This window comes from Echeneis naucrates, chromosome 9 (assembly GCF_900963305.1).
Source record: "Echeneis naucrates chromosome 9, fEcheNa1.1, whole genome shotgun sequence".
Classification (NCBI taxonomy): Eukaryota; Metazoa; Chordata; class Actinopteri; order Carangiformes; family Echeneidae; genus Echeneis; species Echeneis naucrates.
This window is the reverse complement of record NC_042519.1, coordinates 20,435,268-20,961,137: the sequence shown is the minus strand read 5'-3', so window position 1 is coordinate 20,961,137 and position 525,870 is coordinate 20,435,268. Positions and strand designations below refer to the sequence as shown.

General features: G+C 42.6%; 18 protein-coding genes across 35 annotated transcripts; 7 read left to right on the top strand and 11 right to left on the bottom strand.

The window, feature by feature from the left end:
• The first annotated feature begins 1,845 nt into the window (after positions 1-1,845).
• Positions 1,846-10,258, top strand: suds3 (SDS3 homolog, SIN3A corepressor complex component). 3 transcript variants are annotated; one of them, XM_029511476.1, is made up of 12 exons: positions 1,846-2,040; positions 3,836-3,905; positions 4,018-4,073; positions 4,766-4,837; positions 5,967-5,986; positions 6,114-6,270; positions 6,509-6,604; positions 7,090-7,151; positions 7,242-7,263; positions 7,777-7,882; positions 8,668-8,752; positions 9,374-10,258. In XM_029511476.1, the coding sequence occupies exons 1-12, from the start codon at positions 1,929-1,931 to the stop codon at positions 9,470-9,472; spliced, it is 957 nt and encodes a 318-aa protein (XP_029367336.1). In that variant the 5' UTR covers positions 1,846-1,928; the 3' UTR covers positions 9,473-10,258. The 3 variants fall into 3 exon arrangements, with proteins under 3 accessions (XP_029367336.1, XP_029367337.1, XP_029367335.1); XM_029511477.1 differs by lacking the exon at positions 1,846-2,040 and adding an exon at positions 2,090-2,879; XM_029511475.1 differs by lacking the exon at positions 1,846-2,040 and adding an exon at positions 3,483-3,677.
• Positions 10,259-85,768: 75,510 nt separating this feature from the next.
• On the top strand, positions 85,769-138,123 carry srrm4 (serine/arginine repetitive matrix 4). The gene is made up of 15 exons (XM_029509943.1): positions 85,769-85,971; positions 117,725-117,859; positions 124,801-124,884; positions 124,979-125,059; positions 125,169-125,195; positions 125,400-125,450; positions 126,860-126,943; positions 127,486-127,651; positions 130,772-131,014; positions 131,306-131,500; positions 132,197-132,249; positions 133,077-133,178; positions 133,278-133,433; positions 133,967-134,214; positions 137,915-138,123. The coding sequence occupies exons 1-15, from the start codon at positions 85,769-85,771 to the stop codon at positions 138,121-138,123; spliced, it is 2,037 nt and encodes a 678-aa protein (XP_029365803.1).
• On the top strand, positions 137,964-148,521 carry hspb8 (heat shock protein b8). The gene is made up of 3 exons (XM_029511097.1): positions 137,964-138,746; positions 141,768-141,831; positions 147,146-148,521. Exons 1-3 carry the CDS (start codon positions 138,338-138,340, stop codon positions 147,318-147,320), a joined length of 648 nt encoding a protein of 215 aa, XP_029366957.1. The 5' UTR covers positions 137,964-138,337; the 3' UTR covers positions 147,321-148,521.
• A 43,235-nt stretch (positions 148,522-191,756) lies between these two features.
• xbp1 (X-box binding protein 1) lies at positions 191,757-194,395 on the bottom strand. The gene is given in 6 exon segments (XM_029510608.1): positions 191,757-192,809; positions 192,931-193,038; positions 193,041-193,097; positions 193,210-193,326; positions 193,507-193,603; positions 194,066-194,395. Coding segments are annotated over 6 exon segments (1,167 nt in total). The 5' UTR covers positions 194,278-194,395; the 3' UTR covers positions 191,757-192,233.
• A 13,424-nt stretch (positions 194,396-207,819) lies between these two features.
• znrf3 (zinc and ring finger 3) lies at positions 207,820-267,564 on the top strand. 2 transcript variants are annotated; one of them, XM_029510949.1, is made up of 8 exons: positions 207,820-208,320; positions 239,120-239,242; positions 256,719-256,793; positions 258,702-258,833; positions 260,035-260,142; positions 261,913-262,080; positions 263,872-263,974; positions 264,067-267,564. In XM_029510949.1, the coding sequence occupies exons 1-8, from the start codon at positions 208,087-208,089 to the stop codon at positions 265,791-265,793; spliced, it is 2,670 nt and encodes an 889-aa protein (XP_029366809.1). In that variant the 5' UTR covers positions 207,820-208,086; the 3' UTR covers positions 265,794-267,564. The 2 variants fall into 2 exon arrangements, with proteins under 2 accessions (XP_029366809.1, XP_029366808.1); XM_029510948.1 differs by having other exon boundaries at positions 260,032-260,142.
• coq5 (coenzyme Q5, methyltransferase) lies at positions 267,325-272,073 on the bottom strand. The gene is made up of 7 exons (XM_029510950.1): positions 271,897-272,073; positions 271,079-271,228; positions 270,771-270,995; positions 269,769-269,875; positions 269,545-269,633; positions 268,767-268,878; positions 267,325-268,245 (listed from the first exon to the last, which is right to left on the bottom strand). The coding sequence occupies exons 1-7, from the start codon at positions 272,069-272,071 to the stop codon at positions 268,144-268,146; spliced, it is 960 nt and encodes a 319-aa protein (XP_029366810.1). The 5' UTR covers positions 272,072-272,073; the 3' UTR covers positions 267,325-268,143.
• A 2,708-nt stretch (positions 272,074-274,781) lies between these two features.
• Positions 274,782-328,803, bottom strand: kremen1 (kringle containing transmembrane protein 1). Of its 2 annotated transcripts, none has more exons than XM_029511550.1 (9): positions 328,427-328,803; positions 308,327-308,489; positions 300,605-300,696; positions 286,371-286,495; positions 284,727-284,880; positions 284,189-284,521; positions 279,905-280,144; positions 279,273-279,357; positions 274,782-277,754 (listed from the first exon to the last, which is right to left on the bottom strand). In XM_029511550.1, the coding sequence occupies exons 1-9, from the start codon at positions 328,503-328,505 to the stop codon at positions 277,595-277,597; spliced, it is 1,431 nt and encodes a 476-aa protein (XP_029367410.1). In that variant the 5' UTR covers positions 328,506-328,803; the 3' UTR covers positions 274,782-277,594. The 2 variants fall into 2 exon arrangements, with proteins under 2 accessions (XP_029367410.1, XP_029367411.1); XM_029511551.1 differs by having other exon boundaries at positions 279,947-280,144.
• A 16,639-nt stretch (positions 328,804-345,442) lies between these two features.
• Positions 345,443-354,388, bottom strand: LOC115048477 (sushi domain-containing protein 2; the record flags this gene model as incomplete). Its single annotated transcript, XM_075353369.1, is given in 9 exon segments — positions 345,443-345,513; positions 350,553-350,693; positions 350,956-351,225; positions 351,992-352,059; positions 352,061-352,208; positions 352,567-352,723; positions 353,303-353,442; positions 353,941-354,210; positions 354,313-354,388. Coding segments are annotated over 9 exon segments (1,341 nt in total), but the record flags the coding sequence as incomplete, so codon positions are not given.
• A 1,527-nt stretch (positions 354,389-355,915) lies between these two features.
• Positions 355,916-358,634, top strand: LOC115048928 (retinol dehydrogenase 14). Its single transcript, XM_029510796.1, has 4 exons — positions 355,916-356,307; positions 356,523-356,765; positions 357,187-357,489; positions 357,796-358,634. Exons 1-4 carry the CDS (start codon positions 356,187-356,189, stop codon positions 358,053-358,055), a joined length of 927 nt encoding a protein of 308 aa, XP_029366656.1. The 5' UTR covers positions 355,916-356,186; the 3' UTR covers positions 358,056-358,634.
• A 3,597-nt stretch (positions 358,635-362,231) lies between these two features.
• camk2b1 (calcium/calmodulin-dependent protein kinase (CaM kinase) II beta 1) lies at positions 362,232-419,183 on the bottom strand. Of its 12 annotated transcripts, none has more exons than XM_029510047.1 (21): positions 418,950-419,183; positions 414,147-414,241; positions 407,190-407,249; positions 406,772-406,826; positions 406,316-406,381; positions 400,766-400,838; positions 393,040-393,142; positions 392,159-392,242; positions 391,896-391,990; positions 391,077-391,199; positions 390,848-390,931; positions 389,083-389,125; positions 387,271-387,366; positions 381,916-381,953; positions 376,753-376,821; positions 372,318-372,362; positions 370,500-370,548; positions 364,904-364,979; positions 364,719-364,813; positions 363,900-364,133; positions 362,232-363,473 (listed from the first exon to the last, which is right to left on the bottom strand). In XM_029510047.1, the coding sequence occupies exons 1-20, from the start codon at positions 419,009-419,011 to the stop codon at positions 363,901-363,903; spliced, it is 1,644 nt and encodes a 547-aa protein (XP_029365907.1). In that variant the 5' UTR covers positions 419,012-419,183; the 3' UTR covers positions 362,232-363,473; position 363,900. The 12 variants fall into 12 exon arrangements, with proteins under 12 accessions (XP_029365907.1, XP_029365911.1, XP_029365908.1 ...); XM_029510051.1 differs by lacking the exon at positions 387,271-387,366 and adding an exon at positions 379,872-379,904; XM_029510048.1 differs by lacking the exon at positions 400,766-400,838 and adding an exon at positions 396,415-396,487 and having other exon boundaries at positions 381,916-381,950.
• Positions 419,184-422,604: 3,421 nt separating this feature from the next.
• Positions 422,605-430,630, bottom strand: LOC115048522 (protein transport protein Sec24C). The gene is made up of 21 exons (XM_029510042.1): positions 430,367-430,630; positions 429,288-429,971; positions 428,940-428,998; positions 428,743-428,796; positions 428,251-428,362; positions 427,858-427,985; positions 427,534-427,669; positions 427,319-427,428; positions 427,124-427,236; positions 426,787-426,978; positions 426,461-426,557; positions 426,171-426,275; positions 425,841-426,008; positions 425,565-425,661; positions 425,316-425,464; positions 425,096-425,234; positions 424,757-424,878; positions 424,316-424,495; positions 423,636-423,833; positions 423,373-423,462; positions 422,605-423,179 (listed from the first exon to the last, which is right to left on the bottom strand). The coding sequence occupies exons 2-21, from the start codon at positions 429,922-429,924 to the stop codon at positions 423,039-423,041; spliced, it is 3,027 nt and encodes a 1,008-aa protein (XP_029365902.1). The 5' UTR covers positions 429,925-429,971; positions 430,367-430,630; the 3' UTR covers positions 422,605-423,038.
• An 86-nt stretch (positions 430,631-430,716) lies between these two features.
• Positions 430,717-440,717, bottom strand: LOC115048523 (uncharacterized). 3 transcript variants are annotated; one of them, XM_029510044.1, is made up of 9 exons: positions 440,438-440,717; positions 436,432-436,508; positions 436,086-436,166; positions 435,582-435,641; positions 435,407-435,496; positions 435,199-435,303; positions 433,028-434,876; positions 432,212-432,355; positions 430,717-431,948 (listed from the first exon to the last, which is right to left on the bottom strand). In XM_029510044.1, exons 5-9 carry the CDS (start codon positions 435,482-435,484, stop codon positions 431,662-431,664), a joined length of 2,463 nt encoding a protein of 820 aa, XP_029365904.1. In that variant the 5' UTR covers positions 435,485-435,496; positions 435,582-435,641; positions 436,086-436,166; positions 436,432-436,508; positions 440,438-440,717; the 3' UTR covers positions 430,717-431,661. The 3 variants fall into 3 exon arrangements, with proteins under 3 accessions (XP_029365904.1, XP_029365903.1, XP_029365905.1); XM_029510043.1 differs by lacking the exon at positions 440,438-440,717 and adding an exon at positions 436,933-437,068; XM_029510045.1 differs by lacking the exons at positions 435,582-435,641; positions 436,086-436,166; positions 436,432-436,508; positions 440,438-440,717 and having other exon boundaries at positions 435,028-435,303; positions 435,407-435,448.
• LOC115048526 (nuclear factor 7, brain-like) lies at positions 437,462-440,443 on the bottom strand. Its single transcript, XM_029510059.1, has 2 exons — positions 438,507-440,443; positions 437,462-437,654 (listed from the first exon to the last, which is right to left on the bottom strand). Exon 1 carries the CDS (start codon positions 440,391-440,393, stop codon positions 438,966-438,968), a length of 1,428 nt encoding a protein of 475 aa, XP_029365919.1. The 5' UTR covers positions 440,394-440,443; the 3' UTR covers positions 437,462-437,654; positions 438,507-438,965.
• A 17,489-nt stretch (positions 440,718-458,206) lies between the features above and the next one.
• On the top strand, positions 458,207-476,528 carry hs3st1l2 (heparan sulfate (glucosamine) 3-O-sulfotransferase 1-like 2). Its single transcript, XM_029510801.1, has 3 exons — positions 458,207-458,470; positions 474,257-474,657; positions 475,822-476,528. Exons 2-3 carry the CDS (start codon positions 474,400-474,402, stop codon positions 476,485-476,487), a joined length of 924 nt encoding a protein of 307 aa, XP_029366661.1. The 5' UTR covers positions 458,207-458,470; positions 474,257-474,399; the 3' UTR covers positions 476,488-476,528.
• Positions 476,529-481,043: 4,515 nt separating this feature from the next.
• On the bottom strand, positions 481,044-484,031 carry h2az2a (H2A.Z variant histone 2a). The gene is made up of 5 exons (XM_029509810.1): positions 483,833-484,031; positions 482,700-482,777; positions 482,457-482,570; positions 482,213-482,342; positions 481,044-482,042 (listed from the first exon to the last, which is right to left on the bottom strand). Exons 1-5 carry the CDS (start codon positions 483,833-483,835, stop codon positions 481,981-481,983), a joined length of 387 nt encoding a protein of 128 aa, XP_029365670.1. The 5' UTR covers positions 483,836-484,031; the 3' UTR covers positions 481,044-481,980.
• A 615-nt stretch (positions 484,032-484,646) lies between these two features.
• Positions 484,647-487,908, top strand: LOC115048690 (transcriptional activator protein Pur-beta). Its single transcript, XM_029510383.1, has one exon. The coding sequence runs from the start codon at positions 484,656-484,658 to the stop codon at positions 485,583-485,585; it is 930 nt and encodes a 309-aa protein (XP_029366243.1). The 5' UTR covers positions 484,647-484,655; the 3' UTR covers positions 485,586-487,908.
• Positions 487,909-503,093: 15,185 nt separating this feature from the next.
• Positions 503,094-510,020, bottom strand: ckap2l (cytoskeleton associated protein 2-like). Its single transcript, XM_029511120.1, has 9 exons — positions 509,869-510,020; positions 508,913-508,979; positions 508,752-508,812; positions 507,369-508,567; positions 506,190-506,385; positions 505,912-506,070; positions 505,577-505,637; positions 504,991-505,150; positions 503,094-503,656 (listed from the first exon to the last, which is right to left on the bottom strand). The coding sequence occupies exons 1-9, from the start codon at positions 509,906-509,908 to the stop codon at positions 503,356-503,358; spliced, it is 2,244 nt and encodes a 747-aa protein (XP_029366980.1). The 5' UTR covers positions 509,909-510,020; the 3' UTR covers positions 503,094-503,355.
• Positions 510,021-511,145: 1,125 nt separating this feature from the next.
• LOC115048476 (uncharacterized) lies at positions 511,146-520,393 on the bottom strand. The gene is made up of 8 exons (XM_029509942.1): positions 520,291-520,393; positions 519,744-519,978; positions 518,972-519,393; positions 518,617-518,866; positions 512,335-512,556; positions 511,864-512,028; positions 511,571-511,704; positions 511,146-511,367 (listed from the first exon to the last, which is right to left on the bottom strand). The coding sequence occupies exons 2-8, from the start codon at positions 519,961-519,963 to the stop codon at positions 511,146-511,148; spliced, it is 1,635 nt and encodes a 544-aa protein (XP_029365802.1). The 5' UTR covers positions 519,964-519,978; positions 520,291-520,393.
• Positions 520,394-525,870: the final 5,477 nt, after the last annotated feature.

Here is a 525,870-nt window from a genome sequence, read left to right as displayed (position 1 = left end):
CTCCTTAATGCAGCCTACGTAGTACAATGCTACCATCTGCTGTCACGTTTTTGTAGTTCAACTGAGTTTTTTTTTTTTTTTTTTTTTAATCCGAAAAAAGGATGGAGCTAGCAGTTTAAGAAAAGTGTGTATTTTGCATAGAATGAAACATAAAGACTGAAATACCTTACTGTCGTGGATGGATTATGAAAGAATAGGGTCCCAGATTCTCTGCAAATCTATATTAAAAAAAACTACTTATAAACTTCTTTGTGTGAACCAGTGTCACTGTTTTGGGTCATTTTGCATTAGATTTTTTCTTCGACACATCTTCGTTGTCGTGTTGATTCCATTGTCTTTTCACTTTTCTTTGTACTTATTTTGTGGCATTTTATAGTTGTTTGATTCACTTCATGAGAAATCGTTGACAATTTGTGCAAAGTGAACACAGGTATTTAACCAAGGCCAACATGAATCCTTGGTCATATGCCTGCTCATTATTTAAACCATTTTGAAAGTTTAACCACAAATAAATTTTATTTATTTATTTAATTTATGACATTGACATATTGTTCTTTGAAACTCATCTGTCTGAATTTATTAATCAAACGTAAAATCCAGGACACTATCACAAGTGACCAGGAAAAAGATGAAAGAAATGTGCCATAACTGGTGAAATAAAAACAGGAATTGTTTGTTTGCATTATGATATGCTACATAACTTTGTTTTCAAGTTTATCTCAGGCTGTTTAAAGGCAACATGATGGCACGTGGCCTACATTTTAAGATCAAATTCTGAGTTGTTTACTGAGTACATTTGCTAATAGTTCTGGTTTCAACTGCTGCATTTCCTACTGTTAAAAAGGGTTGCTAGAAGGTGCGGAGAGTAGTCCTTTTCTAGTTGAATTTGTAGTGAAACGTTTTTGTTGTTGTTTGTTTTTTGTTTTTTCAATTTCAGCCATAAAGTGGATGGTGTTTCTGTATTTTTGATTCTAATAGATGGACAATTCTGAGATCTGGGAACAAAAAGAAGACCAAAAAGTCACAAGGATATTTGACAAACCTACTTAATTCCAAGAAAATCCCACTGGCTCTAGGAATTGGGTGAAGGATGTGGTTGTTTTTTCCACAGCAGGCCTTCATTTGACAAAAGTGAGATAATGTCTAGCATATGAAAAGTATGCGCAGACCAAGCACTGTAGCTTCCTTTGAAAACAGAGCCATTCTCTGAATTGTTTCTATTGATGTAACTCTCAATCATATTAAAAGCACATCTTAAATAAGCCGGCACACATTAACAACTGTTTTTGGATACTGAATAAATAAAATTATTGAACTAAAAGCAATATGTAGTAGTGTGCAGTACCGACAACCATGCCCCATTTGTTGTGGTAATAGGTGATTTTTTTTATATCCCCCACATACATTTTTTACAGCTCTTACATCAATATTCACGAATCTCTCTAAAATGATATGGTTAAGTAAAGGATTAGCCAATTTAAACACTTGAAGGGAGGCAGGAAGAAGGAAAACTTTATTTAAAAACAACAACAACAACACTCAGCTTCGTTCATAACTTGGCACTTTCATCGCTCAAGTGTTGAGGAAGTGAAGAACCGGGTGCCAAAACAAAGAGACCCCACATTCCCTGATGTTCGGGCATATGCCTGTTCAAATGTTTCGCTGTAAATTTCAAAATCCGCATAAAAAACGGACAACGTTGACTCACACCATTAAAATAACATATTTTATTATATTTGTTTGAAAAATGACATTTAACACGCGTTTCCCACATTTATCGTCAACATTGCAGACATTGTGTACAGGCATAAGGCCGGGCAGCTTGATACTTGGGGGTCCTGCCAGTTGTAGGCGCTGTTCCAAGCAAGCTGCAAAAACACAAAATCGATTGTTTATTTTGTATTTGTTTACATTTTCCAAGCGAACAAATGGCGTCTACTTTGATATCGCCTATGGTGGATTATTACAACGACGAAGAAGAACTTGATAGCGTGGACGACGAGGACGATCGGAGTTTCAGGGGAAGAGACTCAGAAGAAGGTACCGTTAAACGAATTGACCATAAGCTCCCCGACCGTCGGGCTATGTCTACTTGTTGGGAAACAAACGGAAACGCGCGAGAATTGCATACATTTAGCATTTCTTCAAGGCGGCGTTCAAGGCAATCCAATATTTAGACTTAGCTGTAAACACCTCCTCGTAATGGCGCGCACATACACCATTTTAGCACATCCAAGTCATTTTTTTTAGTGCCCGTTCCCAAAAGCTGGAAAGCTAGTGCGCGTCTTGCAGCCAGTTAGCACGTTGGCTACATAACAAGGTAGCTGCCCGCCAAACGAGTCCCTGCCGGGGAACGTTTCAAAAGCAGGTGATGTAAACACCATGAACCGCTCACACCGACTGGACCTCCCCGTACCGGTAGAGCCGGTTACCCGACGACACGGTCATTTCAACATAAACTCCTGCTTGTTTACACGCTAACCAGTTAGCATCTCATTGCTCGCCTTACGCGCAGATCGGCTTTAGCTTACGTTATCACCCACACTGGGCTAGCGTTGTTATGCAATACGCAATAAACATTGCAGTTATTACGTTCAAGTGGACCTGCCCAGTTTCAGACAGATTGACCCCATAAACCCTTTTAATAAATGGTACTCTAAAAAAAAGAGAGAGAGAGGGGGGGGTGGCCGCACTGCGTTAATTAGCCAACTAGCTACGTAACGCTAGTTCTGAGCATTGACAGGTCACCAGACGGGCGAAACCCAGCGTGCTGTGTCCACCGCACTGCCCTTTTCACACCATCCAGCCACACTGACGGGATTGCGGTGAAACAGAGAGAAAGGCAGGAGGAAAAGGCGAGGCGATGACAACACTACAAGGTTAGCTAGTTTACACCGACACCGACTTCCCCGAAGCGTTACAGCCGGACTTCCTTTGCTGCTCCTCCGGATGCGTTGACGGTGCTGCCGTGCCCGACCAGGCGAGCTCGAACCTCGGGAGGGGGGTTCCTGTTAAATACCGCAGACTGCGCTAACTTAAGCTAGCACGTTAATGCTAACCGAAAATGAAAGCTGCTGTGTCAGCTCAACGCGACCGGGCCTTTATCCTTCTCTTCTCCTGAGTCGTTTGGTTGTTTTTGTTTGTTTGGGGTTTTTTATATTATTATTATTATTACCATTTAAGGGCAAAGAAGACTCACCCGGTACTTGTCAACTTTGGCTCCCAAGTTTGCCACATCGCACTTTGCCTCGGTTCAAACATGCTAGCCCGGTCTGAGAGTTGTCGCTGTGGGACTGACAGCACGGCCAAGTTAGCCGGGGGGACCGTTTCTGATTTAATCTGACCATGCGGCAAATCCCTCTCCCTAAAACTCATAGCTGTCGCTGTCGTTATTCATTCAATGGATTGCATTTAAAAGATCACCTTAGCTTTGTCTAGCTTTAGGTTGCTGGGGGCTTTTTTTTTTTTTTACATGTCGATCCGATTATACACAGGGAAGGATCTTTTCGTGTCAAACACAGGATTTTCTCCCGGTCGTGTAAGCTTCCCAATCCCGAGGGCATTCCCAAGCAGGGTGTTCACCATTACCTTTCCACTGCCACGCACGTCCTTTAGATGTGCACAGATCACTGCTGCCTGTCTGCCAGCCTGTCTGAAGACAATGCCCGTCACATCAAGTGTGTTTAGGGGAAATTTCCAGAGTAAAATTCAACATTGTTCTGGTGGTACAGCATGCTGAACTGATCACCTGGGAGGGAGATTTGAATGTTAGTCTTCCAAAAGAAAAAAAAAAAAAAAATTAAGTTAATTATTCTCATGCCATTCTCTTTTCCAGACACAGAGGATGCCAGTGAAACAGACCTTGCCAAGCACGATGAGGATGACTATGTGGAAATCAAAGAGCAGTAAGTGTGTTTTGTAAACCACGACTCAGCAGTTTTGACTTTAATAAAACACAATTCTGCACCTACTTGGGGAAACAAAGTCTGATTACACATCTGGTTTGTTTCATTGTAGGATGTACCAAGACAAACTGGCCTCCCTGAAAAGACAGCTGCAGCAGTTACAAGAAGGTAATCACTTTTTTTTTTTTTTAGTTTCTTTCTCTTCTTATGATCGTAGTCAGGTTGTTTCCCAATGTGAGTGACTGGTACAATTTTATCTTGTGGGATTTGAGTGAGGCTGGAGGACTCACTGGAGATTTTCTCTTGAAGGGCGCAGCTAAATCCTTTATTATTGCTTATGGTGGTGGTGAGAGATTACATTATCAGGGCCATAAAGTCAGTTTCATAGGATGGTTTAACAGTCCATCTTTACTCTCTGTAGTTAAGGAACATATGATAGCTGGTGACAAACTGTCCTCCACCGAGAGCAGCTCGTTTTAAATCATCAAGGTTTTTTTTATTTTTTTACTGATACAAAAAAGGGATCTGAACTGCTGACTTGGCTTTTTAAAGGTAGCGTTGCACCATCAACCATGAGTTCAGGCTGATGCTGAGTATAGAAATTGTGGAGTGACGTATTGTGGGCTGTTTGCAATTCCAAATGGAGGAATAATGTGGGTGTAATCTATTCTGGACTGTTAAGGGATGCTGGGAATAAAAGGCTGTAAGGTCAGATTCCAAAAAGGCTGTGTGACATAATTTAATAAAGTTGATTATTGCGGGCTTTGAATAACCACAGAATTTACTTGCATTCATGTGACACAAAAATCGAAGTTGCAATCTCACAACACAACAAAACTCTTTTTCTTCTTTGTTTCCAGGTACATTACAGGAGTATCAGAAGAGGATGAAGAAGCTGGACCAGCAGTACAAAGAGAGACTCCGAAATGCAGGCAGGTTTAGAAATATTTAAAGACGGAACACTTTGTGTTGTTTCTCATGTATCTACACAGAGGGGAGATTGTTCATGTTCTGGAGTGCTTCCTAATTTAGTTTTGGCTTGATTGTTGAAAGGAGAACATTGGCACGTCAATCAATGAACAGTGCCAGCACTTAACTCTTAGATTACGGTTGCGTGGAAAGGGCAATAAGAGCATGCAATGTGAACACAACATAAAAGATTATTGAAAAACAATAGCTTTTAACAGAAAGCACACGTTTTTACTCTCTCGTCTGCTGCAAGTGAAAATGAAGTCAGGTGGAGATGTTTTCTCATCACAGAACTTTTAACATTCCCAAGATACCTCCTTGTATCTTGGGAATGTTTGGAATTTGGAAAGAATATTTTTGACAACAATGCTGACATTTTCTAACACAGCCTTATCTTATATCCTTATCTACCTTATCTTCAGAGTAAGTGTGACTGATCAGCCTGCATGTTCACCACACAGTCTCCTTCCTTTGATTTCTAAGTGCCTTTAGAGTGTGTAAAACAGATTTTTGGTGATTGTGACTTTTAAATGTAGTAATTTTTATTTTATCCTCAATGGTCTGCAAAAAAAATTAAAGAAGAAAATAAGCCCGGATTTGGTAATTGGCCCACAATTCTGACTTTTTGACAGCTAATCATACAAATGTCAAAGATGCATTACTAATTACCAAAGACTTCATTACGTTAACCAGTGTTTGTTGTTCATTTGTCAGGAGGATTATGAAAAAAGCACTGAAACGTTTTTTGATTAAAGGGGGGATTAAAGCGAGGAACCCATTCAATTTTTTTTTATCAGTTTCTCTGGAAATAAAACTGTTAGGCTTAAAAAAAAAACAGATGTATCAATGGTGTTGAGATCAAAGACTTGCAGATCCAGATATAACTCTGGGTCTGATTGACGTACGTTGATGGATAGCTTCCTTAGGGGATCTGTATACGTGCTAGCTGCTGTCCTTGTTTTTCAGGTTTATAGAGAAACCTGTTTGTTTGTGACTGTTTTGCACCATGTGCTTAGAGGCTCTCTTTTCCAGTCAATGATGTAGTTAATATTTATTCTAAATGACCAATCATGTTTTTCTTTCCCTCTACAGATTTATTCCTCCAGCTTGAGGTGAGTAAAGTTCATCTTGCTGAATCGCAGACTGTAGCTCATATAGAACTGACCTTTACATTTTTGGAGTATTACAAGGAAAAAATCACCTCTCTTTCTCTCATTTCCTTCTTTTGACCTTCTACAGACAGAACAGGTGGAGAGGAATTACATCAAGGAGAAGAAGGCTGCAGTGAAAGAGTTTGATGATAAAAAAGTGGAACTAAAAGAAAATCTAATTGCAGAGCTGGAGGAGAAGAAGAAAATGATCGAGAATGAAAAATTAACAATGGAGCTGACAGGAGGTAAAGGAGCCGGAACAGGCATATTAGTCTGGAAGAGAAATGGGCTAAAAATGTATACAAGTGAAAATGAGAGTTATTCTGTCTGCGCACTAGTATTAATCATAGAACTTTTCAGATATAGTAAATCAGGGTGTAGCTGTTTGCTGTCTGAAAATTTGCATATTTATTTCTAAAGTCAGAGTAAAACAGGGTCTATTTCGATGTTATTTACAGACCTGTTTCTTTCTTTCATTCATAGACTCAATGGAGGTAAAACCTATTATGACTCGGAAGCTGAGGAGACGGCCCAATGATCCAGTCCCAATACCAGACAAACGGAGAAAACCTGCACCAGATATCCTTCACATAGTCAGTCCTGCAAACTCGGATTGGCTACGGTTACCTCCCAAATTAAATGGGCCATTATTATATTTAGTACAAGCATTTTTTTTTTCTTTACTAAATGCTTTGTCTCATTGACAACAAGCAACATGCAATGCATTCTAGTTCACTGATTGTTTCACTCAAAACAGCCAAGTAGAGTTTAGAATTATGAATGATTGCCATCTTAGCTGCATAATGGAAGGGGAAGGGCTGCCAGTGTGTTTTCAAGCGTTTGTTCTTTCATTTGTGTCGGTGCTTGACAATCACACCAACATGTCATTTCTGGTAAGTACACAACAGCGATGTTTGATTTGAGACTGCCCTGTGTACACAGTGTCCCTCATGAGTGTGTACCAATGGAAGTGTCTCACTTGAGACAGAGCAAAAGGGAACATAGGTCATCATCCATTTAAAAAAAAACAAAAAAAACAAAACACTTTCCTTAACTCTTCAAACCTCAGCTAAATTATTTGTTAACAGATGAACAGATAATGGAAGATCTAAGAACACTTAATAAGGTGAGTAACCCTGAATTACGCAAGTTACTGCTGAATGTTATTTCTTCTAATTAGATTTAATTAGAACATTTCACATCCTCTCTTTCACAGCTTAAGTCACCGAAACGGCCAGGTATGTCAACTTTTTTTTTTTTTTTTGTGTGTGTGTGTTTCTTGTTTAGTTTTTTTTCCGTCATCATAACACAAATCAGAAAAAAATACAAGTAAAAGCTTCTCAAATGGGGGCCCAGTCTGCCTCAGCAAAAATAATCTCTTCCACAAATCTTAATACCTATATAAAAAGCAACAGATGGTAAATTAAAACAGCTGCAGTAACGAGGTCTGAAGATCTCAGCTGCTCAGAGTATAGAAGTTAATTTGCATGAATCCTGAGTTCTGTAGGGTTAGTCAAGATTTTGTTTTGTCATTTAGGAAACCACAGTCATTGGACCAGCTTGGTCCACAGGATGGACCTCAGAGATGTGTTCATTAAACATCTTTAGATTAGCCTGGAGGTGGATTGTCTTACCTGTTTCCTGTCTTTTTGCTAAGCTAAGCTAACCAGCTGCTATCTATCATATAAGAGATGAACTGATAAGTCTGTGAGTGTTTTCTTGAACCTAATGAGATATTTCTCCCTCTTTAGTGTCTCCATCATCCCCTGAGCACGTCCCCTCGGCTCCCATTGAGAATCCCTCTCAGCGTTACGAGGCCCGCATTGAGGAGGGGAAACTTTACTATGACAAAAGATGGTGAATGTGGAATTTTATCTCCAAAACACCTCACGTTTGTTATTTTTATTTTTATTTTTTTTGTTTTTCTCTTCCTAATGTGCCACCTCTCAAATACCCTGTGTGGCCACTAGGTGGCCACATTGCCACAGATTTGATGACTCGTCAAAAAAACTGGTTCTCAAAAGTCATTTTACAACCACTTTGCTGGCAGCCTCTATTTATCTGGCATGTAGAAAAACATATTACTTGGGAGCTGCTGAATAAGTGCTTCATGCCAAGTTAAAAGTACATAATCGGACGTAATCATAAGTAATCTGAATGGGGTGAAAATTCTGTCGTATTAGCCGCTGATGCACGCGGAACAAGAGAGGCACAAGCTGTGAGGTGTGTGCATTTTTCCTGCAGTCTCATTTGTTTGTTGCTAAAGAAGACACCACCACTGGAAAACCTCCCAAAAGAGCCACAGGCAGATTCATGCATCATTATTCTTCAGTGGGTTCTTAATGATCAAATGTTTTGGTTGTCATTCTCTACACTTGGGTCGGTTTTGTCCTCTCACAGTTTGGTACCATTGAGAAAAAAATAATAATACACACACACACAAAATTCTCTTTCCACACCAATTATCTATTTTGTGGCCTCTTAGGAGGAGTTTTAGTCAGATTTCCCATCACTGCACTAATGCCTACCCAACATTATTCACCATTAATGTGAATTTAACACTTTTTCTATTTGGTTGTTTTTTGTTTTGTTTTTTTTTTTAATTATTATTGTTTGTTTATTTTTATTTTTTCTGTGGACAGGTACCACAAGAGCCAGGCCATCTACTTGGAATCAAAAGATAACACAAAAATTAGCTGCGTCATCAGCTCAGTGGGGACCAACGAGGTGAGCTCCGGGTCTTATCCAGCTCCTGTTCCACACAGAACTGGGTTTACTGATTTTAAAACTTTGGTTTTAATCATAAATCAACACTCAACTCGGTCTGGAGCAGCCAAAAAGAGAGAGTGCAATCTGAGTTTATTCCGCTCCACAGCTTTATACCAGCATCAAACAGCTCCATCCAACTTTGATAGTTTCAGACCAACATAGTTGTCAATATCCGTTCCAGTGTTGGGTAGGGGGCGGGGCTTATGTGATAGCCAGTTAAGTGATATTCTAAGTTTCCTTATTGTGATGAAGGTTTATTTATTTTGCTGTATGGAGCTCCACAGTCATTCAAAACATGTCAGAGGTTTGACTTGCCTTTGTCTAGTAACACAAACTCGAATAACACTCGATGACCATCAGTATGAAAATGAGACTTTCCAGTGGACATGAAAACGAATGCATAATTTGAATTTATTTCCTGCTCCTTGGATCAGGAAATTGATCGTCTTCTCACAAACTGGCTTGTGACAGATAGCGGAATATTTTAATTGACACATCTGAACCGGCGCCAGACTCTCTCTCTCTGCACTGTTTGTCAACAACTTACACTGAAGGATTTTCTTCACCTCTCCTCTCCAGATTTGGGTACGGAAGACAAGTGACAGCACGAAGATGAGGATCTACCTTGGACAGCTGCAGAGAGGAGCGTTTGTCATCCGCCGACGGTCGGCTGCATGAAATCCCACTCCCATTTTTTTTCGTGTTGTATCTATTCATCCATCAGTTCCCCATTTGGCGAATCTCAGTTGACGCTTCTTCATCCAATACACTACTCCCCCTCCTTCTAACAGCACAAAACACACATGCAATCACGGTTATATCATGAAATTATGTTTTTCCCCGGTAGACCAAATTCTGGTGTGTTTAGAGTGGTCACATACACGGCTGAGTCTTTCCCAGCATTATTTGTCACTATGTGGCATGCGTATCAGGCTGTTAGTAGTCATAAAGGAGGCCACTTTGATTCTCATCTCGGGCTGTTGACATAAACCTTTTCTACGCCACACAATCTTCTTTACATTAATCGTTAAGTTATTTTCCTAGAAGAGTTTTGTGTTGACCTTCAGGAACTGTCTTCAAGGCTTTCAAACTGTCTCATTGGTGACTCATAACGAACCAGGAACTGGGAAACCTTTCTGCCAGGATTTAGTGGTATTATTTCCACAGAAAGACACTGATTAGACCTGGATCTGTCTTGTGAAATTGCATCTGTTCCTTTCTGTCATGCCATTTTCAAAAAATATGTCTTTTGCACTGTCATCAAGACATGGAAGCTTGCCATGCTTATTTGGAGAGAAAAAAAAAGTGTATTTTGAAGATTTTATGTTGATATTTTTTTTATATCCTTTTGTCATCCTCTCCATATGCGAACAATCTGGATTAGTTCAGCTGTATTCTGCATGTGGAGCATTAAGTTGAATATTGATTTGTACTGTGTTCCATTTTATTAAAATGTTTTCTGCCTTTTATTAACTTGGTGAGTTTGACTTGGAAATATGCAACAAACAGCCGGAATTAGTTTTGTGATTAGAATGGAAAAAATGAAGATGAACATTTCATCCATAAGTGTGCTTGGAGCAAATATTCAGTATCTAATTGTGGTTTGTTACGAAGCCTGTTCCGTAGCCTCTTGGTGAGACCCGTTTCCAGGTCTGAAAAACATCACTACCTCCTGGTTCAGGTGTTGTTTTTCCACCTTGTTTTAACAACTAGACGACTTTTAATGAGCTCCCTGCTCGACATGCACCTGAGGAAAACTAATGCCATCACCAGCTGTACATGCTAACTGTGCACGCAAAGTATGTACATTGAATGTGGAGAATGGAAATAATTTAGGAGGAAATATGTAATACAACAAAATTCTGCCGATTGAAGACGATCCTCTAACAGGGAGGAACAGCAGCGGCATGACAACATTGGAAAACCAACTGACTGGTCAGAGCAACTGACCCTAACCCTAACTTCAGGAGGTGACACAACATGCAACCTTAACTCCAGCTGGCTTTCTACCAAATCGTGATTTTGATCACATTTGCAGTAAGTTTAAATGCAACATGAAGAATAAACTGTTCACAGGGCAGAAAGATCATATCATACCTTATATATATATATTATATAAAATATTTTCATTGTTATGCACTGCTCACAGGCTTAGATATTATCTTTAGGGCACATAGGGCAGGGCAGTTTACTCTAAATTCACATGTTGAATTAAGTGTAGCTGGGTAAAGATGTGAATTGCTGTGTATGAATGTTTTTTTCACACTTCACCGTTTACTCCATGTAATCAACCTGACCAAGTCACTGCTCTCAACCTTCACTTCAGTCTGTAAACAGCCGGATTGTTTGGCATTCAGTGCAGCCTGCGGTTTCCCTCTTGTGTCCTGTTGCTTTAACTGGATGGCATGTTTCACTTTGCCTGACTTAATGACAGAGCCTGACAAGGTGGGCAATTACTGTTTTGCCATGCTGCACAAAATGCACAGCTCATCTCAAAGGGCTGGTTGTCCAGAAACCGTCAGGTGTGATTGCTTGGTCTCTGGCGGGAGCATGAAGTGAGCCGATAGTCAATGTGATGCCTGTCTCCTCCCTTTATTGCTTCCCATGTCTGGCTTTTGGTTAAAGCCAGAATAATATATGCTAATGTACCCTATATGACACCTGCAGGATATGGACTTCCTGTGCGTTTTTTTGGCATCAGTCTCGTCCTTCCACTGCGTTTCTGCATCTTTAGGCCATTTCAATTGATAGAGAATCAGAAGGTGGGCCAGGGGCTGCAGCAACACTGAATTCAAAGAGACAAAAAAAAAAAAAAAATCACAAAGAAATACCACAAAGAAATGAGAAATAAACACAGAGAGGCAAGTCGATTACAGAGACAGACGAAAAATGACCACACAGAGAAAAAATACCCAAAACGCACACATAAATAGACACAAAATGAGCACAGAGACAGAAAAGAGCCACAACACAACAGCTACAAGGAGACAAAAAAACATCCACAGAGGCGTTCAATTGCAAAATGACTAAATGATGGTGTGACTGTCATTTTGTGCCCTCCGGGTGTCCTGCTCCTGTGTAGGAAGGACTGGGGACTGTTTACATGTAAGTCAGTCTCCATTTAACCATCACGCTGCAAAAAAACAACCACAAAGAGATGCAAAATAATCACAATGCAACAGTACAAACATAAAATGACTAAACAATACTGTCGTTTTGTGTCTCTGGGCGTCTTGCTCCTGTGTGGATGGGGCCAACTGTCAGACAATTTCAGCGATACGACTGAAGAGCAGCTATTTGGAAATATAAATATCTGCTCTTTAGTCATATTTAATATTCAACAGTTTTCTTATTTGGTGTTCATTTGTCATACAAAATAAGAAATAGTATATGTTAACTACAACCGGGACACAGGGCTTCTAATGTGCGTGTTATCAGTTGATTTGAATGGTTCGGATTTCACTGTCAACTGTTCAGAGCACTCCCACCTGACATCAACATCTCTGTCACGCACCGATTTCACACATTTAAGTGGCATGTCGATGACCCACTTTATTGCCTCATAATCCTCACATTTATCCAAGCAGCCGCCCTCACACTCTCTTCTTCACACCCCTGACTTTCAGATGATCAATTTCTTGCTCTTTTGAGTAGGGGATGGGAGCTTTCACTGCAGGTGGCTGTTTCTAATGTCTTCAATCAATATGCTGAATAAGCAAGTAAACAAGTAGGAGCACTTAAGCATTTAGACAGTTCTCCAGTGGTGGATCAATTTTTGTCCATTCTCCAGGGTGAATGGACAAAAACAAAAACGCCTGCCGACACTCGACATGCACAAAACAAAAAGAAGCTCTCCAGCCTTCCATGACCACAAGTCGTTACGGTGCTCCTACTGTGGTTTGGGTTTGTTGCTAAGTCTTGCTGGAGCTGTTATTACTCCTTGGTGGTTATTGCTTGTGTGCATAAAAAGTCACTCGGGGCATCAATAAAAATCCCCCTCACCAGCCACAGTTCCGGCACGGAGCTCCGTCTTTCATCCTCTCCCCCATAAATTGCGCATTTGCTCCACTGCATGTCAGCGCTGCGATGCATGGCTGCAGGGCAGAGGGCTGCAATCTCACTTCCCTCTATCTGGTGGGAACCAAGTGGGATCCAGGCAAACTTTGATTTGCTTCTAGCGGTCTGAAGAGGAGGATGATGATGGTCGCTCCTTGACAACCCTCCTGCTAGGCCGTGTGTGTGTGTGTGTGTGTGTGTGTTTGTGCCTGCTCCTTCCAGTTTATCACTCTCTGGCAGGTTTGCACTCAGTGAGGAAGTCATTTAGTTTGCCAGCTTCTCATTTGACTCTTAATATTTGACCCCGGGGCTGTGGAATAGAGTTGCATCCTTGCTGGACCATTTGCCAATGTGGATCATTTTAAACATTCATGTTGTTAAGCAGCTACTGCTCGTTACAAAATTGGGTCATCATATCTGTTATTTATACACATAGAAGTATTCTGTTTAGCTGCTCTTTTGATGTTACGCACTAAGACGGCATAACATAAAGCAGAACAAAGTTAAATAAATCATCCATCTCAGAGGCCGCTGTGTGAGCCTCTGAAGTGACTGACTGTATTTTAAAAAAGCGCCTGACGCTATCCTCAGATTGACTTTCGCTGCTTGTTGAAATCTGTCCAAACAAAGCAGACGCAAACATTTTTAAAAGCTTAACCCCACTAACAGTATCCCCTTATTATTTCTTTCTTTTTGTGCACAAAGAATCTGCTCAGTGAGTACCCCATTAGAAAAGTACTCTTCCAAAATAGTGTCTTTTCCCCCACTTATTACAGCCGGGAAAAGTTAAGTTTGGACAAATTAAACCTCTCGTTGTGTTTTTCTCCCACAACCCTTCTGCTAATTCAAAGAGAATTGCCTAATGATGATGGTCTCCTTTAAACATCTATGTTTAGCATTCTAAGCACTTGCAGCGTGTCTTGCAGCCCACAGTTTCAGAGGATGCAGCTCCTTTTTCCAACTTCCTGATTGTTCCTAAGTAGCTACCCGTTAACGGAGTCTCTCCGTTGGCTACCTTTAATAAGTTTTGCTGGCCACTTCCATTTTGACCTCTCCTCGTTGAAACAACACCATGGTCATGGTGGTCGTGGAGCGAATACAAGCCCCTGTATCCTTACTGACCCTCCTCCTGTGTCCACTGATGGAATATTATATTGCTTTGGATTTGCTGTGTGTGTTTGGTTCAGCAGGCGCCGTGTAAATGTGATATATAATTTGAAATGAAATAATTTGTTTTTAGCGACGCATATTTCTGAATAACCAAAAACAATGATAGAAAAAGTGATGGAAAGTCCATTTATTCTTCTGATTCTTCACCTAAATATTGGCAGTCTGAGACATATTTCAGACAAAAAGCTGAAACTCTATTATTCTGCTCTCCATAATCCAGCTTTTGTACAGTCATCCACCTCATGATGTATGGATGTCATGTCCTGTCGTGCCCTAGTCATCCCCCATACATCGACATCCGACCTCGGATGAGTACAGCATGTGACAGTAGACGAGGCCACCGTGGCTGCTCATACAGAACAGATGATTTTTAGAAGGAATGGAAAAAGAATGGCAGGTAATTTCCACAGTTTTTAATGGCACTAGTGGTGGAACTGCTTGCTGTAAGGTATAGACAGGTGGTGGAGTGGCCATTATCAGGTGAGAGAACACCCTTATGGGAATTAGCTCTTTTTTTTTACATATATTTATATCATGTGCAATGTCAAAGACAAGACGGAGAAGTAGCTCCCGAGAACCCCACCAGATCCACAGAGGCAACCAATTCCAGTTTACAGGAATTAGCACATATGACCAACTGGCCGCCCTCGCTATGATTATTCTGATGTGACAAAAGATCTGATATTGTGTGGCAGAGAGCTGTCATGAATAATTTAACGAGGTAACAGAGTAGTTTAGGACTCAAAAGGGGAAAAAAAGCAAAGAGACTTCATACCAGCGCTGAGGCCAGCGTGGCTTTCTGTGTCACAAACATTCAAACCCATCTTCAGAAGCACACACACTGAAGACAAGTGGATGCAAACACGCTGTCAAGGATGACCTTGGCTCTTTGCTACTTCGCACACGGTGCATGTTTTGATATTTCTTTCACTCATCAGAGCTATTGAGCAGTCCTGAATTAATTCTTAACACCCCTGGCATTAACCTCTGAGAACTGCGAATGAAATCATTGTCGCTCTTTGCAACGGAGACCACATTTCTACTAATATCCTCTCAACCCTCGGTATTAACTCTCGTGCTGACTCTGGGCCCAGTTGGGAAAGTGAGCTCATTCTTCCACTGATAAGATTAACGCTGATAAGACGAAGTTATCCAGCGAGCCATCTCAGACTCTCCACACAAGGCTCCCAAAGGAATCTTCCACTGTAGCCTCTCTGGAGGTGTATCAACTTAATGCATATTTTATTCAAGGGCGTTTGGCGAAGAAACTCGTGGGCAAAGGTTGGAGGGAGCATTCATGGACTGAAGGACGTGCCACGCAGTCATCTGTAAATAGCTATTCAGGAAAAAAAAAAAAAAAGTTTGTCATGCAATTTCTTCATCCACAGTGCTCCATCACCTCAGGTGAAGTCCCTGCCTTGAAAAGACAGATCACGTTTTGCCTTCTGGGAGGCGACCAGGCAGGCATATGGAAGATGCTGCTTACGAATAATTCCGCTCTCTGTTCAGCTGCTGCTGTAATTCAACCGTATCAAGGTAAATAGATACCAGCCTTTCCTGAACTTCATCAGACATGGGCAAGGGCAATATCAGGAAATAGTTTGACACTGTGAGAAATATGCTCTTTATTTTTTTCTGCCCAGAGTAATGTGACAAATTTGATGCTGCTCTTGCGTGAGTAGCCAGCATCGCTCAAGAAGCTGAAACAGGGAAAAGAAGATGACCTGATCAGCTAACATCAATTCTCCATGATGTTTTTAATCTGTATAAAAATCGAAGTGTCAGGACAAAGCATAGTGTGTTTATGGGGGATTATATGGCACCCAGCCAGTAAATAGTCTGGATCGAACACGCTCGTTTCCTTTGTTTCCCCTGTTTTCTGTCTTTATTCTAGGCTGAGATAAAAACTGGTTGGCTTTAGCTTCATCCCAACAGCACAGGACTCAATCTTTTCATCTGACTTTTAGCAAGAAAGTGAATACGCTTATTTTCCCACCTAGACCTTTAAAAAGGTGAATCAGAAAAAGCGGACTGTCGGGCTGTGTGTACATCAAAGCAGCCTGCTAGCTCAGACACTAAATCTGCCTCTGATGAGCAGAGACATCCAGGAAGATGTAGCTGACTCTGTGCTTCGACTTTCAGGCCCTGGCACATTTTGTCAGACTTTTAGAGTGCTGACTGTCAAATGTTGATGTCTGTCTGTTCTCACCAGAAACACTTTCAGACCGGTGAGAAGATATTCTACCTCATTACGCATCAAAGTTTTTATGGTGGAAAAAGCGGCTGCTCTGACCTCAGTGAATCTGTAAATGCTTTAGAGTTCAAATGAAATTAAGAAGAAGAATCTTTTGTTGTCATTGCGCACACAATGAAATTACATTTACACTCTGAGATACGAATACAGGCCCCAAGACAACTACACACACATATTAGGCCCCATATTATGCAAACACGCAAACAGGTTCCAGAGCGAAGGCGCCGCCATTGCTCAGTGCACCAGGAGTGGTTTTTCAGGGGATGGTGCCTTGCTCAAGGGCACCTCGGCATGGAGTTGGGCTGGCACCTCTCCATCCACTGAATCCACATTCGGCATTTTGTTGTCTGGGCCAAGTCCCAACCCACTGAGCCCCAGGGCGGCCCCGAGGCAGCCACGTTTCAGTGTTCGGGATAGTGGGACAGACACATCCTCACTTTTCAGCTGATAGGTTAATACTGCTGAACTGGATTAATAGCAGCTCGGGAGAACAGAATAAAAGTGCATCAGATGAATTGAGGGTTGCCATTTTAAAAACGGCAGAGGGATGCTGTTATCCAGGATTTACTTTATCGCCCTCTTATTCTCTGCTCTGAGAAGAGTGGGAACACTGCCACAGATCAATATGTACTCGTATCGTCCGGCTCTGAGGCCAGTGGCGGCCTCAGATGCCAACACACAGTGATCTCCATACTGCATTACATATTTATGATTCCCAATCAATAACGAGCCACGGGGTGGACACTGAGAAGTCTGTGGCAACCAAATGAAGGCATCACCTTTGACACCTGACTTAAAACACGCCAAACTGAAGCTGTATTTTATAACTACACGAATCAATACTTTTTCTATGCATAATTAATGGAATGACTGTACGTGGTGCAAAAAAGTTGTTGCATTTAACAACAAATCAGTCAAGTGTCTCCCCGAGCCATACAGGCTGAATAAAAACAGATTGAAACTGTTAATAGGAATGAAACCAATATCTCACTCTCACTTTGGGATTTTCAAAATATAACAGCACAAACCTGGACCCAGCAGACCAGCTCCGCCGCAGCCCGCCATTTTGTGTTCGCCAGCTCTCTCCAGAACATCACACAGGCGTCGCTCCACCTGTATGGTTGCTCTCCCGCTTGTTATCTGGAGGAGATCTCACTCTGCGGTCCTGTCCGCTCACACATCTGACGGACTACGTATAAAATGAACTATTGGTGTGAGTATCAGGGATAAAACCAGCCGGGCTTGTTAAACTAATGATCAAATATCGACATCAGCGCTGGCCTGAAAAACCCAAAATAATTTTGGCTTGAAAACAATCTCATTGTTGACCTCACTGTGACTTTCAGCAGCATCAGGCAGCTGTTTCCACTATCTACCCATCCATCCATTATCTGTGCCACTTATCTGAGTGGAGCTGGAGACAATCCCAGCTGATGATGGGGGAGGACGGGTGAACCCCGGACAGGTCATCAGCGTATTGCAGGGCCAACATACAAAGACAAAGAGCCAATCACAGCTAATCTCCTAACTAACCTAACGCACTTGTTTTTGTTTTTTTGACTGCAGGAGGAGGCCGGAAAACCCACGAGAGAACCCACGAAGGCACAAGGAAAAGAGGCCTCAGGGGATCGAACCATCAACCATATGTAGCCTGTGAAGTCAGTCAAATGTGAGAAGGTTAGAAGAAGATTGTGGCAGATCATGAGGTTGGATTTTCAAATGATGCTTGAAGCTGACTGGGCCTCGTTCTATTGGAAACATTATGGATAATGGCAGAATGATGAACTCATGACCCGTCACTTCCTGTCAAAATGCTGCCTCGTCACCCATGTGAGCATGAGTGTTCTCCCTTCCATTGTTATTAACTCAAATTGAGCTTGAGCCATTTTCTCCTGTTTATTGAAGGTAAAAAAAAAAAAAAGAAAGAGGGAAAATGGACGTGATTAAAGCCCATTGATTGTGAGATGTCTTCACCGGGCATTGAGGAGCACTCTGAGTGCCTGCCGATGCCTCATTTAGAGCGGAGAGGACGGGATAATGGATTCCATTGCCGTCCCCTGCCTTCTTTATGGTTTGTGACAAAGCCCGGGTGTCATCAGTTTGATGGCGGTTGTCTGCCGTCGGTCACTTGCGATTCTCTCGCCTCCATCCTGACTCTGCAGCTGCTGGAGCTCTTTCAGGGCTGAATATTGGCTGACAGCACAGCCGCTGTGAAAAGGTAAGAAACACACAGCCTGCTTCCAAAGATTCAAGCTAATAAAAAGTGAAATTTGCTAGCCCCTATGACGCCTCTGCTTCCATTAGCTTTATTAGGTCTGAGTGCAAAATTACTTCCAATTAGCATTTCCTCGACAACGTACTGGCTATGCATAGTAATAGTCCTCTCCCCTGGCCTTTCAGAGGTAATTTTGGGAGCAGCTCTGTCTGGTCTGTGGAGGGAAGCAACTTTCTCTCTTACAGAGCGACAAAAAAACAAGAAAAAAAAAAAAACAAACCCACATGTGGGGTCTCTGCGTGGATCTGTACGTGCAGTGAATTTTAAAACTCTCTTGCGTTTGAACTTGGCCTCAGTTAGCAAGAAAGGATGCTATTTTCGACATTGTTCCTGAAAGATTATTTCCTGAGTGAGGAGATGAAAAGCAGCAAGATGTCTCTCATGAACCAAGCGCCTGGCAGGCAGCACGCTGTGCAGGCGATTGCCATGTCCCATGGAACACAACATCTGTTTCCATTAGGTCCGATTATAGCAACACCCCGTCTCAGAACACATCAACCGAGCTCGGGGGTTTTCGACGTCGCATGCTGATGACTTCACTTTCCATCTGCCACAGTTTGAGTAATGGCGAAGGAAAATGTCCAATTCATTGGAGAATGAAATGCAATCACGTATGCTCTCACAGTGGAAGCACATCAAGCTGCGGAGCTTTTTCTAAGACGCTTTCTGAGGATTGTGACACCAAGACACTCTGCGTCTGAAGCGTTTACAGTTGTCTTGATAAGCCTCTCAGTATTAAGGCTGAGAGGTGCTCACAAAACAAGCAGCATTATGTGACCTGACATGAACAAGCTATCGGCTCAAAGCGTGGTTTATATTTATTCACTTAAAACAGCTTGGATGGTGGTCTCTCTTTTTTTTAGCCGTCAAAGATCAAAAACATGTGATCAGATCTACAGGTAACAACTTCATCAGTGTGTTTATCTCCATCATATACTAAGATATACTAAGCACTTCCTGTTAACTACGACCTCCCTATGGAACCTGCCAATCATTCACTGACTGGACAACATAAGAGCCCGACAACAAGCACATTCATACACAGACGGCAGACAAATAAAACACAACTTTGAGTTGTCTTTGTGTTGTGCTGAGCCTTCAGAGCAGCTTGAGTGTGATTGATTCTTTTGACTCTACTGGAGGGACGGACACCAATCGTCCAAAAGATTTCCCCTCATCTGTTTAGTCGAACGAATCAGTCCAAATCTCCCTCCAGGCGACTGAAAAAGGCCAATGAGTGTTCAGTGACTCTCCCTTCCCCGTGGACGGGCATGCCATCCTGTTTCTCCGCTCATTTTCCAGGTTCTTCTTGTATTTTGGCACTCATACTTCCCGACCATGTGGAAAAAGGTTGTGAATGTACCAGAGTGCGGGTTAAGCCGACTCTGTCCGGCTGTTACATGGGGAAGTTACTTCAGCATACGAAGGCTATATTCCCCAAGATGAACGTTACTTTAGGCAGTTCATACTGTTCCTCACTCCTACAAAAGAGCCTTTCGTAGTTATACTAAGCAAATCTGTTTAAAGTGTTTGAAATGGCGATGTTATAATAAAAAAAACATCCGATCTTAAATCTTACTTACTTCTAGCTCTACACTATAATTGAAGAATATTTTTTTCCACAATGGTCCTATATATGGATCCCACACATGGTGACCCCCCCACCCAGCTTTCAGCTTTTAGCTGGGTATTTAGCAAAGCACAAATTTAACACCGTTTTCACAAGTTTCGCATGTTAAAACAACTCTGCTGTCAACAATTTGTGGAGTGCAGTGTAATTATCCAATATTACCTTCTTTAGCTGATATATAATAAAATCTGTTGCTGTTGTTGTGAAATAGTGTTACTTTCACCCCCCTGGACTTGTTTGAAAGCTAAAAGCCTATTTTGATCAGTTTTTAACCTCAAAGAAGAAGTTTCAGCTTTAACAGCAGATATTATGACATTTATAATGATATTCTAGAGCCTCCTAATAATGTGAAACTGAACTGCAGTTACAGCAGTTGTACATCATGTTAATGATGCTCAAGTTCTTTTGTAGGGCAAAATAAACACTGTCCAGTTGTTTTATTTAATATCTATAAAACTATATTACAGCCATGCAGGGAAAACTGCCCACCAATGGACCCCAGACAGATGCAGGCTGCAGAGTATAACTGCTGTGGCCTGAGGCTCTCAACGGAGGTCTGACTGACTGAGGCAATGTTTAATGACGCCGGTCTGTAATGACGGCCAGCATGAAATGATGCTATTTATATGCAGCGTGAGCACTTACCTTGTGTTTATGGCAAGAAGCATCAGGAATGTTTCCCTCCTCAACATTTTGCCTGCTGCAACGCGGAGGGAGAAATAAAGACGTGAGCTCGCCGAGCGGTCAAAGTTGGACTCCAATCTGTAATATCCTGTGATTAAAGACAGCCACTGGAAATGAGGACTGAATTTCATGGTCTGTTTTGTGAAATGATGGCAAGGTACATTAATGACATGCATATCAAAATGATGTCCAATACACCTGCCATGTGTTTTCATCCAAAATGTCTTGCTGTTGAAGGTTAAAGCCGAAACTTGTCGAAAACAGAGTCACATCATTATTGCATTAAAACGAGAGAAGCTTTTTAATCAAATCATGTATCAATATTTACTGTCAGAAGTTGCTAACAAACCTTAATATGTAATACAGCCTGCTCTTATGGTCAGTGAATTTATTGCAAAGGTTAAAAAATATTTTATTTTTTTTTTTTTGGTCACTTCAGCTAAAATATTGCTGTTTATTGCTTCATGGGAGTGCTTCAAAGATGTTAAGTGGCAGTTTAAATAGAAACACCCTGCTATAGCTTACATGCCTTTCAGAGGATCATATGTGGAAGAAACTGGTACAGTAGCAAACTGCAGATCGTCTTAAATCCCTCCTTTTCCACATTTCAGCTTTACGTGGAGCTGGGGATGTTACCAGCGGTAAAAATGATCCATGGACTAGCAAAAATTAGCTTTCAGGTACTCCATAATTCCCCTGCTGGAGTGAGAAGGCCAGACCATAATAACCCACAGAACCCGCAGCCTTCAAACAGGCTGTGCTTCTGTGCTAACCATCTGAAAAGCCGAAGGTAAGCCAACGGGCCAAATGTATCATCAGAGGCTAAAAGTCACACCAATTAGCTCAGTCTAACACATCCAGGAAATCTCCTTCCAGCTCAACCTGTGAGGTAAGTTGTAGTACCCACAATCCTTTGGTGCTCTCATTATAGCTGTTGAAATGTTAAAAAGAAAAAAAATCAAATGATTTCCATCCTTATTATGAATTATCTTCTTTAACGCTTCATCTAAAAACACATTTCAGTACAATGGACACTTATAGAAATGATGTAAGTGATTATTACCACATATTGTTGGTGAATATGTACGTACATGTAAAGTGTGAGACTGTCAGCAAAGAGGTGCAGAAAAAAGTTTTCAGATATCACATTGTATGTGTGCATGTGTGTGTGTTCGACCGGTGCTGAGAATAGATGAAAATATTTTGTAGAAACGAGGAGGGAGCGTGCAGAGTTGTATTGATGCAGAGTGTATCATGTTTTGAGAGACTGTGCTGCCTTTGCAACACAACCTTTCAGAAATCAAGTGAGACGGTGTGTGACGGTAGCAGGGAACTAAAGAGAGCCAGAAAAACTAAACGAGAGAGGAAACATGATCGAACAAATCTGTCCACGAGGACTGAATGGTTCATCATCACAGGGCTGTCACTCTGTAAATCTAAAAAACTCCTCAAAAACAAAATTCCCCAATAACTCGATAAATTAAACATTTCTTTTGACACACAGTTACTCATGGATCAAGGTCTGTTTTTCCTGTAGTACCTGGTGAGTACCCAGGAGAAGAAGAACTCTTAGTTAGCTGCAAATTGTTTCCAAACAGTTTTACTTCCAGGAGAAACGAGACGTTCGTGACATGGAACTCATACCTGAGGGAGTAATGCAAGAAATTCAGGATCTGTAGGAAAAAAGATGACAGTGTGAAACAGCGGACCTGATCAACTCCACCGCCGTAGTTATTATGTTATTAAAGGTGTTGATTCGCTCAGAGCCCAGATTGAAATACATCAACAACTTGCTTTAAAATGTATTAAAAATAAAATCATCCTCTTTGACGAGCCATCAACATCTGACACACTTGAGTGAAAACAGATTTCCACCAATAAATTTCTCAGAGCATGAAAGATGTGACGAGTTTTCACTTTCACCTCTCCGTTAGCGCCTTAGCCTTTTAATTCTGTTGGCTGGGCTTTCAGTTGTTGTTTTTTTTTTTTTTTTTTTAACTCAAATGGCTAAAAGGCTGCTGCAGATTTACAAATCTATCTGTACATTCACAATAAGCAGCACACTTTTGCTGTTAGCGTCCTCATTAAAAAGTTGAGGGAACTAAAAGAAAAACTAAGGATGCATGGCTAAAACAGACGTTCAGTTAAAATCAATTCACGTGGTAATATGTTGAAGATGATGGATGCTGGATGAGAGCACATTCAAGTGCATCATGTCAGTGTGATGAAAATATTTCAGACGTGAACTTTCTATTATCTTCCCTTTAAAAAATATTATTTTCTGGACACACAATGAGAAGCCCCAACGAATTTGACACTGATTGCACTCATTAATTCTGTTGAAATTACGCCATCATGAGTTGTATGATCAGAGAAAATACTTTTTTATGTTTGATCAAGGCAATTAGCACTCACTTTCTGGATACCACCCGCCATGCAGCCCAGAGGGGACGAACATTTCAGGAATACATTATGTAACGAATCAGATTAGTCTTTTTTTGTCTCAGGAAACGCAGAAACTGATCCTTTGGAACTCTGCAGCTTGGTATTTCCTGCTTTCCTTCCAGAAATGGAACCCAATGTGAATCGTTCAATACAGCAGTCAACAGCGTCCGTGTTGGTTTTTCCTCGTACTTTGGAAGTGTTAGGGTTAGGGTTAGGGTTAGACTTCTTTATGTACAACAGCTCTGACTGCTTCAAATGTTGAGTCCGTTTGCATTTGGGTCACGTTTGAGTCTCTGTATAGGTCGAAAGCGTCAAAAAGCAATGAGTCATAAAGATAAAACTTTTTTTTTTTTTTTTTTTGAAGTGTAGGCAGAGACTTGGAAGCTACCTTGCAAAAGGAAATTAGATTTCTACCAAATTTTATTTTTTACCTTCACAACTAAACCTTTTTTTTTTTTTTTTTTTTTTGAAGTTGTGGAGCATTTTCAGAGACGGGCGTCACTTGCTGACCGATATAGTCTGTGAAGTACGTGCAGGGTGAAAAAGAGCAACCACATACAGTAATGGAAGTCTATCTGAAGAAGGGAACATCAGCACACACAGTTTGTTCTTTTGGCAGTGCAGTACAGGGACACCACCAAAATGAAACCAAGGATCTTTTCTGAAGGTTCTGAAAACACAGCTAGGCAAGTAAAATTCCTGCATTTCAAACTTCACCCGAAGTCATCACCCACAATGAACTCAAGCTTTGTAAAAAGCTAGTCTAAAACTTGGTGATGTGAAATATTGTCTAATTTTTGACAGCAGTTGAATCTTTCCAAGCTCATCGACAGACGACTTCACGAGTACTATGAATATTTTGCACCCACCACTCTCTATGTGCACCTGTAACCTCAACGAAAAAAATATAAGGTCGATTTTATGTTAAGTGTGATTGGAAAACAAACTCAATGAATCATCACAAACACTAGAAGAGGAAAGGAAAGGAAAGGGCGGCTGCCAAAAAACATCAGTCCTGTGTGGGGAGAGGAGCTGACCGTGAAATATAAAAACACACAAACAAATAAAAGTCTTCGTTGAAATGAACAACGAACCCTGATTCCAGTTCCATGTCAAGACGAGAGAAAAGGTGGAAAAAACTGTTCATTCAGGGATAGAGGATTTTTCAAGAAGGAAAGGAAAACATCAAATAAACTTTTTGAGGAAAGTTTTTCGTTACTGACTTTGAATTCACAGCACACTGCCCCAAGAAAAGGTCTCACCTACTTTTCCACCCTGCAAACAAGTGCCCTGTAAAGTATGTGTTGTACATTTCTCTCCACAAACTGGAAAGCTTCTCCCTTCTCGAGTCGAAGCTCTCAAAGTAATTGCAGCAGCTCGGAGAGTGACAAGGGTTTGCTTTCAGGAGGCTATTGTGCAATGCATTTCTGCTTTGTGTTTTCACCGTTCTTTCATATGTGCTCAGCTGCCTCCATTTCTCCAACTCCTCTGCACAATCAGTCGGGACAACTTCACAGCGCCAGATGTTGTGCCGAAGCCTTGGAACGTGTTTGAGCTGCAAATCGGTGTTCGTCAATAGCCACAGAATTTTTATTTTGAAAAGATCTGTATGCATGAAAGACTTCTGCCTTCAGTGACCATTTCTCTTCTTTTCATTTACTGGAGAAATATTTTTTTTAATCTTAGGTTTGGAGTTACGTTTAAAGATGAAGTAGCTTCTCCGCATTTAGATTTTCAGATTAAGTGGCAAAAGGTTCCTTTTCTGTTTTATTAACACATTTGTGTCTTCTACACAAATGCAACAGTTGGCGTATTATTAAATCCATGTTGGCAGTTGACTCATTCCACCATCCCTCCGCAGATGCAGGTCGTACGTATCTGAACCTTTTTGTAATCCAAATCCAAATATTACAGTTTTGATGAAACGGTGCTCCGCTGTACTCGGATGTCTTCCTCCATAAAAATCTCATCATCCGTCTTTTCTTCCAGCTAAGTCCTCTGCCATTATCACTGTTATCCTCAGGTTATCTGCCAGACGATTTGTATTCAAAAAGAGTTTGAAGCAAATTAAGACATGTCGTTATTAATATACGGCAGACTTAATGAGCGTTGAGCCCACCCACATGAAATGAACCTAGTTTTTTTTTTCTCTTCTTAACAGGGGATACAGGTCTCTCATTCAGACTCACAAAAACACAAAGACTGGATTTATTTGTCTCACCGGGACCTGAAAAAAGCAAAACCTCGACATTACTTTTCAGTTTGAGCACCCTTGAAAACGTTGAGTGTTAGAGGGCTGTTATGATGTAGAGTTTGTCATTTAAGATATTAGCATCCACATAAACTGATTTTTGTCTCTGTGCTGTGATATAAACAACAGAGGATTCCACAACGCCACAGTGACCTGTGGTCAAACATGAGACACAGACACAGAGGATATAACGTACTGTGTTGATGTTGACTCCCGAGGCTGTGGAGGAAAGCTGCAATAAAACAGCGAGACGCAGAAAAAAAGCCCACAACAAACTACAAGTAGAACAAGACAAACATGTTAAACAAAGAAGCCGATGCTGCAGGTAGTCAAAATGTTATGTTTGACCTCACAAGGATTCACACAGTTCCTCAGATCAGCTGTTGGTGGCAGCAGTGAGCTACAGCTGGTTGTCCAATGAAAAGAAGAGGAAGACGGCAAATCGCCGATGAAGGTTCGGCCATTTTGAAAAGGCGCTTTTAATATTAAATATTAAATTGGACTTGCAATCAACACTCCATCGCCTCTAGACACAACCTCAAGTTGCCATGGCAACAGAAGTAAGAGCTACAAGCGTACGTTGATGTTGTAGACATGATGAAATCGAAGAGTTTGCTGCTGTTTCGGCATCACGATCTGTCATCTGTCATGGACGCCATCTTTGGCGGTGAAGGTGGAGCTGTGGAGGAGGGAAGGTTGGCTTTCACTTACTCCGTATGGTTTTGTCGCCATTCCTGGTGCAGCTCATGGATGCCCTTGGCCTATTTTCCTCTAAACGGGAGCAAAATTTATAAGCTGAACATCACGTTGTATTTAACAAGACCCAAAATTAGTGATGGAGAACATGTTTACTGAGGTATTAAACTCAGTTAGAAGTGGGGCCGCTTACCCATAGACTTCAATACCATCTGAATTTTACTCCCCTCAACCACTAGATAGAAAGCAGGTTCATTTTTATATTCAGTCTTTGGATTTCGGCAGAAGATATACGGTCGTTGGTTTAGGTTAAAATACAGCCCAGCCTCCTCGTCACCTCACCGCCTCATTTTTCTTTTGCTTTTGTCTTAAATACTACTGACAGTAAATTGTGACTGACCTTTCTGCCCCCCTCCCCTCCCCAGAAGATGCTTGTCTCACAATGAAAATGTCTCATACTGAGTGATTTACAGTTTAAATCAGAGGCTTGGATGTCACTTGCTGTTGTGCGGAGTAGAGTAAGACCGGATGAGACGTGGCACTGAACAACGTGTGCGCTATAAAAATGACTCCCAAATCTGCTCACAGAGCTCACAGACGCTAATGCCGCCTTTGGAGCTGTCACTTATAACGCAGACAGGCTTTTTTTTTTTAAATGAGGGCTTGGACAGGATTTAGTCAGCGGACTATATCCACCTGAAGCTTCATTATTTGAGTCAGAGTCTGAGAGGATCATTGATTTGCCCCGTGCAGCGGGCCGACACTGACCTGAGGCCTCTGATCGCTGACCGGGATCAAACCGGGGCTCATCATTTATCCTGTGGCATGCTGCTCGCGCCGCACTGCGTTCCTTTCCTCCCGTCCTCCTGGAAGTCACAGCTCCCCTTTTTTGCTCAGCTGCCTTAGCATGCAGAGCCAAGACAAAGAAGGACGCCGTCCTCATGAATGATGCAGTTGCCCTCCCGTCTCGCCTGATGACAGTTAAAGGACAGTGAATAAATTCAAGTGCTCAGACATGTTTTGATATTGAGCCAACGACAACAGGATGCCCTCAAGCAAAATTGAAAATCCTGAACATCAGACCGCAAGATGAAAATTGCCTCTAGATTTCTTTTTCTCTTAATGTGAAATCAGTTTCCTGTAAGTTCAGTTGCTAACCGTTTGTGTATCATCTATGTGCTCTTTGCAGCGTTGTGTCTTCCACAGCTCTGCCCTTCAAATGTGTGTTGGAGTAGAAATAACTGCAGACACTTTTAGTTATTTTCACTCTCTGCTTCGAACTTTCAAAAGAGTCACCCGGAGCAGTTTTCACATAGCAGGTATTAAATGGCTGCTGGCCTTCCCATCACCTAAAACCGGCCACATACAACGTCTTAAAAAGTGACACCGTAAAGCCACCGAACATAAATCGTGTTACACCTGCTGAGTGGTCAGGCCTCAAGTTCACTTCAAAGCTTGTTATGCCCCCAAAACGGTGGAAAGATTGAAGGGGATAAAGTTCAGTCGCTCACTTCCTGTGTATCTTTTTTTTTTCTTCTTCTTCTTCTTCCTTGCTAATTTAAGAGGTAGCATCCCGACATAATCACTGTTTCCTTTCCCTCCAGGGGGGAACACATCCATCCCAAGGTTGTGACAGGCATTTTAAAGAACCCCCCCCCCCACCACCACCACCACCACCCAGCTCCAAACCTTATCTGCAGCAGCAGCCACCGCCCCGTGTTTTCATGCTTTCCTGACACGACTTCTCACCAACTGCTGATAAAACAACCGAACAAAGAAAGAAAAAACAAGACAGCCTGAAGTATTAGCTTCCTTTGGCTTGATTTGTTTCCTCATTGCGACACAAGAGAAAAAGGCGTTTTTTTTTGTGTATTAAAGAGGCTTTGAGAATCAAAACGTACGAGGCTGCAGCAACAATTAAAAACCACCCAGCATTACAACAGGGTGACCCGTGTGGTGTCAGGATGTCTGCACAACAAAAGCCGATTAGGAGAAAGGCCACTCAATTCAATGACAAAAAGAAATAATGAAGACGGCTGGGACTTAAACTCCAGTCGCATCACAATAGCTTGTAGAACAAGCGGCGGCAAATGGACGGCTGCTGTAACACTTTGGGATTCACTCACTCAGTTTTCTCTTTAATTGATAATGAAATTCATGGGATTGGTTTGAGTTGTCTTTTCTTCTCCATGGTGGCGTTATGAGAACTCTTTGGCATTACTTTATAGAGCGGAAAAGGAGAAAATGTAGCTTTTAGTTACATGTGACTTGATCAAAAAATCGAAATGACACAATAATAAGGATGTATGTAATCGATATATCGACATGCCTATGTGTGCAAACACATCTTTACACATTAAAAAGCTGGAAACCGGTCACATAATGCATAATGCAGACATAAAGATGGAAGCGCTTGTGTTTTTGAGTCAGCGGTGTCCCCGGGGGACAAGGCGCCGGCCTCCTAAACTAGGGATTATGGGTAATTCGAAGCGGAAGCATACTGTGCCTGTAACCCCGAGGCTGATGGATTGAAACCATCCTCAGTTAATGTTGTTTTATCACAGTTTCCCCCGGAGATTAATACATTCATCGATTCATTAAAAATGAGCAAAGCTCGAAATATCTGGGAAACATTCACCTATTTTATTTCAAAGTTCTTCCTGAAGGGGGGAAATGACCCGCTTTCTTAGAAATCCCTTTGGATAAGTTCATTTCCCTATTTCATCACACATGCAAACTTTAGATAATGATACTCAGCAAAGTAATCAATTATCTATCGATCGATCCATTTTCTGGTGCATTGTGCTGGCGACCTTCACCAGCAGATCCCCCTTCTCTCAGGGGTTCCCGAGTCAGATAATGTTTCCAGCATGTTCCGGCTCCACCCTGAGCTCCCCTACCTGTTGGACACCCTAATGAGATGAACATCCTTCACCGGTCCAAAGGAGCGGAAAATTTTGTCCCAGGAGGAAACTCGTATCAGCCTACAACCTGAACTAACAGCCTCCTTCAGCCTTACGGAGCATTTTAATGTCTTCAGCTTATTGTTTTAGTTTTATTCCCAACAACTTCCCAGTTTTGGTTCACTCCTGCTGCTCATGGGTCGATTTTGCAGCAACAGGCAGAAATTGATGAAAAGCAAAACAGAACAAATATTGTTCTAACGCTCAAAGTTACTGGAAACACAGATTAATAATTAAAAATCCTGCTCCAACTTTAGCCGATCAGATATAGTTGATAATACAACAATGAAGCCCTTGATATAATCTCCTAAAATGTCTTGTATCAGAATCTATCTCTATCACCGTGTAGTTTTCTGCTCTCTTACATGTCTCTTGGCTGCATCGTGATGGTTTGGAGACGCAGGTGAGGAGAGGCAGCGGGTGTAAATGGAGCTCTAATGTGATAAAGTGAACGAGTCGCTGTACTGGAGTCAAAACAGACCAGAAACGGTGGAGCCGTTTGCCCTCTAAGGTTCATCGCACTTCTTTTAAAACCTGTGAAGAAAAGTGTTGAGCGGAGCTGAACATAAATATTTAATGTGTCGGAGGCCTTCAAACGTGTATTTTTTCTGGCCTTTTTGTTTTCGTGGACGGCATCTTCCCAATAATATAATATTATCTTTAGTGAGATGCAGCAGCCGGTAGCCAGAGGAGAGCGATCTCTGAGCGTCCTAGCTCCCCGAGCTAGCAATAGCTAGTTCATAAATGAGATTCAAAAGAAGCCCGACTTTGTGTGTGGAGTGTCGACACACACTGTGCTTCTTTTATGGAGCAGCATCAGCTCAGTCACAGGAGGTTTAATAAAGACGTATAAGAGCTCTTCATCATCAGTTCCTCCTTTTCAACTTTGCACTTATTTCTGTGAGTCCTTGTTAACAGCCGTTGCTGTTAATGCTGCTTATGTAGCAGCAGGAAAGGTAACCTATAGCTACAGTTGTTTACTCTTGCACCTCCTCATCGAATAGAAAAAGGTTTAGTGTGTTTTTAATTCCACTTTATCGCCTGCAGAGATTCGGAACATTCTGCTCACCACAGATGTGTGACACAGCTCTGTTTTCCTTGCTTTGCCTTTTCATCACAGCCTCATAACGACCGCGCTTCCACCCGCTCCGTTATTCAGTCTGACATCACGGCCGTGTTAACTGTTTTCTGTTCAGCTGGGCCATTTTACGCATCGTGCCAGTGTCGCTTTGAATCAAAATGTATCGCTTGCCCGGAGCAATTACAATTTTTCAAGATGATCAAAGAAATGGAATAGAATTTGTTGTTGCTCTTTCGGTAAATCAACTTCCAACAACCCAGAGTTGTGTATCAACTCAGTTGAGGTGTTTGCTGTGGCGTCGAAGCATCCCGTCCGCACTTTTAATCCTGCCTGCAAAACTGTGATTAGCTTAATTGTTTTTCCGAAAACTGAACAAATCGTTAGAATGTAGAAGCAGAGCAAGAACAAAGTTGCTCATTTTGTGAATATGCACAGTGTGCTGTGGGCCTTTAATTTCATAAACATTTAAAAGGAAACTCCATTGGTGAATCAACTGTGTCAGAACTGAAACAGGCACAAATAGATCAATCTGCTGACGACCCATCGAAGCACGAGCCCGTTCTACTAATTTCTATTTTCTTTATTCAGCGCGCACCAAAACGCTAACGAGCTAATGAAGTGGTTTAATAAACAATCTGCCACCCTTGAAATTGACCTCCTTGGTGCTTCATTTGTTTTGTTTGCCATTAGAGTATGGCAGCTGTCCCACAGCAGCACGCTACGGCAATTTCACCTCAAAAGGAAACCCACATGGTCCAAAACATGTAGTTCTTTGCTGCTAAAGAACAAAACAATAAAGCCACCGCTGAAGAAAAGCTGATTCAAACTCATCTCTGTGCTATGATTATTATTACTATTAATTCATTTATTTTTTTTACTTGGCAAGCACGAGAAAACTTAATTTGAGTATTTAATTTTCCATGAAGCTGAGTTTCCTGGTCGTCGCGTCTCTGTGAGGCCTGTAGTTTGAGTCCAGCGGTGGAAGTGGAGGACCCTGTAATGGGATTTTTTTCAAAGGACATGTGCATTAAAAACACACTGCCTGCAAGACTTTCATTGACAGAAAAAAAAGTTTTCTCCATGAAGAGGCAGCAGATTTTGTCTCTTTTTCTCTCACAGTCCTATTTTTTTTTTTTTTTTGTCCCCAAGGTGAGATTTTAATACAACCATAAGCAATCATACTCCCTTTTAAGATTTTCCTCTTCTTACTTTTAGTACATATCTTAAGGAGAGAATCTTTAAATGCAGCGAAGAAGTTGATTTCCCTCATCACACACTTTAAACGCCCTTTGGTACTTTTATGCAGGCTGTTATGTTGATTGAGCCCTCACCCTGAAGTTCATCCTTAAGAAACTTGAAAAAAAAAAAAAACATTCTCTTTCTTATATAGTTCTGATTTGCACCAAAAAAAAAAAAAAAAAACAAAATACTTTGGACATACATAAAATAAAAAAGAAAGCAACTCCTCAGGCGGTAATAATAATAACAATGAAAAAAAGAAAAATGTCTTAGAAGAATTTTCTGGTTATTTCTGAGCTGGTGAGGAGCATCAGGTTTCTAGTATTGGATCCCTTCATATGTTCCAAAAGATCATAATATAAGATTATCGATTGAGCTAGAGAAATGACCATCTGAAGCAGTGGTAGTCAAACATACACCGTCATCTTGCATCATGTCAATAAAATCCTGTTATAGGGAAATAAAAGCTGCACGCAATTTCTGAAACACATGAAAGAGGAGGAAACGTCTGCAGTTAGATTGTAATCCTGACCAGCGGGCAGAAGTGTGCAGCATTTTTAATATGGACAGGAGACCACTGCAGAGAAAAAAAAAGAAAAACCTGCACCACCATGAAATTCTAATGGAAGAACATGAGAGAGTAGAAGATGATTTCAGATGTGTGTCGAATACAATAAGGTCACATTATGCTTATAGCTGCTCCAGTCGTCATGCAGGAATAGGTGCAACAACCCAATCAAATTACCTTCAACAAGAAAATGACAGGGTGCTGTGCTGCAAATGGAAAAGGACGAATTCCATCTCACCCATTTATGCGGAATAAAAAAACAGAAAATGAATTTATTCAGCTTTTTTTTTTTTCTTCCTGTGTGTGATTTGTCAAGGTGGTTACACCCGAGCGTTCAGTAGGAGCACATCAGCTGATAGGAGGGATCATCAAAGGTTCATATCTGGTTACAAAACAAACAATAAATCCTTCACCTGTCAGCACACCGAATCGACACCGTGAATAAATGTAATTAACATTCAAAACGCCTTCTTGGGCAAGAAAAGAAAGATGTGGAAAAATGTTGAGGAAAATTATTTCCTTACCTGCTTTCTTGGCAGCACCTCTGTCATTTTGCCAAATTTAATATTAGTTGGTCGAACATTTCTTTCCATAAACAAACGAACAAACAAAAAAGGGTGGAAAAATAAAATGTGGCCATCCAAACTCACTGGTTTGTGACACAAACTCGAGCTTTGGGATCAAACATGAAACTTTCCCACAGACAGTAACACATCAAGAAATTCCGCAGCAAAACGTGAAGAAACCTAAAAACTAACTGCGACGTAAGTTACATATTAATGAATCTTTAAAGATACAAACATTTAAGAATGTTGTTTGCATAAAGTATAAAACTCTACAAGCCTCCAAGTATGTGTTGCTTTAGTTTTGATGTTTATTTCATGAGGAATGTCGTCCTGCCCCCCCCCGCCCCCGCCGGAGTAAACGCGTTTCTTTGGTCACACACTTCAAGTCTTGGAGGCAAAGCAGATGTTTGAAAAGTGGAGCGCAAAAAGGATTCCTGAACATCCTTCACACACAAAGCTCTCCCCTCCAGACCTGAACCTCCACCCTGCTGTGCACCTCGTTGGGATGGAACCGTCACCGGCCCGGCTGCAAACCTGCGATAGACGCTCAGCTAATTCTTCCTTTTAGCTCAAACTGTGTAACAGCAGAGAGCAAAACAGGGATCCCACAAAAACACTCACAAGTAAGTGTTTGACTTTGTTGGACGAGTTTGAGTCGTACTTTTAATCTTGTTCGTGACCTGCTCTCGATGGCTGAGGGCGTCACAGAAATAACAGGGCTGCACGACCGTCCTGGTTCTATTTCTAGATGCAAGTTGTTTAAAATGGAGCAGGGGGTCGGTCACTGTTTGGACAACCGCAGTGCGAACTCACAGAGATTACTCCCAGATCTGATTGGTCGACCTTTTTTGGGGCTTTGATTCATGCCACAAGAGATTAGATCAGTAGATCATCCCCAGTCGTGATGCATCGTCCAAAAGAAGAACGAGCAGAGCTGGTCTACAACGGCTCTGTGAAGAAGTGAGTCTGTAACACTCCCTCGTGTGCGCCATTAACACCTCGTCATGTTGAAAGTAGAGAACTCAAACAACGAACTCATTCAGAAAATGTTTACTGAGCTAATAAATCAAGTGATAAATACTGACTTCATTTTGCATCCCCTGACGGCTGGTTTACATCCAGTCGATGGCCGAGGCGTAATGATTGCATGTATGAGTTTAACCCCTGGATTCGCCTTTGGTGGCGTCTGCTTCACACTAGTGATGGGAAGTTCTTTTTTGCTGGTTCAGTAAAATGAATGAATCTTTCGTTCACTGGAGCCAGTGTGGCGCTGCAGCTGTCGTTTGAGTCATGACAGTCAAACACTGAAGAGCAACATGGTTTGCTTCACTCGGCATTAATACACAAGTTTGCTTTTGTTAAACTGTTGAGCACCATTTTGGGCCGTAGCCTACTCAAGTTGAATTACTGCCAGTGTACGAATTTGTTCCAACGGAAAGGAAATCGCTAGCACTCTGTAGACCAGTCCACGAAGGATCCAGGCAGCGGAGCCTCTGAAGGATGTGGGACGTGAATCTGTTTTTGACCACAACGTGTCATCACTTCTTTCTGTCAATCCACTTCTGACTGCAGTCGCTCTGGCTGGCAAAGGAGAGGTAGAAGGAGATTTTCACATTCAATTTTGTAATTTGTAAAGTCTCTCATTAGAATAGTGGCCCGTATCTATCTCCAGGGGTTCGATTCCCCGACGAGGAGCCAATCCCCAGCCACAAGGCTGTGGCAGGGAAACGGTGCAGAAATTAGTTTTTTTTCACGACTTTATTTCGGCGGTATTTTATTTTTAGCACCAGCTCTTCCAGTCATTTCACTCACCAAAGTATTTGCTAAATATGTCAACAAATTTTACAACAAAGGCAGAGAGAGTGAGAAATGAGCCTCTGCGGTGCGTTTTGTGCTCTATTTTTATTGATCACTGCCTCCCTCGCTGCAATAATACACTCAATTTAAACTAAAGTGGGGCATCAGTATGTGAGGTAACAAGTCTGTTTTCATCACCTTCAGATGGACATGAAATATGTGGGAGGCCGCTCCCTGAGCTGCTGAGGACGAAATACATTGCTTTATTTATTGTTTTTGGGTGGAGGGAATTTGTAATTTACAGACAAAATACAATTTTATTATCTGAAATTGGAGAGAAGAACAAGATGACATAAAATGAAACGGGGGAACTGGCTTAATTCAGGTTGTAGTTTTTAAGTCCTCAACCTCAAATTGGGGCCTGGAACCTTTCAGCCCTCACATGTCAGTGTGACATTATTTGTGAGGCATCGGACATGGAGTGTGTGTGATCCTGCAGACAGACTGAGATGAAGGCCAAAACGGAAATCTGAAATGGAGAATCCAACCACATGTTCCTGCTTGTGACCGCATGCAAGAATTACTGCTGCAGCGTGTGACACAGCGTCCCGACGGTTTGTGCGTTTTGTGCAGAGAGCTGACTCATTGACCTTCAGCGATGCGTTCAAATGCACTGTGAAGAAAAGGCTTCTTGATACAGTGTGTTCGCAAAGTATTCAGACCCCCCTTCAGTATTTCACCATTTGGTTATGTTGCAGCCTCAAGTTAGGGTCGTTTAAATAATTTATTTTCCTCCAAAAGCCACACTCAGCATCCCAGCACAAACACCAGATTCTGAAAGTTTTTGCAATATCATGAACAAAGAAGCACTGAAATATCACGTGACCATAACTAATCAGGCCCTTTTCCTTTGAAATGGTTCTACATCTTCATTGGAGTCCGGCCGTGTTGAGTTACATCCTGTGTTGGCCATGCTAACAAAAAAATTTTCTGCTGCACTAAATGTTCTGAAGAGCACAGTGGGCTCCATAATTCTTGGACAACTCTTCTCTCCGTGCCTTGCTGAAGATCCCTCTGGCTGAGCTCTGGAGGTCTTGTGTGGAGATCGGGGAACGTTCCAGAAAGACAACCATCCCCGCAGCTCTCCACAGCCACAATGGAAGCTTCTCCTCACTGCAAAGAGTTTCCATTCTGCAGCCTGATGACACCAAGCTCGAACTCTTTGACCTCAGTGCTAAAGAGTATGTGTGACGGAAAACAGGCGCTGCTCATCACCGGCCCAATACCACGACAACGGTGGAGCACAGCGGTGGCAGCATCAAGCTGTGGGGGTGTTTCTCAGCTGCACGGAGGGGGTGACCGGACGTAATTTAAAGAAAGATAAATGCAGTAAAGTAAACAGAAAAAAGGGGAAAAAAAACCTCAACCAGAGTGTTCAGGACCTCAAACTGTGCCAAAAGTTCACGTTTTAACACAACAGTGACCCAAAGCAAACAAGCAAACAACCAAAATATCACAAATCCCCAAATCCAGATGGGAAGAACTTGTTGCATCATTCGGAAAAAGACTCACGGCTCATTACCTCAGTTCTACAAAATGCTGAGCAAAGTGCTGAATAAATACATGTGAGTTCAGTTTTTCTTCTTTCCCGAATTTGCAGAATTTTTAAATTCTGTTTGTGTTGTCATTACGGGGTGCTGAGTGTAGATTGATGAGAAAAATTCACACGACTTTAGCACGAGACTGCAACATCACAAAGGGTGAAAAATGCTTCTGTATGTGCAGCTCCTACTTTTTTAAATAATAAAATGAATTTTTCCAGTATAAGACCTTTAACAAATAAATATGACCCCAAACAAGAAGGTCTGAGCTCTGTTACACTTACAACTGTCCCCCTGAAACAAGAGCAGGTAGGAACTAATATGACCAGAGGACATAATTAAAAATATTTAATATTACATGTTAACAACATTAATAAAAGACAAAGATAAGATGAAGAAGACCAGTACCATCAATGATAATGAAATACTTAAATTATGCAACAGCACGCACAAAATAATGTTGTTGAATTATTACTTTTAAAATGTCTTGGGATGTGTCCACTATACTGTTTTTCCACAGCTCACTTGCATGACATGACATGTTAGAGTTCAGAAAGCTGCAGTAAAATAAGTGATAAACAAAACAGCAATTTTTTTTTTTTTTTTTTTTTTTCGTGGCGCTTTTCCCTCATAACCAAATTTTCTTTTAAAAAAGGGAGAAAATGTGATAAAACACGTCACAGGAGCAGTTTGACCCATGAATCTGAGATAAAACAATACTTTTGGTGTTGTGGTGCCAAACGCTCCACAGCACCAGAGGGAGAGAGTTTTAAAGCAGATGGACAATATGCTAAATTATTAAAAATCCGATTTATTCTGCTCAGGCTGCAGTGAGCGGTTCTGTGTGTTCTTTCTAAGTTAAGGGAATTAATCTCCGGTCTACAGGCAACAGATAAATCCAGCAAACACACCCTTAAAGTGCGTGTACCCTGATTTGTTTTTTCTCTCTGCATGGGTACTAAAATATTGACTTTTTTTATCAGATTTTTTTTTGGGGGGGACAAGACGACTATCTTTTGTTTATTAAATTGCTTGAATTCGTCCTACCGATACTACTACAGCTGCAGAATGTAATTTTAAGACTTGACGTCCAAGGAAAAAGAAGCCTTTCTTGTGCCGGGGCTGAATGTTGACACTGGGTTTAAATTGTTGTGAGTGAAATCATCCAGACTGAACACTGTGCCCTTGGGATGCTGAGCCAGAGAACATATTTTTATTTAACCAAGTTGTAAAGCTGTTGTCTGCAGAACGTCAAACGCAATCAAACAAAGGAACCAAACTAAAGCTGCCAAAACCATCGATGTTGGCGGCCGGCTGCTTTATTAACATTGTCTTTGTGGGTGCGTTTGCATGCAGACAGCAGCTAGCGTGGCTATAAAGTTGTATTCTTATTAAGGTTTTAAATTTCTGCTGCAGGAAGCTGATAAAAAAATGTTTTACGTCTCCTCTCAGTGGAGAACAACTGAGCCGTTTTCTTCGGCTGCAGCTCCACCTTTATAAGACCACTTCTGGAAATCTGGTCGCTTCGTAATGGACCGAAATCCTGTAGCCTGAAGAAACTCGCTGCTATCAACTAGTTTGTCTTCTCCTAAACAAGAGACATGATTTAGTTGTAATGGAGCAACAGCAGCTCACATAGTAACTGAGCTTTAGCAACAAACAGGAAATTACTGTGACAGGTTGACGCAGATGTGTAAATGTCTGGCAGAATAATAACATTTTAAAGCGTTTAGTTCTACAAGCTGTCTCAAGTCAAGTTGTATTTTTCAAAAAGGTTAACTCAGCATGTTTGATGGCGTGTAATTTTTCTCCCCCTTTGAAATTTTCGCTGAATTATTGAATGAGCATTCAAAAGTGAGTTAGCGCTGTTTGCTGTGCCTCACAGCAAGAAGGTTGTGGGTTCGGTTCCCGGCCTGGGGCCTTTCTGTGGGGAGTCTGCATGTCTTCCCTGTGTCTGCGCGGGTTTCCTCCCTCCGTCCAAAGACATCATCTTTGGGTTAATTGGTGACGCTAAACTTTCTGTAGGTGTGAGTGTGAGTGGTTGTTGGTCTCTGTCTGTCTCTGTGAACAAAATAAAAGAAAGAAGAATAATGACAGCAAGTTTGATAAGTTTCTGATGGCGAGCTGAAAGGATCTGTGAGACAGTAGCAGTCGTGTTGAGATAAATGCCGCACATCCAGTGGTTTCATAACTAATAGTACAACATGGAGGCTTTTAAGATATTTGTTGTGGGCCCATTAGTCAAAAACAATATGCATGGAAAGCAAACATGTTTCGCTCTTTGTTTGGACTAATTTTGCTGTCAACTTAAACTAATCCATCATCGGAAATTTAAAAACAATTATCAGGACAACAGAAAAAACAAAAAGATCCCATTACCTTTTGTCATCCAAATGCTAATCCTGAACAAAAAGAAAATGACAGGACATAAACTCGCTGCCAGAATATTAACATGGCGCACTTATCCCTGCACATAATTTGTTTTATCCCCATTCAACGCTATGAGGAATTCGTGGACAAATTCTACGGCTGCGATAATTTATTGACCATTTGTGGAGTCACTCAGAGCACCTGCTCTTCAGAGGAAACGGACATGGCACGGATCAGAAGCAGGTGCTTCTGAAAGAGAGGAATAATGGAAAATAATATATGGATGGGATTCGAGAAAAAAAAAAAGTTTTGAAAGAAAAACTTTCTAAATTGCCATAATTTACAGACGTTCCCGTAGAAGGAGAGCGCAGCATACATGTTTGTCCGATCCCAGAATCGATCGCAGAAGAAGCAAAAGTTGATTGTGTGCCAGATGGTTTTGTTTGTCTGGGTAATTGAGCGGAAAAAAAATCAATAGGTACCCTTTCATTTAGTGAGGAAGGTTCATCCACATTTAATCCCAGAACCCCCAACCATCCCCTTTGTCCTTTTACTGTGGCCTTCCTACCCAGCCAGGCTCGGCCTTCTGTGCAGATCCTCTATTATGACTTCAGCAGTTCAAACAGGTCGTGTTGTGTTGTTTCCTTATTACCAGAAACAACTCGACCAGAGTGCGTGAGCCGCAGCCTGATAAACGGTGAAACTGTAAAGGAGGAAGACAAACGTCTGAATCTACCCATCACTTCCTGTTGACTAAACTGAGCACACAACGTAAGAGTGAGAGCGTTTCAGGGGTGTTTCATCGATCTGGTGCCTGAGCAAGCCAAAACACACGAAGGGCCATCAAACCGCTCGCATCTTCACGCTCTGTGTAGAAGCATCTGCGTTTGTTACATTTATTCAAGTGTTCCTCTTTAATTTGTCGAACATCTGTTCGTGTGTGTGAATCACGTTAAAGAGAGTAGAAAATCATTGAAAGCATAGGATCCATATGAGAGGCACAGACGCTCGGCGAAGCCTCGTCTGTGTGTGCCAGGCGACGGTTTCACTTGCTTTGAACGTCGGCGCTGCGTTCATCATGAATCGCCGCGTGACGCCGTTTTTGATTTACAATTTCAAATTCATTGTTCGGCACACTGAGGCGTATTTCTCTGCCTTCAAAGAAGCCCTCCGAGGAGATAATCCCGCCACTTAATCAAATGTGCTAAACACTTCTACCATGTGCACATATTCATCTTCGAGCTGCTGTTCGACAGGAGGAAAGGTTGCTCTGCCAAAGCATGTTTTACACATCAGTGTCTTAAAAAATCTCCTTGGCATCCCGTAAAGAGCTTACGAGAGGCACCCTGTAGAGGCTTCAATGCTAAATCAGGACTCAAAACACACATCTGTAAAGAACAGAGTAACCTAATCAAGCGTAAATGTGTCGTAGAGAAGCACGTTCCCCTCTCAGAACCGCCGCCAAACACACGAGTGGCCGACCTCTCGCCCTCAGTCGTGTCTGACAGTGGAGCTCTGAGGGCACATACTGGATAAATCCCGACTCTGTGCTCGCTGTCGCTCCGGGCCAGTGGAGGGATTTTCTTGGGGGAGTGTTCGGGGCTCGGTCACAATGCATTGTGGGGGTGCAGATGAGTCATGGCTGTGTGGAAGCGGTGATAGAGACGGAGAACAGCATTCTTAATGTCAGCCGTAATACCCGGGGAGACATGTAGGGCCTAATCGAGTATGGCACTTCCCAAAGCACCAAAAAGGGAACAAGGACTACCAGCTCATCTTTTCATCATTATACATTTTGTTTGGTGCCCACAGCTGCGATTAACAGCCCCGAGCTGCTCTTCTTTTTCATCATTTTCATTTCACACATTTGATATTTACTTTTTTTTTTACAAGGACAAAAAAACTTTGCAAGATCAAAACAATACCTTTTGCGGAGAAAGAAAGAGCCTTCCAATGTGATTTGAGGCCTGTGGGTATAACCTTCTGCCCTACTGAGTATGAGAGTGAAAACCTAACCAAGCGTGAAGAGGCTGTCTTGTCCACTCACATACTGACACATTGCTGATTCATAGACAGTCGTGTTTTTTCTTTTCATCTTCAAGTTTGAATGCTTGACACACCAACAAGCAGTGAAAAGACAGAAACCTTTTTTTTTTTTTTTTTTTTTTTACACTATTTAATGACAAGAAGGAGAGGAGATGAAAGACAAAACAAAGTGTGAAAGTAGATTTTTTTTTCTTTTTTTTTTTTTTCAAAGCGTTGGCCGACTCCATTTCTGCGTCCCTTCGTGAAGTAAATATTCTCTTTCATGGTTTGGCTTTCTGTCCATTTCAACAGGAAAACACATTTATATGGAGAGAAAAAGGAAATTGGATTCTGGAGGAGGTGAAGTTGAGTTTGTGTGTCTGCCTATTTCTGATAGTGGAATATGGAAACGTTTGAAATGTACAAGTAGCAGAAAACATCTAAAACCGGCCAAAATAGCAGCTTAACTCAGAGTACAAAAAAATCATTTCAGCTCTCTTAGAAAATATTTTTGATACTTCTGACTTTTTAGCAACAGTCATCTTTGGTCCGGACTGAAATAACCTCTATTTCAGGGCTGTGGTTGAGACGTTCATGAAGGAGGAATCCTGACTGGTCCGAGTGAACCTCTTACTTTTATTCTGCTGTACAAAACTGCCATTTGTGGGTTTGATTGAAATATCTCAGCACCAATTGGAAGGACCGCGATGAGGTCTGGCTCTTCAGGAAAAAAAAAAAAAAGCATTTTCATCTCACACCATCATTTGGGTAAAATTTCAGTCGGTCCAACTCTTCGGTTTAAGCAGAATGATGGACATTCCCAGCAGCCTTTAGTGCATTTTACACTTCAGTGGCGATTTGCAAACGTAGATAGCAAGCCGACGCATGAAACTGCTGTTGCTTTGGATAACCACTGTGTGTGTGGCTGAGGTGCAGTCTCCTCAAGCACAGATTGATGCTTCGTAGGTTACGTGTTCATCGTTCTATATGTCACTTTAGGTGCACATTCATTATCCTCTCTGTGTTTTCACTAACAAGCTTCTAAAGGACACTGCAGCAGATCTGTGATGACGCAGCAAAGGAAGAGAACTTCTGACAGATTGAGCTTAATGACACGACAGGCCGAACACGAGTCTTTTCCCAACTGTTGTCAAGATAGAAAATGAGTTTGAGCTTGCTCTGTGAAGAGAGATGGATTGATAGAAGAGATTTCCTCCTAAATTCTCTGATTTGAGCGTTTTGAAAACTTCCCATGTGACGTGCTGGCGTCCCGGCCTCTGACTTTAAAGATGACAGTTACTGACGTGTCAGAAAATGGACCCGGCTGAAAAGGTCTCTTAATGATCTTCTATAAATGTTCCCCCTTAATCCTCTTCAGCTTTAAAATATGATTGAAGTCATGAAAGTCTTGTTCATTGACTGCTCGACTTTGTATTTGAGCTTCAATAAGGGGAAGATAAGCAGAAGTTCAAAGCATTAAGTTGGATTTTATAAATTGGCATTTCCACAGTGGTTTCTGTCGAATCCTATAAATATAATCGCCTTATATTCACATGTAGATTTGTGTGACATCCCAGTATTACATATCATCTCTTTGGTAAAAATGTTTGGGTTTTACTCCCTTGTGTCTCTTTTTTTGCTGCATTGATTGACTTTAATTGAAACAAGAACACCCATAAATTGAAGAACCTCAGTCGGAAAGGAGCATCTTTGTTGACAGAGAGTTTCTTGTTTCTGTCTCTTCACATCATCACTTCTTCAGGACTGAGCATGAAAATGATCATTTATTTGCATTTGAATGTACAGTGCCGCCTCGGTGAAGTAGATTATGAACTGATGCAAAACGAAGCATGATTGAAGGCGAACACCTGCTGTGCCTGTTTTACTCTGAGTAAGCAGAACATAAGGCCCCCGTTTTGTCAGAAGCTCTACATTTATTCAAAACTATATCGCAACAAAAACTTCATAATAATCTACATGAATACTGCGAACGTATCAGTGATGCCTTGAGCTTAAAGTCAAGCTGTCAGGACGTGTCCAACTTCGTGATTTCACAACGAAAGAGTCAGCTGCTCCCTAAGCCCGACTCAGCTGCACCCAGGGAGAGTTTTTCCCCACTTTATTTTTATTTGATACCTCCGAACGCCAAACAGAAGAAAAGCTCTGAGTCCCGACGAGGAGCTATAAAACTGTATGGTTTCTGGTACTTGCACAAATACATCTCAATTATATAAGTGAAATAAAACCCAGGAAAAGGACATGAGGACGCAGTCGCTCCTGGACACGTCCCCAATCTATCGCAGTTAGAGAGACAACATAAACAGGACCGGAGATCGAGCCAAGAAACTTTTAATTGTGAGGCAACACTGCAGCAGCGTGCTGCTCTTCCAGGTCTGTTTTAGTTCACGTTACCAGGAAGGCCACATGTCGGATATATTAGACGCCTCCAGCACGCTGCTTTTCACCCTTGCTTAAAACGGTACTCATAAATAAAAGTTAAAACACTTTTTTTGGGTGATTTCTCTCCTCTGGTATAACTGCGTATGGCATTCAATCTATGTGGAATTGATTTTTGTGTGTGCACGTGTCCTGAAATGCCTCCAGCTTTTGTCACACGGCCGTCGCTGTTAAGTGGCAATCAGCATTTAAAATTACATTTTGTTCCATGTTCGCTCTCCTACGTGAAAGCTGTACATCATCCTAATCAGGTTCTCTTTTTTCACAGTAATTAAAATCTCCTTTACTTCAAAAGATGACCCAGCGGTCCACTTCTCCACTGTCAATCATCCCAACAGTTTTCCCTGGGGGGATTTACAGTCGACTGGGATAGATTTAAGAGAGATGAAGCATTTTGGGGGGATTTGATTCGTAGATTTTTATCAAGGTGGCCTCTTTAGGAAGTAAATTTCCTCTTGGAAAGAAGGAATCAACAACCTCTCTCACAAAATGAGCTGATTTGAGAGAGTGAACATGAATATGAAGAAGAAAGTTTCCATAAAAATTGAATGCAGACTGAAGAGGATTATTTTCATACGTACTTTTGTTTTACTTTGCCACAATATAAAATAAGCAGTTATTAGTATATTGGTGTGTCTTTTTTTTTTTTTTTTAGTTAATCCTTCAACAGTGACTCTTGTCCGTATATTTGTGGCAATTCCTGCTGTTGCAGAGGCGTTAGTGCTCCTGTGGGTCCTATGAGAGGGTATGGACAAAAATCCTGAAAGTAAATGAGCTCATTTACTCAGTTATTTTCAGAGCGAAGAAATGTTTGCGTGCCTAAAACTTTATTTGCGAACATTATTGGCATCTGAAGCTCGATCACCTCAGACAGAATGATGCCGTGGGAACGTCCTGACCAGTCAGACAAACACCTGAGCAACAAGCCGCCCCGATCATATTATTCTGGAAAGCATGAAATGTTTGGTTGGACATCAATCTTTCTTTTTCCTTAATGCCTAATAGAGGTCGCGGCTTCTGACGTAATATGCAGCTTGTCTGTGCTTCTAAGATGGAAGTCTAGCCCAATTTCAAGGTAGGCTGCCTGGCTAAATTTAGGAGCTGTAATTCATTCATCACCCAGTTAGTGAATGCACCAGAGATGCCCATTCTTCTTCCTAGGTGTTAAATCTGTCCTTCAGGGCCTCTGCTCATGACTTTGAAACAGTCTGCTGAACAAGGTTTCCTCAACAAATCTACCCATCGCTCTGCGGCTGTCTCGAATCCAGACAGTCCTGTCTCCCGTTTGATCGGCCCTGATAAAAAGCTCTCAGCAGGCAGGAGCAGTCTGTTAATTTTTTTTTTATTACTATGTATTAAAGATGTTTTCTCTTTCAGTTTGAAGGATTTGCACCCAGCCAGCACTTTCCACGTTGTGTGCATGCACTATCATGACAATTTGTAAAGACCAAACACTGCATTCAGCCAGGTATTGATCTCAGGTTGGGTGGGGGGAGCGAGCTTATTGCGGTTGTAAATCAACGAAAGGGGGTTGAGAAAAAGCAGGGACGAATCTCTACACTCTGACCTTTCACTTTGTGAATACTTCATTGTTACATTAAATTCAAACAATATTGTCATTGTAACATTGTCAATAGTGCCATCGATGAGTCGGGGGGGGGGGGGGACTAATGAAAAAATGGTGGCGAGGAACATTCGGTCAGATCAGATTGATGGGAGAAAGTGATGGCTGTGGATCATAAAGGAAGGCAGGCGGAGACCATCTGAGCAGGAATCATTAAAGGTTGACTATCTGTCATAAGTCCTGTTACTCCATCAGCAGCTCCGTCCATTCGTCAGCGCGTAGAGGAGAGGAGCATCTATCAGACACCAAAAAAACAATACTTTTTAGTTTGCCATTCATCATCTGGAACTCCGGCATTTCCTAAATCAAATAAACCTGCCAGTAAATATCTGCTGCTTTAAAATAATATCAACAACATAATCATTTGTGTTGATACAACTTTGTTTGCTTAAGTAGTGAAGTATCGTATTCAGGCCGTTAAACCTGCGCAGCTCTGTGCCTGCAAATGCTTCACGAAAAGCTACAGTCAAAGCTTTTAATTTGAAAAAACTGCAGGAAGGGGGCTTTTTTTTTTTTTTTTGGTGATAACATCATAGTGTATTGACTTTAACATGGAAAAATAAGAGTGGATTAAAATGAGGGCCTTTAAAAAAAACATGACCCGTTATTGATCTAAAATGGATGGAATTATTAAAGGATAATAATAATAAAGGCCTGTTCTGTCATTCAGGACCATGAAGGCATCCAATGCTGTTTTACAAACTGCAGCAAAGCTTCACCTCCTCAGAAATTGACTCTTGCGTCGAGATGCAAAGCCAAGGTTCTTCAAAACTCGACATTTGATAATGAATGTAACTCTCCACTCACCCACACGTACAAGAGCCGGAAAAACTCTATGGAGTTCTCAGAAATGTGCCCGAGACACTCAGTCTGAACAGTTTGTACGGTTTGCCTTCGCTGCAGACTCTGGAGTTTGCATACTTAACAGCTTCGCAGTCAAGGCCGGTTTTCAATGGCAGGCACTTTACAAATGACAAAGAATGGAGATGGTGCTGCTGTACTGTCGCTCACAAATGGCTGCAGTGATGAAAGCAGCTGTGTTGCAGTCTGTCGGGGAGCAGCGTGCTGTATCTGTCATGGCTGTGCGGATGCTGGAACTGGGACTAGATTGCCGGCTCGGTTTATTGATGCTTCAGTCATGCACAGCCAATGCGGCACATGTCGTGAGGAAACTACATTCCTCTGGGGTGTGACTTAGGACGTACGATCCTCCAGTCTCTATTGTCCTCAGGAAGGGAATTTAACTTAATCCCAAATTGCCTCTGATGATGCTGCGTGTGTGTGAGTAGAAGTGCTATAGCACCAACTGTAATAAGTAATTAAAACATGATGATATGATCGTTAAGACTGCTGAGAACGTAGACATCATGTTCCAAAATGCTCATATCTCTTTCTTCTACAAGTTTGATCCAGACTTACTGAAGTCCAAGATCTGATTACGGAGGGCTTTCCATTCTGATAAGGTGCTGAAACATTATTTTGCTGTGTTTTCTATTGAAAGTATCAAACACTTATTTGAAATCTGTTGCCACTTGGTAGCCTGGAGAGGCCAAAGCCCATTCACTGCATTCATAACTGAATGAAAGCATGAGAACAAAAAGAGAAAACAAATTCACATTCAAAATGTATTGGCAGGATCATGGGGCAAGCCTCTGGGAAACAAAAGCCAGAGACTACGAATACACGTGGAATTTACTGAGGTAACAAATCAGGCACTTTTTGACCATTTCCCATAGACTTCAATACAATCAGCTTGCTTTATCGCAACCATTGCAGTCACCTCATGACAGCATCTCTGCATAACCAGCTTCACTTTTTCGAGTCTACGTCGGTTTTTATAGACAGTCTATAGTTTCATCTTCGTTCTATTTCCTGAACTCTGCCGTCACCGTCTATTTTCAAGAGAGCTGAATTAAAGCGTATATGAACACATGCAGGAGTTAATTTAGCATTTATAAATGCAAGGATTCCTGATTAAGATTTATGATGGGATCTACAGTCACAAGCCCTTAATTGCACTGAAAATGAGAGCAATATGTTTAGGTTGTGTTAGTGCAGCAGCAATCAGTTATTGGGTTCTCCCTGAATAGCATTAATTGATGTGAAATTAGCATCCACGCCTTCAGCTCTGAGCCCATTATGCAGCGATTACGTTGCAGAAATAAAAAATGAGAGTCAATTCATTTGAGCGATTTCACACTCCAAAAAACACACTCAGATTTGGATGGAAAAATTATTAAGTGCGCTGCTGAGTAATGACAAACTTCTCAAGTATCCCACTAATGAGACAGTTTGAGAAGTTAGTCAGCGGGTGAGGCTCATCAACGCGTTTTGTGTTTGAGCCGCTGAGGATGCTGAAGCTCAGTATGGCAACAATTAAATTAATTTCATCAAACAAACAGCACAAAGCAAGAAAAAGAACGTTTGATTTCGCCAGCGCTGAAACACAGAGTAAAAACTGGACCGGGCCAAAAAACAGCAAATCCACAAGGCGTGTTAACACACTCGCCCTGAGTCAACCACCTCTTGACAAAGAGACAACCGGCGGCGCTTCTTTTCTCCAATCCACTGGGCAGAACTGGGCTAACAACAGGGTCAGTGGCAGTGATGGAAGAGACGGGCAGCGCCGGCCCCTGGGGGACACATTACCCAGTGCTTTAATCGTTGCAATGATAATCGTCTGTGGCAGGAGCTGCAGGGAGGCAGTTAGGGCCTATTTGCAGCTTAGTCAAAGGCGCACACGCTCAGATCAATGAGCTTTTACACTGTCTGAAGGAGGTGGAGGAGGAGGTGAAGGGGCAGGCCGGTCATAACTATCATCTTGTCCTTGATGGCGACCGTCAAGATGAGTCTGAGGGCTCGGGCTCCTCAGATCATAAATCAGTTTGGGACAGGCGCGCTTGAACTTGAGTTAACAGGAGAGAATCACTCCCTCTTTTTCATTAGAGTTTGTCACCATTACAAAATCATTCATTTGCCTGTGATGCATTTTTTAAGATCACAAAAGCAAATCTCTGAAATCCGATCAATATAAGATAAGAAATCCCAATCTGATTTATATCTATAACAGTTTTCAGACTTTATGATCGTTGTTCTCCGCTCCTCATTCAGTTTCCTTAACAACACGTCATTTAGTCTTTTCTTGTCCATACGAGGCCATAATCCATCAATAGAAATTTATTGCTTTCCACTTCTGGGAAATGGCCTCCTTGTTCTTTCCAAGCTATTACTCTGATAGAGCCGTCCATTAAATTTACTGCTGTTACTAATCTAATACCTTAGTGCTTATTGAATGTACCTTAAGCAACTTTGCTGCCAGGACCTGGAAAAGTACAATAACTGAAGTCCTGCTGTAGATGTCGTTTGTAAATACAGACACTTTGCCTTTATTTGGGTGTTGTACTTCCTCCTTGACATGACTTGCATGACATTTGAGCTGAATGCTGAACTTTTAAAGTTGACTCTTCAGGCTCACACATGGTTAAAGGATACGCAGGACATCAGAACATCATCTTTCATTTCTGCGCTCATGTTAACGGGCGAACACACAAACCTGCCGTGTCCTGATCTGGAGGTCCGTCTTTGTACGTTTGACGGTGTGTGAGGTCAGCTGACCTGTTGTTATAATGACATCATCAACCGCCAACTGTGGTTGCTCGTGACTCAAATGTCAATGCAAAATCCATCAAATCTTTCGTTCACCCTTTCAGCAGGACTGTGAATGAGCTTATAAATGCACAATTTTACCCTGACCGTGCAACGCCACAAATGGTGCACGGTGATGTGAGAAAGAAGAAGTGGATGATTGCTTTGGTTGTATTAAAATTACCTGTCTGCTGCATTCACTGTAACATCCTCTCCTGGCAGCACTCAGCCATTAACTCTTACAGGAATCTTACAGGATCATTATAAATGTTTTCATCCATCACATCTTTAAAAGCCAAGGAATACTGAAGGCTGAGTTCGCTGGCATTTTTATGGCCCCCTCCCATTCGTGTCATGATGGTTCAACACCAAACATTATGACACACAATACCCACGCAACGTCTGCGTCGGGCCAGTCAAATGACGAGGCACTTGAGCTATTAGCGTGATAAGATGCCTGAAAGCCTCTGAAGCATTTCACTGAGTAAGCGGCTGATGTTTGGTTTCTAAATGAAAGTATAGTAGCTGTCAGCTGTTGCGGACCACCAGTGAAGATAAAGCACTCAGCTTTGGATTTCTGTCCGGGATTTCTCGTTGGTCTGAAGATATAATGTTCATTATGGTCTTTTAGTTCTGCTGCAGATGCTCAACAGTGCAGCAGCACGCTGAAATGAAACAATAACTACAGGCTAAAGTGCCGACTTGCAGATTCACAAGAAGTGTGTTGGATGCTTTTCATAGCAGGTCTATAGCAGTAGGACGGAGGACAGATATCACAGCTATGTGAATGAAAGCTATCCAATCCAAAGGCAGAGGGATTGGAGAGATTTAGAGCCAAACAGCCAAACCTGACCTCGGTCCAAACTATTTATGATCAACAGACCAAACTTCCTGTCACTGTGTTAGTGGAAATCTCCTTCTTGATATGGGACCCCCAGAAGGCCTAGAAGGGGTTCCTGTGGGCCATCAGACCTCACTGTGGAAACACGCTGCACTCCCACTCCCCCTTTTGCAAAACCTCCATACCATCTCATTTCTTTCATTCATTCATCTTCTACTGCTTATCCGCTTCCGAGTCGCAGGGGGTGCTGGAACCAATCCCATCTCTCACTGGACGAGGGCGGGGTCGCCCTGGACCAGGCCAACAGACAGAGACCAACAACCACTCACACTCACAGCTACAGACGACCTTCTTGTTGTGGGGCAACAGTGCTAACCACGATGCCGCAGGCCTGCCAAACGTCACATTTGTTATTTACCAATTACAGTGCACTGAATCTAATTATCTGGGTTGTTTTTGTTCAAATATTGTGATGGTTCATTCATTTTCGGTTCTCTCATTAATTCCCGCCTGCCCCTCCTGCTGTTCTAACCCCCCATCTCGTTACCCTGCTCCATCCACATGCCCTGGAGTCACCGCCGTTTTCCCGGCATTCCCATTCACCCGAGTTTCTGCAGCAGGCTCAACCTGCTCACTTGTTTTCCATTCCTCAATCAGTCACAGTGCTGAAACTGGCCTGCTCGCCCCTCACTTACTGCAACACTGTCTCAGAAACACTGCACTTCATGCACTATTCCCCCAATATGAATATACACTTTTGCTGCTACTGCTTGTTATTTCTGGTTGTATTTTCCAAGTATACAGGAAATAATAAATGTATTTTAACCCTATTATTATTTTGGGTTAGAAGAAGAATCATTATTTTGAAATGGGTTTGTAACTTTGAACTATAAAAGAAAAGATATACTGTGAAGAGTTATTTTTTTGTGACTTTGGATATTTGTTACATCTTTTGGTGAAAATAAATGGGAGTATTTACTTGTATTACATGCTTGAGATTACTAAAGAAGTATTTACAAAACTGTGTTACATTTACCTGTGGGTTTATTTTTTTTACTTCTGGGTTTTATATTGAAGTATTTCTGTGATGGTTTTCGTTTCCAACTGATATTTGGCTGTAGAAGAAGAGGGAGAGCCAATCAGAGTGTCAGGAGCAGGTCATGTGACAGGGAAGAGACAGGAAAACAATTGAGTGGGATGGCGGGAAGGTAATGAAGCGGAAACATGACGGTGATTTTTAATGAAAGAAACGTGACAAACGTTTTGTACTGAGGATTCTTATAGTCATCGGTGTTTGACCTACAGCTGAGAAGACTGCAAGAGTGAAATGTGGAGTGCCGGAATTCGTCGGAAAGATCGTTTTTGAGTCATTGTACAGTGAGTGTTTGTAGCTCGTTAGCGAAGCTCGCTACATCGTCCCAGACTGACCAACAGTGTTAGCATAGCTGGCTAGTTAGCCACAGCAAGCCAGAACAACGTTGTTGCTAAACCAGCAAGAAAGTTTTAGAGGAGAGAATACGGGGTCCTTCACATCAGGTGACGGGTTTCAGAGACTTATTCAGTCCTGTGGAAGACACTGGAGCGAAGTCTGGAGACGTGGACTCGTCATCGGAGCATCAGGTTTTCCTCCTGGAACAGTTTGGAATCTACTAAAGAAAATTACTTTCTCCTGAACTGTGAGTAACTGTTCATGGGGTGTTTGATATACAAGAGTCAAGGTGTAATTCATCGTTGGGTTAATATTTGGAAAGGTACTAATCTGGTTGTTTATACTGTATGGTGTTTAGTATTGGAACTCAGGTATTTCATGATCGGTCATTTTGAAGCTACAAAAAAGTGACTGAGTAAGGTTATTTGGTCTACATAGGCCATTGTGTTTTGTTTTGCACGTTGTTGTTGTTGGATGAAAGCCAATATTTAGTATTTTATTTTCTATTTTCGAAAACTCAATTACCCTTTCCCTAAACTAAATACGTTAATGTAACTAAAGCATTTAAAATTTATATCCTGGTGTCTGTCTAAGTTACTTCTTGGGTTTAAAAAGGTTTTAGCTACCAGTAGTATAATCTAAGGTCTACCGTTAAGTGCTTATTGGGGATTATATGATTTCCAACTCAAACTAATAGAAATTAGAACAAACTCAAACCCATCCTTAATTATTAGGGGATCAGATGGGCTACAGGATAAAATATCCAAATACATATAATCTGCTTTGAATTTCTATGCCTTTTAAGCACTTGGAGTTTGATGGTCAATAAAGCATGTATCATTTTAGAGCTTAAATGTATTGGTGGCATATCAACTTTTAAACTGTCCATTCACCTGCTGGTTGTGATGCATTTACGTACAAACACGACAACATGAGGTCGGTACGGATTGTGTTGCTTCAACAATGCTGCTGAAGATACAACATACGAGGTACTTTATTGTCGTCGCACTGACGAAACATCACAGCGAAATTTAGATAGCTGCATTTATAATTAAAAACTAATGTGAAGTTTTTATGAGTCCCAGCTTACCTACATTTTCAAGTGGCAACTTTTCCTCCTAGTGAATGTTTCAAATGTGGTTTCATTCACTTTGAACTGACTCAACACACAAACTCCCCCTGTCCATTCACCTGCTGCTTAATGCTCTGCTCATTACAACCCATTATATTCACGGTCTCATATGACTGAGCTGGCTGGTTTGTCTGCCGCTGCGTCTTATTGTCAACACGATGAAACTGTTCACAAAATCAGTCTAAAGTAGGAACAGAGGGAACATAATCTCTGAAATGAGCCACAGCCTAACAGTACATATCACAGCCGAGCCCGTGGACGGCACTTCCCTTCTGCACGTAACTAGCAAAGTGTAAAATGGTAATTGTAAAACACATACAGAAATCAGTATCAATAAGAAATGGTCGTTGGTGAATCCTAAATCAGATTGGCCAAGCTAAAACATTAAATGTATTACTGAGCAAACTTGAATTAAGCTGAATTTTATAGCCGGTACATAGAAAGTATTCTCTGGGTGAATATTAAAAGCCGACATTCCCATTTCACAAAAGGTGACATATCGCTCTTCCTTTATACTCCAGTGTGAAGGCTTTAATATGTTTCTCAGTAGATGGATCATTTGAACTAAATTGAGCCATCCAATATCCTGAACTCTGGAAATACTGACTGTTGTGTGGGGAACACTTTGGATGCAATGACAAATACGTCGTGTCAGAATGCACTGGGAGCAGCTATACTGTGGCTCACCCAACTCAATCTCGTAATATTAAATCTGTCAGGCATAATTGCTTTCCTACCAGATTAAAGCATAAAACTGCAGGGAAGACACTGTTCCCAGCTCACCACCATCTGTGCTCTGCGAAGTGACGCTGCAGCAAGGCTTAATGAATTATTAGATCATTAAACTCAACGCGTTTACAGTTGAATCTCAGTCTACCAACCTTAACTTTGGCTGTCTTCGACGCCCCCTTTTACCTCCTATTGTGCAGCCTAATTCGTCAGTGACACACTTCAGCAACCTGCCTGCATTTGCCCCGGTGGATTACAGAATTGGTCGTCCGCTAAGTCCCGTGTTCCTCTCAAGCTATCAGCTGCGGGACAGCTGTATTTCCCAGTTACAGCGAAAGCTTGGCTGAAATCCCGTGGCGCACTTCAAACAATGTTCAGCTATGGAGGCACGGCTCCCCTGAACCCGGCACATGTGCTGATGAGCCCAGCTCAAAACCACAATTCGCCTCTCCCAGTGAAATTGGATAGAGCTGCAGTTTTCACTCAAGTTTGGCCGTTTGTGTGCGACACATTTCAAAAACCTACACACAGGCTGCACTGAAATGTGGGTTGGTTTGAGGTGTACCTGACGCGTTCTATAATCCATAACAACTTTCTGCCATTACCCAAAAACTGCTTGTAAGGGGGGTGAATATATGAGGCTTTTTGTACATAATATATGTGTGTATATTTTTTAATTTGACACAGAAGAAAACAGTGTTAGGATGTGTAACACCTTTCCTGCAGCAAAAGGTCATTTTCAATCTTTATTTATTAGATTTTTCTTGCTTTAAAAATTATCGCAATGTAAAAAATGTACTACATGAGAACATTTAAAGGAAAATATAAGTCGGTGATCGTCTCTTTTTCTGCCCTTTCTTATTCTTTCTCTTCATATCCAATCCCATTCACAGCCAGCTGCACGTTGACGCCTAACTCTGATAATGAATCATCTCGACGGAGCGACCCCGTGAACTAAAATCTACATTTCCAACACAAAGAGGACAGCAAATGTGAAATTCTCAGGCGATATTATGATTCCACATTCGTAGCTATATTAAAGTTACGTTTGGTAGCAAAATGTATCAGCTGCTGCTCTTTACTCTCCCAATGAGAGTGACTGTTATTGAAGAGTTTTCTATAAACCCGTCAGTTTAAACATGAATGAACGCTCGGGTCTTAGACTGAATTACCTGCAACGAAACCAGCTTAAGATATATAAGCAGCAACACCTGAGGCTCTTTGAGCAGTTCGCCTCATTTTTCCTGATCTGACACGGAAGGAGGAGAAAATTACTTCCCACTTCTCATCCTCGATAGGAGGCAACGTGTTTGTCTCCAGTGGGAGAGGACAAACAGCAGCGACTACAACTGTCGGTGACTGGACGTGCTTCAAGCGCTGCAGAGAGGGCATCCTGCCCCAAGCTTCTTATTTTGTTTGGTTTTATTCAATCATTTCTTTTTCTTTCTTTTTTTTTTTTTTAAATTCAGTGGCTTGCAGGCCCCCTTCTCAATTAAAAACAGGGACAAGTACAGCAACGGGAAAGCCAAAAATGTCCATGTGCTGTTTCTATTTTCTGGAGTACAAAAATATCTTTGTTTTTTCATCACTTGTTCACCAGTTTGGCTCGTCTTGTGTTGAGATGATGCTGGCACCATGAAGGAGCAGATGCCTCTGATTAGATGCCATTACTCCTGTGTGGCGTCACACAAACATACCCCCCCCTTTTCCCCCCTTAGGGGCATTCACTGGTCCAATATTATCTACTGCCAGCGTTGTGTGTGTTTGTGTGTGTGTGCGTGTGTGTGTGTGTGTGTGTGTATGTGTGTCAGAGAGCGACAAACGGAAAGATTAAAAACAAAAATGGAACAATGAGATTGAGGATGCATGACAGAGAGGAAGAAGATGGAGAGCGGGGAGGCGTCCAAACACAACTCTCACCCTTCCTCTTTGGGACAACAAACGCAGGTTGGACTACACAGTCAGGCCCGACAGGCCCGACAGCCGGGCGGGATCCTCACAACACCAGTCCAGGAGATTAAAGCGGGACAGCTAGCTTTGATGATCAGTGGCAACTGAGGTGGAGAGCTGGATTGTTGTTCTGTCCAGTACCCAAGCTTCTTTTCCCCCCGGCTGGAGACGGACCAGCTCTTCCGTGGTCTGGACACAGCACAGCGGCCATCGTCTTCCACTCGCCTTCCTCCTAGGAGCCTGGTGTCTGAGATAGGCCAAACAAAAGCAACGCAAGATTGGCCCGCTGATTGTAGGTTACGGTGCACGCAAAGATGTCTGACAATCGAGTGAACCCGCAAGTGAAGAACCGTAAGAGAGGCTAATTCATGTGTTTAGCGCTAATGATCTCATACCCCTGAATAATTCACTGACCATATAGATTTCACCTGTCAGGGCTGGAAAAAAACCACAGCCAGCTCAACAATATGCTATAATGAATATCCCAGAGGATGTGCAGTAAAAGTTGGAATTAAGTAAGATAAATTTGTTTGTATACTAATGCAGAGGTTAATTCAAGGTGCTTATCAGTTTTAAATGCATTTAAGCACCAGTTAAAAACACAATTTCAAGGAAAGTAAAAATCTGTTAAAGCGCCTATAAGTCAGATATAATAGCAGGATGGCGTTCACCTCTCAGCAACTTGTTCTTTTAAAGTAGTTGTGGGATAACCTTGAAGTATTTCTGGGTGATTATCTTGCTGTAGCACAAACCCCTGACTTCATTTGTTGACAGCCTTTTTCTCATCATTATGATGTTAACATGCAGTAGGATGCTACTTTAACCTTGGTCTGCTTAGTTTAAACCGATTAAATTACAATAAAAACTGGAAAAGTGTGGCAGAAAGACAAATTTTAATTACATCAACTGTACTGGAAAATATTATTTGAATAAGAAACATTTGCAAAAGCATTACTTAAAGAAAATTACTGTTAAATTCCAGATTCTTTGTGGATTTTTGGACCACAAATAAAACAATGGGTCTAATATCGCTTTAGACAAACAAGAGAGGCTGTGAGACGGATTTGGTGGTGCAGTTTGCATCACCCGGATGTCAATGCGGAACACAATCGCTAGCAGAATTAATCAGTCTTTCTTTGTTAACAGTTCTTATTTGCGTGCTCTGTCTCCTCACTGTTGATGATCTTGAAGGGCATTGAAGTCTGAGAATATTAAGGCCATCAGTGCATGTGTCATGTAGAGTGGCTGATTGCAGAATTCCCACATCAGGGAGCAAAGTCCATTATCATTAGTTTTCCACAGATATATGCTGCTGAAAGTCAAGGATGATGGAGCGAGGGGAGGGCGGGGGATGGTAGGAGAGGGTAGATGGGATGGGAAGGGAGGTAGGAAAGACTGTGGCGAGGGGAGAAAGTGAGAACACGAGAGAGCTATTGATTGTCGCCTCTGCACCTGCCATGCCAAAGAGAAAAAGCACCAGACAAAATCAAATGTCATTATTTGGGAAGAGACTGCCAGGTTCCCTGACTCATCACGCTGAAGGGCCACTCCAGCTGTCATCCGCCATTCCTTCCAACATTCATCAGCATTCATCACCACTGCCCAGAGTGAGATTCATCTCAAGCAAACACATGCAAGGGAATTGACAGGGGACTGGAGTGTGCAGGCATCAATCACTCGTACTCAGGAGAAGCCGGTGTAATGTTCCCTCTGGTCAAAAACAAAGAGGCTGAGGCAAAAACAAAGCAAATGTTTGTTTATGAAAGGAGTTTTCCATGGTCAGTCATTTAAACATCATTATGTCTGTTGCTTACGTGGGAAAAATATATGTAAATGAAGAGTGATGTCAGTCTATTATTATAAGAGCCTTTACGGCAAGCAAAAAGAGAGAGTTTTATACAATTATTACAGTCCTGCCAAGTTTGCCACTGAGAGCTACATGCTGCTACGCCGTAACAGAGCGAGAAGTAAATCATTTCTACCACAAAAAAAGACAAAAAAGACCAGTTCTATTCAGGACTGACACATTTTTCTAGCTCGGTAGACTAAAGTTTCATCAGCAGCAGGCTTGAAATCATTATGTCTAAAAATGGATGTAGCTTCTGTGGTGTCACCATTAGGTTTCTAACAATGGGCTGCTCCCCCGTTTGGTGTCTGACACAGTCTGTGAATACTAGCAAAAATATTGAGAGTTGTTAAAGTGCTCTTTGACCCCAATGTTAGTGTTAGTGATACAAATATAATTAACGGCAGCTTTTTATAGTTTCGAACTACAACCACTCTGTTTTCATGTCTGTAGGTCTACAGTCATGTGAATCGCATGAAAAAGCTCTTTGGTTGTATGTCAGGTTTTTCCACCATCATGTTCAAGGACTCCTACACGACGACGCTGAAAGGAAAACGGTGTCTCTTCATTCTCCGAACCAATTCAAAGGTCTCCCTCTAATCTCTGCTGGAAATAGATTGTTTTCATACTCATTCTTGACCCTTTTCGGTGGTATGATGTTTAAGTGGGTCAAGTTTTTTGTTTCCGTCCGCGTAGCTTTTCCCCGACAATATCATGCTGCAACGGAAAGATAAGGAGTGGGAAGGTTGAAGGTATAAGACCAATCAAACACACACCCCACCTCCCTCCCTCCCTCCCCGCTTCACTTGATTTCAATTTGGTATCCACTGGAAACAGGTATCCTTCACTGGGCTCTGATAATGGCATGTGCACTTCACTGATATCTTCAACAGAGGAAGGTGCTGCGCTCTTCATCAGCACTGACTCATTCCTGGCACAGAACGAGACATTTTATTAAAGAGAGAAGGGAGAAATTCAAACTCTTTTCTCCACACATCTCGCAAAAGATATGACCAAATAAAAAAAATAAAAAAAAAAGCTCTCAACACAATCTGCACAGTTTTAAAGCAAACCACCCGAGCTGGCTAATGTTAACTTTCACATCCGCTCTAGAAGTGAGCTGCTCATCTTGAAGTCCGGATGGGCAAAAGCTGCAGACTTTGAGAAGCAACGATATGCAACGCCTATATTCGTGTTCTGATTGGGCCACGCTGCCGATGGTGGAGGCAACAATGACAACAAAACACAAGCGTTATTAAGTATGTTGTCTTTGCCTCCGCTGTGCGGTTGAATTGTGCATTTTAATGCTACATCTGCCTTTGCTGCTGCTGCTGTTTTGTTATTTTCTGTGACAAATCAAATGCAGAGGAGACAATCTGCTTCCTGTTTACACAGGCACAGATATTGTATGTGATTGGAGGAATATTATGTGCTTTCAGCTGACAGCGATCTTGCTGATACACAGCTAAGATAGCTATGAAATATTCTTGTAATGGGGCAACATGGCGGCATGGCGGGTTCGGTTGCTGACCGGGGACCTTTCTGTGTGGCGTTTGCACGTTCTCCTGTGCTTGCGTGGGTTTCTCCGGTTTCCTCTCACAGCCAAAGACGACATGTTTAGGTCAATCGGTGCTGCTAAATTGTTGGTAGGTCTGAGCGTGAGTGGTTGTTGGTCTCTTTCTGTCTCTGTGTTGGCCCTGTGATGGACTGGCGACCTGTCCAGGGTGACCACGCCCCTCGCCCAGTGTGAGCTGGGATTGGCTCCAGCAGCCTTCATGACCCAGAAATGGATCAGCAGTTGAAGATGGATGAATGAATTAATATCCTTTAAATGCCCCCATTCAGTACATGTGGTTGTGCCAAATCAGCACTCTGTAATACTTCATATTTTGTGTAAAAGATGTGTAAACAAACACATAAGTCTTTGCTGGTAGTGCAGAGTACAGCAAATTGTCAGGGAAGCCGTAAAATCTGACTTTTATGTGCTAATAAACCGGGTATGTCCATCCAGCTGGATACTTCCATGTTTCTAAGCTCTCTGGGGGTTTTGTATTTTTTCCTCTCTACTTTTTGTGTAGCACCAACCTTTTTCTCTAAATCAAAGAAAAGATTTTCCAGTCTTGCACAGGAATTTCTGATTTTTAAATCCAATCTTCTGTGATCTTCGGTAACAAAGGATCGATTCTCTCGCTCGTGTGCTTCGATGAGATTCACGGTTCAGCTGGAAGTGGCAGGTAGAGAGGTGGGGTTATACTCTCGTTACAGCCTCCTTGACGTCAGGGAGAAAGGACACCTTGAAACACTTTTGGGGCTGATCCTTCAGCCGCCTGTGTTTCCAACAAGGGTGTCACAGAAAGGCCATTTCATAGAGCCAGAGGACAAGCAGGAGCAGGGAGGTGACTTCAGACTCAGTAATATAAAGTATCTGTTGTGGAGGTACAGCACAAACCTTTCAGTGGTCAGCCTTGGTTACATTCATTAAAAAAAAACAACAAAAAAACAGTATTTCACAAATTTCATGATAAACTTGTGATTGGAAGCTCGAAGTGAGGTGGAAACGTTTTGAAATGTTTGTGTTCTTGGAGATTTTTCATTTCATTCATTCATTTCAGTTTGATCTCGACTATGAAATATCTTCTTCGTCTTCAGTCACAGTGGGAGGGCAACATGTGATTTCCACAGACAATCTGATGCTTTGGGTTCTGTCTCTGTGATATTTCCAATTCAAAAGTACTCTATCAACATTAAGGTTTATTTTAAGATTCATGTTGTGGTAAAATGATTACAGTCCACCCAGCGTGTTTTTCTTTTTCCTGGTATTCTCAGTCTGTGATCCTCCCGTGTAAAGAGACTTCATCACTCAATTCCTCCTTATTACACGATCTTAGCTGAAGTGATTTTAAAGACGCATTCACTTCTTCCTTTCATCGGTGCTCTTAACTCTCCTGGCTGAGTTACGCACTCATTCAAAACTGAACTTTTTTTTTTTTTTAACTCTCTTTCTTTCCAATTGAGATTTTCATTGCCACACAGAACATGAATGTTCTTAGCTCACTCACTCATGTGTTCACAGAGACACACACTCACACCTACAGTCAATTCAGAGTGTCCACTTAACCTACACATAGGAAGGAGGAAACTTAGGCAGACACGGGGAGAACATGCCAATTCCACTCAGAAAGGACCCAAGCTGGGAACCGAACCCACAACCTTCTTATTGTGGGGCGACAGCGCTAACTACTAGGCTGCCATGCTGCCCATCTTATTAGCTGGGCTTAAAAAAAACGAAGAGTAATGTGGATGTAAAGTGCAATTGTACTTTAATCTGGATGCATTTTGCCCCCTCAATGTACAAGTACAAACTTGATTACACACACACTGCTAGTATCAGCAGCAGCCTTCTTGATCTTAACAGAAATTGGATTTACTCCGTTGTCCACTGTAAATACAACGCCGTGCCTGGTTATCATTGAGTTCAGACTTTTTGTTCAACACTAAAAACTTTGGTCCGTGACTTCAGTGTAATGGGAAAGTGCTTCTCGCTGACGCAGCATAGCTTCTCAGTGAGAGTTCGCCAAAAAACAAACACACAAAAACCACAAATCACTCAATAACAGTCAAACAACTGCATCTTTAAAATTCAAATGCTCGTGCATTTTATGAGTACAATACAAAGTTGTCATGTTCGTCAAATTTTACATTTACTCACATTTACTCATCTGACAACTGCTTTTATCCAAGGTGACATCAGTGACGCTTCAGTGCAGCAGGATGCCTTGATGTGAATGCTAAGTACTACATCTATTCAGTACTGTAAGTGAAAGAGGAGCAGGTAAATAAGTAAAGTGAGGAAGTGGAAAAAATTAGTTTTTAAGAGCTCTCTGAATAAAGACAGATGAACGCAGCTGCTTCACCATTAGGGAACCACAGACTGTTACTCAGCAGCTTTACTGTACGCCGAGTATGTATTATCAAGTGTTTTTTTCTTTTGTCGCGCGCCTGTGCTACCGAGGGTGATAATGAAACGAGGGGATAAGTTCAGCTGAGAATAGGGACAAAACCTGGCACCTTGTTTCCAACCCGGAGCCTCTCATACACATAACCGCACAGAGGCTGGCTGGGTTTTTGAGTGCGTGCAACATCTCTCTCCTAAGGCCACGAAGGGTAAGTTGGAGTGGCGTTCTGGACGGCTATTGATATGGAAGCCCATATGCCATTTGTAGATAAAATAAAAGGACAAAGGATGAGCAGAAAAAAATAGAGAGTGAGAGAAAGTACAACACGCTGATTTTGGACCAGCCCGTCTCAACCAAATCAAGGTTACAGCATGAGAGAGCAGACACATTTCCAGACACTGTAACAGGATTAGTTTCACCATGGAGTCTAACACAGCTCTGTGTGTGTTGCCATTTGTGTGTTTGTTTGGTACAGAGGACACAACCACCCCCATCAAACCCACAAACGCACGCACACACACACACACACACACACACACACACACACACGGATGCAGTGGCAGGCGGCTTTATTCCCTTCGCATCACAAAAGACTTTATTCGGTTATTTAAGGATTTATTTCGGTCATTTTCGGTTTGACGCTGAAGTTTGCTTTTACAAGTGTGTGTCATAAAGTGTGGTGGTGGATTTTAGAGACAAAAAAAAAGTAAAACAAATGTGTAATGTGGGTGAATGCCACATTACTGTTTCCTGCCGAGAGTTGATTTTACTTTCACCTCCTCTGGCTCTGTTGGGAACAATCCTCACCAGTGGCAAAGAGCTAAGTACATTTGCAGGAGTCATTTGTAAGTTTGGTGTATAATGTTTCTATTGGCATTGTATCTAGATTGTATTTAAATAAAACATATGAATAGAAAGATTTAACAAGCGAATAACATCAAGACATGATTAGATATTCCAGATAATATTCCCTATAAAGAGTTATAAAACATACATAATTGTCTATCTTCGCAATTAGTATAAATTCTCTGACATTAGGATCAATGTTTCTTTCCCATTTGCATTCCCAGAAATAATGAAAAATGTATAATTCAGTGAGAAGAACATCTACAGTAATGTTAAAGGACAGTCCAAAGAGTCAGTGCTCCTCAGTTTGGGCGGATGTCGACCTGTAGCTCACAAGTACATCGAATACTGGGACAAAATAATACTCCAAAATCATAACCAGTGACTGCTTCACACACAAATCAACAGGTGGTCGCCACACATTTCTATCTGCATGATTCAATAGTTTAAATCTAGTTTCCATTTGTATGACCGAACCTAAAAAATAGTTTTTTGAGCTTAAATTAGCATGACTCCTTGGTACCTGTTTGGATTTGTTTTTTTTTATTCTTTTTTTACCTGTTCACAAACTGAACAGGTAATTAATACTTGCTATAACACAAACACAACCCATGGGTCGCCTGTGCAGCAGGCTATTGTGGCTCACCGTTAGGTTTTGTTGTCAAGTATTTTTGTAATAATTACCACAGCAGCGAACGGAAAAGAGCGCCAACGTAGTTTAAAGAACAACAAAGTCCATGAGAGGAAGAGGTTGGGGCTGATGGACGGATCAGCATAAAACAGGAGAGTTACTGTAATCATGGTGACAAAGGAAGGTGCAGTGCGTGTTGATTATTGTGACTATGGGTCATATCAGAGGTTTCAGAAGACAACCTATGCCGTTCCTCAGGATGGCACAATTTGTGCGTTTATGTTGCTGAAGCAACGCACACGTCACTCAGTTTAGAACAGTTCTTGTCTCAAAACTATCAAAAATAAAAGCCCAAATTTGTTGCCACAGCTGGAGAGGACTTCTGCAGCATCTGTGTTCCTGTTCAGCAGCATCACTTCCTCACCACAGAGGGATTCATCCCACAGTTCTGTATGTCTCCAATGTCGATGATACGCTTGTGAAGCAAAACTGACTGATGGAGATGTCACGCTCAGCTCTGACGCCTGTCGCCAGCAGCTTTTCAGGTCATTGCTCAAGAACATTAAAGTATTTGGGAAATTCAAAGAGCGCTGATGAAGCACGAAGCAGAGCTGTCGAGGCTGCTTAGTTGAAGAAACTTTAAGACCTCTTTGGGTTTCAGCAGACCCAAGTGACGACACTCGTGGAGACGTTGGACGAGGAGAAACTCCCCAACATTAAGTCTCTGAAATATATTTTGAAGTTAATGAGAAGTGATAGAGATCAAATGAAAAGCCTTTAAGGTGCGCGGGGAGCCCGGCCAGGCAGTTATTTTCTTTCCCTCCCCAGGTACTTCCAGGCGGTGCGCAGGCCTGATTGAGATTTGACTCCGGTGATACAGAGGTCCTGTAGGAGACACACAGCTGGGAAGTGCAGGACTTCTTATCTCCTCCTGAAGAAATCCTGCTGAAGATACGGCAAACTATGTTCCCACCAAAGGGCCCGAAGCCACTTAAAGAATAATCCTCAGCCTTTTCACTCCATTTGGAAAAAAACAGAAACGATGAGAGTGGCATTGCGAGGAAAAGTCTACCACCGGTATTCAGATGGTGTTTATATGTCTGTTTGTCTGATCCCTTCACAAGATGGTCAACAGTTTATTTCTGTTTGTAGTACAGGACATCACAAAGCCCCTCTGAGCTCGCAGTGGTTGGTGGAAGAACATGGAGAAACTTAATCTGCATCTGAGGGAAGAAAACTAGAGTGACAAAATCCGACGATTTCAGCTCTTCCATCGCAATGTGCCTGAACCAAAGGCTTGAGCTTCAAGACTGATATGTCTGTAATGAACTGTAGCTGATGTACTAGATGCAAATTGAGCTCATTATCCAAAGCATCTGAGAGGACAAACAGCACCGGTAAACAGGAAATCATGTTTTACAACCAAGAAATGGATCGGATGTAATAATCACTCCCTGCCACGTTTTGATGCTTGCAAATATTTAGAAAATGTAAAATAATGGTAATGATAATTTATTCTCTTATTTGCTTGTATGTTAAAAGATAATTTTTCCATAATATCTCTTCAGTGACTTATAATATAATGACTTGTGTATATCCTTGTTTGATAAACGCTATGCATCGAACATAAACATGATTTCTTTAAAAATCAGTCAGTTATTTCTTTAAGTGGCAATTACTTATTGCATCTGAAATGTCATTTATATGTGTATATATAAAAAAGAACAAATATCAGAGGTACTGAAATGGTCAGACCAATAGTCTAAAACTGAGAAATATCAAAATCAGAAATATCGGTATACACTGTCTGCTTCTAATACAAAAATGCCAAATAACAATTATTAATTTTTGCTCTTCAGTTTCTAATTCTTAATATTTGGGGCACCAAACAAAGAGCCGACAATCAGCATGTGGCACTGTTAGAAAAAGACAGCTGGGCCAAAACACTAATTCTACTTCAAATGAATGAAATATAATGCCTTCATGCTTTCAGTGATTATGGTTACAGGAAAGTCAGATAGAGAGGACCACAAATCTCACTGACAGCTCATCCATACCCCTGCATGAGCTACATCTCTGGAGGTAGTGGTTGGGGGCGATCGATTGGTTGTGATTGACTATAATCTTGTCAACTTTGCCCTTCACATGAGCAAATTGAGTGCGGCGGAAGCCCCCTCTTGTTTATTTCTCATGATGCAACTGAGTGATTAATTATGTCGGTCTCTGTCATCTGTGGGGTAAATACAGTCGGGTCCAACCCCGACGTACGTCCTGGGATTCACAGGGAATAGGCCTTTTTAGAGGAAACACTGCTGTGACGCATTGTAGGGTCGAATCGTTTAACCTTGTCCGTTCACTGTTGACTGTTTCAGACCGGTGAATCTTACAAAAATATTATTTTGGCTTAGTCTTAATTTTTAAGCCTTCTTCAACGCAATGCAGTATTTATATTTTTAAATGATGGTCGCATTTAGAGAAAAACTGCAGCTCAGCTCCAGCCGTTGCTCCTCCTCAGCTCCACTTTCTCTTCCGAATGTGGTTTCATCTGGTTTTGAAAAAAACAAAATGGCGACGGCTAAACGTGCAGAGCTGAATCTGAAGATGCGTTTTTGTTTTCTCTTCCCTGAGTCTGACGTCTATTATAGTATGGACTCAAAGAAATAAAACAGACATTAGTAAGCTATTCTTAATACTGTATGTGATTCTTCTAATACTTTGCTGCTACTTCAGAGTTATTAAATATATATTGTAAAAAACACACACACACACAATGGATCTGTCACTGTGTAGCTAAACTTTCTTTTTCTTCGAGGATAATATGTTTGAGCTGCTATTTTAGCTCTTGTTCATACATCAGGAGGCTGAAATGTGCATAACCCATCAGCCCATTTGAAAGCTCATGTACCCTTAAGAAACGGGACAGTAACTTCCTGATGCTGATTTTCCAGCCCAGTGCAACGGAACAAAGTGCAGATACTGGTGCATCCTTCCTATTGTGCACATATCCATTCATATTGTGTAACCAAAAGATAATACACTTTTTTTTTTTTTTTTTACTGAAGAAAATGTACTTAAAAGATGATGATGGAAACCCCAGGAGGCTGGAAGAAGTATTTTTGAATTGGCTTGGACATATTCAGCATAAGAATGCATGACAGACTCCATGTAAGATTGTTCTATGCAAGATACTTTACATGTTCTTAATCCCAAATATTAATTTTGTGCATCTGATCTGGTCTATTTTAAATGTCATAACCCGTGCTGCATATTTTCATTAGATTCCAGTCTCCTCAACCACTTTGTGAAATTGAATTTTACAGCTTTACTATGAGTGTTGATTAAGGTTAAAATTATTAATTTAAAAAGTTAGGAGAGCTGCCGAGCTAATTCATGAAATTCACCATCCTGAGATTTTAATTAACGGTGGTCAGACATTTTATTTCTGTTCTAACTGGCAGGAAAGAAGACCGTTTCCTGTGGGTGAGTTTATGTGTAGCATGTCTATATTCGTGTTTGTGTGTGTGATGTATAGTTGTGCGGCAAAATAATAAGACTACTCACCCCTTAAGTTTTTCCAACCCTGTGTCCATTTTTGTTTTTGAAATACAGAACTATACAAAGATCTGAATCCACATCAGTCATTTTAACACTTTCAAATTCAGTAAACAGTCGGGAAATCAGTTAGAGTTGGTGCTGTTACTAATTTTACACTCCAGTTATCCTTATTTAATTACATTTTGTGTGATGTATAGATCAGATGTTCTAATCAGTCATGAGTCAATGACAAATTGGATCATCTTGGCTCGTATGAGGAGCTACACAAGCCAAGTGTGTGATAATTTGACAATATCAATTTTTTCCATATAATATTTGCATATTGTTTAATTATTCCATAAATCTGAGATAGCAGATTTATGGAATAATGAGAAATTATTCCATTCATTTGTTATCTCGAAAGGAGCAATATTTTTTTTCCTTGAGTTAGCAGGATAATGAAACTCTTATCATTAGGAAATGATTTTGTTGTTGCACAAAGATAATTATTTCATGATGATGAAATTAAAGCGACAACAAAAAAGAAAAAGAAAAAGCTTTTGGGTTCATACATAACTATTAGATAAAATTTTTATGGAAAGTTACAGTCCAACCATAAAACTGTCATATCGCTCAGCAGCACAATACACCGAAAAGAATGCACAAATACACTGATGACAGAACAAAACCGAGCAACAACAGAGCGGTGAGGACGTTTGAGCTGTTACACTGTTACACTAACATTAACAGTGTCATTTCTAAATGTTGCAGCTTCTCCATCACTGTGCACTTATCTATCTTATCTTATCTTATCTGGTTGTATCTCCTGGTTGTAGAGATGCGTACAACCAGAACCGTCCAAGCTCCAACGCTACAGAGGGACATAGCTTATCTCTGACTGGGAGCAGCTTTGATTCTAAACTTTGGCTCATCTTTTACCTCAAACTGTAATAAATTGTGTCTAATGGATTTTTGAAACTGCAGTCTATCTTACTTCATTGGAAATATCTGTCCCTGACTATTTTAGCCCATTGCACCCTAAGGTGATTCAAAGATAGGGAGACATTTTCTTGAATTGAAGCCACACTTTATTCTTTGCAGCATAGAAATCTGTCTTTGTTGCTTCTGTGCACGTAGCCCCCCCCAGCACGTGCACATTTTAATGAGACCAAGGGTCTGCAGCCATGCTGGCAGCTCTGTGCGTCTGTTTTTAGGTGCAACTGTGCTAATTGTTTTCCTCGGTTCGGCATGCTAACATGCAAGCGTTTGCTAAATAGTATTTAACACCATGTACAGCTGAAGCTGAAGGGAATGCAAATTTAGGAAAAAAGAAATAAGGAATAGCTTGTATAAATCATCCTGTGGCATTCAGGAACTGTGCATATTAAATTTCATGGTAGTGCAGCCGGTGGATGATGCTCCATGATCCTGTCACCATCAGGCTGACCAATAAAAATGTAACAGAGATTTCATTATTGTGCTGTTTTTCTGCTCCTGACTCTGTGTTTGCGGTGTCCTCCTTGAGTTCTACCAGCTTCTGTTGGTGGGACTTTTGACGCTCACCATATCCTGCCTAGTCCGTGTTACTCCACAGAGATGAGAGTCGGAGAGCAGTCGTAGATCTGCCACGGCTGAGCACTCGCTCTTTCTGTTGTTTAGGAGACAGTATTTCTCTTTTAAGTGCCTCTCTGGAGAGCTTTAAGCACACAGCGGCATAATTTCATTTAAGAACAGATGATGAATCAACTTGATTTTCCTTCTTCTGTGGCTGTAAGAGCTGCAACAGAGATTTACATTTTTAACATTGTTTTAACAATATTTGATCTTTGGATCAAAGAACAGCTGCAAAAGTAAATGCACAGTTCACCTGAATGACAACATAAGCTTTTCTGGTTTTTAACTATATATTATTATTACTGTTAAATTAAGTCTGCATATTGACTGATAGTAATTCAGCAATTATTTCCTCTTCATTTACAACCACATGACCTTTCTGGAAGGTAGATGATTCCCCCACCAACGTTAGCAAAGGGTAATGTAGCTCATCTCCTCCTCCTTGCACAGTCACACTTACAGGTGCATGCAGTAAATACTGTGCCTAATATACGCAGGATATCTTATGGCTCCTCGCTATCGTGCAATCTTCTAATTTCGGAGAAATACTTTACGACTGCCAAGAAATAATAGAGCTGGCCCCTGTGTTAATTGCATTTGGAGATTCGGAATTGTACAGCAGTTGTAGTCTGAATTAAGTTATTTCCAAGCAGCTACTGTGAGGATTCCATGTGAATATCAAAAGGTAGGATTGTATAATGCGGGACACAAATGTGATGCACACCACTGGCAAAGGTAGCAGTGGGGGAGGCCGACTGTTGATTCTGTGGATGCAAATATTTGCATAATCTCTCTCTGACTTTAATAAAAATGTATGTTTTTGGTGGTAATTGCAGCCCAGAGTATCCAAAATGCCTCAGAAAACCCAAATGCAATTGACTGTCATCTGCCTATTTCTTAGTGAATGAAGATGTGGATTAATATTTCACACATGGTGGCTGGGACTGGCCATGCTTGCTTTTCTGTGTAATTTCCTTTTTATTTATTTCAAAATGAATCTTGCAGACAGTGAATACTTAGTACAGTTTAAATACAAAAAAAGAGGAATAAAGAAAATAGATATTTATATTAAAGGGGTAAAAAAAAGATACAGTGGCAGGTCACCACGAGAGTATTACGAACCACAAAGCCTTCGGTGCTGGTGGGCACACAGGACATTCGAGCTGAGGTCGGACCTGTTCATAAAATGTTCAGTCGTCTCGTCCCACCTGCTGTGGCTGCTTCGTTAGACACGTGACTAAGGGGGGAACTGCAAAGCCAACTGGTAAATGCTTATTTCCCATTATCAGGGATTTACACTCGGTCAACAATGAACTGCCTCTGCCAATTCAACAGGCGTCTAGCCAGGGAAATGTCATGGCAACGATTCAAGGCACAACTAAACAAAAGGATTCCCACACAGGAAAAAAAAATCTCATTTCTGAAAGGTTAAGACGAATGAGAGTTATTATTCCTACAAAGGTGAAACCAAACAAACATGGATGCCTCATGCTGCGCAGCGCCCATAATTGACTTAACTTTCCTGTCTCCGTCATCCATCCACCATGATGTGAATGCTGCATTCAGGCTGAGTGAGATAACATAATGAGTGCCTGGTTGGACAGTTTGGAGCTTTAGGAGAAATTATTAATGACGTGATTACACGTATGAGGTATTTTTTTACAGATTGTTGGGCTTCCTCTCATATTCTTTGACTAACACAACGCTTGGATTGGATCAGATTGGAGTCCATCATTCTAGAGAGCATGAAAGGATCCCGACCTGCTGCTAACTTTGGGCTGTTAAAAAGAAGGGTGAAAAAGTATGAACGCTAACAAACAGCAACATGCTGAGTGACGATGATGTAACCACTGGAGGGGTAAAGTTTGAAGGTTGGACCAACTTTTTTGACTTTTTCACCTCATCCAGGCTGCTGTTTCAGACTCTCTGACACTTCAAAGCCAACAGTAGCTGCATATTTATTTACACCCTGAGGGGCCGGTTTAACGCACAGCACCAATTCAATTGTGATATATTCAAAACACACTGAAACAGAAGCTATAAAATATAGATAGAAAAGTTCTAAGGTTGTGTACTCCAGTGCAGAAAGGAAAAGAACTGACTCATTAATTTCTGCCTTGCTGCGTGATGACAAACGTGGGACAGAGAACTGACTGTCTGGCGTTCCGGGTTCACGTACAGCTCCAGACTTTCCAGGGTCGGTTCATGTAGCACAGGTCTCAGTGACAAGGCGGCAGGATCCAGGCTGATTTCTTGAAGAAAGAATGAGAAAAGAAGACGGATCAAAAAATATGTTTTTGTCTGACACGTTTGTTTCTTCTTCTCTGCGTGAGGCGGAAATAATTACTGTACACACTTCACAGCCATATTGTGCACCACCGTTGGGGGCCTCGCTTCAAGGAGGCACTGTATGTCTATACCTGCAATACATTAAGGTTTCCATTAGGGAGCCCACAAATTCTTTCACATCATTGGCCAAATGGTTTTGAGCAGGTTTGGGGGGGGGGGGCACAAGCAGGCGTTTGATAAGAAGTCAAAAAGACTTTAAAAGCAAGCCTCTGTTTTCCCAGAAATGGCATGTTTAGCTCTCATCTATCATGACAGAATCTCAAGCTTGGCAGCTGTAGCTATTCTATATTTTCTGATATTTTATAATGTAGTTATTCATCATTTCTTTTAAACAGGAGAGTTTCCTGTCAATTTATGATGATCCCCAACTGGATTGAAAGACTCTCTTCTGGGTTATGTAACAACCAAATGGATTAACTGAGCATCCCAAACCTCATTTAGTTCTCGCTCAGTCTTGAGACTTTAACAAAAAGCCTGAACTGCAAACTGGAGTTGTGGGTTTTGAGAAGAGTAATCGTTTTGCTGCCTAATTAGTCTGGTCTTGAGTCATGGCTGGTTTCACCCTGGTCCCAGTCCTTGCTCTGGCAGAGATTTAACGGGTGCTCAGAGTTTCTGGTTGTCAGCCAGAGAAACCACAGCTAAGCCAGCAGTGACAGAAAGTGTTATCAAAGCTCAAACAACCCCAGACCTAATTAGAAAGGAGATTCTCTCCTCGGATCCGCTGAGAAGAAGTAACAACCACCATTTACAACAACAAACACTATCTTTTATGACATGTGCTGTTGTTGCCCAGTCTGTGAAGCGTGATGAGTGATTGTGATAAGAATATTTATATGCACTCTGTTATTATCAGTGAGAAGAATAGGCACCCTGCTAGCCTTCTCAATTTGCATTTAGACTTCAAATGTGTGCAATTATCTGAGTAAATTAGCATGATCCAAGCAACCAGTATATCTTTATTTTATTTTTAAGCTGCTCAGGCACTCAGGGAGGTGGAGGTTATTTCTAAACATTACAATCATTTGAAAGGTGCTGGAGCCCAAGGAGACGATGACTCACCTAACTTTACTAGTGCTCATCGTGGGCCTAGTTATAATATCTACCCTTTAGAGTTTATGCAACATAAACCACACAAATGCTGGAGTGCTGAATGATGCATAACGCCGCATGTTGCATGGAGGATAGGACCGGGAGTGGATGATGATGAAACAATACAGAAACTAGAATGAATTTTAACTGAAGCGGGCTGTAATAGAAATGAGAAAATCAGAGCTGGAAGTTGAAGGCACGGCACGCAAAAAAAAAAAAAAAAAAGGTCAATCAGCTGCATACATTTATATTGCACAACAGAATATATTGTTGGATTTACTGTTGTGCTTCAAATGAAGACCCTGATTTCAGATTAGGACTAATCCATAAACCCCTACCCTCATTTCCTCTGCGTGTAAGTGCTTTAACTGTTCCATGATTTTCTAGTCTCAGTGCGACTGTAAAGACCTCTTAGATGAAGTAAAAGTGCGTGGAAGTACCAATATTATCAAATCAAAGTGTCTCATAAATACTTATTTTGGTGTCCACCTGGGTGTTTTACTGTCTTACTCAACATACAGTAATTTGCTTCCTGGTGATATTTTAGCACTCTATCAACCTAAAACTGTAATCAGCTGGCTTTCTTTAAGCACCTTTATCAAGCCAAAAATTCCATTTATCCATCAGGGTGATGTTTGTAGAGGCTGATGGGCCGGTACTAACTTCTGACCAACCGTGCCACATACTATTTGATTATCAATTCACATTTTAAGCTTAAAAATCACACATTTCTTGAAATCTTTGCAATGCCACAATGCAAAAGACTAAAATACGTATATGACGAGAATAATAACAAAGCCTTTCTCAGGAAAATACAAAGTTCAGTTGAATATTAAGTCCACTGTAATTTTACAGCTCAATTTTTACTTCATGCTTCTCTCCCACATATTCAAAATCTATGGTGACTCTTCAAAACTGAGCCTGATGACTGTTTTGTTTATGGCTGCAGATAACAGGTGCAAGGAGTGTCTCATATACGCTTTGACAAGCAATTGCCTTCCCTATGTGTTTTACATTTTCGACTTTAATGTGTTCCCACAACGTTGCAGGCTCAGCAGCTCTGACAGAGTAACACATCACGATCCGTAGTCTGAAGTCTGCGAGGAACACAAAGGCTGTGCTTATTATTAATTTATGTTTTGAAGCCTCTGTTTATTGAATGTTTGTTGCAGCACTATGGTATGGCATTATATTTATACTGCTTTGAATTCCTCTGACATGAGAAGCTTAACAACAAAGCTATCCATCAGTGAGGGGGAAAAAAAAAAAAAAAATCAGAAGCAGCTCTAAAACACTTTAATTCTTTCATGCCCTCAGAGAACAGAGAGGCAATCTAAAGCTAATTATAATGAACAGCATGCAACAATAGCATTAGTTAGTTTTTTTTTTTTTTTTCCTCACTCCCAGAGAGCCACAGCATATCATTAATCCCATGGCAACCGATGCGGCGTCAATGTGAGGCACGGCGGGTCTCCACTTACGTCTCCAAACCAATCACCACAAAACAGTCGAACACAGTTGAGTCATTTTGTAGCAAGCAAAGTTTAGCTTTCAGTTATACCTTATAAACAATAAAACTCCAGGCTTCATGCGTGCAGTGTCATTAACAAACAGATTAGTAAAACAAAAAAATTGGACTGAGGAGTGAATCACATTCCTGATGATGTGCCATACGAGTCCTCTAAGAAGGGGCACAATGGTGAACGTCTGACATGAGAATTAACCTGCAACGGTACCCAGTTTGTCATCTGTGTGTGTGCAGATGGGTGAGCTTCCTGTTACCTCCACTCCTGTTCCTCATCCTGCCATCAACACCACCTCCATGCTGCAGTAGTCCAGTCTGCTGGATTCCTGTTGATTCCTGCTCTGGTCCGATTCCCCCTCTGTTCCCCTGAATTGTAAGTAAAACCTTTCACCGCCTTTCTGTCTTCTGCTTTTAGACAAAACTTTGCAATACTTTCCAAGATAAAGTACTGAGATAAAACGAAACAGTAACTATTCTGATCATTGTGTTGTGGCTTGCCGGCTTTGCTGAGAAGCGTGAAAGCAGCTTGCTGTTGTTGTTGATGTTGTTGTTGTTTTCACACTGATTTAACAGGAACACTTGTTAGGTAGCTCCTCACAGTTTGGCGGAAACCTCCAGGTCCTCATCACTGTGACTTTCCAGAGGCAGTCATGTTGCTCTGCACACACAATCGTCTTCACCGCTTCCTGATTAAAATCATGGGCTGTTTGCTTTATTTTTATTTTTATTTCTTTTTTTGTGGCCTTGTGTCAAACTGTTTTACTCCCCAGATGGTGAGGCTGATAAATGTGTTAATATTTTCCAACATTAGTGGTGTGAAGCTTTGTGGTCACTACTGGGGAAGTTATTTGTGAGTTAAGCTTTTTCCCAAACGGAGTCAAACTAGTGCTGTCATGTAACTTCTGTGACCGTGAACTCTGCTAATGATCAAGCTTCGCATTCACAGATCAAGTTAAGGAACTCTGTTGGAACTAACTTGTTTATTCTCGAACATAATGGAGGCAGAAAAATGATTTTGCCAAATGTTCTTCACGTGAAGATAGAAATTACTGTTCATAAAAAAGTTCTATAGTTTCTTTTATGCACGTCATTTAAATAGATTACTGCTACAGTTCAGTTCAGCATGGCACCAGTTCACCCATTTCTGTGAAAAAGTGAAATGAGCATTTCTTTTGGATGTGTGCCGCATGTAGAATATTGCTTTTATTAAAGACATATCCTGTACCATTTTGAAAAAAGAAGTGAAATTGCTGTTTACTCTAAAATATTACTTTTATTGATCATCGCCCTGAAAGGAGAGGCCAGTTATTTCTGAGGCATCCATACAATAAATTAACGTTAAACTGAGCTGTGCTGCTTTGGAAGAAAAGCTTTTACTCACTTCTCCTTCAAATTTGTGCCACAACTGCAACCTTCAGACTCACCTCTGCAACCTCATAGTGCTTCTAAGTGGCTACGAGGGAGATGCTCGTCATTCTTGTAGATACTTCTTTGTTTGTTCGTCGCCTGAAGTTTGTGAGGCCATTTTCCAAACAGTACTTTGTGGTGGCGATGTGTCAAACTGCAAATGTGTGAAATTTCGTGAAGTCATTTAGAAGACGAAGCCGAATCACACTGAGTATAACGCACAATTCATCACACACAATTACTGTACGTAACCTCTGCAGTTTTTTTTTAGAAGCTGAACCGTCAGCGCACTTTCAATCATCTTTTCAACAATAACGCCTGAATTAGTTTCAATGTAACATTTTAAATATATGAAACTCTCATTTGTTTTTATAAGCTGCCACTGAATGATATTACCCTCTTAGAAAAGGTAATGAACTAAAAATGAAATTACACAGATATGTGTGTGCTATTAGAATAATGTAGTAAAGGTACAAGCACATAACAGTGTTGCTCAACAATGGCACACAAAGTGCATTTTTGAATGTGTTGATCTCATGTGGGAAGTGCTTAAAAAAAAAACAACAACAAATAAACAAAAACAACCTAGGCCTATTTAAAAAATGTTCTCTATTGTTCTTATTAAATGAAAACAACCCAAGTTTGTTGGATAAACACAAATATATATCTTTAATTAATTTTTAGCTTTACGGTAAAAAAAACAAAACAAATGTTACTTCCAGGATAGACAGATCGACCAAACCTGATTATAAGAAAACGTCCCCTCTCCAGCTACTGACATTATATTGAATTGATATTTTTATTTGTGCCTTTTGGTCGTTGCAGTTGGATGTGTTATTGATCCACATCAAATAGATGCTGAAGCATAACTAACAGGATGTAGAAGTGTATAACGCAGCTGCTTTAGTCGAAGGCAAAGCTCGGCCACCTCAAGTGTTTGTTTACACCGTAGACAAACCGTCACAAATGTGGAACAAATGGAACTTCTTTATCATTCAACACAAATGGATTGCATCAGAAAATACAGTTTGCATAAAACGCACGTTCTTTTTTTGTAATTGATGTGGCCTTTTGATCAAAAAGGAGATTATCGTCATAATTTGTCGTCCTCTCACGACGTTTGTTGTGAGTTGCCTACGGTTTATATTGACTTCTCTCGCTCCACAGACAGTGTGAAAAAAGAGGATATAACCACCGTCGTCTGTTACTGTTACATTTGGAACATGTTGTCTTTAAAACTGTCAAGGTTGGCTGCAGACGTCAGGTGTTATTCAAGTATACATTCAGCAAACAATTTGCATCTGAAGCAGGATTATGATTGTGTGGCCTCTCTGCCAGAGAGCGGCTTTAATTAAGGTCAAAATGCTCTTTGAACTGGCAGTTAACATTCAAGATTTATGAAACACTGATATTCACTAGCAAACATATTTGTGGCTTTAAGGAATCAAAACGACCTCCGTTTAGCTCTGAATCTCCTCTCAGGCTTCTGTGTGGGCCGCAGTCAGAATCTGATTGGCTGACTGTTTGACCAGTTGACCAAATAAAAATGGATGTTTTCAGTTTAATCCTGCGCCGCTGGTTGGACACGAAACTGGCATCTTCAGGATTAATGTGTCAAAAAAAAGATGTTCTTTGTTCATCAGTGCTTTAGGTTGGTACTCATTGTTTGTGCAGGATGTATGAGTTTTTTGATGATATCGATATCACTGTATTTGATTACAAACATTTCTACTTACCTTTTGTTGTTGTTGTCATGTTTGTTTGTTTTTTTTAAACATGTTCCGGTGTGTAGTGTGTTGCAGTTATTGAAGGCATCCCCGTGTTGCATGTGTGAACGCAGACTAGTTTCAAAGTAATTCGTCTTGCATTTGGCTCGGTGCTTGAAGCAAGATGAGACATTTTCCTTCATCAACATGTCTAAAAATCAAATATCATTAAACCGGAAACCTATTTAACTCTGTGGGATAACACCAGCGGGCTCCCAAATCAGATTTTACCCCCCCAGATATACAGATGAGCACACCATTAGTGCTCGCTGACGAGACGTCCAGCGATTATCAGCGTCTCTCGGATAAAAGCCTTTTGAGCAGAGCGGGAAAAAATAGGTCGTCTGCGGTGATTCGTTGCAAAAAAAGTATACACATAAGTATACATCGAGAGTGCCCCCCTCTCACTGAGATCTCCTGGTATGCGAGCTCCATTACAATGATTTAGTCTGCGTGCTCTTGAATGAAAGCGCCTCAGGCCAACACACCCATCAATGAGAGATGGTTCAGTCAAGGCATCGTCATCTAATGTGCACAGAACTGGCACAATGTGGACTCCTCTGAGCGCCTCTAATGTGGAACCGTTGTGTAAGGGGTCTTTATTCCGCAAAGCCAAGTCCTGGGCTCCATCGGTTTATCAGAGGTGGATCTTCTTGTATGTCAAGGAGAGAAGGTGTGAAAGTCATTTTAAGGGCTGCAAAGAAGCTGAGGCCATCAGTGTGTGTCTGCCTCTTTCTGTCATGCTTTGTACGTCTGCTGTTTGCCGTCCTCCAGAAGAAGGCTGTCGTGCTGTCAGATGTCAACTCGGTGACAACATACTCTCCGCTCTCCTGCAGCTGTCGTTAAACTCAAGTTCTACTCTCTGTTCACAGGCTCATGTACCAGAGTGATGCGAATCCAGAGTTTCCTCAGAGCAGGTCTGACCAAACCCGTGAGTTATTTAAAGAGACCCAACAGTTCCCTTCATGTGCAAGGAAAAACATCCTGTCCATTTCCAGGACGTTGTTAGGACAGAGTGGAAGGGAAACAGCAGCTCCGACCAATTAGCAGGTTGTATCATGACTGTTCGATTGATACACAAACAGAACGTGTGATATGAGTAAGAGGCGTTTAAGGAAATACTTCAATAGAAAGTTTGCTAGTGTTGTTATTATTACTGCCAATGTGAAGAACATCAGGTACATACAGCGATGCAGGATATTCCTATAAATATCCACACACACACACATCTAATTGAAAATGCATCCGTTCCAGCTTTAACGGTCACCGAGCTGTGTCCCTCCTGAACCACCTGTGTTTTGTAAATGAACCCACCGATGGGCTCCTCCAGCGCCGGGGTCAGAGCAGTGGCCATATTGAGTTTTCTGTTTGTAAAGACAGTGGCAAACAGGGCACAGTCTGAATGCCAACAGCAGCAAGTTGAAAAAAGCGTAGCCTGCAGGTATTTCTCTTTTTTCCTGTCACTGCCTGACTCTTTGTTTACCTTGAATAGTTTTTTTTTTTTTTTTAAACTCCTCTCTCTCTGCCTCTGACTGTGTTCTCAGCATCACTGCCAGTATTTCTCTTTCTGTCTTCATCTCCAATCCACAAATTCTATCCTACATGGATGAGTAATTTTAAATAAGATAAGCAAGAATTTATGCACACGGCTGTTAGGAAACGGAGATCCGTAAAAGACAGTGTGTTTGTTCTGCGAACTTCTTTCCTATCTGGCTGTGGATTTCTCAGAGAAGTTAGAATACAATTAAATGGACTGTATGTTGCAGAACAGGGATTATTTATTCACAGCTAAAGCTCATCATGTTCTTTAGAACAAAAGCTCCCTCTTATTATAGAACGTGTGTTTCCCTTTATCTCTTTTATTTTATTACTCCTGCTGAGGGTTGTAGTCAGTTCATGGATTATTGCAGCTATGTGGTGCATGTCTCAGGTTTTCAGGTTTGATTAGCACACATTCAAACTAAAGAATGAAAACAAAGGAGCACATCTGTAACAATATAAAATACTGGACGTGTTGGTTGCATTTGGATCTTAAAGGGGCCACATGTGCCTTTGGCTGTAGCTACATAGCTGACAGCTGCATGAACTGGCTGTTTACATCCCATCTAGAAGAAATGATGCAAGTTGAGCATCAAGCTTCGTTACTTTACTCACCAAGAGTTGTCTCAAGTGGCAGAAAGCCCAACTTGGCTACCGCCTGTCTCTTTCTTTTCTTGTCCTGACGTTAGCATGCAAAGGCTCATTCTTTGTAAATGTTACTTTTATGATTATATGTTTCTGACGTTTGTGCTGCATGTTGTTTTAGTTTTGCTTTTGCATATTTTACCAGCTAGGCTGAAGAGAAACACAATTTCAAATCATCCATTTCTCCGCGGCACATAATGAACCCTGACAGTCTGCGTTAGGGCAGCACCAGCAGAATGTCTCACTCTGCAGATGAACACCAGACAGGTGGTCCATCTTTGCACCTTCTCTTAAGTGCCATCTGTATTTATTTGTGAAGGAGTCGGCCATGAAGGAATTAAAAGAAGTGCTGAAAGTCTAGTGAAGGAAAAATGGCATCGGCCAGAGCTTCGGCTTCTGCCAGGTGGTCTGGTTTTCACTAATGAGAATTAGTTCATCCATCCATCCATCCAACTTCTAACTCTTATCCGTTTCTGGGTCGCGGTGGATGCTGGAGCCAATCCCAGCTCACACTGGGCGAAGGCGGGGTCACCCTGGACAGGTCGCCAACACACAGAGACAGATAGAGACCAACAACCACTAAAGTCACCAATTAACCGAAACATGCATGAGTCTGGGTGATGGAGGAAACCGACACAGGCATGGGGAGAACATGCAAACAGGCTTGGGAACCGAACATGCGACCTTCTTGTTGTGGGGCAACAGTGCTAACTACTATGCCACCGTGCTTCATTAGCCCCGCTAATGAAAATGAGTCATCATATTTTCACCACAACACATGCATGTTTTCTTCCCTTTTTAAAAAATAAAAAATAAAAAATTTATGTGAGCCTCACAACATGACCGCCCTCTGCTCACATGGCAGCTCGTGAGGTGACCCTCCACTTGTCTTTAGGGGCTCTCGTGCAGCGTTCCTCGGCCTGGCCTGACATTCACCATGAATGAGTGTTACTCTGAACCCTCCAGGCCCGGGGAGCAGATCTGATATACAGAGCCTGCAGTTTATTTACCCTGATGTGGACGCATGATTTGATTTGGCGAGATGGGAGTGTCCTCTTACCCTTGCCCTGTGTGGCTGGGTCTCCCCTTCCTGTCTCTTCACCTGCCCGGCTTGCTTAGATCTTGCTGAGTCACAAAGTAAAACATTTTAGCCTGCATGTCTGTTATGTAACACAGATTGTTTTTGAACTTTTGTTCTGTTGTTTGTTTTTTGGTTTTTTTTTTTCACCATGGTCAAATGTACATGGTGCATATTTCACTGGAGTTCGTCAGATGAGTCTTGAAGTTCAAGTTAATCACTGGGTGCGTTTTGTCACATGTAGCGCCACAACAGGACCTGATTGCTGAGTTACTCTGACTGAGGTTTGCATTTCCTGCAATCCAACACCTCCATCAGCAACATGAGCTAAATTATTTACTAACTGATTACTGCTGCCGATGTGCTTGTCCTGGGCAAGCGGCCTTCTTGATTTATTTTTTTTCTCAGTTAATCTTTCCCGTCATGTCTATGCAAGGAGTCCAAATTGTTCACCTGAACAGCAACTTTTGTTCATCACAGCTTTGGGCACCAAGCTCTATCGATTGCTGGTAAAATATGTTCAGATGCCAGTCATATGAGGAGGAACACAGAACACTCTCACTGAGGTGTTATTTTGAAAAGAATAGAAACTTTTTCATGTTTCATGTCACAATTTCATGTTTCCAGTATCTCTGTGCACGCTTCATTTTTTGTTTTTTTTTTTTATGTTTTTTTGTTTTGTTTTTTTTTTGGCACCTCTCAATTACTATAATTGTTCTGAAAATCAGGATGACTTTTCTATCTGCCATCACAAAGAGCAACCTTTCAACATTTCACTCTCTCTGTCTGTGTTTTCCACCCGCTAATTGGTGCACTCGTCAATTTGCAGATTAAAATGGCCATTTTCACATTTTCATTATCCTGAACATGCATTAAGTTTCTATGGTGACAACCAGCACCACGACGTGGAGTCAGGTTAGGCCTACGGAATTATCTATATTTTATATATTTTATTCTATTTATTTTATCTCCGCATCAGGGAGGACGGGGAACTATGAGCCACAGCATGATGGGTAATTACGGCAAAAGACTGACTGCTTTGCCGGGTTTATCCAACGTCTCTAAAGGTGACACTTGTCTGCATGTATCCACTCGTCTGTCTCCCTGTGGCGGGTCTGATAGGGCGGTGGAAATCCATTTATATTCCAAATGGTATGCTAATGGAAATATTCAGTAAAGTAACATTTCCCAGTATGCTTCCAGTTCCAGATTTTCTGTGAAGATAAATCAGTCATGGGATGGTAGCACTGCTGTGTCCGGACAATACGATACGATGAACTTTAACAAACAGTATTCGCTCCGCAGGCTGCCTCAACTGTGAAGGACTTTGTGACGTTCTTCATCTTCGTTAATAATCAGACATTTTCTCTGTACCTCAGTCCCACAGCATCCCGTCACAAAACAGAGGCGTGGTCCCTTTACTTTCAGGTACCGGTGGGGGGGGGGGGTTTGTGGAAGTCATTCCAAAAATTACAATAGCCTGAAAATGAAATATCTTATCAGGTGTGAGCAGCCAGAGCCAAAGCACTTAGAATTTCAGGTTTACATGTTAATGAGGGGGATTCTGAGTAAACCATTAAACCGGGCAAAGAGTCCGTGTCTTTGCTGGCAGCCATCTGACATGGCATGCCGCTCGCTGGGCTTTATTCTATGTAATGTTTTGGTTCTCCTAAAAAAAATAAAACAAAACAAAACGTTTCTATTTTTTGATAGAAAGAGACGCTTCAAAGTTTTACTGGAGAGTTTTAGTCATGTCATGTGAAACATTTTGAAATCGGAAGGCGAGCAACAACCGTTTTCCCCATTCATGACCAGAGAGCACAGTTACATTATTCAGTTCAGTTTAGCGACCTAAACCACTAATCATCCTCACTTGTAGTCTCTCAATATGATCAAACCAAATCAAAGGAGAGTATTTAGCCAAGTATTGTACTAAAGGACCTTTGCATTGCCATTTACACCATACTGCTTTTATTGAACTAGACTCAGATTAACAAGAACAATTATACCCAACAGGTACGTGATGACTGCTGTGAGCACATCACAAAACTTTTTTATCGACATAATCCACTTGATGAACAACAGTCCTGCCTGGCAACATACAAGACAGAGAAGCTATCGATTTAAATCAAAACATTTCAGCTGTGTACAGGTGTGTGTGTGTGTGTGTGTGTGTGTGTGTGTGTGTGTGTGTATCTATATTCATGACCAGAGAGCACAGTTACATCATTCTTATATTTATATATATATATATATATATATATATATATATATATATATATATATATATATATATTGTTTGGATCAATTGAAAAAAAAAAAACTGTGGTGACCTTTTCCTTTTTGATGCTGCACACACAAACATGAATATTTTACAGAATTACATGTCACACCTTTCAAGATCAGGTGTAATCGACATTATTGGCACCACAAACACCTGTGGATTTATTATCACCTGATTTTGACTGTCATGTCAGACATCAAGACTCAGTTGAGCAAAATAGATTTGGTTTGGTTTTAGCTGCATACGGCGTGTAATATAGCCATCTGATGTTGGATTTTCATGATCACAATCAAATTGTCAGGTTTTGAGTTAATTCTGGTGTTTAGTGTTCTGTCCACGTAACTTCCTGTTTTATTTTGTAGTCCTGGTTCCTTCGTGTTCCCCGTTATGTTACTTCCTGGTTGTGTCCCATGTTGATTGTCTTCCCTGCCCTAATGTGGATCACCTGCGTCTTGTTTAGCACTGTGTATTTAAGTCCTGTTTTCAGCCTAGCCCTTGTCGGATCATTGTCATTTCATCCTAGCCTTGTCCATGCCCTGTCGTTTTGTTCCTGCCTTGTCCGTTCGTTATTAAAGTGTTTTCATCATCACCTACCTGGTTTTCCGGCTCCTGCATTTGGGTCCTCCCTGTAACGCGCTCGCACCGCGTTTCTCTTCATGACACAAATACTTGTCCAAAAATAAAAAAATAAAAATGACTGAATGCAGATGATACCTTTCCTCAACCTAACAACTGATTCTCTGGATGCTGCTTCACTTACCCACCCAAAATATAGTTCCAGAGGAAAGTTTCTGTTTTGACGGAGGTTGTTTTTTTCTGCCTGTTTCACCAGAACAAAGATGACTTTAAAACTTGTGCCTCAGTCGCAGAAGCAGCACAACAACAAACTTATTGACCTGAACTTTCTTTGGTGATGAGAGAGGAACGTTACAAATCTGAACAGTTTGCCTTTGCCTAAAGATTTGTGTCTTTAAGGAATCTATAAAGACGCCTCCAACAGCTGCAATTACTGATGATGCAAAGTTATTGAGCTCAATCTAACTTTTCACAAAAAAAAAAAATTAAAATGTAATTTATTTTGAAAAGATGCGTCTTCTGCGGCTAACCCAGAAAATTGGAGGATATTAATGGTTGTTTTGTCAACAGGCTTCAACTTGTTGACGACTTGTTGTGCATCTAGATGCAAAACAGCTCAGTCAGAAATGATTACAGCTTTCAGTGTTGTATTGAAGGGACATCTTTACAGCATTAATAACAGCAATTATGATGAATACTCTGTTCTTCTACATGTATGTGACGCCGTGTATCACTCCTAAACCAATTACCGTCAGGAGCTGCGGTTCTCTCCATGCTTCAGCAGCGAGGCCAAAACATGAAATGATTGTCTCTTCGCAGCTTAATTACTTTTTTCCACAACCGCTTTGTGTCCTTCAGCTCCACTTTTCATATGAAAACCCCAGCTAGCAAAAGCTCTTCATAAAAGCACTCAGCAGGAGGAAGTCCACCCCACTGCCCTCGGCGCGGCCCTCCAATATAACCTTGGCTTATATCTCACAGTAGAAACAGCTGTTTGATATTCCCCACCATAAATGAAACCGACTGTTTCTTTTTTTTTTTTTTTTGCCTTTATTTCTTCTTACCGGGACACCTTGTCTCTGCCCTGCAGTTTGATTCCAGAGAGGCTCGGCATCTTTATGCAAAGCACGCTGATGAAGCAGCCACTTATCATTAAGTGGCTGGTGTTGTTATACATCAAGGTTTCATGTTATCAGCTAATATATGCATTATTAATCCAGACGAGGTACCACGCTCTCTTTATGCATACCCATTAGCAGCCACAGATTTTAATTCTCACCCACGCTTACAACTCCTCGTCTGAGGAGGGAAAAGTTCACGACAGTGGTGTCAGTCTAGCACGTGGAAACTTTCGTTCACAACGCCTTGTCTACGCTCACAGTGAGGAAATATTGTGGTGTGATTATCTCAGTTTATCCTGGATGTATTAACCCGGAGCTCACAGATAATACCTAAAACCTAGAAATGGTGTTAGAACCTCGTAAAGCTAGAAAAGTAAAAAGAAGGTCATCTAATTTTCAGAAGAGAACAACAGTCATAGTAGTTAGCACCTGTGAAACGTCATGTATCCAGATTTTCTATAAATAATATTTAATCAGACAGACATATTTTTATTTTTATTATTATTAGAGAGTAGAGGTGTGTATGTGGTGGCCGATTCTTCATCAAGACTGGCAGAGAGAGACAAGCGGAAGGCTTCTGGTGGAAATTGCTTGTCAAAATATCAGAGCTTTTCTCTAACCTGCTAGACGTCCTTATTATCACCAATCTCCACCGGCGTCACAAACAGCCACGAGCAGCAGTCACACTGTTCTGCTCTCTCTGTGTATGTGTGTGGTTAGAAGTGCTCGCATTTCTTGTCCAGGACACATTTTTATAGCGCGTGGCTTGACTTTGTTCTGCTTTATTCTGAGACTGACTAAAGACAAGTGATTCATCTCAACGAGCTAAATGTTTCTGTTGTCATGTGGTCACACATTCATGTGTGGGAAACTCATAGATTTGCACACAAGATAAAAAAAAATTTATAATAATAGTTTAAACTGTACAGGGAATGCAACTATTTGTTGCCTAAATTCATGATCAATGCAATGATTTCTGAGGCCATAAAATAGTAAAGAATGTTTTTGTACATAGTGACAGAAAGTTGAAGATTTATTTTCATCACATCTGTAAAATTTATACCGTTAATGATACTTGATACTGTCTGGAAAATCAGAAATCAGTTTAAAAATACATTGTAAGCTTTTGAAAAATGCTTGCCAGCAGTGTGAAGCGTGATTAAGAATTTGCTTCAGAGAAAATGGGGTTAAAGCGTGAAAAACCAGAGGTGTGCACGGTCTTGTAAGCGCCAATTCAACCGGAGCATAAAATAGACAAAGCAGCTTCAGGACAGCGACTGGTGCGTAAAAGCTGTCACGAACTGAAATGGTACAACTTTTTTTTTTTTTTTTGGTGTCAAAACGTGTGACATTGAGGCAAAGCAGACATCTAACATGTACATGAAAATATATCTCAGAAGAGTTTGCTGTCTCCTGTGACAGCTTATGCCCACTTTCGAAAGTCTCAAAATAATATTTATCCTACAAAGTATGAAAGAGACTTTTCTGATGTGGTCATAACAGCAGTCAGCAAACCCACCCCCCCCCCCCCAGAGTCCCACATGCTCCCGCAGTGGCGAGCGGTGGATGATATGCAGCATTACCAAGAGTGAGGAAAAGAGGAGGGGGAGGCTGAAGGGGAGGGAGGGAGGGAACTGTTGAGCTGTTGCTCTGTGTTATGTGTCGTGTAGAGGCAGAGTGCAGAGAAGAGGAGGGAGGTATCGAACCCTCGGGGGAGGTTTGTGTCAGCCACATGGTCTGGCTGGTCTTCACTGAGCCAGACCTTTTTGTTATGCTGATTTCTTTGGCCCTTTGTCCAACACACATTGTGTGTGTGTGTGTGGGGGGGGGGGGGGTGAAGATGGACTTTCATAGTTGGCAACATATTTTAGACTACATGTGGATCTAATTTCTAAAATCAAATTTTAATATGGTAAAATGTTTAGTCCTTATTAAGTAAATGAAACCCGTTAATGAGGCTGAAAAGTTCAGTTATTGATGCGAGAACATTGTTGATCCAACACTTTTTTTATGCAAAACGTGTTGTTCTTGCAACTTAATATACATTGAATACATTACACGTTTGTAACTTCACTTCCACTGAAGCCGTTTGATAACGTAAATGAGGGCAACCAACAACAAGGCAGCTGAAGGGACTGGACACGTTTCCCCAGAAAGAAACGCGTCATTTGCTTGTTTTTACAGAAACAAACTTTGAGCTAGTTGTAAATTAGGAGAAAATTAGGAGCTCTGAAGATTTAACATATAAAATACATCAAATTCTGCAGAAAGTTGCCCTTAATGATCATAATTATAAATTAATGGCTTTTTAAATATTCACTCGGGTTTAAACAGATTCATTTCTTAAATGAAAATTCATATTCATATAAAATAATTCCTGCCAGTTAAAGACGGTAACAGCAAAACAAATTTTAATCATTCAAACGTGGTTTGTTTTCTAAAGCTAATGTACATTTTTTGAGGAACCAAGAAAATGTTTTCATGAATTTGATGCCAGACAATGGTTAAAAAAAAAAAAAAAAAAGAAAAACACCTTGTGCGTTTGTCTAACTTTTAAATTTAAAGTAACTTTAAACTTTCAAATAGAGAAACAACCAATTGTGACTTTGGAGAAGCTGGAATCAGTTTTCCTAAAAGAAAACGGCCTCAGTGAATGAATGATCATCAAAATAGCTGCCATTCATGTCTCTTAATGAAGTTAACAGGCCATCTCACTGAAAGAGAGAATTGATGATAGGAAAGAGAGCAGGAACGATGGAGGGAGGAGAAAAACACAAAGAGGCTGATGCTAACATGAGTTGGGATGAGACGGGATGGTGTCACTGAGTAAGACAAGTGTAACAGAGAGAGAGAGAGAGAGAGAGAGAGAGGATGACAGAAGGTGTCCCTCACTCCAGGTCCAGCCCAGAACTCTGACGTCAGAGGCTGAGACACAAAACAAGCTGCTCTCAGCTGAGCTCCTCACTCTTATTTCCCCACTCTCTTACACACACACATCCTCTGACGCACACTCACTCCTCAGACTCGCCACAACACTTGCCTCAGTGCCTGCTCGGTCCTCGGCCGCTGAGCATGGGCGTGCGAGTCTTCTCCACAACACAACACACCGGCGCTCTGGGAAAAGGGAACCCACTTGCTCTCCTCAGTCCTCAGGACTGAAACACGCTTCGTTCCTTGTGAGTGATGCCTGATTCTGAGTGAAGCTGCCAGAGGGGGGAATACGTGGGGAATGGGGGGAAGGAAGGGTTGAGGAGAGAGAGAGAGAGAAAGAAAGGAGCACCTCGACTCCCAGCCCCGACCCCAGACCCCCCCCCGTCCCAAAAAAGCAGCAGATGTTATAGAAAAGGAGAGGCGGAGGGGGAAAGAAAGAGAAACACAATCTCCCCTCACCCCTCCTTCCTCATCAGGGAGAACAATACCCAGCCTGCAGTTGGAGAGGGTCAGCTTTTGTCCATCTGCTCACGCTCCCGCTTTAGAGCGAAAAGCAGACAGACGCGCTGACACATTGACCTGCTGCTGTGAGAGGAGAAGGAAGACGGCGAGCGGCGGACGGCTGCTCAGTTTCATTCAGTACTTGGACAGCTCCTGAGCAAACGGACGGAGGGACTGTCTTTTTTTTTTTTTTTTTTCATGAGCTGGCAGAGACCTCGTCCAGCGTCCAGGGACTGAAGCTGACCCAAAAGCTACAAGATGCAGCCCCCGTGTTCGCTCCAGCTCGGCCCCTGCGGCCCCTCTCCGACACCGGGATCGCAGGACAGCACGGCCAGCTTCCAGCGGCTGGAGGAGAAGCAGCTCTTTGAGAAGTTTTGGAAGGGCACTTTCAAGGCAGTGGCCACCCCGAGACGGGAGAGCGTCATCATGGCCAGCATCACCGCCCGCAGGAGGGTGATTGAGTGAGTTCACTACTTTCTAATCGCCATCCAAAATATATCTGTGCCGTAGTCAGCGTGGCCGGTGATCCTCAAGCTCCAGGGAATACGCTCAAGTGACAAGAGACATTGACAAGTGTTTGTGGAGTGATTGCTGAGGACGATGGAATGATTTTTCTAGAATTGCTGAAGCTAAAACCGGCAGCCTTATCATTTCCATCAAGTAGACGTCCCCGTGGGTGGTTGTGCTAATCCATTAGTATGCTGGACCTTCAATTCCCGAAAGATCTTGTATGAAACATTGGTACTTCTCTTTCCCGTCCAGATTAGTTTTTGGATTTCTCTCATGACGGACTGACTGAATCTGGTGTAGTCTCCCAAATCCCTTTTTGCTAATTTGAGATTTCAAAACATCTTAAAAACACAAGTTTGATTGATTCAGCAGCACGTCAGAGGTGGCGTGTAGTGAGGAACTGTCTCTTTGAAATGCAGTACAGTGAAAAGCAGCTGAAACAGCAGTTGAGTGAAATCTGAATGTTGCAGAAAATATTCATGCAGTTGTCTTCGTCACCCCAGACCTCAGACCTGGGTGTTGGTACAAGTGTGCATGACCTCTCCCTGCTTGTGTGTGCAGCCTCGTGTGACATGTGACACACAGCAAACACGGCGGGCATGAAGAGTCCGGCGTTAAGTTAATTGTCCCCTTTAAAGGTCATGTGGCGGCGTCTTCGTGCCTCGAATGTCAGACCTGTCCCCTCGTCTCCCTCTAACATGGCTTCGTGCCAGTGTCTTCTGCTGAAGGAGCAACATGTCACGTGTTTGCCGACAACAGCCCTCCCCTTCTCCACCCTCCACCACTCACACCTTCACCCACCCACCCACCAAAGGTTAGCTGTGTGACTGACGGCCTGGAAGGGGAAGAGAGGTAGCGACGCGCTGGTTGCTGCCCTTTCCTCTTTCCTTCTTTGTAGCTGTTGTTTGCCGGCTTTGACAACTTCATTCATTTCATTGTGTGTCCAACACTACACACCAGAGGCAGAGACACGGCTTTGTCTCTGTTAAACACACCGGTAGGGGACCAAACGTGACAACATGACTACACATTTTTACACGCATACTTGCATATCAAGTGACGGAGCTTGCTTGGGTGACCTTTGAGTGGTTTTGACACCCACTATCAACTTTCTCATGTGAAATTAGCTATGTTAATGAGGATTAGAATGGCTCATTTCACCCTGCATGGGCAGCGGCAGCCGAAAGACACACTGAACCAGTTAATGTGACTTTAATGGCTTCTATTACAGCAGGACCATAATGCTGCACATGGCCTGGTTATAAAGGTTTTTATTAGCTTGTAAGATATGATAAAAAATACTTTTTATTGCAGGAATATGACTGAAAGTACCTTTATCTCATTCAGCCCCAGCTTGGCGATTCATCTGAATAGCTGCAGCCGCAGTTTTCCTGCCAGTCAGTCAACCATTTAAATCTCTTCATGAAAAAAATGTCCCAAAAAAATACATAGGAAAATAGCAGATGAGCCCAGGAAAGAAATGAAATGTAATGTGGCTGGCTGCCATGAACTGAGCAGCCTTTTCGAAATAGCCGGAGACTCTGGAGCGGGGCCCAGCTGTCTCCTCAGCTTTAGCTTCCCTGCGAAGGAAGCTCTCCTCAAGTGGCTTTGCCCCTCCACGGGCACCACCCGGGTGACAGCCATGATGATGATGATGGTGATGATTGCAGGGGCAGGCGAGAACGGACGCAGACCCCCCCACCTCCAAGAGAGTGGACATAATGTTTGACAGTAGACGTCCAGCCCTCTCTTCGCCTCCCCTCCGTCCATATTTACAGGAGGGAGAAACGCAGCGGGACAACAAGTAAACACAGAGTGTGGATGCAGGAGAAGACGGCATCCTCCTGCCTCCTCCTCTTTGCTGCGCTGTTGATTTTCTTTCTCTCTTTTTTTTTTTTTCTGCCTGGACTGAATGTGACTGGGGAGTGCTTAGACCATTAGAAAGCTTTGCCTCGGGCGTGCTCCTTTGCCTCGCTCTCTCCAAGAGGAACCATCATTATTCACTTTGGATAACTTTAGGGGTGATGAACAGTTGCAGTGAAAGCGAGGGGGCATTATGTCCAACAAGCTGAGAGGGAGAGGAGACAGCAGAAAGAGGGAGAGCCACGGGGAGATGTTTCATGTTCAATCAGCATGGCTCTTCTTTTCTCCTCTTTGCACCGTCCTCGCCCTTCCTTTCTGTTCTCTCTTCCACTCCTGAAATAAAAATGCTTCGGGGGGCCTGAGAGCCACAGAGGAGTAATTAGTTTGTTGTTCTCCTGCCGTCCTCCCCTTTCTGTCCTCTCCGTCTCCTCCTCCTTGGGCCAGTCTCACAGAGGAGGGGAGGCATTCGCTGGCTCCATGCAGCAGGGTGGAGCTTCGCTTGGATCCATTATAACCCTCTAGCTGTATTGTTCATGGGGGGGGGGGCTCCTCATTAAAAATGCAGCCTGGCTAACTTTGGGTTGTGTAGAGCGTGTGTGCGCATTTGTGTGCGCATCTGCTGGTTTTCCAGCAAATGCAAGGGTGTAAACTAGTGTGTGTGCGTGCGTGTGTGTGTGTGTTTGTTTTGTCTTAGTGGGGTCTTGTCCAACTCTGTGGCAGATGGCAGACCCGAGAGAGTGGAGTGCAAGGAAGGAGAGAAAGTGTGTGTGTGTGTCTGTGTGGTGGGGGGCTTCAGGCTACTTACTTCAGCAGATTGCTGCTTTAAGGGGGGAGAGAGGAAAAGGGTTTTCCGGAGCTTGTGCACTGACAGCACCAAAGGGATGATACAGCAGCACGGAGAAAATAGCAGCTCCGTTAGAAAAGGACTGCAGCTTCAGAGCCGAAGTCCACGTTCACTTAAGCTAAAACGATGGAGGAACAGAAAAATAATCACAAGCTGTAACTGTAGACATTGTTTCCGCAGACAGATTAAAACATCTTCTCTCGTTTTTCTCTGGTTTCAGCTCCTCTAATGACTTCCAGTTTAAAAGGAATATGCTAATTGGACATTTGTTGACACCAGCTTTCCCTCAGCAAAGATGTCTTCTGGGTTTTTAATACTAAAGTGTTTGGTTCAGTTTTTTTTTGTTTTGTTTTGTTTTAATTGTTTTGATTAATCAGTGCATCTCTGAATCTGAGTGATTTCATAGCTTTGGGCGTTTCTGTGACAATGTTGAATTCGTTGAGATCTGGGGATAAATTCTTTACAGTAAAGTCTAATAAGGTTAGTCCAGACAAATTGGAAATATGCTAGAAATTCAAGCCGTTTTATTTCAATGTAAAACTACTTGAAAAGCATGTAACAGTTATACAGGGAGAATTCTTTTGTTTCCGTATACACAGTCAGAAGAAAGTACGCTATGAATCCCAAATGTGCAATCAAAAGAGTTGAGAAAATTCTGGCTCAGTTTTGGAGAAATTACTAGCTACAGTGTTATGTTTATTCACAACTGCAAAAAAAAAAAAAAGAAAAAGGGGGGGGGCACATAAATTTGTTCTGCTGTAGCTAAAGGGGCTGAGGCTCATTGGTATTTTAGTGTTTACTCTGTCACAACTCACTGCACGGAAAAACAGATTCATTTTAGTGATGTGTTCAAATAATTAAAAGGAATCAGCCCTTTGAGAAGACCATTTTCTTATGTGTACATTTTTACTGTGGCCACTTTTGTGCTGAGATATAACACCGCTTCGGCATAGTTATAAATGCAGGTAGGAAAATGAAAGTGGGAATACATGAAACGGGGGGCCATTGCATCTCAAAAACACCAAGGAGGAGCAGACAGAGCTCCCTCTGGGACGATGTATCTCTCCCTCCTTCTCACTCTGCAAGAATGACAAACATCACTTAGTGACAGACGAGGGGTTTGCCTGCTGTTATACATCTCTCCTCTCCTCATCTTTACCCGACATCTCTCCCTCTCCTAACATCAGTATCTTTCTCCTTCTTCCTCTCGGTTTCCTTCCAGTGAGCGTTAACTTGTCTTCTCTGCATCTGTGTCATATCACAGAGAGTGCGCCAGCTGCAGCTGCTGAGCCACGCTGACAAGAGAGGCAGGAGATGATGCCGACTCCCCAGGCAGGAATCGGACTCATTGGATGGATTCATATTTGATATTGATTCCTAAACAGCCGATCCACTTGAATCATGCCGATGGCTGTTCCAGTGAGTTTTTTCAGGCAGGATGCATTTTGTGCGGAAGTAGCTGAAGTGTTAATGAGCAGACTGGATTTGTTCTTGATTTGGATTTCTGCCACGCAAATCCATTGAATCAAACAAGAGTCTGATTATTATTAATATCTGATCACAACAACGAGCTGTGCATCAGGAGGCATTTAAGTGCCTTAAGTGAGATTTCCATGTCTTTTTTTTTTTTATCATAATTATTATAATTATTATTATAAAGCAGGTCTAGGTTCGATATTCATATTGTGATCAGTTAGTACAAATAGTCAGGACTTAACTTTCTGACAATTCTCACAATAATATTGTATTGTTTGTTTTGGCTGAGTGTTTACCTGAAATTTGCTTCGTTTATTTATTTATTTATTTATCTTTTCAGTCAGCCAATCAGAAGAAAAGCTTGGATTCTTGGCTTAAAAGCACAAATATATCCTCTTGTTGAAATCAACTAAAAAAATACAAAAACAAAATACACACTTCAAACTGATCGATAATTTTCAAGACAAATCTAAAAAGAGGATTTTCTTTTTATTATTATTTATTTTTGTTGTTGTTGTAGATGTGTATTAATAATCGCTGTTCAGAAACCGTTTCAGTCTGTCTGTCTCACCATTTATTCATAAATCTGAAAGTTTGCTGTCTGGGTGGAAGCCGACTGCAAAAACACAAACACAAACACAAACTGATAACGTAGAGAGAGAGAGAGAGAGAGAGAGAGAGAGAGAGAGAGAGAGAGAGAGAGAGAGAGGAGAGAGAGAGAGAGAGAGATACTTTGTGCTTTTTAAGCTTGCTTTGACATTTTCACATTTCCCTCTCGTCTCTGTGACACAAAGACACAAGCCGGCGCCTTGAGATATGAGTTTAGCTGTTATGACACACCTATTGATTCTGGGAGACAATATGCCGCACTTCGGGCGCTAACGGGTGATAGATGTTTAATATAGGCCAAGTATAATGGCTCACGGTGGCTGTGCCTTCAAACAGCTAGTCCCTGAAAATGGAGAGCTCAAAGGAGTCTTTGATATCTGAATCCAGCCAATCTCTCTTTCTCGTTCTTCTACACGCATTAAAAGATGTAAGGTTGTGCGCTCGTTTGGGGTTATGAATCAGAGGATGGAACTGCTCTCATCCTATTTATTTATTTATTTTTCTTGTGTAAACCCACATACGCACACATATGCACATTAGTATTACCGTGTTGTCTTTGTGTGCATCAGACCCCCTAAAGGCAAAGCGGTGAACAGGAGCATGCCGAAATAGAATCAGCTCATACAATTCTGCGTACAATCATTGCCAGTTTCTAACAACTCATTGTTTTTACTCCACATGGCAAGAAGGCAGCAGGCAGGCAACGCAGAGAAGTGGCACTAACCTCAAAATGTAAATAGAAATGACATAAACTCACTGAGCAACAACGGGAGCAAAGAAAGCGACAAAAGCGTCGTGGGCAACTGTGGAAGATTAACAGCAGCTTGAAGGCGTCAGAGAGACTGAAGACAACATTCAATTTGTTCAGCAAGACGTTTTGAAGAGCTGATTATGAAATGCTAGCACGGAAACGAAACCAGCGGACTAAAAAGTTAATAGACAGTAGCTCGGAAGGAAGAACACTGCATATCTCTGCTGCAATGGCTCAAAGGTTTTGCAGAGCAGATATGAAATGTTCTGTTCTTTGCTCCGAATATGCTCCTGGGTCTGTTTTAAGCCTGCCAGAATTTATTTAACTTGGTTTTTGCCGCAGAAATATTGTTACCTTAACCTGGAGGACGCACCTTATTGTAATATACTCGAATTATCTCAATAATAACAACAAACCCAACTATTGACAATTTTACAGCAAACACGTCTGCACGAACACGTGCAGGTATCCAACTGGACTCGCATGACGGCGAACATGTAGACATATGATTCACACACACATTCTGCCATGGGAGGCGGGGATGGATGGGAGGGGGTTCCACATGACAATTCCTCTCCAGTTGAATGGCAGCAGCAGCATTTTCAAAGATGAAAGCAAAGAGCTGAGTGTTAACCCTTTCCTTCCAAATCCCAGCTCAAAGCCGCTGTGAAATTTCCCTGCCTGTGGTCTACTGCTGCAACGAGCACATTGGTTAGCATGCGTACTGAATGTATTGTTAGGGAAAGTGAAGTGTAATGGCAGGCCCAGACCAGATAGCCACTTACCGTAGTTTCCAGACGACAGAGCACACCTGAATATAAGCCGCACTCGCTAAATTTAAAGAGAAAAACAAATTTAAATTTGAACTTGGAAATTGGCCGCACTTGTCTATAAGCCACAGCTGTGTGTAGCATGAGATATTTACACAAAAAAAGATGTTAAGATGATACTGAATTTTCTATTTATTTCTTTATTTTTTTGGTAACTTTTAATTAAATACATGTTTTCTGAACAGTGCTGTAGCATGGCTGGTTTAAAAAAAATAAAAATAAAAAATACAGTAGCCTACCAGAAAAGTTATTGATCGCTATCTTCATCTTTCTCCTGTGCACTAAAACCACTTACCTCTTCGGTAATTTCATTGGTCTGATGTGACACTAAATGTGCTGGTGGCATGAGGCTCGTTACCCGTAAAAATACATAAATTAGCCAAATCGTTGTTTAAGCTGCAGGGCTCAAAGCGTGTGAAAAAAGTAGTCGCTTGTAGTCCAGAAATGACTTTTAATTGAGCTTCCTTTCCTGTTTTTCACAGCAATACTCTGGTTATTCACATAATTTCACATGAGTTGTCAATCGAGTGACTAAATGCAAACCATCATCTGAGAAAGCTGCCTCATTACTCCCAGTCTGCCTTTTGTCACAGTTAAAGTAATAAGATGTATTTAAAGTATTGTGTAAACACGAGCTCTGTTTCAAGGCGAAAAAATGAAGTGATTAGAATGAAAGCGACAATTTAGGCAGAGGCAGATTGTTTTGGCGACAGCAACGCATTCTGATTTCTGCTAACACCTGTAACATATCATGTAGTCACGACACTGGCTCAAGTTTAAATATATAATAACTGTGCAGGATATTGTACAAGCTTAAAATGTTACTGCAGAAACAAACAAAATTGTACCAAAATAGCTCAGTAAGTCAACTCTCCAACTCCAAGACGGCAAAGAAATATGAAGCTCTATGCAAAGCAAACTTGTAGATGTTCAATCAGCATCAGTAAAGTACAGAGCAAGGATGTAATCTGTCGTGCTGTAAAGAGAAATTTTCTGCTCCAATGGCGGAGAAGGGGGGGATTTTGTTTGAGTTGGCGTTTTTATGCCTGAATTCACTTAATTCCATATTCACACTGGGGGGGTGGATAAAAAATAAAAATAAACGATGACAAACAGACAGCTCTGTTTGAAAGTTACTGTCTTGGTGATTTGAATTCAAACTGTTCATGTACACAGATCTTGACTTAACTAGAGCAGCACGGGACCGTTCTGCACCTGGTTACACTTATTTTATGTTAAAATTGAGTGCACTGACATTTCAAAAGACTCATGGCATTTAAGTCCATTAACATAGTAAATTGTGTTGCTAGTTCACAAGCTGTGTGTGTGTGTTTGTGTGTCATTTTTGTCAGTTTGCTCAGTGTATCAGAATAAATCTAACAGATGGAGACACAGTGGCAGGAATTGTTATAACTACCGAGATGCAAAGACTCCTGCTGTAAAAGTATTTTTTAAAACTTGTTTATTTATTTTTATTTTAAGAGAGACTGTCAGAAGAGCTGGCTTTAATCGTCCAAACGGCATTAGGCGGTGCTTCTCTTTATGAGCTTTGGCCCTTTCAAGCTCCGGCTGTGTGACTTTATTTCAGGTTGTTGAGGAAACACATGCAGACAGAATACCTCAATGAACTTTGCTTTCTTTTGGCTGTTGTGCAGTTTTGCGTGTGCACTTAAAAGCATTTAAAAGAATCTACTGTGTGCTGTCTTTGGCTCTGAGGAACTACACAACCCGGTTAAAGTTGACTCTGAACACAAACTTCCTTTAGTTCTCTGTTTTTTGTCTAATAGAGAAATGTGTGCAAGGTTGTGTGAGAAATACTTTATATAATTGGTTTCAACATTTAATTTAAAAAAAAAAAATTTGAAAGAGAAAGAAGGAAACATGATGAAAGGAAGAAATGGAAAGTATTTTTAGTATAGGGGAAGGATGGGAATCAATATAATAGCAGTTTAAAGCAGGACTCTTAGACGTGTATGAACAAAGAAAAGAATGAACAAAGGAAAAAAATAGAAAGAAGAAAGCTGACTGAGTGACGTTTCAGGCAATGGAGCCTGTTTCAGGACAGCAGAGCAGCAGAAGTTATTACGTTTGACCGAATATCATATCCCTACCTTTGAATAAAAATTCTGTCCTGACTCCCGACCAAAAGGAATTAAATTATACGTAGGCACATAATGTACGGCGTTGAATAAACTCGTAATAGGTGATGAGGGAGAAGGTTGAAACACTCCTTTTGTCCTCCACTGACTCTACGTGATATAGATGGTAGTAAATCTTTCCGACAGTAAGAGATGACCTATTCCTTTGAGCGATTCATTACCAGAGAGTGTGGTGGCTGAGAGTGGGACGCCTTGCTCATTATGGCCTATTAGATCTTCACAAACCACGGATGTCCCTGGACATGAAAAAGATATGAGCCAACTCTCAACTTTTAACTGCTAATCACCTGGCCTGCAGCAAAGAAACACCACACAGAGGGAGAAACAAAATACATGATGGGAATTATAAGAAAGCCGAAGCAGGTAGACTCCGTGTCCGAATGTAAAATATTGATAACTTTCTCTCAAGCCTAATTTAGTAAGTCTATTCACATAAAGGCAACAATTGAAGAGTTTAACTTGACAAATAAAAAGATGTGCATCTTATGTGTTTGTGAGTTCATTATAATTGGAAATGGAGCGATTCCGCTTAATGCAGCTTTTCTATTAAATGAAATTGACTCACTGGGAAGGTTTGCTGCTCCAGCAGTCAAAAGCTGTATGACTTTGACAATGGAGACATTTGTTTGTATCTTGTCTCATATCACCAGTCAGTGCATGTCTTTAATTATAAAGTGTGCCAAAATGAAAAACTTCTTGCATCTGAAAAAGACGCATTAGGATCACAAAAAACAGCAACCGTCCACTATCACAGCCAACATGGCCAGCCTGAGCAGTGTTTACCTGGAATTTTAATTTTGATGGCAGACAGATATCCAATCAGAGTCTCTGTTCAGATCGACCTATAAATAATGTCTGCACATTTTCCAACCTTAACCAGTTTCTAAAATATAATCATACCTTAACAGTAAAGAATCTTATTGGTGGCTTCAGGAGGCACTAACAGTGACATTTCACCACTTTTATATAAAAGACGTTTTGGTCAAGTTGAATTTCAGACACACAGAGTCAGCTGTTCCACTGAAGGAGGGGAAATTGGGATTAAAAGGCACACGTGTTACTTACACTGGTCTTTCAAAAAGGCACATCCAGCATGAAATAACAATGTAGTTCGATGTGCGGATTTCCAACTTTGTAAGCACCTCAGTGAAAATTATACAGCACGACAAGTTTTGAATATATAGTGTCTGAAACAGTCATAATCATAATAAGATCAGTAGAGCTTCTGGGGGATAGACAGATAGTTATTGCCACATCAAACTGTGCCAAGAGGCAGTACAATCACTCATAATGACAGTAGGCTGAAATCCCTCAGTGTCAAATTGGACTGAGGCAAAGGCCTCATTAAATATGCATACACACCTCAAAGTTGGCATATTGGAAAAGCAGAAAAGCCTACTTAATGGGCTGAAGCCTTTTTTTCTCTGCAGGCAGCAAAATTAGCTCAGCACCTTATTCACTACACTTCAGTACGTACAGTATACCGTCCACACAAATGCACACTACTGCACACATATTTAGACAACAAGCTGGAGGCTCAGTTCAGATTGACAATGACTGACTTCTTTTTTTTTTTTGGTAACTGGACCTTTGAAGTGGTCATATTCTTCATTATTAAAATGCAAACTTATCAAAGTCAACTCCTCATCACTTAAATTAAATCATTTCAAGGCTCACTGGCTCGGCCTCCTTCTCCATTTTTTTATTTTCGCTCCTTGCCCATCCTCATTTCAGGAAGACGAAACTGCCGTTCATGTGAAATTGCCACCATTTGCATAACTGATGCGGGGCGAAGGGCGCGGGCTACGGCAGTGCTGATGTCACAAATGCAATCGCAGACGGGAGCAGAGGTTTTAATTGGCCTCGCCGCGTTACTTCCTTCCCGCCTGCCTCGCTTTCACCTCTGCTGTCGCTTCTTGACATGAAATGTCACACAATGATGAGTGATTGCAAAACGATGACACCTCCGAGGTTCATTCCAGTGGAAGGAAAGAACTTACTTTGCATTCAATTCTTACCAAAGTCTCTGAGAACTTGTTTCAGAGAGCAGCGGTTTAGTTGTGAGTCTAACTTTATTTTTGTTTTTGGCCACTTTCTGCCCTTTTCCGGAAACAAATGGGCACATTTCAGTCTACATTAAGAATTTAAGCCATTATCCAAGAGCGCAGTAATCTTAGCATTTAGCCTCATTATGCTATTATTCCTGTTTTCAATATTTTCAAATAAATTATGCATCAATTTATTTTTCTGTGCTTTGTGAGTTACCATTCTCAGATGAGCATAAACATGAACCTGGTGGCCAGGATTTATCTCCGCAGCTGCATGCTCCTATTTTCTTTTCTTTTTTACTGAAACGATAATATAATTTTATTGGCTTTTAGCAGTGGAACGACTGTATTATATCAGAAGCGTTGGCAGGGTTGTTGATCAATACTGTGTCTCCCAACTTTTAGACACTCCCAGCACATAACAACCAGTCATTAGCGCAGTTATAGCCGCTCCAGGGAAGATTTTATTGTAACAAGGGCGCACAGTGTCACAGACAGTGAAGCACCCTTCGCTCTTTAGCACCTTCACAGATGGCAGTTATGTGAATTTCCCTCTTTCAGTCTGTCTTCTGTCACTTCAAAAGATGAGTGATAGCAAAAATCTGCCAGTTTTCACAAATTAAAAATAGATTGTTTCAGGTAAATGTCTCACCATCCGCCCTCAGAGTGTGAGAAGTGACAGATAAACACCGGTGTTTCAACGTGCGTACCGTTATCAGTGGATTTGCTCACAGGGACAAAGTAAATCTGCACAAATCTTTTGGGTTGTGTTCAGCTCTGGTGAATTTGTGCAGTTAATCATTAGCAAGTGGTCTTGACAGGACTGACTAGAGACCTGTTCCTTATTATCTGTGTTACACCATCCATTTATCTTATCTTAACCGCCACTGCTGGACTACGAGCCTCAAAAAAGAATATTTTCACACTTCAGTTAAGATAATAAGATTCACTGATTGCCATAAAGCTGACTGATAGTTTGAGCTAATAACGAGGAAACTACGTAGAAGAATCTGATTTTCTGACAGCTATAGGGATTGACGAGCTTGTTTTTTTCCACCTGTTTTTAATAAGCGATGATGATGAAGGATTCAGCTTGTTTATGACGTTTTTTTAGCCATCGCCGCCATTTTGAACCCATCTTGTGGAGCTTTAAGTCAAATTCCAGGGGGACAAACTGTGTAATGCCACATCCAGCTATCGGAGATCAGATAGGCCCGAGCAACAAGCGCATTCTGAGCAGAGGAGGATGCTGAAGGTCAACATCGCGGGCTGAGAGTGAAAGTCTAGCCGAGTAAAGCCTCCTCTTCCCGTTTTGCCACTTCCCGGCGTGAGCGTTATTCCCACTGACAAGCCAGTTGCCAGCACATCCCACTGAGAGCTGATTAGGACAAACGGAGCTGACGGGTTTGTCGTTGTTCTCGGAGTGAGAAGGAAGTAGAGTAGAAATCTCCTGCTCTGTCGGGCCGAATCACACGGAGAAGAAAAAAAGAGTTATGATACTTTTATCAAACTGGACTCTTTTCTTTAAGAGTATTTCATTGTGCTTTTTTTATGCTCTTGTGGCAAATGGGGTACGAAACGGAGCTCTCTGTCATGAGAGCTTCGGCTCAAAACTAGAATGACTTTAATGATTTTTCTGCAGCCTGTAAATACAAAATAGCCAAAGTTATTAGTTTTACACAATATCAGCATACTAGACAAACACTACAAGGCTGGTCTCTGGAAATGGCTCATTTCTTTCCTTAATTAAGTTCAGTCGCCGTGTGCGAACTGCTCAGTCATTAAACACGAGTTAAATGTGGTCACTGCGAGCTATTTGGCTGTGGCGGATGTCACTGGTTCAGGAATTGCTTTGCAGATGCAGCGACATTTATGATTCATTCACACAGTGACCTTTTTCTCCCCTTCTTTTTGTTTTGAAGTGCTCAGCATCAGGAGTCCACCTATTCATTAAAAGGACAATTGCTTTTTTTTTTTTTTTTGTATTATTCATGTAAATGATGGTCCTGTTGATGACATTTTGTTATGAATAGCTGTAGTACTTGTTTGGTCCACAGCTTTTGTCGAGACTGAACTATCTCAGAAAACATAGGAAGTCAAGCTGTGTAATTTTTTTTTTTTTTTTTTTTTGACATTTGTGGTTCCCATACGATGAATCCAAATAACTCCGGCCTCACTCAAACATTCATAGTAGTTGTTGTTTTGAGTTCAATGTTTTTGAAACTATCGAAAGGACTGAAATTTATTTCACACTCAAGTAATCTTATTAGTTGATATGCAATACATGCAATATGGAAAATATTCTTCACCTCAACATGTGATGGTATCGACCATTATAAACATGTTAGTGTGATCATATTAGCATTTACGTCAGTATGACAACATACTACATCATGTTTTTGAGGTATAAGCTGCATCCACAATACAGAAATACATTTAGCTTAAATCCCTCCTACATTTATAACTGTGCCTCAAACCTTTAGAAACGCTGGAAATCAGATTTTACTTTGAACATTCAGTGCTTAGCAGAGCATGTGATCGGCCGTGAGGTATTTTAGTATGGACGGATTGTTTCTGAGTGTAGATGTGGCCTTGGTCTTCAACAGTTATAAAGAAGCATTGCTATAGAGCAGCTCTACAATCTTACCTGGTGCTGTTGTGGATTTTGAACAACTTCAGACATCACCACATCTGTGAAGTATCTTTGGTTTGTTTCGACGTTTCGATTTGTTGTAAATTCATAAATAATCAATGAATCAATACATTTTTGTGCCAGGTCCTATTTTAACTAACTTTTCAGCCTTCCAATAAACCCATTTCTGGTCCTGACGAGAAAATCTGCTATATATTTAATGGCAGTAATTCATTAGCTATAGACGGCTGTCATGAAATCAATTACAAGCACATTCGCTCAATGATCATGTTGAAGTCAGCAGGTAGAAATAAAACATTCTTGATTTTAGGCTGTAATGTCCCAGTTTAAACGGCTGGATGAAGGTGGTACGGTACAGTTTTACTGTGTGCTGTGATGGGGATGACTTTGACCATACCTTGACTGTAAAAGATTAAAGACGCACACATCTTCCCGCCTCAGAAGGATTACCTTATAAAGATAGGACGTGTGGTAGGATTTGTCCACTAATTAAATTTATCTGTCCAAGATCGCGGTGATCTGGGGATATTCTACCTAATTATAAGAAATGTAATTGATGTCTCTGGCATATGAGCTCATTTCTGTGGCCACCGATCTATCTTTCTTCTTTTTTTTCCCCCCAGTTTAACATCGATGAAAGAATTGGTTCCTGATTCATTTGGAAAACATGAAAGCCTCTCTGATAGCCATATAATTAAGTGGTTATTTTGGGGCGTTCAATTTAAACTTGAGTTCTGCAGTGCCCTTGTAGGAGGAATAGAATTGCTTTGTCTCAGCACTCTCTTTAACTCTGAAGGCAGTTTAAGAAAAATCCCGTCGCAGTAAAACACCAGATCTGACTACAACGGGAGGCTCAGAATTAATGATTCGCCTTTGATCCTACCAGGGTGATGGACGAGCGCCTTTTGTCCTCATTTAAATCGGTTCCCACGTCTGTGGGACATTTTTCCACGGTTAAATTATTAAGGCTGAGCTAGAAATGTGACTTTTTGATTTGTTCATCTTCCTGCGTTGCACCGAGGGAACCCTTGGCGACGACCTCAGAGCCTTAAAATAGAAAGAATCTGAATTGCACTTAGCAATAATCATCATGCCTTCACAGAGTGAATTTCAGAGCACCTGTCTGATCTAATCAACATCAACATTAACCTACGATTGGCTGTATCTGGGTATTATTTCAGGATTGTGTGGCGTGATGGCCACTGAGCTGACAGCTACAGTTTGACTACAGGATGCCCTCATCCTTTGGATAGACTCAGTCGAGTAAACAAATACATCCTAACTGGTGACATAATCCTCCTCATGATGCCTTGAGGGCAAATGTAATTTAAAAGAAGTGATTCAAAACTGCTCACTGCTTGTGTGTGTGTGTGTTGATAAGAAAGCATTTAATTTAAGGTCATTCTGCAGAGTAATTGTGTCCGTCATAAAAACTTCTGAATGCTTGCTGGAAGAGACCCAGTTACCTTGTTGACTTTCCTCTCCTGCTCTTCAAGAAGGCGTTCCAGCGCTTTTGAGTGATTGGCACATTCACTGCATCTTCAGCAGAGTCCTCCACCATCCAGCTGCCCTCAACAAAACCTCATCCTGTTGAGAATGGGCTGAAAGGGGCAGAAGATTAGGGAAGGGGGCTAATATGTTATTGGAAAGAGCAAATAATCTCGCGGACACCCTATCTCTTCTCATAAACTGTGAGGCGAGAGAACGGGCCCTCCAGGCTGCCTGGTGCCTCCGACTGACTGACAGGTAGCGGTACGTCAGATTGGAGGAGTCAAATTTAAAAGCCAGTTTGCAACGAAGCGTTTTAACCCTCAGGTCATCATGGTCGATGGCCACCTGTGCTATCAGCGCTAATCCCGGCCTAAAGCGCCATCTCCACTGCACATGAGCAATATTGCTTGGAGACGTGAGATGGTTTTGCAATAGTTTCAAAGCTTTATGGTGATTTTTTTTTTTTTTTTTTAAACCTCAGTGCCACCTTTACTATTTGTAAAGTTGAAGTTTCCAGGAAAAAAAAATGTCTCACTGTATTCAAATGAAGTCGGAGTTGTAAATCAAACTGCATGATTTCCTCCTTTTCTTTTTCAAATTGATGACTACTCTGTTCAAATCATCATTTGCTACAACAACTTTATTCCTGGAGTCACGTAATTTAACCAATTTAACTTTTCTGTATCGACATAATGTGGAAAGGTTTTAAGTGAATGTGAATCTGCCATGTTGCAAAATGATCATGCTGGTGTGGTTGTGCTTAAAGACTAAAAATTTGTGTGTTGCCAAAGCTTTGTTTATTCTGTAGCCACCGTAAAAACAGTCATTGAGGCTGTATGTGTTCTTAAACATCGTGTAAAAGACAAGAGGTTCAGTGGCTTTTGGCTAAAAGAGTAAAGGACACCTAAACATGAAAAACAGGGTTTTTACAAGAGCACGTCTGCGTGGCAAAGACTTCAAGCAGGGAAAATATCGACGTGGCAGAAGGAAACATCATTAGTCACAGCGCATGCTGCTATCCAGTCTGGATAAAAGTTAAACTAACACCGAAAGAAAAAACGAGTGTTGACTTCGAATGGTCTAAATTAAGCAATTTCCACGGCGGCGTATTTGCAAAGTTGCTCAGACTTTTCCCATCCCTGAGTCATCAGAGCAGACAATCCGAAAGCATCATATTTCATCATTAATACTAAATGTGGCTGATATTTATGTTGTAACTAGATTTGTACATATTATATTTCATTTAATATGTACAAATGTATAGATGTGTATATATATATATATCATTTTTTTCAGGTTAAAGGTCACCGAGACCGTGTACTATGACATTTTTGGTCATAGTGCACACATCCGCATCGATTGTGGCACACTTTAGAACGAATATTAAATGATTTGATAACATTTTCTCTCCCAAAGGTCAGAGGTCATGGGTAGGTAAATGTATTAAGTAACACTTTTTGTAGGGATACAGAGGTTATTTATCAGTTGCATGAAGTTCTCAACATACTGTGCTCTGGTGGGCACATGCAAAGTTAAAGTCATTTAACTTTTCGTATTCAGCATCTGCTAAAAACTTGGCAGGATCAGACTCACCTTTTTCAGTTCCCCTTAGAAGACGGTGAGGAGTTGACTCCACTCTCCTGAGTCACTTTTCCTTACAGGGTTTTTTTTTTTTTCCTTTTGTGACAAAAGGGGGAGTTTCAAGTTCACATCTGTGCACTTCTGAGGTGCCACTTCTCTTCAGCTCACGCAACGAACAAATGGGTTTGCCAACAAAGTGACCCCCCCCCCCCAAAAAAGCTGTCAACAGAGGCAATGTTTGAATAAACTGACTTATTTGGCACCAGATGGCTTGCAAACACTTGACGGGGTGATTTTTAAATATTTTGTATGCTTCCCAATATGTCCTGCACACTGGAAAAGAAGAAATCCACAATATTTCAACAGTTTTATTTAGTTATGATGGAGTGGTATTTTTAGAGAGCTCTGATAATACACCAGGATTCAACATGCTCACTGCACACTGTAGGTCCTGCAGCATTGACCAGATCTGTTTTCACCTCAAGAGCTGTATGGCTTCAGAAATATTGGACCTCAGCTGAAGGGACCTTTCATCATTTTGTTGCAATAGGGAGGAAAATAGAAATGCATTCATATGTGTCATATGTTTATTCGATTTATGGCATACAGGGGAAGCATCAGTAATCCAAATGGAGATGAGTCACAGCCAACTAGTTTAAGAAGATCACTGTAAGTCCACAACTTGTCCATTTGGATTTGTGTTTTTCTTAAGCAGAGAACTGTCCAGTGAGTAACGGAGGTGCTGGATTCAATTGTTTCTCCCTGCTCCCAGTATTCAAACTAAGCTCAGCAATCGACCGTCGGCTGTTGCTTCAAAGACAGATGCAAGAATAAAATCAACCCCCTAATCTATGTCTGATTCTGGGCAAGAAAACAAATAAAATGTCAAGCTGCTCTTGTAAAGCTCCTGTCAATGAAAAGGCCAAAGCCATTGCAATATGTTGGACTGTAATCCTGACGTTTGATTTTACATCTGCACTTGGCCAGTGGTGGAAAAATTCCTGTGTTTTACACTGGAAGTTAAAAGCGAAGCCAAAATCTCCACTGACATTTAAAAAAAAGGAAAAAAGAAGTAATCAATTTTTGTGAAATAGAGCAGGAAACTTAAAAGGGAAAGAGGCGAGCAGCCAGTTTAATCCGCATCCCCTCCCATTAAACTCTGAGAAGAATCTCATGAGAAGATGAGATCCGCCATAAAAGTATTATAATGTTCCATCATGGAGGTTTTATTTTTAAAAAATAATGATCTTTATACTTCAAACGTTGCCACACTGAGCGACTGCGCTACATTCTTTTAGGTTCCATATTAACCACAAATAAAAGGCGACAACACAAGACCAGAGCAGTACATGCTGCATGGTGAATCCTTTAAACACCACCTTTGACTTTGAGGGGGATTATCCTTTAATAAGGTTTAAGACAAATATAAGACGACTTCTTTAATAAAGCCAATCATTTCAAGCCATGTGGCTCCGATGCTTTTCAATTAAATGTCATTACAGTTTTCTGTTTGTCTCCAACCTGGAATTACAAGAATATCCCCACAGAGCCGTGATGATGTTTACATGGCTGAATAAATATGGCAATGCTGTATATTCAGTGTTTTTTCTAATAGTTATTATTTTCAGGACCACTAAATATTTATATTAAAGCAGCCTCAATAAGAAGACGAAATGAAATGGATAAATAAAATGAATTAAATATTAAAATGATGTGTTTAAGCCTACAGGTAAAAGACATTTAAAGAGGAGTACATTCCTAAAATCAATTAAAATAGCCGGGAATCTGTGAATATTTGACACTTTTTATTTACATTCATTGTTTCCTCCTGAGCGATGGAGGTTACACGGCTAAATAAATCCCCTCAAGACCTTGACGTCTTTCGCCTTTCCACGCATTAAAGATAATGGAATAATTCACTTGCCCTTGAGCCCTGTCGTCATGCATCCATACAGAACTTCTTATTGTACCGCCAGCAAATTGAATGAACCTCCTTTCCATAAAAAGGTAATGGACTCCCTCGGATAGCCCTCTAAATAACAGGGACATTGGGGGAGGCGAGATGAACCAATTTATCATCCGGCTTTGAGGAAGGTGCGCATGGGAGGGAAGGTCACTCTCTCATTGATCACCAGTCCCCTCCTCCCACCTGTAGGGAAGTGATAATTATGTGTACCAACATTGACCGAGGTCACCTCCAGCCATCAGCAGTCGCAGGTCAGGAGCTGTGTTGTGGAGCAGTGTGTCAGTGCATTTGTTTGGCTTTAATGGGGTCATGAGGATCCATCTTTTTATGAACAGATGAGTAATTCCGACAGTTATTATCGCAAAAAAGTCTATTAGTCTGAGAGCAGGAAGTAGTGGGCTCGCTCTCCTCTCTTTGAAAATCTTTTAATTAAATATTTCCGTGCCGGTGGCTCCGCATTTCATCAGTTTATTGTGCAATAAGCGTATTTCTGTTTGTGCTTGGTGGCCTTTTTACTCTACCTGCTTCAAATCTAAAAAACCAGCACAACATGTACTTGTTATCAAAATGTTGGACGGTAGCACAAATATCCCAATTAAATGAAAGAACGGATACTGTCGGCAGGAAGATTTCCATCTGGCAGCTTCTTCTGCTGGTACAGCTTTAGAGAGGAAAACAAAAACAAGACAAAATCTGTGGTTTAAATGCAGGATAATTGTCAATGAGCCCAAAACATTTTTCAACAATCAACTACAACATAGACAATTAAAATTCAATTCAAAGAAAGAATGAAAGAAGCCGTATTCAGTCTTGCAGGTGACTAGTTGAACAAGTGGATGACTTAGACAGTTATTGATAATTCACAAGCAGCTCTCACTGGAAAAGGTTAAAAGGTCAACATCACTGCAGCTGTAAGGGAAGCGTTCTTTGTGATTTTCTCGTCAGGATGAGCAGAACACTACAGGTGCTCTCGGGTCACGGATGCCTCCTGATTTTATTGCATTGTCTTGGCTGCTATGCATTATCTTTGACAGGCTACCTCCATCTCTGTCTCAGGATCAGATGGAGTCTGTCCGACATCCAGCAGCACCCACTCTGATTAGCATCGAGGGGAGAGGTGGGCGGAGGAATGGCGAAGTCAGCGGGCGCCTTGATGGCTCTCTGTAGTCGTCACACTCTGCAGGCCGTGCTCCTTTTTCAAGATGATTATTTTAGATGTGAATGCCAGGTTGCATAGCTAAAATAAGTCTCCTCAGGAGGCAGCGCTGATACAGTCTGTAACAGATCCTCCTACATACATATAAATACCTGTGCAGTGGGTGCTGCTTAATCCACAAATCCCGGTCAGCAGTGAAAGCGTGGATCACTGCCATGTGTGTGTGTGAGAAGTGGACATGGTGGGGTGTTAAGACAGCGGTGGAGATGATGCAAAGAGTGCGGTGAGGTTACTGCCACAGACAATGTCTACAGGCGCTTCTCTGGAGACGCTGGAGTAGAGATATAATACAGAGATAGAGGCTGAATGCAGTGAACAGACATGACACCTTTGGCCCATGTTTCAGCCTGCAGGGCACAGAAGCAGATGTGGGAGGAGGTCCTGACTCTGACACTCTACAGACGGCGGGTGTTGCAGAACTGTGGGCTCTCTTCCTCTGACACTGAGAGTCATCACGCTGGATGAGACTCAAATGGACAGAGAGAAAAGGTTAAAGCTGCACAGAAAGCGAAGATGGAACAAACCCGGAGGTTTGATGCATACATACGAGCAAAGTGGGGGGAGTCAGTTAGTGGACTGGAGAAGATGGGCTGAGGCAACATTTATAGAGCCTAAATGGTTGTAGATCTGCTGGATATATATCAGAACGCTGCGCCGCCATCTGTCCGTGCGCCACACCTGGTAGGTGGCAAAGACGGAGCTGTGATGCGAACAGGAGGGAGGATCATGGGGATTGGTTACCTGTTTGTGTCGCCACACCAGAACCAGCGTGACGTGGCTCAGCGCACAGCGTGAGAACTGCATCGGGCTAAAGTGAGAGGAGAAGACACAGATGTCAGGATACTCAGGGTATCTGCTTCTATTTATATCCTTCTGGCCATTTAATTTGGAAAGCGGCTCAATATTACAGGTAACTGAAAATCAAAAAATTCAACCATCAACCTGACTATTTTCAGACAAAGTATTCATTTGTGATGCAAATGCCTGCTCCTCACTGTGTATCATCATCTCACACAGGTTCAATCTGGTTAATGAACTTTGTTGTTTGTTTGTTTGTTTTTTTTCTGCAAATACAAGAATATCACCTGAGGCTCACCGTCCCCACGCTGATTTTAACTGCTTCCATCTGGTACACTGGGCTTCTTATTGTCTGACTTGTTCATTTGCAACATAAACTGCACAAAATAAACAATTAGAGCATCCCTCAATCACTTCAGAGGCCCAATACGTCTCCAGTTATCACATACAAGATTTCCCTGCTGACATTTCAACACAGATGCTTACTTACTAGTTACTGATGTTTCTGACTGGCGTCCTGAACTTTAACTTTATTGAGCAGGGACGCATAAAAAAAAAAAAAAAGAAAAAAAAATTACTTCACTTATTGTGCCGTAATTAATTGAAGAAAGCCATCATGTTTCATTACATAATTTTTAAACCAGTACTTCTACTCGTGAGGAGACATCAATCCGCAGTCCTGGCTCAGATTATTACTCTTCTGATATTTAGTTTTTAATGAGAGAAGAAGTTCTTGTGAAACGTAGCCATACGTGGGCCATGGTTAATTATTCACCCATATATTTTGCACAGGAAGTGACCGAGTCAAAGAGAGAGAGAACAAGGAAGTGGGAAAAGTAATTGAATATGTTGGTCCATTCTGAGTCTGTTCTCTAATTACAAGTGTATCCAGATCTTGTCAGAGTTTCCTTACCCGCTCTCCGGCAACAAAGTGTTGATTGGCCCATTGAGTTTCATTCCGCCTGTCATGGCCGGCTGTGAGCCTGATATGTTTACTGACACAAATTAGCGTGGGACTCCAGTAGCTCATTAAGGCAGAAGGGGCCAGAGTGAAATAGCACAAATGCAGAGCCCAGAGCTCTATCGGCTCCCGGAGGTGTGTGCCAACAGACAGGTGTGTGGAGAAACCCTTAAGTTTAAGCTGAAATGTATTCCCCCGGAGCAACTACGAGGAAATGTGATGGTGGATAATTGGAGGCATAAGTTGGGAGAGGCAGCTCAGAAGGTCCTTAATGCTCACAGCTCTGGCTGCTGGTCTGTCAAAGCAGATTTTAAATGAGCTTCAGTGTCATGGAGAAAAGTTGTATATGATGTTTTCTTGCAGTTGCTGGTCAATATTACGTGTTTAATTGGCTGATTAAGTTTCAGCCAGATGGCATTTTTTTCTGCATTTTCTGTCTGCTCTCTCTATTAATTGGGAGAGGTGTGCTGCAAAAGTTTCATAGTATTTAGTGTGCTTTCTCACACGGGCTGAAAATTCATGTTTTAAAATGGAGCAGCTGAAATGTCCAATGTGGAACGCATCTGTCAGCTGCCTGTTTGAGTGAGCAAATTAGGGGAAAAATAATTCCCCCTTTCACGGCTTACATTTGCAGGCCCGTTTCCGCAATCCAACTTTTCTTGGAAGTTTAAAGACTCCTTTGTCATTTTCTTTGGTCGAACTCTGCAGGCATTCTCTTCTGCCAATCATCCCCCCGCCCCCCCCCACCCTTCAGCAGCTTCCTCCGGGCACATTGTTCATCTCTGGTGTCATAGTTGTGCTAATTAAACACAGGGTGCACAATGATTACTGCTCGCTGCACTCCACGTCCATTTGCATCTGCAGAAGGCTCTCCAGTAATCTCCTCCTAACAGGAAGAAGTGCAATGAGGAAGTCGCCTCACAAGCTGCTAATTAAACCCAGCTCTGCCTGCTTCCCTCCCTCTGCCACCACATTTAAAAAAAAACCTCTCTAATCACTTCTAACTCGATTTAGAAGCAAGTAATTGATGCACACGTAAGGTTTATGATGCGTGACAGAGGAAAACACCAGCAGTTTAGATGTTAACAGCCACGGGAGAGTTATTCTTCTGGATGACTCTGGAGCAGCACTGTTGATTTAGATTACAAAGGGCATAACGATGATGGTGATGAAGATGATGATGATGATGATGATGATGATGATGATGGCAGTGCATAATAATGGCCGCACCACAGCGTTGGCATTCATAAGACATTATTGGCCTAATCAGGAGTCAGGCAGGCCTTATTGTGCATCTAGCCGGTTGTTTGCTTGATGCAGTTTTTATGTTGGCGTTAAAATCTTTTTGTTCTGCCACTGGAGCTGAACTTCTGCCGGTTTCTCCGTCGGCCTTGGCTCCGTGATCCACGGTGAAATAAACAGCAGCTGCAGGGAACAGAAAGCCGAGGGCTTCAGAGCCTCGAACTCCCCAACAAGCGATGCTACCTGAACTCTGACATCAACTCACTCATGCACAATATTACCGTGCAAGCAGCAAATGTTGATGCACACAAGACAGTGTTAGATTCATCTCCATCCATGTAAGATGTCTTCTACATAAATCACTCAGTCGTTTTGATTTCAGCTCTTCAGAGAGACTAAACAGAAACTGGGCGCCAATGAAATCCAGCAGGTTTACCTGTCAGATGATTGACTGGCTAAAAAATTCATTTTCCAGAAGGGTCCATTCTCCACTCGATATCATAGTTCTTATTTGCATAACTCATGTATTGCATGTATTTTAAATTCAATGAGATGTTCTAACTTCAGTATTTTAACTCAGACACCAGCACAATAAGCTACAAACTCACCCACAGAATGAATTTATAAACATATGACATGTATATTTGATATTGCTTTCATTATTTTGAAATGTATAAACGCAAACACAATCCATGTTGTCTTAAGCACACTGTTAAGGACAAATCTTGCACTTATGTTCCTGCAAAATCAATGTGGTTTCATGCAGAAGGTGCTTTCAGCTGCTGCGGATGTGATTGGAGGTCAGGGAGTTGCTCCTTGCAGGGTGACATTTGCTGGCAGCCTCACTTTCTCACATTTATCCTGCTGGTTTCAAGCAGCGAGTCATCAAAGCTTCCGTGAGCTTTAATGACCACTTCAGGGAGAATAAATTCACCCAAGTCCTGCACACAGTCACTGACTCTTATGTCATAACTGTATGCAGAAATTCAAACTTTCTAATCACCCTGAGTTACTTTCGCTCTGTGTTACAGTTCCTAGGTAAACACTTCCCCGGCTGAAGGCGAAGGTCTGAGCCAATCGTCTCATTTGTTCTGCTTGAAAGTGATTGCTGCCGAGTGGAGACAGCTTTAATTTGATTGATGTGTGGTTCACAAAGCAGTGGATTTGGTTGTAATCACTCTTTGTGCTCACCGTGATAAGGAAATTAATCAAGCCATTATGTTTTCCCCCATTTTATCATCAAGACACAATAATTGAATAAACCAACCTCACTTGTCTTCAAAGTCACTCCTGCTCGCAGCACAATCTCCTGACGGGAGGGTGGAGGGCTCGCTATTACTGATCGGCTGATAGCAAGGGAAGGATGTTAAGTTTTTCATATTCCAAGACATTTGTTGGTGTGCTAATTGAAATAATCAGGGCCAGTTCTCTATATTTTAATCACAAAGGCACATTTACAACCAAACATAGAGAGCCCTACCTAGTCATCCATTTTGTTTTCAATGAATAACGTTTACCTCGTTGACAATGAGAGTGTTAAAAGTTATAAAATGTTAAATTAGGAATAAGATATTCTTTGAGCTCATATGGAAAATCTTGACACCTACAGCTGCAACATGGACAGAGTAAAGAGTACAAATAAGATGATTTCTCTGTATTCAGAGAAGCATTAAATGGAAATACTTAAGCTACAGAACTGGAAATAAAAGTATTCACCTTAGTTGCTATCACTCATCACTCTGTTGGCACAATTGATGAAGCGCAACGTGAAAACTGTTGAAACTCGATGTTGAATCCATTAAAGATAAATCATGAACCTTGAAATTAAAGTAGGAAAACACAAGGCTTCTTCCCATTATTACATAATCAAGGCTTAATGTTCCATCAAAGCTTTATGCTGAAGTTGGCTGTCAGATTTGAAGCAAACCGGCGAAGACAGAAAATTGCCTGAAGCCAGTGATACCACCTCAGTGAGGCTGAACAGCCATTAAATCTTTGATGTTCACTTCTATCACTCTGCCTTCCCATTACGCATTTGCAAGGAAGAAGTGGCCCCCAATTTGGGGCTGATCTCGGGCACCCAAAAGGATTTACATCCATCCTTTCTATTTATTCTGGCAGGGGGATTGGTGCCAAAATGAAATCTATTACCCATCTGCGCACGTGGGAGAAAAATCATCTCCACTGTTGAGGGAATACATGAAGCGATTTTCTTACCCGTATGAAAAGAAACGGCACTTTAACAGGACCTGTACCAGGGGACATGACAACCCTCAGATCGTTTTCCCCCAGAGCAGCAAAACAAACTGGATTAATTTCATGGAAACATTGTGCTCAACAGTCTAATGTCTTAGATTACACTTTCCGAAAAATGCCAGCTCATTCAGAAGCTTATCTAAATTTAAATGTATCCTAAATTTACAAATGTCATTTCATGAATTTGGAAGCTTTTAGTGCAACGACCCAAATTAATTTTCTTCAAGTCTTGAAAGGAGCGCTGGCCAATAAATGCTTTGAATCTTTGGGTCATGTGTCTGCAGGATCGTGTGCCCACGTTTGAACAGCTTCTGAGTGCCTGAAGAGTGTGAGGGATGTGTTGGATTCACGTTGCGTGGGTTTAATTGCTTGCTTGCGTCCTTTGGGTGGTGATAAAGTTGTTCTTGACTCAAGCCTGAAACTTGGATAAACACTCTCAGTATAAATTAAAGCGAAGTGTCTTGGGACCACCTTGTTTGGGTCTTAATCGGGGTAGTAGATCATCTCTTTCCCTGCTAATTATCTCAACTATCACCGCTCCTGTAATAACGACAATCAATTGTCCTCAGTCGCTCTGACAAGGATAATGAAATGTTTATTAGCCTCCCTGAACCTCACGATGGCTGGGGAACTCTTAAATCATCTGAAATGGAGAAAAGAAAAAAAAAAAAAACAACAAATAAATAAATAAATAAATAAAAGCATCCCAGCTCTGCACACTTTACTGTCACCTGGACAAATTTCTGCTGATTCCTGAGAGGATGAAGGTCAAGCGAGTCCTTACTCAGTCTTCATTATCAGCTCAGATGGGCTTGACGTGTTTACAAGCTTTTGTCTTTGAGCAGAGCTACTTAAGTACTAATTTGGACAATTTGGCTATCCTCCACTTTGAATAATCAGCATGCTTGGATTGTTAGACCCAGGGACACTAAACTGTAGAGCGTTATGCCACTGAGGTAATCTTTTTTCCTCATTAAGTGAAGTAAAGTTTCTTCCAAAGTTCAGAGTTCTGCACTTAACGTCAGTTGTTATTAAGTGATGGCAAGCATGAAAATAGCCAAATTTTAATCTGGATTTTCGAAACGACCTCTGAAGTCAGGTGTGTTTTACAAATCAAGAAATAAAAAAGTATTAAATGGTGAATTTTCTTAGGCTTCAAATTCACCCTCCCTTCGTTAGGGCTCCTCAGAGTGACGCACCGTCCATCGATCGGCACGATGTTGTTTTCCTGTTGTTGCTGCAGGGTTAGCTGTATCGATCCTCCCATGTATATCCTCCAGCTCGTTTGCCACAGTTTGTTATTCACTTGCTCTATTAGGCGTGAGTCTTCTTGGCACTCAGCGGGACAGAGCACCCGCAAGGGGGAGATGGCAGCCGAAATGAGAACGAGTCGGCAGATATGGATTTCTTAGCCGGCTGGAGCCCAAATCTGCATTTTTAAGACAAAGTTGAACATTTTGTCTGTAATCCTATCCCATCCGAAACACCATGCGTGTATCATGGCTAAATCCACAACATAGTCCAGTGTGTGGGGGGGGGGGTTGTTCGGGTTGTAATCCAAGTCAGAGGGATCACAAGATGGTTAATTAGCATAGAGAGAAAAACTGAAATGAACTCCACTCAAACTTTATTAGCAAGGCACTTTAAAAACAACCGAAGCGGGCCAAAGTGCTGCACAGGCCGGTGGAACAGTAATGAACTTGAAATAAAGTGAAAATGAGGTAGACCGAAGGTAGAAGTAATAAAACACTGAACTTAAAAGGCCATAAAATACACACATAAAACAAAGTATAGTGCAATAAAATACAAAGGTGAAATGAATATACAAATAAAATACCAATAGTGCCTGCTCAGTCTGAAGCAATAAAGAAGAGATGATTCAAAAGCCTCTATGGAGTCAGCCGGTCAGCCACCCCAAAGGCTCCGTCACCTTTGGTCTGGGTGGGTTGCTCTTACAGCCCATTAAGAGCTTTGAAAACTAATTGTAAAATCTTAAAATCAATTCTAATTGAGACCGGGAGAAAAACGATGTGTTTAAAAGTATGTTCCTTTTTGTGTGGAATACAGGAGGACGATCCCTCTGAGGAAAACACCGTCTCTGTTCACTCGGGCCATAACTGAAGTTTATTCACGGGTGGTAACAACTGATGGAGTCAACAGTCGGAGAATACAACATCACCTTTAAATGAATAATATAATTTTACAAGCTTGAATGTTGAGTTTGTGGATGATCATAGATTTCACAGTGCACACGTGCAAATTTAACCAAAGAAATGAAACTAAATGGACCTGAGAATAACCTTTAGCTCTTCACCGCTGAGAACGAGCACATTTGTCTGTTTGTGTTTTTTAAGGAACAGATGAGATCACAAAACAGAAAATTAACAAATTTCCCTTAAAGTGTCTCTTAATTCTAAAAATCTTGCGTGCCAGCGGGGCGTCTGTAGACACAAGGCTGAGAAGGGAAATGATGCGTTTTCAGTCGTGTCCCCGTCGAACGTTGCTGCACGAAGCGTCTTAAAGAAAACGGCAGAATGTAAATGCACTGAGCTGCGATGTGCGTTAATGGCCTGTGTGAGTCTGACACCTTTTTAACGCAAACACCGGACATGGGCAGCACTGTTTCGCTGGTTAGTTTTGATGGCTGCCACCATGCTTTTCGCCCACCTGTACAGTCAGCTGACGTGAGTCTGAGCCTTCCAATGGCGAGCTGGCAGATTGCTGAACAGCTCCTGGCAGATATTGTAGCAGTTTATCTCAATTTGACATTGTAAATGGGGCATGGACAATGAAACTGTACACAAAATATGATTATCCTCCTGTGGCTCAGGCCATCGCTGATGGTTTACGATAATCTCAGCACAGAGCTGGAGCTCCAATGGACAGCATTTGACATGTTACGGCTTTATCTTCTTGTTTGGGCACCAAACACACCTATTTGCTGATAATGTGACACATCTTAGCGTGGACACGGACAAACCAATACGTCTATTATGAATTTTGAATTTCAAACTGATTTAGCATCGCAACCAATAATTATTTCCATTATGAATTAACATGTCATTCGCTTTCTCATTTCATTGATTCATCATGTTGTCAACAAAATTGCAAATTGCCTGTTTTGTGCAACCAACGGGCCCAGATCCAAAAATTTCAGTTCAGTGTAACAAAAGGGAAAGAAACAAGTGAGAATCGGCAAACAAAGGCTGTTTCAGATTCATGTGTTCAGATAGTGATCCAAGTAGCGCCAGTTAAATTTTCTCTGTATGTCTTTCTCTGACTAAACGTCAATCCAATAAGTTAGAGTTGATACTGAAATGATTTGACTTGGCAGACCTGCTGAGTTAATTGTCATATTCAGTTTTGACTGCAAATGCGTGAATGAGAAAGTGAGAAAGATCTATTTATTTACATAAATAACCCGACACGTCGACCTGTCCTGTGCGTACCCCGCCACTCGCCTGGAACGTTGGCTGGGATTGGCTCCAGCACCCCGCGACCCAGAAATGGAAAAGCGCTAGAAGATGGATGGATGGATGAAACCAACACGTTGGTCTGACGGAGAGAAAAGTCTGGATTTAAAAAAACAGTAACAAAACGAAAAACATTGCCAATTTAATTAATCAAACTGGGAGTGTGAATACCTCCCTGATGTATCTGACTGACTGTGTAATACAATCATCCTCATTAGGACTCATCCCTCCATCAAATGTAGAAATTCACTCAACAGCACACAAATTTCTGCGACGTTTGTCAATCCGTCCGTCCTTGTGACGGCGGACGGCGGAGGAGGAAGCACCACGTCGAGAGGAGTGAGACGCTCCCTCTGCGCCGAAGACACAAACAAGAGCTTGTCACAGCATGGCCACTTCCTCCGAGCCTCCAGTGACAGCATTACTCACCGACGCGCTCACGCTTTCATGCTGCTGTCAGAGCTTCTGTCTCTGGCCCTCGCTTGGCTGCTGTCATTCACAGTTGTATTTTTTAGCACTTTGTGATTTTTACAGTGAGAGAGAGAAGTCAAGGGGGATGCCGCCTGTATCTGTAGTGCAACTGCTCTCCATGAGTGGCACAGGGTTTGTAATGGAGCTGGTCCCAGGCTAAGACTTCTACCTGAAATCCAGTCAGGGTTTCGGGGGGATTACTGTCTACATAATTTTACATCTTCAAGTATTCTAACTTAATCCACACGGTATTTAGATTCATTTAAACCCTCTTTTCTTTTCTTTTTTTTTTTTTTTTTTTTGCTAGTTCGGTGCTTTGAATTATCCCCATAAATACCTACAACTGCAAAAGGATTGGCCGGGCTTCAGAGTGGAAGTGTGAGTGTCTGTGTGCGTTAGTGGGAGAGGGTGAGGAGCGCTGTCTGACAGACACAAACAACCCAGGATAAATATAGGTACTTATAGCTTGGAAGGTTTCGGACAGAAATTGCAGGAGCAGATCAGGGGAATGTGCATCCGTGATAGGGAATTCGATTTCATTTGGAACTCATCAACCGCAGCTCTGAGAGTGACAGCAAGTAACAACGAGGCAGAGAGGAAGCTGGAGAAAAGGGCCGAGGGCCACTCTCAGCGTCCAACTGCGCAAATGTTTCTGCCTTTTGTTCTCCGGTGTCAAGTAAATGTGTGTATTGTTCGGGCCTTCGAAGGATGTGAGGCGTTTGTTACCACTTAGCTGGAATCTTTTGTGACATTAAATGTGTCCAGCAGCCTCCAGAGATCTCTGCGTTCAATTAAAGTTAGATAAATTACCATCTGAGGGTGAGGTGGGAAAAAAGCTGTACTGTTCTTCTGCTTTCTTACTGCGCTGTCTTTTATATAATGAGCTGAAAAGACTGCAGATCTGATCCTCATGACATCACGTCAGCAAAAATCACAATCAATTCAGGGTGTTTCCAGTATTTAATTTTGGTTCATATATACAAGCCTGGCATACTCATTTGCACATGAGCACGTATCACGCAGGAGGAGGCAGCAGATTAAGGTTGTTCAGCTCCTGAAGCAGACTGAAGCCCTGCTGCAGTAAGCTCACAACAGAATCGTCTCCTTCGACTGCAACAGGCCACCAAATACAATATTTTCAACTGTTGAGCAGTCACCCTTGCAGTATTCATTCATTCATTCATTCATTCATTCATTCATTCATCTTCTACCACTTATCCGTCGCTGGGTCTCAGGGGGTGCTGGAGCCAATCCCAGCTCACTTTGGGCGAAGGCGGGGTCGCCCTGGACAGGTCGCCAGTCCATCACAGGGCCGACACACAGAGACAGTCAGGGACCAACAACCACTCACACTCAGACTAATGAACCCAAATATGATGTCTTTGGACGGGGGGAGGAAACCGGAGAAACCCACACAGGCACGGGGAGAACATGCAAACGCCGCACACAAAGGCCCCAAGTCAGGGACCGAACCTGCCACCTTCTTGTTGTGGTGTTAACCATTATGCCACCGTGCTGCCCTACCATTGTCATCACAGACAGTGAATTGTGCTACACGTGTCGGACGCCGACTAACACACAATACTTTTCTGTCCTCCTTGAGCTTGTGATGTTAAACAGCATCTTTTTTGTGCCACCTTTCCGGCAAAGTCTGCAGGTATACATTTGACGTCGACCTTCGACAAACTACTGTCTACTACTGTAGACAAACTACATGACATGCACCTGATGCTGTCTCTTCACTGAAACACAGTTGTTGTAATAGTTACTTGGCCGCAGCGACATTTTAACTCAGTTACACAGTAAAACCAAACCAAATCTGAGCAGGACGATAACTAAAGACTTCTTTAATATTTTGATTAACTCATCATTTCTTTTTAATCAATCTTTTGTTCAGAATATCACTGGTAATGAATGGAAAACACTTTTTTTAGAGTGTGTTTTGTTCAAAAAAAAAAAAAAAAAAAAGCTGTTCATCTCTAACAACTTGATTTAAATCACCAGGACATTCAAAGGTTCCTCTCCCATCAGCCTCCTTGATCAGACTAATTATCCTTCTGCTGGTTGTCTTTATCTCCCCTATCACCTTTCATACACTCGGTCATACTGAAGGACCCAGTCTGCCGTTTTACATTATTAGTGCCTTGCCGGGAGCGCTCCCTCTTATGCAGAGAAGCAAAAGAAAATGAAGGTGAGGAAGATGGGAAACGACGGCTCCTGCCTGCCCATCGCTGAGGGGGGAGATGAGGATGAGGAGGTGGCAGCGTTGACGGCCTAATCTCTGGCTCTGATTATCTTCTCATTACAATCAGACAGGAGCCACTCGAAGAAGAGGAGAATGTGTAATTACGCTCAAATCTCCCATGACTAAAACAGAGGATAATAAGCAGGGCTAGAACTGTGGGCTCACATCTAATTATTCAGTCTACTTAGTCATTCGTTCTGCAGCCACGTTTGGATGCAGATTTTTGGGCGGTTCGGCCAGAAATGGCTGAATTAGTAAACACCTGACTCATACTAACATTATAATGAATCCAAGGCCAATATTAAAACGGCAGTAAACAAGATGCTGATGACGGGGCGTCTAGTTTTCACATCTGTGCATGTATGTTGATAACAAAAAACGGTATCACTCAAGGCCATGCATCTCTGCCCAGCACAAGATAAAAAGCGCCATTTCCCCAAATGTCAGGGCGACTGAAGCATGTAAATAACTACATTTCAATTGACACCACCATTTGAATGGTAAATGGCCGACCTCCAATTTTCCCCAGAAAATATCTGGCAGGGAGAAATGGAGGGGAATGAAAGATATAGCCATTAGACTGGAAGGAATACAACTAACCAAGCATGTTAAAGTAACCCCCCCCCACCACCACCACCCTCCCTCACTATTGTATGATGGAAGCACTAATTGCGTGGACAACTCAAACAAAATCACTTGAAAAGTTCTCATGAGACGCCTCAAGACCAAAAACTGAACCTAAATCCTTTTTTTTTTTTTTTCCCCTCACAGATCAGAACCAACAGCCGTCCCGCCACTTAAGACTGATGAGAGGAAAGTGGCGGACACCAAGGCGGACGCCACCGACAGAAATGGCTGCATCAAAGGAAAAGGACGCAAGCATCACAGTCATCGCAGGCTCAGGAGGTGAGCCCATTCTCGGCTTGAACAAACGCCAAATTCCCTTAAGTTGTTTTTTTTTTTTTTTTTTTCTGAACTGAAAGAAAAGGTGCTTTTGAAAGAAAGCCAAGAAGTCAGTATCTTCTGAATGTGTGTTTTTTTTTTTCCCCCGTGCTTTCTTTTGTCAGATTGTAGATCAGAGTGAAACATTTGTGATGATGAATGGTTGGAGTTTTTCATTTGTTTTCAAAGCTGCTTCTGTAGTTTCTGTAGTTTACCGTGCCGATGATGAAAGTCTTTAAACGGTGCACCCAGACTCCTCCGGGGTGTGTGAGAGAACTGAGCTAATCTCTATATTATGGGATGGCCAATGTAAACACTCTTATCAGGTCAGGCTCGGCAGGGAGATACAAAGATGTTGTGAGGAATTCGTCACTTTGTCATTCTCGCGTTCTCTTTCACCAACACCTTGAACCAGAAGCCTCCTTCTTCTTTCTGAGGAGAGAAAGGCAGATTTTTTTTTTTTTTTTATTATTATTATTTTTATTATAAGGAAACTTGTTAGTTAATCTGCCCAAATCAAAGCCTTTCATTGGCATTGAAGCAGACATTGATCTGTAAAAACACAACTGAAGCCACCTTTGAAGCGTCACAGAGGATCACACGCATTAATCTGCTCTTTTTGGATGAACTTTACCCGACGGCGGCTTCTCCCTTTTTTGTTTTCCATTTGATCAGTGAGCTCAGATAACGCGCAACCACACGGGGGTCGGATAGTAAATTTTACTCGCTTGTGTGTGCGAGAAAAAAGACAGGACCGGATAGCAAGAGAAGGCCTTGTGAGGAAAATTTATTGTGTTTGTTATGCTTGAAAATGAGAGCGACTCCAAAAGGCAACAAAGAGGGGGAAAAACAAAGGTTGTTGAGTGGAGTGAACATTTAGCAACATGCTGTTTAAGAGCTGTTAAAGAAAAGTCACAGAAAAGGGACTTCATACTGGAGGAATGTGTTAGTAATTCAACTGGGGTATTGTGTTTTCATTTTGTCTGGCATTGTGTGAACAAACTGTCTGTACTGCATATGCATGTTTGTGTTTGCATGTTAAGACTGTATATAAAAACGGACATAAAAAGTGAAGCCAACAAAGGAATTGCCTTCAGCCTGCAGCGAACCTAAGATCATCAGTCACATTGCTTTGAGATCTATGGGAAAACAGCGCTAATTATAACCTCAGTCAACATTTTCCCCGTCAGTTAGTTATTTCAGTCTCCAGTTTCCAGTTTTCGTCAATAATACCATGTTGATTTGTTTATTTTTTTTTAGAGGAAAACTGGCCGTAAAGCAGGGGATGAATTAGCACGTGGCTACACTGTGACTGACAGACTGTACAGGATACATTCACTCCTCATCAGCTCCACCTTCGTATCCAAACATTACTTTTGGGTTATATTTATCTTTATTTATGAGATCCCTTTATTTTAACAAGTGAGGAAGGTCAGTTCAGCTTCTGTGCAGCACCTTTTCTCCGTCTCAGGTATAAGTTCATTATACAAGAAATGAGTTAGTATGAGAATGTGCATAGTAAGTGCTACTTTTGGGAGAAGAGTTGCTCTCGGCAGAGGAATGTCTGTAATATTCGTATTCAGTGGAGACATTGAAATTTCATTGTGACGCGTCGGTTTTATGGCTTGTTACTGATCTGATGTCAGACTGTATAAAAAGGTGTTTCTATTTCTCGTGCGTGTTTCTGCTGGGAACTGAATGTAGCACGTGAAATATAGATGAGGTGCCTAATCTCTAAATCAGGCAACATGCCTCTCACACCTCAGCCAGTGTGTTTCTGCTCAAAGCCTCTCCAACTCTCACATTTTGCACATTTTGAAAGGAATGCCCGGCTCAAATTTGAAACTATGGAGGAAAAGATGAACTACAATGCAAGAAATTTGCAATCCATGAGTCTGAAGGTTTATCAGGAAACAAAACGCCGCACAATGTGTTGCATGAATTGTGTGAAAGCTGTATGTTCTCACCCGCATGTGAGAGATTGTCTGCATGCAGCAAACTCCTGTTTGTCATCACCTTTTACCACAAGGTCAGCGAAGGAGAATATCAGCCTGAGGGGAGAGGAAAGCCACATCCAACCTCCAAAGAGCTTTTGGGGGCCGCAAAGGTGCATCACACAATTCCCAGCAGCCACTGAAGGCGGCTGCTTTTCACAAACAAACGTGCAACGTTACAAGCAGGGAGGACAAAAAAAAAAAAATGCATGAAAAAAATAATCGCAAAATATGTTTGTGCATTTCCAATTAGTTCAAGTGTTTAACGAGGTGGATTCGCTTCCAAATTCTTCGCCTCAGTCACAAAAGCACGGCAAACTTACCGCCTGAGGACAAAAAAAATCCTCTCTTTTTTTAGAAATTTATTTTTCGGATTGTTATCTAGCTAATTGGCCAGCAGCTGGCCAATTTAGCAGAGCAACCATTGTTAATTATAACATGAAATCACGACACACTGACAGCAGCTTCCCACTTAAGAGAAAAAAAAAAGTGTGTCAGCTACAGTGAGCCACTTTTCAAAGGTGGGCGTTACCAAACTTATTAAATACGCTAAAAGCCTCCAGAGGCCAGTGAAAGCATCACAGATCCACTCGAGCCAACGCACTACAATGAATATCAGGCAGGTCAGAGCCTCACACAAAGCAAGCAATATCTAATTTTTATGATATGTCTTGGATGTGGTATGTACACATTTATGGTATTTTCTACGATGGCAGGAATGAGAAAGGAAAAGACAACAGACTCCAGGAAAAATGCTGCATTCAGCACCGACCGTATTCTCATCAGATGTCCTAAAATCCCCTTTTTTCATACACCATTGTTCTGCACAATCACCATTCCCAGTCTAGCTGGCAATTGACTGCTCTCCCCCACTTTCGCTTTCATTCTCTGCAGCTCATCAAAAGAAACTGTTCCTGCTGGCGAGGGGAGGAAAAAAAAAATGCTAATGCTCTCCTTGTGCTCTTTTTCTACGAGGCCAGAACGGTAGAGGTGTTAATGAGTGACAAAGCGTTCTCATTACAGGTAGGGTGTACTTGGGCTTGGTCTGTCTCATCAGCTTTTCAGTTCAGAGCGCTCCCAAAATGCCAAATGCGCCGAGCAGCACCATTCGTTACAGCGGCACAGTGTTCTGAATGCAGAGCTCTGTGTTCACCTTAATTTAAGAAGTGAGGTTTGTCATCAGTTCTGATCGCACCTCCCAACATGCATCACCCGGCTGTTGGTGTAACATGGAGGTATATTTCCCCCGTATATTTCATGTATTAATGCCCAGAGCTCGGCTAAACTTAGTTCTGTGATATGGAAACATTGAGACAGACTTATTGATATCATTCAGCAAACACAATCTGTTATAATTTAGATTTTATCTGTGCTGATGCTGCTGCTTTGCCAGTTTTTGTCATTAATGTGGAAACTTAAAAGACCGTATTACAAGATGTTGTTGCCTCACGTCACGTCTTGTTGACGAATTGTTGGGCTGTCCCATAACCTCTCCCGGGGATTGGCTGCCTCAAGTGCATTATTTAGTCCCTTAGTGTCCCTTCAGCTGGATAAATTTGTATTTCAGAGAACTGGAAACCAATTGATGATAACGATCTGTTTTCCGTCAATGTTCAAATATTATTTAATGGAGTTTTCTTCTCATGGGGGAATCAACACGGGCACAACCGCTTGTCATTGTTGCATGTCGGAAGGGGAAATTTGCATAAAATTCTCCTCGTCACTGAGCCGTGGTGGGCAGTAGCAGGTGTTTTTGTGAGATTTAATTTTCAATGAAATGCATCGTCCTTCATCTCCACCATTCAGGTTCAGTAACTCACATTAAGTCATTACAAAAAAAAAAAAAAAACCCAACAACAACAACAACAACAACAACCGTAGTATGAATTCACAGCAGTTACTGGCCTGTTGCATATCAACTGAATTGGGGTTAATCGGTCAGTTGTAGCTGCAGCATTTGTCAGATCAATTGTTTTAGATGGTAGAAAAGATTATAAAAAAAAAAAATGTTTCAGTTCCCAGAAGCCGGAGTGGTTTCTTCATGGTGTGTGAAACTAATCACACACTATGACGGTATCAGAACACTCAGCGTTGACCTCGCTTCACTTCTACTCTAGTTGTAGCTCTGGGTTTTGAATACAGCCTGCTACTTGTGGAGACTTAGGTTGTTTCTGTCTTTATGGAGGAATGTAAAAGACGCCGAAAGGTTTGCTTTGAGAGCAGATAAGAGAGCGCGACGACACTGATGTAGTTGACGTCTCATAGCCGTTGTGATGAACTGTGAGATAGCTGCGTGTTGCTCCTCTGATGACTGACTGGTACACGAGTGGACGGATAACATCGCGCACAGCGTCAGCTTCCGTCCTCGGCTGACTCTACGTGACGTTCACATCGGCTCTGATTTTACCCACAGCGGCAAAGCTTATTTTCCACCTCATTATTAAAGCCAAGGTGCTGCCGCGCAAGTGGACTGCAATCAAAAGCGTCTTCCTGGCGATCTCCTCTTCACGCCGTATCATCCTACCCGCTCAGTCCTTCCTGCCTTTGCTTCTCATGAATTTCAGTCCGCCTGTACTTGAAAGGCTCTTTCACTGAGCCCATGGCGCTCCAAAGGCCTTCATTTCCTTTTCCACATCAGTCGTTTTTAAGGCGCGATGAAGTGGTCCTCTGGACAGCAATCAAGCTAGTCAACAAATGGACACTGGCATGTTTCCTTTCTCTGTAATGTTAAATTCATACGTTCAGAGGAGAATATCTCAGGCAAGCAAAGCTAAATGTGTGCAGGTGCACAGTGTCGGTGAAATACTGTGGCTGGATAGCAAACCAAACATGAGTCTGGATCTCTGACACAACACTGACGCAGATACGACTACTACAGAACAAGTGTGCACCAGAGTTGGCCCAGATGTGGAAGTAACACCGTGTATCGGTCAGATCTAGCTCTTGGAACTCGGCATGTACCTGGACAGAAGAGAGTATGCGGCGGATTTATTCTGCTTACGTTTTAGAGACTTCAGGAGTGAAATTAAACATTTTTTTACTGCAGCATCACAATTTACGGCCTCCAAAAATGATCATGCAGCCGAATCAGCGCATGTTGACAACACCATAACCAACTTTAAGAAGGATTTATTTCAGGGCAGCTGTCTTAGACTGCATCAATTCTAGCTAAGTGTACCTAATAAAACGGCTGCCGAGTTTGTCTGTTAAACCTATTCAGCGGTAAAGAGATAGCCCATCAGTCTTTTTCACATCAAAGTCAATTTATCAGACGAAGAGAATACTACTCAGCCTTCAACGCTGCTGTATAATCTCCACTTTGGCTCAGAAAGAGCTTTGTCAAGTCCAATAAAATAGCTGTAGTGACTTTACTTGATTAATCTTGGCTTGAGCTTCGGAGACAAAAATTTTTTTTCTTTAAGAGAAAAGCTGCATTAGAAACTGGAAGCAGAGAGTCTGACACACGTCAGCCCAGGTAGAAAGGGTCGAGATGACTTGTGATGAATTATCAGAAGTGTGTGAACTTTCCATGACACACGGTTTGCCTAAGACGATGAATCAAATCCCCCAGCAGTGAGGGTGAAGTGATGGTTTGAGGACTTGTATAACTGCTGTAAAGTCATCAGGCCCCCCCACCACCATCACTGCCGCCAACCCACCCACTCACTGGCATACGATCGGTTTTGTGCTTTATCCCGGTCTGAATGGGATTTCATCACTCTGCTGTGATGGGATCATCACATATGGGACATTTGGCACGGAGATAATCGTGCTCAGAATTATTGTGAGGGGGGATCAAGATGCATGTATGTGCAGTTCTGTGATGCCAACGATGAGTCGTGGATTAATTTCCCCCTCCGTTGTGTTAGGTTCTTATTTTTGTTTGTTAGTTTTGTTGTTTGGGTTTGTTTGTTTTTTGAGTTTTTTTTTGTGAAGCACAGCAAACTTCAAAAGAATATTATTTTTAGTTCTCCACGGCTTTATGAACAATCAGGATTTCCATCTTAGAAAGGCGCACAAAGTTGCTATAGCTTTTCAAACACTGCAGACATTATAAAAGTTTTGTGCTGAGAAAACTCTGAGCGAGGTGCGGAAAGTGTTCCTGTGTAAGTTCTCACACTTTATGTTAACGTACTGCAGCCCTTAATACAATCTGTGGGAGGGTGTGCTGGTGTGACAGTGAGTGCTTCAGGCTTGTTAACACGAGAAAGTTGTGTCTTGTGTTAAAGGGTCACTTCATCCAATTTGTGGGGGTGGAATTTCATCACTTCGGCTCATAGAGCTGAATGATGTTTCAGAGTTTGCTAAAGGACCGTTTATAAATACACCACTTCATTTTTATTTTGTTTTTTTTTTTCAATTTCAATCTCTTGCCTTCTGTTGTATTAGATTATATTGTTGTATAAGATTAAGGAAAAATATGTTAGGACATATTTTACACTTTTCCTTTGTGTTATTGAAAACCATCACAGTGCATTTTTTTTTGTTTGTTCGTTTGTTTGTTTTTTTAACCTCTTTCGGGCTTCTTGATGGAGACTTTTGAAACAACAGTTAAAGTTGGCATTATAATTGTAAAAGACATGCAAGTCTTACCTTATTTAATATGAAACCTTTCAGGTGCAGTTCATGTGGATATAATCAGTATTTTAGGTCTCAACTAATGACGTTAAATTAGTGACAAAGTCAAACTTTTGCAGTTAAGCTGCTACAATTGTGGAGATATGTGTTGAGTTCCATCGAGGCAATGAAAAAAAAAAAAAGGCTGAATGATTTGTCAGGTGGACAGGAGGTCAATAAAAAAATCCACAAGCTGTAATTTCACAGCGTAAATGTGCTGCAGCTCTCATCTTATTATATCCGTGTAGTAGAATTAATATGGAAGCGTGCCCTGTGCTCTGTCTCTGCTCACAGCCCATCCTTCAAAGAGGATCTGTCTCCTCGGCCCAAAGGGAAGAAGAAGAAGAGAAAGTCCAAACGGAGGAGGAAAAGGAAAAGGTCAGTTAGATATATTATTGGCCGCCTTTGTCGTGTCTCCTCGGATGAATAAACTTAGAGACTTCTTGCTGCTTTATACGTCTTCCTGCTTCAGGTCTCCATCTCACAGCCTGTCGCCACTGAGGAAGAAGAAAAAGAAGAAGAAGAAGAGCTCCAAGAAGAGCAAGCGGCACAGGTAGGTTTTCATTTATTGTACAGTATTCATGAAATGGCTCAACATTTATCTTTAATAATCCAGATTGAAAGGCCACCCCTTTTTTTTTTTGTTTTTTTCACTCTTCCAGGTATACCTCCAAGAAGTCAAAACACAGGTACGTACGCAGGATTGTTGCAAGATTCAGTGCACGTCTGCTGCCTGTTGTGCTTTTAATGTTTCATAAGAGGAGCAAACAGTACCTACCTGGATTCTCTCTGGCTTTTTAGTGCGGTGTAACACTTAGTCGCTGCTTTCAGTGAGATTTCTGCGTCCGGCCTTGCGAGCCTTAATACTCTTCTGTTCTGTTTCATCTCACCAGCTCCCCCAGTTTAAAACATAAGAGGAAGGATGAGCGCAAGCACAAGAAAAGGTCAGTCTGCGATTCCTGCATCAGAAATCGTGTAGTCTCCAAATCCTTCAGCAACGTTTTTGACCTCCCCCCTTCCTCCTTCTCCTCCTCCCTCCATGGTAAGCCGAGCCATCCTTTTTAAGAGCACCCATGGATGAGGAAGAAAGAGCAGGGATCCTTCAAAATGCTTTCATGTAAGGGGCACGAGGGGCGAGCGCTGAAACACGCAGCTTTTATTTTATTTGATTTTATTGAGCAAAGCGTGAAAGCAAAGAAGAAAACAGACTGAAAGCCTAAGCCACAAGAAGACAGGAGAAAAAAAAGGGGGGGGGGGGTTAAAGAGGGTAAGAGAAACCAATTTCATGCTGTGATCTTGCAACATTTTATAATTTGACTCTGGATGAGTGGGCTGTTGTTTGTAAGCACAGAGCCGAGTTCGGTCGCTGTTTACTTCAAAACAAGCCGCCGCTTTCCAGCTCGCTACAACTCTCTCCTCTCTCCTCTTTTGTTCCCTACACGCCTTTGCCAGTTCATATATTTCAGGACCACTTCGCATAGTAAGCAAGCGGCTGAGAAAATAGGCTTTCCGTGGGCCTTTCACACGCTGAGGTTAAGATGAATTTCTTCAACATCATTTGAATTATTCATCCTTAAACTGGAACAGCGGAGATCTGATTCATTTTAGACAGCACTGCTCACATTTGAACATTTATCCACCTGCTCTGCAGCTAATGTTTATTAATGATAATATACCTGCTATTAACTCTGTCCATGTTGGGTGTGGAAACAGATGAGTTGGTTGAATAATAATTCCACTTTATTATATAGCATTACCCATCAATTTTCACTGCATCCATTCAGCCAGACTTAATATCCTTTTCAGGTGATTTCCTGTTTAGGGAAGAATATTAAAGGTTTTTTTTTTTTTTCTTTTCTTTTCTTTTGGCTCAAGCAATCGGCCGCAGGTTTTATTTGCCAAAGCTTCAGCGACACAAGACAGTTTCCCAAAATCATCAGATTGACGTCTTATGCTACATCAGACTTTTAAGTTGATGCAGTAGCTGAAAGCAAATAATGTGTGCATGATGATGTTGAACACAACTTTTGGACGAACGCAGCAGGTTAGCCTGTTTTGAATCATCGCACTACAGTCTGAAAAACTTCCCGGCTCAGCGTTGGGGAAACAAAAAAATCTTCTAATAAACCCAAATTATCTTTTCGGGTATAAAATGCAAATCCACATCCAAGTCCGCAGGCCTGGGCTTGGTATTGCAATATTTTTTGTGTGTACAAATGGCAGGAGTCTGTGCATGAATTTTTGCCCACAAATGATTAACCAATTCTAAAGATCGGTTGGCGTATAGTTTGCTATAGCTCTTCATCCACCTTTGTCCTCTGTCTTCATCTGGTCTCCTCATCACCTCCTTCAGCTCCCGGACTCACTCGCGGCGGAGGCGACACTACCGGAGGTCAAAGTCGGACAGTTCTTCCTGCCAATCTTCCACAGAGGACAGGTGAGAGATGCCTCCACCTCCCCACTCCCCTCCTCCTCCTCCCTTCCTCAGTTTATCTTATCAGCTCGAGGTCTCTGCCAAGTTCTTGGTCACACCAGAGCGATGACTGATAAGGCAGAGGTGACTTCCTGATCTCATGACCAGCCCTTATCAGCGCCTCACAGGAAGTGGCCCCAGATTCACTCCACAGATCGATGCACTCAATTATAATGACATGCTGCAAAAATTTTTGGATGTGTGATGATTTTTTTTTTTTTTTTGGGGGGGGGATCACACAGACCCGGGGTGATTGTGCATTAGTCCATTAGTGGACTTAAACGCTGTGAGGAAGTCAAAATTAAAAACAAATAATAATGAGTAATACAGCAGATAAGCAATAATTCTTCAAAGACGTCAAAGCAGCAGTATTGAGGGGAATGTTACGGATGTAAATTCAAACGTCTTGCTGACATTTCACTGTGAAGAAGCGATTAGAAGCCTTTTCTGTTGCAACATGGTGATGTGAAAACCAAATGCAAGCATTTCCACCTCCTCCCCGACAGAAACCATCTGCAAAAATCTGTGGTACATCAGGCATTAGGAGACGTGTCAGCTGCAGGGCAGCAGACTGACGGAGAGCTCCACCACACGGACATGAAGTGGAGACCTGCAACCAAATCAGTGTGTAAAACGGCTCCAAAATATCGCTCCATCCTCTCAACCGGCACCGTAAGTACTCTTCAGAACCCTTCAGATGATGCTGGCGGATTACTTTGATTTCTCAGTTACGGCCATGTCAGCTAGCTTATTGCCTGTCAAAATAAAATGCCTTCAGCGAGGTGGCCGGGTTTGGAAAATACCCATGTAGGTCAAAAAAAAAAAATAAACTTTTCAATTTCACATCCTGGTGTTACGTAAAGTATCACCATTATTATTTCACCAGAAAGCAAACTGTCAAGTCCAAACCCATTCAGCTGTCATGTAAGGGAGGAGAATTTACAGAATCAAAAGGAATGTACATGGCCTGACTCTTATTCAATGAATTCTTTATTTTGCTGTAATTGCACCAATTCTTAATTTTCTGCTGTTAAAACAAATAGCATCGAGTTCTCGGTAGGGAAGACGCCCCGTGATCATGAAAACACCACTGTTAAAATGGCACTGTTCGAGGAATACAATTAAAAGGGCCAAACAAAAACAAAGTGAACACTTATTTTATTTTCTCTTCCCCAACAGGGGTTTCCCCTCATTAGAGCTATTATTAAAAAGTGATAAATACTTTCTTCAGTGTCAAAGTTTCTAATTACTTGAGCGGCCTGTGTGCGTCACGGCCGAGGTGTAGGTTAGAAAATAAGGCACTCCACGTGTTGAGTGTTTGAATATTGACTGCAGCTGTAGCTGAACGTCGTCTAGTGTCAGAGCAAATCTGTACTGCTGCACAGGAAGTGATTCATTTTTTTCTGTTTTGTTTTTAAGAAACAGGAATGATTTTGTGTGCGTTTTTAAACGATGTTGGGGTCGTTGGGCGTTTATCGTCTGGCATCAGTTATGAATCAAAGACTGCAGCTGTGCCGCCTGTGGGGTCAGGGACGGTTAGAGGTGAATCGTGAAGCGCTGGTTTCTGCCACCACTGGAAACATTGACAATATTCACATTTAGAAAATGCATCAAAACAACAACAATAGAAAAACAGCTGGAATCCCCTCAAGTTGAAAAAGGGGTGAATAAGCCCATCTTGTCCAGCTGTGTGCAAAAACCCTATTTCGTCCACTTCTATTTGCATGCTAACATTTTTCCCAGACCCCGTGTTGACATAATGCAGAAGCAGGAAGTAAACAAAACAAAACAGAAAATAATTCCTCTTCAATTTGGCTCTTCTGAGTCCAGTCATTTCGTTTCGTTTTCGTTTCGGTAGGTCAGACTGCAGACCTGACCTGAAGCTGAAACGAGCATCTTTGAAGCAGGACCGACAACTTCCGGACAAAAGACTTTGAATAGTTAGATTGTTCTGTTTATTACATCTTGACTTTAGTTTTTTAATTTTCCTTTTAATGCAGCAATGGCCTTAAACTCATTGTCTCGTGCTTATTGGAGCATAAAAAGTATTTAATTTCTCTCCAACAATCATTAAATTATGCTAATTGCGCAGAGAAATGTTTTTAATTATACACCACAGGGTTTTAATTGAAATCCAATAAATTAATCCATATTTTGAATCAGGCCCGGCGTTCAGTATACCAAAGTTTTCCAGAAGGACTTATCAGTTGATTCCTGAAGGGGTCAGCGGGGAGGGGGGATTCAATAACACAAAGGAGAAGTGTGCTGCATCTATTTATGGCTTCTGGTTGGATGAAATGAAGCATATAAAGAGTTGTGCAGAATGATCTTTGCTTAATATTTCTTTCCCAACAAAGCAAACCATAAAGGGACGGTGGGTATGAAAGGGCAGGGAGTGAACCCAGACATTCATCAACAAACATGAGGTTGATTATAAGATATCTCAAGGTCTCTGTGAAAGTAAGTTGTGAATTTCTTTTTTGTTGAAATGGAAAGCACACAAGACCCATTTTCAAATATAGCAAGTCAGAGATGAATTATTTATCAGAAGGCAGCCTTGCCTAAATACCTGGAGGTGACACTGAAGAATTAACATTTGTCCTCCAGTAAGTGAAATGTTTTTCCCACTGAGTGCACACACGGACTGTGTGTGGACTCGACCAGTAACGATGGATGAGGACGGTAGAGCCACAAAGATTTGTGTCATTTCCCTCAGGGGTTAGTCTGTCGTGTCGAGCGCAGACTAGATTACGGACAGACTGGATAGACTCTGTAATCAATAATTAAAAGAGAGATCATGTTTTAGTCAGCTATGATCCTCTGAGAGTCAGAAACTTTTTTTTTAACCTGCTGAATGTTTGCAGCACAAAAAAACAAACAAAACAATAAAAAAAAAAAAAAACCTTATCTCAATTCAGTGTGTAGAAGTTGTACTCGCCTACGAGCGCACATTTAAAGTTTGCTTGCTCCCCGAAAGAGTCCCTAAAGGAGTGCACCATCAAGAAAAGAAAAAGGAACATGCCAATATCAGTCTAACTGGCTCTGGGTTTGAAGAGAGGGTTATTGTCTTTTTCTTGCAATTTTCGACTCTAATGATGCACTTATGTTGCCCGCTCTTCCCTTTTTCTTACACCTTACCTACTTAAGGAGGAAATCTTGATTGGTAAGTCGATGCTATCCGCAGATTTAGGGATTTACTTGTAGGTCGGTGCAGGCTAATTATTTACTTTTCACAGGAAATAAAGAACACAGTCATCTGTCCCATTCTGAGGGCTTTCTTAGTTAGACTGATGGGATCTCTCTTTGTCTGCAATCCTTTTCATTTTCTACATAATACCCATTTTTGTGATGTTTGTTCAATGTTCTTTAAACTGAGGCTTTTCAATGGGGCTATTTCTTTACTCTTTTTCTCTTCACTGGATTTAGAGCTGGTAGATTTTTCCACACATAGTTTTCCTTTCTTCTCCTTTCTTGTTCCTTTCATACAATTATTATAGTTTATAATTACTTTTGTCAGAAATTTGTTTCTTGTAGATTTTTTTTCTACTTCAGTTGACTTCCAACTTTCTTTTGAGGTTAATCGCATGCTTCAAATTTGCATGATGTCTTTATCTTTCAAAGTTTTCTGTCCCGAGGAAGAAAAAAGAAAAAAAGAAAGAAATCTTTTCTCTGTGTTTTCGAGGGAATATTTGCCGTTGTGCTAGAGTATTCACAGTGAATCAAAACAGGTAGCAGGTTCCATTTATTGACACACGCCTGGTTTTAAGCTCCAGCCTGTTTGTCTGTTTGCAGATTTTGTCTTCAAAACCCGGAAGCGAGCTCTTACATGGGAAACGCTCTCAGCATTTATCAAGGCAGGACGAAGTGCCCCACGATTACGATTCTGGGAATGACACGTCCTCGCCGCCGTCGAGCAAAACTGGCGTTTCTCGGGCAAGTGTCACTGACATCCAGAGGAACCGTCCTCAGCGTTTGGCCTCGCCGGAGAAGCTGAAGTTTGCTGACCGAGACAATGCCTCAGATTCAGGAAATTCTGTAACCAGCTACGCATCTTTATGCAGACCTTACGGGGAGGAGAGCTTGTCCGCAACCCTTTTCAGTTCAAACAGCAAGAGGTAATGTTGTGTTCATAATAAATAATCCATCTGAATGAGTGCTTCCATGGAAACTGCCGGGCTGTTTATCTTGTGTTTCCATGCTCTGTTTCTCCTTTTGAAATATTGAATAAATATGCATCTTATGAGGTGAGAATAACAACCCAGACTGCTGTTTGGGCCTTATCACTTTAAAGCTGTAAAGTATTTTTTAATGTATTTTGTTTCGCAGAGATCAGATAACCTTGGGGTGTCGTGTAGAGGTCGTCAGACCTCCAAAGACTTCCACCTGCTCGCAGAGGATGAGCAAGTCGTCTCGGCGGGTGCTGAAAACTCGGTCATCCAGCAGCAGGAGCAGGAGCAGATCCTCAGAAAGCTCCAGATACTCCGGACGCTACTCCCGAAGCCTGTCGCTGTCGTCTTACAGGTGGGTGAATGATTTACCTGCTGCACATAATAGCAGCTGTGATGATGATTTTATAGCACTCTCCTTTGTGTCACTAACATCCAGTCCACACGTTCACAGTCTTGTGCCTTGACATTTTTGATTTGAGTGAAGAGTAGCCTGCTGGATTAATGGAGACATTGATGTTGCCCTCAGGCCAAATGAAAATAATTACCCATAATTAGGTTTGTAGTCCAAACATTCAAGGTGCATGGCCGTCCATGTTCTTCTTATTTGTTTTCTTCATAGTTGTTAACCCCCCAACAAATGGTTTGGCCACCGAGTCTTCGCTAAGCCCCGCCCCCCTTGGTTACTGTTGCTATGCCAGGCTGTTTTCTGTTGTCTGAAGTTCGGTAGGAAAATGTCCGGTGATCAGAAAGGAAAAGAAAAGAGAATGAAAAATAAAGGGTGAAGACATTTTCTGAACAAATGTTTTTAAAAAAGGTGGTGACGGTGAAGCGGGAATGAGAAACCAGCTGATGTTAACGTCCATTAGCCTAGCTTAGCCTAGCTTAGCTTAGCCCGAGACAAAACGTTATCTTTGACAGAAACAGCTGAGTTTAGTAGCTCCATCAGAAAGGAAGAGACAGAGAGGAGAGTGTTCCAGCTGCAGACAGGTAACAGAGAGAGGGACACGGGAGTGTCCTGTCCGGACCGTGTAGTAAGTGATGTCCACAGAAGACGTCCAAACACCGGCTACAAGCTAATGGTGCTCATCTGAAATACAACAGGTGTGTGTTCCAGGTGATAAATAATACAGCCAATCGTGATGGACAAATGATCCCAGGTTTGATGAGTATTATGCATCTTGGCCACAGTCTTACCTGGCGTGTTACAAAAAAAGTAACAATTAAAAACAATGAAAGTTAGACTAACACAAAACTAGCGAGTAAGGACAGCATCAATAGAAATGTAGTGGAGTAAAGCTTGTCACCCTGGATGGATGGACACACATCTGTCTGTGCATATGGAAATATATACCTATATAACAGTGCAAGACTTTTAGGAAGGTGTGAAAAATGCAGTAAAGGAAGAATGCGTTCAAAAAAAAAAAGAAGTGTTTTTATGCATTATTTTATCAGTTTAACAAAATGCAAAGTGAACAGAAGAGAAACCTAAATCAAAGCAATATGTTCAAATATTATTTTACTTCCGAAAGCATTCTTACTTTACAGCATTTTTTCACTCAGACACACGCAGTCTGTGTGGTTACATACACAGGTAGAGCTGCAGCTGAATAGAGCTCTACAAATCTTGAGCGATCAGATCGGGAGAAGGCTTAAAGCTCTCTGCTGTTTAAAAAGCAGTCGGTGGAGGGGATTATATTAAACAGTCCAACATCCTCCTCTCAGTCACCACGAGCTCCTCGGAGGCCCCCAGGGGCCCTGATCAGCTCACTCAATCTGTTTGTCAGTGGTCCTGCCCTGACTTAAGCTTCCTCGGAGGGGAAGAGCGCCCCATCCCTTCATACAGGCAGCTTCTGTCTGTGGTCGAGGTGGTGGATTGTGTGGCTTCGTGTGCCGCTCACATGGGGATGATTGTCATGTCTCGTTTTCAGCTCATACTCACGCTCTCCGAGTTATTCGGCTGACCTGAGGCGCCGAGGCAGCGTGGCCAGCCTGAGCTCCAGAGGAAGCTACTCCAGATACAGTGATGACAGGTAACCGGCCCCCATCACCACCACCACTTCAGAGGTATATAATAAATATATTTACTTTGCTCTTGATTGCAAGTTCACAGTGTGATGTCTACTTTCCAGACTACGAGACAGAAAGAGAACATCGAGCTCCAGGGAGACAAATGTAAAACATACACATAAAGTCAGCGGGAAGAGGCGGAGACGCAAATCCTACTCCCCCATGAAGAAAAGGAGAAGAGATTCGCCCAGCCATCTAGAAGCACGCCGAATCACAAGGTGCAGCTTTTCCCTGTATTTTGAACACTAAACATTTTTACGCATGAAGCCGGAGAAGACGCAGCTCCGGTCCCCACCCAGCTAGACCCGTCCACGGCCTGAAATCTTTCCCGCATCAACGAGCCTCAAAAAAAAAAAGGCATTTAGCCAGAGGATGAGCTAATCGTCAGCTTTACAGCCACCACAGGTGCTAAAGGAACAGATGGTGACGACAATCTGAAATGTAAAAAAGAAACAAAAAAAGGAAAAGAACTGGCTGATTATCCAAATTTGAAGGATTAAGCTGATCAGTGCTCTACGGTGTTCACCTGCTTGTTGAAGGGGACAGTTTGCATTATTTTTTGTTTTTTCAGCTTTTTCACCAAAAATACGCTGATGTGTGAGCGTTGATGCCGAAACAGTGAAATTGCAGCTGGAAGACACTCAACTTCTCCGTAGAGCAGCTGTGCCGTGATTTAGTTGGACTTTTTTTTTTTTTTTTTTTTTTTTTTTTTTGCTGCTAGTTAATCTGTTGTCTTTTCACCTCTCCTCAGTGCCAGGAAGAGACCCATCCCTTACTTCCGCCCCAGTCCCTCCTCCAGTAGTCGCTCCACCAGCGTGTCATCCTGGAGCAGCCTCTTCACCCGCAGCCGCAGTCGCAGCATTCTCCACAGCGTCAGCAGGAGCCGGAGCAGGAGCCGCAGTCGCAGCCGCTGCCGCAGTTACTCCTCCTATAGGAGCTACAGTCGCAGTTCCTCCTGGAACTCAATCTTTGGGACCCGCAGTCGCAGCCGGAGTCGCGGTTCGTTGCACAAACGTAACAAAACCCGGCGTTAAGTTTCCCTGGAGAACATTAAAGGGACTGAAGCCCTGGCTGGGTTTCCGCCGCAGAGCGAGGACACTGGATGTTGGTGCAATGGACCGTGTGTGTCTCCACGCTCCGCTTTGACGCTTCAATGGAAATGTCCCAGCAGGGGACACAAGCACGGTTTTCATGAGGCAGTCCCATTCACCACTGGAGACTGAATGTCTTTTTGTCTGTTTGTTTCGTTCGGGTTCTGCATCCTCTTGCATCAGCACTGACAATGGCCTGCGACTGTTCATCTCGTAGATATTTCCAATAGAAACTGCGCATAACAAAACAACACGAGTCATCAAAGATCTCTGTTCCTTTTTTATGCCTGTGCATGTTCCATTAAATTATTCTTTTTCAAATTCAAATTATCAACTTCAGATTTATTTTGAAATTGGATGGTTCTTCAAAATGGGACATAATGGCACATAATACGCTTTCTGATTCTGACTCCCGATAAGGGTACAATTTTCATCTCATTCATGCAAATGAGAGGCCAAGTTCAACAAGACATGAAAAATTTATCATGTCAGTTATATGTCCTAGATTTTGTTCCAAGTAGCGAGGCACTGAGGCAACGTTCGAGCCATTTGATCCAGATGTTTACAAATGGCTTCAGAGGGATCGTTATCAGGAAGAGGGAGAAGGCTTCCCGCCCGATCTCGGCCCTGCAGAAGGTGACGAACAAGCACCTTTCCTCTGAAAAATGAAAAATAGAGGGCGGCCCGACGTCGAGCAAAGTGCCTGTCAGCTCAAATGTCAAATTAATTTATCCTCTGATCAAGTGGAAAACAATTGAAATGTCAGTCCGTGTAATACCGCAGAGAGCAATCACAACACCGCACATGCAGCGACTAGGCGGGGGGATTTCTTTTGACAAAATGTTCATGGAGTCAGAAAAAGGGTTTTTCTTTTTTCCCTGACAGCTCGTGACAAATAAAACATGGAGATTTTCTCATTAAATATAAAAACGATTTCCAAGCTTAAACTAACATCTCGGGCTGTTGTTGACTGCACGTATCAGTCTGATTTTTTCTGTTGTTGTCTTTTTTATTAATTAGTAGCACAGGAAGTAAAAGTTGGAGCTCATTTGGTTGCAACCTGATGAAACTCAGCCATCACGTACAGCAACGCTGATTCTCAGTTCACTTGACAAACCTTTTCTCACTATGTGTTACAACTTTTGAATTGTGCAACGCCATACATATTTATTACTTATTTAATATTTATTGGTTTGTTGTCCCTGTCAGTAGCGGTCAATCTTTCTATGCAACACTGTCAATTTATAGTTATTATGACACTACTGTGATTTATTTTTGTTCTATTGTTGAATTATTACTTTGGTGATGACACATGAGCCTCAAAGTGGAAGCAGGTGTTCAAAATCTTGAGAAGCAAAAGCCGGAGCAACCGAAAACATCTTTGTTTGTGTTCATTTTTCTTTTTTTTTTTTTTTTTTTTAGTGTTTTGGGGAAAATGGTCATTTTCTTTCTTGCTAAGAGTTCAGACAGAAGATCAAAACTACTCTGCTGCTAACTGCTGACTACGAAGCTACCACTGGTTAGCTTAGCTTAGCATTAAGAACCTTTTCAGGATACCCGCTTGCTCACTATATGCTCGACTATAAAGGGAATCTCCTGTTTTGTGGCCTTTTTTAAATTTATTTACATTTTTTCATCTCTATTAACGCACAACAAAACTAACCAAGAAGGAATTATGTCATTAATTATATAGCTGTTAATGTTAGCTGTCTTGTGTCCTGAAAATTATGAAAAGGGCCCGTCGGGATCATGATGTGAAAACAACACAATCGGACAAAAATAAGATTCAGGATTTGTCTTTAAAAGTGATTTAAAACACGCGTCATTAAAGCTGGACAAGGATCGCATGTCCAGTAAGATAGAATGTATCTCCAATCTCATATACCTCCTGCGTGAAGATCTGCTGTTGTTTCTGCAACAGAGACAGTTTTGAATATCTTGTCTCATCAACAAGTAGCGATTTAACATCAAGGTCGTGTCTGAGGCTGCTGTCTTATTCCTCTGAGAATCTTTTATTTAGTTGGAGAGCACAATCTGAGTTTAGCCAAGCAGTCCAGCTTTGTTAAAGGGAACAGAACTCTATGTATGTATACGTGTATACACATGGTGACCGTCGGTGGGGATGAAGCAGATGAAGAATTGCGATGCAGAGCCAGATTGAGTCTCTGCGTGTGTGTCCACTCTTTCTGCTAAGATAAGTTAGCCAGTATCAACGATCTAATCCAGCAGCAAAGGGAAACCTGTATGACCCAAATGTCCAACTTAAACTTATTAAAGCTCATTTTGAGGCTTTTCCAGCTCCAGAGTCTGAATCTGCAAAGTTTGAAACTGCCTTTCTACATAATTAAGAGTTATATTCCTCAGTCATTTCAAATCCATCAACCTGTGTGTGAAACTGCTCCAGGCCTGACAGACTGCTCTCTATGCACTCAAGACTCTCCGCTTATTTCCCCGAATGTCAACTAAATTGGACGAATGAGGGAACTACGACCCCGGAAGAGGAACCAACTTGGCACATGAGTCTGCCATAAACTATGAACTGACGATGACTCGAGTCACCCGGCGCTGACGAGGTGCCACTGGATGATTTGTGCGCTCATGTTGGTAATCTTTCGGGCACACGGGCCAAAACGTCCCTCCAACACGCACCTCACAATGTAAAGTTTACATCAGTTCTTGTGAAAAAAAAAAAAAAAAAACAAAACAACAAAAAAAATTACTTTAGATATGTAATTACTGTGGTGAAAATATGCATCTGCATTGTACTGATTATACAAAAAGTGTAATTATCTGATTTACAGAATGTGACCTGGGCCTTGATGGATGTAAAAAAAAAGAAAATGTTGGTATGGACACGACACTTTGGCCCATGAAGTAGGAAAATAAGACAAATATGCCAGTTTGGCATCGGTGGGTGGACTTTAGATGTCTTTGTGTATAAGATCCCTCTCATCATGTCTTTTGTTATTAAAAAAAAAAAAAAAAGCAAACAAACAAACTCCAATAACAAGCTCATATAGCAATAGTGATGTTTCTGTGTTAAATTATGCATATTCTCTCCCAACAACATTGTTTTTCATACTTTCACATTTCCTCTTGTGTCGGTGTGAACTCCTCGTTGTAATAATGATGTTTCACCTGGAAATTGAATTGTCCCACACACACCTCTTTGCCATTTGCGTGTTCAGAATAAGACATAAATATATATATAAAAAAAAAAAAAGAAATCCTGTTCTGATGTTGTGTCCTGGATGTGGCTGAAGTGACTCCTCAGCTGTTTTGTAAATGTGACATCAGCGCGTTTGACACGAAGCTCCGTCTGCGTTGTTTTCTATTAAAGAGGCGGTGAGTCACCCGGACTGTGGCTGACCTGAGGACGGTAACTCCATTTGGGCCTCCTCGGTCATCTGCTGAGGCCTACACTGCAAAAAAAACAAAAAAACAAAAAGACGATCCACATCAGCAGCTCACGCCATCTGGATTTAAACTTTTGCGCATGTCTTGGCATTGACGCAGCTGGTTCTTTTTTTTTAGTCTCACTTTTTGTGCTGCTGAGCTGTGAGCTCTGAAGTGGATCCTTTTAGTTCTTACTTTTTATTTTTTTGCAGTGTGGACTCTCTCCGGACCCTCCCAGCACTTTCTCCCGTCACTTGTTGAACGCGGACTCACCGTCTGGGAAACCTGGTCCGGTATAAAACCCCTCCGCCAGCAGGAGTCGGACCAGTGCCCCCCTGAAGGTTTCACAAAGTGTGCAGGACTCGGACCGGCCCCCCTGAAGGTTTCACAAAGTGTGCAGGACTCGGACCGGCACCCCTGAAGGTTTCACAAAGTGTGTGTCGGACTCTCTCCTGTTGGATCGACGGGTGGCTGGTTGCGTAATGCGCGTAATCCGAAAGAGATAAAGTTTTTCTTTTAACCACGCAGGCGCGGGACATTTCTTATTTCTGACTTAAAAACCAAACAAAAAAAAAATAAACTTTTTTCGAGGGATTCTTCTGATACTTGAACTTTTTTTTTGGACCCAGCTGGACATGGCGGAGGGAGATTTCTACACCATGGGGAGCCGGCAGAGGTTTCCCAGGGATCCGTTTGGAGAGTCCCCGTTCAGGGATCAGATCGGGTCTCGGTTTATGGAAGAAGACTTTGGGATGCCTCCTTTCCCCAACGATCTGGCGATGGACTGGCCGGGCTGGGCTCGGCCGGGCCGGCTCAGCTCACGCCTCAGCCCGTCGCCCTTCGGCAGCGCTTTGCGCTCCGGTTTCCCTCCGCGTCAGTCCGCCGGAGGCCCCCCGATGTACACCAGCAGGTACGGGGAGGCCTCCCCGCGGAGCTCCCCCGTCACCACCGGGGGGGAGCCCTGGAAGGTCTGCGTGAACGTCCACAGCTTCAAACCGGAGGAATTACACGTCAAAACGAGAGACGGGTTTGTAGAAGTGTCAGGTGAGTCCGGGATGCTGAGATCTGAACTATATTTAACCAGGATTCAGGACTTTTTTTTTGGGGGGGGGGTGACCCCTGAGATCCAAAGCTGGAGGTCACAGTGAACCATCACTTCAGAGACATACAGCTGTAGGCCAACATTTTGTTGTTAATGTTGTGCAAGTTTCTCAGAAATGTATTTCTGGCCGTGTAAGAGTTATAATATAGTTCACATACTTATTTCTGTGCAAAAGTCCAACTTTTTCCTCAAGAGTGTTGGATTTTACTGAGGAAGGTTGGACTCCTGCTTATACCCTCAGATTCTTCGTTATTGTTATTATTATTATTATTATTCAACACTTAATGAAACAGACACGTTTAGACAATACGTCCTCAACAGATGACAAATCACCTTTTGAGACATAACAAGACAACGCCTTAGTAGGAAACTATCTCAGGATCCTCGCACCAGTCTGGCCAAGAAATATCACCTCTATGAAGCATGCGATGGAAGCGCCCCCCCCTCTCTGCGTTAGGCTTTTAACATGGTCGCAGCAGTAATGACTCTTGATATGTGGAAGAGCTGGGCAGATTTTTGGGGAATGGGACTCGCACGTTGGCAGGCAGATCCTCAAGCTTAGACACCTGTTTCAGATTCCTGGAGAATCATTCCCTCAGTCACCCATGAGCTCGATTTAGATTTAAGGCAAGGCCCGTGACAACAGTCTCTGTTTACAATAAGACAAGCAGCTCGCTCCCATGAAACACCGGAGAGAATGTTCTGGAAATAGGACCTCGCCTTAACCCAGCGGGTTGCTGTTTTGTTTTTTGTTTTTTTTTTTTTGCTTCTGTTCGTGTCACGTCCGTGTTTTGTCACTTTTTTCGTGGGAGGAAATTGTAGTTGTTACTTCCTCAAGTCGATGCTTCACAGGGCAAAGTTGAATTCCAGGGATACCCAGAGCCGATGGGGGCACAGAGGCCGGGGGGGGGGCTCCTGCACTCCGGGTTTTTTATAAACACATTGTTGGTATGACAGTTGGGTCATTCAGTCAGCGCCATGTTGGGCCTTCCTGCTCGCCACAGTGACTCAACGCTTGTTCTAAATCTGATACAGGAAAGTCTCAGGTGTTCAGTACACAAATGAACAAATCTTTGACAAGGAAGCATTCAACACAGCATGTTTTTTTCTGGTCGAAAGGTCATTGCTCTATAAATGGAATGTGAAGGACATGGCTGGATTAATCCTGAGACCAATGGGCCTCTAATGGTTAAACAAATTCATTTGAAATGATGACAGTGTCTCCTGATGGCATGTTTCGGTTAAAACGAGGTTTTTAGCTGCTCTTTAAGGGCTTTGATGGTTAATATCTCTATCAGACTTTCAGTTAACCAGCTGACACAAAATTAAATGCAACGCTTTTGTTGCTCCTAAAGCATAAAGGTCGATAGCGGTTTGCTTACACGGCTCATTTGTCCAAATGTTTAATATTAACAGGTCTTTGCATCGTCAGGGACAGTGGATAATCAGAGTACATTAAGGCCAAATGGTGGATTATTTTTTTTTTTTAAAGATATATTTACAAAATCACAATGTGGCCAAGAGAAATATCTAAATTGGAGGAGGTAAAATGTGTCACACCAACAGACCATAATTTCAGAGTCACTCAGCGGCCGAAGGAACTTGTTTGTTTGGTACAAACGCGAACAAAAATCCCATCAGCTGGAATAATACGTTTAGAACGTAAAGCAATATAAAGAAAAGCAACAGCAGCAGTATATAAGGGTCATGGCCTGATATCATCAGAGGTCTTTCACACTTCTGTGGACGTAGATGTGAGTTGCCATCGCAGCTCTTTCCCTGTAATGTTTGGTTCATGTTTGGCACCGGGGCCATTTTGGTTCTTCGTGTGTCGGACATTTTCTGACGTGTTGAGAAGACACCGCTGCGGACCTCGTTACTGACGTTCTCAGAGCTTCCCCAGACGACGCGCTGTTGACTAACTATCAATCAGAGGCTGCGGCCCTCTCATCTTCCAGAAGTTGAAATCCCCATCTCATTAAAGATGAGTCAGAGACGTAACGTCTCACCTCCGGCTGGAGACGTCAAAGTACGCCACATGTGGCTCCACTAATTTTACTAGATATGATGATAAGTGGGGTTACTTTGGTAAAGAATTCAACAACGTTGTGTAGTTCCTAACCCCTCCACATCCCTTACAATAAGCCCCCATCTGCTCTCTCTCCTCCCAGAACATACAGTATTACACAGAGCATCTGGAATTTGGCATCTCTATTGCAAGAGGGTTGAAAAGAAGGAGAGACCGAGCCCTGGACTGCTCCAAAGTTCAGTGATTGCTGATATATGTCACAACAAGGTTTCTTAATAATCTCATTACTTCACTGGTGATCTCAGCTCCGCTCTCTCAGGAGCTTTAATTGCAGCCTCGATGTCTCTCTGGTGGAGTCGAGCACTTTCCAGAGGCACGGACGTCACTGTGGGGGTATAAGGTGGCGCATAGTCGAGCCTCGGGGTTGAGGGGTAGGGCAGGCCACGCTGCTGGCAGGGGGCGTTGACATTTCGCAGCCCCGGAGCAGCTGCTGGCGAGCCTGAGAGATAGAACGGCCTTAAACAGAGCTCAGAGGAGTAGGTGGAGGGAGGGGACGGGGGTTGCTCAGGGGAAGGGAGGGGGCTTTCCAGGCCTCGCTGTTCGCCCCAACTTCAGCCCAACATGTGTGAGTGTCTTTCTCCAGGAGACCCATTTTTGGAAGCAGCAAAAGGGAATGAATGGGTGCTTCGTCGTTACAGCGTGTTCTGTGCAACCCGCCCCGCACGTCTCAAAGCTGAAACATCTTCGTCATAAATGAAGTAGATGTTGATGTGATTGTTATATTTAGAACAGCTGAGATAGGTCCGTGTAGCAATATACATCCATTTCTAACCCATGACCTCGCTGAACTGTTGCTCAATGTTGAACTTCATCAAAACGTCATGTAAAGTTTCTTATGTGCTTCTTCTTTTTTTTCTTTTTTTCTCCGAAACAGGGAAACATGAAGAGAAGCAGGAAGAAGGAGGCATCGTGACAAAGAATTTTACAAAGAAGATACAGTGAGTATGACTTCAGTGACCTTTGGCTGTCACTTTGATACGACGGGCTCGATCACATAGCTCAGATCTAATCTTTTGTTTTTGATAAACGCTTATTTTCTGAACAGCTGATAATTATGTTGAACAACCGTGATTCCATATCAATCAAAATCACCTTTATTAACCATTATTATTCTTGCAATCCTACACGGATTTAGCTTTCAAACCTCTAAAAAAAAGATTCACATAAGATTGACTGTGAGTTCGACAATGCTCTTCAAATGAGGAAAAGCAAACATGGCTTCATATTAAGAAGTCTGAAGGGGAGGTAGTGAAGTTCCTGCTGTGTTGTGTCCTGTTTTGTTTTGTTTTTTGTGGTTTTATGCCAGATTCTGTCACAATAGCTTCAGCCAAAGACGGTTTATTCCATCAATCTTTCTAAAATGCTGAATCGTAAATATAAATGTCTCATATTTCCGTTTTTATGACACCAGCTCTTTCTTCCCACATGTCTCTGACATCTGCTGAGAGAAACAAACAGGCTGCAGCAGCTTTCCCATTCACTGCGTCATTCTTTAAAAACAAGATAAATACAAGGTACAAATGTAGTTACATGTAGAGTCAAACCTTAAACTAAAGTGAGGTGCCCATAAAAGCCTCATGATCAAGATGTGCTGATGTTTCTTTTCTAATCAACAGCATACGTGAATGTGTAAAGCAGGACTGTGTTTCCAGATACAGAAACACATTTCTTTATGCAACAACACGACAACACAGATGTCCCGGACTCCTTCGGGTCACTTTCGATGACACGTCCGCCAAATGAGTAAATGTAAATGTATTTATCTCCTCAGAATGTAAGAGTCAATACTACGTGCACATCTCTCTCTTAAAATAGTTCTGAGCAGCTGCTCCACAGTCATATCAGCTCCGAGTGGACAAACAACCCTCCAATCCAAAATCCCTGCCAGCTGCAGACAGTCGCCACTGAAGGAAACAGCACCTCCAAACATCACAATAATGAGGCAGCCATTACATGGGTGTGTGCTGCTGTGCACTTTAAGTCACGGGCAGTTTTCACGGCTTCCTCGGCTCTCTGCCTCAGTCCCTGTTTTTTTTGTTTGTTTTTTTTTTTTTTTATTATTATTATTCGGTGGTGGAGAGACTTCAAACAGCAAAGATAATCGCTGGAGCGGATCGCCGTTTCGCAGGCGCTTCGGTCCAGCTCTGCTAATTTCCAGTTGGTTAATTGTCAAGCAGTTGTGTTCGCGGCACACTGTCCATATCAAAGGCTTCTTTTAATTTGGACGCTTTCCGATTAGGCCTGCACCTCTCAGCAGAGCAACATCTGAAACCAGTGGGGGGGGGGGGGGCTCGGGGTCACATATAAATAACTGCCCTCAATGCACAAATGCAACGGGGGGAGATAGAGACAGAGTGGAGTCGACATTCCTTTGCTCAGCTACTTTTTTTTTTGTTTTGTTTTGTTTTTGTTTTGTTTCTGTGCGTCTGTGCATCAGTTTTATAAAAGATTCAACAATTATGAAACACAATAATGTCCTGAAGTACCCGCAGCAGGTACATTTATGGCAAAGACGTGTAAAAGCTGAAATAATAAAATATGAAGGTTTGTTTTCTCCAGACTGTATCAGTATCTGTACCATTATGTGTACAGATCCTTTAATTACCTGAAAGTAGCAACAACACAGCCTAAGAAGAAAAAAGGAAGCTGAAAACTTCACTCTAATGAAACAGAGCTTTTCAGTTATGAAGATCTGTAGTTCATGTGATAATAATAATAATAATAATGTGTTGGACATTTTAAACTCTATCACTCTTATTCCAGAGCATAATAAACCTTGTGATGATGGATGAGAATTGTTAGTTGCGGCTCTTCAGTCAAAGTGGAGGCTAAAAAGCCAAAAGCTTGTGCTGCTGCAACACAACATGCTCCATCTGTTTGTGAGCAGCTTGTTATTCTGGAATCTCATGTTCTGCCTCTGTCTGCTCTCTCATGACACACAATGATATGATATGTGTGTTGTATCTGTGTGTGTGTGGGAATGACCATATGAGTCATATGTTTTCCACCCCAGACGCTCCATGAACACACACACACACACACACACACACACACACACACACACACACACCTCCTGTCAAGCGTCACTGTCCTGTCTCACCATCTCTGCAGGGGAAAAGCACATTGGACAGTGTTTTGGCAGCTGTACAAAATCAATGTCTGAGATAAAATGTTCACTTGCTGGAGGTAAATAAACTCCCCAAGCTGGCGAGATAAGGCTTCTTTCTGCCTGAGTCCCACGTAATGGGCCCGCCCGAGTGATTTGACTTTGTCAGAAGGAGCAACTTTGTTTTCGCGGCAATTGGCTTCTTGAGGGAAGGCAGGGAGGCAGAAATACTGAAAGGTGTCAGCGTGTGTGTGGCTTGATCTGAGATTAATACTGACTTACACAAACCTCATCAAATGTTGCCTTCAAATTCATCTCTTACTCAATAAGTTGGTCGGCTGGAACTACATTTAGTTCATTTATGGTTCCAAGAGGATGGATCCTGATGGTCTAGCAGGTCCACATAGCGTCACAATGAGCTCTGTTAATTAGGAGCGCGGCAAAAGAATCGCGATGCTCATTCATTCAGAATCGATTTAAAATGTCCCAAAATCGATTAAAAGATAAAATAAAATAAAGCAAATCCACAGCCTTTCTGCCTTTTGTATGCGGGACGTCCTGACGTCAGCACAGAGTCAGCTCTGGAACATACATATGCACAGTAAGCAGCAAAACAAGGAGGAATGGAGGAAAGAGAGATTCAACCGGCCCCGTCCTCGCTGAAGGCAAAGATTAGGACTCGTTTTGGTTTTTACCCAGAGCCCTACAAAATCTGATTCATTTTTTCCCAAATTCTGTTTACATTTTTCCCATATTATTATTTTTTTTTACCCCAGTTTTTCTGTGAAGGGGGGCAATCTCTGGAGGGGAGGTCCGGTGTCTCGTCTCCACTCTCTGCAGGGCTCTGGTTTCTGGTCTGGTCTCTGTTTAAATGTTAATGAAAACTTAATTAATGTGAAAAAGAAACTTTACTGTCTCCATTTGTCATTCAGTCTTGCAAAGCGGACTGGAGTAGATCATGAAGATCTTTTGCACACCCATAGATTGAAGCAGAAATCATTATGAATCAAATCGTAGCGTCCAAAAAATCTGAATGGAATCATGAGATAGTAAAAGATTCCCACCCCTGCTGTTGATAAAGGATCCTGAAGGGAGCACCAGCAGGTCAAATTTCTAATTTAGTGAAACGTCTCAGCAGACATTTGATGTTAGGACTCCAGTTGCTGGATTTTGCAGTTCTGAATGAAATAGGCTGACGCTTCAAATACATCATCGTGAAAGTGGACGGACAGACAGAATTTTGTATGGACATTAATGGCTCCCAGACGATTAACTCCTCCCACCAACCAAATAAAACTAATACCTCCAACAGCTGCAGGGTGTTTTTACTTTTAACAAGCCAGTGTTAACGTGCCAACATGCTCATCTAACATGATAAACAGAAAAATGCAGTGTTAGCATTGTCAGCGGGAGCAGATTGTTTAAAACACCACTGTGACAGTAGACAGATTGTTTTGTCTTTTAGAAACTCATCCCACATCTCTGAGCTGTCTCGTCCGCTTACCCTCGACCACACGCCTACCTGAATGCCCTCGGCCTCTGAAATTATGATAAGAGATTTTCAGGACATACGTCCTCCAACTTATATATTTGGATGTATTATACTGGTCTTGTTCTATCTAAATTGGATTTACTATAATCCTAAAGCTGGAGTCTGTATTTCAAATAGTGTTACTGCTTTATCTTTATTTTTTGTAATTGCCTTTTTCCCTATCTATGTCTTCTATAATATTTCTAATCATGTGAGGAAGAGAGCTCTCTATTTGAGTTTCCAATTCAAAGTGTTGTCAGATTTCTTTTTGTTATTGCCTTTGTTTATTGAGGGAAGTTTTCCCCTGTTTCCTTTTGTGATCTTCGATCGGGTCTGCAGGTTGTTGCTGCTGAAGTAGCCAGTGAGACGCTGTGAGGTTTGACCACACAAATAGACCCGTCTTGACCTTACTGTGTGTCTGTTTCTGCCAGGCGAGGTCTTTAGCCCCCTTGTATTTCTCAGTGGAGTGGGAAGCCAGTGGAGAGGCATTTCTAATTAAACGGAGGGTAGACGCACGCTCCCGCCCTGCGAGCAGGGCAGCTTGGTGTTTATATTAACTCCGTGACACTTGGCCGCTCGCACAGAAAACCTACAATATCCTTATTTGGCCACAATGTCTGACAAAGAGCGAGAGAGAGTTCATCTTGATCTCTGTGTGTTTGTGCCGCTTTTGTTGCGAAATAATTGAAATTAACTTCATAAATAAATGCCAAACTGACAATTTATGATCATAAAATGTAATTATTCATTAGGTTTACATACAGTTTTGTGAAATTAAGCCCTCAGAAACTGCAGCTGTAACTTTCCATCAGCACTCTGTGTTTTCCTGCAAGTTCAGGGAGCAAATTATTCCACTCTGCCCTGGAAATTACATTTTCACACAGAGAAATGTCAAAAAAACAAAGTGAAGAGGCCAAAAAATAGACAAAAAAAAATGCCCAGGAAATTGCCCATCTGACAGATAAGAACAGCAGATTAGGAACGAAAATGCGAACATGCACACAATTTATATCAGGCTTCTTTTGCAAACCTCCCACCCGGCTCAACCGTTGTTTCTTTCCCTTCCTACTTGTGGCAGAGCTGAAGGATGCTGTTGTTTTTGTTTTTGTTCTTTTATGGCAACTCCTGATAGTTTTCAGTTCATCTCTTGGGTGTGAGGTAGATTTTGTGAGCGTACAATGAGTGCTTGCCAAGAAAGACGGGGTGAGCATTTTAATAACAGTCTGAAATCCTGAGCCAAGTCGTCTCTTTTCTCTCCACGCCACACAGCGCTAAAATCATCCAACTGGAGGCTGTTTATGAGTATTGATGAAGTGTCAATAAAAAATAAATAAAAAAAAAAAGAAATCCTAGCATTTAACAGTGTTTTGCACAGCAGCTCTTACAGAGTGAACATTTTCATGACCTCCAAGAGGGAACTTGACTGTTTCTTCAGGCTCTTTCTCCTCACTGCTGTCTGGATTTTGTTCCTCCCACTCATGCTTTTAAAGACGCAGGACGCACACGCACCTGCTCACAGATTTTTCACCCAGTAAACTTCTGACACTGAACTTCTATCTGTGCATGAAAGACGCTCTACGCGTTCTCTCACCTCCGTCTTTCTGTGTCTGATCAGGATCCCGGTAGACGTGGACCCTCTGACAGTCTTCGCCTCTTTGTCCCCTGAGGGCGTCCTCATCATCGAAGCTCGGCAGACGCCTCCCTATTACCTCTTCAGCAACGAGGGCTCTCAGAGTGGTGAAACACAGGAGATGGAGGTCCCCAGGACCCCCGAGGCGGCCATGGCCTAACTCTCAACCTTCTGCATAACATGACAAATCGCCCTGCACAGTCAGTTACAAGTTTGATATGAAATCTGTGGCCTTCAGCTTCATGTTGTTACAAACCTGGAAATAAAATGTGTAAAATATAACAGGAGATATTTAAGTCATGTTGCAGCAAGTGAAAGCTGCACCAGGCAAGAATTTCATGCACAAAATGTACCATTTTACAATCTCTAACAATGAAAAGCCTCATCGTCAGTGGAGTCACCAAATGGTTTTGGCAAGAGCTTTTTTTATTAATGGCTATATCCATAAAATATCCAATTTTTTTTTTTTAAATGCTCCTTTTATCCAAAGTCTAACTGCCAAGAAACCTAAATATTTATAAAGTATAATTTTGGGCATTTTATATGATTAAAATAGTTGCCAATTAATTTTCTATTTCAATTCAGTTTTCCTTTTTAAATTCAAATTTTATAGCCTTAATTCTTTTCCCCATTATCCTAGTAACATTCGTTCTTAGAAAAAGATTACAGACCAGCTGGTTTGGTAAACATGATTATGTCACCAGCATTTATCTGAGCACATGTTGTGGTTTGTTTTTATTTTATTTGTTTTTTTTCTGGGTCAGCTTCAGTGGTTTAACTTGTCTATGCAGCTTTAATATTGTATTCAGCTGAGTCCTGAGGTTACGCTATAGCATCCGGGCCACTGGTACATTTTCAATATACAGTAGGTTAATATGTGTCACCTCCTAAAGAATCGCATTTATATTTGTATTTATCTTAACATGAGATTTATTTAGTGGAACAATCTCTGCATCAGATGTATGTGATTCCTGAAAGTGCCTTCATGTACGTGGATGCCTTGACTTCCTTCACTTCTGCCGCTGTTTATCTCTAGTTAATGAATGTCATTTATACTGACAAGAATTGCAGGTTTGCAGCTCAGTAGAGGGTGAATTGTGTGCATTAATACTGTACTCTACCAAAGCGTACTGTAAATACTTTCATATGTACCAATTCAATATAAATATTAAACTGAGGTGTTCCAGGTATTTTGCAATTTGGTTTGAATTTTTCTTTTCTATTTGAGCATTCAGAAAGATGGCTGCATGACTGTTGGAACAGACAGGCTGACTTGTTTGCCAAAAAACGTTTGTTTCCTGCCTTCCTTTCTGTTGATGTCTTTGTCTTGGCTGATGCAATAAAAATGTCCAGCCAATCTCTCAGTGTGTCTTAACATCTGTGTCTTTTATTGAGAGCCGTGCCACTCACGGGCCTGGTTCCAGGGATCCAGGCAGCCTGTGGTGCTATTGTTGGATAACAGAAGGAATTGGGCAGCAGATTAGCGGCGGGCTTAGTGCTGGGTGCGAGTGGAACTGCTGTGTTTTTGCAGAAAGAGCCGAGCGCATCTAGGCCGGCGCTGCTGGAGCTTAAAGACACAAGTGCAAAAATTGGTGCGGTTCCATTCCACATTGTGTGATGCAAGATAATGTAATCATCTCTGTGTACTGGAATCAAGAGGGATGATCAGTTTGGATTTTAAAAGTTTCCAAAACTGGAACAATACTGTGGATCAACAAAAGGACTCTGCTGTTTTGGCTGTGCAAAGGCGCTGTTTCGCACAACTACGCCAGCTCACATAAACTGCTGTGTTTAGTCGTATTAGATGATATGTGCGGACTGGTGCTGCCATGGAAACTATTTAATTGGAATCATGCCAGTTTCTCCATTGGCAAGTTACTCATGTAGAAGTGACTAATGCACAGCTGTGCGAACGTATAGCATCTCATTAATGTCAAAACCTCTTAGTTGAAACAGTGCGATGGTTAATTGCTTTTTAAATTTTCCCGTCACATATTTACAGAGGTAATTGTAAATGTGATGCACGTTGATTTGACCGTGCATTCATAGGCAGCTCCAAATCCACACGTAGGTAGAATATAACTTTGAGGGGCGATAAAAGCAGACACTATTGACATCCACTCAATATATTAGGTTTTCATATGCTATTGCTTTATTGGAGCTCCAAACACAAAGCTGTATGGCTGTGATTAAAATGAATCCATTGACCTAATACATGGCAAGCTGCTGCGTTAGTACTTTGTCAGTACAGTATGTGGTGTGTGTGTGCAACATTTGGCGATAGTGTGTTCTGTCTACTTGGTGTGTTCTTGCTTTATGTCATGAGCCTGCGGCTCCTGGCTTGGGAACTCGCTCAGCTGAGGCTCCTCAGCAGCCTCCTCTGACCCTGCCATGACCTGGACCTCTGCATCCATGGCTGGTTCTTCTTGGTCCGGCTGTCTGGGCTTGTCTGTGTCCGGACTTTCCTGGCTCTCCAGGCACTCACAGTGCTCAGAGGAATCTTCTGTGTCTTTGCCATCATCTGCTGACAGTGAAGGGTGGGACTCTCCAGCTGCCTCCTCCTGTTCCCTCCTCTCTTCTTGTTGATGAGCTCCATCTGCGGCACTTCCAGGGTGGGCCTCATCACCATGGAGCTGGAGTGGAGCCTCCACCCCATGATCCTCCACAGACATGATCTCTGGGGCCTCTGGCACACCGCTGTCCTCAGGCTCTGGTTCAGGGGTTTCTTCTTTCTCAGGCTCTTCCTGTTCTGCAGCAGCCTCCACCTCGATCTGCACGTAAACACATTATAGTACACATTCAATCCTGACAAAAAAGGGTGGAAACAAGAAGGTTGCAGGTGAAGCTGGAGAAGCTGCCTAAAAACGCTGCATCTTATTTGCTTTTTTGTAAAAAAAAAAACAAAAAACTAAATGCTATGCTATGCAATAGCTTTGACTATAGACATAACATATCTGTCTCCCATTTATAACTGTAGCTTTAAATCTAAACCTTTAAACCTTTCAGGGATAATTAATGACCTTTACTGGGATGATAATGGTTAATTAATCACCTTTATTGGGATGATAATGGTTTCAGGGACAGAGGTCTCGGGAACGGGAGCTTCCACAGTCAGGATCCCATCGACAGAGAGTGTGGATGTGATTTTGGTCGCATCAATTTCAGCTGGGAGCCTGAAAGTGACACGGCCATGTTTACAATGCCATTACAAACAATGTGCCACTGCTGCCAATACTGAAACTGATGTAGGTAACTTCTAATTTTTCAGCTCAGTGAACGTTATAGATATCAGATACTGTTGACAGCAGACCCTAAGTGTTGCATTCCTTCCCACCAACTGTTGCTTATAACATCTAAAGTGAGTGCACTTTATCATCTGAAGGTGTTTATCAGTGTTTACTTGGCATACCTGTATTTTCTTTTAAAACATCTGGCAATGAATCCATGCTCGTCTGGCCTCTCTTCATGTTTCCCTGGGGACGGATTATCGTTTGAGGAAGAATGTGAGGACACATAGAGGAATCAAGCGACACAGAGAAACCACTCAACACAGAAATTAATTTGTGCCACGGAGTTGTGATTTTAATTTCCCCGGGCACATTATTTAAGCAGCTTTCTAATTTTGTGACACTCATTTTCCTTTCCAGCAGTGCTAAGTTTTAAGGGGTTTATTCTATGAACTGTGAGAGAACTCTATCTAGATAACTCTGTTGCTCTTAGAGATAATGATGTTAGATAAGATTATTAATATTGCATTAAAAGTTGAAACTATTCTGTGTATAAAAGTAATTAGCAATGTTATTAAAGTGAACTTGTAGAGGCTTTTTTTTTTTAATTAACAGAGCTAGAAGATAGTGGTCTGTACCTCCGACCTCCAGGAATCCATCTTTGACGCTGAGCCAAATCTCTGAGGGGGAGAAATGAGCCACATCCAGGGTGACCCTCCACTTGAACTGCTCTTTACTAATCTTCTGGCTGGGATGATGCATCGACCCAGAGATGTGGGGCACAAACAGCGGAGCGGGTATGCAGCCGGGCCAAGCCGAGGCTGCCAAACTCCTCTGGAGCCATTCCACATTCATCCACCAAGGATCCCCTGGCTCCAGGAAAGGCGGCAGGCCAACATCCTGATTGAAAAGCCGACTGGACTGCCACCATTTTCTCTGGGGGTACCAGGGGCCACCCCTGCCATGCTCCCCACATGACAGCTCTGTTTCGGCCTGTTCAGTCATGTTTCAAGAAATAATATCACAAAACTAAAAAAAAAAAAAAAAAATGGAAAAAAAAAGTGAGAAGATGAAAAATATCAGGCCTTTTTTCTTACGACACTCAGGAAGTAACTTTTTGGGACTGTCTTGGTTAAATTACAATTAAGATTGACTTAACGAGTGATAGAATGGTACAAGAAAGACTCGCCAAAGCCAAGTGTGGTGAGACAGTGAAGTCTCTGAGGGGCTTTATATAACACTCCTGTCTGTTTTTTGCACTTATTAAGCACTCATGCCGATCCCATGAGAAGGGTGTGTGGGCATGGGGTGATGGGTGTGGAGGGAGGGCCGCTACCTCTCGCTGGCCTGAAGAAGGTGGCAGACTAATTATTTGTATTTATAACTTTTAAGGGCACGATGACAAATAGCAGGCAGTTGGCTGAGGCTAGTTTGTGCTTGAAGTGTTGCAACTGTTGCCTGAAGACTGTTCTTCCCACATCCCAGTGAACTCTATTCTGTCGGTGGTGACTGGGCCCCGAAGATTTGTCATGAGTCAGTGATAGCGGCTCCTCCACCTGTGTTTCACCCCTCAAAGGACACAGAGCGGCAACAGTTTGTATCGAGCATGAAACTCCTCTGCTTGAACCCCAGAAAGACAGAAAATCCTCTTTTGTTGTGCTGTCTGAAACGTTTCTGTGGCATGTGTGTGTATTGAGCGTACAAAGCTCCGTTCCACTCAATTTTTCCTTCGCTCTGCAGTTTCAACAGGATTATTATTGTTCCCTCTTTTATCAAGTGTGACAGACTTGTCAGTGTTTCATTTTTAGAGCTGTGTGCCCTGAGATTTTGGCATATTGTCCATTGGAGCACAAAACAGATTGAACAGATGTTTCTGACACTTTGATGCCTCACCCACAGATTCTGTCTGTAGCATACGCTGTGGATTCACTGATGCTGCTGCTGGGGTCGCCTGAAAAATAGGTTCCCCTGTTTCAACCATCACTAGAGATTTCTATCCTGTTCACATGAGAGACTCTTAAGGTGTTTGTGAAAAGGAAAAGGCTAAAATTGAACTCGAGTTGTGATGGGCAACTTGGCCTCACAGCTAAGTCTAGAAGAGAAAATGGTGCATTCTGATGACTCATTTATTTAATCTCAGATTTTTTTATCTGCTCAAATAGGTGAAATGGGATGGTGCGTGTGTGTGTGTGTGTGTGTCTCTGTGTGGGTGTGCACAGCAGGTTTCAAGATAGTTTAGTGTCTAGCCAAACACACACAGCTGATTTCACTCATTAGTTCCTTTTGTCTGGTTGTTAATTAATGACGGAGGCTGGAGTCAGTCCAGCAGTTTTTACAGTTAGTGGGCTGAGGTATTTCCAGGTTGATCCTCCAGCTGCCCAGACTGAAAACATGAAGCATGGACAGGCAGATTGGTGGTGAACTGTCGATTTTGTAACATTATCCTGATGTATTCATTTGTATTGAGTGCATGTGGAGATTTTGACAAAAACCAAATATCACACGACTCTTGCCTTACTCCATATTCTACATATGGCTCGGACTTTTATTTTTTATTTTATTTTATTATTTCCTGTCCACATGCATTTGACCTCTTCTGTCATTGGTCGTTGCCATGGTAACAGAGGTCGCAGGTCAAAAATACGTAAAAGTTTAGCGACATCGTAAAAAGACGTAAAATTGTTTGTTTTCTTTTTTTCTTCTTCTTTAAGGGCTTGTCTGCGCTTCGTATCTTAAATATTGATATTTACCGAGTTCACCGAAATAACGTCGGAGAGCTCAGGCCGCCTGGTTTCAGTGAAACCTGACCGAAGGAAGAGTCACCTGAGCCGGTGTGTCAACGGATTTGGTTCCCTCCAGGTTCCGGTTCCCCTTTACGCTGATTTACTGCTGAGTCGTGCGTACTTAAAGAAGAAACGCAAATAGAAACACAGCTGGGTGAACGGAAAGCGAAATGGAACAAGCCAATGTGTAGGTTACCGGTATGGTATTTATTGTATAACAAAATAAATTGAGAATGCATTTGTTCGGCCATTCTTTGTCAATCTTTGTGTAAATGGATGCCAGCTAGCGTATCTGTGTGAGAGTAGCCTACGTTAAGTAAACCTCACTGCCGGATCACTTACACTAGTTAGTCGCTTCGAAATAGACTGCTAGCTAACTGGTTAGCTAACTGGTTAGCATGCTCGACTGACGGATTGATGACATTATTTTTGACGTATAACGTAACTATTGCTTATTATTTCTGCTCCTCGGGAACACCCACCGGATAGTGTCCGTATTTTTCATAATTCACGAACTCGTTGAACACAAGTTTGTCCATTTTACCATAAAGAACATACACTCACATGATAAACGCTCATACTGGCCGCCCTTTGGGAAACTGGGTTGGGAATTAGTTTATGTCCTAGTTTGGTTCCAAGAAAGATGATGATGATTTATACGAAAGTCAATGATCCATTCACTGAACACTTAAAATGTTTTTCCCTGAAAGCCTTCACATTTTCTGTTATCTCTTGCACGACATGCCCATAAAATAGGCTATAGGGCTACATAATTATCATTGTGATGATCAACCAGTTCAACTGTAGCTTATACACAACAAATTTCAGCAAATTCAGCAACAATGATAAAAAAAAAAAGATAAACAAATCAACAGGCGTGGACTCGGAGCTAAGAAGAAGAGGTCACGTGGGGTGCTGGAGCCAATCCCAGCGCACTTTAGGTTGACGTCATCGCGGTTAGGTCAGGTGACGTAAACGTGGAATGTTGAAGTAGCGCAAATGTAGGGGTGCAACTCGAGCAGCGCTGTGGCGCAGCGGTAACGCTGCCGACCCGCACCTAGGTGGGAGGGGTTCGATTCCCTGCTAGGGGAGGTAATGTGAATGTGCAATGTAATGTAACCTAACCCCGGGGTTAAATGATGTAATGTTAATATGATGTAAATGTAGCAATGATGTAGTATGATAATGATGTATGATTTACTGTAATGTTGAATATAAATGTATGTAATGTAATGTGTATGTATGTAAAGGTCCATTCCCGGTGTGGGCACCTGAACGTGTCTACGGAGTTAATTGGTTGCGAGTAATGGACTGGGCTAATGCAGATACGGCGCCCCCCCCAGGACCTAGGCCGAACCAGACCAGACGGGTGACGGCACCCCTCCAGGAACGGACCGGACCGGAGACCACAGACTAGACCAGTAAAAGACCAAAGGAATCACCCACTGAGATGATTTGTTTATGGAAGGCGGAAAAAACACAACTATTTTAGTGATAGTTATTATGTAATATTTGAGTTACAAAAGTTTCTAACTTGTTTTCTTCCTAATTGTAACCCCCCCCCCCCCCACCGAACCGAGCCTTCGCTAAGCCCCGCCCCCCTTGGTCACTGTTGCTATGCTAGCCTGTTGTCTGAAGTTCGGTAGGAAAATGTCCGGTCAGCATCAGTCCGGTGATCAGAAAGGAAAAGAAAGAAGAATAAGAAAATAACGGGTTGAAAAATTGTCTATACAAATGTTTTTCAAAAAGGTGGTGACGGTGGATTTGGGACGAGAAACGTAGAGCAAGGTAAGAAACAGGGCCGTTAGCTTGTAATGCAAGCTAACTGGACAGCTCTAATGCTAACGTCCGTTAGCCTAGCTTGTATTAAAGCCCGACACAAAACGTTATCTTTGACAGAAACAGCTGAGTTTGGGAGCTCCACCAGAAAGGAGGAGACAGAGAGGAGAGGGCTCCAGCTGCAGTCAGGTAACAGAGACAGTGACATGGGGGGCAGAGGAATTTATTTAACTCGTTGGCTTTATTTCTGCACAAAGATATTGACCGCAAATGTTGTAAGTGATGTCCACAGAAGACATCCAAACTCTGGATACAAGATAATGCGTGTTCCAGGTAATAGTACGGCCACGATGTATAATGAAGAATGAGCTCGTTATGGAGAAATAATCCAGGCAGGATGAGGATTATACATCGTATACATCATATACATTCTTAACTGGAACACGTACAGACATGGCCACGATGTATAATCCTCACCCTACCTGGATTATTTCGATCTGGTCAGTCCACATCATATATCTTGGTTGTATTACTACCTGGTGTGTATCACCATGTTTCTTCTTTAAGTACGCACAGTAACATAGCACCTACACACGATTCAGCAGTAAATCAGCATAAAGGGGAACCGAATCGGTTGACACACTGGCTGAGCTTCAGCGGAGCTCCTGGGCGGCCTTTCCGTCTGGAAAACAAACGAGTGGGCCTGAACATGCAACAACAACAACAACAGGTATTTCAGTCACTTCTGTCACATTTGATGCATTTTTTTTTGTGTGTGTGTGTTTGCGACCATTGAAGGAGGAGATCCACATCACCAAATCATTTAAATATCTCCAGTCAACATTAATTTCAAAGATGACTGCCAGTTTCTTCCTCTCATCCGAAAGGAACCCAAACTCTCTCTCAGCTCTTTTATGTAAATGTTCCTAATTCATCTCATCCCATCTGGCAGCTGCTAAACATCAGAAAGTTTTCATGATATTTCCTCCTTTTGCCCCCTTTGAACCGCTAATGTCCCTCTCCAGTGATATTTTGCATATCTTTCTTTGTACCAGTGTGTGTTCTCTTTCATTTCATGGTAGAGCTTCTATCTCTCATTCATCAGTCAGCCCAGCGTGGCCAAGGGTAGCCCCTTCCAAGAACAGTCACTTCATCCACTTTTAATGGACACTGATCCTTCTCCGCTCTCAAGCACATCAAGTGTGTTGCTAATCAGATTTTCTGGCCCAGATGAAAACACATTTTGGACCCGCGTTCACTGGATGGGACACACACACACACACACACACACACACACGTGACCCAGTTTACTTTAATAGGTTGACTCAAGTTGGGGAGGATAGTTTTCAAGTCAGTTTTCCTGATCAGTGTCACAGATGCTGCGTCTGATTTTCCCCCCCCAAAGAACCGCACTCCTTCCAACAAATGCATTTGAAGTAAGATATTGTCATTTGCAAGATGATTACGGTCACCTGGGCTCAGGCGAGGACCCTGCAGAGGCCAGTCACAGTCATAGCAAATCACAAGGCTTCAAACAACCCGCCATGGATCCACGGGATATTAGCAGCTAATGCATCAAAGGGGATGAAGTGTCAAATGGATGGTTTGTTCCTGTGGACACTGCATTCATCATAGTTATTGGGAGGCTGACTCAGTCGCTTCGACGGGCCGGCCGACTGGTGGATAGAGAGACGTGCTTAGGATCAAAACTGACACATCAGAATGGGCTGGCTTATCTATGGAAATATAGTTTGAGAAAGCCGTTTTACAAGCTGTTGCGGTAAGTGCTTGAACTTTCATCATCAACATAAAATGATGGTATTGCTTGAAGAAATTCGTCCGCTGAATTGGTTTAGCAATGCCTCTTGCCAATCCATTGTCTTTTATGACTACATTGAACAAGAATATCCCCCATACACTGTAAATCACCACGGAGGGAAAAGAAGGCAATCTCATCTTCAGCAGTTTCCTGCTCTATGTTATTGCATTTACAATGCTTTTGATTCAGCTCTCAGTGGTGCTCTTAAGACAAATGCAATTCTAACAATTGTTCAGGGTTTGTGTGTTACTCCTGGGTGTTGCTGGAAAAACACCAGCTAAGAGACCATTTCTCCCCCCCCCCCCCATGACATGAATTAAACATGCATTTTCTGCAGTGTGTTCATAAGGGCACATACAGTATTTGTATGCTGAGGTCTCCATTCCCTCGTGTCCACTGAAGTAGCAGAAAGGCGACAACAGTGTCCCAGTTTGACTCAAAAGAGATTTGCAGCAAATGAGCTCATCCATCAGCAGAAGCATGTGGGGACAAGGGGATGATGAGGAAGGAGGAGGGTGTGGAGGAAGATGAGGAGAGACAGTGGGGTGGAGCACGGGTCGAGCAGTGGCACAACTGCTCAAAGAGACCTCACAGTGAAATATGATGGCCGTGGCATTTCCACACTCTCCAACACCTTCTCTTGTCCTTTGGATGCCGCGGCTTGAGCATTTAAACTCAGCCTGATTCGTGTGCAGTTCGTCTCAGCTCATCTCTTGCCATGCAGCTAAAAAGCTATGACATTTATGGGAGTAGGTTTTTTTTTTTTTTTTTTAAACCGTATTAACCACCCATTAGTTTACTCTCTAGAAATTGTTCCGTTGTGATTTCATCAAACTTCTTAATGAGATACCTTTTTCAAAATGTTCAAATAAATGTAATGTGTTTGATTAATAGGTTTGGCTTCACAGCGTACCTGATCTATCACAGGGGAAGTGTACTTCAAAAGTTTCATTTAGCACGGCCACAAAAGTATTTTAACCGGTGATGAAAACTCTGAATCACCGTTACTCAGCAGTAAAATTTAAGCTTTTAATGATTCTATTGTGGTTTGAATAAAATTATGTAGATATGAGATATTCTAGGAGCAGTAGATGATCTTTGGCTCAGTTTTCAGTCATTGATCCATGGTCAAAGTTTGAGCCATGGTTCGATTAAATTTTATGCCAGCTCATATTGTGAGGGAAGGAGGACTCCCTTGGGTAAAAGAAACAGCGTTCATGTCAATGGTGCAGTAAACGTTGCCAAGACAGAAGCATTTAATTTAATCTGCCAATACTTTGGATATCCTAGTTGAGCTACGGGACTAGAAAAGTTTTTGTTGCAAATGTGAGCTGAGGAATTTCTGTTCACAAAAGAAGATCGACAAGATGGTTTGATATTTTTGTTTTTTTGACAGAGTGAGTCCTTAACATCTCTCACAAGTTTTCAAAAGTCTGGATTCTCCATTCAGGTCAACAACTGTTTGACAAATATCATTCAGGTTTAACTAGTTAGGTTATTAAGCAACATTATGCCTCATCAGTTGGTTGGAAACACTGTTTCTTACTGAGTTTTTATTTTTCCAGCCTTTAAAAGGAGTTCTAAATATGCACTTGAATATTGTGCCAAAATCAGAAGCTGCATGTAAAAAAGTCAGCATCTGCAGCAGTTTGTGATAGTTAAAGAGTTTTATTCATGCACTGCTCCTTTCTCTTACAGCATGTTAATACTTTCAAACCACATTTTCATTTTTACTTTAGTGAGAAAAAGGTTTCAGGATGAGAGGCCTGTGGGAATCATGAGGCTATTTCAGGTACCATTATCTGTGGTTGCTGAGTAAGTCAACTCAAAATACAGGAAAGGATGTGTGTGAACTGCTAACATTAACCAAAACAAATCAATCATCCAGATTTAGCAAGCTTGTTGCTAGATGCAGTAACTTGTAGTCTCAGGGTTTCAGTTTCAACATTTCATACATGTCTGAAAAATGTGCTAATTTGAGCATTTAGTGACATTAAAAACTTTCCCAGTGTTGTTGACAACACTGCCAGCTACAAGCAGTGCAGAAGAGAAACCCCAAACTAGTATATATGTACGAGCCTTTCTTTGTGAATTCACATGTGCTTGCATTGGTTCTTGAATGGAATGCAGATTAACATTTTTATACCACGTTTTATAGCAGTTTGTTTAAAATGTGTATTTTTTTCATTCATTTATACAGAAGAAATTGGAGTTTTATCATCTCACATCACATTCATCCTTTTGTCTCCATTTTATGAGGTCATTATGTTGGACATAAGTGTTTTCACTTGAACATCATTGCATTGTAGATGTCTGAAGAAATATGAGGAAAAAACTAAATTTAACAATCACTCTACAATAGTTAGCCTGTCTCTTTGCTTTTTCTCTGACAATCTTACCTCAGGCCACTAAAGATGGCTGACTGGAGACAAATAAACAGTCCATTTACAGCTATCTACCAGATTCCACAAGGGGAAGTAAGGGTGCTAGTGTTGATCACAGTTTTTTCTAATTGCTAAACCACATTTCTTGAAACCTCTGCCCATTTTCTCAAAACCTCAAACACAAATCCAAAAATTCAAACTACATTCATGCCAGACTTTTCTATAACAATCAAACTATCACCTCAAAACCAGTTATCCTGTGTTAAAAACCAGTGTGCGCAGAAAGTAAAAATATATTCACCACAAAGAATTCATTAGACTACATAAAATAATTTAGGACACAGCATCTAGGACATGTTGTTGCCAGAACATTTTTATTGGAAATGCATTTAGCAAAAAAAAATCATAGTCAAAGTAATATCTACATTCTACATTTCTACATTTTATCAATAATGACTTTTCTTGATCTTCCTTGTACACAAAATTCTTCTTCCTCTGCTTCTTTGTATGTTTCTGTCCATTGTAGATGGAAGCACGTGTTCCACCTGTGCACTCTGAACTGACTTTTATCTGACCCAGCTGGTCTGATCACATCATTAGAAACGTGTTTTCAATTATGAGATGATGTGTGTAAAAGATGACAGCTGTTTTGGAGTTGGGTTCACATTTTGCTGCCAGTGTTTACAATTTTGCAACACAAGTGTATCACGGTGTGAAATGTGTTTAGTGATGAGAGTGTGTTTAAGGTTTAGCAAAAAAAGAGCAGATGAGTTTTGCACATTGAGTGTAAGTGCCTGAACATTGTTTAAGGTTTGGCCAAAAGAGTGTTTGATTCGAGAAATATGTTACGGCCACTGAGAATTTGGTTCAGAGAAGGGAGTTTACTGTTTTAGTAAATGTGGAAAACTGTATTAATCCAGCATTTATACTCTTCTCACATCCTAACATCCACTTTACACTGTAGAAAACGGTTTAACGTAAGATGGTTTTGTTTTGTTTTTTTACTCATTGCAGTTAATTATATAGAGATTAATTGCTTGATTATCTGTCATTTCCATAAGCAGTATCATATTAGAGACAGTGCTTACTCTTGGCCTGCTGCCCATTTTGCCTCTGCAGAAGTCACATGGGGAAGCAGCTGAGTCTTTCATGGGTGAAGAGGTGCTCCACAGCAACTGAAAAAACAAAAGGATAATAGCTTCTTGTGCTTTTATTGTTATCGCTTCATTTTATGCACTTTCTTGTCCTTTCAGAGTTCACCAGTTTTTGTCACCCGGGCTGGAAAAAGAGAAGATATAATTTCCTTGAGGAAGCATCTGGGCCACACCAGGTGAGAGTTACATCTGTGGGTGCTTCAACAAATACGGGGAGGAAAAAACCCCCAGTCCCTTCAGTTTACTTTTTCCAGGAGACAGTGTTGATATAAATATGGGGTGTGTAGCCGCTGTTTCCCCTCAAAACAGATAACGACTACCGTAGCAGCTATTCATGGAAAAAGTCACATTTAACAATAAACACAGTTCATCAAAAAAGAGAAAGCTGAAACATTTTTCCCGCTGCAGGTAAGCTCAGCTTTTAGGGCTTTTGAGTCCTGCAGGCAGTGTAGTTCTGGCAGTGAAAAAGCAGTGGCATTTGCTGCAGCATGTGTGTGAATGTGTGTGTGCACAACCCCCTAACCCCACCTAAGGGTGTGGAGACAACATCCTCCGGGGGCAGCCAAGGGTACTTCCAACCGGCTGACATTTCTGACAGCCTCTGATAGAGCCCAGAGTGCTGAATTATTCATATAGGTGTTATGGAGAAAGGTTGCCATTTTCACAGGAGAAACTAACCCCCAAATGAATTGTGGCTGTTTATCCCGGCAAGTGAATACAGGAGTAATGATTTGGGACTGTGATGGCTGCGGTAGCTTTTAGGCCAAATGGCTGCTCATCCTCTGTCAGTTCGCTGAAAGCTCATACATCTCACTGCTTCTTTGGTCAGAACAAATCTCTTGAACTCAGTCAGCCTTATTTTGTTTTTCTGCTTGAGCAGATAGGGGTTTGACACATAGTGGCCCATTTTTCAGCAAATCCATACTTCATAATGGATGTGCAAATGGGAACATGCACCAGATGGTTATCACCATTATCTTCTCTCACCAAAATAATCGCACTGAAAAGTTGGCTCACCAACATCACAGATGTGTGATGTTGTGTTGTCATGCTAATAGTTTTGGTTTTGTTCATCTTGATAGAAGCAGAAACATGTCTAAACATGGTCTCATTTAGCATTAACAGACATGAAAGCTGAAAAAAAAAAAATCACAGTTGGGATATTGACACTGACATTGATTTTAGGATATCAAATAAAACACAAAAATGTATTGAGCCTGCGTTAACTAGACCTTATGTTAGTCACAAAAAAAACCATTCTAAAACTCTAGAGTCCTCAGGATGAGGAGACCAGAAGCTCAAAAGTGTTCACTTATAATACTACTACTACTACAAACACTGTTTTTGAATGATTGTTCAAATTTTGTTTCAACTATTCTACTAAAAATGCTGGGAAGTGCATTTTTGAACTTGGGAGTGAGCAGGGCGAGGATCAGCACCTGATGGTCCCAGCAGACTTCTAAACAGAGCATATACACTTCACCTGTTGCTTCCCACAGCAGTGTGTCCTCCTCTCCTACATCTGTCTCTTCATTAGCTGCTGTCCCTTTCGTCGACCCTCTCCAGCTGCTCCAGCTGCTCCAGCTGCTGCTGTAGCTCTGGCTGATATCGAGAAACATGTGAGACAAATTACTTTACCAGTTAATCACAGCTTCCAAACTTGTACAAGATTTACTAGAAAAAGATACACACCCAGAATTGTTTAAGGCCACACTATTCTCACAATCGCAATTGGGGTAGTAAATGTGTTATATAGAAAGTGCATATAATTATAGAATGGCAGGGATAAAAATCAGTAAGACAAATGATTTACACTGGACATGGCATTAACTCTATCAGAAAGTGACGAGATGGTTCAACCGAGTCAAGGCAAGCTGGTTAGCATGATAACTTCAGTGGAGGAAAGGAAATTATAAAAACAGAAGAGTGGCTTTCTAACATTGGAGACAGCTCTTGGCAAGTGGGCAAATGATATTTGATGCTATGTAGCAACAACAAATATGCAAAGAGCTCCTTTAAATGTGAATATGCCCAGACAGCTTAAACATATTAGTTTAACCTGGAAACCATAGTAATACCATTTTATTTATCCATGATCTAAAACTGACAGCAAAGAAAGTTTTGAAAATTGGACAAGCTTTTTTTTTTTTTTTGTTTCAAAAATGACCATGGTAGGCATAAATGCAGTAATTTTTTTTTTAATCTCGATATGCAGAAGGATGTCACGTCTTGAGCACATCATAAGGAGGACGACTAGTACTATGTGAAGATGAAATACTTAATTCTTCCACTTGTGTCAGAATTAATAAAAAAAAAAAGATGGAAATGCAAGAATATGAGGAAAATGGGGGAATAATATTTCGTAATATATAATAATGTATTTGGAATTTCCATAATCCTCAGTAGAACAGGGATTTACCACATAATATAAGAAAATCCCAAAAACCAAGACACGGCTGTAGTAATTGGTTCTTTTTGCTCTATTTAAAGATGAGTTGGAAATTAGGACACAATTTCAAAGACGTTCACTTGAATTTGATTAGTTCCAGTAACACAGTCATCATGTTATCAGTATAAGTACATAACTTGTTTTGTTTAAATTTCTTTGCATCTTTGGACTAATTTTTCAGGGCTTTAGTAATCCATTCTTATTCTGAGCATGTGGTTACTGGCTGCTGGCACACAAACTGCGATCATCAAATACTGCTTCCCTGAGAGTCCACTTTGGTTTAGGGTTTCCTTTTGTCTCCTTTGTGCTGAGTCTCAGTAGAATCTGAGAGAACTAATGAGGGTGTTTTGGCTCTCACCCCTACCCGTTGTACTCTGTCATTTATGACGACACCAGCTTGTGGTTGTTGGGGTCTGCCGTTCGTCTCTGGCGATGTTGACACAAAGCAATCCACGCTGTCCTGTCGACACCATTGTGAGTCCTGCTCCTCATCACATTGACAGATAAGACCTCCCAAGTTAAATTTATCTTAGATTTATCATAAGGAGTTGATCACAAAATGTTTTGAAATGTCAGCATTACAGTGTCTTCTGCTCCAGCAAAATTCACCACAATGATACCTTTTATCAAGTCAGGTGGACTCCCAAGTTCACACATGGGTATTTATGATCAGAGTAGAAGCAATGAGTAGATTCAGAGTAGAGCCACCGTCTTTGTTGGTCTAATCACTGTAAACATTCCTCACCTACCTCGTAACCTATCTCTTTTGTTGCCTGGCAACAGGCTGCCACCCATGGGCTTCCATGGTCTGATCTCTTAGAAACTGTCCCCGTCCATCACTGCCCTTCCCTGATGCACAAATCGGTAATTTTTTTTACATTACAATCAATTTATGACCATCCATCAAACCCTCCTTCCAATCATTGTCATCTTTAATGAGCTTTTCAAGCCAGCCTCTAATTTGTGGTCATGATTCACTCTCACAAAAGAAAAATAACGTGGTATTGACTGGAAGGAGAGACAGTGATGAGAAGACACATAATGGGGTTTTACTCCAGCGCATCTTGGCTTTCAAGCAGAAAACTTTCATTGTGTGTTCATGTATTGATGATACATTGCTGCTCCTCGATGCCTTTTATTTTCTTGTCACACCAAACTGCTGCCGCTTGTCTGACTTGTCAACGTTCCTCCGTCTGCCCCCACCCTCAACATCAAACTTTCCCCTTCACCATATTATTATTGTTCCACTTTAGTGTTACACTCAGTGCACAAAAACGGTTGTGTGGTCACGGGGCCTTTCAGTATTTGTCCGTGTGGTGCATCAAACACGAGCAGACAGAGACACTTGCTCACCTGCCAGTTTGAAGCCATTAACCAAAAAAAAAAAAAAAGGAGATTTAGCTGAAATAAAGTGGAAACTCACTTCTGCACAAAGAGCTATCAAAATTAGTCACGTCTGAGGCAAGGTCGCTCAGCCACCTCCCTCTTGGCAGCTTGCAGCTACTCCAGGGGGAAAAAAAACTTTGCACATTTGAAGCTACAAGTCATTAGCGATGCTGATAGAAACACACTTTAATTAAGAATGTTGTATTTTGGCCTTAGATGTCACATCTGAAGATTAATAAGTAATATCAGGGGTGTGGTGATATGCAAATAGAACAGCCATGCCTCCAAGCTAAACTGTGAACACTCAGTGTATCGCAGAATGGAGCCAAATTAGCATGCAGGAACACAAGTGCTCGGTGCCCCCCTCCTAAGCTGAAGTGCTTGGCTCCACTTGTGGGCGAAATATTACCAGCCAGCTGCTCACTAGATAACAAATAAGAACTGGAGCAGCAGAGGGTTGGTACATATGCAGGCGTTTGTGCCTTTGCTCGTCTGATCTCACCCTGACAGAAGATCTAGTTGGCCTGGAAAGAAAAGGTCATGAGAATATTGTATGGTCACTGTTGCTCTGACCCTTACCCTCCTTGTTTATGTCTTGTAATGTTCATAATCAGGAAAACGAAGCCGTTTGCACATTTGCAGATTGCCCTTGACGACTGGGATAGCCGGCTGAGGTTTAATTCCTGCATTCCGCTCGACAGAAAGCATTTGTGAAATGGATGTTTTGAAAATGATTTAGAAAATCGCATACTGTATCCCAAGGCAATACCCATTTCATTCAAGAGGAAGTTGCTCACTGAATACATATTCCTATTGGCTCGTTCAGATATTTGTGTCGTTGGACTTTCGGAGGTCAGGCGAGCTGATTTCCTGTTCGCTCCATGAATACATGAACGACATGAAACAATTTACCGGTATCGCTGAGCCCACTTTTATTGGCCTAAATGGCTCAAATTACAAAAGCATTATTTGAAGTCTAGTGGGGTTCATGCTGAAAGGTTATAGTGGTCATTTTGTATCACTTTGTGTAATGGAAGTTTTTGGAGATAAGGGATTTGTGATTTTTTTTTTTTTTCAGCTGATTGAATTTTGGGTGTCAAAAGTCACAGTCACTGTGACAAAACATTCATCCCATTCTTGAGAATTTGTGACTTTCTCTGGTTTTTGATGTGCATACTTGCCTCATTACTGCCCCCTACTGCCCATGAGTGGGAAAGCACCGAAACTGCCCACAAAATGTATAACCAATCACCAAAGTCATCGTTCATGGTCGTATTTAAGTTGGACTTGCAATAAAATATGTCCAGCTATGTTTGAAAAAAAAAAAAAAAACAGTAGTACTAAACACAGTAGCAGATACACTTTGTAAAGAACACAATGCTGAGCTGTTTAATTGGCTTGCATTAGATTTTGCTGGGGTACCTAATAATGTGAGCTAGTAGGGCATGATGGACAAACAAAATTGAGGCCTGCTTGTCAAAGGAAATGTTCAAATGTCACTTTGTCTCTTTCACATGACTCACATTGTTATTTTTATACTTCCAGCTATCTTAATTACATTTATCAGAATGTTGGGAAATATAACGCAATTTTCATATCATCTCAATACAGTTTCACTGAAGGCATATAAACAATGATATTGAATTATTTCCCAGTCCTACATTATTCCCTGGATGCTGTCTGCTGTGCGATGTCTGCTCATCTTAGAGCTCCCATTTTATTGAAATTCCTGTATTCCTATGCCACCATCACCTTACGTACGACAACATTAATTTTGTTTCAAAGCACATACAGCTCTTTTAATAATCTTTTGTAAATCCCACTTGATTTCAGCAGCAGAGGATGAGACGGCGGTTTGTTGCACGCCATGCTCACTCGCCGTTCCACCTCACCATAACGAGCTTCACAACAGTGTGCACTATCCACGCACGAGACGGAAAGCTGCTCGCATGAAATGATTAAGAAACACAGACGTGTGTTAGCCCTGTTAGCCGGTCTCTTGGCAAAGTCACCTCAGCAGTTGCTTCTGTGCGTGCGTCCTTTAATTTTCCAGTGCTGCACTGATGCAAAGGTAATTACGCGTACACCGCGAGAAAAACAAGCAAACAGAATTTGAGGAAAGGTTATGGTTGGAAACTAAGCCGCCATAATTAAGTCATTAATCTGGGCAGACATAACACGTTTCTCCCATAATGCTCTAGTTAGGTGTAATTTGTGCCCGCCTGCTGCTTTGGTGCTCTGATTTGAATGATTTACAGTGTGCTAGTGTGAGCTCGTATGTGCATGTGTGGTTGTGAGGGATTATTTCAATGACACAAGACTACTTTTGACCATAAGTCACAAGATTTCATGGTATTTTTATGTCTCTAGCAAAGACAGGAGATTAATGTCTGTGCTCGACATTTGTTGTTTATGCGCAGTGTTTTGTTTTGTTTTTTCATTTCTGTCATTTGTGTTGTCAGAATGTGAACATATATCATTATTAGAGAACTTTGCTGGCATCCTGTATTCATGAGTCTCACTTGTATGTCTGCTCTGTAGGCGTCTGGCATCAGCAGTTGATCGCGATCAGAGTTACTTCCACCTTCTACAGAAAGAGGCGGCAGATGAGGAGGGAGGAGCAGCGGAGGACAGAGCCACGACCTCCAAGTTTCTCCACTGACTCAGACAGCGATTCAGTGGAGTGAGGCAACAAATCACATCGGTTCAGCTTCATTTCATCTTTCAGATTTTCCCTCTGGTTATTGCAGTATTGCCTTTACCCATGCTGCTAAACTAAAACAATGTGTAAAATGGATACTGCTTAGTTATATTTTGCTCTAAACAGGAACAGAAGCTAAAGTCCAACAAAAAGCTAAACTGTATTGTGCACCACTTGATACAATTTTTTACTCCTTAGGCTGCCAAATACAATAATTAATGTGCTTGTATACTTGTTCTTGAAACAAAGATTTAAGTCCTGAGCGAAGCAGCCTTGAGGTTTAAGTCCTATATTATGTAAGAATAAGAATATGGTATAGTAATAATACTTGGCCTTGTTTTATAAACAAGCCAACAAGACTTCTATTACTTTATGATGTCACAACAAAACAATTACCAATCTCAATTTTGCTTCCCTGAAATATGCTGTATTTTAATTTCATCACGCTCAGAGCTTTTCTTCTCATCGGCTGACTGACTTGCTGTTACTGGAGCTCCAGGGAGAAATCTAAGAGAAGAGACGGAAAACTGCATTAAGATGTTTTTTGTCTCTTAAACCAGCACCTATCTTCTTATGGATATAAACACTTTAAATAAAACAAGGGGAAAAGTGTAAAATATATAGCACAGACTATGAGCCCCAATGCCCCCGGCTTGCACCTAGTCCACGATGTTTAGCTCTTACTTCCATCAATTTCTTGCATACCTATACTACTAGCTATCTAATACAGGCATTAAACACCCCAGAAATATTTTTAAATAACTTTAAGCATCGGATATCAGTAAACTTAGTCTCTGCAGGAATTGAAATTTGGGAGTGACTGCATCAACTCTTACTCCTCGAAATGTCATATTACAAATATATCATTTATATTCTCTTTGTGGTACAGATTATTGTATGGTGTAAAGATTATGTGCACATATTAAACTATATGGCAAAGAGAATGAATACAATAAATTATGATGATTAGATGATAAAAACAGGCAAAACAAACCAGTAAAATAGGGTACCACTAAAAACCATAATCACATTCATAGTCATGATTAGTTAATACAGTATTTCCCTCAACAGTCACACCTTCCGTATCCTTCAGGTGGTCTGAGGCTGCAGGACTCAGCTGCTCGGGTTGGACTGAAGAAAAACCACACAGGAAGAAGAGGAGGTCAGCACAACCTTTCACCCCGATCCATCACTCCCTGGCCTCCCCTCTGCTGAGTTAGGCACCGAGGTAAGGTTACGGTTTAGTGTTCAGACCTTTCCTTCAACATTATTTAAGACAATGGCCTTTGAACCTTCCCTTTCAAGTGGTAAGGTGAGAGGTTTTCTAAGAACAGGCTCCTGCCTTCGAGTCATTGTACTGTTAACAAATGTTATATCAGTACTGACTCCAGGTTCCACAGACCCAGAGAGGCAGAGTTCACTCAGAGTTGGTTGGTGCAACATTCGATTCACACCACCAACATGTCTCAATGGTTTCTCTCGTTGAGTCATTGCATGCATTTCAAATATTCAAAGAAATTCTCTTGCTGGTGATGGAGTCATAGAAAACGTTAACCTGAGCACCGCAGCCATAAAGCACCAGTGCTGGGTGTCTGTTTGTTTCAGTGAGAGGTGAATAAGAAATTCAGCTGCCTTGCTTTTGTCCTTCAGCCTGTCGAATTCAGTACATTACCTCCAAACATAGTGCTCATAGTGCGTTTTCTGTACTGCGGTACACCATATGCAGCTTTCAGGGAGAGTTTGTGTAAAGATAAATCTGAGCTGTAGGCTATATTTTATGTGCATAAGCTTTCATGCAGAAAGGACTTGAGCGTAGCCAAATATGTCAAGTCTTTTAAATAAATAGTTTTTGAAATTAAGAGTAAAAAATAAGGACGGATTTTGTCATCCGAACGAAGAAAGTAATACAATTTGTTTGTTTCATTCAGCTTAGTTTGGTTATAACATCTTATCATCACAATCAGATTGGCTCCATGGTGAAATGAGAGTTCATTGTGATATATTCTTCACAGTAAAGAAAATGGTAAGATGTTTCAAAGGCATCTGATTGTAAAGAATCACCGCTTTTATCTTACCCTTGGCTGTCAGTCAGCATTCATCTGTGTGAGTCATGTCATATGGATGTGTTACTACACCTCAGAAAACATCAAACACAGGAAAGCAAACAGGCAGATTGCTGAATATTTAAAGAAAAACATCTGACAGGGACAGATACGCCTGATGCTTTCATTTTGTATTTCTTTCATACACCAGACTCCTTTGATGCTGTATGAACCAGAGCTCACCTTTCTGAAAAATGTGTCAGAAAAAGTTTTCTCTGACAAATCTGCCTCATGAGAAACTCGCCTGTTGTCTGACAATAAGCACTCTCAGAAACAGTGGTTCACAAAAAGCAAAATTCTGGGTTTGTCTGCTTACTGAGTGTTATGGATTGCTTTGATGTTGTACAAAGGATTTGATGGCAACGCTGCCTACAATCCACAAGGACTAGCTTTTGAACAAATGCTGTACACAAAAGTGCATATTGCACATTATGTTGTCATAAGTGCATTGTGGTTGAAAATGACTAAACTGCAAAACAAGAACATTTTACCTCCTGCACCAAGAGATAAATATTGTGTAGTCTGAGGTCTGCTACTTCAACAAAATTATTGTCACTTATTTATACATTTTCATTCATCAGTCTGGTGGTTTTATCACTGAAAGAAATGTCAGCCTTTAAGTTTGTAGTTTAATACATGCTATTGTGATAAAAAATATATATATTAAATGTCCATGTATACTAATCCTAAATCTATATCTTCACCAATTAAAAAAATGAAGAAATAAATATGATGAATGGTTAAATGATGCTCCCCAAATCTTTAAATAGGCAGATTAGATTTTTTTTTTCACCTTTGATATAGACAACCATATACATTTAATCTGAAAGTAATTCAGGTTTCTGAATGCTGAATATAAAAATTCAAATTGACAAAAAGAATGAAAGTTCATAACAATATATATATAATCCCACAAGCACTTTACCTTTTGAGAGCCAAAATTTAAGTACATAATCAGGCCCCAGTCAAGTGTTAATGTAGAGTTCAAGTCTTTCTTACACAGGCCTGTTAGTTATTGGAATCACAAGTGAGGACTTTATTCAAATAACTATTGCTTTCGCAAACATCAGATTCACTTTATCTCCCACAAATGTGATTTAACTTCCAGGTTGCTGTTGGACATTGAAATTATATAGTGCTACGGGGTGTTGTTAACTATTTATTAATCATTTATGTAATAAATGTTTAATATGTGAGTGGAGACTCAGGGGTTCCCTCATCCTCGCAGATGTAGGATTGTCTATGTTTTACATTTGTCTGTTAACTACTCCACGGGGACAGATTTCCAGCCTACAGCTCGTTTTAATTATACATCAGCTCCAACGCAACATGCATTTCCTCCGACACTGCGTTCGTGCCATGACCAGAGCACAGCCTTTTTTTCTGGCAAGACGTGGAAAATAACAACCCTGCTGAAAACGCTGGTACCTGACGTCTGACAGATCCTAATCTAGCAGACTATCCACCTGGCAGACAAACGGCCTCGTCGATAAAGGAAACAGCTTGGGGTGACCTGAGGCAGCAGCATTTGTGTGCTGGCTGGGAGGCGGGGGCAGGAACCGGGAAGGAGTCGGAATTCATATGGCGTTTGATGGGTTGGGAGAGATCACGGTGATGGATCTGGTCATAAAGCCTCGAAGCGTGAGAGTGACGAGGTGTTGGACTGCGCTGCTTGACTGCAGGTGACAGTGCAACCACGCTTTTAGAGAGATGGCATGCTTGGCGTTTGTTGTTGCCACAGCATCTCTTGTACTGGAGAGTCGAGCCTCTTGTGTCATTGTTTTCATCCACTTATTCTGCCCTCTACAGCAGTCTAGCCAGGAGATGAAGGATGTCGGGTATAATCGGTTTTCTAGTGGACACTTTTGGCCAGATGAACCTGAATTCTGCAGATTTATAGTCCTATTTATTCTGAAAAAGAAAATGTTTTATACTTACTATTCATGTTTGATGTTGGGGGCTTTTGAGAGTCTTGAATCTAAATAAGTTGATAATGTGGCGTTTTTATTGTGGAAATATGCCAAGATTTATTTATTTATTTATTTATTTATTTATTTTTTAATCTCATGCAGTCTGAGCATTATAAAGCATACTAATGGGCTCTTACAGGCAAACAAACATCAGATAGATGTTAAGGTTTTCTCTGTGTGCTGTTGCAGGGAGGTCATCTACCGCCAACTCTGCTGAAGCTGCTGAAGCTCTGACCCTGGATTGCTCTGGCAGAGTTGGCCCCCTCAGCGCTTGCTGGGACCCCAAGTAAGTTGCCATAGGTTCAAAGGTCATTATTATAAGCTGCCTGAGATTTCCTTATGAAAATCCAACAGTGAGTCAAAATCTTGTTGAAAACTGAGACTTTTTTTTATGCCTCTGCGATATCAGCACCCAGGATGTTGAGATGTCAGAATGCGATATCTCAGTCATGTTTTAGGGAATTTCTTAAAATTTGGGAAAATATTCTCAAACCGAATTGAATTTGGTGACCTTACAATGCTGTGAATGCCATAGAGCAGGAACGCCAAGAGGAGATATTTGAAGGAATGTCTGGTAGTAACATTAAAGTAGACTTGAGGATGAAATGATATTTGATTATCTACGTTCAAAATTTAAGGTCACTGTGAATTCACAAAACACATTATTAGCCATAACTTACAAATAAAAGCAATAACTGTGACGCATTTGAACAGAAATACTTGGTAATGTAATTTTATATCCAACAGACATTCATTGTTACAGTGCGGTTTTCTGGAAAAAAATCTTTATAGACCATTATTCATGATCAGTGCTTCACTTTACTCAGCATATTTCCTGCAACAAATCCATGTCTGACAGGTGGAGATAAACAAATACAAGGTGTGAACTCTTGTTTAATATGCTGTGGGTATTTCTTCACACTTAAACCAGAGATGTGCTGTAATCACAGAATTTCACAAATTAATAATCCTCCAGTGATTTTGGACAGTTTTCACATCTGACTCAGAATACTGTAGTTCAGCAGCCATTGAGAGCAAATGGCACGTGGAGGGTTAGGAATACAGCAGCTTTTCATATCATACTCTCAAAATTCCCCATGCATAACACATGAACTGTCATTTACATTCACTGTCATAACTTCTGTCAAATCCACACAGTTTTGAAACGACCACCACCTGAAGAGACATTGTATCTGTTCTGTAGAGAGCTGGTGATCAGGAGCTGCAGGCGCCGGCTGACAGTGTTGGATGAAATATAAAGTCAAAGCTCCGGAGGGAGTCCAGGCTTAGCAAGGAGATTGCATTCTTCCATCTTCGTGTAACACCGCCCCCACCCCCCCACCCGAAACACCCCTCAGGTCCCAGCTCCCATGATATTGACCCACCACGGAGAGTCGAAAGTGAGAAAATGGAGAGACAGTGCAGAAGCAGCAGCTGTGTGGTGCTGATACTCATATGTTTAACCCACTGAGCTGCTGTTTCGTAGCATCTGGAGCCTACTTCATTTTCCTCCCCCCCCCCACCATGATATGGATCTGTGATGATCTTTACAATCCCTCACTTACACTCATTTTGTCATGTTTCTTTTTACTATTGCTTATAATGGTAATGCAGCAAGAAAGACAGGAAGTGAAATGATTTTAATACTGCAGCTTCTTCACATGTCAGAGGAGCTCTGGACTGGGAAAATGGATGGACTCATAAAGTATAAAGGCAACTGTGTCTTATTCAGTCAGTGGTTTTTTGTTCAATGTACTACAGAAACATTATTGCATGCCACTGTAAGCCTTGAATAATTGATAGAAACATGAAAAAGAAAAAGAGGAGGGACAGGGAGGAAAAGAGACAAAGAAAGATTTGTATTTTATTTTTTTTTATGTCATCATGTTACGGCCTCCGGGGCCTTTGGTCAGCTTCAAATCCAATTTCCCATAAAGTCTTAAGCTTTATGGGCCAAATGATCCAGCTGAGGTATTACTGTACAAGAAGACAAGGAGAAGATGAAATGAAACATTATCACAAGGTTACGCCACCGCTGGGCCCTCCACCAGGCGAGCAGCTCTGATGTTGGGCATCAATCTAAAAACACTGAACACTTTTTTACAATAAGATGAATTATGGTTTTGATAATGGCCGGAGCAATTTTGGAGCTGTCTCCGCCTCGAAGGCCGGTTTGGATAGGCAGTGTGATGCAGAAGGTCGCCAAAGTGATCAGTGTATAACAGCGGCGGCTGTTATTTTTCCATCCACAGAGACCGGAGCAAAGGCAGCACTACAACGAAAACACCGAGCCATTGACGACTAATGGGAGGAGTTTGTGTCCGCAAAGGTATTTCTCACTTTTGTTTCCTTGTCTTGATTTTTTTTTTGTGTATTCAACTACTTTTTTGTGTAATGTCATTTTTCAGGTTAAACTGAAACTGGTTAGTTGCAGTTTCACAACAAATCCCAAAGCAGTAACGACATTTTCCTACTGTCAAATAGTGTCTGTCGATCTAAAAAAAACTAATTTATCTTATTCCTCTTTGATGCAGAACACCACTGTTGTCCACAGCCAGATCACTGAGCCACACTGTTGTTTCAGGTAACATGTTTCTTCATTGTCATTAACACAGACACTGTAGTTTATTTCAGTTAATCCCTCATAGACCATCCTGCTGCTGTAAATACTCATCAGAGCACCAAGTGTGTATTAATCTGCAGCCCAAAATAGTCCACAACAAATGGATATCAGCAAAAAACAGAAATCAGGCTGACACACGAATGCACAGCACAACACACGCACACAAACGCACACCACCAAGTAGCTGGTGCGAAAGCAGGAGTTTAAAGTGACTAACAAGCCGACAAACCACAGTGTGAAAATATTCATTTTAAAAGTCAGTGGTATATTTTGACAGACTGAACTGTGATGACGGTAATGTAGTGTAGACAGTAATTAAAGCGATGCTCGTGTTGTGCTGCACTCAGCTCACAGGATGAGCTACGTTAGCTGGAACAAGCCAAAGTTGGCCTTTACAGTCATTATGTATGGAGCGTTGCCACAGTAGGTGCCTGCTGTCGGAGTTCAAAAACAAGAAATGAATTAAGATTCTGAACAGATGTTGTCCATGTGAAGCCAAAAACTGAGACAGATCCAATTCCTGACTTTGAACTGCTTTTGTGGTTCATTTGAAGTGGTCAGACACTATTAGAACACCGTTTATTATAATTATACTTTATAACTCGGCCTTTATGAGCTTCGTCAAATACAAAATATCGTACCAGTCAATGTGTTTTAGGTTTTTTTTTTTTGCTGTTTTTTATTCACCCATGAGACAAAATCTGGCCCCTGCTCCTGCAGTTGTCGATGTCCCCCCTTGTGTTATGCTTATTGTTGACTGTGGCTGCCATCTTTGATAGGTTATTACACTACTCAGTCAGTCGCACAAGTCCTGCCACATTTTCATAATTTGGCTTCACCTTGGTGCAATATAGTTGCAGCAGCCCACTCTGCTCTTAATATGCCAGAGATGCCCCAGAACTTGGCTGACCTGCATCATGCCCGTCCATCCGTCACATACAGGGAATTTAGGATGAGCTGAAATGTTGACTGTGAGCCAACATTCTCCACTTTACTCTGAGTTTCTCACTCAGAAAAGTGGGGAATGTTATAGAGGCAGATTATTGGCTGTGGTTTGAAGTTAAATATTTAAGAATGGAACATGAGTGTAACATTCAGGTGGCCGCACACTTTCACACTTTGTAATAAACTGTCAGTTCCCTTCAGCATCCTGAGCTCTGAACAAACTCTGATCTCAGCAGGAGGTCAGACTTCCAGATTTCAATTTTTCAAAATTTTCCTCTTCCATCTCAGGCTCTGCAGAAAGAGAGAAATCTTGAACTCTGAGACAGGTACAGATGCGCACAAACTCACAAACTCACACAAGCACACGCACAACTGCAAAGAAGTGTGCCATCTTACATTGGTACACTCACTTAAACTGCATGTATGCATACATCTACAGACTGACTCAACTAGCAAAAAGCATCTTCACACAAACACACACACACACACACAACCACATTTATTTCTCCAGGGATGGCAGTGTGTGGCAGTAGAGGACATTTAGAGAGCTGTTCCTGCTGTTGCTGAAGTGTTGTTCTTCCTTCCACCCCGATAATTAGGCTGATGGGAGCATCACACACACTTAAGGCTTGTGTGTTTTCTGACAGACGGGTGGGAGAGAGGAGAGGAGGGGAGGGAAGGTGGGAGGGAGAGACGTGTCTGGCACCTCTCTGTTGCACATATGTCATCCTCAGTTGAGAGATGGGTCTACCTATGGGTGTGTGCCGAGCTGCTGAGTGTGTGCGTGCGCTTGCTAATTTCCACACTCGCAAGGATCAAATGTCCCCACAAGTAGCTGATACAAATTTTAAGTCTCTGCTTAGGGCTATGACAAAAATTTATGCTTTTTGAGCTACAATTATTGGAACGTCACAATTCGTCATCTCCAGGCTGTTTGTTTTTTCTTGTTAATAACTGTCCAAACACAGATGGGCCGACATCACAACAACATATTTGTAGCATGGCGACAGGAAATCTTTGGAAAATCTAAACCTTCACTGGTGAATACAAGGTTTTGGTTTGTCCCTCAGAATTGTCTCAAAGAGCACATTTATAGAAGATTTAATTCTCTGTTAACACAAGCTTCAATGTGCGGAAACATAATGCAGCTGTTAAAGATGGTTTATGGTAGTAAGGGGAGTGGTCGCAGTCACTGACACACACCGGTGTAGCCTACGAGTGTCTTCACTATGTATGTAACAATGGGAAGAAATGGGAAATCCTAGGAAACTTTCCTCAGTAGATAATATATTTTAAGGTAAAGCTGGGCGTTAAAATAAGTCAAAGAATGTATTTCACACCACAAATTGATGCTTGGTAGCATAAGATAGGGATAATAAGATGATTCAGAATGAGATTCCCTTTGAAGGTCAGTTTTAAGCCTGAAACGGAGAAATAATTATGTAAAACACTTGGCAATGCTGTTGAGCAGTTACAAAATGTAGAAATACAAGTGTATGCATGTGTGTATGTAAATATATTATAACAAAAAAGATCTTTTCAAGATGAAATTTTAAATGCTCTGAATTGAGCTCCAGGTTGATGAAATCAAAGCACGCTCTTATCTATATCTTGATCACCTCTATCAAACTAGCAGCTCCACACAAAATCTTTAATGTCAGAAAAGCTTTGTTGCACTGACCTCTATGGGTCGGAAGTCTGAAATCTACTAGTCTCCTATTTGTTTGTGTGTGTGTGTGTGTGTGTTTGCTTCTTTGTCATCATGAAACAATGTTAGGAATTTATACTTCAGTATTCACCACAACTTAAGCCAAACTGTTTCTTTTCCCCTCCTGAAGGTAGGTATAACTCATCTGAGGCGCCCTTGCAGCTCTTCTGCTCGCCGGAAGGCCTCCTCCATGACTGTCTGACCGTCTCTGCTCTCACTGCCGTGGGCAGCAGTCTGTCCTGTCTGGTCCCAGGTCCTGGGGAGGACATGGAGGATCCAGGAGCAGCAGAGGAGACACAGCAGCCTCCTTCAGGACATTGTTATTAAATGCAGGTATGCTGGGAAATAAAAAACAATTCTTTAATATAACTATAACGAGTGAAGTCAAAACCCACGAGAGAGGTGAATATTTTTGATATCCAGCTTACACCACTTACTGACCCAGCTGCACACTGAAGCTCATGAAGACAGGCAAGCTCATAAAATAATCAAGTGTTAAATAATGTTTTTGTGAATATTATGCAGAAAAGTATTATGTGAGTCCCTTAACGTCTCACAAATGTTAGTGGAGAGTAATTTCTGGGTGTTCGCTGATCTTCTGCTTGTTCAGCATGGAACAGACTGGGTCCTTTTCTCATCTGTCAGCACTATCACTGAGACATCAGTGCAGCACACATGGACGTATGGATTTTCCTTTGACCTTTGAATGTCACTACTAAAGCGACAATGTGCATGTCTGTATGAAATTTTCCGTAACAGGCCTGTCCTTTGTTTGGATTGCGTGGTTCAATCCTGATCCTGTGGGATTTTCCACTCATCTGAAAACTTCTGAATCCACACATTGTGACATCTGTCAACCTTTTTTGCCGTCTCTACGGCCTTGGTGGTCATAATCTTTACACCAGCTTGGCAAATGATACAGATAGTACGGCTTTGTTTGAAATCACAAAGTCTTTTAAACATTTTTAGAGTCTGACTACAGCAGCTGTTGACACAGAATTGCTTCACAGTTATAGTGATGGCTCAGAAGTGCTTTCCAAAAAAGTGAGTGGAGACCATACAATCACTTTTTAATGCCAGAAAATAGCCATGGCAAGAAATTCTATGTTTTTATGATACTTGTTCTTCTGTGATTTTGGTTCAATGAGTTTTAAACTCATTCCGACTCTGGTAGTGCAAAATTGTCTCCTTTCAAAGGAGATTGAGGTTGATGATTAAGGTTGAATGAATGTAATAAACAGTACATTTTTCATTTTTGCTGCATTGTTTTGTACAAAAATGGGAAGATCTGTTAACGTGTTGCTTCATGTTTTACATTGGTTTTCTATCTACTCTTAAAAAATCATAAGTGCTTTTACAATCAGTCACTCAGTGACAGTAGCATGTAGGTATAATCTGATCTAGACTCCACACTAAACGCACTTCAAACCAAACCTGTACCTGGAGGAACAGTGTCTCTCAGAAAGACTCACCGTGAAGTCTCAATTTCTCAAAATCGTTCACAGAAAAACCCATCACTGTTGTCATAGAAACGGCCCTTTAACGTGAACTAATGATCGTGAAGGCTTAAAGAAATCACTGCATTCTAGCAGCTTACTATATATATATATCTATATATATATATATATATATAGATATATATATAGGCAGTAAAATTCTGATTCTCTTCTAAAATTCTGTGTACAACGTTTTTGAACACGCACGCACACACACACACAAACACACTTACCTGACATCTGCTGAGCCAGAAATGGAAACCAAAGAAAGAGATGGGTCTGTTTGATACACTCAGCTGGGTGATCAGAGCTTTTCTGCCAGGACTAAGCCCTCTTGTGTCCTCTGCTGCTTCCCAGAATGCACTGCTTCAGGCTTGAAAACACAGTAATAATTAGTCGTCAGATCTCCCCACGAACCCCACCTCCTGTAGATTACAGGTTTCATATCATTGCCTCCCGATAAAAGACCGTTCAGCTAGCATCCGCCGCCTAAGTCTTTGTCAGGTCCTTGTTTCGTCTGTCTCCTTTTTATTTCTACCACTCTCTCTCTCTCACACACATTTTTATTCCTCTCTCCCTTCTATCCCATTTTCCCATGCTCTCTCTCCAATCATAAAAAGGAGTCCAAAAATCAAAGGATTAATTCAGCGTCATTGGTTTAAAGCAATTAACTGCTCTTCCAGCTAATCCTCAGAGTTATGTCTCTAATCCAGAAATTGGCCACTGGAGATGTGCAGCTCTGCCCACACTACATTGTTTTTCCTGGTAAATGAAGTTGAAAGAGGCAGAGTCTTTTACTTTGAGAGGAAAAAACATGTAAGTTGTTTTTCAAACTCTTTGATGAAAAGGAGAAATTGTAAAACTTTGAATAATGAGGTTTATCTTTGTATTTCAATGTCTCCCCCAGTAGTTTTTTTTTTTTTTTTAGCTAATATTTAATCCAAATCATTCATTTGGGATAATTAAAATAAGAACCCTATTTATTCAATCTAAAGCCAGCCAATTTGCAAAAGTTATTGGCTATTACCGTTTTGGCTGCAGGTTTTTATAGCTATTCCTCACGAGGAATGGCGGCGTACATTTCAATAAGCGCCTCATCTCCCTGATTTGCCACACTGTGATTAATTTTGTCACAGCCCATAGAGAAGTTGAATCGTTTAGGCTGGTATTTAACATTTTAATGAATGTTTTGTGCTCTTGGGAAGCTTCATGAAGATTTATTGTGTCATCACTTTGTGGGTGACATCTATGTACACACTGATATCTGCTGCCTCAGTTGGGAGTACATGCTGGGATCAACTTTTGTAAAGTGTCATCACGGTGTAGTGACGCCATGTGAGCGCCAGGTGGGGCTGTGAGACAATATATAGAAACACACTGACAGTATGCCCTGTTGGAGCTGTTTTGAATCTGCATTTATATTCCATTCAAATATAGCTCTACAATCTATCCTGCTCATTTCTCCACCATCATGCTGTATCTCTGAAGAAATAGATGTGAAACTGACAACAATATGCAAACAGGCTGAGGTTTTGTAGTTTTGTTTTGTTTTTTTTTTCTTTCGGTTGTAGCTCCTGAAAACACTAATTTGCCTTCTCACTTTACATCTTTGTGGAGTGTTTCAGAGGCCTTAAAGGCAGGGATGGGACTGACTCAACAATAGAGAAATACTCAGTACAAAGTGATGTGTGTGTGCACATGACTTGATGCATGACACTTGGCCTTCCTTCAGCTCCACACATGGAAAATTACGTCTTTAGTCCCCCTCATGACAAAAAGTTTTGGTGAGAAACTGCACTGTTTTTTATTTTCAGGTTTTTACAGGTCAACAGAAGGCGAGGAATTCAAAGGGTGACTGCCAGAGCCCGCAAACCAGCAGCAAGGCAGCCAGGTTGGTTCTTTTAGCCAGCATCAACATTTCCTGGTCCTTTAGCTCAGGACTTGGAAGCCAGACGCCTGATCTACACACACAATCCTGTAAAAAACAGATGAACATAAAAGATTATAGCTCGGTATCATCACCAGTCTGCTGTCATAAATCCTCAAATTCTCCCTCTGATTGCTGTTGTTCCTCTGAGCTGAGCTGCCATTAGCATTCAGGCTTTTGCAATAATTGGAACAGTAGCAAAGGCTTTATTTCCTAGATCAACAGCAGCTCATCGTAAAGAGGGCAAAGGTCCAAACCATCAAGGCCAGGACAATATTCTGCAGCCCTGGAATGATTGTGTTTAAAGAGCAGGGAAAACAGCCCTTCTCGCCACTCACTTTGTCGAGACAACCTTTCAATTTGTGTTTCTATTTTGAGCATTTTCATTTTTCTCTGTGGGCAACTCAGACTTGTGGCTGTGATTTGAAGGGCTATGTCAGGAATATTCTGTCAAGCATTAGTGGAATTGTTTTGTAGCTGAGGGACTGACGGGCATATCATAAAAATTCACCATGAACATTTCGTATGCATTTTTGCCTACCTGATATTTATTTGTCATCACACGACTACCACCATTCATTGACTGATTACATGGGCTAAGTGGCTATTTTCTCTTGGCTTGTTGTGCTTTCAGTAATTGCAAGTATATGTTGAAAAGAACTGCATCAACATCTGACTTAAAATAGTCAGTGACTTGAATACATCTAACACAAAATTGTACCATGTACTCAGTACAAGTACACTTCCATTTGAATTGAGTATCATTATATTTCCCTCATACAGTCAAATGTATATAATCAGATATAAAAACAGCAAATAAATATACAAATGTACGCGAAATGCTACATCCCATTAGAATTGTAATCAGCCTCACAACAAATCTAATAGCTTTCACATTTATGTATACGGATGGCTAACTCAGGGCACAAATCCACTTAAAACAGAGCCAAAGAAACAGATCAAATATTCTAATAGAAAGCCAACAACATTAGAACCAGTCATACTCAGTACCTACCCCTGAGGAGCTTTTGTGGTTATTCTATGGAAGAAAATAATCTCTCAGGTAACATCCTGTAGCATCCAGTTTCTGCTTTAATGACGCTAATAGTCTAATTGACCCACCCTAATTATCGCAGCTTTTTTTTTTATGAACAAGTCTTTCTTGTTTCACCTCTTTTTCTTTTTTTTTCTTCCAGTTTGACAGCACCTGAGTCCAAAATATATCTGCCACATCTGACACAAAAAGAAAGTGTCTCCGAGTTCAAGCCTTGGACAAAAGGAAAATTTTGTTAATGATGAATAATATATCTTTGTTAAAGTCTAACATCAGTTTTTCAACAAATCAAGAAATTGGGATTATATTATTTAGCCTCATAATGGGAGTATTTGGATTTGGATTGTGAGTGTTGTTTCACTGTGCATTTGTTTAGAGGTCAGTGTGGTGATGCCCACCTAATGGGTGGCTGATCTATACGCTGAGATTTGCAGGTCAGTGGTTTGTCCTTGACTGGCAAAGTAACTTGTTGAAGACCAAATAACCCCTCTTAACAAGCAAAGATAGGGTTAGGGTTAGAAGAGTATGCTCAACCGTGTGTCAATCACAACTGACAACAAATGTTGAAAATGTTTGTTGAAAGGTTGATGGAATGAAATAATAGCATAAATCTGAGTATGTACGTGGTTTCACTTTCTGTGTGTTACATCCAGCTGCCATCCCGCCAAGCCTCCACGCTACAGGAGTTCAGAGCCGCCTTTGATGAGCCGGCTGAGGAGACAGCTCAAAGCTCAAAGCCAGGTCTGCCAACCATCTGTTCCCGAGACAAGTTGTTTTTTGTTGTTGTTGTTGCTTGTTTGTTTGTTTTTTTGTGTATTTCTTGTAATGGTTCCCTCAGGCTACTGCTCACACCTCAGCAAGATGATGGCTGGGCTGTGTTTCTCAGCAGCATCTTTTATATGAAATTCGGTCTTATTTATATATATATATATATATATATATATATATATGTGTGTGTGTGTGTATTCATGGTATTACTGCACCGCATGTGAGTTTATCACATTTTATTATCGAGATTAACCAACTCACTTAGCTGCTGCTACTTTGACTTTGTGGGTTAAAGTCCTAAACATTCGTCTAACTGGTACTACTAGTCACGTAACAGCCATATTTGCTCTTTTATCAGCATGTGTTTAATCCATATTTAAATACGAGGCCATTCAAATATGAGGAGTGTGCCAGTATAGTAAAAACATTTTCCTGAATGTGAACTCTTACACGCTCATTCAGTTTTCCTCTCCTTGCCATGCGGGGGGAGGGTAAACAGCGGTCTCCAGAGCTGTAGAGCTTTGTGCCACATGACCGAACCCCACCAGGCGCCTCATCATGTGACCTGCAAGTCCCAAGAGACAGAGGCTCCATACAGCGACGATAAAAACAAGAACAGCAACACGACATTATCTAATGCGGAATGTGGTGTTAAGGGGGTGAGAGGGTTTATGGGGGGAAGGGGAGTGAAGTCAGGTCTGTGTGTGTACCACAAATGTTCATCATATTCTCCCGTGTTGAAGCTTCTTGTTGTCACTGGGTTTTACACCTGTGCTGGTTTCTCTCTGTTGTATTGATCAGGCTGTTCACTCGGCTGAACAGCCTCCTTCTGGAGGTGCAAAAGGGGCATGTGGTGAGCCGGGTGCTGCAGAGGCTGATTGGTTCTGCAGAAGGATGGACGATCAGGGTCTGACCTCAGGTCTTCCTGAAGGAGCTCTGTCTGGCCATCCAGGTACATAAACCTCATCCTCGCACCATATTTCACTAAGTTGACAAAGGCTCACGTGCATTTTAGGGATCTGCTTCAACAAAACATCTTTCCTAGTGAAATAGTAAAATAACTGAATTCAGTAGTATATTTAAAAATAGCCACAAATTAAAGAAATAATAAAGTCAGCTCAAGCAGAGTCCCCATAGAAATTGGTATTTTTCTATTTCTATTTCTAAGATTGTGAGAGACAATTGTACATAATATTCTTACACTTGCTCAACAGAATACAGCTGATGTGTATTCCCTCCAATCATAACCCTAACTATGTGTTTCCACAGAGACCAGGTGTGAGTGAAAGAGTTTAGATTGTGGGATTTTATGTAACTCCTCTGCCCCCCCCCCCCCCCCCCCCCCCCCACCACCCACACATAAACTTAATCATGACGGTAAACTCCTGCTCATTCGTACCAAAGCAGCAATTAGGGTCCACCCTCTCTTTAAGGCTAAGACTCCAGACCCTCTGAACACGCCCCTACCGGTCAGAAATGAGGGGGTCATACATCCTTGCCAGACTGGAGAGCAGATAAATGATGGTGTAATGACAGGGATCCAGTGACTGTAAAGATGGCTCCCTGATTTAAAGGGTCAGTGGGGAATGGTTGGCCCTGGGGAAACTTCTCCTTGTGTTTCTTAGTATGGCACAATTCAGCTGCAGCTCTCTCTCTGAAGCTATGAAACAGACCTTAGATGACATGTTTGGTTTCCATTTCTGGATCAGCAGGAGGAGGACGCTTGGGTGGGGGTTGTCTAGGATTGCGGGTGTATGAATGTGTTTATGGGAATGTTGAGTCGGGGTGTGGGGCTGTGCAGGATACTTTAACGTGCTGGCCAAAACTTTACATAAAGATTCAATTCATTTTCATTTACAGTACATTTTTTGTCTTGTGCCTCCTGCGTTAACTTCTGTATGATCACCAGTCATGCGTCTGTGTGTACAAAGTTTAAGTGTACATTTGTCTGTCTCCGTCTCTGTTTGAATCATCCCCTCCCCCCTTCACTGTCAGATTACCATGGAGCGTGTGGCCAGATGCCCAGGGAGGAGTACAATGTTTGGCTGTATTTAAGGGCCACTCTGCCACCACAGAACCACCATGACCTTCACATGCCAGGTGACCCACACTCAGAAATTGAGGTCACAGACTGGGACAAATAGATACAAATAGAAAGATAGATGTATCGGTACACAAAGATTTTAAATCTGTTTTAAAGGAAATAAATAACAAGTATAATCAAAAAGTGTCAGGAGTTATGTAACTGATAAAAGCTATAATCAGGGAAAACGCCAAAAAAATTACAAATCAAATAAGAAATTATCATTTTTATTCAATATAGCATTCAGAAGTTGTATTATTAGCTCACATAGTTTTCACACACTTGTACAAGGAAGGACTTACACATGAATGCAGACAAAGGTTACAAAGACCTTCCTGGTTGTCAGCCTTCTGTTTTCTGGAACTATAACTAACTCACAGGATTGTATTTTAAAATTATAGGGTAGTTTGCCTTCTTTTTTTCTGTTCAGCCTTTTTATAATCATGCTAACCACTCAGTTCTGCTTTTATTTATTCCAAGAAAACAGCCGCTGCTGTAGACCTGCTCTTTATTTCAGTCTTTATTTTAGTGTTTAGACCAATGACTCTTTGTTAGAGTCTGAATCACACTAACACACAGTGTGACCCATCTATAGAGAGCTGCAAAACACACAAATCTTTGTATGAAAATATTACAGGCCACTTTTTTAAAAAACAACGCAAACTTTAAACAGTGGAATGATGGATAAACAAGCTGATATAACAACACTTTGACATGCTGTGCTAAACACTCACATTGACCTTCAACCCCGCTCCGCCCTCTGATGGGGTTGTGAATAAAAAGGCCTGACCTCTTATTCTCTGCCTGCCAGATAAGAATAATGAACTTGAGTTCACTTTTTATTGCTATTGTCAGCAGTTTGGAAGAAATGAAAGTGATTGTGTCTAAAATGCTGCCTTGAGAGTTTTATTGCATAAACCCTGCGTGGTTGAGACGAATTTCTGAAAAGTAAAATGATGCACATCAAAACAGATGAAATAGAATGAACCTCTTACCAAAATGTGTTGTTTTAACTCATGGAAAAGCAGCTCCTGTAACTTCTAGTCTTTCTTATCCATTCGTGATAAGATGTACTGTATGTTTTTCCTTGCGACCCTGTGTGTGTGTGTGTGTGTGTGCGCACACGTGTGTGTTTGTGTGTGCAGTGGTTCTGAAGCAGCACAGAGTGAAAAGGGAAGGCAGTCTTTCCTGAAAGAGGAGGGGTGGGACTGGGAACAGGAACAGCATTGAGTTAGCACACATTTCAGGAATGCCACACAGTCTGAGAACTGTAATCCACCCCCAACCCCCCTTCACTTCAGGAAGAGGCGGGGGGGATGGTCGTTGCAGGATGACAGAGGAAAACATGTGTGGCAAGAAACCGTCTTTCGTTTGAACTTTTCACAAATGTTTTTAAGCTTAGGCCTCAGGGCATAAAGTTTAGACCTAATGAAGCTAGCTAAGAGCGAAGCACAAATAAATATAGCGAATTATATAGTGAATTATCCAAATATACAGGATGAGTGCAATGAAGGACAATAGCGGGTTGCATTATGGGGAATGTAGAGCATTTCTCAATTCTCCATCATTGTTTCAGCTTGTGGCTCTTTGTCATCATTTTGCTGATTTCATGTGGTGAAACTGCTGGGTATGATGAAAGATGTGAGCAACAACTGGGCGGACACAGAGTCAAGCTGTGTGGGACAGCTGCTGCTGCAGGATGGTGGTGGTGACCTACTGTGGTCCATCCCAGACACACTGTGGGTCTGAACTGTTTTTGAAAAACATGCCGATTGCTGTTAAAAGTAAGCATGACTTAAAAGCATAAGAGGAGAACCGGGCCCCAGCAGAAAAAACATAAAGGAGAAGCTTAATGTTGGAGGAGTAGAAATAAAAAGCACAATGAGATTAACAGTGACTACATTTTAAGAACATTTTTAGCATCTCCTCATGATTTTAGTTCCAGCAGTTTAAACTGTGTGATCAGGATTTTCTGCTTCAGGATTGAGATCAGGGGGAGGTGGCGTAGGTGCCCTGATCTCAAAACCTTGTGTTCTCTCTGCCACCTCATATCAGAAGCACAACAAACGAGCCGCCTGCAGGAAAATTCAATATTTACCCTCCAGTTCACTGACAGCAGCTCCAGCGTGCTCGTGAAGTTATAAAAGTAAATTTGATCACTGGGCAACCAGAAGCTGGATCTTATAATCGTTACATCTACGAACTGAGAAGTGGTGAAATCCAACTTCACAAGGAGACATTAATGGGTTGCAGTAGTGCTCCTGCAGTTTCACGGCAGAAAATAGGACATTCGTTTTCATTTCCCATTTTATTTAGGAGGTGCTAGCAATCTGCCAGAAATATCACGTGTAAAAGCTCTAATGGCTACATGACATGCTTTTATCAGACCCTTTGTGTCCTCCTGCTCTGGGATGTTCTTCTGGTTAGCCCTTTGTCCTGCTGATAAATCCCCTGCAGCTAGCTGTTTGCACATGTAGACAGTCTCTTATCGCTGATCAAACAGCTAAGGGGCAGCTACATTCATCTCAAAGTCACTCGCAAACTTGAAATTTCCAGCCAATTCTGTTTTTTTTTTTCCCCCCCTCAAACAAGTCTGTTGGGCCGAAAAGCTTTTTAATATCACAGCGACAAATGTCATTAAACCCCACGTTCAGAGTGACTTGTCACATGGCCCTGCGAGCTGTCCTCACCGCCGACTAAAATAGCTACATAGTGGTAGCTTTAACTACACACAACACTTTTTTTTTTTTTTTTTTTTTTTTTTTTACAGCTGAGGCCACAGAAGGAAAGCACCTGTTGTGGGTGTAGGAGCTGAAAGTGTGATGTTCAACTGTATGTCTGTAGCTGTCCTGCCTCTGGCCATGGCTGTAGCTTTAGCCACAGTAGCTTCATTTGAGTGGGAAATCAATGAGGGAGTTTCCTGTATATTTGAGTCAGTTTCAGTGGAAATATAAATTGATATTTTTGTATATTAGGACTGAAGCATAGGATTTTCTAAAGATGATGCTCTTGAAAACCTTATAACTCCAGTTTTATTGACCTCTAATGGCCTTTGTCTCCAGATAAGTCTGTCTGAGGATTTGAAGGACTGAAGGCTGACATATTTTGTCTGCCCTGCCTTTCCTGATGAAGGTGCCTTGCCATTTGTTGCCCAAATTTTGTGTCTGAGTCATCGGTTTTCATATTTTTTATCCAATGAGTTCATAGCAAAATGCTGTCATACGGAACAAGATGTTCACCGGGCAGCAGCAGTATTAGATATATGACTCCCCACCTGGTCACCGTAGGAATGTTGTGATATTTCAACAGATACAGTACAAGCTGTGACAGCTCAGGGGTGTTTATTGTCTCAGAGAGCGGTAGGTGGCCTTGCTGAAAAGGACGAAACTCCACTCCATACTTTATGTTGTGTTATGTGAGTGCTTACTGTTGTGTACCCTGTGGTCATGTTTGAGCAGACTGTGTAGCTGTTGGCTTAACGCATGAGCCTTTAACCTCAGGGAGGGGTGAATAAGGCCAAAAGTTCTGGTTTGTACTGAATCTTGACTGAAGAGTTGCTCAAGAGAAACCGGCTTTGGAAAGTTTGGGAAGAGGGCTCCAACTGCAGATGGAGTAAAATGCAAAGCTCTATCAGGGTTATGAACTGAAATCGTTTGGACGAAATCAGAAAATATTCACGAGGTGAAGTTTGAATCTCCTTTCATGCCTCTCTGAATCTTTGTTATGTTGGTTTGCTGCCTTTGAGTGGGCTTCAAATCCACCACGCTGTGTAGGAGGAATCCAAATGATGAATGTTTTCTTCCAGCAGACAGGCTGCCTCTTGCAGACCTGCCACATGTACAGGAAGTGAAACCATGGCAATCGAGCCTTGCGTAATGTGTGACGCCAGTTCTGCCCACAGCTTGCATCAGCCTGTGCCTATTAAATATCTCTCTGGGAAGCCTTGGCACAGCCTTCTGTCACTAATTGTAAACCACCTCTAATCATCTAATTTCTTTTTAATTGTTGACTTTGCCTCTTGCTGGAACAAACATGTTGTTGATTTTTAATTTTCAAAGAAAAAGATAGAAGGCAGAATTTCTTTCTCAAATCAATTAGAATAAATCTGTAGTTTGTTCATTTTTTTTATGTTTTTTTTTTTTTTTTACGTTTTTATTGGGAAGCAGGAGTTGCCACTTTGAAGTATTTTCTTCTCATAGAAATTGTCACTTTTTCAAATATTTGAAGGTCTCATCCACTCAGAAATATTGGGGCTGTTTATATCTTCATCAGTTTACGGGGAAAAGTTTCTCCTCCTTGTCAGATGTGACCATACGAATGTGATTTTGTGACATCATAACTAGTTTAGCGTCAAATGTGATGTAATATGTTGCTTCTCAAGTGTGGTGCGGAAACTTGAAGCCCTCACCACACAATATTAGTTTTGTGTGTCTTTTATGTACGTCTGAGCTGGATGTATGTTTCTGCAGGACTGCATGTTTTTGACTTTCGGGAACTCAGGCGTCCCATAAATAGCCCGACTGTTTCCTCGGTGGGCTTCGGCTCGGCGCTGTGGCGCACACATGCATTAACACACTTGACAGGCTGCCCTTTGTTGCCCGTGGTAACTGAGGATAATGATCGCTCTCACAGCTCGAGTGAGCCACCTTGACTGTGGAGAGTGCATCTGTGTTTGTGCACACGCTGGCATATGTGCGTCATTGGTCACATATGTCGGCAGTTTCCTTTTGCGCGCACACATCTAACCTGTTGTGCAGCCGAGGAAGGTGTGATTTGATCAAGAGGTCACAGTTTTGTCTTTCTGTGAGTTCCTTCTCAGAAGAGAAAAGAACAGCTCAAACAGGATTATACAGTTGAAAGGTGGTTGATTGATTGCTCTATTTTCTCTTTCATGAATTTGGAATGTGGGACCTGATTACAATCTGGAAATACATCATCATGGAAACACACCGCCTGAAGTCGGAAGACAGGATCAACTGGAACTTTTAAATGTGGAACCATGATTGAGTGTAGCAGTTTGTCTACGCAAACAGAGATGGACAGATGTTGTTTGCTGGACATTGCAGGGATGATGACTCACTTTCCCCCCACCAAATCATTCATAAATGCCCCTGACTACCAAAGCCATGCCCCCACCCCTCCCCTCCCTAGCTTATGATCAGTCACTAATTTGACTTTTAGTAAAGTAGGCCAGTCATTTTCATTCCTCATTTGTGTCAGGTGACTCAACCCTCATGGACTACAGAGAGCGTGATCCCAGCTCTTCCCCCCCCCCACCACCACCAACACCACCAACATTACCATTACCTCTCGCATGAGAAAAGTGTCCCATGAGCCATGCTATATGCTTCTCGCTGCCTCGACCTCTTGTTTGCTTTTCACCTGACTTTGCCTTAAAGTCCTGTTTGACCAGCTGGCACGTTTCATTTTGTACATGCACGCTTTTCTGCGAGTCTTAAAGTGCTAAAGTTGAGCTAGTTCAACACTCCAACCGGCCGGAGCAGTTTCACCCTGTTGGTCTCAGCTTAAATGTAGCCCTACATTTTGAGCACACTGTGCAGTCTGAGGAGCTTGAAAGATCCCCGGCCTAAGTCCTGGATTTACATTGAGGTGCAGCTGCCAGTGTGGGTCTAGCAATCCTCTTTATAATACTGCTGAGTGTTGTAACTTTACACCTGTAGTGAGGTTTATCCAAATCCATGCATAGGTGATGACAGTGTCATATTAGCCAGACAAATCTGGCTCTAATTTAAGCACGAACTTTGGCATCCAGAAGTAGGCTGATGTTTATACTGGTGCACTATGACACACTGATCTGAAGTCCGTCTTTATCACATTCAGACAACAATCATCAATAGTACAATTTTTAGGTCACTAAATGTTTGACAAAAGCAGGGAGAGGGATCATATAAATTGGATGAGAGTTAGCAGTTAGCTGGAATGGGATCCACAAACCCATTATAGACCACAAGGGCCTGCATCCATAGCTGTGCCCACCCTTACCTTCACAAAGTAACAACAACAAAAAAGGTTTTTTGGCCACTTTAAGGCTTTGGGGTTTTGGTTTTAAACAGTTGCACTGTTATCTGTTAAGCTAAGCTAAAAGCTGCGCAATCTGTCTGAATCATTTACCATCATATTCTTATTACCAGAACGCAATTCATCTTGAAAAAGATAGCTGGATTCGAGCCTTCCATCAGTCTGGTAGGGTACACCCCCTGAACTGGGACACAGCTTGTATTTATGCGTCACACTGTTTATATGTGGATCTGTTAAGTGTTCTCCAAGATGACAGCACGTATATGAACTTCCTGCTGTGGCAAGAGTTTCACTATGTGATGTTACAGCCACCAATAATATCTCAAATCCAGAAGGGCTCTTCAGCTGATTTGAATCAACATATTTAAATTAAATGTGAACTCTGTTGAGGTTCAAAACTGCTGAGAGAAAATGTTTGTGATGTTTCCAAAGAAAATCTGCATCGTGAAAGGGATTAGTAGTTCTCAGTTACTCTGAGGAGAACTCAGTGGAAATCAAACCAATGGACAACAAAAATGAAATCTGAAACTAGAAGACAGAAGCAAATAGATCGAAAGTTCTGCCTCAGCTGTCATTTTTCACATTCAGGTTTCTGCAGCTGAAGGGCTGTTTTCATCTTTGGTGTGGTCTGCAGCACAGGAAGCAGTAAAATTTCTCACCACAGTTTTTCAGGTAGCTAGGGCGAAGCTATGTCAAAGGCTGGCTGTGGTTTTCCTTCCACCTCCTACAAGAACAAGAAAATTTAGTTCAAATGGCTGCTAAATTTAGCTGACTTGACATTTTTTATTGTTCCTCTTCAGCCAGTTCTCTGGAACTTGCTGTCATGTACGCCTTCTCCAGAACTTAAGTGGCTGTGGTGAATCATAGTGGAGGGCGTTACAAACACAAAGGCTTTACAATCAGTGACCTGCAGCTAACAGACACAGCCAGGCAGACCCTGCAGAGTTGAGACCCATTACATCAGTCGTGTGTTGCATTTGAAAACCTGATCTAATCAGCTGATATGACCAGGACTCTGGGGGCCTTTGTTTAATGGGTGGGTCACAGGCCTGGAAAGCTAAGGAGCCCCTGTCTCTTCTAACAGGCAGAATGACACCACATTGTGATTAAAGACCCCGAGGCCCGAGGCGTATCCCCACCTCTTCTACCTATTCTCTTCACGCCAGGCCGAAACACCTCTTAATTCTTAAACTGACCTATTTCTGTGGGAAATTTAAGAATATTAAGGTCTCAGGTTAGATTCCCAGGGGACTCCCAGTCACACTGATAGTGTTATGTTATGTAATGCAAACAGGCCGTGCTTCTCAGAAAAGTGAGGGTGTGCTGGTGCTAGTGATAGCGAACATAAACACTGTCTTTACTTTGTAAGATTATTTAACAGAGGATGATAATGGAGTTAAAAAAAAACAGCCTTTATCATAATTTAACTGTGAAGCAACGTTTGATCATACTATGTTTACTTATCTCATATTAGACAGTTTAAGATGATGTTAAAAATATCTGGATTAGCTGGTTTTGATAAATCGCCCTGACCTTTGCCCCCTTCGTACTTCAGAAAGAGTAAACACTCACCAGTCTAATTAACCATCATTTGCATAATCACATCAGAGAGAAAACCACATGCCGTTGGTCATGAGATTTAAATTTTCAGATAACAAATACTCGTTTGAATGACAATATGCACCCAACAATTCTGAAGAGGCTTCCACTAAATAGGATTCTGCAATTTTGTATTTATTTTTTGTATGAAAGGTCTGAGTTATGTCTCAGTGGTATTGATGTTTTGATTTGCTTCTGTCAGTTAGCTTCACATATATACAACCTGTTTGTTGTATATATGTGAACCTGTTGTTTTTATCCCTATAAATTAAGCACTTTGGACAAGTGAACATTATCAGAGGTTAAATCTTTGGTGTGAAAATGCCTGTTAAAACAGTATGTAAACATTCCTGATGAGGTTAATGTGCACCAACAGGAATCTAACTTCAATGATATTTTGCCTTTTCTCTTCTCATCATAAATTTATCCTATTAACCTTTGGTCATTACTGTCACTTTCTAGTCTAAAAATAGTATTTAACCCCCCCAAAAAAGGAAAAACATCTTTCCTTTTAAATTAGTTCTAACATCCAGGTTTATCATGTTGACTGAATATCTAAAGTGTCAATTACTTCTAGTTGCTGAAACAAGACCAACAATGTGCAATGCAAAAAAATTTTTTTAATGCATTCATTAGACTACAAGGAGAGAGCAAACAGATTAGAAGATAGGCTTTTTACATGCGAACATACAGTGACTCCGAAGCTACACAAATAAATAAAACGTTATATTTAAATGATCAGTCCCCATCCCCCTTATAAATTTACAGAAATACTGGACTCCACCCACATTTAATTTATAAGTGAGTGAAAGATTTTTGCTCAATTTTAGATCCTGCGCTTTAATTACATGAAGCTAAGGTAAGCTACCATGAACTCCAGCTCCCACAAGTCATTTCAGTATTGGCAGTGGTACAGACCTGCTGTAATAAAAAGGAGATTATGTGCTTAACTTTAGCCTGTACATGAGCGGCTTCAGTAGTGGTCTATGGTACTCCGAAGCATTGTGTGCTTAAGCGTAGTAATTGAACACTACATATTAGCCTGACGTTATAATTTATTGGGATGAGGGGTTAGATTCAGACACTGATAAGCTGGGGAAAGAGTTCATTAGCAAACATGTCGTCCCATGAGGTCTCAGGACACAAGGGAGAGGACATGTCGCTGAAAGGGGAAGGGGACCCTTCGTATCCGGAGTCACTGTAGGTGTCCGCCAGGGAGGCTTCCTTATCCAGACCGCTGAGGGCAGGGGAGGGGGCCGTGGAGAAAAAGTCAGCCACCTGACTGTGAGCGTCACAGCTGGGGATGACCACTTCCTCCGGCTCATCTTTGATGCAGACAGTCTCCTCCTCGACCACCACCTCGGTGATGGGAAAGGCAGCCTCGTCGATCTTCTCCTCTGCGTCGCTCTCCGAGTCGTTGCACTGCCCGTCGCTCACCTCCTCCACGGGCTTGGTGTAGATGTGGTCAAAGTGAATCAGTTCATTAAGGGCTTCCAGCTTAACTGATGTGGCCCCCAGAGTCGCAGGTGTGGTGGCAGGTACTGCGTCCCCCCCTCCGACCAGCAGCACCTGCGGCTCCTGGCATTCCTGTTCACAAGACTTGAGGAACAGCTCTGGGTCAAGGATGTCCAGAATGCCCAGTAGCAAATCAGACTACAGGAGGGGGAGAACGGGAGATTAGCCTCGTAACTCACGACCTTACTCCAGCGTTATTATGGAGCTTTCCAGGAAACAGGATGTAAGTGTCAAACGTACAAAGCTTTGTCGGTCTCACCTCATTGTCTGTAGTGTCAGGACCATCTGTATCCATTGAGAAGTCTTCAGATTTAGGGACTGCTGGGCCTGCACCTGCTGCGGAGGCACACGTAGCCTGAGTGCTGCGGACTCAGAAGACCCGATCGCCAAACCTGCGTCGTTCCCTGTGGACAACAGAACCTGAACCTGTGGGGGGGGGGGGGCAGGAATGGAAATGAAGGATTTAAATTAAAAAAACAGCCTTTGCTCAGCAACTACTGCTAGCTAACCGAGCCCAGCTCCCTCAGCTCAGTCTCACCTTTTCCTTCGAGTCGAGGGTGTCCAGCCCAAGTCTCTGTCTCAGTTCCTCGTTTTCTGTCAGTAGGCCGTTTGTCTTTTCGCGGAGCAACCTGTTCTCAATGTGGAGTTTCTGATTCTGCAGGGAGGGAAAATGAAAACAGATGTTTGCATTTGAAACTTGAAACAGCTGTCTGTCAGGAAGTGATGCTCCAGGTATCTCCAGTAGAGCACACAAACTGGAAAAGAAACCTGACTGAGGGTGTGTGTGTGTGTGTGTGTGTGTGTGTGTGTTCCCATCTGTGTAAGACAAATTTACCTCCAGCTCCAACTCCAGCACTTGTTGTTCCAGCTCCCCCATTTTGGCCTTTTTTCTGTCTCTGGCTGTCTGAGCTGCAACTCTGTTCTTGAGTTTCCTGGAAAAAGAGCGGAAAGGTTAAAAAACAAAAACACAAAGTGCTTCCTTGATGCTGACTAAGCCCCTCTCCCCCCCCCCCCCCCCCTCCCCTGACATGACTTGGGTTCACAGTGCTGCGCAATCACCGGCCATCTTCCTGCCACGCAGGCAGACCCGGTCCCGGTCTGCGGGGGCCGGGCGGGTCCGGCTCCGGTCAGACAGCCGGTTCAAAGTCCAAAGAGGCCGGATTAACAGCTTTTCAGTAAATCGGCTGATCTTTTTTTTTCCCTCCCCCCCACAGTTTACATAATCCACACACGATATTCACCGATAGACACCGAGCAGACTGATCTGGACCGATCTTTGCTCAGTTCTGTTCGGCCGGTGGATGTTATCTTTGGGCGTGTCTCCGCGGTGGAGCCGAGAACAATGGCCCGTAAAAAACACACTCAAATGCTGGTTAAAGGAGACAAAAACCAACCTGCGAAGTGCTTTCTCCTCCGGGCTCAGGTGTGTCAGTCTCTGCCTCTTCCGGACCGGCGGACCCGCCGACGTGTTGGAGTCCGAGTCCGACGACAGCTGGCCGGCCGCTGACGGCAGGACCACGGAGATGGGCCGGCCGGAGGAGCCGGCCTGCTTCCCGGATATCAGGAGCACTTTGTGGGCTCCTCCAATTCCCGGAGTCACCACCATGTTTGTTTGTTAGAATATCCTCTAAAAAAGACAAAAATAAAACAATCCCGGAGAAGCGGAGAACACACCGGAGGTTCGTCCGTCCGGCCGCCGGCTGACTGTCCAACTGGACCGGCTGCGTCTGCGAGCTTTTTCTACCGTCGTGGTGATGTCTGATTGGCTGCTCGCCGCTGTGACGCGACGCGTTTCCGGCCCGCTGATTGGTCCGCCGGCCCATATGAATTTCCCATTTGCAGCTTCGTGAAGCGAATTTCAGTTCATGTGTCCGACTGCTAAAAGTTAATATCCACAAAGCTTACGTGTTTCCAGCAGTACTCTGACTGGGCTGATGCAACAGGCCAGTGGTGATCACTCACTCACCGGACTCAGCTTTAGTTTGCCTTTTTTTTGTTGTTGTTTTGTTTTTCCAGGAAAGGAGATATTCCCATTATTTTAATCTAATAGATCACATTTTCTGTCATCTGGCCTCTTTGACATGCTTCCTGCCTTGAAGTGTCACAGTTACATGAATAAAACTAGTTTTGCTGCTCTGCTAGTTTTCTCTGATGGGATAATTTCCTGTTTACTTCAAAGTGCATTCTTTACAGTTCATTGTCTGCCTAATCACCCCTTCCTTGCTGAATGAGATTTTCATGCCTTTTAGAAATCTATTTTAGTGTCATTGTTGGTATGAATAATTCAAAGATTAAACTGTAAACTCAATAAATAGCATTTTAGAGATGATTTAAGTAAATATTTTTTATATTTCCTATATGGTTTGTATTCATACTGTAAATATTTTCTTTATAAAGAGAACTATGTAACACAAAATAACACAATATAACAAAAACAGCCTGATGTGGTGACAGAATTAATTGATAGTTTAGTAACTGTTGCTGACTTAAAACAAAACAAGAATAGAACTGTTCAGCTCATCACACACACTACGCAGAGAGTCTCATAGTGAAAGATAAGGCTCAGTGTAATAAAGCAGAATTTATAGCATTGACAATAACCCGTTCATGCTTTTACAACCATCACAACCCCCTTCAGGTAGCGTTGAGCATTCTGTCAAATCTTGTTTCAGATAAATGTGAATCCCCCCCCGAAAGTAAACAAGCATCAGTGAGCTCACAAGTTCACAAGTACACTCTCTTCTGAAAACTCCTATTTGTCCTCAAACAGGAATTCACATTTTTACGGTATATGGCCACCATGGTTGTTTCGAGCTTGGAGCCCTTTGCCCCTTTTGTCTGTCACCTCAGGAGGGGAACTACTGCAGCTAGAACAAACACTGGCCTGTTTGCAGAGCTTTACCAACACTGTAGAATCAACATCTGAGAAAGTGAGAGCTTGGGTTTATGATGTTGTCTGTGTGCGTCAGAGTATTGTGTCGTATTGAAGAAAAAAAAAACCCAAACAAAATGCCCTTCGTTTTCAGTAGTACACCGAATAGGTCAAACTACTGTTGTTCCCTGCATTAAACTGACAATGTCACAACTCCCTGAGTAAATGAGGAAATAAGTGTGAAGTTGAATTTCCTCATGACCATTTCCTATTTTTTAGTTTCTTTAAAGATAATCGATGTTATGCACAACCATTTTCTCATCAGATGAAACACAGTTAGTTATTTCTGACCTGGAAACGCAGTTGGGGATGTCCCAGCCCAGTGAGACAAGTGTGACATTAGTCATCAATGAAGTGACCTCCTATATTTGTGTAGCTCTCAAGTTATGTTGAACCCAGAGCAGGACAGAGGTGCAACAGCTCTGCAAAAGTTTGAAACTTTCTGCAAAATATACAGAGGGATTTTTTTTTTTCTGTCAGTCAGTCTGTCTGTCAGTCTATCGGTCCTTTGCACATATCTGGTAGGTGTCAGTCATCAAAGTGGGATTGTGTTAACAGTCAAATACTGGCATTGGTTCGGAAAATTATGTTCACCGGATGAATATGCAAATCATGTTTTGAGTCCACAGTTTATTATCAGAGTAAATAGTAAAATACCCCACTAAACTCATACCACTGTATTAGCCAACAAAACAACATTGTGACCACAAAGTAATGAGCTAGTAGGTGCTTAATGACAATCCTCTTAATACACAGTGTGCTTCCAAACAATTAACTCATTGAATTCAAATACACTGAATTTGAAAGTTTTGTTGCTGCCCAAGACTCAAAAATATATTTGGAAAATAGTTGAAGTAGACCTTCAACAAAATAGTTTAAAGGGGTTTTCTTTGGATAAAAAAAACCCTCAAGCTTCTTGAAACTTTTCAAAAAATAAAAATAATAGTTCCAATGAAGAAACAGCTCAAATAAAAGACTAAAGATGGAGAAACCCAGCACAATCACTGCTTTATGATTCAGTGCCAGTCAGCTCAGTACAGAGGTAGCTGTCACCAACGATAACTAGCCTCTTATCACTAATTAATATGTTATATATTCCGTGTTTAATCCCCCTCAGAGCCAAGAAAGACTGGAATGTGACCTTAATAAAATGGCTCATTGTTTTTCTTATATTAACTAACTGAATACGAAAGCACCAATCTAGCGTTGTGACAGCATTCTCAATCTTCTCCTCAAACTCCACCGGGAGTGCCAAACCATTCCTTATGTATCTGCTGGACCTCTAAATGTGCCGGAGACATTCTTAGAGATGTGAAGTCTTAGCACTATAAATGAGCTAATCAACAGCCCCGCTCGAACAACCGTCGAACGAAAAAGTGTGGCATTTGCATTTGGCTTCAACAGGTTTCAAACGGCCACCTTCTGTCTTCATCTCACGGATGAAGAGATGAATTCATGGTTACTTGGCCTGGGATCGACTGGATCAACTGCAGCTTGTTGTTGCAAGTGTTCACAAATGTTAGCTGAACTAACAATAACTTAATGTTGCCATACAATATTATGGTGTCATGTCACCAACTAGGTCTATAATGATAGAAGCGCTACTTTTCTGGTTAAATGTCAATAACAAATTCATGAAGTTGTCGTTGATGCTAACTTATTATGCGTCAGAATTAAAAACTTTTGGTAATACTTCAACTTCTCATCAAAGTTCAAAGTAAGAAAAAAATGGGTCACAACAAAAAGAAGAAACCAATGGCAGACCGACTTTTTCGTTTTTAAAGAGAGCACATTTTGAATTTGGAATGAGTAGAAAATTGCGTTTAGGATTTAAATCGTCAGTTACACATCCTGGATTCAGCTAATCTCCCTTGGAAGCTCAGAGAGGGACTGTGTGCACAGCTAAATCTATGTATAGTCTGCCTTGGCTGCTAGACCAGGCTCAACTAGTACTTAAGGCCCGTACACAGACACACACACAATGCAGTGCAGAATTTGGGATCCTCCCTGCAGACTGTGATTAAAGTGGGTGGATCCTTAAAAAAAGCATCAGAAATCATCTCAGGGTGTGTAAGTTGTCCTTGTTTCTTCCAGATGGTAGCATACCTGCAATACAAGCTTTAACTTGGCCTATCAGATTATAACTACACCCCGTGGCATTCCAACTGCTGCTGGATTAGGGCGTATTTACTTCTGAGTTAATTGTAGTATGTCAATTGTCAGCGGCTTTTATGTTTCATCTCATTGCCCAATCTAACTGTGTCAAGCTTGGTTTCAACTGATAGCCAGGCCAGTAGATAATCTCCTGTCATTGGCTGCACAAGTGCATTTGATGATTTTTATGTTGATCCAGCGTGACATGGGGAAGGTATGATGCTACTGCAGCGGCAGAAATAGTTATGTGCTGCTTAATGTATTTGAATATGTCTTTTTTGCAAATTAAATGATCATTTAAAGTGTCAGGATTGGCCCACAGATTTTGTCTGTGAGGATTCAGTTTCAGAATTTATCTGGATTAAATCCTGATAGTTAATGTTTAATGGCTGGTTTCAAGATATGATTCAGTTATTATTAGTCAACATGTCTCGGCTCAGGATTTAACTAAGAACAAAATAACAGAGTGTTTAGGACGAGGATGCTGGAAGTGGACCGCGGCGTGTCCTTCTTCTTTTCCCCCTAAGATTCTCTGTTTCTACAGTGAAGGCATGGCATGCAGTGTAAACGGTAACGCCCGTGTGTGCTCACCGGGGTGGGCAGCAGTGTAAACGGTGGTGTTACAGGGCAAAGCCAGGCCGGACAATAGAGGTGAGCGGGGTCACGCCCTGGGACAGCAGCCAGCTGCAGGGGGTGGTGGGTCGATGTGTTTGCCTCCACCCCTTTGCGCATCTCTCTGCCTACCCACGATCCTCTGGGGTGTTTGTTTGGCCTGGAGCATTCCCACACCCTCCTTCTCTACCTCCTGCTCCGTCCCCTGTTTTTTGCCTATTGAAATTTTTTTTTTTTTTTGCTATTCCTCCGTACCTGTGTCTGCAGCTCATTAATTTCTCCCATTTTTCCTCTACCCATCACTGCTCCTCCTGTATTCAGTGCTATCAGAGCTGTCCGGAAATGCCTTCTCTTTTTTGTGTCCCTCTTTTGTCATTTATGCTTTATCATCTCCACTTTGCATCTTGCAGAAGCAGCACCGATGAGTTTCTGCAATCCTAACACTGGAGCACGATGGTGCAGTAGCCCATTCACACCTCTGCACCAGTTAGTCCACAGCCAGGTGGCTCTTTATCTGAGTGTGTGTGAGCACGTGCACCTGTGTGTCAGCCAATCAAGAGATAGCGGTACCACTTTTTGCATAAACATATTTTTGCAATAAAACCGATTAGAAACACCAACGGTTCTCGAGGCACAAAGACGTCCCTGCTCTCCGCTTAAACATTTTATTCTTGTCTTTGATGCTTCACAATTTTCTAATTAATCCATTCACTACGCCGCTTCTATCGTTAATTAAGAGACATCATAGGAAACAAAACAATCAAGCCAAATATATTTTCCAGCATCGACCTAAATCTAAGCAGTGGAACAGTGGTTGTTGTCTGTCATCCCCATAATTCCCTTAGAGTCTCTGCAAGCACTGTGTCTGCCCTGATGAGCTGTGCTTTGTTAGCGCAGAGAGCTGACATAGCGCTCTTTTTGTTTGGCAGGCCACATTTACTCTGCTCTCACTGTACTGGCAGACTAACAACAACAACAACAACGCGATAATGTTCAGATACCATAGAGTGAGATGGTACAGGCGCCCGATGACAACCTGTTGACACTGTTGTGCTCATTTGACCGTCATTGTAGGGTTTTACTTAGGGTGTGTGTCCTTTTAGCTGCGGAGAGAATGAATATTTGAAATTTGCCTCAGTAAGATAAAACGTGTGGTGTGTAGGCCATCGGTGTACACACAGGCACAGACAAGACTGACCGTTACAAAGAACATTTAACTGCTCAACACACAAATTAATCCACATCAGCAATCTCATTTTATGATAACTTTTGTGATTTTTCTCTGTTCGGAAGAAATAAGGTGTGTGTGCTTATATATATGTGACTAGTTTGAAGCTTGACGAAATAGTTAACATGTCAGCAAAAATGAAGGAAATGGGTTTTTTTTTTGCATCATCCTCTCAGTGTGATGCAACACAGAGACAAGCAGGCAGATATAAAACCCACAATTATCTTCCGTTCGTCATTACCTGCATCTTTCTACATGGCTGCCACTTCCTCTTCCTTTAGTCAGCATGAGACTCACATACATGACCGTCCTGAGGCTTTATATTAACCTTTCACTCGACTGATCTCGCTCCTGATTTTTGCTTGTTTCAAGTGGGCTTGAACGGTCAGACAGAAGTCGTGTGTCTTGCTGCCCTCTGCTGTTTGTCAAAGCACATTACATTTGACAAAGTGAAGGTAATGAGATGTTCACAAAGTTACAAAACCTCCTGCAAATGCTGGATAATTGCTTGAGAGAAGACAGTGCCATTGTTGATGTATCATTCGGCAGGCAGAGCTGAGGAATCCCAACAAATTCAGCTACACTTGAGTTTTACGCCCGTTCACCTTTAGTTACCCACATCTCAAGAGGTAATTTGGTACTTTTCTGATAAATTACAGCTGAGCAGGCCGTCTGCACCCTCAGATGCAAACAACAACCACAGCTTCATGACGCAACTGACTTCTATGTCCTGAAACCACCTCGATGGAAATATAGACGTCAGATTAACCTTATCTCTTCAAACAGTCTGCAGCTGCAGCTCAGACATGGCCACGAACCAACAAAGAATTTAAAAGCCGATTTACACGTCACGCTCTATTCAACTCTGATGTTATTTAGCTGCCAATACATTATTAGTCTCTGTTTCTGATATAAACTCAAATGTTTTCCAGACGGTAAAGTCTGTAAGGTTTTAGTTTAGTTCAGCTCAGTTCAGTTTTTCTTTCCTTTACAGCTAGTTTTTGGTAAATATGCACATGGTTGTATTTTTCTGTGAGATATTTGGCGATAATTAAGTGCTGATTAAGCCTTTTGCCTTAGCTGGGTTTTTTTTATTTACCACCTGAGGGCAGCAGAAACAGATTAGTTCCACATACAGCCATTGAAGAGACATCGGCTTAAATTTGAAGTTGTGTATTTGTCTTGATGGATGGATGGAAATGGATGGTTAGTTCTGTGCTGAGCAGATTGTACAGCAGCTTTTGTGCTGCAAAATTGTGTTATTAAGGCAGTGAGAGTGAACCAGAAGCGTAAATGTGTAAACTGGACCACTAAACACTGAACTGACTCAGTATGAAGCTCATGAAAGCTAAAATTCAAGCGATAATTCTCCGTAGATTATTCACTGTGTGGCCGGTGCAAAATCACTTTGTATTGTAGCCAAATTAAAGACAAATCAAATATCCCCAACAACTGTCATCAGACTGTCATCAACAATGTAACATCACGTTCTTCCAGCAGAACTATTTTAATTTTGGCAAACTTAAAAAAATAGTCCTTCAGGGCCGTTAAAGTATCCAAAGAATTGGACTAAACTGCAGCTTTTTTCTCAAACCTACTTGGTTTTTGTGCTGCAGAAAACTGTCCTTACTAATAGAGCATCAAATTACGGCAGCTGACGAAATAATCCCACCACGAGAAGTGTGTGGAAGATTGTGCAACAACATTTTTGAATGGATTTGGTGGTGAAATAATTTTGTGAAATGCTGTTTCCACCAGCAAAGATGAACCTTCAACATAAGAACAAATAAGACGCTTGTCTTTTATACTTCAGAAGCTTCATGCTCATCTGACTTGAAAACCTAGTTAGGTTGTATTGAAGTCAGTACGGTGCACACAGAATAATAATTGAATGAGCTGCCGCTTCATACAAAGATCTGATTCTCCAGAGAAACTGTACTCATGCCTACCGTCGACTGGCCTGAACCGAAGTTCATGTGGTGTCTCCTTCAGCTGGATCCTGAGTGTGTGCGTGTCTGTGTGTGTCTGTGTGTGTCTGTGTGCAGCCACTGTCACAAAATCAGGAGAAAACAAAATGAGTCTTGTAGACATCAAAGAGACGCAGGAGGGAAGATGATCTGTTTCCAGTCATGGTGAATCACCCCCCCCCCACCCCCCCCCACCCCCACACCACCACTGGGTGGCACATGTGGCACAAAGTGTTGCACTAAGTCAGCATGTCCTCTCACGCAAACCAAACATCCCGTCTTTGAGACCAGCATAAGTGATGTGCAGACGCCCTTTTCATTTCGGGATTTAGATGTTTGGGATTTGGTGCTGTGATGCTTTGTTTTCCTGCACAGAGTGATGATCTGTGTCAGCAGTCAGACAGGAGGTTTCTGTCCAACCATCAGAGAAAGTGAGGGAGGAGGAGGGAAAAAGGAGGCAATGACTGAAAGTTCCTAATTCAGGGCTGTCGCAGAGAGATAAAAACTCACTGAGCTGAACCGCTAGTTGACTCCGCTCAGTTGCTTTTGAGGAGAATTGTGCTTTTATTTATTTAAAAACGGAGCAAACTGACAGACATACCGGTGATATGTTATTCAGCATTTGAAGTGTAGAGTCAAAGTACAAACGCACATAAATGTAGCAACATGTAAGTGTAAGAACAATAGCAGAAAGAGTAAATGATAAATTAAGATATAAATAATTTTTAAAGAATATTCATACGAAGAAGAATAAAACAACAGTGGCTCCGAAAGGGATTTAACACTGTTGTTATCACAATTAAATCCATCTAAAGAAGTAAAGAGTCAATATGTTTCATTATAGTATACCGTGTATCTTCGGGTATATTGTCCTGAAAAAAAAAAAGAGGATTAGAAAGCTGGCTCTGGCTGAGACTGAGGGTTGGTGGAGACCAAAGAAAGAGATAATAGAGTGAATATTATATGTGCGAGATTTGCTATGCAAAGGAACTGTAGGCGGACAAAGTCCCCTTATCAAACTAAAAGGTGGTGATGTGTTGCATGTGTGAATCTGTTTCTGGAACCCTGAAATGGATGAAAAATTTTTGTTTTTGTTTTTGTTTTTTTTTTTCATCATTACAGGTTTTTGGCATTTGGCAATTCTGAATGACTACGGATCTGAAAACGAAGATTGATCCTCGTGTCTAATTCTAAAATGAGAAATGAAAATGTCAGTCAGTTCCTTCATCTGCAGTACAACCACCCCCCGCCCCCCCAACCCCTTAAAACTGCATGACGATTTAACTGTTGAAATTTGTAACGTGGAAGAAGTTAACAAATGTAAAAACAGAAATGCTATTGTTTGTGTCCAACAAACACGCGTGCACACACACACACACACACACACACACACTCTCCTGAGGGGTTGACATCTATCTGCTGTTGCCAGTCTTGTTTCCTCATCCACTTTCCCATAATTTCGCCACCAGGCAGATACTCTACTTACTCGTTTTACTCTTTCATCTTTGATTAGGACATCAGCCACTTAACTCTCTATCTCCCTTCTCCATATGCTGTTTCCAGTTTTTTTTTTTTTCCTGTACAAAACCGTCCTAAATATTATTTTGCGCTGTCTGTAGCTCTGTCATAACAGTGACAGATGATTTCAGCTCCTATTTAAAGAGCAATGGGAGCAAAGTGAGCCACCTCGTTTGTTTAAATCACCACCCTGTATCCTTTTTTTGTCCTCTTGCTTTGTGTGTGAATGTGAGTACAGATTCCATCCATCCATCCATCCAGTCTTTTGAGAACATGTTCACGCCTGTGTGGGTGTATCAACATCATATCCCCCTCTATCCTCCTCACTTCTCAGAGCAGATTATGAGTGTTGGAGCTGACTGAAATGACTTTGAATTCTCCAAAGCCCCTAACCTCTGGGAACATACCTGTTCTTGCAAGCCTCAAACGTACAGGTGCCTCATTTCAAAGGACTCTAGCTCTCGTTTCTTTCTCTCTCTTGTTGCTTTTCCTCTCACATTTTGCCCCCTCCCCCCTCTTATGGCTGCAACTTTACCCCTTGACTGAACTAGGGGCCTATTGAAATACCTCCCCGTGGTTTAGTCTGCACTTCAAAGTCGACTTTCACCCTCGAGCCAGATCCGAGGGGGAAAGGAAAGCGCCCAACCCCTGAATAGTTAGGCCTTCAAAGCCTGTAACATTTAGTTATGGGCTGTTTGAAAATTGGAGAACACTTAAAAAAAAAGGTGATTGATGTTATCGTCTGTCCACCGTTGAGCTGATACTGTAATTATAATTGTCTGACCAGAACTTCAATGAGATAAAATGACTTTTATGAAGATGTGCTAAATTAACTTTCAAGATATTGATCAACAAAAGCTGCACGTCTACAATTTCTGTATGTTATGACAAGATTCCTTGTCAGACATGAAGTGAAATTGGAGCCGATTATTTTTATATTCAGAGGTTTTCAGATTTGTGTAAACTTTCTCCAGATATATTATAAGTATACGACGGGCTCCAAAAGTCTGAGACCACTTTCCCATACAATGAAAACAGCTCCCAGCCTTTAAAATGATTATATATAATAATATTTGTTATTAATATGAATGTGCAGAGAAACCCCAGTATCCCGCATTGCTGTTATTTTCCCCCTCTATCATCCAGCTCAAAACATTTCATGAGAGTTTCCCACTGGGGTTTGTGCAGTGACATCATTGCAAACATGCAACATGCTCTGAGCCGGCTGGAGTCAATAGTCATGGGGAAAGCATCTCCCATAATCTGGGGTCTGTGGGGCCCCCTAATTGCTTTATGTAATAATATGCTACAGTGATGCGCTCTTCTGGGAGCCATGAATGTAAATGCCCCCCCCCCCTCATCATCTCTTTCCTTCATTAAAACATAACGTCAGCACCAACCAACAAAGGGACAATTCACAGAGGCTGGGAGCTCGGTTGGTACACATAGTGCTGCACCGAAGGACTGATCAAACACAATTCAGCGTTCTCTTTAGATATTATTAGAAACCCGTGATCTGGTGTTTATTTCATATTTATTTGTTTTTCCTGGCAAGTTGATTAAGGACAAGTTCTTATTCTCAGCGACTGAATAGGGAATGGGGCGCTCATGAAAACAAGAACCGTCACGGTTAAATTATAATGATGTGCATAAATCTGTAAAATAGTGACGTAACTCAGGGATAAGCTGTCAGCCAAACAGTGAAGAACATAAGAACGGATAAATTTGGAACAGAGACACCATTAAAGCAAATGGTGATCATCTGAAAGCTATCCACGAAAAGAAAAGACAAAACTATTTAGAAAATGAATTCATCTCAAAATACACATCTATGCTTGGAAGAACTAGAGGAAATCAACAACATGCCACAAATAACCTGCGTTTGCCAAATCCAGCTTGAATCATTTGAGGATTATTTTTGTGATTAATTGAATGATTGTTTGGGCCGTAAGGTGCATTGAAAATTATTTAAATGGCTTTCAGAATCAGTGAGCGTCAGACTGACCTCTTCAAATTCATGGTTTTATCCAAACTGTTGAAAATTAGAAAAACTCTCCTCGTTGACTTAAAGCCATTGACTGTTTATCAAAGTAGTGCAGAATTCATTCATTCATTTTCTGTTGATTACATTTTTTTCCTAGTGGCCTATTGTTCTGCTTTAGCCAAAGTCAGATTAGAAAAGAAAGAAAATATAAGTGTTTGACTGAACGAGGAGAGAAGAGAGGAAAGAGCTGTTCAGCTGTGCGCTATCATATGAAATGAAATTATCCAATAAATCCTGCTCAGTGTTCAACAACAACACTTTGAAGAGGTGGAACAGTAAAGCGCAGACCAGCTATCATCCCTCAAGGTCGTCCTCATGCTCAGAACTCTCTCAGCCCAAACAAGTGAACAGCTGATTCTTCTCAGGGTGGCCCGAGTTTAAACACTGGTGTCGGGAGAGACCGGAGCGTCAGGAGAGGATCCACAGCTGCTTTGGCATGACAACCACATACAGGGGGGGGGGGGGCATTTTACTGGAACAGAGCACGAAAATAAGGAGAATTCTCATCACAATAAATTTCAAAAGGGAAAAAAAGTTAAAGGGCCACATGGTCACCAAAACTAGGCAGCATGGCGGCGTAGGGGTTAGCGCTGTTGCCTCACAGTAAGGAGGCCGCAGGTTCGATTCCTGGAAATTGGCACATTCTCCGGGTTCCTCCCACCTCCCACCGTCCAACAACATCATGTTTAGGTTAATTAGGGACTCTAAAGTGTGAATGGTTCTGTGATGGATGGGCGACCCAATGTGAGCTGGGGTCGGCTCCAGCCATCCCATTCTGTGACCTGGAAATGGACAAGCGGTACAAAATGAATGAATGAAATAAAAGGAAACTAAAAAAATGAAGTTGCAACTTTAAAAATCGCTCATGGACTGAAAACCCGCAGTAACCAGCAGAGGGCACACTTGTAGTTAAAGAGAATTAGACCTTCTGTGAGTAATGGGATCACTGAAACTTGTTGCCCTAACGCATTTTGTAGTCCATTAGTACATCTAATTTAATTTCATCATTAAAGCTTGCAGGCATTCCGCCTTTTAAGTCCTGTCATTTATGGATTGATGCGTTCATAACGTATCTGTATTTAATTTGTGTGTGAGAAGGAGCAGAGAGTGCTAAATGTCACAAGACTGATATGGCACATGTGGTGTGGATCAGGATTCATAAAACAGAGTGACGTCCAATGTGATCTGTAAATTATTGTCATGCTGGCGCTGAAGAACTTCAAAAGTTTCTGCTTTGAATTGTTTTCCACTCTTTTTTTTTTTTTTTTTTTTGAGCCTGAACACATGTTGACCATCACGTTTTCTTCCAGAGGCGGTTGCATTCTTGTCCTAAAAAGTCCTCACAGTTGGTTTTCATAATCACACTGCCACACAGCTGACAGCAAGATGAGACCGTGTCTTCTGGGCCTTTTTGGCACGTCTATAACTGCAGAGTTCACATTTGGAAACCAAATTTTTTTTTTTTTTTTCGCAAGAGGACAAATTGGCATGGCTGTTAGAAATGGGCCCTTTCCTGCGTCACATTATTCCATTTCATGTGTTGCTATTTTATGATATTGTCACCTCTCAAGTCTTGCAGGCCACATTCGTTTCATGGCGAAGTGCTACGAGAGCTGAGCGAAATGTTCAGCCATGAAAGAGACGCGAAGAGGCAGAAGATGGGTTCTTCGGGAACGGTTCACCATGCAAGTTCCACAACGTGCAAGGAACGACCCCTTCTGTGGTGAATAACAGCAGACAGGAAGAATTTAGGATGTGTCCTGGTATTTGTGAATAGCACAATGAGGCTGCTCTTGTGACTGCCTGGTCCAGCCCCTAATTTAACTTATTCTTTGTAGACAGAAATTAAGTCGAATTACATGTAAACATTTCGAAACTTGTATAATACCTGAAAAGACCTATGATTAGCTTGTCAGGCCTGTCCTGATGAGTACAGCTGACGATCAAAGGCAGCAGTGGATTAAAGATCCACCATGTTGGTGAAACCACCTTAAATTATTATGAAGTACAGCTAATGAACACGTATCATTAAGGAGAGATTCAGCATTTTGACTGATTGATCGTGGTTATTGTATAATTGTGAATAATATTGATAGCTAATTGAAAAGAACACTGAGCAGGACTTTTTTGTAAACTGTAAATCGGAATCTGATTGATAAATTAGCCCGGTGAAATCATGAAGGAGGGTCGTGTTTGTTTTAAGGTGGCACGCAAGAAAAAAAAAAGTCCAACTTCCGATGGTGGCGAAGGGGGGGGGGGCACCACTGGGGGAAAAATTGACCAGCCATCATAATCACGATGATGAAAGTGTGTGTGTGGGGGGGAGTGTTACTTGTTTTATTTCTAACCATAACCCCCCCCACACACACCACCACCACCTCCTCCACAGCTCAGCCAAGTCTGCGGTGCCTCCTTAACTGAGTGCTGGCACTTCAGGATGGGGAGTGTGTGGGAGAGGGTCAGAAAGAGCGGTGGGTGGGGATAAACCCTTCAGAGGGGGGGGGGGGAGAGAGAGGGGGGAGAGAAAGGGAGAGAGAGAGAGAGAGAGAGAGCGAGCGAGCGAGAGAGAGAGAGAGGAAAAAAAATCACGTGTTTGGAGATCAAAGGAGATCCGCTTTTCATGGAGGGGGGGTGAGAAAAAGAGGGAGGGAGAAAGAGAGAGCTTCGGCAGGCACTGTAATTGACAAGGCTTGCAGTGGTGAAATAACACGCTTCAGCCCAGGCTCGGCTCTTATTGCACAATTGTGACTTTTTTTTTGTTTGTTTATTTGTTTGTTTGTTTGTCCCCCCCCCCTCCTCCTCCCTCCCGTCTCACCCTCGCCTTCTTCAGCTCGCATTAAAGAACCCGTTTTTGTTTTTTTTGTTTTTTTGTTTGTTTGTTTTGTTTTTAATCACCGTCAGCCGATTTAATTCATCCGTGTGGAAATTATGTCCCGATCGGCGCACATCCAGCCGGCAAGATGATGATTTCTCCGAGGAGAGGCTCGGATCGGGTCCCCGACTCGGTGGTGGTCCTGGTGATCTTGGTGGTCGCCGCTTCGCTCGGTACCGCTCTGGCCAAGGACACTGCCTTCGTGGAGGTGGTTCTGTTCGAGTCCAGTCCCAATGGAGATTATACCACTTACACCACCGGCTTACAGGGACGGTTCTCCAAAGCCGGAGCCACCATCAGCGCGGAGGGGGAGATCGTTCAAGTACGTGCAAATTGTATTTATTTATTTTAACTTCAGGTGGGGGGGGGGGGTGACAGGCAGCAGGCTCCGAGTAACACTACCGGGACCCGGGGTGTAGTTTTACCAAGCTGCCCTTCTTAAAACTTTTTCCACGGGGGCTGGAGAAGAGAGAGAGAGAGGGGGGGGGGGGGGGGGGGGGTTGTCAAGAGTTGTGTATATAGTGTGTGTGTGTGTGTGTGTTTGCAGCGTGAGGATGGTACTAAGCTTGCAGGCATATGCGGTCACAAGATGGCTCCTATCTTGTGGAATTCATTCAGAGGGAAACATGCTGTTGCAGGTTATTTTGTTGATGTGCGGAGCTCAGCCGTCGCAAACACTCACCATCAGGATCATTTCCCTCCTTTTCACCACCGATCCGCTGAAACTTTCTAAAACTTTTCCTTTCAAACCCCCCCCCCACCACCACCGGTGTCCCTCCGGGTCGGAGCAGGCTTTGCACGTTTCTTGTTTTTAATGTCTGACGGTTGATCCGTTTCAGCGGTGTGTCCTGGTTCAGACGTGTAACAACCCCCCCCCCCCCCCCTAAAGAAAAATGTGGCTTTAATGGCGGAATATGTTTGTTTTTTTGTGACGGGCCGTCCCGGCGTGCAGACGCTCGCGCACGTCCCGCCTGCAGCGTCACGGACGGCGCCTTTTGAAGTCGTCTGTTTTTTGTTTGTTTTTCGTGTTGTTGAAGGCTCATTGGTTTTTATTTCAAGGCTTTGGAAAACAAAATAGAAAAGCAGGTTGAATGATGGGTAATCGTGGACCCCCCCCCCCCCTCATGTCCAAGTCTTTTATTTCCGGACCCCCCCCCCCCCCTTCCCACCAATCCACCAAACAGGACAAGTGCACTTGGCTGGAAAAGCTGGAAAAGCTCTGATCAACGAAGTTGATCAGAAGTCACCCAAGATCTGAAGCTTTTCTTCACAGCCAAGTGTTTATGGGAAATTTTCTAATTCCCCATAATCTGCTTGGCCACTTGTTGAAAAGGCGGCACATACTTTTGGGGTGCAGTCATGTGTTGGGGATTTAATGTGTTGTGTTTTTATTAGAAGTTGGGAAAAAAAAGGAAAAAAACAAAAACAAAACACAAACAACCCATGAAATGAATGGGATGAATTGTGCGATTGATAAGGAGATGGAACTTTGGGTGTCACTGCACGGACAAATTGAACATAATGGTGTAGTTGTGTTTTTGTCTTGTTTTGTTTTGGGGTTTTTTTTTCTCCACCTTTTCTGTGAAGGCCAGTAGCTCCTGAAGAATGTACTCAAAGTGTAGAAACCTTAAGCTCAATGAGATCATTGGTTTGTTTTGGGAGGACAGGTTTCAGTGTGTGTGGTGTTCGACTTTAGAGGGAGGCTTGTTGTATGTGCTGCACATACACATTTGACTTCAATCACCATGTTGCAGCCAAGCGTGCAGCGCATCGTAAGACGCCTCGATTAGTGTCAGCATGTTTTATCAGCACGCTTACCATCAGCTGTCATTGCACGTTACTGATCCTGAACATAGCTGGTATCCCCCCTCCATCCAGCCATCCCTTTGCAGCTCTGCAACAATGGCCCTATCAGCCAATAAGCTCCGGTGCACGACTGTGTTTCTTTTTGTTTTGTCCTCCTAAAAACACTTCCCTTTTTAAAGAACGATGATGTGTGGGGATCAAATTAGGGGATACTCAGCGCAAAAATGGCCCCGTTTATACACAGTGATGGCCATTTGGCGCCACAAGCTAACCACACAGAAATGTCGGACCTCAGCTTTACATCGAAAAACCACATCTATTTAGGCTTGCTTTCTTTGCTAACATAGCTTCTGACCACTTAAAGGCAGCTTATATTTTGTCAGGCTATAATGAGGGGCAGTTCGTCCAGCACAGCGTACTGTCTTGAATTTCTTATAGTATGCAAAGATTTATGAAAGCTGAAACTGACAACGATAGACAACCGTACAACCTGAGGTGTATAATTTTACTCCGGTATCGAACTCTCCGCTGTCATATTCTATACTTGTGAAATAACATCACAGTAACGCGTGGGGGGAAATTTCTGTGGCATTGTAACAGATATAGCTTGACTCTGGAATTAGGTTGAAGACAAATATTTAGGTTGTTGTGCAATGAGCTGTCTGTGGTGACCTCTGCAAAGCCTTTGCGCTTGTCGCCTTTCTTTTTTTTTTTTTTTTTCTTGCTTTAAAGGTCCGGATGATCTTGTGTAGAGCAACTGTAGTGCTTGATTTCTTTTGCTCAAGGTGTGATGGGGCCTTCTAGTTCTCCATTCTGCAGTTTGGACAGATCCCTGAGGGGGTTGTGTTACCTTGTGTGTGTTTAGTGGTGACCAGACCTCAGCAGGTATGGGTTCAAACACAGGGGAAAGAGGAGGAGGAAGAGGAGGGGGGGGTTGGCAGTGTTCCTGAGCAAAGACCCCCAACCACAGCCCCTGCTCGCTGTTGCTAACTCCCTAAAGCTAACACCCGCTCAGCGCTGCCTGAAGAGTGTGAAAAGTGGCACATGTTGCTGGGGCCAAAAATAATAAATTAAGTTAATTTGCTTTTCGCTCTGCTGTAAAAGGTGGGGCAGAACAAAACAGAGCTGGCCTCGATGCCAAACCCCAAGCTTCCCTAGCCAATTCTCTGATTACTCCAGTTTGACGCTGTAATAGCAAAATCATTGTGTCGTCAAATCATTCTGTTGAGAAATAAGATTTCCCTAAAATGAACATGAGCAGAACATGAAATCTTTGGTGGTCAGAGGACTGCAGGCTGTCTATCCTGTCAGGTTGTATTCTCCTCTTGTCTCACAGTTAAGCACTTCCTGATTGCACTACATAAACTAAAATGACTCGATAAAGTGGAAAGGCAGCAGCGCTTAAGAGAAAAACAAGTGATTTCAGTGGCGTAAGGCAGATTTGAAGTGTCTGCAGTGAACGGTCCATACATGCACTAATTTCATCCATTTCCTAGTGTTGAGTGTTGATTGTCTTGGGATATCTTTCCATATATTACCAGTTCTTTTTCGTTCAAGCTAAACCTGTTAAGTAGTGCAGCGGTATCATGACATCATCGTCATCAGTCCCCTTGATGAAGACGTTCAGGCGTGAAAGTGTCACATTGTTTTTCACATTCACGTTGTCGTTGACGGCCCTTCCAATAAAGGAGCACGTGACGCAAAGAGTTTGGGGGGTGGGAGAGGCGCCATCTGCTGTTCATCGTACTCTGTTATCTCCCAGAAACAAATAACTCTTTCCCGTAGCGAGATGAGCTGCGATGCACTGCAACGATTGCACATCTGCCTCTGATTTCCAGCGGGCCCATGCTGTCAGCATGTGAGTGAGGAGCTGAGGCAAGGACGTGGCAGGCGCATCGAGAGGACCAGATGGAACTCATAGTGTCGTCGGCCAGAACCAGAGGGAATAGTGTGGCTTTCACCTACTTCCTCCCCGAAGGGACACAGAGCATCCCCCAAATCCAGCGTCAGGAAGAAGCGGCTATAGTTTCCCCAACACCCACGAGTTGATTCACCCTTGAACTTCGCGTCCATGTGCATGAAGTGCCAGGAACTATAGCTGGGAGACTTCATGATGTGGTTCTTTGAAAAGTGGCAGTTTTTTTTCTTTTTTTTTCAGACTGGATGTGCAGGGGGAAAGTGGTGGTTTTGAGCTAAGACAACGATGAGCTTAAATACTGGAGCTCCTACCTTAGGACTGGCAGGAGTTGTGTCGATCTGCTTTTAGACTATAATGAGAGCTTTAGTGGTTTAAGACATCCAGCGCGCTTTCTCACCACAGGCTGGAAACCCCAAGAGGCCATAATGGGCCGGTCCCAGACGGGAGGTGCCAGGGATCGGGCCACTCCCAGCGCCAAAGCAACAGTAGCAGTACACAAACGCTAGTTTAAAAGGTTAAAAGTGCTGCTCCCTACTTTTTTCCATTTATTGGCTTGGCGGTTGCAGCTGTATTTTAAGTACTATCGTCTCTTAACCGCCACCCTATTTCACTTTCATGTCCCAGCCAAAGTAATTTGAGGCTGCCTTTCTCCCCTTTTTGGAATAGAACAGACTAAACTGTTTTTCTCTTTTCTTGCTTAACACCCCACTCCCACACGCGCGCTCACCCCTCTCCAACAGTCTGCTCGTTTTTGATGCGGCCAGAATTTGTTGTGCGTTGCACGAGAATGGAGTGATGATTTACAACTATTTCCTACCCAGCATGCAGTGATTTGTCACTGTCTTTTGTAGCTGCGTTTCCTGGCGAGCTCTGATGCATGTCCCCTCATTTCATTTCATTTCAATTCATTTCTCTGTGAACCTGCAGGTAAAGGCGTTAAATGTCCAGAAAATGCAAATATATAAAAATGGTTTCTGATTGTCTTTTCAGCCTTTTAGCCTGCAGTGCATGTACAGGTGGATGTCAGCCTTTGAGTGGCTAACTTCCTCTCAGATCTCTTTCTACTTGTCCAGACTTCTTTTAATTGGCCAACACTGTCTCCCAAACCAATAGCCCCTGTTTCCTCTCCTGCCCCTGGCTCTTTTACACTTCTCTTCTCCGAGGTGTCTTCCCTCTCCCACCGGCAGCTCCACCTGGAACAAGTGCATGTTGGTACTGGTGGCCCCAGTAGCTATGTTAGTTTCCAGTGGGTCGAGTGGCTGAGCCAATCTTTGATGTTCCACTCCAGGAGAGATTAGCAGTCAACGCTGATGCTTTCTCTCCAATATTCAGGCCTCTCCCAGGGGAACCCTATTCCCTCACGTCACTCTACACCTGATCTATTGATTGATTATGTGTCCGAGCTCATTTGTATGACTGTGTTCTGTTCGTTCTCTGCATTGTAGGCCAACGATGAGGAAATGTGATTTTCATCTTTGCCTGCAGGCTGTGATATTTTGTGTGTGTGTGTGTGTGTGTGTGTGTGTGTGATGTGTACTGGGAAATGTACCATAACAGAACATCACACCTAGACAGGTGAAATTTATTTATTTATTTTTTAAACCTGTCTTCATGTGGGTAATTTTTAGAGCAAAGCTAACACAAATCAAATATGAAGAAGGGTTTGAAGAGGGCATTTTCAGTTTCTGAAAAGCTCCTCGTAAGCCTTTCTGCGTTTGATGAAACAGCGCTGAAAGGCCCGGTCCATCCCATCAGCCCACATTTTTATCCACTGACACAGAGGGTCTGCAAAACAAAGGCTAAGGGGTCGAGGGTTATGAAATGACAATGCTCACAGTGGCTCATCCAGGCAGAGGCATGCTTTGTTGTTTGCCAGGAATGTGCTGACTAACCATGGAAGGCCACAACGCCAGCCTCCCCCCTTTTGTTGTACGCCAATAGACTGGGAAGGTAGGTGTGGAGCAGGGAGTCCATCTTGCTGCCTCCTTCTCTTCCTCCCTCTTAATATACTTCCATCCTTGTGCCCTCAGTCCTCTAACTATTCACATTTGTTTTCGTTAGTCTTATCGTAGATCTGTCCCACTCATCTGAGCTCAAGAACATAGGGTTCAAAGTTCTTCCCATTACGTACATGATTAGGTAATTATCAGCCTCATTGCTAAAAAGCATAATGTTGCTGTTAATGAAGATCATGTTTTGGCTATAGTTTCATTTTTTTGTGTGCATGGTCACACTGCATCATATTAATGTTGTGGGGCTTCTCCTGACTGGTCTTCTGTCCAAAACCCTTCTGTTTTCTTCTTTACCCTCCTTTTGTTTCCCTTTAATGGATGATTCCCACATCATTGTGGCAAAGGGTGCCAGATGGGGACAAATCAGTTTCAGGTGCAGGCTCCAAACAACCCCCATCGTGTTCATCTCTGCCTTTACCCTCCCAACCTAGACCGGTTTCTGGAGGCTCTTCGTGTGTGAGTGTGAGCAAGTAGTTGCTGCAGTAATGAGGTAACTCCAGGCTGTAACACAATGGGGCCATAGGCATGATGGATTGGACTTTCTCGCCCACATCAGAACAACCTGGGTTATCTCTGCATTCTTCTTGTCTGGCAGTGTTACATTTGTTCAAGCTCCACGGTGAAGATATATCACTGCTTCCTCTCCTAGCTGCTGAAGATGCGCCCTATATTTTCAAATGAAAAATTGTCTCTCTCGCTCTTTGTGTGTGTGTGTGTGTCGTCTCATCAACATGGTTATATTGGAGAGACAATATTTTCTATTTTCTTTTTGATTTTTCTGTAGCTGAATGTTTATTTATAGCTTATTTTTTGCAATATAGTTTCAAGCTGAGTTATTTTTCATAGTATTTTCAAAGGGTCAGGCGCAACAACTTTTACAAATGTAGTATATTCACTGACATACCACAGCGATAAAAGCTTCATAATACACCCCAGGCTTTCGATAAAGACTCAGCAGTACCTCCTGTATTTGCCCTGGACCCCCATCGGCTGCTCAGGCCATGCTGCCTGCTTCTCCAGGCTCTGGACCCTGAACAGGGAGGGGCCTGCAGGTCTGGGTGAATAGCTGCCGAGAGTCGTGCTGGGGGTGTAAACCACATGAATGTGCCGCCTGAGCAGATAGGATCAGGCCAGGCGGGGAGGCCTGGGAGGCCGCGACGCTCGGCGCAGCTCCACGCGCTAACATCAAAGGCAGTGCTGAAGGGGATGGTGAAGGGGAGGGAGGAGGGAAGAGAGCGAGCGAGGGCTGGGCCAAACTCTTCAAAGGCCTCTCTGACTAATGCCGGTCCTGATATGTGGTGCTGCACAAGTAAATGATGATGTAATTGTAGACCTTCGAGCTAAATCCGCTCCCATACAAATAAAGGTGGAGGTGTTGCCTTGAACAAGTACAGTGAGAAAAATGCTTTGGCGCATTTAGGTGAAGCAGGAGAGTCTAGAAAGGGGATGGGTCGCCTGCTGACACTATGCTAACGTACGGATCCTGCTGAGGAAAGTTTTATTTACATTTCTGATGGAGGACTTGGAACCGAGAACGGTTTTTATCTGATTTAATCTGATATTTTAATCCACTGGGCGTTTCTAAAGTACACAACAAGTTGAACAGAGTTGACTCTGTTCTTTGTAAAGTTTATACAGGGTCTGTGTGTGTTTGTGTGTACACTTGTGTGAGACGAGGAGCGTGTACACGCACTTCCCTTGTAATGTGTGTTAAACCAAGCGTGACCACAGATCCTTTCAAAAATACCCCCATGATCATCAGGCTGATAACTCATTGACAGCTCCCATGACAGTCGAGGGGCACGCTGCGGAAAAATAACTGTCTTGTTGAGAGCACACAGCTATAATTCACTGTTGTTGATTAGGTTTGCCAAAGGTTATCCAAATGCCTCAGGGCCCTTTTTATAGACGTTGCCGCTAAGAAGGCGCTTCATTTTGCTGCCATCACTGGAACTGGCATGCTGGGACTTTTAGATGGCGTTCTGGTATCAGAGGTGTGAAGTGATACCCGTCATTGTCAACATCTGTCCCTGCACACAGGCAGATGCAGATTAGCCTCGGACTCTGTGACTGCCCCCACCGCCGGCACATATAGACGGAACAACAGTGCTCCTTCTTACCATTTATACAGAACAGTGAGGCAGCATAAAGACGCAACATTCCTGCATTGAACAGGCTGTGAACAAGGGAACCACATTCAAGTTCCCTGCGATTGTGTGACTCTTTGATGTTAAATTAGCAGTAAACAGCTGCACTTTTATTTATTTAGAGTTCATGCGGAGGTCGGCCTTTTAACTCCTGCATCCTGGGTCGGACTCTGAAGTCAGGACTGCAGCACAGACCCTTTGTTGCTGCTTGTAAAAGAAGAGACCTCCTTGTTTTCAGCAATGTAGACTGTAGCAATTCATGACTATCACAGGACCATCCAGCTAATGGCTGTACTTGAATGGATTGAGAGACAAAACACAATTCATACCAAAAGCTTCCATTTGGACTTGCAACAAAACAATTCTCTTCTTTATCAGTTCACCTTTTGACTCTCTTTTTCAGCTCACTGGAATGTCAGAAGAATAAAGAGTAAATGTCTTTTAAAAGCTTGTTTTCCAACAAATAGCCCAAAAACCATGGATATTCAATACTCAGGCTACATTAAGTGGTTTGGTTGATGAATCTGAACCTTTCTTTAAGGTCTGGGGTCTATATTAACACTAGGAAAATACAACCTGAATCCTGATCCTTAAAATGAGCTGTCAACCAATCAGAAGAGACGCTCAGGGCCTGAAATTGTTCCATGCGTTACGTGGGAAAATGTTGATTTCTTGAATTGAGACTCTGTCTACGCTCATTATATAAATTACCCCACACACACACACACACGTGTGTGTGTGTGTGTGTGTGTGTGTGTGTGTGTGTGTGTGTAAAAGAGTCATTGCAATAGCTCTATTAGATGAGTGAGATAGAAAATGGCTAATGGGGCAGGGATGTCTAGACTGTATCTGTAAAGACTGCAGGCAATTACACTAATGCATATGACATTTTACACCATGCAAACTGTAAATGCAGTGTTACACTCCTGTTTCCCCAGACGCACCCTTTCTTTAGCCCCCCCCCTCGGCTAAATGTCTATGAAAAGGTCAGGACAATTACTCCTGGCCAGCTGTGTCCGTTTCTGTCTCCTTGCAGTCCATCTGTTCACTCTCATTGCCCCTGCAAGGTGCTGTCAGAAAAAAATGTCAAGGATTTTCTATTCTATTTTCTTTCTCACGCTTTGATTACAGGTAATTGATATCAAGGGGAAAAGGGATGGACACAATCACTTAGTTGTTTTCTTTGAGATTCGGACTTTGCGCTCTTTTCGTTGCGCACCCTCCTTTTTTGTTTATCCAGATTTGTTCTTCTGTCATATGTCATAGTAAAAGCAGCAATTTACATTTTTTTTTTTTTTACATTTTTTTAAGGCAGCTCTTGGCTATTATTTGCTTGGCAGTGTTGGGGCCGTTTGTCCAAACACACTTGGCTCGCTAATGATAACTTGTCCTTGGACATGTCAAGGAGTCTAGTTTCTCAGAATGCTGTTTTGAGAGAAACAAGAGATCGAGTGGGAGGAAGATGTGAATGACAGAAAAAGAGGGGCCTATACAGCCTTTTGCTACTCCGTTTGCATCCCACAGGCATGTGACAAAGTCAAATTGTCACCCCTGGGGTGACATGCATCCCGCAGGCATTTTGAAGTAAACACATCCCAGGGAATGCGGCCCTGAGATTTGGAGAGTGGCCTTAAAAGTTGGTTGGAGCCACTGTTCTCTCTCATTTAAGAGATGCAGGACGATCTGTAATTTGTATGTTGTAGATTTATTTATCCAAAAAATAAAGCGCAAACACATTGATCTAAGGAACACTAAAAGAAAAAGATATTTTAGAAACTATCTTGCCCAGATAAGATTACATGCTTCATACCACACTCATATCCTGAAATATGAAGTTGATTATCTTTGCAGAAGCGCTGAATGCTTCCAAACAAAAACATGTAAACAAATGCACGATAGGTAAAAAAAATAAAGAATTAGATGCTTAGTTTTTAAACATATTTTCTAAAGCATGCATTTTGGGTGTTCGGGATGGGATGTGATGTGTCACAGTTGCAGCCCTGGAAATGTCGGTTGCTTTGGAACCAGCTGAAATGTTGGCAGCAAGGGGGGGCTCATTCACAGATATTTCCAGAGAAAACTTGACATCACCACCTGCAGACTGTTTAGAGATGAGCGCCGATAAAACTGTGTGAGGTGGCACAACAACATCCTTCGGTATGATAATCTGAAAGTCAGTGGTTCGATCCCCAGCTCCCGTCCTCATGCTGAAGTGATCTTGGGCAGGATACCGAACCCCAAACTGCCTTTGATGGTTGTTTCAGTGTGAATATCTGTGGGTGAACGATAAGACTATATAAGCGCTATATGAGCAGTCCATGTACTATTTATATCGCTCCCCATCAATTTTAATCTGATAAGACAAATCATGACCTTATTAAATAGCAGAGAGAGAGAGAGAGGTGTGAAGAGTTTAATCTTAAAACACTATCAATAATCAAAATTGCTAATCAAGTTGGATTTTACATGAATGACTTCACCCTCCGCTGAGGTTTTCCACAGCGCTTCTGCCAAAATGCTAACAGGAGCCTTGAGCCAATTTTACAGTAACTCGCCTGTTGTGACCACTTCTTGTAAAATTTTAGTGATTTGATTTCACACCAGACCAACCTTTTGCCTAACTTTAAACCCATTTCCTATTGGCAACCACATGTAGCATATTTGGGTCTGCTTTTCTGCAGCATCGCCGCGAGCTAAACTCAAGGAGAGAGGATTTGGTAAGCTACTGATGCATACATTTGTCATAATTATTGTTTTGCAAAAGCTGGACTTCAAATCGCCCCGGCAACGGCAAAGCTTCAGAATTCAAATTAGAGTGTAGGATTAAACTTGAAAGTTGTGGAGAAGGAGGCCTGCTCTCCTTTTTTCTTTCTTTTTGGTTATTGCATCCCAGCAAACTCTCTCGTTATAATAACTGGATCATCATGTGTCAAAGGCTGGAGTTGGCATGGTGCGTTTGTTCTCTCCTGAGCTTCTGTGGCATGGGAGCCAGGTGAGGAAAGCCCCTGAGTATACACACTGTACTCATCATGGACATGAAAACAAGACAAACAACAAACTGTCTTACTACATCTTCAAGCAATTTGTCTTATTATTGCATCACCATGAATCACTTAACAGTGAAGGCAAGTTCATTGCATTCTCTCATCGCTCCTTTCCTCCCTTTCATAAGCTCTTTCACACTGTTTTCTGCTCTCTTTCTCTCTCGCTGTCTTCTCTCATTCTGTTAAGCACGGGAGGGGAAAGCGGGGGGGGGGGGGGGGGTATAAATGTGAGACCACACATGCTGTGTCAATGTTTGCTGGAATAATTAGAGACAATGTGGGCCAATAACAGGAGGAGTGCAGTAACCTGAACTCACTTTGTTCTGCTCCGAGAGCAACACAAAAGCCATTCAGAGATGCACAGATCCGTGAGCTCAGAGCAGGAACAACTGCACTTTTAGCCGGCGTGCCACTCAGCTCGGAGGATCCGCAGGAAAATGGATTGGTTTCTATGGCACCTGAGCAGTCGGGCCTCCGCTCTGCTGTCTTGCAAAGGCTCAAAGTGATGTCACTCTAAAGGCTTTCTAAGCACTGCCTGTACATCCCTGCCACCACCATCACAAAAAAAAAAAAAAAAAAACCCACCCCACCCCGATCGACCAACACATGGCCCTGGCTTTGAGCGTCCTCTTAAACCAGAGGATATCCGGCCGCTTGGTATGCAAAGAGCCTGTGGATTCCTGACATGAGTGCAGGAGCTGGACTCAGAGGTGACTTTCAGCGCAGACAGACAACTGTTGGATTAGCAGGACACTTTGCATGGACTCTGAGCCAATAGGAGGAAGCCTGGCCAGGACCAGGGGCGTACTTGGTCAAATGCAGCCTAATAGACTCATTTGAGCTCCTTATATTAGATTACATTTGAAGTATTCTAGTGCCGCTTGTGTCCAACACCCCCCCCCCCCCCCCCCCAAAATGATATGCAAGGGAATAAAAAATGAGGGTTTTTATCATGAGACTGAACTATTGTCTCTTGCAGGGGGGTAGAGGGGTGACGTGATCATATGATTAAAGATCCCCAAACAATGGACACTAAGTGTTTGCTTAAGCTGTGACTGTTTCTCCCAGAGTGACCCGCTGCAGTTGGTCCAACCACGGATTGGACCAACTGGTTTGTCCCCTCTGGTGTCCATCTTGAAAGGGGACACCGTTATGGGATGCATACATCCCCTGGAGGTCGCTGGAGTCATTGTGGCACCTGTCCCTTCCACTCTCAGCCTGTGTCAACAGCTCAGATTTATTTACATTCACTCTTGTTTTCCGAAGAACTGAACTGGGAACAGAGCCGGGTTCCCTTTGTGGCTTTCCCGAATTTCTGCCAGTGATTTGCTCAGCAGTTTGTGCTACAGGGTCATCAACTTGAAAGCAACAATGAGTTTCTGTACCATAAAAATCTGGTTTGGACACAGTATAGAGTCTTTATGATCCTTTTCATGCTGTATCTAAGGCAGCTTGTCTGTAAACTTCGTGGAGATGTTTTGGTTTAGTTATACATAATAGCTTTAATGCACTTTGCTGGTATTTCCCTCCGGGAGTTAGTCAAGCTTTATCTCTTTGGCGATTTATATTTATTATTCAGTTTTGTTTGACAGAGCCGCCTCTTCTCTCGGTTTTTTAGCCCTGGGATACACAGCAACCTTAATTTTTTTCCCCCTCCTAACCAATGATCTTACTTAAATCACTTTCAGGTTCTCCGTCTTTGCCTCCTTCCCTTTTCCTCCCTTCTCTCCCTTGCTCTTTCTCCAGCAGACTGATGTTCTGTTTCGTTCTGTACTCCTGGTTGGCCTGTGTTCCTCATCGCAGCTTGTGTTTCCTCTTATCTGCCGTTCTTTTATCAATGGCTGCCACACATGCCTAAAAGAAGAGGAGTGGGGGTGGAGATGGTTGGGGGGGCAGCTGATCCTATCAGCAGGTGGAGATTTCACCACCAAGTTCAGGGGGCCCCCGATGTGGCCAGAGGAGGGTTGGACCGGAAGGGTCTGACATGGGAGCGTGCATAGTGAACTCCAAACAATGTGAACCCTACTGTTGTCCGAACACCTGCCCCTTCAGTTCCACACCTAAGCTGCAGCACAAAAGTGACTCAAGTAGTTTTGCCAACACTGCACTCCAAAGAATCGTCTCCTTAAAATGGCGCAGTCAATAATGTGTTTATCATTAAACCTGTTCTTGATGAAGCAGCACTGCTTGTGCTGTTCGCCTGGAGCCATATTCAGCTGTGAAATGTTCGGGTAATGTGCTGCTCCCCGTGTCCCTTTCAGTAATTATGGTTGCATTTAATTGTGCCAAATGAGTTTCATGATATATTATGTCACATTCCGTTATGGATGTGTTGGTCTTTGGTTGGTCCAGACACGCCCAACCAAAGGCAGCAATTAGGAGGAAAAATTGTTTAAAAAATGCAGAAGCGATGCATGCTTTTCAAATGAAAATGGCTGCTGCTGCTGCCTACTGTCACGTTGTGGTGCTTACTTTGCACCGAGGATGCACAGTGCCGCTTGAGGTCCGTGCACCGCAACCCTCCACGAATCCTTCCCGAAGGAGCAGCTGCGGTGAGGGGAGAATGGCGGGTTTACCAAAGCGCAGGCTCACAAAAGCCTAAAATGATATCGCTAGTGGATATCTGGATGCTTGGGATGCCTTGGATTGCTGCTGTACACTTTTGGCTTTGTCTTTGTGGGGAAGAATAGAGGCCTCTGTGGTGGTGATGACAGGCTGGGCCCTGGCTGGCTGGCAGGCGAGGTGCTGGAGGTCGGGAGACTTCAGTTCCTTCATGGGGGCAAAAGCCTGACGAGGGATGCTGGTCGTCCTGGTCCTCCCCACAAAAGAGACACTGTTCTCTGCTTCTATGACCCGCCCTTGTTATTGTGACATGCCAGGTACATGTTTACACACAGGTTCAGGTAGGAGCCGGGCATCCGCAGGATCAGCCACCATCTCCCCCACCTGCGTATGGATGTTTTGACGTGTGTATCGGGTTAGGTAAATAATTGGTTTTGCACATGTTGGATTTGCTGTGAATGCACTCTGATGTAATGTTGGTGACAGTGTTTAAAACAACAGCTAAATAGTAAACAACTTTTATGCTGTTCTGAAATGTTTCACGGTCATTTCCACTGTATTAATAACACTGTGACAAACATTAAATCTTTTTTTTTTCTCATTCAAAATCTATTCCAGTCGCATCCCGAAGGAACATTTAAGGCTATTACATGTTGACTGATCAAGGCTTTTATAGACACATGAAATTGATTTGGTATGAGTGCTTTTAACATTGCAAATCTGAGGTTTTATTTCCAATTTATCAGAGGATGTTATATTTTTCTTCAACACAGATGTTGGAAATTTATTAATAACAAGATTATAAACAGTGACTTAAAAGGCTTTGATTCCTGACTGAAGGCCACTGTTCAGCTGGTCCAAAGCTAAGATGTAGCGTGCAACATGCTGCTTTCATGTCTCATGCTCGCCTAGTGAAGAACAGGAGGGCGTTTTAGCAGAGAATGAGCTGCCATGACTGTCCCGAGAAGTTTCATCATCCTTCATTCTGTTTTAATACAACACCACACCGCCGGCCAAGACAAACGTGAGGTGAACATGCTGCTCACTGGACTGTGTGACTCCCGCCGTAGTACGCCCCGGGGACTTTAATGGCAGAGGCTAGCAGTGGACTCTTTATGTTGTTTTGAATTATTAACGAAACAGGGAGAAGCTGTAAACGGTCCAAGAAAAGGACTTTGGCTTCCACACGCAATGCATGAAAAGCAGGAGCTCTCCCAGACCCTTCACATGCCCTCCAAGTTTATCCTGATCGCCCCTCTTGAAGATTCACAGAGCCTCTTTGATCTGTATGCTGTCCTCCCAGCTGGGAGGCCAGGGGATGCGAGCAGCCCTTTTGGTCTCCCATTTCAAGTTGCACATTCTTTCCTTAAGGACCCAGAGGTCCAGACCTCAGTTGCAATGGAATTTCATATGCAAAAATAGGCCAGACTAGACTAGCTATTTGAATATGCGCCTCAACGTTCATCATACTCAGGTACTTTAGAATTAGGTATTCATCTTCAAGGTGTCGTAGTGGGTTGTATGTTAATTTTGGCTGACCGACCATCAAAGTTCAAAGTTCAGCCTCACAAATGCTTTACCGTTTAATGCAATCATATTGGTGGCAGCCACAGTAACATCCCCCAAAAATAAATCACATAATCACACTGCAGTATAAATCAGCTCAAAGCTTATATATTTATATGTATATGTGTATATGAAGCTCTCAGACAGATAGTGAAAATTGCTTCATTGCATGACTCATATTTATTGCCATTCAATTTGCCAAATCTGCAAATTCCCTGCAAACACATTGCGCAGTTAAGCTGCTGTTGGATTTTTTTTTTTTTTTTTTTTTTTACTGACATCCTGTCTCAATTACTGTAACTGTGCATCCTTCTCCACTTTTTTACTGTCTCCAATGGCAGTATTTACCATGGCTGTCCCTTTTTCTGAAAATGGCTTGCAACCTGCAATCCTCTTAGAAGTGGAGCCAAATGCCCCAGAGGTTACAGCCAGCTAAGTGGTTCCTTGTTTCTAATAAAAAACAAATCAAATAACATGGATCCCTAGGGGTTTATAACACTAGAGTCATGAACTTTAGGGCAGATAAATCTTTTCCAAATATCCCCATACAAAGGCATGGATAGGGGAGGAACTTGTTGGCTTTGATTGTATAATTTCTAAGCCACAATATGGTGAAGACAGGAGGGGGGATGGCTCTGACCACTCAGTGATGGAACAGCCCTCTCAGCTGTGAAATGGCCTGATCTTAAGAAGTTGGCCATTACCTTTTCAAAGTGGCCCTCAGTAACGCCGATGGCAGGAAGTGCTTGTGTGTGTAGCAGGTTTAATGTTTAACCCCTTCAGGGGCTGTTGTCCTCAGGCTCTGCTTGTTCTCCCTCAACCTCACAGCTCCCTTCCACGTCTCTGTCCGGCCCCACCAGCTCCTACCTCTGGCAGCATGAGCAGTGAGGACGCGGGGAACAATACCGTGTTTGTGCGCTGCTCTGTACTAGGCCTGCTGATAAACAAATGTTCGGAGGAATTCTGGTGGCTGGCCTTGCCCCGGGGCCTAAGCCCCTCAGTGACTTCATAAACACTCTCTGGGGTGATCAAAAGAACAAGTCAACCTTTATAGGGAGCTATATGGTAATGGAATTATTTCCATGCCAATTAAAGTTTAGTTTTTTCTCCATGTTGACTGTTTATGTTGCTCCAATAAGGGAAATGTCCTGTTGCACAAACATGCATTTTGCAAAGGTGTGGGCTTTTCAAGAGGTTGAGTGAAGAAAGCAAAAGAGTTGACTTAATGCCCCTTTCTCTGTCTGTAATTGCCACTGATGTTGTTGTAATATTTATAGGGTGGTTTAAATTAGCCTTGTCCTATGTAACTTGCTGTCCTATGTAACCACTCATGGTGGTTGGGGCATGTAATTTTGCAGTTGTTTTTGATTCAGTTCTCAGAGGAAACTTTGCAGGATCTTATGAACGCCTGGAAAATTAAAACCATTTTAGTGGGAGAATCTAAAGCGTATCCCCTCCCACAGTGGAATGTATGAAATCCACAGACCCTGTCCTCAGGCAGTGGTGTGGGTTGATGGGGTCGGAGATGAGGGGGATTGAATGGCTGACTGACATGAATCCACTCCCAGTCCTTCGGTCCATTTGGCCCTGAGGTAACTAGTAAAAGGATACATACATGCAAGGTAACTCTGGATGTTATGGTCCTATTTTAAGGACTAGGAGAGTTAACAGTTAAAGGATTGCTTTATTTAAAATCATGTCAATAATTTCCCAATAACTGTTTGGTTTGGAAACGCTTTCTTCGTTAGAACGTGGATTTAATCATTTACAAATTACACCACCAGTTTTTGTGGATCACATTTGAGTCTGCCTTTACCTGAATTCATGGATCAGCTTATCTGAACCTAAACTCACACAGCAATCACATCTCCACCCTGACGCCACCTCACCTGCTAACACCTGCCGCAGCGAGCCCATCGTTTTTCCACCACAGCAGCCAGGCCTCAACTTGGCCCAGCACCTTTCTGCTTTTAATCTCCACCCACTGATGGAGCCAGCTATTGAAGCAACTTCAACACCACCCCACCCCCCACCCTAACCTTTCTCTCTGTCTCTTTACCGCACGCCTGCACAATAGCCCTGCTCGGCAGCGTTCCAAGAACAGTGTTTGTCCGATCACCGCTGCAGCCCCACCCCTCGTTCTTTACTGAAATGTTTGGAGGGACAGTTGTTGGTTTGTCTATGTTTGTCACTGCTTTCCAAAGAACTCAGAAAGAGGTTGCAGGGAAAAAAAGCTCCCTAGCTGAATATCTGCTTCATAGCTGCAAAGTGGGAGGCTTTATGTGGAGCATCCAAAGATTGTGAAAGTGCATCTGCAAGGATAGTGTGAGTTGACTCCCAAGCTTGTAATGGCAAATAAACTCTTCTGGTTGTATCATCAATACAAAAGATGAGTAGACGGAACCATGTTAGAAAATATCTGGTCCTTCGATTAAACAGCCAAAGCTACAAGTAAAGGAGTAAAGTGAAGAATGAGGTCAAATAAAACTTCCAAGGTGTACTTCAGTCGTCTGTCAGTGAAATTGAATTTCTGTCACATTCTCCACACGTGCTGATCAGAAATTAAAGAACACTTTGAAGAAATCTGATAAATAATTCAGCTCTGCGAAGCAGGTCACTCTCTGGCTTATCAATCAATTTTGAAAGCAATTCACCAAGTCTAGTCTTGTGGATTGTGACCAAATTGCAGAAATGCAACAGTTCTGATTCATGCCTGCAACTACCTTTATCTCCATGGCAACAGTGGCGAAGCTCATGAGTAGTATTTAGGGCGTCCTGCTGTACCAAACTGATGGGGGGGGGGGGGATTCAAGAGAATTTTATTTTTTTTCTCAAGTTGTACTAATCAAAAACTGAACATTCAGGAGAAGTCAGTGCTTCTTTGTCTTGGCACATCAAGGTTTTTATTTAAAGGAAATTTGCAGTAAGGACAAATACTGTTTCAACTCTGATGATTCAGAGACCAAAGGTTTCAGATATGTTTAAAAGTGCCCCCCCCCCCACACACACACACACACACACTTCACCAACCCCCTTCCCTTTCTCAAAACACTTACACAACACACAAATGTACGCACACCTCTTCTCAAGTCCTAAGCTTCTATACCCCCTGAGCCCAGCTGCTCTGCCAGTTTAGGGCCTTCCCATTCCCTTTTGTCCATGCCACTGACCTCCAAGCACACGGGGAGCGCACCTCTGCGGGGTCTGGCCCGTAGCCGGACGCTTGATGTGGACATTGTTGGAGCAGCGGGTCCCCCTCACCCAGGCAACCAGGCCCCTTGGAGCCTTTACCCCTCGCTGTTTGCCCAGCCACTCTTTCCTCGTTGGCCCACTCTTCTTCTTTTCCCCCTTGCCGTGGGACTGGAAGAAAGCTTGAAGGACAGCATGGTGTTTTGTGCTCGCTGCTTGGCTGTGCTGCTGGTGGCCGGCTTCCTATGGCGCACCAAAGCGGATGTGCCACTTTGACAGCCTCTTTGTGGTGATCAAATCTGAGGTGCTTCAAAAATTTTGGCCAAATGCAAAAGTAGACGTGCAAACATTCCACAGTTGGTGAGAACTGTAGAGCTGTCTTGAAACACTGAATCAGAATGTAGATGTTGAGCAGCTTGTTTTCTTATCACCTCGCATGGCTCCCCTCCTGTTGATCTGCAGAGTTTGAGAATATTTAAGGAGGCACTCATGGATTTGGGTATGGGTGCTTTACATTCATTGGAGGTCATGCTTACAAAGAAGCAGAATTTGCAAAAGGCTTAGAGAAGAAGGCCTCTGGAATCTTGTTTTATTTATGCCAAAAATGCCTGGCCACAATTAACCAACCACAACCACTCTGAATGTCAATTTAGGTCATTTTCTACCCTCACAAAAGGCCCGGACTTGGAGCCCATGAAGCAGAAAAAAGCTGATGTAATGGGTTTAAGAAAATCTCCAAGGGGAGTCAAACCTCACCCACACGCCCCCAACTAGCTCCCACCCCTCTCTCTCTCTGTCCAAAATCCCACCCCTTATCTACCCTTCAACCCCCCCCCCCCTCAGAAATGGTCCACACGAATTCGTTCACTTTGAACCCCCAAGTACAGGAGGTTGGAAACTTAGAAACAGCAGGAAGGGTATGTGATGGTAACAACAACAAAAAAAAAAAGACGAGAGAAAAGGTTGAAAAGGTTTATGATTCACTGATTTAGTGTTCGGCGGGGAGTGGGGGAAGGGGAGGAGGAGATGAAGGCAAAGGGATGAGGGAGAAAAAGAAGGGGGGGGGGGTAAAGAAAAGAAATCCCAGCCTTGGCACACACACACACAGCTTCTCTGTGCACTGCAGAGCACAAAAGAAACCTGTAACGCCTCCAGATTCCTTCTAGTCGAGTATCAAAGACATGCTTTGCTTTAGAACAAGAGACTAGTGGGTAAGATAGGACTGAGTGAGCCAGTGAACCCAGCACTGGCTCGGTTGGGTGCTGCGAGTTAATCTCTAAGATAGGATTTTTTTCCCCCCTCCTTCTTCTTCTTCTGCACCTCCTCCCTCTCTTTGGGGATATCGGTATTACTGTGTAGCTCTGAATAGAGGGACTTGTCTAACCTGATCACTGGTCAGAATAAGCACAAGGAGAGGCTGCGAAAACACATGCAGAGATGGCCGCTGCTTTAAAGTTCAGAGGTGGGATAAACCAGCCCAACGGTCCATCCTGATGCCTTTGGTGAAGCTCGTGTCTCAGACCTCCCAGTGCTTAAAACAGAGGCTTCAGATCAACAGTGTATCATTGAATAAAATCTATTGCAGTATGTTGACGATATTAAACTTTTAACGTTTAACTGACTGACTTTAACTGACTTTTAACGTTTGCTTGGTGCTTTTTTTTTTTTTATATTCGCTGTTGTCTTTGTATTAAGTCCAATTCATCTATATTAATTATTGAATGATTGAAGATCTCATTCAATCATTTAGCTGTTTACAGAAGCCCAGTGTGATTAGCATTGTACAAAACGCAGAGACATTAGGTAAAGGATGCTAAATAACAAAGAAATATTCCTCATGTTTGTAAGAGTATTTGGTTTGTTAGTTAAGTAAATTATTTAAATGATAATTTGTCATTGATGTGCCAGTCGCCTGATTCTTTATTCAGAGGAAAATCTTGATTTTCAAAAAAAAAAAAAGAAAAAAAAAGAAAAAGAAAACCTGATAACACAACACAAATTGGAAAATTTTACTTCTGCTTTGGCAATTTCTTGACACGGTGTTGACTAATAGCAGAGCCAATGCCAATGTACCAGGTGGACTCTGATACGTCTCTGCAGCCACATACTGTATGAGTGTGGTGTCAGTGTGAAAACTTTGTATGCATCTTATCCTTAAAGATGCAACAAAGAGAAAGCAACCGGTGGTTTGGAGAGCATCCAAATGTCTTCCGGTGCCACTGTTCTTGCAATCCAAGGGTTTCCCTTAAGGAATATAAGTCGGAAGCCAATTAATTGCTCCCTTGACTCCACAGCTAATTCCACCCCAATCGGCCTTTCCCCATTGCATTATTCCTGGAAGTGGCCCAGCTTTGTTTATTCACATTCTCGTTTCCCTTGGAATATCATTAAATCCTTGGAGGATCCTCAAACTCCCGCATCGCGTTTTCCTCCTGCACTTCCCAACCCTCCAGGTCGTCATGAAAGGTGATCACACAGCCATTCACTGAAACAAGAGAGCGAGTGAAAGAAAGGGAGGCAGGGAACAAGAAAAACAGACAGTAGAAAGCCAAGAAAAGACTTGGCGAAAGTGTCAAAGGATAATTTTTCATTTGCCAGTTTTCACAAGGAAAATCAATCTCTTGAATCCCCCCTCGCCACTTATTCCTCCATGTTTGCTTTAAAGGTCGGTTCATTGGAGAAAAAAATCACAAGGTTAATTGTAGGTGACACTAAACGCATTCCACATGTGGTTTTAACGGTGCCCCTGCTCTTCATTGCATTCCCCCGAGTGCAGCGTGACCTCAGCCTTCTGACCCGGAAGTGATGTAGGTGAGCACTTCCCCTGGTGTAGCCGGAGCCAAAGTAAGTGTTTCCTTAAGAAAACAAGTCAGAGGCGGTCGAAATCTGAAACCAGTGCTAATGCTGGCTGCCTCCTCTCCTTACCGCCCTCCCTCCCTAAATCCTGTGGTCAGGGGGAAAGCGGCAAGGTAAGGGAGTGGGGAGGGGTGCTCTTACAGTATGAAACCCACCGTCTGTGCACACATTCATTTAGATGTGTGAACATGTGCATGTACTGTAAGTCCTCTTCACATTCCTCTCAACTCTCACTGGCGGGAAGCTACAATCCTCAGCAAACACACTGAGCGGCACAAGCCAGGGGTCTGGTTAGCCCGGTCGAGTCTAGCCAAGCCCAGACAGACACCAGCATGCGTGGCCAAACTGGCCTGTTTGTGCAGTTGTTGTGCGGAAGGTCACCCACTACATTAAGTCCTTGTGTGAGGACGAAATGAGCCTGACCTTTTCAGAAAGCCCCATCTGACTCCCCTTTGAGGAGCGGCTGGATTACAACTCATCTCTCACTGGAACTGTCTCTCACACACACACACACACACACACACACACACACATATGTATATATATATACACACACACGTGCCACCCTCTTCTCTGACTGTCCTTATCCTTATCCAAATATATGATGTTAAGACCTCTGTCAGATGTGAAACTCTGAACTTTTCAGTCTACTGTGGTTTGTTGAGGAAATTGAAACTGAAACAGTCAATTGATTGACAGAAAATGAATCTACCTGTCAGCCGATTGTTTGGTTCCAGTAAAAAATAACAAAATACCAATAGTTCAGACTTCTTTTAGTGAAAATCGGCTGCTTTTTGTTGTCTATTCGAGGGTTTTAGGATGCAGTTATGTGTTGGACGTCACCTTCAAGAAACGGCAACGGATGTTATATTAATCATTAGTTGCTCTCCCAAATTTCGTCGTTAAGAACATTTCTTCCCATAAGCTTGCGTGTAAGGTCTTTTGTGTTAGATCATAGGCAAGGGAAAGTCATGGTTCATACGGAGGGGCCTGAAGTATGGGGGAGAGTGTAATTTGGCATTATATCCTCTTTCTCACACCATCTCCTGAAATGCTGGTCTGGATGTGGTTGCCCATGTTTTGCGCTGTAGAGGGCAGGGTGGGAGCATGATGAGGGAGGGGTGGAAGGGCATTAAGAGCCAATGCTCTAATCCCATTCCAGCGGGCCGAGCAGCAGCAGCAGCAGCAGCGGCGGCAGCAGCAGCAGCAGCAGCAGCGGCAGCCGCAGCAGCAGCAGAAGCAGCAGCAGCAGCAGCTTGTGCTGCATTCCTCAACTCCGGGGGCTTTTGATGGAGGGGGGGCAGCATTCCTCCATGACCGGGCCCATCAAAGACGCCGCGCAACATCAAAGGCCACTCAGAGCCTAGGTGTTGACTGCAATCCTCCCCTCAGTCCACTTTTAGCAACCTCAACCCCTCAGCCCTCCAACATGCACACATAGAGAGCGAGCTGACTGCGGCAGGTATGCGTGCCCTCCAGCCTCCTGCCCTCTCCCCACCGCCAGCAGATCTTCAGCAGCATCAATCATAGCTCATTAAGTAGTGACATTGACTTTTTTTTTATGGCAAGCTTTTGAAGAGAAGCGGGGCCAGGCAGAGCCAGGGATGCCACCGATATTTTGGGTGGTGCTGGCGCTGGACGAAACGTCCCCACACAAACACTAATTCTCAGTCAATAAACTATAAATAAAATAATCCATTCATGATAAATTGGTTTATGTATTTTCTCAAGCAAAAATAAAAAAAAAAAAACAAAAATAATCCATTCATGATAAATTGGTTTATGTATTTTCTCAAGCAAAATTGCAGAACGTTCTCCAGATTGAGCTTCTGGAATATGATGTTTTTCCTCATTTCTTCACTGCGCTGAGTTGTCGTTTTCAGATTCCAGGTTGAACCGGGTGTTGGGGAGTAAGAACACGTGTGCTAACGGTTCCACAGTTGTTTGCTGTGTAGACTCGCTAATTAATGAGCCTGTTTTCCCTTAGCTTCTTACACTGTTGGGCATGATAATTAATTCAGTGGCTCCTTCATAACAAATAAGTTATGCACCTTTGCTCGTTGTGGTAATTGTCTTTGTAAGGACAGCAGCCTCCTGCACACGGAGACAATATGTTTACTTGCTGGTGCTGCTTTATCTTTGGGTATAGATGCAGAGCCCCTCCCAAAAAAAAAAAAAAAAAAATCTTGGTGAAAATCTCAAAATGGTGGCATCCAGCCCATGTTGACCCCTGAACTTTGTCGGCCTGCCCTTTGTTCGTGCCACTCTGGGTTTTAAAGACTGAAGAGTTGAAAGTGACACCAGGGACACTTTTAAGAGTGCACACGCTCACACAAACACACAGACATGCAGACATACATGCGTGCACCATTGACAGTGTTGGGATGCACTTGCACAGAGTTAATAGAGTCACAAGCTGGGCATCCTGCTCAGTGTTAAAGCTGTCAACCCCAGAGCCTTGTGCTACATATCAGGACATTTACATGATATTAGGTGTCTCCTGCCAGCGTCCCCTGCTCACACTGAAACCATGACACTTGTTTGCTTTGCCCGTTGCCATGAAGATGGCGTGGAGACGATTTTCGGCGGAGGTTAAGGAGGGGGCAGTGGATGGTGGAGGGAGGCAAACAGAGACAGATGATGACTGTACTGATGGTTGAACCACAAAGATAAAATAGACTTTGTGAGCTTTTCCTTAATTCAGTGATTCACTGCATTACTTTGTTCTCATCGTTTTTTATATTGGTTCAGACTGCTAAAATAAAAAGATGGATGCCAGGGCTAGCCAGTCTAATTGTTCCTTTCGCCCCAGTGGAGAAGACAAAAGGGAGGAAGTCTTCATTATTTGAGAGGAGAAGCAGAGGGATCCCTTTACGGTGCTAATGTTACAGGAGGAGGAGTGTTGGCCCCACCTGTAGGGCCCTCCCAGCTGCTCCACTGTAACTGGATCCAGCTCCATCTCTCCTCAAGGCTACCAGCCCTCTTTGAAGTTATTTCTAGTGCTGGGAAAGAGGGCCAGAGAGCGAGCGAGAGGGGCAAAGAGTGAGTGAGAGAGTGAAAGGGGAGGTGTGTGTGTGTGCGCATGCATTTAAGTTTGTGAGTATATTTATGCATGCTATACATAGATGGGTGCAATTCAAAACTCTTGCTTGTTTCCGCCCCACACAGTCTGACATTGAACCTCCATGAGGATGAGAAAACTCCAGTTTGTAGTTTTGTTCCGGAGTTGCTCAATATTTAAATGAATCAACCTCCCTTTAAGCCCTGAAGATATACTATTTATTGTCTTAAAAACCACCCACTCGATACCTGGGCTGACAGTTTTTCAGTTGGAAAATAGATTTTGGAAAAATAAAAAAGGTGAGCACAGTTCAGTAAATCAGCACCATTTCCAAAAGGAAGAGGAGGAGAAAAAATTCTCACCACAGATTTCTGAGTAGGAAGATAATATCTTCTGAAAGGAAAGAAATTAAACAAATTCAATTCCAGTGCATTCTTTCATTTAAGAGAAGTGCGAGTTCAACATTTGGTTAAGTGTTTTGGCCTGAATACACTTTAAAACTTGTGTATATGTCAAGAAATGAGAACAATAAAAGCCTGACCAGTCCTGTCACGTCTGCAGGCTGTCAGTAACCTTAACCTGTCTTCAGCCGAGAGCGCCGGCTGCACATCCTCCTGGTGAGCTCACACACACACATCCCAGTGTGCACCTGAAGCTTTTCCTTTTTTGGAGGGGGGGGGGGCATCATCGTGAGGATTAAGGCTGAGTGTCAGACTTTGATTTCCTTCCTGTGTCCCTCTAACGGGATGTCTGCGCTCCTCGGGGTTCAGACAGTCTGTCTGTGGGCCTGTGGGGAAGGTGTGACGGTGAAATGGAGGAGATGTGGGGATGTGGATGATGAAAGCTAGAGGAGGCATTCCACATGAACAGATGGCGACACGACTTTGGGAAAATGTGACCCTTTGACTTATGGCTGTCAATCAGTCGTGACCTGCCACATACTTCTTTGCAAAATATATACTTGTATATCACAGAAGCAAACATGGAGGTTGTTTGTGCGTCTTGTCGTTCCTAAACTCAGCTCTTACTGCCCAACAAACACCCTCACCTCGTTTGTTTGCCCCTCCATATGTTTAGCAGAGGTCTGGAAAGTGTGTGTAATTGGGTGAAATGTGCTCCTGTATTTGTCCTGAAGGAGGGGTTGGGGGGGTTGACTGGGTCCTGACCGCGCCACAGTTTGTTGTCAGGGAGGGCAGCAGCAGCAGGAGCCAGTGCTAACATGTTGTTGACATTTTGCTAGCTTGTGTGCTTTGGCCAACGGTTTTATGCTTGTTTGCTGGATGTTGCACAATGGAGCATCCATGTTATGTGCTGGTTTACAAAAACTGCTTAGCTGTAGTTACGGTCATTGTTTTCAATTTAGATGAGTGTTTTGTTGCTTTAGTGGAATCTGGGGTGCTAACAAAGTGGTTTGGGTTAGATTTTTTTAACAGTTTTAATGAATGGCTGCATGTGGTGATTTTTTTTTTTTTTTTTTTTTTTTTAGGATTTTGCAGCAAATAAAACTATGGAAAGATTAAATCATAAATTAAAATAATCACCAGTTGCAGCCGACGCAAGCTGGTGCAGGAAGGATTTAACTACAGGTTCAGTCACTGTTGTGCAACTTCAAGCAGACGGCGTGCTGCGTGCTGCGAATCATTCCTTTACCTTTATGAAAATGGCGAATTATATCTGGGAGGGAACTTTATATTGATTGCAAAGAAACAGATTAAGTTGCCAAGAGCCAACAATAGGTTGTTAACTGCATGTGTCGCTACTAGCTGCTGTTCTGTGTTTGTGTGTAGTGAATTTTTTTATATATGCTCTGCCAGGTGGTGTGAATATCTACAGGTGTAGATATCAAGGTTCTCTGGAGCCATTGGTGTGTGTCTGTGTGTGTCTGTGTGTGTCCTTCTTCCTGAGCAGCTCAGATTTGTGATGGCGTTAAGAGGCTCAGAGAGACACCACAGGTCCCTGAGGAGGAGGATTGGTCTGTGGGCCGCGATCAGACACACACACCTTGCCATCCCCACAAGCCGTCAGCACAAGCAGCCGCCACCTCTTGTTGGCCAGGCTGGTGTGTAATTCCAGGAAGTTGACAATACCCCCCCCCACACACACACACACACCCCCAACTCAGTAGCAAGGGAGGTTGAATCTGGGGTGGGTGAAAGTGTCGGTGGATGTGGCGGTAAGGAGGGGTGTTTGGAGGAGGTCGGAGGGGTCGGCTGAATTAAAGGCCCTGCGAAGGTGGGCGGGATGCTTCTTCTTCACTGGGGTGAATGAGTTCAGGTTGAGCGACGTGAGAGATGCCACTGAGTTACCCCTCGGTCACCCATGATGTGTTTCAGACTACAGTCTACCCTCCTGACACACACACACACGCCTGTGCTCAAATAGCGAGATACGTAAACACACGCACGGCGCTGGGGAAGCAGATGGGTGCGAGGACTGGCACCGTGCCTAGGTTTTTCTTCTTCTCTAGATTTTGTGTGCATGTGAAATAGGTGCCAGCTCTTCTACTTCCAAAATTCATAAAAGAAGGCAATGAACAACAGATCTGTCCGGTTAATCATTTAACCAACGCCACAAAGAGCAGCTTGTAAAAATCGTCTTTGGCCGGCACTTGCCTCAGACAACAAGGCAGCTTTGATTATTATGACAGAGACTTGTCCTCGGGGTGACCTCAGGTGCCACCGCTAGACATGTTGAAGCTCAGAGCTGCTGCCTGAGATTTTTGGTATTTTATTAAGTACACAGTCTACATCTGCATCCGTCTGTATAAATTAGTTCAGCTCAGGGGTCGTTCTCTGCATACTTCGTCTTTGATGTTTTGAGCTCCTGGTGTGTGTTGCAGCCAGGTTATCTTGTTCTAATGCACAAAACATTAAGAGAACTGTGTTTTAGAAAATGCACACCCTTAAATATAGACATGCAAGTCAGCAACCACTGTTGGGGAGTTTATATTTTGCTACCCTGTGAGCATCATTCACAAGTTCACGAGGCTGCTGGTGCTGAAAGCAAGAGAGTAGCAGAGCCTCTTTGAAAATTCTGCTTTGTTACAAAGAAAGCATTTTTTGTTTCTTCTTCTTCGTTTTTTAACCTTTAGGGATGTTTCACTGGAGTAGCAAAGATTTCCAAAGCGTTCTGAGGCGAAGTTAGTAAAGGGAAAGAAATGAACTGGCTGATTATTACTTTTTATGGGGAATGTTGCGACATTTAACAATGATGTGCAAGTCAGGATAGGAATTGTAAAGTGCACATACATACACAGCTGTGCGGGGGGGGGGGGGGGGGGCTTTCATTCAAGGGCAATATTGCATAGTGAGGGCAGGGGCAGGGTGACTGTTTTTGGGGGGCAATCTGGGAGTGTGTGGGTGCAGAGAGCGGAAGGGGGGGGAGGTGGGCGGTAACCAGGGCCACCAATAATTTAGAGGGAGAGAGGGGAAAAGGGGGTGCGGCAAGAGGGGGGAGGAGGGGCAGAAGAAGTGGTTGTTGCATGATCAAAGGCTCAGAGAACTGTGTCACAGACAGACGGAGAAGAATGGCGTTGGATAGTGTGACTTGCATTTTGATTTCCTTTGAGAGGCAGGGGGGCAGTGGGATGGTGGGGGGGCAGTTAGCTGGGCACTGGTGGTGGGAGTTTGAAGAAGTAGGGCCCTGTTTTTGATCCCATTGTCAACTGTTATCAGGTCACTTTGTTTGTGGAGGAGACGGCGATAAAGGAAAAGGGGAGAAGATTTGGCAAAGAATCTTTTCCAAAATGTTGTTTCATTTTCCTTTTTGTAAAGGCTTGGTTGTTTTTCACAAAAAATTAAATACATTAATAAATAATAAGTCATTCTTTCATAGCCAGTGGAAAAAAAAAACAGTCTGTTTTCTGAGTGCTCAGAAGATCATATGAAATCAATAAGCATCCCATCTGAGCAAACACTTCCTCTACAGGTGGAGGCTGTCAGGGGGGTGTGTTCACCTTGAGTGACAGGTGGAGTTCAAACCCCCGCCAGGATTTCATTGAGTGTTTGGTCCTGTGTAATGGGATATTCATGTGAAAGGCTGCCTCCCCTAGGGGCAACACAAGCTGGGCAGAACAAGAGCCGCCCCCTTGTGGGACTTCTGGGGGCGCTGGACACCCTTTGCCCACAACCCTGGGTATGGAGGAGTGGAGCTAAATGGAGCGAAGGGGTGTTTCCACTGGGCTGAGCTTGTGTGATTTCGGGGCCTAGCGGGGAAACCGAGCAGTCAGAACACAAGAGAGGACAGTGTCAGTCATTTTGCATGAGTGTGTATGTGGAGCCATGTTTGCATATGTGCTCATTACTATTTTGTGCGCACAGTCAGTAGCCATGACCCACTTCTCCAGATCACCATCCCTCCTTCGCACCAAAGCTCCCTTTTCTTTTGGCTCCGTGTCCCTACATCCATCAACGCCTACGTCAACATCTGACAAAAAAGAAAAATCCCTGCGGTGGAGATAATGGTGCAATTGCCAACCTCTAAAATAACAACACGGTCCACAACAACAACACTGCCCCATTTTGGAGTGCAGGAGTCCCCCGCACAATGGCCCAGTGTTTAGGACCCGGGGCGCAGGCGGGGCTCCCCGCTGCCATCCAAGCTGTTAGACAAGCAAGAGAGAAAGGTCATAATCATACAGTGAGCAGCGCTCCACTTCCTGGTTCTCCTTTTAGATTGATTGAGACCCTGAGACGGATTCAGCCTCTCTTCAGAATTCTGCATTTTATGTGGCATGCTGCCGGGGAGGAAGCAGGAACAAAGTGTTACCTCAGGTGACTGGGACGTGCTGCGACACACATGGCGGAGTCGGGATGCAATTTATAGAACGATATGTTGGAGGGGCAGGTCGGGATACACGGGTGGGACAGAAACCAAACGGGGTTGCCCTCTTTTATCTGCCTTCCCCTTCAATTTTGGATTCCAAAGGCCGAGAGGGAGAGCACGCTCTGAAATTATCATACCAAATGTGTATGTAATGTATACCTGTGCTGACTCTCTGTTCCTGTTGACCCAAGGCTAATATCTATCTTACAAACCGCCATCCAGAGCCCAGCATCTCCCCAGCAGGCAGTAAATCTATGTCACATGGTTGACTGCATCTTGCAGTTTTGTTGAAAAGGTGTTTTGTGTCAGAGCGGCGTCCTCTGGTTATGACCTTCTTGGTGCTTTTTCTCAATCTCTCCTGTCGAATCATCCATTTTGTTTCAAAGGACGAGCGGCGCAGAAAATCAGAGCTTAATCTCTCGTGTTTGTTCATATTCACATTTGTCTGTGTGTGGGAGGCCTGAGGGGGAGGACTCAAGGATGAACTTCCTCTTTTTTTTTTTTTTTTTTTCATGGTGCAATTCAGAATCTCAGAGAAACTATGCGTGGCAAGTGTATGCCTGTAAATGTGTGTGTCGCTTAATGTTCATCCATTTGAGGGCCTGGAAGGCAAATGATTTATCCAATTCAGCATCTACTATTCGTGCGCTGATTAAGACTCTGCATCAGGTTTTGCAGAACGGCACACGTTGTCCATTCCTACTCTGTGATTTGTCCTTACTCCCTTATATTAGCATATGACCTTCTTACTCCCCCTCCCCAAAAAAAAAACAAAAAACAAAAAACCAACCCTCAGGTCAGGAGCTTGACCTCTCAGCCTTGTGGCACTGAAGTGACTAGGCGCCTTCTGAATCTCCCCTCAATTGGCCTGCTGCACGACCAACCTGCTCCCAACGTGATGAAGTGGGGTTCAAAGGTCAGGGGTCAGCGGAGGGAGAGCGGTATCTTGGGTCATCAGCAGTGGCCTGGGGGGGGTTGGGGGGGTGGGCACGGTGGCTGAGGGCTTGGCGCCACAGTTCTTGTTGATTGGGGTGTTGTGGTCATTGGGTTAATAGGATAAGTGGCCTGCAGGTCAGTTTGGCCCAGTTCTAATGCTAATACAGGATCTTGTCTTTGCGCTGTTGCCATCCAAGATTTTTGGAGCTCCATTTGGTTACACTTTTAATCCATCCTTGTATTGAGCTGGTCATTTATTTCATGCTGATGAATTGCTGGCAGCTGCAGTTGTCCTATCTTTTTTTTCTTTTTTTTTTTTTTTGGTTTTGTCTTTGCCAGCTTCATGTCTTTAAATGCACTGTTCACTTGGAGCTATCTGTTAACCCTCCTAATGGCACCGACCCGGCTTTGGATTGCACACTAGCACATCCGCAAGATTGATTATTCGATAATGATCTTGCTGTCAAATGTGAAATACAGATTTGAGTCTAACACTCAGCTCTAGACTTCCTATTTCCATCTTCCCAGAAAACTCAAGCCAGCTTTGAGATAATTATGTTTGTAAAGGAAGCAGACAATACTGTCGTGAGTTTTTGTCTGTTGTTTGTTTTGTTTCGTTTTCTGTTGGTGTGTGTGTGGGGGTTTAGTGAGTCTGCATAAAACAGAAGCATCCACTTTTTTTGTTTTTCAGCAGAGTAGATAAAATGTATTCAGTCATCACATTTGTATGAATGTGCAAACACTACAAAAGTCAAAGCAACATGAATCAATCTCAGCAGTAAAACTGGAAGGATGCTTGATGAAAATCTGGCAGTTGGTAGATTTGTGAAAATACACGTCTCAGTTTTGCTTATATGCACTGCTGTATGTTTAGATGCTGCACAATTTTTGCTGCACACAGCAAATACTTCAGAGACGTCTAATGCTCTTAAACTCTTATGTTTAATTAGGGAAAATAGGTGACAAGTGGATTATAAATTGCTAACCCCCACCACCACCCAAAAAAAAAAAAAAAAAAAAATTAGGTCGGGAGGTGGTATCCAGAAGATTAGTTTAATCCCAAAGTAATAGTTTTACAACACACCTGGAGAGCAGTGACTCCAGGACTTTTGCTCTTACACTGCAGAGTAAATGACACGGATGAGATGAATGGTGATGTTGTAGCACTGATATTAAAACGTATGACTTCTGTCTCTCCAGATGCATCCTTTGGGACTATGCAATAATAATGATGAGGAGGACCTGTACGAGTACGGCTGGGTCGGGGTAGTGAAGCTGGAGCAACCAGAGCTGGACCCTAGTTGTCTCACTGTGCTGGGAAAGGTAAGAAAATGGCCGTTGGTTCTTTTCAAGACCTTTTGGAGAGTTGATCAGTAATAATAATTTAATATACAACTGATGTACATGAGTTGATCTTCAGAAAACTGCACAGATCAAACAGCTTAAACTCTTCACAGCGCTACTCAGCGGACTTGTTTATTAAACTAACACGAAGTCGTGTGACTTTGCGTAAAGGGTGATTTGAGTTGTGCAATGAAATAAAAAAAACTAAACAAACAAAACAGCTTGGCCACTGTAGCCGAAATCACGTCTGCGTTAGTAAAACTCCATCGAAACTATTCAGCAGAGTTTCATTGATTTTTGAGCTTGAAGACTGACTGACACTCAGGGATTTATTTTATTTTTTTTACAGCTGCTGTGTCCACAGCTGTGTGATGCACAGAAATGATCCCAATTGAATTGCTGTTTGCCTTTTGTAAAATCTGAAGGGTACCGACAGTGTCAGGTGTGGTAAATGGTGGCATGACGAGCGACAAGCGGAAATGTGTTGTCTTGTGTTTTGTGTAAAACGTAGACCGTTCCCTTCGCTACACTCCCGTTTTACTTAATTAAAACCCTTTAAAGAGTTTATCTTTGATCTTTAGTAGTCGCAGAGACAATTCACGGAAGGATGATTTTGTTTTATTTTGTCTCTCTCTCTCCCCATTGCTGGGAGAGTAAGGGCGAACTGAATCCCTCCTTTATTGTCCCCCCCACCAAAAACCAACCCGACCCCAATTTGTCTCCATCCTCCCTCCCTCCCTCCTCCAGTGCCCACTCCCCTCTGGAGTCTCCAAGTGGTATTTTATCATGCTTTAATTAAGTGTTCCTCTTAATGGAATGTACCAACATTCCCTGGAGGATGAAGGAGGAGGAGGAAGAAGAGAGTGGGAGGGGGGGTCGATGGCTATAGTCTCATTTATCCCGTGCATGTCTGGTGACAGAAAGAGAGCAGCCATTCATAATTTAAGGAGCCCTTGTACTGTATAGACATGCTAATGGTGCACTTTCTTCGGGGATGGCTGCAGCTACCTCGCTGACGCATACTTGTGCTGAGATCTTGAAAACTGGCTTAATGTTCTGCACGCAAATTTCTCTGCTACTACAGCCAAGAATATGCTACGGCTATCAGTTCGCTCAGCAGTAAGTGGCAGAGCAGATAACTGCTCCGCAGAGAAACTGAGGAAAATAGAACTGGCTTAACTTGTTGTTTGCCATTTATCACTTCTATAATTGTCATGGGAACACTACAGTCAGGCCGACGTGCTTTAAATCTGTAAACGACTCATCTGTGAATGTTTAACAATGATTAGCAGTCCCACATTGTGTAACTTGAGACTTGAATGTCTGTGTTTGATTATAAAGCAGGTCTAGGTTTAATATTAAGTAGCGAGGACCTCAGGAACTTTGTGACAACAAAGCAGGCGCCGCTCTCAGCCATGCCCCCAAGCCTCGGCCCTTTTGGACCCACAATCCAGCCTTAGAGGATTTGGTTTTTATCAGCCAGTCCGAGGAAAGACTCCACTGAGATGGTTTTTGGTTCTTTTAGCCTCAACTGTATTTTTCTTCTGATAAAACATGGCTGAGGTCAGAAGTATGTGACTTCACCACTTTTACACATCAGAGTGTAAAATTAGTTTGGACTTCACGCAAAGTAAAATGGCTATTGTTAGAAATACTGGTCTGAAAGTAAACAAACATCTGTGGATTTGGCGGGAGATGCGTAGATTTCTGAAGGGTCCGTTCGCTGCTTCTGCTGTAACATGTCCAGAGCGCTGAAGACTTTGTTGGTGGGCGATGTAAGCACCAGGTCTGGAGCAGGAGGAATAAAAAAACTTTAACATCTCATAGAATTTCAAATCAAATCAGCAGTCAGCTTTTTAGAGTGCGCTTCCCGGGAGAGGTGGGAGAGACGGGTGGTGTGTGATCTGGCCACCTTCAGATCCAGTATTTTGTGGCTCTGTGTGCCTTCGCCAACAGAGCCACGAGAATGCCCTGAGTACTGGAAACCCACACCCTCCGCTCAGTGGAACCAGTCTAAGCGGGGTGCTAATGAGCCGGTCGTTTTTTTAATACATTCTCTGTTGGATGTTTTGCTAAGGGACACTGTAGGGAGGATGGCAGGAACCTTGGCCTTTGACCTTTTGGCCCACAGCCAGCCTCCCTAACCTCTAGACCACTCTGCTTCCTCTATGTTTATTCAACCAGGACTATAATTAGAGGAGGGAAAGCCCATTGTTACATCTTGACAGACCCTTGCCCGGGGCCCGATCACAGCTGGGTGCTTTGTATTGGCATTGCCGCTTTTGCCAGACCAGACAGTTGAGTGTTACCCCCTGCCAGTCTGCTTACTCTGCCCAGCAAGCCAGGTCACCGTGCCCAGCCCCGGTCCGGATACTATGCCCACTCCTACACACTCACCCCGCCTGGTCTGGTCTGGCCTCGTGCTCGGCAGCCCCCCCACCCCCCATCTCCACCGTCTCCCGCCTTACCCGACTGGCCCCTGACTGAACCCAAGAGCCCACTCCACTTTGCTGCCACTTTGCCACCAACAGTGTTGGGGTCTTGTCTGGTCAATTTAGATTCCATTCAATTACAGAATCCCAGCGAACGCACAAAACAGAATTGGAGGAGGAGGAGGTGGGAAAAAAAAGACACTGTTTACTCTAATCCATCTCTAAATATAAAGTGTCTGGGAACACAAAGCCCCCAGCTGTGCTTAGGAGCTGGTCAACACGTAGCTATGGGCATTCCTTCCTCGATTTAGAATGAATAAAGGGAACTGGTTTGCTTTTGAAGTAATTGGCTCTTGCATGTGGTCACGCAGATAGTTTTTAAAGCTAAAAATTATTGCAAAAGCATTTCTAGTTGACTAAATTTATGCTCCAAATTTCCCAGAAACCAGGGTATACACAATGTTGATTTTCCCATCCGGGCTTCTGCTGCTCTTGGTTTTTGGTTGAAGAACATTTCTACACAGGACAATGTTCCGATCATTTATTTATTTTTCTTTACTTGCACCAAATTACTCAGAAGAGCGGCTTAAGGATATCGCGCCATTCTCACTGCCACACTGAGATGCTCCGACATCAGCAAATATTAGCACTAGAGGAGGAGGAGGGAAAGAGGTCGGTCACACCGGCCTCTGAAGTCCTCATGCAAACCTCACCAAAGCGCTGGCGTGTCATATATATGTACACAGTTTTTTCCTGCACTTCCTGTCTGGTTCCTGTGAGAGCTGCAGGGCTGTTAAACCCCTGACCTCAGTGTGCCACAGCACCGGCCCCTCCCCCACTACAGCAGGAAAACCAAGAGAGAAACGGTCCCCTCTTTGAGGTGATTTTGTTGTCTCCGTTACGGTGTCATGTCACGGCAGGGCGCCCCGGTGCAGGCACAGGACTTCAAGTGCAAGTAATTGCCCCTCCTTAGTTACAGCTTATCAACTCTCTGCTTTCTCTGAGGTGTTGGTAAATGTTGTAAATCATGCTCACACCTCTGTCGACATTCATCTGTTCTCAAGTTGAGCTATTTATTGCAGTCAATAACATATTCTTAGTTGTCATTTCCTCCCCGCTGCTTGACTTTCTCAGAACTGGCCTCCCTCCCCTTCTTCTCCACGCCATCTTTCACATACATACACTGCAATTTTTGGCAGCTCCTCTGGAACATGAAATCATGCCACTGGCTTTCGGACTGGTCAGGGGCCTTTGTCGCTGTGCCAGGGAGATATCTCTTCTTTCAAGCTTCGCAGTGTCGGGCCAATGGCCACACTGGGCCTTAGCATGCCGGCTTTCCCCCTTTCATCCTGCCCCGCAGCTCCCATGACATCAACCCTCAACCCGGGCCAACCAGGAGAGGAACGGCAGAGGAGTGGAGTGATGGCAGATTGAAAGAGGAGAGGGAGTTGGAGGGAAGGGAAAAAAGTTGGGGGCTTGGTTTTTCTAGGGGGATGACGACTGCAAAAGGGTCTGGCTCCGTAAGTGGGCGGCTGGGAGCCGTGTCTCAGTTGGTACAATTTCTTTCCTTTCTTTTTTTTTTTTTTCCTGTCTTTTACGCACATAAGCAGAAATATGCGACCCATCCTCCCACACAGCCCTGCAGCTTGTGTAAAGCAAGACTTTTGGCTGGCATAGCATGTAAAACTCCCTGGTATGTGCTTGTTGTGTGTGTGGCCTGGCGCTGCCCTTGACCAGCTCGTCTCTGAACCGCGATCAGTTCCACCTTCAGTTCCAGCCAAAGACAACATTTCATCGCAGCGGAGCGTAACTGCGCCGGGACCGGCTGCAGCAGAGCACTTAAAAATAACTTGAACTACAAGAAAAGTTTCAAGATCTTTATTGACATATCCTCCCAGAAATAAAGCGAGCTCCTTTCAAGTTTTTGCCAGAGGCACACAACCATAAAAAGTGTATCCTGTGTGGGAACCTCTGTCTTTGACACACAAACAAACACAATCCTGAAACCACAGTTGCCATGGAACAATGTGAACGGGCAAAAGGAGTGTGTCTGCCTTTTTCTACCATGGCCTTAATGTTGGCACTTCAGGATGACAGGCCGTAGCAAACAGCTGCTGTGTCTTAGTGCTAAGTGATTTTAACTGTGTCTGGCATCTCAGCCAGAGCTGTAGAGAGCGTGAACTGTGTGTGTGTGTGTGTGTGTGTGTGTGAACGATGGCAGACATGTAAAGTACACAAGGGCAACATGGATGGTCTGTGTGTGTCTGAGGAAAAGAAAGACAGAGATGGCAGCAGACAGACGAGTGTGATATCACGGGAGACTGGCTCAGCGCCTATGGCCGGGTTAGCTGTCCTACACACTCAGGTGTGTGCGAGGGTTCGTGCCGAGGCCAAGGCAATGCCAGTAAGGTGTCATGCGGCAGGGACTTGTTGTAAAGAGGCTTCAGCGCCGGCTGCACTTCCCCACCACTTCTGATACAGCATGTCGGTCTTCGCGGACAGAACCGCTGTCTGATCAGTGCTTGTGTTTGTTGATTTGCGTGCTTGTGAGCTCATTCATGGTTTATCAGTGTGGATAAGACAAACTTGAAGTCCGGTGGATGAGCTTGTGTAGTCTTTATGCTGAGTGACTCACCGCTGCTGTAATTGCTCTGTCTCCCTCCCTCTCTGCAAGCACCTCAGAAAATCTGAGAGCCTTGATAACAGAATGAAAATTGCTGTCGTTTTGCATTGTGCAGTTAAATTGTAGCAAAGCCGGTATGGTCATCGATTTTTATTTATTTCTTTATTTATTTCAACAGCAGCTTTTGTTCAACAGGCTTCTCCTTCTTCTTGCTCTTCTTTTCTTTCAAAGTTTTAAAAGAAGCCTTTTCATAACAGAGCCACAAAAATTCAGGGTATTGATGAGACTATTTCCACCTGTGCTTGTGCTGGTAACAGCATTATTTTCAGTTGAATGCAGCAAACTGAGAGTTGTTGCCGCAGCAGAGGCATAATGGAGGCTGACGTTGTATTGCGTCATAAATGTTCTCAAATGCAGAAAGTTCCCTTTCCCTACAGTATTTCTTTTTCCATAAAAACACTGACAAAGTTTTATATCCCAGTTCAATTTACAAGATTAAAATTATGCAGCACACCGCTTAGTGGCCAAGTATCAGCTGCTGAAGGACTGAGACGAGCTCCAGCCTTGCGTGGTTGTTGTTGGGGGGGGGTGGAAATGCACGAGCTTTAGCTTGCTTTTCACCTGCTCCCTTTGCACTGCACGCAACACTTTCAAACACATCGGGCATTGGAGGGAGGGATAGAAAGAGAAACTGAAAAAGAGAGGAGGAGGAGGAGCTGTGAGGAGAGAAGAGAAAAGGAAGAAGAAAGCTTGTGAAGTGCGGGGCACTAAGGGGCCTGCCTTTTGGGCTCTCCTTTCATGTTTGTGTACGCCTCAACTTGCTGATATTATCTTGGCCGCTCTTCCTGGCGGGGTGTCGGGAAAGGTTTCCACTGTGACCAGGCAGGGGCCTCTCTCTCTCTCTGTATGTCTCTTTCCCTTTTTCACCCCCTCCTCTTTAAGGCTGTGCTGGAACCATCACCCACCTTCCTACTTCTCCCTTCCATTAAAAAAAAAAAAAGTCTGTCTCTTAAATCACCGCTTCACCACGTTTCACGGCGCTGGGAGGCGCCCGGGATCCCACTGCGCTCGTTACCATGGTCACTGGGAAGCTCCTTGTGTCATGTGGCTCAAAGTGAGCCGTCCCTGGGCCAAATTACCCAGCTTTCAATGGGAGGCCAAATGACCATTATTAGACTTCACAGCTCAGGCCCCTATTTAAAGAGAAGAAAGGAGCCCTGGGGACTTAGGATGAGAGAGATGGAAGGAGAGAGAGAAGGCAAGAGAAGAAAAGAGAGAGAGGGGGAGAGGAAGAAAGGAGGGGAAAGTGCAGTTAGCGCCACTGAGGGAGTTGTTTCTTTTTTTTTTATTATTATTTTTCCCCTCCCTGACATCGATTTTTGTTTTTAATCACAATCGTTATTAGAAAGTCAGACGCCAGCCGCGAGCTAATGCTCTCCTGTCTGTCAAACAGCATCCAGTTAAGTCGGGGCGCCGCTGGATCAAAAGATGAGCGGCGGAAAAAGTAAATCTTAGAGAAGATAGGACCAGACATCCACCCAAGTCAACCAAAGCCCTGTCTTTTTTCCATCATCTCTGTCTAAGCCACTTGCTTTGTAGAGGAATGTGTGCCTGTGTGTGCGAGAATCCTGCATCCTGCTGTTTACGCCGGGGCCGTGTTGTCTTTAAGGCTCGGGGCCCACAGCCTGGCACGGAGGCTGGTAACCGAACCCCTCCTCCTCTCCGGTCCCCTCACTGCTAATCTGATGCTACTACAGATGATTCCTCCGTCTGGAGGAGGTAGTGGGGGGCGAAAAAAATCGCATCCTGCTCTTGTGGTGTAAACTTTCCTTTTATGCGCCGCCAGCGAGGCGACGTTTCAGGCAGAGCACGAGGAGGTGCTGGAAGAAGTGTCGTGTGAATGAAAGTGACATTAGAGCTGCACGCTCTCCGACAGAGTGAGGTAATGGAAGTAGAGAAAGGGAAACATGGAGATAGGAGTGGGAATGCACCTGGCACTAACTGTGAGGGACGTTTCCAATATTACTGGAGACGAATGTAAAAATAAAATTGAGCCGAGACGTCTGCAGGGAGGTTCCAAAAAGTGAGCTGTTCCAGTGTACCTGAATATTTTGCACCCGCTCTTTGCCATGCTTTGTTCAAAGCCTGTTTACAGCAGCAGATATTTCCTTCTTTGATGTTATCTTCATCAGGACGCAACCAAAGGAAGAGGTGTGTGTGTCATGTTCGGTAAAGAGTAAAGAAAAGTTTACAGTTTCATAAATCAGCAGTTTCCTGCCTTTCAGACTGAAAAATATATTTATTCCATGTTTGATTTTAATAATCCCTTCAGATCTGCAACGTTTTATTTATTTGTTTGTTTGTTTATTCATTTATTTAGCTTTCCATCACATGGCATCTCAGACTTGTGTCTTGAGATGTGGAAGTTCTGCTCTGAATTGCTCGAAGGGGAGCTTTGCAGGTCTTCGGCAGCACGGCTGCATTTTTAATACATTATAAAACATTTGGTGGATCTGGAGGGATCAGGGACCTCAGGTGAGACTCCATCGACTGTGGTTTGGGGAAAATCAGAAAAATCTGGGGCTTGGAAAGAAGTTACACTGGACCTTTTTGTAGCTTGTTCCTCACCTCTGCTTGATGCTGCCAGCTCCAGGCTAAATCAGCCACTACCAGCGTTGTGGGCCAAATTAGCTGCTGCATTGATATTGATCCTCCTGTCCGATGTAAATCCACGGAAACTGTGGGAGTGAAGCTAAATCAGTGCATTCATTCTTCTCGCACTGCTTTTGCTCCACCTTTAGTCTCATTAGAGGCAAAGAACCTGCTGTCTTTCTCTCAACTTTGACCTTGTTGGATACCATCAAAGGATTGACCCAGACAGCTTCTTCTCTGCAGCACAGTAAAAAGAAAAACACAACAACAACACAACAACTAGACAAAGGTTTAGTTAGTTTCTGCTGCAGAGAGGTAAGGTGAGAAGAGGGGCATTCGTTTTCTTTTCATTTTCTTTCGGGGGGAAGTATAAGGCCGAGTCCTGACCTGCTCCGCGCTGTTTGCCCAGGGAAAGAAGAGGCAACAGCCCTACAGTAGCAGCAGGAAAGTGTATTACAAGAGAGCGAGGCAACTACAGCAACTTGTCTTTCATGCAAGCAGGGACATGGTCCGCTAAAGCCGCTTCAAGGCAGAGGGAGATCAGAGGAAGGCAGTGCGACTGCAGACGAATTAAGAGAAGGGAGAGAACGCCACGTTTGGATTCTAGGTCGTGTTCATGCTGTTCATACTCGGAACCACAAACCTTGTCATGGTGCTGTTATGTATTTTGTTGAAGTTATGTCAGTTCACAGTTGTTACTGTGTTGTTTTAGGCAGATGAAAGAAATACAGCTGTTGGCACAGGTTGCTGCATTTCATCCATGCTATACCTGCACGACTGCATCGACCTCCAAGTCTGTTCCCTTTCATCTTTAGTGCATAACTGCAGTGATTGTTACGTAGGCAAAACACCTGTGGCTGAACGCATCATGTGTAGAAACAGTTGAAGGCTGACGCTGTTTGTTCTCCCAGAGATGCCTTTGCAGGCATTAAGACATGTTAGCTGTCAGCAACCTCTATAGTATTTCTTAATTTCTGGTTCAGACCAAAGCTGGATTGGAATAAGGATTTCTTCCAGACACACGTTCTGTGAAACTGTTTAATACATAAGTAAAACTCCCTGTAAAATAGTTTTTAAAAAATAAGTCTTACCTAGTGTTTTTATATTCAAAACTGTTAACACGAGGCATCTATATGCTGAGAAGTCGAGGCGGAAACACATAATATTTGATCTGCCATGTGCCATGAGACTTGCAGCAGGCGAGCACGAATCCAGTGTTTCAGCGTGTCTTAACTTTGCTTCCAGCTTTATCGTCCTCCCTCCCTTCCGTCTGACAGCTCTCATCTCTCGAAAAATATGGAAACCCAGAATTTTCAATACCTAGGAAAGTTTTCTTCCACATTCGGTTGTTCCTTTGAGAGCCCAGAAGCAAAAACTCAAATATCAAAATTTCTGATTTTTCTTTTTATCGCAGCTTCCTAGTTTCCCCACCTCATATATCAAAAAAATAAAATAAAAAATAAGTTGGTGCTCTGAAACCAATTAAAACTTTATATGCACAAAGAAAACATCAAAGGCCTTTTGACTGACGGCACGTCAAATCACTACAGATAAACGCATTAATTAAGATTAACATTTCCCGTGGACTAAAAGAAACAGGTATGTTATCGTGAATCGTTTCTAACCAATAAATCCAGTCACTTTCATCCGAAACAATTCCTCTGCAGACACTAGATGGAGAAGAAGCACTTAAAAAGTCATATTTTTGTCCCTAGCTGGAAAGCTTGTTTATTTTCTTGGGAATCACAAAGGGCCAGAGCCCAAAACCGGTAAGAAAACAACATGGGAGGGACGGGGAGGAAAAAGTGGAGGAAATTTAATTAGTGGTTGTCCATTCCTCCAGCGCCAGCGTTTGGTCTCGGCAGGGCAGACCAGTGGGCAGCAGGAGGAGAAGAAGAGTGAAAAAGGCTTCTTGATTAGCGGCGGTCTGAGTCAGTGTGTCGTGCATCTGTGCTGGTGTTTGTGCGAGTGTGTGCGCGTCTGTGTGTCTGACGCCAGAAAACGTGAAGCCTTGGAGGAGAGAGACAGGAAAGTCTGCCTGTGGTACAGACAAACATGTCTATTTCGGGACAAAAGAAGTTAAAATGCTCAGTATTTCACAAGAGCCCCGAGTCCAGCGAATGAGCCTCATTCATCACTTGGCGCTCAGCGTAGCTTCACGACACGCAAGAAAAGTTAACGTCACGCCGCCTCATTTTCTCACCAAAATGAAGGTGTTGTCAAAGGTGAAGGGAGATTAAAGTGAACAAGTTCAACTGTGTCAGAGCTTCCTCAGTAGTCCACGATGAGAAGTATTTACATGTTTCAGAACAATTATCTCTTTGTTACGTTGCCCTGATGAAGGCTTTCTGCCAAAAGTTACTTTTCCTACCAAAGGATTTTATAGTTAAACCTCCAGGAGGGAGGGAGGGAGACAGAAGAGGGTGGGGTTCAGCCCCACATTTGTTCAAGTATGAGTCACTTTGTCAGTTACAAGTCTATCACTCCCCAACCTTTTTTTTTTTTTTTTTTTTTTAAATCAAGCTACTAATAACGCATCATTTATGTACCTTTAGGATAATAAGATATGTGTAAGATAATATCCTTAAAACGAAAACTTAGTCATCACATGCAGCCTCATTGAAAGACTAAGGGACCAAGGCTCCATATTATATAAAGTAATTGGTCTGTGTTCTATATTAATAATGTGAAAGTACGGAAATGCTCAGTCCACATGGAAATGCACACAGTCATTGAGACTTGTGTAACTTTGTGTACGTAACAACAAAGCAGTCGGTTGCTTTGGGCCATCCTGGACCCTGGTTTGATTTTTAATGTTTTTTATTTTGATGTGTGTGTGTGTGTGTGTCCGCACATTTTCTTGTAATCACAATGTTTCCGATTTGAGTTATTTGAGCTCTGAGAAAGCAGCGAGCCAATCAGAGCTTCATTCTGCTTCCTGATCTTGAAGCCCTGAGCAGCCAGTCTTACCTCCTTTGGTACCTGCCTTTCTCTGACCTTGGTATTTGTTTGTCCTCCCTTTTACTCACTTTGTATAACCCCAGTTATACAACCACAGTTTTGGATGGTGTTGAGGACGAGGAACTGGAAAAATGTGACGTTTGATGCGCAGCTTCATATGTAAACACCGTCAGATGATGCTGTGTGCGTTACGAGTCTGCACCGATCAGATGTATTAAAGATCATATCGGATCAGGGTCGAGATTTAGGACATTTTTCTCTCATCTCCTTTAAAGGGACCAGCTCACTGGCAGACCTCCTGAGACCCTCCACCTCCTCCCTCTCTCCACACACACACACACACACACACACACACACACAAACACACACACAAATATTGATAGCACTATTCACTTGTATAATTCAGGTTATGCAATAGTGGGTGAATGGCCACCCCACAAAGTGCACTGAGGCAGAGACAGAAATGGAGGAGGAGGAGGAGGAGGAGGGGTGTGGGGGGGGTGGATGGGAGAAATTAGGTGAAAAGGAGGAAAAGAACAATCAGTGAGGGTAAACAGGAAAGAGATGGGGAGATTTTGGCTCATCTAAAGACATGTTGTAGGAAAAGCTCTGGTCTCCACTCCGACATGTGGTTTCGTCCCCTGGAGAGCTCACAGCTGACATTAGCACCTTAACGGAGGCTTTTCCCGCCACTCCAGAAGATGGCCTCTCAGTGAAACACATCTTTATGAACTCATTTTACTCCCCGCCAGACAGACAGTCTTACATACATACTGTATCTGTGCGCGTGCACGTGATGACATGATGCACAGCACAGAAGCATGTTCAGGGATCAGTGTACCTGGGCACGGCCCAGTCTTTGTGCCATTTAGTCAAAATTTATATTTGACAAGTCGAAACTCTTCTATCAAACTCTTTTAGTTTGTCAACTGTTTCACATTTTGTGCCTTTGGCTCAAGACATGCAGCAAGGACATAAGTCAAAGGTGCCTGGCCATCATTTCAATTTGTTGGGAAAAAAATTATACCATGATTTGAAAAGCACAACTGTCCCTGTAATAATAGAGGACTGAAATATTAATGTGGAAAGATTAGTTTTGTATTGTCAGATCAGTTTGTCATTTTTGGTTTACAGCCAAAGCATTTGTTTCATCTTTTATAGGCTGTTTCCTGCAAAAGATAAACATCTGATGAAGTCATTAACTGCCTTCATGTAATGGCTATTACTGATAATAACAGGTAGAGAGCCAGATATTGTTTTGTTTCCAGGAGAGGGTAGAAATCATAGATTGTCCTAAAAAAAAGGTCTAGGTCTGAGAAATAAAGCTCAGCTCATGTTTTATGATGGCTCCACTGTTGGCATAGCAGAGTATAAAAATGGACTGATTCATTACTAAATAATGAGTTTATAGTCTCAGTCTCTAGTTTTAAGTCTTTATTTCAACACGATATGAATTTATAGAATTATGATCCCAAAATAAGGCAGCGTATTCATGACTATAAAAAATCACGGCAACCCAAAACCTAAAAATTAGGACAGGGTGTTTCTATTTTTGTAAATCCCGCTGATGTAATTGTTTTGTTTGTTTTTTTTTGTGTGTATGTGTAAAATTCAACAAATTACAGAGAAGAGAAAACCAATGAAGACTGAGTAGGCTGCAAGTGTTATGGTATTTAAAAAAACAACAACAACAAGATGGCGGCAGCCAAAACTTTCACTACTTTACAAACCATTAGTTGATGTCGCTGTGGTTTGCCACAAGATCAAAACACAGATAAAAGGTTTCTTAAACGTCAGATGGAATAAAATGAAAACCAACAATAAGCTCAGTGTGTCTGCAGCTTTAACTGTTAAAATGACCAAACCGACTTGGAGGGGCACTACAGACACTTTGATATTAATGGTGGCCGCTGAGCTCACTGAATGCTTCAAGTGTTTCTTTCCCCTGCGTGTTTATGTTGAGTAAACTGGCCCTTTATGTTGAAGACGGTCAGATGGAGAGGAGCTCGATGACTCGGTGTGACACATGAGTGGGTTTTTATGGGCTCTGTAAACATCGTTACGACTCAAGCTGTGGTACGGTACCTTCGACGTCCCCGGCGTTCAAATCAACGTCATACAGTGATATGGCAGAGTCGAATTTAATCTGTAACGTAGGAGGAGAAGTTCTTGGCCACAGGCCTATGCCTTAAATATGAGTGTGAGATTTATGAAACCGAGCTTTTGGTAGAATTTAAGTCCAGTGACGTTATCGTAGTTCACGTTGTGCGCTTGTAAACAGTTTCAGGATGGTATTTGTGTGCCTGTGGAAACAGGCAAGTCTTTCATGACACAGCAGATACCAGATCCAGCAAGACCAGGCCACGTGTCACACAGCCAAGCATGAATATGTCAGGCATCTGTAAAACAATATAATGTTGTGACACATTAACAGTTTGTCAACATCATGTACACCCGGAGAACGTGGGCGGGGGAGGGAATCCCATCTTGGCAGAAACGTCACGATATTACAGGTGACTTCATGTGCGAAGCATAAATAAATAAATAAATAAAAGGAGGAGGGGCTTCAAACTTACTTTTCTTTTCTGTCTGTTTTTAGCTGAATGTAAATAACGTTTTGGGAGCACATGCCTCTGGGGGGGGGGGGGCAACCACATATAAGGAAATCAATGGGAGAAAACTATGCCTTTATCTTTTAATAAACCGTAAAGCCAGAAGGCAACATGAAATTACAGCATAATAGCAGTGGAGAGTCTTCTGAAGACTTTATTGCCTTAATTATAGCAGTGCGGAGAGAGAGAGAGAGAGAGAAAGGGGGAAAGAAAAGCATGAAGAGGAAGCAGAAAGGAAGGAAAAAGAAAGTAGGAAAGAGAGAGAGGAGGAAAGATGTGATAGGTGGTGTGTGTAGGCCAGATGTTGCAGGTGTAATCCAGGTGTGTGTCTATTATCTCGTGCGGGTCGATGATGAACATCCTCAGCGTACGTAAATATCGGCGCAAAGGCGACTCTGAGAAAAGTCTCTTTCCAGACGGGTGAAAAATGTCTCTTCCTTTGGATCATTCAGGCTGGCAGGCGCGCTGAGAGATGCTAAACATAGCTTTGATTTTCCTCTGCGGCCTGTGTTCACTCGGGGGAAGGTTGTACCCTAATTCTCTTGCCACCAAGCCAGCGGGAAGTTTGTTTAGCCAGCAGTGTTGTGAAGTACCTGCAAAGCCCCCCCGCCAAAAGCGTTTGGCCAGGGCGAGGGTTTAGCTGATTTAGGAGCATGGATGACTGATCAAGAGCTCATGTTGGGCACCAAAGATCATGTTTTCAGCTTTTGGAGAAAATTATTAGCAGTGTGCCTTTTTTTTGTGTGTGTGTTTGTTGGGAGACAGATTCGTCCACCGCCACAATTTGTTGCTTACTTTTCCTCAAAGGTTGTCGCTGATTTTATTGTTGGAGGAATGTGGTATAAATTTCAGGTCTTATAAACTGCTGGCAAACACTTCGTGGAAGCTTAATGTCCGAACAAGGACGTATGTCTCCTTAACCCCCTTCTAACCAGTGGTCCCCTCAACAGTCCTCAGATCAGCACGATGTAAAAATACTCCAGTCAGTCAACGTCCTGCATTCAAAATGCTACAGAATGAGAATCGTTATTAGTGTTACTGATGCATAGATGCAGATGTAGTATTTTGGGATCCCTGAATGAACTAAAACGCTAAAGTACTTATACAGTACATCACTGAGCACTTCTTCTTAAAGATACTCAGTTACTTGTCAGGCTTGTCACTTTGCTGAAAGAAGACCATTGAAGCAGGTTCTGTATCGCAGCATTGGTCCTTAAAGCGTTTCATTCTTAACGTTAACATCTGCATGTCTTAATCTCATGAGAGAATCGGAGTGTCGTCTCACGTCGACCCCCCCCACCACCACCACCACCACCACCACCTTCCCTAACAGACCTTGAGACTCCCATTTGGTTCTCAGTGATGCTCGTGTGAATAAAAGCATTAAGTTTCCTGGGGTTTTTCATCTGTCTGGACAGTTTGCAGCAGAGGGCTGAATGCTGTCTCCAATTACTCTCACAATATCTCCTTACACAGGAACTCTGCCACTTGAAATTCTATAGCCAGTTTGACTCAGCCGAGTATTTCCTCACTGAAAGGTTTGGATTTTAGCAACATAACAAAGTCCTGAGAGAGAAGGAGAGAGAGAGAGGGAAAAACAACTGTCATAAAGCTAGAAATGTGTATCCCTCCCTTGTTGTCCGAGGTTGTAGTCTTTTATGGGGTTGGGAAGGAGATGTGTCATGGTTTCTGAGACAGCCAGTTTGCCTGTGGGTGCATTTTTGTTGTCGTCAGGCAAGTCCCTGCACTGCAGCGCAGGCCTGCCCGAGTGAAGATTCTTTAGGAGTAAGATCTCTTTCTTCTCAAAGCGTCTTACCGAGAGCTATTAATTATTAACTGGGAGAGCTAACATCAAAGCAGCAGACTTGTGCTGAATTAAATGGAGGGGGGGCGGGGGGGGGGGGGTGCAGAGCCTGGCAGTGTGGAGCTGAGAGAAAAACTGGGTGAGAGGGAAAAGCTGAGCGAGATTTTTCGCTCTGCTCGCTTTAGAACTTTCCAAGTACAAAAGTGAGGATAGAAAGAAAAGAGCGATGTTGGTTTATGTAAAGGAGGCAGGGGCGAGAAAGAGAAAGTTGGAAGAGCGTCTCCGTTTGAATGTCTCCCGTGTTTGATAAGGCCTCCATTCACTCGGTTTGTGGGGTTAATTAGTCTTTAATGAGCTATGAAAGCCAGATTCATAAACATCTTGTCTGTGGATTAAACCAAAGGGAAGTCTAATTGAGACGTTGCTCGTCCACGTCAGAGTCGTGACATGTTTCTACTTCTCGTCTCACAGCTGAACGTGGCACGGATGCCACCTCCTTCTTTTTTCTATATATAATGTTTCTTTGCTTCTATTTTCCTCCTGCTGTAACTTGTCCAATCAGCAGTCATCCCACCGCAGGTACCTCTGCAGTAGAATAGACCCAGGCCGGCCCACGCTTGTGTGCTCTAAAAATCAAACACCTTCTATATTTAGTGTCATTATTGACTCTGCTACTGAATCCAGAGAAGGCAAATACCTGAACTTTCTCGCTTTGGCAGAGGAAGTCTGCCGTTATGGTTATTGAGTAGGAATGTTGGAACAGCTGAGTCCAAATTTACTTAAGCTACACATGCTACTTCTTGGAGGACTAAATTTAATCATTAACATCCTTCTAAGACTCGTCACACACACAGGAAGTGGAGCAAAGAATCAATGGATGAAGAAATCTCTGGTCGTGTCATCAGCTATACAAGAGTGTCAAATATTGGTACCAATTAAAAGGGCTGCAGAGAGCAATCTCATTTCATATATTGGGCCTTTAAAATTGTGGGGAAACAACGCGAGCACTACAGAAAAGTGATGTAAAATAAACATTTCAAACATATGCTACTTTATGTTTTGATGAATTGACCCAGTTTGGGTTTTTTGGTCGGTTTGAAGAGGCGAGCTGGAGCTCACAGGACTGACGGCGGCCATTTCTCCTTCTTAAGGTTATGGCGGGTAAAGTAGAGAAAGGAAGGGAAGGGAAGGGATCACTCAAGAGTCTGAAGAGCATGGACGCGACTTGATGTGTTACCCAGGTCTCTCTCTCCTTCAGAGTACTCTTTGGATAAAAGAGGCCGAAGCTTTGCGCAGCAGCTGACCTCCAGAAATCGGCATGATGCGCCGAGCATACGGCCTCGCCCCGCCCGCCGCCTCCGCCTCCTCCTCCTCCTCCTCCCTCCGTCCTGTGTGGAGTTCCTGCAGACTGTCCAGCCACTGGGCAGCAGAGTCACAGCACTGTACACTGTCACTTTGATCTTCACCGGCCCCCCTTCCCTCCCTCCAGTAATGAAGAGCGCTGGCAGGAACCCAAGGGCACTTGATAATACCAGGATATGATCCCAGCCGCGTTCTTTCAGATCATGTAGTGCAGACATCAAAACGCTGTCTAAATAGGGCACTGTTGAATCAAGTGGTGTGAGAATGGTTTGTAGGGGAAGGCACGAGTTAAGATAAAGAAACTTTTTTTTCCTCTCTCTCTTTCCTGACGAGGGGAAGCCAATTTGGATTCTGCGAAGAGATACTTGGGGTTCTGCAGATCCAAGCATTTCCTTTATCTTTTGCCTTCAGCAGAAGTCTTCAAAAGACCTCTGTGCTGCGACTGTCTCTGTGCTCAGATAAAAGATAAATCACATTTATAGCGGGTTGGAAAACCTTGATAACTTTATTCCACTTTCCACAGCATGAGCGGCACAATTTTGATTCAAATTCAGCCGGGTGTCATGCACAGTTGGAGATACACGATGCTCTGCGTGCAGCAGTCCTTGATTCAGTGTCTGTCAGAATGTTTTAGCCGAATGTGGTGCAGATTTACTTCGATCCTCTTGAAGAATTCAAAGTAATGGAGCACATGTGCATCCTCGCAAGCATTACCAATGGCTTGTTTACTTCTCTCTGCTTGGTTTTCTGTCTCCTTTCTCTCACTGTGCTCTCCAGCTGATGTGTGTGTGTGTGTGTGTGTGTGTGTGTGTGTGTGTGTGTGTGTGTGTGTGTGTGTGTTTGTGTGTGTGTGTGTGTGGGCAGAGACCTCCCTCTAGTGGCCCGAACTTGAATGTGAATGTGTAAACTTTTCTCGGGAGGTGGTCGAGCAGTTTGACAGGAATCGAATATTCTTTTCCCACCATCACGGGAAATATCTAATGAAGGCTTTGTGTTTCCACGTTTGCAGGCGAAGAGAGCGGTGCAGCGTGGAGCCACAGCCGTCATCTTCGACGTGTCAGAGAATCCAGACGCCATCGACCAGGTTGGTGCACACCTAGAATTACCCGGGCTGTAACACTGAACTGGTCTCGTCTGTGCCAAAAGACACTTTGCTTTTCACTTCTGAATAAAGCTCGGCAGCAGGCCCTGCCCTTCTGACTGCCAGTGTGTGTTTGTGTGTGTGTCTGTGTGTGTGTGTGTTGTTTGCACAGACAATGATCTTTCTATCTTTAGTTCTGTTCAAAAGCATGTGGATCAGCTTTGCTCATTCAACCATTCTGGGCCTTTGAGCTCTCTAACTTGTGTTTGGAGGAGCCCGCTGCACTCTGAGCGGCCTGAAAATGGATATCCAGGTTCAGCTTTCTGTAGACCATGACCCGAACTCTGCTGAGCTCATAATTGCACAGGTAGCACTTGCACTTTCTCTCACCCTTCATACACCATGGATGTGTCTTTGAGTGCACACAGGCCACAAAGTGAGACAACCCATCCAGACGCACACATTCCTCCAGCCTTTCTAACTCTTGCGTCTTTTCTGTTCGGAGGTAAAATACACGAGTTACTCCTCTTTTGTCGCAAGAATTCTCCTGTGGTATTCATCCTCGCCACACCAGGCCTGGACTTGCAGGGTTTTTTTTTTTTCCCTCCTCGCCTCTTCTTTTCTGCCGCTGGGTTGTAAAGCGCGTAGCTGAGAGATAAAAGGGATTGCGCACAGACCACATGAAAGGCAGCACTGGGCGGCTGTGTTAAATTCCCCTGAGAGGCTTTTCCAGTCAGAGCAGCCCGATCAGCAGAGACAGGACCCACAAGGCCGAGGGGCAGGGTGGGAGGGGCTTAGGGAGAATTAAGGTCCTAGGGCCAAAATTTGTATTTTTTTATTTTTTTCATTTTAAGGGAAACAAACAGTGAAAAAAAGGTGCAGTTTCCTCTTTCTTTTCCAGCTCGTTTGCGCTTAAAGGTGAACCCTTCACTTAGACTCATCTCCCTCCAAGCAGCAGGGACACCCCAGAACCGAGCAGGAGAGATCAAAGGTTCCAGCGTCTCTACTTTCTAAACCAGAACATACAGTGTTTCGCTGGGTAACATGACGACAGCAGAAGAAATAGAAATGCGAATATCCCTGGTATTTCCCCTGGGCTTTTCAAATTACAGATTCTGACCAGCAGACGAGAAGGGAGAAGGACTGTGTCAACTGGCTCGAAAGCATGAACATGCTATTCATTGACTATTTCCTCCTGCTCTCTCTGGCAAACTGTGACCACACTTTCCATGTCTTGAGACTGCTGGTCATTTTCCCCGGTTGGTAAAAGAAGAATTTTACCAACTTTTTTTTTTGTTTGTTTGTTTTACTAACTCTGACTGTTCACATTCACATTGGGTCAGAAACTCATGTGTTTCACTACACGACTGAGGCGTTCAGTCCTGTGTGTTATCATGACAATGAATCTGTTATATTACGTATAATATATTTGGGTCACTGCTGGGACCTTTGAACTGATCAAAAGCAATTGTTCTTTTTTTTTTTTTTTTTTGAGAGGGCTTAATAATTGAAACTAACAGATTTCAGATTTAGTGTTAGTTTTGGCTTTCAGTTGGTTTCAACATAAAAACTTTAAGTATTTTCACCAAAAACAAACAAACAAAAAAAAAAACAATGTTAAAACAATTTATTTGAAATTTCAGAGATGAACTTTCTCCTAAAACAGAATCATTTGGTTAAAACGTGAAATCTATAAATGAATCATCTCATTAAATAAGAAATAGAATCAAAAATAAATGGTTGGATTTTTTTTTTTTTTTTTTAATTCCATAGCTCAAAGTTATGTACTAAAATAAATTGAGGGTGTCAAATTGTTGTGATCCTGAACTGAAAGACCAGAGCAATGAGTTTGTTTTTCATAATATATTAGTTCATCTGTTTTTCATGTTGTTTTCTCTCTCGTCCTCGCAGCTCAACCAGGTTGCGGAGGATCCTCTGAAGCGGCCGGTGGTTTACGTGAAGGGCAACGATGCCGTGAAGTTGATGAACATCGTCAACAAACAGAAAGTGGCTCGTGCCCGGATACAACACAGACCGCCGAGGGTAAGATCTTTCGCCAAGCCCTCCCCATCTACTGTCCCAAAAAAACAACAACAACAAAAAAAAAAAAACAAACTCAAGAGTAAAGGATGTGCATCAGTGTGTCGCTGTCTGAGACGAATGTAAAGCAGATGTGAGGAGAATGTTTGTGAGGCCCCCGTGTGCACCGAACGGTGCTGAGACGTTTTAGATGTGAAGACAAACCGAGATTCCAGCTGTGAAATCTGACCCTCTTCCTTTCTTCTCCGCTCTGCGCTGCCCCGAAGCCGAGGACTGCTTCGCAGCAGAGATTAATATCGGCCATTCAAAGAGCTGTTTGTTTGCTGGGAATATTTGATAAGAGACCAACACGCTTTGAGGTCAAATAACTTGACATAATGAAAGCCCATGAGGAGGGGCCGTCTGATAAGAGAAAAGTTTGCAACGGGGGATTAAACGGTCTCGCCTTTCTCACAGCAGTTTGAGACATGAGCACTTGAAGGAAGATGATTTCTGATTCAGCCCTTTCTTAAATTAAACAGATGTTTAAAATCTCTAAATGATCGTCCACTGATCTGACTGAAGTTTGTCTCTATATGGAGTTTCCAATTTTCACATCACCCCCCTTAAATGTTACATAGAAAGTAGGTATCTGCTAATCGGCGTGCAGCAAGTCAGCTGGTCGTGGTCACTGTTTCAGACGGCACCTCACTGTTGAACGCCAATGACCATCAAGCCCTGATATTTTTTTTTTCTGCTCCTGCCTCACTGAATACGCACGTGAGTTTTGTTTTTCATCAGCCCAAAACTTCCAAACCAAAATATAAGACAGAGAGAAACGACAAACCAGAGCCCCATAGAGTTCAGTCAATTTGATTGAAACGATCAAAATAGCTTCTCAGGGTCGAATGACGGCTCATTCATCACGTCTGAGCCGTGCAAGATATCTGGCATCTTCCCAAAACAGCCTTTAAATATAATCTAGGACGCATTAAATAATGTGTAGGAGGTCACATTTTCCTTTTTATTTGCTTCATGTAGAGGAAATGAATAAGGCAACGGAGTGCTGAAGCTAAATTATAATCAAATATCCTGCCTCATGAATGAAAGTAAATATTTGCAACAGGCAAAACAACCCTAAATGACTTGATGACCCCGTAAATCAGCCGCATGTGAAGATTCTTTAACAGATGTGTGTTCCTCTCGTGCTCCTCCTCCACAGCAGCCCACAGAGTATTTCGACATGGGCATCTTCCTGGCGTTCTTCGTGGTTGTGTCGCTGGTTTGCCTCATTCTGCTCATCAAGATCAAACTCAAGCAAAGGAGAAGCCAGGTTGGTGTCTAAACACACACCCATCTCTAACTGTGTGGATGAAAGACGTACGTTTAACATAAATTGTGAAACTTTCTCATTGTCCCACTTTGAGTCACTTGGATCAAACTTGTGCGTCAAAACACACCCAAACGAGACAGAGACGTGTCTTGTTTTTCCTATTCGACAACACTTCACGGGGAGTTGCAGGCAACAGTAGCTCTGCCGCTGATTGATTCCTCTCGTGTGTTGACAAAAAGCTCTCAGTGGAGGCTTATGTCAGGCGCCTGAATCAGGATTAGCATTTAATTAACGCTGATGAGGGGTTTGGCTGCCGGAGCCAAACGAACAGAGATTTCATGAGTGCAAAACCTGCAGTGGTGTCCATTAAGACAGGTGTAATCCCGCCAGCTAACTGTGTGTGTGTGTTTGCTGCAGATATTGTCTGCAGTGCGTGTGGGTGTGTAATGGGTGTGTGTCAGCAGCAGATGACTTGGTCGTGACTTCTTTTAGTGGTTAATTAAGAAAACAGCTCACACCAGGGGCAGATTTGTCACATGGAACAAACTTTTCCCGTCCTGAGACGAGAAACATTAATGAACTCCAGGTGGACTAAATACTTACATAAAAAAAAAAAAAAAAAAAAAAAAAAAAGGAAGGGCATATGATTTTGCATTTCAAGATGTAGACGAAGACAAGATGAGCACCGAAAACCAAGTCAGTATAGTTCCAGTAACAACAGAGCCTTTCTAATCCTTTTTCCTGATTGGCTGTTTTCAGGCCAACCTAAGTAACAGGTTGTAGCCGACAGCTATTCTAGTTTGGTAAAATTCTGGTGATCCTAATATCCCACGACTGTAGAGGGCTTACTCCCCAACGGCAAATTTTGTGTTATTAACTTAAAACAACACCAAAAAATGCGCGCTGGGTGTGGTCATGGACTGCATAGTTGTGACACCACAGAAATACCTAGCACCCGGTGATCTTTTTGGTGTGAACGACGAGCTGTTTGACAATCGGAGAGAGACGTGGAAATCTCATTTTCTCTCATATGGGACTTTTGACTGTAAACATTGGACCAAAGTTCCAAACATAATCTCAGAGAGGCCAATTATATTACATTTGGGTTTCGTGAAGAATTCCTCAAAGGTCTGCCCACACAAGACTACAGCTAATTACATACTGAAAATACTGGTTTTAAAGTTTGTTTCATGTTTGTCAACCCTGTGATGAGACTGGCTTTCATGCCAAAGTTCATGGCTCTTTGCTGACCAGGATATCCACATGCCCTTAAATAGTCTACAATTATCCAGTTGTGAGGCAGCATAAAGGAAGAAACACCCTCCGGGGACCCTGGTTCACTTTGAGTCTGGGCATAAATAACTCATATCTGATGCAGGAGCTGCTACACATGTGCTGCATTACATTTCATCCAAATAATTAGTTTTCTATATGTCAAGCTGCTTAAGATGCTTAAAGTAGCATTAAGTAAATAATAATAAGTATGGAGAAGATTAAGTAGTGTCGAAGTAGTGGCCCGTGGCACTAAATGAGAGATCAAAGCGGTCATGGAATTAGAGCCAGTTTAAGTTGCTAATGCATCAGTCAAACACTGCAGAAGCTACTATGTACTGTTTCAAATCACGACGGCACCAATGCTGCCACCTGAACAGCACACCGATACGTCCTTCTACGTCGTATTCTGGCTCTAATGTCTGTTTGACTTTCATTTCTAACTCTGCAGAGCTAACGAGTCTTCTTAAAAGTGAATCACTGACCCTGTCCCAACAGAGCTCAATGAACAGAATGGCCATCCAAGCTCTGGAGAAGATGGAGACGCGCAAGTTCAAAGCCAAAGGAAAAGGCCAGCGCGAGAGCAGCTGTGGAGCCTCCGATTCGCTGAGCAGCAGCTCCACCGCCGACTGCGCCATCTGCCTGGAGAAGTACATTGACGGGGAGGTAAGAAGAGACGCACACATCTGCTCGAATGAATCACTTCACCTGCTTTACATCACACAACGTGCATCTTTAAATCTGGACATTACGACGAGATCAAGCTGTTACTCTGACAAACGCAAACTTACTTATGTTGCTTTTAATCACAGTTCTATATTTGTTCCTCTAAACTGAAGTGAGTTTTTGTGTATTTATAGGTAACTGAAAAAAAAAAAAGAAACAAGCTGACAAAGACTTTAAAGAGTCACCAAATCGAGGAAAATGAGCACAGTCTTAAAAATACATGTTTCACAGATATATTCACATCATAATCTTAAAAATGACCCGTAATCCAGCCTGCTCTTTGAGAGTTTAAAAGACGAAAGTCACCTTTTGACATATTTAGCCCGGTCATCATTTGAATAAGTGAAATTACAATTTACGCCTGATATATTTAGAGTTAGTTATTTTGCCATAAGCCTTTCTGTAATTCATTGTGTGCAAAGAGCCGCCAGTTTATTTATTTCTTTTTTTCTTTTCTTGGAAGTGTCAAAGTGATCCAGATGTAGTTTTTACACAGATGCATCTACAGGGCCGTGCATGTGAGAGTCAGGCCTCTTGGGTCCAGCAGCGTCAGCGTGGCCATCTACCCACTGAGGTTATTTTTTCATGCCGCACTCTGCAGACATGAAACATAACGCAGCTACATGGACAATAGAATGGAAGTTCCCCTGAAGGACTCGGGGACCGCGGGGCCTGCGGTCTTCTGTTGCTTTCTTTCCGGCGCCTTTTTAGATGTTTAGTTCAGTCTTTCAGAGCACCTGGAGAGATAACGGTACCCAGGGTGCACTGGCTTGTGATTATGCTTCCTGTTTTCCCTGTGTGGCCCTCTTTTAATTTTTAAAAGGCGTCATTGTTAAAATATGTGGCCTAATCTTGGACTTGGAGGGTTTACTGTAAAAGCATTGCTCATCCTCATTCATGGACGCTGGAGGGACAAACCCCAGTGCCCAGGGGGACTTAGCCGCTGTGTGTGTTTTTTTTTTTTTTTTTTTGTGGTTATGTGTCTCTTCAGTAAGAAGGAGAAGAAAACACAACAAAGCATGGCGCCAGGATTGCACAGAGGAAGTGGCGATATAAAAGGCTGAATGGCATCAAAGCGGTTTTTGAGCAGCGAACCAAGCAACAAAAGCTTTGGGTGGAAAAGAGCCCAAAGATGAGTCACATTAAGCCACAGAGTAAAGTATTTATGGCAGTGAAAGAGCTCTCGCTGGAAAAGAATATTATAATTCATATTCATAGTGCTCCAGCTTTTGTGTCTTGGAATTCCTCCATGCCAATTCTCTCCGTCTGAATGCAAAGTGTTGCATTCTTTTCATATCAAACCTCCTGTGTAAAAAGCTGTTGTTTGTTTTGTTCTCAAAAGCGGTGACATTGGGCATCAAAGTCGGATTTTGTACTGCGGTGTGGCATCTGGTGAAGAGTTTTGTTTGTGGCATGGCGTGAAGTTGGCTCCTCGAAGATTAGACTAACAACCCTCCCCACAATGGATGGGTTTGTGTCACTGTGCTGCCACCTTCTGGACGTTCAGCCACACGTTTCGACCCACCTTCGGAGACGTTAACCGCATTTGTTGCCATTCATTTAATGAGAGAAGACTGTTGGAAATAATTGTTTTTGTTCACCTGCTCTAAAGAGACATTGTGGAGACTTCAAACGTAGAAACCAAATTACTGTATTTACTTTGATTTGCGCTTTAAAGGCAGCGCAGTTAAGAGTCTTACTTAAATATTGTGTTGTGAATGTCATCCACAGGAGCTGCGAGTGATCCCCTGTGCACACAGGTTTCACAAGAAGTGTGTTGATCCCTGGCTGCTTCAGCATCACACCTGTCCTCACTGCAGACACAACATCATCGGTAGGTTTGGTGTTTAAATGAAAAACTTCAACTTGTTTTGTTGTTACTTTTCTTCTGGGAAATTTTAAGTGTTGCGTTATTTCTCCGTACAGAGCAAAAGAAGGGAAATCCAGGAGCTGCATGCATGGACCCTGGCAACGCAGTCCACGGGCGGCAACGGGTGGTGCTGCCGGTCCATTACCCTGGCAGGGTGCACCGAGCTGGACAGGTGACCGCCTACCCAACCAGAACCAGCATGGACCACCACGGCAATCCCATCACTGTGCTCACTGTGGACCAGCACTCAGATCCTCAAGGTCTGTACCCAACCCAATCGGCGTCCGCATTTCTCCGGAGTTACCACCCCACCCTCCACCTGGACCACTCGCTCAACCCCCACCATTGTGGATTAGAGCACCGCGGATCCCCTGCCTACCCAGCACAGCCGCATCATGCTGCTTTTAAACGACCCAAGTTTCACGGTCGCAACTTTTCCCGCGCAGCCTGCTTTTCGCAGTATGAGACTATGTACCAGCACTACTATTTTCAAGGGTTAACTTTCCCTCAACAGCCTGAGGGTGGCCAAGGGCTGACTGTGGCAGGGCAGCTTGGTGGAGGAGGGGCCCACAAGGGGCATCACAGCAGGGCCTTTCAGCAGGGGCTGTTGTACCCCACAGTGGTACACATGGCCCCTGCCTCGTCATCGAGGATAGCCGACAGCGGCAGCACTTCTGGCATGAGCTGCTACCACGGCCATCGCTCGGTGTGCAGCGGTTACCTTGCTGACTGCCCCGGTAGTGACAGCAGCAGCAGCAGTTCAGGCCAATGCCACTGTTCCTCCAGCGACTCCATGTTGGACTGTACTGAGGTCAGCAACCAGGGGGTGTACGGTAGCTGCTCTACCTTCCGCAGCTCGCTGAGCAGTGACTATGATCCTTATGTCTACCGGAGTAAGAGCCCGTGTAGGGGCTCTGCAGGGGAAGCAGGGGCTGCAGCTTGCACCACAGCTCCTGCTGAGGACTCGTCCCCTGCTCCCTTGGGACATGACTGCCTCCAGCTTCCTCCTGGAGCTTCTGGATATAACTCGGGGGACCACCTCTCCAACTGCAGTTTGGAGCCCAACTACAGCAGTCGCTCATCACTGGAACCCAGGGAGAACAGCAACACTAGCACTACCTCAGCCGGGGCTCCAGAGGCTACCGGAGTAGACAGGGGAAAAGGAGCGCAGGAGGAGTCGGGGGAGCTCGGGGCCACAGCCTGTAGCTGCTGTTTCGAGGTGCTTCCTCCCAATGCAGAGTGCAAAGGGCAGGACTCGGACCAAGCTGGGCCTCTGGCCTCAGGACATTGTCACAGGGGAGTGGAATTTCAGAGCTCCACCTCAAAGAACTACTTTGCTCCTGAGCACATGTGTCCTTCTTCGGAGCAGCTGAGCTACGAAGGGCTGCCTTGCTGCTTCTACAAAGAGATGAAGGTCCAGAGGGCCACAGCGGGGCGCTACGCCGAGGACTACGCTGTTAATGTGCAGTATGCGCACGCGGACTCAGAAGCATGCAACGGACAAGGCTGCTGTGAACTCAACCAGAGGATACCCATAATTCCCGAGGACACAGATTGTGAAATGGGCACCGGGTCAGAGACGCAGAGCAGTTTACTGCCCATCAGTGTCACGGTGGAAGAGCGGCACGAGCCCAGGGAGGGGTACTTTACCTCACGGCAGTTCAGAGGACAGCCATACCCTCAGGAGGAGGAGACCAGGGCCTTGTTTCGCCCTCACCTCCCCGCAGGCACTTCTGCATTGGGGGGCTGTACTTCAACAAATGAGGGAGGGCTGGGTATATGAGCCAGAGAAGGGACTCGGGCAAAAATTATGTTTGGTACCGTATCAGTCAGTCAATCATTGAAACCCTCAGTTGCCTTGTTCTAACCTTTGCTCACTGAGCACTGAATGTTATCATCTTAGATTGTGTGGATTTCTACTGAAATGGCCCGTCATTTCTAGATATACAGTTTATCAAGTTCATTCCTGTGGCCACAAAACGTCTCAGCACCAAACTATGCTCTGGGACAAAGGGATACTACAAACCCAGAACCGAATCTAGAAGCAGGTTGGTATTTGGCATCTATTTGGACACTGTCTGCTGTTATCCAGGATTAGGCTCCGTTGAGTAACACGTTTTTACTTCTGCTGAGATTCTGTCAAAATCAAGCTACCATCCTTTGAGCAAGAGCTAGGAATCTGAGATTTTATTCTCACCAGAAAAAAGTAAACTCGTAATTTACAAACATCTGAATCTATATGTATACATGTTGTATATGTGCGCACATGAACACTGACTGCCTATAAAGCTTCAACCACCAACTCAAATAGGTTGTATGGACATAGCTATACCAAAACAGAAAGACATGATTGTTTTTTTGTTTTTGTTTTTTTCCTTACATTTTTTTCACAAGCAGGGAAATAAATGGGTCTCTCTAAACGTCTATGATCCACACATTTCTCTGAGGAGAAGCTATATATCTATATATAAATATATATATGACAGAAAAAATTCATAGAAATGTGAATGCAAGGCTGACACTGGTCTATAGTCAATATAATACAGAATCTGTTTTACGCATAGCATTTCTGTCCAGTCGTGGCCTACCTACCTGTATGAGATGTGCCAGAGCAACATGAAAAGCCTTACGCTGGCTGGTAAGCTGTTTAAAAAAAAAAACAAAAAGGAATAAATAAAAGGCACTGCACTGCTTTCGGTTGAACTCCAGACTAAAGTAACAGTGTCTCTGGGTAAAAACAAACAAACAAAAAAAAAAAGATGTCTTCAAAAGTTGAGTGCAGGACTCTGCTTAAGTTTAAAAGCCCTTAAAAGTGTATTTTTGCAGACACTTACCCAATTTCCTCAATGAGGTGAATAAATATCTATAAACAAAAGGCCAAAGGAAAGTAGCTGGAAAAGACTCATTTCATAAGGGTTCCTTATTGTACTGTGACTTTTTTTTTTTTTTTTAAACGATGCAGTTATACATACCACAACGTATCTGTTTGAATCGTATCGTGCCGTGCGTAATACATACCTGCGATATCAATGCTTGTCATTCATGCCTTTCTGTTTGTCCTGCAGACTGTTTTTATACTGTTTCTATGAAATATACACATTCTCTACACAGAGGAAAACCTTCTGAAATAACCGTATTTATAAGTTAACCCAGTGCTGTAATCAAATGAGAATCTAATCTTGCCTTTTGCATAGAGATACGTACCTACTGCAAATATAACATTTTGGGGTACTTGAGTCACTATTTAATTTTTTTTTTTGTGTTATTGTTTCTAGCACTTAAGATTAAAATGTGTACAAAAATAATATTTTTTAATTTTTTAAGAATATAATTATTTTCTGTCATTACCATTACAAATGTTTAAAGGCTAGAAATCAATCTGTGTATATTTCTGTACCTGTATAGCAAACACATTTCATAAATGGAAATATGTTCTCTGAATATTTATTTACTAATATATTTATCTTTAAGCCATGTCTTATGTTCAGAGTGTATGAACTTTTTGAGTTATTTGGTTGCTTTTTATTTTGAGAAAAAAAAAAAAAAAAAAAAAATCACTAACATGAGACTTTGTATATACATGGTAATTGCACACAAGACGATTAAATCTTCTCTGACCAAAAAACTGATTTTAAACTTTAGTACCATACAGTTTTGTAATTAAAATGTACAAAGATCTGTAAAATATACAGTTTTATTCAAGTAACTCATGTTGTGGTGTTCTGGTTTTCATTGATTACGCTCCACGTTCATACCTTTGCTTTCTTTCTCGACTATTTCTAGTTTTCTCATTAGCTTCAGGAATGATTCATTGAAATTGTCCGATCAGCATTTACATCCATTTTCAAATTGTAGATGTCACAAAAAATATTCAAAAATTGTTTACTGGACTCCCGATTTGTCTGAACACGCAGACACAGGTTTTTATACTTTCAGCATTAATAATATTTTGTACAGGTTTGGGGAACAGAAAAAACTACAATAAATATATCCACTGACCTGATTTTCTGTCATCGTGCAGTGGAAGCAGCAAAACAAATCACTTAGTGCGTTTAATCACTCTGCAGTCAGTCTGTCAAAAAGGCACAGACGCCTGAGACGCAGTCAGTCTTTTTGCTGGTTTGCTTTGGCTCTCACAGCTTGAAGCCAGAGTGAAGAGCGACCACTCCTCCGGTGAAGTTGAAGTACTGCACGCTGCAGAAACCGGCTTCTTCGATCATATGTTTGAACTCCTCCTGCAGGAGGAACACGGTACATGAGAAGACTTTCCAAAAGCTGAATCAACAGTGTCGCTGCTGTACGGTTGTGCGGTTCTTAATTTGGCATCAACTGTTACAACTGATGACAATCTAATCTAAAATAAACGTAGTTCAAGACTGCACAGTGACAAATACTTTTCAAATAATCAGTCAAAGCATTTGTTGATTGATTTTCTTAATATTAACCAGTAAAAGTTTTGATATGTGATAAAATATTCAGATGGTTATTAAGATCCAGCTTTTATCTGTCGGGTTTTTTTGTTTTGTTATTTTAGTCTAAACATTTTTTTAAAAACTCAAAAAAAGTATCATCCGTTTTGTTTTTATGGGATTAACGAATAATGAATCCATAGAAAAAATGTTGCATTTTCAGCTGAGCAGCACAAAATAAGACTTGAACTTCAATTAAAAAAAAAAGAAACAACTTGATTGATTAAAATTGTTTTAGATAAGTCGGTATTCAAAGTTAAAGTGGCAGGACACAAACGTTTCCTCACCTGGTCGGGGAACTTGCGGATACTCTCCACCAGATACTGGTAGGACTTCCAGTCTCCAGCAATCACCTCTCCCAGAACTGGGATCATCTGGAAACTGTATATGTCATAAAGCCTGAGAAATGGAATGAGACACAAATTAGATGACCAGCTTTCAAGCCTTAACACAACTCACAAACGCCATTGTCCAATTTAATGCGGATTTCCTTAAAGCCAGTCTCTTCTGCTTCTACGGTTTTTTGGGGATTAGTAGGACAGTTTGACTATGATCAGTAAGTGGAGTCTTTGGCTGCCACTTGGTCCTCAGTAGCACTCTGACAAGCTACTGACGTTCTTCATGGTGCAAACCCAGAAGAGGGCAGTGTTCCTCCAAAACACAACTAGCAAAAGGTTGGTGAGTTTGTGTGATTTGCAGATTCGCACAGTTTAATGCAAAAGCTCTGCAAGAAATCCTTTCAGCATGAAGCTTTGGCATCCTGCGGAGATGTCTCTCATACTGAGTCCAGTTCACAGATAAAATTAGGTGAAGGAAGTAATAGCAAAATTATCAAACAGTTCAATAAACAACATCCTAAAACTCCTCCGGCATTCCCTGCAGATTAAAGACGTCACAAGAGGAGAGCTTACGTTTGTAGAGTGCCCTGATTTCAGCTTCAGCAGGTGTACTTAATAAATCAGCACCTGACTTTTTCAGCTTTAATGCGGTTTGTTTCATGCAATAGCATCAGAGGCCATCTGAGATACTCTAAGCTTCCCATCAGAAGTAAACACTCCTCCTCACCTTGCCAACACGGGATTTGTCACTTTGCTGAACTCTAAACACATGAACCTGCCGCCAGGCTTCAGGACCCGCAGAGCCTCTTGAAGTGCCTGAAAGAAAAGCAGTAAGTGCTTCAACCACTGGTCAGTCAACACATGAGGCTATTGCAGCCTTTTTCTACCACCAGAGATCTGCAAGAGATCATTCTATCTTTTTTGGATTCATTTAATTTTCTGGACAGTTACCTGATCGATATGAGTGACGTTGCGAATGCCAAAGGCGATGGTGTAAATATCAAACTGGTCGTCATCAAAGGGCAGCTCCTCTGCATCCCCAACCACCCACGAGAGTCCTGGGACAAATCGACACACACAAAGATACCCACAGTCCCTTAAAAATTGAGTGGGGGTGGGGGACGTCTGCGAGTATTTTAATTACCTCAGTTTAAGATCAGCTTCTTGTTTTGAAGTACAGCTGCAATATCTTTTTTTTTTTTTTTTTGGTTAAGGGTTTTATAGCAACGGCTTTGTTTCGTAATCCCGGAGTTGTTGTTGTTGTTGCCGTCAACTCTGTGCTCAATGTTCTCTTCGTGCATGGCTGCACAGAAATGTCAAACACTTGTAATTAATTTTTTTCCCATGTGTCCGCGCCTCAGGCCAGCGCACTCATTTGTCTGGGATTTCAAGAATGTTCGGAAAAGAACGTCTGACTCTAAATTCTCTCGGGGCAAGAAGTCGTCACGGAGTCATCCAGTCAAATCTGCGTTTGAACCCGCACAGCCACACCTGAAGTCAGTTAACGCTCTGCTCATTGGATGTCTAGAAATAAGACTCGTCTGTCCTTTGATCATCATCAGAGTTACTGTGCCAGTGGGTGAAGACCACTGCAGCACCATCTGCTCCATTCTCGCTGGTGTCTGTTCGTCAAGCCTGCATGTAGGATTTCATCACTATCCTTTCTTCACACCTTATTTTAACGTATATGTTGTTTGTGTCTTTCTACTAAAACACTTTCAGTTACATAAAAACTGACCCAAAACAACATATTGTCTAAATGTTAAATCTGGACGTATCTGATCTGAGAATAACAACCTGAGAAAAGTATGAATGCCAGCTCTGCTTCATGAAAGTTTCTGAGTATCATCAGAAAACTGCAGAATGCAGCCACAGTTTTATTTCAGTCCAAATCAAAATTAATAACAGACGTGGTCTTATTTCCTAATCTGCATGAATAACTCAAGGACTTACCAGCACTGACGCCAATGCTGTCAGCTTTCTGCTTGCCCACTTTCAGCATCTCCTTGTTTATGTCACAGACCACAGCCGTGGACTCCCGGGGCCGCTCCAAATCCTCTTTGGAGTAGTCGTTGGAAATGTCCTGCCACGACGGGGTCTGCGTCGACCGCGCCGCCCGCCGCTTTTGCCGCTCCTGCTGAGAACGGACATACTCCAGGAAACGGAAGGCGATGTCGCCTGCGAGGGAGGAGAGTCTCAAAACAAACCCGAGGTGCGACACCACAGGGGGCTTCAGGCTGATGTGCTGCAGAGATTTTTACCTGTCCCACCCGCCACATCCAGGAGCCGCGCACCAGGCTGCGGGTGCATAACGTGCAGCAGCTGGTCCTTCCATAGTCGATGAACTCCCAGACTCATGGCGTCATTCATTAAGTCGTATTTCTGGGCCACATTCTCAAACACCTTATACACTGAAAGACACAAAGAGAAGAACAAACATCTGTCTCACACTTACTTTTTCCAAAAACATCCAGACATTTCAATGCCTTGAATATTTTTATTTATTTATGATGATGAGGATTTTGACCTGATGCTTTTAAGTTTTATAAGTTCTCAGTTAATTCCAAGTGTACAAAGTGATGAATGGTCTTCGTCCTTATGTGAAGAAAAAAAAAAAAAAATCTAACATTTGCTTCAAGTTTACAGGTTTCAAATTTCAGGTTGCAGAAATAGTAGATATTTATTTCATGAGCATTTAAGTGCATTAAACTCTTTTTTGTGGTTTACAATAATAGTAGTTGCTTTCAAATCTCTGTGTTAAAAGTAAACAGCTGCCACTAAACGAGTCTGCAGGAAGTTTGAGTACAGACTTCCTTCATACAGATGTAGGAAGTTAAAAAGATAAATTCCAACCGACTGTCAACCTGTGAAAACAGGTTTGTTGGACCAGTGTGTCCAGAAAATACCATTAAAATATAAAAACGGCCCAAAGGTAGGAATCTTTATGTAAAAGATCGGAAATCTTCAAGACTAAATGTCACTTTACGGCTCGGTGGCTGTCCCGCAGTCACAGGCCTGTTAAATTAGCGGATTTATGGGTGAACTTCGGACAGCCGGATCCGCTCTCACCGTCACCGACCTCTCTTCGCTTTCTCCGCCTCCGGAACCGTCTCGAAGCCGAAGTGTGTGTTTGTGTCTCCGCTGAAACATCGACAGCAGCGGGACAGAGCCGAAACTCCTCCGGGGTGGACGGACACGCTGGTGCCGGAGAGACGGATCACCCTCCGGACCAGAGGTCTCATGGAGGCAGCCATGTTTTTTTTTTTTTCCTCCGGCTTACACAATTGTGCGTCAGTGTGTCGTCATTAACAGGCGACGGTGTAGTTTTTTTTTTTTTTTTGGTTTGTTTTTTTCGGTCTGTGGTTTTTCTGAGAACAAATAAATAAAATTATATAAAAAAAAGTAAATGATGGACTGTAGTATTATTTATAACACGTGGGCTAATTTAAAAATAGAAAGAGATTATTATTTTTAGTTTAATATTTATATAGTATCAAAAAGTTCGTGATATTAGACCTCTTTTTTATTCATTCATAAATCTTTGAGCAAATTGTCTGTACATAGAAACAAATGATAAATATTATAAAGCAATGTAACTTTATTTGTAGTAATCAATTCAATACACTGTATTATATATTATATATTATTACATTATATAATAAAACTATTGAAGCCATAGTAGCTGTTATTTTGTTGATTGTTAAAATTGTGAGTTTGCTCTCAAAATTATTGATACTATTTGGGACTTTTCTTTTTTTTTAATCAGCCATTAGAGCAATTTGAGGAGTAATTTCAGCCTCAGCCTCAGAGTCAAGGACTCTTAGGCATGTACAGCAGAATACTTTAATAACAATTAGAGCATCAGCCAACCTCATATTTAACTCAGGGTCACATTTAAAAAGCTGGAAACTGTGAATTTGGAAAATACTGACCCAAATTATAAAGTAGTCATTTCAATGGCTCTTGATTATTTTCAGCTTTAGTCAGCTCCCCTGAAGGCGGAGCTGAACGTGTAGTGTATGTAAACAGCTTTCAGCAGCAATAAAGCTACAATAATAGAGCGAAAGTATGAAACAGGCCAACGCATGCAGTCAAAACCACTGAAGGGCATGAGACTACCTTAATTGCACCAGGGTCATAGACATTATTGCACAGGAGGGCAGATCCAAACAGACAGGTCCCTGCATGACTGGTAAGCCTCTTTCACACAGTTTTTTTTTTTTTTAAAGTCCATCAGGGGACACCAGTTCCTTTTCTCCCTCCCTCACATTGCTCTTTTCTAATGTACCTGACTTCAGTACCCTGATTGCAGAAAGTGGCAGGTATTGTCTTCCATTCCTCTCACTTTCTTGTTCTTACAGTAACCAGACTCTGCCACGCATTGTGCCATTGTTGTCTTAATTACTGGTCGACTTCGGTTCAGAGGACTCAGCTTACATAGCTTTTCTTTCACCTGGCTATGGGAAGGATGGAGGATGTGGGCCGGCCGGGGGGAGCAGTTGGGTCTGCTGGGCTAAGGCCTTTACAAGACACCCAGAGGAACGGTCATGAGTCTCCGGTTCTAGTTAAGGATTTATGTTACGGCTGGACAATTGTTTTTGAGAACAAATAATTTTGGTGGTTGATGGGAGGCTTTTTTGCGGTCTTTCAACAATTTGATATCTTACAGTTAGCTCAACAGATGAGAGGCCTCATACTGACCAAACCTCAGCGACAAAATCTAAGAAATTAGAATCAGCAGTAGTTTGAATGTAAGGTTTTTTTTTTTTTTTAAACCTGATTAATATTTACGACTGTCTGTGGCTAGAAAGCGGTAATTTCATTACCAATGGAAACACAAATCAGACACACTTGGTGCCGAGGCCCAGTGGAGGGTTTCTTCTGAGGAAATAGTTTCAACATCTCATCAGCAGTAGAGGGAGTAAGAGGGTCATTTCCAATCTGCAGTTTGTCGTCATTCATTGTGATGTGTGTTCGTCTGGTAATGATACAAAATTATTTCACATTTCTGTTTATTTCTGGACGACTGCTTCTTTGGGAGATGCGTTGGTATTATTATTTTATTAAATAAGTTCAGTTTGAAGTTTTTGCTATAAAACTTGTTTTAGTCTGAATCACCTGAGGCTCGGAGGTAACTTGATCTGGGATTTCTGGAAGCCCTACAAGCTGAGACATTTTTCAGAAAAAACCTCGACAGTTTCAGGTCAGTGTTTTCTGTCTAATAAGGAGTCCCCATCCTTCTGAGCGTATTTCCACAGAAGCCTGTGTGCTTTTAAACATTTAGAAGGATTAGTTCTGTGTCTGTGTGGAGTTTCAAATGTCTCCAGCTGATGCAGAAACGTAAAATAAAAAAACAAACAAACAAACACACAAAAAACTGACCTTAAATGGTTCCAGAGTAGAAAATGCGATGAAAGAAACACCTTTTATGAATTAAGAAATCCTCAGTTCAAACATCCAACACGTTCCTGCTTATTACACTAATGTTGTTTTTTTTTTTTTTTGTTCATGGTGTTCAGGTTGTAAAAGCTGAACTCCTGCTGTTCCCTCTAAAATGTGCAGGTTGCATGCTTGACCTGATCTCCGAGGGGAGCCAATGGGTTACACATGGCACTCCAAAATCCTTCCTCCACGAGTGTGCGCATCTCCAAACAGTCTGGGAGTCATTTCATTTATCTGATAAGTGTTCTGCTTCACAGAAAACAATAAAAGAAGAAGGCGGGGCAGATGTCCCGCTGTGCAAAATACTGAAGCCTGAACCTATTTAAGCCAAACAGATTTCAGAAAATCACATAGCACCTTCTGATTTTTAAGGCATAAGGTTTCAAATGGAGAGCATCAGCAGGATTAGCCTGATCTCATCTTTGTGGCCCACATGCTTCTCAGCAACCTGGGAGCTTAATATTGATGATAAAGTCAGGGGGATTGGGCAAAACAAAAGAAAAAGCACAGCAAGGCTTAAGAAACATGCATACAGTGTTTATTTTTTGCAACCAGGACACATTAAATAAAACTACAAAGGTACTTCACTTATACAAAAGATAGATTATATCCCATTCACATACAAAATAACAATAATTTACTGTATAAATTAAAAATTTCACTATTTTTTGCTATTTACAATTTCATGGAGACAATGTGTTGGCCCCTCCAGATCTTTTCCCACAGCGCTTGTGATGGTTGTTTTCACGTCATCGAGCACTGTGGGACATTCACAACAACTACAGTTTGGGGAAAGACTGTTTCCACCGCTCAGAAGATAGCATGGAATTTTCCGATTGACTGGAGGACGGGACAGAAAATGAGAGTTTGCATAATTCACCAGGCTATCCAAACAAATATGCCCTTGTTAGATTTAGACTGTCAGATTTGGTTAGCTTGTGTTTGATTTGAACGCACATTAATTTCCCATCGCTCTCTTCTCTTGCTCTCTCTATGCATGGCCTGCTCCGAACATCACAGACCCAGGGGCATGTGCTCTTGCAATAATTAACATGAGCTACAGTCGAGCAGACAGGCAGAATATAGCGCAGTCCAACTTCTGATTGAGAAAGAAAGCTTCTTTATCTTTCTCATCTGCTTCAAATTCTGTCCGTTTCTGTGAATGTAGAGATGCTCAGACTCAGAATGATGTCACTACAAATTCAACCTTTCATCGTCTCAAGTGCTCAGGTTGCTGCACGAAGTTCGCTGCAGTCTCCCTTTTTCTCTCCTCGCTGACACCAACTGAAGAAGTGAGTGAGTACTGTCGCGAGTAGAAGCAAGTTTAAGTGCATCGATGTTTGGAGCCTCTTCAGTCTTTATTCTGAAGGTAATTAGAAGATTTTTTTTTTTTTTTTTTCGGTGGGGGGATGACCATCTGTCGGAGCCCACACTAACATTCAGTCCCACGACAGGAAAGGCCAATTACTATGCCAATGGCGCACTAGACTCTGACCTCTCAGGAGTCGTTTAAATGTCACAGCAATGCACTACAAAACCTGTCAGAGATGAAAACGTGCGGTCAGGCTGTGCATCGTGCCACAGAGTGCTTTTGGTTAGATTTCTGTCTCGGGTGTACCGTTTTGTTCTCAACCTTTGGGCCTGAAATCAAGCAGATAGGTAAAGCTTCGGGGTTCAGCAGCATCTTGTGATTTTAGGCAATTTACTGCTGTCTAATGAGAGGGGGGAGAAAAAAGAAAGATAGAAAGGCAGAAAGCATTCCTCTTCTTAACTAAGTTGATGAGCAAGTACGAAAAGTACTTTGACGCGTCTCTAAAATGCTTTGACTAGACACAAAATGAAAACATAAATATCATCATTCCCCAGCTGAATTACATAATGTACAACAATATTCACACCCCCCCCTGTAATCAAAAGACAAGTTAATGTGAACAATATGTTCAGTAAATGTCCGAGACCACACATAAGAGCACAGACAGAAAGGAGAGACAAACATTTTTCTTTTAAAGCCTTGCCTGTTACTATGTGTCTGGAGAGGTGTTCAGATGAAGATGTATTGCTTTTGGATCGCTGTACAGGATGTCACATTATTTTCACTTTACATTTTACGTGGTAGAAATTTTGGGAATGAAACTCTTGCACATGCAACCTTCATGGAAGCACAGACTCCTGCGAAGGAGGACCCTCGGCCCGCTTGGTGAAAGAAACAGATGTGAAGGAATCTGAGAAAAGGTGAAGAGGAGAGGAGATCCTTAAGGCACTTGAACACCATCAAACCGGAAAGACTCCCACCCACAAACCCAGCTGAAGGAAAAAAAAAAAAAAAAGCTCTCAGATCTTCCCAAGCTTCCCTAAATGGCAGTTTGTCTGCAAACTGCTGCGCCACCCAACCTCACCCACCCCTCCACCAAAATCCACATGAGCAATGAGTGAGCGTGTGGGCGAACATGTTCTCTTTTCCGTCTCTGATCTTTTTGTTTCTGTTTTTTCCACGTTTTTACGACAAATGATTCATCCCCCAAAAGTGCTGTGATATCCACCTTCCTTGCTGACATTTCCGCGTCCTATTCGCTATTTTTTATTTTTTATTTTTTCATGTAGAGAAAATCAAAAAGAAGCATTAGCATTTTGCACACAGCACCCAAAGAAACAAAACAAACACACACACACACACACACAAAAAAAAAAACAACAACAAGCCAAACAAATACACAATGCTTTGTTTGGGAGGATTCTGGTTTTTGGCTGCAACTGTTCCTCGTCCACATGAGGCAGTTAGAAGAGTTGTATAAAACTGTTATGGTGTGAAAGTGTGCGTGGATCAAAGACTCCACTTCATCCTCTCCTTGATACTGATGAACATTTGATTGCCAACATGACTGAAGCACCGGGAAGAGGTCGACCTCCCCGTTTCCTAAACTACACACAGACCGGCCGTGCTGAGTTCTGAGCGGTGGGCCGGCGGTGGGTGGGGGTTTTTGGAGGTACGCTGATTGAAACTGCAACGCCGCCTCATCGGACAAGAGAAAGCTCTCGCGTGATTAAAGCGTCCTGGTGTCTTTTGTCAGAGCTGTGGTGTTTCCTCCACCCAGTCCTCCTCTGTGGAAGCTCTCTTCCACGCCGTGGACACTGTCCTCCTCTTCTTTGGTGCTGAGCGGGATGGGAGGGCCCGGCCGCTCCGGCCGATGGGCCATTTTAGTAGCAGTCACTCAGTCAGTTGTTATTAGCCACCTCATTGCCTCATAGAGTTTCAATGTCTGAGGGCTCTTGTACAGAATAGCTGTGGGTGGTGGTTGCTTCACGGCAAAAAAACAAAACAAAACGCGGCACTGGCGCTAGTTGCCCACCAGGGGGCTGAGGTCGCCGTGGTGGTTCTTTAGTTTCTTCTTGAAGAGGGAGATGGTGGAGGGTCGGTACAGGATGATCCAGGGCTCGGAGGACGCCGTGCTCTGGCTGCAGCTGTCCGACCCGCTGACTGTTGGGATGCTGGGGGACCTGTGAGGGGAAATAAACAGGAGGCAGAGAGTCGAGAGGAAAGGAGACAATTGGAGAGGATTACAAAAGGGGCGACGGGGGGATATGGAGAGAGAATAATGGCAAAGAATTAGAGAAAGACATGGTGGTTCTGTTGCCCTCTAAGCGTTGCGTTCATGTCATGCTTGCTTTATTTAACATGGATTGATGCCAGTTTACTGTGCAGAGGGATGCAGGGGAAGCTTTCGTAGCTCAATTCTGTCTTCCACTTGATTTGACACCTTTTATCAGACTGACTCTCTTGATGCTCCAAATTTATGAGGTTAAAGGAACGGCAGCATTTTTGAATCAAGCATTGCAGCAAAAAATTGAAAACCTATTTATTAAAGCTCTTTCAGAACTTTTTTTTTACCCATTTTTGATGGAATAAAAATGTTGAAAGAAATAGTGAGATGCTTTGAGTTAGTGTATAAATAAGATTTGCTGTTAGATAGTTGGTCTCTCTAAGGAAGCTGAACTATTTGACCCAGCACGAGAAGTTTCATACAAAAAAACTGAGTGCCATCCTCGACTCTGACCTCTGAGCTCTGCCTTTATAAACAAATCTCCTTCAACTCTTTATTGTAGTCGCTATCAGTTGAGGATCATTTCAAAACTTAAACCACTTTGGTCCTTTAATGCCTTTTTGCCCCAATCACAACTCACCTGGACTGTTGTGATCTCTTGTATCTAGGCCCTTGTCACTCATCATTATCTCACTTGGCTCAGAGTGACTTAAAAGTGTGAGCTCAACTGAGCCTTATACTTTCTTCACCTACTCTCTGTTCACCTCAGAATTCAATTTAAGTCCTCTCTGATTATTTTTAAGGCTCCTAATGGCCCCACTGCCCGCGGTACCACAGACCTTATCCATTGGCTTTCAGTGCAGAGAGCTCTCTGCTCTTTTCTCCTAAATGCCCCGCATCAGGATTAAAACTAAGAGATGACAAAGCTTTTGAAGTTGCTGCCAACTATGACTGTCGAAACAAAAGTGAAAAACACCCAAATAAATAGTTTGCTTTGATTAGTTTTAATAACTTTTGTAGGCCACTATGAATCAGTCTGTGTTTATGTTGTCAAACTGGCACCCAACTCAATTAACCAGTTGAGCAGGGAACTCTGAATTCCCCGCTCCTGCAGGATTAGAAAATATCCGGATTTGGAAACTCAATTCAAAACATCATGAGTTTTGTATCCAAGGCAATTAACAGAGTAACTCTTAAAAAACACCAGGGAGTGGAGCACATTTGGAAATGCAAGCCGGCTAGTGTTTTGTTTTTTTTTGTTTTTTTTTAAACTAAGGAGGAAACTAATAGCACACTGCTTTGCTTGGAGAGAAAAACATTTTGGCATCAGAAGAATTTGATGCTATTGTCACCTAAACATTCTCCACTGAGGGATTTTTTTCCCCAGTATGACAAGAATGCAACTTAATACTGCAGATGAATGCTTTGACATTTGATCCTTCGTGGCTGCTTCACAACATGTTTGCACACTTACTTGACTGTGATGTGCAGCAGCAGCTTGGCTACCATGGCGATGACAGTCAGTATGAGGAGCGCAGCCAGAGCGTAGATGGTCCACACTGTAGAGAGGGAAGCAACATAGGAACAGGACATCATATACTGCGTCACTGCAATGAAAACAATCTGAAGCAGACTTAAGGGATTAGCGAGGAAAGAATTATCGTCCAGTGAGTTGTCAAGAAAAGGTGACAAGTTATCAAATGCACATCTGCTCTCCCCGGTGTTGAGAAATACTTCAGAAGGCCCATCGAGACAGAGCGCTCAGAGTTTGGAGAGAAAAATGATTTTAAGGAAGAAAACAAAGAGCAGGACAATGTTTGGTCCGCCCTGCGCAGCTTCGACAAGAGGCCTGATTGTGATCAGCAGGGAGCCCCAAAGAAACTTCTGGCATGAGTCAGTGACAGGAAAGAACAAAAACGTCACACAGTATTACCTCCATGTGTGATCACAGGAAGCCGCACTGCAGCCAGTGCTTCCAGAAGGATCTCAACAGACTGAGATGATTTTAACGTGTTCAGAGAAACCAGGTCATGCTAAATGATGAAGCATCGCAGCAGAGGAAGAGAGAGGTGATGTAGGTGCAGTGTATCGTGGGTGTTAACATACTAGCGCTGTGGCCGTTGGTCTCGCCGCGTCCAGCCCACTGACCTGGCATGTTGTGCTCCGGTTTTCCGGGGCTGGACGTGATCACGTAAAGGATTTGGGGGGAACGTCCGTTGGAGGTGCTGTTGGACCGCTCAGTGACGCCGCTGGCCAGCTGGGGCCCCGCAGTGCTGGAGGCGTCCTCACCTTCGTCCTCATCATGTCCTTCAGCCTCCACCATTCGGGCGTCTTGGTCTCTCAGTGCTGCGGAAACGAGAATCAAAAGTCATTCACGTTTATTCTTCGACATCAAGATACCAAAGTGCAGATTTAAATTATAGATAACAACCGTCATGTTTTCTGCCCCATAACACAAACAGACTTTTGTTGCTGATATATGCTGGCAACACCAAACATTACTGAGTTTTCTGAGTCTGTTTTGAAGCAAAATTATCTCGAGCCACTGATTTCTGATTTCTGAAAGCGCCCTCTTGCCATGTTTGACTGCGCTGATTATCAATTTGATCATATGCTATGTGATTTTGTTACGTACACTTCATTATAAATGAATGATCATTTTGACACTTAAATGCTTAGTTTGTCAGCGACAACAAGATAAACAACACTATTGCCTGGTAACGTCTCATCTACCCCTTTACATCATTTGCATACAATTTTCTGTCAGCAGGATGGCTGGTGACAAAGAGTGGAAGTCAGTTTACAGAAGATAAGAGAAGGAAACCAACTGCAATATTCAATAGTCAGTAAAATCAAGTCGTGTCATTGTTGCTGAACAATGACAAAGAAACCTTACACCATGGAGTCAAAATTTAAACACACCCAGTACGCTTAATGCTGTTGAAATTATTTCTCAAGAGATGTATACTTTCTCAATAACTTGTCTGATTGCTACCAAACTAGGTCAACTTGTTACACAAAGTTTATTAAAGGTTCTGTAATTCTTAATGGCTTGATATCTTATTAAGTGTTTAAGGCACTGATCAATTAACATTGAACGGTAAAGCGTTGGCAGGGAAATGGAAGTGACACTGAGCTCATCGACAGTTTGGCCGCTCATTATAAATGTCACGAAATATCTCCAGGCCCTTTTTGGGAATAGCTAAACAAACATTGTACGGCAGTGTACCTCAAAACCCAACAGACAGAATATCAGCAGGTAAGGCGCTCGTTCATAGTCTGAATAATGGTGAGCACAATTATTGAAATGCTGCAGGTTTTGCGACTTTGTTTGAAAATCACCTAACATGTCATTTGGCTTTGCTGCATTGTTGAAGTTAAAGCTTCTATCTTCTTATTAGTTTTGTTAATTTCACAATAGTTGAGCCACATCACTCAGCCCTGATGAGAATACTAGCGTGGCTTTCTGCATGGTGAAATTTCACCAACTCAAAGTGTGACTATTTTTATGTATCAAAGGCTTTCGGCGATCTCGGAGAGGAGGAGCGCTGAGTGGTTCAACCTGTGCCGGAGACGCAGAAGAGGAAAAGCTGCACCGTGTTGTTATATTTTCTAAAGCACAGATCACTACTACAGAGATCACTTAAAGCCCCTTTAATCATTCCTGAGGGTAAACAGGGCCGCTGGAGCAAATATACAGTCATAGGATATGTCACATTGATCATGCTGTGGAAAGTATATACAGCAGAGTCATGAGTGATCATTTCATACCAACTGCGTTTGGGGAGAAACAGATCGACTCTGCAGAAACATTCAAGCGTGCTGTAAACTTGCGGTGCTGAGCGCTTTTCTGTCCACTCCAGACATGATTCAAAAAGTGTTTGCTATAAATTCTGTTTGTTTTAACCTGCTTGCAGCACCAGATGGGCAGAGTTAGCTTCATAAAACAACAGCGCCAGAGAGCATGGACTATTTCAGCTCATTATGTGTTCCCAGAGGAGGACAACATCCCAGCTCTGTCTTTCATTTACTCCCCTCGTACGTAGAAGTGAATAATCTAAAATCAATGTGATTTTGAAAAAAATAATAGTAATAAAAAACAAACCCCTTCTACTTCTGAAAATGTAGACTGGCTCATACTGATATTCATGTGTCTTAGTTGACTCTTTCATTGCTTTCTTGTAATCTTAATTTGCCGTAAGGTTTAGTGGTGAAACGCTTCAGAGGAAGCATCAGTTATTCCTGAATCTAAATTATTATAATTTGATGCTTGGAGCCGTATCACCAAACGCCCTCAGGCTAAAAATATCTTCTCATTCACAGAATTAGCTGAGACTTGAATAAAAATAAGTTCATGTCAGTCCTAAGACTTTAAGAAGTCATGTTTCTTGTCAAGAATATTATTTTCTCTCGAAGCCTGAACTAAAACCAGCCCCGAAATATGAAAGTAGTCACAAACAGTCAAAGGGACTTTATTTACTAGGCCCTGCTCACTACTCACACAAAAGTGCATCTGACAATAACAGAGGAACTTGGATTAGCTCTGGATGTTTTTCAGAAATATTAATCAAACCAAAAACATGTTTGTTTGTTTGGGGTTTTTTTTTTTTAGAGCCAAATGTCTGACCATGAAAGTGAAATTTCTAATATATTATAAATCAAGTTTAGGCTCTACGTTTATACTCTGAAAGCATGAGAGATGGGCACAGTGTGTATTCAGAAATGGAAACCTCACGATGAAACGACAGGATTGTGTAACTGTGTGATGGCACAACAAAACAGTCTTTCAGCCATCCCTCAAGGCCGATCCGCCTGGATCAACTATGGACCGAATGTTTTATGTTATCTTTTTATGGATCTGAATACCTCCAATAAAACATGCGTTTGAGATAAGTGACCTTCAATCAATAAAGACTAACAGTGTAAACATGCTTGTTGAGGCCCGACAGGTGTTAATATATTTTATTTATCTATTTATCTAAAGCTTTCAGGAAGACTGCTCATGGTAAGATAGCATAATCATGACTGAAAATGATGCAGCCCCCCAAAAAGGGAAGCCCCATCTATGTTGCCCCCCCCCCGCCCATACCCTGAATTGCTTCCAAATACTGCTTGCTCCAGGGCTATTCCACTCTTCCATGAATGGCGGTTTTGATGTTTCTTTTCACATAATTGCTCAACCTGACTGTGATGTTCCCACAAACATCCCACATGTTCCCAATTTATTTTGCAAATAACCGTGATTCAAAGCCAGCTGCACCTCAGCTGAAAGGCTGAGCCGTCGTCGTCTGAGACTGTTTCGGCCGCTCGTCCCGCCACCGAGGAGATATATGTACGGATAGATGTGTTTATCAGTTACAACACTCAGCCTAAATCCCGTCTCTCTGTCAGCGTCCTTCTTCCTTTGTTCTCTCTGTATTTCTCTTCTCGGCAGAAACCTTTTTCTTCAGGACGTAAACCTTTTCTCGCAGATTCCATTTCTTTTCTACACAACGCAACGCAAGCAACACACGAGCCGAGGCGTGAGCAGAAAGGATCTTATCTCTGCAGGGGTCAGAGGATTTGGACCTACAAATATTGTTTTCACTGTAACACCAGTGGGTGAGAAAAATGGCACAGGAAAACAAATGGAAACCGAAAGGGAGGAGAGACAACAGACTGCCTCTCCCTGTGAGCTTGAATGTCACCTATGCTGAATTATATCAGGGCGTGCTTTGCTCGTGTCAAAACAAATTAATCCATTAAATCATTTTTGGTGCGTTCAGAATATATTTACACAGCAACTCAATGCGAGAGAAACAACAGAGGACAGTTTGTTTCTTTCAGTTAATCAAGGGAGATAAAATATTTTGCAACGAGGTCTTCAACTTTCTTTGCACGACAACTCTTCAGCTATACATCTGATTTTTTTGTGAAATCACAGTGTCGGAGGGAAGGAAACACACTATAGTATCACACTGTGTGGCATGTAGGTGGCATAAATACGTGCAATTCACAGAGGAACACTCTCTGGAGAAGCAAAGCAGCCTGCCACAGCTTGATAAGAGAATGGGTTTCTCGAAAAACATAACATTATTTAAATATGCAGTATCAGGCAGTGCTGTGAGACACTGACAACCAAATGAAAAGAGTAAAGGGGCTTCCAATGGCGTGATAACACAGAGTGGACAGGTGTTGTGTGGAGTGTCTACTAAACCAAGGTGGCTCTGAAAGACGGCCACCCAGCACACACCTAATGGTGGAAACGTGGCATGTTCTGTACTTCGGACAAGGTTTCAGGAAGCGAGAAGCGATACTGAGTGATTCACCGTCACAGGCGTCGGTGATTCTTGAACAATTCTTCTTCCAGTGCACAAAGAAGAAATCCCGCAAAAGCCAACGTTTTCCTACCTTGGTAAAGCAGAGCGAATCCCTGGGCCTGGTTGGTGCGGTCCGAGTAGAAGTACAGGATGACAAAGTCGCCCGTGATGTTCACCACCTCCCGTGGCGGGCTGCGCCAGTCAAAGCGAGCCACCACCTGGTTGGTGTAGCCGTCCAGTAGCTCCACCATGTCCGTCTGGTCGGAGATGTCGAAGAAGGTGAAGTTGAAGAGGATGGAGGACGATCCGGGGACTTGGATAGTCCAGTAGCAAACACGTCCAGCCCCGTACTTGTCGGGAAAGTCCGGCGAGTAGATCACCTCTGACGGAGACGTATAGTTGCCACCGCAGGCCCCGACTCGGGCTGGAGGACAAAAAATGGACAAAAAAGAAGAGAAAACGGTCACTTTTCAAAGACTGTCACTGCTAAGGTAGGTTGTTGGTCGTTAACATTGATACAGGTGTATTTTTAAAAATGCATCGTCACGTTGGTACTATATGTTCGCTGTGTCTCTTTCTTTTCAGTCCAGATATGAAAAGGTCACAGTCGGACACTCGACGACACTCACTGTCGAAGATGATGACCCAGCCGTCGCCGCCGCAGGGCTGGGTGTGGTCTCCGAAGCAAACGTGGTTGCACTCCATGCTCGGCGACTCGCCGTGGTCGTGCTGGTCCACCTCGTTGCCACAGAAACAGGCGTATCCTGACTCCATACCGGCAAGCTGCACCACACAAAAGAGGAGTTATGCAAATTGTTGCATTAGCAAGACAAATGCGTGGAGGGGTTGGTGGGGAAAAATGCTGAGATCATTTTTGCTGCATGAAAACAGAAAGAAGTTTGGAAATGTTTGATACATTCGAACAAAAGCTGCTTCATAGATCGCCTTATGTGAAACTGTAGCAGTGCAACAGTGGAGTTTACTGCGTACAGCTCCTTCTCTCTTTGAAATTAAAGTGACTTCAACCTAAAGTACCCTAATTGCTATTTCTCTCATGATTACAAGATGGTGTAATCTTAGTCTGGATAATCACAACCTCTCAGCTGATTAGAGGCTTCCCTTGAAACACACAGCTGCACACTGGGTGCAGAGTAAACCTCCCAGAAATAGCACCTATTCATCTTTAAAGTCAAAACTGTTAGTCAACTTTTCCTGCCAGTGCCAAAGCAGGAATGTGAAAATCATAAGAGGAAAAAAAAAACAAAAAAAAACCTTCACGCATTTTTACCCTTCCACCTCCAGTGGCAAACTCATTCTCAAAAGATCTATTGTCCTTCATTGCAAAGGACGCCATTGTCCAATTTTTAGGCCCAAAATGAACTCACGCAGCCGAAGGTACTGCATAATTTCCCATTCGTCGTCTATTGCCATGGAATAGGAATTTTATGGAGCCTCCGCTGTTGGTAAGATGCACCCGGCTACGTTCTTGTTGAATTATTCTGTCTCATGGAGTGACGTATTGAAAACACCAATGCTGAAAAACTTTAGTGGAGCAAACAGGCGACGCATTGCTGTCTCGCTCATTAGGCATGCTCTTTGTCAAAGAGTCACGCGGGATCCAAACTTCCAAAGCGCTGACAGCTCGTACGCACATTCAGGTCAGCGACGGTCCAAGGGTGGAAGCAAACGATGCCAATCTGCCAAACGCGTTCTGTAACATCTGGTGAGTCGGGAGAGCGGGTGGGGGGGCAGGAGGGGACTGTCAGTACCTGTCAATTCAGACGGAGCGGAGCTGGATCAGACTGAAAATGAACACCTGGCACTGTTTATAGTGTTGACAAAGACATGCCAGATCCAGAGATGTGTGTGTGTGTGTGGGGGGGGGGACACATTGAAGAGGAAGCGCCCATCAGGCTAATAACCATCCATTTCCAGCTGTCAGCCTTGATTGCTGTGATGATTCGTCATCCGCCGGTTTGAAACATGAGGTCTGATGGCTGAATAAAGAGGGTATAGACCGCTCCTGGCATCGTGGTGATAATTGTCAGGAAAATGCCCATAAACGCAGATCATTTACATAAAGGCCTGACTGTTGCCAGTTCGTGTCCAATTTTGAAATGACGTGGCCTCTTTTCTTCACTGAATGAGAGGAAATGTCCGAGAACACGCAAGCTACATTTGACTTTTTGTCTTGAATGTAACGCTAAACATCTCTGGGGGCGACAAGTTTTCCTTTGATTTCTTTAGATGGCTGCTTGGATTTCAAACCTCACCTTGTATCTCTGCTTCCTGCAAAAGCTGATGCAGTTTTGGATGGTGAGTTTGTTGGAGGTCTCGCTGGTGCCCGACAGCGTGGGGGGGTCCCCGCTGTCTTTGAAGCAGCCCAAGTTTCCAGGCACTGTGGAAAGACGAGAAGAATAAATACAATTATTTATTTGAATTAAAAAAAATGATTAGCTCCATACTTAGATGACAGCTTCCTGTACAAATATAATAGGTGACTTTTCTCTTATTTAGATTGTTTCATCCATCTTTATTTGTTTATTTCCTCTAAGTTCAACCTTTAAAATCATATTTATGATGAATATTTTGCCTCAAAGCCGTGTCCCCCAAAAGACCCATCTATGGTGACACACACTGCAAATATTCAGTTCCGTGTTTGACTCTTCTGGTGTGAATTTCCAACAAGCAAGCCAACAATTTGGCCTCTGAAGAAAAGAGTGTGGTGGCGGTGGAGGAGGAGGAGCAGCAGCAGGGCAGGATGAAGGGGTGAAGGGGACAGGGATGTTTGAGCCATTGTGAGAGGGTGAGCTGGAATCTAGAAAATGTATCGCGTCACATATCAGTTGCATCAGATTAGAGATATAGTGTTTTCTATATGCGTGCCTGTGTGTGTGTGTGTGTGTGTGTGTGTGTGTGTGTGTGTGGTGACACATGAAATTCTGTCTTGTGTGCAACAAAACGCAAAAAAATTTTATATTGGCCAAGTCGTCAGGTCAGGATTAACTGCACGAGTAGAAAGTTCGAGCTACGGCCTTTCCGTTTTTTTGGCAGCACTCTCGTTAAAGTTTATACTTTTTACACACTCCTGCTTTTGACCGTTGGTGCAGATTATCACATGAGAATTCAAATGTGAGATTTCCAGATGTGTGACAAAAATAGGCCACCGATCACAGATGGATCACAGACCAGACTGATAGATGGAAGATGGATGTTGACGCCTTTTCCACCATCGTATTCAAGTCAGACAAAACAGCTTGCCTCCCTTAATCCGCCGCGTATTCATCAAATACTGTGCAATCTCCCAAAACTGAGTGCAGCGAATTAAACACTGAAACATTATTCACCACAAAAGCCTTTAAAATTCAACATAAGGCTCAGGAAGTACCAACAAAGCCTCCAGCAGTCCATATCGCTACTTGTGATTTGTTCATTGCAATTCCAATAGGCTTACGCTTGTTTTCGCTTCCACATTCTGGCCTGAGATGAATATGACAAACAGAAGTAAATGCACAATGTGAAAGTAATTTCCACTCTAAGTATGAAAAATTGTCCCCTGAAGCTCTTCAGTCAAATTGGAATTGATGTTATCGGACCATAATGTAGAGAAAGAGCTCATTAAGAGGAGATGGATGAAAGAAGAGCAAAGGCTGGGTCCAAAACTCAGAGGGACGATGAGGATGCAAAAATGTAAAGCATGCGGACATTCCACACTGGTTCTTGTTCTTTGTCAAGCTTTGGAATACAGCTGCAAATCAAATTAAGTACAATCCATCTTTCATCCAAAGCCCAAAGAGTAATTGATGCCTCCAAATTAAAATTTCTTAATTGCCTTCTAAAGTGAAAATGACTCAAATCTTTGGAACTTGAAATCAAAAGAACCGGGAAAAGATCTCGAATCTGAAAGCGTAGGTTTGCACTGACATGACAATGTTGCAATCGTGGGGGGAAAAAAATCTGCTGAGTGTAGAACACACAGTAATGAAAGGTGGTGAATTTCTTTGGGTATAGGCCCACAGCGGGAGAGCTGCCTGTGCTTGTACCGAGTTACTAAATAAAAAGACGAATGCAAATGAAACTGAGCAAATGACTTGGCAAAAATGCAGCTTCTGCACACACAATGATAAAAAAGAAGCGAGGTGTTTATTTGAGTTATTTGTGTATTTGTGTGTGTTCTTATTCGTGGATGCTGCAGAATGTGACGATACGCTCGGAGCCCGCGGAGCTGCTCGTCACCTGCACATACCAACACCGTCTTGGCTGGCATGTGGCTTCTCTTCTCAAACGTTTACATGTTGAAAAGCTGCCTCGCGCGTCTGATGACAGCACGAGCGACTGGCATCCAGTTGTTGGCAGCTGAAAAACGCTGAATCCGCTTTTTACGAGGAAGCATCACTCAAAAAACTCGGTGAACTGGAGTAACCTCGACAAAGACCACACACGTGCATTGTTTTTTTTTTTTTTAGGGGGGTGGGTGGGGGTTGTCAGTTGTTGCCAAATGTTAACTTCCTAGCTGGCACAAAAGATCCTTTACAGACGCTACAGATTCTTACTGTTTATGCAAAAGTAAGACACAAAAGGCTTTTGGGGGGGGAAAGTGTGACATGTTTTCGACTCCACACAAATTGTTGTTCACAATAATGTCCACCACTGGGGCTGGGAGAGAGACACGACAAGGAGAAGGGGGAAATGAGGTGAAACAGACTCACAGAGAGACGGCCACTACCCGCTTTTCATCCATGTTTGCTACCTGTGAAGTGTTTGGTGGCAGTCGCCGTTCGCCCGCCGTGTGAAACCGGGTTTGACAGACTCAAAATCGTGAGCAATTTTCCTATTTTGGCCACCATCACACCTTTGCTTAATAAGTGGACTCATTTGGTTGTTTGAAACATTTCACAACACTTCACGGCGATGATGTGACAGGTTGAAGGCGAGCATGACAGCAGCAATAATACTTGGGGTGAGACTGAACAGAGCTAAAACAGCACTTTCTTTTTCATCCACAGTTTAAATATACCCTGGATTAATCCCAGCGTGCAGGAGGGGAGCAGAAAATAGAGGAGAGATAAACACCTGGTTGGGAACCAGCAACCTCCCTCCGAGCAAGGCAGGCACGTACCACTTCAATGGGACTTTTGAAAATCGAAGGAGAGAATGCTACTGCGGGGCTCAGCAGCCAGATTAAAGGCAGCAATGCTCTTTTTTCACTTTGCTTTGACAAGAAGATTGCAGACTACAGTCAATTTATCTGCCTTTGTCCTCCTCTTGTCCCAGGGGCGGCAGAGAGCAGCAGGTGGTGGGATCGTGTCGCACTAAACTGTCGGAGGTTTTTGGAGAAGCTCTGAAACTGCACGCCATCTCTCTGAGTAAAAAGCTCAAAATTGTCCTCGCATGAAAATTCCTGAGCAAAGCATTGTTCCTTAAAACATCTGCTCTGCAGGCGCAACAAGTGCAAATATCTCCATGTACAATAAAAGAATAACAATCACACACACACACAAACGCACTCGACACACTTCAAAGCTGCTGGAGGAATTTGGACTTTAATGAGCCAGAGGGGAGAAATGGAGGAAACACAAGGTGCATAAATGCTCCAGTCAGCCCAGACCAGACCTCTGAAAACCTCAGGAGATCACAACAGGAGGGGAGACTTCCACAAAGTTTTCAAATAAGTGAAAAAAAAAAACAAAAACCCAACAGAAACAAACACACACACACAAAACAAACCAACAGCACAGCCAAACAAGGCCAGACCCATCACAACATGGCAGCCGGCTTCCTTACCTCGGAAAAGAGCAGTTAGTTAACATTCCCACAATGCAACGCAGCACGATGCAGACAGGAGGCGGCAGGCAAAAACAACAAAGTACGTGTCTGTCTAGCGGCGAACAGGAGACACCTCTGTTGATGCGGCAGACACAACAACAACAACAGCGGCCGGTCCAAAACACATCAGCGAGCGGGAGAGGAGAACAATTCACTGGGATCTAACATACAACATCAAATGTTGTACAGCAGACTTTGGCAAGTGCACTTGGCAGGGAGAGTGCGCAAGCAGGTTGATGATCTGGGGGGGCGGCCGGGGCTGGATTTTGCAACCATGTTATTAAGGAAACATAATTACAGTTATAAATTCTTTATATCTGAAGGCAAAGGAACAACTGAAACCTAGAAGGGGAAAAATGAACAGATATCAAGCAAAGGGGGAGTTTCACCAGGACGCTGGGTGTCTCTCCTTTCAAGATAGATTTACACCGAGACGCAGAGAAAAGCCTTCAGGAACAATGGACGCTTAAAGTGTCTCCTTCACAATCACAGTTAAAGCACTTGAGGAAGATCTCCTCTCAAAGTCTCTCCTAATCCTGTAATCTACAACAGAAGCTATGATGACACTGAAAAAATGTAAATACAAGCGCCTGTAGTGTCATATTTTTAGTAACAATCTGAAAGCGTCTGGGAGCTGCCGCTGAAAGTTCATCATCTCCTCAAGTTGTATTTTTCTCATTTATGGGAACTTTACACGGGTAGCAGGCGAACGTTCGGACACATGTTCCCTCTTCATATGAGGGGGAAAGCACGCCCAAAAATTTTTTTATGATCTAATTCGCAGCCAGTGGGCAAAAGTCATAACACTCAGAAGGCCGCACAGATCAAACAAAGCCTCTTGTTCCTTCCGTTGTTTCCTCCTTTCTCTTCCATTTGTCTAAACTCGTTCATGTTCTATTTGAATGCTAGCGCGTGATTTCGTTTCAGTTTCAGTCGCCTGTGTTGTTCCCACGAGGCGAAAAACAGTGTGAGGGGATACCTGAAGAATTCTGGATGTGGGAATGTGAAAGGTCAGTGTAACGGGGCTGACCGACGGCGCCCACGCAGATCTGAAAACAATATCGCCACTGTGTATAGGTGACAGCGCCGGGCCTTTGTGATGAATGACTTCAGTCATGGTGAAATTTATGAGCCTGCTGCAGCTCGACAGCTCCTTTACATTCACTTCATGTCAACAAATAATTAGATTTTATTTCTAAACAGAGATATTACCTTCACCTTTAGAGCATAAATGTCAGATATTTGTTGGATTTAACTTCTCAAATGTCAGAGTTTTAATGGTTTTCTTCATCATGTATGACAGCAAACTTGACATCTTTGGGGTTTTCACCTTTTAAAAAAAATAAAAATAAACAAACTACCGTCACCTCTGGGCTTTTGAGAACACATAATCAATCAGTCGGGAGCTTTCAGGTGAACAGCATTCAGGTAATAAAGTAATGAGAGCAAAGAGAAGCTGATCCACATCTAATGTTGTAGGAATCAGCAGGAAAACCAAGACTTTCCTCTTCCTTCAAGGAGAATCATACCAAAGCTCACCTCACTCTTCTTTCCATGTTTACATTTTTGCCCACAATCACATGTATCATCTTCTGACATCGACATGAACGCATAAACATTTGATGTTTTTCTTTTCACGCCTCATTACATTCAATCTGACATCTCTTACAGATTTGGTTTTGACACCACTTAAAAGTAAAAGGAAAATGTAAATTGCATCTTTTGGAAATAAGCTTGAACAATCCACTGTGACAACAACAAGAAAAAAAAAAAAAAAAAAGTCCTTTAAGAGGCCTCTGCTGCTTCATTAACGTCCAATTGCACCGTAACCAGAGACAAAAAAACTCATTAGTGCTTTCGCATTAGAGTAAGAATGTGAACACCAAGAGGTCAAAAGAGGAGACATGAGGTTTTTTAAAGCACATTCCTCAAACGCTACAAGGCCTGATGCAGGTAATTTAAAACACAGGTATGTTAGGCCTTGGAAGCCCTCCTAACCCATTAATGCACCACAGGCAGATCAACAGTCAAAATGTGCAGACACACATCTCCTGGGCCATGTACAGTGCAACCAAGCAAGCAAACAACACTTAAAGCAGTCAGTGTTTATGCAATTTTTTTTTTTTTTCTGCCTTTATTCTTCGTTGTGTCTCCCTGTCATTGTGTCTTGGCCCCATTTATTACAGCTTTTGTAGTACGGTATACTGAATACATAAATAAATACAGCTGGTGTATTTCATCAAGCCTGTGATTAGTCTTGTCGGCTGCACCACAACTTGGGTGAATGCGGGGGAAACGGAGAAATATGTCACAAAGCCCCCCAGCACGAGCATTTCTGGAAGCCCAGTATTGTTTGGAAGGAGGTGGGAGTTCCCATCATGTGTTTCTGTCGGGTTTAGCTTATGCGACGCCTTTCTATGGAGATCATAAATTTTTCCGCCTCTCAATGGGAACGCATTTTACATTTGTACGACAAGGGGCTTATTATTGGTGGGAATAAATAAAGAATTATTTGTGTCTAACGGAGTAACATCGCTAGTGGGATGTTCAAAAGCCACCGCCGGGCCGTGTTTATGTGGTGGAGGCAGTGTTACAACAAAATTGAGATGGAGGAGATCAATACCCCAGCCCGAGGCCCCAGGAGAGTGACTAACCATCTAATTAGAGGGAAGCGGGATGAGCCGGAGCTTTAAATGAATAATTATTGGCTTCTGAGTGCACGGGCCGAACAATGCAGGGGAGAGATGAAAAATGACCACCGTATCGCATCGCTCAGTATTCCCTTGCAAACCAAACAGACCTGAGTTCCCAGGAGTCTCAGGGGACCCGATATCGAGGCGACGGGGGGGCAAGAAAAGATGAGCAGACACTCAGACGTCCTCAGGCAGTAGGAACGACGAATGATTTATCATCATTCGTTTTCAAAGAGATCGACAGATTGTCCTGGTTATCTGGATGTCAATATCAGTGGCAAAGTCCTCAGGGATGTGCTTAAAAAAAGGGTGTGTGCGTGTGTGTGTGTGTGTGTGTGGGGGGGGGGTGATTGTAAAGAGTGCATTACAATCAACAATGCGGTTGAAATGCTAACGTCTCTTTCCTTAATACACAACACAGTGAAAAAGCTGCTTTCAAGTTCCTATAATGAGACCGATACAATTAATCCCAAGGCAAGACAAAGACTTTGGCTCTGAACAAGAAGTAAAAGTGCATCATTCTTACATCATTCAGCTGGGACAAGTGGCATGACAGGGCTACGCTGTTGCAGTGTCACAAAAGGGCCGAACAATGGCAAGCGAAAAAGCACTGTTCCACACGTTGTTCGAATCGAGACTAACCAGCAGTCCAGTTGCCCCCTTAAAGCTGATGAAGCCATTTATGGCGCGACAATATGAGCAAAAAGAAGGCAGTAAAAGGCTTCCTGAATATTTTTCTAATCAGTCCTGGAGCTGAACAAGTGAAGAGACCATTCGTCAAAACGGCTTCGCTGGAGTGCATTTTGTCCACTTTGGTAAATTGATCCATCTGATAATTGCATAATGCATCTTGCGTGCTCAGTACAGACATTTTAGTTTGAGGGTAACGCAAGACAACAATTAACAGCCATCAAATCGGATCTCAGACAGATGTATGAAAGACGTGATGATGAAGCGATGTTCACAGTCTCTGCAGGATCAAACTCTGCAGTTCTGACTGCGGCATCTCGACGACTGCTAAATGCAATTTATCACTTGAAGCAAAACAGACAAAGCTCTAACTAAACGAGCCGAATGTTATCTGACAGTAAAACTCAGGCTTTTGCACCTGTGCCGAGTCATGCTCGTCCACGTCTGGCTGTGAGCCCCGACTCATCACTACTAAATTGGTCGACCCACGATTCATGTCCTCCTCTTTCCCAAGACGAGTACTAAACAATGGCCATCTACTTGTTCTCATTAGCAAACATTCTGTACAACCAGCGTGCCTGGTAATCAATACCTTTAATTCCCTAATGGCCCCGGCTGGTTTAGCCACGGCCACACTGAGAGAAGGAGACAGAGGCTGAGAGATTAAATCTACCTGATGTCCCCTGGTTTGCTTTTGTCAGAGTCGCTGCTCTCTAGTTTCAGAGAGCTTCTTCACAGCGCTGCGGGCTGGTATTTCCCCTGAGGGGGAGGTATGGGTGGAGCTTTAAGGAGGTCAGAGGTCAAAGTAAGGTAACAATGACTGCGCTCAAAACTCCCCCACTCTCCTCGCCAGGTGAGGACAGCTCCAATGCAGGTAAAGACGGACAGTCGTCAGAGCCACAAAACACCCACCAAGCAAAGAACACAATACAACTCTTACTCTGAAAGTCACACGTGTACCATATACGGATCACACACGCATCACTAAAGCTTTACTGCAAAATTTCCCTTCTGTTTCTCTAGCTTGAAGTTAGTCTACAAGTCTAATGTCAGCAAAAAATTATATTATTCCCATGAAGAGGCTGGAGGGGTAAAAAAAAAGCAACCCAAAAACTTCCATTCAGTCCCAAATCAGTGAATCTGTATCTGCTCCTAGCTGCACCTTTGGTACCTCTATAAAGAAATGTATCTATTGCTCTGAATATTTTATGATAATAAATTGGGTAGAAGATTATCTTGGATGGCTTTGCTTCTGAGTCCCTTGCTAAGCTTTTCACTTTCTTTGTATATTTGAGTAAATGGACAAACACTCAGGTCTCCGTGTCTAAACATGACTACGAGCAAAACATTTCTGACCTTAGCTAACCCTCAGTTGTCACAAATTTCAACCTACAGACCAAAAAAAAAAAAGAGAGAGGGAAAAACAAAAACACAAAGCAATGACCGAAATGAGCTCACATCACAAAAATGTCCTCCATCTTAATGTGTAAAATTTGTTTGCAAAAGTACAGGAACAAACACATGGACACACTAACACACACACACACACACACACACACACACTCCGTGATGCCTGAACCTGCCTCAGTATGTTGGTTGGGAGGGTTGGTTGCGGTGAAAGCTCGTACAAGACCACCTAGGGGAAATATTCTGCCTCTGCAAACAATGGCAGCAAGTGAGATAAATACTGCAATAACAGAACCTGAAAGCGTCCCTGGTTCAGGCAACCACAACAGCCACGAGGCAGGGCTGTGGTGCCTCGGTCTGGGCTCTGTTTCCAGACCACATGTCCAACATGTTCGACTTGTCTCGGCCTCGTGCTTATTTTGACTCTCACTTGTTCATGTCTCAGACATTCACTTTTTTTTTTTTTTTCCTGTCTGTCTGTCATAAAATCTCCAAAGATCCCCCCCCTCTCTCAACCTGTACTACATTTGATTTTTCTATTTACTTAAAATCGCTATCATATCAGGAATGTCACGGGTGCGTGTGTGTGTGTGAGTTATACAAATACTGAGTGTATGAATTGGTTAGATGCACCTAGCTGGTGCAGAGAAAGGCACACCGCCTCATCTAAGAGGCCCATAAATCAATATTGTTAAATGAAGTGTACTTATATAATCTGGTTTGGTCTTCAGGATAGACTGATTTAGCGCTGGTACTGTCTGACTGACAGCCAGCTGTGTGTTATCCATGAATTGATTTGTTAATCAAAAGAAAATGAATCAACAACACTTTCTATGGATGAATAATCTTTTAAATAAGTTCCTTGAAGTCCATTTACCAATTCTGTGAATTTAATCAATAGCATTTTACTACTTCACTGAGATTTTACTGGCTAAACAAACAGCAATTAACACAAACTACAGCTGATGATGATGATGGGAAGACTGAGATTTTGATGTTGAATTCTTTCAACTAAATTAAATGCTAATTCATTCTATCCAAAAAGCTGAGTGATCATCAGTGAAGAAAATAAGATTACTAGACACAGACTTCATACGTGTTGTGCTCAATCATTCGTCCTTTTCCAGCCAGCAAGATTCCCAACAAGACAAGATAGTGAAGGTCTGCCTTTCCATTTTTTACACCGCAATAAATTTAACTGCTAGCAAAGAAGATGGACATTTATAGTGACTGCGAAAGTGAACAACAGACTCGTATGAATCCTTGTAAAGCCGATTGAGGGACAGCCATATTGCCAAAAGGAATGCGTAGACAGGCACAGATACCCGATCATATTCATGTATTAGTACTTAAAATTTGACTCGGATGTTCCACGACTTCAAAGCACCATTTAGTGGCTGCATAAATCACAATTAATGAGGGCAATATCTCATCACTGCACATTTTCTGAGTGTTAAGCTATAAAATCTTAGACCAAACAACTAGCTGCTTTGCTTTGATGCTTTTAAGGTGCGGCCGGTTAGCTTGCCAGATGGATGTTGTGCTGCTGGTTTTGAGACTAGTGCTTCACGGTGAAAGACGAGGTTAATTAGACATTCCCTCAGTTGTTCAGGTAGATAAAAGCATTACCGACTGGAAGTGAGACGCAGTTATTCATCAAGTCAGTTAACTATTTGAGGAATAAACTCACTGACAGCTCCATAACAAAGGCACTCGAAATATCACAAAGCTGCTTCTGGGAATTCTGGTGTCGGGATAATGAGCTCCATTACCCAGAACAGCCAGTATTGTCAGCTACAATAACAACGCACAACCCCAAACAGATAAAACAAAGTACTTTGAGGATGTTTATGTTTTCCATCCTGTTAGCGGATCATGTTATCGTGCTCTCTCCTTTAAAAGTGAGAAATCTAAGCACTAACTTTAAATGACTGTGATCTCACTGCGCGCTGTATTTGAAGCCATTCTGGTGGGTGTTGAAAAGGTTTAATAACATGATTCAAGATGGATACAAGATGGGGAAGGTGAGACTTTGGGTTTAATGACCCCGTTTGTTTTGGGTTTTGTTTTTTTTTTTCTTTACTTAACAATTCTTATAATTGTCTTCCTCAGTACAAGTACTATCACATTCAGACTTCAGTGAGAATGAGGGAAACAAGCTCACAGCTGCTGTCAGTCTCTCAACCCAAGGCCCAGCGCGGTGACACGTTTTTCTGGGTTACATACGTTGTTGAGCGATGAGCCCTCGACGAGCAGATCAACGCGCCTCTGTCTTGGCAAATGTTCAAAGACCGTCGTCTGACAGTTTTGCCATGTGCCAATCTAATTGGCACATGTCAAAGTAAATAGCGTCAAAGTAAATCCATGTCAACATGAAAGAGCCGCTCCAAAACAAAATGTTTTGGTATGTACGCACACCCAGTGAAAAGAAAACATGTGCAACAACTAAACATTAAGTAATGCTGACAGGTTCATTAACAGGTTCATGAATAATTTTACAAAGTTACATTTCACAAAATTGTGAATAAACTCAAACTCTACTTAATGCAAGAGAATGTAAACTTCACTTGGAGACCTGGGAACCATCTGACTTTGCTATTTGTGTAAAAGTAAAAATCAAAGTCCCCTAATAATGGATTTAGCTGGTGGGCCTAATTTGTATGTGGTGAACTTACTAGTTTGGTCCGAGACTCCACTAATAAATTCCTGACACCTCATTAGAAATAAAGTACACCTCATTGCTAAGCCAGACACCATTAAGCTTTCTCTGCTCTATAAAGTCTGGCATGAATGCATCAGCACTAAACTGACCCGAGGTGAAGTGAATCAATGAGTATGAATACTCCAAACGGCCTTGTAACTTCTTCTCTTGACGTTCATTGTAGGCCAAATAATGAGATGGTTGCAGGGACGTTGAGGTTTCAGGAATGTTTGTTTTCAGCATAGCGAGGTTGAGTTGGTAACACAGGAACCGGATTTCAATGAAACAACACTCAGGACAAGGCTATGCTTAGCTGAGCATTTAGTGGCCTGGGAACGACGAAGGTCTCAAAACCATCGTCATCGCTGCAGGACAACGCACACACACGCACCATGAAAATGGCAATTTGTACACCATATGATGTGTCTTGACAGCACGCCTTTTTGAAATGTTTAGATAATTCCACCACATGATAACTGCTGCCATGAGGGATTACCAGGATCAACAAATGTCGTGACCTACACTATAATCCACACTGTCAGACTATGTGTTTCTGGCTTCATGTGACCCGCCTGGCAGTGCACGCTCCGCCAGGGTGTGTCATCCTCGCCAGGGTGGCATGACCCGAGATGACAGGGAGTCCAGCTGGATAACAGGCTGACCGTTGGCAGGCTCCAGGTGCCCCAGCCAGCGGCCACCAACTACCAACCACTCGACATCAAACGTAAGCAAAAAACGTAGACAAAATGAAGGCCCAGACCAAACAGAAAGCCAGACAAAATGAAAACAAAGACCACTGTTGCCCTCTCCCTGGCACACCACAGTGTTTTTCAACCTTTTCCTGCCAGCTTCAGACTGAGAACGCTGACACTGAGTGAGCATCGTTGTTTAGCAGCCGAAGCTTTCAAACACGGCGAATTGAGAGCAGGCAACTGCCAGAAGGTAAGGCACCACGTGGTGGTTGTGGTTTCACAATAGATGAGACTGAGCGTTCGCGCCTGAAAACTCCCTGGTATCCCTGCAGGGAGAAACTGTTTTCACTGAACAGGCATGTTTTCACGACACTGGATCCGAGGCTCACAGCAAACCTCGTCTCCTTTTTCTTACATGACAAGGCTCTGTGCAACTTTTGATGCCCAAACATAAAAAAAAAAAAAAGGAAGGTGCATGTAAGACAGCATTTGATACGGGCGAAGCGCTCAACCGTTAGAAATGCACCCTGAGGATAGGTTACACACTGCGATGTACCGGATCCAAGACAAAAACAAGGCTGAACTGGCGCATGGCAAACCCAGCTGGAACAAAAACTGGCCTAATTTTGCAAAAAGATAAGGGGCGAGCCCTGCTCCAAACAGATGTGGCGTGGGCTGCTCTCCTCCCAAACCTCAAAGGTTCGGGTTACTGGCCAAGGGACAGCAAACAGAAATAGGTCAGTCAAAGGTCTAATGGGAAGCACCCAAGCTGCTGTACACATGAAATCATTCACTTACAAAAAAAATAAAAAAAAATGAGAAAATCCCATGGATACAACATCCAGGCCATCCAGCCAACCGGCAGTATTAGATGGGTTAATGGGTGCTGGGCTATTCAAACAGCAGGCTTTGGTCGAGCATACCGCTCAGACAGGATAAAAGTGGTGCAGCTCGAGGGCCTGAGAGATTCTTCAGACCTGGTGCTACGACGGGGACAAAAATTACAACATGACTAACTACTATAACTACTGTCAGCTAGTTTGCCTCGATTTCAAACACATGCTGCACTGTAGTGTTTTCAGCTGCACAGTGTCGTGTCAGTAAGTCTTCGTCAAGGCATAACATATCAGGAAATGCAAATGTCAGTCACAGAGATACTGACAGTAAGAATTACAGGTGCTTGGGGGGTTGGGGGGGGTAGGTAAAGAAAGACTAGCAATCCGTGACCTCAAAAAAAAAAAAAAGTCAAATTGGGGAAGGTAAGTCATGGCTGAGGAGGCAAGTGAAATATTTATTTTAGTCACACTAAATATTAGATTTCTGCTTGGTCAAGTTTCAGCAGATGCTTTTATCTTTTGAATTTTGTTCGGTTGCTGAAACCATTGCATGACAAAATCTGCTCCGTTTGATGCGGCTCATGGAAAATGCTAAAATAACATTAAAGGGGCCTTTTTGTATTATATTGTAAGATGTCTGTGTCATTATAAAGTAGGTGTTTCGTATTGAAACTGCTCGGATCACCGAGAAATATACACAGCCTGCATTTTGAAACTGAGAAACCCGAAAGGAGCCATCAGGACTTTGTGATGTCACAACAAAACAGTCCCCACCAGAAGAAAGGCCTAAGAGGAGCTTGAGGGAGGTGTAAAAGTGTAACGAGATGGTTTTTAGATATCGCCTAATGGATATGAACAGTCAGCAGAACAATGGAAAATACAAGAGGCTTAAATAAACAGATTTGAACATCTAATTCCTGAATTAGAAATATCAGCGTGTGTGTGACAGTTACTTTTAAAAATGGCTGCAGCAAATTGCAACATTTCAATCTCCTCTAATCTCTGGCATCAAAAACGGTGTTGGTTGATCTGCCTTCATCTGTTTTCGACAGCAGTAATTGAAAAAGTGGAGCGAGTTAAAGTAATGGGATTAAGGACAGGGAGCTTTTTTTTTTGTTTTGTTTTGTTTTTTTTTTGTACTTTGTGTGTCAAAGTGAGCAGAGGAGACACACGGGAGCACAAACATGGACCAAACCGAACACCCACCACACGCACCTTCAAGCCAGGAGTGACTGGATGGGGACGCTTTTCCCACCCACACACAAAACATACAAATACATCCACAAACAGGTAGATGCATTTAATCACTCACATCAGGAAGCGTGTCAAAACAAGCTACAATGCCAAAGGGGAAACTTATGAACACACATATGAAGAAGGCGCACACACAGACAGTGATTGACAGCTTGCATTAAAGTAAGGGCAGGTCAGGGCACGGCAGGAGGAGGGGTGACGGAAGGCAATTAGAGGCATTTTTTGGATGGTAATAGCTGCGTACAAGCCTTACAGTCTGTAAAAGCTATTCATAGCAGGCGAGCAGATGAGCTTAGCAATGAAAATGGCTGGTCCGTGTGGCCTTGACACGGCCCCGCGGGCCTGGAACAGCAGAGCAACAGAGCGAGAGGCAGAAAGAATGATAAAGGAGAGGCAATAATTCCTTACTCTGGCATGAGGGGATGTCACAGTATCTCCAGTAGATCCCGTCCTCATGATCGGCGATGTAGCACCACGGCTGAACATCCCCATCAGGATTCCTGCACATAAACAAGAGGGAAAGTTAAGAAACTCTAATCTGGTTAAATCTGATGATATTTTTTTTTCTCCTCTTCATTTGGCACTCTCACCCAAAAACTTTTTGTCTTTTTTTTCCTTGCAGCCAAAGTAGAACTGTTTAAAAAAAAATTACTCTCAGAGTGGATAAACAGTGGTTTTGCATTGTATGCATCGCAATCACTCAACCAAAGACCAATGTTCAGTTGTGGTTATTGACAATTTCACAATTTTGTAACGGGATCTGGATGTCTCGGGGCAGCAACACAGGAACTGCCCGTAAATGTAGTTTTTTTTGTGGTGTGCTGGGGACGTGACGAAGGTTAAAGATCAGGTATAAGGGGAAGCAGCGGTGACGCCAGGGATATGAGGGTAAAAAACAAAAAACAAAAAAACAACACGATGGTAGGCTACCCACTAGGATGGGGGGGTAAATAAAAAAAACAAAAAAAAAAACAAAACAAAACACTGCAGTGGGCTGAACACTCAATAACGTTTCAGAGGCAGATTATCTGGGCTGTGTCAGTCATCCCCTGTTGCACCCGCTGGTGCTTGTTGTTGCTTCAGCTCCTTCCTCTGAGCTTTATGGGCTTGACCATGCATGTCAGTCAAGGGCCAGACTGAGGGGTCTTAAATGGATGGAGGTGATTTGGAAGAGGAGGGGTGGGGGGTGGGGTGCTTTGTTCCAGGCTTGAAAAAAGGGACGTGCGATGGGGCAAAGCTTTTGTCCGAGGCTGCAGCCTCTTTTCGAACCTCATCAAGGTCCTTTTAACTCTTCATAATAAGACTGACAGGCCCCTTGGAGCTTTTGCTTTTCAGTTTCACTTACAAAAGCGATGAAGAACGGAGCCGGAGACAGAAAAATATTTAAAAGCTTTGAGCGGGCTCCATATCTCCGGGGTAATCATGCAGCTTTGTAAATCGTGACCATGATGGCAACTTTGAAATCGGTGATAAATAAAAAGGCGGCAGCAAATATGCAGCGGGGGCTCATCTTTATGTTATTTCAGTTCTCTCAGCTTTATTTCAGGATTAAAGTGAGGTGTAAAAATACACTCAAACAGCCTTCTAAAATGACAATGCTGTTTTTTTTTTCTCCAGCATTTACTGTAATTGCCAGAGACATTTCTCTTTTAAGACACACCTCATTGTAGCATCTCAAACTAGCCCTGCAGCGCTGCACTATCCTGTTTCGCCTTTTGTAAGCAAAGTTGTGAAGGGCGTTTCCATTTCTTTTCTTCTCCTATAAAAAAACACTATCCCGAGCTTCCTCCTCTCTTTTCACACTCAGAATGAGGTACTGACAAAGATGTCGTTGTTAAGGCTTTTCTTTCTGGGTTGAACTCAAGTTTAAGTGGCTTAAAGCTTTTTGCTCTCAGTATCTGCTGGGCAGGGCTGCTCTCTTCCTTGCAGCCTGGCAGCAATAGGAATATGTGATGAGATTTGTCTAGTCACATTTTAATTTATTCTTTATTTTACCACTCTGCCATCAAAGCAACCTCAAAATGTTCCCATGTTCGCAAGAATCCAGCCTTGTTTTCGAGTAGATTTCGACACCACATCATGGTTTCCACCCAGATTGGAGGCAGACACCTGTTTGTTTAGCTGGAGGCGACCACTGAAATGGTTGGCAAGAGCAAAACCTCCATCCTGCCGTAAAAACACATCCACTCCTTTGACCCTTTCTCTGTTTCTCTCTCCCTTTCATGCCAGTTAATGCCTAATAGCCCTATTTGAAATAAAACTCATCTAAAGCAATTAACGTAATTAAGTTCGTAATCACCCATGAAAGAGGGCAACAAACAAACAACAAAAAAAGATATCCTCAGTAGCACACCCATCCAATGTCTGACCCACTGGTCTGTTTGATCAATAAAAGACGTGGTGCAGCAGTGTCTCACCCCCACACCTGCACAAGCCCTTTCAGCAGAAACACAGAAACATCATCCCTGCACAGGACTGAAGTGAACAGGCCAGCCCACATGACAGAGAAACATCTTCAATCCAGCCCCAGGTGCCTGTCTGTGTGTGTGAAGTGAGGGAGGGTGGTTCAGAAGTTGGAAAGCAGAGAGTGTCAGATTAGCCGATGTGCCACAGTGCAGATAAGAGCAAACCTTCATGAACGGAAATCCATTTGTTTAACCCGGCAGCACAGAGAACGTCCTCGGTCCTTGTGAAGACGCTGATAAATGTTGCTGCCTGTGTGTGAATATATATACACACATAACCATATATATGGATGGATGGATATGGATTTGTGTGTGTGTGTGTGTGTGTGTGTGGTGGTTGCATTCATCATCATTCATTCATTCTTTGTGCGTCAGAGATGGTCTGCTTGGCTCTGAGCGGAGGAGCCTGTTGAAACACTCCCATACCCAGAGGTAGATCACAGAAGATGTTTGGACACTTAATTGGCACAATTACACTGATTGACTCATTTTGCACGGTATGAGCCACACACTCAGAAGCACAGTGCGTTTTTGGGAAGGCAAAAGTGGCATCTGAACACGGAAACAAACAGCTGTTCTCGGCTGGCTGCTGTTCAAAAGGTTTCCTTTAATAACCATTTTCCACGTACCTTAATCTGAAAATTTACGATCACCTTTAAAATGCCTGGTGCTGTGAAACTAACTGTTAAAATAGAAAATGAAAAAAAAAAAAAAAAAATTATATATCAGGCCATCTGACCAAATGCAGGGGAGAGCATGCTTCCGGCTGTTTTTCCCCGAAACGACAGAAAGACTTTTGTTTATTCGAGCTAGACGCGATAAAAAAGATGAGGATGAGCTGTTGAAGAGCAGAGTTGCTGATTGGACAGTGGTGCTGAGAGGCTGGTCTGGTCAAAACCAGATCAGAGTCTAGCAATTTACAGCCTGAGAGAAGACTCTTTAATCGACAGGAATGATTTAGCATGCAAACTGCTGCCTGCTGCTGTACTGCATGAATGCACGTATTGAAGACGAGGGCTTGCTGGTGTGGGCCGATATGTATAGTCTACTGTCCATTGCCGTTCTCTCACGGTCCACTTGTAACCCTTAAGCCTATGATGAGGTCGGATTGTTCCTGCGTCTTTGCCCTTTAAAAGGAACATCCTCTCACCTGAATTGGTATCAAGATAATCTCTTATTTTTATATGACTTTTGCGTGTGTTTTTTTTTTCTTTTTCGTAGCATTCACATTATGAAAAAAATCATTATACAGCAAGTATCTTTCCAGAAACCCCCAACTTTGGATGATCTGTTGCAACTTTCAGTTACTAAGACAGTTTTCTATGAAAAAAAATCCAAAGTAGTTCCAACGAAAACGTTGGCAATGAGGGTTGACGTGCTTGAGTGAAATGGGAGGACATGTTTTGGGTGCCATTACTTCCTGCAGGCACATTGTTTCGTAATTCACAGTTGGAAGACAATCTCTACTGTTTGGATGCTGCACAAAATGCTCCCACGTAAATCTAAGGATTAAGCACTGCATCTGGATATATCTGTTTGAGAAAGAGCCAAAGGTGCCAACTTGTTAAGGTCGAAGTCAAAGATGAGTCACAAAGTTTCAGTGGCGTGGGGGGCAGCTAACGGCAACCAATCTGCAGGTTATTACTAATTCAGCAACTATGGTGCTGTGGTTTGTTTGAAATTGAACAATGAAGCTTTGTCTCCCATATCAACAGGATCAGGGGATTTGTAATTTTTTCTGATAGATATCTGAAATGATTCAAAGTGGCAGTCATGGGGCTCACCTGGTTTCAGCCTTAGGCGAAGGTTCGAGTCCGACCTGTCAGCAGTTCCATCTCCCCCATCTATCTCCCTGTCTTCCTATCTCTCTTTAACTGTAGCTATCTGATTAAACATGGTCCAACAAATAATAATTTTTTTTTAAGTGGTGGTTGTGACATAAAATCAGACAGCAGTTATATAAAGCAGCAGACTTATCTGTGAGCGCACTTATCTATCTATTGAATAAAGGCATAAAATAAACAAAACAAACTAATACATAATGGGAGAAAATAAAAAAATAAAAAAACTGAAAACAGAGCTAGCTGCTTTCATAATTCACTATTGTCTTGGAGAAGCAGCCAAAATCTCTGAGAAAGCCATCTGAAAACATGTTGTTTGTAAATCGGTGAGCCGGAGATGTCTAAGATATAACGGGGACATTTTCTTTCGTTGGAAAAGGTCCCAGCTTTTGATTCAGAGATTAAAGTAATATTGAAGGCTGTTGCTTTTGCGCCCCAGTCCATCTTCTCGTGGGACACTTCGATTAACTTCTGCAATTTAACAAAGCAGCGCTCAGGGATGGTAATTTAGTCATACAGACCGTGGACAACTTGTCATGCAGCATGCCTGACCTCAAACTTGCACTTGACATCATGGAGGTTCAATTACAATCAACTCTGGGGGGACACTATTCACTTTGGCATTTCCATTATCCCATCTATGTTAGGGGAAAGTATTAGCAGTCGCAATGGACACTCATAAATTGTACAGTACACACACACCTGCATATAAATAAGAAGGAAATTGCTTGCAAAGCTCTTCAACCACCCACTGAACTGTCACACACCTCGCAATCAAACAGTAATGCTCCGTGGAGAGAGTCCAATATAAGGCTATGAGAACAGTATATTAGAAGGAACAATAAAGTAAATATAGATTTTTGATGAGTGGGTTGTTGTTCAGTTGAATGTCCTGTGTTTACAAAAGATCAGAAAAGAACCTCAGAAATGAAAAATAAGCCTCTTTAGGGATAAAATTGGGGTGTGAAGTATTTTTCATATGCCGAAGCAGATGTGCAGAAGTAGAAGAATTAGCTTCTGCTTCAACCAGTGAGAAAGAGAAATGAAACTCTCTAAGTCCCAGCTCAGACACGAGGGCTCTTGTCCTTTTCTTGAGGCTTTGTGTTCCTTTTTCTTTGCAAAGCAATAATGTGACATTTCTCTCTGCCCAGTTCCCCGTGTTTTTGCTGGGGTGTTTTATGGCAGGCTATAAAGATAAAATGTGAGTGGTGGTGGGGGGGTGTTAGACTTCTTTTCCCCAGTACCACTGTGATGACCTCTCGAAATCAGCCACTGTGGTGGAAAAAGCCAGAGATGGGACGAGAGAAGTGAGTTCGTAATCCCCCGCCTCTCAACATCTGATACGTTCTGAGAGCTGCGATTTAAAGTTAAGCATGGAATGATTCCCTGGCTTTGCCTTATCCACCTGTGCTTCAGCATCAGCTCTCATCTCATAAAACTGCACCGGTCTCAGGTTCAGACACGCCAAAGCTGCCCTGGCTCTCCCAATTTCTGTCCGCTATCACCCACATTTTCTTTATTTTTTTATTTTTTAATAAGAATTAGCACCAGAGATTATCAACTCTGGACAAAAGGGTCTGCAAAAAGACAAACGGTGCTGGGATGGTGACAAGAGACAGCTTGGGGGGTAGAAAAGGCGGTTAAAGGAATATTGCAAGCAGTGTATGAATTGCAAAATGTACATCATGTAAATATGGAGATTTGCAAGCCAAATTGAACAAGCAACCTCCAAAACAGTTCCCCACATGGCCAGGGAAAGAAAACAACAACGCACAAGCACAAGCCAATTTTCTGTGTGATCAAACAAATCAAACATTGCTGTGGGATGACCCTCTCCCTCGTGGGCAACGCATGCTAATAAAGTGCGTGTGTGCGCGTGCGTGAGACTGTGTCTGTAACACACATCCAAATACTTGACCTTGTGCAGACATGCCATAAATGCCGCCCCTCATCTTCTCACAAAGAAGTGGTCGGCCAATTCTGGTCCCCACAGCATCGCTGATGAGCGGATATACAAGAGGAAGAGGGGGGCGGGTGTCTGAGGGAAGGAGAAAGGGAATAACTGCAGCTACGGCCCTGGGCCACAGAAATCGCTCTGTCAGTAGAGGCACACAGCTAAGAGCTGCACTGGTGGCCACAAAGCAGCCAACACCAAGCAACGAAGATGTCCATCCTGAACCGCTTTTTGGACGTTGCACGCCCCTAATGTGCAGCGAGAGCCTTCCTCAATCCCCCGTATGCATCCCACTCATAAATCTTCTAAATTCCCATCCAGCTGAAGTAAAAACAAAACTGCCCGGTGCCACTTCAAAGCATTGCTGTGTTATGAGTTTACAACCATGACTTAGAAAAATGTTTCAGAGGCTGAGCTAAGAAGGAGTTTGAGGTGGGGGGGGGGGTGATCTGTCTCTTTGGGCTTGGCGACCTGGGCCAAGCCACTGTTCTGGATGTCTCAGTGAATCTGAACCAAAGACTGCGGCAAATATGCACAAGTTTGACAGTTGTGTATACAACTGTTGTTCGTACTGGGAAGTGTGACCAACGCATACAAAGGCATTTCCTGGGCACCCGAAGCCACCGTGTCACCTCACATTCAAGGGATGAGCGATGGTGATTTGCTAACACGATCTCTCCAAGCGTGTTTGCATCCTTGTGATGACAATGCTAAACGTCCTGTTTGGTTACCACCAATTAAATATTCACAGGCAGACGTCTGCGCCGGTCCCCTGGGCTCAACGGCGACAAACTGGATCTAAATTATTCAGAAGGTCCCATGCTTTGTCTTGGAAATTCAAAGTGCGTGTCAAACATCAGTATCTTAAAAAGATTTCAAGTTTATAAAGAAGTTTATAAATCCTCCTGAAAGCATTTTACATTCACAACATAAGTCATCATCATATTACAAAATAACGGCTAAAAAAGACTGGCAGCCTTGTACTGTGAGCCACCACTGAGGGCTGCGTGATAAATCAACGGAAACTCTACCACAAAGGGAGACCGCTTGGCAATAAAAAAAAAGAAGAAGAGTTGTTATTCTTCCAGGCAGCCAGAGCTAAAGCTGACTTCAAATACTGAGAGGCAAAATGAAAGAGAAGCTCTCTGAATGAACTCTATATGAAGCTCCTATGAAACTAATGGAAAAGAACAGGATTCAGCAGGACAGTCTTAACCGCAGAGAGAGAGAGAGAGAGAGAATTACAGCAACCAATATTAATCAATTAACGATAAAATGCTACACGTTGATGAGTGTAACCGGCAGAAAAAAAGCTAACTGTTTTTAAAATTAATACTAAAATTAATGTGCATTCAAAGGCCAATGCTGATATAATACACATTACAGCACCAAAATGTTGGCTCACGCTTTTCTACTTCATTCTTGGTACACGGCGACATATATATGAAATCTGCTGCATTTCTGTTCGGGCATAAATAAAAGAGCCCATTCATCGCGCTGTTTTGGAGCAGAAGTTGCCAACCATAAGAGGTCCAGACATCCCGAAGGAAAAGCTTGACATTGGGAGGACTTTATGTTTTATGGTGGAGTTATGTGATTTTATTTGAATACTCCTTCTTCAGTACTTGGGTCCTGACGACTGGTTGAGATTTCAGGAAGCTACTTTGCCCTAACAACTTTTTTTTTTTTTTTTCAGTTTAACCAGTAATCTGTCACCCAAACACTCCTGAGTAACATCCAATCTCATCAACTGCTTTGATATAACATCTGGGAACATAACCGTACAATTTGACTTCACTTCTTGTGTCATCACGTCTCATCTTATCTCGAACCCTTTCGCGAAATTTCCTCGTCAAGAAAAGGGACTCACCTGCAGTAGTTGTGGCTGCCTAAGCCACCCTCTCCGTTTGGGTATTTGAGAGTGTTGTAAGGGTGCTGGTAGGTCTCATTCCAGAACAGACAGGGTTTACCTCCATGCAGGCTGGTCTGGTTCTGGAAACCCCTGTAGTCCTCTCCGTTGGCAGTGTAACACTCTGGAAACAGAGAGATGAAATGGAGAAGTTGAATCAAAATCTGGTGCTTGCTATGAGAGATTAGTTTGGCAAGAGCTTTTATGCAAGCGCATAAAAAGCAGCCGCTTTTGTGACCTGCTTTATTGAGAATCTGGATTCTGTGAAATGGTCTCATGCTATTAAAATGTTTTTAATGTTTGGCATGATCATCTACGATAAGTTTGGAATAACGTTAGTCGTTGCCTAGGAACGATTCATTTTACGCTCCTGCCAAAAAGTGTTAAATTGTTAGAAGAAGATCAATCAGAGCATTGTTTCAATTAATGTCAACACATGAACACAAAAGCAAAAAAAAAAAAAAAAAAAAAGAGAGCGAGAGAGAGAGAGAGAGAGAGAGAGAGAGAAAATGGGCCCCACAGATATACAACAAAAAAGCAAACATGGCTTGAATTTCCAGGAAGTGTATGACAACCATATGGCCAAGTCAGAGAGCGAGAGAGTGAGAAAGAGAGAGAGTTGGGTTCCCAAGGCAAAACAATGGCTGATGTAGGGCTTTTCTTCCCCGAAAGAGGGAATTCAAATAAACAAAGGCTGATGGGAGCATGATGAGCCATCACCGCTCACTGCTCTGAGCCTCAGGGGGCTCCTGTCAAGGGATTTTTAACAGCTCACAATTGAATTCTTCTTTTGATGACATTACAATGGAAAATATAAATTTATTATGTGACTGTTGAAATTTATCATTGCTCATTACTCATAATTGCCGCGACTGTTGACAAAGCAGGAAACCCCTTTATTGTAACCAGCGGGGAATAAACACGCTTTTCCCTCCTTCTATGTGACATTAACTCGCATAAAGTAGATGCTGAAAGACGATCCCGACGCCTTGACATACTGATACATATGGTACACATTATATAAATATTCACCACTAATTAAACCGTGAACTTATTTGCAATTAAAATGTCAAGCGAATTGTCAAGCTATTATAGCAATTGCACCAACATGGCTGTCAATCACACATTAATAAAGAAGAAGACAAGAAAAAAAACCAAAAAAAACAACAACACTCCTTGACTCGTCTCCGCGGGGTCTTGTTGCTATGGACGTGGTTATCCGATGACCGGCCCCTTTCATCAAGTCAAGCTGTCTGAGCAGAGTATGAGCTAAGACATTGCAATGCAACAGTCATTATATCCTTTGGTGAGCCAGCTGTTCGACAAGCCTCTTTCTCATTTTCCTTCCAGTTCAAGGTTTCCCAACTTCCTCCTTTATCTCCTCTCTCACCTTACTCTACTCTTTTCTGTCATCTGCTTTCAACTCATACACAAACAAACATGTCTTTGGGGGTCTTTCGACCTTGTAGTGCAACTTCTGCAGTCGGTTGCCACGTCTATCCTTCGACGCAACCTCTGGAGGTCATTTCGCAGGTCTAGTGGAGCTGGCTAACAGTTATTATTGGGAGTTAATATTCAGAGTTAAGAAAACTTTCCTCTTTTTAATAATTAGCTTTTCTTATGTTATACAATGAACCACTTGGATGTGAATACGCATTTCATCCTTGTGCATTCCACCATAGAAAGCTGCTAACCTTTAATTTTAGAATGAACCAGAGGCGCTGGCTGAATGTAATTAAAGATGTTTCAATTGTGTTGTTCAGTCAGGCTTCCTCGCCATCCATCGTCTGGCTGACAGTAGTTCAACGGTGGGAAGGGGATTCAGGGTGTCGGGTTGCTACGATTATGATGCCACTCTATTGTCTGTAAATGGCTCCCCTCTCTCTATTAGCAAATTAATAATGCCTAGGCATGCGAGGATATCAGCCACCAGATCATAAATCCACCTGAGAGGGGCTCAGGCAGAACCCGACTCCATAAAATTATAAAAACAGCTTAATGGTGTTACAACAGGAGCTTTGCCCTCACCACCCTTACACAGGGGAGCAATGAGCGGGGTGGAGGGAGAAAGTCATCGGCCGGCTGACACCCCGAGGACAGGTCATGTGGGTTAATCAACGCAAATTCAAAGCTTCTGAACTGCTGCGATGGGAAAAAGATGCAGATGATCCACACGGCACCGATTACAGCGTAGAAAGCTTTACAGGGAAGCCAACTTACGAGCCAGCTATGATTATATACTATATAGGATTATACACTAATTTAAAGAGGATGCGAATCATGTAGTAAAATTGAAGCATTTCCATTTTTCTGGATGCCAGCAGCCAACAGACAGAAAGAGAAGGAAGCGCTGCTATTGAGAGCTTGGCAGTGGCACAGGCGCAATCATGACTCACTGCTCCCCAAAAGCAATCACGACTGCCGCTGCCCAAGTCAGAGAGGATAACATCAGGCAGGGACAGGGCAGCTGAATGCATCCCAAATGAGCTCACGCCCTTCAAATATCTCCTCCTCAAAAAGAGCGAGTATTAAAATGACTGAACTTGGCTGCATGCAGCGCTGCTCACCGCACTGTATCAAAAAGGAGAGAGCCAGATGACTTTGCGTCTCCTCTCCTCCTTCGAGAAACTTTACTCTGGAGTTTCAAGATGAAGCAGAACTTGCCGGCACATGGTCCGTTTGGAACGGGCCGCTGCTGGCAACCGTCCCGCCCTGCCGCGGCCAAGTTAGCTTTCCAGGATGAGATTGTAAATAAGGCAGCGTTTTGCCGGGAGGGAGGTGGAGGGTTAGGAGGTTGCAGGATTGGGGGGGGATGTGCTCTCGCTCCATGTGGTTTTTAGGCACCATTTGCTTGTGGTGGGAATGGGAAGTAGCAGATCTGCAAAGACTCAGAGATCAGAGATAAGTGAGGCCATCGTAAAGATGAATGGACCATTTAAGAGTCATGCGGACGGCCACACATCTATAACGCTGAGGAGCAATGGGCGTTTTTTCGCAGGAACGTGTGGATATGGGCACTTTATGCATGTCTTGGGAGAAATGAAGAAGTCATCGGCCGGGCTGGACCATCAGCACTTCAGACCCACTTGCCTCCGGACAAACCCAGCCCCCACCTCACACGCCTGCCTCCTTGTCACCAAGCAACTGTTTGCGTTGTCGTCACATGGGCCCGGGCTTTCGTCTGGTTTCATCATAGGCTGTGATGGGAAACAGAACCACGGCAGCATGAAAGAGTGGGGGGGCCTCTTATAAAATACATGCATATCTACAAATAGAAAAACTCCGGGAAAGGAAAAGAGGAGGACTCGCCCTTGACCAAGCCTTTCGCTCACAGAATACTGCAACGAGAGAGAGAGAGAGAGAGAGGAAAAAATAGAAAAACAGCAGAGGATCACTGAGAGAGAGAGAGAGAGAGAGAGCTAATCGCCCTGTTATTATATTTGTTGGGATTTGTGGCTAATGACTTCCACATTGCAACTTCAAATACACTTGATGCTCCAAGAAAAAAAAAAAAAAGTGGGGTGTGGGAAAGGGTGGGGGGGTGGGGGTGCGGGCACTTTGTCATGTGATTGCAAGAACACAAACAAACAAGCCTGCAAACAAAGGGTTTCACTCAAACATGCTGCCAGGTCACACAAGAACACATATTTGTTGTGTTTTCTACGAGGGATGAAAAGCGGTGATAATTACAGACGACTGCTTCCTCACAGAGGGCTGACATAAAGACCTTCCTTCCATCTTTATTATACGCTTGGTGCTGTGGGGACGGCAAAACAGGCTTAGTATGGGAGCAATAGTTCCACTTCTATAAAATGACACGGAATAGCTTTATGATGAGAAACATGCATCTGCTCTGTTGTGCAAAATGGAGCATTTTGCCTCAGCACTAACACCAAGCTGCAAACTAAATATATACAAGATGCTTATATATGCACTCTCCCCACAGGATGTTTCCCCTCCACAGTGTCCTGGTAGCCATTACTTTATTGTGGTGCTCATTAATGTCAGCGTAGTAAGAACAGAGGCCAGGGCCGGGCCAAACTGGGCCAGATGTAGCGGGTTACAGAGTTCTTTTCTGCGTGGTGGTGGTGGTGAGGGGGGGGGGGGCACAGCTGGCTGCAATGCAAGTCTGGTCCCCCAACAGCATCCATTTCCACATCAAAACCACATCAGACTTCAGAGGATCTCAGGAAGACTGCTCCATATTTATTATCCAGGTTTTACAAATAGTCGCAGCTTCAGCGAGGCTCTTTTAACGAAGTTGGATATTGCCAAAGAGAAGTCAGTGACTTCTCAGAGGATAGGGGCTGAGGCGGGTGTGTGTGTGTGTGTGTGTGGTGGGGGCACTTAGCAGTTAATGGACCACACCTTGCCTTCTTCTCTGATCTCTCCTCTCCTATACAAGTGCCCTCATGTGGGTCAACGTGAAAGGGTCAATGAAAGTGCACAAAGAAAAGCAACGCTGCCTCCCGACTAGTGAGAACAGATGCCCCTGTCTTGTTAAAAGTACACACAATAACTTCTCAATGGGATTTTACACTCCCTCATTTCATTTCATGCATTTGTCATAGGTTATAGCCCCAGATAACCAGACCATAAACCGAGACCTCATTCACTCCTAAAATAGTCCCTATCACCACCATTCTTCCTGCAAAAACCCTCCGCTGCACCACCTCCTGAGCTCACTACCACAGTAGCCACAGACCCACAGGACTCCCTGCCAAAGTTGCTGGGTAGCACCTATAAAGCATGGCCCCATCTCATTCTAGTGTGGCCCCTATTATTTAGCTGTGTAATGGAAAGTCTAATCTTCTGGAGCCAGCGGTGGGCTTAACGTGCTGCCAAAAACCCCTCCGTTTGAAGTTGCTTGTCACAAAAATGGAAAGCATAAGAATTTTTTTTTTTTTTTCTTGCCACAAGCTGCCTCCTGGCTCAAAATCCAAATGTTAGGTCTTAAATAATTTTGAAAAACAAATACAGAGGCCGATAAAACATCCACCTTGGTACGATTTGTCATGGTGACCGGGAGGACATCCGACAAAGGAGGGCACAGACGGAGCCGTTTTGGCTCTGTCAGACGACAAGGATGGAGAGAAGTTTGGATGATTGCAAGTTTTGCTTGGCAGACGTTCAGAGATTGACTGATGGGCTGCAGACTCCACCGGTGACGTAAAGGACGTTCAGGGACTTGCTCAAAACCCGGGGAAAAAAAAAGCCACTGGCAAAATGTTGACATCAGGGACCTGCCAGCCAACCTGACATGAGGGCAGATGGGATGTCGTGTTCAATTACCTCCTCCTGGCACCTCTGTACGCATTCTCCAAGTCATGCTCAACATCTGTCAGAAAAACAGGCCATATTTCCAAACAAGATTAAAAGCTTCTTCAACTCTAATGCTGTCTGTGCTCCTCACAAACTAACACACACACACACACACACACACCTCTCCAAACAATAAAACAACACGGGTTACAGGGTTAAACAAATAGAAGGGGAAATCTCCCGCATACTCAACGCATGCCACTGAACTTCCACTAAACCAACTCTGACACTAGAGTAAACAAAGCTTTTGGAGCAGAGAGAACGCAGGGGGCTGGGAGCGAGGGCAGGAGGGAGGGGGCAGAGACAGAGAAGCCAAGGTGGGGCCGAGGGTGTTGGGTTCGGAGCCTTCCAAGGTGCACAATTAGCGTGTCTGGGATTGATCCATCTTCAATTAAACGAAAACTGCAAATTAGAGCAGAGCAGAGCAACGAGACTGCAGGTAGGATTGTGAAAAACAAGAGCAAAAACAGGCAGAATGAAGACTAGAAGAGGGGAGTTGAAAACAGAGAGGCAAACACACAGTGAGTCAGGGTGGGACAAAGACTGTTTTTATGATCCCACAGATTGTTAACCGAGGCTCTAATTTTCTCCCTCTTCTGCATAGCACCAATGAAGCAAACCGTCGGCTTATTTCACATGATCCGACCAATCGGGGCAAAGCCCTAGTTGGTCGGATCAAGAGCACAGAGCACAGAGTTTGCGTCCTTGCTGCCAGGTGTCTGAGTTTCAAAAGGTACAATTCTCATTCCAGAGGCGCTCTGTGGCGCAGCTGCATGCTGGGACCCTTCACCAGCGAACAAAGAGCCAGCGCAGGTCTTCAAAATCAGAATCAGAAGCAGAAAATATGTCTGACTAATGCGAGTCTTCTGTGAGGAACGTAACACATCCCCATATGGGTTCCTCATTGCGTGCAGCCTTTGATAACCCGAGGATCTACGGCCTGTGACAAGAGACATGATGGCTCGCTGTCGCTAATGGCCGTGCGAGCCTCGCATGGGGGCGTTTCAAGCTTGCTCTCTTCCTTTTTTGTTTCGCCGGTTAAAAGGATGGTAAAACGATCCAGTCAGTCAACTTGCACTGTCAGTTGCCCCGATAAACATAAGCAGCTACAAAACATGCATTAATCTGCACTGCTACCCACATCATTCCAGGTCCTTCTCTTTTTTCTTCTCTCTCCTTCTCCTCTTTCATACCCATACCCCCCCCCCCCCCCCCCCCCCAGACACAGTTACAGTAAGAACCAAAGGGAGCAATTTTCATCAGTCGAGCAGCCGCAGTATTTTGAGATGAATTCGATTTGGAGGGAAGAGCGGACACACACACACTCACAGATAAACATGCACACAGGCCCCTTTGTTCCCTCGGTGGCGTGGCCAGTGTCATTGTAGTGATGCTATTCTCACCCACTCACCACTGCCGCTGCGGATGGCGCCCACTGCATGTGTGAGCTTGTGTGTTTGTGTTAAAGTGCACGTGTGTCAATTCTCCAAACTCCTCTCCTCACGCTGTGAACCTGGCCATCTCCAAAAGCAGTAATCAATTTGCGGGCAAGAGATTATGTAAGCCGTGCAGCCGAGCACAGCTTCGGCTTCGCCTCGTGTCCGCGCTCCAGCAGGATGACTTCCACGTTTCACGCTGCTCCAACAATAACATTACAATTTGTGCAGCGGCGGACCGTACGCTGGGCCCCCCCTCCCTCCCTTGACCTCACAGGAGAGCCACCTTTCAGAGACCTCAAAGGAGAAAAGGTGAAGCACGGAAAATAGAGAGGAAGATAGGTTGTTGCTAAACACACCTGTTTCTGATCGTCCTGTTTGTGCTCAGGTTAGCTGGTATCTGAGGAATGTAAATTATATGTGGTTTGGTTTGGGCTGAAGCTCTGTCAGTACTGTTACAGACCCCCCCGCCCCCCCACACCCACCTCCCAAATACACCACCTCCACTGTCTCTTCTTTCTTTCAGAGGTCCTGTATGATTACAGAGTCCAGGGAAGATGAGGTCTGACTTGAATAAATAAAGGTCTTGGGACGGTGGGGGGGGGGGTGTATGACCTGCTGTGCTAATACAAAAAAAAAAAAAAAAGAAAGATAGCAGCATAACATCAAAAGCTCTCTGCTCTGTTTCCTATTTATTCTTAACAGACATAATTATCTAACAGAGCGATACCTCATCGTTTTTCTTTTTTCCTCAACAGTGAATCACATCAGGACTCTAGGCAAACATAGCCGAAGCCGTTGTGTGGAAGCAGCAGCAAAGTTGTTTTTCCTTCAATTTTCAGGGTATGAAAATTACTGTAAGACACTTGACTGTTCGCCGCTCGTGCCTCAACTCTTTTCCTGGAGCAGCCGGCGAGGACGCAGCTGTTGCTTTTCCAAACAACGTCCAACTCTTTTTCTGACAGAGCGATACACTGCTGCTGTTTTGAAGGAGCCTTTTTACATTCTGCCCTTCAGTTTTGATGAGTTGTTTCCTACTGTGAAGTTCCTGCCAGCAGTCGAACGTGACACCAGAATTTAATTTAGAGAATAAGTAAATCATCTTATCAAGGCAGGGCGGCGTGGACAACTCGTCTGTGTTTCAGCATCCACTGACAGCTCACAGTGATTTTTCTTTTCCTCACTGAAGGCAGCTATATCAATGTTTATTAATTTAAACAGAAGAGGATATGACTAAATCTTCTCAAGAGCAGAACTAGTTTGACTTTGCCTTGTTAACTTTTTTATCTCATTTGCATAACTTTTGTATTTACAATCGTTTATTTAATAGTTAATTTTCCCTATCAATGATTATTTCCCAAAGCCATCCATCTTGTTTTCTCCGACAAGCGGTGTGAAACACAAGGAAATCGTGACATAAAACATAAGATCTGATTAAGTTACCGTAACGTTGTATTGCAGTTTTACTAGACAAAATGAGAAAAACAACCTTGGCGTGGATCTGTCTGGATATACTCTACAATCTGATCACCAAGGCCAAGGAGTCGTGTAAGCCTGGGAATCCTAAACTTTATAGGCAGCGTTGAGGCCCCTTTTCAGTAATTGTTCCCTTCAGAAATGAAATAGCACGGTTACTGGAAATTGGGCCGTAGTTGATCAAATGTCTGAGCGAGGCTTAGAGCCATGTGTTGTGATTAAATGTAACTAAAGAAGACCCGTGGTGGGTTTAGTACCACCCTCTCGGCAGCGCAGATAATTGAGTGGACAGAGATGGTAAACATCGAAAAAGGGGACAATAATATGTGTTTAACTTCTGAGGTTTAAGTAACTTTTACTTCACGCTCACTGGCAATGGCAGATTTACACGCCCCATGTGTGGAGCACAAACACGTACCCATCTGCATCCAATGAATCTCTAAGCATGCTCATTTGGGGAGAGTGGCAAACACATTAGGAAAAAAAAAAAAAAAAAGAAGGCCCAAGCAAGTTTGTTTTGTCTATCTTTATAAAGTACTAGTGGAGGCACCAGTCTGTTCCCTCAGCATTCCTTGGTACACTTAGATGTTTTACCCTTTAAATCCATGTACATTGTGGAGAAAATCCTCCCTGCGTCAGGATACTTTTCTTGTAATCTCCTTCCACGCTGAACCATGTGAGCATTATCACCAGAGAGCACATTCACCACAGTGTGTGGATCATATTAAGATGATCAAAAGCTCCTTCTTTTTTAATGATCTTGCCTGAGCAATCTGGTCAGAGCAGTGTAAGAGGACACATTTGAACCGTAGCAACTCGTAAAATGTTGTCAGACAAAACTCAACCGAGTGGACTTCCATAAACACAATAGGCCGCGGCATTCAACACGTAGACCCCTTTAAACCACCTCCGTCTCCAGTTCCTGATCTTGACACCGAAAGCGATCCTTTTTTTTTTTTTTACTGTGGTTTGTGTGGCTATGGGAAGATCAGCAGCGCTGGGAACCAGATGGCTGTGGTAAAAGACAGGGGGCATCCCACCGGCCTCCCTCAGAAGGGGATCCATTACGGAGGATCTATTGAGGACCAGCAGATTCTGTTTCACGGCAGCGGCCGAGTGTGACCACACCTCTGGCGGTGCTGGTCAAGGGCTGGTGCCGTATAGGCTGCCGCAGACCCAGCCCGTTTTGTGTTCACCTTGGGGAGCTGTATTCACCTTCGTTACAGGATAGACAACTAAATCGGGGCCTCTCGCTGACTTGGGTTTCATCCCCTCAATTCAAGCCTCTTTCAAAGGGCCTTGGATTGCAATGGGATATTACCAGCTCCCCGGCCGGAGGGACAATGGTTTGTCTGTGAAAGCAGTTGACTGAGATGTTCCTGTGCACTTGTAAAGCAGGGAGTACGAAGTGTTTTAGCTCAGTTAACTGTCCCAGAGGTATGGAAGCTTGAGTTAATGGACATTTATCTCCATAAAAATGGCCGCACTGGCTCGTGTTGCTCAACCCCCGTTCTTCCCTTTCTGATTTGCGGCCCATTTCACGGTCACGGCATCTCAGCTCTGCCTGCTGGCTTCGTTCGTCTGTTTGCCGTCCACTTAGCTACGTCTGCTCCCCTTCTCTTGCCCAAATGTTTGCTCTGTCCACTTAGCAATGTCCACTTGCTTGTCTTTGTCAAATCAGTCCCGTCTGTAGGCGTTTCCTGCAAGGAGGAAAGGTGACAATTTGCCTCTTCGGCCACAAACTGCTGCAGCTGGACACAAACCAGACCCCGGGGCTCAGCAGCAAAATTACTCTCCATTTATTTAAAGTGGTTGCCATTGCTCTACCGCAGTGGAGCACAGACCTCAGTGGCCCTGGCCCAACCATAACTGCAGTATAAAAAGAACTAAAGTTCGCCGGACAGGTCATGTCTCACACAGTAGCAATTCAATATCCTCCCGTTATGTTGTCGGTTACGCTTCTCAAAACTCAGAATTGCATGTGACACCACAAAAATACATGGTTGCTTTGAAACTAAGCCCGAGGAGATTTTTTCTGCAAAAACATCCCAACCAATCACTGGGATGATGTTTGGAACATGTTAAATATTTGAATCAAAGAAAGAATAACAGCTAATTTACCTTAATCATACTATGCCAAAAGCTTTATTAATAGTATATTCAAAAAGAGAAATACAGGAGACAGGAAGCCAGAATGGTTTTGGGCTTGCACCAAAACAAATCAAGCCGAAAGTCTAATCGTTTTTTTCCTGCTCTCCTTGAAATGCAGAAACAATACCGGGCCAATGGGTGCTGTGGGGGGACTAGCAAAGCCTCGCTTCCTTTTATCAACACACCCAGAGCTGATAACGCTCTGTTTTGATTTCATGTCATTATACAAACCGAGGGCTGAGACAGAAAGCTATATTTTGTGTAACATTCTCAGGCATCAGCTGCGTCCTCCCTTAGCCCTTGAAGGCTCCTTTACAAATTTCACTCCCTGTGAATTAAATTGAGTCCGCATAATGAAAACGTTTGTTTGGAGGCGCTAATGGGATTCATAGAACATAAGGTTCTATGGTATTTCATTACTGTTCTTTGACTTTTTGATTTAGCCCCTTTGCCCTGCAGTGTGTTCCATTTGATTGTCTGTGGCTGCCATTGTCATTGGATTGGGTTTCACCGTGAATACGCAAATGTCAAGCACACACAGCAACAGGCCAGGGAGTGCAGGCTGCACATGATAGTAATAATCCTCTGGGGTCCAGCATATAAGGAAAATAGAACAATCAGGGGTCGCAAGAAGATGCTTCACAAATTATTATTATCACCATCATCATCTCAAAACTTGCTATTGATATCACTGTCTCTCTTTTGCCACATGCACAAAACTTTCCCCTCCTTCCTCAGCAAGGAAATGCTGAACGTTGCCATATAATTTTTTGATTAGTTTATGTGGTGCATTTTTCCACCAATAGGAATGGGGAGGTGTCATGTTTCTTTCCGCTTGTGGGCACCTTCCTTAGAATAGCCTGTTTTTACCAAACGGGCACCAAACGCAACAACAGTATTCGGGAAAAATAAAAAGGCATAAATTATTTATCATAAGTCGGGTTTTGCTTGGCCTATCAACACGATTTGAAAACTGGGATACAGTTTGAAGTCCATGCTTCTGACGCATGTTCAAATGGAGACTCTGGCTGCTACATCGTCGTAAATCAATGTTGTGATTTGGATGTCGACTCCAGAGGGTTACAATGTGTGAAGGAGGGAAGGGAAGGGAGAGAAGTATCAGCAGCAAGAGAGCGAAGAAGAAAACTTGGAGGAGAATCTGGACAATCAGAGCCACAAAAAAGTGAAATGTTGCAAGACTACATTCAAAAACAACGCGCCACAGTTCATTCAGAAGTATACACTGACTGCTCACGACTGACCATTTGACAGCACAACTTCACAAACCGCTATTCTGGCCGCACGAGCACGTTCTCCTACCTAAACATTGTTTATCTCTCTCAAGCCTGACAGTTGTGTACAGCCAGCAGCGGCTTGACAGTTTAATTCCCTGTTGTCTTACAGGACCGCCTCCGTAGATCAGGGACCAGAGTGACACACTCAACCTCGCCTTTGCCCCGCAGTGCTTTACATGACTATCTCACTTCTGAGGGGGGCGACCGACGCACCGCCATCACCATCACAGATTCAAGTGCTGGAACTGGCTCCAGGTGCTTTGCATGCCGGGTCGCCCCTCACCAACTGTCTGAGCAGGTGCTGATTTGCACAAGGTGAGTGAAAAATGAAAAGAGTTGCAGGCGGCAGCGCAAGTTTAAAAAAAGAAACGGAGGGAGCCACGAATGACACACCGACACAGATACTTTGATCAAACAATTGGAAGCCTTTGAACACGACAGGACGAGAATCGCAGTGGCATGATAATAAGCATGATTGTGTTTATAATAACTAGGTTTGTTTCTCCGTCTTAGTGGTTGGTGGTTTTACGGGCTGGACCGCCCCTTGGCATGGAAGAGCAAGGGCGTCGCCCGCAACATGACCTTCGCAGGGCACCACCCAGAGGTCAACAGGAAGTAAACGAACAGCACATTTTGGACTTTTTTTTTTTTTTTTTTCTTGTTTCCTATTGTAAGCCAGGATCAACTTACATTCAGTAAATGAGGGAATTCTTCAAAACTTGGCCTGTCGTCACAAGTCAAGACACGCTGGGTGTCATCAGTGTTGGTATATGCAAAAAAAAAAATAAAAAAAATAATGCTCTGCCCTATATTCTTCTATTTCAGGCTTTCTCCTCTGAATGTCTGCTTTCTCAGTGCTTAAGTGGGTGCAACTCTCTTTGAGCGCACTTCTGCCACTGCTGAAGGTGGCAACAGGCGATCGTGTCCCTGTCTCTGCAGCACCACATGTGCTAGATGTTGAATTATAAGCTTTGGGGGAGTTTTTTTTTGTCCACCACATTCTCAATAAAGTGTCCTGTAAATGCACAGCAACACTTTTCTGTTGGCTCCAGTGAATATTAGCATCACCCTGGTTCCCTCTTCTCTAAATCAATGGGAATTTGAATTACTGAGATGGGCTGATGAGTAAAGCTGAGCGTTTAAAGTCGTCGACAATTTCATTTAAGTCTCATCCAGCCCCTTATCAGCAACCACTGTGTTTTAATGAATGCAATAGTTGAAGGAAATCACACCGTGACATGTTTTATATCCAATAAAACATGCATGTTGTGCTAACTGTGACCAAATACGATTCATCCCTAAGAGAGCACCAGAGTGTCATCCACAGCATTTATTTTTTATTGTTATGGAACATAACTGTGACACTGTTAGCGACCACTGTGAGCCAGCTGCCTGCTTGAGCTCATATGTTTCTCCGCCAGTGAGCAGACATTAGAGCGAGCTTGCCTTTTTGCCATAAACCGACAAATAGCTGGTCTATTGTCGGTCGTTTCAATCTCACAGTGTCGGATGAAGTCGACATGCGTGGTTGGTTTTCGTTAGTGCGCTCTGTTGTCTTGCTAAGCTGAACCTCATCTGGAATTCCATTGAAGATTTATGAGGGCTCCATATGGGCTGGTGTGCACCTGATTATGCACAAACATAACACAAAGAGGACACAGACCCACTAGTTTTGCTGTGAAGGCAACTGCGAGCCAGTGAGTGAAACTTAAGGCTAAAGGGCATTTTAAACAATGTGAAGTTTTATGTAGATTAGTCCATTCATCAGTTTAGACATTACTCCACTGAGTGATGAAGGAGCGGAGGGTAAAAGCATCCATGTGTCCTCAGTACATTGTTCTGTCTTGTGATTGATGCCGATGCTTTTAGGTGCCCTTGAGTGAAGAGCAAAGGCCTCGCTTTATCTTAAAAGTCAGAAATATAAATGAATAAATAAAAACCACACAGCAGCTATAAAACTTGGTTTTCCTCTCAGCTTGTGTAGAATCCGTTCATATAAATAGTTAGGGTGCGATATACTGAGGGATGAAGGTACGGTCCAAAGCTCATCCTTCCCTCAAAGGACCAAAAACATGAGATTTAAAAAGCTCAACAGCGGCTTCTCTTATGCAATAAATAGGTGATGTCGCTCATGATAACTAACACTAATCCCCGGCTTTTTTTAATCCACATTTTTTCTCTAAGCACTGGGAACATGGACAAAACAAAGAGACATGATGATCACAGACTTTGCGTTACAGTGCAACTGAGAACAACATTCACTCATTCATTCATTTATTCTTCTCAGTCATTATCTTCTACAGCTTGCGGGGGGTGCTGGAGCTGGAGTACAGTAAAAAATGTATTATGTGCATATTAAATCTGATAATTAGGTAAAATAGATTTTTTTTTTTTAAAGTAAACTACTCTGTAAGACACTCGTATTGTTAAAAGCATATAAGCAAACCAACTATGTTTAAGTCTCTTACACTTAAATTAGCCTGATTACAGCCTTGTTAATGGTCGCTCGTCACTCAACACAGTGTAAGGAAGCTAAAAGCACTATCGGCTCCTGAGGGCACGTCAACAACTTTGGTGCGAATGTGTGAGCAACAGTTATTTATGTATGAATAATAAAACAATATGACCTTTGAAGTTGATAGTGTGAATATGTTAGCAAAGATTTGGTCTGCTGGTCCGGCCTCCGACGCGTCATTTGGGGCAATTTCAGTCTGCTTGCTGCGAATTTGTTCTCCAGATTAACTTTGTCTGCGACTTGCTACTGAGGTGGAAACATGTTGTGCCAGCGGCTTTTTATTTTATACGTTTATCAATACTGACTCTTGATTAATGCACTTTCTATTTTCTTTCCCCAGAGATCTTTACTGCATCTCACCATCTCCATCAGCAGAGGAACCTCCATGTTTGCTTAAAGCTACAATATGCAGTTTTTGACGGAGCTAATTCCACCATGAACCTCATAGGTCCATCAGCTGCATCCTCTTCATGGACGCCGCCTCAGCCACGGCTAAATGTAGCTTCAAATGAGGAGAGTAATAAACCATGAGTTCATTAAACATGTATCGATTGACCGTCATTAGTCCCAACTGTCATAAATCTTTTAAAGTTAACATCTCTGCACGAACAGAAGCAAACTTCGACCAAAGTTTCATGCTGTATCTTCAAGAGAAGAGCGGTGTTTATAATGAGGTTCATTTTCATTTCCAAACACTTTTTATTTTAAATGTTTACTCTAAAAGGTGATTGGTCGGCAAACAAAGTAGTATTTACTTGTAAAATGAACTCAAAGCAAACATTCCCATTGGCCTAGGAAGACGTCAGAGCTAAATATAATCTACTTTGTAGTCGCTCTCAAAGTTACTTAGTCTCACACACACACACACACACACACACACACACACACACACACACACACACACACACACACGCATTGCTCCATGGTTTGTCTGAACTTGTGTCTGCTACACAGAAGCTCACCAAGGGAGGAGAGGTTTCCATCTCCATCTCTGAACCGGAAAAGCAGGGGGGACCACAGAGCCCACATCTGAGACCCAGACCCCATGCACCCTCTTCTCGTAATGCCCTGTGTAACTCCCCACAATCAGCACACAGGGTTTACCCACACACCCAAAGAGCCCTGATGTTAAAGTCTTTAAGAGCCCGCTGTCTCTCCTCAAACCGACACGCCACCGGGATCACCTCCGCTAGCACAAGCTCGTGTTTCTTCAAACGGCTGAAGAAGGTCTGTTATTATCTTCCCAGGCAGACGATTCAGAGAATCTCTCCCTCACACTCTCTCTCTCTCTCACACACACACACACACACACACACACACACACACACTCACAAAGAGCCCTCTGTCTCGGGGGTTACAAAGCCTGATGGACCCCAATCATAAATAACACTGAATGAACCGTGGATGAAGTTGAGTCAGATATGGTGACAGGAAAGGCTTTTTTTTTTTTTTTTTGCTGGGCGGGGGGGTGACTCTTGATTTGACATTTGGCGTGACCCCTTTAAAATCTGGAGGAATATTCAAGATTTACAGGGACTGCAGACGGTTACAGCTGCCTCACATTTGAACTTTACTCAAACACACTTATGTAGTGCTGAAATTATTAACTGATTCAACCTGCTGAGTGACAGAAAATGAACCATCAAGTTAAAAAGGGAAAATGCCAAACATTTGTTATATTCAGCTTTCAAACTACCAGAATTTGCTGATGTGGCTTTTGCACTGCTTCTTGGTGCAAATCAGTGATTTCTCAGTGATGTTACTGCAGGTTTTTACCCTTTAGGATATTTCATATTTATATTTTATGGTATTAATCAATTCAACTTAAAAATAATCAAGCATGAATGGTCATATCACATGATATGATCAAAAGCTTCAGAAGATCGACCAAAGTGATCTAATTTAACTCCAGCAGATCAGAGTAACTTCTATGAAGCTCCACACATGTAGGTATGTCCAACCGCAGAAATATCAAAACCAGGAATCTGGACTCACAAACGTGGAAACGTTGAAAAGCGCCTGGCAGCTTTCTCCCTGTTTCAGGTGCGAATACGCTGCATACACTGATGCTAAACCAAACGCTGTGTGAGGTACAGCTCAGGAGTGTGCAGCATTTTAAAGCATGCCGTGCAGCACCGCACAGGGATGATCTGGCAAAGCCCAGGCCGACATCGTGCCCGGCTGGACAGTGATCAGACAGGGTGGGGGCAGGTTGCCAGACGAAACAGAGGGTTGCCAGTTTATGGAGCAGCTTATATGCATGCCAGGCTACAAAGGGAAATCCAAACACACTCTGTCATCCATTCAAACATCACTCTATTTAGTGTCTGCACTGCTTCAAGGAAAGGAAAAGAAACGCAGCAGGGTTGAATTGAAATAATAATAATAATAAAAAAAAAAAAAAAGCTCAAATATCTCCGGTCTGGCTCATGACTAACGTCGCAGTTTCACCTGCGGCAAGTCAGCTTGATAAGGCACCTCATTGCTCAGACATCAATCTTCCTAGTGTGGACTTACAAGTTATTTCATGCATGTCTAGTTAAGTAGGGGTTGCAGATGAAAAGGAAGCCCGTAAAGCACCTCTCGCCTCCACCGATCAGTCCACTAACATCAGACTGACACTAATCTGATGTTTTCTCCATCCAGCTTCATTTCTGAGGGCACGTTTTCCATATTGCCAAAAACGCCACCACTTGCCCTTTTCAAGCCTCAGCTCAACATCACCAAAGACAACGGCTTCCTAAGAGAAACAAAGTCCAGGGACACACAGGCTGTGACTCTGCGTCGCGTCGTCCTTATTCACCACAGCTAATAGTGCGATCAGACAGATCAATTGCTTCCAATCGGAGAATTAAGGCGTCGCCGTCTTGTCACAGGTTTTGCACCGCGCGTGGTTAAACAAAAGTCACTTTACTTTTTTCAAATTCTTCATCTCAACATCAATACTTTGACATTTGGGGAAACGCGCTGAGCAGATAGAGTAGAAAACACTTTGACATATGAAATGTGAAGCTCTTGGCTGGTTATTTTAGGAAAGGAGGAAGACGGGGGGGGTCACAGCTCTTTACACTTTGATTTCAACATAGATGAAAACAAATACGATGTCAGTAAAATGGTTCTGTTGCCTTTGGAGGGAGCCAGGTGAGGTGGTTCACCCTGCCCCCCCCCCCCCCCCCCAGGTGGAAAACCACTAACACAGATTACAGGTTATGCTACAGATTATAGGCATGTGCTAACAGGAGAAGCGCTTGCTCATCCTGCCACTGAGTTTAGAAAGGATCGCTTTAAAGGCGAGGCATCTTTCTCTATCGGCAACACTGGCAGCTTCGTCAAAAAACTAAGGTGTATTATTTAAGTAAACTATCGACACTATCAGCTTCACTGCTGGCCCTCATCCTCACCCCCCCTCCTCCCCCCTCCCCACACACACACACACAGCGCCAAGAACAACATAATTCCCCCTGCTGATTAACCGGCTCAAGCCTGCTCACGATGGCAGCACGATTAGCTGCATTATTACTGGCTTACAGAGGACTCAATTACGCGTCAGCTTGACAGCTCTGACAGCGTTCAGCTTCCACTTGCGTCTACGTTTGTGTGAAGGGCCTAAGCAGCTGCCAAGTGAGCAAAGACAGGCCGCAGTCAGGCACAGCTGCATCTGGGACTCTGGATGAGCCTCTGAGTTCAGGTGGAAGATGGATTATACACATTAAGGTTAAGAGCCTGTGCTCTGTGCTGGGAGTGTGAAGTGTGCTGAGCAGAAGAGGAGCCCATTCTCATATTATAGGTTGCATAAAGGCATTTACCAACGCACAGCATTTCATCTCTTAGCTACACTTTCACTGTTTGTGTGCAGTATTTGAATGCCCCTCTGCTGTTAACACGACTGCTCGATGCAGTGCTGCAGTCCACCAGGACAGGGAAAGCCTCTCACTACAGCATAATTGTTTTTGATGCGGCTTCGCCTCGTGCAGAGCATCAGCTAATAAGCTGCTGCACGACCTTCAGCTCCTTCAGAATTCATATTTGCACACGCAGATTTTGACTTCTTGACAACATCACAGACGTGCCCAGGATTCTTCTGGCATCCACAGAAATCTCTTTCAACTGTGCTAAAACCACTAGAATAACACAAGATGTACTGAAGCGGTACAGTCATCTTATCCACATCAACTATTCCAGCGAAGTCCAGGAGCCACTTTGCAGCTATTGGTTGCTTCAGTGTGCCCTGAGACTTTCCCAGCAAAAAAAAAAAAAAAATCAACTTCATCTGCTCTGACAGATGTGTCCTGCGCTGACGCACACATTTAAAACATGCACTGCCACTTTTTTCTGCTCCCAAACTCCGAGGTGCTTCAGCACAAATTGTAAAATTAACTGTGGTTGTAAGAAAATAAGTGCACCAGTAAACACGGAGGAAAGTTAAACTTACAAACAGTGTGAGAGGAAGAGGGGTTTTATTTTTTCTGCTTTAGGTGTCGTTTTTACAATCACTTTTAATTTGCACTGTGGCATCTGACCAAGACAGAGCAAACCGAGCATGAAACAGTCATTGTTTGCATTCAAACAGCAAGACACTGACTTCTTGGAGACGAATGAAATGATTGTTTTACTGTTACAGTAAATATGGCACAGCTGACTTAAACTAAACTTGGTCCTTTTTCTTTTCTCCCCAGTGTTATGAGGGGGAATACCATTGCTTTAAATACTTTGTTAATACATAGGTACACATGGGAGTACTTACGCACTAGCCCAGATGGTGGACCCTCTAATTTGAAATCCGAGGGTATAATTAAGAGACAAAAAAATTAAAAAGGAAAGCATGAGGATTTGCTGCTTCGACATGAAACGCGGCGCAAATTACAGCAAAGGAGCAGCTCGGTTTGTGTGGTCATCATTATTAGATATTCACATTAAAACGAGATATTCAGCTTTGAACGGGGAAGCCGGCTCTGCAACTTTGAAGTCCTGCAGACAGATGCGGAGTGCACATCGGTCTGAACCTGATGGGGAATTAAATGGATGATATCAGATGACGGAGCAGAGTTTATTACAGGTCGATTAAAACACTAACTGGTGATATCAGGAGCACGTTCTGTGCAAAATGAGATCCGTCCATCACGTTTCAGTGTGAGCTGAGAGCAGTTGGTGCAGAACAAGTAAACATCAGCCGCAGCGCGACGACGCGTCGGGGAGTCCGGTGCGTAAAAGAAAAATCCAAACCAGGATCCCTCGACCCTTTTCTCTAGGTTAACTTTAATTCTTACCTTTACTACGTAATATTTTTATTTATTCATGTTTTTTTTTCCTCACAAAGCTCTCCTTGATTTACAGGGCCCCGTGTTTGACAGGAAGTTGGCTGCAGGTCTGAGGGCATCTTTGGACACGATTTCGATCAGATGTGTTTACCCTGTAGGTGTGGAGCTCACTGCGAAATATCTGATCAGACCAGTCCCTCTGCTCACATCACCTCCATCCGTTGTTTTTAAAGTGAGCAACAGCGTGACTCTTCCCCTCTTTTTAAGCTTTGGCTCTTTTCTGTAAAAGCACAGTTTAAAGACAGCGTGCGGCTCAGAGGAGGGAAGGGGAGGGGGCAGTGGCGTAGTGGGAAACGGACCAAGCCGATAGACTATGAATGGAGTTGGAGCAACTGTAATCTATGACATGTTCGACACCAAACAAGGAAATATCGGTGTCAGAGTAACACAAACGGGCTCTCCGGTGTGTGTTGTGTAGTTTCTTGAGGGGCTTTGCCAGATCATCCGGTGCGCAAAACGGCAACTTCAGAGACGCCGCGTTATTTATCTCAGAAAAAAAAAATGGAAAAGGGAAAAAGGAAAAGGGCGAGCAGGAAAGTTTGACTTACCGGTGTCGAAGGGACTTAAAGCTGCCGAGGAAATAAACCCAGCGACAAGAAGAGCGGAGCTGATTGTCCAGGAATCCATGGCGATGATTAAAGAGTCTGAAGCGGCTCTCAGGTGAAGCGCAGCCCTGACGGACGGATGCGCAGACCGGCTGGTGTCTGTCTGTCTGTCTGTCTGTCTGCCTGCCTGCCTGCCTGCCTGCCTGTCTGTCTGAGACTCCGTCCCGGTCTGTGCAGGAGTCTCTCCTTGGGCCGCGTTAAAAGTCCCTGAACTTCAAGGCAGGTCCTTCAACTGCAACAACACCGACAACCACAAAGACGGGACCAGATAGTAGAAAAAGCAGGGATCCTGTTTCCAACCCATGTGACAGGAAATAGGGGCAATAGATTCAACCTGCAGCGCTGGGGAGGCAGCAGAAAGGAAGGAGGAGGGAGGAGAGGAGAGAGGAGAGGGGAGGAAAGGAGGGAGGGTGCTGGGGCTGGACTCTGCGGTGCAACGAGCAGCAGGTTAATAAAGGACACGCTGATTTCGCTTCTGCACACACAACTTGGTGTGTCAAAGTGTCAAATCACAAGAAAACAAAGCCAGAGAATAGAAAATTAAATAAATAAATGAATGAAACAAAACAAGTTAAAATAAATGTGGACATCAGAAGATCATCATGTATCCACTTTTAGCAGCCTTCTCAGGAGGCCAGAGCTGCAGGGATGAAGCAGGGCAGTCCACTGTTGTGGTTTTTTGTGAGGCTATGGTCTAAATCTAATTATTCTTAATTTTTTTTTTATTTCTTTTTGGGGTGGGGGGGGGTCCATTATGCTTGAAAACCCCTGGACTGTGTCGTACACATGGATTTGCGGCTGACAGTGAAGTGTTCCTTCAGATTTGGATGAAGCCGGGGAAATAGTTTTTTATTCTTATCTGTGGTGGAGCTCTTTAAGAAGAAACTCAGACGCTTTTGTGTGTGTGTTCTGTGACTGTCACTGGAGCTGTGATCAAAAGAAACCATTGGATGTCTTCTTCTATTGTCTGTCCTCTCCGCTCACATTTAATAAATAGAAGAAAAAACTGCTTTGTCGGAGGACACAATCTGGGCATTCAAAGGCTTCCATCTCAGTGGGAATTTCAGTTATGTCCACTGTTAGTTATTAAATTACATCTTTATTCAAAGAGTGTATTTTTTCTTTTCTCCCCCCTGAAACGAGCAGATGGAGACATTTGAATTATAAGGCCCTGAGATATTCTGGCAGAAATATTCTTCACCAATTCAATTCAGCAGATCATAAAATGTGTCTTCGCCTTTACATTGAATCTATTAATGCTTTTCCCTTCAGTGGATGGAAACAGGTGCACTGAATGTGTGTGCCCCCCCCAACACCACCAACACCAACAGTCCTTCTCACCTTAACACAGGCCGGATTCATCTCCAGTGTGAAGCAGCGCCCTCTTGTGTTTGACTGCGAGCATGATGCACCGCTGAGAAGAGGAGCCCAAGCCAACAAGCAGCCAGCTGGCCTAAAAATAGGGAGTCCAGAATGATCTCATCACTTTGCAAAGAAGAAGAAAAGCCCAACAATTTATTTTGCCAAAACCGACGGGGAGCACTGGGAAAGTAATCGAAAGTAATCTAGCATGACGTGTGCGCCTGTAGCTGTGTGGCCTTCAGACACTGGCTGGTTAAAAACCATCACTTCTTCTGCTTAGAAATAAGAAAGTTCAGCGCTTTCTGCTTCACGGGGGGAAACTTTATTTTGGTAAATGTAGTTAGTTTGCACATTGAGATTTTACGTTAAGAACGTGATAAGTTTAGAAAGTCTAATATCATATAATATAGTTCAGATGAGCTCAAATTCAGTTAGCTGAGATGTTTCCTGCAGATCAGCGTGGCGCTATTAATAACATCACCCAGAGGAGCCATAGATTATTACTATTACTTGTCCCAGCAGAATAAATTATTTCCCTGCTTCCTCCTCGAAAAGCCCTGAACGACACTTTGAGAACCACTCAGTGACATTTGAAGCACATTTGGCTTTATAATACTTTTGCAATGCTGTAACCAACACTTATTTTTTACTATCGACGAATTACTCTGCCAGTTATTTTGTGAATGACGTTCGCAGATCCGATAGTGGTGGTTTTGCCCAAACTCTAACAGACTTTCCTTTTCATGAGAACATAAAAATATTCACATTCGATCAGATGGAATCGTGTTTGCAGGTTAATTTCCTGTCCATTTATTTTCCAATTAAATCATCTATCACTGCAGCCAACTTTAGTTTCAGTAAGATTTGAAAATCTAACTTATAATTGAATATTTAAAATTTTGGTTGGATTACTTTTAGTGATTAAAGGACATGGATCCATCTTCCACCTCTGCATCTTATAACTTGTTAGTAAGATTTAGGGCATGTTACATACATAACGGACGGAGGGACACGTTGGATCAAATCTACTGTTCTCATATGAAAATGGGCCTGAACTGGACTCCTGTCACTACCTCCAATCTCCCCCTACTATCAGTCCGTGATGCTGAAGCAAGGCGCCCTTTGTCTTCTCTCTCTCTCTCTCTCTCTCTCTCTCTCTCCCTGTGTGTGTGTGTGTGTGTGTGTCTGAGATCACATGTTGGGCTTGTCTGTACACGCTGCCTGGCCACATTCCTTGTGGTCTGCTGGAGTTACTGTAATTCTCCCTCTGTCTTTTTTGCTCTCTCCAGATAAAACTTGGCACTTCCTCACATGAAATTCACACTTTATTCGTTTGGCTCAATCATTTTTTTCATTATAGGTCGAGAGGATCAGATAACTGGCATCCCAAGTTCCTAACAGGACCACGTGTTTCAGCACGGGAGGCCTCGACCTTGTCGGTGTGTAACCTGCGTGTTGAGTTACACGAGTCAGAGGCTGGAGGTCACAGCAAGAATAATCTCCTGAGATATATTAGAAAGTACTTCGGCAATCCTTAGCTGCCTGCCAATGGGAAGTTATGCATAGTTGAATTAGAAGTTGGTCCACATGCTTTGAATTCACAAATTCAGGAGCCAAGACTATGTCATGTCCTTGTTCTCTCCTGGGTAAACATGAGTGCCTGGCCCTGAATTTTAATGCCACATTTCTCCCCTTTGTGGTCACAACCATTTCTCCTTCTGGGTTTTTTGTTCTTGGCTTTGTGAGAGAATCTGTCATTGTATCGTACCATGAAAAATTTAGTTTTTTTTCCTCTTATGTCATTTCAAGTCATCGAAGAGAGAACACGGAATTGAAAGGCTCACTTAACTCTGATGATAAAATAAATAAATGAATAAAGTGAAACGTTTCCTCCGCGGTGGTCACTGCTATCTATTCACGCAGATGTGTTTATTATTCCACCGTTTTGAGCCGCTGACATTTCTGCTCTCCGCTCAGCACAACGAGAGGTGAATTGTTGTGCTTCCGTTCGAGCTGCCTGCAACATTAAAAATGGCATTTAAAAACTTGACAGTAGCACGTCCTTCCCGACACAAAGATAATCCACACACATCTGTTTACACTTTGACTCACATTTCAGATGAAAACAACAAACCCCCAGCCTCTCAAATGTTATGATTTGTTTTAGATCATAGTAAATTAAATAGTTTTGGGTTTTCGGAGTATCGTTTGGACAAAATAATCTGATTATGTCACCTTGGGCTCCAAGAAAAGGGCAATTTTTCCACAAACATCTGGTAAGACTGTAATAAAGGAAGGATAAAATGAATTATAATCATACAAGGTAAACAGTAGTTCATTTAAAAATCTGTTGCTCTCAGAGAAACATGGCTTTTCTAGAGCCTTTCTAGAAAATCTCAAAAGCTGAACGCATGAAAAGCAAAACTATTTTAATGTTCCTTTAAAGCGGCCCATTTCTGTTGGGACTTGTGACTGAGGCTAATTTTAGTGGACAGGGGAAGTTTTTTTTTGGTTTGGTAGCAATGTGACCAGAAGAAGAAGATGAAGAAGATGACTGTGTTTTCCACTTTGACATCACCACTGCGTCAGCCCTCGCTGTCAGACTCATTTTCCTCAGTGCCGAAAATAATTCCTGCCATCGTTACATTAATTAGAAACAAAAAAGCGCACACACGCACACGCAACCCCACCCCCGCACGAAGGACACAGTGAGTCAACACGATCGCTCAACCAAAACATCTGGTTGTTGTCTGAAGTCTGCAGCTCAGCCAACACCCCTCACGCAGCCACATCAGTGTCTATATGATCCACATCATTAGTGGTAGCACACAACACAGCACGCATTATGGTGTCACCCTTTGACCCCAGCAGAGCTGCACCAAAGTGAGTTCCCCATGACGAATGGCTGCCCGCTGGCCCTGTCTATACCTGTCACGTCTATATCCCTCGTACACACACACACACACACACCTGTGCAGGCCCCTGAGCTTACCCACGTTCAAAGACAAGATAAAAGCTGAAGTTTACACTCAGCCACCTGCATGTAGCCAGCAGCCACTGTAGCACCACGGCCCCTCCTCCGCCTCCTCCGCCTCCTCCGCCTCTCTCTGCTGACACATGCAGCCCTATCCATCTTTTGGTCGGCCTCACGGGTCTCTAATTAGAGGGTGGGTGACACCCCCTGGAATGTTTATTGTAACATGGCTGACTCTTTTTCTCTTTTAAAAACAAGAAGAGAAGGAGAAATACTAGAGATCAGACAGAGTAGCCGAGAAAACTGGAGCGGTGGATGTCCCCGGACACGCTGAAATATTTGCAAGGATTAAATAAATGAATTCAAGTTTATTACAATTTGGGTCCGCTTGACATATCTCATCCATAATTCATAATCTGTCACATTAGCATTTGACAAGCCAAGTATTTGCAAGGATCTGGGGACAATTTTGGGAAAAATTCCAACAGGGAAGAAAATGCTAAAAGCTAAAAATCTGTCTTCAGGAAATGATCTTTGCATCGAGCACATACTTAGAGAAAAGTTAGAGGTCAAAGTTGAGCCAAAAGATCTGTGTGTAAACTTTGATGGCTGTTTACAACAGATATTTTTACTGCTTGACTTTGTCTTCCCTTCGCAGCTGTGTCCATCTGTTCATGTTTCATGTCCTGTCAAATTTCTTTTTTAGCAAGCGATTTTAGCTTAACCTGAGCAAACTCTCATTATTATGAATGATAATGATAACCACATCTATGAAATTAGTGTAGTAATAAATCTAACTTTATATCCTCATATATGGGCACAGATGAGGCCATATGAAATATAGAAACAATATTAATGTGACCTAAAAGTTACATTATCCGTTAAGATGGCAGCCTGCGCGGTTTAATTGGATTATTTTCTGGTTCGAAAACTTTGACGACATTGATTGCTTTGTTTATGAAGTGTAGGAAGAGAAGAGAAGGGAAAGAGAAAACTTTCAGCACAAAATGAGAATGACTGCTACAGCATAAACCAAGCAGCCATCAGTCGGTCTATTAATGCCCCAAAAGTTTCAAAACCAAACTTAGAGCATCCTCGGCCATTTCAAACCAGAACTCGGTCACTGCATAAGAGATCATTCTGTTTTTGGATATCCTATAAAAACGCTGGATTTATCGAGTAATGCAGTAAACTGTGGCAGAAGTAGCAGTGTACCAAAATAATGCTTTAAAAAAGAAACCCTCATCATTCAGTGGCCATGATGTCATCTCTCTAAAATCTTTAATTTATATGAAAACCACAAAAACTACCGGATGTTCATTCATATTTATAAAAAGAAAAGAAAAGAAAAAAGAATTTAGTTATCTGATGCAAAGACATTTTTTTGAGCTTTAGATAGATCAAAAAATCTGTGAACATCTTTGAAACATTTTTCTCAGATGAAACTTTAATCATCACTATGAGATGTTATATCACCTTATGTGATTGCAATGAAGGTGTCAGTGAATTCAGATACAATGGAAAAAAAATTGCTTCAGCATGTTTCTGCTCGGCTGATCAATTTAAGCCCGCTGTGTATCATCCTTCTCCCACTCCTGAAGGAAATAAATGGCTCTGTAGCTGCTAAATGTTCCTCGAGCTCATCCGAGTTCTGTCACTGCTCAGATGGCCGATGTGACCCGATCAAGGGAAGTGATGGGAAACGGTAAAGTGACGGCAGTGAAAACCAAAATCATGAGCTCAAAAATGTCGTCAGTTTCCTCCGTTGAAGTGAGCTTATCGGTCGGTGTCATGCTCGATACGTGCTCAGCAACGTGAAAAACAGTTTGCATAACTGAGATTCGATTACGCACTCTGACTGGAAGGCTGCCTAACCCAGTCGCGACCCTTGACACACATATTGACATCCATTTTTTTTCCCCCTGACGTGCCATTTACCGACAAGCAAGTCATGGCGAGCGTGTCACAACCGTCAGCCTGCTGAGTCAGAAACATCTTTGTATTAACTTGTCACAGATCGGGGAAAAAAAAAAAAAAAAAACAGAATGTCGTTGGCGGGCAATGCTGCATTTCCCGCCACTAAACAATACCCCCCTTTCCCCCCTTCCTCCACCTCCCACAGTGCACTGGTTTGAAGGAATCATCCCAAGATGTGTCCCTGTTGTGGGGTGACAACAACAGCACATGTGACTCTCACTGAAGAAATACTGCAGTAGATCAACTCCATTTCATATCGAGTCGACGAGTGTAAAGCTCAAATGAGGCCTTTAAACAGCATCATAAGCTTCCTCTGCGTCTACGACTGACACAAAATAAAGAGCTTCAATATCCACGGAAAATAAGGTGGAAAACTATCATTTCTTGTTTTGCTGAAACAGAACAAATAAAATAATTTCATTTGGAAGTGTTCCTTTCAGGGTTGGCTGAGCCTGGCCTTCAAAGGACTGTAGAAAGTGGCCACCGCACTGAATCAACCTCAATCCAATCCTTGTGAGCACAAACAACTCCAGGGTGTTTAGTTCAGCATCGTGGAGCATATTGAGGCCAGACTTGTTTTCTTTTTCTACTGTAACTCCTTTTATTTCCATGTAAAATCCGACAATATTGCAAACATCCTCTGATGGGTGCCCTTTTTTGGAGGGGGGGGGGGATTTATCCATTCAAGCGATGAAATGTTAGAACCACAATCCACCATATGCAATGTGTAAAGTCCTGATGAGAAACACGCTTTGAGGATGCAGACCATGGTACTGCTACTCTGTTTACAAGACTTTGACAAAAAGAAGATGAAAAGCGTCTTGACCTCATATTTCATTTCAGCAGATAAACATTTTGTGGCCGAGGGAAAACAGAGACCGAGGTCTGTAGTGTCAAATATCTATAGTGACACAGTCCATAAGCTGAGTCTCAAGCTGCGACCCCGAGTTCAGCAACAAACGTAGTCCCGGAGGTTTACGGTTTCAAGTTATCGAGTTATAAACAAGGCAATCCGCTGCACAGTCGCTGCTAATATAGCACGTTGTGCCGGTGTTTGGCAGAACTCCCGTCTGCATCTCAGTCCCAATTATGAGATGAAAGTAGTCAGGGCAAAACTGCGTCCTCCACGTCCTCCCCTAGCACTCATTTCAGAAAGCATGACAAATCCGTGCCTGCAAATCCGAGCGAAAGTGAAGGAAAAGGAAAGTTGGAAGATTTGAGGTTGCATGTGAAAGAGATTGCGATGCACAGTGAGACACTGCAGAGGCCAGCAGCTGCGGTACAGATTACTGCAGTTTGTATTTGAATTTGTCACACTTGTTGTGTATATAAACCAACAATGCTGCATATTAGCCGTGATTACCGAGTTATCTTTGAAGGGATAGTTTGGTTTGCTTACAAACAGAGGCCTGAGAAGATTGACACAATCCACTTCCAGCATTTCTAAAACTTATTAAATAAGAGCGCCATCTCTCATTGATTCAAGTCATTGAAAAAACAAACAAAAAAAAAACTACTCAAGAATGTTAATATGCCTCCCACAGCTCACCTCATCTACCTGGACTGCAGTTTTTGTGCTAAGCTATGCTAATCAGCCTTTATATTGAGCATAGACATGAGAGAGCAACATTCATACTAAAAGTTCCAGTTTAAGATGTGACGTGATAAACTAGACCGCCAATTAATTACCATTAGCTTTAATAAAAAAAAAAAGAATGAGCTCCTTTATGAATTTTCTCTGTTGCTGGATTCTTGTGGGTAAATGTTGCTTGAAATGTCAGCCAATATTTCATTTACGAGACGAGCGATTACAAGTCTTCTGGGCTGTGCCGGGTCTTGAGGGCAGACTGGAGGCTTCAGCGAGTCGATATTGGAAAGAGACCGACTAAAGGACGTGGTGTTAAGTTGACTCTGGTGAAACTGCTCATTTGTTGGTGAGCAAAGTAACAGCGTTTCCTCCAGACTGGTGTGCAAACAGCTGTTCCAGATGCTAACGGCGGCTGCGTGGCTTACACCCGGCACAGCTATGTTGTGTCACAGGTTGATAGAAAAATGCAGAAAAGCTGCTCTTTGAGAGGCCAATCTGAACAAACAGTGACACTCCAGAGCCGCACAGCGACGGCGATACTATTATTACACAATGACTTTTAAGATCTTCAACCTTTTAAGTCAGAGAAGTGAGGATTCACAATAAGAGCGAGAGAAAAAAAAAAAAAAAAAACAGCCCGTCTGATATAACTCGAAACAGACACACTCAAAGAAGAGAGACACCACCATCGAGTGTGTCAGGACAGTAAACATATTGGTCTCCAGGGCCTGAGAATGTGGCCTCACTTCAGTCATGAGAGTCAGCATGCCCACATAAACTGCAAATTAGTTTTTTCATTTTAAAACCTAATATAGCATAATCATGGAAGGCCCGTGCACTTGGATATTAAGACGTTAAATAGGGGCCTAATGACAGCCACTGTAAAAAATGAGGCAGAGGCGAGTCTGGGCCGGTCTCCGCTGATACGGTTTGATGTGTACACTGTATGTGTGTGGCGTCTCCACCGCAACAAATGACGCTTCCAAACAAATCCTTAGATGAAACTCCACGTACACAGAGCCGAGATTTAATTCCTTCTTTATCATATGTGTGCATCGTGAAAGTTCCATAGTGCACGATAAGGAGAAAACTGAGGTTGGGGTGTGTGTGTGTGTGTGTGTGTGTGTCGGGGGGGGGGACACAAACCAAGCGTGGAGGAATATGTGCCTTTTGAAGTTGTCTTTCTTCTTAGATCCAGCTTTGGCATAACGCGGCTAGTTAAGCAGATCATTAAGCGTAATGGTTGGGGAGGATTGCGAAGCTTTATCTCTGATGGCAAGAACAAAGTTCTCGATGATCTGGGGGATTCTGGAGCTGGATTTGATGGGAATTCCCATGCCTGCTGGAACAGTTTACTTTGAAACATTTTGATCTGAGCTATCATAAATCTAGAGAGAGGGAAAGACTGAGTCAGCTTTACGTACTGAGACTTAAGGTATATGGGGATAAAGTTATCCTTTGACAGATTATACCTGGTGATTGAAGGTGCTGTCCTCGATGGAGGCCATTACTGTTGATGTATGGCAGAGGTGTGGAAATCTTTCTTTGTTGTTGATGTTGTTGTTTGTGTGTGTGTGTGTGTGTGTGTGTGTGTGTGTGTGTGTGTGTGATAAAAATCTGTTGGGGAAAATGAAAGAGATTTGGAAAAAGATATGAAATTCAAAAAGGTTGCTTGCCTTTGATAACTCAGTGCTGAGTAAATGAAAGACCACACAACAATCAGCCATGTGGCTGTTAGCTGGACGTGACTGTCAAAGACAGATCCACGTCCCAAGGTGGGCCACTTTTTGTTGTTGTCGTTAAAAAGAGGAGCAGGATCATTGAGTTCATGTCTGAGAGGACTGAACTACTTCTTCTTCTTCAAAAAGAAAATCCTAAACAAACGCATGTTTTCCAGCCATTGGAGAGGAGCCGCGATGCAGATCTCTATTTATGAGAACAGTTGATCTGAGCATAAAAGCTTCATTCTGAAAATGGTTTTTGCATTTCTTTCAGTCGAGGAATCTGGAGAGGGGTTAAAGCGGCTCTTTGAGAATTAACACCACTAAAAGATAACAAAAAATACTTTATTCTCTCCTCTCCCTTCTTCCTTTGTCAGCTCCCTCCGCTGTTTTGCATTTGAATCTCTCCGAATCAGGAAGTCGCTTCCACCCGGTTCCCATGTTTATGAAAACACAAGTTTCCAAGAGCCTACAATGAATTTATATTTGGTGCAAGCTGTGTATCTCACTCTCCTGGCAATGTATCCCTCCACAAGCTTTCCATGGAGGTTTGCCCCCCCACCCCCAAACAGTTCCCCAGTTTCCACAGTGCTGACTGATTGATTTGCCCTTTAATGGCTTCCTGTGTTGGGCATGGTCTAGGATGAACATCTGTAAGGGTGGATTGGGCATGCTGGGTCTGTTTTGCTCTGCTTCACTCATCTGCGGTGTAGTAAAGTGAGGTATCTGCCTTTTCTGTGGCTTGGGAGAGTGACGTGCTCCATTATAAAAAGAACTGACTCCAATGAAAAATGAGCCTTGGGTCCAAACGGCTGCTGGTCGCTGAGTGGATTACAGAGCCTCAGGGGAAGAGGTTCAGCCTCTGATGTTGATGACGGAGGGGGGGCACTAGTAGCTGGTCTGTGAGTGATAAAGTTCTTCTGAGTATTAATGTCAAGGGAAGTTTGTTTTTGAAGGGCCACTTCTTTGAGTCGAGATGCAGCTCTGGGTCGTGTGCCGGACCGTGGCTGCGAGACTGACCGGCAGCTTTGAAAAGACTGCCAACTTAAGATCCAAGTAAATTAAGCCTGTGAATATTTATTTTGAATCCTTTGAATCGTGACGCTGAGGCGAATCACGGGAAATTGGGAAAGTGTGAAATTTGTGCAGAATAAATTTGTTGGAAAAACACAATTCAGGAGGCTGAATAATGTAGAATCTAATTATATATGAGAAAATGATGCAGAATTAAAGAGGTTTCATGTTCGTTTATTTTTTCTTTGAAAAGTAGGGAAAAAAATGCAATTTGACTTATTTCAAGGTATCATTGTAATGGCACAATGTTTGCACAATTCGGTGTACGGATGTATTTATAGATGCTGCGTATTGACATGTACAAGAGCTTCATTTGAGGCATTGGATTTTGACTTTATGTCGTGGGTTAATGCTCATGTTTATTTGGTTTAGGATTGCCCTAAAACGACAATATGAAAATAAATGGTAGAAATCAAGATTGTGTTTTTATATATCTTGGGATTATCTGACAAAAATCTTCTTTCCCCATGTTAAGTGTTCACATTGCCATTGACAAACACGAGCACAAAACTCTGTGTTTGGGCAAACACCTTAATCCTGAAACCAATCTTTATTTCAACCTACGCCTTAATTTTAGGAGTTAACATCAGAAGATGCTGCTCAACCGTGAGGTATTAGGAGGTAAGGGACAAAGCACACCTGCAAAGCTGAAGCTGACATGAAACAAAAAAAAAAAGAAGGAAGAAGAAGAAGAAGAAGAAAAAAAAAAAAAAGGGGGAGCACACCCAAAACAAAAGCCTCATCCAAAAGCCACTTCAGAAGCCTTTCTTCATAATCCAGGGATGTGGAGCAGATCTGAGAAACGAGAAAAGTCCCACGTGAAAGCAACAGGCTTCCACAAAACACATTAGCATTTACTTGTGTTTGAATTTGATTGAACTAATTACGGCGGGTTGTTGGCGATGATAAGGGAGCCTAAATAGTCGGGGTTAAAACGGGCCCCCGCAGAGATGAAAAACCCTTCCACTTTCATCCACACGCAATTAATCAGCCTCTGATTCTGCAAACAGATGCAGCCGCTTGCTCCATTGCCCCTCTTGTAAGCACTGACTGACACATGAAAGCAGGAAAATTTGCTCTCAGTTAGGAGATTATACAGTGAGTGAGTCAAATCGGAGCTGACTCTGTAGAAAGACCTCAGGCAGCGACACACAGGGAGGCTTATTTGCCCCTTTGTGACGGTATCAAGACCGGTTCCATTAGCAGGTAACAGCGCATGTGAAGCGGGTGCATGCGTGCTTATTTATGCTCATAAGGGACGTTAAGGGTTTATTTTCTTTTATGTGAAAAACGATAGGGTCCCCACAGACCCCGAGGCATGACAGAGCAGAGGCAGCCGGTGTCTGCAGGACCTGGTAATGGATACAGCATTGCGCAACAGCTAGTTAGGAAACGGCGTTCACATGCAACACAGAAACTTCAAAGCCCAGCGTGTCCAGCAGGCCAGGTTATTTCAATTAGTCTCATACAAGAAGCCTTCTTCTTCCCCAGCTGGACCCCCACCTATCGCAGCCAAGGATCAAACCACACAGGACCCTGTCACTCTGTTTCCTTTTACCCCGAGGGGCTTTGTTTTGGAAAAGGAGGAGTGAGTCAGGTTCAAAGTGGAGAAGACCGCGCCGTAACATGAGATGACGGTATGTCCAAAGCGGTGGGAGGCTGCGCCAGAAGGATGATTCTGTATATCCAAGCGCTACGCATCGAATAACTACAAGAGCTGTCAACTCTGCATCATCATCATCATCATCATCATCAGCATTTATTTAACGGTGTTTCATTTTTTCCATTGTTTTCAGGCGCACGCATGTAACGGCAAAAAGACAAGCAAGTGTTGATGCAGTGCCGAGAGATGACCTTTATGTACCATTTTCAGATTTTTTTTTTTTTGGCTCCATCACTCAGCAAAACCCTTCATTTGACTGAAAGCTGTGAACCCACGCGGAGGCCGCATATGAGTTCAAAGTCTTTCACCCGTAGAATGATCAGGTCTGCTTCACAACTGACATGAACACAAACACATCTGGCCCTATTTTAAACTGAACGGGAGAAGGGGAGTGTTGCATGTAATGATGATATCGCTGCGTATTTACACAGTTAGCTCCCTAGCAAAGATCGGACGTTCAGTCGTGCAAATCGGGAATATAAAAACAACCGTGACATTTTTCTTTGACTTCAATACGCTCAATCCTCACCCCATGCACCATTTACTGCAACCTGGAGGTTTTCCAAGCTAAATAAGAGGAAAAGCATGAAGCCTGAACCAGCGCCTAAGTTTTTCCCGATGGGGTCAACAGGTCAAGAGAAGACCAGCGTCTGAACAGACACCGTGACTGCGTCTGGTTTTCAAATGCAACATATTCGTTGCCACTGGCCACAGATATGAAGGCTTCAGTGTGCAGTGCTGAGATCCATAATGCACAAGGACTTCTGGTGGTGTAGCAAGTCTGTTCCTGGGTCACCATCTGTTCTGCCGTTTTCTCTCTCTGAAAACACAAATGAAAGAAAATTGACCAAAAGAAGTTTTGAGCTCAAGAGGTAAAACTAAAGAGCAAACAAATAATTATTTCTTTTCGGTAAACCCATCTATTTAAGCGTGGCCTTCTAAGATGCTTATCCTCGCCTTTCCAAAGCTATTTTGGGGAAGGAGCCATCCAGACGGCACGTCCTGCTGCATCATGGGAGTTCAATAAGTGCAGTAATGGGGAGCACTCATTTAATCCAAAGTGAACAGAAGAAAGCTGTCTGGGGATCTTGCATCAGTCAACTTGGTTTTTAATAACACTTTACTGTTCAAATTAATTGTGTTTTATTAACAGCGCATATAAAACCTATCAGGGACGCTTGCAAAACAGAGACATAAATGTTAAAGGGCACCCATACTAGATTTTACAGTGGAGGATTAACACGCTTCATTTGAACCCGATCATGCAATATTTGTATTTTCTAAAAAGCAGTCCAAACATTTAGCACATGGATTTACATGTATGTATCTCAGGAATATCACTTCTATATGTTGATGTTGTGCAGGTTCTTAAAAAAAAGTCTTTAATGAATAAGCAGTAAATAAAACATATCAAAAATAACACCCAGGCCACGTAGGAGGAGGGACAAACTTCATCACCGGCCCCGGGGAATATTAATCCTCTCTAAATAGGGCTCATGGGTGCACTCGAATTGAGCTGAACTGGGTGCTGCAGAGATTACTATCCATCATTCAAGAGATGAAATGTTGACAAGAAGCTCAAAAATCGGAGCACTAATCCTGGAACGATCGCTCACTTAGTGATGATATTTTAAAAATCCCAGCCACATCATATTTATTCAGACACAAAAGGGAAGTTACCAGAGTTTTACCTCGCTGCGCTCTGTGCCTCTCCTTCAATCCGTTTTCACCCCCCTGCCAAGTTCAGACAAAGCCCCCCCCCAACCCGTCTGCCTTTTTGATGTGTCATATAGCAAAAGTGGAGGAGACATGACACAAACACACAAACACACAAACATAGACACATCTTACGGTGTAATGACTTTCTTACTGTTGTGGTGAGCTGCCAGTATGCCTGTCGAGACCTGCAGAGTAATCCTAGAAGTGGAAACTACCCCTGCAAGTCTGAGTCTGAGACACAGAGAGCAGAGGCACAGAGGGCCCACACTATCGACCTGTCGCAGACACACACACACAAAAATGCATACAGAGTTGTGCGTATCACTGCTTCTTCCCTCCAGACGCACAAACCACACTATATCTGAAATACAGTAAGACCCCCACTACTTGTATCCTGCTACCCTTCTGATGTTGGGGAGGAATCAATGTGTCTGCACTTGTTGATAGGGGAGTGTGTCCGTGTGTGTGTGTGTGTGTGTGTGTGTGTGTGTGTTTGTGTTCATGCATGTCAGTGGGACCACTCACAACTGAGGATTGTGTAATATTTCTCTTTATGAATTTAAGCTTCTGCATGTTCCCCGTCTGTGTGTGTGTGTGTGTGTTTGTCCTGCGTCTAAGCATGTCGTTAGCGTGAGATCATCCTCCTCACATCTGCAGGCCTCCTGACACTTTTCATCTCTTTTTACACCTGGCCTCCCGTGATTAGGGCTTCAAGAGAAGGCAGGTGTGCTCGCTCTTTGCCCTAATGACTCGAAAGCGCAGTCTGTTTCATCACCTGCCGAGCCCCGTGTGCTGCTGGGAGTGCGATGTGACTTGACTCCTGACATCCAGCTTTTTTTCTTCCCCTGCTGAAGTTATGGTTGGGGAAAGCCCAAATAAAGTCAATGAGTCTACGAGGCCATAAAACAGGCCTTTAATTAGCCCGTGCATGCCCAGGAGCTAGTGCTGCTGTTAGCCTCTTGCTTCTCTGGACTGCAGTCCTGAATATGATCCCACTGAGTGTCGAGTTTAATGGTTTGCTTGGATCTGACAGAAAAATTATGAGTAACCGTTGGAAAGTTCGGACATGTTGGATATCAAACGGATGAATGGATTTGGGTTTGACTATCGAGGGGAAGAAACCTCTAGCTATGCACAAAATCATTTAAGAAGTACCTCCTATTTCCAACATATAATCTATACCTTTCGGCAGAATATATATATATATATTATGATATATTAAAATAAAAAGGCAGGGTTTATGTCATAATTCATGGAGAGGTAGATATTTTTTTCTTTGTCTTAATGGGGGTTTCTAAGTGATCAAATTACTACAGAGGTTGTTGGGAATTAGTAAAACTACTCAGCAGGCCTCTCCTACAGCTTCACTGTGTTACTAACAAACTTACTGACTTTCTACAAGGATGGCCTTGTGCAGAAAATGCAAACATTCCAGACGAAATGAACATTTAGTTGTGTTGACGTTGTGGTAAAGTGTCGCGCGTGTAGTTGGCCTGCAGCATTATCTCTTTTACTTTTGGTGAGTTATTTAGGCCACAAAAATGATGAAGGCGGTTTTCATCAACGATAACTATGTCACTGTGTGAGTGCTATCAACTTCGGCTGGTTTCAGAGATTCCTTTTTTTTTTATTGCAATCTTAAATTTGTCGAGGGAATCAGGGTGAGGCTTACTTCTGGGAAGGCCGACAAAAACACAGCATAACTGCAGCTCTTTATATAGAATGGGCGACGCAGACAGAGAGGTTTTAAGTTTGACTCTACAAGTTTAGTTTTAGTTTTATTATGATCTAAAAGTTATTGCCCAAGATTTTCAGGAAATCAAACACCATTTTTATATCTTGAGCGGATATGGCAATACGTTGATTTAAATTACATTTATTCATTTGGCAGAGATGTTTTATTTCCAAAGGGGGGGTTCACTAAAGATTCAGAGAAATAGCAGACCTTGGGTTAATGACTAAGTACTACCATCTCTTTAAGCAACAGCTCAGTATTATACATTGCATAGGGTCATGTATTTCTAATTACCTGTCTGTCCACAATGTATTTGCATTGCAACAGTCACGAAGGGGCCATCCACAATGAGCTGTTAGGTAAACAGCTGCGGGCATCAGGCGGCTCGACTTTAACCCCTCGCTTAAGTAACCATCTCTCTTCACTCTGGAAAACTACTTGTGCAGTGTGCGGCGTGAAATCAGACTGTGGTTCCTCCAGCGAAGGACTGATGTCATTATTAAAACAAAATGAGTTCGTTTGGCTGCACTGTAAACACACAGACCGTTGCTCTTCTGTTGTATTTCTGACAAAGTGGCTGCTCAAGGAGACCTTACTTCCCCCAAAGTAATGGGATCTGTAGTAATAAACCATAATTGCCGTTACCATGTTAACCATATGTATTACCAAAATCTACCCAGGCTCAGATCACAAGGATTTTGACTTTCTCCAAACCTACAATAGTGTTTAATGTGATGGTTAAAATTGTTTTACCACATTCTCTGCAGTCTGCAGCTGAAACTCTTATTTACTGTCAATATACTGCAAGTTAATCTGTCAGTTTGTTGGATACCTTTATTTCACGTTTTATCGCACCAAAATTTCTACAGCCCAAGATGAATAACGAAGTCAACAATATTCGTTTAATGGTTAATGGTAATGAAATAATATCTGCAGTTTAAACTGTGAGAACTGGATTACCAGGAAATTCTGACTTTTCCTGCTGCAAAGAAAAACTTTGCAGCAGGAATGTGTGACTGTTTAAGTTCAAACACTAATAAATTACTTCTTGTTCCTGTTTGCTAAATTTCATTTGGTTGCACTGGAGGAACAGAGGAATTGATTTTTGCATGAGGTGAATTACGTGCAGCTCACCTGTCTTGGTTGCTATTGTGTAATCTGATCATTACTCACATTGTGAGCAGGACCGAGAGGGAGCCAACAGCGGCGAGGACAAACTGTTAAAAAAAACAAAAAAAAAATTAACATCACCGCCGAAATAGTCTCTGCAATCAGCCGTTGATCCTTCTGGACAACCAATTTCCCCACAACCTTTGTGTTTAGATCAATACAAAGTCAGCAGGCTACCAGAAAAGCTGCAGGTTGGCAGTAAAGTCGCATCAACACCTGTTACGTACTTTGTCAACATTGACCTTCATCACGGTATTGCCTGCGGAGTACTGGATGATGAATTTCTGCACTAAAATGTGACTGTGCGACATGACAGTTAGATTTCACTTCTGGTCTGTTTATCCTCATTCATTTAGGCAAACATTATGCCGATGTGCAAACGCCTCGTGTTGGAAGTCAATTAGCTTTGTTTTCCTCTCATTCATCACTGAGAGTGATGTATTCCATTCTGTCGCTGACAGAAAGGTTGTGGTAGGAGACACTTGTTATTCAGACTGAAAGGAATGTGCCGGTTTTCAGGTTCTTATTATAAAATGACTCAAAACAATGTCTGTGACCATTTTCAGGAGCTGTTTTCACTGATGTAACGAGGTCCGTGTAGGAAGATGACCTGCTTAACAATACCAGCTAAAGACCAACAGAAGTTCTTGGATATTTAATAACATTTAATATCTGTATTTAGACTATTTTTTTTCTACCTCACTTTCAAGCACTGAGTCCCCACAAAGAGCCATTGTGTCTTGCCAGTTTATTAGTTTTTATTACCAAGGGGATGAAGCTAAACAAAAATTATCTGTTGGCTTCAAATGAACACAAGGAGCACAAACTTGGACAGACCAGCAGTAGCCTTCCTGTTATTTGCCCTGAATTTGATAATACTGTGATCACACTAGTGCAGCTGAAACTTTACTTGGAGTTGACAATTTCAGTAAAGCACTCTCCGATCTATTTGGCTATAAATGCTTCGCACACAGCCAGGAGATATTTTTATACAGGCAAAGTTTGCAGACTTGAGAAAACACCATCAGCCTCTAAACGCATGAATGAACGGAGTCATGTGTGGACGATGCCTGTCGAGCAGGTATTGCAAGTGCTGATCTTTCAAAATGTCATCAACCTTGGAACATCAAACACGCACAAAACAAAGTGGTTTTTCTACACATGGCCAACCCTCGGAAGCAGCAGCGCCAGCATGAAACTGTTGGACACCGTGTGCCCAAAGAATCATTGATAACATTCACCTCTTCTCTCTCTTCAGCTGGCAGAGCCCCGAAGTTATCTCATTACTCCACTAAACCGACCTGCATTGATCACACGGGGAAGCTCCAAGGAGCACTAGCTCACAGTTTGGGTCGTTGTATTTCTTGTAATGGGGGAATTTAACACATGAAGACATCATATGGCTGGACTGAACTGACAGAGACCAGAGACTGGGTGTTTTCCACAAAATTCAAAGGCGGTTGTGGGGCTTGCCCATCACATCATCTGTGCTTAAATTCGAATAGATGAAATTTGCTGCAAATTCAAACTAGACAACATTAAAAAAAAAAAAAAAAAAAAAGACAGTATCTGAGAGCTTCCTCACTGGCTTCAGTTTCCAGTGTTTTTTTTCCCAAAGAAATTGCAAACAGATGATACCAATCAGAAATCCAAGACTGTTTTCATATCCCCACCAAGCCCATATACCTCTGAGCTACACTCTTATCGTCTAAAGCATTTTTTTTTTTTTTTTTTTAGAGCTGATATCATCTTAAAATAATCTTGTTGTTTTTTCCTCTTGCTCACAACAGTGCGTCTCTGTACAAAGCTACTGTTGTCATCCTATACTGTACGTGTATCTCTCCCTGTCTAACTCGGTATGATGTAGGATAAATAATATAAACACACCCAACAACACAAACACACACACAAAAAAACTATTGATTAGATTTAATATTTTTAACTTGACCCTTGCTCAGAAAATTCGTGATAAGTTCAAAGATATGATAAAAAGGAGTCAGAAATAAATGTCATTTGCTGATAAGTTACCGATCTACAAAAGATCAGCCTCACACGCACACACGCACACACACAGCTGAGCGATGGTGTCATCCACCCACCATGTGTTTACTTTCCCCTTTAACATAAACTTGCTGATATAGGTTTTTACCAGATCATAATTTCAATAGGATTCAACACTTTCCATCTGCTATTTTCCATCCATCCATCTAAATGATCTCCTAAAAAGGAAAAGATCATCCGAGCTCCATTCTGTTGAAATAAATCCTTTTTTGGATGTAGAAAGAGGATGATGATGCACAACCTGATACATCGCTTCATCGCTTCATTTAACATTATCCTAAACTCCTGAAAGCGTAACAGTGTTGGGGCAAGTGTTGGCTGCCGTACGCAGACCGTACGCAGACTTGCCACTCAGATTTAGACTCCAGCACTGAAACATCTAATATGTCAATAATCTGTGAAAGACCACAAGCTTCCCTTTCACCGCGGCTGTCTACACCTATGCTGATCATTCAGCACGACTCGAACGGCACTTTCCCTTCATCGGTGCGAGAGTCAAAGGCAACTGCTGGGAAAAAAAAAAAAAAAGTTCTAATCAATAGAAAAATTAGAAAGCTTGTTAAGTGGACCTTTTGAGGCAGACTTATATTTTAAGCCTAAAACTGGTTTTTAGTGACATTAAGCAACAACTTCTTCTAAACAACCCGCATTTAATAACCACTTCTGTCTGTCCGCTCCGCCTCAGTGGGATCTCAGAAGAAAAACCAAGGCTTTGTCTTCGTCACTTTTTCCTGTGAAAATTGCTCTTCTTCGCTCTGGCGGCTCTCACCTTTCCTTTAATCACTTTCTTCTCCTCTGTGCAGGGAGCTCTATTAATATTATAACGCCATTACGGTGGGCTGATGGTGTTATGGGTATGCATCGATACTCAACCGAGGCTACTGTTTTTCACAAGGCTGCGACACAACATATCCATCTTAGTAAGCTCAATAAGCTCAGACTTCACATGCATCCTGCAGCTCTGTCTCTATCAAAAGCACTCCAAGGACTTTGTTTAAAGCCCACCCTCGCCTGTACAGTGACCCTGGCTTCTAAGCAGAAGACATTAACATTAGCACCCGACTTAAATCCAAGCACAGCAGCAGGTTACAATCCAGTCTCTCCTAGGTGGGTGCTTTGGGTGGTGGTAGGAAATATTTACACAGAAACCCACCTTTTGGTGGAAGGGACTTGGTGTCACCCTTCACTGTGTCACTGTTCATTTCGACAGTCGCGCATTAATGTGACTCAGACAAGAAGCCAAAACTGGATGCAGCGGCATCACTTTTTTCAGCAGCACACCATTCCTCTTTTCTACGACAACATGTCGAAGCTGCGGTGATTCATTTGAGGGGTGGAGAAGGAGGGATCAGTCGTGGCATCTCTTGCTGAGCCTGTATTTACTGTTTTTTACATGGCCGGAGGTCACATCTGAGCAGAGCGAAGGCAGCAGCTCATGCAACACCTGCCATTTAGCACCGCAGGTCATGTTGACAGTTGTTAGCTCTGATTTACGTAATGAGAGTGTCGGTGCAGGCGTGATAATTAGCTAAAAAGGTCCAGCTTTGTGTGTTCAACGTGTACAAGATGCAGCGAAGGCTCTGCCTCACACTGACTGTGCATGCATGACATGCTTGTAAATTTCTGGCACTTGCTGGTGAAACTTTTAATCCTTAGATATATCCATCCAAACGTCCTGTTTGATGCTGCAGTCACGTCGAAGAAAACGTGGTCAACTAACTAAAGCGTCACCACAATGCCAGAAAGCAAGTCACTGAGAAAGATGTGCAAAATGAAAACTAAATCATGTCGCTAAATAAGAAACATCTCTAAACAGATCTTCAACTTGTGTTTTCCTAGTGAGGGAGTTTTAGGATCAATTGTATCCAGCTGTGACCCGGGGCCTCCAAATATGATACATGGAGTCAATTCATCCCTGATTAATTTCACAAGGAAGTCTCTGTTTGCAGCTCTAACAAGGAAAGGATGGAGAGACTTGTGGTGAAGCCATGAGGGGATAAAAGCAGAGGTGGATCACCAGTCAAATGGTTTCGCTTCTCGGCTTGCTTTCATTTTGTTACAACTGAAAAATCCCAAATGATTCAACATCTCATTCATCCCATCAGGTGACTAACGACTGTGTTTTTTTCCTTTATTTTAAAGGTATTCTGGGGAAAAAAGGGGCCTTTCTCCACTAGACTATGGGAATTCTGTGGAATACTCTGCCACCTGATGGCAACAGCGGACAAGTACAACAACACTCGTTCGGAGTTCACAGTTGCAGTGATGAATGAAACCACTACGGGAACCAGGTGGTTCCAATTTACAAACACAAAGCCGAGCCAAGACAGGTTCAAAAGTTTAGCGCTTTATAGCCAATGGTCTTGTATGAGCAACAGAGAGCTGGATGTATCGACTCTTTGCTTTCCAAGAGGCTCGGTGAGTAGAGGAAGATTCCCCAGAGTCCCTCTCAGTTTACACTGGGGGACGCTGCCAATCGCACTGAATATAAAACATGTGACGAGGACGAATAAATACACATGTTTATTTGACAGGGTTCCTTTCTGAAACATTACTGGCTGTTTTGCCAGCCAGAGGAGAAAACAATAGGAATAAGCTACTTCACGCACTGATGAAAGTGACACAAACAGGCAACAGCCAGTGAGAGCTCTGGCATATTTTCGCCCCAATTGAAATCACTTTTGTCAGAAGACTCCTTTCCACCATGCAGCTCTTGCTTGCCTTTGCAGTATAATATCACACTAAACTTGCATGTTGCGAAATTAAATGAAATAAGGAAGTAGAATATATAAGTTTCATTGTTACTGACAAAAAAAAAATGCACCATTCCCAAGATTTTTTATTTGGATGTCCTTGAATTAAAAGTTGTTCTGACTCTAATGTCAAAGTATTGGTGAATGTACCACAAATGACAGTTCATGGTTCTCCTACTGCAAATACTTTATCTTTGTCTTCAAAATGTTGGCCTTTTCCTCACAGATGTTAAAGATTCATTTTTTCTGTCTTTTCCTACATTAAAACCAACCTGTTGTACATTGAGGCTGCTCTCCCGTCCACGTCCCATCAAACTGGACCGAAGAGTGTACCACTGCATGAAAAGCTCGTAGCGTTCCCCTGGAGGTAATTTGTCCTACTCTTCCACTGCTTCCACTGCAAGAGACCACTGCTGAACAAAGAGAAAAAATTTAAATTAAAATAGAGACAGGGCCGGAAGATGAATGAGCTCACGTCACTTTAAAACTATGTTCTTAGGACTTATTATAGGGTACAGTTCATTTCCAAGCAAGCAGACCAACGCTTAGTGAGACCCTTGCTTATTCAAAGAGAGAAGGAGCAACAATAAACATGCAATTATTCACTTATGATACTGTTAACCAGTATTGAAAGACAAAAAATGGATGGACAGTCAGTCTTGTTTCAGCTGGTACCTGGCTGCAGGGTTTCCATTCGAGCCTGGTGGCTTCTGGTAGCCTCTGAACGGCTCTGAAGGCTCAGAGTGGTCAAGGTATCATATTTACTGAGCTGTGCCTCGTCTCCAAAGCGTGCCGCCAACATGTCTGCCACCAAAGGGTCATCGGGTGTCTCAGGTGGAGAAAGGGCAGGAACAAAAGCGGCATCGTGGCTTGGTGGGAAACCACAAGTATCCAAAAGATTCTTTGAGTCGTACCTGAAAAGGGAAGATGCCTTTGAAATGTTCCCCGTGGATAAAAATGATTTTTGTATTTCTGGTTAGGACTTCTAACATCAAGACACAACAGAACAAGCACATGCTGGATGTGAAAATATTTAAACAGAGAGACTGACTCGACTTTTCTGGGTACCACAAACTGTCATGGAAACGCATAATACACAGCTAAACAGATTAATGGGAATTATTGCCAAAGCGTCTTGTGTTTGAAGGATCACAATGCCTTTAAAAACGTGGCATAAAAACCTCAGAGGTTATGAGACATGCTATAATTAAAAGATCAGCGCATGACATACACTGCTCACTGTCATGGATTTCTTTTGGCGCAGTGTCAACAAAAACGGCACACAAGTCAGACACTTACAAGTTTTGTGGACTACATAATTTAGTTGCAGGTGGGACATTCTCATGTATGCAGCAGAAACGCGGTTTCATTTGCTCCACGTGCTTACCGCCGCTGATATCGCTGTAATCTATCAAAGCTGTGCCAACACCAAGCAGGTGGCTTGTTTTCTTCCTCTGCACTCCTAACACACCTGTGTCAGATTTTATGTGAAACGTGGCTCAAACATGGAGAGATGGATGACTATTAGCTGATCAGAGAAGCACGAATCAGGTCTTGCCCTTCTGAACGTGCTTCATGATCAGTGCGCAAAATTCTCAAGAACAGTTTTAGGGTTATTTATGATGCGATTCAGTATTGAGTAGTCAGATTGATCTATTGAATGATTTTAAAAGTACAAGTTCAGCAGAGGTTAACAGCCTTGTACACTCTCATCCAGCTCCAAAGGAAAAGATTTTCTCCGGCGTGGCTTCAGCTGAGGAGATGATCTTTCCTCATTGCGTCATCTGATGGGTGCGTGTTCATTTGACAAAGGAGGCCCCGGGTGAGGTTGGACTCGTCTGATGCCATAACTCCTTCATGCACCTCTACACCAACGCCAGGGGAGAACATTACTGTAAAACTCTTTGGACTGGGGATGAACACAAATACTCCGGGAAAGGAAAGGTTTTTTTTTGTTTTTTTTTTTAAAGCAGATTCAGTCATTCTTTCATTGTATGAAAGATGAAAAAAATACAACTTATTTTGATGTCGAAACCTTAGATGTTAATCATTTAAAGCAGAATTTACATGTTGAAATCCTCAAAGTTAAGTTTAATTTTAAAGTAACTGTTGTGAAAACTGATCACTAAAAGTGGTGAGTTTTTTTTTACCCCCCCCCCCCCACACACACACACACACACACACGCAACAAACAAATAATTATAATTATTCGGAGGAAGCCTAAAAGGTGTAACTGTAGCCCAGTCCAGAGGAGGGTGAGGGGCGAAGGGGTTTAAAGCCACTCACTGTGCAGATCCATCCATCTTTGTTTGGTGAAAGGTACGACCTCTCAGTTCCTCAGCACCTGAAGGTGGCCCTCTGCTAGACGCTCCTCCATGACATCTGAGGTCTTCTCCTTCATTGCCACTGATGACAGCCATGTGGCTCGGGCCAAGGCGCCTTCGCAGTAAACACATTTCAAATGGTCGTAGATTTTCTTTTGTGATTATGTGGCATGCTTTTATCATTGTTGAATTTTAGTGTTTGACTTTACAGATCTAATGAGGAGAATATTAACAACATTTGGCCATTGATATTCAAACGGCTGTTGGATAATGGCTTGATGGAAATTCTAAACAATAAAGCTCACATCTGTTGTTCTTCACCCAATTCGACCTTAAGATGTACTAAACAAAACCAAATGGGAAACAAAGGAATAAACTGTCATTTTGTAAGAGCAAAGTGTTTCTCTCACTCGTTAAATCACTTGGTTGTCAGAACAATGTGATAGATAAGCTTTTTGGTCTCATGGAAGAGTGCGTGGAAAAGGAGGCAAGTAAAATTCAACAACAAATATCAAGGCCAGTACATCTGAGCAAACTGTAGAAGTAGGCAGTCAATCTTATGGCTGATAATAAAAAGAAAAAGTATGTTTCATCCGAATAAAGCTTTGAGCTGAAAGTGAGAGGTATGACAGCACCATGGGGAGGGATGAAAAAGGGGGCAGAGACAGAGAATTAATATCAGAGGGGGACTCAACGTACTTAAGTTTCACCCGTTCTTTTCTGGCCTGAACACTGAGTTCTCTGTCTGGCAAAGACACAAGACAGTACTCTCTTCTGTCATTAAAGGTGTAGCCGAGGCCGTCAAACTTTAGGACATGTGGATCCCCGAAGACAGCACCTGCGAGACATCAAGGAGCAAAGAGGCCGCGCACACTTTTACTTCACTCATTTAAACTTCAGATTTACAATATCATAGCGAAGTTTACTGTTGCAGCCTGTAACAGGCTGATCTGGATTTCCCAGTAGAGAATGTGTGTGCAGCCAGATGAAGGCAATTACATGCAGATGAAGAAACACACACGTAAGCACGCGCAGGACCTTCTTGTAGTTTATAATTTACTTTTTCCTGTCTTAGTTTCCAGTAACTTGAGACTCTGTATTCACCTGCAATTACAACAGGTATTTCTCTGTTTAAAAGGCATACAGTATCCTGTGATAAACATGTAATATCCTTCCCCAAAATGAATGACATACATTATTATCTCAAAACTATAAGCTAACAAACATGTCTGCTTGATTGGAATGACAAAAAAAATATAATTTTTAGAAACAACTGAACAGGAAAGTGGCTTTGAATAAACTGATTTCAATGAATTTGACTTGGTAGACGGCTCACCAGCTTTTTGGGGCTGCTAGTTGCGATAAGCACTAGAGGAGCGATGGCTGTGGGAGATGTGGCAGTGGTCAGACCAAAGATAGCAGGGTTATAAACTAATGAGATCATAAAGCCAGCGGGAGTGCCCCAGCACCCGCGGTGGCTCTTTGTACGGAGGTGAGGCCCAATCATGAGCCCTGTCTGGGGAGTTGCTACCGATGGAGTCTCCAGCCAGCATCAGAGCTCCTGTGCTGTCGTAGCAGCACTGCAGCCCCGATCCAAGCTGAGGACCGGAAAGATGAGGAAAAAGAAAAAGAAAAACAAAACACCACATCGAAATTTAATTTAAATGTAATAATGGTAAAATTTAGTTTCCTTTTTTTCACGCCTATCTAGCCTGAATTGCTCTGATGCAGTGGACACTACCTGGGTGATAAATACACACACTGCTGCTCAAAATGTCACAGCTGTAGTCATTCATTCATTCATCTGCTACTGCTAATCTGTTTCCGGTCACGGGTGGGGGGCTGGAGCCGATCTCAGCTCAGAGTGGGCGAGGGCAAGGTACACCCTGGACAGGTCGCCAGTTCATTGCAGGGCCAACAGAGACAAACAACCACCAGCAGAGGGCAATTAAGCAGCCAAAAGACATTATACCCTGTTAAGATTTAACTCTGGGCACCACCTACTGGCGAGCTCCTGCAGATCTCAGATATCTAAAAAGATCACATGCCCTTTAAATTTAAAAAAATGACACAGGAACATCAGACTGGAAACCAGTAGAAAGACTTCAGAACAATGAAAGGGTTTTTGTAACAACCCCCACAGCAGCATTGTCATTACTCTACAGCTGTCTAATGGTCTTCTTTGGTAAGCAAGTGAGGAGAGTGTTGCAACAATGAAATCTGGAGGACATGAAGGCATGAATAAGTTCCTTGAAGTTTTTGTTAAGCACATAATCTCTGGCCTTATCTATGACGAAGAGATAACTGTATTCATACCTGACAATGTAGCCAAAATTCAACATTATCATCCTCCTACATTTTGAATTTGTGGCAGGTATGTTGCATTGGATTGCATTCAATGGCAGACATGTTTCTCATTAAGTGGGCATTGCGGTGCTGTAATGTAAACTACAACATGTGTACACAAATCTCTTAGGTGGAATGATTCTAAGGTTACTGTGTGTACACATAGACCAAACCTGCAGAGAAGGCGCGCACTAGGATGAAGGAGCAATCCGAGGACCCTGAGGGCTTTTCCACCCAGCAAGGAGCTGGAATGAGGGGCCACCTGAAAACAGGACTGGTTGTACACACAGGTTGTATGGCAGGAGCCTTCCTCCAACATAGCTCCACACTTTCCTCTGCATGTTTGACCTGACAACTAAAGGTAATTTATCACAAATAACAAACCAAAATGATCAAACTTCATTGTATTGAAGCAAACGAGTCCCAGGAATACTACATTAATTTACTCAGTTGAAAAGAAAGACGACAATTGAAACAGCTGTCAGCAGATGTGTGCAGTGATTACATTTATAAAGTTATTTAAGACACTTACCAGATGTTTTACTGGAGCAAATAAGAGTAAGTCCCCACAGAAAAATGTCCTCCCTGAGGTCCACTGTCATGCTCATCCGAAGCAAACAAAACAAAAACCCGTGCACAGTCATGCCTCATGTGCTTTGATTTGCCAAAGTTAATACTGCAAACAAACCAAAACCTTTAATGCTGGTTATTAAGTCATGGATTAACAGGTGCCAGTTTAACGTGTTTTTAAGTTTTTTTTTTCCTTCCATCAAATATATTTGTCAATACATATATGTATATAAACATATATATATATATCAAAACGCACACGATTCTGTACATAATTTTGTTTTTAAGTTTTTAGTCCAGATCTTGAAATAAAAGTTGGCGTCTGTCTAATTCACGTTGAACTATTTTGTTTTTTTTCTCTCGCGAGACTTTGCGAGTTCGGCATTTGACGCATGAGCAGTCCGTATTTGTGGATGAACTGGAGGAGATCGTCAAAATTAGATGAAAAAACCAACAAAAATAAACCAATTCGTGGGTTTTCGCTTCTTCTCAGGCCCTCTCTGCTAAGTTTTCTGTGATACGTACCGGCACAGCGGGCATTGGTATGGAGGGAGTGGGTCTTTTTTCTTCATGAACTGCCAAGCTAACGAGCTAGCCGACGTTAGCTTCGGGCTCCCTGTAGCCATCATTTAGGATTTCAGCTCTCAGGACACATTTCTCAGGGAAATGTATGTTTTCTACACTATTATCGCGTCGTTAGTGTCCTTTTTCATCCTGAAATGGATGAAAAAGCGGAGGTACTGCACCGACCTTAAAAGGCTCGATGGCAAAACGGTTGTTATTACAGGTAAATACACATTTCAATGCAGTAAAAATTCCCCCAAATTGACTTCCTGTGTTAATGCTGATGAGTCACATTTAAAAACAAAAGCCCCAGCTTGCTGCCCAAATATTACACTGAGTCAGGGATCGTTGCAGGCATTGTTTCTGCTGTCCCCATATTGGCAGAAGCCTCACATGAGCACCAACATGGGACTTCACTGCTTTCACCTTTTGCTTCAGGTGGTAACTCTGGGATTGGCAAGGAGACAGCCGTTGCCTTGGCGATGAGAGGTGCCAGGGTCATCATCGCCTGCAGAGACCTGGACAAGGCCGAGAAGGCTGTGAGGGAAATCAAGTTCAGGGGTCACAGTCTGAACGTCCTCCATATGGAGCTGGATCTGGCCAACCTGCGCTCAGTAAGGGAGTTCTGCAAGAGCTTCCTTCAGAGAGAGAAGAGGCTGGACATCCTGATCAATAACGCAGGTGAGGGGACTCCGATTACGTTCAAGAAATGATGAAAGAAAGATTTTAACATTTTAATAGGTAACCCAGACGTTTCACTGGCTGGGGGTTAGTGCTTACCAACTGATGTTGTTTAAGAGCTTTCTGGATGCTGTGTCACACAGAGAGTGAGGCTATCCGAAGCAAAACTGTGATTTTGGACTATGAGCTCAGGATTGTGATTGTGTATATAATAGATATATAATATAATGCACCAATAAATCAGCCAACATTATCTTATTTCTGATATGTCAGTCTCTGTGGACGTATTAAGAATTTATACAATTTTAAAATGTCCCACTTGCTGGTAATTTTAAACACAAACTTCAAGATATGTATGAGCTTGCGGAGAAAAGTAGAATTGTTCTGACCTCTTTTTTTCACATTTTTTTTGGTCATTCAGGGATGCCCAGCGTCCTCGACTGGACAGACGACAGCTTTAGCATGTGTTTTGGTGTCAACCACTTGGGCCATTTCCTCCTCACAAATCTGCTTCTGCCTCGCCTGAAGGAATGCGCCCCCAGTCGGGTGGTCACCCTCACATGCTCCACCTACAAATATCAGAAACTGGACTTCCAAGACCTCAACTACAACCTGCTGCCCTTCTTCACATACTGCCGCAGCAAGCTGGCGAACATCTACTTCAGCCAGGAGCTGGCCCGCATCACAGAGGGGAAAGATGTGACCTCCATTGCTGTGCACCCTGGTAAGACTTTCTTTTGATACTGTATGAACTAATTAGATTTGTAAAGTTTAATCTTAAATTGAATATAGATTTTTTTCATTACTATGGAAAACTCACTATGAATGGCCAATATAGAGAGTTTGTCATTTTTTTATCATTTGCAAAATTTGGAGTTAGTGCGAAGGTTAAAGAGCATACACAGGAACAGGAGAAGCTACTCCCAGGAAAAAGAAGACGTTGATGGACGAACTACTGCATTAGCTTTAACATTTTGTTAAAGTTTTAATTCTAATGGCCAAATAACTCTACTTCAATGTGTTGCTTCAGGTTTTGTCCAGAGTGGTTGGACGTGCCACTACTCCGTCCTGTTCCGGATGTTGATGCAGGTGATCATGTGGATGTTTTTTGTGCCATGTGAAATTGGGGCACAGACTGTCATCCACTGTGCTGTGTCAGATGAAGCTGCCAAACACAGCGGGGGATACTTTGTAGACTGCCGTCCGGCCACTCTGCGTCCTTTTGCAAGAGATGCTGGAGTTGCAAAGAAACTGTGGGAGGCCAGTGAAAGACTGGTAAAACTGGCCTGATGGCGGAAACCGTTTCCAATGTTCTCTTTCTTATTATTTATTATATATATATATATATTTAATTTATAAAATGTATTGTCTATTATTTACTGATGTGCTGAGGAAATAAAAATTTCTTGAGCTTTTCTTAAACCATGTGACTTCTTTTTTTTTGTGAATTATCATATTTTGGTGCAGAACTAAACAATATGCTTTTCTTTCTTGGTTGTCTACATTGTGATTTAACCAAATTACAGTTTATTTGGCCGCTCAATTGGCCAAGTGGGTAGAGCCTGTAGCACACGAGCAGAAGGATCCTGTACAGCAAATCTCTGGACTGTTCTTGTATGAACAGTTCAAACTGGAGGCACAAACCACCAGGAAAACGCAAGGTGCCAATCATTAGGTTTTCATTGTTCTGTTTGTTGACTTTGAAGTTTGACGAGGTGAGATACCTGAGACTGCCACGGTTCTAAAAGGAAGAAAACTAATTACGATACTTTGGCGAACACGTTATTAGAAAAACAAAAGTGTTGTTCGACCTGTTCAGCTACTAAACTTGTTGAAATGTTCAGTCTTCACAAGATAAATATACTGCAGACCTGCTTGTGCATCAATAAATGATATCCTTGAATTAAGAGCTAACAAATTTGCCTGTTTTTGTTTGTGTTTGGAAAATAGCTAATGTAACCACAAAATAATGTTCCTGCAACTCCTGAGGAAAATGTCCAACTCTGACACAGACAGCACCGCCACCTGCTGGGCAGATAGTATGTCTGCTTCACCAGAAAATGGACTGTTAGTAAGTATACACCAAAGGTCTTGGTAAGGCTGTCACTGTGAAGAAGAGTCCGGCTGGACTACGGCAGAGGGGAGGTGTCCTTCTACGACCCTGAAGACATGACTCACATCTACACTCACAGAGACACTTTCACTGAGAAACCCCTCCCATATTTTAGTGTTGGAGAAGCTGGTGCTGCCAAAGCCACCGATATCAAAATGTGCCAGAAATGTCTTGGTGATGTTCATTTCAGATTCCAGAGGTTAATTGTCCCGAGTTCATTCTATCAAGAGACAGTTAAAGCAGTACTGCAGTTTTATTTGTCTGTGCACACAGAAAGACGTTGAGTTTTCTATTTAAATCGTCATTTTATTGATAACACCTTAACACATTTTCTTGAAGTTAGAGAAACACGTGTAGCATGTAAGAGAACAGAGCAATAATCTAAAGAATCAGAGAACTAGAGGATTAATATTATTATACAGAAGAAACCCAAACTGACAAAAAGAGACGAAGGGAATCTAGAAAGAGCCAGCTGCAGAGAAATGATTGAAAAAGGTTGAAAACAGAGGGAGTGGGGGGGGATAAGAGTGAAAGAGACCCTACAAAGAGAAGACAACTCAGTGTTGTCAGTGCCACTTAGTCCCTGGCAGGAGAGAGAAGACAGAGGATGCTCAAAGTGAGCTTGATCTCAGTGATGCTTCATCTGGAGCTGACAGGAAGCCAGCGGAGCTCTGAACTGAACTCAGGAGACTGCGGGACAACGCTGATAATAGTTTATCTGCAGGGCTTCACTATTAATCAAGGTCAAACATGATTTATCAGTGCTCCTGGAACCACTGATCAAGCCCTGATCAATAATCATCATCACACTGTTAAACTGCCGTGTCTCTGACGGGATGGTCTGTTTGATTTGATGCTGAAGTAAACTTATTGTGCAGCTGCATCAGAAGCATCGGTCCCTCCTCCTGTGTCTGTTCGTGCTCTATCTCCTCCCTGACCTGTTTCCAGTCAATCATGTACAAAAGGCAGCCATTCTGCACTGACAACACCGAGCCCCACAGAAAAGCATGCGAAATAATCTTCACCACGTTATCATCATCTTCATCATCGTTATCACCACCACCACCATCAACATCCTCATAGTCATCCTAAGTGCCACAGTCATTAATATATATTCATTCAGATCATCGTAATCGTCTTCATTATATCATCTGGAGACAAAAATAGCTATATGCACTTAAAGAGCTGAGAAAATAGAGAAAGGTCGAGCATACCAGCATTCAGTAAAAACTGAGAAACCAAATAAAAAGGAAAACACCAAGAAACAAGTGTCCTGTTGACTGTCATGCAAAGAAAATGCCAGCTATGCTGCTAGTTAAGTTGTGCAGTTGTGTAACAATGTGTACTCCCTCGTTTTAAATATGTGAATCTTATAATACTGATTTTCAAGGCTAAACACACTAAGAAGGACAAAAGGACAACACCTTCGTACTGTACATGCTGCTATTTCTTCTTTTTCTGGAGGGGGTGGGAGTCATGTTTGGTTAGCACAATCACGCATGAACGCCTTCAGGTAACCTTTGACCTTTTACAAGTGCGTCGGGGTCAACTACACATGAACATCATTACTGTGACATGAGTACAATACGACGACACAGCAGTTCAGCTTGAACAAAAACCTTTGCTTGTAAAAAAAAAAAAAAAAAAAGCTTTATCATCTTTAAGACAATGAAGCTTTTAGAGGGATAGTTCACACAAAAATACAATCCTGTGTTACATTAGACTACTGGCAAAGTGTTAATGTGATCTACGTGGAAGAGGAAAAGGAAGAAGAAAAAAGGACACGATAAAATTGCCAGCGTAAATCAGAGATTGAAAAAAAAAAAAAAAAGGTTCAGAAAAAGAAAATAATATATATATATATACTTCACACCATGTTGGTCTTTACAGAAAAACACATGCAGGATGCAACTTGGGTGTACTATCCCTTTAAAAACAATTATGTATGTCCCTCGAACAGACAGTACTTGCACAAGTGCATGAGATGTACAATAAAAAAAAAAAAAAACATTAAAAATATCCACTAAAATAAATAAATAAATATTCAAAATAAATAGAAACCTGAGGACTATTCACCAAACCGACTGCCCGTTCTTTTAATATCTTGGTCTGACCAATAGGGGTGAGACAAATGTGAAGGCAGCCGCTGGTGGACGAGCAAAGTTCAGTGAAGCAGAACTGTCAAACCCCAACAGGATCAGTCCACCGCCCCCCCCCCCCCCCCCCCCCCACCACCAGCCCCCACTGGCACAAGCACTTTGAATAAGTGATAACACTTCACTGTAACACAAATCAAAAAGCACGAGAGTAAAAATGTGAAAAAAAAATCCTGTAAAACATGAAAAAAAAGAAAAAGAAAAAGAAAAGAGTCCTGGGTCGAAGGCGGGGGACCAATATGTCCTCCAAAATAAAGTCTCCTCCTTTCATTGTGTCTCACAAATTTACCCTCACCCCTCCCAGGGATCGTAAAGCACACACACTCAAAGCAACGCTTCCAGAGACGCATGCAAAAACACACAAACATTACACCCTGCGGCAAAGAGCTGAACAGACAAGGCCTATGCAGACCCTCGTGCCTGTGGACGTTTCTTAAATCACAGAGTGCAGGATTCAAGCACACACGTCCTTCATCCTTCATTCGCTGATATTTCGGGCGTCGTGCGTGTACGTCTCAGGGACAAACAGGCAAGAGCACCAGCTTTCTGCACCGTGACGTGAGAAAGTGAGAAGGTTGGCACATCCACCAGGAGCCTCCCTTCACAGCGCTGACTTCTTCACTGAGACATTTCGACTGTTGTGTTCCAGACAACACCGGGAATTTTAGGCGGGTTAAAAATATCTCAACTTTTCAGGGAAGAGCACAAAAATGCCTCTTCAGCTGTCGCTTGCCAACAGCAGGAGCCACCAACGGTGCATCCCCAGCTTTTACCAGCGTCGAGGACGGAGGGAGGCTGAAATGCTGCAGAGTGAGACAGAGCTGTGGGGTCAGAGGTCAGTGACTACTGCTGCTGGAAAACAGCACTCAGTTTCTTTGTTTCTTTGTATGAGAAAATATTGTCAGTAAATTTAACATACTTTTATGTCACCATATTTTGTGACACATTTTATTCTTCTCTACTTCTTCTATGTAGCAGCAATTAAGTTTATAAATGGCTCCTTTAGATATTATCATAGCTTGAAGAAAAAAAAAAAAAAGGTCTTTTGTTAAAGGCTCTGTTGTGAGAATATGGCTTTTTTTTTTGGCTCTTAATTTTTTGGGGTTTTGTAAAAATAACTAGCAGATAAATTGATGACAAATAATCTTCCTCAAAACATCTTGTTGCAAAAAAAAAAAAAAAAAAAAAAGCTTTAAAACGTAGGCAGTAAGATTTCCATGTGGAACGTACAAATGAGTAATAATGAGTAATGTTTTTATGCTGCATCTTTAAATATCCTGTTCTTTTTATTAAAGCTTCTCTAAATAGTGGAAGCGATTTTTAAAATCATTTTCTTGATCTTAATCTTCATGATGATGCTTTATTGTTTAGCCTTCACTGTTCGGGGTACTGGAGCACACAGCATTCTGCCAGATATGTTCACGCTGAAGCTCTTATTGCACGCCGTTGGTTTTTGTCTGATATATTCGGGTTTTGCTGCAGGAAGACACTGAGCTCAGCTAATCCCTTTCTCCACCACTGACATTGCAACAAGGGAAAAAACAAGTGGTTCCTCCCACTGTACAGGAGTCGTCATTGTTTGGAGCACACGCTGTATGTGTTTCCTTCACATGACACCCATCAGGTACACCCCTTTCAAAAAAATATTAAATAAAATTAGACAAAACCTGGAAAAAAGACAAAACCCAAAATAAACTGACAGACTAAAAAACGACTTGACCATGAGTTTGGGCACAGTATCATAACTAACATACAAAAAGCAAATTACAAAACTGCCAATATATTTTTCCACTGAAGAGCCACAATTAAAAACAGCCACTGTTAATATGGGGGGAAAAAAACATGCTTCCTTAAAAAGATAAAATGAAATTAAACTTTTCCTTCAACTCTGGAAACCACTGGCATCATTTCAAATTTTACAAATTACATATACATCTGCAAATGTGTAATAACAATAATAATAATAATAATAATATAGTAATGATAACAATAGATTTTACTTAAAACTTTACATACGGTATTTCCAGTGCAGTGTTTATGTCACACACGTGCGGATTCACAGGAGGACAAAAATTTGTGGGGGCAAGGAAGAGACGACAGGAAGAAGGAATCACACAAGTGCTGAACCCCCCCCCCCCATCCCCACCAATCACCCAGTGTGCCGACGGGAAGAGGAGGAAGTCGAGTTGGTGTTGTCCGACGGTTGTCAGAAAGTGTTGAAGGGAAGGCGACAAGACAGGGTGGCGGTAGTAGTTAAAGAAGAGATGCATGCTGGGGGTCGAGGCTGGGCGTCCATCGAGGGAGGGGTTGCTGTCGAAGGGCGAGGAGCCCTGTCTGCAAACCAACGCTGGACTTGTTCTTTCATCCCGTTCTCCTCCTCCTCCTCCTCTTCTCTTTCCAGCAGAGCACTCCTCACAGACAAAGCTATGGCGTTCAACCCTGAGGAGGAGAACAAACGGTGTCTGAAAACCAAATACGTGACTGGATAAACCAGTTAGCTTAGCTTAGCATGAAGACTTTAACTGGAGGAGGAAGGGGATACCAAACCTCGCTCTGCTTTCCTTTTCTACACTGCACATTTAATGCAAACTAATAAAGCTGCTGCCACGGATTCATTGAGCTTCGCCATTTTAGCACAGTCGACTGTTGGTTTCTAAGGAAATATCCATATTCTGGGAAAACAGTGTGGAGTCCGCAGGAAACCTTCAGTGATCAAGGTATTGTAAGGATCTATTGGATGGGCTTCCCTCAGTTTACTGTACAGATTCTAGCTGTTCACCTGAGGGACCTGGTCCATTCTGGTTGGTGCCAGTTTAGAGAAACCTTGTTAGTGTGGACACGCTGTGCGGGGAACACAGTCTGTACCTCACTGGAGCGGCGCAGCTGGTGCGCCTGAGCAGTGGAAGTGGATGTTCTGCCACTTGCTGTCTCTGCGATGCCAGACGCGAGTTTCCTCCGACTGGCTGGAGCGCGGCCGTCCCTGGCCGTCAACGAACTGGGTGAGGCGGATGTAAGCGATGCAGGCGGCATCCTCGCCGATCAGGTGGACGTGGGGGTTCAGGATGGTGGTGTGAATGGGTTTGCTGTTCTTAGCCAAAACTGAAAGGATGGCAAGGGCATCGTCAGGAGAAAGGGTGAGGAAGTCCACGTTAATGTATGCACTATAGTAACACAATCTCTTGTTTTGGGAAAAGGGTCACGTAAGGCAGAACATGGTGAACATGGCAGCGTCACTTCCAGAGAGAGATTTCTGGGTTTCGTGGACGAAGCTAAAGTGTTCCACTTTAACCTATCAGTGTAGCTCAAGCTCTGATTCACAGATTAAATGATTTGCTCATATGACTGAATCAAATAATATTTAATCATGTCAGTCCATGTGGTTGAATTTCCCAACTTTAGTTTTTTATGTTTCTTGTAGCAGCAGTTTTTTTTTTAATACAATTGCAATTTCATTAGAAGATGCAATAAGACTGCATATTCCTTTATTAGTGCCACAGCAGGGAAATTTTATTATATTTTAATAATTTGTTTTTATTATTTTATTTAAATTTCAGCAGCAGAACAAAATGTGAACAAGAAGTATGACAGTGTAAAGATAAAAGCGAAAAAATGAAATCTCATTAGTTACAAACAGGGATATATCAGTGTGATTTCAACAAATAGGAATAAAAATGTTAATCTTACGGTTCTCAAAGTAAAATCTGTGGAAATCCATCCCCTCCACCAGGTTGCCCAGCGCCTCTGGCTCAAACGAGGTCAGTCCGGGGTCGCAGATCTTACTATGGAGGAACAACCAGGCGGACATCAACTTTAAACTGTGCTCTTGAACACAAGCCAAAAAGGAGTCAGAGGCGAACATGCAGACTCACGCGTAGGCGTCAAAGTCTCCGTTGTTGATCGCCTCTATCAGCTGCTCGGTGATCTTGATAATCTCTTGCTTGCGTGCTGCAGAGGACAGCAGGAACACGGGTCATTCGCCACAGATGGAGGAGTTTGTTTTTTTTAAATCATTTCAATAAACTAACACAAGAACGCAGATGCTCAGGTGAAGGCAGGGAGCCCAAATGTACATCCAAGAATAGAAAACCGTAACGGATGAAAATAGAGACATAAGAAATATTCCAACTCATCTTGATCTTTTTCTAAAGAGCCGACGAAATTTGCTTTTTGGTAGTAAGCATTTTAATTAAAGCCAGAAAAACAAGCATAAAAAAAAAAAAATGCATACTTGTTAACAAGCCCCAAACAAACACACACATTTCATAGAGACCTTGATCACATGATCCTGCAATATGAGCACACACACGATACCTCGTAAGTATCACTGCAAACAATGTCACCCAAATATTAAGTCATCACAACTGGTCCAGCAGCCTAACGCAGCGCAGATCTCAGTAACACAGTCCAGTCCAGCTCCCGCACAGCACCTGCACTGAAGGCCCGAAACGCCGTCAGATTGACTGCCATGCTCAGGAAATGCTCAGTACTCACTCTGGGAGGAAGACAGGGAAGGGCTTGAGGGGGAGTGAGGGGGAGGTGGGGAAGTAGTGTGTGCTGGCGGAGGGGCGGGCCTGGGGCTAGGTACCGGCGCAGCATCGCTCTCGGGCGCAGGGGCAGCCGGCGCCCTGCGGACGCTGCTTACCAGGTCTGTGAGCCGGGACACTGATTACCACCCAGACAGGAAGTGGACAGATGGATGGACGGATGGACGGACGGATGGGTGGATGGATGAAAGAACAGAGAAAAAAACAGTGAGCAGGGAAACATACAAGAGAATACAGGGATGAAGAAAAGAGACGCACGCAACTGTAAACGTCGATTCTGCCAACGTATCATAATTATTGTCACTTCACATAATTTCAGCTGAGTTTCCCTTTCATCAATCTTTTTTCCATCACATATACATAGAAAGTAAATATATTAGTTCATTATTGAAATCATCTCACTAATTTCATTCAATCGGGACACTTTTTGATGAACGTTAATCAAACAGAAGTAAATTATGCATTTATATGGGTCTATTTTTAGCAGTGCTTGTTGTAATAAGAGGAAAAGAGCAGCAACTCAAGTGAGTGTTTTTTTTAAAACAAGTTTTTAAAGCTTTTCAACATTTACAGTATCTTTAGTTTCCTGTCTTGACCGGGGAAGTTCAGTGCTTTGAAATTGAATTGAATTTGAAAGCAAAAACCTTTTTAGAGGATTTTCTCTCCCCTCATCTATCGGACTGTCCCTATTACTTACTCTGCATGGGGACGACAGGGGTGTGTGGCGGGGAGGGGGCAGACCGCACAGAAGGAGGTGGTGTGCTTGATCGGCCTTCTCCGTCAGATATGGGCCCCGAGCCCCGACGCACTGAGCCCAGCAAGTCAGCAAACTTTGCAGCTGCTGAGTTTCAGAGGGAAGGAACATGAGGAGGAACAGCACACTTAGATGGGAGGCTCAGATGAACAAGCTTTGTCTTGGAGAGCGCTGAGACGAGATGGGGGAGCCCATCCAATGAATAAAATGCGATTAACTGTGAGAATGAGCAAATCTGAACAGTCTCAATTCAACGACTGTCGCGCTAAAAGCTCTTCAGGACAAAGTCTGGCTCAGACTCAGACAGAGAATGTGATGAGAACCTCAACAAAGCCAAATCCATGCTTAGAAATAAAACAATGTTCAAGCACTGTCTTGCTGTTTCATATGTGGCCATGGGAGGGAGATGACGACTTACAAACACTCCTGATGACAGTAGAAATCATACAATTCATGCAAATAGATGTTTTAGACTGTCTGACAGCGAGAGGCACAGTAGGTGTTGATTAAAAGTACAGGAAGTCGGGACACATGGGGGATTCAGTGATGCTTAATATTGGCAGATGTATGCTGTTGATACATGCGGGTACTTTGACTGGAAGACACACAAGGGAGGATTAGGTTGAACTGCAAGTGTGTGTGCGTTACAGGCTGCATTTCGTGGGCCATGCTGACTTACAGTACACAGCAGCTGAGGAGCTATCAGGCTGGGAGCTTGTGCTGGACTGCGCCTTAAGCGAGCTGTTGTCTAAGCTCTTCCCTGATAACGTGCAAACACACAGACACACACACAGAATGAGACCAAACACACACACAGATATATGCAGAGATGACGAAAGACAACAAGCAGCCGCACATATTGCTACGGGGCTACGGGAGATGTGATGGCGGGGGGCAGATAAATAAAAATAAAGTCCACCATTTCTTTTCTGGCTCGCAGATATTACAGCTACTTTTCACCCAAATTCACCATCATCTCGTTGAAAAAGAGAGACAGAAAAAAGGAAGCATCTCCCCTCATTAAGCCAGTTAATGGCTCTGTTTCAGTTGGATTTACAGCTGCAACTACTGGCGCATACGAGCTTTTACACAGACTTAAATGGGAGTTTTGCCATTGAGCAGAGGATGGATGATGACAACGGTGATGGCCGTGATAATGAGAGAGAGAGCTGGATGTTACTCATTACCGGTCGTCTGTTTTATCAGCTGGCACGCAAGGAAACGCAACACATGAACGCTCACTGACAAACAGGAGGAAAGAAAATGTCCCTGCAGAAAAACAGAAAAAAGAAAACAGATGGCATGAGACTGGCATCGAAATGAAAAAAGAAAAAGAGTTTCCTGCCATGATGCCGCATTATGCCAGCAGCCTCTTCGATGTGATCTAATGAAAGCCACAGACCAGCACGTTAACTGTCTTGGACGGGTTTAACAAATGAGGGTTTGCACACACGGCTCCTGACACCAAACGTCAGGGGACGTCACAGCACCGTTTGATGGACACCTCTGAAAAACAGAAAAGTCTCAGGAATTAGCTTTTAACTCTACACACGTCCCCCAAAGTGAGGAAGGTCAGGGGTTCATAACGTGTTGCCCTGTAACTTATAACTGCCATAAAATAAAAAAAAGAGAGATCACCTCCACAGATTAGATTAATGAGTCACAACAACAAGCCCTCAGAAAACCATCTGCAACATATTCCCCACTATAAAAGCACTGAGAGTAACACAACAGATATGTGCTCAGATGCTCCAAAAGCCAGCGCAGGTGTTGGGTTACAAACCAGCTGTCAGGCCCCCGCTGAGCTGACAGGATCTTACAAAGGCCAACATTACGAAAACCCTTCCAGCTGACGGCATGAGTCCCCTGGCTGCCTCCCGCACTCACCTGGTTCTTGTAGTTCTCTGCGGCGTTGACCGTGCTGTCCGCCGCTTCACACTTCTTAAAAACTGCTGTGCCAGACGAACACTATCCAAGGGTGGCGCTACAGTAGCACAGCGGTGTGCCTTCAGCGCCTTCAGCGCCTCTGTGGACAGTTTCTGGCCACCGGGGATAAATTTAGACGACACCCCCACCCCCTCCTAACCAAGGTGCCCTTGCCCTCTCCATTCCTGCCCGGGTGGGGTGGGGGGGGCTCCAATTTGGGAACTTGGAACGGAGAGAAATTGGGGAGGATACGCTGTGTCCACAGGGGCAGTACAGCGTTGTACAGTAGAGTCTGAGGAAATAAACGATTCTCACGCGATGCGAGGACATTTTTTTCTGTGAAATTTAAATCATTTTCCCGAATTTGACATTTTTTAGCATCTTTGTGCCATGAACGACTTTAATTAAGGCAATTTCAACTGCACTTGATGCCCCCTTAATAGTTTTGTTTTCGGGGCCTGTTTGAAACGGGGCCTGTTTGAAATCAGCTAGACCTTCTTCTAAAAAAGGAAGCAAGGAAAGAAAAGAACAATCAAAATTGATAGCTGAGGTTAAAAAGAGCAACATCCAGTCGCTAAATTATCGAACGAGACACGGAAGCTGTTGGTTTGGTTGATTTGCTAAATGAGGAAGTCAAAGATGAAATGTTTTATTTGTTCTGTGGAATAAAATATCCCAACAGACCGGTGTGTCTCTGAGGGGGTCTCGTCTCATTAGTAAAATGATTGTGACTGGCCTCTTTGCTAATATTTCCTGGCAGGCTTTACTTTGTAACAGTCATGCCAAAAAGAGAGATTGAAGACTCCATGTTTTAGTTTTCATGGCTTGAACTCCATCCTGTGTCTCAGATACTTTTACTTTAAAGTTTCCCTTGATTGGGTTTTCCAAAGCACAACCGGCTCCCCCTGAGTGCTACTTGTTACGCGTGATACTCGTTCCAGTGCTGGTTCATTTTCTTGCAGACCTACATGATCGCTCAGCCGTGGTAGCCTGGGAATTTGTGGCATAGCAGCGAAGCCTCTGTAGGGAGGAGGCGGAGAAGACGGAGGTGCACACTTTGTTCTGTATGCTTGGCACCGAAATGATACACTCATGACCCCATTTAGACGCTCGGATGTGGAGAACAGGGGCGTTTGAATGTGCTGGCGTATATAAGCAGATCCACAACCAATGCATTCACTCACATAAACACTGACACACAGAATTACACAAGATACAGCGGCCAACGAAAACAGGGCCACCCATAGAAGCGGTTTCTGAAGTTACTTGCTCTGCACAGACTCTCATATCACAATTCCAGCAACAAGTAGCATATACACTCAATAACACGCACAAAACAGCTAGTACACAACTCAGCAAGCTGACACCCCACACAGGCGTGTTGGTATCTCAGAGGTGTGCGTTTCTCAGTGCTACAATTTCAGCCAAACGCCAACACTTTTGAGAAACCAAAACCACAACAGCATTACAAGGCTGTTTACATTTCACAGCCCCCTCTCACCTCTCAGACACACACCAAAACACACAAACGACTCCTCATAGAAAGGAAGGAAGGAAGGAAGGAAGGAAGCAATACAGCCAAGCTCCATCAGGGGTCAGTAAGCGGTCAGTTATCAGCAGCCTGACTGCCCGCTGACTAAATTAGAATCACATTCACACCATTTATACCACACATGAAGACTCTTATTTTGAAAATAACCCTCCCTTTTAGTCATCATCATCATCATAAATTTGCTGCTGTGATTAAAAAATATATACAATGTTGTGTTTAGTGTTTATGCACTCACTAAATTAAAATAAAAAAAAAATGACTAAGCCACCAGACTTGTAAAGGCTGATGACACAAAAAAACACAAATAAAAACACAAATTGTAACGGTTTGGACATTTCTGTAAACATGAAGCTTTTTGTACACTTCTGTGACTGCCTGCGTGTTTATCTGTACTTTCTAGGCCACTAAATTTATAGAAAAGGTTTAATAAAGGTAGAGTGCAACAGGTCAAAATGAAAAATAGATGAGAAAGAAAAGCAAAACTTGTCAAAATGCAGCAATTCTGATGTGGAAACTGAGCTGACTAAGTCAAAGTCGACTGGACAAATCTCCTCACTTCCCGGTTTCTTCTGTTGACTGTTTTAATGTTTCAAAAAGGAACATCAGCAAAAGTTAAAAATCACCAGGCCTGTTTTTGGACTCCAGCAATCACTCCAAAAATCTTTCCTGCTGCATTTTTGCAGTCTTACCTTTCACATCTTCATCCTCCACGGTGGTGTTGCTGCTGTCTGATGACTCCTGAGGATCAGAGACACACACAGCCAGGTCAGTCTGTGCACGATACACGACACACACACACACACAAACACATCGGTGCTGAATACACATGAAGATTACGTCAGCGGTATCAAAACTTGATGTGCACACAGTCACAGCACAGCTCAGCTGGGTTTTGGGGGGTCTTTTCCTCTGTTGCCATGCCATGTTTTCATAAAAACTAAAACTGGGAGGAGCTAAACGCACCCAAACCAGCTGAAGTCGGTAACATTCACCCGGCCTTTGTGAATATAAAGTCAGCTCAATAGGCCACTTTATCAACCTTTACCCTTGACCCACAACCTCATCTTCTGCTCCAGACAAAGCTCCCTCTGCTTCACTCCCACTATGGGTGGAGTGTTGCATCACACCACGTGGACAAATAACATCTCTCTTCCACACAATGCTCTTGTGTCACGCTGAACTTGACAGAAATCCCAATGAGATGTGCCACACAATCTTTGATTTCGATAGTAGAAGCAGAACAGATCCTCGTAGGGCAATGATCTTCGGGAGGTGCGATCTATACATCCACCAGTCTGTCTGTCCTCCGCGCAGGCTTTCGCCGGAGGAGACGCTGCTTCTGATTTCCAATTAGCAGATTAAATGGGCCTAAATTCCCCTGCACGTCGAGCAGAGTTGAGAGATTCAGCGACCTCATTAGAAGCGCACATGAGCACGAGCAGCATCGTGAGCAAAAGCACAGAGGTGGTTTTAGGTGGTTTGTAGCTTTTTAAAAAGCAGCTAGCGAGCTGAGGAGAGAAAAGAATACGTATGAACAGTATGTATGTGAGGGAGAGCGTCCCGAAACAACACAGACATCATTAAAAGTACAATTCCACCTAGAGTTTGGTTTCTTTTTGACCTTTGCATCTTCCGTTTGTCTCATCCTGCCACATTACAGACAGGAGAGCTACATCATTATGATACATTTACCCTCTCTGTGCTGCATTCAGGTCTCAGCCCATATATTAAGGCAGTTCTCTCATTTAATCGTGACTCTGCAGGGTCTTATTTCCTGTACAAAGTTAAGGTTTTGCGCTGACAAAGTTAAAAATGGATCCCTGCTCTCTGGACTAAGTCGTGTAAGTCATGTAGGCTACTTTAAACCAGCAAGGCTGAAAGCACACACTGTATGGAAGCCAGATTTCACTGTCTTCCCATGTAGCTGCTTGTTGGGCTGCTGTTGTAAACAATTCAAAGCCATGCTCTTCAACGACAACGTCTGCTGTGATAGATGTTGGATTTGGCTTTAGAACAAACACACACACAAAATGCTTTGTCATACTCATAAGGTAGGAATCGCATTGCAAAGACAAGCTAACTAACTGTAGCTAAAATACTTGAAAGTCCTAAAGTGTAAGAGGACCTGATAGAACAAGACAGAAAATAAAAACCTTTTAAGTACATCATACTTTCTGGTACCTACAATCAAAAAAGTCTATAATGGTAAAATATCTCGCTGTTTTAACATACAATCATAAGCAATAGGGCTCATTTGAGACTTGAGTCCTTAGTTAGTGACATGACCAGGCACATTGCACATCCTTCAATGTTATAAGGTAATTTATCTGGTTAGTTTAATACGCGCACACACACACACGCTCATATGCATTATCAAACCAATGTCACCGTGCACTCACACAGATGCTTGACGAGAAGAAAGGTCAAAGGGCAGGAGAAGATGAGGAAGAGGAGGAGATTGACAGAGGAGGATAAAGAGCAGGTCAGAAATGGGGAAAGATGGATACCTTTGTTCTGTCCACTGGATTATGGATGACAGTTGTCTGAGGTTCCTGGAAGAAGAGGAGGAGGAGGAGGAGGAAGAGATGGAGGAAGATGAAATAAAACAAGAAAAAGGAGAGAGAAAGAAAGCGAAAAAGATTTTGACATACAAGTTGACAGAGATGGACAAAGTGCAATAAAACTGACAAAGTGGAAGAAAGAGTGACATGAATGTTGGATGAAGAGAAAGTGCTTGTTAAGGTCGGCGAAGAGAGGGAAGAATCCTCCAAAGCAAGAGAGCGAGTGGAGGAGCTGAAAACTGTCGTCTACTGTTAGCTTTGTCTGTCTGCACATTCGCAACAGCACACGCACCCACACAGACACACACATACACAACAATAACAGCCACTGCTGAATCTCCGCCAGTCAGCACTTGTGTGAGTTCGCTCTCTCACAAACACACACACTGTAAGTACACGGCCTAAAGAAAGAAAGTTGCAGTCACAACTGTGACATTTTATTCAACCTTAACTCATCCGTGGTTTTACTGAGTATGGATCCTCTATTTTCTGCCCTGCGCACGCTTGACTCTAAATATTTACTGAACCGAGATGACTGTAAAATGAAAAGGGACAAAGAAACGCCAGAGATGCTCATACAATATAAATGCTCTGACAAAGATAAACACTTGCTTGTCCTCCTGTTCTACTCGAACTCGTCTAAGCAGAGCAGCATGTGGCAGATGCCGGCTTGATTTCGGGATCCCTTTCTAAAAGTAATTTAGCCTGAAATGGCAGTTTGTTCAGCACTGTGTGCGCCGAGTTGGCTCAGTCACACCTAAAGATTAGCCTTTTAACTTCTTAACAGCTCCCCCTCTAAATATTCTGCCTGCTAAAACTAACCTTTCACTTCCATTTGGAGCACAGTCAGGTGCATCTTATGTTACAGCTCTGCAACCAAATATCGTTTCTGCTACGACTATGCTTTTTTTTTTTTAGCACAAATAGCTCCGTTCCAATACTGGTGTTTGACCTTTGCAGAGTATGAACCCCACACTGTTGCCTTGTTGCCTCTTTACACAGTCAGAATAGAGACAGATTTCTTTTTGTTTGCTCAGTGTGTTATAAACTGCCACCAGATTTACATTAAGTCCGAATAAACCACCCGTTATCACCCGTACTCCCCCCATTTCACACACACACACACACACGCACACAGCATAATAAAAACAGGAAGTGACACCCCTGTGATGACCAATCATCAGCTGTCTCCCTGGTGATGATGGCGGTGTTGTCAGGGCAACCGTCACCAAGGGCAACAGGCAGCAGTGGCAACTTGGGAGATAAAGACGAGTGAGAACAAAGTACCTGGGGTTGGCAGATTAAAGGGAGTTTAGAGGGTAAAGAGCTGCAGATGGCATCAGAGGGGGGGAAGCATTTGACCGTGACACATCACATCACATCACTAGCCCAACAGCCAAACACTGCTCATCTAACAGCACTGCTAAGTTACATGATTTCGCTTTAGACGGTGCCACAGTCCATTTCATACGATTAAAATACAATTGGAAGTTTATGATTCCCATCAGCCCACCAAAACCGCTTCCAGGTCAGAAAATTAAGGTCAGGCATGTGAAGGCAGTCTGACTCTACATGACCGAGCAGCTCTGCAGTGCACAAGTTAATGGATCATTTGGCTAAATGGTAACTAGCTCAAGTCCCTAACAACAGTGCGGAGAAAGGAGCCGCCCTCCGACTCCACAGTCCCTTCAATGAACACACACAAGATACGTCTCCGTGGATCGTGTCAACACTTCTGCGTGCACGCTCAAGCACACAAACGAAAAAACTTCCCATCATCCACTTCTGAAAGTAGAGCGTAATGGTGCTACAGCTAACATCACATGCATGCACGCACAACATAGGAACACATTCAGATTGTTGCACGGGTTTGTGCGCGGCTTGCAGATTAGATTTTTGTCTCTCGTGAAGCAGACGTCGTCACACCTAAAGCAGCAGGAAATGCACCTGGAGGCTCATCAGCCCACTATGAAGTCTGGGACAGGCAGGAGGATGCAAGTTCAATCTCAGTGTGGTAACCAAACCTTCAACGCGCCGCACTTATTATCTCGTGAGTTCATGAACTCAAAAGCAACAGAACATCAGCATGAATGTCTGATTTTCTGGACCACGCAACTGTACATATCATTATTACCTGCTTAGATACCTTTGTACGGGCGATGGGACAAAGCTAAATATAGCATTGAGGAGCGAACCCAAACTTGCCCAAGTCCTCAGCTGTTTTTCATGTCAGAGTTGGTGAGATCACTGCTGCGGCATCTTGGACTCAGATGCCGGTGACTTATGATTGAGCGTGGCTACTGGTCTGGTTATGTAAATGCCATGATACAGTGTGCTATTCTGGCTTAATAATGTCTGTGTGAGATGTTATGCTCTCACTACCTTCTGAAACCAGCTCGGAAATGTCCTACCATGATTGCAATAACGAATTTCATAGACATAGATTTTTATCTGTTGAAAATCAGTTTACAACTCTTTTAAAAAAATTTTTTTTTTTACTTAAAATGAAATCATGCTGGTATCTGAGAAGTAAAGCAAAAAAAAAAACTGCATTGAAATGTTCATTAAATTATCTAAGCGGGTGAAAGTGGCCTGCACATTCTGCAGAAGTTTGGCAGAGCTAGCAGAACGAAACGAAAAAGCACATGATATGAAACTGTCACCTCCTGCAGCACTTCACTCTGAATGATTAGCAGAGCGTTCGTTCAACACCAGACCAATTGTGCCATAAAAAACAAAGCAAGGATGTTTATTTTTTCTGCAGCTCTCTAGATTATTGGTGATGATGACGGTGAACCCTAAACAACAACGATTTAATATTATATATTAAAAAAAAAAAGAGAGACTTGTTTGATGGCTACAATTATTGTGTGAATTATTGCTATAAGTGTCTGAATTTGAACTTATGTGCTGACTGTACAAACGTTTCTGCAGGTTACCATCCTCTTAGTTCAGTCTGCAAGGAAATAAAATAAGTGGCTTTATGGAAAATGAAACATTTTTATTAAAATTTTTTAAAAATGCTTAAAGTAGTCAGCATCCATGTAAAACCTCAACGTTTGTTTACAGACAAAAAATAAATGTAGGGGTTTTTGATAAAATGACTAAAATGTCTTCTGATAGTTGGATGTTCTAAAATGATTTCATTTTAAAAAAAGCTTTAGACACTCCAACACAGCCAACTGTATCTTTAACTGCTCTTCACTTTGTGCTTTAAGTATCAAACTTGATTCTTTGGCTTGCAAAGAGCTGCCTGTAGAAGGTAAGAGTTAACTGTGACTGTCACTGTGGGCGGTACAGTCTGTTAATCACAGTGACCCTGTCCTATTTCATACCCTGCTTTACGGTTTGTTTTCCTCTAAATGGGACCATAGTGGGACCAAATGAACATCGTGTTTTGAAGAAGACCAGGCTGAGACCATAAACTCATTAGGAAAACATTTAGTTCGGTAATAAATCATGAGAGAATTAGGGCCTTTTTTTTTTTTTTTTTAAGCATAGACTTCAATACAACCTCATTTTTCCAACCAGTGGAGTTGCCCCCTGATAGTCGTTAACTAAAAAGCTGGTTTAAAGCAACAGCTTCACCTTCCAGACTAAGTTTTACACATTTGCCCCGAGAGGACGAAGACGGAGCCCAGATCAGAGGAGGTATTCTAACCTCTTGTCTTGTAAACACAACAGTGGCTGATGCTCTTGGCAAGCAACCATGATCACCACCATCTGCTCCCGGAGAAAACTTACAGATAGGCCCGTTAACAGATTGCTTCGTGGAAATAATGAAAACAACGTAAAAATAAAGGCGCATCACGTCTGCACAGATCAAATAGAAAGACATGACATGAACACATTCCTTGAGCACACAAACATGTCGGTTTAACCCTGAACCCGCCGCTGATTTTCACAGCGCTGACATGAGGGGAGGAATTCATCTCTGAAATCAGCTGCTGCGCTCTTTGGCTGTAAGGACAATCTGCTGACCTTTTCACTGTGATGCTCATGCGGCGGGCATAGATACGTAAGTGGAGGGGGGTAACACGCACTGACAAGACTCGGCAGGCACTGGCTGTCTGTTCCTGTTTGGAAAACTTTCGCTGACACAGAAAATGACATGGCAGCAAAATATTAACCCAAAGCGCAAGTCCAATCGCATACACACCTGCGGGGGGGGTGTGGGGGGTTTGACACCACCTGCTGCCCTCCACCGACCACTGCGGCCGTCGTCACGGCAAAGCAAAGGTCAAACACAACCAAAGACAAAGGCGGAGCAATAGGGCGAGTCAGGTGGGGGAAGTAGGAGTCCTGATGTGGTGGAACAGACACGAAAGCAAACACACATGCACAGTTAAGGTGTGAGGGCGGGGGGTGAGGAGGTAAATACCAGAGCAGGTGAAGGGATGTTTCCTTTGGGGCTGGTGACTATGCTGTTTTTGGTGCTGTTTGTCTGGGGCTGTGTAGAAAAGGAAAGGAAAGGAAAGGAAAGGCAGGAGACACAACAAAAGTGTTAACAACAACAAGAAGTGGTTTTATGAATGTGTGTCCATGCGTGTATGTCTTTGTGTTTGAGTCTCAGGGAGGTGGGGTTGGCACATGCACTTCCTCCCATCTCTCTGAGAGACACTTTTAAGCTCCACCATCCCAGTAAAATGGATGAAGCTTCTTCAGAGCTGTTTACAAACGTTTTCTTTCTGTAATTTACACTTAACTCATACAAGTAAGAACAAATATCTAGCCATGCTCATAGTTTTTTATTTTTAGTATTGTTATGATTTTAATTCTTTCTTTAATTCTGATGGTTTGGGCTCTGAGTCCATGTTCAATTTGAGCTTGCAGTTGGTCTGCAAAAAACTATTTTCGATAAAGGGATGATAAAAAGGTTAAGCATTAGCTAAAAGTTCTCGAAGACACAGAAATAGTTCTGCACAAAGGCTTTAGGCGTGAGGATGCCTTCAAACTGCACCAGTTTTTCACAGTACTTGGCAGGTAGGTTGTTTCATGCAAGTGCAGAATTTCACAGAGAGCTTTGTGCGTTGAAAAAGAATCTAAAGGGCGAAAAAACGTCTACAGTTTAGAGAGTAGTAGTTATGTGGCAGCAGCAGTGGTGAGAAAACGTGAAACATTCATTCACTGGACGCATCTGTAATTGTTAAAGGTGACACGTTGTCTCAGGTGACATCTGCTGCTTTGCAAGTGTGCCGTTTGGCCTGTAATGAATCAGCTTCGTGAGCCTCCATCAAAAGTCCCTTTGATGATCACACATGAAAGCTCAATCACAGTGATATTTGCATTGAATCCAAATGATATTATGTTTGAACCGCCCTTGAAAAAAAAAACAACAAAAAAAAAAAACACTGAACATTGAGTGCTCGGTGTGGAAGCGACTCATTCTAGGATGTCAGCTTCCATTACATGAATCTTAATCAGCTAACACTGTTGCATCTAAGCTGAGTCAGTGATTGAGGTGAAGAGAAGTCACAGATCCCGTCATGCCCCGTTAAGTCTTCGTAAGGTGTGACCGTTCTGGCACAGAGGTGAGAGAAGTTCAGCTCGCTCCAACGGTAATAAGATTTGAGAAGGACGAGGTTTCTGCCAGTTAACTCAAGACTTGAGACATATTAAAACCACTTTAAGACTTGTTTTACGAACTGCATAAACTAACGGGGTGATACGGACAAGGATTATTTTATCAGGTGCAATGTGTCAATTCAGCCACATTTATCTCCCATTTTGGTCATTATTTGAGGAAACATTCCTAATAGTATAATTTATCCCCGCACAAATCATTACTGAATAATTGATTATACATTTTTAGATCAACTGAATAATTTGTGCAGATATTTAGCTGACTTTCATAAATGGCAAAGAAAATAAGTTCTAACATAATAAAACTGACTGTTGGAGACACTGCAAGGTGGAAGAGAAGTATGGTGTGTGTTTATGTTAAACATAGTATGCATGCTGCAAAGTAAGCCACAGGGCTTATTCAGGAGAGGAGAGGAGAGGAAGAGAGAGGAGAGTAGAGAGGAGCGCTTGTATGTCAGCACAGTGCAAAAAGCACAAAACACACACTCACAATAGAGCCATGAAAATAAAAGCTGGTGTAAGCTGACAATAAGCTGACATATAAATATTTCACACACACATACAGTAAACTTCCACATATCCGCAGCCAAACAAACACCCACACTCACGCACACGTAAAAGCAACCAAAGGCTGTGTCAGCCATCACTCCACTGCCTCTGCGGAAAGGCAGCGACAGGAAGTGTGTTCCTCGTCAAACTGACGAACTATTACCTGGTGAGTCGTCTCGGTCAAAGCGTGTTTGTGGTACAAACTCTCCCTTTAATAAAAAACCTGCCATGATGACATGAAGTCCTGACCAAAGGTTCACCAGCGGTTCGCATCCAAAGCCAAACATCTGAGACAATTGCTGGACTGCGGTGAATATAAAACTCAAACAGCAGATGTCAGCTGCTGAGAGGCGTTGACAAATCTTCATAATCAACACCATTTAATGATGTTACCAAGAACAAGGAAGGCGAAAGCGGGTACAAGTATCCACTTCAGGTGGTTCCCCAAGTGGGCCAAGAAATGAGTGCAGAGGGAGAACAGAGGAGGAGGAAGAAAAACAGGGACATGCCAAGTCAGAGGGAAGAAGATGGTTCATCAGGGCAAAGGAGAGGCAAACAAGGAAAGAGGTCACTCACTTTCCAGTAAGGACATTAAAAGCTGTTTCTACAAAGTGCCATGTGCTGCCGCACGCCCATATTCTACTGTCTGTATCAGAACGAGGAGCACAAGCACCGACTCTGTTCTAAAAGTGTGCCCCTGACAGATCTGGAGCAGCATCCCTGGAGTAACGTGCTGCCGCCGTTACATTTTCAGAATCATGTCAGGGTTAGTGCATTGACCTCGGCCCGCTGCCTTCTGTCGGTGAAGGATGAGTTTCACTTGTACTGCAGGTCTGCAGGTATTATTCCTACATCTGACGGAAATAAGACCTGCGACCTGATTTTAGATGTTTAGTTACAGAGAAGATTTGATTTACATTCTGTCACTGTACTACTTATTGCTGAAAAGATTGTGAAAACTACAGTCACGACCTAACAGTTGGACTAGTTTCAGATTGCACGTTTATCCAGTCATATAAAATATTGACTATTAATGTGAAACTTTGTCATGAGCAGGCAGTGGTATGGCTAAAAAGTGTCGACCTTTAGCTTTGACATTTGACCACTAAGATCTGATCAGAAGAAGGAGGACAAAAGCGTACTTTGTCAGATCATTATGACCTTGACCTTCACAAAACTCACAAAACCTTCTTGGAGTCATATTAAATGATTCCTCTCTTTCCTGGAGACCTGCTGCTGTTCTAACTAAAGCCACAGACTGAGTGAAGGAAAGAAGACTTGATTCCACATGTGAAACAGAATAAAAGCGGGAGGAAGGTGGGAACAAAAAGAGGAGTGACAGGACCATTGCGTAAAGAGCATGCTCACCATGTACTGGACAGTAGAGCTGGACTTGCGTTTCTGTCCTCAGGCAATTGATGGATGGATGGATGGATTAATTGTTGGATGGACAGATATGCACGATAGAAAAAGAAGGTGGGGGTAAAATGACCGATGACAACAGGTGAATATGCTGATGCAGAGAACAAAAGAGAACTTGTCAGTTTACAGCAAAAGATGTACACATTGATGGCGATGCAGGTTTCAACTCTTATAAAAGCAGAATCATACTTTTCCAGACAGCTTTGCCAAAGCAGAAGAAGAAGAGGAAGAAGAATTAAATTCATGGAGAGGAGCAGGGGTTTAAATGGAAGTTGTCAGGGAAGGGACTTAGGACACAGATCACAGACCATAAAAGTGTGACCCACAGCTCTTCTGTCGGGGGAAACAAGGAGCAAGATGGAAGCAGAACAGAGCAGCAAGACAAGGAAATCTATTCTGCCAAAAAAAAAAAAAAAGTATTCTTCCACAACTTATTTTTAAAGTTGTTACTCAATATTTAGGGGACGTGTGAGGACCAGAACCACACTGGGGCCACATCTGTGTTGTACATTGTTAATTTTCATGAACTCAGGCCGAATCTGTTGGATGTATAAAAATGCTGCATGTAAAAACTTCTACAAACTAAAAGAGCGAACACAGTGTGCGCAGTGCGGAAGAAGACTGAATGAGATGGTGCGAAGATACTGCGCGTTTGCGCTGAGCAGGTGCTCCAGCTGAAAAATGTCAGGTGCCATTACGCATTAATGCACCAGCTGGAGGAAAACAACAAGAACCTAAAGGGCAGGAGGAAGAAAGGCCCGATGAGAGGAGGTCAGAGTCACCAAGACAACGAAAGGACGTGTGGAGGGAAGAAGAAGACAAGAAACAGGAGGAGCAGGAGTGAAGGAGTGAAAAGGGGATGGCGGCGAGAGAAGAAGGCGCCTTTAGAAATGGTTTTGGGCGAGTGTGTAGGGAGCCTGTTGCTAGGCGATGAGTGCGCCGCAGTGGAAGTAAGCGTCTATTTCTGTCGTCTGAGTTTCCAGGGTCCAGACTGGCAGCTATTCCTGGAACTGGAGTCACATTCCCTGCTGAACCGACTGAGCAGGGAGGAAGAGGAGGGGTGGTGGGATTGGTTCAAGCACACACACACACACAGCTGCATACACATGTGGGCGCCCACGCTTACGCAGATGCTTATGTGCACCCTAACACCCTCATTTGTGCGTTTATTCCCTTTTCAAGCTGACAAACAAACACACACACACACACTGTCGCATTTATTCACACAAACTCGTACCTGTGTTTCCACTTGCAGGTGCGCAAAGCTCTGCCTGACGTGATGTGAAATGCTGAGAAGCAACAGCCTTCGTCGGCACGCACACACCACCTTCCAGGCTTTGTCACACACTTCCGTGCATATACGTAGTGTGCACGCGTTTGCGGAAGCTGTGTGCGTGGGAAGTGTTGCTGCGATGTGTGTGCATGCACGAGCGTGGGATGGCGAGAGCTCTTCGTTAAAGTATGAACGGGAATGCGGGGTTAAAGACCAGATGGGATGAGCAGGAAAAAGGAAGCACTCAAACAGGAGGAAGAGATAGAAGCAGAGGAATTAGAGGAAGTGATGGAAAAAAAAAAACATCTAATGGGGAGGCCTGACAGATGGTCTCATTTAATAATAGAGATAGAGAGGTGGATATAAGATGAACAATACCAAATCAAAATAAAGGGTGATTTCAGAGGGATGTGCTACTTGAGGCTTGATACGTGCAAGAACACACAAAAAGACATATAAACAAACACAGAAACAGAAATATGCAGCAGCCCTGGTGCAGACGCAAAACAAAAAGCTTAAAACAAAAAAAACACCATCTTCTTCATTTGTATCACATCACAGAAAAGAGGCAGACACAATCATTAAAAAAAACAAAAAAAAAAAGAAAGACTGCTATAGCTGACAGAAGTGAGGCAGAAAATAGAGAAACAGCTGTAAAGTCAGGTGAAGAGGAGAGGGGAAAGAGGGAGGAAGGCCGATGAGTGTGATGAGCCTTACCTTGACGTCTGCCTTTTTGTTGAGCAAGGTCTTAGCTGCTGCAATGACAAACACAGGTGAGAATACCCAGTCAGAGGGGAGCATGAGCCAAAACGGGCAAGAACAGCAACAGTGACTCACCGTTCATCAGTGATACTCAGTGTCTTTAACCTACATTAAAGCCTCCAGAGATTACATTCACTTGACTTTGTGAATCATTTTTCCTACTGACCCCTGCAGTCAAACAAAAAGTCCCGTTTTCACAAACTCGTAGCTACTGTACGTCCAGCTGACATCTTCGGAAATTACGAGACATCAGGAATTCCAACAGGATCTTTTTTTTTTTTCTTAATCTACTTTTAACCTCTTATCTGTACTATTTACATCCTGTTTCTGCTGTTCATTGATTAATTTAAACATTTTAAAATGTCTTATCTCGTTTCTATGTACCGTAACTTTGGACGTTTCTCTTATAGCTCACTGATATAAAACTTTATCGGTTTAATGAGACTGACAACAGTTACTTTGTTCTGAAAGGTGCAATATGAAGAAGGCGTATTATAATTATCTATCCTTCACACGCTACATCCCGCTGATCCACTTTCCCCGCTCAAGCAGCATGTGCTTACAACAAAGTACTTTGATTAATTTGGGAAAGCTGACTTTGTTTAAACCTGCGTGAGGCTTTTGATCGGTTGCTTTACATGATTGTAAAATCTGTGTCCGACTGAGCCGCCATTTCCGGAGCTTAAGAACAGCTCGGTGTGATGCATAATCTCACAATTAATGGTAAGACCCCGGTTATAAAATGATGCAAATGCTGGGCTCTGAGGAGTGTTGCTAACCGCACAGGCCTATTTTTTCTTCTAGCATTAATGTGCAGCCAAGATACCTTCTAAAAATAACAACTGCCCCCCCGCCAGCAATCAATACAGACGAAGCTCATTATGCAATCTGTCCATCTGTAAAGTAATTGAAAATCACGAGGCTCACTAAATTACAGTGATTTACAACCGAGCTACAACCCACATCTCAAGGAGTCTGGTATATGCTTGTTGGTCAGGTGGACTCAAATCCAATGATAATTATCCCCTCAGTCAGTCTTGAGAGTAGCTGCACATTTGCCTCAGGGTTAGAAGCGAATGCTTTGTCAGTGAGAAAAAAGACAACTTGAGTTGGTCCCGTCATAGCTGCGAGGAAGCCGAAACAAAAATGGCTTCTTCACACGGCGATGATCTAAACCCAACAATAAGCCCCGTCTTAAAAAACTCTGAGGGGGCTTTAAGGAGGATTAGTCCTCAGTCTGCTCTTTAATGAACGGTAATGAGGAAGGGAAAGAATGATACCGTAGACACAGGATGATGACGAGCGTAATACCCATAATCCTTTACAACAACAGGAACTGTGTGCACACAACAGAAGACGGTCCGCGGGGTATTTACGTTGACAGCAAGGTGGTCCGATCACATTAGGTAGATACGCGTTCACCCGGAGGGGGCCCTGAAATAAATTGGCACTGGTGGACGCTGAGCTGTGGGCTTGTCTACGAGGATTAACACCAACAAGACCCCCAGATGTTGATACCAAAAATGCCTCCACAGTCGGGTCAGGTATCTGTTTGGATTTGATTTGATTTGACTCACTCGTCGCTTTGATTCATTCAAACAAAGCTATTTTATTGCAAAATTGAATGTTTTGAAGAAATCTATGCGGCTGATGGACAGAGTAAATTAGTGTTTGTCGTAGGAGGGAAGAGATGAACTGTGTTTTGCATAAAAGTCGAGTGAGGAGAACTTCCTGCCTGTTTCTTCTGCTTTCGGCTCAGATCCGAAGAGAAGGCATGCAGTTCTGAGTTGGATGTGGGCTGTGCGGCGGTGAAGGTTTCAAACCATTGGAATTACGTGATGAAAAAATAACGCAGAAGGATTAGCTGGGGAAATAACAGCGCCTGTCACCTGTCAGGTCCTAACCCAGACTCCTTCTCTCCACCTTGTACTCCCGAGGATCTAATCCTGACTGGAGCTTTTTAAGGAGCTGAGTGCAATTTCAAGTCTAATCAGAATCAATCACATCAGCGGCCAGTCGTATTACATAAAACACTATTTCCAGAGGCCTGGGACTTTCCCTCTCTGTGAACATGAGACATACTGTCGCCCCAGTGAATTCTCTTCCATTTTCCAAACACGTTCAAAGTCAGACTGTGACGAATTTTCAACAGAAGCTTGAATTCCAGGAGAATATAATATAAGACTGTGATTACTTGGGTCAAATAAAAAAGAAAAAGGGCCAGTTCAGATCTAACGGCTGGCCAAAAAAACAAAACAAAAAAAAAAAAAAAAATTAATAAATAAAAAATAAACCCTCTTTGTCCTGGTTTTCCTCTTTTTCTTTGACTTCACTGCCTCAGAGGTTGTATCTTACGCCTGAATTGAGGTTTGCATATTCAGCAGTCAAGGACAGACCAGGAGGAAATGATAACGAAGCTCTACATAATCTGGGGGGATGTGAGATTGGGATTGTTTTATGCATGTATTGTTTTATTGCCGTGCTGTCCTCCTCAGTCTCCCCTCAAAGGCTGGTTGTTACTGAGGAGAAGAAACGGGGTCAGTATGGAGTCAAACCCCCCCACCAACCCCACCCCTGTCATAGTCTGATAGCGTTGTAGAGGAGCAAAGGAGAGGAGAGAGGAAGGTAAGACGGACAAGAGAAATGGAAGTGGGCGAGAGCACCTCACTAACACCGTTAAGGGCTAACACAGGTGGCTAAAAATGGCTTAGATTCCGATGAGGAAGGTGAAATCCCTGCAGAAACCTGAAAAACAAAAAAACCAAAAAGGTAGCTTAATTGATAAGAGAAGGTGAAGAAGCAATGGGTGCTCCTTACCTTGCCACAAATTACACATGAAGCAAGAAGAGAGAGGAGGGAGAGATTAAAACAAAAGTATCACTGATAAAATCCCACAAAAAAAAAAAAAACAAAACAAAACAAAAAAAAAAAACAAGCGAGATCCACCACTGCGAGAGCGAAGCAAGGATGGGCATGGTTTCACATGAAGACGAGCACAAAAGGTGCCTCCTTCACTCGGGTGAAAGTCTGCTTCAACAAACCTTTTCTTTCCACGGCGTCTCCAAGGCCAGGACGCATTAAATGAGCGTAAGGCGTAGATCTAGAGGGGGCTGATTGTGTTTGTGTGTATAAATATGCAAGATGCAGCGAGGCCTCCGGTAAGCCAGCGAGGTAGAGTGAGGCTGATAGGGGGAGGCAGCTCGCTATAAATATTTGATCTGAGCCGAGCAGAGGCTGAGGGACACGGAGAGGGCTGTGGACTCCCACAGGGCCACAGAAACAAGGACACTGCTACTACCTCTGTCTCCTCAGCTCACTGCTCCACTGTCATGTGAGGCTCTTTGCTGTTTACGCCTGCGGTTGATTTGTGCACACCCAGGACAGACACAATACAATTGGCTTGACGTTCATAAAAAGCACCTCAGCATGTACGACCATTATGCACGCCGCTGAGTGACATCTCCAATGGCTCTAATGATGGTGACGTACACGGCGTCTTAAATTTGGGTTCAACAGCATTAACATCCTTCGAACGAATTGTATTTTTCTGTAAGTGCTTCCATGCTCAGGGAAGCTGAGCTTGTTGGTGAGTGCAGCCAAGGATGGGATGTTTCTCACTGGATTTTTCTCTAACCATACAGCAGCTCAAGGCAAGTAAATATTGCATTTACATTTGTCAAGGGGGCAGACTCTTAGGTGATGAGCATGTTTCCCTGAATCAGCAACATATCAACAGAATGTCTGTAAGTGAGAAACCGTTTCCTATTCAGTTATCCTGAGCTGGTGGATATGGGAATATGGTGACCCCCAAAAATGGTTAGAATCAGTTTAAGCTTCAGATGTCTAAATATTTAGACAGCGGGGTGAAGATGATTTTTGGCCTCATGTCACTGAAATGACTGGCAAATTTGACTATTGGATAGTCGATTCATCACAAATCAGTGATTGTACCAACTGCACAGATGATATCTGCAAGCTGTTCGTGGTTGTTTGAGTTCTGCTAAAACTCCAGTTTCTTTCTCCTCACGTTAATGAAACGTGATAAAGAGTCTGTAATCTTATTTCTTGTTTTGTTTTTGCACAAATTGCAATGCCCCAAGCACATTTGTACACAATCACGCATTTTCAATGACTTTAAAAACAATAGCGCCGTCTCTAAAATGTGACAGTCAACACGAGTGGACTGTTCACTGCACAGCTAGACTGCCGACTGCATCCTTTAACTGGTGCATGTAGCAGAGACCAAGGTCGGGACACATAACAATGAGGAAATGTTCTGAGATGCATATATAGCACGCAGGCTATGCAGCAGCTACAGCTCAGCACACAGCTCACTTCGTCAGATACTATGGCATATATCCTCAGTGCATGAGACACAAAACACTATAAAAGCTTTTTGACTTCATGAGAACCAGCCCAGTCTTGCATCTTCCACAGTGTTCTTCATGCTCCACAATCCCCCAATGTTGCAGCGCATGCAACAGTCCAGTGCCCCATGCAGCATTCACTGACAGCTCCCGGGCAGTTCCATCCTAAAACTGACGAGGGCGGGGTCGGGGTTGTTTGGGCTTTCCAGTGTTATTATCAGACAGAGAAGACGGGAGGAAGAGGCAGAGAGAGAAAGAGGAGCGAGGGGAAAGGTGAGATATGAAAATATGGTGGAGGAAAGGAAGTTGGGAGTGATGCTGGTGGAGATGGAGAAGAGTCTGACATGACGACGGAGATGACAGGAGAGAGTGAAGATGAAAGGAAACAAGGAGACGTGGAGCGATGAGGTGACAGAGGTGGAGTGGGAGGATAAGAGGGATGAGGGGAAAAAAAAAAAGAAGAATCAGAGAGACGGGACAGGAGGTTTACTGAGGCGAGGCCATGCTCTGTGGTCGTTTCTAGAAGATGAAGATGAGAGGATGAAAATGGATCTACTGGCGGTGACCCTTTCAGCTCTCAGACAGGAAGTGACAGATGTGCTGAAACGGGAAATGACAGCAGTAGCTGTGCTCCCATCATTTGTTTTGGCATGGCAACAGAAAATGGGGAAAGGGAAAATTATATATATATTTTTATATATATATACATATATTATTGTGTGTGTGTACAAACAAGGTGTTGGTAGATGGAAACATAGCTAACGCTGCTGCTGCAGTCGATGGGAGATGGAGCTGGTGATGTGGACGGCCATCATGCTCTGAGCTCTCATGCTGAGCAAGGAGAGAAAGAGAAAGCAGAGAAACAAGAAAAGGAAGAATAAGAGTAAAGTCTAAAAAAGGGGGAGGGGGGGGGTGGCATGCCCTGGGTGAGCCACCATGCTACCTTGTTCCACCAGCCCTGCGGTGGTGCCGGCGGCTGCAGCCACTGCTGCTGCGGCCGCAGTGACAGAGGCTGGAGCGGTGGTCTGCCTGCTGCCCACTGTTAAAGAGTCCAATACCCAGTCACACACGGAGACAGAGAGTTCACAAAGCGAGGAGGAAAGGAAAGGAAAGATGAGAAGGAACGGGATTGGGCGAGACACACGGCAGGAGGTCAGTGGGTGGGGGTCAGGAAAGGGAGAGAAAAGGTGAGAGACAAAAAGTCGGAGACAAACCGGACTTATTAGTTCAGGATCAGCACGCATACACAAAAACCACTGACATTATTTGCCTGCGACGCCGGTTCTGCTGCTCTGACAGACAGGTCGCCGCAAAGACAATGTCAGGGAGGAGACGCAGCTCTTAACTCTGATCTGAGGCTCTTTAACGCCTCCATGTACTCCTGAAAACAGCATGATTGTTAGGATGATGATGATGATGATGGCGGTGGCGACGACACAGACTTTAGTCAGCGTTAGTAAATTTTAGATTTGCGCCGTTCACTGACTTTGACAACAATCACACTGGGGACATTTCCAGTAAAGAAAACTTTATTTAAACCTGAACTACAGCCACGTAACCCAGGTGAGCTATGACGACCACAAGACATTAGATCCCACAGCTTCACCTCAGGGGCACTGATATAATGTATAACTGATGAGAAAACTATAGTAACCCACAACATCAGCACTAATGTTGGTTTTGTAATGATGAAATGTGGTCCTTTTTTTTTGTTGTTGAAAGGGCTCACACACCTGGATCTGTGTATGTGTGTGTGTGTTATTTAGTGGATGTTCAGATTGTTTCCCATCGGGAGGCTTACAATGTCAGGGCGGCTGCTGTGAGTCATGTATACTGAAGCAGCACGCTATTCACTCGCACACCCACCAGCATCACTCAGACTCACACGAATATATCTATATTTATACGTATGTAAATTATAGATGTAGTGTCCGTGGACACAGATTCAAAGTCTAAAGGTTAAAAAAAAAAAAACAAAAAAAAAAAACTATGAAATATCTACTACGTATTTTTTCCAACACCTCATTATGCCTGAAAGTAAAATGTTTAAAATTGAAATGTTACTCATTTTAAAACCCGACTGCTCTGAAGTGAAACTATTGTTTGTTGATGATAAGCTCTCATTTGACTGACCGCGACAAGAAAACCGATCCCTTTAATGGGAAATATTGGAATATTTGGATCTCACCGTTGATACAATAAATCGGGAAAAGCTAAGGAGTCTCTGAGGCACTGATGCACATTTTATATTGTCTGTCTTGGATTACAGCAAAAATTTAGTATTCCTGTTAAACCTTCAAGAAATTGTTACCCAGTGCAGAGACATACACAAATATAAAGACACAGACACAAACACGACCACAGACTGCTGGTCAAATTTAGTATTTCCCCAATTCCATCTCTGTCACTTTCTTAACAGGTCAGGGAAACACTGAAGTTGCACCAAGATGAAATGAAGATGTCACTTTGCTTTGGGAAGCATGCTCTGAAAACTTTAGAGTAAAGTATCTCTATGTTCAAGGCAACATGGTGGCACGTACCTCAAACTGAACTGACTAACACGTATTCTTATATGCATAAACAAATTATCCTTAAATATTTAGCATACATGTATATAGCTGGCATGTAGATCGATAAAAGTTTCTAAATTTCACATTTTTACATGAACTACACATTAACTTATGTTGGATCACACATATGAATGACATATTCGTGGTTAAGGGGGACAGAAAAATTCCATTCAGGCAAAACTTACCAGAGAAATTTCGAGAAACCAGCATGGTGGTAAGAATGGCCCCCTAAAAAGAAAACAAACAGAAACAATCAGTTTTAAAGGTCCCATATTGTATGAAGTTAAAATATCAAAATGTCAAAGGTCTTTGAATATAAATCAGGTGAAGGCAGCCGACTTAAAACAAGCCATCGGGACTTATGAAACTTTGTGATGTCATCGCTCTCAACCAAACCACAAGCCCCGCCCCCCTGGACTCACCGTCCAACCTCATAGGATTTAGTTTCTCATTCAGAAAGCAGTCGGCCTATCAGAAAAGACACTTGAATCCTCTATTCTGATTGGCTCACCAATATGCTACCAATATGCTAGAAACCTGAGAGGCGAGATTGATTTTTTTTTAATCTAAAATTAAAAATAAAAAAGTTTAACATGGGGACCTTTAACTAGTAATACTTTCTTACATTTTTAAAGAAATAATTCTTCATATTAGCACACTTTGTCACCACCCTTGTGGTGACAAAAGCTTTTAAACTCACAACAGAGATGAGTCATTCCTTGGAAAAATCAGAAGAAGCAAAATTTTCTTAACAGAAAAACAGCAAAGAGAAAAAGCTGAATGAAATAAAAGCCTACCAACGCTGTTGATTGATTGATGATTATAATGTGTGCTTACAACAAAAGAAGAAACAAAAAAAAATTTTTGTTCCACAAATTACATAGAAAAAGACGAGACTTTAAGGAAAGAATATGAAGCTGTTTAAATTACCATTAAAAGTATTCATTTTAATATTCAAGCATCAACAAAATGGCCAGTGAGCAAAGCAAAGTTAAGACAAATCAAACATCAAACATTTAATTTACTGTAGAATGAGCCAGCACAACACATGTGCAGGGATAAAGAGACAAAAGAGACGTGATACAGAATTAAAGGGAGGGAGGAGAGACGAGCGAGGCAGCTAATCTTGGCACTTTTTTCTCTGGAGAGATCGTTTAAAACTGGAGCTGGTAACTTTTTATAGGGCTGTAAAAATGACACCGCGTTGTAAATAGACCACTGTATTTAAAAGCTGCAGATGATGAAAATATACTGAATATTAGAATATCTAAAATGCAAAGCCAATACACCTACAGATCAGTAGTGCCGCATGGCATGAAATCAACTGATGGATGTGTGGTTTAAATTTAGGTGCAGAGAAGACGCCCTGCAGTGTGACTGCACCGTTACAGCGGCTCCAGTCTCATCCTTTCAGCCCACGCTAAGAAAGATAACACATTCAGATATGGTTAGTTTTTCATTCAGTATTGTTCCAGTTTCTTCATCAAAGGATGTTTTTCACTACATTCATCACACACATTCTCTCATCCTATTTTTGTGGAGCTCAGTATTTGGCTCTGTAGTTTTCAAACTGGATGTTTTCATGATTTTTGACCTTCCAACCTTGCCGGCATTTGTTGTTGTGGAAAGCCAGAGACAATTGTCCCAAGCTGATGGCATGTTGGCTGCATGGCCCATCGTGTGTGTGTAGTGCCGGTATGTGAACCACGCCAACACGGGCCAAACACGGCAGGGTCACAGCGGCATGCTCCGATGGCTAAGCTGCTGTATCCACACAAAATGTCTGCAGTAAAACTGGGCGAAGAAAGGCAAACAGCCACCACCTCCCTCAAATACATTTTATATTTCAAGCTTCAGGCCTTGCAGCTGATAGTCACACCCTGACTGATTGCAATATGATTTCAGAAGATTGCAAACATGATGTGTGAGAGGGTGATTATGCGAGCGGACCTTGAGTTTCCTCCTGGCGTTGAATTTCTTCAGGCACTCCACGGTCTCCTGTCTGTGCATCATAGACGCCACTGTGGATCGTTGCTGAGGAAAAGGAGGGAGAAGAGGAAGAGTGGGATGACGATTAAGAGGAGAAAAATGTGGAAGTTTTGGGGAGAAGAAGAAGGCTTTTGTGCATTTTGGGATCCAACAGCTGTCTGCATGTCTGCGCTGAGCAGGGGACACTTACGCAGACCCATGGGTGCTTGAGGGCCTCCTGAGCGGTGATCCTCTTCGCTGGGTTGATAGTCAGCATCTGGTTGATCAGGTTTTTGGCCTCCGGGGTGACTGTGTCCCACTCAGGGGACGGAAACTGGAGGGGCAAACACAACCGCATATTTTTACATTCAGGATAGGAACAGGATATTCAGTCTTCGTCTTTCTCTTTGTCATAAACTCTTTTAAAGATGTGAAAGTGAACATTCCCTTTCCTTCACTGCAACGATGAGCTCAAAGACCCTTTTGAGTTTTTAATATCTTTCATATGGAGGCTGATTTATTCGCATTTTCTTTTTTCTTTTTTTGTATCTTTGCTGAATAGCTTCACTGTTAACACACATCCTTTGGGTGGAGAAAGGAGGAGCAGAGCAGGCTACAAAGGTCAAAGGCCAGATGTAAACCCAGGAGGTCGCCAGGGAATGCGCCTGTAACTTTTTGCCTCGTGTGCCTTCCCCCTCCTCCCCCGTGGTCCTGCTTTTTTTACATTATCACAGGGTCAGTCCGAACACAGCCCCCAGCAATTTGTTAAGAGAGTCTAAACCCATCAGGTCCTGTTGTGTCTGGGTATAAATGTCAAGGTCTTTGCCCTGTGAGCCCACAATCACTGCCAGAGTTAGCCTCTCTCTCTATTTGGCATGCAGTTGAATGTAATGTAAGGTGAGGCTCCCTCTCTTGCACCCCCTGAAATATGAATGAGGTGACTGAGTTATGTAAGAGCTGCCAAAAAGGAATGAGGGCAGTGGGAGGAGAGGGGAGGGCATTACAGCGGGGGGGGGTGGGGGGGACTCACATCGTAAGCCCCAGCCTTGATCTGTTGGTACAGCTTGTGCTGGTCCTCGTCCCAGAAAGGAGGGTAACCCACCAGCAGGATATAGAGGATCACCCCTGAGACACACACACACACACACACACACACACACAAACACACAAAAATAAAATGCATGATTAGTTGGAAAACATGTTTGTGTGCGTTTCTTTTTTCTATATGTACGTATCGAGGAAAGGCCGTGGTGCATGTGTGTTGGTGCGCGTGCGTCTCTTTGCATAGCTCACCACAGGCCCAGATGTCCACGGGTTTGCCATATGCCTCCTTCCTCAGAACCTCGGGGGACAGGTACCCCGGTGTCCCAGCAAACCCTTCAGTGAAAACACACAGACACACACTATACAACGCTATTGATGGACATGTTCAAAGCATTGTTGCTGCAATCGTCGGATCGGCTTGTATAGACAGTGAGGACTGATTCATCCAAACTGTTGACTGAGATCTTGAAGACAGATTGGACGCCGGCTGATTCTGAAGGACGCACAACTGTCTGGCTACAGAAGCCGCCACTGAAGCATGCTGACGGTTTGTGGTTGAGATCCTGGTGAGACTCCCTGCAGTGATCCTTTGTGATGAGAGACCTTTGACTAAGTATCAGGTTTTATCTGTCTATCTGCACACCTGATATATTCAAAATATTCTTCAAGGCTGCATAATTCATGGAAAATATCATCTCTTTTCTCTTTTGATAGGAAATGGAGAGACGAATCACAGTGCTGAGTCCTCAGGGAAACGATTGGCAGGACTTCTTTAACTTTGTGATGTCGCAACCCAGCAGTAGCTGCCCTGAGCCAAACCCCCCAAGGCCAGCACACAGCTGGACCCACCACCTATCCTTCCATCTGAGTTAAGCTGAATTCTGGGAAACCTGATCTTGGCTGCACGGGCTGTCAGTGAACAAGATGGATCCATCCAATCTTTACAGCTGCTGCCCACAAGCGGGAGCGCACAAAGAACACCTGAGCAAAGACTTGAAGTCAGAAACTTCGGTTATCATCTCGAAATGGTCCAGACTTTGGATGACTGCTGCCATTATGAGCTCCTTTACATGTTCGGGGGAATGAAATGGAACGTAGATGTGATTCACTCCTGCGTCTTCTGTACCTACCGAACCAAGCCTGCTGATCTCCCTGCACCTCGATGGCCAGGCCAAAGTCGGCCAGCTTCACTGCGGCGTTCTTACATTTGCTTGCCAGGAGCAGGTTCTCTGGCTACGGAGGGGAAGAGCAGAGGAATAAGGTTACCAAGCGTGGTGAAGTGAAGGATCGGGGGGAACAATACATATACAGGGTCCTTTTGGGGGGGACGAGCTGGATGTAGGCAGCTATGCATGCACATCTGCACTGGGGTTTACATCTATTTCAGCTAACACACACACAGACAGGTTAAATTTCAATAACCCACACGGACGCATGAAAACTATACAGAATGGAAGTTAGTCCACATTTCAGCAGAGTGTTAAAACCCAGTCATTCTGTCCGGGCCTCGTGTGCTGTGCCGTGGTCTATAGACTCCATCTATGTGGCCCAGATGATGCAGCTAGCCTCATTATTCTCTGTCAGAGGAGGGCTCTAATAATGGGCTCCTATCCCCGATGGCCCCTGCTCACTCACTTTCTCTCTCTATCTCACTTTATCATTTTCTCTGAAAGTCCAGCACTGCGCTGCTGATGAGAAGTCTAAATAATAAATATGAAACTAATCGCATTCTCTGTTGATGCCCTTCGTATTGTCGGATTACACAGCTGTAATTTAAAATGATTTCTATATATCAATACGCTGAAAGCCTGAACACCAGACTCTGCTCAACGAGCCCAGATTTTGTGGAATTACTTTTCAATTCATTCACTTCAGGAAAAGCTCTGCCTCCAAGATTTCTTTGCATGTCTGAAAATGTAAACTTGGCTTTTCAAGTGCTCCTATGTTGACAGATGTAATTTTAAGAGCCCTGCACTAAGACTGCTGTGCATATCGCAAAGGGCTTCAATTAGCTGAAAGCTCACAGTGTGTTGTTACACAGCAGAACTTTTCTCATGTCTTTCTGGGATTAGAGTAAGTCTATTTAATGTCACTTACACAAGTCTTCCTTCACTTCCAATTAGCTAGCGTGGCTGTTTCCTGAAATGCACCACTGTGCAAATTTACAGCGTGAGAGAGAATGAGGACATTATATTTAGGCAGTTTTTTTGTCACTGCCTCCCCTGCATTGCAGCAGTGCGTTTTTTGCATCCTCTGCTCTCTCCCCTTAGATAAATTGTTTAGAAGCAATTTTTAGACGATTGTGTGTTTACAGTGCAGACACTTAAAAGTGAGCTTTTGTAGCCTTTGAGTCCAAGGAAAAGAGAAGGAAACGATAGAGAGAGAGAGACTGTAAGTGAGCGAGCCAGTAATCCTACGGCTCTGTGCCAAGCTTGTGTCATCACATTATCCCATCCTCTACCACTTGGTTAGGCTTTCCTCTTTTGTAAACCAGAGTTAGAACTTGCCAACACTGCAGCGGTAAGATAATCCGTGAAAACAGATGTGGGTGGAAATTCTGATGAAGCCTGAGCTTCCATCAATAAAGTGCATAAACACAATACAAAACATCCAGGCCAGGAGCTCAGGCACAACCGCAGCTCCTTCGCTCTCCATCTCCTCAGCATTCACGTACACCTAAGACATACTGTACACACAGCTGAGCACAAGGGGGAGGAGGCACGGAGGACAGAGCGAGCTGTGTTTTAGAGCAGGTCATGAGTGGGTGTTTCAAATGGACCCATTCCCAGCTTTCTCTTCCTCTTCCTTTTATTGCTCTGACTTTGGAGGCTCTGGACCTGCAGCGGCATTCCTGACTAACTCCCTCAGAGAAAGTGGCAGCGGTCTGGAACTCCAATTTAAGCAGGCTGCTCAAGAGAGCAGAGAGAGACTGCCTCATTTTACGCTGGCGTAATCTACGTGTGTGTGTGTGTGTGTGTGTGTGTGTAAGTGTAGATGTATTCCCAAACAGGCACCTGACAAACTCCATGTTTGTGGCATAAAGCACAGTTGTACTCTAAAGAAAATGATCGAAGCAGAAGGAGTTGAATAAGGTTGTGTTTCTAACATATATCAGTTTAATACACAAACTAAAGTTTTGTCTAGCTCTACTTTGTCAAGCAAATACGACTACAGATTGCCATCTCACTTGCCAAAACTCAGCTCCTAATTTGAGGGATTTTGTCAGCCAGGCTGTCCTCAGTCATCACACTATGACCTATTGGATGAAATGCTCCAAGATGCTTGGGCTTGAAACCAGATCATCGTGCAGGCTAAATAAAGAAATGGCCACAACAGTTCTGATAAACACAACACGCCTTTGCTGGAATGCTGGGACTGACATTTGCATAGAAGAGGTGCATCGTAGAAGATGCTACACACACACACACACACACATGCACAGACTAACACACAGCAACACGCGAGACAACACAAGAAGTGACAGCAAAAAGGACTGCAGCGTTGATTCTGTTCTATATTTTTAGAAGCTGATTCACCCAGCGCTCATATGTTTGGTTAGAAGGAGATGTTCATGGCTCAATCAACCTGATTTAAACCATGACAAACTGTGCGAAGACTACAAAAGGAAAATATGAAGCAAAGTCACAGCTCAAAGGAACCAGCATGAAAATTTGTTGTTCCCAGAGGCAGGCAAGCCAAAATAAACAAATGTTACAACATCACGTCTTAATTGGTTAATTTACAAAATATAAACTATGACGTTTGAAGCGGTGAGCGTAATTATCTGATCTATAGTGGGAAGCAAACCACAAAGGATTCCCTTATAATCAATAGTCACATTTACTTGTGCCTCTCTGACAAGTAAATGAAGGGAAGGGCGGACTAACTATTCTCCTGAGCCTTCTTAGTCAGCTCAATCAACAACAAACTCGTTAAAAAAAATAATAAAATGAGCTGCGCAGAGATGAGATCCTTTTCTGAAAAGGTTACATACTAAAGGTACTGGTCAGCCAGCATGGGCAGCATGGCATGCTTGAAATTTCCCCCGGCTGGGGGGAAGTGGTGTTTACAAAACAGGAACAGAGGGTGACTGCAGAGCCGGAGGCTGCGTGTGGCAGAACAGAGCCAGAAAAGGTCGGAGGTGGTATTTGACGGTCTAATTGTGATGGCTACAAAGCTGTAAGGACTGTTATAGCTGTGAGAGGGGAGAGGAGCTGTGGCTGGGCTTTGTATTTGAATTGTCTTATTGTCTTATGTGAGTTACAACAGACAGCACATACAATGAAACTAAAATAAATGTAAAATATTAAAATACAGAAGTGTAAGGCAAAAGACAGATTAAAATGTCCATGAGCACACGCCCACTCTTTAGAGACGGTAATAATCTGCAGGGAATGCCATTATTTGAAACAGTTTCAGACATACACAGACTACAAAAATGACACACACACACACATGTATAAGCACACTTTAAAGGGACAGCAAGGTGATCCCCCATCACTCACCTTCAGGTCCCGGTGCACCACGCCCATTTGATGGCAGTGAAGCACCGCCTCCAGGATCTGCTGGATGCAATGACTGCATGCAAACACCAAGGGGGAAGGAGGGGCCGCAGGTTAGTCTGAGCAGCGCTACAATCCCGTGCACAGGCCAGAAGAGTGGGGGGGGGGGAGGTACGAGGGGTAGAAGATGGGGTCAAAGAGCTCTTCTGTTGCCAGGTGTTCACACCTCTCATCGATCCGTCAGCTACAGGCACAACCGGAACCATGAGGCCAATCAGAAGAGCTTTACCATCACCTACGATGTGCCTCACTTTGAAAGGGTGAGCCGCCCTTTTTTTGCTCTTTCCATGTTAAGGAATCTAAGCTGAACACCCCAGGGTGCAGCAGATGCCATCGATGACCTTCATTAGTGAGGGTTCACGGCAGTCGGATGTAGCTAGTTGTGCGTGTGCTCTGCAACAGAAGCTTCCTTTGACTGAATTCATTCTGCATCTAACAAACAAGTCTCTGTGCTGTTCAGCCTGAGGACGGTGTCGTCCACATACACGTCCTCTGTGTTTTAAGCAGCAGGCCGTCAGTGATTAAGGAGTCATGTTTGAGGAGAGGGGCAGGAGCACAGGAGGCACTGATGAAGGAGGGAAGTGTAGGAATGAGTCACTGAGCAATTAATAACATTTAAAAGATGTGTCTGGGATTCATGCCGCGTCTGCTGGCCTCTGTTAGCAAGAGCTGCCCTTCTGATGTCGGTGAGGTGAGATATCTGAGCAGGAAATGTGCGCATTGTACAGCCTTGGGAGGTGTGGACTCAACTGAATGCATGCCCACTTGTACACAAACACACACGCACGCACACAGACACACACACACAAACGCTCGTGTATACAGCTGTTGGGCAGTGCTGCCTTGTGCGATGATAAAAGCCTGGCCGTGCATGTCTGCTTCCTGTGCACTGACTGGGTCAAAATTTATTCAGATTGAGGATCGTTGTGTGTTTTTTGTGCATTTTGAAGTTAAAAAAAAAGAAAAAAAGAAAAGTCACCCAAAGTGTTCCCAAACACTTGCTGGATGAGACCTGCAGACCTTCTGGGCCCATCGTGGTCGCTGATTCGAAGCCATTTCAGTAATTATGAAGAAAAGTAACACAACACACTGAACTTCATGAGTTGTGAATAAATTGGTCACGGACAGAAAAACTGCTGACAAGCCATTAGACAGATCGATCAGTTACATCCTGTCGACCTGCGTCGCGTCGAAAAGGCGAAGAGTGAGGAATGATAAAGGAGCCCCCTGCTGTGCGCGTGCATGTCAGCAAATGCAGAGAATGCGATAAAAGGTGAAAGCTTCCCTACCGCAGTGACTGTATAGATTTTTCACAGCTCTGTCAACATGTCCAGTTAACCACCATTCAAGTGTTGCATCGGACATCCTTGATTTTCCCGCTGATGTCCCTGACGTCTATTTCCAGAATAAAAAAAGAATTTCTTTTCTGCTTTGGAGAAAATGCCGGATTTTATTGAATTTTTTTTACTATTTTTTTAAGATGAGTTAATGGGATCTGTTACGTGCAGATGTTTATGGGATTTTTCTTTTACCTCCACACTGGGTGCCGTAGTGCACAGATTGCCATGGCAACCGCATCCACTTTGTTTATTGCTCGTGTGCATGTGGCCTTGACATTTGCTTTTATTTACGTGTCCATCTCGATTTCACTTTCATCCAACTGGAAACTTTGAAAGACGGAATAAACTATGTTGGTTTTAACTGCAGTTTGATGTTTTATCTATTTCCAGATGCTTCTCTCAGCTCATCATATATTATAGTTCATTTTATCTTAAATTATTTATCTTTATCAAATCAGGGTTTCTGAAGTGTTCAACAACTTTTCTTTTTTATTTTTGATCATCACACAAAATCCAATGTTACATCTGCCTCACAGTGTCTCTTCACCTTAGATTTTTGTCCAATAGTTAATAGTTAATTTTTATTTTTTTTGGGGACGATGGCTCAGCAATCGTTGCATTTCCAAGACAAGAGGTTAGAAAATGCCCTGGGAACAGTCAGGGTGAGTCGATACAAGCAGGTTTACTAACATGGAGGTCCTGGAGGTCTTGTAATATTAAATGAAATTTATTTTAGAAGCCAATTGAAACACTATTAAATAAGTTAAATAAGGGTTAAGGTTAGGGGTTAGGGCTAAACAAGTCAAACTTTTAATCCTAAAGAAAAAAAAATATATAACATAACATGATAATGGCTACAAATTGGAGGAAGTGCAATCTAACATACAGGACATTTTGGGTTCACTTATAGTTGCAGGCCGCAGTAATGGAAGAGTCTGGCCAGTTTGCAAATTATTATAACAAGAAAGAAACAAGAGAGACAGAAACGGAGAGTGAGGGAGATGTATTGGCATGGTTGTAAAGTTCAGGGCTATAAATTAAAATCCTGTGTCTTGTTTCTAAAGGTCTCCCAATGAATAAATACTGGGCAGGTCATATCTCTAGCCCAAATACTGAGAGCTGTGTGTCGAGCAATCAACATGAGTACGCGGCTGCACGTGTAAAACGACCATCAGCCATCTGCAAAAAGTGTGTGCGTGTGTGTTCTCTTGCACCTTAATTCATACAGAAATGTGTTACTGTCCATTGGTGCTTCGGCAGTTCAGCGTATGTGTGTGTGCGTCCATCCTCCCCCACTTTGTCAGCTGTTGAGCTCTGTAACCTGTAACCCGCCGGGTGAGAATCCTGAGCGTGTGTGTGTGTGTGTGTGTGTGTTTGTGTGTTGTTCATCCCAAATGGTTTTGTGTTAGTGAGCCCGGGCCGGTCCTGCTGTGGACGTCTTCCATATTTTAACATCAGTCCTGTGATGTCCCTTTGCCGTCCTTTGTGTGTGGATCGCGATATAAGTCACTTGGATACAGAATATAAATCTTTATGTGCAAATGTGTGTATTTTATTGTTAGCTGGCTTGAGTGTACACGGTTTGCTTAAGAGTGTGTGTTCAATAATAATGATAATAACAACAATAATAATAATAATTATGACAACTTGGACCGAATTCCTATTACAATTAAAAGTGCAACTAATTAAAATTATGGGGACATTCAAAACACTGTTTTGCTGATTTAAATCAGATAATCACAATATCACAATAATATGTTATTTTGTTGATTGAAAAAGCAATAAATGTGCATTTTTACACCTTTTTGTATTCTTTTATGAATAATTAAATCTTACTATATAAAGAAAAAGGTCTTAAGGACAACGTTGCCACCATTAAATGATCTTTTGTCATGCTGCAATGATTTCCAGTGGCTGCAGATATTGTTTCAGCACTAATTACTATTCCTGTAAGAGACTAATAAAGACCTGCTGGCTCAAAGTAAAGCCGAAAGTGAGACCTCCAGAGATACTCAAACTGTTGGTTTAATTATAACCTGCAGGCGGTAATCGTCATATATTAGAGAAGAAATGAGCCTGAGGACCAGCTGTAACAAGACAAACACTGAATCATATAGATCACACACACACATGTATGTATATGACTTCACGTCTATGTCTATATTTTACACTTTGCCGGTTTGAGTGTCGACTCGCTGACGATTCTCAGGTATAAATTAGATTACAGACAAAAACACGTCACAACTAATATTTATTGTTTTAAATGCATCACTTTTTTTTTTTTTTTTTTTTTTTTTTTGGCTTTTCTTCTCAACTAAAGATCCTTTATAAAGACACACCTGCTGTTGAATGAGGCTGTCTTGAAAATATGGGGATCGATAGCATCAAATTAACCAAACAAAGCTGGAGACAGCGTAGGTAGAGTGGGTGGGATCAATGAAGGACACAGTAAATATAGCTGTGGATTTTTTTAATTAGCCTGGTGGGAGAAATTGATGGCTGTATGGGCATGTCTGAACCCGTATTGAAACGAGGCTCTCTTCCTGGCCGTTTGTGTGCATGCGAAAGGCTCATTCATCGATCGATCAGGTTTTCAGTCAGTGCGACAGGAGCTTTTGTCAGATAGTTGCTCAGACGAGAAGGAAGGCAGATGATGTAGGGAGGGTGAGGGTGGGGGAGGCAGGGCAGCAACCTCCAATTTAAAAAAATAAAAAATAAAAAATATAGTACCATAAAAAAAAAAAAAACAACAAAAAAATAAAACAAATGGGAAACATGAGAGCAAACCAAGAGACAAGTCGAACAGGCGGACAGCAGACAGGAACAACACAAACAGACAAGACGGAGGAGTAGAGAAGGAAGGAAGAAGGAAGGAAGGAAGGAAGGAGGGGAGGCAGGCAAAGGTTGGAAGAGGGGGAGGTGAGGGATGCAGATGCTCCTCTACATATACTAACCTTCAGGTCCCTGTGCACTATGTCATGTTGGTGAATGTGATGGACACTTTCTAGAATCTGATGGATACAGTGACTGTGAAGACAAAACAGAGAGAGGAGGGACGGTGGGGGGGGGGGGGGGGGCAGGGACGGGAGGTGGAGTGTTGAAGGTGGAGGGGGAAGAGGATGCCACGTGAACAGAGTGACGAGCAGGGGCAAAATAAAAGATGAGGAAATTACAGGTTATGTTCAGAGGAGGCCGAGTGACAGAGATGTCAGAGGATGAAGGAAAAGGAAGAGGAGGAGGTGAAGAGGGGAGATACCAGAGAGCGGAGGAGGAGGAGGAGGAGGAGGAGAGGGTGATTGATGTCGATAGAGATGTTGGAAGGGGAGGGACGGGTGGAGGAGACAAAAACGTTTCGTTTTGCTTTTTCAAACAAGATGAGAGACAAGAGGCAAGAACAGCCAGAAAAGAAATCACAACAGCATTGACAGAGGAGGAGAGGAGAGGAGGAGAGGAGAGGAGGAAACAAAAAGAAAAGTGACTTGATCGTGAAAGAGAAGACAGGAAGAGCAAAGAGATGGAACACTTATGTATACGATGAGACTGAATCATAGAAGACTGGTGGGCTGATGTCAGGCTATTTTTCCATCACTAAAAGGAAAACGCATCACTCTCCTATCTCACTGCATTGTGCAAGTGTGCATTTAAATGTGTGTGTGTGTGTGTGAGCTCGGTGCAATAACATAGTGTAATTGTGCAGAGCATGTGACTAATATCAGGCGCAAGGAGACAGGCAGCCTGCAGGATCCACACCCACACAGTGTCTAGTGAGTGGGTGGACTGAGAGAGAGAGAGAATGAGAGAGATATATTCACATGCTAGCTCGCTCGCTCACACACACACAAACACACAGCTTATAATATCACACTCTTTAACAACAGATTGTATTTGTTGTGATGACCTCCTAATGCCTTCATGTGATTTCCTGCCCACCCTGACGCAGCTGAGACTCCTGTTTGTGTTGACCTCCACTGGTGTACGCATTCAAAGGTGCTCGTTATTGAACGTAACCTGCATAACTGATGAGCGCAGCATACTCCAACCTGTCAGAGCTTTTTTTGCCTGGTATCCAGATAAGACCCAGGCTCTTGTCCTAAGTCATCTTTAATGGAGCATTTAAGCCAACTTTTAATAAAACCGCCACGCCGTAACAAACACCTCCAGGTTAACTCATCAGCAGAGAGCATTATAAAATACATTTAAAGTAAGCTACTTGAGCACAGACGGAGTTATGAAGGCAGAATCACCTCCATTTAAATGACCAGGTGGTTCAACAAACGCAACGGCTGCTTCATGTTCACAAATGACGCCCCCACATGCCCATCTTCTCCAGTCAGCACATAAGGCACCCTGTTGTCTTTAATAGCAGAGCCGCTGTCACACCAGGTAAATGATAATGTACCCGGCAATCACCAACTCATGCAAAGGCAGCTAAGCTACATGCAGCTCTGCCACAAACTTTGTTGCTCCACCAAATATTACAGGACACTGCAGAACTGGGTGGAGAGGACAGACATCCTTTGTCTGGGACACATAGCTGTGTGCAGATATCATTGATGATATCATTGTCGACTCCCCATTTTGGGTTTCATTCTTCCATGAAGGTCACGTCTCCCATTTAGTGAGATAAGAGGCTGAGATCCGCAGAGGATAACACACTGCTCTGCTTTATTTCTTCAGCGTGACCAGCTCCAGCTTCCTTTACACAGACATCCTGGCCCCGATCTTAGCTCTACCGTCACTGTACGGTATGGCTGAGAGGGAGCAAAGAGCCGACTGACTGACTTCAAGTAGATGGCGCAGACCCAGAAGTCACTGAAGGAGCGTTAGTGACTTGAACTTGATTTGGACGCGCAGGAGTAGCCGGTGTGAGTTGGTGAATAGTGGAGTCACGACTCTGTTTGGGGTGATTGAAGATCAGAGAGGCTGCTGCATTTAAGACCTTAAACCTCTTAAAAGGTTTCACTGTGCACAAAGAAGAGCTGGGTCAGGTAAAGCCACTTGGCACATATGGACACATGGCTGGACCTGACAGCGACCCACGATGAACGGGATTCAGGGTTAATAATAGGGATCAATGCCGAACTACATTATGTCATTCCAAAGGACTTGTCTGTCTGTGAATGCCTGCAGGCCTCCTCAAACTGGCCAAGAAATGTGACTTGCTCAGCACTTTGGGCCACAACGTCCCACTGTTCGCTGCAGGAGAGTCAGGTGATGCTGAGAGGAAGCTCTCCATCTCATAGGTCTGCGTATAATTTTAGCACTAACGATGTCAAAAACGTGGCCATTTCTGATTTAAAGGTAACTGGCTTGCTTTTCTGTTCAGAGAGCATGCACACACAGCTGCAGGGACCAATGCCATCACATTCACACACACAGATGTGTGTGGGGGGAAAGAGTGAACTGTTAGCTGCCGAGCAAACTGAAACAGACTGAAATGGATCCGTTAAATCGCCTCCCCGGCTGAGAGCTCCGATGTCAGAGCCTCCCACATTGTAATAATCCACCTTTCCTCCATGCACTGTGGTGCAGGTCGTCAGTCCCCCCACCCTGATTAGCCCCTCCATACAGAATGCATCACACTTCACTCAGATGGTTCTGTCCGGGTTTGGCTGAATGAATACCTGAGATTATTTTCTCAGATGTTACACAAAGCTGTTCAATAACTCAAAGGTGCTGTGTTTTCCAGGACTTTGTTTTTAAATCTGCTCCCTGGTGGATTCGGCCTTTGGTGTAATTCACTCCTGAGTTTTACTCTTCATAACCTCCAGCTGTGTGTGTGAGAGAGAGAGAGAGAGACTAATTATTGTAGCTAATTAAAGTCCCACTTCTTGCAGGTCTCTAAGGGAGTGTGGGTGGAGGGGGGTGGAGCTGGGTGCTGGCCTGGATGACTGACTGAAAGAAAAATGTGTGTGTGAGCCAGGAATGAATACAGCTGCAGTTATAAGATGGGTGGGAAAGGCTGAAATCACTTGGGGGTTTAGGCAGCTATTAGTACCACAGCATCCAGAAGGTACATGGCAGCCTGAACACACACACACACACACACAGTTGTAACGCTCAAACTGGACTCATTAATGTGGATAGAAACTGAAACTGGAAACTGAAAAAGGTGACGGGGCTGAAACCAAAGCTCCATATCTTCAGGCGTGAGGAGAGATTTGCTGGCAGTTGTTGGGCACCAAAGGCAACAAGGGAGCCTAAGCACTGCTGCCCAACAACAAGAAGGTCGGGGGTTCGGTTCCCGGGCCTGGGGCCTTTCTGTGCGACCCAGAAATGGATAAGCGGTAAAACACACAACAGCATTGTCCTGCTTCATAAACCTGAGGAGAACGAAAATCCCAAACAGTAAGAGCCCTGAAATCCTTCACCTTTGGCTCAACTAGATTAACGATTAACTGAAAAACTGACTCCAAGCTTCTTTTTAAAAAAAAAAAAAAATACCAACTAGCTCAGACACAGCTGAAGGGGAGACTTTTTGCAGGCCGTCCAAGCTGATTATGGCAGAGCTTAAATATTTAAAACCGTCAAGTTTCAACTGCAAATAGCCTCCGCACTGCTTCAACCGAGAATCAGATCGATGAAGACTGTCCAACAAAAGGCGTGATGCGATGTGTCACGTTGAAATACAACTTGTCTTGCAACACGAGTGTGAAATTAACAGCTAATGAGTACCAAAAATTATTTGTTTATATATGATCTCTCTCTCTCTCTCTCTCTCTCTCTCTCTCTCTCTCGTCATTCTCTCCCAGAAATGACTATAGGATGTGTTTGGGAGTAAACAGCTTCTGTTATGTTGAGTCATCCATCTGAACAGAAAGAGAAATTTGGTTGCAAGAAACTGAATCTTTGTTTGAGAAGGGGGATTTCCCAATATATGATTGTATGTGTGTATGTAATCAGTAGTTTGTCTCATCTTGTCAGTATTTAAAAATCTACAAAACCTCACATGAAGAAGCAAAAGGGCACGAGTCTGTTGTTTCACTTCAAGTTTCTTTTCTTTTGTATGTTTGCATAAAAGGGAACGTTCAGTTACTCTACGCAGATCTGTAAGATGGAAGAGAACCTTTGGATCCTCCACACTTTTCAATAAAGAGGGATAAATAAAGTTTTTAAATAGAAAAAGTGGTGCCTCTGTGATATTTGTCAACTTCATTACCCAGAATTCAGTGCACTGTGCACACAGTTCTAGTTTACGACCAGAAGAGATGTGCCTCAAGAAAAATGGGTTTTGTCATGACCACATGAAGTCATCTGTACAAAGCCAGTTCAGGAAGCTAAAAATAAAACTCATTCTTCTTTCAGATATTAAAGGTGGGTTGAAATGAATTCGCTGTTCACACAATTTCTGTTTCACTTTTAATGTTGCTGAATGGACTGACACCCACAATCACTACCATCATTTTTTCCAAGTGTCTCTCTCACTCTTCTCTCTTGTCCAGCCCATCAACTCCGTTTCCTCTTCTGCCGATGTGAACTGTGTGTGTGGACGGATGAGTCAGTGCGAGTGGTGGGAGTGAGGTATAAAATGAGATGAGCAGCAGCGGTAGGTGGGGGTGAAAAATAAAGTAGAGGAGAAGGCTGATTTTTTTTTTTTTTTTTTTTTTTAAAGAGAAGAAGGTAAAGAGAAGTGGCAACCAAGCTAATTGGATATAAAATAAACTCACACAAAAAAAACCTGCTTAAGGTTTGACCAATAAGATTTTCTTGATAAAATTGCAGTCAGGTGTCAATAATGTAGTTTCTATTATTGCATGGCAACTTTTGCATCCCAGCGTTCAAACTTTCCTTGCGTCATGTCACTTCTTCAAAGGAAAACTCTCAAAACATGACGTGACATATTTACTTTGGACTTTTTTCCTTGTGCATCTTGCTATGGGATGTTTTACACTTGCAGAAATTACTTGTCCATTTACCGCAATGCAATGCACAACGTAACTCTTTCGTAGACTTGCTTTCAGCATTAATGGGCTCAGAAATAATATTCACTAGACTAAATTTGAAAAAACTACTTTTGAAAATCGAAGGAGATTCTTTTTTAAACCCCTACTCGGTAGCTCCTGCGTCAGATGTGCGGTGGCTCAGGTGTAAAGGGAGAAGCCAAAGACAGAGGAGGAAAAGTGGAAGAGAATAGACAGAAAATTGGATCGTGGCAATAAAAAGAGGAGGTAAAGTTGGTGACAGCTGTCAGGAGAGGCAGAGGACAGAAACACAACAGGATGAAACGAGCATGAAAGCAACAGTGGAGGAAAAATATCAGCAGCCAAGGAAGAAACATGAAGTGAAAGGCCGAGAGGAGGAGAAACATGGGAAAGGGGAAGACAGAGACAGAGGAGGAGAGAGCAGATAGGAGAGGCACAGAAGAAAAGGAAAACTATGTACCAAAAAAAAAAAAAAAAAGAAAGAAGAGAGACAGACAGGAGAGGACAACAGAAGACACACAGACCATTTAAGGACGAGGAGAAGCCCCGTCACACACACAGGGGTGAAGGCTGCGCTCCTACCTGGCGTCGGCCTCGCTGTAATACTCTCTGGCTACGATGTCCTCAAATAGTTCACCTCCAGTCACCCTGCGCACACGCACACGCACAAAAACACAAACTTATTAAAACTGGGTTGTTTCGGTAAGAGGGAGGTGGGGGTGGGTTGGAAACGAGGGGTAGAAAGCAAGGATTCCTTCATTTTCATGTTTCCTTTGGTACCCCCCCCCCCCAAGCCCCCTTCTTCCCCCTTCCCACCACATTGTTACCATGGAAACTAGAGGGAATTGCCGAGAGATGGATGTGGGGGGCGTGGGTGGCGGTGGTTTGGAGGGACGGGGGGGCAAATATAGGAGAGAGTTATGTAACCATATATGTAGGGAAGGGGATTGGAGTTGTATATGGGAGAGGAGAGGAGACAAGGGGAGAGGAGACAAGGGGAGAGGAGGCGAGTGGAGGCGAGTGGAGAGGAGGACTTACAGGTCAAACAGGAGGTAGTGGAAACCCTCCTCTGATATACTGTCGTGGAGACGAACTGGAAGACAAAGAGTGCGTTTTTCATCGGTGTATATCATGTAATGGATCATAATAAAAGGCATCCATCCCTGACTCCTCCATTTCTGAATAACACAGCTGCATTTTAATGGGTAGCATTAAAAACTAAGATTAACAGAGAGGGGGAGAAACCACAGGGAGTCATATTCTGAGTGTATCTTAGTATCATAGGGGAGGGTTGTATCTACTTAACAGAAATAGTTAAATATTTTTAAATACTACTATCTACTGCTACGAGGACATTGTTTATGATATTGAGGTTTAAATTATTAAAACAAACCGAAGAGTGTGAAACTGAGGCGGATGGTTGTAAGATTACAAAAATAGAAAGAAGCTTCCTCACCGATGTTGGGGTGTTTTAACAGGCGACAAATTCGAGCCTCTCGCTCCAGCTTCTGGTGATCTGAATGGCAAGAGAGACAGAGAGAGATAATGAGGAGTTATTCTTAAAATCCTACTGCAAATACACTTTTTCATTATGACCTAATAATGCAGCAACCCACTTTGGACCGCGAACTAAATGTGAAAATGTCAAGATAATGTGAAGAGAGCTGTCATTTCATGAGATTTGATAAAAATGGACCACAAGATGTTCTATAAGACACACTGACACACACACAGGACGCAGATCCACCTGGTAGGTAGAAAAATGAAAAAGCTGAAATGATCTAATGAGACGCGCTGCTTCTCCAGGATTTGACAGGATCGTTGGTGAAGCAGAGCATCTTCACTGATGGATGAAAAGATTATCAGATTAAAAGCTGAAACGGTTGATTTAATCCATCCGTTGAAACGAGAGTTGGACGTTAACGTGGAGGCAGAAATCAACAAGTTGGACGGACAATACAACACGGTGGAGATGTTTGCCAGCTCGAGCGTCACATCACAACAGCAGCAGTCAGTGTCATTAAAACATACAGCAAGAGCAGTGACAACATTTTCACGGACCCAGTTTTAACTCAGGAAAAAGAAATACACTTCAGGCCACGTTTGTGAGCATGTGAGTGAGCAGTGAATAAAACGTGAGCCCCCCCAGGCAGCCTGTAGCAGCCGACTGATTAATACAGCGGCGCCGCTCTGTTAGACGGCACACACAATTGAAACACCAAATCAGATTGTGCGCGCCTTTGAAGGCTAACAAAATGTGTTGAATTACTTTTTCTGCCTCGTAAAACAAACACACAATAAAACGTATCTGCAGCTCCTTGAGTCGCCACTTGGGGCTGGATCCAAACGCACGCCGATCTCCACGGACTCTCATGGGCAAATCTCGACAACAGAAATGACTATGACTTTCTCCCTCGTGGATTGTTAAACTCATTTATTCAAACTTTAAAAAGGCTTAACGGTCTGCGTATTTGGGGGCTTGGTAGGTGTGCGTATGGACATTAACACTGGGGCTGAAAAGTCAAACCAAGGTGGCGGTGCCTTAAAGCTGCATCTCTGTGATGACCAGCAGGGGTCAACTTAACTGGTTCCCATTAAAGAACTGCTCGTGTGACGGTCCACGAGGAAATCAGCCCAGTTCTCACTTCATCTAAGGAAAAGTTTTCGGAGTGAGTTTACGTTTTAACCCTTCTTCCATGCAACACAAATAATCGTCTCATTTAACAGCTCAGATCCGCCCGCCACTCCTCCTGCTGCTATAAATATGGTTTCCTCTGGTGTCAGAAATACAACATGGCGACCAACTGACAGCAGCTGACAGACCAATGGTTGATATCACAGAGGTGGCTAGCATGATAAAGCCCAGCTTTATCGTACTAGTCAGTCTGGATTCAATGGTTATCGAGCAACCAGTTATCTCAGCCCACATAAACACACACACACACACGGGGGGTGGACCACCCTGTTTGTGTATGAGCACGGCAGAGAGCATCAGCATGTGTGAAACGCATGTGCTCACCCACACCCATCTACAAGTTGCTCGGGCTTAAAAAACACACGGGTTGGTTCAAACCACATACAAATACCGTACGCACATCAAGCACACACATACAGCACATGCAGGCGCACACACTCACGCTGGCATTGAGAAGTGACAGTGAAGTGTAAGCCCAGTGATTATAGTCTTAGAAGATGAGAGGAGCGAGGCGGAGGAAGGATTGGAGGAGTGTTGAAGTGTGTGGGGGGGCGGGGGGGAGGGGGGCAGAAGAGGAGGAAGGAAGGAAGAAAAACACAGGAGCGGTTTATACACCCAAAGCCTGGTAGCTGTCGTTCAACGGCCACCACCTCCCATTGGGTTGTTTTTTTTTTTTTTCCTCTCACCTTTATTTATTTATCCGTTCTTCAGTTTTATCTTTTGGCTTCAGAGGAGGTTAACGACACGCCACATTTTATTCCTCATTTGTTTCCCCCGTCACATTTAATGGGATAGAATATAGATGGCTCGTCGCAGTGTATCATCGGGGAGGGGGCATCATGAGGGGCAGCCGTGTCCGTTTCCTCTCAAGCCCAACTGTCTGCCCGACTGTCCACTTGTGCCGAACACTCCCAGATATGTTACGCATCGGACTACAATGTCAAATGGTGGAAAACATGTCAGAAGCACGAGCATCACATTTCATTCTGTCACTGGCATCTGCTGACATTACTCCGCAAGTACAGAATTGGCTCGGCGTAAGAGCGACGGTCTTAGTCTACCAGATGGTCAGACAGAGCCTTTGTTATCAATGCATCTTTCCAGGACTGCGAGACTAAAGAATGAAGTGGAAATGTTGTCTCCTAGCTGGGATTGTCGAAACTATTGTTTTAATTGAATCAGATGCTGACTGTTGTGATCCGGTACTTTCTCATGTGAGCTTTAAAATGTTGCCAATAAATATATGACAATGCAGCCATATTCTGAAATCCTGTGAACTCAAAGTTACAATTAGCTCTGTTCCTGGCTGCTCCTCGGCTCCTTGGAGATTGGAGAACCATATCAGTCACAGAGGAGCTGTCTTGGGATTTACAGCTGGAAAAGCCTCATGATGAGAAGACGATATATACAGCGTCCTCTGTGACAAGAAATATTCAGGACCTTTATCTCTGCTTCACCGGCTGTGAAAGACGTGACCTTCTGTTGGCAGGTCATCACACAAGGCTCATTCAATTTGCATTTTCAAATCACATAATTAGAATATGTTGTCCCTTTACATGTTTGGCAAGTGATATACGTGTTTATAAGGAACTTGAACAACAAATTTGCTTTCTGCCGATATATCTCTACGGCAGCATTGTTAAAGCAGGTGTCCTGCAACCACAGACAAGGTGCTGCTGATGTTGAAACACTCACAGCACACTCACTGATTTAATTTGAAATCCCTTAGCCCTTAAAGCAATAAATGATTTTCCTCTTCCACAAACTGGATCAAAATACAACCGACTCGGTGTATTTCTTCCAGTAATTAGTTTACTGTCAGAGGCTGTGGCCATGCATCTGCTTCAGAGCCCTGGGAGGCAGACAAATTGCCGGTCAGCCAGATACCAAATCAAAGCAGGGTAAATAAAAAATGAGAGGAGAGGGTGGGAGAAGGCGGGTGGGTGAGTACGGGTCCTGAGGGAGGGTGGGCGAGAAGGTGGAGAAAAGAGGACAAGCAGGAGGAGACAGTTGGCAAAGAAGAACATGAAGAGCATAGAGGGACGAGATCTCTGGGAGGCTGCAGTGCTGGAGGAGCAGAGAGCAGAGGAATATATTTGGGTTAATCATCACTGTCGAGGACGCGGACGTCCCGAGAGGAGGGAACACGTAAAAAGACAGAGCCAGATATAACCATTGTTCAGAACATTTGACTCGTAAGTCAAGACGGCGGGCAAACGTTGGGCACAAAGTGGACTCTGAGATCAGGAGTCCTGCTGCTTCGTAACAGTGAGACATTGTGTCATAATAAAGTCCAATCCAGGAAATCCTGGCAGATATGTTCATCTGGTAAAATAAAAGAAGCAAGAATGAAAACCTCTAAGCGCTTTAAAGGCCGCGGTGTGGGGGTGTGTCTTTCAAAAAAAAAAAAAGACAAAACACAAATAATCTGGTAAAAGTGAAATCCTGCTGGCAGTATGAACCATATACACCCTGAAATGTGGATTACTAACAAACTAACAAACCTATTTCTTATGATTATAACTAAACTCATTTGTTTTCTAAATAAAGCTTAATGCAAATAAGGCGAGCACATCTGTCCTGGTTATTTGACTTTGCCTCGCCAAAACCAGGTCAGACCAGTGCTACTGCATTGCAGGTGAATCTGAACACACACACACACACACACCTGTATATAAATGCACAGGCCCCACTGCTCTCCATCATTATAAATTACAAGGCCATAGAGCAACCTCTGTCATCCCCTGTCCAGAGCTCATTGCCAATAAAGAAGCTCTGTGATTGGCTGGAAGCCTTGCCCGACAGACCTGCCCTACATTTCCTGTTGACATGTGTTGGATTGGCATTAACCGTTTGTCAGCTGTGAAGTGGACGGGGTGGTGGGCTGGTTTTTGCACACATGGCTTGTGTGTAGCTGTGTTAAAAATATTCATAACACAACCAGGACACAACCAGATTCATATTTTATGACTTCAAATATTTCAACGAAAAAAGAAAGAAAGAAGAAATACTTTCTCTCTTTGTTGTAACTGTAATAGATTCACTGCCCAGATCACTGACTGCATCGCAGCCTCAGCCTCCTCAGCCTGAATATCTGTGTGAGTGTGTGTGTGTCTGTGTGTGAGAGAGAGAGAGAGTCAGATGAGAGTCCCGTGCTAAAGGCATGTAGGCGTACAGGCGCATGGCCCTCAGCTGCCAAGTGCCTGGGGTGCCTTCGCTCACATGACCCCTCCCTTCTCTCGACTACCATCTCCATCTGCCGGCCCTAAACAAACACTCCTCTTAAGTTGTAGCGACCAGGTCTCCACGCTCACCAACCCGACCTGCTGCCTGTGAGATATTACAAAGAAAACCAAAAAAAAAACAATCTGACCGCAGAGCAGCGAATCACCGACACTGCCATGAACTCCGGCGGCAGCGGCCCATGTCAGATAGGTCATGGAGCTATAAATAGGAGCCGGAGTAAAAGTAGTATGCAGCAGCTCTGCCAGCTCTGCCGTTTCATGGTACATGGTTCATCCATTAGTAAGGAGCGCAGCACCAAGTCAGGTCAGATCAGTCCTCCTATCAAGTGTTGGAGCTGGGAGATTATGCTGCGGCTCTGAAATATGGTGGAAAGATGCAAGCAGCTGCACTCCCCGATAAAGCAGCTGGAGTGAAATGTATAGGCCCAACGACAGCACAACCTGTAGGTGAATTATTTATTCTGTGTGTGTCTGTGGGTGTGTGTTTCTCGGGGTGTCGTTAAGCCACTCACTGGGATTAATTGTTAACCTCCTGCTGACAGCAGCAGGATAATCTCCGAAGGGTTTGATAACTGCTGCCGAGGTTCACGGGACACGGCTTTCAACCCCGAACACTTTCATTCTGTTTCTGATATGCGCTCTTCCAGTTTTTCCTTCTTCTGTTGTGTTGTGGATAAAAAAAATAAAAAAATCAGCCCGGTTAAGTGTCGATGAGAAGAGCTCACAGAAAGACTGAGGCACTCAGCCAACCACGAAGCTTCCAGGGTCCACCTCACAGAGAGCGTTCAGCGATACAACACAAGCAGCGCGTCAATAAGAGCTCCAGGTGTACGGCAGCTCTTTAGGGACACACTAACTCAAACATCGAAACGGGCTGCAAACACAATCTGTTCCTAACAGGTATGTCAGACAGGAAACCCAAACTGCGGGATAATTCACATTGGCCACTTAGCATGGTGGTTTCACAGACACACTCAGAATAATGGCTGTGTTTGTGTGCACGCTTGTAAAATGTAAAAACATTTTAGTCAGCCTCATCATTAAAATCGCTGGATGCCAAATTGTTTTGGCACGAAAATAAAAAGCAAACAAGCCACACATTCATTTTAAAACTAACACATCACTTCAGGAAGGCAGAAGAATGTCAAGTTAAGATTATTATTTCACTTTGGGTCATGGCAGAGCAGGAAAACAGACAGCTGGAAATACCATGGCCAAGATTTCATGTTGTGCTGGTTGTCATTTGGCTTTTCCTGGTTTCATATAAACTGTTTTTACTTTAATCACTTAAAATAGTTTATGCATTTGTGGATTATAGACTCTTTTTATATTTTAGGTTTATTTTAGGCTAATGGAAATGTAAATTAACGTTTGAAAACCAAAAACGTTTGTTTAACGATTGCGAAGGATGAAGTCATTTCTGTCTAATGTCTGCTGTAGCTGGAAATAAATCGCTGAAAAAGAAAAGCCAGAAGCACATTACTACATCACCTAATTTATTTATGAACACTACACTGTTTCCGAGTGTCTGCTACCTTCAACCTAAACATGACAGGCAGGCATTTTCATTGTCAGAGCCTCGTTTCAGGAATCATCCCTCATTTGGTGCTGAGGTTTTAGAATAATTGTCCAATCGTACACCTCTAACTGAGACTAATGCTCCAATATTAGCAGACATCCTGATGCACTCCCTCTGCTAATGCCTCTTATGACGCCTATTGCCCCACACATAACATTTTTACACAGCGGCCCTGTGTGTGTGTGCGTGCAGGCAGGGTAACAGTAAAGTATCAGCGTGGTGCCACCTGGCAACATCTCGGCTGTGCGTCTCCAGTTACGAGGCAGCAGGAGATTTACACGGGGCAAGTGGCGGCGTGAGGAGCCGCAGCGGATTGGTACTCGTGGCCGTGGCATTTCGCCTTGGTTTTGGCTTTAAACTGTCACCGGCCAACGCAGCTTGTGAAAGTAATTAAAGGCTCTTCGTAGATCTTTTTCCCCCACATTTTGGAGTTTAACTACATTTCGGTCTTATATGTGAAGCCGCTGACTGACACTTTCACCCATTTATTTAAAGGGTGTAACCGTGGAAGGAGCTGAAACGTCATCAAGTAACTGAGGCTTTAAAAAAAAAATAAAAATCTAGAGCTAAGAACCTCAACGCTTTAACGATTGTCCTCCCTCCATGAAATGATCTCTTAATGGAAAAATGCCAGGAGACACCATAGAGATTGACCTTTGATTCAGTATTACAGAGAAGCCTGTCAGCTGTGTAATGGGGGAGAAATGTAACTTTTATTTTCATCATTAGTATGTTCAGAAAATTGTTTTTGCTTGTGTGTCTGTTAGGCACAACAGTTGGCTCAGATGGTTATTAACTGTTCATCTGAAGGACCAAAGCTTTGTCTTTTAAAAGCTAAATAAATACATGAATGTGTTGTTGGGTGCACGTGGAAGTGGCTGAGAAGTGCTTTACCTCTTGCAGATAACTTTTTGGTGTTGATTATTTTGGCGGCGTACTCCTGTCCTGTACACAGCTTGACACATCTGCGCACCACTGAAAAAGCTCCCCTGTAAAAAAAAAAACAAAAAAAAAAAACAGAAAAGACATTCGTTCAGCTTGAGCAGCTCACACGTCGTTTCATCACCGTTTCATCAGCAACATCTGCAGCTTCATGATTCGGGTGCTCAACCGGCTTAATGACTGAACAGTTTCTGCAAATGCAGCATCTTCACAGCTCCAACGCTGAATAAACCTGATGTGACCTGTTGACATTTTAACTGTAATGAGGAACATTATGAGACTACGCTGCCAGGGTGTGTTTGCTTAATAGGCCCCCATTAGGCTCCCCGTGTACATTCAGCATATTGTAAATCACATGCACATGTGTGAATGGGAAAAGTGTTAAAATGGGCTCATCGTCAGTGAATTTTATTTTTTTATTTCATCTGACTTTTTGCATGTTTTATCTGGTCTTGAAAATCAGGTTAACACTTGTTAATTTCTCCCGTTAGTTGCAGTAATTTGTGAGCACTACTTGCTGTACAAACAGATCTTGACTGACTGTCTAATAGTGAACGTCAGCAGCCTCAATACAAAAATATCGATGTCTCCCTGGCAGCAGACCAACGGCGAGCGGTCTCCCACTCTGCCGAAGCCCTGGCCACTTTAGTTAGATCCGCCTCAGTCTTGTTGCCAGCGTTGACAGTGGAAGGTTGACTGATGCCACCGGTCTGCTTCCACCCTGAGGCAGTTACAGACAACCAACAAGGCCGGGGTGAAAGGTGAAAGCTGTGAGAGTGGATGGATGAGCAGGGGCTCAGCGAAACATCGCCGCGGAGGCACGAACCTCTAATTTCAGTCTTATTTAAACACCTGTCAAAAAAAAAAAAAAAAAAAAAGCCAACAAGCCGATGAGGCAACGTGTTTGCAAAGTGCTTTTCTTAGCATCCACGTGCACGACAGTGAGATAGGACCCAAAAGTGAAAAAAAAAAAACAACAACAACAAAAATCGCCTGCGTATGAGCGCTGCACGGGCGACACCAGCTACACGCAAACAAACGCATATACACGTTACTGACACCAAACTCCACAGCTGTGCCTGGAAAGTTCACACTGCGTGAGCTCAGTGTCTCAGCGTCAGGGCTAAATCGGCTATGACACACATACGCAGTTAAATAAGGTAACAGGTCATGAATCACTCTGTTTGGGCCTGACACCCAGCAAGTGGACACGAGAAGATCCAAACGGACCCTGTAATACTTTTGAAAAGAAAATTTGTTGCCTTCAACAGTCAGGGCTTTTGTAACCAGATGAGTATGGGATGCTCTTACAGCCCAACAAAGTGAGTGTGCTGTGGAGGAATTACCTGCAGCAGGATTGGTTCATTTATCGAGCATAAATGAGAAACTAAAGGGCAAAAATCTCTCCTTTTTTTTTTTTTTTTTTTTAAAGGGGCTCCATTTGCTGTTGCACATTTGTTTAAATCATGCCAAACATTTCAGAGCTGCCTTCCCGATGTGTTTCAGATTGAATGACATGAAAGGCTGTGTGAATATTCACGTGGTCATATAGCCCCCCCAGACGTGAAAATCCTGCATGGTTTGATGCATATTTTGCAGTATACTCAGTTATAAAGGACTAGTGCATGATTTGGTTAGAGGAAGAAACTGGTTTAATTTATGTTATGGATTAAAAAAAAATAATAATAAAATCTGAAGTCACAGAAAACCAAATCCTGAATTCAGTGGCAGATATGGGAGGTGATATATATATATATATATATAAACACAGTGAAGCTATTTTAACAGCCGTGCTGTGTTGTTGTAGCGAAGTAAAGCGGAAAGCCACAGCGCTTGAATGTAAATGTCACACAACCTGGCTCAGAAAGTGGCACCAGTAAAGAGCGAGCAGACAGCCATTAGCTCCCCTCAGATGTTGGATTAGTATTTCGACGTTACGACCAGCGTTATCACGAGGACGCCTCGCCATCCACACCTGCGCTCCTTTTCCCCGCCAGCTTCAGGAAGCTGTGTGAGTAACGAGGCCAGTCTGTAGAAGAGATTTTTGCAGCGTGGGGTGTGCAGATTAGCCTCTCTCGCACACGGCGCCTTAAAGATCATACTTTATTGTGTCACAGCTAAGATGCATCTAAACACGGCGAAGCCCACACATTTGATCTGCTGCACATTGCACAAATTTTCTCTCTTCTTCTTCTTCTTCTTTTTTTTTTTTTAAATCAAAAGCCAGGGGCAGAGCATGAAGTCCCACCGGCTTTGGGGCATATTGGAGTGATGCAGCTGACACCTTCCCTGCGAACATTATTTATTACTTATGGGATGTACGGAGAATTTCAGGGACGTGGTGTTGTAAATTAGTCTGATCCCTGCGTCTTCTGTAGCAGCCAGTTTGGCAGACGAGCCAACATTTATGGTTGACCACAACTCGATCTACCGCGTTAGGCTCCTTACAAACATCCAGTTAAAAGGACTATCCCGCAGAAGTGGCGTTTTCAAATCCTCAGCTCTCGTAGGTGTCTGGGTAACGTGAGGCTTGATCTTTCACAGCTTTGGATTCGCAGCAGTTACGCTGAATTCAAATGGTGACCCAGTTCTGTGAGGAAAGCACATTCATATCTTCTCTGTTCATTAAAGCCCAGCTCAGCTCTCTGAGTATTTTCACCAGTTTGCAAACATTATATCAAATGCACAGCTTCCACCTGTTGCTCTAAGTCGTCTCATAACCACCGGAGCAAACACAGCCGATTACAGCCTGTCTGTCTTAAATTCACTTTTCACACCAACAGGTGAGTGTTCATACTCCAAAATCAAATAAAATTATCATTTCTATTGATCTTTTCCTTAATTTAATATCCAGTTTTAATGTTTTGATTGTCCATAATCTCTCTCTGTTCATGTTTGGCAAAATGATTATGATTCAATCACATGAAAATTATTAAATAAACTTTGAATCACTTTGAAACTGATTTAAATATAATTTTAAGGGTTTAATAGGCCACAAACTGTGACACCATTTTTTATTTATTTATTTATTTTATTTTATTTTTTTAAATCAGACCCAGCATGAACTTTTTTCAGCAGTTTCAGCTGAGCGGGCAGCGTAAACATCAGTGAGCCTTTTCCTTCCTTGGATGTTTTTGGCGGACTGACAACATCCCACAGAGCTCACCCAGTCGTCTAATTGTCACAGTTTAATACGTGACCATTTTTCCTGCTTCCAACACATCAGTTACAGGACTAAATGCTCATCTGCTGCCTGATACATCCCGTCCACCTATTCACCTGTCCGTGGTCATAATGTTGTGGGGGATCAGTGTAGATTTCATAACTTAAAGAATAAGAAGATAACATGTCGACAATGTAGACAAAAAAAACACACCATGCCAACGGCACTGCAGAGACTTGATGCATTATACATCACATTTATCACTGTTCTTCACTTCACTGGTCGATAAATTAGTTATTTATGAGGGCCTGTTTCTTGGAAAGTGTTTTATTACCGATCTAAAACCCAGAGGAGCTAAAAGTCTGAGACCCCTTCCCAGCACCGGGGTACTGGACCCCACGTTTTTGAAGTAATCCCCGTCCCAGTGACGGATGGTTAAAACAGCACGGTGCCTGTCAAGCCAAGTGAATAACCGGCGACATGCATGATAATCAAGCAGCACAGCAGCTCTGCAGCAGAAATGTAACATCTCATTTCAGACGTACGCCTGATGAGGAGCAAATTCTCAGTCCTCCCCTGTGCTCCTTCGCTCCAGCCCGAAAAGACCTCCGACTCACTTCACTGACCTGCATGCTTTAATTATCCTTCAGGTTTTATTTTACATTAACTTTCATTCTCTGCAATTGAGTCTGCTCATACACACGGGAGGAATGCTATAATGAAAAATCTTATTTGAGCTTCAAATTAACATTTTTTTTTTGGGAAATACATATCTTTTGCTCAGCGCCCTTTTAAATTCTGACAGATGTGGTTCTTGGCCAGAAGGAGCCGTGTCTCAAAAGCAAAGTGTGCGTGTAAGAGCCGTTAAAGCAGCTTTCTGAACAGAGATGGACTGTTTTCGTTTGGAGCCGGTGCAGAACATCTTATCTCGTGTTATCTGCCACTGCTGTGCTGTGAAAGAGAGACAGTTGTCACTACTCCTCCTCGCACAACACGCAATAAACTTGTGAACTTATGTATTTGTCATTCAGAACTTTAAATGGGAGCCAAAATGGGTCAAAGGCCAATTGGTAAAAAAACAAAAAAAAAACAAAATACATACACACAAAAAAAAAAAAAAAAAAAACATCAATATGGTGTTATTTCATGTTAGGAGCTGCTGAGTTTGTTCTGTGTGTGCATCCAGTAAAACATTAAGACCTCATCTCATGACCTGACCTGCTCTTTTCTTTTTTTTTTTTTTAAATCAACGTTCATCTGTGCTCCATCTTCAACACATTTCCGACACAAACACTACAAACACTGTTGTTTTTGTTTTGTTTTGTTTTTTTTTCCCCCCCTGAGGATCCTGAATCAGACGTGACACGATATTTAAGAGGAGCAGGAGTGCGTTAGAGAGGCGTATTTTCAGAGCTGTCCTCCAGAAAAAGAAACAAACACACAGCAGCAGCAGCAGCAGCAGCAGCACGGAGCTCTGCTGGCCTGCAGAGTCAGACTCAGCTCTGCACCGCCTGGAAACACAACCTTCCTTCAGACAACACAAACCACACAAACCGGACACACATGCACGAACAGCAGCGCTGATAACTCACTTCCCCAGCTCCTCGTACAGCTGGTACTCATCAGTGAATCGCGTACAGGTTGTGGTGGCCATGTCTCTCTCTCTCTCTCTCTCTCTCTCTCTCTCTCTCGCTCTCCTCTTCTCTTCTCTTCTCTTCTCTTCTTCAAACTCGGGATTTTACAAACAAGCGAATAAAAACCGGTATTTATCAGGACATGTGATGGTGTCGGCCCAGCAGCTGGGTTCGGTTAGAGACGGTGTCCTCTCTCTGACAGCTGCCGCTCTCTGCGCGGCCACAGCAAGCTGCCCGAGCTCAGCGCGCGCACTTCCGGCCGCCCCGTTTCACAATAAAGCAACCGCTTTTACGTTGAAGAGCACCGTCACTTTCTGTGGTGTTTTAAAATTTATGTTCATGATTTCTTTTTAAATTATTGTTAAATGGACGTGATGCACTTTTACAGAATATGTAGCGAAATAAAAATGTTTGCTTTAAATGAATGATTAACACAGCACATAACGAGCAAGCATGAAGAAGTTTCATCCTGAACTTTGTGTAAATTAATCATTACATTTTTACTTTTTTCAAATCCAAAAGTCACCATTTTAAGTTATTATAACATAAATCATTGTTTTTACTATTGTGGATACTATATAATAATCATAATTAATTATAACTAAGAGTGCCAGTGATTCTTAAGTTTCTTTTACTCCGTTCATAAGGGTTTCTTTTTCTTTCATGCCAATGGATCATTAAGACGTGAAACCCACACACACTTTATTTTGAAGGCCGCACATTAGCCATACAGTTCCTGTAGCTTGACGGTCGTTTGATTTGGTTGCAGCCTCCTGCCGGAGTCCCCGCTCTCTGCCGCCCTCTGCCGGACAAAGTGTGCAGCGGAGCGGCGTGGTAATGTAATCAAACACCCCCTCACCCCCCCCCCCCCCACCCCCCCCAATACGGTGTGCATCTCCAAATAGGGGCAAATATGAGAGCGCTGGTTTTGCGCCTCACAGCGGCCCGCCGTGCGTTCAGTCTGCACCGAAGCTGGACGACAAGACGCGTTTCACAGTTTCATGCAGGAACCATCAGAGCAGGAGAACCGCTGACCCGGAGGTTAATTTTAGAAAGGCATAATTCAAAAGATGAGACAGTCAAATGTCACTGAGAGCTGTGTGTGTGTGTGTGTGTGTGTGTAGGGGGGTCACTGTGACAGGATCATAGAAATGCTGTTATCTGTGGCTGCAGCAGCAACACATTTGGTTTGCAAAAAGATAAATATCTCACTGCACGCCGCTGTGACTGACTGAAAAGTGAAAAGTGCACCAGTCATGTCCTGATACAAAATCCCTCCCAGCTCATTATAGGTACAGCCGGGTCTTAGAAATAGGCCCTGAGAGAGGTCAAGTTCGAATTTATTTATGTAGCTCAAAACAACCAAAGTGCTTTTACAAGCTTAGTAAAAGCAAGGCATACACACGGAACAACACAACTGCATAAAAAGATTGACCAAAAAAAAAAAAAAAAAAAAAGAAGTGAAGGCAAGATGTCAATTTGAAGTGGAGGGACTAAAGCTCGATTTGAAAATCGTTTATCTTGCATCACAGATCACTACCCAGCAGCCTAACTTTACAAAAATGAAATAAATAAAAGTGTCCTTTCACCCTGTTTGTCATCTGCCTCCCTCCATCATTGTTGAAATGTCGAAACGAAGTACAGAGAAACCTTCTGTACTTCTTTGCAGCTAATTCTTGTGGAGAATCAGAGAGAGAAAATGTGAAAAAATATCAACTTTCTCCAATCTTAGCTGAAACACAAGGAGGCCATTCATTTGGCTCACGTTGGAAAAAGTCATCTCCAGTCAAACTTCGAGAGGGAGTCTCCTTCAGTATTTCACTTCACAAACATGCTGTCATTAAAAAAAAAAAAAAAAAAAGTCCGACGTACCTCCACACTTATATAAGTTTTAAATCAGTGTCTAATTAAATTTGGTCCCATCTGACTGAGGAATGTGCTGCCAGCATTCATTAAGCGTCTTTTTGAGTCTTTGGGCAAAGTTTGTTGTTGCAGTTTTCGTTCTCCTCTTTGAGGCCAACTGTGGAGACGGACTCCCAGAGTTCTTCACGTGGTCCCATCAGCCACTGAAACGTTCATTTTCTCAGATAACACACGGATAACACACCCATCGGCCACGGCAGAAAGGCTCGTTTTCGAGTTGTGTGCAGCATTATTTTTGTGTCCTTCTGTTGCTCTTCAGTTCAGATCTTCCTAGAATACCTAAACCTGCTCCAACTGTGTTTCTGCTTCTACGTCCGATAACATCTTTTTTTTTTTTCGTTCCTTACTTCTTGAGTTAATTCCTTCCCACGTGGAGCCATTTTGGTTTTGATACAAATAGATGTAATATTATTATATATTGGATAGATTTGAACTCTTTTACAGTTTGAATTGATGGTTTATACCCAGTATTTCAATTTTAATTGTTTTTGTTTATATAATTTCAGTTAAAAACTATGAAGATGAGAAATATGTGTATGGAATATAAAATCCTGAACTCCTAAAACTATTCCTAACGCGACCTTAGCACCCCAAGTGGTGACCTGGTATCATCTCTAATCTTTCATTTCTTCTCTTCAATTCATTTTTGGTGTTAGCGCCGAACGGAGTACTTGCAGTTTAACTTCTGCTTCAGCAGCCCACACACTCAGTCAGACCGAGTCTCACTGTTCTGCATCCAAAATGCTGCAGGATACAAATTTGGCTAAAAAAAAAAAAACCCAAAAAACAAAACAGTAAATCTTACACACTGCCAGTAAAAAGTCCAGAGACATTAGTGGACAGCAGCAGATTTCTGGCAGGACACACAGTGAGGAATCATGTGAATGTGCCATGTTGGTCTTATCTCCTTTTAAAGTGAGAATGAAGGCAGGAGGGCGTTATGTGAACTCCTGTCTGTGATTACTGAGGCGTCGAGCAAAGCTTTAAAAAAAAAAAAAAAAAAAAAAAAAAAGAGGCTAATTTTTAGTCCAATTCTCATTTCTGAACAGATGTTCAATGTGAAGAGGGTGACTAGACTCAAAATTAAAGCTCTGTCATCGGGGCTTAGTTTAGGCTTTAGGTCCAAAGAGCCAAAGAGTAGAAACGAAATGTACAGCAATTATTATTATTCCTTTTAATAAGCTTAACTGTTTCTTGAAGGGGGAGAAAAAACCCATCATCACCTCGACTGAGGTCTGTCTGATGATTTAACAGATGGAAAAACTGAATCAAGCCGTGAGGCACTCGACGGAAACAACACCTTTACTGACAAGAACGGCAACTGACGAAGCTTCCCACAAAAAAAACTGTCATGGGGGTTTAACAGATATTTCCAACACCGTCTCTAACACAGAGGATAATTTCATTCAAAATGCCTGTTAAGAGTTAGTTTTTTTCACTTTTGTCTCTCAACAGTGTTACAGTGGAAGGTCAATGTATGAACTTTTTGTACAGGTCATAAAACTTGATGATTACTTAAATTAAATAACACGAATGATGCCATCGATGACATTTCCGTCATCCTATGCTGGATTTGGTGTCAGAGTTATTTTGTCCGAATGCAAACTGATTCATCTGCTGCTGTAGGCCGACGTTGAAGACATTTTCCCATCGGCAGAATCACAGAGGAAAAAAACATTTTAAACTTCCATTCAGGTTCAACTAAACCTTTTATTCATTTAAAGTAGATTATGCACACATCCAACCCTGTGCAAACACACACACACACACACACACAAACCTTAGACGGGGATTAGAGAATTGTCATGACGCAGGAATAAATGAAAACCGTAAACACAGTATCAGAGGAACACAGATCACACTCATCACAGCACGCATCACACACATCATATTATAGCAGCCGTTTAACAAATAAGCTTATGTTTCTCTAAAAATATCCTCATGCACTTGCCTCATTCTCTGATAACAGGCCATTGATGCTTCTAATAATATCTTACTTTGACTTTTGTACTTTATACTCTTTATACTCTTGTGTGTTTGTTTTATTTTTATTTTGCAGTGTCACCCTTTGTAGGGCATAACACATCCTCAGATCAAAACGTCAGTGTGTGTGTGAGGTGTTTGTCACTGAAGCAGCCGGACGGAGTTGACATGAAGATGGTAGAGGAAGTCTGCATACGACGCTCCCCCGTTGGGACTCTTGTCCTCCACCAGGAGACGCTGCAGAGCCTCCTCACAGGCGTCACCCTGCTTCACCACCCACAGCTGGGACAGAAGTCACAATGGAGTCAGAGCTTGGCTTGATGTCGATTCAGTGGCTGTCAAAGACCTTTAACACTCTGATCTTAAGTTCTGCTGTTCAAATTGTAGAGTCTCTTTTTGGTTTCTGTAGTTAACAACACTAAATCTGAGATGATGTAAAGGCAGAAAAAGGGGAATTCAAGGGGAAACTGCTCACCTTGCGGGCGCAGGGAGCCTGGGAGTTCAGTGTGTTGATGAAGGATCGAACATTAATGGACAGAGGGTTTTCCAGAACTGGCATTTTGGTCTGAAGGAACATATTGTGGAAAAAGTTCATATTCCATCTTCAGCTAAAGTAGATCATATGTATGATAGATGAGAAAAGTTTGATTTCATGTTGATCTTTTTTGATGTTTGATATATTCACTTTAAATAAGCTAAATCTACCACAGCGGGTGCAGCATTGCTGCAATCTCTCACCTCTCCAGAGGGCAGGGAAGTGAAACAGGTGGTGTTAAAGAGCTCGACCAGGGTGCTTGCTGGGACTTGGGAGCCCACCCAGAGCAGCAGAGTGAGGGGTGCGTGGATCAAATACAGAGCTTTAGGCTCCAGGCTGGCAGCAGAACAGCGCAGCGCATTCTCTGGCTTTAGAAGAGCTGAGCTCTCAGCCGACAGTGGCTACAGGCGAGAAAACACAGATTATTCTTATTCAGTTGAATAAAGGCAATCCCCTCGTCCCCTCCTGATGTGTTTGTTTATGATAGATAGATATACTTTATTAATCCCAAAGGAATTTTAAAACCAAAAACAGATTGTAATTTAATCAGCATCATCTTTTTTTCTACATAAACTGGCTTTTTATTCAACAATACACAAAAAACTATAACTATAACTAAGTATTTTCAAGTCTCCAAAACTGAGAAGAAACATGCATAAAGTTAATTATCAATAAAAGTAAATCGAACCAGTTCATCTGTTATCTGATACTGGTGTCTCAAAATTAAACATCAATACTAAAAACAAGTTAGGCCTTTTGATTGTGTCAAGTCAAGTTTTTTCTTTTCCCACTATATTTATTTATTTTTTGCTCTACAGTTTAATTTAAGCTGAATACACCTCATTCTGATGAAGACAAACTCCTCCATGCTGATCGTACTGACCAGAGGCAGCAGCAGAGGGTAGAAGTGTGTGGCGGTGCTGTAGGTGTCCATGCTGAGCACCTGGCAGTGCTGCTGCAGTCTCTGGTGGACGGAGCTCCTCAGGCCTGGCAGCAGCACCTCGCTCTTCCTCAGACTGTTAATGTAAACAGGAAGAGCTCGCAGGTACTGAGGAAGGACCAGCTGCAACACACCGAGCAAGAGAGAGAGTGTGTACGGTAAAAAAAATGTATGAACATGTTTCACGCTGGATTGTTGGTATATTCTCGCTGCCAACGAGGAAAATGGGACAACAAGAGGAAAATAAAAATGAACAGAGCTGAAGACCGGCAAAACTAATAAAGTAAAAAAAGATGAGCATTTGTTTTTCTAAATTATACACATAGAGTATGCCTAGCTATCACATTCTTATACTGATGTTAAAGGTTTTGTTTTAAAACTCACCTGACCAGCTGACACTGTAGCTGAGCAGCAGTGTTTGCGGTAGGACATCAATGCTTCAGTTATCTCTGTCTGCAGTTCTTCCCTCAGCTCCTGTAGAGGGCGCTCCAACACTGTGCAGTACACTGGACAGACACACGTTAGCTCATGGTGGGAATTCAGGTGTGACATTGAAACGGTTATTTTGAGAGGACTGGTGAATTATTGTCATGAAATAACCCCATTACACAACGACAGAAATGCATGAGTTAATGTTCTTCATGTCCAGGTTGGATAAGGATAAAATTTTAATAATACCATGATATCTAAATAATCTGCTATTCTACAGTGGAGGTTCCTTACTCTTTTTGCAGTAAAAGCTCAGTAAAGTTTGGGCCTGGTAGCGGCGGAAAGCATCCTGTAGTTGACGTGAGCATCGAAGAGTCAGAGTGTGAACCCTGGTCCTCCTGTCTCCCGTCTGTGTGTTGTAGGACAGCACAGTCTGGGACACAAGAGGGAAGAGAGGACTATGAATTAAAAAGAGAAAAAGTCAAAGTGAAATGAAAATCAAACGTCACATCACCTGTATGGCTACGCCTCTCGTCTCATCCAGAGCTCTGGTGTGGGCCAACTCCACAGCCAGTGTTGTCCATTTATCAAGCGTTGCCAGGGCGACCCGTGCAGGACTAGGTCCAGGGACGAACAGCCCATAACAGCCAGACACACGTAAATCTGGTGAGGCAGGAACAAATATTAGAATGATGGGTATCTTAATAAATGAAAGCTGCTGCACAACCACACAAAAAAAAATAAATAAACAACACCCTCTCACCTTTGCTGACAAAAATCCTGAGCTCAGCCTTGTAGCCGGTGTCCGTATCTATAGTCTTCCTTAGATCGATGATGAAACGCTCTCTGTCCAATTCTCCCTGTAGTGGAAATTGGATTTGAAAAATATTAAGCCTTAAATATAAAAGCATGTTTAGCAAGAAAGTAAATTAACATTCACCAAAATATTGACAAAAAAACAAAAAACAAACAAACAACATTTTATGCAGCTAATTTCCTGCCCTTTCTAGTTCTATGACAGCAGGAGCTGCTGAAATACCTGGAGGTGACTGTAGGTGTGCAGAGCTCCACCTGAAAGATATGGAACGTGGCCTGGCCAAGCCCCACCTACATCTTGTTGGGAAAGGACAAACAGGTGAACGCTGCAGCCCTGACTGACGCACTCCTTTGCCAATGAGACGGCAGGTTCTGATGGCTGAAAAATGGACTGGCAAAAGCAAAAGAGGAAAGAGTCAGTGCAGCAACATAACAGTGAGAAACACATTACGCTTCCTCGGATTGCACATCTTCCACATTTAAATTTTCTGGAGGCAGCCCAAGTGGATAAAGTACAGTTCATGCTGTTAGTGTGTGTGTGCTTAACATGTACCTTTGGTTTGTTAGAGCCAAAGAAGCCTGAGGAGGAGTTTGTATGTCCGGTCTCAATTAGAGAGGCAGTGTGAAAGACCAACAGCTTCCCAGGACAACTCAGAGCCTGTGGAAAAAATTCCACAAAATGTATTTACATCCCATTAACAGAAAGAATCTCTGAGCCTCAACGAATCAATAAAATTGTTTGGAAAATAGTCAGGATTCTGATTTTAGCCATCGTCAGACAAAACTAAGCTTTGAGTAAAAGAGAAACAGGAAGTCTTTACAGTTTTTGCAGAAATAACCAACCTGCAGCACTGCTAGGCCGGCTTTGATTGGCAGCTCCACTGGAACTCCACTCAAGTCATCACACTCTGCACTGAACTGAGGAATAAGCTGCAACACACTACACACAGAGACATGCAGATAATGAAACAATGGAAAATTTTTCTTACGTGGTGCAGTTGATTTTAAATAGGTGCTTCTAAATTCAAGTCTAAAAGCTACATTTTATGTGGAACTAAAACATAAAGTGGAAATATTAATGTATGAAATAATGGGCAGAATTTTCACAACATATCAACTTTGCCAAAATACATCTGTCCAACTAAATAGTCACTCAATATGTCCATTACCTGTCGATACTATCTATACAGTCTTTGAGGGACACCAGAAGCCCCTCCCTCACAGGAAGCTGCAGGTCTTCTGACTCTGTGATGACCAACATGTGTGGTTGTGATAGAGCAGGACTGAGGTCATACAGGTGGATCCTCCTGTCGTACGTCATCAAGCCGACACGGATGCTGGACAAAGTATCACAAGCTTCCCTACACAGAGAAGATGAAAGATTGGTGGATCAATGTTCCTGTTTTTCTTTACCCTTTTTAATTTGCACAGGTGACAGTGCAGGTTATAAAAGACTGAGCATGTATGTGTGCATTTGCTGTGTATAATGTTGGGAGGACGTTTTACCTGTTCAGAGAGCAGAGCAGAGTGTGTATTTGTTGTGTTACAAACTCCAAATGTCCTACTCTCAGCGCTGAGGCAGACACATCTATAGCTAGCAGCAGTGCGGCAGGTTCACCCTGAGTTACACACACAGATATTCTTTCCTCATAAAGTTCTGAGACACTCAAAGGCGCCAATAATGTGGGCGTAAGTACTCACCTTCAGAGTATTCAGTATCTCATATGAGCCCAAACTGAGTTCGGGCCTCTTGTCTTTATCCAAACGCACCCCCTCCACCCCATTGGTGGGCTGGTAGTGTTGCCATGGCACTGCGAGAAGAGAAAAAGTGTTGTTTTGTGAATCAGGTTGGATGCTACAGCTCAACAGAAATGACTAACCCTCGGTGGTTCCAGATGCTCAATTTTCCATCTTACCTTCACTGAGTTTACCACAGAAGGGGCAGTAAAATCTTTGACCGCAGTCCTGCCAGCCCATCGCAGGGCACATGGAGGCTCCACACCCACCACAACCCACAACACACTCTGCCTCCGGGCAAAGTGGGAGGGGCTTCTACAGACAACAAACCCACATTATATACATTCATTCACATTAGGCTCTTCGCAGAAAGTCTCGTTGAAAATGGCCCATGAGCTGGATTTTCTCTACTTTTAAGTGGTTGTTCTGCCATAGCAGTGGTTTTTTTGTTCAGTGATTTTTAAAAGGAGAATACAGAATAAATAGAGAAGCTAAAAACTCACCTCTCCAGCACTTTGTTTTGCCAGAGGGGTGACCAGAGCCCCCAGAGGCAAACGGCTGAGCAGGGCGGTCTGACTTTCACAGGGCACGCAGTATGAGGTGGAGCGGATGGCCAAAGGACTTGTATTACCTGCAGTTAAACAAAGACATGGTGGAGTTAAAGGAGCACAAAACTCAATATGAAGGTTCTTAAGTTACAACATTTTATAAAAGGAATCTAACTAGATGGAAGTGAAGTCACAATTGACTCTTTCAGATGTTGACTTGCTTGAAGATCAGTCATCATGTATTTTGGAAGTAATGCAGATGCAACGTCACCAGTATCACTGAATTACACTTGTTTTAATGTATGGCACTTTTGTGAAATAGATGCAGAGGGCTTTGTGCAGTATTACCTCTATCTTCTATCATGCAGGAAGTTGTTGCCAGAGGAGGAAGACGGGAAAAAGGTTCTGAGACAAAGACCTTGCCCTCCCACTCAGCCTGGTCTTCTGCAATTACCTTAACCTGACAAGCAGAGAAGATCACCCTTAATCAGCACGGATTAAGTTCTCGATCTAAATACATCAATGCGTTTAAGTGTCGATGTATATATTATAAAGTATTTATATTTGTTTTAAAGTTTGCATGAAAATGAAATTACAAATAGGCAAAAGATATGCATATGCACTTCCCCAAGAGTCCTGAAATGTTATTCAGCCTATATGTACATCTGGATAGAGACAGCAGCATCTGTAATACCACACATTAAGTTTCCACTTTACTGATTATCCCAATCACGTTCTCTGCGTACATGTATATGTCACACAGATTAGCAACATATGAAGCACATGAATGGACATGATGCTCAGGTCAACCAGAGATGCTAAGACAATGACAGAACTTACAGCACTGGGCAGGAGCTCTGGGTCAAGGCCATAACGGGATTCAGAGCTGGGAGACTGCAAAGAAAATGTCATGACTCATGCTTACATGGCATCCATGTACACTTTGTATGACTGCAGCAGAAAATAATCTGCAGGTTTATTATTTATGAAAGCATTAATATGTATGTATGAACCCCCAGATTAAAAAACTACCCCACCTGTGGTGTGACGTTCCTATCCTGTGTGGCTGCAGTGGAAACAAACTCTCTTACAATCCCTGGGGAGAAAGCATAGCAGTTACATAATGGAGAACAGCTTCAGAGTACAGTATTAAATTCTGAAGAGGACGACAACACATCTTTTGAATAATTCAAGTTGCGCTTTGACATGCATAACCTATGATGGTCTATTGGGGTAATTATAGAAGATAAAGCAACACTAATTTTCCCTTTAGCCCCACTGGTCTGCTGCTTGAGCCATTTATCCCCTCAGCTCTGACTAGCTCATCTTAAATTAAAAAGCACGTTTCCCAGCATGCATCATTTATATATTAGACATTGACCTACCTCTGGAGTTTGGTGGAAGTGTCCACTGAGGCTGCTGTTGGACAGGAGAAGTGGGCGAGGCATGATTGTGGACATATCCAGCACTGATGGCAGACTCCATACTTGCCCGGTCAAATTCAGGCTGGCGCGGACACTGTGGATTCTGGTTTGCACACTGTCCAAAGGATGGAGGGCTAACAGACAGATGTTTTTGATGTAAGGATTGAGCTTCATTCAATGAGCTTTGATGCATGTATGGAGGCTGGAAAGGGGGAGCTATTGCTTGATAAGGACTGTGAGGGACATGAGGTGACAGTTGTTGGGAGTTGCAAGTCTGCGTCCATTTGTTCGTAAGAGGGAGAGAACAGGGAGGTATATCTTTTCCCGGCGCCACGGATGGAGCGGGAGCATTCAGGTTGATGTGTTGCACGCTATGGTCAGCATGATTAGCCAAGAGGGTGCCCAGGCAGCCCGGGTCAGACGCCCGCAGCCGGTCGTAGCAGGGTCTCCGGTACTGAGCCGAACCCAGGCTGAGATGCTGGACGCCGGGCAGAGGGTCGCAGAGGGGCCCCGGAGGTGTAGCTGAGGACCAGCCGTTCTGTCCCACCCAGTGAGGGTAAGGTATCTGGCTCTGATTGGCTGAGGGGACGTCCATCATCCTCCATAACCATCACTGAGAGGCGAGCTTCTCGTTGAAGGCAGGACCTGTCGGGGCAACAGAACCACACAAACATTAACCTCCAGGTTTGTGATGTGACAGTTTTCCTGTCAAATGCTTCTGAAAATGAGGATGACTGCTGCTGATTGTTACATTAAATCAAATAAAATAAAAGGCACAAAGTGTGTGTCTTCCACATGTAATGATGTGACTGCAGCTGAAAACTGCCACATCAGCCTCAGGTCACTTTACATTGGATGAGAAACACACAGATAAATAAACAATCATGATTTCCTGTTGACTTTTAATCTCCTTTCTCTGGAGTTAACGATCGCTAATAATGACCCACAACAGACAGGTGATCCAGATACAGACAATGTAAAATGAAAATTTACTACTTTGATTACTATGGATTTATATATACATATATTTTATACTTGACCTCTAAATATCAGTGGAAAACAGCCTCGACAGCAGCGGTTGTTGGTGAACGTTACAACCGTTAGCGTCTCCATTTTCTCCTTTGGTGGAGGGAAAAAAAGGCGAAACACTTCAGAGAGACTAAAGTTAATAATTGGTGTGTGTTAAATTTAAAAAAATTAAGATTATAGTCATTTTTTTAAGGTGATGAGTTCGGCCACTGCCGGCTACATCAACGACTGCTGCTGCAACGTTAGCATGTTAAAGCTAGCAAGAATCACCACAACGCGTTTCCGCTGCCTTTCAAAGTAAAAGCCTGAGATACTCGGATACAAAAATAAAAGAGATGACCGGCACAAAAGTAAATTTATCATCTTTTTATCCTTAAAAAAGTCCAATTAGTTAATTAAACAAATTAGGGACATTTGCGACTTTACAAATCATTCATTTAGCACCTATAGTTGCAAAGTTAGTTGACAGAACATTTATAATTTTAAAATTATACATTAAACATTGCATGTAACACAAATACATTTATTTTAAGGTGTACACTGAGCTAGACAATGTAAATATCACACACGCTGTCAGTAATAACATGAGAAATATGTGACCATGGAAACTTCAAACACAATAGTTTTACATTTCCAAGTTTTAGGTGCATTTTGTTAGTAATGCCTCAGTGTTTTCACAGCAGTAAATTATGAATGTGAGACTTCGCTGCCACTTCTGAATATAATGCGTTACTTCTTTCACCATTGCTTACATCAGTCATCCAAATTTGCAAGGACAGGGTGGAACATGTTCACCATTTTATGTGTTGCATGCAGTTTAGTCATTTTTGTGCCCACAAATACATTGCTAAATTATTTTTGGCACTTTATTATTGGTAAACTGTTATATAAAGTCAAAGAAGATATCATGAACTAGAATACCAGCAGACTAACAAAATACAATGTGCCAGATAATAAAGAGTCAACTTGACAGCAGATCCAAAAACGTATTATCTGTCAGCCAATTTTGTGTAACACCTCCTTTGTCAGTATTTATGAACAGTCTGTTTAAATTAACTTCACAGAATGGAATAAAATCAAAGAGAAGGAACGTACAGCAATCAGAAAGTAGGTGTGATGATTCAGACAACGGCAAACTATGAACACTTAAAGTGAAAAAAGACCAAATATCAATCTATCCTTGGCTATTGTACGGGACGGAAATTCTCAAATAAGAGGTGGGGACTGATAATAAAACATCAAATATATCAAAAAGGAGAAAGGTAAAAGTTGCACAACACGTTTTGCTAACGACAAAACATCCCATCTACAACTGCTGAAAACGTTCAGCGCTCTTCTGTGGTTCCGCCTGCCCAGGCCTGTTCAGGTTTGTGGATGTGCCACTTTGTCTTTTTAGGGCAGTTATCCTGTTTCTGACGTAGTCCTTCACACCCTTCCACGATCTGGCCCTCAGTGCTTTTGGCTCAGCCTCGAGACACTGGATGCAATCGTTTTTCTGAGGCACCTTGTGTCCTCGAATGAAACGCATCATGTGTCTTTCGACAGCGTGAACTTCTGCTCCCACCCATTTTTGTTTGCCCTTATTTTGAGAGCCTGTTGTGGGGAAAGCAGAAAGAAATTAAAACCTGCCATCATGGAAACAGCTACAGGAAACGCTCTTTTCATAACACAGTGAGATGTTTGTGAAAGACAACATCTTATATTTGTCAACATTTGTGGAAAAAAAGAGAAACACTTCAAGATCATTAGACCTAATGTACATTATCTACTGTGTTTGTGGGTTTGTGCAAATGTTCCTAACTCTGAAGAAAATCTCAGCCAAGAAGAGAGAGACATTAAATGGTCACCATAGTTACCTTTGCTGTTCGAGTTGACAGAATTCAGAGAAACAATCGAATTGGTGGCTGCTGTCACGCCATGCTGTTGTTGAATAAAATCTTGTTGGCATCTAGAACCAGAGACCTCTGTGTGACGCCAAGATGCAGCCTGTTGCAATTTCACTGCATTGAGGACAGAGAAAGGAAACATGTTTTTCTTTATAACCGTATCATTTTACTTTTAAATGTTATAATGTCTATATATACCTTTACCTACTTTGTTTAATTTTTTTCCATCTCCTTGTTTGGCTCAAAAACACTAAAACAAACCGCTCTTATAATGGAAAGCCTACTTGGCAATAGACCTGAAGCTGCAGATATGTCTTCTGCAACTCTGGTGTGACCAATGCATTTATCACAGCCATGTGACAACCTCCACACAATGCCAAGGTCTCAGAGGCTGCAGGTCACCTTCATGTTTTCACTCCAACATCAACTGGCTGAATGCAGCCAGTTGTTTACTAAGAGCACTGATATCAAATGTAAAACAGTTCCACTGCCATTCCTGGTCTATCTTCTCTAAGCGGTGGGTTACACTGTTTCACAAAATGAAGAGTATCAGAATAATAAGTAACTTCCATTAGAAGATAGCTCTTTGGATCAATGCACTCAAGGTTGGACATCATGAATTCAGCAGTCACACAGCATTAAAGGTAACATTCATAAATCAGGCGAACTTCCAACTGTGCTGTCCTCCAAATACAGACTAAAATAATCATAGAAGTCTTTTCTTACTAAATGCAACTACTACAGGCTGACACTTGAATGAATCTACTTGAAAACCAAAACTCTTACCTTCAGAGTTAATCTGAACACCATCCATCTGCATGTCATTGATCTGTTGCAGGGTGTGGACTTGATTATTAGGGCCCAATATTTGGTTGGCCTCTTCTTCGTCCAGGTTCAACATCTGTAACATAGTTGCATAATGTTTCCTGATCTTTCTTGATGTCAGTGCCTCAGGACTTTGGGCTCCACATTCTCTGACATAATGTTGGACACACTCTGAACCTTTGTAGGGAGTGAGTGCGCTTGGTCGGGCGAAGAGAAAGGGGTTCTTACTGGGGATGCCGCATGTCTCTCGGACCTCAACAAGGAGCTCCATAGCTGAGACGAACGAGGGTTTCAGTATAACGGGCACTAATCTCCCACAGCTCCCTCTTATGTCAACTCTGGCGAACAGCCTACACATTGCTCTTTCCAGATCTGATACAGATATGTCCATGCCATCGAGCACGTTTGACATTTTCCGTTGCATAAAACTCTTTAGCTTAATGGCTGATACCTCTCCAGGTTTTCTCCTGTTGAAAATGATGGTCCGGGCCAATATCACCTTGGCCAGAACCGCGTACGTTTCCACAGAAGGGTTGTCTCTAAGTTTTTTTTCAGCAAGAACATGAGCCTTCTCCAAGTGGAAATTCAGGCACTTCACATCTTGAGCGAATGGCACCTTTTTCGCTGTGATCACTTTTGTTTCTTTGAGAGACGTTAATGCGCCAGAAGAAATGTGCTCATTCCATTTCTTCTGGTACAGAGAGAGAAAGTTTCGTGCGGACTCTGCCAGACTTTCGTCACCAGACTTCACCGCATTGTCCTCAACAATACTGCAGGCCTTCTGTAGGTGGTAGCCGAGCTTGAGAGCAAGTGAAGGAATACTGAATGTTTTTTTTTCTGGGTTATAGCCTGCTAAGACTTTCACTGCCGACACAGCATGTTGGAAGCCTGAAGGGTTGAAGAAGTCCTGCAGGTTGTTCAGAGGAGTGATTTTTTGAGCTTCAAGCACCAGTCTCGCTATCTGACGAACGTTTTGTCTGATGTACTCGTGCTTCCTCGCATCAGATCCTTGCTGGATATACATATGCTCTCCAAACTGCAAGATAATCTTGTCATCCATGACAGTTTGTGTAATGTCATCATATATCATTTCACACAGAACGGTACGAAACCCTTCACTTACACCAAGATCTCCTAAAGTTTCAAGCGCACACCGCGATGCGATGCGCTTTCTGCCTATCTGCGATTCATTTTCAGTCTTTGCTTTCTCTGGGCACAGCCTAATGTGCCTGTACAAATTTTTCTTCAAATAAAGGCCACGACAATAAAGACAATGAAGGAAGTCTTTGGCTTCTCCAGTTATGTATGACCTTTTTCGGACGACAAGTTGTCCCTTCCCTGTTTTCATAACTTGTTTATTATGCACAAAGTTTCCTTGATTTATGAGTTTGCTCCAGATCTTATGTCTTTCTTTGGAATTCACAGGATATTGAAATGCCACTGCAACCTCTATTTTGTCACTGTGGACTCTCTCTAGATGCCGTGACATTTTGGCTAGTGGCTTAGAGCAAAACAAACAGTAATTCCTCTTGTCGTAAACACGGTGTTTCTTGGAATTGGAGGTTGCCAACACTGCAGCTCCAGGGGACTTTTTTGTGCGTTCGTCTTTAGAGGAAGTACTTTGTAATCTAGCCTTTTTTTTCAATGTGAGAGGAGGTTTTTCATCGGTGCGGGTTGAGGAACAGCTGTGAATAGATTCATCTGATGAGTCGCGGTCAGACTGGAGATCACAAGAAAGGTCACCATCACTCATAGGTATGTAATCCGGATCAGTGTCATCCCCTGATTCGGCTGAGGTATGTTGCATTTTCTGAAAACAAACAAACAAAAAAAATTCAACAAATTTACATCAAGAAACAGGGTCAGAAATTGTGATAGGCCAATTATTCTGATCCTGTTGATCGAGTAGTATTTAACATTTTCCATTTCAGAAGCACAGATGTAGCCAAATCCAGACTTACCTCTGCTAATTTGAGAATCAAATGATTTCAAAGTGATCTGCATGTGAGTTCAATTGAATTCCTGTTCAGCATTCGAGTCCCTCTCTGTTTGTCATCTTTTCAGGATTTAAATCTGTACAACAATGAAAGAGCTGATGACATACAACCCCCCTCCAACTTTAAGTTAGCTACCTCTGATTCTCCCTCAGACATTGGCTCCTCTGTCATATCACAGGTCTCATCATGTTCATCACAGGCTGCAGTTGATAAACCATCTTCTGAATGGCTTGACTGTGTCTGCAAAACACAATTCCAGGCTTGTACTTTCACATGTTGTCATAATGAACAAACAAAACGAGAAATTGTTGATGCAGAGTTAACAACTCTGATGTCGAGCTACCGTTGATTTTTCTGCCGTCAGCTGAACTTGGCCCGTGCTGCTGCTCTTAGTTGGTTCACAGTGAGATGACTCATCCATTGAAGGAGGTGACTAACAGCAGGGAAAAAAAAAATATGCATAACATATTTTTTAAAGCATGTTGAAAATCAAGAGCTTCTATAAAACTGTGACCTACCTGAATAGCTGTAGCTAGAGACTGCACATCACTGCTATCACCTGGAGGGATGGATGCCAGCTTAAAGGGGCGACAAAGTGAAGTCAATGAAGTCAGAAGGTATTATATGCACTGAGTTATGATAATTTGAATTTAGCAAGTTAATAATAATAACTTTATATTAGTAGTGGATAGCAGCTATCTAAAGTACTTTGTGAGGAAACGCATTTAAGCCTGTGGTCTATATTGTGCTCGTCACAATACGTATTAGAAGTAAAATGTATTTGGGCGATTGCCCCATTCAATGTTTTGTGATGACCCTGATGAAGGCCCTGATGAAGGCCAGAAGCTAAGATGTGTTGGTCCAATAAAGTTTTTCTTTTCTTCTTCAGCCTTTTTCCTTTTGAGCATACACCTTGGAAGAGCGTGAAGTTGTGCCAAAACACCTCTACTTAGTCTTTAGCAAGTACAAAAATAAATAATATAGACTTTTTTCTATTAAAAAAAATGGCATTAAAAACTTACCAGTTTATCCAACTCTGCTAGTTGTTTAAGTAGTTGGGCACGGTGATTTAAAAGCACTGAACGCCATATCTCGTCGTTGCCCTAAAGGAAACAAGATACATTTAAAAAACGTATTGTAATGTAGTGAAACTACAGTGAAACTCTTACTGCTTGAAATATCTACATGAAAGGAGCAAAGAGGCAGCAATTCATTGATAAATTATATCTGTCAGTTTGTTGACCTTGATGGGAACTAACTTCAGCGTAAAAGAAAATTGCCACAACTTATAATTGCCATAATAAACTACCAAACATGGCAGGTTTTGGTGTTGGGTTAGGTTAGGTCTGGTGACATTTATTTCCTCACCTGAGACAGAACGTTCTCCTGCGATGGCTCATTGTTTGGATGAATAGCTGAATCAGAATCGGGCTTGATTGTGGCTCCTGAGGAAAAGCCAAATAAGACAACCTTGTAAAATATTCTTATTTGAACCTATATAGAGACAAATAATGGTAATAATTTACAAATAGAGTCACAAAAATTCTTAATGTTAAAATTTAATTACCTATGACTGTATCACAGAAATATTTTACTCTGAAAATAAACATACATAATAAATGGTTCAAGTTGTCTCTGTCCTTTTCAGATGTGCCTATTATACTTGAAAACTCCAGGAAGCCAAAGGTAAGCAACATGATAGATTAGGTATTACTATGGTTTACACTATGGTTTATATAAATCAAACACAACTCGTTCAGCTACAATGAAAAGGCTTTTAATTCTCCAAATCTACATGAAACACATGCCACTGTAACACGCTGGTAACATGAATATAGTTTACCCATGCAGTGCAATGAAGGTACCCACTGAGGCTGCTCCTGAGAGGTGGAGGGGCCATAGCTGTGGCTGTATCCAGCAATGCCAGTAGATTCCACATTTGTTCCTCCCAGAGTATCTTGAGAAGTACTTACACCTTGTCCACAAGACGTTAGGCTCACAGGCAGATCTTGGAGTCCACTTGGTAAACCCTGATTGGTTGGCGGAGGTCGAAATGATGCTTTGTAAGGGTCGTGGGTTGAGAGAGGGGGCAAATTTTGGGGGCTGGTATTCTGTACTGCTTGATTTGTTTGGGGAAGAGACTGTGGAGGGATAGCGTTTTGTTGGTTTGCAGTCAGCAGCGCCTGCAAGGTCTGAATGCTTTGCTGAGCGCAGGAAATAAAGGGAGAGGCACTTGGTACAGAAGTGTCAGCAAATAATGTATTCGAAGAGAGGTCGTTGCTAATCTGAGAGGCTTTGTGCAGGACAGAGTGATGAGTGCCATTTGTGGATGTCAGGGTGCTGAGGTCGCTCAAACTGTTTTGATTGGACGCCTGGAGGTGGTCGTAGGAGGGTCGCTGTTGAGAAGACGAGCCCAAGCTGAAATGCTGAGAGCTGGCCACTGAGTTGATCACAGGTCCTGGCGTTGAAGTTGTGGACCAGCCATTCTGGCTCATCCATGACTGACAGGGTAGGGGGCCCTTGTTTAATGTTGGGTTTTCCATACCCATCAATTTGTTGCCGGAAATGTCTTATTTCCTTGGATAAAGGTCCTAGCAGAGCAAAAAAAAAAAAGAAGAAGAATGAAAAAAAAAAAAAAAAAACAAGGACTATGTACCATCGTGGCTATGACGAAGTTGTATTGTACAGTTTCATTTCTAGACAGCAAACTTTTCACCAAAGTATTGCATAACAGCAGAAACAACATTTTATTGCGTGGCCATAAGAGAGAAAGAATTGATGGGATTCGGCTGTTAATACATATTAATGGGCTTGAGCTGAATATTAAAATAAGCGAGATAAATCGTGCAACATGAAAAAACAATGCTAAAAGTTATATCTATATATATCTATATATATGTATAATAAATATATGTAAAAGTTATATGTATAAAACATAATATAATATGGAATCAAAATAGTTTGCTTACTTTTCCTGACAGCTCATCAAATCTGCTCATCGAGTCAGCTCTTTGTAGGATTCATGCAAATTAGCTTATTCTTAAAAACTACATATATATATTGTTTTATTCTGTACGACATAATATAAATTATACTTAAATACAGTTTGGTTAATGGACCATTACAGCTACCTCCATCACCCAAAGTCGTGCTTATATTAGTATAACCTTCCATTAATGCTCAGTAACAGTGTCAATAAAAAAAATAATCTCTCTGAAGGTCGAACTTGTTTGTATTTTACCAAAATCGTTTAGATCACGTGATGCAGCTAGCTGTGCTGATTAGCTGTTGACGTTAGCGGTTAGCATGGCCGACGGTGAAACTGCTGAGTTGTTGGGATCTTTAAAACAGCGAGTCCAACTTGAGCGGGCTAAAAGACACAAACTGTGTGTGCAGACGAATCTAATTGTCATTAAAAACGTGTTTAGACATCAGTAACACACCTGCTGGGCTTCGGGATCCGCCGTCGTTTACCTCATGATGCTAACACCGTGCTTCCGCTCGGACCTTTCAGAATAAGAGCATTAGCTCGGCGAGCGCAGGAAAGGAGAAACTTTAATTCAAGTTTATTTAAAAAGTAGTTGTTTTAAATGGGATTTTTGGAGACAGGTCAGTTATCAAAGGGTGGACACATTTGTTTAAAGGAAAAGCAATCAGAGAACTTGTATACCTTGGAGAATGTAAAACATTTCCAGATAGACTATGTACACACAAATTTTTGTCATCAGTATCTTTTCAGTTTAAAATGGCTATAAATGGTTTTGTGCATCAACAAACGCCCTGGTTATGATAACTGAGTGGGCTTTATTACTAAATAATTTTTTTTTAAGTGCAATGAGAAGTGAGGAAGGGTAAAAGAGAGTTTGGCTGAAAAGTGAATGATCATGATAGGAAATCAAACATCACTGAGACATTTCAGTCTGGCGCATTTTGATTTCAGTGGTTTTGGAAGCACCAGCTTCTCCAACACTGAAATATGGGAAGAGTTTCTCAGTGAAAGTGTCTCTGTGAGTGTAGATGTGAGTCATGTCTTCAGGGTCGTAGAAGGACACCTCCCCTCTGCCGTAGTCCAGCTGGACTCTGATCCTCTGGAGACTCTTCTTCACGGTGACAGCCTTACCAAGACCATTGGTGTATTTTCCACTGCGCTGTAACAAACACCACAGTCCATATTCTGGTGAAGCAAAGATCTTGCCCTTCCTGTCCGCTGACTCTTTGGCCAAACCCATAATCCAGACAGGATGATCTCCCACCTCCACCTCCCAGCTGTGCTTCCCAGAGCTGAAGCCCTCAGAGCCCATAACACCTGGACCATTAATGATTCTCTTTGGATTGTCAGGGAGCTGCTGGATTGTGTCTCCACATCTCACAGTCGTCAGATCATCTGAAAGCTGGAGCCTGGGGTGTACGGTGTTTGGGTCCAGAACGACAGCACTGAAGTGGACCTTCTCCTTCATCTTCTCCCAGACTCTGAAGGACAGATTCCCCAGGTGCTTGGCCACATCTATCAGAGCTCCTGAGAGCAGCTGTGGATCTGACACTGAGCACTGAGCTCTGGCTCTGCTCTGAGTGTCTTTATAACAGCTGAGGAACGGCACTTTGGGTTTCTGCAGGTCTTCTTCAACAGCAGAGATGCTCCCTGACAGAGAGGAGATCTGCTCCTCAATCATCTTTAACTCTCGGCTGAGAGTCTTCGCCTTCCGCTCCTCTTCCTCCCTCACAGCAGCCAGTCTGGACTCCTCTTCCTCCTTCAGGAACTGGTGGAGCTTGTTGAACTCTGCTCTGATCTGCCTCTCTGTGAACAACAGCTGCTTCTTGGAGTGTTGAATCATTTCACTGTATGCTTTCTCCACTTGTTTGTATTTGTTCATTTTGTCCTGTAGAAGCTTTGAGTCAGATTTCAGCTTCTCCTTCAGGTCACTGACTGCTTGTTCTACAGGAACCACCTTGTGACCGTGGTGGAGAGAAAACTCACAGACAGGACACACAGCTCTGTCTTCATCTTTACAGAACAGTTTGGGCTCCCCTTGATGTTTGCCACAAAGCACAGCTACTTTCTTCTCTTCCAGTTTATCCTCAGATGATCCAGATTTCTGTCTCCCAGCAAACGAGTCAGCCAGTTCCTTCAGTGCCAAGTTAACAGCCAAATTTTCTTTGGAGGATTTCCTTTTACAGATGGGACAGTTTTTATTTTTAGTTTGTTTCCATGATTTTTCCAGGCAGGTTGAACAGAAGCTGTGGTTGCAGCCCAGAGACACAGGATCTCTGAAAGTCCCTGAACACACGCGGCAACTCAGGAAACTTTCAAGCACAGCACTCTTCTCAGCCATTTGTCTCAGTGAGTAAATAACTTTTTTTCAATTGCAAGACTCACCAACTTTCTGCTCCTCTCCTTGGTTGCTTAAAATCCTCACAATGTTTATCTGTTTATTTCCAGTTGAGATCTCACAGCCTTCGGTGTCTTCGCTCGACAATGCTGAAATCTTTCATTCACTCTGTCAGCAGGTGTATCGTCCACAGGGAATGCTGTTAAGTGCTCTTATTCCAATGCAGTACAGCCCTGTTGCATTCCTCTGAGGGAAACTAAATTAGATCAAAATCGGTAACCATTCAGATAAAAAATTTTCACTCAGCAAAAAATTGCATTTCTAGAGCTCAAAATGAAAATGAAACAAGGAAAGAGATTTTCTTTTTTGCTCCCGATGAGGAAAGGAGTGAACAATTCCACTGTCACCAAACCAGTTTCACAGCATTTTAATGCTTCAGCTGCTCCACCAAGAAACATATTCTGCCTACATGTCAGTATGAATGTGCACATTTCATCCAGATAGATAAAATGCTAAAGAGCTTTCATTCAACCCTAAATTCATCTTTCGTCTTTGCCTGCTTTTTAAATCTCGATTTGGACTCGATTTTGGACAAAAGATCCTGTGTTTTCAGTTTTTATGCATAATCTTTCAGCTCATCAGCAGAAATTGCTAAAAAATTTTTTCACCACTGGAGGTCAGCAACAACTTGATTTTCAGCTGCAGCTGACCGAGAACTTAAAGTTAGAAAAGCCCCTCAACACAGGAACATTTGAATCAGTTCCATCCTTCATTCGAGTTCTTTTCTAGAAAAGTGAGTTCTTGCACAGAAAATGGAAAAAATTTGTGTTTGGGTGAAATGCAAAGCCTGTCCTCCCTTTTGTATCACTCTCACTCCACCTAACGCTTAAACCAAGCAGTCCCACAGGAAGTCTGAATAAGTAAACGCACACGTGGAGCTTCTTTCGTCGAGGGTTAAAGTGAGCTGAGTCCGTATCTCCCTCAGCCTGTGGCTGCAGTTGGAGGGAAGTAGAGCTGTAAGAAAGAGAAAGAGAGGATGGGTGATAGATGAATATTTGATCAGCTCCCATCTAGCCGGCGGTGCTGTAATATTGATGTTGTCCAGAGGCCTTGAGGCCTGCTCTCTCTCTCTCTCTCTCTCTCTCTCTCTCCCTGGCTCACAGCTACATTAGCACACCAGCAGCATATTTGAGTTCTCCCTGACCTCCAAAGGGAGAAAAACCTGCGCAGTATGAGTAACACAATTTATGTCTGTGTGTATGTGTGCACTCCAGATGCAAGCACATGTTTGGGTATTTCCCAGCATACCTTGAAGTGAATTTTGTTGTTGTTGTTGTTGTATTTTATTTATTTTATTTTATTTTGCAGCATTCAAACTCCTCATGTCCATGCACCTTTTTTTCTGTGTTTTTTTCTTACATATGTCAAATTGGTTGACAGTTGTCCGTTAATATTGTATGTCAGGTTTGATCTGTCGAGGCTCTGGTGAAGACTTTTTACAGCCAACCTTTTAAATAAATGCAGAAGGTGTATTTGACTACAGGTAACCATGGAGACGGCACTTGTTGTGCTAAATGAGTGTGAACCTTGGGTAAACCCGACTGTGAACAAACTTTAAAAATGCATGAAAGCGATGATCCAGACCCCACATCCTCTTATCACAGTGATACGGAATCAGTGTCCAGTCATGTGCCATAAAAGATCATTCTAATAGGACTTTGTCCCACATGATCGAAATGATGCTACATATATAAACGCTGATCTTTATGTTTTAAGGACATAAAGATAATGACAGGAAATCATAGATAGCCTCTGAATGTTGCTAAACACATCAATAGAAGAAAAAGTACGTCTCCTGCACATTTTATCTTAATTTCCTTTGCCGCTCAGGTCATCTGGCCATGAAGCTCAATCAGATGTCTGCTGGATTACCCCTTTCTGAGACCGTGTCCGAGTCGATAGAAGATAAGTAGATAGGTAAGTACTGGCAATGGTTACTTGTCAGAAATGATAAAAAAAAAACAGACCTATCAGAAATTTGCACCGATGTAACTTTGAGAAAAGCACTGAAACTCTTAGATGTACTCAAATACAATTTAATTCTGTGGCTTTAGCACTACTACTTCATATATATATATATACACATGTTACAGTTTCCTTCTTCAGTAAATCATGTGAATTCACTTCATTGCACTGTTGGAATTTGGAAACTAAACTAATTAATTCTCAAAGCAGTATAATTAGTATAATTAGTATAACCAAAAAAAAAAGTATAATGAAGTACCTATAAATGCTCAGTTTCATGCCAAATCGCAGAGGCAGAGAGGAAAATTACAATTTCAGAGCCTTTCAGACCTTTAAACCTTTGGTGGGAGCAGCACATCCCTTCTGGATTTAATGAAATCAAACACACATGTCCAATCTCCCTATGATCACACTTAGAGCAGGACTGGAGGTGAAGAAGAAGAAAGGCTTGTCATTCAAGTCGACTGAATGATTTATTACCATTGAGATCTCGCTGTAACTCATTTCATCTGGATCTCACTGAAAACCTTGAACACTGACTTCTGTCCACCTTTTCATGTGAACAATGAGTTCACAATATACTCCTCTCATCAGGTTTTGTTCAGTAAAATCCAAAGCTCCAACACTGTTCATCCAAAAATCATTGAAGTAAATAAGTTATTTTCCTTTGACTTTATAGGCTCAGCCTGTAGTTTCAAGTCTTCTTCAAAATAACATGATGTTCTTTTTTTTTATTATTATTATAGTCACACTTGAAGGAAAATAGATCAGCGTGTGCGTTAGAGCATGGTGACCGATGATTGATGGACTCTACAAGGAACAGCAACTTGCCTGAGAACCAGGATGAAGTCCAGAGCAGACCAGATCAACATGAATGAGGACTTACAAGTGTTGCTGACGTTATGCGTAGTATTCGCAGCGCAAACAGGGACGTTCCTGTTGACACGGGTGCACGCACGGTCATGTGATAAGTGTTTTCAGGTCGTTAGCATAGATGGAGATTATTTCCGAAGAGCTGAAACACTCATCTGGGCTGATAGAAAATATTAGATTAAATCTCATTGGTGTGGATGTTGCACACATTGTCGCTTGTGGACGTAGCTGTTCTGCAAAAGTTTTTTATTTATATTATTTTTACGTATTTGTGATTTTCTTATATCATCTCACCGTCAGCGTTAAAGTTTGACGTAAAGCTCTCTTCTCTCTCTGCAACATTCACAGCTCTCGTCAGCGGGGCTTAGAAGCTGTTGTGCTTGACTGTTCTTGTCTAAAAGCCTGACGACATGCCGGCAGATACCTTAAAACTAAACCCGTTGTTACTTGCAAATATGAAAATAACCTAAAACAGTATGTTTCATAAAATGATCAGCCAAAAAAAGACTAAAAGATGTAAAACTCCTGGCAACTTTTTTTCTTTTTTCTTTTGTAGAAAGAATTGCGAAGAATTTGAATATGAAGCGCAGAACAAGCCCTCCATTACTTTCCAGTTGAGTCGGCTCTCATAAGAGAGAAAGGAAAGTGAAAGAGGAAGCATCTTTGGGGATTACCAGGTCATATTCATGGAGGATCATAGATTATTCTTTTTAAACATAGTTGAATTATTCAACAGCTTTCCCTTTAGAAATGTTTCATATTTTGTTTTTTTAAGAAGAGCACTGGGACACATAAACCAAGGCCACCGGCGAAACGCTCTCTTAGGTTTAACTTCACTGTGAAGAAAAAATATATTCCCATGCAAACTATACTTTCTGCCAACACACACACACACACACACACACACACACAGATCTCAATCACATATGCATCTTAAATTTCTGTAAAACAGATCACCCTAAGGAATATCTAAATCTGAAGAACAAAATATATTTTTCATCTCAACAAAATAGCTGACTTTGTTCTTCCAATTAATGTTGGCCTGATTTGCGTGCATTCAAAACAGCAGGGACAAGACAACAACTGCAACAACTTCTGTCTCACACACACACAGATATACACTTCTTCTGTTAGGTTGTCCTTTGACAATTCATTCCCTGACCCTGATGCTGAACTGTAAAACCAAGTCTTAAACCACAAACATCTCTTTGCAGTTGGAAGGACGGGCTCAAATGTCATCACTCAGAAAGATCTACAACTCAACACACACACACATTGATGTTAAAATGATTCACTCCGGTCCCTCAAGAAAGGAACTTCATTTGTTTCACCATGGAGACAGAGGAAGTGCAAAAAGACACTTTGGTCCTCGGAGGACTCAAGACACAAGTCTGTCTCACACACACACACACAGCATCCCCATTGACGTCAAGGTCTGTTTTCTTTTAAAACTTGGCAAACCAAACTTTATTAAACATTTACAGTTGAGACATTTTACTAATATGAATTGTGGATTGGGAGCAGTTTCTCTCTGTCTCTCACACACACACACACACACACACACACACACCTCAGGGCTTGCCGTTAATCTCCATACTTCATATCCTCCCCTCATCATCATTAAGTCCACTGGAACCATGGAGATCTGTTGTCCCCACTGATGTCAGTCATGAAAACCATTAAGGTCCTCTCCTCAGTCCTGAGCAAACACACACACACACACACACACACACACACACACAGTGACATAAACACACACTCAACTCCTCCGCTCCTCCAAGAGGGACAGTTGTGACCACCGTGGTTGAATGTCAGGAGGGACGTGTGAACTGACAGATCCTCTGGGTGGCTCGGTTTGTGTCACCAGCTGTCTTGGATACATTAGCAGCCAGGACTGGACTGTCCCCCAGCTGAAATAGCAGCCTTGCCTCGGTCTCCTGGTGAGCTGCGCATCATTAGCTGCCATCTTGGCCCTGACACTGGCCGCATCCCGCCGAACCACAGGGAGGCTGTGGACCGGCTTTGTGAGAGTAGATGAAGTTGTGGCAAAGTGAAACTGATGTTATTTTTATTCTAGCTGCTCAAATCTATCGTAAAAGGGTTGAAAACTTTAAATTTACATAATCTGCTCATGAAGTTGTCTTTCCACCAGAATGAACCGAAGGAGGCCTGCATCATTTTAACTTGTCTAATACGATCATAGTTCATGATTTTACCAATGACGCAGGATTTTCCATGTGCTGACAAACTGGACGGTGAATATGATACCTGTCTAACATCAGCGTGACATTTTCACTTGTGTTCAGCTCAAATCACAACCGTGCTTTCAAAATTCCTATTCTTATAGCGTCTGTTTTGACCATTTCTCTCCCGATGCTGTTGAGCTCAGCACCTGCTTCTGCTGCATAAAAGGCAACGATGAGAGGGAAGTTTGGCATAAATATGAAAGACATCTCAACAGACAGGCTGACACTAAATCCAATACTCGTATCTCAGAGCCGTTTGTCGGGTCAGAAAGTTGTCTCTTCCAAAGCCCTGGAGAGTTTCATTCAGCCCCTGGTAATGTTGTTATGACGGCTGAGCTAATGCAGCATCCTGTCATGTTGTTGTGTGGCTGTCTCCCTCAGGAGCTGCAGCAGTGTGTGGGAGCATCTCACTGAAGGAGGGCAAAGGAGGAAGGGGGGTTATTATAGTACATTAAGAGAGGGATTATACTGACATCAACATGTTAGCTAATTGACAAGGGGGGGGGGAGAGATACATGCTGTTTTCCAAATCCTCTTTGGCCTCAGACAGAATAAAACCCGGGGTGAGTGAACGTCCACTAGGACATTCTCACAGACACTTGCAAATAACCGAGGATTAGAGCTTAGAAAAAAGTTGCACATGACCCACAACTGTCACATTAAAACCTGAGACGGGGCTTAGCTTGTTATCAGGAAATGGACCTGGGCGGAGCTGAGTCCGGAAAATATGGTTGACTGTCACTTTCCGATGATGCCGCCAGTCTGTTGGATGGCAGCAGAGTAGCTGTATTCATTTTCCCTGTTCCTGCCGTTTACCCTTAATCCATACGTCCTCTCTGTTTTACCTGGATCTACGATGGCTTCAATCAGTTAACAACACAATTAAAAATGCTCATTCAGCTTCCCTTGGCATGCGGAAGGAAAAAGTCGGGCTGGGCTGAGCTGAAAATCTATATTATTATATTCATTTTTTGGGAAATACCTTCAAGTAAATGTGTCTATTTATTAGAATTTCCATGAATGTCTGAGGACATGAAGCTTTGGGTTCAAACCGCGGCCACAGCACAAACCAGTGGTAGGCTTGTGCCGGTCCCAAGCGCAGAGAAATGGGGGAGGGTGGCCAACTTAATCATTGAAGTTGCAGAGCTGACTTGCTGTGGCGACCCCAAATAGGGAAAGGACGAAAGAGAAAAAGAAATAAATAAATGAAAATTTCTATTTCCACAAATAACATTGAATGAATCAATGCAGCAGCTCAGTCATGTTCACGTTATAAACATATGGAGTCACAAGAAAACATCTGGGTTGGAAAGATGTTGACTTTCTACCCCCACCGCCATGGCACCTTTAAGAGGGACGAACAGGCTTTTCACTAATGCATGCACGTCAAACTGGGCGAGCTACCAAATCCCACGCAGCCAGTAAAACCGACCGGCAGTCTGCGGTGGGAGCGCTGCCGGAGTACAAAGTGAAAAACTCTGCTCCCAGTGTGACCGTGGACCGGAGGCTTCATGCAGCCCTGAAGAGGACACATTTGAGCCTTGGTGCGCTCCACGGCAGCCTTCACCTGGATGTAGCTCAATAAATAACCCTGATGGGTAATTTGTGGTGCGCAGAGCAACAGGTTGACAGTCAATTTGTGGGTCACAAACTCAAGGCTAAGGCTCACAGGAGCCGTATCGCCCTTATAATGCCACTCATGTAAAATTCATAGATCTAACTAACAACCTCATATTCTCCTCTCATTCATTTACTCATCTCCTTCTTTTCCGCCTTTCTCCCCTACCTGCTTCTCTCCTCTTTGGCCCTTTCTTGTTTCCTGCTCTCCTTTTCACCTAAATTCCTCCTTCACCTCCTCAGTTCCTCGTCCTCCCCTTGCCACCACTCATGCGGTCACAAAGGCTCAAAGGAGCGTCATTGTGGAGCATCTCCAAGCTCAAGGCTCCAAACACGCACACAACACCCTCAACGCTCTCTGCTGGGGCAGAGGGAGCGAGTCAGATGGTGAGAATTAGCGAGTTAGAAGCTGAACAACAACAACAACAATAAGAGCATTGTTGCTGAAGCAGGGAAACTCATTAAGGTCTTTACTTTCATGAACTGCTCTTTTAATTAGTAAGTATTGCAAATAAAAGTTAACATGAGCTGATTTACAAACGCAGAACGTAAAGAATGTCTTATTATTGGATTCTTAATTTATTCTGATAGGACAGAGTTTATCTCTGGATCAGAAGAGTCATTATTTAACTTCTAATAAAATAAAATATTTTTGCACCTCCGACAACAACACGCGCAGAAATGCTTTATCTGCGTCCTTGAGATTTATCTAACTCTGATGATCCATGTTCTTTTCTTGGTGAACTATTTATGAGCAAATCCTCCAAAAATATTCTAACACACTCACGCTTTCATTGGCACACTGGGAGCATTTCTAGCTGAGGCTCAATCTCTTAATACAGGTAGTCTGAGTTTTATTGTAAACCGAGAACTTTGGCACTTGAGACCTTTAAAAGGCGAGAGAACGTCTATTGAATTGATCTTTTAAACACATTTAGGTCACCTTTGCAGCGTGATGAAGACCTACTGTGTTTGATTAAATGCAGGGTTAAGAGGAGCCCCTCTGTTAAAACCATAAGCAGCCTTTCAGCCTTCAAACTCAGCGACTCTTTGGTTGCCTGCTGGTGAATATACTCCAGGTTTCATCCCATGAGGATGTGAGCAAGCATCCCCGTCTACAGGAATGAGTGATCTTTGTTCACAAATATTTATCAAAAACTACAAAGCATGCAAGGCTGAAGTTGAGGTTGTGTTCACCCAAAACTCCAGGCAGTTGTATTTCTCCTCTAATGGGTTGTGTTTTCAATCACTGTCTTCATTTAAATATAAAGCACTCCGGGACAAATCTGTCTGCGGCTCTTGTTTTATTACCATACAGATGTTGCCACTTCCTGTTTTTATGCTTTGAATCATGAGTCTGTCATTTAAAACTTTTAAATAGATTATCAGATTAAACTTGTGTAACCTTTCGCGAGATCTGAGAAGAGGGCCTGGAGTTTGCTGAAAGTTTAATGCCTGGCTTATTTATGATACCTCTGATCATGTTGTGGTTAGTGTTCAAACCACAGCAGCTGCATTTTTGAGGCCAAAAGTAAAATCTTGCTTTAGAAGCAATTAATCATGTCTGCAGTTTGATGCTATATTGCCTCAAAACAAGGTCCCTTATTGTAGTTTTTTTTTGTTTGTTTGTTTGTTTTTTTTTAAAGACCCCCCCCCCCCACCTGTGACCTGAGGATAGAGCATCTTTTCTTGAGGAATATAATTGAAAAGTTCTTTATTTGTGTAAATGAAGTGGCTTGTCTCGGATAGGGAAATGAGCCGTTTGTGTTACTCTTCCATGTTCAATGTATTTCCCATGCCTAGCTCCGTATACAAGGACAATGAAGCACTTTTGACACATGCAGTCAGGAGCTGAGGTCTATTCCCTCAGTAAAAACGTAGTTTGGATGAAAACGGACAGTGAATTTGATGGATGATCCAGAGTAGCCAAAGTAAGTTATACTCAGCTCTAATGTCCTGACATGTGAAACCCTTAAAGAAGAAAAATACACATTATGAAGTAAATGAAAGGTTGTGGAATATTTTGAGGACGAAAGTTCACCTGTAAAAAGGGTACTGTGAAAAATTTCTATGAATTTATGGTCTACAGGAGAAGATGTCACGTCAACATAAATATACAAGAAAAAGTTCCTAATTTTTTTTTTTAAGTTTAATTTATCCAGCAGTGGAAATATTTGTTGAGGCAGCAGAGAAACCCATATGGGCTCTACCAGACTGTCGCAGTCTTTTTTCATTTTGGGGTTTTCTGGTGAAGCTCAGTTCAGAATGAAGTGGCAGCATGACGGCTTTGACCAGCGCTACCACGATATCAGTTGTTCACTCAGGCTGTCCAACGTCATCCACAGTTGGAGTGTTCGAAACATGTAAGAGGGCAGGTGGAAACATGCCGTCGACAGAAACAAAGAAATATCTGCAGACAAAAAGGTCGGCAGCCGCCTGAAGATCAATAATGCACAGAAGGTGATGACTAACAGGAGGCAAGAACGGGTGAGGATCACAGAAATTCAGTCAGATTAAGGAGATGAAACACGATAAACAACTTTCACAGAGGGAGGAGATTACTTTTTATCTTCTCTGTGACGTTTAATGCCCATAGATATTTAATTCTTTTTCTCCCTTGCCCCTTTATCTTCTTTCTCGACTCGTGCCTTTCCTCAATTCGGCTCTCCAACTCATGCTCACTGACAGCCTGCCAAAACCTGGCCTGTGATGTGTGTGTATCCGTGAGTTTGAGAAGCTAAAGTCACACCGCAGGCCCTCATGTGCAGCTCTGAACTGCTGCCTAGATCAGATTTTTTTTTTTTTTTTGGTGGGGGGGTGGATGACAGTTCATATCTATTCTCAGATGTAGTACATATCCCTTACCAACATGCACTGACAGCAAAGTCAAGACAGCAAGTACGACTGTGCAGAGTCTGCATAACAAAAAAAAAAAAAAAAAAAAAAAGTGACCGATTTTGTACCCATACCAACAAATCAATCTGGATATTTCCATGTAAATGTAATTCTTCTTCCAAATTAAACAAGAATACTTGCTAAGACTTCAGCGAGTTAAGAGGGCGCTCTTGGCTGATGGTGAGAGTCGTCCACTGTGCTGACATCCAGAACCGCGTCAACGCAGAGCATGTCAAACCTCATTTCTCGCAAGGAGTGTCTCCTGCTCTCCCGAGAAGCCATTTACATCCTGCACACATGGCAGGTAATTAATCTGAGAGTTCAGTACATGGGCGCAGACACTTACACGAACCTGCTGCTGAGGTTTTTATTTAAAATGCATCAAGTCAGCAGCTGGTTAAAAAGCACAGGCAGCAGCAGATTTCTGTTTTATGTCACCTGAAGCCAAAGGGAGGTGGAAAAACTTCTCCTTTAAAAGTAAATTTCCTGAAGGCCAAGATAAACCAGCACTGATGACGGTGATATTTTACCATGTCAAAGATAAAGTACAATTTCTTGCTGAACTTTGACACAGTAATTCATGAAACTCATCACTTGTCAGCACTGACCTTTGAAAAGCACAATACATTACAACTGAATTAACTCACTTTGGCTACCACAAATGGCAAATTTTGAAAAACTTAACCTGGCAGTTCATCTAGAGACAAACAATGCGTTTTGGGGAAAACAATATTAACAATAAAAGCAACACAATGCTTAGATAAACTGGATAAAACCCAAAGTCATCACAAAATCTTATGAAAAATCAACCAACAAAAGTTATGTTGAATAAAATAAAGATACAAATTCAGGTTTAAGTGCTATATTTGGCTATTAGGTTTTTTAAATTCTCATGAAAACCACAAACAGAAGCTCGATGTGCCTCACCATTCCCAGCAGGCCTCACCATGTCTCCAACTCAGCTAACCTGAGCTGCTGCTTATATAGCCTGCTGGACAATTAGCCTGGACAGAACCAAACTCTGTTCAGGAGCTTCAAATCTACGTCACCTAAACAGATTCAACTGACCAAATGTTTTGTTCATCAGTGAACATCAACATGTAAAACATTCATTGGAGTTTTCTAAACTACCTGTAAATGCTCCAAATCAGACAGTAAGATATTTAACGTAGTGTGTTAAACCAGTGACCACCCCCACAGTGATGGTATGATCCATCATCGTCATGTAACTGATGACATCAGAAAGAGCAGAAAACAGGGAAGTGTTCGGCTTGAAGTGTAAACGTGCAACAAAACCTGTGAAGTTAAACAACAATAAATAACGACGGGAAATAATTTCTATCTGTTCGGCCCAACGCTCAGTGAGAGTCGAGGAAGACGAACATTAGTAGTAACACAAAGTTTGTGTAAATTAGTAAATCGAAGCAGAAGTGTGCGGCCTGTGGAAGTGGGAGGAAAACGGCCGCTTGATCAGAGTTTACTACGTCTGATCAACAGTACAATCTATTTCCTGTCCATTATCTCTGGGAAGAATCGCTGATGGCTGTGGATGTTAGTTTGACGAGAGGAATGAGAGCCAAGGTCTGAATCCGGTTGCAGCCTCTCCTGAGACCTTTTCTCTGCAGTCGCTGCTCTCTTACTTTTTCAGCCTAGACACAAAGATGTCCCAGCTGGCGACTGCTGGCAAATTAGTCTCTGTTCTAGTTTGGCCTGTTGCCGCAACACGACTCATCAGCGGCTAATGAACACCGTTCGTCCTCCTGCAGCTTCCAAAGAGAAGCCGGAGTCATGGCAGACGACACGAGGAGAGGGAGAAGTGGCTCCAGCGGTGACCAAATGTTCACAGAAAGGGCTTTTCTGTGCAGCAAGGCAACAGCTGTTTGTCTCAGCGTCTTCATAAAGTTGTGTCTAAAATGCAAATTACGTTGATCCGCAGATTAAAATGAAAACGATTCGAGTAAGCACGGCTCAGGCAATTCTGTAAGATGTAGCAATGCGTGCCCGCAGAACTTGTTTTTATCTTTTTAGAAATGTTGATGCTGGAAGAAACTCAAAATAGCAAAAAACTTACTTATTTATTTATTTTCCATTGCTAACAAATGTGAGATAGAACTTTTACAGATAAGAAACCAAAGCTCCTGAAGGTCATGCTCTGCCCAATATCTGCGCTGAATGTCATCCACTCAACTCCTGTTTGTACTTTGTTAGCATTCAGGCCGTTAGTAGAAGCTCTGATAATGCTTCATAATTTTAAAAGGAAAAAGAAATATTGAAATTACCATCTAAATGCTATCGCAATGACTAATGGCAGCGCTTCAGACTTCTGACAGAGGAATGACCTTAACCACGATGTAGCGAGCGCAGAAAGGTCGAGATGTGTTTTACCTTAAAGGTTTGACAGGTGCAAAGATGAATAGATGAAATCAATCAGACGTTTCTGTTGTGTCTTGCATGAGTCGTACAACATTTTTAGTTTCAGCTCCTTTTGTGAATTATCCACAGTCAGTGGACCAATAACAAAATACATAAATAAATAATATGGTCCTCTTCTTATCAGGAGTACAAAATGCTGCGAAGTGCAATGAGCAAAACAATAATATAATAAAGGCTACGTGCTCTCGGTTACATAAAGACTCGCTCAACAGAACAAACGCAATGTGATGAATTCACATACAGATAATATTCCTTTTAGCAAGAGTGGCACTAAGTGTACAATTAAACTGAAACCAACAGATCAGGTGATGAAATTGTGGAGCCCCTTTTAAAAGTAAGACTTGGCATTTTCCATGATGGGCTCGTCTTTTTCAAAAGTCTAAAAGCCAAAAGAGGCAGAATATGATCTGATAGTGAAACAGCACAGGCGTGGTACTTATTGATTTCACCAAGAGAGGGTAAACGCTTTTCAAAAAGAGTACTCAACTGAAAAATATGAGAAAGCAAAGTTTCTGCTGCTCAGAAAGTACCATCGGGCCTCATTTCTTACCAGCTTTAAACCGTTTGAACGTATCGTTTTCCTCCAGGGATTGGAGCTCTTACAATTACAAATAATGGTAAAGAAGGGATGATGAAAACTTTCCAAACTGCAACTTTTGCGAGACAAAATGTGAAAAATAAAAAAAACAACTTATGGCCTCACAGTTGTATGTGCTGACCAACCAGCAAAGGAGCAGGGAATATGAAAGCCTTTCACCACTTCCTGAGTAACAGCTTTGAACGAGGACAGCGAGAGTGTTCGCCTTTAATTGCGATCCATTTTTAATATTAAAACAGGAACGAAGGAAAACAGCGCAGAGCATTCAGATGCTCCTACAGAATGTCCACAAACACCACCTGAAAAGTCGCAGCATTAAACTGCTGACTTGAAATTTCTCATTTTGTCATAATGGTACAATTTACTGCAGATTTTACTCAACAAGCAGCAGAAAATCAAGATTTTATTTTTTTTTTTTTAGATGCTGGGGTGATGATGAAATAAAATTAAGTTAAACTGGGGCAGCTTGTTGCTCCCGTTAATCACACAGCTGAGGTCTGGATGTCCTGCCTGAGCCTGTGTGGCTTCACTCCAGGTCCTCCTACAGTCCAAAGACACGTACATCACCTTAACTGGTGGCTCTAAACTTCCTATAAGAGCGAATGGTTGTTTGTAGAGATATGTCCTGCCCTTGTCTATTGTCAGCTGGGATTGGCTCCAGCCTCCTCCCTGCGTGGAAGAACGGCGTAGATAATGGACGGAAGGTAGTTAAACCGTTTATAAACAGGTGAAAATATAGTTTTACATCCCCCTTAAGTACTTTTTCCCAATTTAGACATAAATACTTTCAGAGTTTAAGCCTGATTCACCACGTGGCTGGATGCGGGTTCCCCCGCCACCTGCACACACACACACACACACACACACACACACACATACACACACACCTCTCCAGCTCTCCTCCCGTCTGTGCTGGGTTGTGTAGCTCATAGTGGCGGGGCGGGGAGCAGAGATGCAGAGTCAGAGTGCACAGCTTTGTAGTCGAAGGGGCTGCTTCCTGTCCTGCATTATTAATACCTGATGTTCACGGCTGACCTGGTGCTCACACACGTCCCTCACCGGGCCATGAATTGAGGAATGTGTGTTTTTCTGTGTAGGCAGAGAGGAGGAGAGCTGAACCAGCGCTGCAACCTCAACCACGGAGGCTGCGGCACATTCCAGTTCATTGCTACTGAAATGTCTCTTCTTTGGAGGGAAATTGCTCATAAATTGCCTAATCCTCATCAGAGCCTCGTAGGCGAGAGTGGAAAGTTCTACACCGCTAATAGCTGTTAGTTCTATTCGATAAACTTTGCAATTTGTTCTCAATAATCTGCTTTAATTCAGCTAGAATTGGCGGTTCATTACCTCCTTAAATGAGACCGGTTTTATCCAAATACTCACCCACTGGAGAAACCGCAGCGTAATATAGATAATTTGCCCTGAAAAGGAACAAACAGAGCGGAGCAGGACTGAGCGATCTCTCAGAAAGCCCTTTGAGAAAACTTCACTGACAACCATATAATGAGCCTCTGTGAGGATCTCCCACCACTTTATTGTGTCTTTATCTCCCCTCTTTAAACCGGGAGGGTGAAAAGAAGAAGGAGACGAAGAAGGGAAAAAAAAAAAAAAAACCAAAAACAAGGGGCCGCAGGTTCAGAGCAAATTACCCATGCTTATTTATTCAGAGATGTCGCCTCATAGAGCAACCAACCCCCTGGGTTTTTCTCACGGGCCTGACCGAGTACCAAATCACTTTGCTGCTCAGAAGGGGAGAAAAATGACGAGGAGTGGAACGGGGGAGGCTGGAAGACGGAAAGAAAAGGTAGAGAGGTGCGTTGAGGCGAAGAGAGGTGAGGGTCACAACAGGAGAGGAGGGCAAGTGGAGAGAGAGAGAGAGAGAGAGAGAGAGAGAGAGAGACAGGAGGATCAGGATGTGAGCGCAGAGGGATGTTGATAAAAAAAGTCGGAAATTGCCTTTTTTTTTTTTTTTGTTTTGGGGGGAGGAGGTGGGAGGGGGGGAACAGGAGATCAGGATGAAAGTTAACTGGAGCCTCTGAGGGAGGGAAATGAGAGTAGAGAGACTGGGGAGGGATGAGGGAGGCGGATAGGAGGGGTGGAGGGCTGGTGGAGCGTCTCCCAGGGGTCTCAGAGGGAGAGGAAGATGGCTCGCTGAGTGCACCCCCTGCAGAGAAACCCGACGGGGGGTCAGCTTTTTGTTTGGAGCGAAAAAAACAGAAAACCTCCTCACCACCCTCGGCAGGAACACGGTGCTAACAGAAGCTCATACACTCCATATTTCAGCTGCTGGAGGAGCTTTGTTCAGAGCGATGTAAGGGGGGGGGGGGTCCCTATAATTCAGTCATTCATCACCTACCCCCACACACACACACACACACACACACATAAATGTTGTATATTGTAAGTAACAGGACATGTTTGCTATTGTCTTGGCTCCGGACTCCAACACATCACTCTGTTGATGCTAATTTCTGTCGTGTCAATAAAAACAAAGTGCCAAGAAAAGACACTTGGTGAATAAATCATGACGGATGTGAAGCATACGACAACAACAGCGCAGCGACGTGCCTCACATCGATGCATGAAACCAACAGATTGGTCTACAAGTGGAAAATATGCTCCAACTATATGTCTCGATGAACAAGTTCCTAATGTTAACCCCAAGGGGTTGATGATTCACTCTGTGAAGTGCAGGACTTAGAAACTGGAGGAAAATCATCTAATTCCTTGACTACTTAATAAGTAAGCGAGTCCAAAGTCTGTTTTTTTTTTTTTCATTTTTTCTTTTTCTTACTGTCAACGAATCCCTCAAAAAAAAAAAAAAAAAAACGCTGTTACAAGTCAAGAGCTTTACCGTTTTATATCTTCCACCTTTTTCCACGTTAATGAGCCTCATCACAACGTTCCTCGACTGCCGCAAAGACACACACTGGTTCATTTAATCCGGTCCTGCAAATACGCACCCCTGCTGCAGGAAATGTTCATTAGAGTAAATGTGGATTAATTCGCTGCTTAAAATAATCCCATCCCAAATATAAACCTTTGCTCCTGTTTGAGCAAAGTTTTGAGCAATTTGAAAGAACTACAGATCCCAGCTGTTAAAGGGAATTACTTCACTATTTTGATGAAATATATTTTAAAATTTCTCACCCGCGTCGAAGGAATTAGGTCCCCTCAGTGTAAGACGTCTTAGGAATGAAGCCGCCAGTGGTCGGGGCTGGAAATCATAAAGCAGTGAAAGAAATCACCTTTTCCTTTAACCAGGTGCCCTTTTGCTTGAGCTGATAATGTCGGGAAATGAAGGATGCACATGTTGATGTGAAGCTGGTGGCATTTGCTAACAAAGTGCAATATGAATTAGTTGCTGATGGCGGTTGAATACTGAGGCGAAAGTGGAGGGATGCAGATAAATCCTCAATCTTTATAATGACCATTCAAAAAAAGATTAAAGGAAGAAAATTGTGCATTTCATGTTTTTATGTCTTCACACACGTGAAAACCGCTTTAGTCCAAGGGCAAGAAAGTGGAGGACTATAATCAGAATAACACATAACTCATCCGCTCTCTGACCTTGTGGATATCACAATGTAGAAAAGACTGATGTCTCTCCTGTTGGGTTCCCAATCAGCTCACACTCTTGAGTGTCTGTTTGCAAATTAAGATCCCCAAAAGATACTTTTGTCTTTTTCTTTTACAGAAATTGCTTCCATTGATATAAAATGGAGGCATTTGCTCATACAAAGTAAGATTAATTGTTTGGGGACGAGGTTGAACTTGAGGTTAAAGTCCCAGTGTTCATCTTGAAGGGTGTTTTCATTTCATTCATTTTTCATATCCCTGCGCGGATAAGAGTACGACTCGCAGCCCTCCTCGCCCTTCAGGGTGTTTTGTACAATTGGGGGTTACAATCCCATGTGGATGTAAACGCCCTGGAATTAAATCTGAAAGTCTGAGCGTTAACCTCATTCTCACCGCCTAATTTCAAGAACGACGAGCTGGAGCAGCAAAAGCCTCCAAATACTCCTCATACTGATGCTCGTCCACAAAAAAACCCAAAAAACAGGCGCCTCTGCTCAGCCTCCTGAGGAGCAGTTTAATGTGGATCAAGAGCAGATTAGCAGGCTAAAGCTAAATTCTGTAATCGCTGCAATGGGCTTAAACAAAACTGAGTAGCGGCGTCCTCAAGGTTAAACTGATTGCTGTCTCGTTCAGTTGCCTGTCAGTGTTCAGTCAGGCGCTCATCTTTTTAGCTCCACCCTCCCCAGTTTTATTCTGAGGTGTTGTGTTGTTGAAAGGGATGGAAAATTTCAACATTTTTTTTTTTTAATTTTTTTTTTTTTTTAGTTATCTATGATGTGGCCCATACACTTTCATTAAGGGAACCAAGCCGACAGTATCTTTGTTTCTAAACATTTGCATATTTTTCACTTATTATTTGGAGACTCTAAACAGACAAAGAGAGAAAGATCAGACCTTGATTCAACATTTTAAGGCAACTCCAACTTTTGCTTCGTGCTAAATAACAAACTGAGCCACAAAAAAGAAGAGCAAAAAAAAGTCCCCGAAATTATTTGAAAAGTGAAAAGTGTCCTTTCTGTTTTCTCACCTGCTGCCCCAATTAAATCTCTCTGAACGTTCAAAGAAACAGGGAAAGTTCAAAAAGATTAAATGCATTTTTACAAATTTGCACAAAAAGCAACAGCTTACAAAGAGAAACCCAGCAGAGACACGGGGTGTTGTTTCCTCGCCTTCGTTCGTGGCGCTTTGTGCCAGCTCTCTGTGACTTATTTATGATTCATCTGAATCTGAGATACGAGAAGGAAAGACAACAAAGGAGGAGGTTCAAATCTGAAAATCAAGCTGGAGGATCAGCTCGAGTTGAAATGCAGCAGGGACGAAGGAGTGGAGATGTTTTACTCCACCGGCGAGCAGACAGAGAGAGACGGGAAACAAACCTGATGGGAGAGAAATTAAAAACACAAGAGGAGGAGGAAGGAGGAGCAGGAGAGGGTGTTTCCCTGAGGCAGAGATGTGTTTGTGTGTGAACAAATCTCTCTCACACACACACACACACATACACACACTCCCTCTCTCGCTCTCTCTCAGTCACTCAGTTGCAACAACACGCTCAGCGAGGTCGGCAGCACAAAGCAGAGCTGCTCTCTTACCAGCTTACACACAGCTCACACACACACACACACACACACATGCCCAGACACTACACACACACACCTCCTCAGCGACGCCCAGGAAGCTGAAGCAAAGCTGACAAGAGGAAGGAAAGAAGGAAGAAAGGAAGGAAGGAAGTGAGAAAGAGAAAGAAGAGCATAAAAGAAGAAGAAGTGCCGGAGGAAGAGGAGGAGAAAGACACATTTTGGGAAAATATCAGCCAGGTAAGAGCCTCTTTATTCATCTTGCCCTTCCTCTCTCCCCCTCTCCTTTATGATGACACTAAAAACACCTCCACGCTGTGAGCGTCACAGCCAATATTTACACATAACGCAGTAAATGCACGTCATGAAACAGAAGCCTAACGTTCCATTCAGGCTGATGGGGGTGGCTGTACCTGCGCAAAGGTCACATGAGCTCTCAGAGTTTATGACCTCTCACTGCTCCGCATTGCAAGTTCATAGCCTGGCGGAGGCTTGTTTTTTTGTTCACTCTCTCTCTGAGGGGTGAACTTTTTTTTTCTTTCTGCCAAGACAGAAAGAAGTTGCATGTATGAAGAAGAGAAATTCAAGAGTGTAAAGATGAGGCGCTTTCCGATAAGATGCTGACCTGGATTCGGAAATTCGAAATCAGAACAAGTTGGTTTGACTTCAAAAAGAAAGGAAAAAAGCTGCTGCTTCAAAACAGACTTTGCCTTCAGATAGCACTGTTTGCTTTATTTTTCAACGGTCAATATTGGTTTCTTTAAACCCTGACCAGCGCTGTTGATGCAGGCGTTGCAGTAAGCGAAACCCTGAAAAACCTCCCAGCCTGAAAACAACCATTTTGAACTAAACTTTGTCAGAACTTCATAATAAACAGATGTCTTGACAATGTCGCTGTCATAAAAAAGGACTTTCAGCACACAGCTTAATGATCCACGTCTTACAGAAGGAAGAGACTCAGAAAAGAGAAATATGTTCTCGCTCTAGCTTGGGAAACTTGTTGCAAAGGTCAAAATCCACATAAGAATTTATTGTGCTCTCCTTGGCATTTTGTTTTGTTTGGTCTCGTCTCTTTTCTGAGATAAAAATAAAAAACAAAACTCTTACAGAGCATTTTATCAGCATGTGTCTCAGCTCTGAACACATTTTGGTGAGTGTGCATCCTGACAGTCAACACCTTCTGCGGAGCGGATGAAGGATTGAAACAGACTTTAAAGAGGTGAAGTAGTCACTCAGAGCAGTTTGGGTGTCTGCTGTGGGTTTTTTTTTCCAGAAAGACAGAGAGCTGTTTTCTGGCCTGTGTGTGTGTGTGTGTTAACCGAGTGAGGCGTGTTTTGTGTACCTGAAAAAAAAAACAAAACAAAAACGTGAGTAATCACTGGTCACATGACCGGTTAATGTTACACCAGCATGTGAGATTAAACAACTGTGTACCTCAGCAACAACGATCATCCGTAATCCATTTGTGTGGATAAGCTTCCAAGGAAATTCTGCTCACTGTCATCAAGTCGTCAGCTCTGTTTGCGTACGCAGAAGTTGACAGTCGCCCTGAACAGTATAAAGTTAAAGTCGTGCGTGCTGCTGAGCAGTCAACAACTTTTGTTGCAGCCAGACCGGTTAAAAATGATGCCACTGTTCTGAAATATGGCAGTAAAAAGGCACCAGAAATAAATAAAATGAAAACTGATATTGTCGCCACCGAGGATTGGTCTAATGAAACGAGGTATGCCTTCGGTAGGTGGCCGTATTGGACGAATGCTTAACGGTGTGATCCTTAAACCAACGATAACAACAAACACCCCCTTTCTCTATGACGTGTTGAGATTTATCACAAAACAGCTGCTCATCCAGCAGACATAGAACAACTCAGGGTTTAATTTGGAGCCTTTCTTTTTCCCCCGAAATGCTCAGTCTGCTTTTGCCTCTGTTTTGGTCTCCACCGCCGTCAGAGCGAAATATACTACTTTAGCTGCTAAATGCTCCATTTCCTTTCACCAGCTAGTGTTTAAGGTCATCTGCTGTTCATCTGTGGCATTAACAGCGTTTTGACAGCAGAGAGAGTGGACCTAAATATCAAGTTTCACCGGAAAACCATTTTTGTCCCAAAGAGGGAACAATTTCCAAACTTTTTCCGGCCAAAAATAAAAAATAAAAATCATTATGAATTCATATAAAGTGCAATGAACTTAAAACCTTAGAAACTACCAGGGATCCCTGCAAACACTTTCTGTTCTGAATGTTTCAAATAATTAAATCCAATGACACCAAATTCAGGAAAGCAGGCCTAAAAAAAAAAAAAGCCTGCTTTGAAATGCATTATTTATCACTGCAAACATAAATTGAGTTGGCAGAGTTATATTACGCTTCAGAAAAGTTAAAGTGTTCCACTAAGACCAAAACAAAACATTATCACAAACTGCCAAAGCAATTAAAACCTGAGGCAGCAAACAGGCAAATCAATTACGAACTGATTAGAACATAAAACACTGTCAATAAAATGCAGACAAGCAAAACAGTGGGAATAAACATTCCCCCTTCAAACCAATTTTATGCTGTTTCTGGGATTTTTTATTTGTTACATTTTGCTCTGAACCGTTGCCTGCGTACCTCCGAACTGAATCGATTTCATTTCCCCTAAAAACTGATTAAGATTACGCACTTTTGGGACGCTCTGCTCTCGGAGCTTCACAGCCACCAAATCCGGGTTCAGACAAAATCCTAATGCTGCAGAGAAGTCGGAGTTGGAACTGTACTCAGATATCTTTTCCGTTCAAAAAAAAAAAAAAAAAGACAAAGAGTCAGTGTGCAGAAGTCTGAGGGAGGAGTGGAGGACGGAAACAGTGACAGTGAAGAATCAGGCAGAAATCGGTGGAAACATGGCCAGACAGTGTGATCCAGAGCACTTTGGATCAAAAGTGGAATGGACTTTTTCTTTTTTATTTTAGAAAAGTAGGACCGTGGGGATGATCTGAGAGCAGCACTGCTAAAGAAACTAAGTCAAATCTAGAGGCACAGGTTTGACGCATGTGTGTGTGTGTGTGTGTGTGTGTCTGTGAGATGCCACCTTAGCAGCAAAGTACATTATGGCTGTTTGGGCACATTAAGGGGCATTAGCTGGAGGAGCAGCCTTGAATAATGCATGGCCTTTATTTATGAGCAAAGTGCATACGTCCTGTGAAGCGCACTGAACCGGACACAGACACACTAACTGAAAAGTCGTCCCTTTTTCAGCTGACAAAAATCAGGAAATTTGGTCACATGCATATGTACGCATTAGTGTGTGAAAAAGCATTACGGCGAGAGTGTGTGTGTGTGCGTGTAATTCATCGTACTTGTGTAACCATCAACATCTGTCAGACGCCTCCCAAACGCAGCTCGGTGGGCTCTGCTTTGTGGTCGGGACGTCTCCCAGTGCAGTCAATGAGCCAATTAGCATCTCACACACACACACACACAGCAGCAACAGACATGCAACTGAAACTTTTAAGAGTCATTTTCACGATCTCGTCTCATCATGGTGCGCTGAATTAAATTCACCAGTTTCATTCCAATCTGCTCTCACAAGAAAAAAAAAAGCCTGCAGGCACAACAGCCGGAGAAACGCCAGGGTTTAATTTTAGCATCTTACAGAAGTTTATCTGTCTGCAATCTAGTTTTCGTGTTTTGCTGAGACATCATCAGCACAGTTTCATAAGATAAGACAGAGATTGTTTTGGCCGCTCAACATCCAAAGTTTGCTGCTGACTTGATAGTGAAGCACTCAGGTCTGCACTCTGAACTTAGTTATCACATGCTGCATTGATCCCTGGTGCGAGTTTTCCTCAGACGGGGGTTTCAGCGTCTGGCTCAAGGGCACGCCAGCACAATGGGACGTCTGTCACCACAGCAAGCTCAAGCTGGAGTTTTCAGGCTGAAGGAAGATCTTCCCACTCACCCTGAATGAGCCCTTCAGATATGGGACGAATGTGACAGAGAGGAGAGGCCCAAACAGGAGCTGTGCGGTGTGCGGTGTGCGGTGTGCGCACAACCTTTCGTGGTGCGTGTCACCTCATGGATTACTGATTCTGATACGTTTCCAAACTGCCAAATAAACTCAGACCGAAGCCCAAAATACCTCTTGAGTCTCGCCCTCTTTGACCACGACAGAGATCAAATGTGGACTTGTAAAGAACTGCAGAGCCCTGATCCAATCTTCCTGACTGATGGCACCGCCTCCGCCCTCCTGCCTCCTGGTGTCCTGCCAATTAAAATCAATCAGCCCAATCACCCATGTATCGACCCTCAGTACAGTAACAAAATCATTTGACTTGAATCCTGGACGGTGTCCAAAATGTAACAAAAAAAAGAAAAGAAAAAAGGATCGAATCAAGGTGACAGAATCCAGAGGGACAGAGCAGAGCGGGAGATTTGCAGCGTGACCTTGGTGGATTTCAGACAGTATGAGGGAGTTTGAGTCATGAGCCGGGTGTGTGAGGTTAGTGATGGCTCTCATTAATTTCCAGGCGCAGAGATGGCCGAAGATGGCTGTGTGTGTCCGTGTGTGTGTCTGTGGTGTGGTGCAGGGTGCAAGGAGGTTGTTTGTGTGGGTTAAGTAGGAAGGGAATAAAGCTATTTAAGAGCCATAAAGTGCTTGGTCAATCAAAACCACCTCCTGCCAGGCGCCTCATGTCCTGGGTGTGTGTGTGTGTGTGTGTGAATATATGCATGTGCATATGTGTGTAAGAATGTGAAAAGAATGTGTTGCACGCACATGTTTCTGTGTGTGCGTTTGAGTATGGGTGGGCTTTTGGATTTGTTTATTGACGTGTGAAAGTGTGCGTGTGTGCCATTCGTGTGTTTGAGTGTGCGAATGTGTGTGAGTGGGCCAGTCAGGAAAGTCAGTGGGACGCTGAGCTCCAAGAGAAAGAGAGAAAGAAAGGAAACGCCACAAGCAGAGCTCCCTAAAAAATAACAACAGAGCAGATGCAGTGATTACACTATGATTTGTCCGACAACACACACAGAGTGTTTATTTGTGTGAATACGTGTGCGTGCGTCGACAGTCGGGTTGGTAGGCGTCTCTGTCGTCTTTGTCCTCCCTGCTCCCTGTTGGTATGACACAAATGTTTCTGTCTTTACGCACACACACACACACACACACACACACCTATTGAGAACTCTATGTAATAAAAACCCACAAAAACAGCAGAAATGGAGGAAACGCTATCGTTCATCTCCTGAATTTAAATTTCTGCGTTGTGAATGTTTGCACTGCGCTGATCGATGAGGAATGTTCTCTGGATTTGTTTGAGTTTCGTCTATTTGCGTGTACAGTAAAGAATGTAAAGGACACTTTGGCACTGAAACCGATAAGAGAAAAAGACATCAGGACACGGCTGCCTTATCCTTCTGTGTGGAGCCGACCTATTGGACCGGGCCATCACGGTTGGTGTTGTCAGTCAGTTTGATTCGGTTTGGAAACAAAAGGAGGATTTTACGGATTCCCAGAAACTCTTCTTGAAAGCAGTCCTGTGTGTCGTTGACTCCTCCTTCCATCCATCCAGTTTTACCCTCCTTCTTCTCTCCCACCGGCAATAAAACACGACTACGCTTTGTGGAAAATTGGTTACACATACGAAGTGTAGGCTTTATCTCCGACTGGTGCGGCTTTAATAATCCCAACAGCTGCTGCTTACCGGGATCTCTGTCTATCTCTGACTTTCGGGCCCAGCATTCGAGACCCCACTCGGGCTAATCATCCCTTTCGGACAGCTAAGTCACCAGCAGCCAGTTTGGCTTATTACAGTCACTGTAGGGCACCGTTTGGCTTTACTACCACACCAACTGTGGCATCATCTGGATCCTCCTCCTCCCTCCCTCCGTCCCCCTGATTCTCTCTCTGTCGCTCTTTCTCTTTTTCCATCCCTCCCAATCTCCTCGTGTTAATAATCCTCGGCCCCCTGGGGTTCACTGCCCAGGTGAGAGGGAGGTAAACAGTCGTTGCCATGGTAAGCTGCCAGCGGGAGCCCAAACACACCTGATGATGCAGGTACATTATGTCTTCCTCTCTCTTCATCTGTTCTTTTTTTTTTCCCTTTCCTGATCACAACAGTTCGGGGAGGAATCCATGACATCATCTGTGATGTCCGGCGTAGGTCGTTTGCCTTTGGCCTCAGCGGGGGGTCTGGGTTTTTCTTTCGTTTCGTTTTCGGTTTGGTGGCAGTGAGTAACCCCAGAAAAACTCCAGTCCAGGATCCAGATAATATTTAGGCTCACTGGCCCGTGATGATATTGACCAGACACAACTTTCCCGCCCCCATCTGTCGGCTTGCCCTCGTTTCAGACTCCCATATGTACACAAGCGTGATACTCGCACGTACAACAAACGAGGCTGAATTCACCAGAAAAAACACGCTGATGGTGTCTGTTGCCCCAGAAATGCTGACCTGGCCAACGTGCCATTAGGGGCACGCCCAAATCCTCCCATTCCTCATCCTCCGAACACACACACACACAGATAGAGCTATCCTACACCCCTCGAGTGTGCCTCTTTGCCTCAGTGACAGTTGGGTTAAATCCACTTCGATGGGTCAGGCTGCCCTCACTGTCAGGCCAAGCTGTCGGGGGCTTCAGTCACTGTGAGAGAGATCACATATGTCTGCCAGTGTGTGTGTGTGTGTGTGTGTGTGTGTGTGTGAGAGAGAGAGAGCTTGCAATCAAAGATGTGAACAGGAGTATGAGTAAAGCAGAACGCCTGCAGTGGATGAAATAATGTGATACCTCAAAGTTATCACCCAGAAAATCTGACAGAATTCACTTCCACCGCTTTCCATTTGTTTTTTATTTCCTTTATGTTTGTCCCAATATACCTCAAACGCTTTATTACTCAATAAAATATCTTTCGGTGGAGGGCTGAGGGGTTAGGGAATTAAACAGTTAACATCTTAGCCTGTAACTCACAATGTAATAGGCATAAGTAGAAGAGAAATACTCTGGCTCCTACTGGAATGGATGTTCTTATTTATTTATTCACTCATTAGTCCTCCTGCAGGTTTCCTCTAATCCAAATTTATTCATATCATTAAAAAAAAGGTCTTGTTTTTTTTTAAAGCATCATATTGTTTCACTATAATTCGATGCCATATTCTTTGGTTGCCAACATGAACTTCGACAACAGCTGAACACATTGTGTGAATGCTCCCGTGTGAGTCAGGCCCCCGGGTGAATGTGGGGAATGATTGAATTTTGCCTTTATGCAGCAAGAATTCATTAAAACGGACACAACTCACTGGTCACAGATGTAACTCCGTAATAAACGAAGTTTTCATTTTAAAATGAGAACAATCTCCATCCAGGCAGCGTCTTCGCTCCGCAGCAACACACCTGGACACACACACCTGAACACACACACACAGATCGTCCGCTCTTCAGTTGTAGAAAGACAACTGGGTTAGGAACTCATTGCTCGTTTCTCCGTTCGCAGTCAGGACTGATGAGAGCCAATCAGGGAGCTAGCATGGCGTTTTTCAAATCTGTGGAAACTCTGGAGCAGTTTGGACTGGGGATCGAGATCGACGCAGACAGAAAAAGCCAAACTGGCAGGAAAAGGCGTCACGACAACACTCTGTCTCACCTTTTTAAATTTAAATGCCATGTGTAGGACTCTGTGCCAGATGGGCCATCTAAACACAAACACACAGACACACACACGCCTGCCAGCAGCGATGTCAAGACATTTAAACCAAAAGCTCTTTTAATTAACAAAATGTACACGCACGTCCACAATATGGCTCTGCCAAAAATGGCTTCCTTTTTTTATGCCCGCACGCGCCCATGCAAAAGATTCCTTTCACAAATAATCAAAAATAACCATCCCCAGTTCCTTCTTCACACACACGCTCAGACATGCACATACACGTTCACTGTTAATGCCCCAAACACAGTAAACACACACCGTAGAGGGGCAGGAGCAGGCGTTGTGGTGTTCGATATGGCTGACCCAGATCTTGGAACATGCACGGCTGAAGATGCAGCGGGGGGAGAGGGGGAGGTTATCTGGGTGTTATGCATGTGTGAGTGAATAAGATGATGAGGGGGTTGAGAGGCTGGTGAGTGTGGGGGCCACTGGGCTGCTCAGGGAGTCCTTTTTTTTTATATATATATTTCAGGAAAAAGTCTAATTCAAAAAGCAGCAGGGGGCTGATGGGTAAAAGATGGACAGACCTCAGTAAAGGTCAGAGTGAGCTGGAAAGAAACAAAGAGGCCAAAAAATAAAATGACAAAAGCAGAGTGGGGGCGTCCGCCTCACCTGTGTTGCTGAGAGACTAAAAGGACGCGTGAATGCTTTTGTTTTAACATTTCATTATGCTGCTAATTCTCTCAGTTCATAGAAAAGAAATGAATGCAGAATGCGGTTCTGCGCTCACAACAAATGATCGTTGTTGAGATGATGATTTATTTATTTACATTTGTTCGTTGTCTGACATTATAAGCCGTCGTGTGCCTCTGCTCATCCAGAGATACGTGGATATAGTTCAGCGTTTTTTTGCTCTGAAGTCTCACTTCTTGGCTTTTTGGCATCGCCAGCTAGTGAAATACCTGTAAAAAAAACCACACAGTTGGGAGTCAGCCTGGACCCCTCTGTGGCTCAGTTCAGCTCATTTGAAAACTAAAACTAGCTTCTAACCTGATCTGTTGAATTTAACCGACTGTTACTTCAGGACTGAGTGGCTTGGCCAGCTGTCACAGCTTCGGATTTCCTTCTTGGGTATTTTGTAATCTTTGCATCTTTACTGCTTCAATATAATTGCGATTTGCACTTAAACATAATGCGAAGTGCCTGAGTCTGTGTTTTCCCTTTAGCACGCCTTCATTTTCATAACAATAACCAAATATTAATATGGTGCGATAGAGCGTGCTTTGTTTTTATAATAAATGCTGATTGTTTTTTTTTTTTTAAATACCATCAGATCTCTTTGTTTCCTTTTTGTCTGTCAAGAAAGATGGCACAATTAGCTGTATTTTCCTCCAATACAGCCTGTGGCTGCCACCTACGCTTTAATTATGACCCGCAGCCACGATGACGGCGTTTCTCGGAGATGAACTATTACCTAATTTTAGTCCAAATGATGCTCTTTTTCTCCCTAACCAAGTTGTTATTGTTACACGAACCTTAACAGCAGTTCTGTAAGACCAAACGACGAGCATCCAGAGGTCAGCAGCGTAAATATTACCTGTCGTTTCAGGAACGAGTATTTTATATTGTGCAGAAGTAAATCAGCTTTGGCAACACAGACAAACTTGTGGGAGAGAGATGAAGGGAGAGGAAGAGGCTCTTGTCTAGCTCTGCCTGGATCGGCCTGTTTTTTCTTCTTAACTCTCAATCTCTGAGGAAAAGATCAAATGTCCCTCTGTGCAGCCTTTCCTCAGACTCAGTACCTGCCGCCTCCGGCTCCTCGTTCAAATGGACAGAGTGCCCGGAGGAGGCAAAACTCCTGGACTGTTTTCGGTCCTTCATTCACGTCTCGCGTTTCTTTCATCTTGTCTGTGAAATCTATGAACTGGCAGCAGATAGGACGCTTTGTTGGGCTTGAGGGCTTTTCTGAGGAGGCTAAAGGAAGCTGGGTGAACTCCAAATATCGTCCAACATCACAAACCACCATTCTCAATGTTCATTGTCGGCCATCTTTTCCATGCAATAACTGGGGGAACGCAATGAGAGCACCCACGGCCGACCCGATTTGGAAGCATGACCGATTCCCGTCTTTCTCAGATGGCTTCATCAATTTTGATTACAGACCCCCCTCCGAGCGCTGGACATGTCCTCTCCAGGCGGGTAATGGGCACAAGATGGGAAATGGGACCAGCCTCATTACATTTCCTTTGTTATTCTGAAACGCAATCATCTCTGTGGGCATGACGTGATCGGGAGCTGAGCATAAGAAGGTGCATGTAGACAGACAGAAAACCGCACCAAAAAAAGAAAAACTGCGATTCTGGAAAGACAAATGGCTACGGAAATGAAGGTGGGATCCAGCAAAATAAAAAAAAAGGGGGGGGGGGGGGGGGGGGGAGTCCGGAGTGTGAAAGAGAGACGGATGAGGAGGGAGGGAGGGCTGGATGAAGACAAAATAAAGGGAGGAGGACAGACAGAGTTTTATCTGACTCTCACAGCCATGGTGATATGACAGGCTTGGCAATCCGAAGCGTTTCACCAATGCCACCCCCAACCAGGAACACCCCCCCCCCCCCTGCAGAGCACACACACACAAACACACACACACAAATACACACACACACACACACACACACACACACACACACAGGCAAACTATACCTCAGCCCGATCCTGCCTCCCTGCCGCCCGTCTCCTCCCTCCCTGCCACCCTGCATCTTTCTGTACAGGATAATCCTTCCCCCACCGCCCCCCAACCCCCACAACCCCCCACCCAAATACCACCGCTCAGTAAAAAGATATTTCCAAGGGCCTGGATCGCACGCTGCGTACTCACACAAAAGGCACTGCACACATGCAGATGAGACAACGCACACACACACACAAAACTTTTAAGATGTGGGGACTCTCCCAAAATGCACATGACAGCATCTGCCTTTCACAGATAATTACACTCCCCCCTCCCCCCCCTTGCCCCCTTTTCCTTCTTTCCATCTCTATCTTCCCCGGCCTGGTGAGATACTTGTGTTCGTCAATATGGAGAATTCACGCATCATTGACAGTCCTGGCGTCGTCGTTGTTTTTGTTGTTGTTGTTTGTTCTCCCATCCATGCTAGCTAATGTGAATCATGAGAAGGGATGAGTGGCGAAGACAAGGACTCGCAATGACTCATATGAGCCTCATTGAGCAGAGCCAAGAGGCAAACTCAGAGCTCTTGCAGCGCCGATAAAAAGGGCCGTCCAGCCCATTAAGTGGTGCAAATTAAGTCGGCCATTTGGTTCAGACTTTGTGTCTTATATACCAACAAGGCCGAGCCTGAAGGATCATGAAATCGTTACTCGTCATTTAGTGCAGATATTTTCACCCAGCAAACTTTTTAGAGCATCGTCTCATTTAAAACGAGACAGTGAAGCAGCTGTAAACAGAATAATGTAAATCACAGACAGACGGAAGTTTTTGCTTTAAAAATGAATTTTTCTTAATTTAATTCTTAATTCTTCTTAATTTAATTTCCTTTTACCTTTTCATGTATATTTCAAGAAAAATTGTATGAAGGGATTATGAATTGTATATAAATATAAACAGTATTTAGGACTGACATGAGAAATAAGAGTTTTAGTATCAAAATATCTGAGAAAATGGTGCAGCTAAGTAGAGTCGTTCTTGAGTTCTTTCTAAACCAACCCCAGTTTTTCTAATTCCTCAAGAATCATAAGTTTACTGACTCAAAAATATATTTCAGGTGCACTTGTGTTTTATTTATGAGCCGCTAAGAGGCTGCTCTGGGGCAGGCCCATTAGCATGGTGCTGGGGTTTGTTAGCAGATCCTAAACAGCTGCAGATCGAGAGAAGAAAGAGGCTGAGGAAACAGAACAAAGGTGAGGGTTAAGGGGACAAGGGAAGGTGAGGAGGGAGAGGAGGGTCATGATGTGAGGTGGAAGCGAAGAGGCTTGACAGCAGGTAAGTATTCCCACTGACGGAGGAGTCACAAGGGACTCAGGCAACCACGTAACACAAAGCATGTATCTCACACACACACACATCAGCCTCACGGCGACCAAAGGTTTTCCTCTTTGGCTCAGTTGCCCACATACACAGTCTGCGGGCTGATTGGCATCCACCCACGGTTCGCCTCTCCACGTCAAATTAATGAGCGTCTGCGTTGTGACTGTGGCTGTTTGCAGCCGGCGGCTAATGTGAGTTCACATGCTGGACAAGTGGCGTCGGCTGCGTTTCGCTGGAAACATTTCCATCGCATGTTCGTGTGACCGAGGCCGACATAAATCATGCGACCTCAGCCAAAGTATGGGTTTGTAGTGAGGAAATAATGGAGCAGGGGAAAGGCGGTGGGTGGCTGCCGGTATGAGAATCGTAATGTCTCTGAGACGGAGGAGGGAGAGCTGCGCTGACGTTTGATTCATTGGAGGCTAAATGAGGTTTATGCTGCAGTTTGTAGTCTTATCATATGTTGAACAAAAACAGTGATGGTACACACCAAGAATAAACCAGAATTACTTCCTTGTGGCTTTATGGCTCAATCAATCCGTTAAATTGCAGGAGATTAAAATCTCCCCTTCTGGAGTGGCAGCGTCATAAAATGTGGGATATAAAATGTTTTGCTGTTGTTGTATCCTGATAAAAATTCTAATTAAGGTTAGTTTGTGTCATAATTAGTGTCTGAATTCTCTTGTTAGAGCGAAAATATATTTTCTGACGTCAACTCGACCTCGACCTTTGACCTTTGACTGCTAAATTCTAATCAGTTCGTCCTTGTCTCCAAGTGAATGTCTGTGCTAAATCTGAACATATTCCCTGAAGGTGCTACTGCGATTCACCTTCATGAAGCCAAAACCTTTGCTTTAGTGAGGTCACTGTGAAGCTGACCTTTAACCTTTGAGAACAAAATTTAACCAGTTCATCCTTGACCCCTTGAAGAAGCTCCGTCAAGGCACAGACACATCAAAAATTATTTTCAAATGCGTCAAAACAAATCATTTCATTTTGAAATCCTCAGCTGCAGCGCGTGCTTCACCTTAGCCTCCCTGTGAGTCTGAGGCAGCCGACCGTGGAGATCCCCAGGTCAAAGGTCAGCTTTGCTCAACTTTGACCTCCACAGTCTCACCGCTGGCGGTCTCACTTTGGAGCTTTCACTGAAACAGGAAATGCATGTTTGACTTTGTCAGCGAATCAGGAAGAGACAGAGCGTCTTCAGTCTGAAGGATCAGTTGACATCAGCGCTTCATTCAGCTCTTTTCATAACAGCACAGAGGAAACACTATCAGAGCAGACCAGAAGGACAAGCTCTAATTTACCGGCAGCGCCCATGAAATGGATTTTAATGTCTGCATTAACTCTAAACGACACAAAGACATTTTACTACCGTCTGAAGAGAAGCACCGTAATGTGGAAATGACTTGTTTTTATACACGTGGCTCTAAAATGATGCAGTTCTTTTTTCCCAAAGCGAACGCTCGCTCACCACAACACCTCCACGAACAAAGGGGCGACGGTTGCACCATCGATGACGACAACATCACCAAGCCAGGGGAGAGCACAGAAGGTCGGGGCTGCAGAGACGCTCCCTGAAGGAACAATTAGCGCTCTGCTACAGGAACATCAGCAGACAGGGTTCCTCCTCTGAACCAGAACATTGTTACACTAATTAATAAGTCAGTCGCATCAGGGCGGCTTGGGCACGATCGCAACAACAGGAAAAGAGATGGGACCAACAGAAAAACAAGAGGAGTTTACATTGTTAACAAGTGTGTGTTGTGTTAGTTTTACAAAAATTCCCGCTGTGATAAAGAAATGGAGGACCGAAATAAACAGCATTTTACCGAAGAGCCAGAGATTTTGTCAAAGGGAAGAACTAAAACACCAACACATCAACCTCAGAGGCGGATTTCACTTCGGCCCTAATGTGACACATAAACCAAAGCAACACAAAAGAAAAGCAAAAACTTTTCTCAGCTGTTGCTCTGCTCTGTATTCATGAGAGCGTGTTAACAAATGAAACCAAATATAAACTAACTGATTGCGGCTCCTGTCCTCAATGGATTTTCTGTTGAGAGATTTTTCCACTCGACTGCATTCGCTAACAGTCTGAACAAAATAAGAATAAAGTGGAACTCTTACCTGGACCGGAGCAACGGGCCTCACCTGTGTCTGAAGCACACAGAGCCAAAGTAGCGACACTAACGTCGGCTTTATTCCACCTGGGGCCGGCACAATTTGGGTTAGGTATTGTTGTATGTGATGAGTTAATGCAAACCGAGTAAGAGTTTGTGCCCCAACGGATAAAAAAAATAAAAAAATAAATGCAAATTTCAACACTTGAAGTTGTCTGACTGAACATTCTTATTCATCAGAGAATTCAGCCACTCCGATACACAGACAGGGGAGAACAAAAGGAGGGCAGATTTTAATGACACTTCAATAATCAAACATGAAATGTTCTGTTGATGGGAATAAAATAAAAAAAAAAAAAAAACGAACGGCTTGAGCTCAGTCCATAAACGTGTTTTCACTGTTTTCTTCTCGGTTTGTCTGCAGCAACAGCCGCATGAAAAACAGCTCACGTCTAAAGAAACATATTTATTTGAAGGGTTTTTGGGTTTTGGGGTTTTTTTTGTATTCTTTTCAGAAAATGTGCTCAATGTACAGAAAGTATATGAAGTTTTTAAAGATATATGCAAAAATAAATAAAAAGGAAACAAAAGGACAAATGATAAATAAAAGCAAGGATTGTTCAACTTCATAAAAGAAAAACTGAAAAAAACATAATAATCTATCACATTGTAGTTTACAGTCTGAACACTCATCGTCTCTGAAAACTGGCGGTGACTTTTGTTACGGTGCATTCATATATATGAACTTAAACAAATGAAACCAATCTTTTGTCTTCCCCCACTTATCCATTTCCAGCTCACATGGGCCGCTCACAGGGCCAACAACCACTCAGACCTACAGACAATTTAGAGTCAATGTAAACATGAATGAGAGGAATCCCACACAGGCACGGAGAGGCCCCAGGCCGGGAACCAAACCCACAACCTTCTCATCGCGGGGCAACAGCACCAACCACTACGCCGCCATACGGCGGGGTAGTCTGTCAGTCTGTCAGTCTGTCCCCATGTGTTTGTGGCCTCTCAGAGAAAAATCACACATGTGCAGAGATGATGATGATCCTGTGTGGCCGCTCGCAGATGTTGCTTTCTCTTGCAGCAGACGAGACGATATTTGTTGCCCTGCTGATATAAAAGCGTTTCCAAAGAAAGATCAGATGGCTCCTTGAACGCATGTGTCAAAATGAGTTTTCTTACTGAAACATCTCCGACTGAACTCAGAGGGGTGTTGGAGACCGTAAAACTCATAACAGCATTAATTCTCAATGCGTCCTCTGTCTGTCTGCTTCAGATGCAGATTCATACTTTAATATATTCTGGCCGTAATCACATCACGGTCTGATATTGTGGGCTGAAACCCAAAACTGCTTGGGCAGGGACTTTGTAAAAATGGCATGTTAGCATGCAGAAAGATCTCACACACATGGAATCATCAAACAGCAGAGCGAGCATGTTTGTACGGAGCAACTGCTGAGCGAGATGAGAAGAAATGCTCAGCCTCTGAGTGTTTGCCAGCTCGGCTTCCCCCTCTAACGGGAAGCGTTTCATATATTTGTCGTTTTCTCGGAGAGCGTTTGACGGCGTCATCTGTGTATGATTGCGTCCCATTGAGACACACAGTTTCCCGTCACTTTCAAAATCGCACATCTTCCAGACATCTGTAAGCGTGTCTTAATCGTTCGCCTACAGAAATGCATACATGCACTGAAAATTTCAGCACACGAGCAAGTAAATTCGATTTGCATACAATATTTGATATCATAATCTATAAATCATCGTCCGTTTTTATCCCATCCCTCAGTTTTCTTCTGCTTATTTTTCTGTTATTATTGTGTCAGTAGTTTTTGTCTTGTTTTTCATTTTCTTGTGTTGTATTAAGATCTGTTTGTTTTGTTTTATCCATTTCCAATTGGATCCTGTCGAACATTGGGTTTAAAAAAGCCTTTGTTTGGGTTTTTCATAATGTGGAGATTGACTAACAAGGATTCATGAAATAACTTCAGGATTCATTTTGTTCATTGGAGATTTTTATGATTTGACTCTGTAGCTTCTTTACTTCAGGATTTAGAGTCTCCATTTAAGTTTAAACAAACAAAAAAATATATATTAAAGGTCTCACTTCAGTTCTTTTTTTAAGGTGTTAAACCGCAAAAGGTTTCTCTCGGCTTTGCAGAGATAGAGCAGAAAGAGCCAGAGTGAGAGAGTGAAAGAGGGAAATAACCTTTATTCTTTCTGTTGGCTCACAGGTTGTCTGAGTGAAGAGCCCCCCCCCCTCCCTCCGGAGGCTCCCTGCTGACTGATAACAAGCACAACTCAGTGCAAACCTGGGAGCTCCATGAGTGCGTGCACATAGCCTTCAGTCCACGTCTGTGTGTGTGTGTGTGGCACCATGCTGTGGACGGTGCTACTAGCGCTGCTGGTGCTTCTGCTGCTGCAGACTCAGCTGTCTGTGTGCTTAAGGGAATTACGCGCAGGGGGCTCCAGCCCTCCCACCTTCTCCTCTTCGTCGTCGCCTTCCTCCTCCTCCTACAACGCCACCCAGCAGCGGCTGCCCGGGGCCATCATCATCGGCGTGCGGAAAGGTGGAACCAGGGCCCTGCTGGAGATGCTCAACCTGCATCCAGATGTGGAGGTTGCGAAGGCGGAGGTAAAACATCATCAGGGAAGTCACTGAAGTGCTGCAGCTGCACTCGAGTATATTCGGCATCAATACATTCATTTGGCAGCTGTCAGATTCAGATTCAATATTTCAAAGATAGAAATATTAATATTAGTATTGAAGCATATTGATTGAGATGACTCTGATGAGGGTTAGGGTTAGACACTGTCTGTCTGGTTAACTCATCATGTTCACAGTCAGCTTTGGCCTCTACGGCTGATTTCCTTCTTCAATAAAACAGTTGGCAGGATCCATTTTCATTCAATTCAACTCGTTTATTTTTCTTCAGGCTCAAAGTAACTAATGTTCATGACTGAGGGCCATTTAGAGTGAACATTTGTTTCGGCACAAAGATTTCTCTTCAACGAAGTCACTGCTCCACACACACACACACACACACACACACACACCTCACCTCTTTTCCCATGTTGTGCTTAGCTGAGAATTTTCTTGGAATTTCTAAATTCCAAGAAAAGCAGCTCAGCTCAGAACTGAGCCTCGTTACGGAGCTGTAAAGTTAAACCGTGTTAGTGACTGAAGTTGAGTTGAATATATAATCATTACTGACCTGCGGACCTGGAATTATTAATGAAACACAAATAAATGGTGGAAACCAGATTTCAGCGCTATAATAGCTGATGAGTCTGCTTAACTGGAATAGTTATTCAGGGTACTGATGAACTGTAGTTGCCCCTCTCTTTCCCATTTGAGCCCGACTGTCGAGCTCAAATGGCAGAGAGAAGAGAGAGAAGACTAGTTAACTCTGTAATATTAAATCTCCATCAAAGCAAAGAGGCAGAGACAAAAGCAAAGCAAAGTGAACGTATATCCAGTGTGTCACCGACTTACAGTACGTGGATATGAATGATGACAGGCCCGTCCCAGAGAAGTTGCACAGAGACAAATCTTAATCAGAGTGGTTTGAGGTGAAGACTGCCAAGTCGTCAAAGTCGGGAACAGTTTAGATTGTTCTGGACGTGATGAGGTCAGAATCAAAGTTCAACGGGGCAAATGGAAAAAAAAAGAAAAAACCTCTTTCAGTACTAATTAGGAAAAGTTTTTGAAACGGCTGCATTTAGAAGTGATATAAAAATGGAGGGAGAGTGTTCTTCATCTTCACTGATACTGATCTGCATTCTGTCCTTCTCTCAGGTGCACTACTTCAATGTAGAGGAGCACTACCGCCGAGGCCTGGCCTGGTACCGAGCCCAGATGCCCTTCACCCTTCCTGGTCAGCTGACAGTGGAGAAGACTCCGGGCTACTTCGCAGCTCCTCAGGTTCCTGCACATGTCTGGGACATGAATCCCGCCGTACGCCTGTTGCTGATCGTCCGGGACCCGGCTGAAAGGCTAGTTTCTGACTACACCCAGGTCCTCCACAACCGCCTGACCCGCCACAAGCCCTACCAAACGCTAGAGGACCTCCTGCTGCGCAAAGGCCGCATCGACCCTGGATACAAGGCGCTGCAGAGGAGCCTGTACCACCAGCATTTGGCCCGCTGGCTGGAGGTCTTCCCTCTGGAGCAGATCCACGTGGTGGACGGTGATGCACTCATTAGAGATCCCTTCCCTGAGCTGAGAAAGGCGGAGAGGTTTCTGGACCTGCCGCCGAGGATCAGCCCCGACAACTTCTACTACAACACCACCAAGGGCTTCTACTGCCTCCTGTCCGCCGGACACGACAAGTGCCTGGACGAGTCCAAAGGCCGGCCGCACGCGCCCCTCAGCAGCCAGGCCTTCAAGAAGCTCTGCCGGTACTTCAGGAAGCCAAATAAGTTGTTCTTCGAAATGGTGGGGAGGTCGTTTTCCTGGTGCTGATTGGCGGCGAACAGCTGGGAGGTGCCAACACATTCAGGGACTGGTTGGGGGGGGGGGGGGGGGGGGGAACTGCTGTTTGTGTGTTGTGTAGGTAGATGAGTGGAAAGATTTGAGTTGTGTTAGTCAGAAATATCCCGTGTTGTTGATACCTACTCAGGTATAACTGTGGCCAACAGGAGTGGCTCGTGAGCGCGTGATGATATCTGGAGAATCATCAGTGATCTTGACGACGTGGCCAAGAAGACTTTTTACCGTGACCATGCAGGTGCCTCCGTGGACAAACTGGCTTGACGAAGCTACGACAACTGTGCCATACACAAGTGTGACGATGAAAACACAGCTGAATGCTTGTTAGTGCTCATTTGTGGGGTGTTAAAAGATGATGTGCAGACTTTCAAGTGATAGAAAGTAGAAATAGAGAAGATGACTGAACTGATTTGTTGCACTAAGAACTCTAAATGCGTTAAAAAAAAAAAAAAAAGACTTTCAGTGGAAAAGATTTCAAACAGAAACAAACAGCTTGGTTTGAGTTTTCCTCTTTGTGTGTTAGTACAAATGCTTTAGTTGTGTTCCTTATTTTTATTTCAAGAAGCTGAATGGTAGATTTTCAGTGAAAATTCTCTTTAGCTCTTTTGAAAGTAGCCACAATGAAACTTGTTTTTGCTTTCCTTTTACCTTCACGGCCAAAGTAGCACTAGTTTGTGTTGTTCTTTTTTGTTAGTTTTTTGTTTTTTTGGAAAGATGTTCTAATAAATGTGTTCAGTCCTAAAGTCTCCTGCCTGAGCCCACTTATGAGGTTTAAAGGGTTTAAAAACATCAAACATAAAGACACAGAGATAAAGAGCCACTGACAGGTCGCTCTGAAAGCTCCTCTCTTTCGATGTGCGTGAAGATGTTCTCTGTCAGCATCTATCGAAAATGTTCTTTACATCAAGGATCAAAGCAAACCTGCATTTCTTTTCATCGTGAAGTTAAACCTGTCAAGGAATTACCATCAGTTTCACCATCGCTCCACAACAAATCACACCTGTAGTTCACCTGAAGGGCTTTACGCAGTTGACTCCTGACTCCATTCAAAGCCAGAATGGATTTTCTCAACGTTGTTCACTTCATTTGGAGACTGACATGTCGTGACACCGTTAAAAGGTGAAATAGCGGGTGGGCTCATTTGACAGAACCCAGACGTCGCTTCAGTCCTGTGTGAGACTCTGCTGCAGAGTAACTCCTCATCCATTAGACGGCATTTAAGGTAAAACACAGATGAATCAGAACACTTGTTGAAACTTTTAAAACAACCTCAACCAATAATTCAGTAATCTTGAATTTTGTTCAAGAATCAGAAGCTCAACACAACATCAAAAAGACATTTTGTTTTAATGACCAACAGTCAAAAGCCCCAAATATTGTGTTTACCATGATAAAACAGAGAAGAGCAGCTAAGTCTTACTGGAAAGTTTTGGCTTTTTTTTTTTTTCATTCAAAAAGACCTTAAAGGGATAATCGAATTAAATCAGTTCTGCTATAAATCTAAAATGATTAAAGGGATTACCACTCTCCAGAAACACTTTACTGTATAATTAGATCCAGTCCTCATTATTTTGTGCTGCGTGCCTTTGACCTGCACTGGAGTGAAATTATACTGGAGTTCAGGGGATGCAAAGAATACAACTGAATGAGCAGAAAAACGATCAGGCCAAACTGGTTTTGCCGATGATGTTTTCATTTTGCAGAGCTGGTGAGATGAACAGGTTGTACATCACTACAAATAAAACTTTTTTTCCCTATTTTTATTGTAAAATATCAAGTAGTGCAGCTGTAAAGATTTTTATTTAACCAAATGCTAATGCTAATGATTGCTGCTGCAACAAATTCTAATTTAGACTTCTCATGTTAAGGAATCAATTTTGCCTGGAGACTTTTTTTTTTCTGTTTTCGTCGCTGTAATCCAACTGCACCGGGCTTTCTTGTTCTTTTTTTTTTTTTTCTGTTTCACCATTTCTTCCGTCGCCTCATTTCAACTCAGGTGATCCGTTGTGGCCGTTGTTAAGCGTTTACCATGGCGAGTGCTTTCAGATGCTCACTGGAAGAAAGCAGCTAAACAAAGATTTCTTCTGACCTTGAAGGCTGTCACAGTTTTGGTGTGCTGTGTTTTCCGGCTTCTCTCTGTTCGCCGCAGAGGAGAATGAGAGATGAAGGTTGACCCGTAGCTGTCACCTTCCCGCCGTCCTCAGGAGGAAACAGAGAGCTGTAAGAATAAACAAATGATTCTCGCTCTTTGAAGATGTGAGGCGGCGACGTCTTTCATGTGCTCCTGCTGAGGCCCTCGCTCGTGTGGACAACACATCTGGTGTCACGTTTGATCAGTGAGATCTGGCTCTCGTGTGCAGGGCGCTCTGAGTTTGCATCCGTTTCGTAACCAACACAGGATGGTAAACGCTGTGAAACATCATACCTGCTGATCTCGGTAACGTCTGTGTGAGGCGCCGGACTGGCTGGAAGTTGGGAGTGGTGTTTCTAAATCAACGCACGACGAGATAACGAAGCAGCAGCCTCCTGAATGTTCCTTCCACGTCCATTTGTGGCTGATGAGAGGACAAAATGCACATATTAAATCAGCGTGAGTCAGTTCTCAGGCGTTATCACTGAGATAAAAGTTCAGCTGCTCACCTGAGGTTCAGTGCTGCAGTGACCTCTGCTCTTGCTCAGGTCAGTCCTTCCACGCCAACCGTTTTATCGCTTCATTGCACCCTTGAGTCAGACATGATGGAAAGTGGCTGTAAATATTTCTTTGAATAAAGCACTTTTTCTCTCTCAGAGCTGTTTCCTGCAGTGTCTTCTCTCACGTCCTTGGTAGCTCAGATCATTTATTATAGAGATGATTTTCTGATACTTAAACCACTGAGAACGGCAAAGGAAATAATCAGATGAGCACGAAGTTGGGGTGTCGTTGGCCTGCGAGTTATAAAAGCATACTGTAGTTATTTAGGCCATTTTAAATGAGCGCGACGTTTCATTACCTTCAGATAAAGCCGGGCCAGCTCTTCCTCTGTGTCCAGTCCTAACGCCGAACTAAGCTAAGCTGTGTGTTTCATACACACACGAGAGAGACAGCAGTCCAACCTAAAGCTTCCGAATCACACCGAGGCCCTCAGCCCGGCTGTTGTCTAACGTCGTGCTGCTCAAACAGAAAATTGAGCTCCTGTCTGGATGAACCACCAAAAAACGGGAACATCGGGTCACCCCCGGTCCTGGTTTTCCTCAACTCACAATAAATATGACATATTATCTTCATATGTGTTTTTTACAGCCAGCAGTGAGCCATGTGTTTCCCGACAGAGCAGTAAAATCCAACAGCGGCTGTATGAGGCCTGTTGTATAATATGAAATTATATTATTATAACTTAAAGTCATTTAACTTTAAGTCACACAGTGACGTCAGTTGTACCTTGATGACTGTGGTTGAGGTGACCTGAAGCACCGTTGGAGTCAAATTCAGACCATCACAATGAACTTGTGTGGTTTGTGTGAGTGTACATTTGCATTAGTGAGCACAACTCAGTATAAAGCAATACATTTTAAATGACACAGCTGATGACAAATTAATATAGATATATATATTCTGTTTGTTTGTTTCATCAAGGTTTGAACTTGATAGCAGTCTGGTATGTATCAGTGTGTGTGTGTGTGTTTTGTGAGTAGTCCGTTAAGAAAACAATGTGTAGGATTCAGTGGCATCTAGTGGTAGTTTCAGACCCTAACCAACCAAACTAACCTCCTCCTCTTGGCATGGCATGTTTCATTACCTTCAGACATTCTGCTTAATTAAGCAGAATGTAAAGGTTTTTCCTTTTTGCAGATCAGCAAAGTTTGAACGTGTTCATAATAAAGGAATTGTGTCATTTCAGTAAATTGCATTGCAATATTACAAGATACTCTATTCCCTTCTATATAATGCCCATTCTCTTGTCTCCACTTTCAGAAAACCAAATCAACTGCCTGGCTGTGTTATAAAAACTCATATTCCCTGAGTGGAAGGGTTTTTGTTAAAGTTAAAAACTCTTCTCATTGTTTGAGGCACATTTATCATACACATCTTTTTAGTTCAACAAAGATTATGTTGTACAAATAGTACATGCCATGATTTATTTCCACAAGTTCAGTTTGTATTTATTTTTGAGGGAACATGTTATTTTAAATGTCAGTGGCTCCACCTGTTGGAAAGCTGTGTATTTGCATGGTTGAAACTGATGTATGTAAATACTTTCCTGGATGGAATAATAGAACTCACAACTGCACTAAAATGTTAACTTCATAAGTCATACGCGTCCTCTGCTGACTTGAACTTTAACTATCTAATAAATTATATAAAAAACAAACTGAAAGCCATATTGCAGTTTCTTCCATGTATTGTTGGGACAGTCATAGCACTTTACATATAAAACTTACAAAAATTCATAACTGCAAAAATAATTTCAAGTAGTGGTTTAAAACCAAGCAATGGGCAACATGCAAATGGTATTTATTCATAGATAAAATATGTAAAAGTCATTTCCCTGAACACAGCTTTTTTATTATCATGTCATTATTTTTATATATATATATAAAAAGGTTCTAATTTTTTTTTTTTTTTCTTTTTTTAAACTTGAAAAACATTATGGACTTCCAGGTCAGGACATTTCGATAATAGAGTTAAACACATGAAGCACCGCTGTGGCTCAGATCCGCCAGATTTAAAATCTTGGGACTCATCCTTTCCACATTTCAGGATACCAACTAAATCCAGTCATGAAATGAGGCTGACATCTGCAGGACACTTGCCCCATAGTGACACAAAAACTGCTAGACCAGCATCAGCTGATCTGCACAGCCAAGAGTCACATGCAAGTTTACAACACAAAACACTGTATCAGACACTCGTAATTACGTTTTTCTCCATTGTTTTTCATTGTGATGTAAAAAAAAAAAAAAAAAAGAAAAGAAAAGAAAAAAGAAACTTCCACTTTTAATACATCACTCTTGTGCGGCTCAAAAGAGTACAGTAATTCAAAAGGAAAATAAGCACCATTTCACATTTAGCTGTTACCTAATTTTATGCTAAAAAAAACAAACAAAACTGACCTTAATTTTTTTTTTATTATAGTAAATATTGTAACTTCAAGAAAATAACCACAAAACAAGTTGTTTTTTTATATAAAAAATGGTTTAACAATTTTTGTCAGTATAAAACATTACAGAATCCCAGGCCAATCAAACAAATTCACTGCCACCATTTGAAAAAAATCATCAACTCCCCAGTCAGACTTTCTACAATAACATACAAAGGGTTGGTTGTCGTTAAGGGTTTTTCTGTACTTTCTTCTAGTTATGGGAAAATATAACACAAAGCCTAACAATCACTCTTCGTTTGCTATAATATTAATAATAAAAAAGAACAAATGTGAACTCCTGGTCCGATCAAAGCCCAAGCCCAAAAACTTATGGTAAACATGGCATCTATGCAGTCTTCTGCTGGCCTTTCTTCCCAATGAGGGATTTGTGGATATGGGGAATAACACCTGGGGGGAAAAAAAAAAAAAAAAAGTATAAATAACTGAAGTGCTTCACTCCACTGTAGCTGTGAACTGCACTTCACAAAACAATGGCCATGCAATGAGAACAAACCAGCTGGCCGAGATATGGGATGAAAATAAACTGCATTTATGTATTAACAAAACTCTCAGCTCACCTCCTCCAGCAATTGTTGCCTTGATAAGGGAGTCCAACTCCTCATCACCACGGATGGCCAGCTGCAAGTGACGGGGAGTAATACGCTTCACCTTCAAGTCTTTGGAGGCGTTGCCCGCCAACTCTAGTACCTGCCAACAAACATCACAATGAAGACGCACTGTTGCACACAATAATATCTTACAGAGACAAAGCACTTCAATATGCGTCCTCCACTGCCACCATTAATCACACACAGGGCTTACTTCAGCGGTGAGGTACTCGAGGATAGCAGCACTGTATACAGCTGCTGTGGCTCCTACACGGCCATGGCTGGTCGTGCGAGTCTTCAAGTGCCTGTGGATACGACCCACTGGGAACTAACAGGAAACAGACACAGAACGAAAGTTTAAGAAAAGACAAGGCAGAAAGCTCTCAGGCAGCCTGACTTGACACACAACACATGCAGCAAAGCCACCAACTGCCATGCCGAGGATCCACAGACTCACCTGCAGCCCAGCCCTCTGAGAGCGAGACACTGCTTTCGCCTTGGCTTTGCCACTGTCTTTTCCTGCCTTGCCACCAGCCTGTTGGAGAGAAAGAATCAACAGGAAAACCACTGAGAGTGAAATCAGATACGTTAACAGGAGCAAACCTTAGGCACAGATGTGTGACGTTGAGATTAAAAATAAATAAATAAATAAATAAATAAACAAACAAAAGGTTAGCACTCAAAAATCAGCGGGACAAGGAGACTAACAGACGAGCTGGTGAGATTTCAACAAATCAGAAAGTCAGGATTTAAGCCAACGAGTTAGCGGCTCAACGGACAACGTTACAGACGCCCGGTTCAACCGATGTGCTTTCCCGCCAATCACAAAACACAACAAACCACTGGCGGCAACAGCAACCGGTGGACGGCAACAGCTGGCACACAATCAGGCAATAAACCAAGTAAACAAAAGCTAAACAACGCGCCATCCGGACAAAAACACGAAGCTGTCAGCGGACTGCCGCCTCCGTCTCCGCGGCGCTTTAAGGTGGTCAGCCTTTAAGTTTTCATTCACAGATTTCAACCGGGTTAAAAAAAACCAAAACAAACAAACAACAAAACTTCTCATTCACGGAGACTCCGGTATTCACAGAAATCAAACACCAGCTTTCATTCGGTTTTCTCCATAACCGGACAAAACTGTAAGAGTTTAAGTTTACTGAGCAGCCGTTAAGCCAGGGAAATAGCTAAAGTTAGCATGCTAATGGTTGCTAATCCCCGCTTCACAGACTGCACTGGATAAAACAACTCTTGCCAATGGCTTAAAGTTGTTTTTTTTACTTCTAATGAAGGTCTGGCTCTTTTGTGAGTCAAAACATATCCAGAAAAAAAAACACTTAAAAGAAAAATACCGTATTTTCTTTAATGGGGAGAGCAACAAATAGTCGGGACTTCTCGCGCTAACATTGATGCTAACATGTTAGCTGACAGTTAGCGCTTTGGCGAGCTTTTTGAACCAAACAGCTTCTGGTCGAATTTCCTCAGTTCAAATTCAAAGCAGCACTTTCTACAGTTGCGCAATAACTGCAGGAGAAAAAACGCACCGACATCCCCGAAAAATGCACGTAACATCAGCCGAAGCGCACGTACCATTTTTCCCGTGTGGTTATTTGATTGAAGTGAAGTGAGTAGATAGCAAACAATTTCGGCTCCCGAAAGCGGAGAAACAATAAACCCTTTCGCAAATCTTCTGCATGCTACCCCTCGTGGGAGTCCGAAGGGCCAATCGGAGCGCTCGTTGTTGCTTCGAATCTCATCTTTGGCCAATCGCAGAGCCGCTTGCAAGAGCTGTCGCCCATCCCCCACCCGGAGCGTTTGTGCCTGCCTTTGCGCACGAAACCAACAAGTAGGCGGGACTGTGTGTGTGTGTGTGTGTGTGTGCGTGCTTGTGCACGTGCACGTGCAGCGTCCTTCCAGGGGCATCCATCCCCAAAAATGAGCTAAATGCACAATCAGTGGGCCGCTTTTCTAATTCCCTCCTTCGTTTCAGCACATTAAACACTCCTCCCGAACGGAGCTGGCTTTCAGCGGGACATCCGCTGTGCCTGAATCGAAGTGAAGCACTAGATTCGGACAAAGGCCGAGTCTTCCGGAGCAGGAGCGGCACCGGGAGCCGTTACCGACTGTAAATACTGCACTAATGTCATCCAGGGGGCGGCTACCTTTTTTTTTTTTTTTTTTTTTTTTTTGACCGACAGGGGCCGTCGGCGAATGAGAACGCTGGATTTGATCTGATGTTGTGATTGGCAGCCGTAGCGGCCAATCGTGAGCTGGTCGTCGGCGTCTGGTTTCCTTCTCGAGCCGGCGCGGGGGGAGGGAGGGGGAGGAGCTGGGGGAGAGGGGGGAGGGGCTGGGAGGGGGGGGCAGTGGGGGGGTCAACGCTACGCAGAGAGACGGGCTGCTGGTGGCGAAGATGGCGGATGGGGACAGTGGCAGTGAGCGCGGTGGAGGCAGCGGCGGCGGCGGTGGCGGGGGAGGAGGAGGAGGCGGCGGGTTCCAGCATTACCAACGGGAACCGGAGACCCAGGAGCTGGCCTCGAAGCGGCTGGACATTCAGAACAAGCGCTTCTACCTGGACGTGAAGCAAAACGCCAAAGGCCGGTTCATCAAAATCGCCGAGGTCGGCGCCGGGGGGTCCAAAAGTCGGCTGACCCTCTCCATGTCAGTTGCGGCGGAGTTCCGCGACTACCTCGGGGATTTCATAGAGCACTACGCCCAGCTCGGGCCTAGCACCCCGGAGCAGATCGCTCAGTCATCCGGCGGGGATGACACCGGGCCTAGACGGGCCTTGAAGAGCGAGTTCTTGGTGCGGGAGAACCGAAAATACTACCTCGACCTGAAGGAGAACCAGCGGGGTCGGTTCCTCCGGATCCGGCAGACCGTCAACAGAGGCCCCGGCTTCGGAGTGGGAGTAGGTGGCATCCCCGGGGCTGGCCTGCAGGCCGGACAGACCATCGCGCTCCCGGCCCAGGGCTTAATAGAGTTCCGCGACGCCTTGGCCAAGTTGATAGACGACTACGGGGGAGATGAGGAGGAGCTGGCCGGCGGCGGAGGGGCCGGGGGCTACAGCGAGCTCCCGGAGGGCACCTCCATCATGGTGGACTCCAAGCGGTTCTTCTTTGACGTGGGATCCAACAAGTACGGAGTTTTCTTGCGGGTGAGCGAAGTGAAGCCCAGTTACAGAAACTCTATAACAATCCCCTTCAAGGCTTGGAGCAAGTTTGGGGGAGCGTTCAGCCGCTACGCCGAGGAGATGAAGGAGATCCAGGAGCGGCACCGGGATAAGATGTACGAGCGGAGAGCCGGAGAGGAGTCCGAGGGCGACGACGTGGACGACGATTGATGAAGAGATGGGCTGCTTAGGATGAAGCTGGCAACATGATGCAAAAGTCTGGAGATAAACAGAGAGAGAGGAACGACTATTCTGTGCATGACGAATCGAACTATAAAACGCTAAAACTACGGAGTAAAGTTATATTAAAAACAAAAAAAAAAAAAGTATATTTGACTGAGAAATTACTGTCTATATAAGAGAACCATGTCCTAAAGTTTAGGTGGATGTTATAGCTAATTGAGTGCGGACTGCAGTAATCAGCTCCTGTATGAGATTCCCCATTGATACAAATATATAAATATATACCTAAGTATATAGATATATATATATAAAACATATATATATTGATTGTCCATTTGATAACCTCACACATGTAGCCCAGCAAATTAAGTTTGACAGTGCTAAGTCACAGCAGTAGGTTACCAGCTTCACTTCCTGATATCCGATGGTAAGAGCTCACCTGGTGCTGACCTGTAGTCTGTGTGATGATAACTAAATGTGAACCGTGTGACATACTCAAACCAGCAGGCGCGGAGTGGGAGTGAAACGGAGTGCCTGCATCACTCGCCGTGGCTGTGTCTGCTTTTGTCTGAAGTGACCTAAACAAAAACGGCTTACCCAGACAGACCCGCAACACCCAGAGCCACGGTCTCAGCTATAGGGGGCAACCGCAGCATCGCAGGACATCCTCTTGGCCCAGCGAGGTCCCATAAGGTGATCTGTTACAAGCACACGACTCATTTGGATTCCCTGGACAATCCAAATGAGTCCAAATGACCTCCCCTCCTTCTTCATCCTCCCCTTTTCTCCCTCCTGGGCGTCCCCCGCGGGTGCTGCTAAGCTCCCTCTTCAATAGCTGAAGTGTGGCAAGGCCTGCTCACACGTGGCTTGTTGTGTCTCAGGGCTGGCAAGTCCCACTTGAATTTTGAGGGTATATCTGCATTACCTGTGCCTGTGCATCATCCTCAAGAGGTTCTGGGTGCAGATCTGGTCTGCCAGTTGCTGCAGCTGAGATGTCTGTGGCAACTGAAGTTGTCTGATAGATGCAGAGCCACATTTGACCTCTGTGACCTTTTGGTCAAAGGGGATGCTGTGTGCTCAGGCCTCTGGCACTGGTCGTGATTTTTTCAAGTTAAAGCTTAATGTTGCCGGGCTTGAGCTAATGTCTCAAGGTCACTGACCTTGTGGACTTATTTTAGGTGCACCATTTGGATCCTTTAATCCTAAACTCAGACCATTAATGACTGAAGTAGTATTCAGTCTGATTGTAAGAAAAATTAGGTGCTTTTGGAAAACAAAAACCCACAGTGGGGTGCTATAGCTAAAGAAAAAATAAGAAAAAAAATATACTGGAAGAGATTTACTTACTAAAAAGATCAAGTATAGATAGATTATTTTTCAAAAGAGATATATTGAAATATGTCTTAGAAATATGAGACATTTATTAGATAATGCTGCCTAAAGTGGCTTATTTAAAACACTAAACTTGGATGCAACTGTCCAGGGTGATATTTCATACCTGCTTTTTTCCTAACATTTCTTTTGTTCCTTAGAGGAAATTAAAAAAAAAAGTACAAACAATTGATAACACAGTATGTTATAGCAATTTCTAGAAACAACTTCATTGAAGTAGTTTGTCAGCAAACACTCAGCACTCCAGTTCACTTTACAGAGCATCGAGTCGTCCCCTCGTTTTAGTCCACCCATTTTACCACGTTTTGTCATGAATTGGCTTTCCATCAGTTGCCATATGATGCAAACATAAACACTTGCAATCATCAACATTTCATCTTTAATGCTCCTTTTTAAAATACGATCATTTTTGCATGCCTGCTCTTACGCGGAGCTGCCTTGTGTTCTTTTCTTTTGCGTACTCTGATTGCTGTATGATGGTATTTATCCTTTTTTTTTTTTTTTTTTTTTTGAGAGCGGTTTCAAGTTTTACTTCTGTATTGCAATGGAGAAATAAAAGGTTTAAAGTTTACTTCTCAGCCTAATAAAAAAAAAAAAAAAGCCACAAAGTTCCCATCTCATGGGGAAAGTCACTTTCATTGTCCCACTTCCTTTGGTGTGTAAACCTCTCGTTGAATTTTATTTTCCCACTTTGACACAGCAGAGAAATGCCATATGAAAAAAAAAAACAAACATCTGGGAGCAATAGTTTTTTCTTTTCTATTGATATGAATATACTATATATAATATTACACATGAGATTGAACTACATCCTTCCTGTACTGTGTTACGTGAAATGGCAGCTGTTTCAGTCATGTGTGTTCTGCTGTAATATTCTACCAAGTTCCTTTCAACGAGAAATAAAAAAGGTTTTTGCTCAGGAGAAGTCTGGTCTGTTTCTGCACCCTGTAGATGCAAATCCACAGATATTCAATTTACTGTTATATTAGAAGATTAAGAAAACATTTGCAATTTAAGAAGCTGGAGTCAGAGCTTCAGGCAGCTTTGCTTAAAACAGCTTAAATGATAAACGAGGTGTGTTTATTCTTCCACATTGTGTCAGTTGACTCATGAACGGGAAGTGATTTAAACTGTATTGCTGTTAATTGTCAGAAGATTAGATTTCCACATTACTTAGTCTGAAGCTGATTTTAAATACATGCTCTTGATTTCCTGCAGGCAACAGGAGTATCAAGGTGATAAACGGCTCTGTGTGTTTTCGTTTACCGGCTAAACTCTCATCTTTCCTTGTGTCACGTGAGATCTATGGAGTTTAGGATTTGTTTTCTGATTAAAAATCCTCATCCAAAAAGTACCAAGGAACTAGAAACTGTCGAATAACTGCATTCGAGTAAGTAAAAGTAAAAGTAATATAAAATAAAATGGTGCCATAATGCTGTAATCGGATTGAATTACTTTTTGCCTGAGGATGATGGAATAACGGTCAAAGTAGTTTGCTGTCGCTGTCTTTGACATCCTTTCTTTGTAAATATAATTTACATCAGTGCAGCGTTTTCACTTTAGATTGAATTCATTCATTAGGATGAGTGAGCGGGGGGTTAAAAATACAAGATACAATGCGTTATAACTCCAGACCATTTGGCGTTCGCACCAGCTGCTGACACTCATCATGTTCATGCTCCAACCAGTGAGTCCCGAGCGGTTATGAATGTATATAATAACAAAGAATAGGAATAAATGAATATAAATACTAAAGTTTCATGACTGCATCAGAGAGTGACAGACATAGAAATCCTCCAAACAGTTTCTGTGTTGGTGTTAGTGCCACTGTGGTGGCTGGAGAAAAGGGGCTCTCACACTCACCATCAGCAGAATGTGTAAATGTTTACAGAGGAAAACATGCACAATGAGTTTTGAATTCTGAATTACTCTGAGCGGTACTATATGATGATACATAATGAGTTAAAAGCCAGTCACATGTTTGCCTGAAACCTAAAAATACCTTGCCTACACGGTGTAGGTCAACAGGGCAATCTGTGAAAGGCCTGACCAGGCGGGCTGCAGTGTACCATTTCATTTTTAGAGGAATGGAGAGCTGTTACCCAGCTGTTTGCCGTCTGTCAAAGCCCAGACAGAGGAAAGATGATTCAAGGAAAAAATGTCTGGGGAGTGAGTCTTCTGTTTGCCTCTTCACCACAGAGGAAAGTTTCAGGTGACGACGGAGAAATTATCCTTAAATGACTGTGCTTTATCACAAAAGCCAAGTGGCAGACAATTACGAGGCATCTTCGGCTGCAATTACAGGCAGGGTGAAGGGAATACCCCCCCCCCCCACCGAAATATTTATAACACGCACAACCCAGCAGCTGTGCAACAAAGCCTTTGACAGCGGTCTTGTTTTTTCCAACAAAGCATGAAGATGAATTGTGATGACTCAGCAGCAGCACAGGCTCACCACCTCTCAGGTTAAAACCAAGTCGTGCACCACGAGGCTGTGCAACCTAAACCTTTATAATCCAAAGCACATTTTTTAAGGTCATCTTAACTCCACACTTTCTGTTCCAAATCTCTACGCAAGTCATTTCCGACTGAGCAGCAATGATCGTAAAGACCCAATAAAACTTTCCTTCGAAGAGGCAAAAACCTCAAGAATGGTTATTTCTATCAGGTCTAAACAGTTTTCACATCCCAGCTGGTTTACAAACTGTTGCACGAGCTGGTGCTGACCAAACAGAATCTGCCCTGACTGTTTGTCTGAAATCAAACTTTGGCAGTGGCGTAATTTCTGACGTACAAATCCCCGAAACCTGGTCACTTAGCGCAGAGAAATGCTGACTTAAAATTCAAAGCAACTCACAAAAGTCTTTTTGTTTTGCAATACTGCTTTATGCAGAAAATGCCTGTGAGTAAACAGATCCAAACTTCGCAGTTCTCCTAAAGGGGAAGTAACCAGGACACGTCCGACACGTCTGGACAGCCACACAGACGCTGAGCATTTCCAGTTTCGCTACCTGGATAGAAAAACGTGCAACAGAGAATGACCTTCAAGGCTCATCTGCATGTATCATCCCAGATGTAGAGCTGAAATAGGAATCACTGAGAAACCACGAAGCTGATGATTCGTTGTTCATTCATTCATTCATTCATTCATTTTTTTTTTCTCAGTAAGTGTTCATGTGAAAATTATGCCACCGCCACACACCCTTCCCTGTTGTTGTTGTTCTCTGTTGTTGTTCTGTACTTCCACTATGTAGCCTCAGGAATCAGTGTTCGGCGAAATTCGGTGACCTCTGAGTGTGAGAGGAGAGAGAGAGAGAGAGAGAGAGAGAGAGAGAGGACAGCCCAAGAGCACGTAATACCGCTCTCAGCCGGGTGCCAGTGAAAGAAGGGATTATTGCACATGGCCCTGGTGTCCTGATGGCCTGCTCCAGAGATATGAGCCAGGCTAAGCTGCACATCCATCATGCGGAGCAGCCGAGAAGTGAGAGGCTGCGGATCAGATCTCTGTGCGGTCGTTGAATCATGAATGCGGCCGAAACCAAATACAAAGACAACAAAGAGGGGGCCAGTAACACCCAAGCTGTGACAATCAATAACTGCTGAAGACGCGGCCCGTTCACATTAATCAGGCGTCAGTGTGTAGAGTATTTTTCAAAGAGAGCTAATTGTCCTTAATCAGGAAGCTGAGGGGCTTTTGGGTGATAGGGGCTTGAAATGACAGCAGCCTGATTGGAAGCATCTTGTCATTTGACAGAAAGCAGCATTGCTTTAATATATTACAGCGCTGTTCACAGGATCACTAAACATCTAGTTTCTGATACTTCACACCAGCACAGTCTGAACTGCTTCCACCTGGCTGTCAGCTCGGGACCCAAGGGCCAGGCAGAAGATACCCAAAAAAGCTGCTCATTCTCAGTGCCGAAACCAGCTACTAAGCCAGGCAGCATTTGTTGCTTGTCTAAGTGGTCGCTTTTTTGTTATTTATGTGATTAATCAGCTGTGTTTCCTTTTCTCTGGTAAGAGCCAAACAAAGCCTCAATCTCAAAGTCACATTCCTGACTCTCTTTGCAGAGAATCAGGTCAGCTCACACAAGGACTGATAATCGCAATGCTGGGAAAACACAAGTGAGCTGCTGATAATGGGCCAAAAAACAAATAAATGAAGGGGGTAAACTGTAAACAGCATTAATAATCAGGCTGAGAATGTTTTTATTCAACACACATTCACTACAAATCACTGCCGCTTCCGTCAGACCTTTCACCTGATTTCCAGTCTAGTTCCCCTCTACGAATTTCTATTTCCCACAAGAGACAAACAAACAAGTGCACAATATGGTTTGCAAAACAAGAAGACATTGTTTTGTATAGAAAAGAACACATCTTTTTAACAACAACAACAACAACATATTAAGCTGGACACATCACATTATCCAAAGTTAATCAAATCAGTTAACACTGAATATTGTGGATTGACTGCTACAATTATACAACTCTCTTGAGTGATACAAATACACAAACATTCGCAAACTGTAAACATTAGGCCCTTTCCAAACTCTAATAGGCCTCAATCGAAATGGTCATGTTCAATCCATCTAAAAATGAGTACACAGAGAAACGCAAAAGCAACACAACAATGTTGAGCAGCAGAGACTGCTGCAAATGTGAGAACACCTCCACATCTCACTGTTGACTATTATTGATATTTACTCCGCTAGATGACCAAACTCTGGGAGGAGAATCACTCTGGTCTTGAATCACAAAGCAGCACATGATTAGCTTCAAATCAGGCCTAGAAATGTTTTTGACTGGAAAGAGGTTCACTGCTCACCAACCCAGAGAGCAACACTCAGTGATTTTCAGAAGAGGAAAGGTTCATTTAAATAAACTGAAAACACTGTTACATTAAACAGAAATAATTGTTCTTATTCAATATTCCAATGTGCATTTCTTTGCTGATGATATAAATCTATATGTCTCAGGTGCTGATTTGTCTTCATTCTGCTTTTGGTGGCTTTTGATTATTACTCCTAAATCTCAGAATAATGCAGAAAAGACTGTGTGCATGGTTTTCTCCACCTCACACAATGACTCTGACCATCTCAGCAATAAATCTTTAAATGACAGACAGTCAGACTCACATTAATAGAAATGTGAAAACGCAGAATGTCTGTCTTCTTCCAAAGGCTCGTTTTTGTATTGTGATTCTGCCCGAGCAACACAAGAGCTTCTTTTAACAGTCCACAGCCTCACTCCCTTTATTCAACAATTAAACTCAATGAACTGCAAACTTCTATCAATCTGCTGCTGCATTTGAAAGATTTTGAAGCTTTTATTGCCGCTAATTATTTTAATTCCCTGCTTCTTGTTTCATTGTCATGTGTCTTTATTTGTTTTGTTGATTGTTGATCAATTGAAAAACAATGAAGTGGCTCCTGCCAATAAAAATCTAAAAGAGCTGCTCAGGGGTAGAAAAAGACAAGTAATTAAACAGCAATTTATGAGATGAGACGCACAAAGCAACCCAACCGAGCGCGCGAATCTTTCCACATATGGAGGAGTGACACTGGGAACTCTCTGGGTCAGCGAAAGGGTTTTCCCTTCTGCTGGATTTCCTGCTAAGACTGCCACATAAAATCCATCAGCAGTTTGCTTGGCAAACATAAAAACAGAGGCAGAAAAAGCCAGAGCAGCGTAGAGCAGAGAAATATAGGTCAGAGCGGGCAGAGCTGGGGATGAGAAGAGGGTTGAGGAAGATGATGTGGAGGTACGCATCAGGTAACCAAAGACCCAAGTGACCAGGGATCCCACGCCTGCTGAGCAAATACCCTCTAATGATGAATGAAGGGCCTCTGAGCTATTTTTAGCCAGTGTTGCCATGTGTGAGGAATGTTCCCTGCTGCACGCTCAGGCAAACGTACATTTTCTACGCGCATGACACAGCGTCATCCTAATCCCACGAATGAATGGAGGAAATAGTCGGCTCAATTTCATAGCTGAGAGATGCAGCGGAGCATGTGATGCACCCACACACGCCCTTCAGTGTCACTGTCACCTCTGTCTGTCTGTCCTGTTTCCTGCATCGCAACAATTTCTTCAAATCACAGTCGCTTTACACAGAAATTTGACTGTCATCTTCATTTCCCAACCTTTCTCCATCTTTTTTTTTTTCTTTTTGCACTTGAACAGAAGTTTGGTTAAAAAAAAAAAAAAAAAAAGAGAAGTGATTGAAATAAGTGACTGTCCCCTGATAAAAAGGTCCCTTAACTGCTTTTCATTCATATTTGATTTTGTTATTTAGGCAGGTAATTAATGAACTCAATAAATTGGTGCCTGAGATGATGCATTAACTATCTTCTTATCTTGGAATAACAAAGCTGTGTGCAACAATATTTTTTTCCTAATCTCAGTTAATTTGCAGGCCAACAACTCTTCATCACAGGAAAATGTCTTATGGATAAATGATTAAATGACGTCTTGGAAATTTAAATATATCCTGTTTCTACATGGCGTTGGTGTTGAGTGGAGTGCAGCACCTCCAGCCAGATGACCGTCCTGTCAGTTGAGATCATTGTATTGAAACGTAGCTAGAAGCCAGTGGAAGACAGAAATGCTTTAGGTGTGATCACCAGAAAACACCACATCATGTGCGGATGATGGCCGGAATCTCTCTGATGATGATCGTGAGCTGAGTAAAGAGAAGAGAAAGGAGACAAAGGAGAAAAAGCACAGTTAGAAACGCTGCCAAAGCGATGAAGTAGGTTGAGCGTTGAGAGGATGATGTTTCTGATGAGTGAACAGCAGCTGAGAGGAACTGCAGAGCAGTAATGGCACATTAAGGCCACACGCTGGCGCCAGAGAACAGGTGGCTGTGGCATCTCCCCTGCAGGGAGCCCCTGAACCTTCCTAGGGGACAGATCTTCACAGGGTCAGAGCCTCTGTTGAGCATTTTTCAAAGGAAACATGACAGAAAGCGCTGAATCACAAAACTTGCTAAACTTGCTGGTTTCTGTTGGCAAATTATGAAGAGCTGTAAAAGAGGACGCAAAAACGCATGAGTGATGTGGCCAAAGTGCAACATCGGACATGAAATTTTCCTTTATGACATCTCTAATCAGGAGATTATTGCTCTACAGCTGAATGCTTTTTTGAATTCAGTCCTTCAGTAATCCCTCATTTCCCCGCCTCCTTCCACATTTCATTACCCAACAAAAGTTTTATCAACTTCTTGCATGCTCAGTCGGCTCTCATGGTAACACGTGATTTTTTGGGATTGTTAGCGTTATGTGCAGCACATCACAAAGCAGATGAAAAGAGAGAGGTGAAATTTGATTTGGTTCTGGATAATAGAGTGTGTCCACACATGGACTGAGTTACACTGGACAGACAGGTTGTGCAAGTTTCTGATAACTTACTCTCCTGAGTCTCATGTAGTGTTATTTTTTATCGTGGAATGTCCTTCATGATTACTCATCAGCGAAGCTCCAGCCTTTCCATGAGCCAGAAATCTTGTGCTCCCTTGAAGGTTCTGCCCTCTGGCTTTGAAGGAGGAAGATGGAGTAACAGTGTGTAATAACTCATGACCTCAAATTTCATCAATACAAACGGAGAAGCTGGAAAGCAGATTTTATCTTGCCAAATGAACACAGATTAAAAACCTTCCAAAGCAGCAGTCAGACCAATTTACGCTCAGAGTTGAGTTCCTTGAGGATTTTTTTCCCTTTCTTAAAGTCATTTCTTCTTTTTCTGTCCTTCCCCATTTTGAAGACAATGCATACTTTAAGAAAGCAACCAGAAGTTACCAATTAGTAATTAGTGCTTAATGATTAACCGTGTTCACATGCTAGTCGCTGTTATTCACCACCATAAAATGAGCAAAATGTCAGTCTGCTTTGGGCACTTTAGGATGTATTTTACCATCAAAATAAGATATCAGCAAAGTTCATACATTCAACAAACTCAACTCATTTCAGTGACTTGACTCTTCATTTGGCAGAACAGTTTGTGGTGCCAAAGCAGGATCTTAATTTATGAGTTCATTTCTTTGCTGACATGTCACAGCAGGAATGTTTTTTACGAGGCTCTCAGTCTTCATTTCATCATCATTTGATGCATACGGTTAAAGTTTGAAATACAGTAGGTCGACTGTACAAACATGTACAGCACAGCGATCGCAGCACTTGAAGCAAAAATCTGTCAGTATGAAAAACTCGATCTAATCAAGCACTGTAATTTATTTCCTTTAAATGCTTTTGATCAGCAGTTGCTACTTATTTGTCTTGTGAAAATGCAAGGTTTGAAGGTGTTCAGCCAGCATGTGTTTTTACGCAACATGGTTTTGGCTGACTTTCTATTTTGTGGGTTATTCTCTGCATCACATCCTTGGGATTAAAGAATCATCAGCACTATTCATCCAGCGGCTTGTCCTTTTCCCGTTAATTTCCCAGCAAAATCCCAAGCAGATGTTTGAACAGCTGCAGAGGGGTTCAAATGTGCTGTTTCTGCTTTACCATTACAGGTTACCGTCATACCAGCTCATTAAAATATCAGTCATCTTGGTGGGCGAAATAAGAACTGGGGGAATCAGGACCTGATGACCTGACTACTTCCTGTGTTATAAGTAGTTTGGCAGGCTGAGACTTAAAGCAGAGCCCAGATCTTCCTGCAGTCCTAGCCAAGAATTCAGCCTCCAATATTTTCACACTTGCTGCTTGAATTCTTTAGCAGGAAATTGTATAGCAAAAGCAAAAAATGAAAGAAAAAAAGACCACGGTGTGCTACAACACTGAGAGGTGTGGAATCTGAAAGTGTAAGTGAAAAGAGCTTCAACTTGTCTTGGCAGATTGAAACAAACTCAAGCCGTTTCAGGTTGATGCAATACCAGAAATTCAGACTCATGTCCTGAAGGAAGGAACGCCAACAGCAATTAGCAGGGATGGGGGCCATGATTCATCAGTGCTGCATCACGACACTTTTATCCATTCAAATAAAAAACTGCAAAGGCTCATATGGACAAGAAGGTTGGTAACTTTCGTAACATTCGTCCTCTTGATTCATGTTCACCTGTTTGTTTTCTGCTTTGAAAAAACTGACACTTTCTTAACCACTGTGAAGTCACAGCTTTGAATTCTCATTCGGACAAATTAAAAAAGTGTGAGAACTATCAAAATGTTGTTTCTCTATCTGGTAAGTGATATTCAATTAGCAGTTCACGTTATGCTCAGTGTTGTTAAACTAAGATGAACTGATTTACATGCGATGCGAATAAAACATTGATAAATGAGGGACACAGTTTATAATATAAAATGATTTATTAAAAATAAGCAATAGGTACAATAAATATTTTGTTCATCACTGAAACACATGCAACCATCATTCACATCAAATATCACTCAGACATCATGGAAAATAACTTTTCGATAGGGTTCACCATTCAGCCTCCTCCTGATACTTTGGTAAACTCCTGTGTTTATTCATATCATAGTTACTGCTGCCGCTTGACTTCACATTACAAATCTTAAAGGTGGGTTAGTAAAATCTATGCAAATGACCCAATATGTACACTGTTAGTTCCTAAAAGCTCGGTGAAAGAAAATAATCATTTGGCATGTAGAAGAAAACAACAGCCTGCTTCAGGAATACATTGTGGCGTTCTTCTTTTAGTGTGTCTATTGATTGTTATTTGTAAGAGGATTGTCTTGGGAGTGTCTTGGTTCCAGAGTTGCACATCTGGGAAGATTGGAGAGGAAGAAAACCGTTCTCAGATGAGTCTTGATTTTAATGTTCTGTTTCTGCATAAACGAACAGGACACAAGTGTTAAAGCAAATAAAAAGAATGATTGATGACATGGAGGAGATGGAATGTAAAGGACAGGCTGGATCAAGGCAACGGTGTTGAGTAAGAATTAGCTCTGTGCCGTCATAAATCTATAGTCATAACAATAATAATCTGTCCATCTTCATCAGCACATCCGGGGCGGCCCGTGCGGAATACAATGATAATTAAACTACACTGAAATTTGTGTGGACGTGAAAAAATGATCACCCAGGCCAGACTTTTCACCGTCTTATCTGCTGTGTTTATGTGCTTTGGACTTTGTACTGCTGGGTGTGCCTTAGCACGGAGACAAGTATCAGATATTTTGTTTTAGAAAAAGGCCCAGTTGGACCACAGACATCATTAAAAGCTTCATAATATTTTTGTTCGTTAGTTGTTTGTAGATTTGTGTCTTTGGTCACTTTCACATGAAACTGGTGCTGGTTGATAAAGACCAAAGTTCTTGTTGTACTGATTGTTGATTGTTGTACTGTCTTGTTGAACTTGTACTGATGTTGACCAAAGTTCCCGTGAGTGCTCCCACACACATTTAAAACTTTTTTTTTTTTTTTTTTTTTCCCCCCCCATTCTTTCAGGAACTCATCTATGTAAGACAGACCGGAGATAACATAAACATTCATAGTTTGTCAATAACAACAAACCAAAATCGATTTGTTTTGAATATTTCCTCACCATGCTTGATGTAAACAGGGTTCTGATTGCCACTGCTGATGGAGAAAATTTGTCCACACATAGAGAGGTATCTCTCTTCCTTTTTTTGGCCCACACATCGCAAGCGGTAGAATTTGCCATTTCGATTATTTATCATTTCAAACCAGTGAGAATGGTCTTCTGTTTCACCTTTCTCCAGCTGTGAAAGCAAAACAAAGTGTTTAACGTTTTGATCCGATGATGATTTCAAAATCTATGGTTGGATAATTTGCGATGATGAAATCAAACTTGTACTGATGATTTAAACCGGAGATGCTTCCAGCGGTCCACATCAAACACAGACTGCTGTTGCTGTGAGTCATTTAATACACACTATGACTTTTACTTTTGCAATCGGAGCACCTGAAATAGTTCTCCCTATTGTGCAAATGTACATGCTACTCATTCACAAGATAACACAAGGAAGTACAGATACTTGCTCCACCACTTACAAATACAGTCATCATCAGTAAGACAATACTTTGCACAATAAATGTTTTTCCAATCATTTCTAAATATGCATTTCTCTTTTAAAGAACTCCCCTGACTAATATTTACACATTATCCCACTCCCATAAAGGCAAAAAAAATTCTAATTTAATCACATTGTTTCTGTCTTGTGAGCAGATTAGGGTTAGATAGATATGTTTTTTTTTTTTTTTAAGGTATATAATTAAAATAAACACAGTAAATGACTTCAAGGAAAATCAGCTTTTTTTTTTCTTTTTTTTTTTGATTGCTTTGATTTACCAAGTACATCACAGTGTTATATTCACCTTCAGTTTGGTTCCATTAAACCCTATGGAATAGGACTCTTTTCCATGCTGGATAGAGAAAGCCATCAGTATTCTGCCGCTGTCCTTCATTTGAGTGATCTTTACATTGGCTGCATGCAGAAGAAAAACAACACAGATTAAAATCCAACATAGCTGCTCCTGCCAAGAATTTTTATTGGCTCAATCAGTTTATCAATCTGACGGCATTCACTGAATCACTAATCACACGTCTATAATGAATCCTGTATCAAAGTAGCAAAACTTTTCAATAGTGCCAATCCAGTTCTTAAAAATATATTTTCAAGTATCAGACTGGTACTGGTGGAAAAGTGGATTTGTTACTGAAAAAACAGTCTTACCGCGGGCATGTCCATCTTGAATGTCTTCAGCATAAAGACATTTGACTCCACGCCTGGTTCGGACTGTCACATATTTCCCCCCTTTGATCTTCAGGTAATACAACTGCATGTTCCTTTGTTGCATTCTGGCATAAAGGAAAAGAAAAACATTTTGTGAGGGGAACTGATGCGTCCTGAGGCATTTCTCCTCAGACATCTCTCTTCATTCTGATTGTCAGATGTCCATAATAGCCATTCCACACAATTCTAGACATTTTTTGATTGAATAAAACCTGCTTGCAGGTGTGTGAGGTTCCTCCAGAAAATCTTTTAGGTGCCCACTGCAGTTACAACAATGGCTAATAACTCTGATGTGAAATGTATTATTATAAACTATAAACAGTGTAACGCAATGCAAACTGCCCTTCTGCTATCCCAAATATCTCTGTCCAGGTATTACTTTGTTGACGTCCAAAGTACAGTTTTAAATGCACGTTTGAAAGTGTAAACATTTCGCAACTGCCAAACAGATGAACAAACAACGTCTCAGTTATTTTGTACCACCAAATTAAACAGGATACAATGCAGGACCTAATAGTTCCAACACTTCATGTGACAGCATTTTACATCTCTCCGTTTTCCTTATCAAATTTGGCATAAAAAAAAATGGATGTGTTCACTGCCACAGATCTACACGTACTACATACAGGACTTGAGATGCATGCGTCGTGACGAAGAGCGGTGAAATAAACATTTGAATCTAAATATGAAAGCTGCTGAATCAGTACCTGCCTGGAGATGAAGTTAGTGCAGCCGACTTACCGACAGTGACAGCTGTGCGAAGATGCGTCGGGTTAACTGGAGAGCTGTGCTGGCGCGCGCTTAATATATCCTGTCGCGCACTGACGCGAGCACGGAGTCAGAGTTTTTCATCCAACTGGAGGAGAGCCCGCAACTCAAGACTCAGTCTTTTTTTTTTTCTTCTTCTTCTTCTTCTTCTCTACAGAGATTGGTTTTTTTTTTCCTCTCCCCATTCTGTGCCTGGGTGTGACTTTAGAAACACACTCAGATTGTCAACATCAGATATGAAGCAGTGTGTAGTTTTTACTGCCCTTTCCCATATTGCCTTGTGATTGTTTTCACCTTCTTAATAATGCTGGGGTTATTTTGGGAAGGGCCAGTGGCATGGATCTTTTAATTATCTTGTTTGTTTGTCTGGTTTTTTTTTTCTCTCGTTGTAATAGTCAGTGTAACAGAGACCGGAAATAGCAGACATGCATCAAATTTCAACGAACTGGACTGAAGTCCAGGATGGAGAAACGAGACGAGGCCTTAAGAGAATGCCCTCCACCAGGTGGGCCACTGTATTGGACAGACGGCTGCTGAGACATGGATGGATGGAACCGAGGGGCTCTAAACTGATGGTGCTTCAATGGCCACGAGTACCTTTAAAAATAAAAAATAAAAAAAAAACACCTGGTGGCAAATACAGATCACGGTCGAATAAATTCAGACATAAGGCAAAATACTGGTCAATCTTTCAACGTGCCAACGACCTGAAAACATGCTGCATGATTCGATGGAGCTGTTTTATTGTATTAGATGCAGTAATTGCAGCAGTTGCAGGATTTAATCATTCTACAACATCTCGTTCATTCCGTACACCCTGGACAGGTGGCCCATGAAGTGGAGGCCTCGCACCTCAGAGACGATCAACGAGTTTCTACTCGTCCCGCCACGAGGTTAAAGGTGAAGGGCTCTGAGTGTTGGTGGCTAGTTCCCTGTTTTCTGCTGTCAACAGCGCTGTGCCAGCACAGTCATCTCCAGAGATGAGATCCAGTGCCAGTCGATGCCATCATCACTAGATCTCCACTTAGCCCCATCAACAAGATGCGCCCCAATGTGTAGCCCTTGGAGGGTTTCCAATGATACGCTCAGCCTCAGGCTTTTTTTTTTTTTTCCTTTCTTTTTTAAACGTATGTTGAAATCAGATGAGTTGTTTTCGTCAAAACTAACATGGTTTCTTAATGTGCAGAAATTGCGTCACACAGAAAGGTAGATTTCATCACACGGTATCACCAGCCCTAAAGCTATATGACGTTGCAGCTCATATTTTTATTGTGCCATCTTCTTTTAGCCGCGTGGGAATAAAAGCGTCACATGCTGAGAAGCTGTTACTTCTGACAAAATAGAAAACAGAGACACAGGTGGTGGTCTAATTGGGAGCACAGCGGCCATCTCATTTAAGTTCTGCTGCTCTGCTGGTGTTCCTTGGTATGTAAATAAATCTTTTCAACTAATTCTAACTCTCTGAAATCATCAAAAACATCATGGAAAGATACATAAGACACATGCCCCTCATAGCCGTTCTTTTTTTTTTTAAACCTGAAATTCAACATACAGCATCAACTCATTTACGACAAAATGCTGCAGGCCAAGTAATGACCTGAATTCGTGATAAAGGCAGAGATCGTATTTCATATAAGCCTTCCAGGCTGGTTGTGAAACTCAAAATAGAAACATACTTTAAGCACTCTTACTGGCATACACACATTATACCGCTCAAACAAATTGCAGCCATTTTTTCCACAAATGTTGCCAGTAGAAATAGCAAACAAGGAAAAGATATTTCAGATTTCATATTGGGACTGGGCAGATTTGAAAAAAAATAAATAAATAAATAAATAAAAATCATTGACCGGTTGTTGACAGAAATTGTACAAGAGATAAACAATAGTTCACAGGGCATGACCTTCAGTGTCTCATGGCAAATACAAAAAATACACCCAAGTGAAAAGTGCATCGATGAGGATTCTTTTCATTTTCATTACTCAAATGAATGCCAAAAAACTCTGCTCAGACTAAAGGTGGTTTAAAGGTGAAAATGTGCGTTGGCCTCCCGGCAGTGTTCCTCTGGATACACACCGTAAATAGAAGAAAACATAAAATGAACCAAAGTGGTGTTAGAGTTAACTGGTGTTAAGTTCATGCCTGATGAAATCAATAGGATATAAACAAATATGTTAGAGAGGGTTCGAGAGAGGGCAAAGTGATTTCCCCCACTGAGCAATAAAGGCAAAATCTAATCTAATTTATGTTACAGATATCTGGTCCAGCTGAGTCATTTAGCCTCATTCATTCAAAATGTGAATGTCATCACATTTCTCCTGGGCAATTTTTTTTTTTTCCCCCCCCACTGTGGAAAATTGGAACTCGTAAGCTAAACAGGAAACACCTCAAAAGCTCACAGTGATTGATGCAGAAGACTGCAATAGCTGTTGGATAGTAAATGCATGACTATGAGACCAACTGCTTCAAGTTCTATTCCAGTGAAAGGACATTTGTTTTTGGGGAAATGCTTTAGTGTGGGTATTCGGATTATATTGAAGCAAGGTTGTAATGTTCATGACGTAAAACTGCTTTAACTATGCTGAACACCCACAGTGTTTCTGGTCACTTTATTCCATTAAAATCCATAATAATTAATGTTGTATTAGATCTTTTTGTCAACTTCAGCTCTTGTCAGCATTAAAAGTTTTGAACTTGTATTTGCTGTGTATGTCCTTCAGGCCTCATTTACCTGAGCTCATGCCACTCGTTTTTTAAGGGAAAAAAAAAAAAAACATATCCAAATTATTTTGACGATAACAAATACTAAGATGAAACCTGTTATACTTTTTATAAACAGAGCACTTCACTGAAATGTTCACCAAAGTCACCTTTTTGAAACCAGTCAAATAATCTAAACTGTGGCACAGAATAACAACTTTTGCTGTTATTGAAAACAAACAGCACAGGGAAAACTACAACTATACTACAAAAGTAAGCTACAAATAGCTTGAACACATTTGCAGTTTTCTATTGTAGCTCCAAAAAGCCAGTGCCATAGTGTCCTGTGCCTCTCATGCGCATATTAGGCAATATGCTGAGGCTGTTGCACGTTCTTTGCAAATGTATGCACCATATCTGTAGCACACAGCTTGTTTTTTTTTTTATCTTTTTTTTTGCACACAGTTGGCCCCTCTTTCTTTTGACTCCACCTTCTCTGGTTGGCATGGATGTTGCTGAGGGTTGCCATAAAGGGGCATAAAGTGTGTGTGTGTGTGCGCGTGTGCGTGTGCGTGTGTGTGTGTGTGTGTCTGCTCAAAGACACCTGCATGTTGACAACAGGAGGGTTAATGTAATTTCATCCACGGTCCTCAGAGGCCTAAAAAGCCTCAGCAGTAATGTCCCTTTGTTAACATCCTGGTGACTCAGGAGTTCAACAGAGAGACCACCTGAAGCAAAAACTCATCATTATACACTATATTTTTTAAAAGATTACATGCAGTCAGATACCACATTGCACATCAACTCCTGCGTATTTGCAGGCAAGTTACTTCTGAGATTACAGGTGTGACATTCTGATTTAGTAGTCATCCGCAAAAGCCAAACAGGTTTCTAGAAGAATGCAGGTGCCTGTGTATTTTTTTTTTTTTTTTTTTTTTTTTTTTTTTTTAGGTCGATGCGCAAGATAAAGCTCAACAAAAGGACAATGTGTGTGCAGGTTTTAAAAACAGCCATTTATTTTACAATACTATGTACACAATATTTAGAGTCATAAAATAATATAGGGACCAAAACAATAAAACCAATAACGTCATTTTTTTAACAGCTCATTGTCTAAAATGTTAGTCTCTGCAATTATCATTTACATTCACACCGGTGTTTTTCCAAGATTGAAGGCCTTAATCGCAGACTAGCTGGACACAGACTTTGTCTTGAAGGGCATCATTCGGTCTGTAGATGTACATCGGTGTGTCATTAGTACATGGGCTGGTGTCGCTACCCTCCTGCACTGCACTTTTTCCTTTGTCCTCCTTTGAGATTAGGTCACTATAGGAGGTCACGCAAAGATCACGCTCCTGGAGGGAGGCAGGGTATCGGAGAGATGCTCTCTCGATTCGCACTGAGCGTCTAACCGGAGTGAAGAAGCGAACTTCCTGGCCATCGACCTGTGTTGTTTCTTGCTGTTGGCATGGAGGGCCACTTAATGAAAACAAAGACAAAAGTAGATGATTCCAGCCTCCAAAAAAAAAAAAAACACACACACAAAATTGGAAAATAACACAACACACATGACGAGATATTAGACAATTCCTGTCAAAAAGAGTCAGTGTGCAAGCAGTAGATTGACCTGACAAGGTAACGGACCCATGACATGAAAATACGCAGTCAGCCAATCAACGGACTGCAGGGGGTTTAGCTCCGCCTTTACTATACCATCATGCTTGGTGCCCAACAGTACAAGTCAGTTGCTTTGGTGGCTCACAAATGCTAACAATTGCACACCATATTGCAGTGAGCTGAACTTTAACATCCAGGGGAAAGCACGGCTTAAGGGGAACCAACAATTCTTCCTTTTCCTTCCTTCCTTGCTTTCTTTTTGCACACAATTGCATTTTTTAGATTAGTCTAGTGAGTCTAATCTATTATTATTGGATTTATGCCAATAATAATAGATTGAAGATAAGTTGAAGAAAGGCAGAAAGCAGAATATTGTGTTATTGTGTTTTCAAGAGGGTGCTTAATTCAGTTAGTTCAGTTATCAGCAATTGCCATGGTGTCTTTTAACTAGCTGCAGTTTCATATGTGCACATCACATTTTGGGTCACCTTGACCACAATACAAATGTTCTTCTCTACAATGGCCTGGTGTCCACAGGTTAAAATCAAGAGGGCCAACAACACACCCAAAAAAGAAATAAAAACATGCATGCCAAGCAAGAGTTTGCATCTTAGGGGGTTAATAAATCATCCTTTTCTCCTGAGTAATCAAGGTTTAAGCCTGCATTCAACATACAAAATATTCCCCTGAATCAGTCTCAACATGTTCTTTTTATGTTTTTTGCTCTCAAATTATATCCAGCGTTTTGTCTAATGCAGTGAATTGCAATAGCTGATTTGGTTTTTGATATGATAACAGGGTGACAGTTGACAATCTAAGTATGAATCACATTTCTGGGAATGTACATACTAGTTTTGGTCCATTGCCAGAATTTGTGAGGAACTGTAGGCCGCTTGACATACGTATTTTTATAATTTGCTGCTGCCAGACAGCATGAATCAGCAGCTTTGGGGGTTCAGGTAAGTGGCTGCTGGGTACATTGGTTTGTTAAATTCTGATGAAAGTTTGCTGTAGCATCAACAAAATGAGCAGTGGTTGGGTAAAAAAGACTTTTCTCAGGTGAGCTGAGAGTGAAAGGATAGATGATTAGATTTTAACTAAACTGACTGGTCAGTTTACGCAGTAGTGACAATTAACAGTTTTATTCAGGTTCCCGATTGACTTAAGGAAACAATAATGTATTGAGACAAACCTACCCAGGAGTTGCTGTTATCTTATACTTGACAACAGATGAGTATCCTTTCTCCCCACAGATGAGTGCCTTGGTGGGTTTGGGAGTCATCATCGGGTTGTTGATCCTCTCAGGAGAACGCGCAGCTGTTGAGATTAGGTCCTCCTCCTCATTCTGTACAGATGCTTTAAAAAAAAAAAAAAAAAAAAAAAAGCTAATCTGGTAAATTTGTCAACAGTTTCCAACTTTCACGTCTACACTGTGAATGTGTAAACACTACACTGTGCTCACTGGTGTCTTTGTCCATAGGTGCTAATGAAGTAATTTGAAGCTTTTATGTTTATATTTAATCTGAAGAAAAACTAAATCAAAAGTACATCATATGTATATAAAAACAAAAAAAACATTAAGAACTTCCATACAGTATCGCGCATAATAAATTGTGCTCAAATTTATTTTTGCTCTAGCCACTTTCGGATGATTTAGGAATTTGAAATGTTTATTTTTTTCCCCCCAAAACAGCTGTAGTTCATAAAATGGGCTTTGGTTACTCAAAGAATGGTGCAGAGACTTTGTCTTGTCAGAAAAGTAGTCTATACAGACCAAGTTACCTTGGATCTCGTCTTTCTTCTTAAGAATCTCAAACACCACAGTTCGCAGTTCGTCCACTGGCTGAATGGAAACAGAAACAGAAAAACTTAGCATACTCATGAGGATTTGCTTATTTTAGACTGAAACCCAACATAAAAAAGTAAAATAAACCCGTCATCATGAGGAGTCAAGCTCCATGACCTTCAATATGTCAAACAATGGACAAATACACCAACAACAGTTATAGATACTCGACTGAGGAGTATACTGTGACCAAAAAATGGACTCAATTGGCCCGACTCCTGTTAAAGGATTCAAGAAGTTTTTAAACAGCTTTATAAATGTTTTGTCTCACCTCCAACACAACACTAACAGCCTCTTCAAACATGGGCAAGACGTCCAGGTTGCCCTCTTGCTCCATCAGGCGGACCTGACAAATCCAGTATTTGGCAAACTTCTTGGACACGGGTGGCAACCTTGAAAGAACCACTTTCACCTGGTCTGGAGGGCAACCCTTTGGGTAAAAGGCAGACTCATGTCAAATGAAAGAATGGCTTCCAAAAATATGACACATTTTCCATCACGGTGAGGTGTAAATAGTCAGATTACAAAACTTGATCTCCCATCATGTACCTCGCCAAGCAATTTGACGCAATCAGCCAAAGACCTGTCCACAGCAAAGATAAGCGAGTGAGCTTCATCTTCTTCTTTCATGGTGGTCCAGAACGGCTGGGGCACAGCTACGGTGCGCCTCACCTGTGGTTTCACTGGCATGGGAGGTCTCTTGTAGCAAATCCCTTTGGCTTCCCGCCATTCCTTCAGTTTTTTCCTTCAGACCAAATAATACAGCATAAAGTACAGTTACATTTTGTTTAACTTGATATATTTTTAACTATACTAACCAGTAAAGCAAGGAGACAGTAAATGAGGAGAAAAGATAACTTTGGATATCTTGAGATAACACAGGAAATGAGAAACATTTAGCTCTTTGCAATATAAATAAATATTTCCTGAAGACCTATTTTCAGAAAAATCTTTTTTACCCAACAACTGGTCATTTTGTTGATGATGCAGCAAATTTTCATCATTTAACAAACGGATGTACCCAGCAGCCACTTACCTGAATACCCAAAGCTGCTTATTCATGCAGTCTAGTGGCAGCAAATTATAAAAATATGTATATCAAGCAGCCTACAGTTAACCTAAAATTCTGGCAATGGACCAAAAAGCAGTATGTACATTCCCAGAAATGTGATTCATACTGAGATTTTTAACTGTCACCCTGTTATCATATCAAAAAACAAATCAACTATTGTACTTTACTGCATTAGAAAAACCACTGGATATCTTTTGAGAGCAAAAAACGTGTTGAGACTGGTTCAGGGGAATATTTTGTATTTTGAACGCAGGCTTAAACCTTGATTACTCAGGAGAAAAGGAGGATTTATAAACCCCCTAAGATGCGAACTCTTGCATGGCATGCATTTTTCTTCTGCTACTACTTGTATGGAAAACCAAATCAACTATTGCAATGTACTGCATTAGAAAAAACTTTCATTTTAACAAAAACTGATTTCAAGTAATTTTTTGCCAGAATAATTCATTATATTGGATAGAAAAGATTTTTTAAAAATTAAATGGGCATCCTGCAAAAAAAAAAAAAAAAAACAAACTTTACCTGCACATCATGTACAGAAAGATCAGTGATAATGTAAATTTTGTGCCAAGACAGACTAAAATCAAACCCACAGTCTTTTAGAGTTGATGCACTGATTCAGTGGTGTCACACTACAGTTGGCCTGTTCTACTTACATTCTTTCTTCTTGGGCAGCAGTCATTTTCTTTCCTTCAGTCTGGGCAAAGACCCTGACTGAGGCCTTGGGCGTCTTCATGTTTGGGTTCTGGCCTGTACGGCTGATGGTCCTGATAGGCTGTGGTACTGTCTGTGATACCACGGTAGCACCCGTTCTTTTTATGGCTGTTTGCGGAAGAGGTGCTTTTGCTGAACTGTGTCCCTCCATGCTTTGTGTCCCTTTACATGTCTTAGTCTTCCCTCCCAAGTTAGCCACAGTAGCCTTCGTAAACTGACCACTGACTGCTTTGGGAATGGTCTTGCCAGCTTGCATCAAGGATATTTGGTTGGGAGGTTTGCACGGTTTTCCATTTTTCACTCCTCCACCCTCAGATTTCTGCTTTAAGAATTTGTCTGTGGGCTCCCCTGCTGATTTATTAGTTTTTGATAACTTTTCTTTCCCTTCTGGCTTCATTGGCGCTGCTGTTCTTTTGGATATTTGTACTGACATTACTTCACCATTTGATAACTGACTCTTATCAACTGACAGAGCATGCTTACTCAAAAGTGTTTTTGAAATGCATATGTTTTGAGTCTGAACTTTCACCCCAGCTCTTGCAGGAAAGGAAACAGTGTTGGGGAGTGTTTTTCTCTGAGCTGTGCCAGATTTCCGTGAAAGAGAGACTGATGATGAGGTGCTGAATCGTCCCTTGTTACCAGCAGAAATAGTGGTGGTGCTGGCAGTTGTAGCAGAGCTGTATGTTGAATCGAATTTTGTGTTTCTTGGCTGAGTCACGGCTGGAATAAGCCCGGTTTTTGTTTTGACCATTGGACCAAGACTCAGCCTAACACTGACGGTTTTCTTTGGGCCTGACACAGCAGCATTTGAAGACGTTCTGCCTGAAGGTTGTATTATCGTGTTTGTCTGCTTCTTGATGTTGCTTCCTGCATTCAAGTTGGATTTGGTATTCACGCTTGATACCCCTGCAAGCACTACATTTTGTTTTTTACGTTCCGACTGTCCTTGGCCACTATTTGAATTGCATGGAGGTTTGGCATTTTGTTGTCTAGTCAGGATGCTCCCTTTTACATTTGCACTCTCAGTGACACAAAATGCTCTTCTAGTTGGAGGTTTTGTAGCTTGAGTAGTGGAAGTTTGCACTTTTGTGCCCTCATATCTCAATGTGTTATCTGGAGCCTTGTTTTCTTTCCCCTTAACCTTGGAAGACAAAGGAATAAATCAGTGAGAAAGTAAAATGAAAAGTCACGTGCCATGAGTCTTTGAAAACATTTCTAATATGCCCATGGTTCCTAGCATTTTGACACTTTAATGGGGTGTCCAAATTACCCTTTACACTTACAACTCTGTATGTTCTTACACAAAAGCATTTACACAGGCTTACCTTTAGAGCAGATGTATCTGGCTTGTTAATCTCAGCCACATAGTCATTGCAATGGTATGTTCTGAGAATGAAAAACATATTCATTTAAAAAAAAAATAAATGAAACAATTGAGTGATGAAATCGTTGAGATAGAGTGTAAGTTGATTTTTCCCCTCCTTACTTGGTGTTGGGCAGTTTGAGCCTTCCTTTTGCTGCCAAGTATTCCATTAACTTCTGTTTCCGTAGCTCTAAGACAGGCAATAACACAGCAATAGAAAAATAACTAGTATCTGAACTATAATCACAAATGCTTAATATGCAACAACATGTATAACTCCACTATTTAGGCTACTGGAATTGCATAACTCTGCTCATTGAGGGTGAACCATTTCGTTTATGGCAATTTGCCCTTAAATTGAAGCGCTCCGCAGAAACTTGCTGCCATCTAGTTGCAGGTTGAAGAAATCACTGATATTTGTGAGGGAAATCTAGATTTGGAGCTGAAACTGAAGCATTTAAGAGATGTTTCCAGCTTCTGAAATGCGATGGTTTACTGATTTCATAAAGAAAGAAATTTGAAATCAAATTAAACATTGAATTTATTCATTTACTTAAAGAGAAAATCATGCGTATTCAGAAAGTGGCATTATTAATAACACTTAATAATCTGTAAAAGCCACCAAAGCAAAGTATCTCTACATGTTATTCATGTTAACTATAGATGGAAGAAATTGTACAAGCCTCTATCATGACTCCAGCTCCAGCAGGCCAAATTCAACAAAAAGGGACTAATGAACCTGCTGTAACCATGCACTTTGTACAGTTTGTACAGTTTATGAGTAGTGTATTGGTGCATATTGTCTACTAATATCAGGCAAACACAACACTAACCAAAAGAGGGATGCAAACAACAAGACATTTTTAAACACACAGAAGCCTCTCTGAGTAAACCCAGTCAATTGCAATTTTTAATGCACGTTGAGACCCGCAAAAATCTTAAATGCGTGACTTTATTTTTGCGTGTTTAACCGGAAAAGTTTCCGGTGAAGGTGTCACAACTGTTAGCGGCAACAATGCTAACCAATGCTAACGGAGCTAGCTGAGTTATCTTAACGCCACCTCAATGCATTCGCTCACCTCTCTTGGAGTTTATCGATGCGGTCTCTCCCTCCTCCATATCGGCTGGTTTCAGATTTCTTTTCTTTGGCTTTATCTAATTTTATTACACCAAACCAGACGTTTTCTTTTTGTTAGCTTTTCTTAGCCGTTGAGCAGACGTTAAATCTTGAACGTAACAACTGAACTCGTGCATCCGGGTTCAAATTTCCCGGGGGGGAGGGGTTACCGCCTTCTCTTCTCTGATTGGCTGATTTGAAATTTTCCCCAAAAACAAGTACGCATGTGCACAACCTGTTCCCTGATTGGATGAGAGGATGTAAACACAGAGTACATGCTGGCTAAAATCTTCCTGGAAGCATCGATTCATAAAGAGTGCAGACCCATATTGTTTTTAGTAATTACCTTTTTTAGAGTCCAGAACTGTCAGTGTAAGTGGTTATCTCCATTTATTTTTACTTCGATTATGATAATATTACGGGTTTTGTCCGGAGAGTGAAAGGTTGCTTATGTATACCTTTATATTGAATTGTAGTCATAAACGTAGTGACTGATACCAAGACAGTTAATATAGGATAACAAGTGCAAGTGTGCAAAACAGGCAGATAGATGTTTGCTGAAATTCTAGTAAAGTGTACGTGTTTGACTTTCCTATATAAAATAATCTACTGCCATATGCTATTATCAGGAACTCATACTTAAATGGATCAGAAGTTGAACTGCTCGTGCAACATGGATACAGTGTTACATTATTATTGTTAATTTTATTGGATTATTAGTGCATCAACTACTTGGGTGATGTGAAATTTTGTGTATACAAAATCTCATTCTGCCAGTAACTGAAATGTCTTGTTTACAAGGATGGGATCTCTTCAGTTCAATCAGTCTGCATTTTTGCAAATGAACTGCAGTTAATCTTTTAATCTATCTGTTTGAGCTGTGTCATTTGAGAAATCTTCAGTAAGCAGATACAACAAATGCAAAAATTGGATATAAGGCTTTATTAAATATCACTGAACATCATTTGATTCGTTGAAAAAAAAAAAGATTGATTTTCAAATAAATACATACGTAAAATGGTCCATTATTAGATAAATAAATAGTTAAAAGCAATAACAAAGTGCAACAATTAGCACAACAATGTCGCCTTCTGTTAAAACTTGACTATGTCAATACATTTAGCATTTCACTCTGTACTTGGTACATACAGTAAAACTTGTGTTTTTGTTTTAGATGTTCAGTTAGTTAAGAGGAACAAAACTCAAAATCCACTACCCTTTGGGTGAGATTTTAGCATTTTAACTCTGAGAATGAATGTTGAAGGTTCGGTGGCGGTTGTCGGTCTCCTTGCACATTTCCACTGGCTTGTTGTCCTCCTTTCCTGTGCTGATGTACCAGCCAGGGAGGTGGGCAGACATAAAGGTGCTGATAGTCAGTCCACTGTCCCGCTTGTAGAACAGAAAACGCATCAAATCGCTGTCTGAGCTGATCCTCTGCAGAGTGCTTTTGTCCTCCACTCTCTGAGGTGTGAAAACATCACCACAATATTATTATGGGGACATCTTCTATCAGATGTAAACAGGTCTATAAATGCATACTGGTTCTTTCAGATGATAAAAACCCATGTGAGCAGTTTTCCTTTGAGGAATGTGACTCTGGCAACTGAGTTTATCTTATAATGGAATGAATGTGATAGAATGTGTCTAGTAAGGTAAGAGCTTACCTCCAGGTGCAGAGTTGGCACTTCACCTTTCTTGTAGCATGACAAGTAGTAATTAGTGTCTTTAATGGACAGAGCCACAGGTCTGGCCCTGGTGCTGGGTGAAGGGTGCACATAGGTCGACATGTTCAGATACACTACGGAGAGAACAGAGGATACAGATTCACTCTAACAAAGCCTGAAAAGCTGTGTCAGCATTTGCGATAAAACAAAAATTAAGACAGACACAAAGCTTATCCTCCCTAAATTCAAATATCTACCCAGAGCTTTTCTAACTAAGCTGTCAAAGGCGTTACCTTTGCGGTTGTCACTGCCACCCTGCAGCATCACTGCAAGGAGCTCGGCACCGTTTGGGTTCAGAACCAAGCTCCTCTGCTCGCTGTCGGTCACACTGCACTCGTACTCCCCCGTCCTGCTGAAGTGAACAAGTGGAGCCGAGCCAAGCTCAAAAACTATTTGCTCTGAGGAGAAGAGAGGCCAACTGATTAGTTGGGTTGTTATAATTTTTATCCACATTCATAGACCTTGTCTTTTGCTGCACTGGACCAGTGAAAGTCAAGCCACTCCAAAGTAATTATTAATTCAGCCAGTTACGCAGACCAGTATCTGTAGGTAAGCACAAAATACTGGAGCTGAAGCCGAATTTGAAAATAAGTTTAAATTAGCTTCACAGAAACATTCAGTAGTAGCAACAAAGTTGAGAATGGATAAAACTACAGTTCGAATGAGTTCTTTTCATGCAACGCTGTTGAAGTCTGTGTAATCACCTTCCACGATGCTGTCCAGCATGATGTTGACCAAGTTTTCATCTCTGAACTCGGTGCTCAGCACAGACTCTGATGTGTCGGGCTTCATCCTCTCAATGTCGATGATGAAGTTGGCGACCTCCTTCACTGTCACTGGATGATGGGAGATTTCCGAATCCACTCCCTCGGGCATCTTCAACATCTCGCTCATGTTGTCATTCATCTTGGATTCCATCTTTTTTTCTAAACTGAGGAAGGACCGAGTTTGAGTGAATCCTTAACCTTTCAGTGAAATACAGCTGGATTGTCACATTTACTTCCAACACTATCAAAGCTAATCAGTAATTACTGACCTTGAATTAAATTACAACTGAAAGCTGAACCATCTCATAAAGCTGAAAATGTCCACATGTGAATATTTTCATTTTTTGATTTGACAAATCAAAAACCATGATAAACACTACAGTGTAGTATAGAGTAGCACTTGATTTGATCCTTTTTAACTCAACCTGCAGTAAAGATTAAACTCGTCTCTGTTTGTTGTTGTAGGGACTTAGTGATTCTTTTATGAGTGTCCTTTGACGGCTAATGGACCTTCTATGGGTCCTGTGAAGTATGAATGAATAAAAATCAAAAAGCTGAACTCCTCCTGATAGTTACAAAATGGACACAAACCAAAGCAAGAGAAATGAATTTACCTGTTGAAGTCTGCAGAGGAGGAGCTGTGCTGCTGCGCTTGGTGAAGCTTGTGCTGTCAGTGCTGTTCTGCCGGTCTGTGCCAAGCTGCAGGATTTTTATAAGCCAGTCCTCCACAGAAAGTAACATTTTCAGATCTTCACTTCTGGAAAACAAAAATAGCATGATGAAATACTGTACTTACACGCTGCTGTCACAAAATAAGTTTACTATGTAATAATGACACTCAGAAGATCCACTGAGGTCATTGATAGAGCTGGTGTGTTCAGCATAAGGGTGGCAGATATGGCATGTACTTTTTTTATATCATTAAGCATTTATGCATTTACATTTTTTTGCAATAACACACAAGATGGATGGATAAATAGAGAGATAGATAGATAGAGAGAGAGATAATAAGAGAAATAATTCTGCAATTTTGCAAGTTACCAAGAGGTGGGAAAGGGGGAAGTTTGCATGAGTAATCAAAGTTTAATCTTGATTTAAAGGAAAAATGTGGAAGATGAATGAATTTTGGTTTCTTTCTACTGAATCTGGTTTCAAACCGCAATTGATTTAGTAATGCTATTAACAGACGCATTATTGTTTGTCACATTTATCTGCGTTACGATTTCCTAATTGTTCTCAAGTAATCTTTTCTTTGATGTGAAATTTCCAGCAGATTAAAAAAACTTTGGAATTTCTTTACTTCTAGAGAACTTTCTCCGATTTATTTGGATTTTCAAATTGTTATTTTGACTGTTACAACGGTCGCCCTCTGCTGCCATTTCTTCTTTATCAGATTGTCGTTAACAATTAAGTGCGTCGAAGCTTTCAACAGAAAGTTAACTAGTTCTCTGTCATGTGTTTGCGTTGTGTGTCTTTATTGTGGGAGGTCATGATCCTCAGAATCAACCATTTTATTGCCATTATTATTCACTTTGAAAAAGAGACGATGGCTGGCTGCGGCTCTGGAAGTAGACCGGGTCTGAAGGTCGATGGTTTGATCCCCGACTCCTCCTCAACATGTCAACGAGTCCTTGAGCAACATACTGAACCCTAAATTGGCTCAAATGGCTTTGTTTGTATGGTTTGTATCGTAGAGAGAAGCACGTGAGCAGTCGCAGAAACGAATATGGCGCTGTAAGTGATCAATAAAATGTAAAAAGTAAAAGACATTTTATCATAGAAGTGAAAGTACAAAATTGTGAACAGCGTCTTAGTAGTTTGGTATTTCAGCAAAGAAAGCTAATTTTTTAATTTTGGTGACTCCAATTGTGTCATTAAAACAATTCCTCCCTTCCTCTTCTTCATTAAAAAAGCAACTAATAATGGGATGTGAAAGTGCAACTCCAGTGCTGAAGAAATTCTTTCCTGATGCAGAATAAAGCTGACTCACTCAGTAGAACAACAACAACCTCTAAGAGGAGTGATCTCACCAACAGGCTCAGAAATACAATCCATCAATCCATCTATCCACCAAGCCTGGAGCACTATTTACGGTCACTTTGATGATATATAAAAATCTTTCTTTTTAAATTCACTACCTTTCGCATTTTCTTGGAAGAAATGTCAGTGGGGGGTAGGTTTAAAATGCCCAAACTCTGCCCTGTTTCGCTCCAAACTCAAGTTTGACGAGTTACTTGCAAAAACATGGACAACAGCTTTGTTCATATCTCTCAGAACATTTTTCACTGAAAGCCTTTCAACATTTTCTTTTAGCTGATGGTTTGGATGGATTGATGGATGGAATCACTGCATAATCTGCAATTCATTTGTAATCCTAAAATGCAAAAAGCTGTGAATCTGTTCTTTGTTTCAAAAACAAAAACAAAATTTTTTTGGTTTTTGTTTCAGATTCAAAAAGTGAAAAACTGATGAAAAATGGCGGTTTTTTGGGTTCTGGAAAAGGTTGTTAAAAATCCAGGGTGAGCAGCGTTAAAATCACGCCTTCAAAAAGGTTTAATTCCCATAAAAACAACGAAATGCATAACTAAAACCAACAATGGCGCCCAAAGTGCCCCTCACATGGCGCTAAGAACCTGACTGAACCTGAATCAGTGTCCTGGGACCAACACCAGAAGACGGACCGCTGTGGACTGCTCCCAGTCCGTCACATGGCTGACATGTAGAGATAAATGTCCGTTCAGCCCACCACACACACACCACCATCATGAGTCCACACCAGACGGGTATACTGCAAAGGAAGCTCAACAGAGCCGGGCTGTCTTTGGTGGAGCTGGCTCGACAAAGTATCACGACGGTGGTTATCACCTTGATTTACCGACCCAGGCTTACCTCATCAGGCTCTGTGCACGTTCACATAAAACGTGAACGTTTGACAACATTTTACGTCACTTCCGCAGAAAAATTGTCCGATTAGTTGTAGTGCCAGCAGTGGGTTAGGGTTAGGGTATGTATGTATTCGCTGTGAATTTGTCACTCTTTTAGTGGAATGTGGATGATACACTGCGTAACATATTAAGTATTAACATTATTTTAAGCAAACAAGAAGAAAAATTAGAGGAGAAAAACTGGAGGAGCCCGCTCCAGCAGATTACAGGGCCTCAGAGGAGATGGCCCTTTCAAACAATGAAGGGCGACCGATCGTGGAGGGGGTATTCAGTCAGACCCTGGCAGGAAGTGTTTGTCCAGGACATGTATAACTGCTTTGGTGGCAAAATACTAAATGCATATTTATTGTTTCTCAGATGAGAAAAAGTCTATTTTACAGTTGAAGGAGACACATGAGTGTTGCTCAAGCCGCCAGCAAACACCTCAGCTGGCCCTCACACAGAGGTAAGTGTCAAAGTTGTCATGTACCCCTACATGAACACCTCAATGACCTATCAAAACAGGTTGGAGCAGACAATGTGAGGGCCCTCTGTAGAAGGAATCTAGAGCTGGATAATCAGAAAAAAGAGCTGGAAATCAAAAAAACGAATACTTGAGATCGAGCAACTGGAGTAAGGCGGAAAGGGTACTGCAGTAAATGCTACCTTAAAATGTTTTGCTAAGCATGATTGATACTTTATAGTTATTACTTTTCCTTTTCCAGAACTTTCCAGACCTTTTCCAGAACGTTTCCAGAACTTTCCAGAACTTTCCAGACCTTTTCCAGAACTTTTCCAGAACTTCCAGACCTTTTCCAGACCTTTTCCAGAACTTTAATAAACAATAAACAATAAAACACCTCCTGTGATTGCAGACGGATCACGCCGCTCTGGAACATCTAACAGTACATCTAACAATTCTCTGGATTTTCCAGAAATGGTGAGGCCGTGTTCAGGGAGGAAGGTCAGAGAAGGGGCGGTGCATTTTATGGCCAACTTTAAGCCGAAAGTTGCAGCATGAGTTATAGACATGAGTTATAGCAGCATGAGATATAGACAGCTTAAAAGAGGGTTAGCCTACCCCTAACCCCGAACCCCTTTTTTTTTTTTTATGTTTTTTATCTTTTTATATGTTTTAACATACACAGAGGTTTCTTTACCCTCTCTTTTTTTTTTTTTTTTTTTACAATTGAATTAATATTTATATTTCTCTATTTTTATTATTGATTTATTTATATATATATATATATTTTTTTTTTTTCTCACATATCACAACGGATCTCTCTTGTGCATGAATAAAATTAATATGCATGGAGTGACCTCTTCCTTTTTTTAAGAAAAACATCTGTTTATTTATTTATATTTTCTATGAAAAACTAACTTGGTGTTCAAATTTGAAATTTTATCTAATATAGAATGCATTCTTGTTTTACTTTTTATACAAGGACTTATTAATTAATTACACTTACTAATTTATTTATAACCCTTCTTATTGAGATTATTTAATTTTTTTCAATATATGTATGTATATATTTATTATTAATGTTATTTGATCTATTTATGCATTAATTTTATTAATTTATTTTAGTTTTTTTTTTTCTTTCTGCTTATCTCATCTATCTCTTCCTTGGACAGCACTAACTGGATTTTAACTATATGGTACTGCCTGACACACTGACAATTGGGGAAAGGTATCTTGATTTTATTGTACAAACACACACAGTACACACCTCTTTTTTTATTTTAATAACTTTTTTTTTTGTCTAATGTCTAATTTGTTCTTAAACTTTACTTTTATTTTTATTTATCTTTTAGCCCCCTTTTTACTCTTTCCTTCCCCCCCCCCCTTTTTTTTTGCCTCCTCCACCCCAATTCTAAACTTAACCCCAACCCCCCACCCCCACAAACCCCCCTCAAACCCTAACCTTAACCCTTTCCCTCCCAAACCCTAACCTTAACCCCTTCTCCTCCCATATCCTAACCTTAACCCTCTCCCTTCCTAACCTTAACCCTTCCCCCTACCTTCCTATCCTAAACTTAAGCTTGTTCCCAGCCCCTAATTCCAACCCTTACCCCCCCTCCTTTTTTTTCTCTCTCTCTCTTTCTTTCTCCCTTTCTCCCCCCCCCCCCCCCAAATAAATAAAAGGAAAAAACTAATTAAAACATACCTGAAAAAAATTATTTAAGCCACCTGTGCCAGAGCGGCTCAGAAATGTAAAAATGAGCCTTTTGTCCCCCTAACCCCTAACCCTAACCCCTAACCCCTATCTCTAACCCTAACCCCTAACCCTACCCCTAACCCCAAACCCTAACCCTACCCCAAACCCAAACCCTACCCCTAACCCTACCCCTAGCCATAACCCTTTAGGCTCATAGCTGGCAAAGGCTGATCTCTCTTTGTAGTACACCTCTCATGCCAACTCAGTGGACTTCCACTGAAAGCAGAAGAAGCTAAATTAAGCAGACGAGAGGTCACTTCTCGATTCAGGATCTGTCTGTTAGCTCTCTTTCTCTCTACGTCTCATCTTTGCTGACCAGCCATCCATTTGGAAACCACACATGAGGACACAATCTAGAGGGGCTGATGTTGAGTGAGTGTGGGGTTCATCCTGGGCAAGCTAGAGTCGCCACTTCACCTAAACATGTGAATTTTTGAGCTTTGGAATGAAGCTGGAGCACCGAAAGAGATCCCGGTCAGGTGAGAGTGCACTGTTGAAAATGACTCTCTGAGGGCCACTGATGGGCTCCAGCCTACAGGTTGGGAACCGTTCTGCTATGGAATCACTAATTAAGCAAATGTGAACGATTGTAGACTCACACAAGCACATGGAGAACACACAACCACCACACAGAAAGACCCCTCAGGGTCGTCGACAACGAATGAACATGCAGACACAAATCCAAATAAGCTAAACGGTTTTATTAAAGATTTGCTGAACGAGATTTAAATACATGTTAAGAAGCAGATTTTCAAATAAATATATGTTGAAATGATTCATAAATAGATAAATAAACAAATAAATACATAGACAAAAGCATTAACGGTGTGCCATTTGAACACACAGGATGCTCAGTCAGCACAACAATGCCACCTTGTGGTAGAACTAAAACATGTTAATACACAATTTTCACTTTCTGTACTTGGTACATACAGTCAATATTCACTCTCTCTAACAGACAGAGGTGTAAGGTTTGCTTTGTTTTGTTACATCTTTTCTGGCGATTATTTAAATGAAAACATCTCAAGTACAGCATTTTCTACACCGTTCAGCTCCCGCATGGCCTTTTTAAGCGCTGCGCAGGTGATTCCTGCACTGGCCAAGGGAGTTCTTTGAGCGGATCTGGAAGGTCCGGTAGCGGCTGTCGGTCTCTGTGCACATCTCCACCGGTTTGTTGTCTTCCTCTGCCGTGCTGATGTACCAGCCGGGGTAGCGGGCGGACATGAAGGTGGTGATGTTCAGCCCACTGAGGCGGGTGTAGAACAGAAATCGCACCATGTCACTGTCTGCGCTGAACCTCTGCATGGTGCTTTTGTCCTCCACCAACTGAGGTGTGAAAAGACACACGTCAGACAGTCCAATCACAACAATATTAACATTAGCTTCACATGTAACCGTAGCTCCTCGAGCAGTTTTCTGTGTGGAGCTTACCTCCAGATGTAGGGTTGGCATGTTGTCCTTCATGTGGCAGGACAGGTAGAAATTTGTGTCCTTAATGCACAGAGCCACGGGTCTGGCCTCGGTGCTGGCTGCTGGGTGCACGTAGGTCGACATGGTCAGGTGCACTGAGGAGAGGACAGAGAAAAATTCAACCACAGCTGTCGGTAAAGTCACCAAAGGAACTAAAACCAACCGTCCCATCATCCCTTTCACGCTCAGTGATTTTCCAACCATCCGGTTTAACTCACCTTTGTGGTTTTCACTTCCTGCTTGCAGCGTCACTGCGTTGAGCTCCATGGTGTTTGGGTCTCTGACTAAGTTCCTCTGCTCGGTGTCGGTCACGCTGCACTGGTGCTGGCATGTCCTCAAGAAATGCTTTGGTGGATTTGAGTGGCATTCGAGCACGACGCACTCTGAAGGGAAGAGAGGCGCTTTAGATTAGTTGCATTGTTGTGAATTTTGCCTTCCGCTTGTGAAAGTGAAGTCACTGAGCTGAACTGAATTCTATTTAGAAATAAATAAAGTTGAAGTTGCTCCGCTTTAAGAGCTACAAGAAAACTAGAAGGATCTGGACAGAGCGTGAATTTGGCACACAACTGGAATGGACTGTGAAGGTGTCACAGTTTGTTTCTGGTAGCCAACAGTGTTCGAGTTTTTTTGTTCACGTACTAAATGAGCTTTTAAAGTCACGCAGAGTTGAAAAGAGATCAAACTAAATCGATATTCTCTGCCAACAGAGAGGGTTCTTGTTCTGCGTAATCACCTTCCACTACGCTCTCCCGCATGATGTGGAACAGCTTCACATCTCTGTCCTTGGCACTCAGCAGGGACTCCGGCGTGCCGGCCTTCATCCTCTCCGTGGCAATAATGAGGTTGGCCACGTGCTTCATGGTCAGTGGATGATGGCTGATATCCAAGGCCATCCCCTCGGGCATCTCGGGCCTCAGGATCTCACTCATGTTGCATTTCTTCTGGGATTCCATCTTATTTTTTCTAAACTGAGGAAAGACAGAGTCTTAATGAATCTTCAACCCAAAAACAGGCTGATCGTCAGAGGAACTTCGGTTATTGTAGCTTATTAGTATTTCATCTATAATAATTAATGACCTGTTAGAAAAGTTACAGCTTTGCTGTTTTAATATATTATTTCATGATCATTTGGGTGCAGCGGAAGTAAAATAAAACTGGAAACTGAGCCACCTGAAAAAGCTGCATTTTGAACGATATTTCTAAAAGTGGCAGCAGCGTGTTGAAGAAAGTTTCCAATCTGTTCCACATTCGAAGTGAATTAAGAAGAAAAACGTGTTTACCTTTTCAAGTCAGTAGAGAAGTTGTGTTGCTGAGGTTAAGCTTGTCTTGTCAGTGTTGATCTGTCTGCCTGCACTAACCTGCAGGACTTTTATACGCGATCGGCACAATCATCATCAGCAGGAAGAAGGTGTGTCCTCCCTGCTGCATAAACCCGCGGCCCAACGTGTGATGGTGAAATATTGGACTTCTAAAAACAGGAAATGCTCAAATACACTGAATGATAATGCCACACACGCACAAGGAAATACTTTGAGGTTATTAACAGTGTTACTCATCAACCACCGTAATTTCAATTGTTTAGAGTTTCAAGCTTATGCGGTTTTCTGTCAGTGTGAGAACAAGAAGCACAGTTAGTGTCAACAATGATTGAAACAGCAATCATAATAATAATAACTTTAATGATTAGTCACTGATTATGGGCATCAGATTTCTGGATGGTTATTTAATCTACATGTGGAGCTGTAAAATGATAAACGAGTTCATATCAAAACGCATCAACCGGAAATTTCCTTGAAACTTCTTTGTCCTAACGAAGTTTGCCTTATTTCCTGAGATGACAAACTGCAGAAGGCTGCATGTCAGATGTAACACGCTGACTTTAGGAAGTCTTCTGTCTGGGCTTTGTCTCTCCACTGACCTGTGTCCAAACAATAAAAATTCCAGCAGACAAAGTTGACATGGTTTTTGTTTAGAATTGCATAACCGTGGCTGAATCTAATATTACTTCACTTCCTTGTGATGCGGCAGGTAGCTACGTCACGCCGTGGAAGCCACATCGACGAGCTGCCACTTGCAGTGCTGCACATCAGAAAAACTGAAAACAAACCACATCCTCTTCAGGATTAAAGGCTAAAGCATTGTACATTTTTTATTGCTTATCTCATCTCATTCAGCTGACTCTTTCATTGGGTTATTGACAAATATCATTAGCTGCTGTGCTTCTGAGTAAATCTTATAGAAAATATAAACCCAGGAGCCAACAAAAAGCCCCAAAAAGAAGTGCACTTCCTTGAAATGTGACTGAGTCCCTGCAGACTTTCCTGTGTTCAACAAACTGTTGGTCTTCATGAAAGGTTTGTATTAATCAGCGACAGCAGAGCTTCAAGACTCTCCAGAATCTTTTAGCGACCACACAGGAGCGTCGTCCGTCTCTATGCACAGTCTATAATAATAATAATAATAATAATCACTAAGTGAAATTTTCTTTTAGCACCAGCACCGAGGCAACATGTCAGTTTATCCAGCGCTGCTTTATCAGCTCCAACAAAACCAAGAAAATGCAGCCGTGCAGTGATCTGTAATGTAGCAGGAAAAGTGGGAAAACATCAGATGGGTGAAGATGAAGGGCAGAAACGAGAGAATAGAAAAATAATAAACTAGATTATCTATTTTTATCAACTGAGTAAAAGCAAAGGAAAACTTTAAATGATTTTTCCATTTTTAACAAATAGTTTGAGGTAAAAAAGGTTATCATGTTTGGACATTACTCCCATTGTTTCCCTCTTGTCGGTTGTGGCCTGATTTAGGTTTGTGCCATTTGTGGTATTCAAAGTCTTAAATAAGCAGTTGTTATTATTAAAAAACATTATATAATTTCTCGGTACAATAATAAATTCACTGGCGTTTCTACTTCCTCTTTTCTTGTTGTGCAATATTCTTGCGTGCAGCATTTACTCATCTGGGTGGCACTTAAGCCAGATAACATTATTTAACTATGAGGAAACACGCAGGTGTATCAGGTTGTAGATCATGTTAAAGCGGAGGTGGAGGAGGAGGTGAAATCCAGATTCTCTGAGGTGGCTTCTGTTGCCAGCGTTGAGAAAGTTCAACCCCACACCTGGTTCTGCGGGCTGGACCTGAATGAGGGCGGCTGATCCATCGAGTCAGCACACAGGATCTGACGAAACAGTCTTGGTCTAATAAATGTGTAGAAACCTGCTCTGTAATTTAAACATCTATCGTCACATGCTTCCTTTGTATTAACATTTATCCCCAGCCATCCCTCACAGTACTGAGCAGGCAGGTTAAGACGTCACTGCCACGCCACATTTAGGAAAACCTTTTTAACCCATTTCAAATTGTTTAGAACACATTTATTGAATCATTATGTAGCATTTCAATAGAAAAAGTTCTCCTTTTGGCTTTATTGCTTTCAGCAGTTTGCATCTTCATCAAGCTGTTCGTTTGTGTTTGTATTGTCTTTCCTCGTGTTGATTGACGTTGGGTTTGGGTTTAGATTGGAAAACGGGGATTGAAACGTTTGTGGATCTACAGTACAGACGCGTAAACTTACATACATTTGACTTCACTCATTTTCTGTGAGTGAGAGAATGGAAACCTTCGGAGGAGTGGAGAGAGCTGAACTCAGCACAGAAAGGCCTCAGGCCGGGGAATCGACCCCACAACCTTCTTCCTGTGAGGCAACAGCGCGAACAGCAAGACTACTTTGCTAAGCTTTCTCTTCTCTGTGCTAAATTGGCCAAAAGTTGTTCGAGCTTCGAATTTCATCTGGTTTAAATTCCTGTCACAGTTTCGTCTTCTCAGCTTTTCCTGACTTCCTCACTTCCTCACTTCCTCGGTGTTAACGGGATGTGAAACTGCTGATATAGATTTAAAAGCAGGGAAAACATTTGTGACGGAAGAGCGGCCATGACACATAATCTAACGGGGACACACTGAGCTTACTGAGGTGAAAACTCATTTTAAAATGTCTGACTTTTTTAAAGCCATCGAAGACAGGACAATGCAGTCAGAAAATGAACCTTCACCTGACGTACACACGGAGACTTTTATAAAACTGATCATTTCACCATATGAAATATTTCCTTTGAAAGACGTAGTTTTAGGTGCTTAACACAGCACATCACCAAAAAACTATACAGCTTATAGTAAGCTTTGTATATTACTGATAGAGGTTCATAAAATAGTGGCTCCTCTTATAGTATTTTATTCCATCATCTGTTATTATCAAACATGACTGTAATTTTGAACTTCCTGTTTCTGTAAAACTTCAGACGTTTGTGGTTTTAAATCCCACAACTCCCCGTAGTCGGCTATTTCTATATTCTATACAGTCAAAGGAGGTTATGTTTCTGACCTTAACCAGAACTACAAACGATCCTCAGCCTTTTCTTATCATGAAAAAAATCACTTATAAGGCTTAAAAGTCTGATATTATCTCTTTGCTCTGAATCATGTGTACAAATATGGCCAACTATTGTGGAGTAAATAAGTATACATATATAAATTTAAAAAATGGGAATCATCAAAGTCCATAGAGAAATATATCTCAGGTTTATTAATAACTTTCTTCATCTTCAAAACTCATTAAGACAGAAATTATAAAACAGTATTTACACCTTGTTTCTCTGTTGTTTTGAAAAGTTAAAGCATGCCAGAGAGAATGAAGGACAATCAGTTTATTCATCCCCGACCCCCGTCACTCCATTCGCTCTGTTCCCAAATCAAATTCATGACAAATAAAAAAAAAGAAAAGTCGTTTACCACAATTAATGACAGTGTTTCTGAGGTACAAAAAAAAAAAATCAGACTTGATAAACAAGTACACACACACACACAGCCACACAAACCCAGTACAATTTAAACCGAGTATTAAACAAAACATATCTGAACAACAATATCAGCCACGAAACTCAAGAAAAGGAGCAAAAACTGTCAGTCGAAATGTGTGTGTGTGTGTGTGTGTGTGTTTGTGTCCGTATTGTAAATATGTCAGAGATGAACTGAAAATAAAAAAAAATCCAGTACAGTCATTAAAAAAAGAAGATGAAGGCAACAGAAGAGCGACTTGATTGACTTCCTGATGGTTTTTCATGACACTCCGGCGAATTAAATTAATGCAGCATCGTGTGTGTGATGTAAGTGATTGTGAAATCCTGGTCAGTAACAGAATTGTGACACAATTACTCAGCCAGTAACTTCAGTAAGTTTGTGATTTTGGAAAAACACTGCCGTGCTTGCTAAAGTGCTTGTATTTCTTTTAAATGGTGGATGATTTTTTTTTTTTTTTTAAACTCCCAAATAAGAAGAAAAGCTCTGAGGCTGCAGAACAGAACAGAGACAGGATGACATTTTCAGAGGATGTAGGTCAAAGTTAAACATCAGTGGGTGGAGCACGGGGACTCATTTCATCTGTCGGACTTTCTCAGTGTTTTCTATGAAACTCTATGAAAAGATGACTCACATCTCCAAAGGCCCGTCTGTCGGACGAACCCGAGGGGGCGTTTAGACACAGCCTCCTTTTGGTGATGAGCAGAAATGCTGGATGAAAACTTTGGCTCCACCTTTGGCTCCAGATAAATCTTTCAACTTTGGATGGAGACGGTGAACATGTGTGAGATTATGACATTTCAGGGTGGAAGCTGTTGCTCTATCAAGAAAACTTCACCCTGGAATGTCATTAAATGATTCAGTGGTTAGCACCGAGGTCAAAGTTTTATGGATGCTGTGGGTTGTTTTTTTTTTTTTTTTTTTAAATACCAACATCATTGTTCTGTAATCACCAAATGATGTGTTCGGACTATGACGCTCTATCCAGAGCAGCCAAGACCCTTTTACTTTATTTACACGTGAATATGGACATTAAATCCCAGAAAAATGTTGTGACATTTCAAAGTTAAAGACTAAACCTTCGCTGTAAACCAACTCAGCTCCTAAACTTCAAAAATCTATTTCAGCAACTACGACTCAAAAAGTCATATTGGTCATTATGTTCGTTTTCCACAGAAGGCAGATTTAACTTGGCCCACTGATGTTTAACTCAGCACATCACACTCATTAACTCATGAAATGTAAATATTTTAAATTATGAACACTTTCCACTTCAAAAAGCAGGAAAAGAACCCGTGTTATAAGGGATGAGATGAATCAGACAGCGGACCGAAGTGTTTTTAAGGCAGTGTGAGGCACACTAATGTTGAACCATCATGCAGAATAAGCTCAGAAGCTCTCACAGCCTCCGTTACGACCTTTAACCTTTAGGTTAAATAAACTGACCACAGCTTGAAGGAGCTGGATGTCAAACACGAACTGACAGAGTTCAGCTCAAATAATTGCAACTTGTGGATAAATTATTGGCCTACTGTTTAAAAAAACAAAACAAAAACACAAAACAACATGACACAAAAACTATCGCCACTTTTGACTTTGGCAGAAACGAATCTCACACTTAAACACAACATTAAAATGATGATTTATGCATAAATGAAATCAACAAGCGAAAAGGGATCGATTACTTTGTAAATAATTTACGGGCCAAATGTTCAGCGAAAAGCTGTGTACGTGTTTGTTTGTTAGCTTTTTTGAAAACGCTGATAAAAATACTTTCATGTAATGAAACACCAGATGAGCCTGAAATTTTCACAAAAAGTACAGTGAGTTTAAAAAAAAAAAAAAAAAGGGCGTGTGGGGGACGGGACATAAATCATCTGAATCAAAGATCAAAACAAGCTTTTCCAATGAATTACACACAAAAATGAATCACCATTTTCTCAACACAATGTCAATAATGAAAGTAGAAGAGAATCATGACTGTTGTGTGTGTGTGTGTTGGTGGGAGA

Bases quoted from the DNA above. Each gene is read 5' to 3' on its own strand.
- suds3 (XM_029511476.1), top strand. From the start codon at position 1,929: ATGGCGTCTACTTTGATATCGCCTATGGTGGATTATTACAACGACGAA. The intron at 6,271-6,508 runs GTAAAGGAGCCG...TTTCATTCATAG, and splicing joins AACAATGGAGCTGACAGGAG to ACTCAATGGAGGTAAAACCT. The intron at 7,883-8,667 runs GTGAATGTGGAA...TTCTGTGGACAG, and splicing joins CTTTACTATGACAAAAGATG to GTACCACAAGAGCCAGGCCA.
- srrm4 (XM_029509943.1), top strand. From the start codon at position 85,769: ATGCAGCCCCCGTGTTCGCTCCAGCTCGGCCCCTGCGGCCCCTCTCCG. The intron at 125,060-125,168 runs GTAGGTTTTCAT...TCACTCTTCCAG, and splicing joins AAGAAGAGCAAGCGGCACAG to GTATACCTCCAAGAAGTCAA. The intron at 131,501-132,196 runs GTGGGTGAATGA...TGATGTCCACAG, and splicing joins CTGTCGCTGTCGTCTTACAG to AAGACGTCCAAACACCGGCT.
- hspb8 (XM_029511097.1), top strand. From the start codon at position 138,338: ATGGCGGAGGGAGATTTCTACACCATGGGGAGCCGGCAGAGGTTTCCC. The intron at 138,747-141,767 runs GTGAGTCCGGGA...TCTCCGAAACAG, and splicing joins CGGGTTTGTAGAAGTGTCAG to GGAAACATGAAGAGAAGCAG. The intron at 141,832-147,145 runs GTGAGTATGACT...GTGTCTGATCAG, and splicing joins AATTTTACAAAGAAGATACA to GATCCCGGTAGACGTGGACC.
- znrf3 (XM_029510948.1), top strand. From the start codon at position 208,087: ATGATGATTTCTCCGAGGAGAGGCTCGGATCGGGTCCCCGACTCGGTG. The intron at 256,794-258,701 runs GTTGGTGCACAC...TCGTCCTCGCAG, and splicing joins ATCCAGACGCCATCGACCAG to CTCAACCAGGTTGCGGAGGA. The intron at 260,143-261,912 runs GTTGGTGTCTAA...CTGTCCCAACAG, and splicing joins TCAAGCAAAGGAGAAGCCAG to AGCTCAATGAACAGAATGGC.
- coq5 (XM_029510950.1), bottom strand. From the start codon at position 272,071: ATGGCTGCCTCCATGAGACCTCTGGTCCGGAGGGTGATCCGTCTCTCC. The intron at 270,996-271,078 runs GTAAAAATCTCT...CCTCCCTCGCAG, and splicing joins GGATGTGGCGGGTGGGACAG to GCGACATCGCCTTCCGTTTC. The intron at 268,879-269,544 runs GTGAGGAGGAGT...TCCATTTCTCAG, and splicing joins ACAAATCCCGTGTTGGCAAG to GCTTTATGACATATACAGTT.
- kremen1 (XM_029511550.1), bottom strand. From the start codon at position 328,505: ATGGATTCCTGGACAATCAGCTCCGCTCTTCTTGTCGCTGGGTTTATT. The intron at 284,522-284,726 runs GTGAGTGTCGTC...TTTGTCCTCCAG, and splicing joins CTGGGTCATCATCTTCGACA to CCCGAGTCGGGGCCTGCGGT. The intron at 277,755-279,272 runs GTAAGTGTGCAA...TTCCCCTCACAG, and splicing joins CTGCTGCACATCACAGTCAA to GTCCCCCAGCATCCCAACAG.
- LOC115048928 (XM_029510796.1), top strand. From the start codon at position 356,187: ATGTATGTTTTCTACACTATTATCGCGTCGTTAGTGTCCTTTTTCATC. The intron at 356,308-356,522 runs GTAAATACACAT...CTTTTGCTTCAG, and splicing joins CAAAACGGTTGTTATTACAG to GTGGTAACTCTGGGATTGGC. The intron at 356,766-357,186 runs GTGAGGGGACTC...TTGGTCATTCAG, and splicing joins CATCCTGATCAATAACGCAG to GGATGCCCAGCGTCCTCGAC.
- camk2b1 (XM_029510046.1), bottom strand. From the start codon at position 419,011: ATGGCCACCACAACCTGTACGCGATTCACTGATGAGTACCAGCTGTAC. The intron at 407,250-414,146 runs GTAAAGCACTTC...CTTGCCATTCAG, and splicing joins CAAAAAGTTATCTGCAAGAG to ATCACCAGAAGCTGGAGCGA. The intron at 376,822-381,915 runs GTAAGGCTCATC...TTTTCTACACAG, and splicing joins ACAAAAAGGCAGACGTCAAG to CCCCAGACAAACAGCACCAA.
- LOC115048522 (XM_029510042.1), bottom strand. From the start codon at position 429,924: ATGATGGACGTCCCCTCAGCCAATCAGAGCCAGATACCTTACCCTCAC. The intron at 426,558-426,786 runs GTAATGGACATA...CTCTGTGTGTAG, and splicing joins TGTATAGATAGTATCGACAG to TGTGTTGCAGCTTATTCCTC. The intron at 425,235-425,315 runs GTGATGTGACGT...CTTGTGTCCCAG, and splicing joins CGAGAGGCGTAGCCATACAG to ACTGTGCTGTCCTACAACAC.
- LOC115048523 (XM_029510043.1), bottom strand. From the start codon at position 437,002: ATGTGGAATCTACTGGCATTGCTGGATACAGCCACAGCTATGGCCCCT. The intron at 434,877-435,198 runs GTAGCTAACTTA...GTTTGTTTTCAG, and splicing joins TGTCTGAGGGAGAATCAGAG to AAAATGCAACATACCTCAGC. The intron at 432,356-433,027 runs GTAAGAGTTTTG...TCCTCAATGCAG, and splicing joins TGTTCAGATTAACTCTGAAG to TGAAATTGCAACAGGCTGCA.
- LOC115048526 (XM_029510059.1), bottom strand. From the start codon at position 440,393: ATGGCTGAGAAGAGTGCTGTGCTTGAAAGTTTCCTGAGTTGCCGCGTG.
- hs3st1l2 (XM_029510801.1), top strand. From the start codon at position 474,400: ATGCTGTGGACGGTGCTACTAGCGCTGCTGGTGCTTCTGCTGCTGCAG. The intron at 474,658-475,821 runs GTAAAACATCAT...TCCTTCTCTCAG, and splicing joins TGGAGGTTGCGAAGGCGGAG to GTGCACTACTTCAATGTAGA.
- h2az2a (XM_029509810.1), bottom strand. The intron at 482,571-482,699 runs GTGAGTCTGTGG...GTTTCCTGTTAG, and splicing joins CTCAGAGGGCTGGGCTGCAG to TTCCCAGTGGGTCGTATCCA. The intron at 482,043-482,212 runs GTGAGCTGAGAG...TTTTCCCCCCAG, and splicing joins GGCAACAATTGCTGGAGGAG to GTGTTATTCCCCATATCCAC.
- LOC115048690 (XM_029510383.1), top strand. From the start codon at position 484,656: ATGGCGGATGGGGACAGTGGCAGTGAGCGCGGTGGAGGCAGCGGCGGC.
- ckap2l (XM_029511120.1), bottom strand. From the start codon at position 509,908: ATGGAGGAGGGAGAGACCGCATCGATAAACTCCAAGAGAG. The intron at 508,980-509,868 runs GTGAGCGAATGC...TGCCTGTCTTAG, and splicing joins ATCGATAAACTCCAAGAGAG to AGCTACGGAAACAGAAGTTA. The intron at 506,386-507,368 runs GTAAGTAGAACA...TTTGGTCTGAAG, and splicing joins GCTGCCCAAGAAGAAAGAAT to GAAAAAACTGAAGGAATGGC.
- LOC115048476 (XM_029509942.1), bottom strand. From the start codon at position 519,963: ATGGAATCCCAGAAGAAATGCAACATGAGTGAGATCCTGAGGCCCGAG. The intron at 519,394-519,743 runs GTGATTACGCAG...TCTTCCCTTCAG, and splicing joins GCGGGAGAGCGTAGTGGAAG to AGTGCGTCGTGCTCGAATGC. The intron at 512,029-512,334 runs GTGATTACACAG...TCTTCTCCTCAG, and splicing joins GCTGGACAGCATCGTGGAAG to AGCAAATAGTTTTTGAGCTT.